This window comes from Callithrix jacchus, chromosome 1 (genome assembly GCF_049354715.1).
Source record: "Callithrix jacchus isolate 240 chromosome 1, calJac240_pri, whole genome shotgun sequence".
NCBI classification, from domain to species: domain Eukaryota; kingdom Metazoa; phylum Chordata; class Mammalia; order Primates; family Cebidae; genus Callithrix; species Callithrix jacchus.
The window spans coordinates 106947264-107425000 of record NC_133502.1 but is presented as its reverse complement, the minus strand read 5'-3'; the positions used below and the strand labels follow the sequence as shown (position 1 = coordinate 107425000).

General features: G+C 42.1%; 2 protein-coding genes, 2 long non-coding RNA genes, 1 other non-coding gene and 1 pseudogene across 58 annotated transcripts in view; 1 reads left to right on the top strand and 5 right to left on the bottom strand.

The window, feature by feature from the left end:
* The window catches only part of LOC108592147 (uncharacterized), a 20084-nt gene extending 2278 nt beyond the window's left edge, over positions 1-17806 (top strand). Inside the window, exons 1-2 of the long non-coding RNA XR_013533585.1 lie at positions 1-11452; positions 12356-17806. The exon at positions 1-11452 is cut by the window's left edge and continues 2278 nt beyond it. This is a non-coding gene — a long non-coding RNA (uncharacterized LOC108592147). The remainder of the gene's footprint in view (positions 11453-12355) is intronic.
* DMRT1 (doublesex and mab-3 related transcription factor 1) overlaps positions 1-120175 on the bottom strand; it is a 130168-nt gene extending 9993 nt beyond the window's left edge. Inside the window, exons 1-4 of one of the 2 annotated variants that reach the window (XM_008996345.5) lie at positions 119647-120175; positions 114158-114341; positions 70697-70980; positions 45699-45846 (exon numbers count right to left, since the gene is read on the bottom strand). In XM_008996345.5, coding sequence (XP_008994593.4) covers positions 45699-45846; positions 70697-70980; positions 114158-114341; positions 119647-120012 — 982 coding nt within the window. In that variant the 5' untranslated portion in view covers positions 120013-120175. The remainder of the gene's footprint in view (positions 1-45698; positions 45847-70696; positions 70981-114157; positions 114342-119646) is intronic. The other variant, XM_002742915.6, reaches the window with a different exon arrangement.
* An 88646-nt stretch (positions 120176-208821) lies between these two features.
* KANK1 (KN motif and ankyrin repeat domains 1) lies at positions 208822-439090 on the bottom strand. 50 transcript variants are annotated; one of them, XR_013533557.1, is made up of 17 exons: positions 438789-439090; positions 390770-390892; positions 365971-366096; positions 332415-332487; positions 275340-275459; positions 240285-242945; positions 224584-224781; positions 223502-223610; positions 222164-222406; positions 219852-219939; positions 216212-216431; positions 215049-215213; positions 214226-214327; positions 213360-213502; positions 212535-212735; positions 210363-210461; positions 208822-209773 (listed from the first exon to the last, which is right to left on the bottom strand). XR_013533557.1 is itself a non-coding variant. In XM_078368000.1 (16 exons), the coding sequence occupies exons 6-16, from the start codon at positions 275374-275376 to the stop codon at positions 209711-209713; spliced, it is 4062 nt and encodes a 1353-aa protein (XP_078224126.1). In that variant the 5' UTR covers positions 275377-275459; positions 332415-332487; positions 348189-348224; positions 365971-366096; positions 390770-390892; positions 438789-439090; the 3' UTR covers positions 208822-209710. The 50 variants fall into 50 exon arrangements, 42 of the variants coding, with proteins under 42 accessions (XP_078224126.1, XP_078224148.1, XP_054111580.2 ...); XR_013533553.1 differs by having other exon boundaries at positions 214226-215213; XR_013533558.1 differs by having other exon boundaries at positions 214226-215213; positions 224638-224781.
* Positions 290105-290687, bottom strand: LOC144581986 (eukaryotic translation initiation factor 1 pseudogene; annotated as a pseudogene).
* LOC118148285 (U6 spliceosomal RNA) lies at positions 388099-388205 on the bottom strand. Its single transcript, XR_004735038.1, has one exon. It is a non-coding gene; the product is annotated as a U6 spliceosomal RNA (small nuclear RNA).
* Positions 439091-443542: 4452 nt separating the features above from the next.
* On the bottom strand, positions 443543-473630 carry LOC144581988 (uncharacterized). Of its 4 annotated transcripts, none has more exons than XR_013533579.1 (5): positions 473470-473630; positions 472618-472733; positions 470333-470412; positions 446780-446846; positions 443543-443650 (listed from the first exon to the last, which is right to left on the bottom strand). It is a non-coding gene; the product is annotated as an uncharacterized LOC144581988 (long non-coding RNA). The 4 variants fall into 4 exon arrangements; XR_013533575.1 differs by lacking the exon at positions 473470-473630 and adding an exon at positions 473252-473384; XR_013533576.1 differs by lacking the exon at positions 473470-473630 and adding an exon at positions 473252-473384 and having other exon boundaries at positions 443565-443647.
* Between the last annotated feature and the right edge of the window lie 4107 nt (positions 473631-477737).

The window sequence follows — 477737 nt, the reverse complement described above, 5'->3', positions numbered from 1 at the left end:
AAAGTTCATAAAAGTATCTTACTAAATATCTATTGTTATCTGCATTTAAATTCCTGCAAATCCAAGTGATTTATTAATTGTATACATGCATCTGGCTGTCATATACATGTACAGAGAAATGGTTTGAGATCTTGTTACTATACAGATCTGGAGAGCAGACTAAGAGCTTCCTGGAGAGTCCGTCAGTTAATGTGCTCACCCCCAACCACAACCAGTGACAGAAGTTTCTCTGTATACAAGGTATAGGGAAGAACAGTAAGTAAACATTGCTGACTACTACCTGTATGCCACACACATACTTTAATGAGGTATTTCACCCTCAAACCATTCATGGAGAGAATTACTCTCTCTGTTTAACATAGGGATCCTGTGCAAGTGCTGTACTGGTTAGGCTGACTCTCTGGCATGCTCTGGTCCCTGCACCAACCTACTCCTGGGCACCACATTTCAGAAATGGCTGCTGAACCTTCCTAATCCCTGTGCAAGTTTAAGGAGGCAAAGCAACAGACTTGTAAAGAAATAGGTATGTGTTCTCCCAACATGTTCTGAGCCCTAAGTCTGTTTCCAGTTAGCAGCTGACTGGGAGATGCCCTCTCCTCATTCAGCCAACTTGGGAATAAAAAGGGGAGTAGGAATTTTGCAAAAGAAAGGAATCTGACAGTATCCCCCTTTTGCTCTAACTTGCCTTGTGAATATTTTCTTGGAAGGTATTCTTGCAACTTGGGGCCACAAAGCATGCAGAATGTTACCTGCATGGATTAGGGAGACTCCAAGCATACTTTTAATGCATGACTGCACTTTAGAGAAAATGTAAAACTCACCCTGTTTTGGAAAACACCTGTATTTTTTAAACTGTTTCTCCACTCAAAATTTAAACCCATGTTATTTTTACATTTGTTAAAGGCTTAGCACTGTTTCTGAATAATAATAGGCTGTTGAGTTAGGGACAATATCTGTCTATCTCATTTTTGTATAGCACCTCACAGAGTTCCAAGTACATGAAAAGATTTAGTGTGTTTTTCCTTAGTGACTAATGTCCAAAATCACTTTTACTAACATACTTAAAGATAGTCCTCAAAGGTACCTTCTCCATTTTAATGCAGCTCCCTTAAACTTTTAGAAAGAGAAGGATAATAATCACTGTAAATTATTTTATGCAAATTAAAAATTCAAAAATCAAAATGATGCTTTTGCTTCTTGATTGTAAGGGGCCCTACACAAGGCCAATTTCAACTCGGAAGTCTTGTCTTAGGTCGTTTTGTAAAAATGCTAACTCCTACTGTCAGTGACACTGTTGGGGAACAGATAGTAGCACTAGAAATTGGTTCAATCTTTCTGGACAGCAATCTAGTGACATGTAATAAGAACCATAAAACTGTTCAGCCCCTCTGACCTGGTAATTCCACTCTAGGGAATAACCCTGAAGAAAGAAAGAATAATTGACCCTGAGATGCTCAACACACCATCAGTGAAGATGTTAGTGCGCTGCTCCTGTGTGCTTGGGGAAAGGAGTTAGGGGCAGCTGCACTGGGGTTGGGGGCAGGAAGCATTCACAGGCAATAAACAATTAAGGATTATACTACCCTATAATCATTGATAGCCTCCCAGCATTTACAGAAATGAAAGAAAGTACTTCTGCACACAACAGCAGAGACTAAAAGGAAATGGAAAAAAACAAAAAAGGAAAACTTGCCAATCTGATATTTTTTTGTGTTACAATGAAAGTGGGTAAACCTCTGAGTCTGACCCTTGTTTGAACCACCAAATCTAGTATCTGTTTTCTTTCAAGAACCCTATTTGTCTACAGAAGCTAACTGGGATATTCTTTTATTATTATTTAAAAATAAACAGAAAACCTTACACATGATCGTTCTTACCAATGTGGTGAAAAAACACTTTAAAATGTTTTTGGTGATGCCATCTAACCATGAGTATTCTTTTTCAAAAACATTTATACTGTCAAAAAAGAAAACCTTCTTTAAAAAAAAAAAAAAAACACTCTAAGTGCTAAATCTTTTGACATTGCAAAGACCCCTGACTTTTAACTTGAATGATCTGTTGGAAGTCAATGGACTGGAACGAATAATTCTTTTCCAGTGATGTGAGAAAACAGGATATTCATGCTTTAAAAACATTTTTCTTCCTCTATATGTTAAATACTATTAAACTAAGAGACAATTTTAAAATTAAATGCAAGTGGCATTTTTCAGTTGTTAGCAACTCTTCATCTAGATCCTGACTGCCAAAGCAGATAAACAAAACTGCTGGCCTCTTCAGTTTCCTAGAGTTTGCAGGCCTAAGAAAGAATCTGATGAGAAGCTCATGAAAATTTCTTAAACAACAAATTCTTCCACTTCATGATAACCATAGTGTTTGGAAATAAAATCATGGGCAATCAATACCACTTAGCATATATTTAATGTTTCACAATAGAACTCTTTTCCAGAGTGGAACTGCTGCCCTTCTCACTAACATTTAAAATAATTAGGATTATCTTAGCTGTCCGAAGCTTGGCAGGTTCAGCTTGTACTTTCAAATAGCATTAATTCTTGGCACTCAGAACAAGGGATAAAAGGTAAAGATATGAATGGAGATCTTTATTCCACCTGATCTATCATGGATTAGCTCATTCTTTTCCAGTTCATGCCTGCACTCTAGTTAAGAAGAAGGCTGAGCTGTAACTGATGTAATTAGAAACCACAAGCTGAGAAAAAAATAGCCCGTTGGTAATCTCCTCCATTTACTATAAATTTACTAAAAAAAAGTAATGATCTTTGAAACAATTAAATGTGTTTTTCCCTGAGTGAAATTAAAGAGTAGTGATGAGAGAGTGGAGTATAGGATTGTGTTTTTCATAACACCATATCTTAGTTATCAGCTTTAAAATCTAGTATCGGTTTTGAAGAGGACTAGCTCTGCACTTTCATATCACAGAGAGAAGTGGCCATCACCGTAAATGAAAGGTCCTATAGATGGAATCAGGTAAATTATCAGGGCTTCCTCTTTAATACAACTATTACAACCTTTGCAAGCACTGGGAAATAGCATATTTTAAAAACTAGGTGAACTTAACAGAAAGTACGTATGTATGCAGCATTACCTCTTTCCCTCTAAATTTCGTGTAAAACATAATATACACACAATTCACAAAATAATAGAACAACTTTTCAACTCTCAAAGGGAACAGAAGCCAAGCAGGCATCCTTCTGCAGCATGTCAGAGGTTGGGGGAGCACTGGCCAGGGAGTCAGAGAACCTGAGCTCACAGTCTAGTCCTACCCATGGCTGCAGATTAGCTTCCCTGCTGCCTGTGAAACTAAGTGACAATGCACCCACCAAACTTATTCCCTTCCATTACTTACAGAGTTCAACTGATAAGCAAAGGGAAGAAGCATTTTTTTTTGTTTATATTAACAAGATATGCAAAAAGGGAAGAGAAAGAAGGGGTGCATTCAGTCTTATATCCCACTAGGAATGCAAGCAGAATCAGCTCAGGGTCAGGCAGTCCTTCTCCATTGCCACCCCCACCCCATCCCACCCCCAGGACTCCCTGGGCCACAGCATGGCAGCTGGTGGGTCCCCACATTCCCTGCTTGTTTCATGGAGGTCACCATAAGCAACTTGTATCTCAAAGCCATGAATAATAAACATGTCCTTGACACCAGCCCTACCCTGAAACGGGCTCAGCACCCTTTGAAGTACCTCCTCTCCCCTCACTCCTCACCTCCCAAAAAACCTTTCTTGTCTATATAGCAGCAATGGTGATGCTGCAGACTGCTCCCTTGCCCCCAAATTCAGTCAGTTGTGGGAACTTTCCTCCCACTGACATCTCTTCCTAAAGCCTCTCAGAAGTAAGCCAGTGTGCACATGAGGGGCTCACTTACGGATCCCATCCAGAGTGCCACATTTGCTGATATACACAATCCCAACAGTCAAAGTCACTCTAAAACTATGTTTTGACCAAAATATATTCAGTCTTAACACCTCATCATTGTGTGGCTTTTAATTCCCTTTAGTAACAACATCCTGCAGTAAACCCACACACTGGCTAACTCTTTGCTCTCCTCTCCAGTAAAAAAAACATGACCTAGACTTTTAAGAAAACCGCTCTTGTACCTGGGAAATTGTTTAAGCATCCTGTGCCCTAGTTTCTGCATCTGTAAAAACGGGGTAATAACAGAAGGTTGTGAAGATTACTGGAGTAATATTTATTCAATAAACATTAGTTTCCTTAATTCCTCTGTCAGCTGTCTAAATCTCCATGTCCTACCAAAATCATATCAGGGTTTAGTGCAAGGTCTGTTTACTCCAGGGCACACACACGTGTTGCCTTTTTGAGAGAACCAGGAATACACGTTCACCATATAATAGCCAGAGTGCCACGTCCAAGAGGCAAAACAACCTATTCCTCACTTGAACGGGTTCTTTGTTAACAACAGCTCTGCCTTTTTCAATCTTTTTGAGGAGGGAGGTGAGAAGATGGCTGGCATCAAATCAAACACTTCTCTAGGGAATGTCTGTGAACATGCTTTATAAACCAAACAGAAAATAGGGTTACTATCCCATGATCAAGCAAACCATCCCTTCAGACTAGAATTTGGAGGAAGAAAGAATCTGTGGTTTTTGAGCCTGAGTTTGTCCTAAAAGTTGGGAACTCTGGGAACTATAAGGCACAGGTGTCAGTCTCAAAAGTAGTAAGGGTCTCATCTGTTCCTAATCCACAATTACTGGGTTCCTGGAGCCCTGTCAGAATAAGGCTTGCTGGTGTCCCAGAAACTATCCCTTGGTCAGAATGCAACAGAGCAGCGGGGTCAGGTGTGGGTTCCAAAGGCAGGCTGTCTATCTCTTACTACCTGAAGACCCTGGACAGGTCCCTTAACCTCTTCATGTCTCTGCTTCCTCATATGTAAAATGGGGATAGAGTAGAGCACTTAGGATGATTCTACACAAGGCGTGGGGCCCCATTAATGCTATGTTCCCTCCTGTGGTCACCCACACGTGTGCCTCCGTGACAACTAGCACTTGGTGCTGTCTGAACTGAGCCCTGTTTCTAGCGTCACTTCTCAGCACTGCTCCCTGACTCCACTTCCCTTGTCTACACCTGCCCCATCCCATCCTACTTCATCTTTCTTGAGCTTGAAGAAGCAGCAGTCAGAAACGCAGGCTCCTTTCTGGGAGACTGTTTTCCTACCACACTCAGTGCACGATAAGCCAGAGCGCTGAGGGAGGCCTGCTTCCGGCTGGCCCCTCTCACTTAGGAGGACCTGTCAGGCCGGGCCGAGCCCAGCCCCTACTCCTCAGCCAGTAGCAGCCAGACCAGGAGCTCTGCCATCGACACTGGCACCTCAATAACCACCCGGTGCCTCAGTTTCCTCAATTGTAGAAGGAGGGTAATAAATAGAAAGTTGGTTTGAGGGTCAAGGAAACAAAATAGTTTGTAAACCCTAAACGAGTCTACACACTCATTACTTATTATTTCCTCTGTCCCCTCTCCTCTGGCAGAAGCCTATACTCTTCTCTAGGGAAGAATTGTGAGTTACTGTCTGTACTCCATTGTAAATTAATAGGATTTTTATTAAACATAGGTTGGGAAAGGAAAAAAAAGTGACAACACACCCAAACACCTCTAAATGTTCTTGGACAAGTTTCAGTTCTGATGTGAGGGAAAGTCAATGATTGCTTTCTTCATCCCTCTTTAGACACCGAAAGACTCAAAGTTAAGATGAATTCCAAACTAAAACCTGAGCCTATTATTTGTGCTTTTCACAGCGTCATGTATAGGCCTTCAGTGACACTTAACCATTCCTGAGGCTGGGCCAACAGGCAAGCCGACTCCACTGAATCGGGCTAGGGCAGAGAGCCAGGAGAACCACCTGGTGGCAGAGACACAAAGTCCACAATGTAAAAGACAAACCTCTGGTAAATGTAACTTGAGCTGAGAATGTCTACCATCCATTGTCCAGCCTAGTACAGAGCACCAGTGGGCATTTAATAATGGATGCATGAGCGAGAAAAACAATGGAATTTAGCCTTCACAAGACACACTGCAACCATGTAACAGGACTAACCCGTGCATGCACTGGCAAAGACAGTCTCAAGTCTAAAACCAGGTAAAGGTGGCTGGATGCAGTGGCTCATATCTGTAATCCTAGCACTTTGGGAGGTCAAGGCAGGCAGATCACCAGGTCAGCAGTTCAAGAGCAGCCTGGCCAACATGGCAAAACCCCATCTCTACTAGATATACAAAAATTAGCCAGGCATGGTGGCACATGCCTGTAATCCCAGCTACTCGGCGGGGGAGGTTGCAATGAGCCAATATCATGTCACTGCACTCCAGCCTGGGCAACAGAGCAAGACTCTGTCTCAAAAACAAAACCAAACAAAAAACAACAATAAAACCAGTTTAAGGAGTTTAAAGTACAAGTCTTTGATTCAATCCTGCCTGTAGTTGCTACATAGTGACTCTAGGCAAAGCCTGGATACAGAGGCAAAGGGAAGAGCAGCATCAAACACAACCTTTGACAAGTGGTGGCACCAGGACCTCAGCCCAGGCCAAAGGCCAAAGACCCCAGCTTTTAGTGAGCTCCTCAGGAACTCTGTATAATGCAAATGAGTGCTCAGATCCATACATAGGTGCCATGACTGGGTTGGCCACACACACCACACTGCCTTTGAAAACAGAGTTAAGGGCCGGTCGTGGTGGCTCAAGCCTGTAATCCCCGCACTTTGGGAGGCCGAGGTGGGTGGATCACAAGGTCAAGAGATCGAGACCATTTCTGGTCAACAAGGTGAAACCCTGTCTCTACTAAAAATACAGAAATTAGCTGGGCATGGTGGCGTGCGCCTGTAGTCCCAGCTACTCGGGAGGCTGAGGCAGGAGAATTGCTTGAACCCAGGAGGCAGAGGCTGCGGGAGTTAAGATTCCGCCATTGCACTTTAGCCTGGGTAACAAGAGGGAAACTCCATCTCAAAAAAGAAAACAGAGTTAAATACATACGTGATCATCTCAGTAATGAGTCAGGCTGGGCAAAGAAGATGCTCTACAAATTGTCTCTGAAATAGACTTGCATTTGATTCTGGGCAAGTTGTTTTCTCAGATACAAAAGGAATCAAAGCCATAAAGTAGTCTCTGACATTTGCCATTCTACAAACTATTTTGCAGTATGAGAACTTTTTAAAGTAGTCTTGCAGAAGAAAGAATCACAGATGCTCCAGCCTGAAAGGGTAAGATGTGATGGAAATCCCAACCCTGATGGGCATCTCATTAAGGCTAAGAAAAAGGATTAAAGTTTTGGAGTCAATACCACTGCCGGGGAGCTGGTCACAATAATGTCAACACTGCCTTCTCTTCTAGAGCTCCAAGGAGCTTGGCCTCCTGTCTAATTCAGAAACTGGCAGTTAGCCTTGGATTTATATAATCTCTGATAACACACAATGTTTAAGAAAATATTTATACTTAGGATGTGCATCTTTAGCTATATGATTTTTAGAAAGTCTTTCATTTAAAAATATTCCGGGCCAGCCACGGTGGCTCATGCCTGTAATCCCAGCACTTTAGGAGGCCAGGGCAGGCAGATCACAAGGTTAGGAGTTCAAGACCAGCCTGGTCAACATGGTGAAATCCCATCTCTACTAAAAGTACAAAAAAAAAATAGCCCAGCATGGTGGCGCACGCCTGTAATCCCAGCTATTCGGGAGGCTGAGGCAGGAGAACTGCTTGAAGAGGTGGAAGTTACAGTTAGCCAAGATCCTGCCACCACACTGCAGCCTGAGGGACAGCGTAAGACTCCATCTTGAAAAAAAAAAAAAGCTAATAAACGTATCTACCTGAATGAGCCTCCTGCCGAGCAAACTCACTGAAGTTTAAAACGGAACCTAAGGGCCAGGCATGGAGGCTCACAGCTTTTAATACCAGCACTTTGAGAGGCCAAGGTGGGAGGATCACTTGAGCCTGGGAAGTTGAGGCTGCAATGAGCTGTGATTGTGCCACTGTACTCCAAAGTAGGTGACAGAGCAGGATCCTGTTTTTTTTGTTTGTTTGTTTTTAACAAAAACAAAACCCAAGGCTGGGCACAGTGGCTCACACCTGTAATCCCAGAACTTTAGGAGGCAGAGGTGGGTAAGGTCAGGAGTTCGAGACCAGGCTTGCCAATTTGGTGAAACACCATATCTACTAAAGATTCAAAAATTGGCTGGGTGTGGTGGCACTCGCTTGTAGTCCCAGCTACTTGGGAGGCTGAGGCAGAAGAATCACTTGAACCCAGGAGGCGGAGGTTGCAGTGGACCAAACCCAAAACAACAAACAAAAAGAAACAAAAAACTGAACCTATCAACTTCCCCTCCAACAACAAACCTGACCTTCCCTCATCTCTTGGTCTTGAGCCTGGGAACCCTCTTCTCCAAACTTAAGACTACCTCACCTCCCTCCCACATCTAAGCAGCTGCTACATCCTGCTCTCTTTAACTCTGCCATATCCCTCCTTATACACATCTCTCCTTTCCAATGACCCTATCACACCACACCCCCATGTGAATTTCAGTCCTCATCACTTTGCACCTTTTCTGCTAGCATCTAGTGCCCTATCTAGTCCTTTCTCTCTCTGCTTCACTCTACCCAAGTGGCCATGTTATGCTTCCAAAAGCACGTCTCTGACATCTTTCCTAAATAAACAAACTTTAGTGGTTTCTGCAAAGGTCCAAGCTCCCTGACCTGACATTTGAAGGGCAACCTGATTCCCCACTTCTCCCCTGCACTTAAGCCACGTCCTAGCCTCACTCCTGCTCCACGTGCCTGCACAGACCTCCAGGTCCCCTGCCTTTGACACTGAGTTCATGCCAGTCCCACCAACTCTCCCCAGTCTCCACAACTGAACACTTAACTCAAATGCCAACCTCTCCTCTAATCCCTTTAAGAAGAAACAACCTCCCCCTTCTCTAATGCCCACATTACTGTACCTTTCTTGTGCCACTATCACTTTCACCATTCATTATGGATCTAATGACTCCCTTACACACCAGAGGAGGGACCATGTTATGGTTCTATCTTTAAAGCCCTTTGCCTGCCTCTAGTTAAAAGACTTACATGTGGCCAGCACTCAACAAATAGTAGTTGAAGAATAAATGAAAGATCACACTCATGAGACAAAGCCAGCCGATCTGTTTGCTAGACCAATCGTGATCAGCACACTAGGTAAGTATGCATGGAAAGAATGGTAGAGAGGCAGCTCTGGCAAGAGAGAAGAGATGACTGCTGACCCCACATCAAGGAAGGGGCGAGGAAAACTAAGAAGCAGCTGAGGCAGCAGTAGAGAGGGAGTGCAACACCAGAGGCGGCAATGAACCCAAAGCCTCAAGAATGGGTCAGCTTCCTGCAGGCGAGAGAGGAGAATCCACTTGATAAAACTTCCTGTCATCAAAGGTTAGGGGCAAGGGCCTTTGACAGCTGCAAGGGAAGCTTTTCGTCATTTAGAAAATTCATTTATGTGAAACAGATCATTTCTCAATGATGGCAAGTTAATGAGGCATCCTGAATCTACCCTTAAACTCAGTCCTTGGATGAGTATAACTAAACTCCAGACACCAAAAGAAATATCAGAATGACAAAAGCCAGAAGACCAAAAAGATATACAGACTTTTTTTTCTCCATAATGAAGGAGGCCTATTTAAGCTAGTACCTTAAAAAAATAGATAAGGGGTGGCCATCAGATAGGTTTTGGCTAAATCACTTTCATTATTAATTGAGTGAAAATATAAACAACATGATAAGTAAGTTTTACTCCACATATTTAACATTCTAAATCCAACAATGAGCAAATCCACATTCTTCACAGGTGCAAACAAAACATTTATGCAAAATAACCATACACCACTCCACAAAGAAAGTCTCTACAAATTTCAAAGATATGTATCTTTCAAAACCTTTGAAGTCTTAGAGATTTAAGTCTATAGGCTGTGAGAATATGTCCTAAGGGAAAAAACCCTTTCAGTTTTAAAATAATGATCAATAAGAATATAAATTTCACTGACTCTGCCTAACCAACAGGCCAACATTTGGTCACAGTATAATTAATTTCACCCTTAATGTTACTGTTGAAAGTATTTAAATGCCCAGGCACTGACTCCAACCCACACATTCCTCCCTGATCCCACATTCTGAGTAGATCAGGTATTTTCACACTTGGTTCATCTTCAGTGAAGACTGTAATGAAATCTTTAATTTGAAAAAAAAAAGAGTGGAAGTCCAGCACTCACTGCATTATTGGCTGCCCTGGAAGCTCAGGGCAAAGAGCAGTCAAACAACAAATGGCAACCTCAGCTCCTTCAAGCATAAGTAATCTGCTAATTTCAGAAACTACCAGCTCATCTAAAAAGTGACCAATTTACATGTAAAAATGCTTTCCGTGGTTAGGTGCAAGCTTCCTGGGAATCGGAAATGTTATTTTCATTGCACAAACTCTCAGGTTTATGGGCTGCCTGGCCTTTTGATTATACCATCATTTTAAAAGTATAAATTTTAGAACAAGTTTTATTTCATGTCCAAGATGTTGGAAGAGGCCTCTTTGGGAGCCAAGTACTCTCAGGAAGACAATGACTACTGTTAGTCCTTTTTATTTCTTAATCTGTCTCCACAACCAGCTAAAACTCAAGCATAAAAGAAGGCAGTGTGGTGCTAATTTGGTTAGTTAATTCACAGACTGTTTACTGAGCATCTGCTCTGTGCCCAGCACTGTTTTAGATACAAGGGATATGACTGTGAATAAAACAAGGCTCTGTTCTCAGAAGAAAAACACCTGTAATCAGACACACCTGGGATTACATTCTGGCTGGGTCACTTACTAGTTATGTCACCCTGGGCAATTATGTAACAGCTCTGAGCTTCAATTCCTCACCTACTAAAGGAAAACAACAATGTTAAAGGCTGTTGTGATTTAAAAAGGAAATACAGCATAGCAAGCTCCTTAGCTCAGAACAGGCATGGAATAAAGACTGGCACCCTCCCTTCCCGAAATAAGAGAGCAGATAATCATCAAGTGCTTCAAACTGGCACCAGGGACCACCTGAAACAGCATCAGAAGAAGGTGACATTTTTTCTCTATTATGTGTTTGCCTGGTCCTCTGCATCTTCCTCACATCTGTGCTTTTCTGTTCTTAGGTATCCTGTGCCCTCTGGTCCACTCCCAGGGTCTCCTCTCTGCCAAATTACAACTTATACCCTCCTTCAATCTGTTCCAGGACAGTTCTATTCTTGGAGTATACCGCTTGGAGCTCTTCAAAGAAAAGCATCCAATTAAACTAATTCACCCAAGAGGTACATGTAAGCTTCAAGCTGCCAACCCTCTTGATATTTTCATTTGAAAGACAAAGCTCTAGATACTGCAGAGTTGTCATATTTGGGGGCAGGGCAAATTGCTAAAGTGTCATCTCTACATTAAGTATACAGAATGCACTGCTAGGTAAGTGGATAAATCAAGTTTCATTTTTACCACCTCGAGTTTTCATAATTTACAGGAAAAACACATTCTTGCTGATCAAGGTTACTGTCCATGTCTGGTTTGTGTTTCCAGCTTACCAGAGGCTCAGCCTTTCAAAGTGATTTACCAGTGAGCTAATCTCAAAATCATCATCAGTTTCTCTTTAACTCTGCCTTTCAGCTTAACTGGAATGTAGTCCTTACAGCCAAACAGAAATGATTGGTGTTTAAAGAAGAATATATATCAAAATAAATTTATTTTTCTGCTAGCAGTTAACACTCATGTTGTCTAGTGCTTCAGTGAGACTCTAGGATGTAATTATTTGTCAGAAATTTTAATAAAATGAACTTTTAATTATTTCCATTAGGAAATATTACTAGTTGTAATACTGAATCAAATAAAATTGAGAGAAAAGGCAAAGACACAAATATTAGCATTAGTTAACTAATATGCCTGGTAGTAAGGGGGATATACTTTCTATAATCCTAAACCAAGGTCATCCATTTATTTAAAAAGCACTTACAACTTTCTATATTAAAACAACTATGAAACAATAAAGGATGAAACATTTTTGTAATAACAAAAAGTGATAGAGACAGAAAGCATGGATAAAAGGATATCCAAGAAAACAGAGTCATTGCTGGAAACACTGCTTTTCACTTGAACTGTAGGAGTGAGCTGCTTTCTTTAATGAGTGGGGGCTAGGAGATGCTGGGGAAATGAAACGGGAATTCTTAGGAAGGCTCATCTACCAGCCTAAGGCAGGAGCTGGTAAATGCTGACTTGGGGAAGCAGGCTTGTGAAATGCAGCTCAGCCCACATTATTTATTAGCATAATTATTAATAATAATTACTATCATTCATTGAGCCCCTATCATGTTCCAGGCATTGTACTTTATCATCTTCACAAAAACCCTTTGGGGAGGTGGATATAACGTCATTACTTGACAGATTTTAAAAACAGACTCAGAGAGGGTGATTAACATGCCCAAGCTCACACAACTGTGGGCCAGAATTTGAGTATCAGAGCCAGAATTCGTGCTCAGGACCTGAATCCAGGACTGTTCCCAAGAAGCCACAGTGCATCACAACATGCTTGCTGGTTGTAGTCATCACGCTGCCTCCTGCTGACCCAGAGAGCCCCCTGCAGTGAGCTTTCCTCCTCTTCACATCCACAAGTTTGTTGCCCAAGTATCTCTTCAGATAGTTATGATTTTGCTGCAAAAAGACAGCTTTCAAGTCTAAGGCATAAACTGAGTTGCAGGCTTGGCCTTCTAAAAATGAACTGAACAAGGAAATATCCAAGAGACCCAATCCCCACATCTTTCAATCTGCTTTCCAAGCAGAAGACACTTCTGCAATAAAACTACTATGTGATCCAAGAATGCTGCTTCTGAGTGTATATCCAAAGAACTGAGTGTATATCCAGAGATATCTGCACACCCATATTTACTGCAGCTTTAGTCACAGTACCCAAGGAAGGCATGGAAGCAACTTACGAGTCCACTGACAGACAGATGAATATGGACAATGCGCTATATGCATACAATGGAATATAGTTCAGCATTAAAAAGAAGGAAATCTTGCCATTTGCAACATGAATGAACCTGGAGGACACCGTGCTAAGTGAAATAAACCAGACTTGGAAGGACAAGTACTATATGGTTTCCACTTACATGAGAAATCTAAAATAGTTAAACTCATAGAAGCAGAGTAGAATGGTGGCTACCAGGGCTGAGGGAAACGGAAAACAGGGAAGTGCTTAAAGGGTACAGAGTCTCTGCCAGGTGCAGTGTCTCATGTCTGTAATCCCAGCACTTTGGGAGGCCAAGGCAGGCAGATCACGAAGTCAGGAGTTTGAGACCAGCCTGGCCAAGACAGTGAAACCCCGTCTCTACTGAAAATACAAAAAAAAAAAAAAACCTAGGTGGGCACTTATAGTCCCAACTACTCAGGGATCTAAGGCAGGAAAATCTATTGAATCCAGGAGGCAGGCATTGCAGTGGCCTGAGATTGCTCCACTGCACTCCAGCCTGGGCAACAGAGGAAGCTCTCTTCTCAAAAAGAAAAAAAAGGGGGGGGGTACAAAGTTTCAGTTACACAAGATAAATCCTAGAAATGTGTACAGTTTGGTGCCTGCAATTAACAATACTGTATTTACTCACAAAGTTGTATACATTAAATAAGAACAGCTTTCCGTATTGTCAATCATACTTAAGTGTTTTGTGGGGTTCCCCCCCATCCCCTGAGAGAGGGTCTTGCTCTCCCAGGCTTGCAGTTTCAAACTCCTGGACTCAAGCGAGATCCTCCTGCCTCAACCTCCCAAGTAGCTAGCACTACAGGCATATGTCACCATGCTGCCTAATTATTTTATTTTTTGTAGAGAAAGGCTTCGTTGTCCAGGCTGGTCTTAAACTCCTGGCCTCAAGGGATTACAGGTGTGAGCCACTGCACCTGGCAAGTGTTTTTTTTGTTTGACACAAAGTCTCACTCTGTTGCTCAGGCTGGAGTGCAGTGGTGTGATCTCCGCTCAGTGCAACCTCCACCTCCCAGGTTAAAGTGATTCTCCTGTCTCAGCCTCCCGAGTAGCTGGAACTACAAGCATCTACCACCATGCCCGGCTAATTTTTTTTGTATTTTTTAGTAGAGACAGGGTTTCACCATTTTGACCAGGCTGGTTTCAAACTCCTGACCTTAAGTGATTCGCCCACTTCGGCCTCCTAAAGTGCTAGGATTACAGACATGAGCCACCGTGCCTGGCCTATTTTGTTTTTAAAGGGAGAGACTTTAAGGGCCCATCGTGTGATTTGGTGAAGTAAAGTGTTGGATGGCCACTCATCTGTTTGCTGCCTTGAAGATTCTGAGTGTTTCAGTAAACACAGTTTAAGTTGCTTGGTAAAATTCCAGGTTTTCTTTTAAATCAACCTCTTGCTGTGGAGCCTTCTGGGTCCCAACACAGCAGAGCACAGAGGACAGATGGTCTGTCCTGGGCCAGTGGAGACACTTCCAACAGGCCGTGGAGAGGATGTTAGGGCATCTATTGGTAGTCTGAAATGGAACCATAGGGTCTGGGAATTTGAAGTACCAGACACCCAGATGTCAGAGTGTTCTCAAGAAATCTTATTTTTCCCAGTAGTTTCATGTCCCTGTGGAGAGGAGAGGAGAAACAAGAGGCCAAATAATCTTCCTAATATAAAAGCTTTGCTTTTCCCTTCATCTGAATTAAGATAATGAAGAGAAAAACTATTCATTAAAGCACACTTTCAACAGAGGGGAGGAGAGTGGGCCTGAGCAAGCAGGGGATGGTTTACAACCAAGGCAGGCTCTGCCCCACAGGCCTCAAGCTCCCCACTGTGTTCCCAAAGCACACAGCAGCAGCGCACCGAAGGCCCACATTCTGTGCAAATCCATACAGGTGTGTTTTCAGCGTAGATAAGTAATTACCCAATTCCACCTCATGTGACCTCCCATGAAGTTAGGGTGGAGAAAATGAAAAATGAACTGATTCACCCCAGCAAGCTCCAGCGCCTCCCGGTCAGCAGCAGCGAGGGCTCCTGGAACATCTAACAGAAACACTGCATGGCTGACCCCAGGCCCAGTGCTGGGAGAAAGCCATTCATCAAAGAAACTAACATAGAGTCCAGCTCCGGCTCAAATCTATAACTCCAGCGACAGGAAATGGTTAGTAGTACAATAATAAAACTTGACTTCAGACAGTATGTGTCTTGAAGGGCTATGCCATCCCCTTGTCGTCTCTGGGGCCTCAGTTTCCACATCTAAAGTAAAGGGGTTAGTTGGGAGGCGGAGGCTACAGTGAGCCCAGATCGCACCACTGCATACCAGCCTGGGTAGCAGAGCGAGACTACGTCTCGAAAAAATAAAATAAAAATAAAGTGAAGGGGTTGAGCTCCGTGACCTCTAACTTCTCTTCCAGAATTTAAATTCTATCATTTTGATATGATTTCTCCAATCTCCATTTCTTTTAATCTCTTAAGGTTTGAGGCCTGCTTAAAGTCAGAATAAATGGAGTACAAAACAAGAGTGGATAATTTAGCATTGAGTAATTACTTCTGAAGCAAGAAATTATAAGCTTTCCTTCCTTAATAGAGACATTAGGCCGGGCACGGAGGCTCAAGCCTGTAAGCACTTTGGGAGGCCGAGGCGGGTGGATTACAAGGTCGGCAGATCGAGACCATCCTGGTCAACATGGTGAAACCTCGTCTCTACTAAAAATTACAAAAAATTAGCTGGGCACGGTGGCGTGTGCCTGTAATCCCAGCTACTCAGGAGGCTGAGGCAGGAGAATTGCCTGAACCCAGGGGGCGGAGGTTGCAGTGGGCCGAGATTGCGCCATTGCACTGCAGCCTGGGTAACAAGAGCGAAACTCCGTCTCAAAAAAAAAAAAAAAATAGAGACATTAATGTTTTCTGTCGATAATGGACCAGGCCAGGGGTGTTCAACCTTTTGGCTTCCCTGGACCACAATGGAATAATAATAATTGTCTTGGGCGACACATAAAATGCACTAACACCAACAGCAGCGACGAGCTTTAAAAAAAAATCGCAAAATGATCTCATAATGTTTTAAGAAAGTTTACAAATTTGTGTTGGGCCACATTCAAAGCCATTCTGGCCACATGTGGCCGTGGTCCCATGGGCTGAACTAGCTTGGACTAGGCTCTTTCCATTTACTGGAATTCAGCCACTAAATGGGGTAGGGTTACATTCCTCCATCCTTCAGCTGCTATTGCTTCAAGTGACAAAATGACAGCCTCTGCCTCATAATAAACTGCCAATCATGTAACTGGTCAAAATCAAATCATTAGCTAATTCTGCATAATGAATTTCCTAACATTGTTGGTTTTTTGGTATCTTGATGGGCACAGTCTATGAATCCGGACCTTGCATTGTCAGGCACTGCTCTTTTGTGTGCATCTCTACTACTGCCAGTGTAACCTTTCATACCTGGACGTACACACCCAATGGCACAGAAAGGACATATTCCCCAACCTTTCCTACCAAGGAGATAGCACATTTTTTAGCCCAATTGGAAACACAGTTCTCCCCACACCGTGTCAACAAGAGAGAAGGGTGGAATTGCCTTTTGCTTTCTGGTTTTATTTTGGGGAGATTGCCTAGTAATGACAAAGCAGCTACAAGGAAGGAAAGTCGCAAGGCTCTTTACCAGCACCTCTGTTTGTAAAAGAGCCAGCGTTTTTATGTGGAGATTGATTGGGATTCAGTGTGAGGTGGCTGTTAGGCAGAGATGAACTATGCCGGGGCTTGTCTTATGACCTGTGACCCACTCTTGTTCTTTGCTTGCAGGGGGAGGAGAGAGCCATGGTAGATGAAATGGTCCAGTTACCTGGCACTTCAGGCCCTGCACAGATGTTAGATGGGCCACCTCCCTTACCACTCTGGTTCTGACAGAAATGGAAATAAAAACCACTACTAAACTCCATTTCCCATCCACCTGATAGTCAAAAATGTACATGTTGGATAATACCGAATTGCTAGGAACACACTGCTGCTAGGAATGTAACTAGGTGCAGCCAGTTGTGGGGTTAATTTGGCAGTATTCAATACACCTTTACTTGCAGGCTTTCATCTCCCCAGAAAAACACCAGCACAATTGTACAAAGAGAGGGCAGCATTTGTTTGTCACATCAAAACTAAGAAAAATAACATGACTGCCAATAAATAAGGAAATTAACTAATAAACCATGATCCATCCATCCAATCTGTGGAATAGTGCAGTAGTAATAATAAAGTACACCTACATGTACTAAACATGTAAGCTCTCTAAGACCAAGTGTCGATTGAAAAAAGAAAGCGCTGAGGAAAAATACATTGACTACGACACCTCTTATGTTAAAAAGCCAAGCAAACTGCATTTCTACAGAAACAACATATGTATGTAATTTCATAGCAAAAGGCCTGTAATGGCACACATCAAGAATTTTGCTTTTGAGGCAACTGTTAAAATAAATAAAATGAGGAAAAAGTAGGCCATAACACAGTACTATGCCAAGATTATAACTGGCAAAAAAAAAAAGTGTATTTTTTTAAAGTAACTTGTCAGAAACTACAGAGAATAAAAACAGCAGTGTTCTCTTCATTTAAGAAAAAAATAAAGCTGTCTTAACTATACATTGAGAAACACATTCCGAAAAACCAGTTTTCCAGTTATTTCTGACTGTTCTTTTAAATCTCTGATTTTAAAGGTATTTCTTAGATGAATAAAAGTACAAAAGATAGTAGTGTAGCAAGCTTCATCTTGATGAAAACATTAATGGCTGATTGCAAATTATTATGAAAGATGAAAACAGGCCAGGTGCAGTGGCCCACTTCTATAATGCCAGCACTTTGGGAGGCCAAGGCCAGTGGATTACCTTAGGTCATGAGTTCAAGACCAGCCTGGCCAACATTGTGAAATCCTGTCTCTACTAAAAATACAAAAAAATTAGTTGGGCATGATGGTGGCAACCTGTAATCCCAGCTACTCGGGAGGCTGATGCAGGAGAATCACTTGAACCTCAAAGGCAGAGGTTGCAATGAGCCAAGATTGAGCCACTGCACTTCAGCCTGGGCAAGAGAGAAGACTCTGTCTCAAAAAAAAAAAAAAAAGACTGACAGAAACATTACAGTCTATCTAGCTACACTGTTAAGATGAAGCACTTTATTTTCATTTTTGAAAATGCTATTTTGCAAAAGACCTAATTTGTTAGTAAAACTTGCAGTATATTTCATCATTATTGCCAATGTGTTTTTATACAGGCATTCTATCCAATGGCAGTCTGAACAATTCCCTAAATTAAGTCGGTTGTTTGGGAGATGTGCACTTTAGGCAACTAGATTTACTAAATTATCTTGTTAAATTCCTAAGTGGTCACCTACCTTCCCAAAGCAAATAACGAACAGAACTAAAATATACTATGTTTGAAACACCATAGAATAGTAGTATTTTATGACAACATAACATTTTATTATAAGCATGTAATATCATAATGTGTGCACAAATAGAGTATCTGGAATAAAACACAATTTAAAGCACTTCAAAGACCAAGAATCAGGCTTGGTTCCATTTACCCAAAAGAGGTTGTTACTTATAAATGAGGGCAACAGATTCTGTTCTCAAAATGTGCCTGCCACCCAAGGACCAAAATATCTGAAATTCTACCATTAAAGATCCATTTCTTTAGAATAAATGCCGATCTCCTTTTAAAATGCAGATAATCAGGAGGACTAAGGCACTGGTCCTAAGGACTAATAAAATCAATTTTATTTTACCATGTTATTTATCAAATCATATTCTCTCAAAGGAGGGAGGGGCAAGAAGGGAGTGGGCTGCTGAAAGTAAGAAAAAATTATGTATGTGTTTATGCACTTATTGTGTGAGGATGCTGGAGGGGAAATTACAACAGTCCAATCCTACGAAGCATACTGTTTCCTGGAATTACTCTTGACTGTCATCTTTCCACTGCAATCTTTCAAAAAAAACTATGGCAGGTTCAAAATTAGGAACACATAATAATTAAGGAGATCATGGAATTCCTGGACAACCAATGAAGGTAACTACAAATTAGTGAACACTACTCATGTACCAGATGCAGTCCCTTTACAAACACTATTTCACTTAATCCACACAAAAACTAAATGAAATGTATCCTATCACCTCTAACTAACAGTCAGGAAAACTAAGGTTCAGAGAGGGAAAGAAATTTGCCCAAGTCATGTTGCCGGAGGTCATATGGTTACTTAGTGACAACTCAGGTCTGAGACCACAGACACAGTACTCCTAACCATTATGCAATGCTGCCCCCTTCCAACAAATAAAAGGGAAAAGAATCTGGCCACACATGAGTGCTTAAGCCCAAAAGCCAACCACATACTCTGAAGGATACCTTTAAACTCATCTTTTCTTTAAATCACTGTATTTTGGTTAAGAAAGATAAAAATAACTTCTTTCCCATGGCGCTTTTTTGGCTTTTTGTACAAATAAATCCTCTTTAGAATGGGGTACTTCATCAGTAAATTGGAATCTGCTGGCAGATCTTTAACAAGTTATTTCCAGCAATCCTCCCTGACCCCTTGCTCCTAGCGGGACAACATATATATGGACCACATATATATCCTCACCATCCCCATGACCTTCAGACTTTAAGGAAATAAACATACTTATCAGCACCCCAAATCCAGGACATAAGTGTTAGACAACTGTGTATTACTTTCATAGAAAACATTTGGATAAATGTACTGTCATGTATGAATTCCAGTGACATGCCTGTTTATAGTGTCCCAGACGCCCCTGGTGCCAACTCTCATTCAACAGCCAACATCTCTGTGAAAGCATCACCTCACCTCCCTGTGACAGCAACCTGCATGGAGAGTAGACCATAGGCTACTTTCCACCCCAGGGCTCCTGTTACTGTCTTTCAAGTAGACAGGTGCAACTCAGAAGTGAGGGAGTTCAACACATCATTGAAAGATAAGAGCTGATGGGAAGGTAAATATTGTTTTATCCTCAGATTAATGATTCTGGGAGATTCTCTAGGAGCTCTGCCGAAAGCCCCAAATCTAACACCTGTTGCCTTCACAACTTTATGTTGGCTTTTCTTCCTCCCCCTGATCCTTCACTCTTACTCCTTGGAATAACAACCTGATATGCCATCAAAACACAAATCCTTGTTGTCTTCGGTTCTGCTTTTATGTGAAACCCAAAGTAAGACACAGATATCCTGTATATTTCACCAAGCAGCATCATATAGGGCTTGGGGGAGGCTTAAAGTCAGATCTGGGATTTAATTCCTGCTCTGCCATTTATTTGCAACATTCCTTAAGGGAGTAATTCTTTTGAGGCAGTTGGCTCAAATAACACCCAATGTTTTTTGTGAGGGTTGAAAAATAGAAATAAAGAATTTCAAAAGTCTCTTTAGAAACTTAAATTATATCAACCAAAATTTACACATGCACAAATAAACCCATGATATTGCTATGAAATGACCAATAAAACCAACAAATGTCTGGAAAATCTGACTATGAACACAAGAAAATAAACACACAGAAGAAAAGCAGTAAACGTGAGATGTACCTCCAGAACCACAGGTATAGCGTTTTTAAGAATTTAAGGGATCACCATTGCAATTTTATATTAAGTTTAAAATGAAAAATAGGCCAGGTACAGTGCCTCACATCTGTAATCCCAACACTATGGGAGGCCAAAGCAGGCGGATCACTTGAGCTCAGGACTTTGAGACCAGCTTGGGCAATGTGGCAAAACCCTGTTGCTACAAAAAATATAAAAAGTAGCTGGGTGTGGTGGCACGCACCTGTAATCTCAGCTACTCAGGAGGCTGAGGCAGGAGGATTAACTAAACCTAGAAAGTTGGAATGCAGTGAGCCATGATCACACCACTCCACTCCAGCCTGGGTGACACCCTGGGACTCTGTCTTAAATAAAAAGAAAAAAAAGGACAGGCACAGTGGCTCATGCCTGTAATCCCAGCACTTTGGGAGGCCCAGCTGGGCAGATCATGAGGTCAGGAGATCGAGACCATCCTGGCCAACATGGTGAAACCACCTCATGTCTACTAAAAATACAAAAATTAGCTAGGCATAGTGGCAACTGCCTATATCCCCAGCTACTCAGGAGGCTGAGGCAGGAGAATCGCTTGAACCCAGGAGACAGAGGTTGCAGTGAGCTGAGACTGTGCCACTGCACTTCAGCCTAGGTGACAGAGCAAGACTCCGTCAAAAAAAAATGGAAAAAGAAAACTGGTATTTCTCTTTAAAAAATGACAAATAGCCAAAACTGAGGAAGAAAGCTTGTTTTTAAAAGATTACCATAAAAGAAACAGAAAAGTTAGTTAAAAGATTTACTCCCCCATCTCCAAAAGGACCCAGGCCTAGATGGTCATGGGCAATTTTATTCAAATACCAAGATGTGATCGTTCCTGTTACTTAAAATGTCTCAGAGAATAAAGGAAGATGAATGGCTTCTGTTTCATGCTACACATTCATTATAACCATGATATAACAACATTATAAGGATAACACAAACTAGGATAGAAAGCCAAGCTCATTTCTGGAACTAAGTCCAAAAGTTCTAAATAAATACAAGCAACCTAAATTCAGCAACGTACTAAAAGGATAACGCCTCATAACCAGGCAAGATTTATTCCAGGAATATAAGAACCATTCCACATTGGGAAATTCATTAATGTGACTTACTACATCAATAAAGAGAAAAACAATGTGATCATTTTGATACATGCAAAAAAGATACTTGATATCAAAATATTTTTTTGCATTTTTAAACACGCAAAAAAAATATAATGTCCGTACTTTCTTCTTTTCTTGCTATTTTTTTGGTGGTAAAATACATGTAAACATAAAATTTACCATCCTAACCATTTTTTTAAGCGTATAGTTCAGTAGCAATTAAGTTCATTCAGGCTGTTGTGTAACCACCACCACCCTCCATCTCCAGAACTTTTTATGTTCTCAAGCTGTAAGTCTGTACCCATAAAACAGTAACTCTCCATTCTCTCCTCCCCTCAACACCCAGCAACCACTACTCCACTTTCTCTATGTTTTGACTACTCTAAGTACTTTACATATGTGGAATCACACAATATTTGTCTTCTTGTGAATGACATAGGTAACTTAGCATAATATCCTCAAGGTTCACTTGTGTTGTAACAAGTGTCAGATTTTCCTTCCTATAATACTGCATTGTGTGTGTGTGTGTGTGTGTGTGCGCACATGCGCCACATTTTCTTTGTCCACTATCTGTTGATGGTCACTTGGGTTAACTCCCATTTTATATTGTGAATAATGATGCTGTGAACATGAGTGTACGAATATCCCTCTGGACCCTGCTTTCAATTCTTTGGGGTATATATCAAGAAGTGGAATTGCTGGATCATATGGTAATTCAGGTTCATATTTTGAGGACCTACCATACGGTTTGCATAAAGGCTACACCACTTTGCATTCCCACCAACAGTGCCCAAGGGTTCCAGTTATTCCACATCATTGTCAACATTTGTCTTTTTTTTTTATAGTAGCCATCCTAATGTCTGTGAGGCAGTATCTCATTGACATTTCTTTTTGCATTCCCTAATGATTAGATATTGAGCATCCTTTCATATACTTATTAGCCATTAGTATATCTTTTTTGGAGAAATGTCTATTCAAGTCCTTTGGCAATTTTTGAAATAGGTTGTTTTGCGCTTGCTATGTTTTGGCAAATCTGTATATTTTGGATATTAATCCCTTATCAGACATACGATTTGCAAATATTTTCTCCCATTCTGAAAGCTGTGCCTCTTAACTATGTTGAATAGTGTCTTTTGATGTACAAATTTTAAAATTTTTCATCAAGTCCAATTTTTTTTCGTTTTGCTACCTGAGCCTTTAACGCCATATATAAGAAGTCATTGCCAAATCCACTGTCTTGAAGCTTTTACTCTGTTTTCTTCTAAGACTTCCATAATTTTAGGTCTTTCATTTATGTCTTTGATTCACTCTGAGTTGATTTTTGTGTATGGTATAAGGTAAGGGTCCAACTTCATTGTTTTGCATGTGGATCACCAGTTTTCCTAGCTCATTTGTTGAGGAGAATGTTCTCTATTTAATGTTCTTAGCACTTCCATCAAAAATCATTTGACCAAACATGTGAGAGTTATTTCTGGGTCTCTATCATAGTCCACTGGTCTCTATGTCTCTCTTTTTGCCAGTATAATGTCCACACTTGTAGGTATTAACGACTATTGTTATAATATATACAGAGGAGGGAGGGGGAAAATATGTAGTATCTATATGAAAGAAATTATAAAACTTCACTACACAATTTCTAGTTTTATTTTGTGTATTTCTACATTATTTGACTTTCCCCCCAATGAGCTCGTATCGCTTTTGGTAAAAATGATAAAAATAACCTTGCATGAAGCACTAAAATAGAAGGTAAGCAGAGAATAATGCAAAGCCCTCTTTATGTAGTTGTGGTCTGCATTAAGTGCCAATAAAGAAATAATAAATTCCAGAGAACAAACAAAGAGAAAGAATATACAACAGAGAACAGGACAAAGTATGTTCAGCATGTGTGGGGAAGTTTCATATTTCAAAACAAGACTGGCCATGGTAAATTAACTCTGTTTTTGTCATTCATTTTGGAAAATATCCTGACATAGGATTTTTAGAGACAGCTAATTAAAGAAGAGGACTTGGTGAATGAGGGAAGTTAGGAGTACTGGGTAGGGAGTTAAGATGGTTCCCAGCACATGGTGCAATTTGGGAGTTAAGTACAACAGGAATGAGCAGACAGTTAAAAGGAGGTCCTTAGTGGCCTGGTAAGTTGTCTCTAGAGCAGAGGGTGGGCACTGTCAAAGCATCTTGAAAGGAAGAAGCTGAACTATCTAGGACAGACAGAAGATGAGCAGGGCTAGATAAGGATCCACTAAATCATGTAAACGAAGAGGATTCTTAGGGGAAAAGATGCATATGGCATAAATGGATGTCACTGGTACCTTTGAGGTAGCCCTAGAAAGTTATGGAGTGGGGCAACCCAACCTAACCAGTGAAGGCAGGGGTGGGTTACAAGATTACCCATTAGTTGACAACTCCACCACCCACTTCTTCATAGATTAATAGTTACCTTAAAGAGTTCAGTAAACAAGGAAATAAGGCTATTAGTGTTAAACATGATCAAGGCCGTACGTGAAAAACCTCACATTCTATAGTGAAAGAATAATGCTTTCCTCCAAAATCAAGAACCAAACAAGGATGCTCACTTTTGCCCCCTCCATTCAATATAATACTGTAAATTAGAGTCCGAGCAAATAGGCTAGAAATAAAAAAGCATCCAAATTGGAAAGAAAGAAGTACAATTATCTTTGTTCACAGAGGATGTAAACTTACTATAGAAAATACTAGAGAATCCACACACAAAAAAACTGATAGAGCTAATAAATTCAGCAAAGTTGTAGGACATAAAATCAACACACAAAAATCAGCTGTATTTCTATATATTAGCAACAAAAAAATTAAGAAATTCTATTTACAATACCATCAAAAATAATACTCAGAAATAAATTTAACCAGGGAAGTGACAGGCACAGAAAACTATTAAAAATTGCTTAAAGAAACTTTTAGATACGTAAATAAATAGAAAGACATCCAATGTACATGGACTGGAAGACTTAACATTGTTAAGATGACAAAAGTACCCAAAACAATCTACAGATTTAACTCAATTTCTATTTAAATATCAGAATCTGTTTTTTGCAGAAATAGAAAAGTGCATTGTAAAATTAATATGGAATTCCAAGGCACATCAAATAACCACAATACCTTGAAAAGAAAGAACAAAGTTGGAAGGATCAGATTTCTACAAAAGCTGCAGTATAAACCCTCAAATATGCAGTCAACCAATTTTTGACAAGTGTGCTAAGACCACTCACTGGGAAAAGGAGTCTTCAATAAATAATGTTGGGAAAAAGGGATGTCCACATACCAAAGAATGGAGTTAGATCCTTGCCTTACATTATATACAAACAACAACTTAAAATTAAAGATCTTAAGAACTAAAACTGTAACTATAAAACTTAAAAAAAAAAGAAGTAAATATTTATAACCTTGGATTTGACAATGGTTTCTTAAATATGACACCAAAAGCACAGGCAACAAAAGAAAAAATAGATAACTTGGACTTTATAAAAATTAAAAAAAAAATTGTGCAAAACACACTAAAAAGAGTAAACAGACAACCCACAGAATGAGGAAAAATACTTGGAAATCACAGCCTTTAAAGGATTTATATCCAGAATATAATAAAGAACTCCTACAACAACAAAAAACAAAAACCCAAACAACCCAATTTTAAAATGGGCAAATGATTGGAATAGGCATTTCTCCAAAGATGACATATAAATGACCAAGAAGGACATGAAAAAAATGCTCAATACCATTAGTCATCAGTGAAATGCAAATCAAACCCACCATCAGATTCCACTTTACACCCATTAAAAAGGCTATTATCAAAAAAATGGAAAATAACAAGAGTTGGGAAGGATGTGGAAAAACTGGAGCCATCATGCACTTCTGACTGAAATGTAAAATCATGCTGACACTGTGGAAACCAGTTTGGCAGTTCTGCAAAAATTTAACCATAAAATTACTATATAACACAGGAATGCTACTCCAAGGTATATATCCAGAAGAATTGAAAGCAGGCACTCAAACAGTACTTATACACCAAAGTTCACAGCAGCATTATTTCACAATAACCAAAGGGTGGAAACCCAAGTCCCCATCAACAGAAGAACAGATAAATGAAATAAGGCATACATATAACAATGCAATATTACTCAGCCATAAAAAGGATGAGGTTCTGACACATGCCACAACATGGATGAACCCTGAAAACACTGTGCTTAGTGAAATAAGCTGGATGCAAAAGGACAAATATGGCATCATTCCATTTATATAAGGTATCTGAAATAGGTGAATTTGCCAAGATGGAAAGGAGAATAGAGATGACCAGGGGCAGGAGGAAATGGAAAATGGGAAGTTATTGCTCAAGAGGTAAAGAGTTTTTGTTCAGAATAATGAAAGAAAAAGTTCTGCAAATAGATAGTGGTGATGGCTATACAAGACTGTGAATCCATTTAACGCTACTGAATTGTATACTTTAAAAATGTTAAAGTGGCAAATCTTAACATTTTATGTTACGTATATTTAACACAGTAAGAAAAAATGTAATGAGAAAAGATTATTAGGGCTTCCTTGAAGAATACTTTTTTTTTTTTTTAGACGGCATCTTGCTCTGTTGCCCAGGCTGGAGTACAATGTGGCATGATCTCAGCTCACTGCAACCTCCACCTCCCAGATTCAAACGATTCTCCTGCCTCACCCTCCCAAGTAGCTGGGATTACAGGCACCTGCCACCATGCTCAGCTAATTTTTTGTATTTTTAGTAGAGACGGGATTTTGCCATGTTGGCCAGGTTGGTCTCGAACTCCCGACCTCAGGTGATCCACCTGCCTCAGCCTCCCATGTGTGAGCCACTATGCCCAGCCTGAAGAAAACATTATTAATATAGTCTAGCAACCTTACAGGAAACGTTAAGTGGAAGAAGACAATGGCCCATTGAAAAAGCTAAGAAGAAATCCAGGAGATAGTTCTTTCATCTAGTGTTAAATATGAAACAGCTATTTCATAACCACTGAGCTAGACTACAATCAAACTGCAGTATCTATGTCCTACCAAGAAGGGTGCAGACCTCTGATCAGTCTAATTTGCAAAAAGAATGCATACATTTAAGTGGTTCTCTTTTGATTCCCCAAGTAAATAAGTAAGTATCAAGCAACAAACATCCTTTATAAAGAAGTGGAGACAGGCACGTCAAAGAGCGAGAAATATATTTTCCAAAATTCACTTTATTTTCTTAGAAATGACTGAGACAAGAAACAATGCTTTGCCAAGCTCTGTGCATCGTTGCCACATATGAAGTAGTGGTTAGAGACAGGCTGCTACCCAGAGTTGTAGAATTACAATAAAGTGTCTCTAGCATTGAAAATGACTTTGGGATATTTCACTTACGGAAGAGTAGGGATAGGTGGCACTTTTTGACCTAACAATATACAGAATTTCCTCTCTGGTTTCACAGCAGGAAAGTGCTATTCACAGGATTAAAAAAATGAACAAATCATTTGCCTCCATTTCCTAGAGACAAACATTTGGTTTGGTAAGTAAACAAAACAGTCATTTATCCCCAAAATACCACTTGGGTGGATATAAACAGTTCTGATTTACTCCAACGGGTCTGGAGGGGGTGTAATTCATTACAGTCCACTTAGCACTGTAACAACTGCTTTTCAAAACCCGACATTGATTCATGAAAATGAACATACGGACTCTCTTTGCAGCATAAACTCTCACAGCCTCAGGCAAGTGCTGGTAGAAATGTAGTACAAGGCATTGCGAGACTGGTATGTGGAAGCAAGCAATTACACCAGTATTTAACCCAATCTATCGCTCATCAGAAAAGTGCTTAGCACTGGAGTCAGATGCAGACAAGCTGACAAGAAGCACAGCCACTTAACTGTCCCCTCCAGCAATTACAGTCTCTCAACCCAAGAGTGTGTCAAATTAAAACAACTACACATTGACTTTTCACTTCTGTAAACATTAAGAGGTGATTGACAATTTCAGGCTGCAACCAGCCAGGCATTATCCATCTGCCCCTCCTTTGCCAATCTGCTCTTAGCTCTGATAGTCTATTTAGGAATATTCCTATAGGATACCAGAAGTTATGGGGTTTTCCACTGGAGCTTACCATTTTTACATATAAGCAGCTACAGATGATCCCTAAAAACTAGGTATTTTTAAATTACCATTAGTCACTTTTAATTAGAAAAACTCTAGTCGCTTACAACTAGAAAAATAGACAATCATCCAGTCTTTAAATGCACTACTATTCTCACTGCTTCTATTATAAATCCTGATTTTGGAAGAATTCCCTTCCCTGGCTACCCTATGCACCTTTATTTCAGAACTGTAGGAATGATATAGTTGAGACAGCTGGGAGAGACAACCGAAAGTAAGATAACCAAGAAAATATTCACCAAAGAGATCCAGGCATATCAAGAATCTCAATTTTGTAGGCTTGTGCCTAGGATTCAACATTCAATGTCTAGTGTTCTCTGATGCTCACAGAAAAGGGCCATAGTCACTTGAAAATGTCATTTTCACTCTTTTGCCACTTTGTCCTCTTGGCGCCAAGACCATTTAATGGAGGATAACAGAGTGTTTAACAAATAGTGCTGGGAAAACTGGATATTCACATGCAAAAGAATGAAGCTGGACTCTTCCCTTGAGTTAATTTTGTATATTTGAGTAATATACAAAATTAACTCAAAATGGATTAAAGACCTGGATTAGACCTAAGAGCTAAAACTATAAAACGCTTAGAAGACAATATGACACTGGATTTGGCAATGAGTTCTCTTTTTTAAATTTTTACTTTTTCTTTCATTTTTGAGATAGGTTCCCACTCTATTGCCCAAGCTGGACAGCGGTGGCGCAATTACAGCCCAACTGCAGCCTCAAACTCCTGGGCTCCGGCGATCCTCCTGCCTCAGCTTCCTGAATAGGTAGGACTATAGGTGCATGCCACCACACCCGGCTCTGATTTCTTCAATGTGACACCAAAAGCATGGGCAACAGATGAAGAAACACAACAAACTGGACTTCATCAAAAATTAAAAACGTGTATGCATCAAAGGTCACTATGAAAAGAGTGAAGAGGCAACTCACCAAATGGGAGAAAATATGTGCACATCTTCCATCTGACGAATGCTGCATCCACGCTTTTGGTTTTAATGAAAGCATCCTTGCCAAGTCTCCAACGCATACAGGCTGCCCCAAGGCCATAAGACAAGTTTTCCACTCTGGGCAAGTACTATTCTTGGACTGAGATCAACCAAGTTCTAGTTGAGTTACTCACTTCCATCACCTATTTTTTTTTTTTAATGTGCATCCGAGGTTAGGTCCAAGGACCAACTAATTCTGTCAGCAGTCACTCAGTAAGTCTGTCAGTAAAAGCTCCTCAACCCCACAGGGTATTAGAATAAGGGCTGATGTTCCCACAAAAGCCAAGACCTTTAAATGGTGTTTGTGAGCATATGGGACTTGTTTTCTCAGGTTTAAACCCTGCACTGTCCTTTCCTGTCACTGTAAAAAATCCAAAAAGTTGCTGAATACAACTTCCTAACTTCCTATGATGATGGTAATGTTCTGTTTCTGCACTGTTTCTGCAATATCCAGTATGACAGAACTAGCCTTTTATAGCCACATAACAGCTTGAAATGAGCCTGGTGTGACAAAGGAATTGGATTTTCCATTGCAATTAATATTTAAATAACCCTATGTGCTGGTAGCTGCTGTACTGGATAATGCAGGTCTAAGATATCAGGCTAAGACAAGAGTTTCAGTGCTGGTTTGACAGCCTGAGTCTGAACGTGTCCAAGGAAAAAACCCAGTCAGGAGAGCTAAGGTCACCCTGCTCCACTCCTAGCTGTGTTACCCATTCTCTCTATTCAGCAATCAGCTTATGGATAAAATAGGATCCATGATTTTTGCTCTACCTACATGTGGTACCACAGAAACATACTTGGTCTTTGTCCTGGTTCCTGGTACAGAGTTCCTACAACGCTTCGAATTTTCTGAGTGGTAAGGGTGCTAGAAGCCTCTTTTGCTCTAATAAGGTGACTTGGCAGCAGGCAGTTAGGTAACTTCAGGATGGGGGCTTGTCGCCCGAATGACCAAGCCTTGATTAAAAGCTTGGAGCTCTCAGCCAGGCGCAGTGGCTCACGCCTGTAATCCCAGCACTTTGGGAGGCTGAGGAGGATGGATCACCTGAGGTCAGGAGTTAGAGACTGGCTTGGCCAACACGGTAAAACCCTGTCTCTACTAAAAATACAAAAATTTGTGAGGCATGGTGGTGTGAACCTGTAATCCCAGCTACTCGGGAGGCTGAGGCAGGAGAATCCCTTGAACCCAGGAGGTAGAGGTTGCAGTGAGCGGAGGTCGTACCACTGCACTCCAGCCTGGTCAACAAGAGCAAAACGGAAGGGAGGAAGGCAGGGAGGGACTCTCAAAGAGCATAAAGGCTCTGTGACCACCCTCACCCCCTAATACCTTGCCCTATGCACCTCTTCCATTTGGCTGCTCCTGAGTTGTATCCTTTATTTAAAAAACTACTAAGAGTAACTAAAGCACTGTCTGAGTTCTGTGAGTCATTATAGAGAATTACTGGACCTAAAGGGGGTTGTAGGAACCCCCAAATTTGTAATCAGCTGGGTAGAAATATGCATAGCCTGAGCACCCCATTTTCAGCTAGAGCTAAAATGGGGGCAGTTTTGTGGGACTGAGCCCTTAACTTGTGGCATCTGGGCCAACTTCCAAAAGTTAGTGTCAGAACTAAATTGAATTGTAGGACACCAAGTTTGTGTCAGAAGGGAAAAAAACCTCTTGTTACCTACTAAGATTGTTGTTAGGACTGAACAAAATGATCTATGTCTAAGTGCTTCCAAGAGTAAAAGATTATTTTTCCTATTCGGATGGTCTGTAACAGACAGTAGATCGTTCATGAATGTTAGCCATAATCAGTATACTCTGAAGTTATCTTTGCACTGGTTTATTATAACATCAAGAAATAATGCACTGCTCTCCCATTCACATCCCCACGTGTGGAGTCCCAAATTCTGCCGTATTTGCCAGGAAAACTGGCAAAGTCTCTCATTTTAGCAGTACATCAGAGTTAAATTGTTTAAGGTTATGCAGAATATTTCTTAAAAGACAAAGATGGCAAGGATTATAAATTCTTTTCTAAAATTCAGAGGTAGAAAAGAAACAAAATGAAACTCTAGGGAGTTAAATGAGCCGGTGAGTCGGGTGTGCGTGACCACTGCGTTCTCTGTCTCTGGAAACCACTACTGGCTCCAGGGATGCAATCTGTAGAAGAGGGCCTGACATGGGCTGGGCTCTCTGTCAGAGGTAGGACGGTAAGTGATCAGCAATTGAGGCAGCAAGACCAGAAAACATACTCCGTTCATTTTACACACATTGACCCACCAAATATCATCAAGAAGAGATATTTAGAGCCATAAAACCCTTCAATAGTGTTAGCGACTGAATTTAGAGTCTCTGCCAGAACTGCTGAAGCCCTACTTCCCGATGTGACTCTTTTTGGAGATAGGACCTTTAGGGAGATAACTAGGGTTAAATGAGGTCATAGTCTAGGACTAGTGTCCTTATAAGAAGAAGAGAGAACAGAACTCACATTCCATTCTCTCTCTCTCTCTCTGTACACACACACATACACACACACACACGAAAAACCATGTGAGGATGTAAGACAGCAGTCTACAACCCAAGAAAGAAGCTTTACCAGAAACCAATTCTGACAGCACCTTGATCTTGGACTTCCAGCCTCCAGACTGAGATAATAAATTTCTGTTGTTCAGGCCACCCAGTCTATGCCTTTTTGTTACAGGAGCCTGACCAGACTAACTGAAATAGTATTAGCATAACACAGGAAAATAACACAGTCTGGATTGCTCAATGTCCATATGCACCACTTTCCTCTCACTGCATAGAGAAGGTTCTACTCATTACATTCCTATGCTGAATTCAAAGAACTGGTAATGAAATGAGATAGAATAAATATTTCACTTTGATAATGTTGTGGTTTAATAGTTTTTCTTGGTCCTGTAATAGTTTTGAACTCAAAATAAACAAAGCCCCTCCATATAATGGAATGTTATTTGACTACAAAAAGAAATGAGGCTCCGATACATGCTACAACATGGAAAAACCCAGAAAATATTATGCTAAATGAAAGAACTCAGACACAAAAAAAACACATATTCTGTGATCCATTTTATACAAAAAGTCCAAAAAAGGTAAATCCATAGAGACAAAAAGTAGACTAGTATTTTGCCAGGGGCTGGAAGGGAGAAATGGGCATGATATGGGGATTGTTTGGGGATGATGGAAATGTTTTGGAATTCGTTAGCGGTGATATTTGCATAACTTTGTTAATATACTAAAATCCATGGAATTATACATTAAAAAGGACAAATGTTATGGTATGTGAATTATATTTTAATAAACAGCTATAAAAAAAACCAAACAGATAAACAGGCTGGGTACAATGGCTCATGCCTATAATCCCAGTGCTTTGTGAGGCCAAAACAGGAGGGCTACTTGAGGCCCAGAGTTTGAGACCAGTCTCAGCAGCATAGCAAGAACCCGTCTCTACAAAAAAAAAATTTTTTTAATTAAAAAAATCTCCAGGTATGGTGGTGCATGCATGCCTGTAGTCCTATCTACTTGAGAGGCTGAGGCAGGAGGATCACTTGAGCCAAGGAGTTCAAGGCTACAGTGAGCTATTATCACCCAATTGCACTCCAGTCTGGGCAACAGAACGAGGCTCTGTCTCCAAAAAACACCATACACAAATAAATAAAATTTAAATTTCAGAAACAATTTTTTAGTATAATAAAATATTCATCAGCCAGTTGCGGTGGCTCACATCTATAATCCCAGCACTTTGGGAGGCTGAGGCGGGGGGATCACGAGGTCAAGAGATAGAGACCATCCTGGTCAACAAGGTGAAACCCCATCTCTACTAAAAATACAAAAATTAGCTGGGCATGGTGGTGTGCACCTGTAGTCCCAGCTACTTGAGAGGCTGAGGTAGGAGAATTGCTTGAACCCAGGAGGCGGAGGTTGCGGTGAGCCGAGATCGTGCCATTGCACTCCAGTCTGGGTAATTAATTAATTAATTAAACATTCATAATATGCTTATACTAAACATTTGTTGTTGTTCATCTGAAATTTAAATATAACTGAGTGTCCTATATTTTATCTCAATGAAGTGATTGTACGTGTTGGGCTGACCACCTTGGCAAAAACCAACTACTGGGCTGATGTGGGTATAAACTCTCCTTCTCTAGGAGTTAAGGCCAGTGGAAAGCTTCTGGCTCCTCTACCGCCCCTAGAGGTCAAGTGCCATATGCCTGCGATTGTTTCTGTTGCTGCCTCAGGATGCTCAGACCTGGCACAGTTAATCATGTCGAGTAAGAAGACACTGCAACTAAGAGGCAGAGGGTATGGCTGGAAAGGCCAGGTTAACCTCTGCATTTAAATCCCTAACCCAGACCTGATGCAAGTATACATGGGGGAGAGGTCTTGGATTCAATGTAGACCCAGGTGTTTAAAGACCACAAAATGATTCTCCTAACAATCCCGCTACACTTAACATAGAATTTTAAAATATGTGCGTTAAGCAGATGATCATGGGACTGCGGAGCCTGCTGTTGTCTCTGAATATTATTTTTTTATGGAACTCATTTTTAATATCGGCACTTTTAGCGTGAATGTAAATAAACCTGATCATGCAATAAATTCAGTGTGCTCTTTTATTTTGCAGATTTACGCTAAAACACCATCAATCTCTTGGAAGCAGCATCTTTCAAGATAACAGTAGGCAGCACTACGATTTTGATACCCACTAAAACAAATAATAAGTAAGCCACCGACTTAGCATACCTCCCCAAGCAGATATGCTCAACCGGACAGGAAAGACGCTCCACAACGGGTGGCAACAGTTATATGGGTTTCTCCTCATTGCCCTCCCATCAAAGGGACATTCCAGTGTACCACAGTACTCCCAGGAGAAAGTGTTCCAAGTTTTCATAAGAAAGGATGGCAAATATGGTCACTTCACATGCAGCAAAATCAAAGCTGCTTCTAAATGGAAATAACTATCTACTCTACTTCCCCCAAAAGATTCCATTTATGCCAATTTCGATGAACAACAGTTTGGAAGGTACATAAAATCTGGTCACCATTCTTTACACCAGGAAGTGCATTTGGAACCTGACCTCAGCATCTATGGTATATACCCTGTGTATATGGGCAGGATGGGAAGTATATGCCTATACATAAATATAAATACATATAAAGCTAACTTTCAGTGTTCAGAAAACAAAAGCTATCCCCATATAACAGCCAAATTCTGACATAACTCAATTTGGACACCTCATCTGGTGTGCACTGCACTCATTCCTAGTGTAAACCCCACCGCGCCGGGCAATGATATACTGTAATGTCACATCGCAATCTGGATTTACTATAAAGGGCCGCTGACGAGCTTCAAAGCAGTAAACATTGCAGCGAGGTGTATTTCACACTGAGCTGGTTTTTATGAAGAACACTTCACCGCCCAGGCACGGCACCTGGATGATGAATGGTGAAAGATGCATGACAAGCTTCATCATTGTTTGTAAATCTTAACTGTTCCTGCTCACTAACTCTGGAGGCAATTTTCAAAGACAGCGGCCGACAGAAGGACAGCACAGCTTTCCTGAAGGTTATTCAAGTTGTACTTGGCCTGGGCCATGCTTCTGAAGAGCCTAGCAGGGAAAATAAACTCCATAAGTACTCCACGCCATCCCTGAAAAAAATTGCTAGGGTCCTGTGGATTCAAGTCAGATTCAAATGAGGAAATCTTATGAGTGATGATGCTGGATGCTCTAACCCAACTGGCTACTGTCACATCCAAGAAGGGCCCAGCAGACAGATGCCAGTTCTTCAGGATGTTTAAATACAAATGGTCTCTAAATGAGTAACAGAAACTGGCAAACTTGATGACTTGTGATGTGCCCAAAAGAGACTTGGGACCCTCTACCAAGCAGACAAGTAGGGAACTCACTGCCACACCTAAATCCCATGAAGATAATAACATCAGCATTGACAACATAGACAAGCAATGTTTTCTAGTAATTATGTTCAACCTATGTCAGAGCATTTAGGAATTCCTAAAATGTAGTTTCCAGAGCTTTTCTGCTTTCTTTCTTTCTCTCTCTCCCTCCCTCTCTCTCTCTCTCTCTCTCTCTCTCTCTCTCTCTCTCTCTCTCTCTCTCTCTCTCTCTCTCTCACCCCCCCCCCGCACCCCCCACAACTCCATGTCTGCTCTAGGCTGCAATCTTTAGCCAAAATGAAAATTTCTGTGTAGTTGCTCTGTGTACTGAATCTATAGCTTTTAAAGAATAAATTAAAGACGTAAAAGCAATCCCGTGATAAGCCACTGACAGACTATGTGGAGATTAAATAACATCTTCCTCAAAACTTATCTTCTGGCGGGGCACGGTGGCTCACGCCTGTAATCCCATAACTTTGGAATCATCTGAGGTCAGGAGTTTGACAGATCATCTGAGGTTAGGAGTTTGAGACCAGCCTGGCCAACATGGTGAATCCCTGTTTCTACTAAAAATACAAAATTTAGTCAGGTTTGGTGGTACACCCTGTAATTCCAGCTACTCAGGAGGCTGAGGCAGGAGAATCGCTTGAACCTGGAAGGTGGAGGATGCAGTAGGACAAGATTGTGCCATTGCACTCCAGTCTGGGTGTCAGAGCAAGACTCTAAAAAAAAAAAAAAAAAAAAAAATCTTCTGAGGAAAACTGGCCGGCCTCTTAGTCACAGTAATTTTAACAATAAAATAACAATTAGGATATGTAACCACTTAACAGCTGATGCCCACAGGGAAAAAAGAAAATAAATATTTTTGGAGTACTTGTGTTTCTATTTGCACTTACGATTCAAAGCTAATCACTATTTAATTTTGTGATTCCTGCCCTTAGCAAATGTTAACCCCTCCCACTTGACTCTCTCTTATTCAATAAAAGGAAAATTCAAAAATAACCACAAAATTAAAAGTTACTTTACTGTGCTAATAAAGGTATCTTAAAGTTTATACTGAGCTTTGGGAATAGCAATGTAAAGATAAATACCACATCTGATATGCTGAAGGGTTTAAGTTTGCTTTTGAGTTTTTTACTATGGCACTAATGGGCTACAGAAAGACACCCCCAGATGGGGGCATTTCTGCATAAGGCATGTGCTAACAGAGCAGGTTTTGGAATCTCATCACTTCAGCTGAAGAAACTGCATCCATGCCTTTAGTCCCTGCAGATAGAATATTCCCAAGTGCACTCTTGAACCCAATCACAGCCAGCATATCGTTGAAAATACTTAAGACATGGGTGCTAGACTGTAGCCCAGTGAGGCCTCAGATAAACTGCATCATCACTGAGCTGCAGTTCCTCCATCTGCCACACGGGAACAGGGCCCCTTCCCTCCCCTACCTAACAGGCATTGTCTCTATGTCTCAGTGTCCTCATCTGTAAAATGGGGATAATAGCATTATTAAGAAAATTAAATGAGTTATACATAGAGTGGAAGACATTGTCTTACAGGCACTGGAAGAACTACACATGTGTTTGTAAATAAAGAAAAAGAAAAGGAAGGAAATGAAAAGAAAAACACAGGATATACTAGAAGAAAGAGAACCCAGGAAAGTGATTCAGGGATCTGAGCTCGTAGGCTGGCTCCTCCTCTCAAATACTAGCAACAGGGCTTAGAGGAAGTTACGGAACTCTGCCTGCACACCCACCCTCTCTGTTAAGTGTGAATATTGAATAAGCACCTCTGACGCTCTGGCAGGGCTGCATTCTTAATCAAATAAAAGTTGCATATAAAAATTAAGTCCCTAAAATTCAAGTTTTCCAAAGGGAAGATTCTACGCCATAAATCCAAGATGTCTGTGGCCTGGGGACAGTTCCCCATGTTTGTTGGTGTCTGGTTTATTTCACTGGGTGCTTCACCAGAAAAACTAACTCCAGGTAGATGAGGAACAAACAGAAAATATTCCACCGTTTGTTTCTTAAATGAGTAAGAAACAACAAACCATCCCAGGAACCGTCTGAGAATACTGCACGATGCCAGGCACCCAGACGAGTACAAAGCTGACCCTCCGTGTGGGCACACAACCTGATAATTCTTGCTAACGTGCTGCAGTGAATAGACCTTATCCTTACATGAGTGAGTCTGACCTCCCTGAGGTAGGCCCCTGGGAAGTGCATGCTATTTCCAGACTATAGCCTGGTACAGCCTTTGTCAAATGGCAGCATTTTACACAGAGGACACGTTAGGAGCCCGACGGCTCTCAATCTTGCCCACAGTTTGCCTTGTGGGGTGCTCTTTGTATGGAGAAAGAGAAAGAGGTTTCTCCATACAAAGAAATCCACTTGTCCTCATGTCAGCTTGCTTCTGCACTATTCTTTAGGCATAAAGGGACCTGCTGGTCTTCTTCACATTCCCTGTAAAGCACCAGTGTGTTTTACTTGCCAAACATATCATAAGTGTAATGTATTAAAAATACATATTTAAAGCTGCCATTTCCAAATGTTTATTATCTGCTTAAAATTAGTATGCTCCATCTTCCTCACTTGGCAGATTATGATGTCTAGCTAATTTCAAGAATCGTGATACACACAGGCTTAGCCCTCCTTAATGATAGTAATCATTTTCATTTGTTCAGCCCACTGCCAGGCACTTGCTGAAATAGAAAGATACGTACACCATAGTAAAGGGTCTACATACAAGAACAGGAGAGTTGACAGATTCTGCCATACTTTTACATACTTCCTTATGTGATCCACATATAAAAATAGATACATCTGTTATTATTGTTTTCCCCTTTCCAGATGTAACTGAAGCTCTAAGAGATTGATCAGGCCAGCCGCAGGGGCTCATGTCTGTAATCCCAGCACTGTGGGCGGCCGAGGCAGGCAGATCACTTGAGGTCAGGAGTTCGAGATCAGCCTGGCCAACATGGAGAAATCCCGTCTCTACTAAAAATACAAAAGTTAGCTGGGTATGGTGGCATGCACCTGTAATCCCAGCTACTCAGGAGGCTGAGGTAGGAGAATCACTTGAACTCAGGAGATGGAGGTTGTGGTGAGCTGAGATCACGGCACGGCACTCCAGCCTGGGAGACAGAGACTCCGTATCAAAAAAAAAGAGAGACTGTTCATCTTACTACTGCCTCCAAACCTGGGGACCTGAGCAAGACCTCCTCTCCTGAGATGGCTCCAACACCCTTCCATTCACTGGCCTTGCTGCGACTGAAAGCTCTACTTACTTCTCTGTTCCAAGCTAAAGCTGAGAATGAAACGGTCACATAAGGAAAACAGATTTACCTTTTCTTTGAAATTTAGCGAATAATAAGTTATTTCTAAAGTGTCAAGTTTAAATTAAACTCAACGTTTTCTAAACGTTGCTTAAAACACATTCAGCTTTCCTTAAAGCAGAGAAAGATAAGGGTTGATGTTTTTCGCTCCTACTGACTGAGAAATATGGCTCAGGGCAGAATGCACACACAACAAATGCAGCCCTCTGATTCCCTGGCCCATTCTCCTTCATGCCAGAGACAAACTCGAAAACATTTCGAAAGCATCATTCACCCTTACAAGAAGAGCTATGTGAAATGGCCACACTGCCCTTGAAGGAAAACAATGGTGGAAAGCCATGATAACACCTGCCATCCTTTCCCTGCATTTTTGTGATTATTGAGCTTGTTTGTACATTAGACACCATTTCATCCTCACAACATTGGTGTGGCCTCCACAGAGCCAATATCCTCACCCTCTCTCAGCAGGTAGGGAAACTGAGGCTCTCAGGGAAGCATCTGGTACTGCCATATAACCTGCCAAGTCATGGGCCCCATTCAGATTCTACACACAGAATTTTCTACCACCCTACATGGCCACTTGTCGCAGAATGTCACCTCACCTCGCATAAAGGGCACCTTCGGCATTCTGTATCAAGAGCAAGTAGATCTGAGGGTGCTCCCAACAGAAAGGGTCTGCCTCAGTGTTCTCACCTGCATAACTGGAAGGTGCAGCCAGATGACCTTTTCCTAAAAGTCCAACTCTGACATGCAGCATGAAGCAAGTCTACGCCCTGAGGTGCAAGCTACCACTTTGCATGCAGTCCTGGTCATCATGAAGGAGAGGCCTATGGCATCACTGAAATCAGGCACTGCTAGACTTCCTGGCCCACAACATCACTAATGCCAAATGGATTGGAAAAGTCGTATTTGGGAGCGCAGAGGCCTCTGCAAGCTGCTCACACAAAACAGAGGAGCATGAGGCCTTCACCTCCACAGGGCCTGTCACTGACGGTGGCCATCTGACCTCTGAGTAAAATACAGATGCTCTGCAACTCACTTCATAGAGCTGCTGACAGCCTGTGTGTGTTAGGTAATATATGAACACTTCATGATCTGTAAGAAACACTTCAAATGTTTCTTTCTCTTGAAGAGTGCAGCTTGGATGTGAAGGAAGGCTGAGGTTGCATGGTAGGCTACCACTCTGAGTTGGAAGAAGCTAAAGAACCAAAAGAAATAAGTCACCATTTCTAACCTTTAAACTGAAATCACAAAATAAATAAACAAAAATATCTAAGTGTATTACCTTCACCATCTGAAACCTAACTAAACCTTTTGGCAAGTGTGAGCCAACCACGTACTCCAGGAACTTATACTCAAGAATTCAACATGCAGAGAACGATGCCTGTTCTCAGATGTTCAGTGCCACCCACGTCTAGACAGAAGTGCAACAGTTAAAACAGAGGGGCTGCTGTGGAATCTCTCTTCATCCGCAGTTGGGGAAGCATAGTTTCAAAGCTGTTCCCACTACCACTTCCTGAACAGCTTGCATCTGTTACTATAAAGTGGCCATACTCTTACATAAGCCAACCCTCCATCTGGGCATGAGATAAGTGATCTTCAAACTATCTGTGGAGCAGGAGGGGACTGCTTTAATTTTTTTTTTTCCATTTCCAACCCACTGTGATCTGATACTTTGGTAAAATACAATAAAAATGAATTACTAGAGCCCTCCAAATTTTTTCCTTGTCCAGGTGTGGTGACTCACATCTGTAAACCCAGCACTTTGGGAGGCCGAGGTGGGACGATTGCTTGAGCCCAAGAGTTCAAGACCAGCCTAGGCAACATGGCAAAACTCCATCTCTACGTAAAATACAAAAAATTAGCTGGGTGTTGTGGTGCTCACCTGTAGTCCTAGCTACCTGGGAGGCTGAGGTGGGAGGATCACCTGAGCCTGGGAAGTTGAGGCTGCAGTGAGCTTTAATCGCACCCCTGCCTGTGCTACAGAGCTGGAGTGCTGGGTGCAGTGTGGGTCTCAGGGTCTTGCTCTGTTGCCCAGGCTGCAGTGCAGTGCAGAAACTCCTGGGCTCCAGTGATCTTCCTGCCTCACTCTCCCAAGTAGTTAGAACTACAGGTACATGCTACCAAACCCGGCTAATTTTTTTTGAGACAGAGTCTTGCTCTGTTGCCCAGGCTGGAGTGCAGTGGGGGGATCTCGGCTCACTGCAACCTCCACCTCCCGAGTTCAAGCAATTCTCTGCCTCAGCCTCCTGAGTAGCTAGGATTATAGGGATGCACCACCATGCCCAGCTAATTTTTGCACTTTCAGTAAAGACAGGGTTTGATCATGTTGGCCAGGCTGGTCTTGAACTCCTGACCTCGTGATCCACCTGCCTCAGACTCCCTAAGTGGTGGGATTACAGGCATGAGCCACTGGGCCCAGCCCAAATCCAGCTAACTAAAAAAAAAAAAAAAATTTTTGTAGCAATGGGGTCGCACTATGTTGCTCAGGCTGGAAACTATTTTTTAAATGGAAACAGGTGTTGGCAAGGATGTGGAGAAACTGGAAGCCTCATATGTTATGATTAGAATGTAAAACAATGCAGCTGCTGTGGAAAACAGTAACATGTTCTTCAAAAATTAAATACAGACTTACCATAAGACCCAGCAATTCCACTTCTAGGCATACACCAAGAAGATATGAAAACAGATATTCAAACAAAGACTTGTACACAAATGTTTAAAGTGGCACTATTCACATTAGCCAAAAGGTGGAAACAACACAAATGTCCCTCAACTGATGAATGACTAAACAAAATAGGGTATATTCATCCATACTATGGAATGATATTGAGCCACAAAAAGGAATGAAATACTGATCTATATAACAGTGTAGATGAATCATGAAAACATTTAAGCTAAGTGAAACAAGACACAAAAGGCTGCATGTTATGAGATTCCATAGGCAAATCCATAGAGACAGAAAGCAGGTCAGTGATTACCTAGGGGCTGGGGAAGGGAGAATGAATGTACCAAATGCCAATGAATTGTACACTTTAATTATGGTTCATAGTTAATTTTATGTGAGGTGGATTTTCCCTCAATAAAAAAAATGGGCTACTAGAAAAATGAAAGACAAAAAACATAAACCCCAGTATTTCATTAAACACAAGAGACAAAACTGCTCTATCAAATTGCTATAAAGTTTGCTTCCTCTATATTTTTTATCTCCCCTCTTAGACATGTAACAAAGCACCCCTAGACCCACACCAGACCATGGCCTCCCTCTGCAAACCCTTGGATCCCAGCCCACCTGGCTTGCTCAGGGTCACCCCTACATTGTGCCCCCATGCACTCACTCCCTGTATCCACAAATGCTCCCTTTATTGGGATCACCCTCACCAGCATACAAGCCTATTATGAAATCTCCCTTAAAGAGAACCAAGGCCCTTCCTTGAACTCACTTCCCCACAGGTTAATGCCCCATCCCACTATTCCTCTTACAGTAAAACTCCTGAAGAGTTGCCTGTGCTCACTACCCCAATTCTCTCCCATGCGCTCCTGAATATGTGGGCAGGCTTTGGTTCCCACCTCCCACCAAAGTGGCACTCAGAAGGTCATCAATCATTTTCGCCTTGCAACAGCCAATGATCAATTCCTGTTCTCATCTCATTTCACCTACCAGCACTCTTTGGCTCTATTCATTAAAATCCTCTAACTTGGCTTCTAAGGCACCACTCACCCACAGCTTCCCTCCTGCCTCACAGCCTGCTCCTTCTCCCTCTTGTCTTTGCTAATCCTCATCATCTACAGGGCCATAACCACTGGAGATACCCAGGGTTCAGTCCTTGGTTCTTTATTCTCTACCTACATTCACCTCTCCAAATGATCTCATCACACTAACTTCAAATAACACCTATGCACTGAACCCCCAACTCTTCAACTCCAGCAGAGATATTTTCCCTCCACCTCAGACTCCACACATCCAACCCCTAATCAACAATCCACTTGGGTGGCTCATGGACATCTCAAACTTAGCATATACAAAGTTAAACCCTTAATGCCCACGAATGTATTTTTCCTATAGTCTTCTTTACCTCAATAATTGAAACTCCAATCTTCTATTTGGTCAGGTCAAAAATTAAGAAGTCTTCCTTCACTCTTCTCTTCCTGTCCCATCCAAAGCCCAACAGCAAATCTTGTTGGTTCTATCTTCAATATATATCCAGAATTCGACACCCATCATCACCACCATGCTCTGACTCTCACTCAGCAACCATTTTCTCTTGGCAGAATTACTGCCATCACTTTCTAACCGGTCTCCCAGTTTCCACTTTTGCATCCCTATAGTCTATAAGATCATTTCAAAGCACAAGACGGACAAATCACCCTGTGCTTGAACCCTCATCTAACTTGAAATAAAAGCCTAATTGCTTGCAATAGCTTAGAAAGACCTACATGATCTGACTCCATCATCCCTCTGAGCTACCTGGTAACGTCTTTCAAGATAAGGAAAGAAAGAATGGCTCCTACCCTTTACAAAGAAAAGCATTAAAAAGTAGTAACATGACAAAAGGGAGAACTTTCCCTATAAAATTCTCCCCTGCCCCCTGCAACATTCAATTTTCATGTTGCCAGCTTTAGCAAACGCAAAGGAAAACACTGAATTTGGACTCATTTTTTTATATGATAGGCTAAGCTTAAATTTTTATTTATTTTATTTTATTTTGACCCCGTCTCACTCTGTCACCCAGGCTGGAGTGCAGTTGTGGGATCTCGGCTCACTGCAACCTCCACTTCCGGGGTTCAAGCAATTCTCCTGCCTCAGCCTCATGAATAGCTGGGATTACAGGTGCATGCCACTACGCCTGGCTAATTTTTGTATTTTTAGAAGAGATCGTGTTTCACCATATTGGGCAGGTTGGTCTCAAACTCCTGACCTCGTGATCTGCCCACCTCGGCCTCCCAAAGTGTTGGGATTACAGGTGTGACCCACCACACCTGGCCAGCTTAAATTTATTTTTTTAAAAACTGAAGAAACATGGATTTAGTGTGCAGATTTGTACTTGAGTAACACTTTAAAGAAGACATTAAAACTACTAATAACACTGTTTTTCAAGTTATTCAGAAGTCCCTACTTAGAATAAATAATAACTTATCTATTAAAACAATGAACTAAAGGAACTTAAACTTGATGGATCTGCTAAATGGTTGGTTATCAGCCAGCCTTTGCCAATATCTCACAAATCAATATACTGATGTCCGCATCCCCTCCCATCATTTCCTGTCCCTAGCCTCAGCCCTGGTTCCCACAGGAGCTAACATGCCCTTGAAGAACTCCCTACTGTGTCAATGCCGGTAAAATTGAGGATTCAGTGTCCCATGAGATGACCCTTGAGGTGCCCTTACTCACCTCCAAACACCGTGTTTCCTTTACCTGCCCACTTGCTTTGTAAAAATTTCACGCACTATAAAAAACCCCAAGAGAGCATACATTTGGAAGGCATTAAGCCACATCTCTTTTAAAAATTAGCTGGGATTTTCATTTTCTATGTATTTAGACACTCCTTCTTGAAGACAATTCCAAAGTAGATAGTGCTGAGATTTTACTGTAAATCTTCCCAGCCCTCGTTTCTGAAGCTTAAGCCTCCTACTTAATTGTTAGTGAGTTAGAGGGGCACCAGGAATTTAAGCCTGGGGCCTCCTCACACACTATCTCTTTCAAATAAACACATGGCCAGAAAAGTTATAAGAAATTGTAGATGGTATTCACCTGTTTTTCTTTCCTGGACTGTAACCTCTTTCCTTCTGAGTCGCTTCCTTTTCTGCCGTAAATTCAAATGCCTACTGCTCCTCTCCAAATTCACTCCTCTCTGCTCTAATAAATTGCCTCTTATATTTTTGTCTTACTGCCTTGCTCTGAATTTACACCTTTGTCTCAAGAACACCAGTGCTTCTCAAAACATTCCATTATTCCTGGAGTAAGAAGCTCAGGCAATTTCTTCCTGAAAGTGGGTTTCATTCTAAATTTTCTGTATAAACAAATGTTCCTTTAACTGCTTCATCCCCAAATTGTGCAGAGGCTCCAACAGACAGGCCAACTAGGATTCTAACCTTTCATGCTTGTGCTCCCTTACAGGGCAAGCTCGGTTGAAAATAATACCAGATTCATTCATTCATTCATTCACTCAATCAACAAATAACAAATAAAAGGCATCATAGCAGGTAAGAAGGTATAGAAAATGTGGTTTGTCCTTAGGGAGCTTATATACCAAATAAATATATAGACTCAAAAGCAGTATGAGAGAAGGACCTATGGGCATACATTACATAGTATGAATACCTTTAAAGCAGGACCTATGGGCACACATTACACAGTATGAATACTCTTAAAGCAGGACCTATGTATGGGCACACATTACACAGTATGAATACTCTTAAAGCAGGACCTATGGGCACACATTACACAGTATGAATACTCTTAAAGCAGGACCTATGGGCACACATTACACAGTATGAATACTCTTAAAGCAGGACCTATGGGCACACATTACACAGTATGAATACTCTTAAAGCAGAGTTGTGCTTGTCCACTCCCAACAGAAAGTGATTTTTAATAAAAGTAAAACTGCAATCAACAATGTGCACTTGGGCCTCTCAGCAGCTCAAACTATAGAGGCTCCCATGACCTATATGTTTCATACTAATAGAAGTCCTTTATTGTATGTTAATATGGTAAATAAAGCATAACTTGCCCAGCTATTTTAGACTTTATGGCTCTAAATTTGGAAATGAAGCACAGTTCTGATTCTCACTTGTTTCGCAACGCAACAAGTTCTCTAGAGAGTCAAGCTATTCAGAAAATGAATATATCTTTTTATTTTGTAAAAGGTAAGTTCTTCTTGATTGGTTTCTCTTCCAAGACACTCACCACTGCCCTGATTTCCACTTACTACCTATCATGTATGTTTCTCACTTTCCTTCATCAAAAGATGATGCTTAACTATAAAGAACTCAAACACAGGATCTGGAAATGCAGCAGCTGTAAAGACCTGCCTCTCACCACAGTGAAAATGCTAGGGAGAGGTTAAGGAACTATATATTTCAAAGTGCTTTGATTCATTAAATAGTCATTTTTTATTTTAAAGCCATTATATCAGAGTTATTTGCATTGCTACTGCATAAACTCTGAGATCTATTGTATTCAAAAATGTTTTATTATGTTATTTTATTTTTCCCCAAAAAGATGAATATGCCTTCAATTTTAAAATGAAAGTCTTTGGGAAATGAGTTTTCAATATACAGAAACTCACTTCACAAAAAATACCAGGTCTTGAACCACATTTAAAGTGCCCCAGTATTTCACATTGACCCTCCATAAAATACATTTTAGCTTCCAAAGGGGAGTCTCTCATCTTACTGCTGTCACTCCAGGAATCCAGAAAGGAAAAAAACCATGATATTAAGAATCAAGCAAAGCAAAGTCATTGTATAACTAAATTCTTTAAAGAATACTTATTTAAGCTTCATGCAGCAATAAACTTTCCAACAACTACTAATAGCTAAGCCATTAGAGACAGCTAATGACCCAATACTGGAGAGCCAACCTCTCTCAACCCCAAACCCAGTCTGTGACCAGATACCTACCGCTCGGCCTGGCTTCTGGGTAAGAGGGACCATCCTCAAATGTGAAGAACTGAGGCATGCTCTGGCCCAGGTAAGAGGGAGGTGGGTAGTAAGAATGCATCCTGTACTGGGAGCTCATTGCATGGCGGTTCTCCATGTTCTTCATCTGCTTAAGAAAAAAGAAGAAATATATTGAAACCAACATTGCATGTCACAATTAGTACAAGAATTATCTAATTCTTTAAAATAAGGGAACAGGTTGGGCATGGTGACTCATGCCTATACTCCCATTTTGGAAGGCCAGGGCGGGAGGACTGCTTGAGCCCAGGAGTTCAAGGCCAGCCAGGGCAACACAGTGAAACCTCTTTTCTACATAAAAATAAAAAAAAATTGGCTAGGTGTGATAGTGCACGAGTGAGATCTCAGCTACTCAAGAGGCTGAGGTGGGAAGTTGAACCCAGGAGGTTGAGGCTGCAGTGAGCCATGATTACTTGCACTGCTGCACTCCAGCCTGGGCAACAGAGCAAGACCCTGTCTCCATAAATAAATAAATAAATAAATAAACAAACCAAACAAACAAGTGGATTAAGGGAATGGCCTATTTAAGTTGGAAGTGACCTCAACCATGAATATGCTCCTCCAATGCACTGGCCCTAAAATTATGATGCTGCCCTTTCTATCTTAGGGTCCCCTCTAAAGCACCCCTGAAATTTCTTCTGGTCATACGGTGCTCCGTTAACCAGTACGAATGAGAGCAGGGTGGTGGAGAGGGGAGAGTGCTGCGTAGGAGATAACACAATCTGCGGTAACACTGACAAACTTGTTTGACCAGGAGCAAGTTATCAGGCCTCTTCCCATGTTTCTTCATGGGTAAAGCTGGCGTTTTATCTTGGTTACCTTACAGTGTTCATCTAAGGAGAGTACTTGAAATGACTGTAAAACAACAGGCAAACCATGAGTAATGGGAAGCCCTGATATCAGCACAATGCCGTGCTGGATCCTGTTACTCAGTGTCTATTCTCAGCTCCTTCTGTGCTGTTTCCTGCAGCAACGAACAGGAGTCTGAGATCTGGATTCTGGAGGTGATTTGGATTCTGCTCACTGGACACATGAAGCAGAGTGAAACTGGGAAGGCAGTGAGGAGGCACGCGTGTCCTCCAGAGCAGTGGCAGCTGCACGTGAGCTCAGCAGTTATTCATTTTTTTCTGGCAACCAGACCCTACCTTTGGGTTTCCTAACTCTTATTCAAAACTAAGAAGATATGACTTATCAGTGGATAAGGACCCCCCCATTTCCACTTTCTTGGCCCTGCTGCTGACTGTGATTGTGTAAGACCCACATCCATGAACATGTAGACCCTGGTACAAACATTGAGCACTCAACTCGTGATCACATCTTCAGAATGGCAACAACAGAGCTGGGCTTCAGTTATTTATACAGTCTTTAAAAAATTGAATTTAGGGCCAGGTGCAGTGGCTCACGCCTGTAATCCCAACACTTTGGGAGGCCAAGGCGGGTGGATCACAAGGTCAGGAGATCAAGACCATCCTGGTCAACGTGGTGAAACCTCGTCTCCACTAAAAACAAAATTCAAAAAAATTAGCTGGGTGTGGTGGCGTACGCCTGTAATCCCAGCTACTTGGGAGGCTGAGGCCAAAGAATCACTTGAACCCAGGGGGCGAAGATGGCAGTGGGCCAAGATCGCACCACTGCACTCCAGCCTAGCAACAGAGCAAGTCTCTGTCTCAAAAAATCAATAAATAAATACATTTAGATAGTACTCACTTTTAAATAAAAGTCAATCTAAGGGAATGTTCAAGATAAACCATAATAATTCAAAATCACGTTTTTCAATCAAATAGTTTAAATGCTCCTTGAAAAAGAAAATCGTTCTAACTTGACAGAGCCTGGTAGTGTAAAATGAGGCACTGGGTTTCCTCAAGATTTTCTATGAACATCTACATTCTGGACAGTTCACCAACTAACACTGGCCTAAGTGTACTTTGGGTATGATGGTGCTGCTTGGTAGAAAGGGCTAAGTCCCTGATTTCTGCCAGATGCTTTGAGCAGCTCAAGGAATTTATTTTTGATCCTCCTACTGCTCCTCAGCTCAAATTTATGTTCTGATGAATGGATTACTTCTTCTGGAGAAGCAAAGAGGACCCATTCCATGTGATTGTACCTGGGCAAGTCCCCTCTATCCTTTCTAGTTTGTTTTTCTAAAGTATATTAAACAGTGTTTCTTCTAGGCCAATCACTCCGTTTTCACTTTCTACCATCACAATACATCTTTACTAAATGAAGGTTAAAGACACTATACTTGGAAAATAGCTAAAAAGAAAAAACTGGCTACCACCCTAATGAGTGAGACCATGTCAGCAGAGCCTATTAAGGAGCCATTAAACCATTTAAAAGAAAAGGAACAATCCTGGTAGCTGTTTACTACACACACCCTGTTACATCTGCAATGATTCCCAGCATCTCTCACTGTGGGTACGAATGGTCAGGGGGTCTTATTAAAATGCAGGTCCTGATGTAGTTAAGACTGGGGTGGAGATGCTGATACTGCTGATGCCCAGGGACTAGAATAAGTAATCTTTCCGCTCATACTTAGGGTCTCTGGGAGCCCATGACCAAAGGAAAAAATCTTCGAAAAAATTTTCTTTTTGAGACAGAGTCCTTGCTCTGTTGCCCAAGACTTACAGACACCTATTCTACAGACACATGCCACCACGCCTGGCTAATTTTCGTATTTTCGGTAGTGACAGGGTTTCACCATGTTGCCCAGGCTGGTCTCGAACTCCTGGCCTCAAGTGATCCACCCACCACGGCCTCCCAAAGTGCTGAGATTATAAGCGTGAGCCACTGCGCCCAGCTTAAAAAAAAAAAAAAGGTAATTTTTTTTTACCATTTACCAGTTGTTTACAACCAGTTTCCAGCTGAACTGAAGAGTGAAAATATGTAAACAGCAATTTTAAATTTTTATTCTTTTTTATTTTTATACACAAAATTCCCCAGAACTAAAAGATTTTTTTCTGGGGTCTGCTGCCATCTACATCTGCTGCAGCAGTAAAAACAAACTCAAACACACTTTGAATTAAAGAGCCATGTCTGTCTCCATAGGCTTCCTCAAGTCAATTACACAGTCCGAGTAATGAACACTGAATTAGAAGCAAGGTGCCAACGTAAGCCATAATCTAAACAATGGAGCCTCCTGCTCTGGATGCTGAGTGTGTCACATCTCCTTCAGGTTGACAATATCTGCAAGTCAGTCCTTCAAGGAAAATGCTTTTCAATTTTCCTGGGGTACAAGAAAACTGACAGGATTTAAGCCTAAACGCTCTTGCAAAATGTTGGGGTTTTTTTCCTATGAAAGTTCATACAACCCTTCCTTTCAAAATGTTTGAAAAATGTTAACTGTGATTCTACAGCAGGGGTCAGCAAACTTTTTACTGTAAATGGACAAACACGAAATATTTTTTAGGCTTTGCAAGCCATACAGTCTCTAGCAATTTGTAAAACGAATGGGCATGGCTGTGTTCCAATAAAACTTTATTTGTAAACAGTAGCACTGGTTCCTTCTCAAATCTCACTCTCACTGGAGTAGGGTGAGAAGGGAACCCAGCACTGATGCCTGAACTCTACTCAAGAAAATCTGATTTAACTACTCTGGGATGTGGCCTGTGCCCTGGGTATTTTCAAAGATCCCAGGTAATTCTAATATGATCCCAAGATTGAGAACCAGTGCTCTACAATTACCACATACCTTGGAAGTACAAGATCCCAACATCCCCTATATTAACTAAAACATGTGAAAGGCTAAGTGTGACAAGTAGCCTGGCTAACTGCTGCCCATCCCAATGTATACGTTATTTGACAAAAAGACTAAGATAAACAGTAAAGTTCTTTTTTTCTTAACTAACGCTTACTGGAAAATAAATAGAATTTCAAATCCGTGCATATGCTTATTTCTTCCCTTAATTCCTTTTCCCATGTTTTCAGGAAACATGAAATAACAAGAATTATTTGGAAATAGGAATTTAGTTATCTATACTCAAACTTTCATTATCCTTAATGAATCCCCAAGGTCACTGAGCTCTAAAGAATTCCAGCAAAAGATACAAAGGGTCAGACTCCATTTGAGGTTACTAGAATGTGAACTGACATGGTTTGGCTCTGTATCAAATCTCATCTCAAACTGTAATACCCACGTGTTGAGGAAGGAACCTGGTAGGAAGTGAATGGATCACCGGGTGGTTGGTTCCCCCATCTGTTCTCGCGATATCGAGGGAGTTCTCTTGAGATCTGATGCTTTAAAAGTGTTTGGCAGTTTCCCCTGTTCTCTTTCTCCTCTTGCCTGCCGCTGTGAAAAAGAGAAGGGACCTGGTTCCCCTTCGCCTTCTGCCATGATTGCAAGTTTCCTGAGGCCTCCTCAGCCATGCAGAACTGTGAGTTAATTAAGTCTTTTTTGTTTATAAATTACCCAGTCTCGGGTAGTAGCTTTATAGCAGTGGGAGAACGAACTAATACATGAACCTACTGAGGTCATCAGTCACTTCAGCTACATCCACCTCAAAGAATAATCCACAAACAAACCATCCACGTGACAACTTGCTCATAAGAATAAAGGGCAGTTCTATGCGTTTCTAAGTGTATGTGCAGCCATGTAAAAATGCAAACATGATGCTAAAACTGCAATTCATGGCCAGGTGTGGTGGCTCATGCCTGTAATACCAATACTCTGGGAAGCTGAGGCGGGTGGATCACCTGAGGTCGGGAATTCAAGGCCAGCCTGACCAACATGGTGAACCCCGTCTCTACTAAATACAAAAAATTAGCTGGGTGTGGTGGCAGGCACCTGTAATCCCAGCTACTTGGGAGGCTGAGGCCGGAGAATTGCTTGAACCCGGGAGGCAGAGGTTGCTGTGAGCCGAGATTGCACCATAGCACTCCCGCCTGGGTGACAGAGCAAGTCTGAGTCCTTTGAAGAAAAAAAAGCTGCAAGTCACCCAGGAAAAGGTACGGCAGAATGTAATTTCAAACTAAATCACTTCCGGCTCTCTTTTAACTTTACAAAGAAAATCACAACCCAGCTACTTTGGTTTATACAAAATGGGAAAATAACAAAGGCTTTGAAACTCGCTTTACTTTAAACCAGTAGTTCTTATCTAGGGGCAGTCTGGTCCTCCACAGGACATCTGGCAACATGTGGAGATGCTTCTGATTGTGACAAGGGGGTAGGGAGTTGATACTGGCATCCAGTGGTCAAGGTCAGGGATGCTGCTGACTGTCATACAGTGCATAGGGCAGTTCTCACAGGACACAGAATTACTCAACCCAAGGCCTGAACAGCACCAGGTGAGAAACTCACTTTAACCTGGCTCCACCCCTGTTCAGTCCCTCACCCCCCGCTAGAATAAAAGAGCAAAGTGCTGCTGAGACACAGAAGCAGCCATGAAATTAGAGGAGCCACTCAGTTTTCCGGAAGGGATATACATTTTTCTCCTTTATGTAATGCCTTCTTGTTTCCTCTCACAGTTTTATTTTTTTATTCCTTTAAGCTAAGCAAATAAATAAACCAAGTAAACCCCAAAAACCCAGGATTCCAGTGAATGATGACTACTATTATTATTAGCAGTGGTCACTGGCAAGCAAGAGGCATGTTTTATATGTTATTACCCACCCAAAGTCTCTGAACCAGAGTACGACTCATGGTTAAGAGCTGGCTGGTGGAGGATGCCCATGGTGTTAGTATTAACCCTGTGGCAAACCCAAGAGCTTGGAGTTCTGTTTTATTAAATTGTTGAGAATATGCATCACCGTAAATCCGAGCCATCATTTACTTTTATACATGTTAGCCTCCTATTTTATAGTAACAATAATATTAAAAAAAAAAACAGAAAAACGTTTGAGTTCATTTTTTTTTTAATCCCAAATACCAGTCATTGGTTGTCTAGTAACAGTTTAGATAGGATGAGTGTCTGGTCTTGCATCGAAGTGAAGCGTCTATCCAGGTGAATGGCATTTGTGAAGACCAAACTGTCATCTCGTTTTTACTAAACATGGCTCAGCTGTATTCTACTGGAATTAATGTAAGAAAGGGGAACAGTCTTAATGAGAAGAGTTATTCTATAGGATAACATTCCTAATTGCAAACTGGTGTTTAAAGAAATAGTGTATGGACTCAGCCAGGCCATTGGCTCACACCTGTAAATCAGCACTTGGAAGGGTGAGGCAGATGGATTGCTTGAGCCTAGGAGTTGGAGACCCGTGTAGGCAACATGGTAAGACTCCATCTCTACTAAAAATTTTAAAAATTAGGCAAGCTGGCTGGGCTTGGTAATCCCAAACCATAATCCCAGCACTTTGGGAGGCCAAGGCGGGCGGGACATGAGGTCAAGAGTTCAAGACCAGCTTGGCCAACATGGTGAAACCCTGTCTCTACTAAAAATACAAAACTTAGTTGGGCATGGTGGCACGCATGTATAATCCTAGCTACTCAGGAAGGAGGCTGAGTCAGGAGAATCGCTTGAACCTGGGAGGCAGAGGCTGCAGTGACCAAGATCGCGCCACTGCACTCCAGCCTAGGTGACAGAGCAAGACTCCGTCTCAAAAAAAAAAAAAAGGTAGGCATGGTGGCACACGCCTGTGGTCTCAGCTACTCAGGAGACTGAGGTGGGAGGATCACTTAAGCCCAGGAGGTTGAGGCTGCAGTGAGCTGTGTTTGCCCCACTGACTCCAACCTGGGTGACAGGGCAAGATCCTGTTTCAAAAAAAACAGAAGTGGACAGGGATGAAGGTGCTGTGTGGAGCATGGGCCTGGGGCTGGGCATTCAGGTTCACAATAGTCCTTTGACCAAATGAAAGCTCTTCCTCCAGATGCCCCCAGGAGAGGTGGGAGGGGAAAATGGGGGAGGAATGGGGAAGAGGGTGCTCACACAGCAGGGCAGAGAGAAGCAATCATTTAACATGTGATACATTTAAGACATTTTAAGTTGTAAACCCCAAATTTCCCACTACACATGCAAAAACAAAAGAAAATGTGTGGGTGGGGTTTTCAAAACAACCACAGGAAAGTTTGTATCACAGTAGATTTAAAAATAAAAATAAAATCAGCCATAAGATGAACTATGAAAAAATAAACAAGTCATATGGAAATACAGAACCAGAATTGACCATGAGGATATAAAGTAAGCCCTCCCCCAATTCCCAGAAGTTGTGAAGAGGGCATGGAAGAGAAATTCACATCAGTCTTTTAAAAAAAAAAACTTTTAGAGACAGAGTCTCTCTGTCGCCCAGGCTGGAGTACAGTGGTATGATCACAGCCCACTACAGCCTTAATCTCTTGTGCTTACATGATCCTCCCACACCTCAGGCTCCTGAATAGCTAGAACCACAGGCGCACAACAGCAAGCCCAGCTAATTTAAAAAAATTTTTTTTTTTTTTTGTAGAAACAGGGCCCGCTATTTTGCCCAGGCTGGTCTTGAACCTCTGGCCTCAAGTAATCCTCTGACCTTGGGCCTTGCAAAGAGCTGGGATTACAGGCATGAGCCATCACGCCCAGCCCACAACAATCTTAAATACATTTTAAGGATAGAAACCCCATATGGTATCAGGATTACATTTGTATTTATTAGTGGTCCATGTTGCTTATCTTTAGTCAAGAGTAGTTTGACATTTTACAAAGTCCAAATATGTTTTAACTTGTGTTGCTCAACTGTTTTCACCATCTGCCATCAGTGGTACTGACAGAACAAAGTGTACTTCCTGAGACCGTGTTTTCCAAAAGGCAGAAGTGCTGCTACCTTTTATAGGGCCCTCAAATAATTCAGTTTGTAGTCAGTGTGTGTTACATATATATATATATATATATATAACAGATATATACATATATATCTGTTTTAAAGAACTGTATGGAATTGAGCAGAATGGTATAGAACAGAATAGAGCAAAGAGAACAATATATGAGAATTCATTGCATATACAATTTGGGTAAGGGGTAAGAGCTGTTCTAGGAAACTTGCTGTTTGTGTATGTATGTGTAAATATATACTGGAATACAGTTTCTTACTGTGACTCTCAGTCTAAAATGTTTAAAAGATATCAATGTATAAATGAAGTAAAGGGATGTGAGTACCTTTAAAAAGAGGCAAATAGTAAGAAAAAGACAAATTTAAAAAAATGTTTCCTTTTCCTAAAACCTCAAAGGGTTTCTGTGCATTTCAGGGGGTCACAAGAGAGAGAGGGGTGGTCAGTTTGGACCAGTGTCTGGCTGGGGCTAGCTCAGTGCCTTCATCTATGCAGGATTTCCAGTTCCTGGGTTAGAAGCCTACATTTGCCTAGTTCACAAATCTAAAATAAAGACCCTGACTTCCCAACTGCACCCACATAAAGCCAGACATAAATGCAAGTATCATTTACATAAAAGCCACTAAGAAACAGTTTCAGTAAAATGGCTGGAGAGAAAGGACATTAAAAAGCTTGTATTTTTGACCGAGCGTGGTATCTCAGGCCTGTAATCCCAGCACTTTGGGAGGCCGAGGCAGGTGGATCACCTGAGGTCAGGAGTTTGAGACCAGCCTGGCCAACATGGCAAAACCCTGTCACTACTAAAAACAAAAAAATTAGCTGGGCATGGCAGTGCATTCCTATAACTCCAGCTACTCTGAAGGCTGAGACAGGAGAATTGCTTGAACTTGGGAGGCGGAGGTTGCAGTGAGCCGAGATCATGCCACTGCACTCCAGCCTGGCAGAGAGAGTAAACTACGCATCAAAAAAAAAGTTGTATTTTAAACATTTCGTTAATAATGATCAGCACGCTCCACTCTCTCACTTACCAGTCTTGAAGGCATTCTATAACACTTCTTAAGACTAAGGTGTGTGTATGTGTGGAGGGGGTTGCACTGGTGAGATTCTTAATGTTAATTTTCCTGAGAAAGTACTGGTTACTGATAAGATTAGCCAAATTTCAGAGGAAGAAAATGAGCATCTATTGAGAAATACTATAGATACTTGTCCTGTTATCTCATGAGTCTTCATAATTTAGTAATCATTAATATAGGAAGAAACTGTTCAGGGACATCAAATAACGTTTGTGCTCCCAAGGGATTCAGTAGAGAAGGCAAGATTCACAATAAGTCACCTCAGATACTTCTGATATTTCTCTCTAATAAACCAACGAAACTTTCTCATTTGAAATGAAGACATCTGCTTAGTATAAAGACCTACTTTGCTGCCTTTAGCTTTTAACAACTCTTCACATTTTCTCTACTTCTGGAGCAAATACACCTTTTTTTTTTTTGATTGTCTGGAAATGAGAAGAAAAGATGCCCGCAACCACACATTCAGGAACTTAGATTTCAGAACCAGAAACATCAAGGCATCCATATCTGATCCCACCTTGATGGACAAACTTAATTAACCTTTGCTACTCTGTTCCAACCTACTGTTTTAGACAAAACTAGTGACCCAGAAACAATATGTTACCATCACAATCTCCAGGGCTGCGACATCAAGAGATATAGCCCTATCAGCAGTATAGGGAAATAAGCCACTTGGATTAGCTGCTCTAAGAAATATGGATTATATTCCTGTCACACATGAGCTGTCAGAAACATTAGGATACTTTTAGCATAAATCAGCAGTGTGAAGGGTATCTTATGAGTACAGAACATGAGAGCCTGCCGGGAGGGCAAGGTGAGGCTGTCTAGGACCACTTTGTAACTGTGAGCACAAGCACACACACACGTCCTTTACCAAACTGGTATTCACATCTGAATGCAGGCTGGTGACCTCTGATGGGCACCAGCCCTGCCCACTCTAAGATCATGAAGGGAGTCCACCTCCAACTGAAATGACACAAGAATAACCAAAAGCATCACATTACCATGGTTCCCTAGTGTGTGTGTGTGTGTGTGTGTGTCTCTTAGACATAGAAGCATGCTTGAGAGGCAACATGCCTGGTGATTTTCCAGAATTTCAGATCATTACAAGGAAAACCAAGAAATGTGCACTGCCCTGCAAGGAAGGCAGAGACACCACAGGAACAAAGGTGCCCTCCGCAGTCAGACAAACTCCACTTCAAAATCCAGTTCCCCCGTTTCTAGCTGTGCTGTACTAGCTAGCTACTTCATCATCTCCCTGAGCCTCCGTTTCCTCATCCACAAACGGAGGCTCAAAGCCCTGAAAGGCTGTGTTTATGGACGAAATGTCATTGAAGACAGAAAGTGCGCAGCAGCATGACGCTGCTCCACGGCTGTTCTGCTCGCACCCTCCTCTTCCCCTCACAGGTCCACCTGTTTCTGTCATTGGGAGAATGGGGTTCAAAATGAAAGACTTCTCTTCAGGGTTTGCTACCAAATGACTCAAACAATCTTTCCATATACATGTGAAAGATTATTTGGCTGGGCATGGTAGCTCATGCCTGTAATCCCAGCATTTTGGGAAGCCAAGGTGGGGGGATCACGAGGTCAGGAGATAGAGACCACACTGGCTAACATGGTGAAACACTGTCTCTACTAAAATACAAAAAATTAGTTGAATGTGGAGGTGCATACCTGTAGTCCCATCTACTTGGGAGACTAAGGTGGGGGAACTGCTTGAAGCCAGGAGGTGGAGGTTGCAGTGAGCCGAGATTGCGCCACTGCACCCCAGCCTGGCGATGGAGCGAGCCTCCGTCTCAGAAAAAAAGAAAGACTATTTTAAGTACATAACCTTTAGTTTGAAATATCCTGCAGTCACACGCGCACATCCAGGCAATGGAGTGAGGAGAGAAATTTCCAAGCCTTCCTATTTTTTGGTTTTATACAAACACTGGAGACATAGAATTAATGTCTGCTTTCCTTCTCCTAGAACTGGGACTTGCCAGAAAGAATGCTGTGAGAAGGAATATGATAAATAAAATGTGGAATAATACCTTTTCCCTGTTCCTTAGTCTACCTATAAATGCGCTTCCAGGTGGGTGTACATCTCAATGGTGATGCCCACAGGGTCAATGCTTTACCGAGGAAGGGGTCTTGAGGGCAACCTATCCTGGGTGAAGGCAGTAAAGGGATACCTCTATGAAAGAATTTTTTAAAAATAAAACCCACTGTAAGTCAATCTGCTTTTAATAATCACCATGCACAGGAAATTCTACACAATAGTTGTGATCAAACACTAGTCCCGACTCTGCCTCTTGGCATGACAGAGTAAGGGACCCTCTTTCCACAAGCCACCACAGCCCTCTCAAGGCTCTGATGGAAACAGGAATAAGGGAATTACATGTGCCTTTTGAGTCTTCTTTCTCATCCACTCCACCGTGAGCCAGTATTTGAGAGTTTAGCACAGCACCACGCACAGAGCAGCCACTCAATAAAAACAATCAACGAATGCATAAAGAAGACCCTTATGCACACTCTGTAATACAGTGGATATTTCTGGCAACTCTGGTCTTTTTTTCTATCCTATTTCTATTATGGTATTAAAAAAGCAGGGCAAATCTGTTATGCATTCCTTTAATTTTCATCTTTATTCAGATAATGAGGCATACTTACGAGACCACAGAAACATGGACCCCTTAAGAAATCTGAGAATCACTTATACATGTACTTAAACATTCTAAAAAGCAACTAATTTTATATCATATTCATGTCTACTTAACAGGGGAAAAAAGTAAGCTAAAAAGGCAAATATAAACGGATAAGATTTTGGCCACCAGCCCAACCAAATCAAATCTGAAAGCTTTCAAAAACTGTGATCTAATTATCTAAATTTCAAGCTGACAACAGAATCCCCAAATGACTATATTATTTACTAACCTAATGATATTGTGTCAGAGATTAGGTAATGTAACAACCTTGCAAGACTAATAATAGACTTCTGCCTCCGATTCAATTGTATAGTGGTCCCTGGAGTACATCAACACTTCACAGGGGATTTCCTACTCAGCCCAGATCAAACTGAACTCATTTAACAGTGGAAATGAAACTATAGGACAACAGCCCAGGACTTAAACAAGTCTCCCAAAGTTTCCTGAAAAACCTAAGGTTACATTCTATATAGCTTTCCTGGGATGCTACTGGACCACTTCAACCAGATTGAGAAAACAAACCCTTAGGATGCCCAGGTCCCAGCTCCTTCTAGCTATTCTCTGAGTCAGAGCTGCCTGTTCTCCAGTGCCCCAGTTCTAGTTTCTTCTGGAATGTACACATTTTTAACCAAACACACTGCAAAAATGTCTCTCCTGTGCATTACACTGTAGTTAAGGGATATTCCTAAACCCCGTCTCTCACCATCTCACTGGGCGCAGCATCTAAACTCCCTACCATCACCCTCCCTGAGCTTTAGCTCCAGTCAAAGAACCACTGGGAAAACTCATCGCAGGCACCAATTCTTAGAAACAACTACCCTTGCTGCAACATCAAAAGCGTGTGAGTCTAATGAGCTTTCGTCCTCTGTGAAACAAAACAGCAATTCCTTCAAGGAAAGGTGTAATAAAAACCAGATGATGACCCTCACAATCATCACTTGTCATCACCTAAAAGGAGACAAAATATCAACTCCTTGGTGAAAGTGCAGGTAGGTGAGGTGATGGCTTAGAAACAGAAAGCTAGGACTGCATTCACCCAGGCTTAATGCTTCAGAGGAGGTGCAAGGCGCCTAAGGATTCTCACTGCTCCTTATAGGGCTGGCTGCAGAAAGAAAGCTTTTCTCCCTGCGGGAGTAAGGATGTGTTGTACACCCAAGAGAATCGGGTCCACTATTCCTCCTTAAAAGAGAGGAACATAATGAGGAATTATGTTTCAGAAGAAAATATCATAGGCATGGCTAAGACCTGACAGCCATTTAAGGCAAAGTTTATAGTAATGACAATGTGACCCCCAAACTCAGGGAACCTGACACCTTTAATTCCACCGCCTTTAAACTTTCTGGGATCTATCATGACTTTGAAGTTGCATTTCCTTAAACAAAAGTCTCCAAAACTTGCCTACTGACCTCGTAGGCCTAATCATTATGTCCTCACTGTGTACCTGACAGCAGAACCTACTTGGGGTTCCTGTGAATGAGTTCCTCAAAATGCTGGACTAGCAGGATGTTCCCATGGCTGTCATAAAAAGGAGAGGAAAGCTGGGCACAGTGGCTCACACCTGTAATCCCAGCACTTTGGGAGACTGAGGCGGAAGGATCACTGGAGACCAGGAGTTCGAGACCAGCCTGGCCAACATGGTGAAATCTTGTCTCTACTAAAACTACAAAAAATTAGCCAGGCATGGCAGCAGGTGCCTGTAATCCCAGATACTCAGTAAGCTGAGGCAGGAGAACTGCTTGAACCTGGGAGGCAGAAGTTGCAGTGAGTTGAGATCATGCCACTGCACTCTAGCCTGGGAGACAGAGCAAGACTCTGTCTCAAAAAAAAAAAGGAGGGGAAAGCTGGGCGCAGTGGCTCATGCCTGTAATCACAGCACTTTGGGAGGCTGAGCTGGGCAGATCAGTTGAGGTCAGGAGTTCGAGACCAGCCTGGCCAACATGGCGATGCCCTGTCTACTAAAAATACAAAAATTAGCTGGGTATGGTGGCAGCACACATCTGTAGTCCCAGCTACTCAGCTGAGGCAGGAGAACCGCTTGAATCTGGGAAGCAGAGGTGGCAGTGAGCCAAGACCGCATCACTGCACTCCAGCCTGAGCAAGATTCCATCTTAAAAATTAAATAGTGGTGAGGAGGGGAAGCACAAATTTAAGCCCACATAATTGCTACAGGGAGCATACTGAAGCCCCTAAAGAACTTCAGTGTTGTCACAGGGACACACTGAGTACTGCAGTGGGCTTTCTGGATTTCACAGACCAGTAAAATGTTTAAAAAAAAAAAGGCAGGGGAGGATGGGTAGCAGGAAGGGAGGCGAGAGACAGTGGCTATCAATTTTTTTATATTGCTGAATAAGAGCATTTAAAAAAATCCCACCATCTAATAGAATCACTTCATGTTTTAAAAAGTTGAAAAGCAGCTGGCACAGTCGCCAATGCCCATAATCCCAGTACTTTGGGAGGCTGCAGTGGGTGGATCACCTGAGGTCAGGAGTTTGAGACCAGCCTGGCCAACATGGCAAAACCCCATCTCTACTAAAAATATAAAAATCAGCCGGGCATGGTGGTGCATGCCTGTAATCCCACCTTCTCTGGAGGCTGAGGCAGGAGAATCACTTCCACCCGAAAGGCAGAGGTTGCAGTGAGCCAAGGTCCCGCCACTGCACTCCAGCCTTGGCAAAAGGAAAAATTAAAAAAAAAAAAAGTTGAAAGGCTACAGTCTCAATATAAACAATTTCTTGAACTGAATAATTTAGTCTTAAGAAAAACTCATTTTCCTTATTTTCCTCATTTCTCTGTAAGCCAGCACTAGTGATGTCCTGCACATAGAATACTGAACCACTAAAAACATTCCAGTAAAATAAGGAACAAGACAGTAACACCTGCCCCCACCATCGCTGTCCAAACAGTGCACTAAGAACATAAATTAGAACTGGAGGGATTTAGAGAGAAGAAAAAATGTCAGGATCCATGCTTCTATGGCACGAATGCCTACCTAGGATCCCCAACATCAGCAACTATAAAATTATTAGAATTACACTTCATAAAGGTGGCTAAATACAAAATAAAAACATCATAGCAACCCAACATGTATAAAAGAAATCTTTTCAGTCATCAATAAGAATTTATGTTTTTATAATCCCATTGAAAAAACAAATTATTGTTGTTAGCCTAATAGCCCACAGCAAATATCTATTTTCCATATTCTTTCCTGAGGAAAGAAATTACTTTAAATGTTTCCAGTTAAATGTGTCTTTATGAATTCCTTTTATGCCTGCTTGCAAATTTTGTCAGTTTTTCTTTCCAGAGGAAGTCAGTCAGTCAATTTGGGCCTACCAGTAGATAGTGGCCAATAACCAGTTTGCTGTAAAAAAGGGGCACCAGGGCAGGACGCCATGGCTCATGCCTGTAATCCCAGCATTTTGGGAGACCGAGCCAGGTGGATCACGAGGTCAAGAGTTTGAGACCAGCCTGACCAACATGGTGAAACTCCATCTCTACTAAAAATACAAAAATTAGCCAAGCATGGTGGCACGTACTTGCAATCCCAGCTACTCAGGGGGCTGAGGCAGAAGAATCGCTTGAACCTTGGAGGCAGAAGTTGCAGTGAGCTGAGATCGCACCACTGTACTCTAGCATGGGTGACAGAGCGAGACTCCCATCTCAAAAACAAAAAACAGAGCACCAGGGCTAGTTTCACCTGCTGATGGTGTGGGCCATGGAGGTGAGAGGGTAGCCTTGTTGTTAGGTCTTGGTGGATCACAAGACTGTTGAGGGCTCCTGGCCAAGGGTGATAGGGCCCAGGGCAGGTTCCTAAGGCAAGTCACTCCCACTTTCTCCACCCAGAACTTCCCAGAAGTTTCCAGTGACCAGATGTACATCATCCTGGGGAATCTCATGGTGGAGCTCAGTGGCAAAAAAAATTGATGTGAAGTCTCCTACTATGTCTTAAAAACTGGTCAGGCAGCTGGGCGCAGTGGCTCACACCTGTAATCCCAACACTTTGGGAGGCCAAGGCGGGTGGATCACCTGAGGTCAGCAGTTCGAGACCACACTGGCCAACATGGTGAAACCCCCGTCTCTACTAAAAATATAAAAATTAGCAGGGCGTGGTGGTGGCAGGTGCCTGTAATCCCAGCTACTTGGGAAGCTGAGGCAGTAGAATTGTTTGAACCCAGAAGGTAGAGGTTGTAGTGACTGGAGATCACACAATTGCACTGCAGCCTAGGCGACAGAGTGAGACTTTGTCTCAAAAAGCAGCAAAAAGAAAAAGAAAATTGGTCAGGCATGGTAGCTCATGCCTGCAACCCAGCACTGTGAGAGGGCAGGCAGATCACTTGAGCCCAGGAATTTGAGACCAGCCCGGGCAACATGGTGAAACCCCATCGCTACAAAAAATACAAAAATTAGCTGGGTGTGATGGTAAATGCCTGTAGTCTCAGCTACTCAGGAGGCTGAGGTAGGACGATCGATAGAGCCCAAGAGGTGGAGGCTACAGTGAGCTGAAATCATGCTACTGCACTCTGGCCTGGGTGACAGAGTGAGATCCTGTCTCAAAAAAAAAAAAAAAATGAAGAGGAGCTAGGCACAGAACCTCATGCTTGTAATCCCAGTTTTAGAGGCTACAGCAGGAGGATCACTTGAGCCAGAAGTTCAAGACCAGTCTCGGCAACATAGTGAGACCTCCATCTCTACAAAAAAAGTTTTTTAATTAGCCAGGTGTGGCATGGTGGGACACACCTGTAGTCCCAGCTCCTTGAGAGGCTGAGATGGGAGGATCACTCAAGCCCAGGAGTTGGAGGCTTCAGGGAGCTATGAATGCACTACTGCACTCCAGCCTGAGTAACAGAGCAAGACGATGTCTTAAAAAAAAATTTAGTAGATTTTGCATTCTACTGTCTTCTCCCTATTATGTCTTTTTTTTTTTCAATTTAAGAATATTTTTAAATCACATTTGTTCATTACAGCTGTCTCCTGAGAGCCAGGTTTCCGCCTTGACTTCCCATGGCCCCACCCTCACTGCAGCTCTTGCTACAGCACTAATGCAGCACAGCTGCAGAGAGGGCTCTGGCCGCCCCCACACAGCAGATGCTTGGAAAGTGACTTGTTTTGACCATTCTTTTAAGCTAACAAACAGGTTGTACTGATGCTGAGCCACGCTTCAAAAAAAAAAAAAGAGGCAGCATGAAAAAGACAGCTTGTCTGGCCGCTCCTTATGGCAGACAAGCAATGAAAAGGTACTGGCTTTTCTGAGTGCCCTGCCCAACCCTCTCACCCTCAGCAGGCAGAAGGTGCTGGAGCATCAGCCTGGGAACACTCACAAGGGGATACTTTTTTCTGTGCTCCAAGCCCCAGATGCCAGAATGCAGTTTCCTTCCTACCTGTATCTCAGTTTCAAATACAGAACTGTTTAGGTGATCCCCAACTACAGGGATCAATAAATAGCAGCCTTCTCCCAAGACCCACTTTTCTCAATTTTTGTGTTTTGTCCAGTGGTGGATCCCTAGCACATAGTTGGCTCTCCATGCATGTTAAGACACAAAATCTGCTTAACATGTTAACACAATACTGCAAGGTGCCGTATTGTCAATGAACAACGTATCACGAGACACTTCAGAGGAGGCCACATAACCACCAGAAAGAATGAGATCACTAGTGCTGCATCAGACCACACCCTAACTGTGGCTGGAATGTAAGTCTATACATCTGATGCCACAAGCTTCAGAAAAGAGGGAGCCTGCCATAGTGCCTGGAAGGAGATCCGAGGAACAGCTCAGAGTCCTCCCATATTTATTTCTGCTCACTTGATATGCACCTCTCCCTTGTCAACCTGGTACAACATGTTTATTTAAGAGATAATGTTGCCGTGGAGGAGTGCACAAGGCAATAAACAGCTTTTGCAGGCAATTAAATGCAGAAGTGAAATTGAGCTGCTGGTCAGCGGAACCAGCCATTCATCGTGAGTTTGTTCCAGTGTCACAAATGTTATTCCTGTTTCACACCAGGACAGGAATCTATGATTGGGCCACAAATCTCCTCCACAGGCTGAGGCAGACCAGAAGCAATTAAAAGCAGCTCTTGGCAGGCAGGGCATTTACACAAAAGAGCCTTAAGATTCTGGAATGCTGAGCTATGAGACTGCTCTATTTTTTAAGTAGGTTTTACACTTAGTAGGTGCTCAGTAAGTATGTGTGGCTTGCTTGTTTTTACAGGGAGGCTTGCAGAAAGTCTCAACTGTACAATAAAAAGTTGATACCCTTTTTACTCATCTCTAAGAATTCTTTCTAGCTTTAAAAGCTATGATGATCTCCACTAGAGTCAGTTTTGTTTATTTGTTTAGATGGAGTGTTGCTTTGTCACCCAGGCTAGTGCAGTGGCATGATCTCAGCTCACTACAACCTCCACCTCCCAGGTTCAAGCATATCTCCTGCCTCAGCCTCCTGAGGAGCTGAGATTACAGGTGTACACCACCATGCCTGGGTAATTTTTGTATTTTTAGTAGAGATGGGGTTTCACCATGTTGGTCAGGCCAGTCTTGAACTTCTGACCTTGTGATCCACCCAACCTCAGCCTCCCAAAGTGCTAGCATTACAGGCGTGAACTACTGCACCCAGCAAGTCAGGTTTTTTTTCTAGGAATCAAAAAGGAGTTCTTGATTCTAATACAAATTTCTTCCTTGTTTATTTTTTAAAATGTTGATTTTTTTGAACATTTGAATCTTTCTTCCTTAATTCTGATATAAATCGAAAGGAGTTATCCCACAGGATACAAAAATCAACATACAAAAATTAGTTAGCATTTCTATATATGACTAGTAAACTATCTGAAAAAGAAATCAAGAAAACAATCCCATTTACTAGAGTTAAAAATAATAAATGTAATCAAAGAGGTGAAAGATTCCTATACTGAAAACCAAAAAATGCTGATGAGAGAAACTGAAGACAGATAAATAAAAAGATACTCCATGTTCATAGACTATATGAATTAATATGGATAAAATGTCCACACAACCCAAATCTGTATCAGAATCTAAGAAAAGTATCCTACTAAGCAGAGTAGCTAATAAAAAGATGACTCCATCTGGTGAAGTTAGGAGGACAGCCCGGCCTTACCAACACAGTCAAGAAAGTACTCGAAGACCCAGCCTCAGATTCTGGCCCTCAAGACTGAGCCATTTTCACACCAACTCAATCAATCAGGAGAGAACAGCACAGGTGCTCTCCAGAAGTGCAGCTGTGGGGCACCTTTTACAAAGAGGGCAGCAACCAATGAAGAAATCCCAGTCTACCCAACCCTAGGAAGCTACCACCACCAGGAGGGGCAGGGCATTGTCCAAAATGCAGAGTGAGAGAGCCTTCCAGGAACAGCAGAAAAAGCAAGGTGAGGAAAAGACTGCCATCGGATCCCTGTTCCTGACACTTCTGCTGCCTCTCTGGGCCAGGCATGGTGACTCACACCTGTAATCCCAGCATTTGGGAGGCTAAATTGGGGGATCACTTGAGGCCAGGAGTTTAAGACCAGCCTAAACAACATGGTGAAACCCCGTGTCTACTAAAAATATAAAAATTAGCGAGGCTTGGTGGCACATGCCTATAATCCCAGCTACTTGAAAGGCTGAAGCACAGCAATCAGGAATCACTGGAACCTGGGAGGTGGAGGCTGCAGTGAGCCAAGATCGCACCATTGCACTCCAGCCTGAATGACAGAGTAAGACTCGGTCTCAAAAAAAAAAAGATGACTCTGGTCAAAAAGTGAGCCATCCAGTTTCTCTCCCTTCAACATTAGCTAAGGGTATTATTTGTAGGTTTTTACTTTTTAATTTTAATACTTCTTTGTGATATCTATATCTTAACACTTTTGCACCATTATAATTTTCACCCATCCTTTATGTTTTCTATTTCCTAAGGGGATCAAATTCTTCCCAAGTGATATAGAAATCTGTTCATACATATCCATACTTGGTTTATATCTACCTGTCAGTCTTTTAATAATACAATATGCATTTTTATGCCCTATCTTGCCACAGAGAGGAGCTGAGGTAGCTAACAAAAATACATATGAACAAACAGTGAAGAATTAAATAGATTTTTTTAGGCCAAGGTGGCCAAGGGAGGCCAAGGTGAGTGGATCACTTGAAATCAGGAGTTTGAGACCAGCATGACCAACATGGTGAAACCCCACCTCTACTAAAAAAAATACAAAAATCATCTAGGTATGGTGGTGTGCACCTGTAATCCCATCTACTCAGGAGGCTGAATTCAAGAGAATTGCTTGAATTCCGCCAAGAGGCGGATGTTGCAGTGAGCCGAGATCATGCCCCTGCACTCCAGCCTGGGCAACAGAGTGAGACTCTGTCTCAATTAAAAATAAATAAATTTCTTTTTTAAAAAGTAGGGCCAAGTAGAAATAATGACTGAAGTAAATTCATTACAGCTGGTATCAGCATAGCATTTCTTGGCTTACACAGAAATCCCCACATATCTTAATCATCTCACTTCAGTTGTCACACTGCATTATGTAGCCATGCAACAGCCCATGAAGATGGTACGGTACCCACTTTACAGATAAGAAAACTGAGATTTACAGGGTTAGGTATTCTGCTGAAGATTACATACTTAAATCTCAAATTAGAACTGAATATGGGGCTGAGCATGGTGGCTCACCCCTGTAATCCCAGCACTTTGGGAGGCCAAGGCTTGTGGATCACCTGAGTCAGAAGTTCAAGACCAGCCTGGCTCACATGGTGAAACCCTGTCTCCACTAAAAATACAAACAAAATTAGCTGGGCGTGGTGGCGCATGCCTGTAATCCCAGATACTCAGGAAGCTGAGGCAGGAGAATCACTTGAACCCAGGAGGCAGAGGTTGCAGTGAGCCTAGATCACACCATTGCACTCCAACATGGGTGACAGTGAGACTCCATCTTAAAAAAAAAACACAAAACAAACAAAAAACTGAATATGGATCTTCCAATGCCAGAACCCATGTTCCTTAAAGCACACCATAGTGTTCCCCTAAATTAATTGATCTGGTTACCAATTAGCTGTGGTGCTCGGCAAATCCCTTCAGCTCTTGACCAGTTCTCTCTGCAGCAGAATGAGGTAGTCCAAAACACTTTAAGATTCATTTCTGCTGTGATCATCGCTGGACTGAATTCATCTGCCATTTTCCAAATCAATGAATCGTATCTATGTTGTCTCTGCTACTTTTAACGTGAGTTTATTTCCAATAGGACCAATGGTGCACATGCCTTAAAAATTTTTAAGCCAAGCTTGTGTTCACATTTGTTTACAAGATTAATCCACAAATGCATAAAATATCAGAGTTAAAAGAGAGACAGAGGTCACATGGTGGAGCCCCCTCATCCAAATTGTTAGGATCATTTTTTATGTTACACATGCATTGCAGATGTGCTTAAATGTGCATTACTAATAATCGCATTCACTGAAAATTAGTATGCAGATTCCAGAAGTAACTTTGAAATAGCAAGGGAGTCAGCAAATTTTAAGTAATGATAGCTGAGACTACCTCTTTCAGGAAAGCAGCAGGGCTCTATCCTCAGCCATTTCTGACCTCCGCAGTGAAGGAAGAAAATCAGAAGAAAGTTATAAGAAGACCCCACCCCCAATGGAAAACAAAGGATTTAGGTAGAAATTCCAAGCCCTCAGGAATTAAAGAGTGCCTCAGTATTTGTCCTTAATTGATCCTACAGTTAAGGTTCACCTGCAGAGACATTCTGCACTTTTCCCCAGCAGTAGCAACTCACAGAGGGCTCCTGGGCAGGGATTCCCATAGCCCTGAGTTTTTTGCAGAACACTGATAACCGGATGGTGCAGAAACACATACTTTGGGGCCAGAAAGACACAGATTCAAACCCTGGCTCTCCCACTTGGGTGTGACTTTCAGCAAGTCAACCCTCTTGAGGGGTTGACTCATTCATTGTCCTCAATATCATTTGCCTCCTAAGGCAGTGGGGAGGTAACTGTTCAGTAAATAATAGCTCTCATCACTGATATTATTAACTAAGAAGAACGGGCACCAAGCACAATGGGAGAGAAGTTTGGGAAGACAAACTCACATATTAAATGATGTCTCAGTGTCTCTCCTAGGGCTCTAACCAGTGGTGCCTGTCTCCAGTCCAGTAAGTTTTAGAAAAGATGCTAAGCATCAAAACTGCACGTCCCCCACAGGACTAAGCAGGTGTAGCCAAGATTTTTCCTCCCACCTTGGCTAACAGGTAGACACTATCTGAGTCAAGCTTTCAGCAGACCTGGCCCTCAGGGGAATCTCTCCTTGGGCATAGCAACTGAGGCAGCTCTTCAAGAACAGGCAATGCTGCTGCTCAGTAGAGCCTGTCTCCCTGGGCTGGCCCTGGGATGGTAGGCTTTGATAAGGGATTTCCAAGGAAATCCAACACTTCTGTCGTAACCTGTCTCAGGTTTTCCAAGTAGGGTAAGAATAAACATTAATGTGTCAGACATCCGCCATCTGAAAGATTTTGACAAAATGGGAACATCAATTAACTTAGCAGATTTCTGACTTTGCTGGAAAGTTGATCTTGAGCTCGTTGTCTTTCTTTCAACAAAATATTTACTTTCTCAACCTAAGCTACCAGGAGCACACATCCTCCCACCTACTTCATCCTCAGAGTCTGGAAGCAGCCAAAAACCATCACACTCCAACAACAGCTCCTGCTTCCTGGCAGTCTACACAAAGAGTTGCTTTTTTAACACTCTAAGCTACTGTTTTCTCCCTTCAGGATGGAGAATCTCCAATAGAAGTCAACCAAAAGCCTGCCCCAAAGCATACAATCCAGCTGCACTTTGAAAGGCCTGAAGGGGTCCAGACTGAAGTTCCATAAATCACAGCATTTCCTTTATACGCCTATTACCTCTCAATTCCAATATCAATGTGCTTTAAGCTCCCTTCAAAAACAGTATGTTCAAAAAAAAAAAAGGTATAAAAAATGTAAGAAAATTTGTAGTTTATGGGATTAAAATCGACATTTTAATACACCCAAGAAGTCAGATCCCTGAGGGTAGCAAGAGAACCAAAAAGTGGAATGACTTCAATTTTACCAACCTAATGACTTAAATTGTAATGACCTTTTAATACCTATAAAAGGCAGAAGCAAAATGGAACAGAATGGCTCGGAGAAAAATATCACACATTTTCTTGAAATGGGCTTGAGGAAGTCTAAAGAGATGTTGGATTAGGCAGGAGTGGTGGGGTATGCCTGTAATTCCAGCTACTCGGGAGGCTGAGGCAGGAGAACTGATTGAACCCAGGAGGCAGAGGTTGCAGTGAGCCAAGATCACACCAGCCTAGGTAACAGAGCAAGACTCTGTCTCAAAAAAAAAAAAAGAAAGAAAAAGAATTTCAGCTTAGAATGTTCTTACTCCTTCAATAGAACCAAGATACTAATGGCTGACAAATACGTGCTGGTCAAGTCAAAGCATTTGTAAACAATGGGGGAAATAAAATTCATTGAGCTTGGGGGAAAAAAAAAGATGTTGGGTGAAGGGTAAAAAGTTTCAATTATAACATGAATAAGTCCTGGGAATCTAACGTACAGCCTGGTGACTCTAGTTAATAATATACTGTATACCTGAAAAATGCTCAGAGATTAGGTCTTAAGTGTTATCACCACACAGGTAAAAATGGTAACTAAGTGAGGTGATGAATGTGTTTGTAATGAGCTTAATTGTGGCAATCATTATGTAGGGTATATATATATATCAAATCATCACATTGTACATCTTAAATATATACAATTTTTATTTGCCCATGATACCTCAATAAAGCTGGGAAAACAAAAAAGACGGTCAAACACTTGCAATGAACTCCCAAATATGTGTGTGGCATTGCGCTGAATCCAATCCCCACTGAGAAAGCCTGAGCATGGCAAATGCTTCCAGAATGAGAACAGTTCTTGCAGAATCCTCATGTCTTTCACTTGGGAGGGGGTTCGGAGATATTGAGTCTAACCTTTCACCTACATATTCCCAAAAAATACGTCTATACTTGATGGTAATCTAGCCTCCAAATGCTTTTGGTGCCTTGAATCTGATGCTAACAAACCAGCATGATGAAAATGGTTGCAACTGCGGAAGCAGAACAGCCCTGGATAAATGCTCCTTTCTCTGTTAAAGCAAAATTTTTTGTTTTACTCCAAATAACAAACGCTCTTGATAGTGTGCTATTTTAAAAATACATACTTGGAGGCCGGACGCGGTGGCTCACGCCTATAATCCCAGCACTTTGGGAGGCCGGGGGCGGTGGCTCATGAGGTCAAGATATCGAGACCATCCTGGTCAACATGGTGAAACCCCGTCTCTACTAAAAATACAAAAATTAGCTGGGCATGGTGGCACGTGCCTGTAATCCCAGCTACTCGGGAGGCTGAGGCAGGAGAATTGCTTGAACCCAGGAGGCGGAGGTTGCGGTGAGCCGAGATCGCGCCATTGCCCTCCAGCCTGGGTAACAAGAGTGAAACTCCGTCTCAAAAAAAAAAAAAAATACATACTTGGGTCCAGGCACAGTTGCTCATGCCTGTAATCCCAGCACTTTGGGAGGCCAATGTGGGTGGATCACCCAAGGTCAGGAGTTCAACACCAGCCTGGCCAACATGGTGAAACCCCATCTCTACAAAAAATACAAAAATTAGCCGGGCGGTGTGGTGGGTGCCTGTAATCCCAGCTACTTGGGAGACTGAGGCTAGAGAACCACTTGAACCTGGAGGCAGAGGTTGCAGTGAGCCAAGATCGCGCCATTGCACTTAGGCCAGGGCGATAGAGCAAGACTCTGCTTAAAAACAACAACAAAACAAAAATACATACTTGGAGAATGAAAGACTAGCCTCTATTCCTAGCAAAAAAATGCACCTAGATTGGGTCCAGCTCAATTAGAAATCCACCTAATTCCTTTTCCTACCTTTCTTCCATGCAGATTATGACCTGTTTCCTTCCCAAGGTGCAAATTGATCATGCAGGTTACTGCCACCCAGAGGCTTTGCCCAACATTTTCTAAGCTGCCCAACAAAAGTGTTGGATAAAGCTGGAGGAGGTGGTACTTCATTCAGTACTTGTGAATTTGCCTCTGGCCAACTGGTTATTTATGCAACATGGCATTCAAAAAATAAGAAAAGTAAAATTTGAAAAAGAAAACAAGTCTGTACATTACTTTTTTACAATTCCTTGCAGCCAACCTTTGTAGCTAAACGGCATTATTGACAGAGATTCCTTACACATTTTGCATATTGTGTCTACACATGTGCAAAACAGCACACTTTTGCACACAGGTATGTGTGTCTACCTGTGTGTGTGTGTCTACCTGTGTGTGTGTCATCTGTGTGTGCCTCTGTGTGCACAAGTATGTGTGTGCCTGTATGTGCACATGTATGCACATGCATGTGGTTTTCACACATCCAGTTCACTCTGGGTAATTAATATCCTACCTGCCACTGGTTTCCTGTCTGACCAGGCACATAAGGTCCAGGGAGGCCCCGAAGGCTGTTCTTCACAGGGGATCCCCCGAGGGGATTTCCCACATCCCCAGAAGCCGAATCAGCAGCCAAGGCCATGGAGTATTGCGGGTAGTTGTACAGATTGTTGTAGTAAGGAAACAGAGACGGCTGGTAGAAGCTGCTGTAGTAGGTGGAGTCTGAAACCAGGTCAGGTGTATTCTCCACGTGCCCTCTGCTGGTGACAGCAGGAATATCCTGGATGACCATACGTCCCTCTAAAACGGAAGATAAAAAGAAAAAGACAACATGGTATTAATGTGGGAGTCCTCAAAACTTTACCTCTAAACCTTCCTACTCAAGATCTGTGGAGTAAAGTACCTGAATATGCAGATAACAAAACCGTCTGCTGCTTCTCCTGTAGCTAAAATAAAGGAGGGTTTCTCAGGTTGGCCTCACTCTGGTGACACAGCTGAAAGACTCAGCTGATTATTTTTACTGAGATTACCAAAACCATTTTAGAGGTGATTTTAATTACATAAAGCCCGACAGCACAACTTCTAACCAGAAATTCCTAGCATAATGTCAAGAAACTGAAGATCAAATCTAGTTGACCTGATTGTGCATTCTTAAAACAAAATTAGTTGTAGCCACATAGGTATGTCAGAAAGTCAAAACAAGTGGTCAAGAGTTTAGGTGAATTTAGTGAACAGTTTCCTTAACTTCCTGCCACAGCTGAAAATGTATGTTCAGAAATCTGGCTAATGGTAGGGACCAGGGGCAGACAAACTTCCAGTCTAAGAGGTTAGTAACTATTTCGGGTTTTGTCAACTATTTAGTCACTGCTGCAGCATGCTTGTGTTGCAATAAAACTTTATTTATAAAAACAGGCAGTGGGCTGATCTGACCCAAAGACTAGAGGTTTGCCAGCCTCTGGCATAGACATTAAAGTGTTTACTGGGGGGATGAAATGCAGCAGAACTAGAAGGCTGAGGGGCTGCCAGGGATTAAGATGCAGGGGAGGTGGAGGGCAGGAGCCTGGGTGTGTAGAGCAGACAGCAGGCTGTGGAGGGCTAGGTGGAGGGCTAGGTAAGGAGGAGGAACGTGAAATCTGTGCTTTTGGGAGAGGCTGAGACTGGAAACCAGATTCAAGAGTCACCACTGGAGGTGCCAGCTCCATCGGGGCAAGGAAGGGAGGAGCCATTATGGGATAAAGGAGATTGCCACGGCCTGGAGTGTGAAAAATGGAGAGTACAACATTACAGAGGTTAAAGCTGACGTGAATCACAGAGGGACCAGGCTGTGGTGTCAACTGCTGCTGGGACATCAAGCAAACAGTTCTACAAAAGACCAACAGACAACTAGGTCTTCAGGACTTGACAGTTTTAACCATGAAAAAAGGAGTAGATGCAGGCCTGCCAGAGATCAAAGAGCAACAAGCAAGGAGAAATCCAGAGATGATGACTCCAGGCCTCTCTCCTACCAGGATGTGATCCAGCAAGAAGGCACCCAGCTTCCTCCAGGCGCTCCAATATTCTCTGTGTTTAGCACACTGCCAGACACTGTGGGTCAATATTTGCTGAAGGGACTGATGTGTAATCATTTTTCAAGTAGTTTGGCATCAACAATAACGTGAGTTAAAAGTAAAAGCTACAGGCTTGGTGCAGGGCTCACACCTGTAATCCCAGCACTGTGGGAGGCTGAGGGAAGTGGATCATGAGGTCAGGAGATCGAGACCATCCTGGCTAACACGGTAAAACCCCATCTCTACTAAAAATACAAAAAAAAAAAAAAAACAATAGCCAGGCATGGTGGCATGTGCCTGTAGTCCCAGTTACCTGGGAAGCAGGAAAATCGCTTGAACCCAGGAGGCAGAGGTTGCAGTGAGCCAAGATCACACCATTGTATTCCAGCCTGGAAGACTATCAAAAAAAAGAAAAAAAAAAAAAGTAAAAGCTCCATATCTTGTCATTTCACTTTTATTTATTTCTTTCAGACAGGATCTCATTCTGTCACCCAGGCTGGAGTGCAGTGGCATGACCTCAGCTCACTGCAACCTGCACCTCCTGGGCTCAAACCATTCTCCTGCCTCAGCTGCCCAAGTAGCTGGGAGTACAGGCACAAGCCACCATGCCCAGATGATTTTTGTTTTTCTTTTGAAATAGAGACAGAGTTTAACTATGCTGGCCAGGCTGATTTCTAACTCCTGAGCTCAAGCAATCTGAATTTTAATAAGCTCTCAGGATATTCTTTATTTTTTAATTTTTAAAATAGAGATGGGGTCTCATTATGTTGCCCAGGCTGGTCTCAAACTCCTGAGCTCCAGTGATCCACCTACCTTGTCCTCCCAAAGTGCTACAATTGCAGGTATGAGCCAGTGCACCTGGCCTTGCTTCACTTTTTAAAGAGTAGACTGGCCTGTAATCCCAGCACTTTAGGTGGCTAAGGCAGGTAGATCACGAGGGAAGGAGATTGAGACCATCCTGGCCAACATGGTGAAACACTACTTTAAAATACAAAAAATTAGCTGGGGGTGGTGGCACACACCTGCAGTCCCAGCTACTCAGGAGGCTAAGGCAGGGAATCACTTGAACCCAGGTTACAGTGAGTTGAGATTGCCCTACTGCACTCCAGCCTGGTGACAGAGTGAGACTCTGTCTAAGAAAAAAAAAAAGAATTAGGCTGGGCACAGTGGCTCACGCCCAACACTGAGAGGCCAAGGCCGGCCGATCATTTGAGGTCAGGAGTTCAAGACCAGCCTGACGAACATGGTGAAACCCATCTCTACTAAAAAAAATTAAAAATAAAAAATTAGCCAGCCTTGGTGGTGCAAACCAGTAGTCCCAGCTACTTGGGAAACTGAGGCAGGAGAATCACTTGAACCTGAGGCGGAGGTTGCAGTGAGCAGAGATCACACCACTGCACTCCAGCCTGGGTGACAGAGTGAGACTCCGTCTCAAAATAAAAAAATAAATAAATAAAGTAGTGTAAGCATCCTTAGGCAGAGAAAAGTGGCTCATGAGAGAAATTTCGAGCACAATGCATGGCCCAAAGAAGGTGCTCGGGAACCATCCACTTGCTGAACTGTGGGAAAAGGAAAACCTGCAATGGAGAGAGGAGGCATGACTGAAGTGCAAGCGCTGGAAGGTTTGGCTGAGATCTACAACAGTTATTTTCGAAGTCTCATTTTAAAGTCAGCACTGGTGTCTCCTTTCTCTGAAAGGAGACCAAATCCTCCTATTCTAGGCTCCTGTAAATGCACTGCCAAGCTACTATTTTATTCTATTCCTTTCTTTTCTTCTCTCCTCTTCCCAGCTAATGAGATGAGACTTTCCAATGTCATTATTCCACACCCCAAGTCTGAAGAGGGCACATGTCCATTTGTTCCTCCTCAACTTCCCCACTTGGCCTTTCTCTTATGTTTGGTGGCATGAGTGGTGGTTTTCCACATCATTGTTTTCAATGTCATATCTCTATTGTTTATCTCATCACAAGAGCAGTATGAGCTTCTCAAATTTAATAAATTATATGAGCATCTAAGTCAGAAATAGAATGACCTATCCTACCACGCAGTCATAAACATTAATGGTTCATTCCTATACAATCTCATAGACAGTTAGGAAAGTATTTTGGATACTTAGGCCTGTCCCTGCAGTAGAAAACAGTGAATACCTCCCACTTAGGGCCTGCTTTTCAAAAGCAAGCTTCTTTAAAAACAACAACAACAACAAAATACAGTGGCAGATGAATAATTAAATAGAAACTCAAGGATTCCAGTATTCTAGGATCAGGGTGCAGCATAGGTTCTTGAATTTCTGCAGCACAACCTTAATCTGAACCTTTTATCAGGCCTCAGTTTATCAAGCAACAAAATGATGGCAGTCATAACTCTGAAGGTAAAGAGAGAATGGCTTCAATAAACCGCATAGTAAACCTCAAATGAAATGCTATGTCAGGTCAAAGCAATGATTTGTTTGGTTACAGCTGCTGTAATTAGTTAATAACACCATCATTTTTCCACTTACCCATATTTTATTTCCTCTTTCAAGTTATACCAAGCTTTAAGAATAAATATGAGCTATGTACTGGAAAAGTTGTTCCATACCAGTATTTAAGTAATAAAACCACTTGGACTTTTTAAGAGTAGATGTCTACTTTTACACTGTTAAAATGTTTAACCACTTTTAAAACAATAGATTTACAAAGTACAATGTTTATAAACCACCAAACTCTATTTGTTAAAATTCCAAATTAAAATGCTCAGTGTTAAAAATATCTTTATAACTCCTGGCATCTATAGGAACACTACTAGTAAATGGAATAGGTTGAAATGAATATTGGTCAAGCTACATGTGTCTAATCCAGTGGTTTGCAGTGTGGTCCCTGAATCAGTAGTGTCAGCATTACCTGGGAACTTAAAGAAATGCAAATTTTCAGGTCCCATCACAGACTGATAAAATCGTACATTCTGAGAATGGGGCCCAGCAATCTGAACTGTACTAAGCTCTCCAGAGATTCTTTTTTTTTTTTTTTTTTTTTTTTTGGTACAAATGGGGTCTCACCATGTTGCCCAGGCTGGTCTCAAACTCCTGGGCTCAAGATATCCTCCTGCCTCAGCCTCCCAAAGTGCTGGGATTACAGGTGTGAGCCAGTGCACCCAACCCATGAGATTCTGATGTGCTAAAATTGTTGAGACACACTGGTCCACTCTAAAAATTCAAAGCAGCTGCTCCATATGCTATTCCTAAAAATATGAGATACCTGCATGCCCCTTACTGCATCATTGTGACAATCCTGATTATTAAATAAAAGTATACAAATGAGGGCAGATGTGGTGGCTCATGGCTATAATAAGGCCAAGGCACGAGGCCCACTTGAGCCCAGGAATTTGAGACCAGCCCCAAAACCCCTTTACAAAACATACAAAAATTAGCTGGATATGGTGGTACATGCCTGTCGTCCCAGCTACTAGAGAGGCTGAGGAAGAAGAATCACTTTAGCCTGGGAGGCAGCACGTGCAGTGAGCCAAGATTGCACCCCTGCACTCCAGCCTGGGCGATGGGGCAAGACTGTCTCAAAAAAAAAAAAAAAATTCCATTGTATTGAAAAGGTGGCCTTCTACCTAAAAACTCAGAGCTTGGATCCCAAGCTGTATGTGCTGTGGGTGTATCGCTGCCAAATGGTTGTGATTTTCATGGCTTACATCCAGACTTTCTTCATTTATTCTAACCTCAATAACTTAATTCATCTATTCAAGTGCTTATTCTATTTGACAAATATTTACTAAGCACCTACTATTTGTCAGGCATTTGGTTAGGTACAAAACACTGCAAAGTCAAAATTTAATATTCTTCAGAAGACTTTTGGATAATCCAGAGGAGCAGGTGTTACAAACATCATTTATTCTTGACCTTAAGTTGTATTTTTATATTTAGATGTGATTCATTCATTAGTTATCATATAACAACTATGTCCAAAGCTTTCTTTAAATGTTGTCAATGGCACAAAGAAATATATTTAACATTTAATTTCTTCTTAAGAATTTGCCATCTATTTGGGGAAATTAGGTGCAAACTGGTAAATCTACAAAGCAATAATCCAAGTGCCACAATGACAGTATAGATAATGTCACCAAATGGTTCTATACAGAGAGGTGTCAAAAAAGGCCACAGTGAGTGATGAGCCAGAATGGACGTGATTTAGAGACAGTGGGTAAACAAAAGAGAATAACATCAGCAGTCATGAGGGAGGTCAACAGAGTCCCAAAAGAGGGAAGGACAAGACATGTTCCAGCCACAGTGACCAGATGAGCCTGGCTGGAATGCAGAGTTCACAAGACACAACTGCAAATGAGAAGGGAAGGTTATGCTGGAGTTAATTGCTGAACACCTTGAATGAGAATGCCAGGCCAAGAAGTTCTCCTTCAGGGAATCAGTAAAGGTTTTCAGAGCAAGGGAGGAGCATAAAAATGTTTAGGAAAATGATCAAAGCACAAAAGACAGACCTAAGAGAATAAGGAGGTGGGGGAATAGACTTCGCTCTTTAAATACTCCAGGCAAGAAGTCATCATAAGCTTGCAGAAGGAACCTATGTGAAAATCGCTGGCAGGTCTGGTATTCTATGAGTCCCCTCCAAAAAACTAAATTACTGTCATCCAGGTTAATACCTGTCATCCAGGGACCAGGAAAGCCATGCAGCTTCCCTTTTGCTGCCTGTTCAACTGCTGAGTGATCAGATGATATTCCAGCCTCAGAAGGAACATCCGACTCCTTGCCCAGACTGACAGAGGATAAGAATATGAGCAGAATACACCATCTGCCCAGCCTGTGCTACAGCAAACTCCCCAGAGGGGAGCCAACAACATTTGCTTCAACACTGGGATGTCAGTGAAGATGGTAAGTCAGCCTAAGTGTCCCTATTAATTGATGATAAACCTAAAAGTAAGATTTCCAACTGATATGCCACAAAATACATGAATTTATCACACAAATTTTGAAGTATCTATATACTTATATATACACAGAGTTCTCAAAAAGTGGTTTTCTACATACAAACTATTAATAAGCTCCCCCAACCACATCCATTCCCATTCTGAGACACAGGGGAAAAAAAAGGCACAGTAAGAAGTGACAGTTTGGCCACATGTGGTGGCTCATGACTTAATCCCAGCACTCGGGGAGGCTGAGGCAGGTGGATCACTTGAGGTTAGGAGTTCGAGACCAGCCTGGGTAACATGGTGAAATCCCATCTCCACCAGAAATACAAAAACTAACTTGGTGTATTCACTCTTGTTGCCCAGGCTAGAGTTCAATGGCACGATCTTGGCTCACTACAACCTCTGCCTTCCAGGTTTAAGTGATTCTCCTGCCTCAGCCTCCTGAGTAGCTAGGATTACAGATGCCCACCACACACCCAGCTAATTTTTTGCATTTCAAATAGAGATGGGGTTTCACTATATTGCCCAGGCTGGTCTCAAACTCCTGACCTCAGGTGATCCGCTGGCCTTAGCCTCACAAAGTGCTAGAATTACAGGCGTGAGCTACTGTGCCCAGCCGAGTCTGATGAAAATTCTTATGCTGAATCTCACTTTCTATTTTTCTAGAATGATAATTGGCCAAAATTGCTTAATGAATAATAACAGAAAGCTAGCAGCATTGTTTCCAAGATAATGTGAGGGCTTTCTTAACCAGTAGTCCCTTACAGAATTATCAACCTGTATACAAAAGTGGGCAGGGAAGTGCTGGGTAGAGGAGGGTGTGGTCCCTGGTGAAGGCTCCACCCCCGGGGCCTGTGCCCATGGACCTAGGTGATGACAGGCACTCCTGCCTTGGCATCTAAATGTTGCATTTACCAAGACTACCCTGGCCCGCCATGCTGCCATCCTGTGCCTATGAAAACGCCCAAGACCCTGGCAGGTAGACACACAAGTGGCTGAGCATTGAGAGTAGACTGATGGAAGGAGGCAAGCAGCTCAGTGTCGAGAGCAGACCAACAGGCACTGGCCGGCCACTGACCCGCCTAGGCCACTGAGCAGCAGAACAATTCGGAGTTTGGCTAGGCAGTCAGAGTGGCCCAACTCCACGGGAAAACCATCTCCTTTCTGGCTCCCCCATCTCCTGAGAGCTGCTTCCACTCAGTAAAACCTTGCACTCATTTCCCAAGCCCACGTGTGGTCTGATTCTTCTAGTACACCAAGGCAAGAACCCGGGGATACAGAAAGCCCTCTGTCCTTGCAATAAGGCAGAGGATCTAATTGAGCTGACTAATGCAAGCCACCTACAGACAGCGAAACTAAAAGGCCATCCTGTAACACACGCCCACTGGGGCTTCAGCTGTAAACATTCACCCCTAGACCCTGCAGTGGGGTCGGATCCCACAGTCCCTCTGTAATCTCCCTTAGAGGTTTGAGCAGCAGGGCACTGAAGAAGCAAGCCACACGCTCTGCAAAGGGGACAGGCAACCTTTCCCATTTCAGATCTGCTGCTATGGTGAAAATGGAAATATGAAGTTAGATGGATTTTTGTCATTGTTTGTTTTGTTCTGTTTTTGAGATGGAGTCACCACACTCTGTCACCCAGGCTGGAATGCAGTGGCACTATCTCAGCTCACTGCAACCTCTGTCTCCGGGGTTCAGGCAATTCTCCTGCCTCAGCCTCCTGAATAACTGGGACCACAGCCATGTGCCACCACACCCAGCTAATTTTTTGTATTTTTTAGTAGAGACAGGGTTTCACCCTGTTAGCCAGGATGGTGTCGATCTCCTGACCTCGTGATCCACCCATCCCAGCTTCCCAAAGTGCTGGGATTATAGGAGTGAGCCACAGCACCCGGCTTTTTTCTGTTTTTTTTGAGACCGAGTCTAAAAAAGGAGGTGGCTCACTGCAACCTCCACCTCCTGGGTTCAAGTGATTCTCCTACTGCAGCCTCTAGAGTAGCTGGGATTACAGGTGTACACCACCATGTCTGGCTAATTTTTTATTTTTAGTAGAGACAGAGTTTTACCATGTTGGCCAGGCTGGTCTCAAATTCCCAATCTCAAATGATCTGCCCATCTCAGCCTCCCAAAGTGCTGGGATTACAGGCATGAGCCACCAAGACCGGCCAGATGTTTTAAGTATTGTTACTATTGGTATATACTCCTAATTTGTGCAATAAGAAAAAAAGATGAGAAGGACTGGATCCAACCACTAGGAAAGTCAGCAGCAACTCAAGAAATATATATCTGGAAAAATGACCAACAGCATTTGTCCCACAGATCGTATCAGAGCTCACTGTCTCCCCTCACATGCATCTGCAGGGATGTTGCTTATGAGCTCAATCACTTATTATTCTAATACCCATGTTTGTGGCTCTACCTGTTTACCTTCTGCACATTCAGTTCTTTCATAGGGCTTCACAATCCCTCTGATACTTTTTTTTTTGCACTAACATATGCAGTGTAAAATACAATTCACTCCTTCATGAGAGATCAATACCTGCACATGATAAATACCCTTATTGATCATGGAGTGTTATATGCTTGTCTCTGGGCCCATGGCGTATTAATAGTACTTAACCAGTAATTCATTTTAAGGTAGGTGAAGGCTTGCCCCCCTCTTTGCTGGTGTCATGATTCCCAAAGTTGTTGCACTTTGAGTCCTTTGTGTTCAAATCTGGATCCACACACCCCCCTCCATGAAAAAAACCCAACATTACAGTTTCCAGCATGTAGTTTAAAAAAGTCACAAATAAAACCAAAATTTACCATTTACAAACCAATCAGTAAGACTGCTTGTGATTCACATGATCTCATGTAAATGACTAATTTATATACTCCAGATTTTCTCTTTATAGCCCTATACCTTGCATGGTGCTTTTCCTTCTTAACTTCTGGGTTTTAAGAGTTACATAACAGGTCCAGGCACGGTGACTCATGCCTGTAATCCCAGCACTTTGGGAGGCCAAGGCGGGCGGATCATGAAGTGAAGAGATCAAGACCACCCTGGCAAACATGGTGAAACCTCGTCTCTACTGAAAAATACAAAAATTAGCTGGGTGTGGTGGCACATGTCTGTAATCCCAGCTACTCAGGAGACTGAGGCAGGAGAATTGCTTGAACCCAGGAAGTGGAGGTTGCAGTGAGCCAAGATCAAGTCACTGCACTCCAGCCTGATGCCTGGTGACGGAGAGAGACTCTGTCTCAAAAAATAAATAAATACATAAAAATAAAGGAGTTACATACTAGTCAAGCAAAATTATTCACCAGTTAAGTCTGAAAACTATCCATCACCAACTAGTATGTTGTGTTAAGCACTACGAGAATATAGAAAAAGCCTACGATTTTTTCCCTATTTTAATAAAGAAACAGGTCTTGCTCGGCCTGTTTTTTTTTAAATAAAGAAACCGCCTAGCCTGGCCAGGCTAAAGTACAGAGCACAGTGGTGTGATCATGGCTCACGGCAGCCTCCAACTCCTAGGCTCAAGTGATCCTCCTACCTCTGCCTCCCGAGTAGCTGGGACTACAGGTGCATGCCACCATACCTGACTAATTTTTTTTTTAATTGGTAGAGACAGGGTCACACCCTGTCGCTCAGGCTGGTCTCAAACTCCTAGTCTCAAGTGATCCTCCCACCTCAGCCTCCCAAAGTGCTGGGATTACAAGTGTGAGCCATTGCACCCAGACTCCTTTTGGGGGTCAAGGGGTGTTAACGTATTTTTTAAAAAGACTGTCATTTGAAGATGACTGATTTCATGGAATCTGGGGGATGACACTGTGATACTCCTCACTGAGGGGAGAGAAGGATTCATCTCAACCTTCAAAGTACAGGTTCCACTGATGTTGGCTCACTAGTGTCGCTCCTGTAGCACAAGACATGGAATGTGGTAGAGCCTATTTCTCCTTTCTCCCAGGAAGAGATTTTTGTCTTGTCTTTTTAACGTAATTTGGTTCTGAAGGAATGTCAACTCCTTTTTTTTCCTGGTGTGAACTCTTTTCATACCAAAGTGAACCTGAAGTTGGCTTTTAAAGGTAGGAGCAGGCTTGGTTCACAGGAGTATGGAGCGTCCATGTGGGATGGGTGGCAGGTTATGCAAATGGGATCTGGCAAGAGTCAGAGAATGAAAAAGGCTAGGTGGGCAGGCATGGTGGCTCATGCCTGTAATTCCAGCACTTTGGGAGGCCGAGGCAGGCAGATCACTGGAGACCAGGAATTCGAGACCAGCCTGGCCAACATGGTGAAACCCCGTCTCTACTAAAAATAAAAAAAATAGCCAGGCGTGGTGGCAGGTGCTGGTAATCCCAGCTACTCTGGAGGCTGAGGCAGGAGAATCACTTGAACCCAGGAGGCAGAGGTTGCAGTGAGCCGAGATCACACCACTGTACTTCAGCCTGGACAACAGAGTATTTCAGAAGAAAAAAAAAAAAGATGGGGGGGTGGGTTGAGCACAACCAGATCAAAGGAATCGAGGAGGAAGATGGAGGGGGGGAAGAAGGGGAAAATACAAACAGGAGGCTGAGCAATCACAGGCCTTCAAGGTGAGCAGGTCTTGATTTAAAACAGGCTACCCTGGGGCTACTGGAAAGCCCAGGCAGCCAAAGCCTATCCATTGTGTGCAGCAATTCCCAAAGAGCTGGCTGAGAAGAATGCAAATCCCTGGCCTGGAGGAGCTCTGGTGATGAAGAGTGAGAAGGCAAAAGTAAAGGATCAGAAAGGTTTCCCAGAAGACACCTTTAAGCAAGAGAAGGTTCTGAGTGTAAAAAGAGTAAGAAAGGAATTCCAAGTCAAGGACAGAGAGGAGACGCACAGTGAGAGTTTCGAGGCACAAGTGAGGTTAAGAGAAGAGCCTGCAGTGCAGGTAGAGCACAGGGTCTCTAGAGTGCAGGAGGAGAATGGGGGTGCTGCTGGCAAGGTGGTATGGAATTTGGGATCCCCCCACACCCTCAGAGAAACCTCACAGGGCCTGAAAAGGCTGGCACATAAAGCACAGCAGCATGCTAACGTTAACAGCATCCCACGTCCACCTGCATGGGTTTCTGCCTCTCCCTGGCCTAATTCCTGCTCTCTCCAGCTTCTTCCTTCTTCCACACCTCTGCCTCTGCCTCAGAATTCCCCCAAGTCACAGAGGAAAACTGTTAATCCTACAGAGAGGGTCATATTTGGAGGAAATGCCATTTCTCTGACCCTCCAAGGCAAGGCTCACGGCCATGAAAGCCTGTCTCACAGCCAAGACAAAGATTTCTCTCTGTAGGCCAATGCAGAATGTCCAGCCATTGGCAAGATATCAGCGACAGTTTGGGACTCTGTCAACACCTCCCAGCAGATTAGAGGAGCAGGTTGTGCCACCAACAGGCCAATGAGAAAGATTGAGTTTGGGGGTGGAGGAGAAGAAAGGGATGATTCCCAAAACAGTTCTCTTCATCAAGGGCTACATTCTAAGAGGTCTTACAGAGACGCCCTTCTCGAACCTTCTATATATTTCTTACACCGAGGATGTTTTCAGTTAGGAACTTGTTTGACTGACAGTGTTCATTTATTTAGGTCTCCACAGAAAAGATCTGTTCTGACCTGTAATCAGACAAAACGGAGAAACTTAATTTATCAGGGTTTTTCTCTCTGGGGAATGAAGGGAGCTGAACAGAGAGGGAACAAAGATACATGTTTAAGTTTGCTCATGGTCAGCTGCATGTCGATTTACAGTTCAGATCCTGCTTTTATAACTTTCTTTTAGTAATAAGGTCATAGAGGTTTTGTCTGTCTTTGTCCTTGCAGGTCCCAGAAAGTGACGTGAAGGAGTAGACCTCTACATAAATGTAGACAGGTAAGAAACCGAATTATACCACACCGTATTTTCACATAGCTTCTGTGCAACTCAAGATTATACCTAGTTCAATTGATTATCACCATTTTCAATCAGGCATTTGTCTTGTAAAATGTTTCCAGTTGTCATAAGCAGTACCTTATCCAGTTGTACAGGACTGGAGAGCCCCTTCCCTACCAAGAACATTTCAGAACCTGCCTCTAAACCTTAAGTTTTCACACTTGTCTGCGCAAGAGGAGGAGGTAGGGGGTCTATAGAATTCCCCTTGACCAGGCCACACTCCAGAGCTCTTTACATGACAGCCTCCAGCAATGGGACCCAGGCCTCAGAATTGTTTAGCACTCCCAGAGTGACACCCCCAACCCCCACGCACACACAAACACAGCAAGTTGAGAACTGCTTTAAACCCATTCAAGCTTGGGACTGTGATATCAAGAAATCACACCCTTACATCTCATCCCAGCAATTGTCAAAATCTGGTTGGAGGTCCTGGTCTACAGCTTCCTTCTGAGGGCCCAAGAGGTCAAAAATACTTTTGCAATAACATAAAGATGTCATCTGCCTTCTTCACTGTGGTGACAGGCACTGATAATGCAGGAGCAAGGGTAGGGAAAACTGTAGGTCCTCAGCACGTGGCAAGCCACCTAAATATACTAAAGCTCCCTTATTCCTAATCGCTATGAAGGAAAACATTAACACTTTTAAATAATGTATGTCAATTTTGCTTAAGATGCCCTTGATGAAGCAGAAAGAAAGAGTAGCTTGATCAAATCTTTACCTCAGAGTCAACGTCTTTTTAAAAACTAAGTGATTCAATGGGAAGGACTCACACAGCCTTTCTGTACACCAAAGGAAAAAGGGCACTTGTGCCACTGTTGATGATCTACACTCACTGCTTGTTCTTAAAGGAACACCACATCCTTGGAAGAGTGACTGATGGCAAACTACACTTATTGAAACTCATATTTGGCAGACATCCTTTTGAAAATGAACTAAATGAGCCTCTCACTTCAAGGAAAACTGACAGTATTTATTGCTGAAATTTGAGTTTTCAAGTAAAAATTAGAATTTTAGAAAATGTATGGCCCCTGCTATTGTGGTTGACAGCTTCCAAACTTGCCAATTATTCTAACAAGATCAGTAGCAGTATTCATGAATGTGATTTTCTGGTATTTCATAATAAAATGTGTCAACAGTTGGAAGTTGTACATAACTCAGTGAACTAGTATTTCCCAAATGGCCAATGCATGATGTTATAAAGTCATACATGGATGAAAGAACCATCCAAAGTGCAAGACAGTCTACGGCCATACCACCTTGAATGCACCAGCAGATCTAGTCTGATCTTGGACACCAAGTCTGAGATAGATCAATAGGTTTTAATGAAACGGAGTACAAAATGTTCGTTAGCATGATTTTGGTTTCCACACTACAACTAATCTTTAAGCAATTACCTCTGTGAAATTTTGGTCTAGTACCAAAGAACAGTGACAATTATGGTAAAAGGCTATTCAAACACTTCTATCCCTTTTCTAACTATCTCTGTAAATCTGAATTTTCTTCATGTATTTCCATTAAAACAACAGCCTCACGAAAGCAGCAGCTATGCAAAAACCCACCTACATCCTATTAAGCCAAACATAAAAGAGATCTGCAAAAATGTAAAATGTAAACGTGCCACTTTCTTCAGTTTTTTTAATTTAGAAAAATGTAGTAACTTTTGCTGAAATGTTACTTATGCTACGAGGTAATGAGTTTATTATTTTAAAAGAAATTTTTTTTCATTTCTCAATTTTAGTTTCTAGTATGTTACTGATAGATATAACCACATAAACAAAAACTCTTGAGGTCCCCAAGAATTTTTAAGGTTGTAGAGAGGTTCTGCAAGTAAAAAGTTTGAGAACTTCCATCGTACAGGCTCCTGTCTTTTTAAGGGGAGTGATTTGAGCGCAAGTAGAGCCTGGCATCTCATTCTGAGCTGCCTCTCAGAGTTGTATTTATAGTAGACAGCAACAAAGCCCCAACCAGGCAGCTCTGGCTTTATTCTTAGGTCTGAAATATTTCTTTCTATGAACTATGCATTAAGAGAATGACACAATAGGCTGGGCGCTGTGGCTCACGCCTGTAATCCCAGCACTTTGGGAGGCTGAAGTGGTAGGATCAAAAGGTCAAGAGATTGAGACCATCCTGCCCAACATGGTGAAAACCCATCTCTACTAAAAATACAAAAAGTAGCTGCGTATGGTGGTACACGCCTGTGGTCTCAGCTACTCAGGAGGCTAAAGCAGAAGAATCGCTTGACTCCAGGAGGTGGAGGTTGCAGTGAGCTGAGATCACACCTGTGAGACTCCGTCTCAAAAAACAAAAAACAAAACATAATATGGCCAGGCAGTGAAACTTCAGGTTGAGAGCACTGGCTTCTAGAGCAAAACTAATCGATAGGATCTGAAATATACTGCTATGCAATTATGGGCCAAGTCACATAAGTTTGGCATGTCCCAGCCTTGGCTTGCAGCAGAGAAATACTGCCAGAACTTGAGAATCAAATGAGAGAATGCATGTACTTAGAAAGGCTCTGTCACGTGGTAAGTGCTCAATAAATGTTATTATTGTTATCACAATCACAACACAGTGATAACGTTTTCTGCTATCAAGCAAGACAGCCACCAAATAACTCCACACAAAAAGGTATCCTCGCTCCAAAAGCTCACCATTAAGGTACCGAAGGAGGGCTGGGCTGCACCTGGCTGGGCTTCCCAAACTCAGCTGAACTTGGAATCCTCCACTCCTGGCCTTCTCTGAGGTCAGACAGTAGCCTTGAGTGCATTTGGTGTGATATTACTCCCTAAAGTCATAATCAGGAAATGCAGGAACAATGTGTGTCTCCCACAAGGCAATCATGACAGGGCTATTTTCAACGTCAAACACAAACCTGGCGCATGGAAAGCAACAACTGCTAACTGCGCACCTCCTACAAGCCAGGAACCACCTCTACTTAGTGAGTGCGGCAAAGGCAACCCAGTGGGGCAGCATGCACCATTTCTTCCCTTTCCCAAAGTCTGTCTCCCCCAGCCCCATCTCCTCCTTTACTCAATTCTGCTTTTGAGAAGTGCAGCTACTCCCGGGATTCCCTTAAGACAGGCAGACATTTTTATTGGGGGAGGGGCCGGGCAGCTGCTGCAGTTCCAGGGCTGAACTTTCAGCTTGCTATAAAGTTAATGTGCTATTCAGTGTTCATTCCAGGCAAGGCTGTGGGGCTGTGTATTTTCTGCCACCCCCAGAAGGCCATTATCTGTAATTGCCCATTACCATACATAATTATTTCTCCTAGGATGGTCTGTGACCTCCAGGGTTGCTGGATGTTTTAGCAACCTGCTCCACCTAACCAAATTTGTGAATGAAGCTTTTCTGACCTCTGGAACTTTCATGGTATTTCCAAAGCCAACCTCGGGCCATTGCACAGGCACACTTATCCAGAATCAGGAATATTTCAGATCTCTTCCAGGTGTACTTTTCTCACCTCCATGGAGTTTTACTTCCCCTCAAATACAGGAAAAATAATCAACTCTCCGTTGTGTGGGAGCTGATAACCCAAACAGGGAATTATCTGGAGCCCTTTATACTCCCTTTGCTTTGATTCTGCTCTTTAATTGTATTGCGCTTTTCAAGGATTGCTACTGGGAAACCTGGAGATAGAAGAGTGAACAGACACACAGAGAAAGTTTACATCTTAAATTCAATATATACAATCCCATATTTAGCCTCTTTTTTTGGAATGGGAGGGGGAATTATGTTCAAGTTAGTGACTGAAATGAGATATGCAGATTCCCTACGGATTTAAAATATTAATGCTAAAACTGACATCTACTGCTACAACTCAAAGTGTGGCTTTGGCCAGGCGTTGTGGCTCTTGCCTGTAATCTCGGCACTTTGGGAGGCCGAGGCGGGTAGATCATGAGGTCAGGAGATCAATACCTTCCTGGCCAACATGGTGAAACCCTGTCTCTGCTAAAAAAAAAAAAAAAAAAAAAAAAAAACCAAAATTAGCTGGGCATGGTGACATGTGCCTGTCACCTCAGCTACTTGGGAGGCTAAGGCAGGGAGTCCCTCCTTACACCAGGGAGTCAGAGGTTGTGGTGTGCTGAGATCGCGCCACTGCACTCCAGCCTGGCGACAGAGAAAGACTCTGTCTCAGAAAAAAAGAAAGTGTAGCTTTACATTTAGCTTGCTTTTCAACATTAGCAGGGAAAGAAAGGGGGAGCAGGGTTCTGGCCATACACATGCCCACTGAATGCTTAGCCACTTCCTGGCATTTCATTGTCTCCTCCACCATTGCCTCTGTCAGAAACCCCACCGCACCCCGCAGGGGGCTGAGACATACCTCTAAGGTATTACATGGTTCAAAAACTGTCCAGCAGAATGGACAGATGTCCTGGGAATGAGACCACTCAATTTTTGTGTGGACCCCCACAAGTATCTTTTCTTTCCTTCTGGTCTTCCCCTCCGGAATAAAGCTTCTTTAACATTAAAAGAAGGTGATTCTACAAATAAAAATTCGCCCATTCTTTCAACCATCATTTTTACCTGAGTCAGGGAAGGTGAACCACAGAGAACTAAACCCAAACCACAGAGAAGGCCTTGGAAGTAATTTTATTATTTGTTTCTATACCCAGAGAAGTTCAAGTGGCAAGTCTAAGGACACACATGTAACTGGAAATGGGACCATGGCTGAGGCAGCCTCATCTGAGACCTCACACTTGTCTACCATGCTGTGTCAGAAAGGGAAAAGGGAGCCGGGAGACCGGCTGATAGACATTCTCAGACGCCTGTTAGCTGAGCACAGTGGTCATGCCTGTAATCTCAGTACTTTGAGAGGCCAAGACAGGAGGATTGTTTGAGGCCAGAAGTTCCAGACCAACCTGGGCAACACAGCAAGACCCCATCTCTATAAAAATGTTTAAAAAGCCAGGCATGGTGGCACGAGCCTGTAGGCCCAGATACTTAGGAGGCTGAGGAGGGAGGATCACTTGAGCCCAGGAGGTGGAGGCTGCAGTCAGCTATGATTTCACCACAGCACTCCAGTCTGAATGATAGAGCAAGACTGTCTCTATAAATAAAAAAAAAAAAAAGTCTGTTGACAAGAAGTCAACCTGGCAGTTTCCTGGAAAAGAATATAAATGACTACTACCTTTTAGCGCTCACATGGGAGTGTGTCAAGCATAGAGGTCAAGTTCTTAAGCTCCAAAGACAGGCTGTGATGGTCAGGGCCTTCTCCTTTTCAGCGGGGAATGTCAGGTATGGCAGTGGCTGAGAGTCAGGATTTGGCCCCGGGTCACTTCCCACTGGCCCAAAGCCCCTGACTGTGGCTCTTCTACCTTATCCTGGAAGCAGGTCCCTCTAAATTCTGGCTTCTTGTTTAGCTCTACACTTAGAAACTGCAGCCTCACTGCCAGCTGCTGCCAACCTAACTGTGTTGTGCTGCTCTCCAAGGATGTACAGGAGCTACTCTGAACCATGTAAGAAGATCTGTCACCCAACTCTCAATTGTGTCCCTAGGGCTAACTGCTCTGCTCCACCAAATCTACCACTAACCACAGGGATAAGAGCGGGCAGCAAAACTGTCAATTTTTCTAGCATCCCCAGTGTAGGGGCAGGAACTCGAGTTCCCAGCCAACATGTGGCTCTTCCTTTTGGCCAGAGTCAGAGGCTTCTAGCTTTTAAACAGTGGCAGAGGCAGCTATTTTCCAGCAGTTCAGAGGCCCTTAAGGCTCTGGTAACTTGGGATATGAGTGTATATATCTATGTGTGTGTACATACACGCACACACACATATACATATGTACACACACACACACACACACATATATACACATCTCAAAATCTTAACTGAAAAGAAAATCAAAGCTTGGCTGGGTGCAGTAGCTCACACCTGTATAGCCAGCACTTTGGGAGGCCAAGGCAAGGCTGGTGGATCACCTGAGGTCGGGAGTTCGATACCAGCCTGACCAGCATGGAGAAACCCCGTCTCTACTAAAAATACAAAAATTTAGCCAGGTGTGGTGGCACATGCTTGTAATCCTAGCTACTTGGGAGGCTGAGGCAGGAGAATTGCTTGAACCTGGGAGGTGGAGGTTGTGGTGAGCCAAGATCCCACCACTGCACTCCAACATGGGCAACAAGAGTGAAACTCCATCTCAAAAAAATAAAATAAAATAAAGAAAGAAAGAAAGAAAATCAAATCTTAACTGAGAGGAATGATTACCAAGAGCTATGCTGAGCTTGTTAACTAAAATGTCACTATGGCACCCAAGAAACAAGCAGCATGACAGAAGCTGTCTAACTGGCTCACAACCACAGTCACACCATCATCCATGTATTTTTATTTTCTTCATTTTGCCATCTTCATTGCACAGAATTTGTACATTTGGATCACCAGAAACCTAACATGCTTTCTGAAATTTTACCTCTCAAGTTCTTAATACCTCTCAATTATCAGGAGCTATGTGACAGTACGCAAAGTAGATGTAGAACCTAGGAAAATCTCTGGGTGGAGAGTCCAGCTGGTGACAGAGCAGGACAAAGACTCTAAAGCTCTCAGGCCCAGGCCTGGGAGCCCTATCTGTGAAAACTGAGTTTATAAAGTCTGTGGGCAGCACCTGGTATCATCTGTAACTGCGTCAACCACCAGCTTCATCTGCAATTCTCAAGGTTTATTCCACCACGGAAACAATACTGATTTTAAGAGTAAGAAAATAAAGATACGTTTCTTAAATTTACAATGAGGCAAAGGGTCACTATCGGAAAGACAAGCACATATGCGCCTACAAACATACAGGTTTTATGATTAAGTTGTTATTATTTTTAATAAAGGGTTCTGAGAAGTCCCAAGAAGAGAGGGAGGGAGGCCGAGACACTCAAGAAAGAAGTTCCTTTTGTGTCCACAGAGAGGACGCACACTGAAATTTCACTCAAGAAATTAACCCATCAAGGTTGGAAGAAAGGGATGCTGCCTTGTTCCAAATTCCTTTCAGGTATCGTGGCCCTTTCTGTAACTAGGAACGGGGAGTTTATGGCAGTTGCCATCATTAACAAGAATACCTAACTTAGTATGCACAGACATGTATTTAAGACTTGCGTGTGCCCCATACACATTTGCTGTATGTATTCAGACTGTGTATAATAAACTTATCTAAAAGTTCAGAAACAAATACAGGCCAAACAAAGCAAGAAGTAGATCTAGATATAAAAAGGGACCCAATCTAGATCTCAACTGTGTACATATTAGATGTAGGCGCTATGATTTTTCTGAGAACTGTTCAAGGGATTCTGATGTTCTGATCCACTCATCAAAACTTACATCATCTCAGAAAACAAAACAAAATCACTTAATAGACTCTCAAGACTGGGAAAAAACTTGAAGAGATACTCAGTTGACTCATTTATTACCTTCAAAGAGAATCATACACTCAAGGAGAAATGAGATTCTAGCCCCTATTCAAACGCTGAGAAAGCACCAAGCCAGTATTAAAATCTCACTTGCCAAAAGGATTACATTTTAAATTAGTTTCCTCATTTAATCAAGAGAAATACAAAATACACGGTCATCATACTCTGTAGGAATAGTTTATTTCCTTGAAAGCTTTTAGGTTCTTTATACCTCCAGGTTAAATATGCCCACTTGCTTTAATATTTCTTTCTCCCTAATAACTGAATTACTTTTGGGGGAGTACTAGAAGGTGAACATTTTCTCTTCTTTTTCTCACTTTCAAATCTACGCATTGTCCATTCTCTCCCTTCAGGTCATCTTTAGCAGTATTCTCTCTAAAAGGACAATACAATACTTAAAACGGGCAAAAGGCCATTTCCCCAGTTACTAAAACACCTTCCCACTGCCTTTCACCTCACCTTTGCCACTGCCAAGCTAATAGGTTTCCCTTCCTTTATTTCACTCACTCACAAGACCTAGCGATAACCTAAGAACATATAATGTTTATACAAGTGTGTTTTAAAACTCAAAAAATCAAACAAAAAAAAAACCTTTAAAAATGGGCAAAAGACTTGAATAGCCATTTTCTTGTACATAAGTACATGAGAGGATGCGCATCATCATTAGCCATCAGCTAACTGCAAATCAGAACCACAATATGATACCACTTCATGCTTACTAGGAGGTGTGATGGTTAATTTCAGGTGTCACCTTGACTGGATTGAGAGTTACCTAGCGAACTGCTAAACTATTATTTCTGGGTGTGTCTGAGTGTTTCCAGAAGACACTGGCATGTGAGTCCGTGAACAGAGTGGAGAATCTGCCTTTGATGCAGGCAGACACCGTCCAATCAGCTGGCCCAGAGGGAACAAATTTTTGTGTAATTGTATGTTACACTGGTGGAAATGTAAAACGATGCAGCCACTTTTGAAAAGCCTAGCAGTTCCTCAAAATGTTAAACACAGACCCCCCACATGAACCAACAAGTCCACTCTGAAGCATATACCCAGAAGAATACATACATTTACAAAAAAATTTGAACTTAAAATGTTCTCCATTAGCCGATGAGTCAACAAAATGCTGCATATTCATACAATAAAATATCGATAAGCAATAAAAAGAAGTCTGATGTCCTGAAATATGCTACAACATGAACTTCAAAAACATAGCAAGTGAAAGTCAGACACAAATAATCCCACAGAGTATTATTCATTTATATGAAATGTCCGGAATAGGCAAACCTATAGCGATAGAAAGTAGGTTAGTGGTTGCCAGAGGCTGGGGGAAGGAAGAAATCCGAGTAACCAGTAAAGAGTATGAATTTTTTGGAGACAGCATGAGAATCCTTTAGAATTTGATAGTGGTGATGTTTACCCAACTCTGTCAATACATTTTAAGATGGCTAGTTTTGGCCAGGCAGAGTGACTCACGCCTGTAATCCCAATACTTTGGAAGGCCGAGGCGGGTGGATCATGAGGTCAGGAGTTCCGGACCAGCCTGGCCAACGTGGTGAAACCTCGTCTCTACTAAAAATACAAAAACAAGCTGGACATGGTGGCAGGCACCTATAATTCCAGCTACTTGGAGGCTGAGGCAGGAGAATCGCTTGAACCTGGGAGGTGTAGGTTGCAGTGAGCTGAGATCGAGCCACTGCACTCCAGCCTGGAGACAGAGTAAGACTGTCTCAAAAAATAAAAAACATGGTTAACTTTTATGGCATGTAAGTTATACCTCAGTAAAGTTATTTTCAACAGTATCTCAAATAATATACATTCTACTTTTATTTATTCAAAAACAAAAAAAATGTAAATAGGTGTATAGAGAAATGAAGAAAATATGAGAAATGGTGGTTGTTGGAAAAGGGCCATTGTTTTAATCTTAAAGCAGTGGTTCTTAATACTTCTTAGGTCACAGACCCCTTGAAGAATCAGACAAAAATGCTGGGCCATCTTCCAAAAGAAATGCAGCTTTAAGAGTTCAAAGACCAGCCAGGCACAGTGGTTCATGCCTGTAATCCCAGCACTTTGGGAGGCCAAAGTGGAGAATTGCTTGGGCTCAAGAATTCGAGACCAGCCTGCGCAACATGGCAAAACCCCATCTCTACAAAAAATCAGCCAGGTGTGGTGGTGCACACCCCTGAAGTCCCAGCTACTCAGAAGGCTGAGGTGGGATGATGGCTTGAGCCCAGGAGGCAGAGGTTGCAATGAGCCTATGATGGCACCACTGCACTCCAACCTGGGCAACAGAGCCAGACCTTGAATTCAAAGACCCCCAGAAGCCCAAGAATCCAGTTTTAAAAGGCTTGAATGTATGAGCACAATGGCTCACAACTGTAATCCCAGCACTCTGGGAGCCAGGAGGATTGCTTGAGCCCGGGAGTTCAAAACTAGCCTGGGCGACATGGCAAAACTCTGTTTCTACAAACAAGTACGCGTGGCAATGCGTACTTGTAGTTCCAGCTACTCAGGAGGCTGAGACGGGACAATCACCTGAGCTCCCAGACACGAGGCTGTAGTGAGCCATGATGGCACCACTGCACTCCAGCTTGGGCAATGGGTAAGACCCTGTCTCAAAAAAAAAAAAGTCAAGAAAATGCAAAATATGGGATCCTAAGCTTAAAGAATGAAATAGGCAAAGCTTTTAGACTCACCAGCGGGTTCTTTCTTGGACCCAACAGAGACCAGAAAAATGATGAACTAGGAAAGTAGCAGAAAGCTTAACCTTCTGAGAAGAGAGGCTACAATGCTGCCCCTAAACAGATTTCAGAGCTGAGGAGCTAAGCTTGGTGAAAAAATTATGATGGATGCTGTCACAGGAAGGATTCACCAAAAAGTCAGCCGCAGGATAGCTACCAGAACTGTTCTTTCTTACATGTTGGGCAGTCACAGTAATTTGCCCCAGAAAGGTCAACTTCTGAGAGAAAGATCGAAAAAACTGAAGAAATGTATTCATTCAACACAAATTGGGTGCTCAACTGTTTATCTCCAGGGCCGTGTTTTTATGACATTACCATATACACGTGCAGGGGTCTTCAGGTTCAGCCAAGCTGGTAATAGGAAGCCCACCAACGCCACAGAACACACAGGACTTTATTACAAGCCAAAATGCAGACACAATGCAGACTTGCATTAATAGCTAAAATAAACCAAATGAGGAAAAGAAAAGACTATTAACTGTGCGACAGACAATGCGACACCTTAAGAAAAAGTAGAAAATAATGAGAAACAGATTATTAAATTATCGGGGACTAAAAAGGCAAAAATAGGGAGGAGAAACAAAGTCACCGCAGATTAAATATGGAGAGCTTTAAGCCAATTATACAAGATCAAAGAGAACAAGAGAGGGGAGGAGTAGCCTTACAAGTAACCGAGATAGGAGACCTTGGGAGAAATATGGCCAGAGTAAAATCATTACAGTTTACAGTAAAAGTAATCTAGGGATGACTTTAGAGAAGAATTCACTAGAGAAGACAACTAGAAGCAAGGACACAAAGACAGAAATTTTAAAACCTCTTAATTTTAAAAGGCACACAACTCCAAAGGGAAGGTAATTCCTATGGAGAACAGCTAGGAGGATTGGCAAACTGAAAGGTGTGGGAGAATACACCTTTGTATTCATAATGGAAATGTACATGAATATGCCAGTGCCTCGAGCCACATTTTGATTTCTATGCTATCCACCTTTAAGATCTGGCATGGGCTCCAATGCATGCCACCTTAGCCAAAGGGGAGGAAGAAGCAAAAGCTGTGGCCTTAGTAGAATATCCTCAAAATTCACTGGGTACTTTGTCTTCTGCCCCTAATAAAAATCTAACAAGGTCCTTTGAATGTCAACTTCCTCAGAAGCCTCAACCATCCCTAACTGTATCAGATTTTTACCAAGAGAAGCTCCACTAATAAAAGAGCTGCTAATACAAACGTCGCGAACTTTTATTTTTATTCATTTATTTTTTTCAGATAGTGTCTCACTCTGTCGCCCAGGCTGGAGTAAAGCGGCACAATCATGGCTCACTCCAGCCTCAACCTCCCCAGGCTCCGGTGATCCTCCTATCTCCACCTCCCGAGTAGCTGGGACCACAGGTGTGCGCCACCACACCCAGCTAATTTTTGTATTTTTTGTAGAAATGGGGTTTCACCATGTTGCCTAGGCTGGTCTCAAACTCCTGGGCTCAAGCCATCCACCTGCCTTGGCCTTCCAAAGTGCTGGGATTATAGGCACGAGCCAACGCGCCCAGCCGATGCTACCTTTTAAACTTAACGTTTTTCATTTAAGTAATTCTCGGCCATTCATAAACAACATTTTACATATATTCTTTTAAACACTACCTAGGATAACCCTGTAAGGTTGAGAAACCAGGAACTACAATGGCGCAAGACAGATGAGCCAGCTGTGCTTAGAAAGGTGCCCACCTCACAAGGAAACATAGCTGGAATTGGGACTGAAACCCAGACCTTTTGATTCCAGGTTCAGTAACTTCTTGCAATGACATGAAATCCCAAACACACAGCTCTTCACTTTTATTCTAAGTAGAGAAGAATTCTGTGTATTTTGTTTCTTTAAAGCAATCATCAATACCCCAGATACTATCAAATATCACAGACAAAAAGCTAAAGAAAATATAGAATATAGCTAAGAGATCCCCTGTAAGATCCAGGATGCCTGCTTTGTAAAATACTTTCTTTCAGATCAGGTGCAGTGGTCACACCTGTAATCCCAGCACTTTGGGAGACAGAAGAAGGCAGATCTCTTGAGTTTAGGAGTTTGAGACCAGCCTGGGCAACACGGTAAAACCCCATCTCTACAAAACAATACAAACATTAGCCAGCCCTGGTGGCTTGCACCTGTAGTACCAGCTAACTGGGAGGCTGAGGTGGGTGGATTGCTTGAGCACGGGAAGTCAAGGCTGCAGTGAGCTGTGATTGCACAACTGCACTCCAGCCGAGGCGACAGAGACCCTGTCTCAAAATAAAAAACAACAATCGTTTGTTTCCTAAGTGAGACTGTACATATCACTATATAACCACAAGGATGACTAAAAACCTACAGCATAACTTAATTTAGAGTGAGAAAAGACAACATGTTAATAACACAGCACGTACTGATACAGAGAAAATATATCCAAAGAAAGGAAAATAAGAGAAAAAGAAAGCAAAGGGAGACTTCATCAACTATTTCACTTACCCCTGTACTAGGATACAAACCACCTGGTCACCTACTGGGTCCCCACTACTACTCTCATGACCACAATGACAGAGTCATGGAGCTCCATATAGGACGTGAGTGTGGGCTGTGGGTCACAGATCTGGGTTTGAGTTCCAACTCCACCACTTAAAAAAGATGTGCCATCTTTGGAAGTTATTGAACCTCAATTTCCCTATAATTGGAAATAGTTCCTATTTCCTCATTAACGAGTTTGAGACATGTGAGAGACTGTCCCATGGCTTCCCACCCCAGGAGCTGCTATTTATATTCTCCAGCTTCACATATTTATGCTCTCCCAGCTTCACAGAGAGGAATTAGGAGAACGTGATTCACAGTCATGTGTGGATCTTTAGTTTGACAAATGTCACTTCTTCCTCCTACCATCCTGCATCCTGCAGCACAAACTAATATGAGAATCACATTTCCTCGCTTAATCACCCTTACTATGCTTTGTTTTTTTCAGTCCTTAGTTCCTATTTACAGAGTTGCCTCGAATGAGAATATAAATAATAAAGCAGCTAAGTCAACACCTGCCACAAGGCAGACACTCAGTAAATGAGAGCTACTCAGATTGTAATTATTACTACCACCTATGGAAATGTAATGCCAAAGAGTTGAGAATTAAACCAACTGCATGCTTAGGAGGCACAGAATAAAGCACTGCCCGCCCTCCCACTTCACAGAGAGCAGTTAGGAAAACGTGATTCACAGATCTTCAGTTTGACAAACTTCACTTTTTCCTCCTACCATCCTGCATCCTGCAACACAAACTAATGTGAGAATTACATTTCTTTGCTTAATCACGCTTATTATGCCTTTTTCCAGTCCTACCCAATTTCCCCCTGCTCCTAGATGCAAGCTTTGGTTCCCTGTCAAACTCCTCTCCACTGCTGTAAATAATCTCTCTCCCTCTTTTATATTACCTTTCAAATATTTATAGACTGTTATTCTCCTTCTCTCCAAGTCATACATCATTTTTGTTGCCCTTCCTCTGGATTCTCTCTAGTTTATCTACATCTTTTAGAAAAAAACAAACCCCAGGTGCTTTGTGATGAAAATAGCACACCCAAAGCTAACAACCCCAAACCAATAAGGCCCCTTATTCAAAGCCACACAAAAAGGCTTTGATGTGCCTCTTACTCCTTTTCTCCTGTAACTCATAATTCCATCTCTCAGATAAAAATTGAGGCAGAGGGTGATAAGGGAAATGAACAGCACCCTCATCAAGTGGATGACGGGACTCTACAAGGTAGCAGCTTCTGGGGTGGGAAGCTATGGGACAGTCTCACACACATCTCAAACTTGCTAATGAGGAATGAAACACCACGGACATAGGCTGCTTCCGCTTGTTACTTCCTTGCCCATATCAGTGTATGAGCCTCAAGTGTCCTTGAGACTCCCTAGTTGCTTTCTGTTTTGCCCTACTGCAAAATCTGACACTATTTTCAATTAAACACAAGTTTGAGTGTTTTCAAGAAGAAAAACTTCAGAAACTAAACACTTAAAAATACTATCCCCATCATGGAGTAAATAAGTCCCTTTTGCAATGGATCACAGTGTGACACACCTAGTTCAGCTTTCCCACATTCCTTCTTAAACGTGGTGATGGCAAAGTGTCTGAAATGTTATGACATTCCCTTGCCCCACCCACAGGTCAGTGCTGATACCCACTGCTTCTTAATCTGATATGCATGTCCTGATGGTGCTTTACTTATTCTGCTGAAGGTAGCGTCCCAATCTCAGAGTCCTAAGTATTTGTGTGGTTATAAAACATCTCCAACTCTTTTTTTTTTTGAGATGGAGTCTGCCTCTGTCACCCAGGCTAGAGTACAGTGGCGAGATCTCGGCTCATTGCAGCCTCCATCTCCGGGGTTCAAGTGATTCTCCTCCTTCAGCCTCCCGAGCAGCTGGGATTACAGGCACCCACCACCACATCCAGTGAATTTTTGTTTTTTTTTTTTTTTAGTAGAGACAGGGTTTCACCATGTTGGCCAGGCTGGTCTCTAACTCCTGACCTCAGGTGATCCACCCGCCTTGGCCTCCCAAAGTGCTGGGATTACAGGCATGAGCCACTGCGCCCGGCCCCCACTCTCTTTAGAAAGGAGAACAGACGGCTAATACTGAAGACATCTGTCAGGGAAGTCAACAAAACAGAAAAAGAAAAGCAAGGTCATGGAAACAAGGGGGAATACTTATATTCTGATGGGAGATCTGCAGTATGTTCAAACATGACAAATTCTACATTAAGATATGTCTCTGAGATTCCTGGCAAAGGGTATAGGAAAATGTGATGGGTTACGTAATCCACACCCAAAGATGTAATTCTTGTTGTATCTGTTCATATAGCTTAATTTTTGCAAAAACTAGTTTATGGCTATAGGATGAATCATATCCAGGCTCATTCATCTGCTCCTCCTGTTAGTTTCTGAAATGTGAGTTCTATGACATGTTCATAGAACTTCACCACAGTGTACAAAGATATTTTTCCATAAATATCTTATATTTCATATGCATGTCATATATAAGGTATTTATGAAAAAAATAAGCACCAGACATATCTTAAGAAAAAGATGAGCACTCTAACAATTCTATAAGATATGCCAGATATTTTATTGTTTTATTCATTTCACAAATGTAGAAACAGACAAAGTTAAATGAACTGCTCAAAATCAGCAGTGGTAAGAAACTGAGCCAGGTCTTTTGACTCCAGATCTTAGGTTCTTTCACTGAGAGTCCTTTCCAGGTATAAAGTTATCAAGATAACAACAAATCTCTTTTCCCAGTTGTCTTCAATCTTCGAGACCTTTGACAGAGCTTCCACTACCATATACCATTCTCTCAGGGAAAACCTGGAAATGTCATGCAGGAATGATGACAATGCTTATTCCACATCAACGCAAACAGTACAATGACTCTGAGACAGTCGCACGTAACATGCATTCTAATTCCATGCACACTGAACACACTGGTAAGAATAAGAATAGTCTCTAGTAACCAGAGTATGTGACTGAACAGTAAGTATATCTCCCCATTCCTGCATCATGGGTATACCACAGTTTATTATATAATGAATGGTAACTGTGAAACTTCCAAAAATGACTGTGAAATGGTTTAGTCACTGAAGCTTTTGGCTTAGAACTTGAGACATACTCATGGCTAAAACTGAACTGAGGAATAGAAGAATACTGGCTGGGCATGGTGGCTCACGCCCGTAATCCCAGCACTTTGGGAGACCAAAGCGGGTGGATGACCAGAGGTCAGGAGTTACAGACCAGCTGGCCAACACAGTGAAACCTTGTCTCTACCAAAACTTGGAAATTAGCCAGATTTAGTGGCAAGCACCTTTAATCCCTACTATTTGGGAGGTTGAGGTAGAGAATCACTTGAACCTGAGAGGCAGAGGTTGCAGTGAGCCAAGATCGTGCCACTGCACTCCAGCCTGGCAACAAAGCAAGACTCCGTCGCCAAAAAAAAAAAAAAAGAAGAAGAAGAAATTGTTAAAAGAATACAAATAACACATTGCTTTTTAGCCATTCTATGGCCATTTTCATCTGGACTGAAGAATGGCCTACCAACAGGAACTAGGAAAGCTGCAGGTTTCTGCTCCTCTGCTTGTCCTCCAAAGAGTGCAGTGACCAGAACTCAGACCTGGGACTCTTCTCACCCCACAGTCTATCCCCTGCCAGTCTCATATGGTTTCCTGGTTTAAAATAGCAAGTAGTTGGAGGGAAACTTGCAGCTCATATCAAAAAAGGCCAATCTCTACAATAAATAAGGAATTTCTTGATATTGGCAGAAATCAATAGAGAAATGAGCAAAGGAGATAGATCGTTCAGAGAAAAAAAATACAAATGCCCTTTAAACATATGAAAAGATGTTAACCCCCACTAACAAGTTACATCTGGATTATAAACTATACCAGTTGCATTAGTCATCTTTGACTGTGTTAACAAATTGCCAGAAATTTCGTGGCTTAAGTGATACAAATTGATTACCTTAGAGTTCTGTGGGTCCGAAGTCTGACTCGAGTCTCTATCAAACTGCCTATGGGATGCATTTCCTTCTGGAGCCTGTAGCAGAGACTGTTTGTCTGCTCGATCAAGTAGTTGGCAGAATTTAGCTCCCTGTGTTAGGACTGAGATCCCATTCCTTGCTGGCTGTCAGCTGAGGGCTGCTGCAAGCCTGTAGAGGCCTCCCATACTCTTTGGCTGAGGGATTCTCTTCCTTCACCTTCAAAGGCAGCAACTGTGTGTCAAGTCTCTCTTAAGTTTGGAAACTCTCCTGTGTCCTTTGTCATGGCATCTCTGGGAGCAGCCAGGAAAGGTTCTGTCCACCCTTCCCCAGTCCCCCCTCCCTTTTTTCTAAGATACATGGCCTCACTCTGTCACCCAGGCTGAAATGCAGTGGCATGATCACTGTTCACTGCAGCCTCGAACTCCTGGGATCAGCCAATCCTCCTGCCTCAGCCTCCCAAGCAGCCGGAACTAAAAGTACCCACCACCACACCTGGCTAATTTTTTTTTTTTTTTTTTTTTTTGGTAGAGACCTGATCTTGCTATGTTGCTCAGGCTGGTCCCAAACTCCTGAGCTTAAGCAATCCTTCAGCCTCAGCATCCCAGAGTGGTAGGATTGCAGGCATGACCCACCACACCCAGGGTGCTCTCCACTTTTAAGGATTCATGCCATTAGATTGTGCCCACCCAGAAAATCCAGATTCATCTCCCTCATCTCAAGACTCCTGACTCAACCACATTTGCAAAGTCCCTTCGGCCATGTGAGGTGCCATCTTCACAGGCTGCAGGGATTAGGGCACAGGCATCTTTGGGGAGGCCACTATTCAGCTGACCACACTGATGTACAGAACCTCACGTAACTAGGAAAACCCCAACAACCTAGTACTGGCAATGCTGTAGCAGCCACTCTTGGAAGGGAACGCCATTGACAATACCTACCAAAATTACACATAAATTTAGCCCCAATATAGACTTCCCATTCCAGCCTTTCTTTCCCTCTCTACTGCCACCACCCCAGTCTAAGCAGCTCTCTCCTTCACCTGGACAACAGCACAACCTTCCCATCAATCTCTCACCCAGGTCCCCTCAAAAAACACCACAGAACAGCAGAGAGATATTTTAAGAAGGTAAATTAGATGACACCATTCACTGCTTTAATAGTTAACAGCTTTCCGTAACATTCATGCTAAAATTACAACCCTTTCTGCGGTCTACACAGGTGGCTGTGAGCCCTACTGCTGTGAGCCCATGACACAACCCCACTGGTGTCACCCTGTGCTCACGGCTGCCTGCCTAAGCACAGTCTCACCTTGCTGCTCCTTCCTCCTCAAATGCTCTTTCCCCAGATCTTGATGAGAATGACTCACTGTCACTTGGGACTAGCTCCAATTTAACCTCCTTAGAGAGACCGTCCTTTGACCATCCTATTTAAAACAGCCATGGTTCCCTTGGCCACATCCATCATATCACTTTGTTTTTCTTTACAGCACCTACCACTTTCTGGAAATATCTTATTTATTGACCTACTTGTTTATCAACTGTTTTCCCCTGCAGCCCCCCAGAGATATAAGAACCATGAGAGCTATATATGCCCTGCTATATATCCTGCACATGGAATAGGATCTGGCCCAATGCAGCCACACAATAAACATTTGTTGAATGAAAAGAAGAAAAATGGAAAAAAAACACTCATAGAAGGAGGGAGGGTCTTGCTCAGACAGCAAATGCTCCAGCAGAGATAAATTCAATTCAATTCAGCAAACAGTGTCATTTGATAAATCCAATCTACTTCACTAAACTAATTTGTATTTTATTTATTTTATTTTATTTTTTATGTGTTTATTTTTGTTTGTTTATTTTTCGAGACGGAGTCTCGTTCTGTTGCCCAGGCTGGAGTGCAATGGCACCATCTCGGCTCACTGCAATCTTTTCCTCCTGGGTTCAAGCCATTCTCCTGCCCCATCCTCCCAAGTAGCTGGGACTACAGGCATGCCACCACACCCCGCTAATTTTTGTATTTTCAGTAGAGACGGGCTTTCACCATGTTGGCCAGGCTGCTCTTGCACTCCTGACCTCAAGTGATCCACCTGCCTCAGCCTCCCAAAATGCTGGGATTACAGGCAAGAGCCATCGAGCCCTGCTATACATTTTAGATAAACCCTAAAACCTCAGGACTAGCGTTAAAGGCACTTATGGGTTAGTTTTATAAGTGCTGAAATCAACATTGAAAGTCATCATGGGCCGGGCGCAGTGGCTCACGCCTGTAATCCCAGCACTTTGGGAGGCCGAGGCAGGTGGATCACGGGGTCAAGAGATCGAGACCATCCTGGTCAACATGGTGAAACCCCGTCTCTACTAAAAATACAAAAAATTAGCTGGGCATGGTGGCGCATGCCTGTAATCCCAGCTACTCGGGAGGCTGAGGCAGGAGAATTGCCTGAACCCAAAAGGCGGAGGTTGCGGTGACCCGAGATCGCGCCATTGCACTCCAGCCTGGGTAATAAGAGGGAAACTCAGTCTCAAAAAAAAAAAAAAAAAAAGAAAGTCATCTGTGGCCAGGCACTGTGACTCACACCTGTAATCCCAGCACTTTGGAAGGCCCGGGTGGGTGGATCACGAGGTCAGGAGTTCAAGACCAGCCTGGCCAAGAAAGATGATTAACCCCATCTCTATTAAAAATACAAAAATTAGCCAAGTGTGGTGGCACCTGTAATCCCAGCTACTCAGGAGGCTAAGGCAGGAGAATTGCTTGAACCTGGATGGCAGAGGTTGCAGTGAGCCTAGATTGCACCACAGTACTCCAGCCTGGGTGACAGAGTGAGACTCTGTCTCAAAAAAAAAAAAAAAAAAAAAAATATATATATATATATATATATATATATATATATATACAGTATACATTGAATGACAATGGATGGCTGAAGAATTATTTAAGAACCCTTACTGCCAGTAAACATCAGAAAATCTGCTATTACTATAATACTGAATTGATTATTTTCTTTTGACAACTAGCCAGCTATTTATAGTCTACTTTAAGAGTTTCTTACGCATTTTTTTCTGGAAAGCACATTCAGTGGTATTGTGCAATAAGACCAGATTAGCAACTATGAAGTCTGCCCAAAGACTAGCATAAACTTGGTTTGAAGTGTAATTTGGTTCAACAGCAGTAATCAATACTTATGTGAATTTTCAAAGGAGAGTCAAAAACATTGAATTGGATTTTTTTATCATTTGAAAAGTTAAGACACATTCAGGCTGAAACAGAAGTGCACATATACATTTGTGTAGCTGCTTGTGACAACGGGGAAAGGGACCCTGACTAGTCATGACCCAATGAGAGAGCAGCTAGAGTCCTAGGGCGCCCCAGGCACCCCTACTCCACTTCCTTCCTAGGCTCAGAGTCCAGATCATCAGACAGAATTTACAGTGTCCCGCGTAAGGTGTTATTTTACAGCCCCTGCATCCCTTCCCTATAAACTTCAGTCATTTGATAGACTTCAGAGGCCCCCATTGCCTCAGAGGCACAGATTAGACCAGGACATAAAGCAAAAACGTCAGCAATACAGGCAACATTTGGGAGTTAAGAGGAGAGAGGCAAGAAACGATGCTGGCAGAGATCAAAGGAATCATCGTAAGTCATGTGAATCTACCAGTGATTTCACAAGCCAGGAAGCTTTGAAGAGAGCTGGGCTTGCAGAAGAGACTGGCCTCAGTTATAAGTTAGCTCATGAGAGGAATAAAAGAAAATAATTGTTTAATGGATACAGAGTTTCCGTCTGGGAAGTTCTGGAGATGGATAGCAGTGACGGTTGCACATTATGGTGAATGTCCCTAATACCACTGACCTCTACACTAAACAATGGTTACACTGATAGATAATTTATTTTTTTTTGAGATGGAATCTCATTCTGTTAACCACACTGGAGTGCAATGGGGCAATCTTGGCTCACTGCAATGTCTGCTTTCCAGGTTTAAGTGATTCTCCTGCCTCAAAGGACTCAGGGGGATGCTGCTGTGTAGGCAAGTGACACTGACGACACATATAACCTTCGAGACCTTCCAAAAGTTCCCTACAGCAAGTGCAAGGCAGCACCATATGAGGACAATACCCAGTGTCACCACCTATAAAAGTTCCCCAATGCTATACCCAGGTCTGAAAGTCTTTATGAACTACCCTTTTCCCACTAGCCTCATGAAGGACAGCTGTCCATTTTCACCAACTCTCAGGTTTTCTGTTTCACTCCCTGGAAGAGTGACAGTGATTTTCCAATTTTGGAAACTCACACATTAAAATTATTCCTGCCAACTTCTAGGACAAAAGAATTCCTGCTCCCTTGTTTTTAGGAAATACATGCCACCCAAGGTCCAAAATATTTCTTTAGCCCTTCCGAGAGACACTAGTATTTCTCCAACCAGTAACACAGGCACAGCAAAGACAGCCTCTCCCCAGGCCCCTTTATGAATTGCTTCCACAATCATTGTTCCTTTCAAATAAACTGTATGTGACAATAAAGTAAGAAAAAAACATTTTCAAAGACTGAATACTAACATAGATATATGTTAGTATATATATAGTACATATTCTATATATATAAATGTTTCTTCACTTAAGGCCAGGAGTTCAAGACGAGCCTGGCAAACATGGCAAAACCCCATCTCTACTAAAAATACAAAAATTAGATGAGCATGGTGGCATGCGCCTGTGGTCCCAGCTACTCAGGAGCCTGAGGCACGAGAATCACTTGAACCTGGGAGGCAGAGGTAGCAGTGAGCCGAGATCATGCCACTGAACTCCAGCCTGAGCAAGAGTGAGACCTGAAAAAAAAAAAAAAATTAGCTGGGCATGTAGCATGTCTGTAGTCCCAGCTACTTGGGAGGCTGAGGCAGGAGGATTGCTTGAGTCCAGGAGTTTGAGGCTACAGTGAACTCTGGTTGTGCCACTGCATTCCAGTCTGGGCAACAGAACAAACCTCTGTCTCTTGAAAAATATTTTTTTTAAAAAAGGGCTTAGTGTGTAGGCTCATGCCTGTAATCCCAGCAATTTGGTAGCTGAAGTAGGAGGGCTGCTTGAAGCCAGGAGTTCAAGACCAGCCTGGACAACAAAGCGAGACCTTGTCTCCACAAAAAGAAAATTTTTAAAAATTAGGCAGGCATGATAGCGTCCACCTGTAGTCCTAACTGCTCAGGAGGCTGAAGTGGGAGAATTGCCTAAGCCTAGGAGTTGGAGGATGCATATATATATATATACACACACACATATATGCAGTATACATACACATATAGTATACATACTACATATATTAACATATATGTTAGTATTCAGTCTTTGAAAATGCTTCTTCATTGTCACATACAGTTTATATTGAAAGGAACAAAACTAGTATATAGAGTATATATTCTATATATAATACATATAGTATATAATATATGGTATATATCATATATAGCATGTATAGTATATATAGTATATCATATATATATACACACACACACACACACACACACACACACACACAAATATATATGTGTGGTTTTTTTTGAGAAGCTCTTGTTCTGTCACCCAGGCTGGAGTGCAGTGGGGCAATCTCGGTTCACTGCAACCTTCACCTCCTGGGCTCAGACAATTCTCCCACCTCAGACTTCCGAGTATTTGTGATTATAGGCATGAGCCACCATGCCTAGCTAATTTTTGTATTTTTAGTAGAGATGGGATTTCACCATGGTTGGTCTCGAACTCCTGACCTCAGGTGATCCACCCACCTCAGCCTCCCAAAGTGCTGGGATTATAGGCGTGAGCCAGTGCTCACAGCCTGAATATTAACATATATTTATTGATGATAAAATGCAAACCTAGAGAACACTTCATGATCTAAACTTGTCTGGAGAGACTCTCAAGGGGTTTTAACTATATGTAGCTTGCTGGGGCAAAGGCATCTTCCCTTGTAACTTAGAAAAACTTAGTTTATATTTTGTGGAACAGTGTATAATCCCACCTTATACACTGTTGGTGCAGCCTCTTTGGAAAAGTGTGGCAGTTCCTCAGAATGTTAAGGATACAGTTAACAGAAGACTCAGTAACTCTACTCCTCGGTATATACCCAAGAGAATGAAACATACATTCATCCAAAAACTCGTGCACACAAATTCATAGCAACATTACTCATAGTAGCCAAAAATAATAAGCAACCCAGATGTTCATTAGCTGATGAATAGTAAAATAGTGTGGTTGTCTGTAATCCCAGCACTTTGGGAGGCTGAAGCAGGCAGATAACCTGAGGCCGGGAGTTTGAGACCAGTCTGACTAACATGGAGAAATCCGTCTCTACTAAAAATACAAAAAAAAAAAAAAAGTTAGCCAGGCGTGGTGGCACATGCCAGTAATCCCAGCTACTCAGGAGGCTGAGGCAGGAAAATCACTTGAACCCGTGAGGCAGAGATGGTGGTGAGCCGACATCGCACCATTGCACTCCAGCCTGGGCAACAAGAGCAAAACTCCATCTCAAAAAAGAAAAGAAAAGAAAAAGAATGTGGTATATATCCATATCATGAAATATTACTTAGTAAAAAAAAAGGAACAATAATAATTAAAAATACATGCTACAACATGGATAAACTTACAAACATCAGGCTAAATAAGATAAGACACAAAAGGTTACACATCTTATCATTCCAGTTACATAAAATTTCCAGAATAGACAACTCTGTAGAGACAGAAAACATATTAACAGCTGCCTAGGGCTGGAGTGAAGAGTACATGGGGAGTGGCTAAAATATTCCAAAACCAGATTCTTGTGACTGTGGTACAACCCTGTGAATTTACTAAAAAACACTGAATTGTACACTTTAGACAAATGAATTCTGGTATATGAATTACATCTTAAGTTGTTACGAAATTACATTTGAATTTTTAATCACCTTAAAAATTCAGAGGTCAGGCATGCTGGCTCATGCCTATAATCCCAGCACTTTTGGAGGCCAAGGTGAAAAGATCACTTGAGCCCAGTGATTGAGAGAGCACCAGCCTAGGCAACACAGCGAGACACCCCCATCTCTACAAAAATCTTTAAAATGTCCCAGGAGTGGTGGCACATGCTTGTAGTCCAAGCTACTTGGGGGCTCAAGTGCAAGAATTGCTGAGCCCCTGAGGTCAAGGCTGCAGTGAGCCAAGATGGCACCACTGCATTCTAGCCTGGGCAACAAGAGCAAGACCCTGTCTCAAAAAAAAAAATAGATATATTTTTAAAATATCATAGAACAAAAATGTACACTGAGCATCAGTTATTTTATTCTCTGGTGTCTACAGGTGGGTTTAGATCACTTACCTAGTATTTTATAATATAAGTTCAAATTTATCCATCATTTATTCATTCAGCAATGGTTTATGCCCATTAACTGTAAAGCCAGGTACTGTAGTATATAGAGATGGAGGAAATGCAGTGTTTGTCCTTAAAGATCACATTTTCACAAGGGAGACACAGACATAAACCAGTCAAATGTTTTTGTTTTTTAATACGCTGTTACAAAATTTAATTGTAACGTTAACCCCTGTATTTAGGTATTTCCTGGCTCTGGATGTTTTCTCAATTTCCTTTCTAGTCAAAGGTAGACCAGTAGGTTACTTCCTATGTACTTCGTTTTCATAACTGCTTTATATACTATCCACAGAGAGTTTCTATCTGACCAACTAAACTGCTATACTTGACATATGAGCAAAGACTATCCCTGAGATAAACAAAATTGAGACACTATCTACAACAGGCTATCAAAACCATCAGTCCCATTAACCTTAAGTATTTTCTTTCATTTCTGCCTCTAACTATGCTTCAGTTTTAGGAGTTTTGTTTTGCTAGAAATTCTGAATATTTGTTTAATTTGAAAGTAAAATTTGAGAATGTTTTTATCTGAAAACCTTGTTGTTTTCCTATTCTAGCTGCAGCTGAAAGCTGTCTAAAATCAAATGGACCTAATCTCATTTAAGTGGCCAGATCTTTCAAAAATAAATTCCCAATCCAATTTGTATAAAACATTTTTATTGCTTATTAGAATAAAGTGCTTCCTTCTTTATGATATTAGAAAACACCAAAGATAAAAATTGAGGCCAGGTGTAGTAGCTAACACCTGTAATCCCAGGACTTTGGGAGGCTGTAGCAAGCGGATAACTTGAGGCTAGGAGTTCGAGACCAGCCTGGCAAACATGGCAAAACCCCATCTCTACTAAAAATACAAAAATTAGCCGGGCATGGTGGCATGTGACTGTAGTCCCAGCTATTCAGGAGGCTGAGGCACGAGAATCACTTGAACCTGGGAGGTGGAGGTTGCAGTGAGCCGAGATCATGCCACTGCGCTCCACCTTGGGCAAGAGTGAGATGTGCCCCCCAAAAAAAAAAAATTAGCTGGGCATGTAGCATGTCTGCAGTTCCAGCTACTTGGGAGGCTGAGGAAGGAGGATTGCTTGAGTCCAGGAGTTTGAGGCTACAGTGAACTATGATTGTGCCACTGCATTCCAGCCTGGGCAACAGAACGTACCTGTCTCCTGAAAAATAATTTTTTTTTTTTTTTTTAAAAAGGGCTGGCCGGGAGCGGTGACTCACACCTGTAATCCCAGCACTTTGGGAGGAAGAGGCAGTTGGATTGCCTGAGGTCAGGAGTTTGAGACTAGCCTGACCAACACAGTGAAACCCCGTCTCTACTAAAAATGTAAGAAATTTGCCAGGCGTGGTAGCAGGCGCCTGTAATCCCAGCTACTCGGGAAGCTGAGGCAGGAGAATCACCTGAACCTGGGAGGCGGAGGTTGTGATGAGCAGAGATTGCTCCATTGCACTCCAGCCTGGGCAATAAGAGCGAGACTCCATCTCTAAATAAATAAATAAATAAATAAAAGGGCTTATTGTGTAGGCTCATGCCTGTAATCCCAGCACTTTGGGAGCTGAAGTAGGAGGGCTGCTTGAAGCCAGGAATTCAAGACCAGCCTGGACAACAAAGTGGGACCCTGTCTCCATAAAAATAAAATTTTTAAAACTTAGTCATGCATGACAGTGTCCACCTGTAATCCTAACTGCTCAGGAGGCTGAGGCAGGAGAACTGCTTAAGCCTAGGAATTGGGGATGTAATGAGCCATGATGGGGCCACTACACTCCAGCCTGGGAGACAGAATGAGATCCTTTCTCTAAATAAATAATAATGGCCAGGCACACTGGTTTACGCCTGTAATCCCAGCACTTTGGAAGGTCAAGGCAGGCGGACCACCTGAGTCAGGAGTTTGAGACCAGCCTGGCCAACATGGTGAAATCTCGTCTCTACCAAAAATACAAAAATTAGCAGGCATGGAGAATTTCAAATACAAAATTTAGCCAGGCATGGTGGCACATGCATGCCTGTAATCCCAGATACTCAGGAAGCTGAGATAGGAGAATCGTTTGAACCTGGGAGGCAGAGGTTGCAGTGAACTGAGATTGCAGCACCGCACTCCAGCCTGAGCAATAAGAGCAAGACTCCATCTCAAAAATAAATAAATAAATAGAAATTTAAAATAAAATAAATGTTTTCAAAAAACCCTAAAATGTTCAAGATGTTATCTTAATTTAAATAACCCCACAGAGAATTTTTAGGACAGTGGCAATGCTCTGAATGATACTATAATGGTGGGCACATGCTATTATACATTTGTCCAAACCCATAAAAAGCACATCAACAAGAGCAAACCCCTATGCAAACTACAGACTCTGGATGACAATTATGCAATCAATGTAAGCTCATCCATGCTAGCAAATGCACCATTCTAATGGGGGATGCTGATAATGTGGGAGAGGCTCTGCATGTATGAGGGCAGAGAGTATTAAAAAAAAAATCTTCATACCTTCCTCTCAGTTTTGCTCTGAACCTAAAACTACTCTAAAAAATTGTTTTTAATTTAAACAACTCAGCATCTTCCATTGTTAATTCGCCAGCCATATCTCTCGTAAAACCTGCATGGGACACTATTCCATTTTCTTTTATTTATTTATTTTTTTTTGAGAGGGATTCTTGCTCTGTCGCCCAGGCTGGAGTGAGGTGGCATAATCTTGGCTCACTGCAACCTTCACCTCCTGGGTGCAAGCAATTCTCCTGCCTCAGCCTCCCGACCAGCTGGGACTACAGGTACATGCCACCACACTCAGCTAAGTTTTTGTATTTTTAGTAGAGATGGGGTTTCACCATATTGGCCAGGCTGGTCTGGAACTCCTGACCTCATGATCCACCCGCCTTGGCCTCCCAAAGTGCTGGGATTACAGGTGTGAGCCACCCCTCCCAGTCCACTATTCCCTTTTTTTTTTTTTTGAGACAGAGTTTCGCTCTTGTTGCCCAGGGTGGACTGCAATGGCACAATCTCGGCTCACTGCAACCTCCGCCTCCCAGGTTCAAGCAATTCTCCTGCCTCAACCTCCTGAGTAGCTGGGTTTACAGGCATGTGCCACCACGCCTGGCTAATTTTGTATTTTTAGTAGAGACGGGGTTTCTCCATGTTAGTCAGGTTGGTCTCGAACTCCTGACCTCAGGTGATCTATTCACCTCGGCCTCCCAAAGTGCTGGGATTACAGGCATGAGCCACAGCACCCAGCATCCATTTTCAAAAGAACACATTTCATATTTTATGAACTTTTCAGCACTTAAACAAACAACAAAATGTGTTCCCCTTGTGGCATGTGCTCTCTTGCTGTATGCTCTACAAATGGAGTAACTACTAAAGAAAAGTGAAGGAAGGGCCCCGTCAATATTAGACATAGACCTGAATGACCCTTCTAACAGGGGAAAGGTGCCTGAAACTGGGCCACGATCCACAGAAGAGGCTGGAGCTGCCCAGGGGGGCCCGAGGTGGTTTGATCTGGAGGAGGGTGAATGTGAGCAGAGATGGAATTCCCGCATGCTCCAGAAGGGAGGGCCTCAATAGAGATAACATTCAGGTCCTTACAAAGGACACACATGGAGAACCGAATTATCTACAATGCAACCCTTCATCTGACAGTTTCTGCACAGAAGAGGAGAGGCAGAGAACTAAGCAGACCTTAATGTAAATACTGCATCAAACAGCATTCTACAGGAGCACGGGAGGTTGAAGAAAAAGTAGAATATTAAATGAAACAAAACAAAGAGGAGCCTAAATTTACAAAAAGAAAGAAGGCCTGAGATTTAAGTCAGCTAATAGCTTTTGGAAAAAAAAGTACATTTTATGCTAAATTTCAAAAAATGAAACCACAGAAAAATGTGAATTTGCCATTCATTCTTTGTTAGTTATAGCAAAAAATATTGGGTTTTTTTCTGAATACTCCAAAAATGGCTGGGAATAAACTATTTGCTTATAAATAGTATACATGGGGCCAGGCACGGTAGATCAAACCTGTAGTCCCAGTACTTTGGGAGGCTGAGGCAGGCGTATCACTTGAGGTCAGGAGTTCGAGGTCAGCCTGGCGAATATGGTGAAACCCCATCTCTACTAAAAATACAAAAATTAGCTGGGTGGTGGCGTGTGCCTGTAGTCCCAGCTACTCAGGAGGCGGAGACACCAGAACCTCTTGAACCCAGGAGGCAGAGATTGCAGTGAGTTGGGATCATGCCACAGCACTCCAGCCTGGGCAACGGAGCAAGACTGTCTTAAAAAAAAAATGTGTACCTGCTAACAACTGAGCCTCTGGTACAAGCAACAGCAGTAAACAGAATTTCTTCAAAAGGCTATTTCTTTCCACAATAATACCCATAATCATATAAAAAATAAAAATAAAAAACAGGCCAGGCACAATGGCTCACGCCTGTAATCCCAGCACTTTGGGAGGCCAGGGCGGGCCAATCACTTGAGGTCAGAGTGAGACCAGCCTGGCCAACACAGTGAAATCCTGTCTCTACTAAAAACACAAAAATTAGCTGGGCATGGTGGCACATGCCTATAATCCCAGCTACTCAGGAATTGAGATGAGAGAATCATCTGAGCCAGGGAGGTAAAGGTTGCAGTGAGTCAGGATTACACCACTGCACTCCAGCCTGGGCAACAGAGCAAGATGCTGTCTCAGAAATTAATAAATAAATAAAAATCTACTAAATTTCACTAAAAAGAAGTTTAGCAACTTGACCTAATGTGTGCTAGATTGGTAGGTTTTACTATTCCATGACAACTCCTACAGCTTTCACCTCTCACTGCGTAATTTCAAATCCTGACCTTCCACATCTGTTTGTTGTTTTTTTGTGTTTTTTTTGAGACAGAGTCTTACTCTGTTGCTGCCCTCGGCCGCAGTGCAATGGTGTGATCTCGGCTCACCACAACCTCCACTTCCCAGGTTCAAATGATTTCCTTCTAATGATTCTCCTGCCTCAGCCTTCCAAATAGCTGTGATTACAGGCAGGTGCCACCATGCTGAGTAATTTTTGTATTTTCAGTAAGGAACGGGTTTCACCATGTTGGCCAGGCTAGTCTCAAATTCCTGACCTCAGGTGATCTGCCCGCCTGACCTTGTGATCCACCTGCCTCAGCCTCCCAAAGTGCTAGAATTACAGGCTTGAGCCACCTCGTCCCACCCACATGAAGTCATTTTAAGTAAATGCAACCTCTGAAAAAATGAATACAAGCTATGTGTTTGTTAGTAGGAAACTATATAAGAAGTTAAGCTCCCTTTGCTGCATACACACTTCAAAACTCTCTACAGTCAGTGTGTCTGTTTTTCTCTCTCTCCCCCACTCTCCCACACTTCATCTTTCTGTCTCTATATTTATGTGGTTTAATTCTGGCATTTCAGTTTCCCTCTTGCTCACATCCTAACACAGTCCAGAAGTTATCAATCCCCACTCCAGAGGTCTGGTATAAAGTCCCATGAATGACAGCAACCTGTGGCTCCTGCTCCACAGAGATGAGCTAATTAGCAGAGAGCCCATGGTCCTTGGAAGGTAAGGCTCCAGGAGCCCTACCTGTACCTGAGCAAATAAGCACAATGCACTATCGCACTATAGGCTTCCACATTCCCCTTCCCTGTGAGTAGAATGACTCCAAGGTCTGTCAACTCCAGAGATGAGGAAGGGACTTCTTGATCCTGAACCCTCTGTCTCGCCCCCTACTGCTTCCTTTTGTAGCTTTCCCTATCATCACTCCGAGACACCCTGTGAAAGTTGTTCTGAACTCTGCATAGCCTAAAGTCCTTCTCTAAAGCTCCACTATCTTAGGGTTTATAATCAAACCTTGAGGTCAAGCTACATCCAGCATTGACACTTATCCATCACGGGCCTTTCCCTGTATTTCTTCCTGTGAAGACCCATGGCTGCTGCCTTCTGTGCCAAGATAGAATGGCGAGGACTTTTTCCCCTAACATCCTTGCTGACTGTCCACCAGCCCTAAATCCCTCTGAGGATTAGACCACAGCCTCTAAACAACCGTTAAGTGGCCATTTTCCAAGGTAACATGGCAACTGGCTCCAGTCAAGTAGAATGGGAAATCCTCGAGTTTTGGAACAAAGTAGGCCTGGAATAAATCCCAACTCAACCAGCTCTTTTCTGTGGCAGACTCCTTACCATTTACTAAGCTTGGTTTTCCTATCTGTAAATGAGGATAATAATTCCTAACTCCTGAGACGATTGTGAAAATCAAATGAGTTACTCCCCTAAGGAAAACCCAGCACTGGGACTCCCCTTCTTTACTCACGTGACACATCCCCAGTTCTCATCTCAGCCCCACAGCCAAAACCACCAGATCAGCCGTCACCCTGTATCATTTAGTCACTAAACCTCGGATACATCTTAAAATCTCAAAGCATAAAGATCGTATTTCTAATATACTCCTTCCTTTCTATGAAAAGCAGTTTTGGACAGGCACAGCAACTCATACCTGTAATCCCAGCATGCTGGGAGGCTGAGGTGGGTGGATCACTTGAGGTCAGGAGTTCAAGGCAAGCCTAGCTAAAATGGTGAAATCTCATATCTACTAAAAAATATAAAAATTAGCTGGGTGTGGTGGTGGGCGCCTGTCCCACAGGACAATTGCTTGAAACCAGGAGATGGAGGTTGCAGTGAGCCAAGATAGCACTGCTGCACTCCAGCCTGAGTGACAGAGTGAGACTCCAACTCAAAAAAAAAATCTTTGGAAACTATTATAAGGACATACTATGAGCAGCCAATCCAAGCAAAGAAAAAAGAATATGTTGATCTCTGTTAATTAAATAGTCTATAACTTCAGTAAAATACACAGAGACAGACACAGACACACCTTCCTGCTTTCTTTGGTGCCTGCTTACCTTCCTTTTTCAATAATGGCCAAGATACATAAGATCTTTAAGACCCTCAGGAACGCTCTCCCTCACTTTCGCCAAGGTAAGAAAAAGGCCCGGAGAGCTTAAGTGACCTCTCCAAAGTGGCACAGCTAGTTAATGATCTACAGTTGTGTGACTTTAGTACACAGTGGTTAAGCCTCCATGTGAACCCCAGCCCCCCACCCCCCCAGGTTACCTGAAGCTGCAGTGGTGGGGACACTGGCTGGTGGTGGCTGAGAGGGCCCACTGCTCTCAGTCATGAGGCACGGATTGCTGCCATTGTTCTCTCTCTTCACAAGTAGATCAGTTGCATTGGGCAGTGGGATGGGGTGGCTGATGCCCAATTCCTCCTCCTGGGCCTGCTGCCTTCTCAGGGCCACCTGGAAGCACAGGACAACGAGTTATCCTCTAGCACTCCACAATCAGCTTTGCCAAAAGCACAGAAACCCCACCCATCCCAGACACCATGATTCACTAGCTCTGGAGGTGAGGTCTGAAAATCTCCCATTTCTTCTTAAAGCCACCCAGATAACTATGATGTGCACAGCTGAGAAACAATTTTGAGCCAGAGTATTTGGCCCACAGTAGGTGCTTAAAAAATGCTTGTTGTCAGACATGATGGCATATGCCTGGAATCCCAGCTACTCAGAAAACTGAGGCAGGAGAATCACTTAGGCCCAGGAGTTTGAGACTGTAGTGAGTTATGATCATGCCACTGCACTCCAGCCTGGGAGACAGAGCAGGACCCTGTCTCTTAACAAACCTGTTATGCAAATGATTTATTCTACACAAATGATTGTGTAGAATAAGATTGGCTAGAGAGGATCAGGAAAAAACTGTAGTCAGCCAAGCAGAGGACTACAAGCTGAAGAGTAGAGTAGGTCAGAAGCACTGACAGATTACGAAGAAAAATGGGATCATTCACTTCAATCCACAAATGTATAAAAGGCCACTGTACTAACCACAGGGACCAATAAGAGTAGATTGGATTCTACATTACTCACTGTTTAAAAAGTGAAAAAAGGCCAGGAGTGGTGGTTCACCTGTAATCCCAGCACTTTGGGAGGCGGAGGAGGGCCAATCACCTGAGGTCAGGAGTTCGAGACTGGCCTGGCCAACATGGTGAAACCCTGTCTCTATACAAAAAAAAAAAAAATATATATATATATATATATAAATTAGCGGCCGTGGTGGCACACCTGTAGTCCCAGCTACTCAAGAGGCTGAGGCAGGAGAATCACTTGAACCTAGAGGCAGAGGCTGCAATGAGCCAAGATCACACTCACACCACTGCACTCCAGCCTGGGCAACAAAGCAAGACTTGCCTAAAAACAATACAAAACAAAAAAACAGCGAAATGGCTGGGCACAGTGGCTCACACCTGTAATCCCAGCACTTTGGAAGGCTGAGGCGGTTGACCACGAGGTCAGGAGTTCAAGACCAGGATGGCCAACGTGGCAAAGCCCCATCTCCAAAAATACAAAAATTAGCCGGGCCTGGTGGCAGATGCCTGTAATCTCAGCTATTCATGAGTTCGAGTTCAAGGCAGGAGAATCGCTTGATCCCTGGAGGTGAAGGTTGCAGTGAGCCGAGATCAAGCCATCGCACTCCATCCTGGGCAACAAGAGCAAGACTCCGTCCCAAAAAAGAAAAAAGTGAAACAGGAGGCAAGCAAACATGCAACTACAACACAAGACAAATTGTGATAAACACCACAAGAGTGGTACACAGAAGACAGTCAGAGAGAGAAATGTCTTTAACATGTAAAAATCAGCCAGAGAAGTATTTAGACAGAGCCTTGAAGAATAGGATGAGGAGGACTTGGATAGGCAAGGATGAAGGGGCAGAACATTCTGGAACAATCTGGAACAGGGTGGGCAGGAAAGGCAGCGGCTGCTTAGGAAAGCCTGCAGAGCCCTGTTTCCTGGGGGGGGGGAGGGACCATGTGGGAGAAGCAGTGGGGAAAAAGGATGGAATCTAGTGTTGAAGTCCCTGAAGGAGGAAGAGGCTGAAGGCAGGGAAAAAGGGAGAAGACAGGTCTGTAATATTCTAGGCAGGCAAGGAGAGAGCCAGAAAGGGGGACTGGAAAGGACCTTACCTACCCAAGAAGCTCTTCGTGATCCCTCTTCAATTTATCTTATTTGAAAGAAGATAAATTGTTAAAGATTGAAAAAAGGGGCTGGTGCGGTGGCTTAGGCATATAATCCCAGCACTTTAGGAGGCCAAGGTGGGCAGATCACAGGTCAGGAGTTCCAGATCAGCCTGGCCAATATAGTGAAACCCCGTCTTAACTAAAAATACAAAAAAAAAAAAAGATTGAAAAAAGGCCAGGTTCAGTGGCTCATGCGTGTAACCCCAGCACTCTGGGAAGCCAAGGCAGGTGGATCAACTGAGGTCAGGAGTTCGAGACAGCCTGACCAATATAGTGAAAACTCACCTCTACTAAAAATACAAAAATTAGCCAGCCAGAGTGGCATGCACCTGTAATTCCAGCTACTCGGGAGGCTGAGGCAGGAGAATTGCTTGAACCCAAGAGGTTGAGGTTGCAATGAGCCAAAATCGCGCCACTGCATTCCAGACTAGGCACAGAGCAAGACTCTATCTCAAAAAAATTTTGAAAAAAAAAAAAGGTTTAAAGAAAACAAATTGCATTTTTGGTTAGTACATCTAACAAAGACTTTTTCTTGAAACTAAGGTAATGGTGCTCATGAAACAACAGTGAAGCACCTGCACCTCAGAGCTGCCCAAACACAAGCCAAAGGTGAAATCAAACATTTGATTAAAAAACAGAACTACACGCCGGGCGCAGTGGTTCACGCCTGTAGTCCCAGCACTTTGGGAGGCTGAGGCAGGCAGATCACAAGGTCAGGAGTTTGAAACCAGGCTGGCCAATGTGGTGAAACCCTACTAAAAATACAAAAATTAGCCCGGTGCGGTGGCATGCGCCTGTAATCCCAGCTACTAGTGAGGCTGAGGCAGGAGAATCGCTTGAACCCAGGAGGCAAAGGTTGTTGTGGACTGAAATCACACCACTGTACCCCAGCCTGGGCAACAGAGGAATACTCCATCTCAAAAACAAAACAAGAACAAACAAAACCCACAACTATTATATTTGCAGTAGGAAAACCACAGTCCAAACCCATAGCTAATTAATTGGGAAGTAACTTTTCCTCATAATCAAGAAAAGTCTTCAATTTAGAAAAACTGACAAATAATCAATTACTTAAGATTAAATAATTAAGCTCAAATCTTGGATTTTCTATTACTAACCAAGAGGCTTAGAAAGAGAACATCAATGAATCTGACCAGAAACAAGTTTTAAACCCCTGCAAACCTCTGAAGTATGTCAGGGTATACTCACACCCTTAACTTACACAAACCCCATATATACCCAAAATGCACAGGTTATCTACTCCATACACTAAGGACCTCTCTCAACGTTTAAAGGGGATAACAATCAATTAAAAATCCAACTATGCAATTATTTTAGAATCATACATAAGATCAATTGCAAGCTATATAAAAACGACTAAAAAGTAGTTGTTTTACGGATTTTTAAGGATTCATCTGAAAAGCTACACACCTTCTGCTGTGGAAAATACTTACGTTTCCCATTCTAAGTGACCTTGAATTGCTTTTGTTTTTAACGGTGAAAGCAGCCTCCTGTACTAGTAAAATTTATTCAAAATTAACTCTTCTACAAGAATATTTTTACTACATTTTGAGAAATCCCCCAACGATGTTCTCCACACTAAATATTTAAGCCAACGACTAAATGTTATTTTTCTACCCAGAGTATAATTTAAAAGTCCATTAAATTGTTTTCAGTATTCTCATTGTGATACATTTTCTGCTAGCACCAAGTACTACACCAAAAGTTTAATGGACTTTTCATCTACTATAGATGAAGCTTAAAAAAATATATGAAGAAACTAAGCCGATGTCTATTTTCAAGACTGCTCTCACCATCTGTGAAGCCAAAATGCTTTTAGTATAAAACACATTTTTAAAAATCTGTTGTCTTATATAGAAAGCATATAACCTTCGGGCATTTGTTTTCAATGGAGGATATTTACAGGTTCCTAATCAAAAGTAGCACATCGTTAGCAAGCATTTCTTTGTTATCTTTTCATTTTAAATAACCTGTCTTAAAAAGATGAAACAACTTTTAACTGGAAACAATGTGGATTACTGCCTTATAAAAATCCTTTTAGAATACTAACGACATCTACGTTCCGTTAAAATGCTTAAAGTACTGGCCGACTTATGAAGCTTTAAAAAAAAAAAAAAACACGACGGACAAAATCTTAAACCCTAGCACACTTTTTTCCACCTGCGAATATTTTTTAAAATTCTTAGGTATGCTTTAAAACATATTCAAATAAATTTGCACTTGAATAACTTCCGTCGAGAATGCAAATTTTAAAATGATAATAAAATTTCCAGAGTTCTCAAAATGGCTGAGGCGCTTAGCCCCCATCCACTCGGGGCGAAGACAAAAAGTGCGCCTGGCTCACGGGAAAACCACCCAACTCTGCGTCCATTGCAGCGACTTTTCCAGAAAGACAGACAAGGCTTCCCGACAGGTTACCCGGGTAAGCAGCAGCCCGGCCGGCCGGGTCTCCCTTTCCCGCTAACCGAGTGGCCAGCGCTGGCGCACTCCAAGATCCTTTCTAATTTAAGCACAACTCAGCAAGGGGGCAGAGTCAGGGATTCTGGGGATGCTCTAGGAAATCGAACCCCGAAACCTTCAGCTCTCAAGGCACGGCCGGGACCCCGGAGCGGAGAGAATCCCGCCAATTCTGGGAGAGCTAAGAGATCCCAGGGATCCCTTGGAAGCGAACCCCTTCCCCACCCTCACCTTGGAGGGCGGGGGCAAAGATCCTTAAGACTCTTCTAGCGCAGCGAACCCTGCCAACTCTGCTAGAGCGCGGGCTCTGGGATCGCGGGGAAGCCCATAGGGGCGAACCCTAAAATTCTCTGCCCTGAGAGCAGGATCGGGGATCCCAGGGACCTGCGAGCAGAGGAAACCCCTGCATCTCTCTTCAGCCGCGCGAGTTAGAGATACCATGGACTCCCGTAGAGGCGAACCCCGCAACTCAGCCGAAAGGCAGGGTCAGAGATCATGGAGAACCCGGAGCCCAGCGAACCCCGCAACTCCGCCCGGTAGGCGAGATCAGGAGCGCGTCTCAGGCCCTCCCCGACCAGCGCTGTGGCGTGGCCGGGAGCCCAGGACACCAAGCGCCGCGGCCGTCAGTGAGTACCGTCGCGTCTCTCCACAACCCAGGCACCGCGCGGCGACGGCCATGCCCGGGGGACTTCATCAAAAAAAAACAAAAAAAAACTCCGGCTCCCCCGAGCTCGGTGGCTCACGCCTGTAATCCCAGCACTTTGGGGGGCCGAGGTGGGTGGATCACCTGAGATCAGGAATTCGAGACAATCAACATGGTGAAACCGCTCTCTACTAAAAATACAAAAATTAGCCCGGTGTGGTGGCGAGCCCCTGTAGTCCCTGGTACTCGGGAGGCTAAGGCAGAAGAATTGCTTGAACCCGGGAGGCGGAGGTTGCAGTGAGCGGAGATCGCGCTACTGCACTCCAGCCTGGGAGTCCAAGCGAGACTCCGTCTCAAAAAACAAAAACAAAAAACTAAGGCTGAACCCCGGCTCCCAGACACCCGCATTCACCTGCGCTGCCATCACGCGCTGCCTCTCGGCGATCAGGTTGCACTTCTTGCACTGGCAGTCTCGCCACACACAGAAGCGCTTGTGGCCCTTGAGCGGCGACGCGTAGCCGTGGTTCCTGCAGCGTGCGCACTTGGGCAGCCGCGGGGACTTCTTGCTCGAGGCGCTCAGGCCCGACGCCCCGGAGCCGGAGCCAGAGCTAGAGCCGGAGCCAGAGCCGCTGCCCCCGGCGCCGGAGCCGCTGCCCGACCCCACTAGCGCCCCAGCTGCTTTGCCAAAGCCCCCGGCTTTGCCCTGTGGCGGTGCCCCGGGGGCGTGGGGGGTTTCCGATGGTGCAGAGGGCTTGCTGAATGCTCCGTCGTTGGGCATGGTGCCCCTAGAAGAAGCGCGAGCACTCTGGCCGCTTCTCTCGCCTGGAGACCGCCGTGAGGGATGAACCCGACCGACGGCTAGGCTCACGAGGAATAGGCGCAGGAGACTTGTACACTGCAGCCCGAAGTGCAGCTGGAGTGGCGAGGTCGGGACACGCCACGCCCGAGGTGATGGGGGGTTGTGCCTTTTCTTTCGGCGCGCGCGCGCGACTCAGAACTTTTGGATACTTTTCAGAATATTCCCGGAACTGCCAATGAGAGCGCGTGGCCACGCCCCCCGCCCCCCGACTCCAGCCACCTCTCTCCAGCCCCTTGCAAGCTTGTACCGGCTGCAAGCATCCAGGGCGTGGCTGCAGGGTCCTTGCAAGCGCGCGGAGAGATACACAGCTGCCTAGGAATCGCGTGGTATCCCTCCCCCAGCCCTCGGTGACGCCAAGACCCATTTGCCAACGCACGTGGCACCGAGGAAACTGGGGTCCCGAGGTCTACAGCAGAGTCGTGTTTGCATGCTTGGAGGAGGTGCAAACGGCCCTGCGGGGTCTTCTAGCTCCCTTTCCCCCAGAGACGCACCAAATTCTATAGAGCCAACCTTGGCAGCAGCCAAGTCAGAAAAAAAAATTTTTTTCTCTCGCTTAAGAGAATTAAATAGGAGATAGAAGGTCTGAGAAATTTATACAGCAAAAAAGATCCTCAGTGTGTGGGGCACAAGCACGCCAAAAATTCCAAAGGTTGGAACTTTGTGTTCTCCGTTTATCCCTTCCTACACCTGTGTTCATTTGCTCACAAGACTTCTACCTCCTTCGCTCCAGATAACTTTACGATCTACTGTTCAGCCCGTGTTCCCGTTCACTTCGGGTGCATATAGCTTCCTGCCTGTGAGGGCCACTTAAACTTAGACTCTGCGGGAACAGGAAACTCAAACTTAAACAGTAATAATATTTTTTAATGAGGTTTTGGGGGGTGGTTATACAGATGTAGAAATTTATCAAAACTCATTTTACACTTCATATCTGTGCATTCTACTATATGACCTTATACCTCTTTAAAAAAAAAAAAGAAAGAAAGAAAGAAAACTCGGATCTATCATCTTACAGCCTGTGCCAGGGTCCTCATCGTGAACTCCCGCCCCAGCCATGCCTGTCTCCTCTCTGCACCTGCACAACAAATCTATCCCTAAGACCTGCTGAGCAGTTCTTCCTACACACCCACGTGCCCCCTAAGGTCAGCCCTTCATCTCAAGTCTGAATCTCTGCAGTAGCTTCCAGCTGGTTATCTCCACGTCTTAGTCCTCCACTATATTCTACGCATACAGCAGGGGGGCCCCAGCAGGGCCTTGCTATTGTTTTCCACGTTAACAAGTTAAAGACCCCAGGGTGGGCCTTAATGCACTTTGAATGCTCCTTCTTTTCCACCAGCACTAGCACTCACCTTCAAGGATTCTGGGAACTCCAGACCTGGGGGATTAGTTCTCCAAAGAGGCGTGGTTCCCCTGTTCAACTTCTCATCAAAATGATTGTACTGTGGCCACCTCTTTCAGCAGTTTGGTGTTTTCAGCACTGAGTTCTGAAATCCTTTAATCTGCCTTTGGAGCTCTAATTCTGAGGCCCCTCTTACAGGTCATTTCCTGCAGTTTGGAATTTCTCCATTAGGGTTCTCTGTCTGAAAATTACTTCCGAAAGAAGCTTGAGCTTTACACGGCACCTCACACTCTACCTGTGAAACCAGTGAAGCTCTGCTCCTGACAGGGGCTAGGATGCAACCATCCATCCCATTCTGGAACCTTATAAATGATAACCACTATTTTGTTCAGAATATCTCATTCCTCTTAAATCTTTCATTAAAACATGAATGTCAAGTCCGGACGAGGTGGCTCACGCCTGTAATCCCAGCACTTTGGGAGGCCAAGGCTGGTGGATCATGAGGTAAGGAGTTCAAGACTAGCCTGGCCAGCATAGTGAAACCTCATCTCTACTCAAAATACAAAAATTAGCTGGGCGTGTTGGGAGGTGCCTGTAATCCCAGCTACCCAGGAGACTGAGGCAGGAGAATCACTTGAACTCAGAAGGCAGAGGTTGCAGTGAGCCAAGACCATGCCATTGCACTCTAGCCTGGGCACAGAGTGAGACTCAGTCTCAAAAAACAAAAACAAAAACAAAAAAAACACACATGTCAATTTCTATTATCCAATATTCATGTTCTTTTTCCGTATTTATATATTTTTATTTATTTAATTTTTAGAGATAGAGTCTTACTCTGTTGCCCAGGCTAGAGTGCAGTGTCACAGTCATAGCTCACTGCAGCCTCCAACTTCTGGGCTCAAGGGATCTCCTACCTCAGCCTTCCAAGTAGCTGGGACTAGAGGCACGTGCCACCACACCAAGATAATTTTTAAATTTTTTATGGAGACGGGAACTCACTATGTTACTCAGACTGGTCTCAAACTCTTGGCCTCAAGTAATTCTCCTGCCTCCACCTCCCAAAGCACTGAGATTTATAGGTGTGAGCCACCGTGCCTAACTCATATTTATATTTTAAAACATAAAATGGAGCTGAATCATTCCCAAGGTCCTATCTAGTTTAGAAACTGAAGTAGATGCAGGAAGAAGCAGTTGTCAAATCCCAAATTACAGGGAATATACATTCATTCTTCATAAGCATCCTATTACTGGAATCTGTGAAGGAGGAATTAAACCCACAGAAAATTCTGGGCTAGGAATCTGTGTGACCAAAATATTAAAACATAAAACGTTGTCATAAAGTAAATGTTGTGATGAAGCCTAATACAGTTTTTATTCACAAACCACAGAAGAGGTACCAGACAGAAGACCATCAAAAATAGAGACGGGCCCTGAGCAGTGGCTCACACCTGTAATCTTTGCACTTTGGGAGGCCGAGGTGGGCAGATCACCTGAGGTTAGGAGTTCAAGAGCAGACTGGCCAATATGGTGAAACCCCTACTCTACTAAAAATACAGAATTAGCTGGGTGTGGTGGCTCACACCTGTAATCCCAGCTACTCAAGAAGCAAAGTAGGACAATCACTCGAACCCAGGAGGCAGAGATTACAGTGAGCTGAGATCATGCCACTGCACTCCAGCCTGGGCAAAAAGAGCGAAACACCTGTAATCCCAGCGCTTTGTGAAGCCGAGGCAAGCTGAGGTCAAAAGTTTGAGGCCAGCCTGGCCAACATGGTGAAACCCCATCTCTACTAAAATACAAAAATTAGCCAGTTGGGATGGTGGGCGCCTGTAATCCCAGCTACTTGGGAGACTGAGACTAGAGAATCGCTTGAACCATGGAGGCAGAGGTTGCTGTGAGCCAAGATCGCACCACCACGCTCCAGCAACAGAGTGAGACTCCGTCTCAAAAAAAGAAAAAGCCTCAAGAAAACAGAAAAACAGGAAGGCCTCAAGAATGAACAGATTTGTACTGGATATTTCAAGTAGTCCAGCTTTGTTGTCTCCTTTCTCCCCTCTCCATTTACAGACATGGAAGCCATAAAGATGATGATGCGGATCTATATTTACTGACTTACAAATATATCCGAGTCTTATTTGTAAGTGAGGGGAGGGGCAGTTCTAAAACATGTCAGGGTTAGGCAAAGACCAAAAGCAAAAGTGGATTGGGCACAGTGGCTCATTCCTGTAATCCTAGCACTTTGGGAAGCCGAGATGGGTAGATGGCCTGAGTCCAGGAGTTCAAGACCAGCCTGGGCAGCACAGTGAAACCCCGTCTCAACAAAAATACAAAAAATTAGCTGGGTATGGCAGCCTGCAACTGTAATCCCAGCTACTGAGGAGGCTGAGGCAGGAAAATTGCTTGAACCCGGGAGGCAGAGGTTGCAGTGAGCCAAGATCACACCACTGCACTCCAGCCTGGGCCACAGAGGGAGATTTCATCTCCAAAAAAAAAAAAAAGAAAGAAAAGAAAAAAGCAAAAGGAAAAAAACTTACAAACTGGACTTCACCAAAATTAAAAACTTTTGTGTCTTCAAAAGATACCATTAAGAAAATGAAAATATGGCTGGATGCAGTGGCTCACACCTGTAATACCAGCACTTTGGGAGGCCGAGGCAGGCAGCTCACATGATGTCAGGACTTAGAGACTAGCCTGGGCTACTTGGCGAAACCCCATCTCTACTAACAATGTAAAAACTAGTGGGGCGCAGTGGTAGGTGCCTGTAATCCCAGCTACTCGAGAGGCTGAGGCAGGAGAATCGCTTGAACCTGGGAGGTAGAAGTTGCAGGGAGCCAAGATCTCGCCACTCCACACCAGCCTGGGCTACAGAGCAAGAGTCCATCTCAAAAAAATAAAAGGAAAAATAAAACGAAAATATAAGCCAAAACATTTTCTCACAAGAGTGTGAGAAAATATTTTTAAATCATATATATGATCATCATATATCTGATTTGCATCCAGAATATATAAACAGCTCTTATATTTAATAATGAAACGACACCCCAATTGAAAAAATGGGCAAAGGATTTTAATATGACCAGGCATGGTGGCTTACACCTGTAATCCCAGCACTTTGGAAGGCTGAGGCAGGAGGATCTCTTGAACCCAGGAGTTTCAATATAGGGAGACCCTATCTCTGCAAAAAAAAACTTAAATATAGGGAGACCCCAGCCTAGGCAATATAGGGAGACCCCATCTCTGCAAAAAAAAAAAATTAAAATTTAGCCAAGTGTAGTAGTGTGCATCTGCAGTCCCAGCTACTCAGGAGGCTGAAGTGTGAGGATCACTTGACCCTGGGAGGCTGCAGTGAGCTAAGATGCCACCATTGTGCTCCAGTCTGGGAGACAGAGTGAAACCCTGCTGAAAAAAAGATCTGAATAGACATTTTATCAAAGAAAATATTTAGATAGCCAGGCCAGGCATGGTGGCTCGAGCCTGTAATCCCAGCACTTTGGGAGGCCGAGGCGGGCAAATCATGGGGTCAGGAGTTCAAGACCAGCCTGGCCAACATGGTGAGACTCCATCTCTACTAAAAATACAAAAATTAGCTGGGCATGGTGGCAGGCACCTGTAATCCCTGCTACTGAGGAGGGATTTTATATTTTTTTTTAACAATTAGCAGGCATTACTTTTACTATTAGAATAAAACTACATTGTTTTATTGGTGAGGCAATATAGCGTATTGATTAAATGCATAGCTTTGGATCCCAGCTCTGTGACCTTAGGCTCCTTAACCGCTCTGTGACTCAGTCTCCTCACCTAAAAAAAAAGGGTTAATACTAATACCTACTTCAAAGGATTGCTGGGAAGACTAAAATAGTTAATGCTTGTGGAGTGCTGAGAAAAGTAAGTGACACACAGTAATATGTCTGTTATTATTGTCATTTCCTGATTGGAAAGAAGAAAGAGTAGAGAGAAAGGAGATACATACACATATACACCTTCCACATATTGGAAGAAACTGTGGGGAGGGAAAGCTACAGAAGACACTGATGAGGGCCGGGCACAGTGGCTCAAGCCTGTAATCCCAGCACTTTGGGAGGCCGAGGCGGGTGGATCACGAGGTCAAGAGATCGACACCATCCTGGTCAACATGGTGAAACCCCGTCTCTACTAAAAATACAAAAAAAAAAAATTAGCCGGGCATGGTGGCGCGTGCCTGTAGTCCCAGCTACTCAGGAGGCTGAGGCAGGAGAATTGTTTGAACTCAGGAAGTGGAGGTTGCAGTGAGCCGAGACTGCGCTATTGCACTCCAGCCTGAGTAACAAGAGTGAAACTCCGTCTCAAAAAAAAAAAAAAGACACTGATGATCAATTCCATCTACTTTTAATTTTGTCCACGGAAAGTTGTTTTTGTCAAAGGCTATCTCAATATTTTCTTTGATAAAATGTCTATTCAGATCTTTTTTCCAGCAGGGTTTTACTCTGTCTCCCAGAGTGGAGTGCAGGTACAACAGGTCAAGGGAAACTTCTCTGTGGTGCCTCTGACCATATATATGAAGTGAGATACCATATATGTAAGGAGTACAGCTGTGTGTGATCAATATCCCAGTTGATTCCATCTCATACACTAAATGCTACTGCTCCTACCAGTAGGGAGAAGGGGCAAGTGGGACTGCTAGGACTCAAAGCGTTTAATGGAGGAGGACTTTGTGTGAGATGGAAGACTGAATTGTGTAGTCACACAGGATTTGAGGGGGCTGAGAGGAGAAAACAAGACATTCTAGGTCGTGGGAACAACGGATGGAAGGCTGGGCACTGGGAGTGTGCCTGTAGGTTGGGGGAGAGGGCACAAACATGCCAGTCTGGAACAGAGGAGTCAAGCTGGAGCCCAGCGGAGATAAGGTTGGAAAGATAGCATGGCACCTTGTCTGCCAGTGAGGAATTTGGCTTCTATCCTATAGGCAAATTGAGAGTGATGGAGGCCTTTGTCCTTGAGGTGTTTGAGGAATAAAAGTGTAAGTGTGGGTTCTGCCAACCACTGCCTGATTGGAACAAACCAGTTGGCAGCATCTTTGAGATTTCTGTCCTTACATAGGGACACTATCAGGGATTAGAGATGTTTGTAAAATGCCCAGATGTTTGCTCTACGCCTGTCACATAGAAATCGCTGGATCACTGATGGTAGCTGACACTGACTCTAGTTTGGATTGGAGGAACAAGAGGAACCTGAGAGCAGATAGTGCTAGCATGGATCTAGTTGTTCAGAAAGACGGCTATGTTTGAGGTTGCTGCAGTGAAACCTAATTACCAACACTTTTCTCTATGCATCTGAGTTCCCACCAACATCCATGCAGACAGACAATGGCGGTTAAGGATTCCGTGTATCTTAGGTAGAAATCAGATTGCCTGTGTTGGAGTCCCAGTTCTGCCATGTACCAGCTATATGCCTGTGGGCAAGTCACTTGCCCTCTTTGTGCCCCCCTTTTCCTCTCTGAAAATTGGAAAGAACTATTGTGACGATGCAATAATTGATGTATGTAAGGAGCTTAAAACAGTGCCTGCGAGAGAATAAAGACTGTCCATGTGTGAGCTATTACTGTTTTATCATTGCGTAACAGGAATTTTGAAGCACAGACTGAGGGGCGTTAGGAGGTAGGTTTTAGGATCTGAGCAGTTTGCTAGTTCTTCCCAAAGAACGTGTTCTCAACAACCTTAGTAATTAGAAGCCCAGCTTGGAACCTGGAAGTAAATGACAAAGCCTCTAGGTGATAAACATTTTTCACAAGCACAGCATCCTGATGTTATCTGAGTGCCCAGAGCCAGTCTCAGGCTATTAGGACAATGAGGGCACATCATAAGGTACCCTCATCTTATGATAAGGTGGCACATCATTGGCAGCACATTGGCAGGCTAGCAAAAGGGAGGGCTGATGAGAGGGGACCGCATAGCCACCAAACAGGGAAGCCCGGTCTGTGTTACTCAGGGCTGGCGCCATCATTGCTTTATAAGACTGTACACTGATTGGTTTTCACAAGTAAGCTATCAAAAGAGTATGCTATGTTCATTTCATTACTCTTTTTTTAAGGGTGTGAATATTTTAGATTTTTTCCCCAGTGAAAATTGTTAAAATGTAAGTTGTGACATGTAAAAGAAAAAGTTTCTCATTTAGAAAAAGCACTGAAGTTAACCTAATTCAAAGAAAATGCATTCATAATCCAGGGTAATTAAGATATTTATTTTTAAGCTAATCGTAGATGACTTTCAGTATTAACTCTTGTTTTAAAACAATCAGGAGACTGACTCACATTAACCTAAAGAAAAAAATGGTTTACCATCTTTTTTTTTTTTTTTTTTAGAATCAATTGTTTAAAACTTCAAGAAGAGGGCTGGGGTCAGTGGCTCAGGCCTGTAATTCCAGCACTTTGGGTGGCTGAAGCGGATGGATCACTTGCAGTCAGGAGTTCCAGACCAGCCTGGCCAACATGGTGAAACCCATTCTCTACTAAAAATACAAAAAATTGCCAGGCACGGTGGCTCATGCCTGCAATCCCAGCACTCTGAGAGGCCAAGGTGGGTGGATCACTTGAGGTCAGGAGTTTAAGACCAGTTTGGCCAACAGGGTAAAACTCCATCTCTACTAAAAATAAAAACAATTAGCCGGGCATGGTGGTGTGAGCCTGTAATCCCACCTACTCAGAAGGCTGAGACAGGAGAATCACTTGAACTAGGGAGGTGGAGGTTGCAGTGAGCCGATATCAAGCCACTGCACTCCAGCCTGGGTGACAGAGCAAGACTCCATCTCAAAAACAACAAAACAAAAAATTAGCCGGGAATGGTAGCATACACATGTAATCCCAGCTCCTCGGGAAGCTGAGACAGGAGAGTCACTTAAACCTGGGAGGCAGAGGTTGCAGTGAGCCGAGATTATGTGTGGGCAACAGAGCAAGACTTCATGTCAAAACAAAAACAAAAACAAAAACCCTTCAAGAAGAACTCTGCTTTTAAAAACATCTATTTTATGGCTGGGCCACGTGGCTCAAGCCTGTAATTCCAACACCGTGGGAGGCTGGGGCAGGTGGATTGCTTGAGCTCAGGAGTTTGAGATGAACCTAGGAACATGAAGAAACCTGTCTCTACAAAAAAACAGAAAAATTAGCCAAGCATGGTGGTGCACACCTGTAGTCTAGCTACTCTGGTGACTGAGGTGGGAGGATCACCTGAGCCTGGGGAGGTTGAGGATGCAGTGTGCTGAGATTCTGCTACTGCACTCCAGCCTGGCAACAGAATGAGACCCTGTCTAAAAAAAAATCTATTTTGCAAAGTTGAATTTCATGGGGGATAAACTAGCAATATACATGTACTGCTTGAAATTCGTGAAGAGAAAACAAATGTCAAATTGCTATATTCAATTTTTTTGTTGTTGTTGAGATGGAGTCTCCCTCTGTTGCCCAGGCTGGAGTGCAGTGGCGCCATCTTGGCTCACTACCACCTCCACCTCCTGAATTCAAGCGATTCTCCTGCCTCAGCATCCAGAGTAGCTGGATTACAGCCATGCACCACCACACTCTGCTAATTTTTGAATTTTTTAGTAGACACGGGGTTTCACCATGTTGGTCAGGCTTATCTTGAACTCCTGACTTCAGGTGATCTGCTAACCTTGGCCTCCCAAAGCCCTGGGATTACAGGTGTGAGCCACCACTCCTGGCCTGCTTTATTAGATTTTAACTTATTTTAAACAACTATTTTTTATTTTTTTGAGATGGAATCTCGCTCTGTCACACAGACTGGAGTGCAGTGGCGTGATCTTGGCTCACTGCAACCTCTACCTCCTAGGTTCAAGCAATTCTCCTGCCTCAGCCTCTCAAGTAGCTAGGACTATAGGTTAGAGCCACCACTCCTGGAGAATTTTTGTATTTTTAGTAGAGTCGGGGTTTCACCGTATTGGCCAGGATGGTCTCCTTGTCTTGACCTCATGATCCACCTGCCTTGGCCTCAAAAAGTATTGGGATTACAGGCATAAGCCACTGAACCGGGCGCAAGTACTTTTTAAAAAGGAGATGATTGCTTTTTGAATTTAACAATCCACCCCAAATTATTGTCTATTTAAATACTTTCTTATACAATTAATGATCAGATAAACCAAGACTATCTCAGCTTTCCTTTGCCTTCTGCTAAAAAGACACTTAAAAGATAACAGAGGAAACAGTGAAAACAAATACTGAAATAAAATTTCCTTTAAGAGTTTCAAGATGAATTGGAAGTTAAAATGTATATCACCAAAAGTGCTCAGATACATCCCCTGTTGGGTTCAATAGCCACTATCTTTCTGATTTTTCAGCTTGCCAACAAAATTAAAAGTCAGACAGATTGGCATATGGATACTGCTAGGGATAAATAACAATGTAAGTGTACCTGCACTTTTATCATAGATCACTTACATAATGTAGAGAGTTGGGAATAGTAAAATAAATATTTTGTGACTGATTCAAAGTTTAACAATTGAAACCCTAAGTAGACACATATATGCAGGCTATTATGTATTTCCTCAAGCTTTTTTTTTTCCAAAGACATCCTTGTTAGGTTTCTGCTTTACCAACTATTAGAGAAAACTACACTGTTTTAGAGATACATTACAGAAACAAAAATTCACCCAATTTCAGAAGAAAAATGAGCCAAGAGACAAGAGTCCTGCTCTGACAACCAGGCTGGAGTGCAATGGCATGATCTTGGCTCACTGCTACCTCGACCTCCAGGGTTCAACTGATTGTCTTGCCTCAGCCTCCCAAGTGGCTGGGACTACAGGCATGCCACCACAGCTAATTTTTGTATTTTTTTTAGGGTTTTGCCATGTTGCCCAGGCTGCTTTTAAACACCTGATCTCAAGTGATCCATCTATCTCGGCCTCCCAATGTGGTGCTTGTGTGTTTCTGTATGACAACTGACATGCCAGAGTTGATTATATGATTATTGTCACAGTCATCTGCTGTGACTTAAAGGGTCAAAATTACCTTTAGCCCACCATGACTTCAGGTACACTGATAAAAAGCATGTTCCTGGCCCTTGGAAAATAAAGAAAACGAGTGAACTATTTCACCATAGAAAAAACTTAGCAACAGTTCAAGAAGTGTTGCTAGTCATTGCTAAACTATTAGTGCAAGATTCATTGCTAAAGGTTTCATTAAGGATGTTAACGAGTTTAGACGGGAAAAACACAGGATTGGAGCAGGACGGGAGGCATCCTGGAAGAATCGAGCTTCCAGGAGAGCAGTTTTTGGATTTATGTACCATATCAAGGAGTAGTAGACATACAAACTAGAATTAGGTCTTCCAAGGAAGGGCTGGGCCTCATGATGGGGACATTCACACAGTCCTGACTCTACCCTTACCATTTCACCCCGAGTGCCCTGTTCCCCGTCACCCAACGTTCCTTGCAGACTTACATCGTCCTACTTTCATAGGCTCAGGAGGAATACAAAGCCTTCCGTTTGTTTCCAGGATTCTAACAGAGACAAGACTGGGAGTTTTGTTTTGTTTTGTTTTTTAATTTATCACTATTTATAAATACTAATAAAAGCTGCAAACAATCACAGAGTGCCATGAATTGACACCCTAGGGCCTGCAAAGTGTAACCTCCTGTTCTTCTTCCTGAAAATCCCAAGAAGAAGCCTCCTTGCCTGGGACTTTACCAGCAGGCAGCTGCCCCCGGCCCTGTGGACTCGCCCCACGTGACTGGCGCCAACTTCTGCAGCTCCGGCGCTGGGGAGAGGTGGTCCTCATGCCTGCTCCCCGCTGATTGACAGGGAGTGTCTTTGTTCTCCCGCCCACACTGGCTCTCCACGTGCGAAAATACAGGGGTAACTGATAACTTTCATGGGGGAGGGAATGAAGGTGGGGAAACCGGGCTGGAGCCTCGGCATGAGAGGAGGAGGGGGAAGGGAGAAGAAGAGAGGAAGGAAGAAGACTGGGAGCAGGTGAGGGGTGGGCCATGGGCCAGTAGTGTGGGGTGTGGGGTTGGAGGGTAAGAACATCTTTGCACTTGGAGAATAGTGGAATGTTTGAATTAGGCGTGTCAGATGAAATACGAAAGTATTGCATGGGATATATATTTTAAAAAGTATCCCTTGTTGGCCGGGCGTGGTGGCTCATGCCTGTAATCCTAGCACTTTGGGAGGCCAAGGTGGGCGGATCACAAGGTCAGGAGATCGAGACCATTCTGGCTAACCCGTCTCTACTAAAAACACAAAAAATTAACCTGGCGTAGTGGCACACACCTTTGGTCCTAGCTACTCGAGAGGCTGAGGCAGCAGAATCGTTTGAACCTGGAAGGTGGAGGCTGCAGTGAGCCAAGATTGCGCGAATGTACTCCAGCCTGGGCCACAGAGTGAGAATCCGTCTCCCCCCTCCCCCCAAAAAAGAAAAAAACAAAAGAAGTATCCCTTGTTTACCTAAAATTCAAATTTAGGTGGCTGTTCTGCATTTTTATTGCTAAATCTGGCAATCCTACCATTTCCCCCAAGGATTTATACAAACAGAAAAAAGGCCAGGTGCCAGGATTACAGGCTCAAAGTCCTGTAATCCCAGCATTTTGGGAGGCCGAGGCGGGTGGATCATTTGAGGTCAGGAGTTCGAGACCAGCCTGGCCAACATGGTAAAATCCCATGTCTACTAAAAATACAAAAAGTATCCAGGCAGAGTGGTGCCCACCTGTAGTCCCAGCTACTTGGAGGCTGAGGCAGGAGAATCGCTTGAACCCGGAGGCAGAGGTTGCAGTGAGCTGAGATCTTGCCACTGCACTCCAGCTCTGGGCTACAGAGTGAGAGTCCATCTAAATAAATAAATAAATAGCCTAGGCAACTTAGCAAGCAAGACCCCCATCTCTACAGGAAAAAAAAAAAAAAAAGCTGGGCATGGGCGTGATCGGTTGAGCCCTGGAGGTCCAGGCTGCAGGTAATAGAGTGAGACCCTGTCTCTAAAACAAGCAATAACTGAAAAGCAGTAGAAAAAAAGATCCTTTATACCAGTAGTCTATAAGCCACAGCCACTTCCACCAAATCTGCTTACCTTCTGTGTTAGTATGGGCTGCAGCAAAGAAATGAGTTTTACTTTTTTTTTTTTGGAGGCACTGTCTGGCTCTATTGCCCGGGCTGGAGTGCAGTGCTGTGATCATGGCTCACAGCAGCCTCAGCCACCCAGGCTCAAACAATCCTCCCACCTCTGCCTCTAGAGTAACCGGTACTAGAGGGGCATCCCACCACACTTGGCTAATTTTGGTGGGGGATAGACATGATGTCTAAATATGTTGCCCAGGCTGGTATAAAACTCCTGAGCTCAAACGATCCTCCTGCATTGGCCTCCCAGTGCTGGCTGGGATCATAGGTGTGACCTATTGTGTGTGTCCTGCTGAGTTTGCCTTTTTTTTTTTTTTTTTTTTGAGACAGGGTCTCTGTCACTCAGGCTGGAATGCAGTGGCACAATCACTGCTCACTGCAGCCGCCACCTCCTCCTGGGTTCAAGCGATTCTTCCACCTCAGCCTACCCCAGTCACTGGGACTACAGGCTCACACCACCACACCCAGCTACTTTTTGTATTTTTTGGTAGAGAAGGGGCTTCACCATGTTGGCCAGGCTGGCTTCAAGTTTTACATTTTTGTTGTTGTTGAGACGGAGTCTCACTCTGTCACCAGGCTGGAGTGTGGTGGTGTGATCTCGGCTCACTGCAACCTCAGACTCCTGGATTCAAGCAATTCTCCTGCCTCAGCCTCCCAAGTAGCTGGGACTACAGGTGGGCACCACCACACCCAGCTAATTTTTTTTTTTTTGTATTTTTATTAGAGATGGGGGTTTCACCATGTTGGCCAGGATGGTCTCGATCTCCTGACCTTGTGATCCGCCTGCCCATTTCGGCCTCCCAAAGTGCTGGGATTACAGATGCCAGCCACCACGCCTGGCCAAGTTTTACATTTTTAATGGTTGAATGAAAGTCAAAAGTAAACTAGCTTGTGACACATGAAAATGTATGAAATTCAAATTTCATATATAAAATTTTATTGGAATGTAGCCATACTCATCCCATTTCTGTAAATACTTTTCAGTTACTTGGGAGATACAAGGGCAGTCGGGCATTCGGTGTTCAATAGTTGCAACAGGGACTAGATGACCCACAAATCCTAAAATTTAAAAAAAAAGTCTAGGTCCTTTATAAAACAGTACATGACCCCTGCTCTAAACTTCTCTTTTTTTTTTCTTGATTCTCCCAGAATGATTTTTTAAATAAAGATATGTCAAAAGGGTCTAACATTTGGAGGTATGTCCACAGTCTTATAAATGTCAGGCAGGGTCTAACATGGTCATCCTGTCTTTGCCCCTCAGACAGTCCCCCTCTCCCAGGCCCTTGCTGGCTTAACAGATGAACAAGACATGGATCCTGTCGTTGGAGATGTCATGATTGCCAGGAAAAGTGGCCATGTGAATAAAGCAGGACAATAGCACTTTGAGGAGGGAGCAGCTAATTTTGCCTGGAAAAGGAGGAAAAGTTATGTAGAGAGTCCAGCCTAACCAGGCAAACAGGGAAGACAAGAACATGTATTCAGCCAAGTGGGCAGGCGCATGATATATTCCAGAAATGGAGACATGTTATGTTTGGCTGAACCTGAGGGAGAGGGGTGGTAGGTGGGGAAGGAATGACTAAAGATAATAGCAATGATTAACAAAATCCACATATTGCTTTCTGCATGCCTAACACTTATATGTGCTTAGTGCATTTATTTTTAAATATTTTATTTTTTTGAGACAGAGCCTCACTCTGTTGCTCAGGCAGGGATGCAATGGTGCCATCACAACTCACTGCAGCCTCAACCTCCCAGGCTCAAGTGATCCTCCTACCTCAGCCTCCTGAGTAGCTGGGGCTATAGGTATGTGCCACCATGCCCAACAATTTTTTTTTCGAGATGGAGTCTCAATCTGTTGCTAGGCTGGAGTGCAGTGGTGCGATCTCAGCTCACTGCAATCTCCAACTCCTGGGTTTGAGTGATTCTCTCACCTCAGCCTCCTGAGTAACTGAGACTACAGGTGCGAGCCACCACACCCAGCTAATTTTTGTATTTTTAGTAGAGATGGGGTTTCACCGTGTTGGCCAGGATGGTCTCAATCTCCTGATCTTGTGATCTGCCTGCCTCAGTCTCCCAAAGTGCTGGGATTATGGGTGTAAGCCACTTTACCCGGCATTTTTTTTTTCTTTTGGAGAGACAGGGTCTCCCTATGCTGCCCAGGCTGGTCTTGAACTCTGGCTCAAGTGATCGTCCTGCTTTGGCCTCCCAAAGTACTGGGATTATGGGCATGAGCCACTGTACCAGATCTTCATATTTATTTCGGTATGTGGCCTGTATGTCAATTTATTTAGTTATTACAACAGCCATTGACAAAAGTCATGTCATTATCCCTACTTTAGACTTGCGGAATCTGAGGTGTACAGAGGTTGACTGATTTACCCAATCTAAAAAAAGGGGAAGAGCAGTTGGACCCAGATTCACCTTTCTTTCTTTCTTTCTTTCTTTCTTTCTTTCTTTCTTTCTTTCTTTCTTTCTTTCTTTCTTTCTTTCTCTTTCTTTCTCTCTCTCTCTCTTTCTTTCTTTCTTTCTTTCTTTCTTTCTTTCCTTCTTTCTTTCGAAACAGTATCTTGTTTTATTGCCCAAGTTTGAGTACAGTGGTGTGCATCCACCACTATACATGGCTAATTTTTTTTAAATGTTCTATTTTTTGTAGAGACACAGTCTTGCTGGTCTAGAACTCCTGGCCTCAAGCAATCCTCCCACCTCTGGCTTCCCAAATGTGAGCCTCGGACAGGTTCACATCTTTAACCACATCCTGGGAAGCTCCCATTGCTCATCTCTTGTCCTCAGATGGTGGCAATGGGACTAAGTGAGTAGTGGGAGGGGAGAGGTGGGATATTTCTTAGGTCCTGGGATGATCTTGGACAACTTTGTGAACAGTGACAGCAACTGAACGTGGGGGATCTACACTGAGCATTCTTGAAGCCACAGCAAACAAAACAAAGGGGCAGGCAAGTAATTGTTGAGTGTGGTGCAGACTTGTTCTAAATGCTGTAGAAAACTCAGGAGAGAAGTGGAAGATTTCTGTTCATAGAGGAGTTATGACTGGTGTCAAAGGAGCTGTCTTTTGAACACAGGAAACAAGGGTTACAATTAGCTGGGCGTGGTGATGCACACAGCCAGTCCCAGCTACAGGGAGGCCGAAAGAGGAAGATCACTTGATCCCAGGAGTTTGAGGTTACAGTGAGCTATGATTGTGCCACTGCACCCCAGCCTGGGTGACAGAGTGAGCCCCTCTCAAAACAAAAACAACAAGAAGTGTGATGTCTGCAAAAGTCTTTTCCATTTTTTCTGTTTGGCTTTGTTCCTATCTATATCCCCAGCACCCAGACCAGAACCTGTTAGGGTCAAGGGTCTCATTCTTTTTTTTTTTTTTTTTTTTTTGAGAGTGAGTCTTGCTCTGTTGCCCAGGCTGGAGTGCAGTGGTGTGATCTCAGCTCACTGCAACCTCTGCCTCCTGATTCAAGCGATTCTCCTACCTCAGCCTCCTAGGTAGCTGGGGTTACAGGTGCCTGCCACCACACCTGGATAATTTTTATATTTTTGGTAGAGATGGGGTTTCACCATGTTGGCCAGGCTGGTCTCGAACTCATGATCTCAGGTGATCTGCCCACGTTGTCCTCTCAAAGTGCTGGGATTACAAACATGAGCCACTACTCCCAGCCAAAGGGACTCATTAATGAGTTAAGTGCACGACTGGTTTTGAGTCAGAATTTCACTCTGTCACCCAGGCTGGAGTGTAGAGGTGCAATCAATCATAGCTCACTGCAGCCCTGAATTCCTGGGCTCAAGGGATTCTCCCACCTCAGCCTCCTCAAGAGCTGGGACTATAATAGCCACACACCACCACACCTAGCTAATTTTTGTTTTGTTTTGTAGAGATGGGGGTCACACTATATCGCCCAGGCTGCTCTTGATCTCCAGGTCTCAAGCAGTCCTACCTCGGCTTCTCAAAGTGTTGGGATTACAGGCATGAGCCACCATAACGAGCTGTTTAGTAGATTTAAAAGTATATATTGTAAGCATTTTTGAATAGGCAGTACAGTCACATGGTTCAAAAGTTAAAAGTTTCAGAAAGCTAAAGAGTGAAACTCCCCTTATCACTGTCCCCAGTCACCCAGTTTCCCTCCACAGAGGCAACTAGGTTTTACGTTTTCTTACTTTCTTTCTTTCTTCTTCTTTTTTTTTTTTTTTTGAGAAAGAGTCTCACTCTGTTGCCCAGACTGGAGTAAAGTAGCGTGATCTTGTCTCACTGCAACCTCCACCTCCCGGGTTCAAGGGATTCTCCTGCTTCAGCCTCCTGAGTAGCTGGGATTGCAGGCATGTACACCACCTTGCCAAGCTAATTTGTGTAATTTTAGTCAAGATGGGGTATCATCACCATGTTGGCCAGGCTGGTCTCAAACTCCTGACCTCACGTGATCCACCTGTCTTGATCTCCCAAAGTGTTGGGATTACAGGCATGAGCCACTGGGCTTGTTTTACATTTTCTGAGATTTCTTGTAGAGTTACTGTGTGCATACAAGCAAATACATATGTGTTTGTGTGTTTGTTACCTTCCACTCCTCCTCTACATTTTTTATACAAACAATGGCATAGTATACATACTGTTCTGCATGTGGCATTCGTTCACTGTGTATATCAAGATTATTCTGTATCAGTCCAGAAGGATCTTTTCCAACCTATTTTACCACGGAATCCACTGCATGGATGTGCCGCACTTTATCCAGTCCTTTACATTGGTCATGGGGGTCTTGTTCTTCCTTGGCTCTTGGAAACAGTATTGCAATGAGGAATGTAAGGATTATGAATGAGAAGATTCTGGGCTAAGGAAGTAAAATGATTTAAAAAGCACTGCTCTTTTAGACTAACCAGAAATCCCCACCACTCACGGATGTGAAACAACCCACCGTCCGAATCTGATAGCCTGAAAAGTGGCCCAGTCTAATGAAAGCAAGACAGTGGGCTTTGGGGCCAGACAAAGTTGAATCCCATTCTTGTTCTACTCCTGAGGACTTGCATTCCCCTGGAAAACCTACCAAATTCCTTTTCAGATTTTCACATCTAAGTAGGGGATGGTGATGCTCCTAGACTATAAAAATTAAATAAGACAATGAATATTAATAGATCGCTAAGGTGCATGGTACACAGAAGGGAATTTATTCGTGCCTTCATCACACTGTGCTGTTGTGCCATAGACCTCAGAATTCTCTTTCTCATTCTTCTCTTCTCATTGTTCTCTCTGCCCCTTTATTCCACTTACCTTGACAAGAGCAATTGAATAATCTGGAGGGCTATGATATGGATAAAACTTGAAGACTTTACACTAAGTGGAAAAACCAGTCACAAAGACCCATGTATTCTGTGAGTCCACTAATATGAAATGTGCAGAAAAGGCATATCTATAGATTGATGGTTTCCTAGGATTAGTTAGGAGTTGAGGGAAAATGGGGAGTCACCACTAATTAGTACAGAGTTTCTTTTTGAGGTGATGAGAGAGTTTTTGTTTGTTTGTTTTTAACAGTGCTGGGGTTTCACCATATTGCTCAGGCTGGTCTCAAACTCCTGACCTCAGGTGATTCGCCCATCTCGGCCTCCCAAAGTGCTGGGATTATAAGCGTGAGCCACTGTGCCCATTCAAGAGAATTTTAAAATTGATGTGGTTGCATGACACTCAGTATACTAAAATTCATTGAATTGCACAGTTTGAATGGGTACATTTTAAGACATGTGAATTAAACCTCAGTAAAGTTTTTATTAAAAAAAAAATGCCCCAGGCCAGGAGCAGTGGTTCACACCTCAGCACTTTGGGAGGCCGAGACAGGAGGATCTCTTGAACCCAGCAGTTCAAGACCAGTCTGTGCAACATAGGAAGACCCTATCTCTACAAAAATTTAAAAATTATCTGACATGGTGGCACACACCTGTAGTCCCAGGTACTTGGAGGCTGAGGTGGGAGGATCGCTTGAGCCATGGAGGTCAAGGCTGCAGTGAGCCATGATCACGCCACTGCACTCCAGCCTGGGCAGCATAGCAAGATCCTGTCACAAAAAAAAAAGCTCCAACAGGAAGGCAGAGGAGAAAGAAAGGACAGGATTCTGAAGCAACAGATAAGACTGCACACAAGGTAAGGTCTCAGCACTATACATCACAGGGCCTCAGCTTGAGTCCTGGCTCTGCCTCCAGCTGACTGTGTAACCTTGGAAAAGCTCTTTGACCTCTCTGTACTTCGTTTGCCTCATTTAAAAATAAAATGAAGTGAAAATAGGGAGCTGGAACTTGATGATCTAGGGTCTCTTTTCTGACTAAAAGTCTACAATTTGCCCCCTGCCTCAGGCTGGGGGAGGAGAGGCCAGGGGAAGCGGGAGATGGGAGGAGAGCAGAGATCTTTGCAGGGCCTGTCCCTCCTCTCTGCCCGGCCTGCACCCTGCCCTCCCCTTGAACTCTAGGCCTTTGTTCAGCTTCCCCCAACCCTGGAAGTCATGCATGCAGGGGAGAGTGTGAGGGTGGGTCGGGTGAGGGTCATGAGGAGGCTGGGACAGGAGTCACACTGTCCAAGACTATTCCGTTTTCTAGTAGAGATTATAGACCTTGGGAAGGAAGCAACTGGAAAAATGAGTGAAGAACCAAGGCAAATACTCCAGGCAGATAGGTGGTTTTTCCATCTACTTACAATGTGAACTTTTCCATAATTAGGGGCAAGTAGTATTCTTTATTTTTTTTCTTTTGAGACAGGTATGCTCTACCATGCTCAGCTAGTTTTTGTATTTTTAGAAGAGACAGGGTTTTGCCATGTTGCCCAGGCTGGTGTTGAACCCCTTAGCTCAAGCAATCTACCTGCCTCAGTCTCCCAAAGTGTTGAGATTACAGGTTTGAGCCACTACACCTGACCGGTAGCATCCTTTAATATATGGTAGTGAGCTGTACCCAATTAGGTATGTGCCTCTCAATTTTTTACTGTGGTAAAATGCACATAAAATGTTGGATTTTATCCTCTTTTAAAATGTATAGTTCAGTGGCATTAAATATATTCACATGGTTACATAACCACTACCACCATCTATCTGTTTTTAAATTTTTATAATGAAGTATAAGGCCAAGAGCGTTGGCTCACACCTGTAATCCCACTACTTTGGGAGGCCAAGGCAGGCAGATCACCTAAGGTCAAGTACAAAATTAGCTGGGTGAGGTGGCTCATGCCTGTAATCCCAACTATGCTTGAACCTGGGAGGTGGAGGCTGCAGTGAGTCGAGATTGCGCCACTGTACTTCCAGCCTGGGCAACAAAGCGGGACTCCATCCCCCCACCAAAAAAAGAAGAAAAAGAAAAAAAGAATGATATGTAAAGTGCAAGAATCTTAAGTGGGCCGGGTGTGGTGGCTCAAGCCTGTAATCCCAGCACTTTGGGAGGCCGAGGTGAGTGGATCACGAGGTCAAGAGATCGAGACCATCTGGTCAACGTGGTGAAACCCCGTCTCTACTAAAAAAAAAATACAAAAACTTAGCTGGGCATGGTAGCACGTGCCTGTAGTCCCAGCTACTCAGGAGGCTGAGGGAGGAGAATTGCCTGAACCCAGGAGGTGGAGGTTGTGGTGAGCCGAGATCGCGCCATTGCACTCCAGCCTGGGTAACAAGAGCGAAACTCTGTCTCAAAAAAAAAAAAAAAAAAAAAAAAGAGTCTTAAGTGTTCACCCCCGTCCATTATTACATTTGTCTGTATCCATATAACTGTCACTCAGATTATGATACTATTTACAGAACACCAGAAGTCTTCCTCTTCTCTTTCTCTCAATTATGTTTTTGGTTTTTGCTAAATTTAAGTCTTTGCTGGAACAAAAAACAAAACATGGTTCTTTTGCAGGCAACTTAAGTGGTTTTGCAAACTGCATAGTCAGTATCTCAATGTTTCATTCCTAAAGGTTCAAGTCCCAGCGTACTCTGGCAGGGAGGCACTGTGCTAGCACAGCGAACACGCTGCTCTGCAGAGAATCTGCTCTCCTACAGTCGGATCGAATCACCCTGTTGCACATCCTAGGGCTAGTTTCCAGATTAAAGAATTCTGAATGTGCTCTAAATTCTCATTGCAGATGAGACAATGGTAACAATCCTTTTGCTAAACAAAATGCAGAAGACACATTCTACCCCCTGCCAGGTAATTTACTGGGTAAGGCATCTCCACCTATGCCCCATCAGAGACTTCAAAATATTTGCTGGTTCTGTAGCTGGATTAGAAATGACGTTTTAGCCCACTTTATCATTCTGTAACAAAAGCTGAAAGCTACGGAAGGTTAGCATTAGCCTGTGATTTATTTTTCTTTTCAGTATTTGAATTTGGGCTGGTTGCGAGTGAAGGAGGAAGCATAGGCGTTAGAGTATAATTCATCAGGCTAAGAAAGAAACCAATAGGAAACAGCGGAAAATAGATAATAAAGGACACTTGAAGAAGGAAAAATTGGAAAAGGATTGTAAAAATTCCAGAGAAGGAGAGGTTACACGGCTCTATTCAGGAAATCCAGAAGAAAGCAAAACAAACACTACCCCACCACAGCCCCTGATCTTTTCTACCTTTTCTACCTGCAAATTGACTCTCAGCATTTCTTACCTTTTCCTGAAGCCCTGCGAAATCCCATGTCCTTTATTCACTGCAAGTGAAAAAAGAGCCTAAAACAAGTGCCTGGGACATGGCAAACAATTGAGAATCAGGAAGCCATAGATAGAGGAACCAGCTAGAAAGGCTCACATCCTAACTGGAGAAAAGGGCCAATGCAGGGAGCATAGGAGGCAAGGCAGAAGGGTCACTAGGGAGATGGTCACCTATTCAGAGTGAAAATAGTGCTGGCACTTCCAAGCGTAGGTACCTAGAAAAAGAGAAATACGCCATAGGGGATTCTTTTTTTTTTTTTTTTTTTAAAAGATGGAGTCTTGCTCTGTCACCCAGGCTGGAGTGCAGTGATGAGATCTTAGCTCCTTGCAGCCTCTGCCTCCTGGATTCAAGTGATTCTCCTGCCTCAGCCTCCCAAGCAGCTAAGACTATAGGTGCCCACTACCATACCTGGCTAATTTTTGTATTTTTAGTAGAGATGGAGTTTCACCATGTTGGCCAGGCTGGTCTCGAACTCCTGACCTCGTGATCCACCCACCTCACCCTCCCAAAGTGCAGGGTTTATAGGCGTGAACCACAGTGCCCAGCCGTTTTTTTTTTTTTTGAGTAAGAGAAATGAACACTTGGAATGGGACAGAATAATTAGCCAGGGATTATGAGGGAAAAGACTTTTCATTAGCTCTACAGGAGCAAGGCAAAATAGAATCTAAAAGAATTAAAGAAAAGGAAAGCAAGGAGTATATTGAGATTATTTATTTATTTGTTTAATAGTTTATTTATTAATGGCTTATTGAATTTATTATTTTTAAATTTAAATTTTATTTAAATAAAAGAAATATTAAATTTATTATTTATTAATTTTATTTATTTGATGGTTTATTTATTAAACTTATTAAGAGACGGAGACTCACTCTGTCGCCCAGACTGGAGTGCAGTGGTGCAGTCTCAGCTCACTGCAACCTCCACCTCCCAGGTTCAAGCTATTCTCCCACCTCAGCCTCCCAAGTATCTGGAACTACCCAGCTAATTTTTTTTGTATATTTAGTAGAGATGGGGTTTCACCATGTTGGTCAGACTGATCTCAAACTCCTGACCTCGTGATCTGCCCACCTTGGCTTCCCAAAGTGCTGGGATTACAGGTATGAGCCACTGCGCCCGGCCATGCCTAGCTAATTTTTAAATTTTTGGAGAGATGGGGTCTCACTATGCTGCCCAGGCTGGTCTCAAACTCCTGGCCTCAAGCAGTCCACCTACCTCAGCCCCCTATAGTGCTGAGATTATAGGTGTGAGCCACTGTACCCAGCCTAAAAATAACTTTCATAAAGTATAATTTATAAATCATAAAGTTCACCTGATTCAAGTGTAGAATTAGATGATTATTAGTAAATGTACAAGTTGTGCATTGTAGTCACAGTCTTAGAACATTTCATTACTCCAGTGAGATTCCCTTCATTCATTTACAGTCATTGGCTATCCTTCCTACCAGCCCAAGGTAGTCACTAATCTACTTTCTCTCTCTAACATTTATCTTTCTTGGATATTTCGTGAAAATGAAATGATACAATATGGAGACTTTGGAACCTGCCTTCTTTTACTTAACATAGTGGTTTTATGGTTCATCCATACTGATGTGGAATTCCACATTTTGCGTCTCTGTTAACCAGTTGATGGACATTTGGATTGTTTCTATGTTTTTGGTGTGATGAACGAAGCTGCTGTAAGTCTTTGTAAAGGCACGTGTTTCCATTTCTCTTGGATAGATACCTAGGAGTGGAATTGCTAGGTTATAGGATAATTTTATATTTAACGTTTTAAGAAACTGCCAGATTGTTTTCCAAAGTGACTATACTAGCTGGGTGCTGTAGGTCATGCCTGTAATCCTAGGACTTTGGGAGGCTGAGGCGGGCAGATCACCTGAGGTCAGGAGTTCGAGACCAGTCTGGCCAACGTGAAACGCTGTCTCTACTAAAAATACAAAAATTAGCCAGGCTTGGTGGTGGGCACCTATGATCCCAGCTACTTGGGAGGCTGAGGCAGGAGAATCGCTCGAATCTGGGAGGTGGAGGTTGCCATGAGCCGAGGTCCTGTCATTGCACACCAGCCTGGGTGATGAGCGAAACTCTGTCTCAGAACAGAAACAAAAACGAAGTGGCTACACCATTTTACGTTCCCAGCAAGCAATGTATGAGGGGTCTAGTTTCTCTGCCTCCTCCACAACACACTATTGTCTGTATTTGTTATTGTAGTGATCCCAGTTGGTGTAAAGTATATCTCATTGTGCTTTTAATTTTTGTTTCCCTAAGGCTAATGATGCTGAGTATCTTTTATGTGCTTATTAATTATTCCTATACCTTATTTGGTAATCTATTAAAATTATTTGCTATCTTAATATGATATTGTTTGTCTTCTTCTTACTGAGTTTTTAGAGTTCTTATTCTAGGCCAGACACAGTGGCTCATGCCTATAATCTCAGCACCTTGGGAGGCTGAGGCAGGAGGATTACTTGAGCCCAGGAGTTTCAAGAACAGCCTGGGCAACATAGTGAGATCCCATCTCTACTAAAAATAAGAAATTAGCCAGGTGTGGTTTTGCATTTGTGGGCATGCATTGGTGGGCCTAGCTACTCAGGAAGCTGAGGCAGGGGGATCGCTCGAGTCCAGGACGTCAAAGCTGCAGTGAGCCGTGGTCATGCCACTGCACTCCAGCCTAGACAACAGAGCAAGATCCTCTCTGGAAAGGAGAGAAGGGAAAGGAGGGAAAGGGGAGGGGAGGAGAAAGGAAAGGAAAGGAAAAGAAAAGAAAAGAAAACCATGCGCAGTGGCTCATGCCTATAATCCCAGCACTTTGGGAGGCCAAGGCAGGCGGATCACTTGAAGTCAGAAGTTCAAGACTATCCTAGCCAACATGGCAAAACCCCATCTCTACTAAAAATACAAAAAATTACCCAGGCATGGTGGCATGCACCTGTAATCCCAGCTACTAGGAAGGCTGATGCAGGAGGATCGCTTGAACCCAAGAGGCAGAGGTTGCAGTGAACTGAGATTGCGCCACTGTACTCCAGCCTGGGAAGAGAAAACTAGCTTTTTGAAGTAATATTTGAATGTATATCTCATGAAAAATAATTTAAATCTGATAATAAGCTTATAATGAGAATAAGAATAGCTAATATTTATTAAACTTGAACTTGGCTGAACTCTTTAGATGAACAAATCTCAATCAAAATACCCAACCTCTGGAGCAATCACTGTTACTATCATTGTGTTAAAGATGGGGGAACTGAGGCACTGAGAGGATAAGTAAAGGGATGAAGTAGGGGTTGTAACCCAGGTAGTCGGAAATGAGAGTGCACATATGCTCAGTCATGATATACGCACTCAATGGCGGGTAATACTAAAACTTCGGGCTCCAGAATTTTGTGAGCCTCATCTGAATGCACAACATGCTGAATATACAGTTGGAGAGGAAAGGATAAGTTAATTGCTTCTGGAGGTGATATTTATTTATTTATTTATTTATTTATTTATTTATTTCGAAGAGACAGGGTCATCCTCTGTTGCCCAGCCTGGAGTGCAGTGCTGTGATTACAGCTCACTGCAGCTTCAAACTTCTGATTCTCAGTTACTCGCTGGGAGCTAGCTGTGGATCAATAAGTCTTAAGTGATTTTTAGGTCTTACATGTATAAAAGTTTTTTTCTTTCCTTTTTTTTTTTCCCTTTTCTGAGGCCGAGTCTCACTCTGTTACCCAGGCTGGAGTGCATCGGTGCCATCTCGGCTCACTGCAACTTCCACCTCCAAAGTTCAAGCAAGTCTCCTGTCTCAGCCTCCCCAGTTGCTGGGATTACAGGTGCCTGCTACCATGCCTGGCTATTTTTTTATATTTTTAGTAGAGGCAAGGTTTTGCCATGTCTCAAACTCCTGACCTCAGTTTATTTGTCTGCCTCGGCCTCCCAAAGTGCTGGGATTACAGGCATGAGCCACTGTGCCTGGCCAAAAGTTTTTTTCATAGCTCTCTAGGGTACCTAAAATTTCTACCTTTGATAATTGTATGTTTTGGGATGAAGCATTAGCATTAGCACTGCAAAGTCCTTGGTGAAAAATTCATCTTAGCATAACATTTCTTTTCTTTTTCTTTTTCTTTTTTTTTTTTTGAGACAGAGTCTCACTCTGTTGCCCAGGCTGCAGTGCAGTGGTGCAGTCTCAGCTCACTGAAACCTTTGCCTTCTGAGTTCAAGCAATTCTTATGACTTAGCCTCAGCCTCTCCAGTAGCTGGGATTGCAGGTATGTGCCACCATGCCCAGCTAATTTTTGTATTTTTAGTAGACACAGAGTTTTACCATGTTGACCAGGCTGGTCTTGAACTCCTGACCTCAAGTGATCTGCCCACCTTGGCCTCCTACAGTGCTGGGATTACAGGTGTGAGAGCTACCACGCCCAGCCCATAGTATTTCATTGAATGTGAATCTAGGCCTTGTCTTTCTGAATGACTATAAACTTCAGGATGGTTGGAATCATGTTTTCTTTTACGTGCATTGGGTTTCTGGGCTCATGGTCTGTGAAGCGTTATCTGTGGGGAAGGCAATCTAGGTTAGGGTATGTTCCTCCAGAAAAGTTATGCATTTGCTTCTGCCAGCTATTCCCAATGGTATTAACAGCCCATAACCACTTCTTGACATTAATATCTTAGCCCTCACAGGTAGTTATTTATTTATTTATTTTGAGACGGAGTCTTGCTCTGTCACCTAGGCTGGAGCATGGTGGCTGGCGTGATCTTGGCTCACTGCAACCTCTGCCTCCTGGGTTCAAGCGATTCTCCTGCCTCAGCCTCCCAAGTAGCTGGGACTGCAAGTGCATGCCACCATGCCCAGCTAATTTTAGTATTTTTAATAGAGATGATGTTTCACCATGTTGGCCAGGGTGGTCTCGATCTTTTGACCTCCTCACAGGTGGTTTAACTTCTAGCCCTAAAACTCTGTGAAAATAGGTTTGTGGTTACAGAGTCTCATGGAAGATGTCATCCCCATATCCTGTCCCATGCATCCAAAGCCAAGACCCAGGCAGACAAGCTCCTTCATCATCTTTCTTGGCCGATGGGTGTGATTTTCTAGTCCACTCTTTCATTCAGGATGTATCCCTTTGAAAGCCCCAGCTTTGTGTTGGTTACCAATTCCAACTCCTTTTTAGGAAAAGCCAAAGGTCTTGTCTTCTGGCCCTGTGAGGCCCTTAAAACCCAAGTCCCTCGATCACTAAACAGGTGCCACCCACACTAGGTACCCAAAGTGTCTATTTTCTTACTTTCAGTTTTTTAGCTACTGCTTTGTGTTTAACCTCCGGGGATTTCCATCATTTTCTTGTGAGATCAACCATGTATTTGTGGGACATGTACAATATTTTACTCATAATGGATAGGTCTTTTGTTGTGGTGAGTTGTTCAAAGTATCTACCTTGCCATGTTGTTGGAAATGGAAGTCTGCCAAAAACCACATTTCTGTGTCTTTGCACTTTCTTCAATACCCAACACCATTGTATACAGATTGATTGCTTAATCATAAATAATGATTGAATGAATAGCAATGCTATTCCCAAGGGATAGCATATCATTACATGACAATACATCTGATTATCCTATTTTAGTTTTGCACTGACACCAGATTCATTCCCCTAACAGATATAACACATATAAGATCGGGGAGATTTAGTGGAAAATAGGGAAGAAGTGAAAGAAAAGGACAAGATTCAAAAGTCAGGCCCAGGCAGGTCCTTGGTAGGTTAGGGAAAGGGACAGGGCTGTCAAGGCAGCGGGTCACTGTTATTTCATTAGAGGGAGGGGCTTCTGGGAACCCAGTCCCAACTTTTGCAAATTATTATATAGAGGACAGTTTCTTGAGTATCACTTTTCCATGTATAAAGTCTCTAAAAGGTTGATAAGAAAATGTAGTAGTGTGTGAACAGAAGTTAAGCTTGCTTTCCTTAATTTTCTTTTTTTTTTTTTTTTTGAGACGGAGTTTCGCTCTTGTTACCCAGGCTGGAGTGCAATGGCGCTATCCCGGCTCACCGCAACCTCCGCCTCCTGGGTTCAGGCAATTCTCCTGCCTCAGCCTCCTGAGTAACTGGGATTACAGGCACGCGCCACCATGCCCAGCTGATTTTTTGTATTTTTAGTAGAGACGGGGTTTCACCATGTTGACCAGGATGGTCTCCATCTCTTGACCTCGTGATCCACCCGCCTCAGCCTCCCAAAGTGCTGGGATTACAGGCGTGAGCCACCGCGCCCAGCCCTAATTTTCTTTTCTTTTTTTTTTTTTTTTTTTTAAGAAAAAAAGGGTCCTTTTGGGAAAATTAGGAAGAGAAAATAAATTCCGTATTTTCTCTTCAAATGTGTGAGTGGTGAGATTTAGAAGGGCCAGACATGTTTACTAACTTTTTTTATTTTTCGAGATGGAGTCTCGCTCTGTTGCCCAGGCTGGAGTGCAGTGGCCTGATCTCAGCTCACTGCAACCTCCACCTCCCCATTTAAGTGATTCTTCTGCCTCAGCCTCCTGAGCAGCTGAGACTGCAGGTGTGCACCACCACGCCTAGCAAATTTTTGTATTTTTAGTAGAGATGGGATTTCACCATATTGGCCAGGCTGGTCTCAAGTTCCTGACCTTGTGATCCACCCACCTCGGCCTCCCAAATTGCTGGTATTACAGGTGTAAGCCACTGCACCTGGCCATTTACTTTTTTTTTTTTTTTTGAGATGGAGTCTCACACTGTTGCCCAGGCTGTAGTGCAGTGACAATCTTGGCTCACTGCAATTTCTGCCTCCTGTGTTCAAGCAATTCTCCTGCCTCAGCCTTCCAAGTAGCTGGGACTACAGGTGCATGCCACCATGCCCAGCTAATTTTTTGTATTTTTTTAGTAGAGATGGGGTTTCACCATGTTGGCCAGGATGGTCTTGATCTCCCGACCTTGTGATCCACCTGCCTCAGCCTCCCAAAGTGCCGGGATTACAGGTATGAGCCACCACACCCGCCCCATTTACTAACTTTTAATAATATTTGTTGAACACCCACTGAGTGCCAAGCCGTGTGCTGGGCATAGGGCTGTAGCTAAGAACATGGAATGAGGGCCTGGCTCTGCGGTACTTCTATTCCAGGAGCAGAGACAGACACTTTACAGATAGTCACAGAAAAAAATGTGTACATACAGATTATGAAGCGTGTTAGGAAGGCAAGTCCATTAAAGAATGTGGTGAAAGACTATAACCTGGGCTTGGTAGGGAAGGGGAATCAAGGCTTCTTTGCCAAGCGTGGTGGCTCATGCCTGTAATTCCAGCATTTTGGGAGGCTGAGGTGGGCAGGTCATGAGGTCAAGAGATCGAGACCATCCTGGCCAACATGGAGAAACCCTGTCTTTTTTAAAAATACAAAAATTAGCTGGGTGTGGTGGCACATGCCTGCCTGTAGTCCCAGCTACTCCAGAGGCTGAGGCAGGAGAATAGCTTGAACTCAGAAGGTGGAGGTTGCAGTGAGCTGAGATTTCACCACTGCACCCCAGCTCCATCTCAAAAGAAAAAAAAAAAAAAAGAAAAAGAAAAAGAAAGAGACAATAGGAAAAAAAGAAAGGCTTCTCAGAGGAAGCAGCTCTATGCAGAGACCAGAAGGATGGGCCCGTGTTAGGCCAACAGCGTGAAGAACAAACAGTGGGGTGAACAGGCTGTGTGCAGTTTCTCATTAGTAAAACATTTATATGCAGAAAATACTGAAGCTTTTGCTTCATTGCCTGCCATGTGGTGGCATGCGATGGCTTACTGATTGTTTTCCTTGAGCTGGGCAGGTCGGCATCATCATCCCCACTTTCAGGATGAAGGTAGCAGGGCTCTGAGTTGCCTGGCTACCTGCGAAGGTCACATATTTTAAAGAGTCATGGAGACCAGACACGGTCCGCTCATGCCTGTAATCCCAGCACTTTGGGAGGCCAAGGCAGGCAGATCACTTGAGGCCAGCAGTTGGAGATCAGCCTGGCCAACACAGTGAAACCCCATCTCTAATAAAAGACAAAAACTAGCCAGGTGTGGTGGTGCACACACCTGTAGTCCTAGCTACTTGGGAGGCTGAGGCAGGAGAATCGCTTGAATCTGGAAAGTGGAGGTTGCCCTGAGCTGAGATTGTGCCACTGCACTCCAGCCTCGGCCACAGAGCGAGAGACTCTGTCTAAGAAAAAGAACAAAACAAGAGTCATGGAGCTGGAGGTTGTGCTCTGGTTGTTTAAGTAGCTCATGTTTAAAGGGAAACTTTGAAAGGCCCCCAGAAACAAGTGGTTTTCTTTCAGACAGCAGCCTGGCGGCCTATTGGATGCCCAACCAGAAATGACTAGCAGTCTCTTGAAATAAATGGCATTTTGAGTGGGGTAGAGGCTCAGGAGGAGGAGGTCCTCGTGGTAGATTTAACTGCAAGTCATCATCGTAAATATAACTTGTTTCATCAGAGCTGTAATAAGGTTCTTGTGGGTGGAGTGTGCTGGTTTTGCTGTCAGAAATTGAGTAATGCAGTGTTAGTGCTACAGCTATTGACAGCAAAACAAATTTCTGTGGAAATTACTTTTAATATTGAGTTACTACAACTTAATGGCCACATTTTTTTTTAAAGATTGGCTAAATCAAAGAACACTAACTCCTTTCATCATTCATAAAATTAAAGATGAAACAGCAAATAGGGTTGAAAAACCTACCTAGTCAATGAAAAACACTGTGTCGTACCTTTCCCTTTATTTTTATGTATGTATTTATTTATTTTTGAGAGACGGGGTCTCTCTCTGTTGATCAGGCTGGAGTGCAGTGATGCGATTGTAGCTCACTGCAGCCTCCACCTCCTGGGCTCAAGTGAGTCTTCCATCTAAGCCTCCTGAATAGCTGCAGCTACAGGTGTACGCCACCATACCCAGCCAATTAAAAAATGTTTTTGTAGAGATGGGGCCTCGCTACATGCTTAGGCTGGTCTCAAACTCCTAGGCTCAAGCAGTCCTGCTGCCTCAACTTCCCAAAGCCCTGGGATTACAGCGTGAGACACCTTTCCTTTTATTGCTAGAGATAGTTCTAATATGTTCTACAAAGGGGCCCAAAGCAGTTTCTCACCTCTTTTGATATTGCTAATTTTTACTGTGTCTTAGCTCAGGCTGCTATAACAAAATACCATAGATTGAGCAGTTTAAACAATAAACATTTATTTTCTTACAATTTTGGAGACTGGAAATCCAAGACCAGGGTCCAGCATAGTGAGATTCAGGTGAGGGACCTCTTCTGGGTTACAGACAGATGACTTCTTTATCCTCACCTGGTAGGAAGACAGTGAGAGCTCTCTGGAGCACCAGTCCCACTCATGAGGATTCCACCCCCGTGACCTTATCACCTTCCGGAAGCCCCTCCTAATACCATTGCATTTGGGGTTACAATTTCAATATATGAATTTTAAGGGAATACAAGCATTCGGGCTATAAACACACTTTCTAAGGAGAACATTTATGGTATTTTAATAAATTTAAACGAATTAAGGTTAAATTAAGTTCTATAATAGGAAATTATAATATACATATAATTGAATTCAGTTTCTCCCTGATGAGAGAAATATTAAAGAATAAAATTTTGTCAGGGTAGCGTTTGACTTTGGAGGGCTCTACACCATTATAATATCTAGGATTTCTTGGCTCCCAAGAACCAGTTTTTACTTCTGAGAATTGGTGGGGTGGCCTAAAGGAGAAACAAAGAAAACATAGACACACACACACACACACACTGCAGAGCTGCATTATCTTATAATCTGTAAAAGATTGTACTCAATGGAACCTCAATGGTCATTGTGATGGTTAATTTTATGTGTTAATGTGACTAGGTTGTGGTGCCCAGTTGTTTAGTCAAACACCAGTCTAGATGTTTCTGTGAAGGTATTTTGTAAATGTAATTAATATTTACAATTTATGTCAAGTAGACTACCCCCAATAACATGGATGGGCCTCATCCAATTAGTTAAAGTCCCTAAGAGCAAAAGCAGAAGAAAGAATTCTGCCTAAGGGCTGTAACATAGAAACTCTGGCTGCATTTCCAGCCTGGCAGCCTGCCCTACACATTTAAGACTTGCCAGTCCCCCACAGTTACATCAGCAAATTCTTTAAAGTAAATTAGTTTATCTGTCTCTCCACCCCGTCTCTATCATCTGTCTGTCTGTCTGTCTGTCTGTCTGTGTGTCTGTCTGTCTGTCTCTCTCTGTCCAAAATCATCTTGGTTTAAAAGGAAGAAAATGAAGTTGAGTACCTCTTAGGTGATAGTCACTCTGCTATCCCATTTGACCCTCGCAATAACACTGCATAGACGAGGAAACTGTTTAGGTAAAGCTTGCCCAAGGTCATGTAACTGTGAATTGACAGAACTAAGATCTGAATCCAGGCCTCCTTGACTTCAGAGCCCCTCTTTCCAGGCCCCACAAGCATTCCTTCAGTGGCCCTCCGTGGCTCACTGATCCCAGAGTAAAGGGTTCTAGCGAATCCTCACAAAACACCGGGAATACACACACTTTCCCAAGCGAGAGAATTCGTCACTGTTAATGTTCACTGAACACTTACCTGACACCACATAAGCATTTTGCTTGCATTATTTTTCTTGATCCTAATAACAACCCTATGAAGCATATGCTACCGTTGTTTACGTTTTATAAATTAAGAGAGGCTCTGAGAGGTTAAGAGCTCTCAGCTTTTCAGTAGCAGAGCTATGAATTCTACTCATCTCTGTTCCCCACGCAGAACCCAGGCTGTAGCCTCTGCCGACAGTAGCATCCTTGGGAATTGTTCTTAGTATCTATGCAAAATTTTTTTTTATTATCGCATTTTAGGTTTTGGGATACATGTGAAGAACATGCAAGATTGTTGCATAGGTACACACGTGGCAGTGTGATTTGCTGCCTTCCTCCCCATCACCTATATCTGGCATTTCTCCCCATGCTGTCTCTCCCCAACTCCCCACCCCCTGCTGTCCCTCCCCTATTCCCCCCAACAGACCCCAGTGTGTAGTACTCCCCTCCCTGTGTCCATGTGTTCTCATTGTTCAACACCATCTATGCGAATTTTGTCCTTGGGCAATCTCACCTCTCCTTCCCCTTCTCTTCCACTCCTGGCCTGCTCCCTGGTTCCTATTCCCCAGTATAAAACTTAATCCTTCTGAAGCAGGGTTGTAAACCAATCTGATAAATAGTTGTTATTGGCTTGGGATTCCTGGCATTTGGCTTTCAGGAAAGGATACCTGTAACTCCCAAAAACTGAGTGGTGGGATTTCAGCAGGTAGGTAAAGTATTTGGAGGCTATATCAGTTAAGCTTCTGAGAGGAGGTAGGTGGTACCCTTAGGTGGGGAATGGAGGAGAATTTAATAAAGAGATACTTCAGCGAGGTTTGAGGAAGGTTAAGGGAAACCAATATGGGATAGCAACAGCCCTGCCGGGGATGGTGACACAGGGAGCCGCCACCACCCGACAGGTGAAGAGAGGGACAAGCAATAGTCCTAGGAACCCAAGAAAGGAACTGTAGCTTTGGAGAAGGCCACCTGGCAGAGGTGGCTTCAGCAGAGACCTGCAACCAACCTCTGGCCACCCAGCAGGGAGAAAACCAGGAAAGAAATACTCCTTCCCTGCCCTTTTTCTGCCCTCCTGCTTGTACAGGTCACTCTTATGACTACATGCAAATTGAAGCCTGTTGATGCAGTCCATCGAGGCCAGATGTTGGACACAGAGCATAGTGGAGAAGGTGGCACAGGGGACCTGGAGGGCAGCGCTACAGCCGAGCACGGTGGCCCTCTGTGACAGGTGAACACAGGGCCAGTGTCATAAATGAAGCGCAGAGGGTACCCTAGTTTTCATCAAGTGGCTGGGAGCATAGCAGCGAAGGACACAGGCCATGGGGCTGGACTGTCTGGTTTAAAAACTGCCCTGCCACTTTTTTTTTTTTTTTTTTTAAGGTAGGGAGGAAGGCAGGAAGGGAGGAAAGGAGGAAGGGAGGGAGGGAGGGAGAGAGGGAGGGAGGGAGGGAGGGAAGGAGGGAGGGAGGGAGGGAGGAAATCAAGCAATGAGAGAGACATTGCCAACCTGGATCTAGAGGTCTACAAGTTGATTTCTTTTTTTTTTCTTTTTTTGAGAGAAGGAAAGAAAAAAAAGGAGTGAAGGAGAGGAAGAAAGAGGAAGAAAAAGAGGGAGAGAGAACGGAAATGTTGCTTTATTCTAAAAAAAATGGGTATTAATAATGGCCAATCAATATTTCATTTAAACCTATGAGTAGGTGTGGTGTGGTATTGACAAGAATGTATATTTTGTGTATTTAAAGTGGAGAGCTCTATAAATATTTATTAAGTTTACTTGTTCCGGATCTGAATTCAAGTCCTGGATATCCTTATTAATTTTCTGTCTCATTGAGTCTAAGTCTCTATGTATCTGGGTGTTAGGATCGTTAGCTCTTGTTGTTGCATTGATCCTTTTACCACTATATCTTTGTTGCTTTAAAATCTATTTTATCAGATACAAGAATTGCAACTCCTGCTTTTTATTTATTTATTTATTTTTGCTCTCCATTTGGTTGGTAAATCTTTCTCCATCCCTTTGTTTTGAGTCTTTGTGTATCCTTGCATGTGAAATGGGTCTGGATGTAACATGCTGTTGGGTTTTGGCTGTATCTTTTGATTGGGGGATTTAGTCGATTTAAATTTAGGGTTACTGCCATTTGATCTTACCTGGCTGTTTTATCCATTCGTTGATGTAAATTCTTCTTTATGTTGATGCTCTTTACTTTTTGGTATATTTTTAGAAGGGCTAATACTGGTTGTTTCTTTCTATGTGTAATGCTTCTTTCAGAAGCTCTTGTAAAGCAGGCCTGGTGGTAATTAAATCTCTGAGTACTTGCTTGTTCATAAAAGATTTTATTTTTCCTTCAGTTGTGAAGCTTAGTTTGGCTGGATATGAAATTCTGGGCTGAAAGTTCTGTTCTTCAAGGATGTTGAATATTGGCCCCCACTCTCTTCTGGCTTGTAGAGTTTCTGCTGAGAGATCTGCTGTAAGTCTGATAGGCTTCCCTTTGTAATTAACCTGACCTTTCTCTCTGGCTGCCCTTAGTATTTTCTCCTTCGTTTCAACCCTGGTGAATCTAACAATTATGTGCCTTGGGGTTGCTCTTCTTGAGGAATATCTTTGTGGTGTTCTCTGTATTACCTGGGGTTGAATATTGACCTGCTTTGCTAGTTTAGGAAAATCTTCCTGAATAATATCCTGAAGAATATTTTCCAGCTTGGATTCATTCTCTCCGTCGCATTCAGGTACACTTATCAAACGTAAATTTGATATTTACTATTTTCACATAGTCCCACATTTCTTGGAGACTTTGCTCATTCCTTTTTATCCTTTTTTCTCTAATCTTGTCTTCTCGTTTTATTTCATTAAGTTGGACTTTGACCTCTGATATCCTTTCTTCTGCTTGAACAATTCGAGTGTTTAAACCTGTGCATACTTCTCAGAGTTCCAATATTGTATTCTTCAGTTCCATTAATTCACTTATATTCCTCTCTAAGTTGACTATTCTCATTAGGATTTCATCAAACCTTTTTTCAAAGTTCTTAGTTTCTTTACATTGGGCTACAACATGTTCTTTTAACTCACAGAAGTTTCTTATTATCCATTTCTGAAGCCTGATTCTGTTAATGGGATGTGCTCATTCTCCATCAAGTCTTATTCCCTTGTTGATGAGGAACTGTGATCCTCTTTAGAGGGAGAGGCGTTCTGATTTTGAGTATTCTCAGCCTTTTTATGCTGGTTTCTTCCCATCATTGTAAATTTATCCACCTGTCGTCTTTGTAATTACCAACTTTCAAATTAGGTCTCTGAGTGGACGTCCAAGTTGTTAATTCCCAGGGCCGAAATCTGAGCAACCCACTGTGCCAGCCAAAACAGCGGCGTTAAGACTGATGGTGCTTTTCTGCCCGGGAATCTCCAGTCTGGCTTCCTTCTTGAGTCCGTAATAGGCGACTCTGCCTTCCCAGAGCTCCAAACCTTGGTCAGAAGGGGAACCAGTCCCGTTTACTCTGACCCAAGAGCTGCTGCGCCGAGGTGCAGCACAACCGCTGCGCCGGCCAAAAGAGTCGTGCTGGCGACCCGTGTGGCTCCTCCAAACCTCAGTCAGAAGGGGAACCAGTCCCGTTTACTCTGCACCAAGAGCTGCCGCATCAAGGTGCCGGCAAAACCACTGTGCCGGCCACAAGAGTCGCGCTGGCGACCTGTGGAGCTCCTCCACTGGGAATCTTCTGCTCTGTAAGCGACCAAAATTTGTCTGAAAGTGTGGCGTCCTCTCATTCTCTGAGCTTTCACTGGGAGCTGCAATCCGAGATGTTAGTGATCAGCCATCTTGGATTGTTCCCCCTGCCACTTTTTTGTTTGTTTTGTTCTGAGATGGAGTCTCGCTCTTACTGCCCAGGCTGGAGTGCAGTGGTGTGATCTTGGCTCACTGCAACTTCTGCCTCCCAAGTTCAAGCTATTCTCCTGCCTCAGCCTCCTGAGTAGCTGGGATTACAGACACTGGCCACCACACCTGGCTAATTTTTGTACTTTTAGTAGGGATGAGGTTTTGCACTTTTAGTAGAGACCGTGTTGGCCAGGCTGGCCTTGAACTCCTGACCTCAAGTGATCTGCTAACCTTGGCCTCCCAAAGTGCTGGGATTACAGGCATGAGCCACCACGCCCAGCCCTGCCCTGCCACTTCTACATTGATGGCCTTGGTGCAGTTCATTAACCCTTCCATGCCTTGGTTTCCTTATGTGTGAAACAGGCATGATGAACTCTACTTATAGGGTTTTTGTGAGGATAGAATGAATTATAGCACTGGAACAGGTCAGACTGGATTAACACCATCCTTATGACACTCCAGGTACAAAGCAGGTGGGAAGAAGCAATGTGGCCCCAGATACATAAATGCTGACAGGGAGACAGACACACCAGCCCTCACAACACAAGGTTAGGTGAGCTGTCAACTGAGGAGAAAGAGTTGGCCGAAGGAGGGGCTGATCCTGCACCTCAGTGGGTCAGATAGGGTTTTGCAGAGGAGGAGCCTTGAGCAAGGACTTGCAGAATGGGTTGATTTTCAGAAGGTCCTTTTTACTCATAAAACCAGAAACTGTGCCCAGTGCATATCAGTTAACAGTTCTGGACCTTAGGCTGGATGCAGTGGCTCACGCCTGTAATCCCAGCACTTTGGGAGGCTGAGGTGAGTGGATCATGAGGTTAGGAGTCCGAGACCAGGCCAACCAACATGGTGAAACCCCATCACTACTGAAAATACAAAAATTAGCCAGCGATGGTGGCACTCACCTGTAATCCCAGCTACTCAGGAGGCGGAAGCAGGAGAATCGCTTGAACCTGAGAGGTGGAGGTTGCAGTGAGCCGAGATGCCACTGCACTCCAGCCTGGGTGACAGAGTGAGACTCCATCTCAAAAAATAAAATAAATAATAGTAATAATTTTAAAAAAAAATGAGTTCTGGACCTTTAAGGAAGGAAGGCAGTCCAGTTGGGTATTAAAAGGACTAGAGGATTTATGGATTGTCAGAGGACAAGAGTGAACCTTGGAAATTAGGCCATGACTAAGCAATGCAGCAAGCATCCAGTAGGTGGCATAAATACACTGTTCATTTGGAGGGACTTCCATTTGTTTTTGTTTTGTTTTGTTTTTTAATTTGGGGACTTTTTGGTTTTTTTCTTCCCTTCCTTAAGCTGCCCATTTTACCAGTGTTGTTGTTAGCAGGTGTATGTGATCTTTATTTAATGAGATTAGGTTTGTCTTTAGATCAAAGCAAACTATTTACAATTGATATAATAACTAACCACCTCTCCAGTAAAAAAGCTTGACTCGTTTGCAAGTATGAGCCCATGGCCTTAGTCCATCCATGTTGCTGTAATGAAATATCACAGGTTGCTTAGTTTTACAGCCATGAGCCACTACGCCTGAGGTGCTAAGGCCACCTTTTAATACATCATATTGGTGATTAAGTTTGAACACAGGCAGGACATCCAGACCGTAGTAGCATATTTACAGAAAGGTTGATTCACGTTGAGGTGAACCATCTAAACCCAGTTTTCATTATATTGTTTTCTAGAAACTAGATAAAAAATAGCATACTCCCAAGCTGGGCATGGTGGCTCACACCTGTAATCCCAGCTACTCAGGAGGCTGAGGCAGGAGAATTGCTTGAGCCCAGGAAGTGGAGGTTGTGGTGAGCCAAGATTCACACCACTGCACTCCAGCCTGGGTGACAGAGTGAGATGCTAAAACAGAGAGAGAGAGAGAGAGAGAGAGAGAGAGAGAGAGAGAGAGAGAGAGAGAGGAGAGAGAGAGAGAGAGAGAGAGAGGAAGAAGGAGGAGGAGGAGGAGGAGGAGGAGAAGGAAGGGAGGGAGGGAGGAAGGAAGGAAGGAAGGGGGAAAAAAGAAAAATAATATTATAGAAAGTATATAAAAATATTAAGAAGACTCTAGTCTGGGCAATAAGACCGAAACTCCATCTCAAAAAAATAAAATAAAAAAATATTAAGAAGAGAAAATAAATCACTCTACTCAGGTATCTTGTAGAAAATGCTAGCAATTTGAGGTATTGCCTTCCTATTTATTTTTTTAAGAGCGTTAAATCATTTATTGATTATATATGATGATGGATGATACACAAGCTTTATTCCCATCAATAATTTTATCTAGTAGCATTATTCAATTTAGGATTGCATAGGATGTGCCAACAATCATTTTTATAACCACATGATTTTGCTTGGGTGAACTTGAATGGTGAATTTCAGGTCACAAGAGTAACCATCAGATCAATTACACCATGGTTTCTGAAGACAGTGGCTTCTCCACCCAAGCAGGTTGTAGATAAATTCCAAATAGAACCTATCATCACCCTGAAGAAATTTTAACTTCTCACTGTTGGGGAAATTTACCAAGATGGCTCCAGAATAGATTAACTTTACACAGCACATTTTTTAAAACGACATTTATTCAGCATTATGATCAGACTATTACATTTAGCAATCAACAGCATGGGTGCAAAAAAAAACCTACATTAAAAACCTTTGTTGGAATGCTTTACACTTTCCACAGAGCAGAAACTAACTTGTTATACAATTAGTCGCAAATACAGTCCTTGAGATTTTTGCTCATACACGTGAGGATTTGTCTAGAACTTCTTCTTTATAGCTTTGTCTTTATTTTTCTTATGCATATTTTTTCTTTTCATTTCATTTTTTTTTTTTTTTTTGGAGACAGAGTCTCACTGTTGTCCAGGCTGGAGTGCAGTGGTGCGATCTTGGCTCACTACAACCTCCACCTGCCAGGTTCAAGCAATTCTCCTGCCTCAGCCTCCCCAGTAGCTGGGATTACAAGTGCCCGTCACCATGCCCAGCTAATTTTTTGTGTTTTAGTAGAGACAGGATTTAATCATGTTGGCCAGGCTGGTCTCCAGCTCCCGACCTCAAGTGACCTGCTTGCCTCCGCCTCCCAAAGTGCTGGGATTACAGGCATGAGCCACTGCGCCCAGCCACATATTTTCATTTCATAGAACAGATACTAACTGACCAACTTTTATTCTGGGATATGGAGATCTAAGAGTTAACAATTGGCAAAGCTCCTGTTATTATAAAGTAAACAAGAAAATGAATGAATAAGCTGAAATAAGAATAATTTCACATTCACTAGAAAAGACAATTGAACAAGGTGATAGGGAGGCTTGTGTTCTCTTCTTTAGATCGGGCTTTCAGGGAAAGCCTCATGAGGGCATGATGTTGAGCCACACTTGACCTGAATTGCTGGGAAGCGTATAGCATGCGAAGAGAGGGAGAAGGGCATTCCAGGCAGAGGGAAGAGCTGTGCAAAGGTCCTGGGGTGCAAACAAGCTGGGTGTGTATGAGGCACCAAAAGAGGTCCTGAGAGGCTGGAGCACAGCAAAAGAACAGGAGAGAGGGAGGAGATATGGTCAGAGTGCTGGACAGAGGGCTGAATCATGCAGGCCTGGACCAAAGTGTGGGACTTTATTTTTAACTGTTAATCATTGTATATGAATTCGTAAGAACACATTTATCATTCTGCTTTTTTCCCTTTGACACTAATAATACACTTTCCTCCTGTCATTACATTGAGCTCAAAGCTATCATTTGAAATCAATATATGCAGTTCCATCAAGTGGATAATAGTTTACTTCACTATTTTCCCTATGAAAGCATGTCCTCCTAACAAATATCCCTGAGTGGCAATATGTAGGCCAGGCACAGTGGCTCAAGCCTGTAATCACAGCCCTTTGGGAGGCTGAGGTGGGTGGATCATCTGAGTTCAGGAGTTCAAGACCAGCCTAGCCAACATGGTGAAACCCCATCTCTACTAAAAATACAAAAAATTAGCCAGGCGTGGTGACAGGTGCCTGTATTCCCAGTTACTCAGGAGGCTGAGGCATGAGAGTCTCTTGAACCCAGGAGGCAGAGGTTGCAGTGAGCTGAGATCACACCACTGTACTCCAGCCTGGGTGACAGAGTGAGACTCCATCTCAAAAACAAAAACAAAAGCAAACAACAACAACAACGACAAAGAAAAACAAGGAAATAATTTGGACACAGACATGCACACAGGCAGAACACCATGTGAAGGTGAAAGCAAAGATGAGGGTGAGGTTTCTACAAGCCAAGGAGTGGTAAAGATTGCCAGCAGACCATCAGAAGCTAGGGGAGTGGCCTGGAACAGATCCTTCCCTCACATCTCACAAGAACCAACCCCACTGACACCTTGATCTTGGACTTGTAGCCTCTGGAACTGTGAGGCAGCAAGTTTCTGTTGTGTAAGCCACCCAGTTTGTGCGAAACCTTAGCAAGCTAATATAAGATCTATGCCTGCTGGATATCTAATGAATTATTTAGAGTGTCCAAAAATATGTGACTGTGTCTTGGAAAATATAAAAGAAATAAAGTCCATAAATACATGATATTCATCTGAAGCCAATTTGTGGCTGTGGGCTGGAGTGTCACTAATTGCCAAAATACAAATTACAAAGGTCTCCTAAAATTCAAATTAAAGCCCATGTTTCTAGAGACTTTGAATTGTCTGGCTTTGCCTAACTATGGTGTGTTACAGACAAATTATGCTACCCCATATTATGCTGTCGGGAGAGAGAAGCTAGGAACTGAATGTAAGCATCTTGGTTAATTCTTTGTATTTTTAAAGGGTTTTCATGGTTTTCTTTGATTTCTAGGTGGTATAGTACATGGCAGTTATTTTATTTATTTATTTATTTAGTTAGTTAGTCTCATTCTGTCTCCCAGGCTGGAGTGCAGTGGCGCAATCTCGGCTCACTGCAACCTCTATCTCCCCAGTTCAAGCAATTGTCTTCCTCAGCCTCCGAAGTAGCTGGGATTACAGGCACCAGCCACCATGCCTGGCTAATTTTTATATTTTTAGTAGAAATGGGGTTTTACCACCTTGGCCAAGCTGGTCTTGAACTCCTGACCTTGTGATCCACCCACTTTGGCCTCCCAAAGTACTGGGATTATAGGCGTGAGCTACCACGGCCAACTGGGAGTTATCTTAAATTTTGTTCCTTTTCTTTCTTTCTTGAGTGCTATACCTTTGTATATGGGAAAAGTCATGTTCCTGTTTAATTTTAAATTCTCCTCTTCTAAGTTGTGATTTCCGTTAGCTGTCCCTAGCCCCATCGGGTCTAGTATTCCTGCATAACAGTGTGCAGTGATGTTATGGTGGAAGATGATGAGTGGACACAGTGGGAACAGTCCCAGCCTTCCGTCCACTCACACCAAGGGGAGGAAAGCATCCAGTGAGGGAGCAGTGGCCAAGCTGTCTGATGGGCAGATAGAGCCACCCTTCCCTTCCCAAAGCGTTACAAGTAGGTGGCCCTTTGGGGCAACTGACGATAGGTTTATATGACAAAATCTCTCTTCTGAGGATTCAGCAGTGAAAGTACAAAGTCTTAGCATAAAATCCAGTAGAGTATAACCTTTTAAAGCCTTTGTCCTATTAAAGGCTATTTACCTGAGTTGGCAGGTAAAATTATGGCCTGAGGATGAAAACATGTAGGGCAGCAAATGAAAGAATTAGTGCACTGTTAAAATGAGATTTGTCATTCAAGCAGAGAAACCTTTGCCTGTTGGGGCTGTTGAGGGCACCTTCAAAGGTCTTGGGCCAAGGACACTGACAGGGCTAGAGAGGAGCACATTTGTACCCACATTTCAGCAAGAGTCCTTTCCCACACCCACCTCCCAACTCTGCTCTGGCCAGAAGAGTGAGTGCAGGAAGGGGTGGACTCATTGAGGGCACTGCATTTAAAGTCCCCTCGCCAATCCCCTCACCCTTATGATTTATTTACTTTTCTTGCTTGGCTCTGATAATGATTCTGATTGGATGCCTTTGCTTTTTAAAATGCAAGAAAATGGGCAAGAATTAGAAAAAGGCATGGGAGAACCAAGGCATCTCAAAAACAACTTTATTGCTCTGCCCCCAACGGCTTTTAGAGGGGGAAACATAATTGAATCAGTGACTTTGAATACGGAGCCGCTTTGCATGACTCATTAAACTGCCATTTCCAACACTTTTGCCTCATGCTGTAAGACTGATAGAATCCTATAACAATCTATATGTTTAAATTCTTTTCTATCTGAAAGCGCCTCATGGTACAAGTGCCTTCAGATGTGAGCACAGACACCAATTGAAATACAAGACAGTCATAATAGAGCTAAATTTGATAAGCCACTCAAGCATGACCCAGCCAAGCCAGCCTGTTAAATCACGATGCACAATTAATTGCTACTCTTTTATTTATTATCTTTAATCCCTCATTGGATACAGTTGACTTGCTACTTCCTGGGATGAGGCCACAGCATAGGCGGGAATGAATAATTTTTAAATTATGAAGCAATTTCTTTGTTAGAAACCTGGGCTCAGATGTAAATTCTAATCATTTCCTTTTCCCAGGAAAGCGCCCTCTGAACTCAAAAGGGCGTTCATGTTTTTCTTCCTTCTACCCACAGTGGGCAGAAAGCCAGGCATGTCTAGTTCTTGGAGGTCATTGTTGTTTTTCTCGCCCTCAGTAAGGAATTGGCGTATTCCCCGACGACTCCTTTTTGACATCCTAAAGGCTCATTTAAACCCTATCTTAGATGACAAAGAATAAAACTCTCCTGGATGAACTGGCTCTTCCTCCAGCCCTCTTACACCCTGCCTCTGGGTTGGTTTCTTTATTCATGTTCGTTTTTTGTTGTTGTTTTTTGTTTTTTGAGATGGAGTGTCACTCCATCACCCAGGCAGGAATGCGGTGGCCAGATTTGAGCTCACTGTGTCCTCCACCTTCAGGGTTCAAGCAGTTCTCCTGCCTCAGCCTCCAAAGTAGCTGGGATTACAGGTGCACATCACTATGCCCAGCTAATTTTTGTATTTTTACTGGAGAAGGAGTTTCACCGTGTTGGTCAGGCTGGTCTGGAACTCCGAACTTAAGTGATCTGCCTTCCCCTGCCTCTTAACATTCATGTTTATTTAGCAAGTTTTGTACCTCTCAGGAAATAAGATTTTTCTCAGTTTGAGCTGTCAGTGGTTTTGAGCTGAGCCAGAATGAATAAATCAACCAAATGAATCAACAGGCTTTGATTTCAGGAGCATTAGGAAGCCATTTTCCTTCCTGCTTATTCCACAATTTCCTCCATTATCTTGGAATTGCCTAAAATGCCACTCTTAAGAATTTCATCCTTTGTCTTTGTTTCCTGGTAAAACATACATTCGTGTGGCAAGCATAATGCTTTATGCTTTTTTACAGTAGAGCTTAAGTTCACAGAACCCCATCCTGAGAAGAGACCACGTAAGGGGGATGAGAGGAGGGACGTGAAGAGTGGGACAGCTGTGATGGGGGAGGGGCCATGCTTCTGGAGAGGCCAGAGAGCAGGAAACAACTGCATCGGGGAAGCACTGACGAGGGAGAAAAGCATTACCGGGGGCATGCAGCACAATCAGCCTTCGGTCTCCACAGGGGATTAGGACCCCCCCAACACTTTTTTTTTTTTTTTGAGACGGAGTTTTTGCTCTTGTTACCCAGGCTGGAGTGCAATGGCTCACCGCAACCTCTGCCTCCCGGGGTCAGGCAATTCTTCTGCCTCAGCCTCCCGAGTAGCTGGGATTACAGGCACATGCCACCATGGCCAGCTAATGTTTTGTATTTTTAGTAGATACAGGGTTTCACCATGTTGACCAGGATGGTCTCGATCTCTTGACCTTGTGATCCACCCATCTCGGCCACCCAAAGTGCTGGGATTACAGGCTTGAGCCACCGCACCTGGCCCACTTTTTTTTTTTTTAGGTGGATTAGTGTATCGCTGTGTCACCCAGGCTGAAGTGTAGTGGTGCAATCTTGGCTCACTGCCACCTCCACCTGCCAGGTTCGAGTGATTCTCCTGCTTCAGCCTCCCCAGTAGCTGGGATTACATAAGTGTGCCACCATGCCTGGCAATTTTTTTTTTTTTTAGTAGAGGCGGGGTTTCACCATGTTGGTCAGGCTGGTCTCAAACTCCTGACCTCAAGTGATCCTCCGGTCTTGGCCTCCCAACGTGCTGGGATTATACGCGTGAGATACCTCGCCCAGCCTAGGACCCCTTTCAGGTACCAAAATCCATGGAAGCTCACGTACAAGTACCAAGGCATAGTGTTTGCATATAATTTACATAGCCCTTCCCATATACCTTAAATCATCTCTAGATTACTTGTAATACCTAAAACAGTGCAAATGCTATGTAAATAGTTCTTATTCTATATTGGGAATAATACCAGGGGAAAAAAAGTCTGTACATTTTGGATATAGAAGCAACCATCCATTTTTTTTTCCCCAAATATTTTCCATCTGTCATTGGTCGAATCCACTGATGAGGATACCCACAGATACGGAGCGCTGACTCTGACTGTACAATATATATGCCCTAAGATGCTTCTCTCTAAAAAAGTATTCCTGATGATAAAAGTAATTGATACTTATTGTAGAAGACTTTTATAATGTGTAAAATATTTTTTTAAATGCCCATAATCTTTACAGTTCAGAGATATAATTTTCCATGGTGATATTTCATGGCCACAGAATATCCCGTCATTGATTTCACCAATTCCCCATCAATTTTTGCTATTACAGATGATAATAGCTAACGTTTGCAAAGCCTCCTAGGCTCCTTTCTAAATGGCTGATGTCAGTTAATTGAATCTTCAGAGCAGCCCAATGAGGAGGTACAGGTATTATTCTCATTTTAGAGATGAGGAAACAGGCAGTAGAGGGTAACCTGTCCAAAACCACACACTAGATGAGTGCATTTAAGATTCATACCTTGGCAGTTTGTCTTTAGGGCCTGGGCTCTTAATGTTTCTGCACAAATCTGATTGTTTTCTGAGGCTATTTTCCCTAAGATAGTATCTCTGGGTCCAAAGTTTAAGAGAGTATTTCAAGGCTCTTGAAACATTGCTAAATTGCTCTCTGTAAAATTCACTCTTCTGACAATGCGTTTCCACTTCCTTTGCTCCCTTGATATTTATTTATTTATTTATTTTTAATTGTACTTTAGATTCTGGGGTATATATGCAGATCATGCAAGATTGTTGCATAGGTACATTCATGGCAAGGTGGTTTGTTGCCACCATCCCCCCATCACCTATACCTGACATTTCTTCCCATGTTATCTCTCCCCTACTCTCCCTCCCACTGTCCCTCCCATAGCCCCCCAACAGACCCCAGGGTGTGATGCTCCCCTCTTTGTGACCAAGTCAAATCAAAACACCTGTGTTTCTGTGGCTGAATAGCTCTATTTACATTTTGTCTCCCATCCCTGCGCTGGCAGCAGGAGAAGAGACCAGCGAAACAAAGATTTCTCTGCATAGGAGACCCGAAGTCCTTGAATCCTGGCAGCTTTGGAGCTTTCTAAAAGCACATTTAGGTCAGGCACATCCTGGGCTTGGCCTCCCTGTTCTTTGAGTTGCCTTGGATAGGAGTCGGATTATCAGTGTCACTCCTTTTGGGCTTTTTTTTTTTAAACCGCACGTCTGGGAGTCAGTGACGGAATTCCTCCCCAGCCCTTTGTCTTCAGAGCACAGTATGTGCACTAGGACACTGGCACGGGGGAGGTGCCCCTCGGAAGGGCAGCAGGGACCAGAGGGTGGCCTGAGCTAGGAAGCTCAGAGATTTACTTGGTTGGTTGGTTGGTTGTTCGTATGTTTGTTTGGTTTTTACAGAAAAGGCTTTTAAATGTTTTCATGAAAGATGAGTTAACTGAATTATGGAATATCCATTCAGTGGGATACTATGAATGAGGTAGATCAGTATGCACTGACATGGAAAGATGCCCAAGGCATTCTTTTAAGTAGAAAAAGAAAAAAACAAATTTCAGAACTGCACCCATCATATCATTTCATTTCAGAAAATGTATAGGAAAGATTTTCTCTAGAAACTGAGATGGATAGAGTTTAGGGCCTTCCATTTTCTTTTATTTTCCCTCCCTCCCTCCCTCCCTCCCTCCCTCCCTCCCTCCCTTCCTTCCTTCCTTTTCTTTTGATGGAGTCTTGCTCTGTCGCCAGGCTGGAGTGCAGTGGCGAAATCTTGGCTCGCTGCAACCTCTGCCTCCCGAGTTCAAGTGATTCTCCTGCCTCAGCCTCCTGAGTAGCTGGGACTACAGGCACGCACCACCACGCCCAGCTAATTTTCGTATTTTTATAGAGACAGGGTTGCACCATGTTGACCAGGATGGTCTCAATCTGTTGATCTCCTGATCTGCTCACCTCAACCTCCCAAGTGCTGGGATTACAAGCGTGAGCCACCGTGCCCAGCCTAGCCTTCCATTTTCTTTTTGAGACAGAGTTTGCTCTTGTCACCCAGGCAGGAGTGCATTGACACAATCTCGGCTCACTGTAACTTCTACCTCGTGGGTTCAAGCGATTCTCTTGCTTCAGCCTCCTGAGTAGCTGGAATTACAGGTGTGTGCCACCATGCCCAGCTAATTTTTGTATTTTTTTTGTAGAGATGGGGTTTTGCCATGTTGACCAGGCTGGTCTCAAACTCCTGACCTCAGTCCCCCTGCCTCAGCCTCCCAAGGTGCTGGGATTACAAGCATGAGCCACCGCACAGGGCCCCATTTTCTATTTCGTATAAATTTCCTTGAAATTTTCAGTGAACATATATTACTTTTAAAAATAATATAAAATCAATAGAGACTTTGTAATAAGATAGAATGGTTGGATTATAAAATTTTGAAATATGCATTACTTGAGCCCAGGAGTTTAAGACCACTCTGGGCAACACAGCAAGACCTCATCTCTACAAAAATAAAAATAAAAATAAATAAATCAAGTTTCTCTTAATTAGCTGGGCATGATGGCATACACCTGTAGTCCCAGCTGCTCAGGAGGCTGAGGTGGGAGGAGCCCTAGGAGGTTGAGGCTGTAGTGAGCCATGATCACCCCACTGCACCCCAGTGTGGGTGACAGAGTAAGACCTGTCTCTAAAAAATAATATTAAAATAAACATATTAAATCTTCAAACATATAAACTCATATTTATAAGTAAAGAAAAATTTATATGTAGAAGTGAAAAACAGGATCTCAGAGAATATAAAATAGTACTCACTGAACTGGTGTTTGGGGAATGGAAATATGTTTTTTTCCCTTTGTATTTTCTAAATGCTTGGTAATTTGATTGCATAGCTACTGTACGCTATTAATATACTTTAAATATAGATGCAATTAAAGAAGGAATGAAATTATATTACAGTTAAAAAGACAACTCTGAAAGGAAAGGAGAGAACATGGAGCAGCCGCAAGAGTGGAAACCAGGGATCCAGATATCTGACTTCTCACCCCGGGCTTACACTGTGTGATCTGGGGCAAGTTACTTGGCCTTTCTGGGCTTCACATTCTGCATCTAGGCTGGGGTTCTCACTGAATCACCATCGGGCCTTTAAAGCAATCAGTGTTCTAGCCCCTCTGAGGTGGGGCTTGGGAAGGCTCCACAGTTGATTCTGATGAGCAGACAGGGCTGGGAACAGTGAACCAGGCTGAGCTCTTGGGAGGGGCCGCACCCTCAACCCAGGCCCAGAGTGATTTTTTTTTTTGAGATGGAGTCTTGCTCTGTTGCCAGGCTGGTGGGCAGTGGCACAATCTCGGCTTACTGCAACCTCTGCCTCCCGGGTTCAAGCCATTCCCCTGCCTCAGCCTCCTGAGTAGCTGGGACTACAGGCACCCGCCACCATGCCCGGCTAGTTTTTTGTAGTTTAGTAGAGACGGGGTTTCACCATGTTGGCCAGGATGGTCTCCATCTCCTAACCTTTTGATCCACCTGCCTCCGCCTCCCAGAGTGCTGGGATTACAGGTGTGAGCCACCGCTCCCGGCCGAGTGATCATTTAAGTAAGTAAATAAGCAGATGTTTGTGCAGATCTTGAAGAAGAAGAGCTTTAAAGACACCATTTGGCCGGATCACCTATCGGTTTTGAAAAGTGGTTGCTCTTTGCTCCTAACAGCCACTTTCCACTGGGGTTTTCACTCGGCATTTGGATGTAAAGAGTATGCATTTTTAAAGCTGTCCAAATGCCTATTTATGCAGCAGACCATAACTCCTCTCTTGATAGGCTGCTATACTTTATCAAGTAAATGATACACATTTAAAAAACTGTCCAAAGGAGCATTTACCTGAGGGACTGTTATTGTGTTTGTTTTTTTTGTGGGTTTTTGTTTTTTTTTTTTTTTTGAGCTCTTATGGTTCATTGAGTAAATAATATCTTTTAACCAATTTTTAAATAGACATGTCTAGCAAGATGCCATTTTATCAATCTTACACACTCTCATACCCTTCAGAGAGGGCTCCTTTAGGTCATTTTAGTTTTAAATTTCACATTAAGGCTGAGTGCAGTGGCTCACGCCTATAATCCCAGCGCTTTGGGAGGCCAAGGCAGGCGGATCATTTGAGGTCGGGAGTTCAAGACCAGCCTGGTCAACATGGCAAAACCATGTCTCTAGTAAAAATACAAAATTAGGCAGGGTGGTATGCTCCTGTAGTCCCAGCTACTTGGGAGGCTGAGGTGGGAGGATCTCTTGAGCCCAGGAGGTCAAGGCTGCAGCGAGCCAAGATTGTGTGACTGCATTACAGCCTGGACGACAGAGTGAGACCCTATCTCAAAAAAAAAAAAAGGAATTTAGCTTTCCAGAATCTTTAGTTCAGAACTTAGCTAGAAAGCAATTGGAATGGACATTGAGAGAGCCAGCATCAAGCTGTTGACTTGATGTCCCGTTCCCCTTGTGGATGCCCATGACTAAATGTAAGGCAGCCTTTTATACTGGGGTGGGCACAGAAAATGAAAGCTATTGAGGCTGGTCACCCAGCCCTGGCTCCACATAGGAAAGACAGCACCCCATGGGAACCCCAGCTCTGTGAAGTCTACCCCAGCCACTGCGTGGAATCCAAAGATTTTTCCCAACTTTCAGGAAGCCTTAACTCAGACACAGTGTGGGCTCACTGTAACCACCGCAGAAGAATGGCAGAAGTGACCTGTGGTTTAAATAACATCCTTCTAGCTCCCTTTTTCGGTAGTAAATCGAGGTAGAAGTTGTTCCCAAGGGAACATCCCTCCCCTGCCTTGATGAAGTAGATTGTTTCCCAATACTGAGCAGTTAACAAGATTACATCCAACTGTGCGCACACATTTATTTTACAGTCAGAGTAAGATCTTTGTAAATACTTTTGTATTTAATTTACACTTGTCCTATTAAGTAGCATTGCTTCAGCAGTACTGACTATAAGGGATATCAAGGCTCATTATCAACAGCAGAAGTTCATTTGCTTGGTAGGCTCTGCCTACCCCAGGTGGAGGCAGGCCAGGAGGACTGAACAAATTCAGCGTTGTCTCTTGAGGCCCTGCTTCAGCCTAACAAAGCCGTACCTTCTTGTAATTCTGCTCAAACGTCATCTTCTTAAAGAGGCACTGCTTGAGCACACAACACAATGCACGTTGTCCACCCAGAGGTCGCCGTGGATCACAGCGCCCTGCATCAGCAGCTTCTCAGTTCTTGGCACTCTGAAATGAGCTCGTGTTTATGTTTACTTCCCCGGCGGAACAGAAGCTCCATGAAGGGAGGGACTTGTCCGTGTTGTTCACCATGGTGGGTCCCTGCCTTCCTTCCCCAGTGTCTAATAGGCCCACAATGCAGTGAATATTGTGGAATGAACAAGTGAGTTTGGGTGGCCCCAGGGCTGCAGTGCTGATGATACTAGAGTGTGGTAGGAAGCTATAACTCACCTCACAGGTGAGAGAGGTGATACTGGGGGGTGTGGCTCCTTTAAAATACCCACCTCTTCCTTTCCTCTAGTGATGGGTAGAGCAGGCTTGCAGGGTACAGTCTGGAGGGAGGCACCTGTGGAAGAGGCCTCTTGGGCTCTGTCTCGGGCAGGATTGTGTTTGTGCTAGAAGGATTGTTGTTTCCTCCACCCTACTCCTGAAACCAGCTGCTCTCGAAATCAAGGAGAAACTAGAGCCAGCACCTTACCTACGGTGGTGCTCACAGCTTCAGGGAAGAACCCCAATCGTGGCACGAAGGTACATAACCCCAGGTCTTTGGTTTAAATTTGCTGTGTGTGACTGATTTATAGAGAGTTGTACTGTTTCTCATAAGTAGGCTTTTGCTTTCTCATTACTACATAGTTGTTTGAATTATCTTGGTTAATTTCAAATATTTTTGTTTTATTTTAAAACTGTGAACGTTGGCTGGGTACAGTGGCTCACATCTATAATCCCAGCACTTAGGGAGGCCAAAGCAAGTAGAACATTTGAGGTCAGGAGTTCAAGGCCAGCCTGGACAACATGGAGGGACTCCCATCTCTACCCAAAATAGAAAAATTAGCTGGGCATGGTGGTGCACATCTGTAGTCCCAGCTATTCGGGAGGCTGAGGCAGGAAAATCACGTGAACCCGAACCCAGGAGGTGGAGGTTGCAGTGAATCAAGATCAGGCCACTGCACTCCAGCCTTGGTGACAGAGTGAGACTCGGTCTCAATGAAATAAAGATAACAATCAAAATGTGATGGAACCCCAGCACTTTGGGAGGCCGGGGTGGGCAGATTGCCTGATCTTAGGAGTTTACCACCAGCCTGGGTAACATGGTGAAACCCATCCCTACTAAAATAAAAAAAAAAATTAGCCAGGAGTGGAGGCATGCACCTGTAATCCCAGCTATTTGGGAGGCTAAGGCAGGAGAATCGCTTGAACGCAGGCGGTGGAGGTGCCACTACAGTCCAGCCTGGGCAACAAAGTGAGACTCCATCTCAAAAAAAAAAAAAAGAACATTGATTTGGTATTTCCCCCCACATGTTACAGTTTCATATTTCCTAAAAATACAAAAAGCAAAATAGGCAGAAAAGAAGCATACTTTGTTCAGACCTAAGCACTCCGATACCTAGTTTCCCCCATAAGCAGCAGAGCATGTGGGTTGAGAGCATGGGCACAGAGTTAGTTGGTTCACCTGTGGAGGCCTCTGTAGTTCATTTAACCTCTCGGAGCCTTTTGTGTCCTGTTTTAGATGAGGATGATGAGAGCCTCTTAATATTTTTGTGGCAACGTAATGAGCTACGCTTTATAAAATTACATAAAGTCTGGCCCAGAGTAAGTGCTCAACTATTATTATCATTACCTAGAGGCAGGCCAGGGACTAAGGTGAAGGCATCCTTGGGAGAGTCAGCTAATCAGCCACTTTCGAATATGCCCCCAGCTCCCACAAAGGAAGATGTAGTCACTGTCCTGGGTTGACAAGTGTCCCCACCCCCAAATTCGTGTTCACCTGGAACCTCAGAATGTGATCTCATCTGGAAATACGATCTTTGTAGATGTAATTAACCCATTTAAAGTGAGGTCAGGCTGGGCACAGTGGCTCATGCCTGTAATCCCAGCACTTTGGGAGGCCGAGGCAGGCAGATTACTTGGGCCCAGGAGTTCAAGACCAGCCTGGGCAACATGGCAAAACTCCATCCCTACCAAAAATACAAAAATTACCCTGATGTGGTGGTGTGTTCCTGTAGTCTCAGGTATTCAAGGGGCTGAGGTGGAAGAACCGCTTGAGCCCTGGAGATCAAGGCTGCAGTGAGCCATGATCCATGCACTCCAACCTGGGTGACAGAGACCCTGTCTCAAAAAACAAAACCAAATAAAAACTGGTATCACTGGATTACTGGATTAGAGAGGGCTAATTCAATTCCTGGTATCCTTACACAAAGAGGGAGAAAGAGGACACAGACACACAGGGAGGAGGACACCATGTGAAGACCCAGACAGAGAAGAGGACCGGATGAAGACAGAGGCAGAGTGTGCAGTGATGCGTCTACACAGCAAAGAATGCCAGGGGTTGCTGGCCCCGCTGGAAGTGGGGGGAGACAGGGGCTCTCCCCCAGAGTCTTCAAAGAAAGCTTGGTGCTGCCAGCACCTTGATTTTGGACTTCAGCCGCTATAACTAACTGTGAGACAGTTTATATTGTTTGAAGTCCCCCAGTTTGTGGTAATTTTGTTGTAGCAGTCCTAGCAAACTAATAGTCATTTAACGGAGACCACACTGCATCGAGCGGGTCTTCTTCCCTGCCTGGAGCTAAAGCCTTCTGCTTTCTTTAGCAGGAAATTTTAGCATGAATGAGATTAATAGAACAAGACTTTAGGGCTTGGAAAAATGGGCTGTAGTCGATACTTTTAGACTGTCAGGCATGCGAGCAGATTGAGGAGGATCTTAGAACATGCATTAATCACTGTTGAATTCAGAAATGTTGCAGGTGCAGCAGCAGCACTGACAAAACTTTCCCTGTGACCGACTTTTTCTTTTTTTTTTGCCAGGGTCTCGCTGTTGCCCAGGCTGAAGTACGGTGGCGCAGTCACAGCTCACTGCAGCCTTCCACTTCAGCCATCGGAGTAGCTGGGACTACAGGCATGTGCCACCATACCTGGCTAATTTTTAAATTTTTTGTAGAGATGAGGTCAAACTATGTTCTCCAGGCTGGTGTTAAACTCCTGATCGAGCAATCCTCCTGTCTTGGCTTCCCAGGGAGTTGGAATTACAGGTGTGAGCCACCACACCCAGTCTCTGTGACTTTTTTTTTTTTTTGAGATAGAGTCTCGCTTTGTCACCAGGCTGCAGTGCAATGGTGCCTTCTCAGCTCACTGCAACCTCTGCCTCCTGGTACAAGTGATTCTCCTGCCTCAGCTTCCTAAGTAGCTGGGACTACAGATATGCACCACCACACCCAGCTAATTTTTGTATTTTCAGAGAGATGGGGGTTTCACTATGTTGGCCAGGATGGTCTTGATCTCCTGGCCTAATGATCTGCCTTGGCCTCCCAAAGTGTTGGGATTACAAGCGTGAGCCACTGTGCCCGGCTCTCTGTGACTTTTAAGAGTCTATGTAGCACTGTTCAGTTAGGGTATTTTACAGTGCAAAATGCTCATCAACAGAGAACAAGTGAGAAACCAGCATTACTCAGTGTGGTGCAGAGGTGCCAGCCACACCAGCCCTCCCTCATTAGACCCTGTGCCTGGCCTTCAGGGTGCGTGTGGTGGCCCAAGAAGTAGCCGTACCCTACCACAGCATCCTAGCTTCCCCCTACAGTGTCTGTTCATTAATTTATTTGCTTATTACACATCTATATCTCTCTTAAACTAAAAACTGAAGCAACAAACACAAAAAGCTTTTTCTTGATCTTGCAGCCATAGGTACTGCCATTTAGCCAACGACCTTTCCCCATTCAAACGTCCCTTTCCTTATTCAGCATAGATAGATGGAGATCATCTATGTGCTGGATGCTGTACAAGCTGGGAATAACAGCAGATACTTAGCTGTCTGTTAGGCATTGAGCTGAAGAACAGCAGATGCTTAGCACACTGTTAGGCACCGTGCTGAAGGATTTGCTTATATTATCCCTTCCAGTCTTCACAACCCCACTAAATAGGTAATAGGAAATTTTCTATTGTACAGATGAGGAAGCCGGCACAGTGATGGCAAGTGACTGGTTCAAAGTCATAGACCTGGACCAGCTCAAGGCCTATGTTCTTCATCACGGAGGCCTGTGTGTCTCTTAGAGTAAGATACAATTCCACCCTCCAAGGAACCCCATCTGGAAACTTCCCAGCACTTTTACCTACAAGCTTTGATCCTGGCCAGAAGACCTTAGCTTTAGTTTCTTCGTCTATAAAATATGGAATCCAGTACTCTCAGCTTTCCAGAACTGTTGCTGAGTAAGCAAAGTGATGCCTGAGTGATAAGCTGGGCACTCCAAGGTGTCTGTTGAGTGGAAGTGACAACAAATTTGTATTAACTGATTCCAAATGCATATTCACGTATTGTCATGGAATCAGGTGTGTTCAGTCCAGGTTATGACACCCCTTTCTGTCCTCCTCTCTGCTACATACTGGGAAAAGGGGCCTCAAAAGGGCGGCCTCCCCTGCTGCAGAAGCTTGTGATAGGATAAGACCACGTAGATAAGAATAGAGCTAAGATTTTCCTGATCCTTTTCATCTTTCTTAGACCAAATGCAACCTGCAAATGAACCAACCACAGGCAGATATCTTCACAAGCTCGTGAAGACTCCAAACCCTACCTTTCAGAGGGTGGTTGTTACGGGCTGAGTTATGTTCTCCTCACCAAAATTCCTGTTGAAGTCCTAACCTTCCAGTCCCTTAGAATGTGACTATATTTGGAGATAGGGTCTTTAATGAAGTAATTCCATTAAAATGAGATGAATAGGGTGAGCCCTGATCCAGCATGACTGTTGGCCTTCTAAGAAGAGGAAATTTGGCCAGGTGCGATGGCTCATCCCTGTAATCCCAGACCTTTGGGAGGCTGAGGCGGGTGGATCACCTGAGGTCAGACGTTTGTGACTAGACTGGGCAATGTGGTGAAACCCCGTCCCTATTAAAAACACAGTAATTAGCCAGGTGTGGTGGTGGGTGCCTGTAATCCCAGCTACTCAGAGGCTGGGGCAGGAGAATTGCTTGAAGCCAGGAGGCAGAGGTTGCAGTGATCCCAAATCATGCCACTGCCACTCCAGGCTGGGTGACAACAGTGAGACTCCATCTCAAAAAGAAATTTGTATACAAACATACATGAAAAGGGAAAGATGGCCATGTCAGGCTAAAGAGAGGCTTGAACAGATCCTGGTTTTTGTGGTCTTGGAAGGAACTGAACCCTCCAGACCCCTTACTCTGAGGCCTATCCTGCAGAACTGTGAGGCCACCCAGTGTGCTGCTTTGTTCCTGCAGCCCTAGAAACCGAACACAGTGGCTTGCACATTCACGGGAAACTCTTTAGGCTCCAGAAGGTGGAGAGGGGGTAGATTTTGTGGTTTAATCAAAGTCTTTAGGGATATCCACACAGAAGGCCTGAACTACAGCATGACAATCAGTGAAGACTGAGATTTATAAATGTTTTAACTCCCAAAGGGTATTGTGGTATTACTTTAATTGAAAGTCTCTAAACACCGATCAGACTCTCCCTTGCTTTTTAGGGAGTAAATCACTGTAGAGTGAGTTTTGGAGTAGCTGTTACAAAGGAAGAGGCTTGATTTTTAGACCTTTCTGTGCTGATATTGGTCAGGGTGGGCTAGGTTATGCTGTAGAAACCTACAAACTAAAAATTTCAGTGGCTTAAAATGACAAAGATGTTTTTGAGACAGGCTTGCTCTGTTACTCAGGCTAGAGTGAGGTGGTATGATCCAAGCTCACTGCAGCCTCTGCTTCTGAGTTTCCAGGGATCCTCCCATCTCAGCCTCCCCAGTAGCTGGGACTCTAGGTGCACACCACCGCACCTGGCTAGTGTGTTTGTTGTTGTTATTTGGTAGAGATGGGTTTTACTGTGTTGCCCAAGCTGGTTTTGAACTTCTGAGCTCAATCCATCCTCCTCAGCCTCCCACAGTGCTGGGATTACAGGGTGAGCCACCGAGTCTGGCCTGTTGGGATTTTGCTCATCTTACCTCTCCGTCAGGGGTTGGCTGGAGGCTCCGCTTTACATCCTTCCTGCACATCCCAGGCTCATGGAGCAGCCACTCTCTAGAACATTCCCAGGCATCATAAAGGGTAAGGGAGCTCTGGAGGATCTCACACTGACAATTACATGTTCAGGCTCAGAAGTGACACACATCACTTCTCATGATTTATTGGTCAGAACTAGTCCTTCAGTCTCTACTAACTACAAGGGGGACAGGAAGTGCAACCTTACCCTGTCCCCAGAGTAGGAGAGAGCTAGAATACTTGGTGAACATTGCTAGTGGCTGTAGCAGTCTACCCATCTGGTGTCCAAATATTCAATTCACTCCTCCTTCAACACACACAGTATACCCATCCCCCTCCTGTTTCCCAGGGAGCCCAAGCATCCCATCCAGTTTCAGTATTAAGCTCAGTTTCTGATCTCATGATCGTCCCTACTTCAGTTAATGAGGCACAGTCTCATTGATCTGGAGTATGGCTGCTCTTGATTTTTTTTTTTTTTTTTTTTTTTTGAGACGGAGTTTCGCTCTTGTTACCCAGGCTGGAGTGCAATGGCGCGATCTCGGCTCACCGCAACCTCCGCCTCCTGGGTTCAGGCAATTCTCCTGGCTCAGCCTCCTGAGTAGCTGGGATTACAGGCACACGCCACTGTGCCCAGCTAATTTTTTTGTATTTTTTTTTTTTTTTCAGTAGAGACGGGGTTTCACCATGTTGACCAGGATGGTCTCGATCTCTTGACCTCGTGATCCACCCGCCTTGGCCTCCCAAAGTGCTGGGATTACAGGCTTGAGCCACTGCGCCCGGCCGGCTCCTCTTGATTTTGAAATCAGTGAACTAGAAAGATGAGCTAGTCTTGTTCTCCTCTCTCTAAAAATAGTTGTTGAATAAGGCTGGGATAACCACATTGAATGCTCCCAGTGGAAAAGGGAGAAGTGGGAGATACACAGCATTCACTGGTCCATAGCAATCCTGAGGTAGAATAAGGCTGGGCAGATATTCCAAGGCCCTCACTCCTGCAGAAAAGGTATGTTTCTTGAATCGGCCCTGATTCAGCTCCCATAAGTAGTTCCCTTTCTCTGGTTTCCATGGTTATTGGTTCTGCTTTCTTTCTTTTTTGGAGACAAAGTGTCATTCTGTTGCCCAGGCTGGAGTGCAATGGCACAATCTTGGCTCACTGCAACCTCTGCCTCCTGGGTTCAAGCAATTCTTCTGCCTCAGCCTCCTGAGTAGCTAGGATTACAGGTGCCCACCACCACGCCAGCTTATTTTTGTATTTTTAGTAGAGATGGGGTTTTGCCATGTTGGCCAGGCTGGTCTCAAACTCCTGACCTTGTGATCGGCCTGCCTCGGCCTCCCAAAGTGCTGGGATTACAGGCGTGAGCCACTGCACCAGCCTTTTTTTTTGTGACAGTTTTGCTCTGTCGCCAGGCTGGAGTGCAGTCGTGTGATCTTGGCTCACTGCAACCTCCAACTAGCAGGTTCAAGTGATTCTCCTGTCTCAGCCTCCTGAGTCGCTGGGACTACAGGCATGTGCCACCACGCCCACCTATTTTTTGTGTTTTTTTTAGTAGAGACAGGGTTTCACCGTGCTGGTCAGGATGATCTCGCTATCTTGACCTTGTGATCCGCCCACTTCGGACTCCCAAAGTGCTGGTATTATAGACATGAGCCACCAAGTCTAGATTATGTTTTTTCTTTCCTGGATGTCATCTGAAGAGGGCATTAGTGAGATGGTCTCTATTATACATTCTGATATATATGTCATATATTGAAAGAATACACACACACACACACATACACACACGCACGTACGTTTTCATCAATATTTCCTGGCTCATAACTCCCATAACCTTTGTTATCATGTTACACCACTTTAGGCCTCAGAAAACAGCATCTCTCTGACTTTCCCTGCTCTCCTTTCACTTGCTCGTTTACTTTCCGAGGCAGGAATCTCCCCCTACCTGTCTGTCTTGGAGCTGGCCTTAAAGAAATTCTCTCACCTATCTTGTCTGATTATAGGTCATAAGATGTAAAGAAAGGGTCCTTCCCCATACCATGGATGAAGGAATGCTGCACGGAGAGGCTGAGGGGAATCTGAACAGACAGGCCTTGCTGGGTTTCCCCGCCAAGGCTGTTCATGTTTACTAGATCATACCCTTTTTGTCCAGCCATTCCCACATGGCTGTCCATCTTTCAGTCATGCCTATCAAATGAAGTCTGCAAAAGGCCTAAGAGGACGGATTCCCCACACTTCTCTAGAGTATGGAGAGCTTCTGGATAGCTGAACGCATGGAGGTTCCTGGAGGGTGGTGTGCCTAGTGTGAGCATGGAAGGAAGCTCCACACGCCTTCTGTACATCTCCATGTATCTCTTTGACTGTATCCTTTGTAATATATATCAACATATATTTTATATGTATATATTTATATATAATTACATATCACATATATATTTTATATATATGTTTTGAGATGGTGTCTCGTTCTGTCACCCAGGCTAGAGACCAGCGGCATGATCTCCACTCACTGCAACCTCTGCTTCCCAAGCTTAAGAAACTCTCCTGCCTTAGCCGCCCGATTACAGGCAGGCTCACTATGCCTGACTAATTTTTTTTGTATTTTTAGTAGAGATGGGGTTTCACCATGTTGGCCAGGCTAGTCTCAAACTCTTGACCTCAGGTGATCCACCTGCCTTGGCTTGTAAAAGTGCTGGGATTATAGGCATGAGCCACTATAACTGGTCTGTAATATTCTTTTTAATAAACCAGTAAACGTAAATGTTTCGCTGAGTTCTATGAGCCATCCTAGCAAATTAAACTCAGAGGAGGTTGTACGATCCGCAGTTTACGGCTAGTTGGTCAGAGGGATGTAATACAACCTTAGTCTTCTGAGACTGAGCCCTGGGCATGTGGTGTCTGACACTGTCTCCAGGTAGAGAGTGTTGGAGTTGAACTGGATTGGAAGACACCCAGATGATGTCACTGCATATTGATTCTTAATTGGTATGTAGGGAAAGAGTGCTACACATCTCGCCACAGAAATCCTCAGTGTTGATTAATGTGGGATGAGAGTAAAGACAGTTTGTGGTTTGACCTCACGACCTCCTGAACAGCATGCTCGGACTGCTTGCTGCTCCAAAGTGATGGTGGGGGGTGGGGAGGACCAAGTTAAATAAGGACCTGGGGAGGGGAAGAAGGAAAGAGGAAAATGGGGAGAAGTTGGCCAACAGGCACCAAGCTTCCATTAGATAGAAGTAAGTTCTGGTGTTCTGTTACAGTCAGGTGATTATGGTTAACAGTGAGGTAATGTGTATTATAAAACAGCTAAAATAGAGGCTTCCGCATGTTCTTGCCAGAAAGAATTAAGTGCATGAGGTGACACATTAAATACCCCGATTCGATCATTATACATTACACAATATATAATATCAGAACATCAAATTGTGTCTCATAAATATCTATAATTACAAGATGTCATTAAGAAGGATCATTTAAAATCTCCAGCAGTCCGACGTTTTTATGCTGGACTAGTGATTCCTTTAAAAACATGGTTAACTTCTTGTCTATTTTAGTGTAGTCAGTGCGGAGGTTAAAGCAGCTCCATCTTTGATGCTAATCCGCCATGTTGACTTCTTCAGTGCTAGTCCCAGGAATGCCTGTAAGATTTCTACTTTATTGTACCTAAATCCTGCCCTTAGATTGTTTATGTAAACAACCATGTAATGTAAGTGCATACTTACCATAAATCCTGCCCTTAGGCCAATTCCCTCTAGTATCTAAGCCCTGGCTCTGGGGTGGGGTAACCCCATGGACAGAGGGGATCCACCATCTCTTCGAGCAGCCTGAGGCATGGCTTCGGTTTTTAAGGGCCTATTACACGTGTTTTGTTGTTGTTGTTGTTGTTGTTTTCTGAGAAACTGAATTTGTTACCACTTCCTTTGGCCTCTCAACTTCCTCAGACTTCGAGGGTAGGTTTTGCATAGACCTGCTTAGTACAGAACATTTTCAAATTTCAAAACTTATATTTTAAATGGGCATCTTGTAATTATTTATGGAATACAATTTGATGTTTCAATATTATATAATGTATAATGATCAAATCGGGGTATTTAATGTGTCACCTTATGCACTTATTTCTTTGTGGTGAGAACATGCAAAAGCCTCTACTTTAGCTGTTTTATAATACACAGAACCTCACTGTGAATCATAGTCACCAGACTGTAACAGAACACCAGAATTCCTATCTTTGTCTTTTTTTCTAGAACTTACTTCTATCTAATGGTAACTTGGTGTGTGTTGGCCAACTTCTCCCCATTTTCCCCTTTCCTTCTGTCCCCAGTCCTTACTCCACTTAATGTCCTACAGGTCCGTGCATATTGTCACAAATGATGGATTTGATCCTTTTTCATGGGGGAATAGTGTTACACTCTGTATGATGCTACATTTTGTCATTTGTCAGTTGTTGGTCACTTCAGTTTATTCCGTAGTTTGGCTGTTGTGACTAGTGTTGCAATAAACGTGGATGACAGCTCTCGCTCCAACAAACTGGATTTTATTTCCTTTAGCTTTCTGGTAATGAGATTGCTAGATCATGTAGTAGCTCTATTTTTAATGTTCTGTGGAACGTCTGGACTATTTTCCACTCTACTAAAATACAGTCCCATCAGCACTGTGTTAGTGTTCCCTTTTCTCCACATCCTTGACAATTGTTTTCTTTTGTCTTTTTTTATTATAAGTCATTGTAATTGGAGTGAGGTGGTATCTCACTTGTTTTGATTTGCATGTCCCTGATAATTAGTGATGTTGAAAATTTTTTCTTGTGCCTCTAGACGTTTGTGTGTTTTAAAAAATGTCTATTCAGATCTTTTGCCCATTTTAAAATCAGGTTATTGTTATTTTTGAGGCAGAGTCTCACTCTGTGACCCAGGCTGGAGTGCAGTGGTGTGATCACTGCAACCTCCGCCTCCTGGATACAAGTGATTCTCCTGCCTCAGCCTCCTGAGTAGCTGGGAGTACAGGCGCATACCACCACACCTGGCTAATTTTTTGTATTTTTAGTAGAGATGAGGGTTTTCACCTTGTTAGCCAGGATGGTCTCAATCTCCTGACCTTGTGATCTGCCTGCCTCAGCCCCCAAAGTGCTGGGATTACAGGCAGGTGTCTTTTTTTTTTTTTTTTTTTTTACAGAGGAGACCCCTGAATCCTTACCCAGATGGGAAGAGGATTGTCAAAGATTAAAAAATCCCAGCACTTTGGGAGGTTGAGGTAGGTGGATCACCTGAGGTCAGGAGTTCAAGACCAGCCTGGCCTTTCAACATGGTGAAACTCTGCCTCTACCCCTTAAAAAAAAAAAAAAAAATTAGTCATACATGATGGCGGCATCTGTAGTCCCAGCTACTAGGGAGGCTAAGACAGGAGAATTGCTCAAACCAGGGAGGTGGAGGTTGCAGTGAGCCAAGATCATGCCATTGTGCTCCAGCTAGGGAGATAGAGTGAGACTCCATCACAAAAAAAAAGAAAAGAAAAACATACTCATTGACAATGGGGGTCATGTCCAGAAGGCGATGCCTCTCATCCAGATGATTAGGCCTTCATGGGTTTGTCTCTAGAAATCCAAAAGTTTCCTCTGGAGGCTGTCATGGAAGGAGACCTCAACTAGAATGTGGAGGACCTGGGTTCACTTCTCTGGGCTTTAATTTTCTTTTATTTTTCTTTAATCTTTTTCTTCTTTTTTGAGACAGAGTCTCACTCTGTCGGCCAGGCTGGAGTGCAGTGATGCAATTTCAGCTCACTACCACCTCCGCCTCCTGGGTTCCAGCAATTCTCATGCCTCGGCCTCCCGAGAATCTCAAATTCCAGGTGCCTGCCACCACACCCAGCTAATTTTTTATATTTTTAGTGGAGACTGGGTTTTGCCATGTTGGCCAGGCTGTTTTGACCTCAAATGATCTGCCTGCCTCGGCCTCCCAAAGTACTGGGGTCACAGGTGTGAGCCACTGCTCCTGACCTACTTTTCTTATATTTAAGACAGGAATAAATATGATACTTGTACCAGTTGAGTCTTTAGAGGCCGATAGATGAGAAAAATCAATCCACACCATTTGGCTTTCTAGAAGTTCAATATCTAGAGTCTGTAGCTAGAGACATTCTTAATCCTCAGTTTTTCTTTTTAAATTTTATTTTATTTTAATTCTGGATACATATGCAGAACCTTCAGGTTTGTTACAAAGGTACACATGTGCCATGGTGGTTTGCTGCACTTACCATCCTGTCATCTAGGTTTTTAAGCCCCCATGCATTATGTATTTGTCCTAATGCTCTCCCTCCCCTTCCCCTCACCCACCAGCGGGCCCTGGTGTGTGATGTTCCCCTCCTTGTGTCCATGTGTTCTCATTGTTCAACTCCTACTTATGAGTAAGAACATGTGGTATTTGGTTTCCTGTTCCTGTGTTAGTTTGCTGAGAATGATGGTTTCCAGCTTCATCCATGTCCCTGCAAAAGACATGACCTTATTCATTTTTATGGCTGCATAGTATTCCATGGTATATATGTACATTTTCTTTATCCAGTCTATCATTGATGGGCATTCGGGTTGGTTTCAAGTCTTTGCTATTGTAAATAGTGCTGTATTAAACATACGTGTGCATGTGTCTTTATAATAGAATGATTTATAATCCTTTGGATATATGCTCAGTAATGGGATTGCTGGGTCAAATGGTATTTCTGGCTCTGGATCCTTGGGGAATCACCACACTGTCTTCCACATGGTGGAACTAATTTACACAACCATCAGCAGTGTAAAAGCATTCCTATTTCTTCACATCCTCAGCAACATCTGTTGTTTCCTGAGTTTTTAATGATCACCATTCTAACTGGCATGAGATGGTATCTCATTGTGGTCTTGATTTGTATTTCTCTGATCAGTGACGATGAGCTTGTTTTCATACATTTCTTGGCCATATAAATGTCTTTTTTTGAGAAGTGTTTGTTCATATCCTTTGCCTGCTTTTTGATGGGGTTATTTTTTTCTTATAAATTTAAGCTCCTTGTAGATTCTGGATATTAACCCTTTGTCAGATGGGTAGTTTGCAAAAATGTTCTCCCATTCTGAAGGTTGCCTGTTTACTCTGCAGATAGTTTCTTTTGCTGTGCTCTTTAGTTTAATTAGATCCCATTTATCAAAATGGGTTTGTTGCCATTGCTTTTGGTGTTTTAGTCATGAAGTCTTTGCCCATGCCTATGTCCTGAATGGTATTGCTTTGGTTTCTTCTAGGGTTTTTGTGGTTTTAGGTTTTATGTTTAAGTCTTTAATCCATCTTGAGTTAATTTTTGTATAAGGTATAGGGAAGGGGTCCAGTTTCTGTTTTCTGCATATGACTAGCCAGTTTTCCCAACACCATTTATTAAATGGGGAATCCTTTCCCCATTGCTGCTTCTTGTCAGGTTTGTCAAAGATCAGATGGTTGTAGATATGTGGTGGTGTTTTCTGAGGCCTCTGTTCTGTTCCATTGGTCTATTTATCTGTTTTGGTAACTGTACCATGCTGTTTTGGTTTCTATAGCCTTATAGTATAGTTTGAAGTCAGGTAGTGTGATGCCTCCAGCTTTGTTCTTTTTGCCTAGATTTGTCTTGGCTATACAGGTTTTTTGGTTTCATATGAAATTTAAAGTAGTTTTTTCTAATTCTGTGAAGAAAGTTGATGATAGCTTGATGGGAATAGCACTGAATCTATAAATTACTTTGGGCAGCATGGCCATTTTCATGGTACTGATTGTTCCTATTCATGAGCATGGAATTTTTTCCCATTGTTTGTGTCCTCTCTTATTTCCTTGAACAGTGGTCTCCTTGAAGAACTACTTCACATCCCTTGTAGGTTGTATTCGTAGGTACTTTATTCTCTTTGTAGCAATTGTGAATGGGAAGCTCACTCATGATTTGGTTCTCTGTTTGTCTTTTATTGGTGTATAGGAATGCTTGTGCTTTTTGCACATTAATTTGCTGAAGTGGTTTATCAGCTTAAGAAGTTTTTGGGCTGAGACAATGGGATTTTCTAAATAGACAATCTTGTCATCTGCAAACAGACAATTTGACTTCCTCTCTTTGTAATGGAATACACTTTATTCCTCTTGCCTGATTGCCTTGGCCAGAACTTCCAATACTATGTTGAATAGGAGTGGTGAAAGAGGGCATCCTTGTCTTGTACTGGTTTTCAAAGGGAATGCTTCTGGTTTTTGTCTATTCGGTATGATACTGGCTGTGGGTTTGTCATAAATAGCTCTTTTTTTTTTTTTGAGATGGAGTTGCACTCTTGTTACCCAGGCTGGAGTGCAATGGTGCGATCTCGGCTCACCGCAACCTCCGCCACCTGGGTTCAGGCAATTCTCCTGCCTCAGCCTCCTGAGTAGCTGGGATTACAGACACACACCACCATGCCCAGCTAATTTTTTGTATTTTTAGTAGAGACGGGGTTTCACCATGTTGACCAGGATGGTCTCGATCTCTTGACCTCGTGATCCACCCGCCTTGGCCTCCCAAAGTGCTGGGATTACAGGCGTGAGCCACCGTGCCCGGCTGTTGGATTTTCTTGAAGGCCTTTTCTTCCTCTATTGAGATAATGATGTGGTTTTTGTCATTATTTCTGTTTACGTGATGGATTATGTTTATTGATTTGCGTATGTTGAACTAGTCTTGCATCCCAGGAATGAAGCTGAACTTGACCGTGGTGGATAAGCTTTTTGATATGCTGCTGGATTTGGTTTGCCAGTATTTTATTGAGGACTTTTGCATCAGTGTTCATCAGGGATATTGGCCTGAAACTTTCTATTTTTGTTGTCTCTTCCTGGTTTTGGTATCAGGATGATGCTGGCCTCATAAAATGAGTTAGGGAGGATTCCCTTCTCTTTTTCTATTGTTTGGAATAGTTTCAGAGGGAAAGGTATCAGCTCCTCTTTGTAACTCTGGTAGAATTTAGCTGTGAATCCATCTGTTCTTGGGCTTTTTTTTTGGTTGGTAGGCTATTAATTACTGCCTCAATTTCAGAACTTGTTATTGGTCTATTAAGGGATTCAACTTCTTGGTTTTTGTATTGGGAGGGTGTATGTGTCCAGGAATTTATCAATTTCTTCTAGGTTTTCTAGTTTATTTGCTAGAGGTATTTATAGCATTCTCTGGTGATATTCCCCTTATCATTTTTTATTGTGATTATTTGATTCTTCTCTCTTTTCTTTATTAGCCTGGCTAGTGGTGTATTTGTTTTGTTAATTTTTGCAAAAAGCCAGCTCCTGAATTCATTGATTTTTTTTTTTTATTTGAAGAGCTTTTTGTCTCTATCTTTTTCAGTTCTGCTCTGATCTTAGTTATTTCTTCTTTTTTTTTTTTCCAAGACGGAGTTTCACTCTTATTACCCAGGCTGGAGTGCAATGGCACGATCTTGGCTCACCGCAACCTCCGCCCCCTGGGTTCAGGCAATTCTGCCTCAGCCTCCTGAGTAGCTGGGATTACAGGCACGCACCACCATGCCCAGCTAATTTTTTGTATTTTTAGTAGAGACGGGGTTTCACCATGTTGACCAGGATGGTCTCGATCTCTTGACCTCGTGATCCACCCGCCTCGGCCTCCCAAAGTGCTGGGATTACAGGCTTGAGCCACCGTGCCCGGCCGATCTTAGTTATTTCTTGTGGTCTGCTAGCTTTTGAGTTTGTTTGCTCTTGCTTCTCTGGTTCTTTTACTTGCGATGTTAGGGTGTTGATTTTAGATCTTTCCTGCTTTCTCCTGTGGGCATTTAATGCTGTAAATTTTCCTTTTAACACTGCTTTAGCTGTGTCCCAGAGATTCTGGTACATTGTCTCTTCATTTTCACTGGTTTCAAAGAACTTCTTTATTTCTCCCTTAATTTTGTTATTTACCCAGTAGTCATTCAGAAGCAGGTTGTTCAGTTTTCATGTAGTTGTGTGGTTTTGAGTGAGTTTCTTTTTTTTTTTTTTTTTTTTTTGACTACTGCCCTTTCAGTGGCTTCTAAATGAATGAGCTTCTTAATTCTGCATTCTACTTTGATTGCACTGTGGCCTTAGAGACTGTTTATGATTTACATTCTTTTGCATTTGGTGAGGACTGTTTTACTTCCAATTATGTGGTCTCTTAGAATAAGTGGGATATGGTGCTGAGGAGAATGTATATTCTGTTGATTTGGGGTGGAGAGTTCTGTTGGTGTCTATTAGGTCTGCTTGGTCTAAAGCTAATTTCACATCCTGAATATCCTTGTTAATTTTCTGCCTCATTGATCTAATATTGACAGTGAGGTGTTAAAGTCTCCCATTACTGGCTGGGTGTGTTGCCTCATGCCTGTAATCCCAGCACTCTGGGATGCCAAGGCAGGTGGATCACCTGAGGTCAGGAGTTCAAGACCAGCCTAGTCAACATGGACAAGAGCGAGACTTAGTCTGAGAAAAAAAAAAAAGGCTCCCACTGTTACTGTGTGGGAGTCTAAGTCTCTTTGTAAGTCTCTAAGAACTTGTTTTATGAATCTGGGTGCTCCTGTATTTGCATATATATTTAGGAGAGTTATCATGATATTAACTGGTTATTTTGCACATTAGCTGATGCAGTTTCTTTATAGTGTTGTTGGTCTTTATATTTTAATGTGTCTTTACAGTGGCTGGTACCGGTTTTTCCTTTCCATATTTAGTGCTTCCTTCAGGAGCTCTTTTAAGGCAGGCCTAGTGGTGACAAAATCCATCAGCATTTGTTTAACTGTAAAGGATTTTACTTTTCCTTTGCTTATGAAGCTTAGTTTGGCTGGATATGAAATTCTGGGTTGCAAATTATTTTCTTTAAGAATGTTGAATATTTGGCCCCCACTCTCTTGTGGCTCGTAGGGTTTCTGCAGAGAGATCTGCTGTTAGTCTGATGGGCTTCCCTTTGTAGGTAACCTAACTTTTCTCTCTGGCTGCCCTTAACATTTTTTCCTTTGTTGGAGAATCTGACAATTATGTGTCTTGAGGTTGCTGTTCTTGAGCAGTATCTTAGTGGAGTTCTCTGTCTTTTCTCAGTTTGAATGTTGGCCTGTCTTGCTAGGTTGGGGAAGTTCTCCTGGATAGTATCCTGAAGTGTATTTTCCAACTTGGTTCCATTCTCCCCATCACTTCAGGTACACCAATCAGTCATAGGTTTGGTCTTTGCACAGACTCCTATCTTTCTTGGAGGCTTTGTTCCTTTTCATTCCTTTTTCTGTAATCTTATCTTCACACTTTATTTCATTAAGTCGATCTTCAATCTCTGATATCCTTTCTTCCACTTGATTGATTTGGCTACTGTTACTTGTGTATGCTTTGTGAAGTTCTCGTGCTGTGTTTTTCAGCTCCATCAGATCATTTATGTTCTTGACTAAACTGGTTATTCTAGTTAGTGGTTCCTTGTAACCTTTTATCAAGGTCCTTAGCTTCCTTGCATTGGGTTACAACATGCTCCTTTAGCTCAGAGGAGTTTGTTATTACCTACCCACCTTCTGAAGCCTACTTCTGTCACTTCATCAAACTCATTCTCCATCCAGTTTTGTGCCCTTGCCGGAGAGGGGTTGCAATCATTTGGAAAGGAGGCTTTTTGGATTTTGGAAGTTTAAGCATTTTTGCCCTGGTTTTTCCTCTCCCTGGGAGAGGGAGGCCCCTAGCTCCTTGTACTTCCCAGGTAAGGTGATGCCCCACCTTGCTTCTGCTCGCCGTCTGTGTGGCTACACCCACTTCCTAACCAGTCCCAGTGAGATGAACAGGATACTCATTGCAAATGGAGCAATCACCCATCTTCTGCACTGGTCTTGCTGGGAGCTGCAGCCCAGAGCTGTTCCTGGTTGGCCATCTTGCCAGAGCAACCCCTAATCCTGAGTTTTTCTAGGAACTCAAATTTGGAAATGAAAAGCTATATCTTTTTTTTTTCTATTTGCATTCCTGCTATAACAATCTCAAACCTCCCTGAGGCATAAGAATTACCTTAGGCTAACTAGGGGAAAAGTCATTCCCAAAACATAAAAGAGAAAAATACATTTAAAATATATTATCCTTATTATATTCTTTCAGACTTTCCCTAATGTCCTTTACCTTATCACCTGTTACCCAAACTCCCTTCAAGCCCTGCCCAAATTACAAACTGGAGAAGTAATGACGATAATGATTGTTTACTGACTACTTGGTATCAGACAAATGTGCTTTTAAACTTGACCATAACCTCGTAGATGTTCATATCCCTGCTGAATAGATGAGAAGCTGGAGCTTAGAAAAGGAGACTTGTGCAAAGTAGCAGAGCTAATTTTGGGGAGAAAAATTGTTTAGAAACTCATTTGTATCTTGTTTGCTTTTTCTCACTTTGGCTCAGAAGTCATTCATTCATTCAAATGCTGCAACTTTAGAACTTTAAAATACAGCTAGAGAAACACCCATTAAATAATATGGATACTTAACACACTGCTCAATAAATGGCAATGAATATTGTTAATATTTCTACTGATGACCAGGAAGATAAATATCTTAATGTGTGGAGAATAGAGTCCATCATGGCCAAAATCTTGGTACAGTTTGGTATTTCAACAGCTGGGCAGGAAAGAAGGTAATGTGCTTTGAGAAGACAGGAGATCCCAGGTGAGATGGAAACAGGGGCTTGGGTTTCCCCTTTTCTTTTGGGTGGGAATCCAGAACACCTGGGATCTTGTTCAGGTTTGGCTAATACTGTGGAGAGGCCACTTAAGGACCTTGTGGTTTAGTTTCCTCACCCATAAAATGACAGGTCAGGATGTTGGCGGTGAATCTGTAGGAGTCTGCAGCAACTTCAGTTTTTGCCTCCTCAGATTTTGCCTCCTCAGAAGAAAGAATTTGACCGAGGGCCATAAGGCAGAGGGAGAGACTGAGGCAAGTTTTAGAGTGTGTCAATGTCAATGAAAAGAGTCAAACTTTGTAAAATATTTGAAGACATTTATTCTGAGCCAAATATGAGTGACGCAGCCCTCAGAAGCTCCTAAAAACGTGTGCCCAAGGTAGTCAAATGCATTTTAGGGAGGCGCGAGACATCAATCAGATACATTTGAGAAAGACATTGGTCCAGAAAGGTGGGGCAATTCCATTTGTGGGAGGTGGGGGGAGCACTTCCAGGCTATAGGTGAATTTAAACATTTTCTGGTTGACAGTTGGTTGAGTTTGTCTAAAGATCTGGGATTCATAGAAAGGGAATGTTTGGGTTAAGATAAAGATTGTGGAGACCAAAGTTCTTTTGAAGTCTCATAGTGGCTGCCCTTAGGGACAATAGATGATAAATGTTCCTAGTCAGACTAGGATTGGGAGGGTCTGGAAGAAAAAGATCTAGCTATGTTAATAGAGATTGTTTTTAGATGCAATTTTTCCCCTACAAAGGACAGCTTTGCAGGGCTATTTCAAAATACGGCAAACATGTTTTGGGGTAAAATATTTTGATTTTTCTCCCTTGTCTCATAATGTTATGCCAGAGTCAGATTGGAAAGTAAGTCACAATATATAGGGTTGAATAAAACCCATCTGATGAGAATTAATGATTTGTAGGGCATGACTCCCCAGACCCCTTAGATAGGAATTTGGGCAAGATAAAGAAAAAAAATAGAATTTAGTCCTCTCAGGGTTTCATCATGTTGCCCAGGCTGGTCTTGAACTCCTAACCTCAAGTGATCTGCTCGCCTTACCCTCCCAAAGTGCTGGGATTATACTCATGAGCTACAGTGCCCAGCCTGATCTATGCCTTGCAGGCACTTTGTCTGTGATATTTCACTTAACGTTTATAACATCACACCCATTTGGCTTTCAAGAAGTTCAGTGGTTACAGGCCTAGAGGCAGGCATTTTAACCATCCATATTCTACAGATGTAGAAACAAGGGCTTAAAAAGGTAAAATCCCTTGCTCAAAGTCTGGTAAACTAGAAGCTAGGAGTCTTAAGTTAGGTGTCTGGTTCCAGAGTTCCTGCTTTCTTGAACCCTGCAGCATGGTGGCGCCTGTTCTCCATTGCAGAGCACTGGGGCTGGTCCTAAGGTGATGGTGATGTCAGTGGCCACATGGTAGAAGGAACTCCTCCCTCTCAGACCAAGGGAGATGGAGGAGAATGCAGTATGCAGATTCAGACACTAGGTGGCAGAGTGCCACAGGGCAGGCAGCTCCCCACGCCTGGATCTGCCGGGTGTGGTTCTCTCCTGTGTCCTGCATTCTTTTAAATTAAGAAAAGAAAAATGTAGCTGGAGTTATATTCCTGTAAACTCTGTGGTCTTTTACACTAGGACCAAGATATGTGCAACTAGATATATGCCCAAACTACATGTTTCGTCCTTTATTGGGAGACATAAAGAAAGAAATTAAAGAATGAAAAATCAAAGTGGAAAGGAAAAGAGAGCAGTGGAGTCAATGCTGTAGAAGGCAAAGGTTCCCTCTAAATTGCTTTTTAAAGAGTTTTTTGATAAAGATTTTTAAAGTTTTTTTTTAAAGAATTTTAATAATTATGATGTTTTATTTGGAGACATTTAATACTTCTTATTTTTTTGAGACAGAGTCTCAATCTGTCACCAGGCTGGAGTGCAGTGGTGCAAATATTGGCTCACTGCAACCTCCGCCTCCTGGGTTCAAGTGTTTCTCCTGCCTCAGCCTCCCGAGTAGCTGGAACTACAGGCACATGCCACCATGCCCAGCTTTTTTTTGTATTTTTTTTTTTTTTTAAGTAGAGATGGGATTTCACCATGTTGGCCAGGATGGTCTTGATCTCTTGACCTCCTGGTCTGCCCACCTAGGCCTCCCAAAGTGCTAGGATTACAGGTGTGAGCCACTGTGCCCGGCCTATTGAATACATTTAATATTAAATTTCATTTAATTTCCACCTAGGTTTTTTGTTTGTTTTTGTTTCTTTGAGATGGAGGCTCACTCTGTCACCCAGGCTGGAGTGCAGTGGTATGACCTCCGCCTCCCAGGCTCAAGCAATTCTCTTGCCTCAGCCTCTGGAGTAGCTGGGATTACAAGCAATCACCACCATGCCAAACTAATTTTTCATATTTTTCATAGGGAGAGAGTTTCGCCATGTTGGCCAGGCTGGTCTCGAACTAAGTGTTGGGATTACAGGTGTGAGCTACGACGCCCAGCCAATTCTCTTTTCCTTTGTTTTACTGCAGGAAAAAAAATCATTCTTCCAATTGTGGAAGGGAAGCATATATCATTTTATAAGAAAGAAGTCCAGTTTGATGTTTTATTATAGCCTTTCAGTATTTTAGAAAGTTAGACTAAGACTCAAAATCATGTGTTTATACTATAGGCAAAAATAGGCTTTTTTCTTTTCTTTTTCTTTTTTTTGGGGGGATGGGGAGTGAGTCTCGCTCCATTGCCCAGGCTGGAGTGCAATGGCGTGATTTCAGCTCACTGCAACCTCTACCTTCCAGGTTCAAGTGATTCTCCCGGCTTAGCCTCTTGAGTAGCTGGGATTACAGATTTGTGCCACCATGTATGGCTGATTTTTATACTTTTAGTACAGACAGGGTTTCACTACATTGGCCAGGCTGATCTTGAGTTCCTGACCTCAAATGATCTGCCCTCCTCTGCCTCCCAATGCCCTGGGATTACAGGCGTGAGCCGCTGCGCCCAGTCCCAAAATAGGCTCATCTCTTGCTGTTATCCACAGTGAATAAACTTAAGACAAGAGGTGGGTCTAGTGTAGCTAGCCCAGGAAGCCTCTCTCTTGGTCCTCGTGTCCCTTTAGGACAAAGTAAGGTCTGTGCAGTGGCCTACGAGAGGAAGTAATTCCGCCTTTCCAAAGTCGTCTGGAGCATGGTTTCAAAAATGAAGACTCTCACTTTAACCATATAAAGTCTGGAGCACTCTATTTTACATGCCATGGTTATTTAAGCTTCATCAATGAAAAGAAACAATAGAGCAAGAGCAGCTTTAGTCTAATAAGAAATGAGAAATGGAAGCTGTCAACCACGGAACGGGTGCGAGAACGCGCTGAGCCGAGGACATGCCACCTTCCTACCATACAACTCAGAACCTCCCAAGGGAGGCTATTTTGCCTCTTTAGTCCTGTATTAAGTTGGTTTTAATCTCCATCTTGATTGCCTTTCTTTCAAATGGATATATACATTCGGACAGCTTGTCCTGATATGGATAGGGCCACCTGACGTACCCCTGTAACCATGGTCCTGTCAATCAGGCAGTCACATTTCATGGCAAAGGATACCTGCATTTGAAGCTCAAAAATGAGAGAGCCCAAGGAGCCTCAGCACTTCGTTGCAACACTGGGGACAAACTATGAGTAATAAAGTGGGTGACAGAGGCTTAAGGTAAGACCTCCTGAGGCATTTGATTTCACTCAGTTGGGGATGTGGGAGGAGTGTGATGGCGCTGAACCCGGATTACGGAGGAGGCTTCATTATGCCAGATCAAGTTGAAGCCACACTAAAGGCGACAAGGCTGACAGTGGGGAGACCGGTTCGGATTACCTTGCAGCACTCCAGGAGAAGTGGCGGTGCTCGGAACTATGGTAGCAGCAGTGGGAGAAGCGGGTGAACCCAAGAGCTGTAGGGAGGAAGGACCTGTAGACTTGGCGACCACCTAGCTGATGTATCCATCGGAATGAGTTTCGGAAGTTCTACAGCGTGCCTGGAGGGATGGTGGGATTAGCGAGGCCAAGACTGAGGGACACGGGCATGAATGCCCTGGCACAGCCTTACGGCAGATCCTAATTCCTGAGAGGACCCTTTTCCTCCCCACATTCGATAAAGACAGTCTACAGATTCCCTGGAAAAACCTCGTTGCCCACAGTGCACTTTTTCTTTGTTTCCCATCAGAGCAGCCTGCTGGAACTCCGCAGTGCCGTGGACAGTCTGATGGTCGGACCAGCTGCCGTCCATACTTGTGGGATAACTTGGAAGACTGTTGTTTTTGTGTGCGTGCCTGTGTGCCCTGGGGAGAGATGCCAGTGGGTAAAACTGGAATGAACAATGTGACCTCAAGAAAAAAAAAATGACGTTATTAGCAAAATAGCGAATGCTTCCCCAGTGCCTGTTGACAGGGTGTTTCACAAGCATGAGCTCATGTGATTTCCCCATCACTTGCTTTTCCAGCCATAACAGGTTTGGAGAAGGCAGCTGTGGATTTGCTTTGGCTTTTGTTTGAGAAGTTTCTCTCTTCCTGGTCAAGAAGCCACAGGACCTGAATGTAACTGGGGAGGTGCTGGGCGCTTGCCCGTGTGACTCCTCCGGGGTCTGCAGGTGCTGCTAGTTTCTGACTTGCCTGGGTTCTTTCTCGCCCCAGCTCTGGACAGGTTCCCAGGCTTCATTAGAATTCAAGATGCTTATCTGCAAAGACTTCTGGACAACAGGGTGTAATGGTTCTTTTATATGTTAATTTGACTGTGTTAAGGGATGCCCAGAAAGCTGGCAGACCTCTGTGCGGGTGTCTCTGAAAGGGATGAGCATTCACATTGGTGACTGAGTAAACAGGGCTTTCCTCACCAACATGGGTGGGTACCATCCAATCTATAGAGGGCTTGAATAGGACAAAAATGTGTCAGAAGGTAAAATTCCTTTTCTGTTTGAGCTGGGACCTCCATCTTCTCCTGCCTTCAGTCATTGGCTTCCCTGGTCATTTTAGCAGTATGAGGCGTTCCCAAATAAAAAGGAAATGGCAGAAGCAAGCAAGCTGGTCGCTGGGGAAGGGCACCTTGAGGGAGCCTTATCAGAGCTACAGCCTGAGGGACTGTAAGTGCTGTTAGTGTTGACTTGAAAACGCAACCTGGAGAACACAGGCAGCCCACTGCAAGGACAGGAGTCTGTTGGAGCTCAGGCTTTCTAATCATTATTTTCTCCCCAGTGCCTGGAAGTGAAGCGTCCTGGTTGGTTTTCTGGGAGACAGCAAGCCCCCACTCCTCTTTCCCGCATCTTCAGGTGGGAGCGACAGCCTCACCATTCGCATTTCCAAGTAAATCAGCCTTGGAGAAAGCAGCTGTGGATTCTCTTTTCGGCTTTCTTTCTAGAAGTTTCTGTCTCCCTAGTCAGTGAGTCACCTGACTTAAATGTAACAAGGGCAGGGTTCTTGGCTGCCTGTGTGACACTTCTGGGCTTTGTAAAGTACTGGCCAAACCCACCATGGTGGCCACGGTAGGCTGGGCATGGGGCTCAGAGGCACACAGGACATTGCACAGTTGTGATTTCAGGAGCAAGGGCATCTCCAGAATCAGACTTCTGTGTCCTTAAGCAGAGTCTGGAATGTGTCAGGGAAGCAATTCTGGGCCTAGAGAATTGTCGTTTGTCCTGTTGTTCCTAGATAAGAAGAGACTGTCTCACAAGCCCCACGCAGAATTTGGGACCAGAGATGTTTGTGTAAAGGCGGGTAAACTTGCAGTCTTTTCCTTGAAATACATTTGTCTTCCCAAGTTCATCTGTTACAGGATACCTTATTTGATTTCTTGTCTGGAATTTGAGTCTCACTAGAAATACAACGTTGCTTTGGTGAAGAATGCTTTTCTCTCTGCAAGAGCGGGCAGTGTGGCAAAGTGATTTAGTACAGGGACTTGGTGCAGCTCTGCCTGGCTTTCTAACTGACAGCTGTGTGATCTTGGACAAGTTACTTAACCTCCCAACATTTCTGTTGCTTCATCTATAAAAAGGGGATAGTAGGCCATGCACGGTGGTGAACACCTGTAATCCCAGCACTTTGGGAGGCCAAGGTGGGCGGATCACAAGGTCAAGAGATCAAGACCATCCTGACCAACATGGTGAAATGCCGTCTCTTCTAAATTTATACAAAAATCAGCCGGGCGTGGTGGTGCACATCTGTAGTCCCAGCTACTCAGGAGGCTAAGGCAGGGGAATCATGTGAACCCGGGAGGTGGAGGTGGCAGTCAGCTGAGATCGCGCCACTGCACTCCAGCCTGGCAACAGAGCAAGACTGTCTCAAAAAAAAAACGGGGGGTGGGGTGGAGGGGGGGAATAGTAATGGTGTTCAAGTACTTGATAGGTTTCTGGTAAGGAGAAAATGAGTTTACATGAACCAAGTGCTCAGAACAGTGCCTGCTGTGTAGTTAAGTGCTATCTAAATGTTTGTTATTTTTCACAACTTGAAATTGGAGCAGAATATTAAATGGTGTCAAGCCAAAGCAAGCTCTCAGTAGCTTGGTCTAGTGACAGAAGTCTTGGCTTAGGAGGCAGGAGGCCTGCTGTTTGTGATTAGGCTTCCCACTAAGTACTGGGCTCACCCTGAGCCAGTCAGAGCTTCACTTCCTTCATTTTAAAATGAGGTGGTGGCTGGGCGCAGTGGCTTTTGCCTATAATCCTAGCACTTCGGGAGGCTTAGGCAGGAGTATCATTTGATCCCAGGAATTTGAGACCAACCTGGGCAACATGGTGAAACCCCATCTCTACAAAACATTTGCCAGGCATGGCAGTGTGCACTTATAATCCCAGTTACCTGGGAGGTTTGAAGTGGGAGGATCACCTGAGCCTGGGAAGTCCAGCCTGCAGTGAGCCATGATTGTGCCACGGCACGCCAGCCTGGGTGACTGAGTCAGACCTTATCTAGAATAAAATGAGGTGGTGATAACAGATGAATGGATAAACAAAAGGTGGAATATTCTTACAGTGCACTATTATTCAGCCATGAAAAGGAATTTAGTTCTGACATGTACTACAACACGGATGAACCTTGAGGACATGATGCTAAGTGAAATAAGTCAGACACAAAAGGACAACTGTTGTGTGATTCCACTGTCTAGATGTGAACTATTTAGAACAGGCAACAGCATAGAGACAGGAAGTGGAACTGAGGCTTCCGGGGATGAGGGAGGGGACGTGGACAGTATTGCTTAATGGTTACGGAGTTTCTCTTACGGGTGATGAAAAGGTTTGGATGTGGATAGTGCTGCTAGTTACAAAATATTGTAAATGCACTTCATGCCACTGAATTATACACTTAAAATAGTACAAATGGCAAACTTCATGCTATGTCTATTTTACTACAATAAAAAAGTCAAACGTCATTAAAAAGAAGAGTGAAGTAGGCTGATATGGAAAGAAAAGTTACTCGCTATTAACTTTGAAACTTTTCTGGCTGGGCGTGGTGGCTCAGGCCTGTAATCCCAGCACCTTTAGGAGGCTGAGATAGGTGGATAATGAAGTCAAGAGATCAAAACCATCCTGGCCAACATGGTGAAACCCCATCTCTACTAAAAAACAAAATACAAAAATTAGCTGGGCATGGTGGTGCACACCTGTAGTCCCAGCTACTCGGGAGGCTGAGACAGGAGAATTGCTTGAACCTGGGAGGTGGAGGTTGCAGTGAGCCAAGATTGTGCCACTGCACTCCAGCCTGGGTGACAGAGTGAAACTCTGTCTCAAAAAACAAAAACAAGCTTTTCTAGACCATGAGGCTACCATAAAAAAAAGTGACCAGTTTGGACAACATAGTGAGATTCTGCCTCAACATTAGCTGGGTGTGATAGAGTGCATCTGTGATCCCCGCTACTTGGGAGGCCCAAGCGGGAGGATTGCTTGAGCCCAGGAGGTTGAGGCTGCAGTGAGCCATGATTGCACAACAGCACTCCAGCATGGGTGACAGAGTGAGACCCTGTCTTAAGGAGAAACCAAAAAACCCAACACATCCTATTTTGTGACTGAGATGACACATACATACACACACACACATAAAGTTTCATGAACTGATGTTGACCATTACTATACAATCAAGATTTCAGATTTATTCAACTTTTAAAAACGCTTGTAGTTACATTAATTTTATAACCCAAAATGTCCTGTTTAAAAACCATTGTTGGCCAGGCATGGTGGCTCATGCCTGTAATCCCAGCACTTTGGAATGCCAAGGCAGGTGGATCACCTGAGGTCAGGAGTTCCAGACCAGCCTGGCCAATATGGCAAAACCCCATCTCTACTAAAAATATAAAAATTAGTGTGGTAGTGGTGGCTCATGCCTATAATCCCAGCTACTAGGGAGACCGAGGCAAGAGAATTGCTTGAACCTGTGGCAATAAGCTGAGATCATGCCACCGGACTCTAGCCTGGGTGACCGAGGGAGACTCTATCTCAAATAAATAAACAAAAAAAAACGTTGTTATTAGGAGACTGGCTCATGATGGGATGTGTCTACCACTGGCCACTAGGGGGAGCCGATAGGTCAGGCTGAGGAATGAAGGGAGCTGGTGGGGTTGCAGGTCGTAGTCCTCTCTGTACTGGCTGGGACCTCCCCTAACCTCTTGGACCCCTTACTAAGGCCTTTCACAAGGGGGCGGGTGGTGCTCCTTGGAATTTAGTTGAACGAATGTCTTGTTTGTTTGAAGAAACCTTCCCTGCCTCATTGCTGCCTGGGGGAGCCCATTTAAATATGTGCTAGCTGTTGGATTTTTGGCTCAGCCTCTGGACTCTCTTCTTCCTAGTGAAGCACAGAAGGCGCCTCTTTTCCTGTTTGCACAATGGCCCCCTTTAGATGTGTTGCTGGCTGCCTTAAGACTTGCCATGAACGGCTGGGTGTGGTGGCTCAGGCCTATAATCCCAGTGCTTTGGGAGACCTTGGAGGGTGGATCACCTGAGGTCAGGAGTTTGAGACCAGCCTGGCCGACATGGCAAAACCCCCTCTCTACTAAAAATACAAAAATGAGGCCAGGCGTGATGCTGCATGCCTGTAATCCCAGCTACTCAGGAGGCTGAGGCAAGAGAATCACTTGAACCTGGGAGTTGGAGGTTGCAGTGAGTGGAGATGGCGCCACTGTACTCCAGTCTGGGTGACACAGTGGGACTCCATCTCAAAAAAAAATCAAAAAACAAACAGAAGTCCCCATCTTAGCTCCAGGATCTTTAGAGTTTTTGCAGGGAGAAGCCAGAGGTGGTCAGGCATTTGGCCTCCCTCCATTAAGTGCGAGGAGGATCAGGCCACTGGCTGATTAACCCCATCATCTTCAGTGCTTCTGAATATGTTGGACAAGATTCTTATTTTTGTTTTCTCCATTAGCTCCACCTGCTCTCCTATAAGGCTGTTAGTCATGCTTGACCAAAGCGATGACTGCAGCACGCTCCACCTTCAGAGCAGGCAGAAGAGCTGAAACGTCCTTGGGGAATGAGGATTCCCCTAACTTCATTAGCAAATGGTAATGCTCTCCTATTGGTCAGCATTTCCACTTCCCCCTCCTGGGGTCAGTATGGTACAACCAATGTTGTCTAACCTTTGTGACAGTTAGACTGGGATCAGCTATCAAAGGAAGGGAAGATGCCTTCAAGTCACTGCCCAGAGACAGAGCTAGACTTGCTTAATAAGACTGCCTCAGAGCAGTTCTTCCACAGGAGTTCCGAAATGACTGCAGCCGTTTCCTGTTGGCCACAGGAAATAGCCATGGCCTGTGGTGAAATTACGTTCACCAACTAAGGATTTAAGGGGACTCTACTATACCTCATGCCTGTCCCTGCTTTGATTCTTAGTTGGAAGCCGAAGGCTGTGGAGATCAGATTTCCCCAGTGCGTTATGGCACAGTGTCCTTAGTGGAAACAGGCTGGAGACGGAATCCTTCCCTCAGTGGTGTATCACCCTGGTACTTCTCAAGAATACCACTTGAAACTAGCTCCCAAGGCCATGTGTGGTGGTCATGCCTGTAATCCCAGCACTTTAGGAGGCTGAGGCGGGTAGATCACTTGAGGCCAGGAATTCAAGACCAGCCTGGCCAACATGGTGAAACCCCATCTCTACTAAAAATACAAAAATTAGCCAACTATGTTAGCACATGTCTGTAATCCCAGCTACTCAGGAGGCTGAGGCAGGAGAATCTCTTGAACTGAGGGGGCGGAGGTTGCACTGAGCCAAGATGGTGTTAACTACACTCCAGCCTGGCGTCAGAGTGAGACTGCTGATAACAGCAAACCCTTCAAAAACTAGCTCCCAAGACTTTTATCATAGCTCTCTTCTCACATCTGTTTTTGGGTTACCGCACCCATATTTACCAACAGGCTACTGCTTTCTACCTTCTGCTTGCAGTCACTGGATACTTAGCAGATGACTCTGGTTAGGGGCTTTTTTTTTTTTGAGACAGAGTTTGGTGCTTGTTACCCAGGCTGGAGTGCAATGATGAGATCTCGGCTCACTGCAACCTCTGCCTCCTGGGTTCAGGCAATTCTCCTGCCTCAGCCTCCCGAGTAGCTGGGAGTACAGGCACGCACCACCATGCCCAGCTAATTTTTTGTATTTTTAGTAGATACGGGGTTTCACCATGTTGACCAGGATGGTCTCGATCTCTTGACCTCGTGATCCACCTGCCTCGGCCTCCCAAAGTGCTGGGATTACAGGTGTGAGCCACCGTGCCCGGCTGGTTAGGGGCTTTTTGATGGCAGCGCTGAGGTAGTGATGATGATGTGGCTGAGAACTTACAAGAGGCCTCCACCCCAGAAAAGGCTCGGCAACATCAGTCTCAAGGGTGGACCAGAGTTCCTAGCTCCACACATCCCCGCAGGTATTTAGATAGATTATTAGAAGTATGTCTCTTGAGCAATTCCAAAATCCTGGCCAGAGCTATTGGGAGAGGATCCCACTATGATAGATGTATTACATTTTATGGCTCCAAATCCTTTCTTTTATTATTTTTATTTATGTATTTTTCAGATGTAGTCTTGCTCTGTCACCAGGCTGGAGTGCAGTGGTGTAATCTTGGCTCACTGCAACCTCGACCTCCTGGTGCAAGTGATTCTCCTGCGTCAGCCTCCCGAGTAACTGTGATCACAGGCGTGTGCCACCATGCCCAGCTAATTTTTTGTATTTTTAGTAGAGATGGGGTTTCACCATGTTGGCCAGGCTGGTCTTGAACTCCTGGCCTCAAGTGATTCACCTGCCCCAGCCTCCCAAAGTGCCGGGATGACAGGTGCGAGCCACCGTGCCTGGCCCTTTCTTTCTTTCTATAGCCAAACACTCTGGCATGTAGCTTTGCCCTTCCTTTCACTGCAGGATTGGTTTCCCAATCTCCTTGAATCTGGACTGGTCTTGTGACTTGTTTGGGCCAATAGAGTGCCGTGAAAATGATGGAGTTCGAATTCTAAGCCTGAGCCTCAAGGATCCTTGTCCACCTCTATTCTTGCATTTTTGTTATGGCCATGAGAACACACTTCAGTTCTCCAGCCGAGGCCAGCTGACAGCTGCAAGTGAGACTGGCCAAGGTCAGCTGAGCTGCTTCACTGGGCACCCAGAGGTGTGAGAAATACATGCTTACTGCTGTAGGCTCCTGAGGCTTCGAGGAGTGTCTGTTACATAACAATATCATGACCATACATATCTGACATATCCCATCTAGAAATCAGAATGATGTACTCCTTGAAGAGTTATCAGAAGCAGCTTTTACCTTCAAATAAAATAGGTCCCTATGGGTTGCTTCTTTACTAACAGTGGCCCAAACTGAGTATCTTTCACTGGTCTTTAACGCTATAGATGTATTTCATATCTTGGTAAAAAATGGACAGTGCGCACGAGTGAAATGTCATTCTTTATTAGGCATCACATGAACAGAGGGGGGAAGCAAAGGGAAGAGTGACCGCTACATTTCGATAGACTCTGGCTGACAGCCTGTCTGCCCGATGGGTGGGTTGCTAATAGCAGTTAGCGTTCATCATGATGGTTCCTGGGTGAAACTCCTCTCCATGCAGAGGTAAATGTAGGTACAGATCATTGAAAGGTAATCTTTAATTAATTAATTAGTTTTTGAGACAGAGTCTCTGTTGACCAGGCTGGAGGTGCAGTGGCACAATCTCAGCTCACTGCAAACTCCGCCTCCTGGGTTCAAGGGATTTTCTTGCCTCAGCCTCCCGAGTAGTTGGGATTACACACGCAAGCCACCATGCCTGGTTGGTTTTTGTATTTTTAGGAGAGAAGGGGTTTCACCATGTTGGCCAGGCTGGTTTCCAACTCCTGACCTCAGGTGATCCGTCTCCCTTGGGCTCCCAAAGTGCTGAGATTACTGTGAGCCACTGCGCCCAGACAAAAGGTGATCTTTAGAAATGTAGTGGTGGGTAATGACAGTGTTTGGGACCCCTAATTTTAAAAAGGATTAGAAGCATTGACAAGAATTTGGCAAAAAAATTTCTGAACCCAAGAATGTTGTGTATTAGCAAGTGTAGGATGTTTGTCCTCAGCTGGAATCCCTAAATTCTGACACGCAAAGGTGAGCAAAAGTACTTTACTCTTTTAAATATTATATGCCAGGTACGATGACTCACACCCGTCATCTTAGCACTTTGGGAAGCTGAGGCGGGCAGATCACCTGAGGTCATGAGTTCAAGATCAGCCTGGCCAACATAGTGAAACCCCGTCTCTCCTAAAAATACAAAAATTAGGCAGGCATGTTAGTGTGCGCCTATAATCCCAGCTACCCAGGAGACTGAGGCATGAGAATCACTTGAACCCAGGAGGCAGAGGTTGCAGTGAGCCAGGATTTCACCCCTGCACTTGAAGCCTGGGTGACAGAGTGAGATTTCACCTCTAAAAGATGTTCTGCAGACCAAAATCTATAGCAAGGTTTGTGAGACAGACACCAAGCTTCTGGCTATTTGGTTATGTATGTGGTCGTATATCCTGATGATGACTGAATGAAGCATACCGGGAACTTCATGAACGTTCCTTCAGTCATTCAAGGCCTTCCATCAATCAATCTCAGCAAGTGTACTTTCTGAGTGTCTTGTCTTTTGGAGATTGATTTATAGATACGAGAAGATATAAACAAGTTGCCTCCTTTCCCAGTGAAACACTGATGTCTTCTCCCCCTTTTTTTTTTGAGACAGAGTCTCGCTCTGTAGCCCAGGCTGGAGTGCAGTGGCGTGATCTTGGCTCACTGCAACCTCCACCTCCCAGGTCCTGGTTCAGTCAATTTTCCTGCCTCAGCCTCCCAAGTAGTTGGGATCACAGGCATGCGCCACCATGCCCAGCTAATTTTTGTCTTTTTACTAGAGACGAGGTTTCACCATGTTGGTCAGGCTGGTCTTGAACTCCTGACTTTATGACCTACCCACCTCGGCCTCCCAAAGTGCTGGGATTACATGCGTGAGCCACTGTGCCTCGCTGTCTTCTCCCTCTTCTAACTCATCTCAACTCAGTCTCTGACCTCAGAGCTGTGGACATAAGTATGTGTCCTTAGGCAAGAGGATCTTCAAATTGGTTCCTGGAGCCATTGGGCCCCTGTGTCTTTCCAACAGATTCATCTGTCTCTTGGATCTTAGTGTGAACATCTAGGACGACTGCTCTTCTGCTCTAGAAAGGAAAAACGCTGTGCTCTTCTGCCCAACAGCAGAATCAGAACCAGGATGGAATGTGGAGGCAGCAGCTGAGAGGGTGGCGGTGCAGCACTCTCTCCTCTATGCCATGATGGTTTTCAGAGGAGATCATGATTTTAAAATGTGCATTCATAGGGAGTGAGCCAACACAGATAGACTCATGGGGTTAGCATAAAGAAACATTACTAAGTGAAATATATGAGTCATTTAGTGATTTCTTTTTCTTACTGCTGCGAGTCAAGTTTAGTTCTACGGCCAAATTCTAAAACCAAATTCTGGATGAATACAGGCTTTATAAACACTTGATATATTGTTTACTATACGCTGTAGAATGGAAGACTTTCCACTGGGCAATGGCATCTTTGCAGAATTCGCTTTTTATACCGGGGAGCAGATGTTCCACAGGGAACAGGTGAACCCATAAGACTTAGTCACTGGAAACTGCAAAAGACAAAAGCCCTGTAAAGATGAAGGAACGAAGACCCTTAGGGTTCCTGCCCACCAGGGGGCTCTGGTCCCAGAGCCCTTCCTCTAGAGCACTGTTTCTCCATGTGGGGCTTTTGGACCAGAAGCATCAGCATCACCTGGGAACTTGTTAGAAATGCCAGTTCCTGAGCCTTGCCAATTCCTGAGCCTCTTTCCAGACCTATTGAATTGGAAACTCAGGGTTGAGGCCCAGCAGTGTGTTTTCATAAGCCCTCCTGGGGGTTCTGGTGCACACCAGAGTTTGAGGGCTACAAGTTCCTAAGAGACAATCTAGGGAGACTGTGCATATAGGTACATAGGAAATGGCTTTCCTTTCACAAAATTACTTAGTCCCTAGTGCCCTAAGACCGCCACTGTAGGCAACATAATAATAATTCTTTTGGGGATTATTAAGAAAACTGTCATTCAAATCGTTTTCATTGTTCTATGATTAAGTCCCCAGTGACAGTTTTGTTGCTGTCCAGAAATCAGCTACTAAGCCATTTGTTTACAGTAGCACCTCACTTCCAGGAACCAGATTCTGTATTAGGAAACCTAAGTTATGGCTGGGCGTGGTGGCTCATGCCTGTAATCCCAGCTCTTTTGGGAGGCCGAGGTGGGTATCACCTGAGGTCAGGAGTTTGAGACCAGCCTGACCAACATGGTGAAACGCTCTCTCTATTAAAAATACAAAATTAGCAGTGTGTGGTGGTGAATGCCTGTAATCCCAGCTACTTGGGAGGCTGAAGCGGGAGAATCACTTGAACCCAGGAGGCAGAGGCTGCGGTGAGCCAAGATCACACCATTGTCCTCCAGCCTGGTCAATAAGAGCAAAACACTGTCTCAAAAAAGCAAAACAAAGAAAACCCAAGTTAAGCTGTGCCAGCAAATCACTCCCCAAGTTCTCTGGCTTAACATGATAAAGGATTATTTCTTGTTCCTAATACACCTGCAACACAGCTTGGCAAGGGAACTCTATTCCTCATAGTCACTCAGGGACCAATGCTAATGGCATGTCTGTGTCAGCACTTGCTTCTGTGATCACTGTGACAGGGTGAACTGCACTGGGTTTTAAAGCTTCCATCTGGAATTGACATTACACTTTTTCTAGTGTTTAACTGGCTAAGTCTAACTTCAAAAGTGGGTGGGCAGTACATCCTATTCTGTTGTGCCCAGAAAAAGAACTGGAGTATCTGAGAACAGCCCTAGTGATGACTCTTCAAGGTTATGTGTGGGCCACAACAGTCATCATGCAAAGCTCTGTGTTCACATTCAAGAAATAGCAGGGCTAAGAGTTCTTCAGTTTTTACATCTTTCACTATCTCTTTGATCGTATTATATTGACTCTCAAATCTACAGCCTCCTTCCCAAGATTTTTTTGATCAAACTTTTTCATTTTCTTAAACTTGAAAAAAATTGAAGTTAATATATGTACAGGAAAGCACACAAATCGTGTGTATACCGCCTGATGAATGGTCACAAAGTGGGCATAACAGCGCAAGTACCCCCCAGGCAAGAAATCAACCATTACCAGGAGCTCACCAGCCCCATTTGGGCTCCTATTCAGTCACCTTCTTCCTGCTCCCTATGGCGACACTCCTGACTTCCAACATTGTACTTCAGTTATTTTTTTACACTCATTCAACGAGTATTTATCAGCCAGGCACCGGAACTTCTCAGTCTTGGCAGATGGTGTTACAAACCCAAGTACGAAATTTGATCCTAGTAAGTTTCCTGTTGGAAGACTGGATTTTCTGGGGGGTGACATATTTTAGGCAGGATTAGGGGTGGGTGAGCTCTCTGAACTCTAAGGGATTCTACCTAATACATATTTTCCTTTATTTAAGCACATCCAGTACTTCCTAAAAGAGCAGATGGGACCATAGCAAGAATCCCTTTGTTGCCTCACATGTGAGAAGTGGCTGCCCAGCTGGCACCTGCTCTCCTACAACCGGCCTCAACACAGCCTCGAGCTTCCTGCACCACTGACAGCAAAGCAGCACCTGCCTGCAGCTCAGGTATCTTCTCTCGTTCTCAGTCACACAGCCTCAGCCTTCCAAGCAGTTTCTAGGGCTGGGTAACTAGTTCCTTCTGGGTTGGGGAATGGGGAACAAGTGTAAAACTTATCTTGGCTCAAATGCAACACTGACATTTGGTTTTAGAAACAGGAGTATTTCCGGTGGCTCACGCCTATAATCCCAGCACTTTGGGAGGCTGAAGCAGGTGGATCACAAGGTCAAGAGATCAAGACCATCCTGGTCAACATGGTGAAACCCTGTCTCTACTAAAAATACAAAAATTAGCTAGGCATGGTGGCGCATGCCTGTAGTCCCACCTACTCGGGAGGCTGAGGCAGGAGAATTGGTTGAACCCAGGAAGCAGAGGTTGCGGTGAGCCAAGATTGTGCCATTGCACTCCAGCCTGGATAACAAGAGCAAAACTCTGTCTCAAAAAAGAAAAGAAACAGGAATATTTCTTATGCAGCTTCCATTTTATGAAAATTAGGGATATCTTTCCATTCTCTTGCCTATTTAATCAACAAAGGTCTTAATGCAGAGGCAGTGGGTAGCTGGATTCTTAAAATGCCAGCTCCTTCCTCGTATCCTCTAATCAGGCATTTCTGTCTAAGCATGTACCTATAAAAATGGTATTTTGGGCTGTAATCCCAGCACTACAGGAGGCCGAGGTGGGCTGATGAGGCAAGAAGTTCAAGACCAGACTGGCCAACATAGTGAAACCCATCTCTACTAAAAATATTAAAAATTAGTTGGGCGTGGTGGTGGGCATCTGTAAACCCAGCTGCTCGAGAGGCCGAGGCAGGAAAATCACTTGAACCCAGGAGGCAGAGGTGGCAGGGAGTGGTGACGGTGTGAGATTGTCTCAAAAAAAAAAAGAAAAAAGAAAAAGAGCTATTTTGTTTTCCAGCTTCATTGCAAGATTCCTGCCAGAATTCAGGATAGGTATTGCAAGGATATCACTTCAAGTTCCAAATAATTTCATCTTTCATGCTTGAAAAGCTGTGACTGTCCCATAGGGAATAGCTGGTGCCTTCAGTGGCAGTGGGAGCGGGGGGGTGGGCTCGAATGAGCAGTTCAGGAACATTGTGGCCTAGGGTTCAGCCACATCCTTTTGTGGTAATGAACTACAATAAAATGTACTTTAAATATATTTTTTATAATCAGCTGGCTTTTAAATTACAGCCATGCTGAATAAGAGTAGAGAAAACATATGATTAGTAATTTCCTTATGCAGAAAGTGGAACACTTTCTGGCTAAGGCCAGGGTTTTTTAAAAAAAATGTGCTTTTAGTTAAAAAAGAAAATAGAAAACCGTCTTAATTCCAAAGCCAAAGCAATGGTTCATGGCCTCCTTGTGGCAGCAACATTCCAGCTCCATGAGGAAGTGCAAATGGAAAAGATTAGCTTGGGAAAATATTCTAAGAGCTGTCTGCACCCAGCCACTGCCATCTGTGTACTGAGCCACCTTCTCTGGTCCTTATAAGCACAGAAAAATGGATTTGTGGCAGCCGTGGTTCTAGCTTTCTAGAAATGACTCTTCCAGGAGATACAGAAATGCTGCTGCACATGGGTGCACAGCACAGAAAGCTTGTGTGGATCCAGATCACCAGCAAAAGTCTGGCTCCTTCTAGAGCTAAGGTAATGCCAGTGTTTGCTTTGATGTAGCTCCCTCGCCCTGCCTAACATGTTTGGGGAAGAACAGATGTATCATGTCTCATACTTTGGGAGTAACAGTTTCTTAGTGTAGACCAAAGGCTATATTCAGAAACACCTGGAATGCTGGTTAAGGAAGGGGATTCTCAGACTCAAAGAATCCTCAGAGCAAGCTGGAAATTTGCTTTTTTTTTTTTTTTTTTTTTTGAGATGGAGTCTCATTCTGTCGCCCAGGCTGGAGTGCTGTGGCGTGATCTCAGTTCACTGCAACCTCTGCCTCCCAGGTTAGCAATTCTCATGCTTCAGCCTCCAAAGTAGCTGAGATTATAGGAGTGTACCACTATGCCTAATTTTTTGTAGTTTTAATAGAGATGAGGTTTTGCCACCTTGCCCAGGCTGTTCTCAAATTCTTGAGCTCAGGTGATCTGCCCACCTTGGTCTTCCAAAGTGCCAGGATTACAGGTGTGAGCCACCACGTCCAGCTGCAATTTGCATTTTCTACTTGCTCCCTCTGGAAATTCTTAAAGATGCTGTGAAGGGAAGGCTTATACAAAAGCACCATAAAAATGAAAGTAATTCTACTTGCAGCAAGCTCCCCCCAAAAAAATCTAGCAGGATTTGAAGAAAGGTTACATTTGGTCATTATTTCCTTTGAAGGAGAAATAGTTTTCTTTTGTGATTCCATCCGCAAAGATTGTCAGATATCGGCAGTATTAGTACTACCAAAACCAGGGATAAAATTGTTCTGTCAAGTATTGACAGCTTACAAGTAAAGGGCTCGGCGCTTCATTGATTTAAGAGACCAGCGCTAGACAGTGTTCCTAGGAAGTTTCTCCAGACGCACCCTTCCTCCCGCTTATTAAGATATTGAGTGGTCAGTTTAGTTGTCATAGTGTCAGGACAAGTTGTCAGTTTTTCTTTTTCCTTTTCTTTTCAAAAGAGATGGGGGTCTCACTACATTGCCCAGTCTGGTTTCAAATTCCTGGACTAGAGCAGTCCTCCTGCCTCAGCCTCTGTCCCAGTAGCTGGGATTACAGGTGTGAGTTACCACACCTGGCTTAGTTTTACCTTCCTAATGTTAAATTCTCAAAAGTCCCACCTTTCCATTCCTGTTGTCTTGGGGTGGATACCAGCCATCAGTGGCTCAACTTCCAAGCCATGGTTTTTGGGAAATTGGCTCTTCGTCACTTAAAGGTTTAAGCTTTTTTTTTTTTTTAATGAGACAAGGTCTCACTCTATCATCCAGGCTGGAGTGCAGTGGCACAATCATGGCTTATTGGAGCCTCGACTTCCTGGGGGAATGGTGATTCTCCTGTCTCAGCCCCCGCAAGTTGCTGGCGCTACAGTGCATGCACACCTGGCTAATTTTTGTCTTTTTTGTAGAGATGGAGTCTTGCTATATTGCCCAGGCTTGTTTCAAACTCCTGGTCTCGAGTCATCTGCCTGCCTCAGCCTCCCAAAGTGCTAAGATTACAGGTGTGAGCCACTGCACCTGCCCTAGACTTCTCTTAAGCCTGAAAATAAGATCAGGAGTTGCCAACCCCATGCTGGCCTTACTTGGGGACTTTGCCCAAGCCTTCTGTCAAAAATCCCTTTATGGAGTTTGTGCCTCAATAAGCTGCAGTTGTACCGATGGGATAATCAGGCTTGTTTATACAGTGTACCAGGATCCCAAGATAAAAGGCATTCTAAGTGCCTACTGTGATTAGAGCAAACAAGGTACCAGCTAGCATTCATTACCTAGAGGTTAGATACATATCATGTGGGACCTCACTCAACAATAAAACAAGCACTCATTTTCTTTTTCAAAATCCAGCATGAGAAATCAGAAGGGCAGCATGCAGACACAGGGGTTCATTTGTTCATTTATATTCATGACTTTCCTTTGTTAGATGGAATAAAGAAAATTCCCAGGCCCACAAACCACCGGAGATACCACCTTATTTGCTCAAAAGGCAGGTCCTACCATAGAGGCATACCATGCACAGCTCTACCTCTCTACACACAACACTCCCACTCTTCTGCTTTAACTTATTATGCCATTTTGGATGTGTAGGAACTTGGGCTTGAACAGCAGCATGATCCGGAATTTAGCATGAATCTCAGAGGTAGCAGGTACGTCCTAGGAGGGTCATGCCTCTGGGGTGGCTGTGACCTCACTTTGACAGTTTGTGCAGAGGAAGCTCCTTGTGGTCCTGGGAGGGCTGATCTGTTGCTGGCCAGTTTGCCAGCACAGCCCCCGAAGTTTTCCTCCAAAAGGTTCGGATCTTCGCTCTGTGAAATACTTAATGAAATACCTATGGGAAAAGGCTATTCTCTGGCCTCTTTCCTGAGCTCAATAATGTTTAATTTTTAAAAGGGGGAAGGGAGGGAAAGAAAAGTCTTTGTGGTATTTCTCCAGTACTCTTGGCTCTCACAGATGGCCTTGGTCAAAATTCCCCAGGAAATGTGCCAAAACACCTCGTTTGAATTCTGGCTGTTGGGCTACTGTTTTTAATGGGATGGTCCTATTTTCCTTTGCTGTTTAAAAAGAATTTGAGGCCAGGTGTGGTGGCTCATGCCTGTAATCCCAGCACTTTGGGATGCTGAGGTGGGAGGATCACCTGAGGTCAGGAGTTCAAGGCCAGCCTGGTGAAACCCCATCTCTACTAAAGATACAACAATTAGCTGGGCATGGTGGTACACACCTGTATTCCCAGTTACTTGGGAGGCAGGAGAATTCCTTGTGAACCCAGGAGGTGGAGGTTGCAGTGAGCCGAGACTGCACCACTGCACTCCAGCCTGGGCAACAAAGCAAAACTCCGTCTCAAAGGAAAAAAATAAAAAACAGGTGCTGCTGTGTGGCCAACAGTACCCTGAAATAAAAAGTCTGCCCGACTTCATCTCTCCATTCTTGTCACTACAGGTTTCACCCAGTCACCCAGCAGTTGTCCTCAGGGAAGAATGCTTTTGCACCTAAGAACCAACTAGGGCTCCCCTTGGAGATTACCTGTTGGAAGAGCAAGAGCACTTTGCCTAAGGAGTTCTCAAATTTCAGCTTCCCGATTTGCAATCCAAGTCAGGAGCCAAGCTGTGAAGTGGACAAGTGCCCTCAGAAGATGCTGTCTCCCTGTCGGAGCCTGTGACCAGTGGACTGGTGCACTTGCCCTCCCTGCTCAATCCATCAGCGTGTGCTGCCACTGCTGTAAGTCAATGGGCTCGAGCAGACAGCTGCCAGAGATCAATCAGGGACACAGAACAGAGCTTAATGAAATTTTATTTTGAAAAGATGGCAAGAGTCTAAGGCACTTCAAACATTTAAATACATAAAGGACCAAAGTAAATGTGACACGGTATAAAGGAATCCATAAATACAAGAGAACTACACTGTTTATCTAGAGGCAAATACAGAGCCAATTCCTCTAATACAATCCAACATTTATCAGAGTTGTGCAATTATTAATACAATATGATAATGTTACATGTAGTTCTTCATGTCTTTAGTATGGAATATAAAAGTTGAAAATACTGTGTCAATTTCATATAGATATCCTTTTTTATAAAAAGTCATATATTACATCTACCTAGATAAAACCAAATGAAAATACTGTGTTTTTTAAGTTTTATACTTTTTGAGAGTTTTGTCTAGCCTAGGCCCAAGTTACAGATGATCAAAGTCATCTCAACTTCCTTATTTTAAAATATAAAAGACAAAAGAAAAAACTATGCTGGAATGAGATTTTGGAAGAGCTTTCTAATGGTTCCACATTTAGTAAATATTAGTGGAAAAATTTTATAACGTAGCAATGAGAACCTGACAGTTCTTTGTGGGAGTGGCGAAAACAGAAGGGGCCCCTGCTGATCAGGTCAGAATTTCCTATGACTGTACATAACGGAGCAGATACTCAACAGCAACAGAGACTGGGTTAAAGTGTGCCCTACACAGAGAGAAGATGGCCCGAAAGGTGGCACATGTGCCCAGGCCGGCAGTCTCTGCACTGTGAAAGCTTCAGCCTTTAGCCCTGGGCTTTATGCTTCTGTTTGCTGGCGAGCTCAGGCACAGTACACATACATTCAGTACCTGTCACCCCAACAGGAACAATTAGCAGCTTAATGGTGCCATGTAAACGAAGAGCTATTTGCATACAATCAGTCAAATGAACCTCGGTGGGTGGGGCCAGGAGACGTCTTCCTTCCAAGTCTAGGGGTGCCCTAGAGACCAGGAAAGGAAAAAAACTAGGGGTTAATAAGTGACCTCAGGCAGATGTGTGCCCTGTGATATTGGATCTTGGCCCCCCTACAGCCAACAAGCAGCTGTGAGCCAGAGCCAGGAGAGCTCTGGCTGAGAACAGGGGACAGGTGTCCACAGCAGCAGGCACAGCTCCAAGGCTAGCTGGGCTCAGCAGTGCTATGTCCAGCTGTCCTGGGAAGTCACCTTCCCACTCAGTGAACTGTGGACTACAGGCTGCCTGCCATCTGCTTTAGGAACGATGCCAGAACCGTGGTGCAATATCCCCATGGGCTCAGGGGGTGCATCTGGATAATTCTGTACAGAATTAAAACCTCTATGGACAGCTGTGAGAGCATCTGTCTTGCAAGGACAAGCAGGACCCAGCCTCTACTTAAACATTAGTTCTCCTGCCCTTTGTGGTGGGGCAGAAAGAAAGGGCGAACTGTTAAGCTCCAGACTAGAGCTTCCATTTTCTGAATCAACATAAAATCTGTCAATTCCTGGAGGAAGGGGGTCCACCAGTCTGGTAGATTTCAGCCTGTTTACAAATGCCAAATGCACAACACTGACCGGAGACTGGGCTTTTGCAAAGTTGACGTGGGCATACAGAAGAACTGCAATGTCCTTGTGTCCTGCTTCCAGGGCGATCGAGAGCGCAGTGCTGCCGTCCTTAAGATAAGATGGAAAGAACAAGCCATGTTGGATTTTTCAAGCCTCCAGACAGCCGGAGAAGGTAAGAGAACAAAACCACCTCCAGTAATCGCTAAAGTTCCCCAAATATCCCTACTCCTTTGGTCCTCTGGGAAACTTTTTCAGGACCTCTAAGGCCTGAAAATGAAGGCCTGAGGATGTGAAGATGAATGAGGCAAGCCTCCACCCTCCAGCGGTCCCACTCGAGAGGATTATTTTATTCAACCATTCTGCTCACCAGGAGAGGGAAGCAGAAGATGAGGATAGAAACATTTTTTTTTCTTATAATTATGAATGACCAGGCAAGCACCAGTAGTGTGTTTGGAGACTATAATTTGCCAAAGATCTCTTAGCTTTCCTCTTAGAGAGAACACTATTATCTTAAAGCCCTAACCAGCTCCGTTTAAGGCTACAATTAACATCTGTAAGCATGCATACATTGCATAGATGTATCTTAGGGAAATAAGAGGAGAACCACTACATCTGAGAAAGAAATGTTTCATTTAACTGCTTGAATTTCAGGGATTCAGATGGATATAAAGGAGTATCAAGGTAAACAACAGCGTAATTTGTTTTCTGTCTAGTCTTTTTTTTTTTTGTGACAGGGTTTCTGTCCCCTAGGCTGCAGTGTAGTAGCAGGATTAGAGATCACTGTAGCCTTGACCTCCAGGGCGCAAGTGATCCTCCTACCTCAACCTCGAAGGTAGCTAGACTATAGGATTGCACCACCACACCTGGATAATTTTTTTTTTTTTTTTTTTAAGATGGGAGTCTCACTATGTTGCCCAGGCTGCTCTCAAACTCCTGGGCTCAAGTGATCCTCCTGCCTCAGCCTCCCAAAGGGCTGGGATTACAGGAGTGAGCCACCGTACCCAGCCTATCTAGTCTTGAAATAAGGATTTCCCTCTGGTCAGCAACAGCAGGACCCATTTTTCCTTTGGTTTAATCTTATGATCCTTCCCTCCCATGCTGTGAATTTTGAAAGAGAATAGAAGTAAAAGCAAACAAAACCCATCACACAGTTAATATAAACTCTTCCGGAAGAAAGAAGTCAGAAGCTCTCCCTCCCATAGAGGGGAAGAAGGGAATCTGGTACAGCTGCAGCTCCCGTGTGCTCCTGTGGAGGTGGCTGAGTGAGAAGCTAGTCAGTCCCTCAAGCCAGTGAAAACCTCTGCTGGTTTGGTCTCCCTGCTGGCTTGGGCCCGGAGGGATCTGACATACAAAGGATATTTTCCCTAACTTTTTGATGTTTTGAGCTGAAGGAAGCTCTGATCCAAACCTGTGATCCATAAACTTTCAAAACCAGAACCAAGGCCTTTAAACCATCTGACCAGTTCCCACACCATCCACCACTCCTCTGCTGTGGCCTGGAGACACCCAGAAGTACCCTCTTCACTGGTTTCCTGGTCAAGGAGTTATCTGGAAATGTGGACAGCCTGGGAACTGGGAGAGGAGAGCAGAGTGATGTTGATGGGACAGACGGAGCAGACACGGGAAAATGTGCTTAAAGAAGCCCAGATACTCCGCATGGCCTGGTTTAAGTGGTGCCACAAGCTACTCACTTTGATGGGCCAGAGTGGATCACCTGCCTTCACTTTGGGTGGGAAAGGCTGGCTGTAGTAGGAACTGGTTTTAGTCACCTTGTAACCCCAGCCTCTAATGACTAATAATCCAGATTTCCAAGTGGACTGGGGCCCTGGCTCGCTCTTAGTGGACCCGTCGGAAGTCACCTACACTGAATTTGATTCTGCAGTGCAAATCCATCGCTTCCCCTTTAACAGAGTGGCTCTTGGACATGCCCATTAAATCACTTTGTCATTTTATGAATTTGGGGGTGGGGCCTATTTATTTTGCTTTGGGCACTAGTTTGAGAGTTAGTTTGTACACAGTAAGTTTAGCCAAGCCTGGCTGTGAAGGGAGGGCACCTGGATGGTGACACAAATCCATGAGAATAGAGGAGAATTTGCTCACTGGTGGCCAAACAGCACTCCCAGACCTCCCGCCCAGAGTCCCCCAGACCCCTGGCTTGGAGGCCCAATGGAGACAGCTTACATTGTCCTCCAGGTGACCGTTGCAGCCGGGCTGGGCCAGCAGCAGCTTGACAATCTCCACGTGCCCGTGCTCGCTGGCACACATGAGGGCCGTGGAGCCCTCATCATCCTGGATGTTGACATCAGCCCCGCAGGCCAGTAGGCCTTTCACCATGTCTATCCGCCCGTGACTGACCGCCAGCATGAGGGCCGTCTGTCCCGCCTACGAGAAGAGATGACAGGGACTTCAGAAATACAAACTGAGTTGGCAGCGGTGGCCCCTCATGGGGCTGTGCTAGGGAAAGAACTGGCTTGGAACTTCTTGGGGTGGGTGGTGGTGAGCAGGGAGAAACCAGCTTCCCATGAGCTAAGGAAGGGCATAAAGGAAGGAGCCAATTTCACTTGAGCATCAAGGATCTGTCTCAGTATAGCGAGGGGCTGGAAGTTCAGAGGTGTTTAAAAGTGAAGCTGTGAACACACCTGGATCTGGGACACTGCCTGCTATAAAGACACTGCAACATGGAGAAAGGAAGCAACACTCACCAGGTATATGATGGGGACGCCCCATCATTTATGTTTAGGGAGACTAACAGCATTTCCATGCAAATGAAAGAAAAAAAGGCAAAGGAGGGAAAAGTTTCCAGTATGACATTTAAGCCCATATTTCATGGTGTGTTTGGTCAGCAAGTAGTACGTGGACTCAGGGCAGGCCTGCAAACAAATGCACCATGGCAGGAGCGTGGCATCTATGCCTGCTCTGCCATCCCTTCAGTGGCTCTAACTGCAGTCCTGTCTGCTGCCTGTGGGTCAGGGTGCCTTCCTGAGCACAGGAACCGAGTGTGCTAACCTGACTGGCTTTGGCATTCACATCCCCGCAGCCAAAGAGTTCCTCCACAACCCGCATGTCTTTTTCTGCTTCCACAGCGGCAAGGGCTGCCAGCATGATGGGGGTATAGCCTGCCTTGTTCTGGTGATCCACGTTACACACATCTGCAAAAAAGAAAAAAAGTCTCTTAGGAAGCAGTCCCTTCTAACAGCAGTGGTTTATAGAGCCACTGAAGGGACGGTGTTTACAGGAGTGCAGCGAAATAGCACCAGGTGGCTGGAGACCAAGAGTGACTTGGAAATGTGAGAGCGGTTTTCATACCAAACCAAAAACTTTTTTTTTCTATTCAGGAGACCTGAAGCAACGGTAACCTACAGCGTTTTTTTGAGACAGAGTTTTGTTCTGTTGCTCTGGCTGGAGTGCAGCATCACAATCTCAGCTCAATGCAACCTCCGCCTCCCGGGTTCAAGTGATTCTCCTGTCTCAGCCTCCTGAGTAGCTGGGACTATAGGCGCCTACCACTATGCCTGGCCTACAGCATGTCTTGTTGGCAACTGGTGGCTGAAATGCAATGGCTTAGAAGTCTGGGCGGTTGTTCTAATGGCTGCTCTTGAGAGTAAACAATCACGTGGGATCTAGGCACTCAGCTGTGTTTAGGAAACCACTGCTCTGAAGTGAAGCAGGCAGTGAGCTACTCATGAAAGAAGGGTTTGCAAAGGCTTATGTATGGAACACTGGACAGGGTGGCATCTACTTATCCAAACCCTACTCATTCTGAGACCCTGAATTTACTACTCTGGCCTGTCCAGGGTCCTGAGAAGCAGAATTCCAATCATACAACATCTAGCTCTAGAATTTATGGTCTGAGAGCAAATGCAGTTAAGTACCTTTAACAGATTTAATGAACCAGACTTTTTCTATTCCTGTAATTCTTAAGGAGTCTTCAGTGATTAGCCTTCAGGCATTTAAAAGTTCCTTCAGCCCTTTCTCTGAAATGACCGGAATGGTGAGTGTTAGAAAGCACCTTTTATGTGGGACCAAATATGAAGTTAAAATGTTTAGAATGTTTCTATCATTAAGGGGAAGATAAGGTACCATGAACATTTTCCTTCAGATCCCAAACAACTCCATACTAAGGACATAATGGTGTTTTTAAAAGTACATGTTTTTATGCAGAAAATAAAGGCCCTGTGGTGGAGAAGCGGATGAGTTCGCGTGTGCTTCAAAGCTCCTGAGCATATGGGACTTTGCTCTGCATAGATGTGGAAGCATCCTAGAACTATACCTTATAGAACCAGAATCTCAGCCTAGAAGGGTAAGCAGTAAAAATTAATAAAGAAAAGTGATTAAACAGCTGGGCACAGTGGCTCACTCCTATTATCACAGCCCTTTGGGAGACTGAGGTGGGCAGATCACCTGAGGTCAGGAGTTCGAAACCAGGCTGACCAACATGGAGAAACCTCAGTCTCTACTAAAAAAAAAAATATTAGCCAGGTGTGGTGGTACATGCCTGTAATCTCAGCTACTCAGGAAGCTGAGGCAGGAGAATTGCTTGAACCTGGAAGGTGGAGGTTGTGGTGGGCTGAGATTACGCCATTGCACTCCCGCCCAGGCAACAATAGCAAAACTCGGTCTCAAAAAAAAAGAAAAGTGATAACCAAAACCATCCAATAATGGAATTAAAATGATTTGTCAAGATATTTTATCTACTTCTAAGGGTATCCTAAGTTGTTCCTGTCAGCAGTGACACTGAAATCTTGTTTTGGCTTCCCTGGATGTTATCCACTTCTGTTTAAACAGTCACTCTGGCTGACAGTATCACCAGCTCTGTTTGTAGTCTGGAAGGCCTGAATAGGAGCAGCTTGAAATTTCTTCCTGTAAGATAGAAACATTGATACACAAACATGGCTCCAAAAATAGGGAACAAACAAACTTATAAGAGAAAAGAATGATAAATCTGCTTGGATTTTTTTCTCTGCATCAACCCCAAGTTCCCAAAACAGGGCAGAAGAGATTGGAGAATGGATGAAGAGATGATTTTGGAAAACTGGACAGTTTCATTGCATATTCTTAGTCATATTCATAGTCAGGTGTTTCCATTATATTCTCATTAATGAGACTGAGGTACTGCGAATTCTCTGTCACACCCTAGAAATAAAAGTAAAAGAACGATTTGGGGACCATGTGTGGCACTGGGCTGCTCCATATGAACAAGAATTTGAAAGCTCACAATTTCTCGAGGGGATCATCTGTGTCTGTGTCACCCCCTCACTTCATGTCTAAGATGTCCACTGGCTCTATTCTGGGATGGCAAGTTTTTACTCTCATAATTATGGTTGAGATATAAGAATCATATGTTCTTTGCTCTATGCTGCTTCCCCAATAACAGTGCTTCTTTTGGTGAGAATGGTGATCATTTGACCATAATATGTTACGGTGGCTTTGCTTAGCCCCCATCTTGACTAACCACACACTTCTACAAGGACAGCAGTCATGGAGTATGGACAAAGTGAGTAGGCCGCAAGCAGCACTCTGCCTCCTGAGCGCAAACCAGTCAAGCCTGCGTGATTAAGCTCAGGAGGCAACGTGAGTCATGCTTCTTACCAGGGATACACCTCTCACTTGAATGCAGCAAGGATATCCTCAAAACCTCCTATCAAAACAGATGTGGAGTCTGTGTCACCCAGTTTTGTTTAAATTTCAAGCCTCTTATGAGTGACTCAAGAATATTCTTGCTATATCATGTGGAAAAGCAATAAAAAGAATTTTAGCATGGTCAGAGAAATCAGGAGCGGCTCAACCAGGTTCTCTGACATAAGTTACAACCCAAGTGCTGCTAGAGAAGAGACGGGGTGGAGGGGCAGCCAACATACCGGCGTCCAACAGCAGCTTCACTATCTCAAAGTTGGAGTGGGACACGCTGTAATGGAGGGCTGTGTTGCCGTTGCCGTCTGCCAAGTTGATGACATAGCGGAGCACATCTGGGGAGATGGCCTCAAAAGCAGCGATGTAGTCCCCCACCATGGCTGGAATGGCTGACTTCTGACTGGACACGCGGAACCATTCATGCTGGAGGGTGTTCAGACAGAACCTCTGCCAAAACACCGAGTGGCCATTAGTTCTTCTATTTATAGACCGTTTGAGACCTAGTTAAAGAGTGCAAGTAACCTGTCCTTTTATAGTCAAAGTATATGCAGTTAGAATCTGCTCTCAAAAACAAGACCCACAGCCCTAAGAGAAGCTTTAAACACCAAACTGGGACATCCCTGATTTTAAACCAAGCATAGATGCTAATGTCTGTAAAGGAGGCCAGCTAGCACCATGTGGAAGCAGAGGCTCTGGAGCCAGATCACCGAGGTTCAAAAGCCGGCTCTGCTACCTAAAAGCTTTATGACCCTAGGGAAGTTATTCTGCCTCAGTTTCCTCATCTGAAAACTGGGGATAATACGGTTCTTTCAGTTTCTGGTGATGAGAATGAAACACTTAGGCTTGGCTCAATTTACTATCAAACTATTAGTATTATAAAATCATACCGGCCTTGCAAACAATGTTCATAAAAATCAGGAAGAAATTAACAGGCCTACACTGAATTATGCTACTTGCTTCCTACCCAGACCAACCTCAGCACAGCACTAGGTTGGGAGATGGTAAGTGTATAGCTAACCCAATTCCCACCTCAATCCCAAACTGTTCAACCATGGAAGGGAAACTAAAATGAAATTAGTTCCGGACGGGCTTCCTTTTTCTCATCAGGAAGTCAGCTCTACTCTGACTTCCTGAGGCTGTGGACACATGAACATGGCACTTGCTTTGTGGATGATCAAGTCAAACCTGGGTATGTGAGGCTCAGTGGAGACTGAGCATAGTCAGTGCTGGTGATGAGGATGACTACAATGCCTTTTCAATGGGCCATCTTTCCTCTTAATATTCATTTCTGCTTTGCTTACTCTTTAAACATTTAAAAGTAAAGAAAGCCAGCCTATTTGACATGTTCAAAAGCACCAGAAGCCAGTAAGTCCTCTTTCTGTAGAAAAGGTAGAGCTGGGATTATAGACCTCCCATCTCTTTATCCTACTACAGATTCTTTAGTTTTAACCATTTCAAATCACATTTTGGGACACTTGAAAAGGGTCCTTTTTTCCCCTGTATTTTATACATTCAGATTCCTCTTTCTTTGAAGTTGTCACACAGAAAGAAGGAAAATTATGTCTTCTGGTTGTCCTAACTCTATTACTGCTAAATAACTGGTACCCTGACATGATTATCTAGTCCTGGCACTGTGTTTACTCACTTGTCCATTACTTTAAACCACACAATACTTTAAATACGTTCACACAAAATAAACATTCAATTAACAAAAAAATAGGGCTGGGTGTGGTGGCTCCTGCCCGTAATCCCAGCACTTTGGGAGGCCGAGGAGGGTGGATCAAGAGGTCAAGAGTTCGAGACCTGCCTGACCAACACGGTGAAACCCCATCTCTACTAAAGATAAAAAAAATTAGCTGGGTGTGGTGGTACACGCCTGTAATATCAGCTACTTGGAGGGTTGAAGCAGGAGAATCACTTGAACCCGGGAGGCAGAGGTTGCAGTGAGCCAAGATTGCGCCACTACACTCCAGCCTGGGTGACAAAGCAAGACTGTCTCCAAACGGGGAAAAAAAAAATACCCATCAGAGTGTGTGCATGACACCATGATCAGCAATTTGGAGGATGCAGGAATACAAAATCCTTACGAAAGACTACGTAACCTAGAATCTGGAGACTGGGGAAAGAAAGAGTATGCCATGGCTATGAAATCTGAGGTTGTAAAGCACCAGTTTTAAGTTCAGGTTAAACCTGATGGGAAATATTGACCCTTTAGTGAAAGTTCATGGTTTTACCACTTGTGACCAAGATACAGCCTGACATTTTTATGAATACAAATCCATGAATTTCAACATGTAGTTCTATGTTTCCCCTTGACTAGGAATTTTTTGAGAGAGGGTATCCCACTGTCTCCCAGGCTGGAGTGCAGTGGCATGATCATGGCTCACTGCAGCCTCCCAAGTAGCTAAGACAACAGGTCCATGCCTGGCTAATTTTTGTATTTTCTGTAGAGACAGCGTTTTGCCATGTTGCCCAGGCTGGTCTCAAACTGAACCTCCTGGGTTCAAGTGATCCACCTGCCTTGGCTTCCCAAAGTGCTGGGATTACAGGTGTGAGCCACTGTGCCTGGCCTTGACCAGGAATTTTATTTAGTACAGCTGGCCCTCTGTAGCCACAGGTTGCAGAGCTATAGATTCAACCACCTGCAGAGTGAAAATATTTGAAAAATGAAAAATATAAAAAATAACAGTATAACTTATTTATATAGCATTTACATTGTATTTTTTTTTTTTTTAAGACAGTCTTGCTCTGTCACCCAGGCTGGAGTGCAATGGTGCAGTGTTGACTCACTGCAACCACTGCCTCCTGGGTTCAAGCAATTCTCCAGCCTCAGCCTCCCAAGTAGCTGGGATTACAGGTGTGCACCACTATGCCCGGCTAATTTTTTGTATTTTTAGTAGAGACAGGGATTCACCATGTTGGCTAGGCTAGTCTCGAACTTCTGACCTCAACTGATCTGCTTGCCCTAGCCTCCCAAAGCGTTGGGATTATGGGCATGAGCCACTGTACCCGCCCCCTGTATTAGGTATTAAAATATACAGCAGGATTTAAAGTATATGCATAGGATATATGCATATACTACACAATTTTACATAAGGGACTTGAGCCTCTGTGCACTCTGGTATCCTTAGGGGATCCTGTATTATCTCAGTGCACTAAAGACAGAGCTATTGACCAGTGGGTTAGTCTTGCCTATGAAAGAACGTGCACATAAAAACTTCAACACATAAGAATGTGTCATACGTGGCCATGGCGTCAGATTAGCCATTGGCATAGAAATACCTATGGGTCCTCTGTTGTACCATTCATGATCACTAAGGCAACTACAAACTCTTTGCTGTTTGCCCTGAATCTCTTAGATTGTGAGGAGATGACAAGTGCAGTTGTTTTTATGTTTAAAAATAGTGGCCACCTGCATTTCACATCAGAGCATAACATACAGTTTTGTAACTGAAAGGAATGCTGACCTTGGCCCAGATAGATAGGTTTCTTTTAAAAACTTAGCCTAATTTAAAAAAATTCTTGGATGCTGCTCCCTGGACCTTAACATTCTACAAATAGAAATGAAATATGTAGAAAGATGACGACTGACTGCAATTAGCCCTCTGCAAGTGTATGCCTCACAGATGCCTCTACCCCAAGAAAAGTACAGGGTGGGTGAGGGATGTCCAAAGTTGGGCCTCAAGGAAACACTGGCAGTGTGATCCAGGGAGCAAGACTGCATGATGTTTACCCAGCCTATTCATGCTGGAAACAGTTCAGGAGAAGAGCATGGAAGCTACAACTCAGGGGCAGCCTACAGCTGGCCATGACCCTGAGCCCAGTCATGCACTTTGTATGGGGATGGTGTCTGCAGGTCAGACTCACCATATCTTTGCTGGTCAGAGCTTTGGGGTCATTTATATTATTTTTCAGTAAGTTGCATGCAGACAACATCTTTTCACTTAATTCATATCTGAAAGGGAAAAAAAGAGAACTTATAATTGGTTACAAGAGGAAAGTCATTTTTATTTCAGCCTATATATACATATATTTTTTGAGACGGGGTCTTGCTCTGTTGCCCAGGCTGGAGTGCTGTGTCCTGATCTCGGCTCACTGCAACCTCTGCCTCCCAGATTTAAGCAATCGTACTGCCTCAGCCTCCCCAGTAGCTGGGACTACATGTGTGCACCACCTGATCCAACTAATTTTTATATTTTTAGTAGAGATGGGGTTTCACTATGTTGGCCAGGCTGGTCTTAAACTCCTGACCTCGGGTGATCCACCTGCCTCAACCTCCCAGAGTGCTGGGATTAGAGGTGTGGGCCATTGTGCCCAGCCTCAGTCCTATGTTTTTTCAAAAGGCAAGTGGCCCCAGGCCTAGGCAGGTGGTTATGGCACAAGGTACTCGGGTGGAGGCAACACAGGCATCCTCAGGTGTCAAAGAATCACGTATACTGTGCAGAGCTGACACATCCAGCCAGATACTGAGGCCCTGTTTGGGAGGGTGACTTTCAGCTTGACCAGTTTGGCCTTTATGACATTCTGGAATAACATTTGGAGATTCTGCTGGTTTTTTTTTTTTTTTTTTGAGACAGCATCTCACTCCGTGGCCCAGGCTGGAGTGAGTGCAGTGGTGCAATCATGGCTCACTGCAATTTTGCTGTCCCAGGCACAAGCAATCTCCCTACCTCAGCCTCCCAAGTAGGTGGGATTACGGGTCTGTGCCACCACACCTGGCTAATTTTGTTTTGTATTATTTGTAGAGACAGGGTTTCACCATGTTGCCCAGGCTGGTCTTAAACTCTTGGGCTCAAGTGATCTGCCTGCCTGCCTGAGCCTCCCAAAGTATTGGGATTATGGGTGTGAACCACTGTGCCCAGCCTGTTCTAAAAATATTTTTACTCTTCAGGGGGTTGAAGAAGGTCCAAATTATGTTTTTTTGAGGCAGGGTCTTGCTTCATCATCCAGGCTAGAGTGCACTGGCACGATCATGGCTCACTGCAGCCTCAACCTCATGGTTCAAGTGATCTTCCCAACATATGATCTTGAGTAGCTGGTGTGTGCCACCACGCCCAGGTAATTTTTTGATTTTTTGTAAGGATGAGGTCTCACTATGTTGGCCAGGCTAGTCTCAAACTCCTTTGCTCAAGCGATCCTCCTGCCTAGACTTTACACAAATTACCATATATCCATTATGCTGACCAGTAAACCACACATCTGAACCCATACTTGGTGAGTCAAGAAGTGTTTAACTCATATGAAAAATTAAGCATAAAAATCAGATGACTACTATCACACTAGTCTTTAAAGTAAAATTTTAAAAAAATGACATATGGCATATAAATTTCATCTCAAAGCTGTTAAAAAAAAAAACCCAGCTGTCTGCAACACTTGGAAATATAAGCTAAAAACACTTACCTTGTGTTAATGCAGTTAAACTTTCATTTGCAAAATTAAATAGAGGTAAGTTTTCTGAAATGTTCTAATTATATTTCACATAGTGAAAAACCATACTGAAGTTTCCATCCTTTCTGTTCTCTATTTTATGAGCATCAAATCCTTATCTGCTAATAATCTTGAAAACTTATATTTGCAGGCACATGTGTCAGCCAACCAGTATCTGATATTTCAGCTACTCTTTATGAAATACCCAAATCCATTCTTGTGTTCCTGATCACTCAATGTGTAATAAAATACAGACACATAAGTAATATACATCATCTTTATAGTAAATGTGATCTTTGGCTGACGCCAAACAACTGTTCCTCAATCACACAATGATTCTGTCGTAATGATACATCTGTATCAAGATAAATGGCTAAAGATAAAATCTGAAATCTTAAAGTATGCTGGCCACCAAAAAAATTAAAATATGTCTTTAAATGTAAGGTAAGGTGTTCAAACAATGGAAGTTTTAATGAATTGTGGTTCCATATGTTAAATTATATAGCAGAGTTAAGGTTTCAGAAAATAAGGGTGATTAGGTATCAAGCCATTCTCTTTCTCTACCATAAGAGATCTAAGAGTTGCCATACTCTGCACTTGTATACATTAGTATCTCAAGATGTGCATATCTCTGAGGAACAGATAAAAGAAACAAATACATGTAATTGCAAAAGCTCTGAACTGGCCAACTCTTGTTGTCAAAGTACATTAAATGTGGGAGGGGCAAGGGAGGAAAGGGGAATGTACCACACCTCTCTCTGATTTCCACCTTCTCAGGTTCACATTCTTGAACCTGCATTTCATCTTCCACCCTGGCAGACTTGAAACCTTCAATATTAACTGCATGGTGCCCTTGTGCCATTCCCCGAGTGTCTTCATCCTCCTCCTCTTCCTCCTCTTCTTCAAGAGGATACTCAATGACATCACACTCGTCATCTGACTCGGAAGAAGAGCTTTCATCTGAGCTGGAATCATCACTTGAAGTTGTTTCATACCTAGGTGGCAATTGGGATTTCAGGAGATGCAAGGTGTGCCCACAAAGACCCAGTGATAGAAATTTCTATGAAGGGATTTGCTAACTGGCTCCAGAAATTTCACTAGTGGTTTTAGATCCTGCACTTAGAAGTTCAAAGTAAGGTCTATTTAAATGTCTGGTGGTTTTGAATGAATTCTAACTTAAAAAGGGACAACCTGATTGCCAACTGGCATCATATGACACTTATTAAAGAAAAATAATGGCATCTCTGGCTTAGTATAAATCAAGAGAAAATGTACTTTATGTAAAAGAGAACTGTAATTGTTAATTTTTTATTCCCCCCATTTCTTCCTATTAATTTTCCCAGTATCAAGGTGAATAGATTACATAAGTAATCAATAGCTTTTCTGGTGCATGCTCTCCAAAATCTCCTGGCCATATCAGTGAATAAAATTTAAGATTTGGAAAACAGGCACTGTAATGTTAAACCTTGATGGTATGGTTTGCCATAAACATTATCTTAACTAACTTTGTACTATTTCCTTCTTGTGGGGGACCATGCATCAATCAATTCATTGCTTTGATTCAATTGTAGGAGCCAAAGAGGCCCAACTATTTACATGGGCCAATGGAAAGAAGGAACAAACAATAAACATTCTATTCAGAAAGCAAATTGGTGATGTGATTATCAATTGTGAAAAGCCCTACAATTTTGCTTGTAAACATGGAGAGCTAAGCAAAAGAACCCATTCTGAAGGAGTAGATGACTATCGTTGGCCCAGAGAGTGATGCGCTCAGTCTTTCTGCTCAATTTTGAGTTCTTATATAGTTGTCCAACACAGTGCAGGAACCCTGCTGCCTGCTGTGTTCCTTGAAGACTATTTCTTTCAGATCAGAGGTGAGGAGATGTAAACTGTTCAGCTTCATCAGGTATCTTTAAGAGAGTGACAAATTCTTAGAGACAGCAAGAGGAGGAGAGAAAAGCCCAGGAGGGAATCTTCCATCACCGTGCTGTGGTCGCTTCCCCGACTAGGCACCTTGAAATGTGACTTAGATAGGCAGGAGTCAAAGGAGACCGACAATGTTAGCCTCTAGAACAAGCATCTTTCCTTACCCTCCATTAATGCCAACAAACTGAAGATTCTTTTTTGTGCCATTTGAGTCTTTGTTACCATCTTTCTTCTTCATGATGGACTTCAATGTACTTTCATTGTTTGTACATGCTGTGGAAAGAAAAGTCAATCAAGGTGATCAGAATGAAAGCTCATACCCATACAGTTAAATGAATAAGTAATCATTTTTCCTGTGTAACTTTTTCCCTTATGCATGTAAATGTAGATCTTGGCATATATATGTAAGAAGTTTGCACAGAATTCAATGGGAAAGTGTGTGCATGCAAAGAAAGTAATTCCAAGTTCTATTAACAATATTCTTCACATGGGAAAAAAAAAATCAACTAGTACTTCTAGACATAACAAAGCCAGTGAAAAATGACATTTGTATCTGGCTTATTGCTTATAAAGTGATGTCATGTCTCTTTTGAGCCTCAAAGACCATTTAGGCACTAAATAGGGATTATTATTTTTCTTCAGCTAAGATAACGTGGAAAAATTTATGCCTGCCAGAATGTGAATAAAATGCGGCTTAAAATATTTCAAAATTTATAATATCAGGTAAGCCAGAATGTGAATAAAATGCTGTTTAAAATATTTAACAATCTGTAATATTAGGTAAGCTTTCTTTGGTAATTTTTTTGAGGCAGGGTCTCTTTCTGTTGCCCAGGCTGGAGTGCAGTGGAGTAATCTCAGCTCACTGCAACTTCCACCTCCCAGGTTCAAGTGATTCTTCCACTTCAGCCTCAAGAGTAGCTGGGACTATGGGTGCGCACCACCATGCATAGCTGATTTTTGTATTTTTAGTAGAGATGGGGTTTTACCATGTTGTCCAGGCTGGTCTTGAACTCCTGGCCTCAAGTGATCTGCCTGCCTTGGCCACCCAGAGTGCTGGGATTACAGGTGTGAGCCACCATGCCTTGCCTCTTTGGTAACCTTAATATAATATTCTGGGCCTACCTTCCAAACAACAGTATTACCTTTCTTCCAGGTCAATTTAAAAGGTACATTGACTTTAAACTGGAATGCTGGCAATGTTGGTCCTAGAATCCTGATGCCAATGACTGTGAGTGAGAAAAGTTACCGTAGAGGCCAGCGGCGATCTGGTCATCTGTCAGGTTCACTGGAGACAGCGTACCTTCCTGAGTGGGGAAGGCATCCAGGCTGCTGATTGGCTTTCCTTCTGAGGTCCCCACTTCTTGTTCAGGCTGGGATGTCTGGGAGCTTAAGGGACTTCCTAACTGAAGTCCTCCACACTTACACGTATATCCCAAATTATTGCCTATCAGGAAAAAGAAAGGTACAGAGTGTGTTAGGACTGAAAAAGCAGGCTTAAGGAAAAAAAAAAAACAACTCTTGCAATTCGTAATTTAAAGTGGGACTATTATCCTAGCCACCAAAATTCAAAAACCCCCTTTGACTCTTCACCTTTCCTGATTTCATTAGCGTGGGCAGGCTGCCGAGCCTCGCCATCCTAACTCCGTAGCACCTCTTTTCTGTTTTGGCTGCTACCACCGTAGCCTTGGTTTCTAGCCATGAAAGTAGCATCCTTACTGCCCCTTGGCCATCACTGTTTCCCCTCTGGCACAATGCTACAGAGTATTACTCCAGCCAGCTCCAATGGCATCGTTCTTCTAGCTAAAACAAAATGTGACAATGCCTAAAAAGTACCCACTGCTCAGGAAATGTAGTCCACACTGCATAGCCAGAGATTCTAAACCATCCATAATTTGGCACTGGCTGACCTCTCCAACTTCATTTCCCACTCCTCCTGTCATCCTTACCGGGACAGGGACTGCATCCCATTAAGTGCCAGCACTTGCTGGATAGAGATGCGGGTCTCTTATTTCCTGGCAGCATGCCTCAGCTTATGCCCTTCTACCTGGAATATGTTTCTTCCCCATCTTCATACAGCTGCACCCTCCCCTCACTGCCTCTTCAGAGTCTTCCCTGATCTCCTTCACTAGCAACAACGTTCCTGAACTCTCACAGCCCATCTTTTCCTGGGATCTGTGATACGAGGTACAAGATAATTTATATGATGGTTTTAGACCCCCTTCTAGACAGTAAATAGTTTGAGGGCATCAAACAGTTCTGATCAACTTTGTTTCTCTTACCAAATCTACTAGAGTGTTTTTGTATATATCAGCAAATATATGTATAGTTCACTGAAGCAGAAAATCTGGATTCAATATTTTGTAATTTTCATATACAGATATGTCAATGAAATATGTCATATACATATGTCATATACAGATATGTCAAACTCTGTAAAAAAGAGGTTTACTCTGAGCCAAGTATGAGTGACCAAGGCCAAAAGCACAATCATGGGAGGTCCTGAGAACATGTGCACAAAGTGGCCAGGTTACAGCTTAATTTTATATATTTTAGGGAACTAGAAGTTACAGGCAGACACCAATCAATACATGTAAGGTGTACAGTGGTTTAGTCTAGAAAGGTGGAAGAACTCAAAGTGAGAGTGGGGCTTCCAGGTCTTATGTGGATTCAAACATATTCTGATTGGCAGTTGGTTGAAAAAGTTAACTGTCTAAAGGCCTAGAATCAACAGAAAGGAGTATCTGGGTTAAGATAAGGGGTTGTGAAGACCAAGGCTCTTATACAGATGAAGCAGGAGTTGACATAGATTAAGTCTACATAGATGGCAAATGTCTCTTATCAGACCTAAATAGGTACCAGACTCTTAATCTCTCCTGGATCAGGAAAAGACCTGGACAGGTAAGGAGATTCTCTACAGAATGTGGATATTCCCCACAAGAGACCACCTTGCAGGGCCATTTCAAAATACATCAATGAGGCCGGGAGTGGTGGTTCACGCCTGTAATCCCAGCACTTTGGGAGGCCGAGGCAGGCAGATCACCTGAGGTCAGGAGTTCAAGACCAGCCTGGTCAACATGGTGAAACACTGTCTCTACTAAAAATACAAAAATTAGCCAGGTATGGTGGTGGGTGACTGTAAACTCAGCTACTCGGGAGGCTGAGGCAGGAGAATCGCTTGAACCTGGGAGGTAGAGGTGGAGGTTGCAGTGCCAAGATTGCACCAGCCTGGGCAAAAGAGTGACAGAGTAAGACTCTGTATCAAAAAAACAAAACAAACAAAGAATACATCGAAGAAATACATTTTAGGGTAAAATACTTCAATTTCTTTTAGGGCCTGCTATCTGTCACATGATGCTATACTAGAGTCAGTCTGGAATTTATCTTATTGCTATAGAGAGTCTCTTTTGTCACTCCTAAGATTTCTGTTTTAATGTTAATGCTGGTCAGTGGTACCTGAATTCCACAGGTAGGGTATAATGAGGCATGTTTGACACTTCCTTCCCATCATGGCCTGAACTAGTTTTTCAGGTTTACTGTGGAATCCCCGGGCCAAGAGGAGGGATCTACTCAGTCAGTTAGCAGGCTAAGAATTTTATTTTTGGTTTACAGATATATCATAGAATTTTCAATGTGGGTGATACAGAAAAATGTTTGTAATATATGGCTAACTGAAAAAAGCAGATAATTCTATGTATTATGTGATCCTATTAAAATACATTACTACACACATACACACACATGTATACAAAAAATTATCTGAAAGATTATGTGCTAATTGTAACAGCTATGACAGTTTTAATTTTTCCCTGGATTAGGTTGGGTGCAGTGGCTTATGCCTGTAATCCCAGCACTTTGGGAGCTGAGGTAGGTGGATTATTTCAGATCACGAGTTTGAGACTGGTCTCGCTAACATGGTGAAACTCCATCTCTATAAAAATACAAAAATTAGCTGGGTATGGTGATGTGTGCCTGTAATCCTAGCTGCTTGGGAGGCTGAGGAAGAAGAATCGCTTGAATCTGGGAGGCAGAGGCTGTAGTAAGCTCAGATCGTGTCACTGCACTCGACTGGGTAACAGAGCGAGACTCTGTCTCAAAAAATAAAAAAGAATCCCTAGATTTGCCATTTTTTCTATAGTGAATATGGGTTAACTGTGTTCAAAATCACTTTTAAAAATGAAAAATTATTTGCCTTAATAATTGCCTAAAAATTTTATCCTAAGGATGTACAAAAAGATACAGAAGGCTATTGTTTTCATTTTTAAAACAGTAAAAAGAGGGTCAGGTATGGTGGCTCACACCTGTAATCCCAGCACTTTGGGTGGCGGAGGCTGGTGGATCACCTCAGTCAGGAGTTCAAGACCAGCCTGGCTAACATGGTGAAACCTCATTTCTACTAAAAATACAAAAAATTAGCTGGACATGGTGGCACATGCCTGTAATCCCAATTACTTGGGAGGCTGAGGCAGGAGAATCGCCTGAACCTGGGAGGCAGAGGTTGCAGTGAGCCTAAATCGTGCCATTGCACTCCAGCCTGGGCAAGAGCAAAACTTGGTCTCAATAAAAAACCAAAAAACAAACAAAACAAAACAAAAACAGTAAAAGAGGAGGACAGTGCCTATAAAAAACTAGCATATAAGCCCTAGTATATATATACAAAGGAATTCTATACAGCCATTACAAATGTAGATGCAAGAGGATATTTATTAACATACAAAGATGTGCATTAAAAATAGGGCACACGAGCCAGGCGTGGTGGCTCATGCCTACAATCCCAGCACTTTGGGAGGCTGAGGCAGGTGCATCACCTGAGGTCAGATGTCGAGACCAGCCTGGCCAATGTGGTGAAACCCTGTCTCTACTAAAAATACAAAAATTAGCTGGGCTTGATGGTGGGCACTTCTAATCCCAGCTACTAGGGAGACTGAGGCAAGAGAATTGCTTGAACACAGGAGTTGGAGTTTGCAGGGAGCCGATATCGCACCATTGCACTCCAGCCTGGGCAACAAGAGCAAAACTCCATCTCTAAAAGAAAAAAAAGTTATACAATAGTGTGGAGAAAATAAACCTACTTTGGTAAATGATTTTCTTTCAATTTTTATTTACTGAGACAGAGTCTTGAGTTGTTGCCCAGGCTGGAGTGCAGTGGCGCAATCTCAGCTCACTGCAACCTCTGCCTTCTTGGTTCAAGAGATTCTTATGCCACCATATGCCTTGCTAATTTTTGTATTTTTAGAGACGGGGTTTCACCCTGTTGGCCAGGCTGGTCTTCAACTTGTGACCTGAGGTGATCCACCTGCCTTGACCTTCCAAAGTGTTGGGATTATAGGCATGAGCCACTGCACCTGGCCTTATTTTTAATTTTTGTCTCAGTTCAAGTTTTTTTGAGATGGAGTCTCACTCTGTTGCCAGGCTACAGTGCAGTGGCACGATCTTGGCTCACTGCCTTCCGGGTTCAAGCAATTCTCCTGCCTCAGCCTCCCAAGTAGCTGGGGCTACAAACACATGCCACCATACCTGGCTAATTTTTATATTTTTAGTAGAGACTTAAGTTTCATCATGTTGGCCAGGTTGGACTTGAACTCCTGACCTCAGGTGATCCACCTGCCTCGAACTCCCAAATTGCTGGGTTATAGGCATCAGACAGCATGTGCGGCCTCTCAGTTCAAGTTTAACAGAAACTAGAAAAGATCAGTGGGCTGATGCCCTTTAACGATGCCCTCAGCTTCCTGGGTAGCTGGAGCTACAGGTGCATGCAACAACGCTTGGCTAATTTTTGTATTTTTAGTAGAGACGGGGTTTTACCATGTTGGCCAACCTGGCATCAAACTCCTGACTTCAAGTGGGTATCATCTAAATTTTAAATCTCATTCTTCCAGCTAAGGATTCTGAAGGCCAGCTAGGTTCAGTGACTTACCCCAGGCCACAGAGCTGCCCATACAAATAATCAGCCTGTGCCACAACACAGCTCAGGCCATTCCCACGAAGGAACAATGGCTGGCCTCTCCACACCCTGTATAAAAGGCCTGCCTTATAACACACCAGAATTCATCTGAATCTGAAGTCTTATGTTTTACTCATGAGGAAAAAAAATACAAGAGGTTTTGTTCTCATTGCTGCCTTCTCGCACTGGAAAATAATTATACTTACATATATGTATTAGAAAAATCATGGAAGGATATGCAGGAAACCGATTCAACATTGCTTTGCTAGCTAGGCGCGGTAGCTCACGCCTGTAATCCCAACACTTTGGGAGGCTGAGTCGGGCGGATCAGGAGGTCAAGAGATCGAGACCATCCTGGCCAACATGGTGAAATCCCGTCTCTACTGAATAAATACAAAAATTAGCTGGGTGTGGTGGTGTGCGCCTATAGTCCCAGCTACTCAGGAGGTTGAAGGAGAAGAATTGCTTGAACCGGGGAGGTGGAGGCTGCAGTGAGCTGAGATCGTGCCACTGCACTCCAGCCTGGTGCCTGGTGACAGAGCGAGACTCTGTCTCAAAAAAGAAAGAAAAAAAATTAAAACAAAAACAAAACAAACAAAAAACACTGCTTTGCTAAGGCAAGAGAATTGCAGGCTACTATATATTTTTTTCTTTTTGTCTCTAATATTTCCTCAATTATACTTTAAACATAAATTACTAACAAAAATTAAACATTGAAATCTACTCAGAATGTCAGGTGATCACAACTTTATCCCTTTTAAAGTAAAGCTCTGAAATCTCTTAGATTCTTAGAAGAAAAGCAGTTTAACTGTTGACTGTATTTTGAGTCAATTTGAAGAAAAAGACCTAATAACAAGCCCTAAAACTGCTTTAAGTTCTATTCTTCGTAAGAATCACCTGCAATGTTGGCTAAAACGCAGATTCCCAGGCACATGCTGCCAGAAGTTCTTTCTGTAGTTCTGGGATGTGGGTCCAGTGATGGACATTCCCCACTTTAAACCACTTTGAAAACTGGTTTAAAACAATGACACTATAATACAAGAGAGTGGGCAAAAAATTTAAAGTGAGGCATTAGAGATCGTCTAAAAAACTTTTTCTTTTTTGAGATGGAGTCTTGCTCTGTCGTCCAGGCTGGAGTGAGTCCTATCAGCTCACTGCAACCTCTGCCTCCCGGGTTCAAGTGATTCTCCTGCCTCAGCCCCCCGAGTAGCTGGAGCTACAGGTGCATGCAACAACGCTTGGCTAATTTTTGTATTTTTAGTGGAGACGGGGTTTTACCGTGTTGTCCAGCCTGGCATCAAACTCCTGACTTCAAGTGAGTATCACCTAAATTTCAAATCTCATTCTTCCAGCTGAGGATTCTGAAGGCCTGCTAGGTTCAGTGACTTGCCTCAGGCCACAGAGCTGAACTAGAACTCACATTCCTAATTCTGTGAACAGTCCCTTGTCCACTAATCAACAGCACAATGCTTTCTCCTCTAGCTGTGGGGAATGGGAGCTACCTGGGTGATTCCTTTACAAATCCAACTTCCTCCTGAACATACACAATACTGAATTCTGAGGTCCAAACAATCTTTAACACCCTGTGACCTTATGTGTCTCCTAGACTGCACATATGAAATGCCTAATGTACCTCTGACTTACTTTAAGTAAAGTCAGTAAAGCAGAGCATTTATCTTCATTCTTCCTTCTCCAAATCCACTCATAATTACTTAGAAAATATCGCAGTCACCTTCAAAAAGCCTCACTGGTTAATCGCTGAGTGCCAGAACACTTCTTTTTTTTTTTTTTTTTTGAGGGAGTCTCACTCTGTTGCCCAGGCTGGAGTGCAGTGGTGTGATCTCAGCTCACTGCAACCTCTGCCTCCTGGGTTCAAGCAATTCTCCTGCCTCAGCCTCCTGAGTAGCTGGGATTACACATGCCCGCCACCATGCCTGGCTATTATTTGTATTTTTAGTAGAGAAGGGGTTTCACCATGTTGGCCAGGCTGGTCACAACTCCTAACCTCAAGTGATCCGTCTGCTTCGGCCTCCCAAAGTTCTGGGATTACAGGCACGAGCCACTGCACCCGGCTGCCAGAACACTCTTTTTAGAGAAACACTTGTACAAAACATTTTCCTCTTCAAGAACCAACAATGACTTTTTAAATACAAATACATAACAGTTTTTACTATTATTGAAACCACAAACATGTACAAAAATAGGTAACAGTTTAATAAACTTCTGTGTTCCCAAAACTAGCTTCAGCAATGATTAGAAGATAGCTGGTTTCCCTGATAATTACTGCTGGCCACTCACACTGGATTATTCTGAAGCAACAGCTAGAGATTCTCAGTTTTCCTCCAAAAGAATTTCAGTATATGTTCCTAAAAGAATGAACTCTAAAAAATACAAATCATCGAGGCTGAAACTATCGAACCTTAAAAACAGGTAATTCTTTATGATTGTCACATAATCCAGCCAGTATTCAAATTTCTCCAACAGTCTCTTCTTCTATGATATGGTGTCTGTCATCCAGGCTAGAGTGTAGTGGCGTGATCTCAGCTCACTGCAACTCTGCCTCCTGGGTTCAAGCGATCCTCCCACCTCAGCCCCACCAAGTAGCTGGGACCATAGATGTATACCACCACACCTGGCTTTTTTTTTTTTTTTTTTTTTTTGAGATGGCGTCTGGCTTTGTCACCCAGTCTGGAGTGTAGTGGTATGATCTTGGCTCACTGCAACCTCCGCCCTTGTGGGTTCAAGTGATTCTTCTGCCTCAGCCTCCCAAGTAACTGGGACTACAGGCATGTGCCACCACGCCCAGCTAATTTTTATATTTTTAGTTGAGATGGGGTTTCACCATATTGGCCAGGCTGGTTTCAAACTCCTGACCTTGTGATCCACCTGCCTCAGCCTCCCAAAGAGGTGGAATTATAGGCATGAGCCACTGCACCCGGCCGTCGCTTTTTTTCTCGTATTTTTAGTAGAGATAGGGTTTTACTATGTTGCCCAGGCTGGTCTTGAACTCCTGGGCTCCAGCTATCTGCTGAACTCAGCCCCCGCAAGTGCTGGAATTACAGGCATGAGCTACTGTGCCCAACCTCCTATAGTCTCTTAAAAATTTCTTTTATAGGGTGTTTGTATTAGAATCCCAGTCATATATTTCCATTGGTTGCTATGGTTTTAAAGTCTTTTAATCCATAGGTTTTCTGTTTAAATACAGCTTAAACTTTTTAAAAAATTCAATTTATAGATAATAAAATGCACAGAATTAATTGATTACAGACAAGGTCTCACACGGTTGTGCAGGCTAGAGTGCCATAGAATACAATCATAGGTAACTGTAGCCTTGAACTCCTGGGCTCAGCCAATCCTCCCACCTTGGGCTCTGGAGAACCTAGGACCATAGGACCCAGGTGTATGCCACCATGCCCCATGAAAATGCATAGATTTTAAGTGTTAAGTCAGACGGAATTTGGTAAATGTATATGCCTGTGTAACCACCTCTTTAATAGAGATAAAGAACATTTCTAATAACCTGATAAGCCTTGCCTCCCACCCTTTCCAGATAGTGTCACCCAGAGATACCCAGTGCTATAATTTTTCTCACCACAGCCGACATTTATAAACTAGGGCTTTTTAAAGCTTCTCAAATCAAGGTCCAATTCCTTGTGCAGGCATCCAAGGGTCGATGTGGAAGCCTTCATCTTGCCTGTGGGAATTTTACCTCTTAGCTACTCTTCCACTCTGTCCATTCTGTTCAGAGTGGTCTTGTGACTTGATTACTTCCAACTGTGGGAGCAAGGAGTAATTAGATCGTCCTACAGGTCTGGAAATACACCAGCCTATCCCAGCTGAATTCTACCTATATTCTTTTCAAGGCTTGGCCCAAATTTGATCTTCTCTATTTTCTATGATACCATTCCGACCATTCCACAGAGATCTTTTTCCCATCATTATCCTGTAGCACTTACTGTCTAGATTAAAATATGCCCTGTCTCCTCAATGAGATGGTCAGCTCCTTGAGTTCCTTCATGCTACATTCTTATCTGGTGTCCGGTCCAGTGCTTAGAACAGTGCTGGATCATTGAGAGCCTTTTGTAAGTGTCCATGTAATTCAAGTGAAGTTATGAGGATTCTACTGAGGCTAACTGGTAAGGCGGGAACCTCATTAAATTTCAAATTGGCTCTCACTTGTCAAGTCAGAGGGAACTGGTCACCTATATTGCCAGAAAATGTTCTTTCGATGGTGTTGAAACTCTGGCTGGTCTTGAGTGGCCTATAAACAATCTGAATTTGATAAGGACCCATTTGTAGTTGTAGGCACCACATGCACCAACCTAAGATTGACAAATGATTGCTGTGTTTGAGCAAGACAAAGAAAACGTGTGGCCAGGAAAGCCAAAGAATAGAGAACAACAAAATTCAATAGTTTCAACCTTAGTCACCCTTTAGAATCACCTGAATTGAGGGTGGGACTTAAAACAATATATAGATACAATGAACTATCTGGGTGGGTCCAGGTATCAGTGTGTGTATGTGTGTATATATATTTGCAGTTGAGAAAGAGTTTAATTGCCTTGAGGCCAGTTCACGGGTGATGGAGTTACTACTCCAATTGGTCTCCCCAAGGCTTGGAGGTTAAGGTTTTTATGGACAATTTGGTGGGTAAGGGGCTAGGAAATGGGTGCTGCTGTTTGGTTGGGGATGAAATCATAGGGGTGTGGAAAATGGTCCTCCTATGCTGAATCCACCTCTGGGTGGGGCTACAATGACCAGTCTTGGGTCTGAGTGGAGCCAGTGGGCTACCAGAATGCAAAAGTCTGAAAAACATCTCAAAAGACCCATCTTAGGTTCTACAATACTGACGTTATCTATAGGACCAATTAGGGAAGTAAAAAATCTTTTGACCTCTGGCCACATGACTCCTGAGCAGTAAGGGATTATAGAAACTATGCCTACATTTGATCAGAATTCAGGCCCCTTGGCTGGGTGCAGTGGGTCACCCCTGTAATCCCAGCACTTTGGGAGGGTGAAGCAGGTGCATCACTGAAGGTCAGGAGTTTGAGACCAGCCTGGCCAACATGGCAAAACCCCATCCCTACTACAAATACAAAAATTAGTTGGGCACGGTGGCATACGCCTGTAATTCCAACTACTCGGAAGGCTGAGGTAGCAAAATTGCTTGAACCTGGGAGATGGAAGTTGCAGTGAGATGTGCCATTGCACTCTAGCCTGGGCAACAATAGTGAAACTCTGTCTCAAAAAAATAAATTAATAAATAAAATAGAATTCAGGCCCCTTCCATAATTCTAACTTTGTGGGCTTTCATTAGTTTTACAAAGGCAATTTAGTCTTGGGGAGGGCTATTATCATCCTTGCTTTAAGGTTAAACTATAAACTAAATTCATCCCAGTTAGCTGTTGGAATGAACAACAACAGCTTCTAGGTCAGAAGTAAGATGGAGTCAACTACGTCAGGTTTCTTTTACTGTCATGATTTTGGAAAGGCAGTTTCAATGTCCCCACACCCTTGGGTTTCAGTACACCTCAATCTAGAGGTGTGAGCTATGGAGATGGGAAAGGCTGATGACAGCTCTAATTCCTTCTTGCTTATGGGACATTGTTAGGGAAGGGGTTGCCCCACGATAAGAGGAGTGAAACCGTCTTGAAGTTGACTGTATGCAGTCACTGGTGCCTGGTTGGGGTCATTCTTATCCACAGCTTTAGTATAGCACATGAGTGAATAGCAGACTGTAAGATTCATAGTAAGCCCTATCATAAAGAGTGAAAGTCCTAGCTTCAGGAGTCCCTGTAGAACCAACCTGAAGCCTTGAGGGACCCAGGTAAATGACCCTGAGAACCAATCAATTATTGGGTTATCGGCAGAGATTAAAAAAAAAAAAAAAAAGGACAAGGCTGGAATCTAATAAAAGGGGTATAGTTTTTCTGAAACATAATTTTTCTCACTCCAGTTTTTTATTTCTACCAAAGACCAATTACAGTAGGACCAATTTATTTGCAAAATAAGTTTTAGTCTTATTATGCTTGGGCTAATTATTTGCATAAAGTGCAGCAAGAATAATTATAGCCATATAGCCCCCGCCCCTTGTTTTACATTGGCTTTGATGGAATTTTTCATAAGAAATCTCAGAGTAGACCTTTTAAAAACCTCTGGAGCCCAGCCAAGGATTTATTTGTGCCTGCAGATACCAATATAAATTAGGTGACTTCCTCTTTTCCCAAGGTCCCAAAATAGCTTGGGGCTCCTAAGCCCGTCAGATAGTGACATTCTTTACTTACCACAGGTTAGGAACCTGTAAAGGACAAGGTATGAGGCCAGTTTTTCCAAGGGACTTTCATTAGCTCTATAGGTTAACTTCAGTTTCCCAAAGCAGTCTGTAAACATATCATTCCAGTCAGAGCCTTGGTATCTCCAATTGCAGGCATCAGGATTTTTAAACTTCTCCCTAGGTTATTCTATTGTACAGCCAGGATTAAGAACCACTGAATTAAATTAACCAATATAAAAGCTGACTACTGAAAATAAGAGTTTAGACTCCCCTCTGGTTTCAACCCATCAATGTGGATTCATGTGAATTCTTAGGAATCGCTGGTGGCTTAATTAACAGCTCTGGACCATTAATGGTAGATGTTCTGCTAAACAGAAAGTAAATGCTACCTGAACAATAGGGATAAAAACAGGAGTAATTACAGGCTGAGAGTGGCTCATACCTGTAATCCCAGCACTTTGAGGGACTGAGGCAGGATGGTTTGAGGCCAGGAGACTGAGATTGCACTCCAACCTGGGTGACAGAACGAAACCCCGTCTCTATGGAAAAAGCAAAACAAAACAAAACCAGGCTGGGTGTATTGGCTTACACCTGTAATCTCAGCATTTTGGGAGGCTAAAGCAGGTGAATTGCTTGATCCCAGGAGTTGCAGACCAGCCTGAGCAACATATTCCCTTACAAAAAAAAAAAAAAGAAAAAAAAAAAGCTGGGCATGATGGTACGTGCCTGTAGTCCTAGCTTACTGGGAGGTTCACATGTGAGAATAGCTTGAGTTTGGCAGTTAGGGGCTATGGTGAGCTATGATTGCACCACTCCACTCCAGCCTAGGAGACAGTGAGACCTTGTCTTAACAAAACGACAGCAACACTTGGAGTGTGTTACAAAACACTTTCAGAATTTTGTGGTGCTCTGGTCTAGATGCTCAAAATTCCTACCAGGTGGGAATGGTTTTCACAGGCGCAACTGGGAAGTTAATGGACAGGAGAGTGGGCAACTGCGACGTCTTCTGTCATTAACTCAAACTTATAATGGCCATAAACACCAATAAAGCAGGAACCTCATTTTACAACCTGGTCAGATTAGAGATGACTAAAAGATAACAAGTGACAGAAATCTCAGTGTTCTGGAAAATAAAAGGAACATCTTTGATGCATTAATTCTCATTCCCAAATATACTTAGCTTTTATAATTATCCATATATTAAATGCTAAGTCAAATGAAATGACTCTAATAAAAAACGAGCCACCTAAATGAAAACTTTATGTCCTTGACTTTAGGAACGTTAGAAGCAAACTATTTTACAAGAAAAATAATTCGATGAAACTAGAGCTGGGAGGTGGGAGAATCGCTTGAGCCCTGGGCCCAGAAGTTGGGGGGCTGCAGTGAGCCCAGATTATGCCACTGCTCTCTAATCTGAGTGACAAAGCAAGGCCCCATCTCTTAAAAAAGAAAAAAAAAAAAAACAAAACTCGGCTGAATGGGTTTTAAAGAGATGACTTCTCCAGTTTTCTGTTTAACATTTATCCGTCCAGAATGGGTATTAGTTATTGGTATATAGCAATGGATTTCCAAATGTGTTAGAAAATTGATTTAAATAATTACAATGGATTTTAAAAGTTGCTCTGTTCACTTATTCCAATTGTTCTGGTATGCTGATCTATATTTGTATTGATAGTGCTCAAGGGTCCCTTCTTTGACCACCTCGTATCAAACAGTCCTCACCCTGACAACTACCACTTGCTGTTCTCATAACCAGAGTTACTCTCTTCATAGTATTTACCACCTCCTGACGTATTATAGGTCTACTGTCTATATCCTGCATCCCACCTAGAATGTAAGCCCCGTGGGGACAGGAGCTCTCTTCTGCTTTGTTCACACTAAATTCACAGCTTATACCTATGCTTGAAACAGAGTAGGAATCCAAGTAATAATGATTTTTACTTCATTTTTTTTTAGATATGGAGGTCTTACTATGTTGCCCAGGCTGGCCTCAGATTCCTGGGCTCCAGCAATCCTCCTGCCTCAGAATCCAGACCAGCTGGGACTACAGATGTCTATCACTGCACCTGGCTCAAATTCAGTAATTATTTGCTAAATTAAAAAATGAATTAATGGAGTCTCTCCTCTCATAAATGTTTTTAGGTGAAAAAACACAGAGGCAGACTATGTATGATTCAAATTTTATTACAAAAATGTATGTTTCTAAAATACAGAACTGCAAACATGCACATGTGTAAACACTAAACATATATGGGCTACCACAGGAGTGTGCCAGGGAGGCTTTAACTCTTTTATTATATGCTCTTCTGAACTGTTAATTTCTTTTTCCTTGTTCTTTTCTTTTTTTGAGACAGGGTCTCACTCTGTCACTCAAGCTGGAGTTCAGTGGCACAATCACGGCTCATTGCAGCCTCTAGCTCCCTGGCTCAGGTGATCTTCCCACCTCAGCCTCCTGAGTAGCTGGGACTACAGGTGTCTGCCACCACACCTGACTAATTTTACTATGTCTAGTGAAGACAGGGTTTCACCATGTTGCCCACCCAGGCTGGTCTTGAACTCCTGGGCTCAAGCAATCTACCCACCTCAGCCTCCCGGAGTGCTAGAATTATAGGTGTGAGTCACTGAATACAATCTTTTTTTTTCCAGACAAGGTCTCGTTCTGTCACCCAGGCTGGAGTGCAGTGGTGTGATCATAGCTCACTGCAGCCTCAACCTCCTGGGCTCAAGAGATCATCCCACCTCAGCTTCCTGAGTAGCTGAGGCTACAGGCATGGGATAACATGACCACATAATTAAAAAAAATTTTTTTATAGAGACAAGGTCTCACTATATTGCCTAGGCTTGAGCTATTAATTTCTTATGATGCATGCTCCAGCTGTAATGTTAAGAAATTGAATATAGTGTTAAGCGTTATAATGCTGCTAAAAATAACGCTTCACTGCATACTGAAAAGTGACACCATCATCAAATCTTCAACTCTATGAGAAATGAACAGAATTCTATGGATTGTTAGTTTTCAGTATCTGAGTTATAGGACAGTTAGTATATTGTGGAAGAAAAAAATAATAGTTTCAAAGTGGAAACCTAGGAAGATACAAAAATAATATATTTCGGTCTAGTTTCATCATTGCCCCGTCGGACTATTAAGGAAAACAGAAAGACTGGAATCTCTGTGGATGACTTAAGTCTATATTACACATATTCATATAAAATTAATCTAATACACACTCTTTTTCAGGTCACACTGGCTCATGAGAACTGGAGAGGCAGAAACAGAAGCCAGGCAGTGTGGCCCTGGGCTGGGATGATGTTATACACTGTGAGAGGCAGGGCACATGGTTACAAGGGAAGGGTTGGTGAGGGTCACAGGTAATTACTATAAGTCATAAAATCATCCATGGTAGTTCCTGATTATTAGCTTCATTTTAAAGAAGGAAGGGTGAGCAGAAATCCCAATAAATATGAGAAAGAATAAGAAAGACAAAAATGTAAGCGCCTAACAGGCCAGGTGCGGTGGCTCATTCCTCTAATCCTGGCAACTTTGGGAGGCTGAGGCAGGCAGATCACCTGAGGTCAGGAGTTTGAGACCAGCCTGGCCAACATGGTGAAACCCCACCTCTACCAAAAATATAAAAATGTAGCCAAGAATAGTGGGTGTGCCTATAGTCCCAGCTACTTGGGAGGCTGAGGTACAAGAATCGCTTGAACCCGGGAGGCGGAGGTTGCAGTGTGCTGAGATCACACCACTACACTCCAGCCTGTGCGACAGAGCAAGACTCCATCGGGGGCACAGGAGATACAGAAGCAAGCAAATGAAGAGTGGGAAAAGACTCCCTTCTCTCCAAGTTCTTGCTCAAGGGTCCCTTCTTTGACCACCTCGTATCAAACAGTCCTCACCCTGACAACTACCACTTGCTGTTCTCATAACCAGAGTTACTCTCTTCATAGTATTTACCACCTCCTGACGTATTATAGGTCTACTGTCTATATCCTGCATCCCACCTAGAATGTAAGCCCCGTGGGGACAGGAGCTCTCTTCTGCTTTGTTCACACTAAATTCACAGCCTATACCTATGCTTGAAACAGAGTAGGAATCCAAGTAATAATGATTTTTACTTCATATTTTTTTTAAGAGATGGAGGTCTTACTATGCTGCCCAGGCTGGCCTCAGATTCCTGGGCTCCAGCAATCCTCCTGCCTCAGAATCCAGACCAGCTGGGACTACAGATGTCTATCACTGCACCTAGCTCAAATTCGGTAATTATTTGCTAAATTTAAAAAATGAATTAATGGAGTCTCTCCTCTCATAAATGTTTTAACTAAACACATTTTATGCCAGTATTTCTAATTGATAATATACTGGTAATAGCGGGTACAAACAGGGTAGGATTTTTAAAAGGCAGTCCTATAAATAATGAGCAAGTAAATAACTGAAAAAGAATAAAGCATCTTACCAAATGAGCAGCCACAGAAGACAACCTCTAGGGCAGCCAACACTAGTTTACCTTTTCTTTCAGCCTTAGTCCTCAGCCAGAGGCCAGTGAGGCTACCAGAATCAGCAGAGGTGCTTATATATTTTGATTCTTAGTTTTCATTCTACAGATTACCACTCTAAAACTTTCTCCATTTCTCCTCCAAAAATGGTTCTGGCAGTTAAAAAATAATCCTTGCCTCCTGGAAAGACATGTTTCCCCATCCTTCCTCATTTTCAGGTCCTTAGCCTCCCACCTACCTGTGATTTTACCCAGACTGGTATTCTGGAAGTCAGGGTTCCTCAGCTCTTCGGTGCTTGCAGACTTCATGACAGAGTTGATAGATGACAGGGTGCTGATGAGCTGAGAGTTGAGGGAGCCAATCTGTGAGTGAGGCTCCCCGAAAGCTTCTGCCAGTTCACTATAGTTCTCAGCCAGCAGCGTCTGCTGTTCTGCCAGCAGCTTCTGGACACGCTCAATGTAATGATCCAAGCCAGTCATCATTCCAGGAGGAATCTGGGGCTGGGGGTTCTCCAGGAACTCCCCTACAGGATCATCCCCAACACCCACGCTCCTTCTGCTGGCTGTCAGTCCCACTGTCAACTGTGGTGGCCCACAAGCTATGGTCCTCATTTTGAGACCAACCAGATAGTTGTCGTTAATATTTATCTGCCCCACGCCGGACTCTTTGGTCTTCACAGCTGATGGCCTGTCAAACCCAGAATGGCCAGAAAGCAACGTTCCAACACCAATGGACCGTGTCTTGGTGGAGGAGTTAACGTCCTTGACACGGCCTTCTCCTACAGCCACTGTCCGTGTCTCCACAGTCTGGGTGCTGGTCTGCTTGTCCAAAGTGCTTAGGCAAGTGTTGGTGCAGGACTCTATGAGGGTGGCTGTCTCGGTGTTGGTGAACTGGTGCACCTGTTCCAAATCCATGCTAGTGTCCTGATCTGTAGTACGAGGCACCGCCATGACAGCAGCTTCCACCTGGCCAAGAGCCTCAGTGTTCACACCCTGGGAGGTGTACTCCTTTGGAGAGCAGACAGTCACGTCAACAGAGCAATCTCCACAACCGATAGACCGCACTTCTTTGATATTCAAGTTTGTCTTGAGGAGTGTGAGGTCATTCACAGACTCCTCTGTGTTGCTGCCTGTTTCGCAGACACTGACTTCCACACTCACACTCTTGTCACACATTTCTACAGATTTCCCAGTGCACTGGTCATGCGTTTCCACCCTCTCCTTAACAATCCACCAATTCATGGGCAGCTCAGGCCCCATAACTTTATTCTTACATTCAGGCTGGCAGGAGATGCCTACACTGTTTGTTTGCACGGAGGTCCCAACACACGTGTCCACCAGGACTGTGTGACTGCCGACTATTTGATCTCGGGTCTGCACTACTGCCTCCACTACCTTGCTGAAAACAAGCGGCTGGGCCATCGTGGCTTTGTCAACCTTTTTCCTCGATCCAGCAGCCTGCAGCTCCTGTTTTAGTTTAGTCATCTCCCGGTCATGGGTGGTTTCTCTAAGCTGTACTTCTAGGCGGTAGATCTTTTCCTTCAAGGCTTCTATGGTCTGCTGCTGCAGCTCAATTTCTTTGTCAGCTTCAGTTGTCACACCAAGCATGGCCTCTGTCACATTGACCCCATAATTCCTCATCTCAATAACTGTTCCTACAGCTGCATCCTTAAAGGACCTGGAGCCTCTGTGGTACACGACGATGTCATTCATGTTCTCCTCGGCACCCACAGCCACAGACCGGCACTCTCCATTCTCCCTGAGCTCGGAGGAAGCCTCACAGCTGCTGTCCTGGATCTTCTGCTCCAGGGCTTGCATGTCTGCTGTAAGCTGCCGGAACTCCTTTATCCTCTGTGTGCTCTGTTCTACGGTCTCCATTTCTTCCTCCTCATAGTCGATGTATAATTCCCCACCACTTCTTCGGGCCCGGGAGAGCTGTTCCAGCTGGGAGGCATTCCCTGCACTGTAGGACCGCTTCCTCACACCACAGAGGTCGTTCTGGGATGCAGCCCTTTGGTTTTTCAACTGTGAGGCCAACTGTCTTTTCTCTTCTTGCAAGACAGAGATCTTTACCTGGAGCACAGGGATGGTTCGCACCTGCTCCTCCAGTTCCTTCAGGCGTTTGAGAGCAATGGCCATCTGCTCACGAATGTGCTGCAGGTGCATGGGGCTCACATTGGTCACTGGGGTGGAGATCCCTGAGCTCAGGGGGCTGTGGCGGATGGAGCTCCCCATGGAGGAAGTGGTGGCAGCAGCTGGGGCATAGCCACCATAATCCCCATTACCTTGGTATCCATTCTGAAGCTGATGCATGGCGGGATTGTGGTTTCCAGAACCCACAAAGGAGGGAAGGGAGCCTGTGGAGCCCATGCCTCCAAAACTGGCCAGCCTGGGCCTTCTGAACTCACCCGGTGTCATCTGCATGGTGGCTCTCTCCTGTTCCAGTCTTCTCCGGGTCTCCATCAGCGTCTTGGTGACATGAAGGTTATGCTTTGGGAGTTGTGGTGAGGGAGGTGGCAGCTGTCGATTTTCTGGGATAGTAAGAAAAGGGAGTGAGGTCTCTAGAGGGGCAGGGGGCTTTGATATTGGAGTTGATGTAACTTGGTTTCCAGCTAGGAGGAAGTTGGGGCACTGCTTGTTGTCGTCACTGTTGGAGGATGAGAGGGATTCAGTGGAAGTCCATACACCTTGCTGACCAGATGTGGTCCTCGTTTCCGGGCATTGCACAGATGGCTTCCGCCTCTTCTGGATGTTCAGTCTTTTGATGGTGTTTCCCTTCTGTATGTCATCCACATATTTGAGGAAATCTAAGTCTAGCTGATAACCATAGGGGGTCTCCACAAAGTAAGGGTCTTTCTGTTCCTTATCCTGGTCTCCATTCAGACTATCATCTGCTTTTCCTAGGAGAGAGAGAAAAGAATATTATAATGACATGTAGTATACATAATGGTTAAAAACTAATATTTGTGTTTGTTGCAGTACAGCAAGCTGGTATGATTTTAAGAGTTGACACACCTATGTTGTAAACCTGGATCTCCAATGTAACAACTGGGTAAACAAGTTTTGTTGTTGTTGTTGTTTTGAGACAGGGTCTTGCTCTGTTGTCCAGGCTGGAGTGCAATGTTGCAATCTGGCTCACGGCAACCTCCACCTCCCGGGTTCAAGCAATTCTCCCACCTCAGCCTCTTGAGTAGCTGGGATTACAGGGGCACGCCACCATACCTGGCTAATTTCTGTGTTTTTAGTAGAGACAGAATTTCACCATGTTGGCCATGCTTGCTGGTCTAGAACTTCTGACCTCAGGTGATCCACTGTGCCTGGCCTGGGTAGTTAATAAACCTCTCTGAACTTCAGTTTCTCTCTTAGTAAAAATGGAGATGCAAATATTTAACTTACAGGCTTAAAACAATTTAATGAGATAATGATTGTATTACTGTTTTTTAAAATTTTGTCTTAGATTCAGGGAATACATGTGCAGGCTTGTTACAGGGATATATTGTGTAATGATAAGGTTTGAGCTTCTAGTGTACACAACACCCAAATGGTAAACATTATACCCAATAGGTAATTTTTCAACCCTCACTCCCATCCTTCCCCACTTTGGTAGTCTAAAATGTCTATTATTTTCATCTTTTTCCATCTTTATGTCCATCCATATACAGAGATAATGATTTTAATGAGTCAAGCACATAGTAAGTCCTTACTAAATATTTTTAAAAGAATTCATTAAAAAAGAAATGAAAGGCTGGGCACGGTGGTGGAAGGTGGATCACCTGAGGTCAAGAGTTCAAGACCAGCTTGGCCAATGCACAGTAAAACCTCATCTCTACTAAAAATACAAAAATTAGCTGGGTATGGTGGTGGGTGCCTGTAATCCCAGTTACTTGGGAGGCTCATGCAGGAGAATCACCTGAATGCAGGAGGTGGAGGCTGCAGTGAGCTGAGATCACGCCTTTGCACTCCAGCTGGGCAACAGAGCAAAAACTCTGTCTCAAAAACAAAACAAAACAAACATAAAAGCATTGTCCAGTAGATAATTTCATTGGTCATCTACAGTCTCTTTGAATATAGACAGCAGACATTAAGATTCCTGTTTTACAAAGTGTTATCTGAGGCACAAAAACCCTAAAAGTCAGCAGTAGACAGACTAAGTCAGCAGCAGAACCAGGAGGCCTGGGATGAGATGTCCCTGCTGCTGTCATTGCAGACTGGGCTGCCTTTCTAAATAGAGGCCAAGGGCACTCAGTCCTGACCACCTCCACAGGATCACAATTTGCCTCCCCTACCTTCCTGGCTGAGAAAGCTGGGGCACAGAATGCTGAGTGATTAACTCCAGCAGCATGGGTACAAGCAGAGGAAAGACTTCAACTCTATTTTGTGTTTTCCACTTCTCAGTTTCTCTCCTAATTTAAAAACAAAACCAAACCCTCTCTTAATTATGGGAACAGTTTTCTCCCTGTTGACTTCGTTTGGACAGAACACTTTTGGTTTTGTAATGAGTCCAAACAAATGCAGAGAATGAAGATAGGGGCAAGACCTATACTCCAACTGCTGGATCACGTGGCACTCAGTAAATGCTACTTAAGGCTAAACCAGACATTTAAAAAAGGAAACAGAAGGATCTTTCACAGCACAGACATTGTTGCTGACCTGGGCTACACATTTCAAATTTAAAAGCAAGGTCATTTTTATTTGTTTAAATCGCAGGATCAAGTAATGTGTTTTCCCAGAGCCACACTAACAAGCTGTGCATTTTTAGAGCTATGCAAAGAACCTAAAAGCAACCAGTGAAAATGTAAGCCATCAGCCTCCCTGCCCTCTCCTGAGTATACAAACCCACCTGACTGCTGTCAAGGTTGAAGTAACTTCCAGCAAACCTGGTTGCCGTCTGCCCTCCCAACCCCGAGCAATGCCAAACATTTACACCTGGCAGTGTGAATGCTCTGAAGAACACTTCTACCCCCATTTGCCCACTTTCTTCTTCTGAAATGTTGGAAAGAAAAGCACGAAAATAAGTTTGCCAAGCAGAGGAAAAACAAGGGCACATATCCTTTACGTCCCAATTTAAAACAACATTAAATTGCTCTAGCTGTTCCATTCTAACACGTGTGAGAAGTGAATTCTATGTGAAAGACGTGCCCAACAGCAGTCATGCTCTAGCCTAAGAAAGGGAAGGCTGGCCAGGAGCGCTGTCCCTGGAAACTGCTGCTCAGATTAACAGAACTCGTGCGCAAGTTAATAGAATAGAACGTAGCTGTCCTTCTCTCTTTCCTTTTTAACTTTAATCTCCACGTGGAGAACGTGCTCACTTAAAATATGCAGCCAGACCTGTTTCCAGTACTGCCTGAAATTCCATAAACAAAGAGAAACTACAGCTTGGGTGTCAGACAGGTAGGCAGATCTGGCCCACCCGGGATGTGCGTGTGAGCCGGCGAGTCTTAGCTGGACCCCTGTAGACCTGCAGGGTCGCTATGGAGGAAAGTGGTCAAGCAGTGCACTGCCTTCCCGGCCGCCCTCGCCCAGGCCCCCAGGGAATTCGGCCAGCGGTGACGACCCCACACCACCCCCGCTCACCTACCAGGCGCCGGCCCGCGCTGCACTCACTGCACACCAAGCTCGCTCCCAGCCCACCTCGACCCAGCCTCTGACGTCCTGGATCCTCACCCCATAAGGAAAAGTTTCAACATTGGGGTAAACTTAACCGGCCACGCACGAATGCCATAGGCTGAGTTTTCACCAATAAAGTCTCCCGCAGGCTGAGTGACACCACCCCCAGCACACTCAGCTGTTCCGCATTCCCTGTTTTCTTAATGAAAACAGGAAACTGGGATCTTTTGAAAATGTGTGTTCTTCACTCCAGTTTTGCCAGTTTATTTTTAAATAAAGCTAGCACTTTAAGCATCTCTACAGAGAGGCTCTGTTTTTCCTATACCAGTCACTTCTTCATAAAAGAGTCTGTGTTCTCCTGCTCAGCCCTCGGTCACCTGAGGAGGTGCAGAGGCACAATCAGCCCCACTGTTCTCTGTGGGTTCTCAGGGTCCCGGCAGCGCTCACTGGTTCCAGAGCACTGCAGGACTCTTCTCAGCCCTGGGCCACGACATGTGGCAAGTAGTTATCCTTTATCATTCATTTCAGCTGATGAAAGCTGCTTCTTAAAAAATGAAACAAAAACAAACCTTTTTTTCCAGATAGAAAAGCAGTATATGCTGGGGGATGGGGGGGGGCGGGAGGAGACGGGTGGAAAGCAGCCATATACAGGTCATTTAAAGAAGGGGGAAGAAAATCACTCAGATCTGACCATCTAGTGGCAAGCATTAATATTTTGGTATAATTCCTAGTTTTTCTATGTATTTCTTGACATATCCACTTTTCCCACTTAAGCATTTTCAGTAGGAAAGATGAACTAACTCAACGTCAGTATTTAAAACACAGCAAAATATATCACAGTTTTTAGCAAAACCTAACTAGTCCATCTTTAGTTATTTTAGTCCACCTTGCAGAAATCACGGAAGGCACTGGATCAAGCTGAAACGTCCCCAATGAACTGTGGACTTCTGGGAATCAGGAGAGGTTAGAATTTAACCATGTTAGGCTTGCTTCTTTCCTAATACTGCTCAAACCAGGCTACACAAAGGACTTGTAATTCAAGTTTCATTCTCCAGCAAGTAAAAAAGTGAGATGTGTTTTCAAGGTGTCATTTTCACAAACAATTGTCCCTGCTAAAAATTATTCTGCAATAAAACTACCCAGTGTCATTATTTTTTAATCTCTAGCTTCCTAGTGTATGTTTACATACATTAAGCTAAATGAGGGGCTGGGCGTCGTGGCTCACGCCTGTAATCCCAGCACTTTGGGAGGCCGAGGTGGGTGGATCACAAGGTCAAGAGATCGAGACCATCCTGCTCAACATGGTGAAACCCCGTCTCTACTAAAAATACAAAAAATTAGCTGGGCCTGGTGGCGCGTGCCTGTAATCCCAGCTACTCAGGAGGCTGAGGCAGGAGAATTGCCTGAACCCAGGAGTGGAGGTTGCGGTGAGCCGAGATTGCACCACTGCACTCCAGCCTGGGTAACAAGAGCAAAACTCCGTCTCAGAAAGAAAAGATAAATGAGGCACTTAGGAGTCCCTGATTTATTTCCTAACTTTAACAAGACCAAAAAACTTTTTTGTCTTTTGTACCCAGACAGCAAAAAATTTAATTAAAAAACATGTTTTTTTCTGGCCAGGTGTGGTGGTGGATGCCTGTAATAATAGCTAGTGGGGAGGCTGAGGCAGAAGAATTGCTTGAACCCGGGAGGTGAAGGTTGCAGTGAACCAAGACTGCATCATTGCACCCCAGCCTGGGCAACAGGAGTAAAAAATTTTTTTTCCATTGCTTCCTCTCCCAACCACACACCAATTATCAACATGCTGGGAAGAAAGGAGAGGCTTAACAATGTTTACTGAAGGAATAAATAACTGAATATATAGTATAACATAATAAACGTGGAGTGCAGTGGTGCCATCTTGGCTCACTGGAACCTTTGCCTCCCGCATTCAAGCCTCTCAAGGAGCTGGGATTACAGGCACATGCCACCACGCCCAGCTAATTTTTGTATTTTTAGTAGAGACAGGGGTTCACTATGTTGGCCAGGGTGGTCTCAAACTCCTGACCTCAGGTAATCTGACTGCCTCGGCCCCCCAAAGTGCTGGGATTACAGGTATGAGCCACTGTGTGTGGCCAACAGTATAACATAATAAACTTTGAAAAACATCTTGATGCTATGAAGACAGAAGTTATTTGTTAAATATTAGTGTTAAGGACATTTCCTTTTTTTTGAGACGGAGTCGCAGTCTGTTGCCCAGGCTGGAACACAGTGGCAGGATCTTGGTTCACTGCAACCTCTGCCTCCCAGTTTCAAGTGATTCTCCTGCCTCAGCCTCCTGAGTAGCTAGGATTACAGGTGTGCTGTCACCACACCTGCCTAATTTTTGTATTTTTAGTAGAGACAGGGTTTCACCATATTGGTCTGGCTGGTTTCGAGCTCCTGACCTCATGATCTGCCCCTCCTTGCCCCCAAAGTGCTGGAATTACAGGCATGAGCCAGTGTTAAAGACATTTCTTACATGATACTGTTTCAATTGTTATCTTTACGTTGTATAATTATAGATTATTTTTATTTTGTTCTTTATATTTTCTAAGTTTTACAACACATGGGTATTTGTCCTTTTTTTTTTTTTGAGACAGCGTTCCACCCTGTTGCCCAGGCTAGAGTGTGGTGGTATGATCATGGCTCACTATAGCCTTTATCTCCTGGGCTCAAGTGATCCTCCCCCGCCTCAGCCTCCTGAATAGCTGGAACTACAGGTGTTTACCACAATGACTGGCTAATTTTAATTTTTTTTTAAAGTAGAGATAGGTCTTGCTATTTTGCTCAGGCTGGTCTTAAACTCCTGGCCTAAAGCAATCCTCCCACCTCAGCCTCTCAAAATGCTGAGATGACAATGGTATGAGCCACTACCTGGCCTGGGCATTTGTCTTTTAAAATACGTTACAAGAAGTCACTGTTTGGAAGGCAAAAGGAATGTATTACAATAGAATGAGAAAGTTCACTTGGAAGGTGAATGAATGGGGGTGGTCATGGCCAAGACAGCTTGATGTTCTTTAGTATGCATTATCCCCTCCCCTCCTTCCACACTAATAGGGGCAAATAAAAGTCTATAAGCAGAAGTTACATGTAGTATACCCCAGAAACTTCCATTAAAACACAGAAGTAATTCTTTCATCTATGTTCATCTTTGTACCTTCCTCCATCCTGCTGCCTGGAATGCAGATGTGAGGACTAGAACACTAGCTGTAACTTTGAACCATGAGTTCATATCTAGGGGTGGAGGAACAATGTACTAGAAGGAATTTGGGCCTCAAAGGACTTTGTGATCAAAGCTACTATAACATTCCTGAAAAGTCTACCTCTATATTTTTAAGTGAAAAAGATATAAAATTCTATTTTGTTTTAGGTATTGTTTGTTTTGGGTCTTGTTTACTTGGAGCTACACTGAATGCTAGCAAATACTGCAGTTCTTCCCCCATTCACCCTCAAAAATTAAGACTAGATCTTAAAAAGGAGAAAGATGCTAAGTGATTAACTGGAAAAATGTTATAATAAAACTTAAATTATTAATTAAAGATCAAGGAAGTATAAAAACAACAGTTTTGTCCAGGCATGGTGGCTCACACTTGTAATCCCAGCACTTTGGGAGGCTGAAGTGGGCGGACTGCCTAAGGAGGTCAGGAGTTCGAGACCAGTCTGGCCAACATGGTGAAACCTCATCTCTATTAAAAATGCAGAAAAATTAGCTGGGCATGTTGGCATCTCTAATCGCAGCTACTCGGGAGGTGGAGGCAGGGGAATTGCTTGAACTAGGGAGGTGGAGGTTGCAATGAGCAGAGATCGCTCCACTGCCCACAGCCTGGGAGACAGATCGGGACACCATCTCAAAAAAGAAAAGAAAAAAAAAACAAAACCAAAAACAGCAACAGTTTTTTTTTTTTTTTTTAAATCTCTATGTGGGTTATAAAGAGATTCTTAATTGCTTTAAAAGCGTTTTTGGACTAAGAGAATTATGCTTGCTTTCATACAGTCAAAATCCCACTGGCTATATCTGCAACTAAAATCCTGAGAGTAATAGCTTCCAACTAAATATTCTGGAATTGGAAGGCTGTCCCTGGTGTTTACAAGAATTTTTTGAATGTCTGGAAATCCAGTGGTGGAGACTGCTACTGGCACCATCTCTACCTTCATTATATAAACATTTATTGAAAGCTTAATTGGGTACAAAAATGGTCTTATTCAGTGGAAGGAGTGGGAGGAAAAATTTGTAAGAAATAAAATGAGATATAGTCTAGCTGAGAGATGACTGCCAAATACCCTTAACATAACACTAATTGAGATCAGTTACAAATGCATATATCAACAATGCAGCCTGGGAGCGATGGCTCACACCTGTAATCCCGACAATTTGGGAAGGCGAGGTGGGCAGTTCAATCAGAGTTCGAGACCAGCCTGGCCAACACAGTGAAACCCCACGTCTACTAAAAATGCAAAAACTAGCCGGGTGTGGGGGTACATGCCTGTAATCTCAGCTTCTGGGGAGGCTGAGGGAGGAGAATTGCTTGAACCTGGAAGGTGGAGGTTGCAGTGAGCTGAGATCACACCACTGCACTCCAGCCTGGGCAACAGAGAGGGACCCAGTCTAAACCCCCACCCCCCAAAACAACAAACCTCCCCCAAAAAACCAAATCACAATGCAGTATGAAAGTATGTAAACTAGTAATCAAAACAGAACCCAGTTAAGCTATATTAGTTTTGAAGACAAGGTATATGACAGAGTAAAAAGGTGAAGAGCCAGGGCAGAGCCTGTTGGTGCTGCTGAAGGAATGCCAAGGTTAAACAAGGGGAAGAGGATGAGTACAGGAGAGGCCACCAATTTCACACCCTGGAGCAGTGCAAGTTTTTCCAATGAAGCTAGGGGCTAAAAGGCATCAACAAAGATTGTCTTGACAATTGTATGTATATGAGACTGAGGTAGGGAAAGAGGCTAAATTCAATGAGACCAGTTAAAATGTTATAATACCCAGTGGGAAGTGTAGACCAAAAAAACATTTATTCACACATTCGACTTACATTTATAATTGATATTGATAATAAAGGCATACAAATTAATATCTACTTTCTGTCTCTGTCTCTCTCTCTAGTTCTCTATGGATCTTCACCTATTATTTACCATGCACTGTGCTAGGAGCTGGGAAAACTGAACAAAAGGGACAAAGTCTCTGCTCCCACATGGCTTACAGTCAAGTGGGGATGGGCTGTATAGAAAAATAAATAAGGCAGAAGTGAAACAAAGAGATATATCATAGCTGGCATCGCCAGAATTTATACCAGTGTCTCAAGGTAAGTGAATGGCCTGCTAACACTGGGCTCCATGGTGTCTTAGGTTGGCACTGTCTCTGAGTCAACTTACTCCTGGACACAAAGGGTCACAGAGTCCCATTCCTCCCTCTCTTTCCCAAATAAGTTTGCACAGTCTGTAATTTGGCGTAACCAAACACCAATGCGACAGCATCAATTAGAGACAACTCTCCAAGTTTAGACCATATTCCCATGTGTTCAGAGAAAAGGTGAAATCAACAAACTGATGGTAAATGTGCTCATTATTTATATATTTATCTCCTGTAAAACATAGTGCTCTGGTTGGGCATGCTGGCTCACACCTGTAATCTTAGCACTTTGGAACACTGAGGCAGGGCAATCACGAGGTCAGGAGATTGAGACCAACCTCTGGGCTTGATGGCACATGCCTGTAATCCCAGCTACTTGGGAGGCTGAAGTAGGAGAATCGCTTGAACCCAGGAGGCAGAGGTTGCAGTGAGCTGAGTGAGATTGTGCCATTGCACTCCAGCTGGGCAACAAAAATGAAACCTCATCTCAAAAAAACAAAAACTTAGTACTCTGTGAGAGGGGCCCAGGTTATGGCCTCAGGAACGGTGTGAAATTTACTTGTAATTCTTCTGCATTAACAAAGTAAAATGGAGTTATGGGAATTTCAAAAATCATTTCAACTAGATTCATAAAGTACTATATATTTTAACTTCTAATGAAACTAAACTTGTCCAAAATAATACTTGGTTTGGAAAGACATAAAAATTAATGTACTCACAAGGAAGAAGATTAGATCGCAGGAAACTCATCTGGGAGTACTAACCTGCTTGTAGTGATTCTCAACTGGAGGTGATTTTTTTTTTTAAATCAACCAAAAGAACAGTGGAGGTGATTTTGCTCCCCGAAGGGACATTTGGCAATGCCTAAAGATATTTATTGTTGTCACTGCTGAAAGTGGAGGGGTGCTACTGGCATCTACTGCATAGAGGCCAGAGTTGCTGCTATACATTTTGCAATGCACAAGACAGGCCCTCCCTCCCGCAACAAAGAGTTATCTATTCTAGAATGTAGTAGTGCTGAGGCTGAGAAAGCCTGTGCTGGAGACAGTGAGAAGAGTAAAAATTCACAGATAGCAAAGAGATTTTGGCCATATCATCTGTAGCCTTTGGCCGGGCATTGTGGCTCACAGCTGTAATCCCAGCACTTTGGGAGGCTGAAGTGGGCTGATCACTTGAGGTCGGGAGTTTGACACCAGCCTGACCAACATGGAAAAACTCCATCTCTACTAAAAACACAAAATTAGCCGGGTGTGGTGGCGCATGCCTGTAATCTCAGCTAGTTGGGAAGCTGAGGCAGAAGAATCGCTTGAACCCGGGAGGTGGAGGTTGTGGTGAGCCGAGAATGTGCCATTGCACCCCAGCCTCGGCAACAAGAGCAAAACTCTGTTTCAAAAAAAAAGAATCTGTAGTCTTCACATCTTTGATTTCCTACTGGTGCCAATAACACTATGCTCAAGTGACAGGGCGATAAAAATACCACTTCTGAGTAAAAAAGCAGTCAATAGTTTTCTATATACTCTACCACAATGAGCCATTCTTTAATTTGAGCAAAAAGCACTGGGGTTTCTGAAATAATGTGTCCTGTGGCCTTTAAGATGGAGGAGACTTTGATATTATTACTTTATCAATTAATTAGGACACACTGACTTCTTTGTTCTGGTTTCGCTGCTGCACACTCTAGGCCCAATTACTGACTGATGGTGCTGTGAAAAATAATTACACCCCGTGCCACAACTTTCACACACACTGTTTTTCTTTGCCAGACGCCACACCTGACTGGTGTGTGGAAACTGAAGGACTTTGCTAATCCCCATTAACGTTATTGTCCCCTCTCACATGAAGCATGAAGATTTTGCCTGAAGAGCTGAGTTAGTCCTAGAGAAGCACATAATTATCACAGATTTCCACATTTAAAAGCCCCAGAGTGCAAGCATCCTGCTGTTCAAAGCAGTCAAAGATTCCACGTCAGCAGGAAAGCAAACCAGTATGATGAACTGAGGAAGAGAGGCAAGTTCTCATGAAGCTAATTACTCAGAGTATGAAAGTAATTAGGTTAGCACATCAACTTTTCTAGGAGTGGAAAGTGTTCTAAGAAGACAGTGAAGTGCAACAGCGTCCTTCTGAATGGGTTTAGTAGGTGGCATCTCCTGATGACACTGTTAGCATTAAGCTCTTTGTGACCCAGCAGCTTCACTCCCTCTGTCAAATTTGTGGGAGGAACACCATTTGTTAGAGAACATGCAATAAAAAGGAGAGCAATGTGAGTGTTCCTCCTTCTGGTTTAAAAGAATGTACAGCAGATGAGATTTTCTTTTGCTCTTGCATTTACCAAAAAGTTGTTTTTAAACATGCTCTTTTCCTTCCAGGATAAAACCCATTATTCAGTTATTCAAATGACGGGCACCTACCAAGTGCTAGGCTTTTTCTAAGCCTGAAATCCCTCTCCTCATGGAGTTTATATTGCCTACTGCAATTCCACCAATACTTTCCCAGGTTATAGGTAGGTATTCATTCATTCATTTAGAGACAGGGTCTTGCTCTGTCACCCAGGCTGGAGTACAGTGGCACTATCACTGAACTCACTGCAGCCTCAAACTCCCCAGCTCAAGTGATCCTCCTGCCTCAGCCTCTCCAGTAGTTGGGACTACAGATGTGTGTCACCAAGCCTGGCTAATCTTTAAATTTTTTATAGAGATGGGGGTCCCACTATGTTGCCCAGGCTAGTACAGCAATTTTAAATAACTACCTAAACACCTCATGCAAATAAAATGGTAACATTAAAGAAACCAAAGTATATACCAGAAGTTCATAAGAAATACCAGGTCAATTGACACATACGTAGCATAACTGCAATTTTACAGGCCTGGTTTGTTTATATGATTAAGTTATAATGTGGTGTTGCTTCCTATACTACTAACTCTTCCTAACTCCTTTGGGCTTCCCAAATCTTTGGATTTCCTCTCACAGATAATCTCGACTTTTTAAAAAACTTGGCCTCATAGACATTAACCTACACGCTACTCCTACATCTTCCACTGTCTCTCATCACTAGCCCTCTCTATACCAGCTCCATCTTCCAAGTCTTCCTGTTCCCACACTCCATAAAGAGAATGCTGATCTAAGGAAGATGCAGTTGTTACACCGAAAGATGGATGTATTCTTTCATTCAGCATTTATTTATTAAGTGCCTGCAACAGGCCAAGCACTGCTAGGTGCTAAGCAAAACAGACACAGAGCCTGTCTGGGTAGAACTTATGAAGTATAGGAGGGACAGACAAATGATCACATAAATAAATAACTGTACTAAGTGTTGTGAACGTAAAATACAAGCATTATACTGCAACAGAGCAGGGACCCCACCTATGATACAGGTAGGGAGGGTTCTTCAAGGGAGCAGTAGCTAAGGATTCCTGGGCAGTGTGCTGGATGTGTGCGGGGATGGGAGAAATTCTAGGCAGAGGAAAGAGCATATGCAAAGCCTGCCACTTTTAGGAGCTGGGAAGGGGACTTTGCAAAGACTGCAGTGAGGCAGAAAGGGGACAGACAGAGCCTTAATCCCACAGAACCCTGGGAATCATGTTTTTGCATCATTGATGCATTAGTAGGCTACCGAAGGGTTTTAAACAAGGGAGTAAAATGATCAGATTTGCATTTTAATAAGATTGCTCTGGCTAGATGCTGGAGATTTAAATTCTCTTCAGCATCCTCCATTGGGTTTTCCATGGATTATTCGAGTCCCCACGAATTTTTGTCTAACAAATTCCTTTGTACCATGTGAATTTTATCTATCCAATTAAGTAAGTGGTAATAGTAAGGGAAGTTCTGGGGGTGGTATTCAACCACTAGACTGTAGCCTTAATTCCACCTGCCCTAATATGTAGGAGGAAACTGAGAAGGCCCAACTAATTCCAGCTGCTCTGGGCTGAGCTGGAGATCAGGATCCGGTCTCTGGGCTTTTCTTCTATGGCTCTGTTATCTCATTCTGCTACTAAAAAGAAAATATTTTTCTTTAAACAATGGATGACTCACTGCAGAGAAAAGTGATGGGATTCCTTTTCTGAAGGTAAAGGTATGATAAATCTAACCTGGGAGGGATGGATATGGCATGAGTGGTCAGGAAGAAAGAAGAGATGACATTTTAGGGAATCCAGGTTCTGATTCAGCATGTTGAGATGCAAAACACAGAGTTGATCTGTGTTTGAAACTCTAGGATGGGAAGAGCAAGGACTGAAAATACCTGTGAGGCTAAGACAGTGCTGACCCTGGCAGACAGCTAGCGTCTCTGTGGAAGCAGGAGAGAAAGGCCGGCAGCACGCTGTTTCCACCTTTGTGCATCTCTCCACCCACACCTGACCAGGGCCTGACTTGGGCAATAGGGAAAGCTAAATGCAGATGATAGGGTCTGGGGAACTTAAGCAATATACTCTGAAAATGCAAAACTTTCACCCACCAGATGGACTTCGACAAGGTGAATTTTAGGCTGGCTTGCCTCCAGGGTCTGAGTGCTACGGTCAGCCTGCCTGCCACAGACCTGGTTGCTGGTGGCACATACCATTTGAGATACATACACATCTAGAACTCAGCTAACACCCTCTGCCTACCAGTTATTATTCTCAATCATCAGCACATGTTAGATTGGCTATTTAATGCCAGTGTCAAGGGCCTCTTTGACTCACTCTTTTGAGCCCCTATGGCCACATATTGGACAATTTGAGCATTAAAATAATTAACGACAGTAACAAGTTACAATCCAGTGACTAAACTACATATCTACTTGTGAATCCATCATGCTATAATAAATATGTTAGAATGCAAACTAATATATTCAAGGAATGATGGAAACAGAAAATCACCATGGACTGATTATTAGAACAGTAGCTGATTTAGGTAGAAATCACTAGCCAAGGCTAGCAGGTGGAGATTTCCTACCAAAGACTAGGATACTGGTGTGGTTACAGAATATCTCACCAGAAAATAACATTAATCTTTTTTTAAAAAATGGTGATGGTATGGTGAGAAAGTTGACAACAAATATCACCTCGACCAAATGATCAAAGTTTACCTTATGTATTTGCAGGGGGAAGAGCAGAGCATCACTTTTGTACTGTCCTGCCAAGAATGCACGGCCTGACCCTGCTTGAAACATATCCTACAGAATTACAGGCCTCTGGCTTTAAAACCATGAAAAAAAAGAAAAAATGAGAACTTTTCAGATGGAAGGAGACTAAAAAGACATGACAACTGCATTTCTACACACACACACACACACACACACACCAAAGGGAAGGAACAAATATGGTAAAATGTTAACCACTGGGAAATCTGAATCTGGGTGAGGGAGCCATTAGAGGTCTTTTACAAATTTTCTGTATGATTAAAATTTAAAAATAAATTTTATTTATGTCTTTCTTTTCTTCGTCTGTGCATCAATGTCCTTAGGATGGACAGGTGCAGTCAGCCTGTCACCAGGGAGCACAGCCCAGATGCTGCTGTTGCTCATATTGCAAATAAGCAACCTGTTTTCAGGGGCAGATGGCTTTGCTTTCCTGCATTTCATATTATTTGAGAAATTTTACATTTGTTTCAGGTATTCCTGGAAACATCTACAACTTCACAATCACTATTCTTGCAGGTTGATGTGCCAGGAGGTCCATTATAAAGAAGAAAGCCTAAAAGCTCTTTTCTGTGGCATGAAATGTCAACAATTTAGCCCCAATCCAGCACCTCCCAGGTTCTTCCCCACCTGAACCTCAACATACTGAGAAACCTTCAAGCTGATCTCTCTCTGCTCATTCTATCCCCTCTACCCAGCACATCCTTCCCCACACTCTCATCTGTCAAAATCAGCTGCATTGTCCTAAAGGGCCCAGCCTAGATATCTCATTTTATAAAGCCCTACTTATCCTCAACTGCTCTGTCTTGGGAAGAACTGGTCCCCTTCCTCCCTCTTTTTTACTAAGTCACTTTGCCTATATATGCAGACCTGTGTTACTGTTAGCAGGCACATGCCTGTCTGTCTTCACTAGACTCTAAGTGTCTGGGGAGGCAGAAGCCAAGAAGTATTTATGTTTTTATTCCTCAGTATTTAGTGTGTGGTACATGGCCCTCTTAGTATCTGTTGAAGTGAAAAGCTCCACATCTAGGCATCTACTGATAAATAAGTATAGTGGAGGAAGAGATGCAGTGATTTAAAGCAGGCATTCTGGGGCCAGACTGCCTGGGTTTGAATCCTGGCTCTGTTGCTCCGCAGCTGTCAGCAAATTAGATTATATTCCAACTGTTTAATTGAGAAAGTAATACCTGCATCACTGTGTTGTCAATTAGAATGATGTGTGGGTTCTATTGTACTACTAGTGGTACGGGATTACCTTCTGTTGTCTGGAGAAGCATACAACCCTGGCCCTCCAGAGAGAATCCAGAACTCTTCCTCCTCTATACCCTGCCCCTGCCCCCATGAAGTCAGGGTTCAAGGTATTTGTGATACTTGTTCAAGATCAAGTAAGTCTGCTAAAATATTGAGTTCTACATTGGTTTCTTCTTAGAGTGGATGAGGGAGATGCCAGCAGAGCCCTGTTGGGTATGTGTGCACACTGCTTGGGCAGAGTGGCATGTACTTCCTAGTCTAGCACAGGAAGGAAATAAAATAAAAGCAAAACTAGACAACCCAGCCCCCAGCTTTTAGAGTATATTATGGCCTGGTTAAAATATTTCCATCTTACAATGAGGAGAAAGGTGAGTGCTGATTATTCTGCACCTCATTGTGCAGCTCTCCTGAAGTCTCAGGACACAGTACTCTAACACACTGAGCAGAGACGGTGCTTCAGAACCACCCAGAGCACCTCCATGGTAGTCATCCTGAACCGCCTGCCTAGGTTGGGGGAAGATATACTTTTCTTTTCATAAAACAAGAACAGGAGCTATAGTCATTTCCTAGTTCACGGATGAGCAATGTGCAGGAAGGGCCTGGAATCATACAATGCAGTGACCTGATTCATACCCTTAAAATGAGGGGGTCTGTGGGACTGTGATTCCCAAAGTTGCTTCCAGGCTATGAGTAACTGTTGACTACACTTGATACAACATTTCTTAACATGACATGCTATGTAACTAAGTGCAGAAAAATCAATCACAGCAGGTGTCAGAGCAGATGAGCTCAGGCAGACAGAGCCTGTGGTCTTACCCTCTGCACGTCCCACTCAGCAGCACCTTTCCAGCAGCATCCTAACCGGCATGACCTAACGACCCCAGTGCAGCGTCCCTTCTGTGAACTGACAGTTCTACGCTGGGCATGATTTTAAGAGGCCAGAAGCCAGGCTGTACGGAAGAGTGAGGGGAAGAGAGCGGAAAGGGTTACTGTTCTCAGTAGTGGAACAGCCTGTCTTAATAAAGGGCACATTGTACAAGGGAGGCATGTGATGGTAGCAGAGACCTTCAGTTTATAGTGGCCCTCTTCTCCAGTGCTCAGTGCCAACTACAAGATGCAGCAACTCTTCACCCCAAATCTGTCTCGAAACAGCCAAAATGCCATGGGTACCCTCAGTGTAACCCTGACTATGCTACTCTCTAATGGCCACTGTCTAATTTTAAGTTATTGCTGAAATACAGCCCAAATCAATCATGCATACACAGAAGAGAATGAGCTTGAACTGTTATTTCCCAAACATTCTTCAAAAGTAACATGCTGTTCTAAGCGTAAAAAGAAAATGTGCCAGTTCAAAGAGCAATTCTGTGAAAAGCAGAAAAGGAGCACTGGCTAGCTTGTGGATAAAACGGGCTTTTCTAACAAAACATTACAGTTTTTTGGTGGGGGCGGGGAGGTAGGGTGGCAGTAGAAAACTACTATTTGTATGAATCCCTGCCCTTATTTTGTTTTTTAGTGTTTATATAAGAAATAAGCCAGCTTTAATGAACGTTGAGCAACTCCCTATTAGAAAAACAGAGCTGAAAACGATATCCAAAGATGGATTTAGCAACAAAAAAGGAAACTGAATTGAACTAAACCATAAACTCAAATCTTAGCATATATGTACCACCTTTCACTCCTGCAACAATGGCATCTTTATATTAAAGCTACAGGTAAAGCTGAAATTTTCACTGGACCCAAAATTATGTACTGGGTTATTCTTTCTGACTTGAAGTAAAAGAATTTTACTAGTTTTTATTTCACCAACCCCCACCCAAACATCATGCTTTCCTCCTCTTTCTTTTGTGGGCATTCTTACTTACCCACCCAGAAACAAAATAACTGTGATTTTCAGCAAGCAGGAAGCCAGGTCTCAGGCAAACTTCCCTCAGCATTAAAGGGACTCCACACATTAGCAGGCAAAGAGCCCAGGAGCTGTTGCAGAGAATTTATTTATACCCATTTGGAATTTCCTGACGAACTAACAGCCTGCTGGCCACGGGGTTTAATTCCAGGACTCTCGGCGTCAGTGAGACAGCAAAAATTACCAACGAACAAAAGTGCTAGCAAGATCTCAAAAAAGAGGCAAAGACCTCTCTTATCTTGCTTCTGATTTTTCAAACTATCCTCATACTCTTCAGACATACAAAATGCTGACTTAGAAATACAGCTGTAAACCTGTTAATTCTAGGAAGAAATCAGAAAAGGCAGCAAATGTTTCCTCATTCTTTGTGCTGACTTACTCCCTCTTTCCCCAGCCCTCTGCTGCAGAGAAAGGCTCTCTGTTATAACTTGAGCTATAGCACAGGCAGCTGGCTTGTGAAGGAAATGATTCAGTTTTATGCTGAATGCAGGCTGGGCTGGAGGCAAGTGGCTCCTTTTTGGTTTGTTCTTATTTAATGCAACATAAAATTAGAAGGCTAAAACAATCACCATCTGTAAACCAGACCCAAACCTCCTTCCCTTGCTCTGTACCCTTATACCCTTAAAACATTTTGTTCATAACATCTTTGAGTAAGTAACCTGTGTTTTTGTTTCAAAAAGTTATTAAGAATGGTATGTTCCCCTAATGATTTAAATTCATCATCTCAAAAAAAAAAGTTCTTTTTTGAGACAGGGTATCACTCTGTCACTTAGGCTGGAGTGCAGGGTGCCAATCACAGCTCACTGCAGCCTCAACCTCTTGGGCTCATGTGACCTTCCCACCTCAGTCTCCAGAGAGGCGCATGCCACCGTGTCCAGCCAATTTTTGTATTTTGTGTAGCAATGGGAGTCTTACTGTGTTCGGATAGGCACTGAGATGAGCCAAACTAGGCAGGTCCAATGGATACTTATAAAATCGTGCCTCTCTCTACACAGCTGTCCCCTGTTTTGAATTTTACAAAGCAGGCTATTTAGAGTCATCCCTCATCTTTGTTGATCTCTGTTTTATTGTTTAGAACTGGCTTTACTTGCCTGCCCTGTGATAAAATTCAGTAAATCTGTTCCACTAGTGCCACATTTACCCAGTGTACTTAGACACAGGTGAAGAAGGCATTTAAAGTAACCTTCTTTTTGGGTGGGCATGGTGGTTCATTCGTGTAATCCCAATTCTTTGGGAAGCTGAGGAGGAAGGATTACTTGAGCCCAGGAGTTGGAGACCAGCCTGGATGACACAGTGAGACCCTGTCTCTACCAAAAATAAAAATAAAAAATTAGCCAGGTATGGTGGCTTGCTCCTGTAGTCTCAGCTTCTCAGGGAGCTGAGACTGGGAGGCTGAGGCTACAGCAAGCTATGATCATGCTACTGCACTTCAGCCTGGGTGACAGGGTGAGACTCTGCCTTAAAAAAAGAAAAAAATACACTGTTGTATTCCAAACTAAGAATTAATATCAGTTGGGTACGGTGGTTCATGCCCAAAATCCTAGTACTTGAGGAGGCCCAGGCAGGAGGGTCACTTGAGCTCAGGAGTTTGAGACCAGCCTGGGCAAAATAGTGAGACCTTGTCTCTATTAAATACACACACACACACACACACACACAATTTTAAAAAGTATATCAAAAGACTTCTTAAAATCTAAACAAGTACTGAATGAATGTAGTGTTTCTTGATCCTGCAAAAAGAATTCTGCTTCATTTTTATTCATATATACTGTGTTGTGGTAAGAGTATAGATTATGTAAAGCAGTCGAAGGCAATTATTTTGTTAAAGGAGCTTGTATCTGATCCTGTGGGTGTTTGCCTGTGTGCTTCTGTGAAGGTGAGGTCCAGCAGAAACAGTAATTGTATGCAAATAAATGCCTAGTCCTTTATCAGATGATGACAAGGGCTGGGAAGGGAAACAATTAAAAATATGAACTCCTTCTGCCTGGAAACCATCAGTCACAAAGGTTCCCACTGAAGGGAGAAAGACACACCTATCTGCTTTTACTCTCTCAATATACGTACAAAGAAAGAAGCCAAACAAGATGTGGGAAGAAGACATATTCAAGGTTTGGCCTCTGACTGGCAGAGTAGTCAGAAAAGGTGACGCCCAGTGAGAAAAGGAACCTGCTGGAGACAGAAGCCTTCTGTGACAGCAGGCTGGCTGAGTGTATACCAGTACAGTCTTTATCCCTGGGATGGTGGCTTCAGAATCTTGAAACTTGCATAAGCATGCTGCTATTTTACTGCTACTGCTTACTCTACTGCTGAATTCATACTGCTTTGTACTGAAAAGCCATAAACTAGAGACATTCTCTCTTGCAGTTTTTTTTTTTTTTTTTTGAGACAGTCTCGTTCCATTACCCAGGCTGGAGTGCGATGCCACGATCTCAGCTCACTGCAACCTATGCCTCCCAGGTTCAAGCAATTCTCCTACCTCAGCCTCCCAAGTAGCTGGGATTACAGGCAACCATCACCATGCCCAGCTGATGCTTTTTTTTTTTTGGTATTTTTAGTACAGACAGGGTTTCACTATGTTGGCTAGCCTGGTCTCAAACTCCTGACCTCAGGTGATCCATCAACCTCGGCCTCCCAAAGTGCTGGGATTACAGGCGTGAGCCACCTGCCCAGCCTCTTATAAATTTATCAAAAAGAAAAAAAAAAGACAACAATCAAAACAATCTCAGATCCCTCCCACCCTTTCTCTCTCATTTTTGTAGATTATTATTTAATCCGAGTTTCAGCCATGACTTGCTTTAACTAGGATAAGAAATCTGGTCCCTATATATATTTTTAGATCTCAAAATAGCAGTGTACTTATTTCAAAGTGGTGAGATAACTCACTGTATAGAACTACCAGCTGAGATGACTAATGCTATAAATGGGCTGCATTTCAAAAACTTGTGTTTTCAGGATTCATAATGAACTGCAGCCCAAAAGGAGAACCAGACTTAGCCTGTAAAACATGAGCACATTTTTCCTAAAGCATGCAAAAATGAGTAACTCAGTCAAGGCTCACTCCAATAATATCCAAGGTAAGCTTTCCTTGCAAAAACTCTACCTATGAGTATTTGCTTTAGAAAAAACAGACTTAAAAGGGGATGCTCTGCTATCTCTCTCTGAGGGCCTGGGTTATTTTTGTTATATTGGACTTCAACAAACCCCTAAAGAGTTCAAATACTGTATTATGCTACTTTAACCCACCCCTCCTTAAAGGCTTGGGATGGGTGTGAGATCCACACTCTCTGGGCTACAATGAGGGAGAAAGTGGTTATGGCCCTTTCCACAGCACCAAGGCTCTTCTCCACCCACCTCTTTCACAGTCTTAGGGCATGACAGGATTTAGAGGATTAAAAGAAAAGTCCAGTCCAGCAAAGGTGACTGCTTTTTCATTCCTCCTCCTGTGAGGTGTGCACCACACTGGGTCTTGGAAGAGACTCCTCCTTTACACGCCTAGATTAGCAGGATCTGCTCAGAAGACTTAAAGTAAGGGGAGATTTTCTAAGGAGAGGCTATCCTGCCTTCCACATGAGGAGGGTGTGCCCCAGCAGCGGCATCTGATTCTTGTCAGGAGAGGGACTTTAGGAAGAGGATGCTATCTGATGGTCCTATCTTAAAAGACAAGAAAAAGTCTTTTGTGTTCTTATCCTTTATTCAACAAATCCATTTCCCCAAACACACGGTTGAGGCTTAAAACTAGTGTAGCATGGACTTTCTACACCATAGGCTTTCCTTATGGTCTGGATTGCCCCATGGTTATTAACTTTATCACATCCAAAGAAGAGACTGTCTCATACTATATTTTCATCCAAGATTTGAAATCAGCATTAAGAAAAGCCAAATACCAACTGAACTGGGGAACACAGAACTAAGTAAGAGACTTAAGACCTTAACTTAGATTACTACAAAGACTCTGTAAAGGCTGTAAATATGGGGATAAGGATTATTTATCTTCTCACACTTAAAAGAGATGAGGTCTGTAGAGATCTTCCCAAGAAAACAGTGGGAAAGAAGGAAAGCAGGCCAGCCAGCCATACCCCCAGGGACTACCAGCTCAGGTTCTTACCTACAGCAGCAACCAGCCCACCAAACTGCACCAGAGAATAAGCCTGAGACAAAAGGAACCATCTAGAGCTCTACCTCCTACCTCTCTGGTGGTGGTGTATACTTGGTAACCTCTCTCTGGAACCCAAGGTATTTAACAGACAATACCATACCATCTTTCTTTCTCTCACTCTTTTTTTTTTTTTTGAGACATAGAGTCTCGATCCGTTGCCCAGTCTGGAGTGCAGATCTCAGCTCACTGCAACCTCCGCCCCTCGGGTTCAAAAGATTCTCCTGCCTCAGCCTCCCAAGAGCTGAGATTACAGGTGCCCACTACCATGCCCAGCTAATTTTTGTATTTTTAGTAGAGACAGGATTTCACCCTGTTGGCCAGGCTGATCTCGAACTCCTGACCTCAAGTGATCTGCCTATTTTGGCCTCCCAAAGTGCTGGGATTAAAGGCGTGAGCCACCACCCCCAGCGACAATACCATCTTAAGCCTGCCTTACAGCAAGTGATGGAGAGAAAGCAGATACTACCTTTCACGAGAGGATGCAGAATGCAAGAGTGAGTGTGTGACACAGTGAAAGCCATCTGTTTACTCAGGAAACATACCCAAGTGAAGTGTCACACATGAATTCACAGAGCGATCAATTGGGAACTTAGGGGAAAAGGCTGGAAGAAATCTGCAAAGAATATAGCACATCAGATTGGCAACTGGCAGGGCTCAGATCCACAAATTCTTAGGCAGGTGCTGTCTTACATGCCCAGCATCATGCCAGCACAAAGTAGGGACTCTGCAAATATTTTCTGGTTGAACATTGAGTCTATTGACTCTACAAGGACTACTGAGCAAGGTATGTTGGGCATACAAAGAAGATGATATGATTCTTGCCTCTTAAAACATTCAAGTTTATAAGATTAGTGAGGCACACAACCATAACTCTTAATTAAAAGCAACTGATGGCAACTATTTCAAATAAATAATAATAGAATAGTAACAGAATAATAGGAATAAAGAAGAGGAAGAGAGGAACTCCTGTTGGGAGTATCTGAGAACACCTGTTGGGAGAGTTAAGAGAGGTAACAGGACTTAAAGGATAAGAAGGGCTTATATTAATAGATATGGGAAAGATATCCAGGTCAAGAGATCAAAGCCACTAATTGGAGAACAGGGCTGGGTGGAACTGGGAAACGGTGCCGGAAGGGAGCAGATGACCCTATTTCTTACACAAGTCTTTGGTTACAGGTAGTATCCAGGTAGGTCCCATGACTACAGGTAGTCAGGGACCTCTGTGAAGGCCTACTGTGATTTTTACAGACACAAGAACTGAAGAAACAGAAATAGACCATGATTTCAGCCAAAATAAGGCCCAAAACAAAAGTTCAGAGTTAAGAGAAGGGAATAATAGTTAGAGATTAAAGTTTGTGAAAGTGAAAATGTTTGCGAAGACAGAAAAATAACTGAAGAATACAAAGCTCAATGATCCTTAATCTTGCCAGCCATCCTTATGTACACAAAACCACAAAGCAGGGAGAAAAAGGCAAAGAAGGACCAATGCTCATAGCCTCATGGCTGGTCCATTATTCAAAGAAGGAAAATGGCTGCCCTCTGCCAAATAAATCTCTATGGTCATTTAAAAGTAAGTGACTGAATGAATGAACTCACTGAATTGAAATGTTTCTACGGTGTTTCATATCATTCCTCCCGGTAGCTCCCCAACAACACCCCAATTTAAATTCAGCACTATTTGCAAAGTTACATAATCAAAGTATCCAGGGACAACATGTCAAAGAATAATAACCCAGAGGAAAAGCCCCCAGCCCTAAGCCCCCTTTACCTTTCTGGAAGATGTTCTGTCTCAGGTTTCTTCATTTACAATCAGTGTCCTGAGGTGTTGTGAATTCCAGCTGCTGTTTTCTAGCACCCAAATAATGTCCTAGCATGTTCCTCAGAGAATACTCAACTCCAGCACATGTGTGTGATGCTTGGGCCTGCTGGGATCCTTTACCGGATAGGCTAATAGGTAACAATTATTGCACTTAGGAGGCAATGCTGCTGCTTCCCCTCACATTGCCAAACAGCTGTCCCTGTGGCAGATTTGGAAGCTGTGTAAAGTGTGGTGCTAATGGAAAAAATCTAGTGGCAAAGGGCTTTGGTGTTTTGCAATTTTTTTTCCTGTAAGCTGCATTGTTGGAATGGTTTGACATGCAAACCCTCCCTCCCCCACCAGCCTACAGAATTCCAGGTCTCCACCCTAGTGTGTTCCAAAAATCAGTATATCATCAGGCTGATTCACCACTTGAAGAGGTGGGGCACCAGCTGGGGTACATGCTGCATAAGCTCAGCAGGTACTTCTGCCTCCTCTGCCAGGTCACAAGAAGACAAACCAGGCTTTGTCCTCATAGCTGAGGGGGAACAGCCAAAAGGGTTGCCCCAAAAAACATATCCATGGTGTATCCCTGATTTGAACAAAGCATCCCAGTCAATCCACCTATAATGCTGAGGGGAAAAAAATAAAACAGCTGCACTGTGTTGGGTATATAGACTTACATGAGGGGAATACTGAGAGCAGAGGAAGAGAGAACTTCTGGTTTTAGTCAGAAAAAAGTAAGAGCTGATGCACATAAGTAGGGTTTTTAAGATACTAAGCATTGGGCATATTAGTTACTGGAAATACCCATCTCTCTTTTTTATGTTTTTAGTTCGGAATATTCTTCCCCCTTTTTTCCTGGAGAATCTTAAATGTACCTGCTATACAGAAACACTTCAATCGCCTTGGCCTAATGGGCAGTTGATGCAAATGGAAAAGGCACTCAGTAAAGTGGGCAGGGATGGGAAAATCGAGCAGGACAAACTGAATCAATGTTTTCACAAAATTATTTGCAAAGCTGACGGATGGGATTTATCAACTAAACCAAATATTGTGAGACTAAATTCAGAAAGCCACATAGCTACCTTTTGATTGTACCTAACAGAGATCATGTCCAAAGTATAAAGTTACATCGGTATAAAGAGAGAAAACTTTTCCAATGGAATAAAATCATGAAAAAGGAACTAAAATAAATTCAGTACTAGTAACTTTTAGTAGCAAACCGTTTCCATAAATGGTTTCTCGAGTACTACCTCCTTTAAGTAAAGGTTTGTATGGTGAAATTCCAGTTCTACAACCTCTGAGTCAGCTGGGAGAGAAATCGGGAATCAGGCAAATCTGGCCATAAACAAGGTAAGAGTACACAGATTTAACTTTCAGGATAAGAACAAATCCCACAAATCCAACAATTTATCCTTGGCACAGCTCTCCCTCATGGCTGTAGTTCTGTTTTTCTGTAGTTCTGTTGATTAGAATAGCCTTCTCATTTTTATAGAATTTTATTTCATTGGAGTTTCAGCCATGGCTTGCTTTAACTAGGATAAGAAATCTGGTCCCTATATATATATATTTAAATCTCAAAATAGCAGTGTACTTATTTTTAAGTGGTGAGATAACTCATTGTATAGAACTACCAGCTGAGATGACTAATGTTATATGTACAAATGGGCTGCATTTCAAAAACTTGTGTTTTCAGGATTCATAATGAACTGCAGCCCAAAAGGAGAACCAGGTTTAGCGTGTAAAACATGAGCATACTTTTCCTAAAGCATGCACAAATGAGTAACTCAGTTAAGGCTCACTACAAAAATATCCAACAGAGGAGCCAAGGAAGGAAAAAGAAAATAGTCTGCTTTTGGTTTTTTGAACTTAGAATTTCTACAACTGTTTGAATGAATCTTATAAAATGTGATTTCCTGCATGGGTCTTCTTAAAGGCTTTTATTAGAAAAGTCTACCCAATGCAATTACAATTTTTTTTTTGGCCAGAAAAGAGCAAGAACTTATTGTTTCTGTGAATTTGAGAATTATGATAATATTTTTCATGCCAGATCAAATCAAACCACCTTTCATAGAAAAGGAGCCAAAAGCAGAAGCTGTGAGTTTTAGTCACTCATTTTCCTCCAAGCCCATACAAACCTTTCTCAGAAACTGCACAAAGGAGATGAACTGAAATTATCCCAGACACAGGAAGAAGGCAAACCCTGGAAAAGGAAGCAAATGAGCTATACTTTTGATGGGCTCAGCTAGCCCACACAAGTCATTCAAGAAAGAGGGGAAGTGTATAATCAGAAATAAATGCCAATACTCACAATGGGAAGTCTGCTGAGGAAGAGCAGAGCAGAGTTTTCAAATCCTTGTAGGAAGGGCTGTTTTAATCCTTTGACTGGCTACCCAGTCTCTTAGAAATAATAAGAACTTGAGTTCTTAACACAGCGAACCTCCCTGTTGGGTGTTTATTTTGTGTATGTGTTTTTTTCTTTCTTTTTGGCACCTATAAAGTTGGTACTGGGCAAACTCTCCAGCCAAAGGATTTCTTTGCCCAGTACCCAGGAGCACAGATTCTCTTCTTCCTACACTCAAATAGGCTGGTACTCACTGGAAGATAAATCATCCTTCCTTGGCTTAGCTCGATCGCCTGTCTGAAATCTGATGCTTAAGCCATTATGACTGTCTCAAGGTTTGGAGCAAGAAAGCTTATAAGGTGAAGCTGGCTACAGGTTAAAACAAAGCCTTGACAGTTTATAAAACAAGCAGGCTATGATGAGTGAGGGACTTTTCAAAACCTCTCCAGGGGCTGGATGAATTCTGGGGTTCTGATTGACAAGACAGGCAAGACTTTGAAACCCAGGGTGTCTCCTGTTTGTAGGTGGTCCCAGAGTTATGAAATTGAAATCTAAGTAAGAAGCAGTTCCATTATCTTCTCAAACACCACCACTAAAAGAAAATTTCATTTATAAACTTCAGTGTGAAATTAGCCTTCAAAAGACTAATAACTACAGTTTGACCGAATGTTGAAATGCATAATCTAATTAAATGCAATTATTAAACACACCTAATACTAGGATAAAGCTGTATGATGCAATAAATAAAATAATTAGAATATGTTTATTAATTTGGCTGAATGAAATAGTCCACACTAAGAAAAAAAAAACAACTTACCAACATAGTCCCTATCAGGGAGGACGTTTTTATTTTTAACCATTGTATTTTAGGGTTTTATGCAGTTTTCTGAAATACATACTTTTCCCCTGATCTGTTTAATCAGAATGTCACAGATATCACACTTCTGATTTTAAAATGTCAACATAATAAATAACCTTGAACAAAGGAAAAACATTCTACACGTCCAACTTCTGCCTTAGTCATTTGCTGTGTGAGCTCAGCAAGTTGTGTTTTGTCACTGAAATGAAAGGAAGGTTTGACAAGTGAAAAGATGCCCTTTTAGTTCTTACTTATGTGCTTATGGCAGGCTCCTACCTATGTGTTTATGTCAGGCAACCCTGTTTTACCCTCTAGGTTGTTCTGATAGTCTCGAACACACTACTTATGGGAGAATACAAAGCCCAAATAAGAACACACATTTTAATGCTTCTGCAAATTCAACCAGAGGATCCTGAAATGTCACAGAGGGTACTCATGAATTAAAGCAGCCCTAGTTTCTAATCAGCGAACCCTTTGCCTTCAGGATAATACTAACACAGATGACAGGTCTAAGACTCACCACCACGGACACAACGCCTCTGCTGTGCTGTGTCTTTCCTTACAGATCGTCTCAGAAAACACCAGGTTGGTTCTAGCCAGACCAGTCCGTGCAAACCAGTCTTATACTTGACAAATAGCACGTAATTCCTGCTTTCAGGTTCACCGCAGTGGGCTCAGAGTTCTGTTTGAGAAATGCTCCTGCCCAGAAAAATATTTACACAAGCGAGAGTGGGGTGCACTGCACTGCAGCATTCTGCCTGCTCTGCCATGAGTCTGGCTCTGTTTGACTGACCTGGTCTTATCAGTGGCCTTTGTACTCATTTGAGATCAGCATAGAGACAAAACCTGGAGCCAAATAGCTGACCAAGATAACAAGATTTGAGCCCCACAAGTTACTAAAGCCATGAAAACACTGTGCCCTTTAACCCAGTCATCCTGCTGCTTTGAAATTGTTGGGAAATAATAAAAAAAAGGAGGAGGAAAACGACCAGGCAAGATGTTCTCTGCAACATCATTGACAATGGGAAAAATCTGGAAGCAGTCCTAACAGCCGGGGGAAAAAAAAAGAATAATTCAACTACTAGAAACACTGTAAGGAACATTAGACAGTAATCAAAAATAATAATTTGGAAACCGTTTTCCATGAAGACCTGGAAAAAATGCAAACAATGTAAAAGTCAAGAGCTGATATTCAAATCTATAAAAACTTATTGAAATTGTGTTTAAGTTTGTTAGCCTGACAAGGATGAAAAAGAAATGCTAAAAATAAGACCTAGTGTGGAATATTGAGTAGTTCTTCTCTTCTGTTTTCCTATCAAATTTTATGTTATCACTAATTTAAATAACAACATTTTAATGCAATTCAATAAGCATCTTTAATAAATAAATATGTATCTGTCTGAAAAAATATATATCTAGGCAGTAAAAAAAGAATAGCAAGAAAGAAAAGCTGTAATAAACTGGCAAAGGCAACTACTAGCAAAAATAAAGACAATATGAGCAGGCATAAAAAGTCACCTCCCAGTGCTAATCCATTTATGTCATTTAAGTGGGTTTAACAAGGACATTTAATGAGGGCATTAATACAACTCTGGCCCCAATATCATGGTGTCCAGCAGGGCCTGACATGAGGGCACCTGGGGTATTTCCTGATCAGGAGCTTGCAACAGGGATGAGAGAACAAGGGGAATGGTGCTATCCCCTGATATCTGACCAGCACTTTATATTTTAAAAAGTGTTTTTACAGCTATAGTTTTTTCCCCCCCTCACAACCACCTTGTGAAAAAGGCAGGACAGCTATTATCCTCCTCTGACAAATAAGCTACTTGTTATATTGCTTCTAAAGCATATCTAAGCTCTAATTAAAGTTTCACAACATTAATTAGTGTTTAGAGAGGTATCAATCCAGTTTACAACATGATTCAGAAACTTGTGGAAAAAGTAGACTGGCTCATCCTACACCCCAAAGAAATACAGCTATTTTCCTAACCAACAATAACCATTTACTTTTTAGCTGGCTAGAGAATAGTCAAGAGCAATTTATGATGCTCTTATCTCATTAACAAAAGACATTACAGTATTGTTAGCAGTACCATAATAAAATGTTTTTTGTTTTCTGCTTTAGAGAAAGGGTCTTGTGCTGAGTGCGGTGGCTCACACCTGTAATCCCAGTACTTTGGGAGTCTGAGGTGGGCAGATCACAAGGTCAGGAGTTTGAGACCAGGATGGCCAATATAGTGAAACCCCGTCTCTACTAAAAACACAAAAATTAGCCAGGCGTGGTGGCAGGTGCCTGTTGTCCCAGCTACTCAGGAGGCTGAGGCAGGAGAACTGCTTGAACCCAGGAGGTAGAAGGCACTACAGCATTCCAGCCTGGGTGACAGAGCAAGACTCCATTTCAAAAAAAAAAAGAGAGAGAGAGATAGGCTCTTGCTCTGTCATCCAGGCTGGAGTGCGGTGGTACCATCATAAGTCACTGCAGCTTCCAATTCCTAGCCTCAAGCAATCCTCCCACCTCAGCCTCCTGAGTAGTTGGACTATAGGTACGTACCACTATGCCTGGCTAACTAAAAAAATTTTTTTGTAGCTATGGAGTCTTGCTAAGTTGCCCACACTGGTCTTGAACTATTGGCCTCAAAGCAATCCGCCCTTCTTGGCCTTCCAAAGTGTTGGGATTATAGGTATGAGCCACCCTATGTGGCCTAAAATGTTTTAAATTAATGAAAACAATACTGTACAGTCAAGAGAAGTAGGATGGAAGACCTGGTGAAAAAGAGTTAACACTATGAGGAATGATTGATATTGATGGTCTGGTGGTAAGGAGGGCGGGGGATGCAATCTGAAAGGGGCCCAAAGTTAGGGCTGCAAACGAAAGTAGAACACCATTAAACTGAATTTTAGATATACAGTGAACATTTTTTTTAGTATTTTTTTTTCTGGCAACTGTGTACACAGGACACTTCAATTTTCCCTAGAATGCACAATCCTCGAGGGCAGAAATTTTTGCCTCTTTTTTTCACTGCTATATCCCCAGTACCTAAAACAGCACATAGTAGGTACTCACGTATATCTGGCCTGTACTAATAAGGTGTGTTTATTAAGCTAGGTAGTGTGTACACAGGTGTTTTGTTATTTAACTTTCACATATTTTGTATGTCTGAAATGTGGCATAATACATTTTACAAATTACAGTTAATGAATTGCTCGTTTTAAAATGGGCACTTTTATCTGACCTCATCGAAGGTCTCCACGGGGAAGTCAGAATATAAAAGTTTTGTGAATCGCCCCTTTCCCCATCTAAACGCTACATGGGGATGTCAACTTGAGATGATTAGTCATCAGATGTATGCGCCGAGGGCATGGTCTGGCCTTTCCCAGAATCTCCTCTTTTGCTTGATTTATTCCTAAGACTATGGAAAGTGCTTCTTTTGCCACTGCCCCGACTCCAACATCACATGAGATTTCCCCTCCTGCTCTATGGAGCCCAAGCAGTAATTTTTGGAAATTGAAAAAAAACATAATTTACTTCACATCTAAAGCTCCTACTAAACCCAAATAGCTTATCCTTTTCTCATAGGAGACCAGGAATTGGCCCTCACTAGCTGCCAAGAGGCCCTCTTTATCTCATCTTCATTCAGGTTCTCTAAATGTTATTTACATGCTTAAAAGTATACTTATAACCAGCATCTTTCAAATTGAGTATTTTTTAAACAACAGAGAGGTGTTTCTTTTGTAATACAAAGTGGGAAACGGTAAAGGAATGATTTTTATAAACATATTCTCAACCATGTGAAATATATAATCTTTAAAGACTACAAAAAATAGGAAGACATTTATTTCTAGGTGGCATTATTACCAGTAATTCTTGCTTTTTTGTTTTTGTTTTCAGACAACATGACATGTTTATACTTTTAAATTTTCATTGGGTGTGGTGGCTCATGCCTGGAATCCCAGCACTTTGGAAGGCTGAGGTGGGCAGATAACCTGAGGTCAGGAGTTCAACACCAGTCTACTTAACGTGGTAAAGCCCTGTCTCTTCTATAAATACAAAAATTACTGGGCATGATGGCACGCACCTGTAATCCCAGCTACTTGGGAGGCTGAGGCATGAGAATCACTTAAACCCAAGAGGCAGAGGTTGCAGTGAACCAATATTGTGCCACTGCACTCCAGTCTGGGTAACAGAGCGAGACTACATCTCAAAAAAAAAAATTTGTTCTATGAGTGTCATGTATATGGTGCAAATACATTTGCTTTTGTATATACATATGTGTATATATACATATATACAGACACATACACATATATATGTTTGCATACATATTACTGTCTATGATAGCGCTCTAATTAGATTTGTTTATAGACATACAGGGGTCATGGTGACTAGAATAAGTAAAAAATCTTCCCCTGCACAGTCCAGATCTACCTGTCTGTGGTAACAATTAATACTCTGACACCCTGAAAGTCACAAATCAGAGAGCTTTCTTTTGCTTTCAACCTCAATGCCCAAACCTGTTAGGCAGGGTACCAGGTGGGAAAGGAAAGTTATAGCTTGCTTATTAGATCTCAGGAACAAAGAAAAATGTTAAATACAGAACAAACCAAGCGGGAAAGGAATTACTGGGGTAGGTACCTAAACCCATGAAGAGAGGATTTTGCCCAGGGCACTAGAAGGTTGAGGTCTTGAGGAACCAAGAACCTTAAGCACTCCTTCCCCTAAATGTGTGAATGGAAGTAAATGGAGGGTAGAGGAGGAAACCACATCATCAGAGGCAACTAAAACCTACCCACTACACTTGAAATTTCATGTTTCAATCTCCTTTCTCATCAAATACCTTACTAGAGAAAGACATCATAATTCTGATTTTTCTGAAATGGAGCCTAACTCTGTCACCCAGGCTGGAGTACAGTGGCGCGATATGAGCCCACTGCAACCTCTGCCTCCCAGGTTCCAGCCATTCCCCTGTCTCAGTCCTCCAAGTAGATGTGATTACAGGCGTGCACCACCATGCCCGGCTAATTTTTGTATTTTTGTAGAGATGGGTTTTCACCATGTTGGCCAGGCTGGTCTTAAACTACTGACCTTGGGTGATCTGCCCCTTTGGCCTCCCAACGTGCCGGGATTACAGGTGTGAGCCACCACCCATAATTGATTTTTCTTACTTCACTTAGGGTAAGTCCCTGAACTTCTCTGTGACATTACATAGGGATGATGATGAGAGTAAAATAATAGCTTAACCTCATGGGATTATTGCCAAGAACCTGCTCGGCTGGGAGACTCCCACCCAGGCGGGCTGAAGGCATTGAGAGGCAGACACCCAGACAGCATAACAGAGTGGATCTATCTGGGGACCAACAGCCTGAGAGCTTGCGGGGCTGACAACTCTCTAGGACTGAAGGCCCTATGGAGCAGAGATTCATCCACACATTTATGTGCTCTTTGACAGGTGATTCTCATTAATACACAAGTGTTCTACAAACACATATAACTTCAGAATATACCAAACAGGCAGCAGTTATCCACCTACCACTAATTACAAACTACAAGGTATCCTCCATAAAGGAGCCATGAGGGCAGGGCAAACTTAATATTTCTCAACGGACTGTTGTGAGGATTAAGTATGAAAATGCAGACAAAGTATTTTAGGAACCATGGTGCATGTTAAAGGTTCAATGAATGTTAGATATCATCATTCATGTCTTTATTATTGATAGCAGTCCCACAGCAGAATCTATAAAAGTCTCAAAAAGTTGGGCAGTGAAAGGTAAAAAATGGAATGGACAGGGAAAGATCAGTTGTCCCAGAACAAACAACTGAGTTTATCTGGGTTTGGGTTATAGTGTTCTGCCCATAGGAGATACTTGCAGCTGAGATTTGCCAGAATAAAGTCACATTCATGGGCTGGGAATGCCCACTTTAGATGTCTCCTCCTGCTTTTGTCTTCAAAAAGTGCTTGGCGGCTTACATAGCTCCTGTGAGTATGTTTCTGGTGCACTCACTGGTCCTAAACCAGCAGGTGGATATACTTACCGATTATTTACATGTGGAGAAATACTCCTGCCCAATATTTCATGCTTAGTGCTGGAACTAGGACTCAGATTCAGGTTTCCTTGCTCCAGTTCCACACTTACTCTAGTATATAATGTTGTCATTTGAGGGTGTTCAGAGCCAGAAGAGGTAGGACTCTGGACTCAGACGATCAGAAAAAAATTCCGTATAGACGATTACTGTTCTCACTCATTCAGCTATCTGGCAGATAACTGAAAAGAGAAATGAACACCCCGCATGCCATTTTGGGAGGATCTTCTCTGCATTTTTTGTACAGATTTATCCCAAGTCTCACAGAAGCAATATTGGAACAGATAGTGAAACTATGTAAGTCTCTAATACAATCAAAATAAGAATTCAAATACACATCTTTATGATTCACAATATGGCTTGTTGCATATTCTTCTCTAAGAGAATCACTTTACTGAATATATACTTCTCTTTTCCCCTTTCTCTTTGTTTAGCAACATCAAACAAAAGCTGCTTGGGAGTGGATGCTAGGAATTGATTTTAAGCATCCAAACTCATTTCCTCCCTCCTCATTCAATCCCTCAGAAAGAAGTGCAAGAGAAGTATTCATTACATTTGCATCAGCATTCAGGATTTACATTTGTCTTTCAACACTTCAAGAGAATTGACTTGAGTAATAATTTACCCAACTGATTTCAGTGCATAAAGACTCTAAGATAAAAGCAAATTTTCCAAGAGAGTAAAACAAAATTCCAATGGATCCCAGTTATCTAGGCAACTTGCTATTATCCATTCATAAGAGAAATAAAAAATCAGTCTGAGAAAAGACATACATTTAACACACACACTCCAGAACATAGGGTTACCTGAGGCACTGCCATTAACCTTTGTGGTGTGAGCCATGCTGGCTTGAGTCCAATGATAGATCCAGAAAGGAGACAGGAGTCACGCAAATTTTATGCATCAAGTTTCCAAAGGCATTCAACCTGAAACAATAATGAGAGCCCCATCAAAATGGATCGTTAAAAAATATGTACAACAATAAAACTTAGACTTCTGTTTATAAAGATGACTCCTGACAGAGAGCAAATCGGAATGCAGGGAGAAAGACTGGGGATCCAGGAGGTGACTACATTGGACTTGGCAGTATGGAGGTAACACCCACAGATGTACAAGTGGCTAGATACTGAAAGGAGGTTCTTACACATAATACTGTATGGGAAACAAAATTGGTTCTCTAGAAATATAATTATTTTAGGAAAGTGGTCATCAAATACAAATGACCTCCCAAGGTGTAGCACTCTACAACACTCTACAAAGTATTTTTGGTTTTTAGGCCTATCTTCCTTTCCAAATTCTAGTTCAAAACGCTCATTTATTCAACTGCAATTTCAAAGCAATTCCTGCACCAAATGTTTACATTTTTAAAAAGATTAACTTCATGGAAATTCTTTTGAGATATCTGAAGTCTTTTTACCAATGCCTCTTTCTTATATGCAACCACCTTTCTAAAGCACAGATCTGATCCAGTCAATCCTTCTGCTCTTGAAACAAAAAAAATGTCATTTTCTCCCACTGTGCTGCTGGATAAACTTCAAATTGTTAGAGGCATTCAAACCAGAGCAACCCCATCTTGAATAGGGACTAGATAAAATAAGGCTGAAACTTACTGGGCTACATTCCCTGGAAGTTGGGCATTCTTAGTCACAAGATGAGATAGGTTAGCACAAGATACAGGTCACAAAGACATTGCTGATAAAACAGTTTGTGGTAAGGAAGCCGGCCAAAACCTACGAAAACCAAGACAGTGATGAAAGTGATCTCTGATGGTTCTCACTGCTCATTATACACTAATTATAATGCATTAGGCATGCTAAAAAACACTCCCACCAGCACCAGGACAGTTTACAAATGCCATGGCAACGTCAGGAAGATATCCTATATGGTCTAACAAGGGGAGGAACCCTCAGTTCCAGGAATTGCCCACCCCTTTCCTACAAAACCTATGAAAAATCCAACTCTTATTTAGCGTATAATCAAGAAGTAACTGTAAGTGTAATCAGCTGAGCAGCCCATGCTGCTGCTCTTTCTATGGAGTAGCCATTCTCTACTCTTTTACTTTCTTAATAAACTTGCTTTCACTTTACTCTATGGATTCACCTCTAATTCCTTCTTGTGAGAGATCCAAGACCCCTCTCTTCAGGTATGGGTCAGGACCTTTTCCAATAACAAAATGATAGAACATGTCACACAGTTTGAAAACACTGGGGTCCATGTCGGACAATATATTCATTTTACATTGATTTTTCTATTTAAAAGTCACCCGAGATTGCTATAGTCAGACTTGGGTTTCAATCACAAAATTTAAAACCAAAAAGAAGAAAAAAAATGAAAAAGAACACTGTTTCCCCCTTGCTTTTTGTAAATGCCTTCCAAAAAATACTGGAAAACAGTAAACACAATAGTACATATAGAAATTCCATTTCCATTGTGCCCAAACTCTGACTCTAGACTCATGAAATCAGAAGAAATTGGGTGAAACAAATTCCAAGTTGAGAATTAAAGTGTCAATTCAGAAACCCACATGACCTCCTAAAAAAGAATGCTAAAATAGTATCTGTATACACTGATTTTAATGCAGCCATTGAAATCCTGTAAGTTTTTAATAACATGATAAAATATTCAAAGTATGTTGGTTAAAAGAAAAACAAAACTGTATACTATCCTAAACCTACTTTTATTAAAAATATGTATGTGTACACGTACCTATTTAACTTAAATGATGAGAAGTTAATGCATCAAAATGTTCACACTGTGGTTGCCCCTGGGTGATAAAATCACAAATTTTAGCTCTTTCCTCACTTTTTTAGTAATAATTATTAAAAATAAATACTTAGGCTGGGTGCAGTGGCTTACACCTGTAATCCCAGCACTTTGGGAGGCCAAGGTGGGTGGATCACCTGAGGTCAGGAGTTCAAGACCAGCCTGGCCAAGATGGAAAAACCTCATTTCTACTAAAAAAAAAAAAAAAACCCACAAAAATTAGCTGGGCGTAGTGCTATATGCCTGTAATTCCAGCTCCTCAGGAGGCTGAGGTACCAGAATCGCTTGAACCCAGGAGGCAGAGGATAGCGGTGAGTCGAGATTACGCCACTGCACTCCAGAGTGGGACAGAATGAGGCTGTCTAAAAAATGGAAAAATAAATATTTAGACCCTTTCTTTCGATGTTGTTTTATTTGCTTTAAAACCATCAGGAAAAGAAAGGAAAAGGTATTTTTAAAAATGCCATGCAAAAAAGGAAACTATCAGGCTACAATCATGAAGATTAGAAGGGATCAGAAATACAAGTAAATAAAAAGGAAGGAAAAGAAAATGGCTGCTTGCTCTAATCACATAGGCTGAAAATTTCTTGCCACTTAGCTAGTGAAATTTTCCTTATTGTTTAAATGAGTTTGCACCACAGTTCAAAGCTAACTACCATGAAAGCAACCTGTAAACTCAAAAGAACCCTTTCTTTCTTTCTTTTTTAAACAGACTGCTTCTGACAAGCCTGCCCTCTGCATGGCTTTTCCAGCTACACTGACTAGCACTGGGTTTACCTAATGAGACAAGATTCTAAACCGTCCACTCCCTGCTGATCCTCAGTTTCAGGCTGGTGGCACACCAGGAGGACAGGCCAGCTCCAATGTTCCTGATGAAAGGGCAATCACCTGACATTCTCTTGGAAACAGAAGGATTGGTTCAAGTCTACAACATTGAACTTGGAGAGCAATAACCTTTGTGTGCACAGTCAGTGCTGGCTGAATCAAAAGGAAGGCTTTAGGGATAGAGTAAACATTATCTTTTAAGAATAGGAGTAATGTCTATAAATATCTGACAAATGCAGTTTTATTTAAAAAAAAAAAAAAAAAGTGGTGACTGGGAAGACCAGAGAGGGAGGTTTGGGGAAATGAAGGGGCAAAGGAAAGAAGCCCAGCTTCTGGAATATTCAACTAATTATACTTTTAAAAGCTAATAACCACAAAACTCCTAAGCTAAACCCTGTTTACTGGCCCCTTGCTAGCCTTGTGTGTTTGCACTCTTGCTCCATAGTGGCTTGTAAATACCACCATGTAAAACCTTGAAGGCAAACAGAAGACAAGAAGAGACAAGCTACATGTGCTGGGTGGGGGTGAATGAAGTATGTGTCAAGGTATTTGGATGGAGATGTGCCCAGAATCTTCCTAGTCAAGCTTAATAAATGTTGGTCCAAGGTCCTCTCCTGTTATTGAAACTTTTTCATCTGGCAGAAGATCTTTTTATCAGATCCAAAGTGGTGCCTCCCACCCTTCCCCAAACTGAATAAAACCAAATAAATAAAACCAAAGTGGTGCCTCCCACCCTTCCCCAAACTGAATAAAACCAAAATAAGGAGGAAGCCTAAAATTAGGAACTATAAGCATATTACTGGTAAAATAACAAGACACTGTCACTGGGTGTGGACCCTGGCAGTGTTTGTGCAAAGAGAACCGTTGTATATTATGTATTGATTTTTCTCAGTTATTCATGCTGACAGGTGGCCTCAAATTGTGAGGCCTCATTCTTCTCAATGCTATGCAGATTCTTATGTCAGTGCATTGCATAAACCAGAAAAGGTCTGGCCACAGTCCATTCCTCTGTTACAGATCGATAAATTGCTTCTTTTCTCCCTCAGAGGAGAGTGCAAACCACTAAATCTTAAGTGGTACAATGGTGGCTTAGTTCTGCTAGCTAAGGGAAAAAAAGCATTCCTTTGAAAGGATTTAGGAAAATACATCACCAGAGAAAGAATTTGTCTTTGTCTCTATTTCAGGAGACTGAAGGATACTGAAAGAACACTTTAGCAGATCGCCAAATATGGTACAGTGAATGACGGAAACAGTCCATGAGCTGACACCATACATACATCAGCTAAAATGATACAAATACGAAAAACAGCACACTAGAACTTTGCTAAAAATATACCATGCAAACAAGTAGTTAGATAAAATTGAGATTTGATATCCACTCTAAATATACTCTCTAAATATAGTGGCATTTGATAATTTAACAGTAATATATAAAGTATATATATCTATATATATACACTCTCGAGAGTAATATACTTTATATATTACTGTTAAATTATCGAATGCCACTATCTCAGTTAGAACCAATATATACTTTATATATTATTGTTAAATTATCGAATGCCACTATCTCAGTTAGAACCAAGATAATGCTGATAATATTGATAGTACTATTGATGGCAATAATATTAATATTGATAGCTAATATTAATTAATTCATCTCTTACTACTATTAGTTATTGAAATATAAAATGTTACCTACTCTAAGGTGCATCATTATTTTAAGTACTACTAGTAAAAAAAAGATGTCACCAATTAAACAATAAAATGCTAATTAAGAATTTACATTCATTGTAAGACACATCCTCGTTTCAGAGGTGATATGTGAAAAACATAGCTTACAACTGATGAAACTATTACATTCAAGGGACTTTTAAAAGCACTTAACAGTTATTACCTTGTTTAAACTTCATGGCAACCCTAAAAAGTACTACCCCTTCTCTCCATTTTATACATAAGAAACAAGCACAGGGAAGTTTTAGAACTTGCTCATATCACACAGCTAGTATGACAGCACTGACATTTAAAGCTGGGCAATTCGTCCCTAGAGTCCTTGTGATTATGTGACTTAGAGTGAGGGCACTATTGTTTTAACAAATGAGAACTTAGGGCATAAATGAGTGATGCCCTTTTAAGACAGTCACCTTAGTTATGTATATGCTTACTGCAAGGAGGCTGTGCTGAAATCCTTTTTAGATAGAAAGCTGCATCTTGGAATTTTATGTTTATTTTTTTTGAGATGTAGTCTTGCTCTGTTGCCCAGGCTGGAGTGCAGTGGCACAATCTCAGCTGGCAACATCTGCCTCCCAGGTTCAGGCGATTCTCCTGCCTCAGCCTCCCAAGCAGCTGGGATTACAGGTGAGCTTTAGTTGAGATGGGGTTTCACCATGTTGGCCAGGTTGGTATATATTATGTTTTTAAAGCAATTGTATTTGCAACCTTATTCCTTGGAGTAACATACATAAGAGCCTGAAGTACTTGTATGATACACAGGAAATGTTTCTCAGTACTTCACCAGCATAGTCTTTTCTAGACTGCACACAGTATTAGTAGAGCAGGCTTGATTATCAATCTTATTCTTTATATGAATGTCAACTGTTTCGTAAAATCAAATATTTTCTAAACTGAAAACAAAAACAAAAACTCTACCAGGTGGTAGGTTCTAAATGCAATGGTAGAAGTTTCAAAAATGCATAAAACTAGGGCAGGATATTAGAACCAGAATCTTACCACTCAAAATAACAATTATATTTTTAAAATGCAGATGAAAAAAAAGTAAAAAAAAAAATACAAAGATAAAAAATAAAAAAAAATGTAGATGAAAGCTGGCTTCACTCCTTCCCACGGAATAATCAAAATAAATATACAGCATCGAGATTATCACCAGCAATCTCCCAGAACTCATGAAAGAGCATGGGTCAGTTTCTAGTGCCATAGAGAAGTTAAAAAAACAAAACAAAACAACAAAACTCCAGTAGACAGTAAGAGAATCAGATTTTCATATCTGTGACACCCTTTCCCCAATCTGCCTGGTATCAAGCACATGTGAAACTTCCCCCAACTCAGATTCTACATTGGAAAAAGTGAGACTAAGGTGGGCACATAACTTGCCCACCATCTTGGCTTCTTTGGATGCCTCAACCTATGAGAAGCATCAGGAATGCCTGAAGGGAGACACCACCCTGAGGACAGTCAGAGGGAAACTGGGGAGGTGGGATTACCATCTCCAGCCCTGGAAGCTCTGCTCTGTAACTCAACCAAAGGAGATGCCAAATCAGAGTGGCTGTTCAACGGCACTACACTGTAGGAGGTATATTCCACAGGTCTCTTGGGCATGAACCCCTAGCCAGCCTGTCCATACCACATGGATATCTCTCCTTTGGAACTTCCCCCATTCCAGCCAGGCAATCCTCTGATCCTTTGCTAGAACAGAGGCAAACCTGGGGTTTTAGGTACCATTTAGTGCTAAAAAAGAGGCAGGGACTTAGCGGGAAAAATGTGTTAGAAATTCAACAGATAAATTACAAAGAATCTCTAAGCAAACATAATCAGTAAAAACCAAAATAGACTAGAGAGAGAAGATTGGAATAAATAATAAATCCTTCAGTGCAACAACACAGACACATCCACAAGAACATGGAACCATGACCTCCCCAAATGTATAAAGCAAGGAACCAGTGACTGACCCTAATGAGATATTGATTCATGAGCTCACTAACCAAGAATTCAAAATAGTAGTTTTACGGAAACTCAGGGATCTCCAAGATAACACAGGAAAGCAATTCAGAAATTTACCAGAGAAATTTAACAAGGAGAGTGAAGTGATAAAAAATCAAATGAATCTTGAAACTGAAAAATATATTTGCTAACTGAAAAATTTATTGGAGGCTCTCAACAGCAGTATGGATCAAGCAGAGGAAAGAATCAGTGAACCCAAAGACGGGCTCTTTGAAATTACATATAGAAGAAAAATAAAATAAAATGAATGGAAAGGTATTACATAAAGATTGCCTATAAGATATAGAAAATTACTGCGAAAGACTAAATCTAAGAATTATTGCTGTTCAAGAGAAAGTTGAGCAAGAGCAAGAGATAGAAAAAAGATTACTCAATAAATAATAATAGAAAACTTGCCAAAATGAGAAAAATATAAATATCCAGATAGAGGAAGGTCAGAAAACACCAAACAGATTGGACCCAAATAACACTACCCCCAAGGCATGTAATAATCAAACTCTTAAAGGTCAAGGACAAAACGAGGATCCTAAAAGCAGCAAAAGGGGGAAATAACATACAAAGAAACTCCACTTCATTTGGCAACAGACTTCTCAATGACCATATAGGTCAGGAGGAAGTGGAATGTTATTTTCAAAGTGCTGAAATAAACAAAAACCCTGCTATCCTCAAATACTTTATCTAGCAGACAGCAGACCTATCCTTCAACTATGAAGGAGATATAGTCTTTTTCTGACAAACAAAAGCTAAAAGAATTCACCACCACTAGCTCTGTCTTACAAGAAAAAAAAATGTTTTTCAATCTGAAAGGAAAAAACACTAATGTGCAAAAAGAAAACATTTGAAGGTATAAAACCCACTGGCAATATTAAGTAGAGAAAACCCTAGAATATTCAAATATGATTACTGTCATGTGCAATCCACCCATAAGTTTACTATGAAGCCTAGAAGATAAATCTATCAAAAACTATTAAAGCTACAGCAACCTGTTAAGAGATAGACAATATAAAAATATGTAAATTGAGACCAGCAAAAGTAAAAATGTCAGGGGATGGAATTAACGATGGAGAGTTGTTTTTAAGTTTTTTATGTATTCTTTTTTTGTGATCTAAGACAGGGATTTCCAATCCCTGAGCCATGGACTGGTACCGGTCTGTGGCATGTTGAGAACCAGGTCACAGCAGATGGTGAGCACAGGCCAGTAAGCATCACGACATCACTGATCTGCCTGAGCTCCACCTCTTGTCAGATCAGCAGTGGCATTAGATTCTCACAAGAGTGCAAACCCTACTGTGAATTGCATGTGTGAGGGATCTAGGTTGAGTGTTCCTTATGAGCATCTAATGCCTGATGATCTGAGGTGGAACAATTTCATCCCAAAACCATCCCCCCTGTCCTGTCTATGGAAAAACTCTCTTCCATAAAACTGGTCCCTGATGCCAAAAAGGTTGGGGACTGCTAATCTAAGATAAGCTGTCATCTCTTAAAAATAATTTGTTATATCTATAAGATGTTTTCTATAAGCCTCATGGAAACCATAATGTAAAAACCTAAAATAAACACACTAAAAAATAAAAAAAAACTAAAACATAGAACCAGAGAAAGGCAGCAGAAGAGGAGTTAGAAAACAACCAGAATACAAGAAACAAAACAGCAATTCTCCACTCAGAAATTTATCAGATAATTTTAACAAAGAGATTAACACTATTTAAAAAATCAAACAGAAATCTTGGAACTGAGTAATACATTTGATGGACTGAAGATTCAGCTCTCAAGTACATAAAGCAAATATTAATAGATACACACACACACACACACACACACAGAGAGAGAGAGAGAGAGAGAGAGAGAGAGAGAGAGAGAGAGAGAGAGAGAGACTGTAATACAATAAAAGTGGAGGATGTCAAATACCCCACTTTCACCAATGAACAGATCATCTAGACAGAAAATCAACAAAGAAACAACTGAGTCAAACTACACATCAGACCAAATAGGTCTAACTGCTATTTATAAAACACTTCACTCAACTATTCAGTATACATATTCGTTTCATCAGTACATGGAATAATCACCAAAATAGACCACATTTTAGGCCACAAAACAAGTCTCAACAAATTTAAAAAAGTAGAAATCTGGCTAGGTGAGGTGGCTCACACCTGTAATCCCAGCACTTTGGGAGGCCGAGGTGGGCATATCACCTGAGGTCAGGAGTTCTGGACTAGCCTGGTCAACATGGCAAAAACCCTGTCTCACTAAAAATACAAAAATTAGCTGGGCATGCTGGTGCATACCCATAATCCCAGCTACTTGGGAGGCTGAGGCAGGAGAATCACTTGAACCCAGGAGGCAGAGGTTGCAGTAAGCCAGTAAGCCGAGATCTTGCCACTGCACTCCAGCCTGGATGACAGAGCAAGACTCCATCTCAAAAAAAAAAAAAAAAAAAAGAACACTTTGGAAATTATACAAACACATGGAAATTAAACAACATGCTCCTGAACAATGAGTTGATGAAGAAATTAATAAGAACATTTAAAAATTTCTCAAAACAAATAAAAATGGAAACACAACATACCAAAATCTATGGCATAGAGCAAACACAGTCCTGAGAGGGAAGTTTATAGTAATAAACATCTACATCAAAAAAGTTGAAAGACTTCAAAAAGACAACCTAACAATGCACCATCTCAAGGAACTAGAAAAGCAACACTAAACCAAACTCAAATTTACTAGAAGAAAGAAAATAATAAAATTGGAGCAGAAATAAATGAAACTGAGATGAAAACATTATAGAAGATCAACAAAACAAAACTTTAGTTTAAAAACAAAACAAAAAAAAAAAAAACAGACAAATCTTTAGCTAGACTAACAAAAAAAAAAAAAAAAAGAGAGGACCCAAATAAAATTAGAAATGAAAAAGATACATAACAGAGACCACAGAGGTACAAAGAATCATCAGAGATAACTGCCAACAAATTGAAAATCTAGAAGAAAAGAATATATTCCTGGACACATACAAACAAAACTGAACCATGAAGAAAAAGAAAACCTCAACAAACCAATAGTAAGTAGTAAGATCAAAGCTATAATTAAGTCTCCTATCAAAGAGAAGTCCAGAATCTGATGAATTCTACTAAACATTTCAAGAAGAGCTATAACAGTTCTACTAAAACTCTTCAAAAAAACTGAAGAGGTAGGAATCCTCAAACTTATCCTGCAAGACTGGAATTACTCTGATACCAAAACCAGATAAGGCTGCAATAAAAAAAAAAGACAACCATAGGTTAATTTCACTGATGAACACAGATGGAAAAATCCTCAACAAAATACTAGCAAACTAACTGAACAACATGTTAATAAGATCATTCAACATTTTCAAGTGGGATTCATCTCAGGGATGCAAAGACGGCATAGGCAAATCAATAAATGTGATATATCACATTAACAAAATCAAGAACAAAAAACATATGATCATTTCAGTAAGTGCTGAAAAGCATTCAGTAAAATTCAATATCCCTTTACAATAAAAACCCTCAACAAACCAGGTACAGAGGAAACACTTCAAAATAATAAAGACCATATATGAAAAACCCACAGCTATATATGAAATATTTTATGACAACATACCAAGCAGGGAAAAACTGGAAGCCTTTTCACTAAGATCTGGAAGAAGACAAGAATATGCACTTTCGCTACTTTTATTCAACATAAAGTAGAAGTCCTGGCCAGACAATTAGGCAAGAAAAATAAATAAAAGGGATTCATATTGGAAAGAAAGAAGTCAAACTGCCTTTCAACGTAGATGACAAGATCTTCTATTTTTAAAAACGAAAAAACTACTACACCTCACAAGTGAATTTAGTCAAGTTGCAGGATACAAAACCAACATACAAAAATCAGTAGCATTTATATATACCAACAGTAAACAATCTGAAAAAGAAAGCAAGAAAGCAATCTAATTTATTATAGCTACAAAGAATGTAAAATACCCAGTAATTGTTTTTGTTGTTGTTGTTGTGACAGGGTTTTGCTCTGTCACCCAGGTTGCAGTGCAGTGGCATGATCACAGCTCATTGCAGTCTTGACCTCTTGGTCTCACATGATCCTCTTACTTCAGTACCCCAAGTAGCTGTGACCATAGGTGCATACAACAATGTCTGGCTAACATTTTGATTTTTTGTAGAGATGAGGTCATACTATGCTCCCCAGACTGGTCTCAAACTCCTGGGCTCAAGCCATTCTTCTGGTTTGGCCTCTCAAAGTATTGAAACTGCAGGTGGCCGGGCGCGGTGGCTCACGCCTGTAATCCCAGCACTTTGGGAGGTCGAGGCGGGTGGATCATGAGGTCAAGAGATCGAGACCATCCTGGTCAACATGGTGAAAGCCTGTCTCTACTAAAAATACAAAAAATTAGCTGGGCATGGTGGCGTGTGCCTGTAATCCCAGCTACTTAGGAGGCGGAGGCAGGAGAATTGCCTGAACCGAGGAGGCGGAGGCTGCAGTGAGCCGAGATTGCGCCATTGCACTCCAGCCTGGGTAACAAGAGCGAAACTCCGTCTCAAAAAAAATAAAAAAAGAAAGGAAACCAATATGCTGAAGAGAGATCTGTACTCGCATGTTTATTGCAGCACTATTCACAATAGCCAAAATATGGAATTAACCCAAGTGTCTATCAATGGATGAATAAAGAAAATGTGGTATACTGGGAGGCCAACGCGGGTGGATTGCTTGAATTCAGGAGTTTGAGACCAGCCTGGGCAACATAGCAGGACCCATTTCTACAAAATAATAATACATATTTAAAAAGAAAATGTGATATAAATACACAATAGATTATTATCCAGCCATAAAACAAATAAAATCCTGTCATTTGGAGCAACATGGATAAAACTAGGGGTCATTATGTTCAGTGAAACAAGCAAAGCACAGAAAAACAAATTTCGCATGTTCTCATTCATAAGTGGGAGCTACAAAAGTCAGTCTCATGAAGATAGAAGACTGGTGGTTGCCAGAAGCTGGGAACAGTAGTGGGGAAAGGGGATCAAGAGTGGTTGATTAATGGGTATAAACACACTTAGAATAAGTAAGACTTGGTGCTTGACAGATCAGTAGAATAGCTACAGATAACATTAATCAAGTGTGTATTAATACACTCAAAATAGCTTGAAAAGAATAATTCGGCCGGGCGCCGTGGCTCAAGCCTGTAATCCCAGCACTTTGGGAGGCCGAGGCGGGTGGATCACGAGGTCGAGAGATCAAGACCATCCTGGTCAACATGGTGAAACCCCGTCTCTACTAAAAAAAATACAAAAAATTAGCTGGGCACGGTGGTGCGTGCCTGTAATCCCAGCTACTCGGGAGGCTGAGGCAGGAGAATTGCCTGAACCCAGGAGGTAGAGGTTGTGGTGAGCCGAGATAGCGCCATTGCACTCCAGCCTAGGTAACAAGAGCGAAACTCCGTCTCAACAACAAAAAAAAAAGAATAATTCAAAAGTTCCTAGCATAAACAACAGATAAATATTTAAAGTGACTGATACCCCAATTACCCTGATTTGATTACATAAATGTATCAAATTATCACATGGACCCCCAAAATATGTACATTTAATATTTATCAATTTTAAAAATGAAAAATATGAAAGGAGAAAGCACCATTTTGATGTGAAAGTTCTAGAATCTTTTTATAAGATATCACAGTATTTTTGTTCATGTAACAATAAAATTAAAGAGGCAATATAATTAACTTTACCTAAAATCTGGAAAAGACAGAATATACAAAATTTATTCAATCTTGCAACTCTATCAATTGTTATCACTGGAGGCTGTTTTCAATATTTTATATACTTTTATGAATATTTTAATTAATTACCATAATACATTTTAAAGATCTACAATATCCTAGAATTTGTACCAGGCACTCTTTAGTTTCTATGTTGGAGGCATAACATGGACTAAGGCATTGTACCTTCCCCAGCAGTTCACACACTAGTGCTGAAGGCAAATATTATAGACACAATTAGAAGAGTAGTGTTTACACAGTTCAATTCCTCCATAGAAAAGTGGTCTTATTTTGTTTGAAAAGCGTATAAGAGATCAAAAAAATTATTCATAATAAGAGATCACTTGGCCTAAGTCTTAAAGGATGAGTGAGTACTTTTCAGGACAAGAAAGGTGGAAGGGGATTACAGGCAGAGGGGATGGCACATGCAAGGGTGAAAGATGAGAGGACGCACATGGCAAGTAGCAGCTGGGGCTAGAGCATAGTTTGCTTATGAAGGCTTAGTTATAAAAGAAGCAAATTGCCTGAGACAAAGATGACCTAAGGAGACTGGGTAATAAAGAGGAACCTAAATTACCTAGATTCTAAAAGAACCAAACTGAAAAACACTCATAAACAAATACAAATATTTTACCCTAACAAAAAATGCAGAGCTCATTTGATTTCTTCAAGTCAGTCAGTCTTTCATACAGGCAACCGAAAACCTGTCTTACCATACATCAAGTCTGATTACTCACATATTCCTGTAGAATACAAAAAAAAAGTCAGTAATTACTTTAAAGTAACAATTAAAAGTATGCTGGAGTATAAACTCTGGCCACAATTTATTATCTGATTATCTTCTGGTGATTTCCAATACTGGCGCCTACCATAGGAAGAGTAAGGGTAATATTACCAGCTTTTAGATATTTTGCAACCAAACTACCCAATATGACCCAAAACATTTGGCTTCCTCAAATACAGCAGATAATTTTCTTGGTATGAGTAGGGTAGAGGTAAAAAGGAATCTCAGTTATGAATCAAGATCTAAATTACAATCTTTGTTAGTCAGTTTCTACTGCTACAAAGCAATACCTCAGACTGGGTACTTTTTAAAGCAATGAGATTTATTTTGGCTCATGGTTCTGCAGGATGTACAGAAAGTGCGGTACCAGTATCTGCTTCTGATGAGGGCCTTGAGAAACTTAGAGAAGGCAAGGGGGAGCCGGCATATTTCCTGGTGAGGTATGGAGCAACAGAGCAAGGGGGAAGGTGCCAGGCTCTTTTTTAACTAGCTCTCTCATGAAGTCAGGGGGAAAACCTCATCACCATAGGGAGGCACCAAGCCATTCATGAGGAATCTGCCCCCAGGATGCAGACATCTCCCACCAGGCTCCATTTCCAACAGTGGGTATCACATGTACTGTTAATGAAAAGTTCAAGTGTGCCTGGGACTGTCACTAAGTAAAAGGGGGACATGTAACACATCCTCATATTCTCTTTTGTTTTCTGTAAACAAGTTTTATTTAAATAAGGGTTTAGGCGGGGATCAGTGGCTCACATCTGTAATCCTAGCACTTTGGGAGGCTGAGGTGGGTGGATCACCTGAGCAGAAGTTCGAGACCAGCCTGGCCAACATACGAAACCCTGTCTCTACTAAAAATGCAAAAATTATCTGCATGTGGTGGCACATGCCTGTAATCCCAGCTACTCGGGAGGCTGAGGCAGGAGAATTGCTTGAACGCAGGAGGTGGAGACTGCAGTGAGCCGGGATCACGCCACTGCACTCCAGCCTGGGCAACAAAGTGAGACTGTCTCAAAAAAAAAAAAAAAGAAGAAGGTTTAAATACATAACATTAAAACTGGAGGGGGAAAAAACTCTTAAAACCAGTTTGTTACTTCACATGTCATTGGGCACCTGTTGCATTAAGTTGCAAGCTCTATAACTAAGTACATGACTGGTACATCAGTTTGAGATTTATTGCCTTGTCAAAAGTTTAACTTTGATGGAAGGTTGATCTCACATTCTGGTGTTTGGACATCCCTTAGTATGCCTGATCAAAAAGATCTTTGTGGCAAGCCAGATATCCTATCTCCTCACTATAGGGAAGGGGGCCTCTCTAAAGCTATGCCCACTGGTCAGGTTGGAGATGCCAGGGGATCTTTCGTTGACTATCAGAGGCTCCTTTCCCATGGTATAGCTGCTGTTGCTGCCTTACCCCCATCTCTCCTCTCAGATTCACTCAGATTGTTCAGGCGGTGACATTCTCTTAGGGCAGGGGACTCTACAGAGGGAGAATGGAGGAGCTTCTTACCAGACATAGTTGTCTATGATTTTAGGGCTCTGGGCATGGCTGAAACATGATGATATTGCTTTGTTTTAGGCTTGACACCGCCAGGTGCCTACTGCTTGATCTCTGTTTAAATGAAGAACTTCAAGACTGGACACATGGCTCTTTTCAGTTTACTGCATGAAGGAGTTACACTAGTCCAAGTTAAAAGCAGATCACAAATGGTTACATTATACAAGCTGTGAGGTTTTCAAACTTGTGACAAGGGACAGAAAGGAAATTCTATTAATTGCAAGGAAATCCTCACTCAAGCTTCAGTGAGCCATAGCACTTAAAACCCATGAACCTTTAGCTGATTGTCCTTAGTTATTTCAATCTCTACAAGGAAGTGGCATGTTCTTGCGCTGGTCACCCTGTAGCTGAATGACTTCTCCATATTCTGGATGCTCAATTACAGTACCGTTGCGGGCAAACTTCTTTTTAAATGCCTTCATTGGTTTCTTTTTATCATACTCATCAGCAATCTCTTGGACAGTAGTAAGGGTCTTCCTGCTGTTCCTCTGTTGGATGAATTCTTATATGGATATAATCCTCAGTGTCAGCAGGAAGCAGGTCATCACCCTTACTTGCATCAGCAAAGGGGTGGAAAGAGTGGAAGTTTTGGATTGTGGACATATGACACAATTCCTTTCCCTCAGCGGAAATGGCTGCAAAAGTGGGGAGTGGCAGGAGAAGGGGGAGCCAAGTTCTTGGCAATGGCGGCTCAGTGACTGGGGGCCCGTCAGATTCTTAACCTGAAAACACTGGTGCTTGATATGGGTTGGATTTGTGTCCCCACCCAAATCTTATGAGTTATAATCCTCAGTGTTGGAAGAGGGTCCTGGTGGGAGGTGATTAGATGGTGGGGGGACTTTCCTTGAGAACTGGTTGCTTAAAAGTGCATAGCATCACCTCCTTCCCTCTTTTTCTCCTGCTCCCACCACATAGGACATGCCACCTTTCCCTTCCCCTTCCACCATGATTGTAAGCTTCCTGAGGCCTTCCCAGCCATGCTTCCTTTACAGCCTGTGGAACTGTAAGCCAATTAAACCTCTTTAATTTATAAATTACCCAGTCTCAGGTAGTTCTTTACAGTAATACAAGAACAGACTAATACAGTTCTTAAAATGGGTTCCCAGAACAGCGCCATCGGCATTATCGTCTGGGAACTTGTTAGAAATCCAAATTTTTGGGCCCCATCCCAGACCTGCTGAAACAGGAACTCTGGGTTTGGGGCCCTGCAATGTGCATTTTGATAACCCTGTAGGTGACTCTGACATAGGCCAAAAGTTCTCAAAACCCTTATCTCAAAGATGGGTTGACTTAGAAAAGATTATGCCCTAAGGCACCAAGACCCAAGAATATCCTCCGATTTTAAGAAAATGATACCTTGGGATTTAGAAAACATCCCAGGAAGCCTAACTTTGTTTCACTCATTTATTCAAAAATATTGACTGAGAACTCAGCATGCAATAGGCACAGTGCTAGGCACTACAGTGGTAAACAAAATAAACTCAGTTCTTGCCTTTTTGAGTCTTATAGGCAGGAATTGTATAGGCACAAAAAAGTTATAAACATATTATGCTAAATGCTATGATGGAGAAAAAAACAGGTGTTGAGTGAGAATAACGGAGGTACCCTTTCTTAGGACTGAAGTTGAGCGTATATAGATGTACAGGAATAGGTGGTCCTTAAGAGTTTCTCCAGGGAAATAACTTTGAAGCTAAGACCTTAAGGATAGGGAGGAGTTAACTAGGGGGAAGGTAGAAGGTAAAAATGGTCCAGGGAACATCATAGAGCCCAGAAATAGACCCACTCAAATGTGCCCATATGATTTTTGACACAGGCATTTCAGAAAAGAGAGGAAAAGTCTTTCAGAAAAGGAAGGAAAGTATTTTCAACAAACAGTGCTATAGCAATCTGACATCTATAGTTAAAATAATGAATCTTCCTAATGTTCTGTCTTATGCAAATGTTAATTTCAAATGAATCTTAAATCTAAAATTGAAAAAAAAAAACAACAACAAAACCTTAAGAAAACCTAGAAGCTCTTTAAGAGCTAGGGCTTGGAGAGGTCTAGACACAACACCAAAGTAAGAACCAGAAAAATAAAAATGAACAATGTGGTCTTCATCAAAATTATACTCTTTTTTTTTTTTTCTTTAAAAGATCTGGAGGCTCAGGGGCAAGAAAGAGCTCAATATATTTGAGCAAATGAGTTTTTAAGAGAGGGAAAGAACAGGTTGGGCTGAAGTGAGAAAGAGATAAGCAGAGGCTAGGTTATGAAACTTGCTTAGTCCTGCTGGTCATAGTAGGAAGACTAGGTTTTCTTCTAAGTTAAAAGTAACTAATAGGTTTAAGCTGATGAGTAAAATAAAACAAATGATTTTTCATTTTTAAGTGTTTCGTTTATGCATCGGCTTCCTACTATCTTTAAAGAGAGTAGCTCTGGGCTTCCTTAGTTTATTATCATGGGGAAAGGACCCTGGATATTCCAGGAATGGTTCGTTCAGATTTCACAAGGAGGATTTCACCTTGAAGATATAACCAGCCCTTTGAATTAAAAAGTACATATATTTTTTCCACTGTTTAAAGCAGAAAGGAGTTGGGGATGGTGGTACATGCCTGTAGTCCCAGCTACTTCTGAGGCTGAGACAAGAGTTCGTGGCTACAGTGAGCTATGATTGCACCTGTGAATAGCCACTACATTCCAGTCTGGGCAACTTAGGGAGAGCCTGTAATACCCCTACACCACCAGCCCCAAGAAGACAGAAAGGCTCAGCCATGCCACATGGAAATCTCCCAGATTTTCTTGTGTTTTCTCAAGAACATACAAGTTCCTAACTTACTTAAGCTTTAAAGAGGTCAAATATCTGACCTAGAAGGCGCTTTCCAATTTGCTGCCTGATAAAAGCTCTCGCAACGTAAAATTCATGTTACCAACACAGGATATGCACCTCAACTGAAAATGGGTACGGGATAAACTGTAACCAGAGACTGAATTTGGAGTTTGAAAAGAGAGAACCAAATCAAAACCACAATATCACCTCATACTCATTAGGATGGCCACTACTAAAAAAACAAAAACAGAAACAAAATAAGCATTGGTAGCATGTGGAGAAACTGGAACCCTACATTGGTCAGGGTTGTTGGTGAAATGGTAAAATGGTACAACCGCTATACAAAACAGTATAGAAATTCCTCAAGAAAATAAGAAATAGAACTACCATATGATCCAACAATTCTACTTCTGGATATATGTCCAAAAGAACTGAAAAAAGGCACTCGAAGAGGTATCTGTACCTCCATGCTAACTGCAGAAATATTCACAATGACCAAGAGGCAGAAACAACCTAAATGTCCATTAACAGATGAATGCCTAAGGAAAATGTAGTATATACATACAATATGTGCATATATATTTTAGGCCAAAAAAAGGAAATTCTGACACGTGCTACTACATGAATAGAATAGAAACTTGAGGACATTATGCTAAGTGAAATAAGCCAATCACAAAAAGCCAAATTTCCACACCATATACATGCAATTAAATGCATAGAAACAGAAAGTAGAAAGGTTGGTGCCAGGGGCTGGCAGGTCGGGGAAACACAGAGTTGTTTGATGAGTATAGAATTTCAGTCATGTGCAATGGAAAAGTTCTAGAGATCTGTCATATGGCAATGTGCATACAGTTAACAATAATAAAATGTACACTTAAAAATTAAGAACGTAAATCTGTTATGTGTTTTTTACTGCAATTAAAAAAGAAAAGAGCAGAAGTAGCATTTATGGGGCTCCAGTCACACTCAAGGTCAAGCTGCCTTATGTTGTTTTCCTTTAGTGAAAATAAACCTCACTTAAGCTTCTCCCTTTTTAAAAGAGGAGTCTCAGAACATTCTCTGCTTTTTTATCATCACAGACTCCCCTGATGGAACAAGCACATCACTTTCACGATTCTTCAAGACTTCCGCTGATGTTCACCTACCCACGCTAGACAGGCAATTATTCAGGCGCAGGGGCACCTGCCATGAAGATACCCTTTAAAAGTAGGAAATGACTGAAAAAGCCTCTTCCCATTCTGCTGAGGAATGCCTTTGAGAACAGCAGTATAGTCATAGACTGACAAATGACAGGTTACACCTAGGTGACACAGCCTTGACCCTTGGCCAGCATGAGGTGGAGGCAGAAGGGAGGACCACTGGCTCAGCCCCACCCATTTCCTAAAGATGCTTCTGCAGCCTCTCACTAATTCAAATACCATCAACCACTTCTGCCATGTTCAGCTGGGAAAATGCAACAGGCCAGGGAAACATTCCACAGAAGGGACTTAAACCTTCCTCCTCATGCAAAGGTCTTGTCTTTCCCTCTCTCCTTCTGAACAGGCTCTGATGGCAAGGTCTCAACCTGACCACACTAGGAAAAGTGCCAGACTGTGGGACCTGCCAGAGAAAAGGCTTCACCCCTAACCCAGGCTGGAAAGGTTGGGCTCAAGCCAGAGACACAGGATGAAGCCATGTCACAACAAGACTGGCTTCCAGAGCCTGCAGTCTGACAGCATGAAAGTGCCAAAAGTGACTAGCCTGCAACGAGGCCCTGGGGCATTACTAAACTTTGGGCCTCCTGGGGCAATAACACCTGATGTGCAGGGTCTGAGGCAAGAAGGAAGCCAGAAGGCAAGAATCTCAAATCCAGACAGTGAACACTGGGGCCCAGTTATAAAGGGGAAAAGCCTGTTAATATGTGTGTCATACTAAAGCAAAATTAATTTACAAATATTTGTTTGAAACTCTGAGTAAGCAGGTAGGGAGAAGCAAAAACAAAATGTTTTAGCCATCAAGGGAAGGGAAATAGTCATTAATGGCAAAATATTTACTGTTCCTAATTTAAGGAATCTGAAATCTTAGTGACATTGCATTTATTTGTTCTATACTACTTACAAATATATAAAAACTATGTGTTGATAAGGACTTACATAGGTTTCTAAACACTTTCTAACCACCTCACTATTCAAAGTGTGGACCCCCGGCCAATAGCAGCAGCATCTGCCTCACTTGTTTGAAAATAGGGGCATCTTGGGCACTACCCTAGACCTACAGAATCCATCTGCAGTTCAGCAAGATCCCCAGGTGATTTGTAGGCGCACTGAAATGGGAGGAGAACTGGTTTAGCCTTTATTTTTCCCCATTACGTCCTAAGCTTCCTAACCTATTACCTTTTATCTGAAGTGACCTACAGAAATGGTTCACAACCTTGGATGATTTTTCTTTTTTTTTTTTTGAGATGGAGTTTCAATCTTGTTGCGCAGGCTGGATTGCTATGGTGTGATCTCGGCTCACTCACTGCAACCCCTGCCTCCCAGTTTCAAGTAATTCTCCTGCCTCAGCCTCCTGACTAGCAAGCATGCACCACCAGGCATGGCTAATATTTTCTATTTTTAGTAGAGACAGGTTTCGCCATGTTGGCCAGGCTGGTCTCAAACTCCTAAACTCAGGTGATCCACCCACCTCAGCCTCCCAGAGTGCTGGGGTTATAGGCATGAGCCACTGCGGCCAGCTGGATGATTATTAGAATTACTGTCTAGGCCCCACCAAAGACCAATTAAACTATTCTCTGGGTGTGGGACCTGAGCAGGAGTACTTTTAAAAGCTCCTCCAGGAGACTGCAACTGCTGCATTTCAGAGTTATTGGTCTATTCCAGTGGTTCTCAAAATGTGGTCCCAGACCAGCAGCATCACCATCACTAAGGAACTTGTCAGAAGTCCCTTGTCAGAACTTTTTCCTTCCCTCCTTTCTCTCTCTCTCACACACACACACACACACACACACACACACAAACAGGCACACACACTTCATGACTATGCTTTTTAAAAAGAAACTCAGTAAAACTTCAGGTAATTCTCAGAAAGCAGGTATTCTGGTATCTCTTTTGCATAATATATTTGGTCCCGGAAATAAAAGTATTTTTGTCTTAAAAGGGTTAGTTAAAATTCATTTAAAAATGTGGATGCTGCTAGGGGCTGATGGAGTCATAAGGGTGAAAGCAGACAACGGATGAGAAAACTATTAGAATGGTAAATATATTGTTCCTTCTGGTTTGAGTTAGTGTTTGAAAAAAAAATTCTATTGTCCTGTGAGTGGTCTGCAAACAAGTGATGCTCTATGGGGCCTACCTGATAGCAATAGTACAGTAGTTCCTCCAAACATGATAATATAGTATCCCAAGACTCTCACAGAGATTTTGATTCAGTGAGTCTGACACGGGGTCAAAACATACATTTTTAACAAATATTTTCAAGTGATTCTTGTCCTCAGCAAAATTTGGAAAACATACTGTCTTCCAAGACTCTTATTCTTGCGATGGCTCTAGCCTGTAATCCAGTACTTTGGGAGGCTGAGGCGGGCAGATCACAAAGTCAGGAGTTCAAGACCAGCCTGGCCAACATAGTGAAACTCTGTCTATACTAAAAATACAAAAATTAACCGGGTTTGGTGGCATGCGCCTATAGTCCCAGCTACTCGGGAGACTGAGGTGGGAGAAACTCTTAAACCCGGGAGGTGGAGGTAGCAGAGAGCCAAGATCACACCACTACACTCCAGCCTGGGTGACAGAGTCAGGCTCTGTCTCAAAAAAATAAAAATAAAAAAAGACTCTTATTCTGTAAGCCACTGTTTCTCAAAGTGTGGCCCTGGACCAGTGGTGTCAGCATCACCTAGGGACTGTAAAAATGCATGTTCTTGGGCCCCATGCTGAGATACTGAATCAGAAACTCTTCAGGAGATACTGAATCAGAAACTCTTCAGGTAAATCCAGTCATCAGTGTGTTAACCACTGCATGAGGCCACTTTCAAAACTTATATCTTTTAAGTAAAAACTATCTGCTCTTATTCAAACACCTAATTTTTGGTAAGAAGCCACTCAATTTGAGCCTCAGTTTGTATCTTTCATGTGGAAGCATGAAAGGGCATAATGAACAGTCTTTGGCTAGAGCCATGAAATATCCATGTTGACAGGAACAGAGTGGAGCACGCTGCAAAAAATGAAAGCAGCTGTACTAGTATGATGAGAGCATTAAAAAATATTACACAATTTTACTTTTATTGGAATGACAATCTAACAGCAACTATAAACACAAAGAAAACACTAAGTATCTAATGTGATGAGACTTGTTCCTCTTCCTAGTTGCTATCTTTTCCTTCTTTTTATTTGAAAGAAAACATATTTGCCACAAAGGTATGAAAACCAGATCACAGTTCCATTACCTCCAAATGCAAGAGAACTGCTTAAAAACAGGTGAGCACAAGACAAAGGGCATTTATAACACAGGACAGGCTTTGCAGGGCTCTTGAAACCACTGAAATGAAATGCAAAGTTTTGTGGTTTTCAGCAAACATGCACTGTTCAAGAGAGAGGTTTTGCAGCCTTTATTAGATACCCCAAAGAGGCCAGACCCAAGGAAGGTCAACAACCTCTGAATTTCCACACATTTCACTGAACACAGATCTAGACAAAAGTCCTATTAATTTAATCTTCTATGATATGAAAATAAAAACAAAATCAACAAGATTCTCTTACCCAGAAACCTTTTGCTCTGGCCTTAAAAACCGCTTGTGAGAACTGGAGACTAATCCATCATAGCAGAGCTTAGAGACAAGCAAAGTAGCAGCACTAGATAGACCAAGAGCCTGGGAACTGCATTTCCATTTTCATTTTCACTTGGCCTGGAACCACCTCTGGGACTCTGGGAACGTTACTTAAATGCTCTGGGCCTCAGATTCTTCATGTCCAGACTGGGAGAGCCCTAATGACACTTCCAGGCCTGACAGACATTCTATGATTATGCTCTTCTAAATCCTGGGCCCACAGGGAACACAAGCCTCCCTTTAGCTGGCACTGCTAAATAAAGTTAAGACCATATAGGATGCTGTGTATGAGTCAGCAGGACAGAGGTCTTGCCTCACAGGACCCAGCTGTGCACAGGAAGCTTCCCTGGCACAATGATGACTAGTCAGAGAATTCCCACCGCCAATGCCAGAAGAGATGCTAAAACACCTGGGCTCTGTTTTCTCCTCTAACTTAGCTCCCAGGGTGGCTACTTTTTTTCCATCCCTTCCAAATTAAGTTTTCTATTCCCTCTCTATGTACTAGAACTTAATATTCAACAATAAAGAAATGCATGAGAGAGAAAGTAAAAAATCAGCTGTAATTCCACTACTAGCAACGTTTTGGAGTAATTCTTCCTTGTGTTTACATAAGCTTGTATGTACCTATACATTTTCCCCAAATGTTCCTTTATAACTTTTGACTTCATATCATAGTCATCTTCCTATGATAACCACATCTCTCTTTAATGGCTGCATAGTACTCCCTTTCATATTTGTGCCATTTGATCTTTCTTTATTGTTGAATAGATTGTTTCTTCACACCACAAACACTTTATTTTATCTTTGAGACAGTTTTGCTCTTGTCGCCCAGGCTGGAGTGCAATGGTACAATCTCAGCTCACTGCAACCTCTGCCTCCCAGGTTCAAGTGATTCTCCTGCCTCAGCCTCCTGAGAAGCTGGGATTACAGGCACGTGCCATCATGCCTGGCTATTATTTGTATTTTTGGTAGAGATGGGGTTTCACCATGTTGGCCAGGCTGGTCTCAAACTCCTGACCTCAGGAAATCCACCTGCCTTAGCCTCCCAAAGTGCTGGGATTACAGGCATGAGCCACCATGTCTGGCTCACACTGCAAACACTTCGATGAGCATACTTTTACATATAGCTTTCGGTACCTGTCCAATAATTCCAAACAAATATTTGCAATAATTAATTATAAATGGGTAAATTACAAGAAGTGAATTTGTGAGATGAAGAAAACAGAGCCTACACATTATAGATAATGTCAGTCTGTCCTTCAGAAAGTAGGTAATTTATATTCTCACCAAAATGTTATAGGAGGGCCAGTGAAACTAGATTCCATTCCTAAATTTATTGCTTTGAACACAGTAAACACATCCTCAAAACAATGTATCAAAAATATCTGCATACTATTAATTTTAATATAGCAACTTTAGGTTTTTCACATGGGATTCTACATTCTTTTTTTTTTTTGAGACAAAGTCTCGCTCTTGTCCCCCAGGCTAGAGTGTAATGGGTGATCTTGGTTCACTACAACCTCAGCAATTCTCCTGCCTCAGCCTCTCGAGTAGCTGGGATTACAGGCACCTGCCATCACGCCTGGCTAATTTTTGTATTTTTAGTAGAGACAGGGTTTCACCATGTTGGCCAGGCTGGTCTCAAACTCCTGACCTCAGGTGATCCACCCATCTCGGCCTCCCAAAGTGCTGGGGATTACAGGTGTGAGCCACTGCACCCAGCCCTACATTTATTTTTCATTTCTGGCTCAGAGCAGTTTATATTTTATAAAACTCAACCTCTGTATACCATACAAACATTATGAAGGTAAATTTGCAGAAATAATTTTTGAAATTCTCTCATCCACACGTCTAAGGATTGAAAATCCCTAACTTACTTAAAGCATTTCATTATCCACTACATTATATGCAGCCTGATGTGTAAAACAATTAGTCAAAATAGAGATGTGAATAAACTCCAGACTTCTGTCCTAAGACTGAAGAGGTCATTGTATTGCGAGAACAGACTGAGTCGAGAACAGACTGAGTCGAGAACAGGGTTGGACCCAAGGTAACCTGTGGAACAAGCGCATTCCTTTACCCTCTAAACAGAGGATGGATCTAATGCATTGTACTTACACACACATCCAACACATGCAGATGCTTAGGGAAAATGCCAGTAAGTCACAGAAGAAAATTCTAGCTATTCCTGCCACTGTGAGGCCGGGTTTCCCAAATTAGTATGATGGAAGCAGAAATTAATACAGCCCACTATAGATTATATAAAAAGACAGAAAAATTTTCAGGGATTTTGAAGCCATGAAACAAAATAGATTGTTTCAAAAGGAAGAGAACAAAGAATATAAGGAAAAATATAAAATGTATACATATTAACACACACACACTTATTTTGGAGGTGCTCTTACAGAAACAAAACCCCATTCGTAAAGACATATGTATTATTTTTAGTGTTGTATGACCATAAAATTCTTAATTGCTATGCTTTAACAATTGAAGGGACTCCAAAAACTGTCTGAGTCCAAATCCTTCCTTTCACAAATGAGGACTTTTTGTGAAGTAACAGAGGTTAAATAGCCAGAAGAATACAGTCACACAAACCAGTTAGTGGTGGCCCTGTTGCCTTATGAAGAGGTAGAAAGAGAAGGCACATAACAGGCTTTTTCCTTTGATAGAAGTAGGAGGAAATGGAACTCTCTTTTCTGCATTTCTTCTCATTTCCTATTAGTCTTCTGCCCCTTCCCTCCACTGCTTTCCTCTGAGCCTTTAATAGATGTAAAATAAGCCAGTTACTGGAATTCCAAACCCAAGGACTGTAACATTTCTTTATTCATTTCATTAGCAGGAACATTGGGCCTCTGCTGGGTATACGTTAATAATGGTAAAGAGACTGTGGACAATACTTAGGGTTTAGAAGTCTGACTGGTCCCTCTCACCCTAACCACTAGCTAAAACAGCGCCTCCAGACAGCTGAGGGTCTGGTGTGTGCCACTTGAACCTGCGTATTTTAAAACAGTGATATGCAGAGCTGGAGTTCGCTGAAACTCACACTTCCTGACAACCTGCTACTCGAGTTGTACCCTGTGGTCCAGCACCACCAGCATGTTCTGTAGCTAATTAGAAATGCAGAATCTTAGGCCCCAATCCCAGACCCAGGAGTCAGAATCTACATAACAAGAGTCCCACATTAAAGTGTGAGAAGCACTGTTTTAACAGAGATATTTATGCCCCGTTTACCTTGCTGGAGAGTAAAACAGGGATCACACTAAAAATGTTCCATTCCACGGATTTTTATTTTTGATCTTTTACTTTCACTTTGCAAGAATTAAATCATATACATTTATTTGGCTCTAATAAGCAATGAGGCCAATCCCAAACTCCAACGCAGCTGTCAACAGAGAAAGGTAGATTTATGTATTTGATTTTAACTCAGTATAATTTGCATTGAACTTTTTGCAAGTTGCTCTGCAATGAAAATATTGGAATTGCATGTTAATAAAACAGTAAAGTATTCCCTCCACCTTTATAAAATTTCATATTAATGCTAGCAGTAGGGATGGTTTTATTCTATTATATTTGGGATTGCAAGGAGTCACACAAAGTGGCACCTTCCCCTCTGCTCGGAAAAACACAGGACTGCAGAATTTTCTCTCTTTAGGCTTTTGGACCTTTCACTCCTGTTTTCTCATTCTGAAAGGGTAGTGGGGGTAAGGCAGAGATGCTGCAATATAGGGCCATCCCTCCAAGTTGCATGCTAACCGTCACCCCCTGGGTCACACCAAAGGAGGTGCACAGGTAGGGAGCGGGAAACAGAAGCATTTTACACCTCCCTGGTTGGCTGCCGTGGTGAATGATGGTCAAAAACAAGATCGATACCAGCTTAACACATAGCTCACGGTGAACGAAAACCTTGATGGGCCTTTAAGAAGAAATGTCAGTCTTCAAGCTCCAACAAGCCATGCTATGGTGAAAACTACTGAAGTGTCAAAACTACTGTTCTGTGCTAGAGTGAACAAACACATGCTTTCGTTTTAACGGCTCATTAGGATATCTGCTGTAGTGTGTAACTATAATCGGGCACTACTTACTTAAATCTGTAAGTTGCATTCCAGGATATTACTGGACCAAATCCACACTCTGTAAATCAGTTCACCTCAGTGACTGAAGTCAGTTATCACAGATCTTTACAATTTCACCAATTTGCTGGCTCCTCATTTAATTTTCTTCTATGCTTTGAGCCAGGGTGACCACATAAGGTGAGGTCCAAATGAGATGCTTTTGCTGGTGTTAAAATGTTAAGTAAATGGGACATAGGGACAAGAGACATAAACCAGGGCAGTCAAACTGGGACATATAATCTCCCTATCTGTAAACAACTAAGGGGAAAAAAACGGAGCAGAAAGGGAATAGCAATAAATAGAAATGCTGGGAGACTGCTATGAAGACACTCTAGAAACCAACTCTACAATACGGATCTTATATATATATATATATCCCTATATGCCAGGACACTCAACATATTTATTATCTTATTTATGAGATATAGTAAAAACATACCATGGGTGCTAAGAAAGGCTGACAGTAATGTGAGATGTCAGATGAAGCTGTTCTCAGTATCACCACCACTTAGTATAAATGCCAACAAAATGACTTCTGGAAAGAGTCTCCTAATAATACAGTCTCAAATATTCTCCCTGAAACTGCATTTGACATGCAGGTACATTGTTTTCCTCAGTTTAACTAGAGTCTCATCTCTGGATTATCTACATGGTTTCAGAACAAAGAGTTTCCCAGCTTCTATTTTAAAGAAGACAACTGACATGTCCACAGCTTTATAATTTTACAGTGTTTTCACATGCATTATCTTAGATAAGCTTCAAAACAGTTTCATGAGATACATTCCTCCACAACAGATAAAGAAATTGAAGCTCAAAGACGTGAGCTCCCCTTGGCCTGTGACTCTGTAATAGCACTTCTTATACTCTGCCTTTGTTCCTATCATGTTGCTCTTCCCCACTGGGCTTTAAGCTTTACAAGTGCAATGATTATGTCATTTTAGTTTTCTGAGAGCCTAGGATATCCAATGTTCAAAATTATTTTTAATTAATTATAATACTTATTTTGAATGAATGGATACATTTCATAAAAAAGGAATTGGTACATTTCTATTTCTGTGTCTGTGTCACCATTTAATGACCCAGAGAAGGCAAATCTTATACATACACAGCACATTTTAAAAATATGTTAAGGTGATCCTATTAAAGAAGAAACGAGAAACTAACTACTATGCAGTTAAAAACAAGTTAAAGGAAAAGAACTGGCCAAGCATGGTGGCTCACACCTGTAATCCCAGGACTTTGGGAGGCCGAGGTGGGTAGATCACAAGGTCAAGAGATCAAGACCATCCTGGCCAACATGGTGAAACCCTGTCTCTACTAAAAATACAAAAAACAGCTGGGTGTGGTGGTGCATGCCTGCAGTCCCAGCTACTAGGGAGGCTGAGGCAGAAGAATTGCTTGAACCTGGGAGATGGATGTTGCAGTGAGCCGAGACTGCACCACTGTACTCCAGCCTGGTGACAGAGCAAGATGCAGTCTCAAAAAAAAAAAAAGAGAAAGAATCCCCAGAAACAGTAGTCTCTCATCTGTAGACTGGCTGTGTATGAGGTGTACCTGAGAGCAGACAGTTGCAATGTACTGGGTCAACCGGGTCCTTTAGTATTCTACCTGATTTCCATGGACTTCAACAATATCTCTATAAAAAAAACTTTCTCAAATCTACTCACTGAAGATCTGGGATTGGGGCTATTTCATATCTCTGCTATATATAAGTATGAGCCAGAAAAACTGAGGTTGTCTGGCACTTTCTTTAGTATTTATTGTTCTGAGTCAACAAGAAAAAAATAGCTCAGGACATCTAATGAGACTGTGGTGACAACTTTGGCTCCTAACATTCTTACAATGCTTCTCATTTGACCCTATGGATACTCACAATATACTAAGTTTTCTCAAGACCACTCCCCTTAAGGCAAAGTGAAACTTTAAAAAGACTGGGATTAAATATATTTTTTAAAAATGAAAGACTGTCTACAAAAACTAGTTTGAAACCTGACCAGTGATAAAGGCAGAGAAAGAGACCAAAGAAGTATGAAGTGAGACTTCTTAAAGTTTCTGCTTATTATTTATTTCTCATATTTCATAAATACAACACAGTACAGTTATTTATAAAGCCAAGAATTGTAAGACATCTTTATGTAATGACATACCTTACCCAGAAGTTAGTTGTCTAGTCTCAATAATTAGAAAATTAATGAAGACAGAAATAATCAAATAAGTAAATAAACCACCAAAAATACTATGGATGAATTTACCTTATACAGAAGGCTTAAATCCATGGCAAATTTATACTCAGTTCTAATTAACTTTGGATGTCTCCCTGCCCCTTCCCCACACTATAGCTTCGGCAAGATGACAAAGTCATGGGGATTGCTTCTGAAAGGCCTAGTAACTCAAAGCCAAATTCCTATACCAAGGGAAGTGATTTTTTAAATGATGTTTAACAGGTGGGCATGGTGGCTCACGCCTGTAATCCCAATACTTTGGGAGGCTGAGGTGGGCAGATCACTTGAAGTCAGAAGTTTGAGACCAGCCTTGCCAACATGGTGAAACCCTGTCTCCACTAGAAAAAAAAAAAAAATTAGCTGAGCATGGTGGTGCCCACCTATAGTCCCATCCCAGTTACTTGGGAAGCTGAGGCACAGGAATTGCTTGAATCCAGGAGGCGGAGGCTGCAGTAAGCTGAGATCATGCCACCACACTCCACCCTGTGTGACAGAGAAAGATTCTGTCTTTAAAAAAAAAAAAAAAAGATGTTTAAAAAACAAAAATGATCAGGCAAACTGCTCTGTAAACTGCAGAGTTGCTAAGAACATTGTTATTATAGCACAATGCAATAATATTATTGAAAATAATGAACCTAACTTACTAAGAGAAGATTAAATCATGTTCAATATATTTTAAAGTCTGAAAGCATAAAACTTTGGAAACTTTTCAAAAGGAAATTATTCAAGTGAGAGAGGAATACAGAAGATATAATTAGAGAGAGAACTCATGTACCATTGGGAAAGCTTAGCTTTCCAGAATAGCTTATTTTCTAACAGAAACATAACCTACTGTAATTCTTTTAATAAAATAAAATTTAAAAAAACTACATTGTTTCACAATTTATTTACTTATTTAAAATTTTATTTTATTAAAAGAAGTTTTAAAATTAGAGACAGGGTCTTGTTATGTTGTCCAGATTGGTTTTGAACTCCCGGCCTCAAGTGATCCTCCTGCCTTGGCCTCCCAAGTCACATGCTGAGATTACAGGCATGATGAGCCACCACACTTGGCTTACAATTTATTTTTAAATATTTTTCCATCTATTTCCTTGTGGTGCCTGGTGATATCCTATTTTCTAAAGGTCTGTATGGCTGTCAAAACAGGTATCCTAAATAAACTTAGAGAGACTTACAAAAGGAAACAAAGTCTTTATTAGGTATCTTCTCGACCCTGAAACTATTAGCTCCATGGGTTTACTACTATGCCTCAGACCTCTTGTCATTCCTACATATCATCCAGTCGAATGGGTAAGCATTCAATAAATATTTGTTAAAATCTTTTAATTTTGTGGCTAAATCATGAGATATTTTCTTAACACTTTGTTTTTGCTGTATACATCAATGTGTGTCTATGAAGACTCACATGTATATATACATTTTTTTATTTTATTTTTATTTTTTGAGATGATGTCTCACTCTGTTGCCCAGGCTGGAATGCGGTGGTACAATCTCAGCTCACTGCATCCTCCGCCTCCAGGGTTCAAACTATTCTCCTGCCTCTGCCTCTCGAGGAGCTGGGATTACAGGCGCATACCACCATACCCAGCTAATTATTGTATTTTTAGTAGAGACAGGGTTTTACCATGTTGGCCAGGCTGGTCTTGAACTCTTGCCTTGGCCTCCCAAAGTGCTGGGATTATAAGACACCACGCCCAGTCTCAAGTCATATTTTAAAAAATAATCCCTAATGTATAAAAATTGATAATTTTATACATTAAATAGTTTTTAAGCTTTAGGGATTTCATTTCTTAAAAATATTACTTCTTTTATTTCACTGATTATTATCTTAAGACATCTTTTCTTTTTTTTTTTTTTTTTTGAGATGGAGTCTCACTCTGCCTCCCAGGCTGGAGTGCACTATATAATCTTGGCTCACTGCAACCTTCACCTCCCAGGTTCAAGCAATTCTCCTGCCTCAGTCTCCTCAGATGCTGGGACTTGAGGTGCTCACCATCATGCATAGCTAATTATTTTTTTGAGACGGAGTTTCGCTCTTCTTATCCAGGCTGGAGTGCAATGGCACAACCTCGGCTCACCGCAACCTCCACCTCCTGGGTTCAGGCAATTCTCCTGCCTCAGCCTCCCGAGCAGCTGGGATTACAGGCACACGCCACCATGCCCAGCTAATTTTTTATATTTTTAGTAGAGACGGGGTTTCACCATGTTGACCAGGATGGTCTCGATCTCTTGACCTCGTGATCCACCCGCCTGGTATTTCTTTATAGCAGTAAGGGAATGAACTCATCAATGCTTCTCAAAAGGGTAGCACATACACCCAAATCATAGGTACTTACCATTTTGATTGAAACCTTAGTGATCACAGCAATTTATAAACCTGTGTTCTGGTTAAGCACTTTCCTTGAAGACACTATAGCTCAGTCTCTAGACCTACAAGGCCAGGATCTGCTCTACTTTTACTTCCTCTGTTATAAAGATTAAAAAGACTGGCGACTAGAATTACCACATCATGAGCATTCTACTGCATGTAGAAGAACCAATGTAATCATTGCATCGGTAAGAACAAATCATGCTCTTTATGACACACCACACTGCACTAGAACATACATTATCTTACATGTAAAAACAAATCAAGGCTGGGTGCTCACGCCTGTAATCCCAGCACTTTGGGAGGCCAAGGCAGGTGGATCACCTGAAGTCAGGAGTTCGAGACCAGCCTGGGCAACATGGTGAAACCCCATCTCTATCAAAAATATAAAAATTAGCCAGGTGCAATAGCAGGCACCTGTAATCCCAGCTACTTGGGAGACTGAGACAGGAGAATTGCCTGAATTCAGGTGGCACAGGATGCAGTGAGCTGAGATCATGCCACTGCACTCCAGCCCGGGCAACAGAGTGAGACTGTCTCCAGAACAAAACAAAACAAAAACCCCACAAATCAGTGCTGAGCACATTGGCTCACACCTGTGATCCCTACACTTTTGGAAGACCTATGCAGGAGGATCAGCCCAGGAGTTCGAGACCAGCTTGGGCAACACAGTGAGACCCTATCACTACAAAAAAAAAAAATTCATTTACGTCAAAAATCTTTTTTGCTTTTAAACCAAATTCTCATGGAAGAAGGCCCCTAGAGCTTGGACCAAAATTTCAGGTAGGTATTAAACAAACAAAAAAAATGTACTGCAAAAAGGATCTTACTCTGCAAAGAAACATTTAAGAGTTAATTAATATTTGAAAGATGTCTTTAAATGGCAAAAAGCAGATTTTAAAACAACAACTACAGTAAAAGTAATCAAAAAGATATTTAAAGGTAGTGGCTTTGATGCTTATGAAAGTTATGGATCTTTGCAAGAGAAAATATAGACAGACAGACAGACACACACACACACACACACACACACACACAGACACCAAAAAATCTGTATAAAATTTCAAAGGAAGATGGAGATGAATGAGGGTCACTTCCTACCTTCACAGATCCTGGGTTCAAAACTTTTTTTTTTTTTTTTTTAAGAATAAGATCTTTCCAAATTGCGATCTAACTAGAACCTTAAAAATGAACTATCCTGTGCTATTTTTATATGTTTCCAAATAGGCTTTTCTCTTTTTGTTTTGTTTATTAAAAGGACCCACCCTATTTAATATGGAGCTATAAAGTGAAAGAAAAGAAGATAAATAACTTAGTAATAAACATGCATTAAAAAAAATTTAGAATGCTAAGCATAGTTACCATCACCATTACTTTGACACTGACTTTATAAGGAGGAAAGACAGCCAAGGAGAGGCCCCAAAATAAAACTCTCAAAATATCAAAAGGAAGCACTAACTTTCTTCCTTCTATAGTAGAAGCTCACTAGATAGAGGAAGAAAAAAAAAGGTGACAGCCACCTATTTATTGTGAAAGACAGAGAAATAAATTAATTTGCCTCTAGAAATTCAAATACATTTCAAGTAAGGATTACCTGCCACAAAAGTTCTTGTCTGCCTTGAATTTTTCTTCCATTCAAAGGAGGAAAATTTTATCAGCTGGTAATTCATAGAAATGTAAACCATCACAGAGAACACCACAAAGATTTTCCGCAAGAAGAGCAACCCAAGGCACATAATCGTCAGATTCAACAGGGTTGAAATAAAGGAGAGAATACTAAGGGCAGCCAGAGAGAAAGGTCAGGTCACCCACAAAGGGAAGCCCATCAGACTCACAGCAGATCTCTCGGCAGAAACACTACAAGCCAGAAGAGAGTGGGGCCAATATTCAACATTCTTAAAGAAAAGAACTTTCAACCCAGAATTTCATATCCAGCCAAACTGAGCTTCAGAAGTGAAGGAAGAATAAAATCCTTTGCGAACAAGCAAGTACTCAGAGATTTTGTCACCACCAGGCCTGCTTTACAAGAGCTCCTAAAAGAGGCACTACACATAGAAAGGATCAACCAGTACCAGCCATTCCAAAATCACACTGAATGCTAAAGAGTTTCAACATAATGAAGAATCTACAACAACTAACAGGCAAAACAGCCACTTAGCATCAAAATGGCAGTATCAAATTCACACATAACAATATTAACCCTAAATGTAAATGGACTAAATGCACCAATCAAAAGACACAGACTGGCAAATTGGATAAAAATCCAAAACCCATCAGTGTGCTGTATACAGGAAACCCATCTCACATGCAAGGATACACAAAGGCTCAAAATAAAGGGATGGAGGAAGATTTACCAAGCTAATGGAAAGCAAAAAAAAGCAGGAGTTGCAATTCTCATCTCTGATAAAATAGACTTTAAAGTAACAAAGATCAAAAGAGACAAAGAAGGCCATTACATAATGGTAAAAGGATCGATACAACAAGAAGAGCTAACGATCCTAAACATATATGGACCCAACACAGGAGCACCCAGATACATAAGGCAAGTTCTTAATGACTTACAAAAGGACTTAGACTCCCACACAATAATAGTGGGAGACTTTAACACTCCACTGTCAATACTAGACAGATCAACCAGACAGAAAATCAACAAGGATACCCAGGGCTTGAACTCAGACCTGGAGCAAGCAAACCTGGTGGACATTTACAGAACTCTCCACCCCAAATCCACAGAATACACATTCTTCTCAGCACCACATCACACCTACTCTAAAATTGATCACATAATTGGAAGTAAAGCACTGCTCAACAAATGCAAAACAACTGAAATCATAACAAACAGCCTCTCAGACCATAGTGCAATCAAGTTAGAACTCAGAATTCAGAAACCGACCAAGAAACACACAGCTTCATGGAAACTGAACAACTGGCTCTTGAATGTTGACTGGGTAAACAACGAAATGAAAGCAGAAATAAAGAAGTTCTTCGAAACCAATGAGAACGAAGACACAACGTGCCAGAACCTCTGGGACACATTTAAAGCAGTCTCTAGAGGAAAGTATATAGCAATAAGTGCCCATATGAGGAGAATGGAGAGATCCAAAATTGACACCCTATCATCAAAATTGAAAGAGCTAGAGGAGCAAGATCAAAAAAACTCAAAACCCAGCAGAAGACAAGAAATAACTAAGATCAGAGCTGAGCTGAAGGAGATTGAGACACGAAAAACCCTTCAAAAAATCAATAAATCCAAGAGCTGGTTTTTTGAAAAGATCAACAAAATAGACAGACCACTAGCCAGATTGATTAAAAATAAAAGAGAGAACAACCAAATAGATGCAATAAAAAATGATAAAGGGGAAATCACCACAGATTCCACAGAAATTCAAACCATCATCAGAGAATATTACAAACAACTCTATGCACATAAACTAGTAAACCTGGAAGAAATGGATAAATTCCTGGACTCCTGTGTCCTCCCAAGCCTAAACCAGGAGGAAGCTGAAACTATGAATAGACCAATAACAAGGTCTGAAGTTGAGGCAGCAATTAAGAGCCTACCACACAAAAAAAGCCCAGGTCCAGACGGGTTCACAGCCGACTTCTACCAGACACACAAGGAGGAGCTGGTACCATTCCTTCTAAAACTATTTCAAACAATCCAAAAAGAGGGAATCCTTCCCAAATCATTTTATGAGACCAACATCATCCTGATACCAAAACCCGGCAGAGACCCAACGAGAAAAGAAAACTTCAGGCCAATATCCATGATGAACATAGATGCAAAAATCTTCAATAAAATATTGGCAAGCCGATTGCAACAGCAAATCAAAAAACTTATTCATCATGATCAAGTAGGATTCATCCCGGGGATGCAAGGCTGGTTCAACATACGCAAGTCTATCAACGTAATTCACCACATAAACAGAACCAAAAACAAAAACCACATGATTATCTCAATCGACGCAGAGAAGGCATTTGACAAAATTCAACAGCCCTTTATGCTAAAAACCCTCAATAAACTCGGTATCGATGGAACGTATCTCAAAGTAATAAAAGCTATTTATGACAAACCAACAGCCAATATCATACTGAATGGGCAAAAACTGGAAGCATTCCCTTTGAAATCTGGCACTAGACAAGGATGCCCTCTCTCACCACTCCTATTCAATATAGTACTGGAAGTTCTAGCAAGAGCAATCAGGCAAGAAAAAGAAATAAAGGGTATTCAAATAGGAAAGGTGGAAGCCAAATTGTCTCTATTTGCAGACGACATGATAGTATACCTAGAAGACCCCATTGCCTCAGCCCAAAAACTCCTGAAACTGATAAACAACTTCAGCAAAGTCTCAGGATATAAAATTAATGTGCAAAAATCACAAGCATTCGTCTACACCAATAACAGACTTAAAGAAAGCCAAATCAAGAGCGAACTGCCATTCGCAATTGCTACAAAAAGAATAAAATACCTTGGAATACAACTCACAAGGAACGTAAGGGACCTCTTCAAGGAGAACTACAAACCACTGCTCAACGAAATCAGAGAGGACACAAACAGATGGAGAAACATTCCATGTTCATGGTTAGGAAGAATTAATATCGTGAAAATGGCTATACTGCCCAAAGTAATTTACAGAATCAACACTATCCCCATCAAGCTACCATTGACTTTCTTCACAGAACTGGAAAAAACCACCATGAACTTCATATGGAACCAAAAGAGAGCCCGCATAGCCAAGTCAATTCTAAGCAAAAAGAACACAGCGGGGGGCATCACACTACCGGATTTCAAACTATACTACAAGGCTACAGTAATCAAAACAGCATGGTACTGGTACCAAAACAGAGATATAGACCAATGGAACAAAACAGAGGCACCGGAGGCAACACAACATACATACAACTATACAATCTTTGATAAACCTGACAAAAACAAGCAATGGGGCAAGGATTCCATGTTTAACAAATGGTGTTGGGAAAACTGGCTAGCCATGTGCAGAAAGCAGAAACTGGACCCCTTCCTGACACCTTACACTAAAATTAACTCCAGATGGATTAAAGACTTAAACATAAGACCTGGCACCATAAAAACCCTAGAAGGAAATCTAGGCAAAACTATCCAGGACATAGGAGTAGGCAAGGACTTCATGAACAAAACACCAAGAGCATTGGCAACAAAAGCCAAAATAGACAAATGGGACCTAATGAAACTCCACAGCTTCTGCACGGCAAAAGAAACAGTCACTAGAGTGGATCGGCAACCAACAGAATGGGAAAAAATTTTCGCAGTCTACCCATCTGACAAAGGGCTGATATCCAGAATTTACAAACAACTCAAGCAGATTTACAGGAAAAAAACAAGCCCATTCAAAAGTGGGCAAAGGATATGAACAGATATTTTACGAAAGAAGACATATATGAGGCCAACAATCATATGAAAAAATGCTCATCGTCACTGGTCATCAGAGAGATGCAAATCAAAACCACATTGAGATACCATCTCACGCCAGTTAGAATGGCGATCATTAAAAAATCTGGAGACAACAGATGCTGGAGAGGATGTGGAGAAAAAGGAACACTTTTACACTGTTGGTGGGAGTGTAAATTAGTTCAACCATTGTGGAAGACGGTGTGGCGATTCCTCAAGGCCTTAGAAATAGAAATTCCATTTGACCCAGCAATCCCATTACTGGGTATATATCCAAAAGACTATAAATCGTTCTACTATAAGGACACATGTACACGAATGTTCATTGCAGCACTGTTTACAATAGCAAAGACCTGGAATCAACCCAAATGCCCATTGATAATAGACTGGATTGGAAAAATGTGGCACATATACACCATGGAATATTATGCAGCAATCAGAAATGATGAGTTCGTGTCGTTTGTAGGGACATGGATGAATCTGGAAAACATCATCCTCAGCAAACTGACACAAGAGCAGAAAATGAAACACCGCATATTCTCACTCATAGGTGGGTGATGAAAAATGAGAACACATGGACACAGAAAGGGGAGTACTAAACACTGGGGTCTATTGGGGGGAAAAGGGGAGGGCCAGTGGGAAGGGGAGGTGGGGAGGGATAGCCTGGGGAGAAATGCCAAATGTGGGTGAAGGGGAGAAGAAAAGCAAAGCACACTGCCATGTGTGTACCTACGCAACTGTCTTGCATGCTCTGCTCATGTACCCCAAAACCTATAATCCAATAAAAAATTAAAAAAAAAGAAATGTAAACCATCTCTCTGCTGTGGTAGCTGAGTGTGTCCAAGAACCAAGAATTTTTCTACAGGAAATTTACAAAAATAACCTTATGCACTATCAAGATTAGCAAAATCAAATACTTGTTCAAAACCAGGCTGGCTAGCTAAGCTCTACTCTTCTTGGAGTTTTTCGTTTGTTCAAGTGTAAGTCAATTTAGAGAAGCTGCTGTAAAAATGTCAATTTTTTTGAGGTTAGGGAGGATGAAGAAATGGCTTTTTGTATGTGACCCTCAAAGATAAAGGTTATTTCCTTCCATTACCTTTGTAAAACACAAATGGGGTAACTTAACATGCAGTTTTCTGCAGACTCATTTATTCTAGGGCCTCTCATGCTTTTATGATACAGAGGTAACAAGTCAGGAAGCACAATGAGGAAAGATGTTAAAAAGTCCAGCATCCGCTGTGTCAGAAGTAAGCTAGCTTAATTTGCACAGAAATCCAAGCCAACAGTTCGTGTAAGCTCAACCTTTCTGACTATGGGCATCCTATCCCCAATTATTCTGACTATGGGCATCCTATCTCCAATTAAAACACAGTATTTAACATATCCATGGACACAGAAAGCAGAACAATGACTGCCTGGTGCTGGGGGTTATTTGGGGGTTGTCAGGGAAATGGGCTTTTGACTACCAGTGGGTATGGGTTTTCTTTTTGGGGTGATGAAAATGTACGATTATGTGAATTTACTAAAAACCACTGCATCATATACTTTAAAGGGAGGAATATATGGTTTGTGAATTAAACCTCAATAAAGTAGTTCCTAAAAAATCAAAATGTATGAATTTCCTTGATCATTAAGATCAGGGTAAGTTGGTCAGCGAAGATTAAGATAGGATGAAAAGGTATTAGAGAAATCGCAAGAGAGTAAGATATAAGATAGGTAGAGAAAAAAAATCACTGGGTTCTTTCTTATTGAATCATTCCCCCATCAGCCAAGGACATAAGCTAAGGATTTGAGGATGCCTCTGTTCCAGGTTTCTCCAGTACAGGGTAATATGCCTTAAAATTTTCTGGAATCCCATTGCTTATTAGAACACCCTGAACTTTGTGCAGCAGCTCCATTTGCATGCTGTTGATGGTGGTAGAGATAATCTTACTCATTTCATAAAGCAAACCCATCTCAGAGTACTAAGAAGCAAGGAGGATCACCAAGACGGAACTTCTATCTTCCCTCCAGCAACCAAAGCAGATATCCGATAAGGAGGATTCTTCTAACTCAGGAAACCACCACTAGGTAAAAAGACTTTGTTTATCTGATAAAGACAGAGTATACACATTCATGTCCAGACTACCCTTAAACATACTGTTCACATCTGATTGCATGAATTATCAGTTCTTACTGCATTTCTCACCATCACAGGCCTTTTTCCCACACTATACTACATTTTTCAGACTTGAAGTATGTAACTGGTGTAAATTGAAAATTGGTTTGGGCTATCAAATCAACACGGCTCTTGGCAACATCTATTTATAAGCTTACATCAAAATTTAGCTATCCCTTTAAAATTTCATTGTAACACAGACATTTAAAAATGATAGCCAGGTGCAGTGGGTCGGGCCTGTAATCCCAGCACTTTGGGAGGCTGAGGTGGGCAGATCACCTGAGGTCAGCAGTTCTAGACCAGCCTGGCCAACATAGAGAAATTCCATCTCTACTAAAAATACAAAATTTAGGCTGGGCACAGTGGCTCATGCCTATACTCCCAGCACTTTGGGAGGCTGAGGCAGGTGGATCACCTGAGGTCAGGAGTTTAAGACCAGCCTGGCCAACATGGTCAAACCCTGTCTCTACAAAAATACAAAAATTAACCAGGCATGATGGTGGGTACCTGTAATTCCAGCTACTCAGGAGGCTGGGGCAGAAGAATCCCTTGAACTCGGGAGGCAGAGGTTGCAGTGATCCAAGATAGTGCCATTGCACTCTAGCCTGGGAGACAGAATGAGACTCCATTTCAAAAACAAAATAGCTGGGCGTGATGGCATGCACCTGTAAACCCAGCTACTTGGAAGGCTCATGCACGATAACTGCTTGAATTTGGGAGGCAGAGGCTGCAGTGAGCCAAGATCACACCACTGTACTCCAGCCTAGGCAGCAGAGAGACTGTGTCTCAAAAAAATAAAATATGGTGATGTGTGTCCCCCACAAAAGGGAATTTCCATTCAGATGGACTAATCCTGCCTGAGCAGTGAGAATGAGAAGCCAAGAGTCTTAAATTTCATGAAGCATAGAGTTGAGAATACAAACTCTCAGTTTCTTAATTCAAATGTGGAGTTAATCTAAAATGAAGCTGAATACAATGAGGTCTGAGAGACTGCTATGGTCTCAGTGTTTGAGTCCACCAAGATTTATATTTTGAAATCCAACCTTCAAGGTGATGGCATTAAGAGTGGGTCCTCCGGAAGGTGATTAAATCACCAGGGTAGAGCCCTCATGAATGGTATTAGTGCCCTTACAAAAGGGTTTTGAGGAAGCTTATTAGCTCTTTTGCCCATCTGCCATGTAAAGACATAGAAGGTGCTATCCATGAGGAATATGTCCTCACCAGACACTGAATCTGCTGACACCTTGATCTTGAACTTCCTAGTCTTCAGAACTGTGAGCAATAAATTTATGGTGCTTATAAATTACATAGCCTGTGGCATTTTGTTACAGCAGCCTGAAAAGACGAAGACAAGAGACTTTACTTAGAGCCTGAGACACTCACAGAAGGTAGAAGGTGTGGTACTGTTTGGTAAATCATCTAAGATAGGCCAGGCACAGTGGCTTGTGCCTGTAATCCCAGCACTTTGGGAGGCCAAGATGGGCAAATCACTTGAGGTCAGAAGTTCAAGACTAGCTTGGCAAACAAGGAGAAACCTTGTCTCTACTAAAAATACAAAAATTAGGCAGGTGTGGTAGTGCCTGCCTATAATCTCAGCTACTCAGGAGGCTGAGGCACAAGAATCACTTCAGCCAGGGAGGCAGAGGTTGTAGTGAGCCAAGATCGTGCCACTGCACTCTAGCCTGGGCAATAGAGTGAGTCTCTGTCTCGAATAAATAAATAAAATAAAATCATCTAAGATCAAAGCTCCATGTGAAAAGAAAGCAAACTCTTGCCACATTGATTACTACCAATGATATGAGAGAAAATTAAAGGGAAGGTGTATATTTAAGTGAAATAGGGTGGAATGTAATCCCAGCAGAAGTAAAATGACAGCTTTGAAGAGACCTGTTGAAGCCTAGTGAGACAAAGTGTTTGGCAATCAGATCTGTGGAGGAAAAGTATGGCTTAAGAGTGTTTTTATGGGACTCCTGTAGGAAGGTAGGACTTACATCAAGGTGTAATTTTGTTATGCACTATTCATTTTATCAAGCTTCTAGATCACTAACTTTGCTCAGGTGAATGTATTAAAATACACATAAATAAGTATACTTAATTCTACTTGCTCAGTTGTAGGAAAAAGAAATGAAGTGCTCCTAAGTAGCGGACATTGCTGATGTCCTGTTATCTGTCACTTCTTGGCAATAACACAGTCAAACTGAATGGCAGAGAGAAGAATCACTCTGTGAAGAGAAAATTTCAGTACTCTGATGGAGTATTAGAGGAATCTACAGACATGAATTAGAAGGAACCAAGAGCTTCTTCAAGGTCAGAGAGCAAATTTGAAAGACAACAAAGTCAATCTATCTCAAACGAATGGAAACGTGAAGTCTGCCCAGAACCTACAGGCAAAGAATCAAAATATTCTTTGCCAAATACTTTGCCTTTCATTGAAAAAACACATTGAGGCACTTTACAGAGCTAGTGCTAATATAACTTGAGACCCAATGGCCAAGAGAGATTTACCTAAAACTCTGTTTATATGCTTATCCTGAACCAAACAATATCTTTGACATAGCAGAGGGTAACAATTTAGTTACCTTCTTGAAAGGCAAGATGATGAAAGGAGAGCAAAACCTCAGGAACGAAGCAAAAGTGGCGAATATGATTCAAGTGACACTCCAGCTCAGCAGGCTTTATTGGTACCACCAAGAAGGCTTTTACCGTATGTCCCCTTGACTTTGAACTTCTCAGCCTCCATAGCTGTAACAAATTTCTTTATATGCTACCCTGTTTTAAGAATTCTATCATAAGCCAGAGAAAATGGGCTAAGAAACTACTCAATGACTGCTTTGTTTGTATCTTAAGGATTATATTTGGTAAGAACTTCTGGATCCTCCATTTTGGTTTCTCTAATAGTTACTGATAACGCATAAGCCTGGATATTAAACAATGTACATCTGCATGTGACCTGGATATAATGCTTGGCACTTTTTTTTTTTTTGAGATGGAGTTTTGCTCTTGTTGCCCAGGCTGGAGTACAATGGCACCAATGGTGCAATCTCGGCTCACTGCAACCTCCGCCTCTCAGGTTCAAGTGATTCTCCTGCCTCAGCCTCCCAAGTGGCTGGGATTACAGGCATGTACCACCATGCCCAGCTAATTTTGTGTTTTTAGTAGAGACGGGTTTTCTCCATGTTGGTCAGGCTGGTCTCGAACTCCTGACTTCAGGTGATCTGCCCACCTCAGCCTCCCAAAGTGCTGGAATTACAGGCATGAGCCAACATGCCCGGCCAATGTTTGGCACTTCTACAGTCATTCTGTCACTATGCAGAGTCAGTCTGAAGACATACCAGCACATGGTACACTCACAGTGGAATGAGAGTAGGAACCAGAGTCTCTGATAGTTTCCTCGAGCCACTGAATCAATCAACCCCAAGAGCTGCTTTTGGGACTTACAAAAAAAAATGGCTTTTCTTATGCTGAAGGCAATTTCCCATCTGTTTCAGTTTAAGAGTTCTTTTTAAAATATATAACATATTGGAAGTCAAACATGAAATACTCTGAGGACCCACTATTAGGAAAAGTGTCTCAGAAACACCTACCTACAAAAATTCTAACTATCTTAACATTAAATATTTAAACAGAAAAAATATACACTAATTTCTGGCTTATTTCTTGGTCCCATAGGACAGCAGTTCTCAAAGTGTAGACCCCAGATAAAGCATTAGCATCATCAGGGAACTTAACAGAAATACAGATTCTCAGGTCTCACCCCAGACTTGGTGAGTTAGATATCCTTGAAGATAAGTCCCAGCAACATGTACTTGAGTAAGTACCCGAAGTGATTCTGATGCATGCTAAAATTTATGAAACTTTGCTGCAAGAAACACTACTTTGACATCAGCTATCAGTCATCATTAGTCACAATGAAGTGAATGCTGAACCATATGAAATGGACTATATAAATGTCACCCTACCCTCCATTTTCTAAACAAAGTACTGTCACAGATGATGAAAGGCCGGAGAAGAAATGAACAGTCAACAAATGCTGAAACAAAAGCCTTCACATCACTATTGTGCATAGATAATGAGACTATTTGGTGGTGTCTGAAGGAAACAGAAGACCTAGGAATAGCAAATTTGAGAAAGAATACGGTTGAGAGAAGGACAGCTCTTCCAATTACCCAGCAGAAGTTCTGCTGATGCAGCTGAAATTAAGGAGTTGTTGGAGGAGTGGAATAAAGTAGAAACTGTCAGAAAATGGGGAGAAAGGGCACATGATAGGATGAAATAAGTAAAGCACTAGATAAAATATTTCTGAAAGGTATAAACAACAGTTTGAGTAGGGGACTAGAGAAGGGCTGAAAAAGTCTAAAGTGGCTTGGTTTAAAAAAAGGCTCTGAGGGAGAGGTTGGCTCTTTGGGCCTAAAGGAAGGTTGTTTTTTGTTTATTTGAGATGGAGTCTTGCACTGTTGCGTGGGCTGGAGTGCAATGGCGCAATCTCTATTCCACTCCAGCTTGGGCGACAGAGCAAAACTCCATCTCAATTAAAAAAAAATGAATAAAAAGGAATATGAGTAAATGAAGGGACATTAATAAATTGCGAATGCCACATTAACTTTTTCTTATTCTACTAATAATAGAATTCTTACTATTCTGATAATAGAAAGGGAACATCACTATTCCATTTTAAATACTAGCTCCAGTCTCAACGGGCTGATTATGAATAGGACTTAAGAATACGAGGCGGGTGGATCACGAGGTCAAAAGATCAAGACCATCCTGGTCAACATGGTGAAACCCCGTCTCTACTAAAAATACAAAAAATTAGCTGGGCATGGTGGCACGTGCCTGTAATCCCAGCTACTCGGGAGGCTGAGGCAGGAGAATTGCCTGAACCCAGGAGGCGGAGGTTGCGGTGAGCCGAGATCGCGCCATTGCACTCCAGCCTGGGTAACAAGAGCGAAACTCCGTCTCAAAAAAAAAAAAAAAAAAAAGAATACTTCCATCTGTGGGTTATTAGTCTTAGCATTTTGGGGAAAAGGTTTGCACAAATAAAGTCAGGGTTTGTGGTTCTCTGCAAAGTACATGAGGGAATGGAGAGCAGCACAGGCATGCCCCAAAGGACCTCGGGTTCCAGCTAGAGAGATGTGACCTTCACACAGGTGCCAGAGAAGCAGAACAGGGAGTGGGCAAGGAAAGTTCCATGGAGCAAAGGGAACTTGGGTAAAGACCTAGGGAGCGGGGTACCTAGAATCTGAAGGGGCAGAGAGCAGGTTTGGTGGTAGGCAGGCACAAGGCTTTTTAGGGCCGCACTGAGAAAATCAAAGTGGTTGGGGTTGGGGTAGAGGAGGGATATATAAAGGGAGAAAAGGAAGCCCAGTAGTCCTGGTGGCTTTGTTCCCCCTATGCTGGTTACCATAGTAACCGCATTCCTTTTGCTGTGATTAGTTTATAAATGGCCATGTGACTCATTTTTGGTCAATGAGCTGTCTCTCAGGTGTGGCTGGGAAATGTTTCCTCACTTCTACAAGAGCCACAAGATGCCCTGTCTAGATGTGATACCTGGCATCTTTTTTTTTTTTTTTTTTTTCAGACAGTCTCACTCTGTCGTCCAAGTACAGTAGTGTGATCTGAGCTCACTGCAACCTTGCTTCCTGGGTTCAAGCTATTCTCTTGCCTCAACCTCCTGAGTAGCTGGGACTATAGGTGCACGCCACCACACCCAGCTAATTTTAGTATTTTTAGTAGAGATGGATTTCACCATATTGGTCAGGCTGGTCTTGAACTCCTGACCTCATGATCTACCCGCCTCAGCCTCCCAAAGTGCTGGGATTACAGGCATTAGCCACTGCGCCCAGCTGACGCCTGGTACTTCTGTAGCATTCTGCCGATAGGCAGAGTAAGTCTCAGGATGTACCAGTGCACAGTGGATGGCAGAGTAAAGTGACAGTAAGAAGCTGGGCCTCTAATGATATCAGTGGGCCACTAAATCTGAAAGCACTTCTGCAAAAATTATGACAGTGAGAGAAATCTAGCATGGCTCAACCCCATCTTGCTTCTGGCCTCACAGGCTGGTTCATTCCTGGGCATAGGCTAAGATAACCATGGGAGAAATTCAGTTTACAATTTAACTTTGAAAAAGGATGATAACAGTCCCTCCCTGAAACTGATTCCCCTCCTTGTTCAGGTGCTGAAACTGCCTTTGTAAGGCTAATAGGCCACAATATTAGAATTACGGGGAGGGCCTGAATTCTGCTAAAATGTAAGCATAGTTTCTATAATCCCTTACTGCTCAGGAGTCACGTGGCCAGAGGTTACAAGATTTGTGACTTCCCCAATTGCTCCTAGAGATTACATCACTATTGTAGAACCTAAGATTGGTCTTTTGAGATGCTTGTGAGATTTTTGCATTCAGGCAATTGAGTGACCCCATTGGGAGCCAGAACTCATAACTCAACCAATCCTGTGCCCCACCCAGTTAGTCCAGAGGTGGAGTCAGTGCAGGTGAGGTGGCACAACTATGATTTCATCCCCAACCAATCAGCAGCACCCATTCCCTAAGTCCTCTGCTAACCAAACTATCCTTGAAAAGCCCTAACCCTCTGAGTCTCTGGGGAGACTGATTTGAATTACAACTCCATCTTCCACGTCATTAGCCTAGCATTAATTAAACTCTTTCTTTACTGTAATACCACAGTCTCAGTGAATTGGCTTTGTCTGTGCAGTTAGGCAATTATAAATCAATTAACCCCAGAAGTTCATCTCTGAAGTTATGAAAAAGATAAACCTTTCTTACTGTGTAAGGCAATTTGTTTCAAGGTTTACTTGGATTTTGACTTGCATCTTTATGTCAGGGTGCAGTGGCTCATGCCTATAACCCTAGTACTTTGGGAGGCTGAGGCCAGAGGATCACTTCAAGCTAGGAGTTTGGGCCCAGCCTGGGCAACATAGGGAGACCCTGTCCCTACTAAAAATAAAAACTTAGGTGTGGTGGCATGTGCTTGTAATCTCAGCTACTTGGGAGTCTGAGGCAGGAAGATCCCTTGAGCCTAGGAGTTCAGGGCTGCAGTGAGCTATGAACATGCCACTGTACACTAGCCTGGGTGACAAAGGGAGACCCTGTCTCAAAAATTAACAAATAAAACATATTTAAACAGTAAGCTTGGAAAGATGAGTCAGAATGAATTCTTGAGAGCTCTTATGCCAGGTATTAGGAATCTGGATAGAATGCTATGGACAGAGACTACATTAATTAAGAGTCTTGGGAGAAGGGGTAGCACTATTGAAAGCAGCTTGAATGGTAAGAAAAAAAGGGCTGGGTTCTTATCAACAGTCCATACAAGGTTTCATTAAATAGTCTTCTTATGAGGGACTAAACTGAGTGTAGAAAAAGTCACGATTGGACAGAAAATGGTAGGAATCTCATAAGATGTGGAGGGAGGGGGCCATGTTGCCTCCGTATTTTGCTTTGCTAAGATACCCACTCTTAGGCTGGGTGCAGTGGCTCATGCCTGTAATCCCAGCACTTTGGGAGGCTGAGGCAGGTGGATCATCTGAGGTCAGGAGTTCTAGACCAGCCTGGCCAACATGGCCAAACTCCATCTCTAGTAAGACTACAAAAAAACTTAGCCAGGTGTGGTGATGCATGCCTGTAATCCCAGCTACTCAAGTGGCAGAGGCAAGAGAATCGACTGAACATGGGAGGTGGAGGTTGCAGTGAGCCGAGATCATGCCATTGCACTACAGCCTGGGCGACAGAGTGAGAATCTGTCTCAAAGAAAGAAAAAAAAAACCACCCACTCTCATTATCTAATGAGGATCAAAGCAGATAATGTAATAATCAATTACAAGATAAATCCTCAATGTGGCTTAGTGGAATGAAAAGAGTACTCCCCCACCCCTCACCTTGGGAGTCAACGTACAGCTATAAAATTAATTTTAAAAGACCCATCCAAAAGGAAGGCCTTGTCCTGTGCCTGAAGGTTGCTAAACTTGCATTTCAAAGAAGTTGTAAAAAATTACAAGCTGCTTTACTTTTCATAAAACCTCCATCTGGACCAGTTACAGTATATGTAGTAATTATCTTTTCCATGCTCTCAATAATTATCTTTTCAACCAGTTTTCAAAGTATTTTACATTCGACTTTCATTTTAAGATTAACAATACAATTACTAAACCATTGATTCCTTTAACCTCTTCTCTTAGAGTCCTAAGGTAAAGCTCAATTACTGACACAAATAATTACACGCTGTTGATGTATCATCTTAGAGATCAAAATCTAGGGGCATGAAATTTCAGTAATATTTTTGGCGAAGAAAATCTGGAAAAGCTGGCTGCCAATATCTGATGTTAAAGGAAAACATGAATTCTGACTTCAAAAGGAGTTCAATGCCACTTTCTAAAGTTTGACCATACCAAGTCAAACTCAAATTGAGAGTCAAATGTTATTTCCTTTTCATTCAAGCCTTTATTAAGTGACTATTAAGGGCCAGACACAATCCTGGGGAGACAGGTATTAATGATATAGTCTTTGTACTCACGGAATACAGAATGATGGAAGTTATTATGGCATACTGTAATTTACCAATGTGTTAAAATACTTATTATCCTATCGGTGTGAGCTGAGAGCTCCACAGATAACCCAAACTGGCATGAGAAGGTTTATCAGACGACACCATCCCTGAAATGAGGCTTCAAGATGACTAAATTGGCCCGAAAAGGGGAGGAAGTACAGTCTTTAAAGAGCACCCAGAGCAGATTCAAAGTCAAGAAGAGACCACAGGATGGGGTGGTATATGAGGAGTTAAATTGCAAGGGATAGTTGACTAAGGGTTTTGCATGCCAAGCTAAACAGTTGGACTTCATTTTGGAAGCAGCAGGAGTCATTGAAAGACACCTGAGCTCAGAAGCCATTGCATTGGGTTAGTTTTCAGTAATTACTGCTCCAGCTGAGATGAGGACATGATTTCCTTGCCTAGAGGAGGAGGAATGTTAAGAAGGAGACCCTTAGAGGTTGTTTCAGTGCAGAGGTATAGTGTGGGAATTAGGAGGGAGGTCTGGGCTGGAAGTACAGAGGAGAAGCCTCAGTACATGGGATGGCTGAGCCCAAGGGTTATGGTTGATGGTTCTCAAGGAGAGGAAAGAAGTCTTAAATCTTGAGATGGACTACCACTGACACTAGCAAATTTTCCTGGTTAAGGCTGCCCAAGGAGGAAGCCCCACAAATCCTGGGGTGCTAATGAGGCCAAACAGCATTTCTCTTTCTGTGTGGGCTGCATAACTTGCATAGATAATTGTTTGATGGGCATAGCTGTACTATATAATCTATTTTCAACTCAACTTATAAATTCATGCCCTTTGTCTCAAAGGCAAAGGAGTAATGAAATACTTGTGATGCAATGCAAAACATATTAACACTGAACAGAAACAACAACAGCAAAAGATACATATCACTCCTAGAACTGCTTATACCCAGAAATACATATTTCTACCAACCAGTTATACACTTACTTGGCCTTTTCCTTAAACAACCAACAACTAATTCTTGACTAAATTTCCTATTTTTAAAATTTTTTTGGAGACACACTCTTGCTGTGTCACCCAGACTGGAGTGCAGTGGCTCTATCTTGGCTCACTGCAACCTCTGCTTCCCAGGTTCAAGCGATTCTCGTGCCTCAGCCTCCCAATTATCTGGTATTACAGGCACCTGCCACCACCCCTAGCTATATTTTTGTATTTTTAGTAGAAATGGGGTTTCACCATGTTGGCCAGGCTGGTCTTAAACTCCTGACCTCAGGTGATCGGCCCGCTTTGGTCTCCCAAAGTGCTGGGATTACAGGCATGAACCACCACATCTGGCCCTAAGCTTTCTGCAGCCCCTCTCACCTTCCACCTGAAACAACGAGGCTATGCTTCAGATTATTACCTTTTATCTTTTTTTTTAAGATGAGACTTGCTCTGTTGCCCAGGTTGGAATGCAGTGGCATGACCTTAGTTCACTGTAGCCTCGACCTCCCAGGTTCAAGCAGTCCTCCCACCTAAGACTCCTGAGTACCTAGGACTATAGGCACATGCCCCCACGCCTACCAATTTTTGTATTTTTTAGTAGAGACAGAGATTCACCATGTTATTCTGGGTGGTCTTGAACTCCTGGCCTCAAGTGATCGGCCTGTCTTGGCCTCCCAACGTGCTGGGATTACAGGCATGAGCCACTGTTCCTGGCCTTCACTTTTATTTTCATCATTATTCCCTTTGTTCTTGAAAAACAAGCACTCATTCCACTTGTAGACAAGCAAAGTGCCAAGTACAGTGCCTGACACACAGAAAACACTGAGTAAATGAGTTGTTATTGCCTGCTGTTTAAAACATGGTTCTCTCCCTGAATCACTGATTGGGGTGCCCATTAGTCTAATTCTGCTCTCTACTTTGTTATGCCAGTTCTCTCTACATACGTGTACAAGGTATTATATCTCCAACACATTTGCACTATAGGTTATAACTGTGAGGCATTGTAACTGAGTTGAGATATCCACTGGGAGAAGGGAGAACCACGTATCATTTGTTATTTATATTTGCTTCTCTCAAGATGCACTTCTCCCAATGCACTTCTCTCAACATACGTTTGGTCATTTATAATTTACTTGTATGTGATGTGCACCGCACAGAAGGCTTGAGAATAGTTAAATTACTGAATCACAAAACGTCAGCGCCTTTCCTAATACTGTATCTGAGCAGATGGCAAACAACTAGTTTTATGGCTTGTTTCTCCATTACATGTAGAAATATTTATTAACATTGTATTTCTGTCACATGTGTGCAACCAGCAAGAAACCAAGTTAGGCAGCTGCCACTGTGGCTGAGGGAAGAGAGTGTGACTAGTGATCCACTCTGGTTTTTGTCTTAGCAGGTGACTAAGCAAAGCCTCAGCATAAGGGAGCAGGGAGCAACGAACACCGCTTACTCCCCCGGTGCTAAAAAGTGCTGAACAAGGCAAGCCCATCAGCAGTCAGGAGCAACTCTCGTGACAAAATAGTATTTTATCAGATCTGAGATACCACTGATCATAAACATACATTATTTTTTGTACTACTGAGAAAGCAAAAGCATGCAAGATGGGAGGTATTTTCGTTTTTGTTTTTTGAGACAGAGTAGTGCTCTGTTGCTGAGGCAGGAGTGTAGTGGCATGATCTCGGCTCACTGCAACCTCGCCTCCTGGGTTCAAGGGATTCTCTTGCCTCAGGGTCCCTAGTAGCTGGGATTATAGCATGCATCACCATGCCTAGATAATTTTTTATATTTTTAATAGAGAAGGGGTTTTACCATGCTGGCCAGGCTGGACTCCAACTCCTGGCCTCAAGTGATCTGCCCACTTCAACCTCCCAAAGTGCTGGTATTACAGGTTAAGTAACCGTGCCTGGCCTAAGATGGGAAATTGAACAGGGAAGCCCACTTGAATCCAGGGAACCAAAAGGCTGCAAAGAAACCTGCTATGCAGAAAGGGATGGCAAGGAGCCTTGCATGTTTCAGCCTGGGAACTGGGCAGAGAGGGAAATAATCTCCCCTGAAGATTCGAATCCTAAGTCAGTTGTCACCCACATTTGCATTCTGAACTCACCACCACTGGTTCAAATGCCCTCACACAGGGAATCTAAACTTTGGTCTTAGTTTAATAGCGACTCAGGTGACCAGCAGAGGCAGATACTGAAGAAATGAACTTCCATGGCAATTTTAAGATGCATCCCAATTTCAGATGTTAACTATAAAAATATGCACATCTGTGAATAGAAATACAGGAACCGCCACCTTCTGCAAGGCCCATTCTGGGAGTTATTCAGGGTTTGGAGCTAAGCATACCAAAGTTAACAAGAAGGTGAGACAAACTTCAAACAAGACGAAGTCTGGCAAGTTACCCATTGAGAGGAATGAAAGCACATCAGACAGGCAGTGTCACTAAAGACTCTGCAGCCAGGAGAAGGCGGAAGACAAGCAGGCTGGGGCTTAGGCGACAGTTTTGTCCACTTGTTTTCTGACTTCAGGAGTCAGGAGAGAAGCTAACCCAGCTTCAATTCCTCATCGATAAGATACAGGAAATACGCTCTAGGATTACAGAGGAAATGAAATATGCAACTGTATTTTAAGTGTTTTACATACTGTAAAATCATTGTGCCAGCAAAATTATACTTATTATTCTAGATATAAATATCCTGAATGCTCCTTTAGTCAGATGTTGTTGTTGTTGTTATTTTCACTTAGCAGAAGGCTGTATATAAATCAAGCTCTCAGTAAATCTTTATTTAGTGAATATATAAATACTGCCAACATCTGGCCCTAGCCCTATTTGGTCTCAAATTCCTGAGGGCTGGTTACCACTGTTGCTGAAAATAGAAAGGGAAAAACAAGAACAAAATCCACCAATCCAAGACAGGATGTATTTGTGCTTAATTAAGCAAGCACACAGTACTCTCACATCCACGCTTGGTCTCCCTAAAACTCATCCCTGCATAACCAAGATACAAGCTGGAACGACATGACGTTTTCACAATAGCAGACTGAAGTTAGACTCCAGAAGAAAACTTTACAATATATTAAACCTGATAGAAGACAGGCAGCTTCAAAACAAGAAGATTGTTCATTACTGGCAAAAAGACCCTCAACATCATCAAAGAGCACCTTGGGAGAAGAGATTTCTAGGTCCCCTGGAATATCCTGATAATCAAGCTTATCAGCAGAGATAAGAGAGAAAAAAGGTCCTCACCTAGGCAAATGCTTCCAGTGGGAGGGGGACAAGCTGTGTGGCTGGGAGTGAGAAATCCCAGGTGGAAAATGAGGACTTCCATTTCCAGCCCAGTAGCCCTGGTTACTCAATGAGGGCTCTGTGGCTTAGGGAGAAAGAGGAAAGAATAAAGATTTGGGTTCTTCCAGGCTCTGCCTTCATCCATTACATGTTTTTGGGTGGATTTGCCCATAAAATGAAGAGCAGTACAGGACAATCTAGGGCACAATCTGTATCTTACACTTCATGATTCTAGATTTTCCAGGATGGCAGTATTTAAAGAAAGGTATTCTGTGCTGTTTGTTATCTGTTGTCCACCCCCAACCTTTTTTTTTTTTTTTTGCCTTGGAATAAAGGGTACAAAAAAAAAAGAGCAAATCAAATAAATATGAATTAATAAAGACCAAAGCAGCTACACAGAACACTAAAAGAATGAGTGGGAATGTGAAGAGACTGAGAAGAACCAGTGTACACCAGTGCAAAACACCAACAGAAGCTGCCTGTCTTCTCTCTGCTTTAATACACAGTAAACTTGTCTTCTAGAGTCTAACTTCGGTCTGCTACTGTGAAACCAGCTTGTATCTTGGTTTTGCAGCTGTGAGTTTCAGGAATACGGAGGGTGGATGTGAGAGTACTATCAAAAATGTATTCTGTCCTGAATTGTTTTATGTTTTTCCCTTTCTATTTTCAGCCCTCAGAAATTTGAGGTCAAAAAGGGCTGGGGCCAGATGTTGGCAGTATTCACTAAATAGGGATTTACCAAGGGCTTGATTTATGTATAGCATCCTGCTAAGTGAAAATTACAACAAAAGAGAAAACACAGAATCCGACTAAAGGAGCATTCAGGATATTTATACCTAGAATAAGAAGTATCATTTTATTGGTACACACCTTTTTTTTCTTTTTTGAGATGGAGTCTCGCTCTGTCAACCAGCTCACTGCAATCTCCGTCTCCTAGATTCAAGTGATTCTCCCACCTCAGCCTCCCAAGTAACTGGGACTACAGGTGTGCACCACCATGCCTGGCTAATTTTTTAATTTTTACTAGAGATGGGGTTTCACCATGTTGGCCATTCACTCCTGACCTCAGACGATGGGCCTGCCTCAGCCTCCCAAAGTGCTGGGATTACAGGTGTGAGCCACTGCACCAGGCCAAACAATGCTTTTAGAGTACATAAAACATTTAAGATACAGTTGCTTATTTTATTTCTTCAGTAATCCTAGAGAATATTTTCTGTATCTTATCAATGAAGAACTGAAGCTGGGATAGCTTGTCTCCTGACTTTTGAAGTCAGAAAACAAGTAGACAGAGCTGTAGAATGCACAAATGCAAACCATTAAAAGGGAGGTCCAGAAAGTTGAACGGAGTACAGGGGAGTTTCTGAAGTAATTTAAGGTGGGAGTAAGAGGCTCAGGATGAAAATGATCATCTGACGACCGTGGAGAGTGGTTAAAATTGGGAAACGAACTGAGTGGTGAGAGATATGGGAAACCTGGAAAGAGGCTAAGCTGTCATAGTCTTTAAGTACATAGTGCAACATACTCAGGAGCTGAGCTTTTTAAAGCACAGGTCCATGTTTGGTCAAGGAGACTTGAAACTTCTTTCCATTCATTTTATTATGAACACTTGCATGAGTAACTCTTTCAGAATGTTTCTATGGGGGCTGTTTCAGTTAACAAAGCAGAGAAAAGCAGACAACTGTCCAAAACACTATTTTTTAAAGAGTGATCTCAATGTTGTTTTTTTTCCCCCAGATATTCCTCACACAAGGAGGTTTGTAGAAATACCGAACTTTTAACAACGGATAACTCTGAGAAGACCCAACCCACAAGTTTCCTGTAGATTAAGAGAGAAAAGAAAAACAAAAACATGGGCAATCTTGATTTGCCAAGTAATAAACAATTTTTCTGGGAAACTGGAAACAAGGTTTATTTCACTTCAGTCAGGTTGTTAGCTAGCGTTTTTGTTGGACTCAAGTTCTTAAAGACTCAAATATTTCCTACTCTCAACCTCTGGCTTACAGCTAAACACTCAACAGTTCTTATCTGGGGGCCAGCCCTACTTGATAAGGACTTAGAAAAATGTACCAAAAAAATATGTTTAAACAAATCTTTCCTGTGACAGTAGCAGTCTTTTCCTCCATGAAGAAATCTGGCTCTTAGAGCTAATCTGCAAAAATTCACTGCCAAAGAAGAGATCTGTGGGCTGTGGGTTTGCCCAGGATGCTAATAGAGCTAATTGCTGCACACCCTTAGGAGCACCTTTCAGACCCAAGGCCACTGTACAAACACAATGTCGTATTATATTCCATTCCACTGCCATTTCATAATTTAGAAATTAAGGAATGAAAAACTTAAATAGCTTAGTCAGGGCATAAAGTAAGTCCAAGTCAACCTTTAAACGTTTAAACTGAAGGCTGTCTGTTTTCTTCAGAGATGGGCTCTCATTAGTGGTTTGGTAAGGCAAACCTTTTTTTATTTGCATTTTTAAAGGTGTGTTGTTGTTGTTGTTTTTGTTTTTGAGATAGAGTCTTGCTCTGTCACCCAGGCTGGAGTGCAGTGGTGTGATCTCGGCTCACTGCACCATTCACCTCCCAGGTTGATTCTCCTGCCTCACACCCGAGTAGCTGGGACTACAGGAACGACTACGCTGAACTAATTTTTGTATTTTTTGTAGAAACGGGGTTTCACCATGTTGGCCAGGCTGGTCTCAAACTCCTGACCTCAAGTGATCACCCACCATCGTCTTTGAAAGTGCTGGGATTACAGGCAGGAGCCACCACAACTGGCCTGTTGTCATCATTGTTTTTAATGCAACTTTTAGGAGGCGTCTGTTTTTTTCCCCTAATTTTATTGAGATGTAATTAATAAAAATTGTACATATTCAAGGTGTACACTGTAATAATTTGATATACATATAGATTGTGTATTGATTACCACAATCAAATTAATCAACACATCTGTCATCACACATAGTTACCCACCGCATGGGAAGGGAAGAGAGTAAGGAGACTTACTAATCTCCAGAACATATTCATCTTATAAATGAAAGTTTATACCCTTTGACCAACACCTCACCATTTCTCCCATGCCCCAGACCCTGACAATCACCATTCTACTCTTGTCAGGGTAGAATTCAACTTTTTTAGATGCTACATACAACTGAGATCATACAGTATTTGTTTTTCTGTGTCTGGATTATTTCACTTAGCATAATGTCCTCCAGGTTAATCTATGTTATTGTAAATAGCAGGCTTTTCTTATTTTTATGGCTAATTATTATTGCATCCTGTATATATACCACACTTTCTTTAAGCATTCTTAGGATAAATGGCACTTAGGTTGTTTCTGCATCTTTGCTATTGTGAATAATGCTGAAATAAACGTGTAACTGAAGATACCTCTTTTGATTTGATGTCTTTAAAATATATATCCAGAAGTGGGATTGCTGGATCATACAGTTCTATTTTTATGAAACTTCCATACTCATTTCCATAATGTCTGTACCAATTTTCACCACGACTAACAAGGCACAAGGGTTCCCTTTCCTCCATATCCTTCCCAAAACTTGTTATACTTTGTCTTTTTGACAACAGCCATCCTAACAAATGAGAGATAATACCTTATTGTGGTTATCATTTGTATTTCTCTAATGATTAGTGATGTCAAGCACCTCTCTCTCTTCTCCCCACCCCCCCACTCTGTTTCTTTCTTTCGAGACAGAATCTCACTCTGTAGGCTAGAGTGTAGTGGCATGATCTTGGCTGACTGCAGTTTCAACTTCCTTAGGTTCAGGCGATCCTCCCACCTCAGCCTCCTCACCTCACCCTTGCCAATAACTGGAACTATAGGTGCATGCTGCCACACTTAGCTAATTTTTATACTTCTGGTGGAGACAGGGTTTCACCATGTTGCCCAGGTCGGTCTGGCACTCCTGAATTCAAGAAATCTGCCTGCCTCAGCTTCCCAAAATGTGGAGATTACAGGCGTGAGCCACTGCATCTTGCAAGCACCTTTTCATATATCTGTTGGAAAAGTGTCTATTAAGGTCCTTTCCACTGACCCTTCTTCTTTTTTTTTTTTTTTTCCAGTATTGAGTTTTATGAGTCCCTCATATTATGGACATTGACCTCTTCTCAGATATATGGTTTGTAGACAATTCTCTCCTAGTCTGTATGTTGTCTTTTCATTTTGTTGGTTGTTTCCTTTGCTGTATAGGCGCTTTCTGGCTTGATGTCGTCCCACTTGTGTTTTTGCTTTTGTTGCCTGTGCTTTCAGGTAATAGCAACAAAATCACTGCCAAAGCCAGTGTCAAGAAGCTTTTTTTCCCCGTGTTTTCTTCTAGAAATTATATGGTTTCAGGCCTTACAGTTAAGTCTTAATCCATTTCAAGTTGATTTTTGTATATGGTGTTAAGGGTCCAATTTTATTTTTTGGCATGTGGATATCCAGTTTTCCCAGCACTATTCACTGAAGAGACTGTCCTTTCCCCCATTGTGTATTTTTGGCGCCCTTGTCAGGATGCTTCTATGCAACCCTCCAGATACATATTAGATCCATCTGACATTTAGGTAATTAAGCATTTATCATTTACTGCCACTGGATTTTAAGCTTCTTTCCAGGGCAGTAACCATGCCTTATTTATCCTGTAGCCATTTTTTACCACACCTAGAGCAGTGCCCCATCACACAGAGCCTAAGAAGAGCTTGAAGTGATAACATACTAAGATTACAAGCTTCTTTGTGCTCCAAGGGAAGTCTTTTATGGAGACTAAAAGTACAAGTCATCAGTTCCAAATGAATTTAAATAGATCTCAGGTATTCTTCTACTGACCCATATTATCTTTATCCCCCTTTTCCCTCCATCCTTTGCAAATTCCCATGACACAACAAACCAACAAGAACTCTAAAAGTAGAAAAAGATCCTCAATCTATCAGTTTAAAGAAAAGCTGGAAAACTTTTTAATAAAAACCAAATGTAGTATAAACTTTTCTTCCTCTTCCCTTCCCAAGAGGCTTTAGCAACACCAGGGGTCCCCAGAACAAATCAAAGCCCTCTGGTGGAGCACTTGGATTTCCTCTCCCATCTAGACTGCACCCCTTCCACTGGTGAAGGCACAGTTCACAGGTGAAGTCCACAAAGTAAGATGCCACAGTGGGTAATGTGGGGATTCAGGAGCAAGCGAGAAAATAAGCAGGGCTGGAAACTGAGATCTGAGCTGCATTTGTGGTAGGCTCTGCTTTGCAGATGGGAGGGCAACCTATGCTCTTGCTGAGAGCAAAGGAGAGTGGAACTCACCACTGCCTGGAGGAATGCCCACTAGTCATAGGAAGGCAGAAATGGATTATCGAGTTTCAGACTTAAAAAAAAAAAAAAAGACTAATTGCCTGGAATCTCTGTTCCTTGCACTTTAAGATCGGAGTAAATATACCACTATAAAATCACTGGGGTGAAAGGCCTTTGTATGTGTGTGTTTTTTTCCCTAGCAATGGGCCACATGATCAGAAATTCCTGTGTGAACTCACTTTTTTGGTTAACAATGATTTGAGAATTTTCACACTTGCCAAGTCAGTATTACATGGAATTCAATCCTGACTCAGTGCATATGAGGAGTTTGCTCACACTTGTTTTTATCACAGGCAGCCACATTTACTACATAAAGCCAAATTTAATAATATAATTTTGGCGGAGCTAAAATAAATAGTTCAAAGTTATTCATTTATTTTTGGTTGCTCTTATTAACCAATACATATGCTATGTGATAGCTGTCAGTTTTCTACTTACCTTTATCAGGTGAGGCCCCAAAGCAAAATTTTTGCTAAATATATTAGGTTCCCCAAAGGGTCTGGAAAGGAGTCTGAAAACAGAGAAGAGACTGAATTTAATAGCTTAGATTTCTAGTATTGGGCATTTTAAAAGCATTTTGGCAAATTTATCCCCAAAATGAGAATTTAGATCAGACGGCAGATAATAAACTAGAGAATTTGATTCAAGAAGCTTAACTCTGATTAATCAAATGATAACTAATTTCCAATATGGAATTTGATCAATTAGTCAACTGGTACCCCAAAATTGGTTAAGAGTAAAACTGTTAAGAGGGCTGCAGTCATTTAGAAGAAAAAAAGAGGTGGTATTTCTTATTCCCAATCAAATCTTCTATTACTGAATTCTATTATACCCCAATACTGAATCTTTAAAAGTTATAATTATCATTGTTATTTTGCTTTTCTTGCAAAGAATTATGTGTTGCTGGTCAGGCATTGTGGCTCAAGCCTGTAATCCCAGCACTTTGGAAGGCCAAGGTGGGTGGATCACGAGGTCAGGAGTTTGAGACTAGTCTGGCTAACATAATGAAAATCCGTCTATACCAAAAATACAAAAAATCAGGTGGGTGTGGTGGCACATGCCTGTAATCATAGGGAGGCTGAGTCAGGAGAATGGCGTGAACCTGGGAGGCAGAGGTTGCCGTGAGCCAAAAAAAGAAATTACGTATTGATTACCTTTTGGCCCTTGAAAGCAGGTTTTATTTAGGTGCCAGGTCATTTAAGAATTAATGTCCTATTCCAAGACAGGGTGGGAAAGAAATGGATGTGATTAATGACACTGAGTAATAGAGGGTATGAGTATGAGCATTTTGGAAGAACTAGTGTAACTGACAAAGTTTTCTGGCCTGCCTAGACCTGAACTAGACAACTGAGAACACACAAAAAAAAAAAATTTTTTTTTTTTTTTTTCCAGACGAAGTCTTGCTCTTCGTCTTGCAGTGACTTGCAGCCAGTCACCCAGGCTGGAGTGCAATGGCGCGATCTTGGCTCACTGCAACCTCCGCTTCTGGGTTCAAGTGATTCTCCTGCCTCAGCCTCCTGAGTAGCTGAGACTACAGGCACATGCCGCCATGCCCAACTAACTTTTTGTATTTTTAGTACAGGTGGCATTTCATTGTTTTAGCCAGGATGGTCTCTATCTCTTGCCCACCTCGGTCTTCCAAAGTGCTGGGATTATAGGCATGAGCCACTGCACTTGGCCTCATCGTTTTTAAAAAATCATTTCATGGATGTTTACTGCGCATATGAAGCAGTGATTCCGATGCCTAGGAGTGAATGTATTTTTAAACGATGTAATCTTTGCTTTAAAAAAATTATGTTCTCTTAAATATTTTGACAAAGAGACAATATCTGTTTCTTCATTTCAAAAATGTGATGTGGGGCTGGGCATGGTGGCTCATGATTGTAATCCCAGCACTTTGGGAGGCTGAGGTGGGCAGACCACTTGAGGTCAGGAGTTTGAGACCAGCCTGTCATGGTGAAACTCTGTCTCTACTAAAAATACAAAAATTAGCCAGGTGTGGTGGCATGTGCCTGTAGTCCCAGTTACTCTGGTGGCTGAGGCAGGAGAACTGCTTGAACCAGGAGATAAAGGTTGCAGTAAGCCGAGATCACGCCACTGCACTTCAGCCTGGGTGACAGAGCAAGACTCTGTCTCAGGGGGGGAAAAAAAAGAAAGAATATGCTAGAGTGTCTTCAATGAATGCCGTAGTTTTAAATTACATGGGGTCTAATCTGTATATTTAATTTCTGGGACTACTTTGCTTTGTCCAAAGGAAGCAAAATTCCATGGGTAGTACTGAAATGATCTTCAGGATGATGCCTGGTATGCAGGATGAATTATAGTAGGAGGCAGGTGGGCCAAACTGATTTTTTTGTTAATTGCCCACAATAAGTGTGGCATCCGGAGAGTGATTCCATAAATGTTATTGACTAAGAAGGGTCAGGATTCATGTCATCCTTAACTCTGCCCACATCCTCTTTCAGTAAGATACTCCATTCTATAAATACATGTTTTCTTTTTGACAAAAGAGAGAAGTCTTCCATGGAGCCTACTCCCGTAAGAAACCTGAGCAGGAAAGAGGAAAGCAGATGAAGCAATTTGACACGAGCACATGCACGTGTCACCAACTGGCCTGGTGACTGGAGTTTCTGACAAGGAAGACAGGTGCAGAGTGCCAGCCCATGGGCCTAAGTTTACAGTGGGAAAATTTCAGCCTGGGAAGTAACTTTTCTTACCCACCCACACTAGTGTGCCTCTCCCAACAGCCGGATGAAAGAAGAGCAGCTGGGTCCTTATCGCCATCAAGTAGCTGTAAAGGTGACAGTGGGCTCTGCCTGCCAGGCTGCCTTCAGGATCCCAAAGAACAAAGCTGCAGGGTCCTAAACCTCTTTGGCCAGACAGCAAAAGTAACTACCTCTTAGACTAAACAGATAAATCCGTGTGAACATGGGCTAACATTTTTGATAAAATAAGAGAATAAAACGTAGGCTATTAGACATTTGCCGCAGCCCCCTCCTCCCCAATCCTTCTCCTGACCAATTCCATTTATCCTTTGAAGACATGTCTGGTTTTGAAAAGTAAGTGTTGAACAACAATGTTAACAAATGACAGTTGTCCAATACAGATTGTTAAAGAAATTAAACCACTGTCAATAGAACTCAACTCAGTAAAATAACATTAAGGACAGTTCAAATACATCATAAATTATTTATTATACTTTATTAGACATAATGATTGATTCCTTGCAAGAATGGGAAAAAAAAATCGACCTAACTGACCCACCATTCATTTATGGCACTATGTTTTTAAAAAAAATTATTATCTCTTAGACTACTGAGATCTTTTAGAGGAGGGACTGCATTTTAGATATGTGATAGATTCTATTACTATTCACCAAAATTTCCTGCTCCTTCCTAAGGAGGAATCACATATCCTATCCCTGCTGAACTCGGGCATGACCATGTGACTTGCTTTAACCAACAAAGTGATAGCAGAAATACCATGTCTCGCTTCCAGGAAGAAGCTGTAAGGGCTGGTGTGGAACTTTGCTTTGCTTTCTTTCCCTCCTCTGCTATGAAGAACATCAGTGACATAAACAGAGGCTGCTCCATCACAGATTGAGGTCAACACTGAGCAGAGCTACAGCTGACACACAATGGACATGCAGCATAAGTGGAAAAAAAAATCAGTGTGTGTCCTGGAAAGCCACTGAGATTTGAGGTCTTGTAGAATAATTACTATCTTGATTGAGACTGAGTGGTTTACACAGGGCACTTAGTAAAGCAAAGCCTGCATGGATAGATGAAATAAAGTATTCAGAAATTCCAGTGGTGAAATTTGGTAAGTATCAAGTGAATATAAATCAAATATTTCTTTACAGGGTGTCTAAAGACAGCAGCTTTTAGGTTAAATGACAGCTTGAAGAAGTGACAAAATTGAGGTTTTGCAAATTAAAGATCTGACCATGTAGTTTGATAGTAACTTAAGTGGTATTCAGAATGTCTATTCTAATAATCAGCACAAGATCTACTATCTTTAATCCAAGTTGCTTCAGACACAAGTTGACACAATATCATGTAAACCCTGAGGAGTCACTGAAGTCACTGCTGAAATGGCTTCACTTTAGTCCTCATGGATATGTCATGGAATAAGGTAGAATCAGATAAAAGTTAGAAAGAAGTCTAGTAATCTAAACAAGTTCCTAAGTTTACCTAAAGCTGAAAATTCCATCTTGTTGACTGAAACCCTTTAGCATTAAACATTTCTTCATTGAGCTTCAGCTGGGTGTGGTGCTTGGCTGATGCTGGTTGGGGAGGTAACATTGGTATGATGAAGAGTCCCTGTTGATCCTTAATATGAGAAACTTTCCTTAGGCTTTTGTGCCTGAAGAGGCTTGTCTGGGCAGGCAAATAGCATATATTCAGCACCTGCATTGATGCCGTCAGCTGGCACCACCTTTGGATCTTGGCATACCAAGGACCAGAAGTAGGCCAGCATTTTTCCACCAGGATTTAGCAGTTATTTTCTCTGTTCGCTCTTTCATTCCTCATGGGTCTTTAGCTAGGTCAGGTATCACTTGGAATCTCCTCTACCACTATCTTCTGTCTTTAAAGTCAAGAAAAATATGTAACATTTGTTCTTGATGTCTTGGACATACTTTACGGTGACCTAATATCCAGAAGCTGGTTCTAACTAGACAAATGCAAAGACCAACCAGGGAAAATAAACTGAGAACATACCAATTAAGTCTTTACCTAGAGGATATACTATCAGACTGACCCCATGCTAGGTACCACAAGAACAACTGGGAGTCAAATTCCAGCCCTTAAGCTAGAGTAGCCTTTTTAGTCTATTTGATAAGAAAAAGAGAAAGTAAACAAGATTATTCCCCCTCTTCTAAACTAGGACAATTTTAAAATGTGGGTACTCAAACCATCACAGGTAAGGCTTTCTCCTACCCAATGATACTTTTATAGGAAGAAAAAAGGGGAATTCTAGCAAAAAGGAAGAGTATATGATGCCAGATTAACTAAAAGAGCAAGGAAAATACAATTCATCAGCAAATCATTTGTCTATTAACAGTTCCAATTAAAATGCAATAAAATATATTGGTATGTTGGTATCAAGAAGATGACACTATGCCAGGCGCAGTAGCTCAAGGCTATAATCCTAGCATTTTGGAAGGCCAATGCAGGAGGACTTGCTTGAGGACAGGAGTTTGGGACCAGTCCACACAACATAGTGAGACCCCTATTTCTACAAAAAATTAAAAAGTAGCTGGGTATGGCAGCACAAACCTGTGGTCCCAGCTACTAAAAAGGCAGAGGTAAGAGAACTACTCGGGCCGAGGAAATGGAGGCTGCAGTGAGTCATGATGGCATCACTGCACTACAGCGTGGGCAACAGACCAAGACCCTGTCTCAAAAAAAAAAAATTAAAAAAGGGGGGAGGTACCATAAAATTACACAAGTATAATTTTGTACTATGTATAAACTCAATGTAGAAGTGATCACAATCAAAATACATACATAAATATGAATGAGTGGAAGTTTAAGTTGATGGACTATAGTTGTGATTTAAAAAAAAAATAAAGTAGATTAATATAAATTTCTTTCAAAGAGCATACCCACTAAATCCACAAGGCCCATGACCTATACCAAAACGTCTAGTCCAGCAGTTTTCAACACTGGACAGTACTGCCCCCACCATAGGAGGCACATGGAAATGCATGGGAGTGTTACTGGGCAGTCATGTCTGAGGGACACTTATAGCATTTAGTGGGCCAGGAGGACAATGAGGAAGTGTCCTCCTAACAACACCAGCACTACTGTTAATAGATTGCCGCTAGGAATAGGACCAAGATCAGTGTTATCCAAGATAGGCTATAAAAATCCTAAAATTTAATGCAATACCATTAATTTTATGCTAGTATGATTTAAAAATAAATCTGATTTCTTCATTTTAAAAAACTACAGACTTATATAATCACTCCTCAAAGATGGAAATGGGTAAAATATCTTATTACCTGAATAGAGAAAATAATCTCATTTCCTGAGAGAGATCATATTTCTTTCATGCTAGAAACAATTAAAACAAACACTGAGGGTCAAAAAATTATCCCCATCTGCTAAACACACTTTTGAAGCTTATCAGTACACCATTATCCCAGAGCTGGTTTGTGAACTCTTGCCAGTAACTCCTGCCCTAGACTTAAAGTTCAAAAAGAAAGAAGCTAGGACAAGTGGCTGGAAACCCTGCAGTCACTGGCATGACCAAGAACTGAGCACACTGCTGGCTGACCTCCTTGTGAAAAATAGCCCTCCAGTGCCTCCCAGAGATGCTTGGAGCTGCTATGCACAGCACCTTCTTCCTAGCCTCAAATAAGAAGGGAAGAGAAAATGGAAAATTACTCTTTCATGTAGGGTGTAGAAATGAGATACTTGGCCGGGTGTGGTGGATCATGCCTGTAATCCCAGCACTTTGGGAGGTTGAGGCAGGTAGATCATGAGGTCAAGAGATCGAGACCATCCTGGTCAACATGGTGAAACCCCGTCTCTACTAAAAATACAAAAAAATTAGCTGGGCATGGTGGCACATGCCTGTAATCCCAGCTACTCAGGAAGCTGAGGCAGGAGAATTGCCTGTACCCAGGAGGTAGAGGTTGCAGTGAGCCAAGATCGCGCCATTGCACTCCAGCCTGGGTGACGAGAGTGAAACTCCGTCTCAAAAAAAAAAAAAAAAAAAAAAAGAAATGAGATCCTTGATGTTCAATTAAATGGTTTTCCTACTCTTATGCATGTTTAGTACTTAAAAGACAGTCATGCTATTATTTAACGTCCCAAAAAGCTGCTGATACTGCCATCTAGTGAATACAGTCCTTATTACAACAGTAAGTCACTAAACTTAAAAGATCTCATAAGCCTTTTTTTTTTTTAATTTTTTATTTTTGAGACAGAGTGTTGCTCTGTTGCCCAGCCTGGAGTGCAATGATGCAATCTCGGCTCACTACGACCTCTGCCTCCCAGGTTCAAGCAATTCTCCTGCCTCAGCCTGAGTAGCTGGGATTACAGGTGTGTGCCACCATGCCAACTAATTTTTGTATTTTTAGTAGAAACGGGGATTCACCATGTTAGTTAGGCTGGTCTCGAACTCTTTACCTTGTGATCCACCTACCTCGGCCTCTCAAAGTGCTGGGATTACAGGCGTGAGCCACTGCGCCCAGCTGAGCCTACATTTCTAAGGTCAAGTTCAGGATGTGCAAGTAACCTGTTTTTAATCTCATTTGAAATACTTTTTTTTTTTTTTTGAGACACAGTTTCGCTCTTGTTACCCAGGCTGGAGTGTAATGGTGCGATCTCGGCTCACCACAACCTCCGCCTCCTGGGTTCAGGCCATTCTCCTGCCTCAGCCTCCTGAGTAGCTGGGATTACAGGCATGCACCACCATGCCTAGCTAATTTTTTGTATTTTTAGTAGAGACGGGGTTTTACCATGTTGACCAGGATGGTCTCAATCTCTTTACCTCGTGATCCACCCGTCTCAGCCTCCCAAAGTGCTGGGATTACAGGCGTAAGCCACCGTGCCTGGCCCTTGAAATACTACTTATTTTACATTGAGAAGAGGAAAAAGGTAGTAATAGAGTTTGCACTCTGTGGATTCCCTTTAGGAATTAGCAAAATTTCAAAAATGAGTATAACAGGAGAATGTAAGCAAATTCAATTTTCTCATAAAGCAGGGGAGTCTAATCTTTTGGCTTCCCGGGGCCACATTGGAAGAATTGTCTTGGGCCACAAATAAAATACACTAAACTAATGATAGCTGCTGAGCTTTTTTAAAAATCTCATGTTTTAAGAAAGTTTACAAATTTGCGTTGGGCTACATTCGAAGGCATCTGAGCTGCATGCAGCCCGTGGGCTGTGGATTGGACAACCTTGTCATAAAGGACTAAAGCTCTGCTCTAACTCTAGCAGTGACTGTTATAGTTATACTTACTATCTAGTGCACTGTTTCGACTGTGGACTACTTGTCCCTATATGGTGAGTACTTGTGCTTTTCTTGAGTTGCCAGCTTACTGAATTTGTTTATTTTTTTTTTGAGACATTGTCTTGCACTGTTGCTAGGGCTGGTGTGCAATGGCGTGATCTTGGCTCACTGCAACCTCTGCCTCATGGGTTCAAGCGATTCTCCTGCCTCAGCCTCCCGAGTAGCTCAGATTACAGGTACATACCACCACATCTGGCTTATTTTTTGTATTTTTAGTAGATGGGGTTTCACTATGTTGGCCAGACTGGTTTCAAATTCCTGACCTTGTGATCCACCAGCCTCAGCCTCTCAAAGTTCTGAGATTAGATGTGAGCCACTGTGCCCTCTACTCCCGTTTTTTTTTGTTTTTGTTTTTTTTTGAGATGGAGTTGTGCTCTTGTTGCCCAGGCTGGAGTACAACGGTGTGGTCTCAGCTTGCCGCAACCTCCATCCCCGGGTTCAAGCGATTCTCCTGTCTCTGTCTCCCGAGTAGCTGGGATTACAGGCATATGACACTATGCCAGGCTAATTTTTGTATTTTTAGTAGAGACGGTGTTTCACCATGTTGGCCAGGCTGGTCTCGAACTCCTGACCTCAGGCAATCTGCCTGCCTCGGCCTCCCGAATTACAGGCTTGAGCCACCGTCTCAAGCCAAGTGAATCTTAAAGACCCTGTGAACTATGAATCTGGTCACAATTTCTTCTTTGCTTTTGCTGCTAGGAAGCATGGAGCCAAATTACTGGCCTATTCCAGTCTACTTATAAGATCTACTATTCCAGTCTACTTACATGCTACCTCTATCTTCACTCCATATTTCCTCCTCTTGCTATTTTCCTTCTGTCCCAATATCTTCACTCACTTAAATTTATTTTGTATGCCCCTTTAATTTGGTACATACAAACAAAATACATTAGTGTTATTTTCTATGTGTATGATGCTCCTGTTGGCATTCTCTGCATGTAATGATAGGTATATAGATGGCAAATATCACAGGCAAAGGTGATTTGTGTCTTACATGACTCTTAGGGTCTCTTTCCACTTCCTAAGTCCCCATTAGCAGAGCTGCTGCTGATCTAAACTGGGGTTCAAAACAGTGTCATAGTCAAAAGTATTATTCATGTATAACTGCTACCTTTTTCACATTCCAGTATGGCTACCTTAGATGTCTGGCTTAAATTCCTGCAGCTTCTTCAACTGAAGGGACTGCTTTTGTATATCTCATCCCACAAATCCTCTCTTTGTTTCTGTACTTTGTCTCATTCCTAGATAGTTGACCTATGTATTCCAAATAATAACAATATTATTTTGAGATGGAGTCTTGCTCTGTCACCCAGGCTGGAGTGCAGTGGCACAATGTCAGCTCACTGCAACCTCTGCCTCCTGGGTTCAAGCGATTCTCCTGCTTCAGCCTCTCGAGTAGCTGGGATTACAGGTGTGCGCCACCATGCCCAGCTGATTTTTGTTTTTTTAGTAGACAAGGTTTCACCATGTTGGTCAGGCTGGTCTTGAACTCGTGACCTTGTAATCCACCCACCTTGGCCTCCCAGAGTGCTGGAATTACAGGCGTGAGCTACCGCGCCTGGCTGATAACTTTTTAATATAAAAGTTTTTTTTTTAACATAAAGGCTTACTAAAAGGCAGAACATAAACTGTTACAGCAAAAGACATAAAGATGACAATACTGAAACCCTGAAGGCTCTCCTTCAAAAAACACAGGATAATGTGGGATACCTTATCACCACTTTAGCAGACATCATGTTAGTCTAAGAAGTCAGGCCTAATACTGTTGAACTGCATTCATTCATGTTTAGACAATGACCCCAATGAGAGTTTATCACTGGGACATCTCAGACTTTGTACTGAAATTCTCTTTCTTATCTCTAATAACTGGCTATTAAAAAAATACAGATTGCAACAATCATATCCTCAGTCTTATAGCAAGAGCCACAACACCTGGCTTTGTGTATGTTCTCTACAGCTGCCAAAAGCACAAAACAGCAGATAGTTTCCTATTAACAAAGTACAGTGTAAGAGGTATGGGTGGGTTTGTGTGAGAGGTACTATGGGGAATATGTGTGTCATTATGTAAATGAAAGCCAATCCTATTTTTAAATGTACTTTTATATTTATAGGCAAGTGCACATAAGAGTTAGATGGTCAAGGTAATGAAGATTACTGAAATATTACTGGGAAGAAACTATCAAAAATGCCTGCAAAATGGAATGACAGTGTCATCTGATGGTCAGATAATCAGTGTCAAAGGTTCTGAATTTTAAACACACTCATATCTTATGGGATTGACACACCAATCTTATTAAAAAGTGAAGTGAAATGTAACTTTCTCAGTGGCTTGTTTGGAATTCAGCTTCTGTGCAAGGGGCAGGCACTAAGACACATCTGAAAAGCGTGACAGACAGAGGGCCTTGAGGTTTTTATTCCAAGTTCAATCATTACTTGAGTCCTCTACTTTTTTCCATCTATGTCCTAGAGATAAGGGTAGTCATCTAAGCTTGCACATTGGAAACCAAGGCATAGAGTCAGTGAAGAACTGGCCCAGTGAGCTGGGCTCTTGGTTCAGCGACAATTGTCTGTGACTTACTAAAAGATTCCTTAGCTTGCCTGTTGTTTTTAGTAGAAAGCTGTGGGATGGACCCAATACTAGCAAATGGAACTCAGGGGACTGACAGCAACATCTCTGAAGGCCAAAAAATCTCACATGTAAAGCCAACCATCCCTTCAGGTCTTGGGGATGAAGACAGGGCTGGCACGTGGAGTGATAAGGTAATGTAATTATAATCATGCCAGAGAGAACATAAAGTTCTGTGAGATTATTATGTAAAAAGTAAATGAGAATATAAAGGACACAGAAGATGGCTTCTGTCAGAGACAAAGAATTCAAAAACAAACCAATAAAACCACCAAAAAGGAGAATACTATTGCATTCTTCTTTTATAGGATTGTGGACGATATTAACCATTTATAAACAGCAGTCTTGTGTACTGGCCTCTTTCCCTTTGCCCAGTCTCAGTTCCCAGAAAAAAAAAACAAAAAACTGTAAACATGATTTCTGCCTCTGGGTCTAGAAGATAAAAGCAAATCTCAAAGATACTCAGGTCACAGATGTGGAAGTCTAATGCTGTCTGAATGAATCCTCTGAGCCTTCCAAGGCTAGCTATGTCTCCAGTTCCTGGAATGTACAATCCTTCTCTTATCTACAAGGATTCTTCAATGACACTTAAACCCAGGAAATGTGGGGCCGCAGGTTCCAGCCATCTCTTGATCAGAGTCAAGGGGGCATGGACATCATTTAACATTACCCAATGCAGGAGACTGTACTTTGTCAAACCAGTTGCTATATTAAACCAACAATGGACACCTCTATGGCTTGTCCACAGAGAGAACTGCCAGGATTCTACTTTTAAATGACGTATCTAAACCAGTACTTTATATTTTTTTTACCTACATAGTACACCATTATCACTTCCATATCACTCCACTCTTCAGGACCATCTTTTCTCATTCCACATAATGTTTACTTAAGGTCTCGTCATGGTTCACTTTGGAGAGCAAGACCGAAGTTCAGTGAGAATTTTTTTAATCTTATATACTTCTAATGTTCTAATTTATTAGGATAATTGTGTGTTACTTTTAAAGAATTTTTAATAAACATTAAGTGTTTAACCAAATTAAAATGTATTCATACTTTTTAGCCTATTCTTGTGAATTTATCACAAGGAAATAACTTATTATGGCCTGAAGACTTCACTGCAGTGATACTTCAAGTAGCAAAGAAGTAGACACAATCTAAATTTTTAGCATGAGAAAGTCAGTCTTATAAATTATCGTACATTAATGTGACAATATTTATCTTTATAATTGTAAAGGCTTCATAAATGAGTGGAAAGTCCTGATACCTCAAGTAAAAGAAGCATTCCAAACAAAAATTAAACCACATAAATAAAAGTATAAGTAAAAACATTTGTATGTGAGAGTGGTAAAATTCATAGGTAATCTGAAATTTTTAAAATTTTTCTTTAACGAATATAAATATAAAATACTTGCTAGCCAGTAGCCTGAGAAAAAAAAATTTTTGCCGTAGTTTCAAATTATGATATTAACCAAATTAAGATACTTCCCCTTTATTTAGAATTAACTTTAAAGAGAATGAAAGAAGTACCAATAGATTAAAAGGCAAAATATGTTAGCAGGATCAGTGACTATTAAGTCTATTCATTATTTTATTTAATTTTTGAGACAGAGTCTTGCTCTGTCGCCCAGGCTTGAGTGCAGTGGTGCGATCTCGGCTCACTGCAACCTTCGCCTCCTGAGTTCAAGTAATTCTCTTGCCTCAGCCTCCTGAGTAGCTGGGACAACAGGTGCATGCCACCACGCCTGGCTTTTAGTAGAGATAGGGCTTCACTGTGTTAGACAGGGTGGTCTCTATCTCCTGATCTGTTGATCTGTCTGCCTTGGAGCCACCATGCCTGGCCAATTGTTTTTCTGAGACAGAGTCTCACCCTGTTGCCAGGCTAAAGTGTAGTGGCGTGATTTCGGCTCACTGCTACCTCTACCTTCTGGGTTCAAGTGATTCTGTCTCAGCCCTGGGACTACAGGCGAACCCCACCACACCTGGCTAACTTTTTGTAGAGACGAGGTTTCACCATGTTGGCCAGGCTGGTTTTGAACTCCTGACCTGAGGTGATCCACCCTCCTTGGCCTCCCGAAGTGCTGGGATTACAGGCATGAGCCACCATATCTGGCCTACTGATTCTACTTAAAACGAACTTGTAGCTAGCAATCAAGTTTAAGGAATTCCCAAATAATTGATAAGCAAATCTATTTAATTTCTAAACAATAAACTTAAAAAATGTTTTCCAAATTAAAATAATATAGTGGCATTATAATAAGACCACTGCAGTTATCAGTTTACTAACATGGTAAATAATACTAGGTAAAGCCAATTGCTATTTGTGGACAATCTTTTTTTTCAACCAGCTTTCTGAAGGGTCAGGGGTCAAGTTTTCTTCCCTCTGAGTTCTGAGAAATGAAGATTTTCAATGATCTTGCAAGAGTTTAAGCTACAATGGGTATGTGAACAAGGAGGAAGAAAGGAGATCAGGAGTGACCTCGAAAGCTAACAACAAGCATGAGTACATGCCCATCTGTTATTTCCCATGCATCCATTAAAGAAAATGCTGTACTGAAGCAATGTGTATGAATACATCTATTATGCATACCCCCACGGCCTTATCCCACTCAGTCTCAACACTGGCTTAGTTCACTTCCCTTGGAGACAGTCTGGACCATCAACTCGGGTGGAGGCTGTTAAGTAACTCTGAGTTGTCTTCATCCAGGTAGCTCTTTGGGTGTGGTTCACCAGCTACACCCTAATAACTGACAACCTTTGTGAACAATTTTTCAATTCTGTTTATTTCCTTGGCTTGATGAAAGACAAACTGACCAAATCAGCCAGTGTGATGATGGCACTCCTCCCAAAATGACTAGAGAGAGGGCCCACTCCTGGAAACTGCAACTACCTTGACAGTTGCCACATGTAAATACCCTAAAGTCTATCATCTTCATCTCATATGCTCTAAAACAATGATCTTTTTCTGTATGTAACATTGGCCAACATTATATATAAATTTTAAAAAATTATTTCTTTTAGCTCTTTAAGAGAATACACAAATATTGATAAAGGAGAGTTGATTTATTGTCATGTAGAATGTGCCACACAACAAAGGAAGCCATTACTGTTATAATTCTGAAAGTTTTTAGTCTTTCCTTCAAAGATTTTCATGGTATTAGATAAATGACACACATAAAGAGATTTTCACAAGGACAAATGAACATGACAATACAACCAGGTAAAGGGACCAGGAACATGAAAGGAGGCTGCTAAGGTGCTTCCAAATGATTAGCCTAATTTTAATACCACATCCATTTCAGAGCTTTTTTCTTGGTCTAAAATCCTTACTACCTCATCATAGTATTTCTTTCCAGCATAGTAAGTTAGGAGAGCAAAGAAAAGGGAAGAAGCTACAGAGGTTCTTATAGCCCTGCCAACAAATTTTTCTAGCACTCTGCTGCTGGGCTGGGTGAAGAGAACAAGGCTGGCCGTCCTGGACTGGGTGAGGCACACGTGCAGGTATGTGCAGCTGATCCTAGACTAGGGCTAGAGCAGGAATCTGCACAAGAACCAACAAGTCCACAGGAGAGAGATACCCAACTGAACCAGTGTTGAATAGGCATAACCATCTGCTTTTTTTTTTTTTTTTTTTTAAAGATGGAGTCTCACTACAACGCCCAGGTTGGAGTGCAACGGCACGATCTTGGCTCACTGCAACCTCAGCTTCCCAGGTTCAAGCGATTCTCCTGCCTCAGCCTCCAGAGTAGCTGGATCTACCGGCAAGCACTGCCACACCTGACTAATTTTTGCATTTATAATAGAGATGAGGTTTTGCCATATTGGCCAAGCTGATCTTGAACTTCTGACCTTAAGTGATCCACCCCCCCTTGGCCTCCCAAAGTACTGGGATTATAGGCATGAGCAACCACACCTAGCTAACCGTCTGCTTTCACGTGGATTTTGATATGCCAGAGTTTACCTCAGTGCCATTCTGAATGACCCAAGCAGCATGCAAAGGCATTGAGAAAGGTGAGAGTGCCATTGTACTAATTACTAGTCTAAGACCTTGTTTAAAAGAATGACCCAGGAAAACATAAAGTTAGATTTCCAGTCCCAGTCCCACAGTTTTCCTTGGGCATAAAACACTTAAAAATAAAAATCTCAATGGGCAACTACACCTCACTAGTTTCTCCTTAGTTTTAAAACCAATGCAGTAGCCTGCCTTACTCATCTAAACCTTCTGAGAGCAGGGGCTTTGTTTTTCCTTTCTGCTATCTCCACAGTAGTAAGAACAGTACCTGGCATATGGTAGGTCCACATATATTTGATGAGAGGAAGAATACATTTCAAAAGCTTACTAGTTTCAGTCCTCTCCACAAACATTAAAAATTCTACTTCTTAAAAAGCTTCAGTCTCCCTTTGTAGCTGCAATTGTCATAAGAAAGCACTGACATATTGCATCTTTTAGTTTCTAAAGTACACACACACACACACACACACACACACACACACACAATTAGAATTCAAGTCCCAGTTCCACAGTTTTCCTTGGGCATAAAACACTTAAAAATAAAACACTTAAAAATAAAAATCTGAATGGGCAACTACATCTCACTAGTTTGTTAGTTTTTAAGCCAACTCAGTAGCCTGCCTTATGTCTTCATATATATACAAACACACACACACACACATATATATTGGGACGGAGTTTCACTCTTGTTGCCCAGGCTAGAGTGCAATGGCACCATCTTGGCTCACAGCAACCTCCACCTCCGGGTTCAAGCAATTCTCCTGTCTCAGCCTCCCAAAAAGCTGGGATTAGAGGCATGCACCACCATGTCCAGCTAATTTCGTATTTTTAGTAGAGATGGGGTTTCACCATGTTAGTCAGGCTAGTCTCAAACTCCTGACCTCAGGTAATCTACCTGCCTCGGCCTCCCAAAGTGCTAGGATTATATAGGCGTGAGTTACCGTGCCCAGCCCTTCTAAAAATTTATTTTTAAAAATTTTACATATTATATAAAAGTTCTATTACATGTATGTACATGAGTGAGAGAGAGAGAGAGTGTGTGTGTGTGTGTGTGTGTGTAGGAAATGTGTAGTTCAATGCTATATACTGGAGGAAAGCTCTATCTTTTTTTCCCCTATAATTTTTCAAAGGGAAAAACATGATAATCTTAATTTGATAAAACTGACTGAATAGTAAAACCCAGAACCAGAATTTAGGGCGTGGCAAAACCTGTTTAATCATCACCTATTCTAATGGGAAGGGGGTCAGAACACAGGGACCCCTGACAACAAACACCCAGCATTCCCCTCAAATGCCATCTGGTGTATGGGCCAATTAGTCCCATTACTATTTATCTCTCCCATCCTAATCACTGCTGCCCATAAAAAAAAAATCTAGGCAAAGCAGCTCTGTTTATTTCCCTGTATTCCAAAGCACTGAGGAAGAGTGGGCCACTGGGTGGTCTCCATCTCTATCACCCTTCTTTCCTCTGCCTCTGTCTTCAACATCCCCAGCCTGATGGGGATGCTTCTCTTTTGAAACCCAGAATTTTACTATAGCATGGCACTTACAGCCATTCATCATTTGGTCTCTCCTTACCACTCCACCTGTAAAGAAGAGATAACAGGAAACAATATTACCCAGTTGCCTCATGTTTAATGCTCTCTTACCCCTCTACACCTTTGCCCTGGCTGATCATTCTGTCTACAGCGGGAGGGCTTCATTGGTTTTTCCTCCCATGTACTCCTTAAGTACATAGGAAAATCTGCCCCCCTCAGCCTCCCAAAGTGCTTGGAATACAGGCGTGAGCCACTGCACCTAGCCAGGAAACTTATAATCATGGTGGAAGGTGAAGGGGAAGCAAGGACCTCTCCTTCACATGATGGCAGGAAAGACCAAGAGAAACACACATGTGGAGGGAAAACTGCCAAACACTTAAACCAACAGATGTCATGAGAAATCCCTCACTATCAGCAGTGTAGGCACTTCCTCCTCCAGGAAGCCCTCCCTGATGCTCTCTGCCTGTTTTAGATGCCCCTTCCCTGTGCCTTCATAGAAACCTGAGCATGAATTCACAGCTTAACATACTGTTGAGGTGTGTTCAGCTTCAATAAACGTCATGCTTTACTTTCTAAGAGTGATTATCTTTCCTCATGGGTAGTATTAGGTTTCTTTTTTTCTTTTTTTTTTGAGAAGGAGTCTCGCTCTGTCGCCCAGGCTGGAGTGCAGTGGTGTGATCTTGGTTTACTGCAACCTCTGCCTCCCTGATTCAAGTGGTTCTCCTGTCTCAGCCTCCTGAGTAGCTGAGATTACAGGTGTGCACCACCACACCCTGCTAATTTTTGTATTTTTAGTAGAGATGAGGTTTTGTCATGTTGGCCAGGCTGGTCTTGAACTCCTGACTTCAAGTGATCTGCCCCGCTCAGCTTCCCAAAGTGTTTGGAATACAGGCGTGAGCCACTGCGCCTGGCCAGGAAACTTATAATCATGGCGGAAGGCAAAGGAGAAGCAAGGACCTCTCCTTCACATGATGGCAGGTGAGACCAAGAGAGACGCACATGTGGAGGGGAAACTGCCAAACACTTTTAAACCATCAGATCTCATGAGAACTCCCTCACTATCAGGAGAACAGCATGGAGGAAACCAGCCTCATGATCCAATCACCTCCCACTAGGTCCCTTCCTCAATATGTGGGGATGACAATTTGAGATGAGATTTGGGTGGGGACACAGAGCCAAACCATATCACCAGTACAATGTCTGACACATAGTGCTCACTCAATAAATGGTCATTTTTAGAATCACCATCATTATTTACCATGTCTCCAGCAAACACATGGATTTAAGGACCAAAATAATCAGAACAATAACTTATTTGGTACTTTGAGTATCAGCTATAACATTAATCTAGACACTAATTTATTTATGAACTGGTACCCCAAAGTCAAGATCCCATAGGATGTAGAAACTTTTTGCTGAAATCACTGACCACTCCATTCTCCTCTCCAAACATAAGTTAATGAAAAAACAGACAAAGAAACCAAGCCCAGTAAGGCCAAAATAATTTTACTTTTTTTTTTTTTGAGACCGTGTCTTGTTCTGTCACCCAGGCTGGAATGCAGTGGTGTGATCCTGACTCACTACAACCTCTGCCTCCTGGGTTCAAGTGATTCTCATGCCTCAGCCTCCAGAGTAGCTGGGACTACAGGTGCATGCTGCCACAGCTGGCTAATTTTTGTATTTTTAGCAGACATGGGATTTCATCATGTTGTCCAGACTGGTCTCAAACTCCTCACCTCAGATGATCTGCCCGCCTTGACTTCCCAAAGTCCTGGGATTACAAAGAAGAGAAAAATTCAAACCAGTACATTTATTATTTTAATTAATAGTGGAATATAAGTAAAATATTTTGCTATTCTAGAACTAGGGAAAGGTAAAGAAAATGATTTTAGAGTTAAAGAACTGATAAGAGTAAGAATCACTGAATGTCTATGTGATGTCTCGTTACATAACTGGGTCCAAAGGCACCAAGCATATGACTTACATTACTAACCTTTCAATTAGTTGCAAGACACACAAACTGCTCTTAGTAAATTCTTCTGGCTGAGTTATCATACAATGATTAGTTATCAAAGCTACTTCAAATTCTCTTATTGCTGCAAAGATAATTTACACATTCAGGGTCAGAGTCAGCCAGCCATGTTTCTGAACTGCAAACGATTCAATACTAGGCTTTATTTGCTAGTTGAGATTTGTGCCACACTGACACATTTAACATCACCTCCAAATTAATGTGCACCAGGGATGAAATGAATAGGGAAATTTCTTACAAAATGCCATCATCCAGAGGAAAAACATCCTTGAAAGAGATTCATCTTTTAAATCCTAACATAAATCTACTCTTAGATCTATATTCTAAAAGAGAGAATAAGAGACTCTTTCCCTATATGTAAGAAACAGATGGTAAGGCCCACGAATGAGGTTCTGAAATAGAGCAAAATGCTTAGGAAGATAATTATCACTGTGGTTAAATATGCTTTGTAACTATGATAATCCCATCAACCACATGTGGAATGTGTCTTGACTGCATGTTTGGTTTTCACAGAAACAGCTGTTCAAGAGTTGAGAGGTAATAGCAGAAATATGAAAAATTAAAAAGGAGTCATGCTGGAATCTCATCTAAACAAGATCTATTTTGCAAGAACGAAAAGCAGCAGTCAAAAGAAGTTATATTGCATCATCAAAGAGAACAGGCTTTCAATCTTATAACTATTTTATCAGTGTCCTCTGTAAAGACTTCACAAAATTATAAGGACAAAAATAACTCATCAAAAGTTTATGCAAAAACAGTTACTTTATTATAGGATGATCAATCTGTAGTTAGACATTGTAAATGAGGTAGTATTTACCTCTAAAACTAACCAAAAGAAATTCTCATTAAAATATGGAATGGGCTAAAAATGAGAGTCAAAAATCTGTGAAAGATTATTAAAGGAATGTCAAAAATGTCTGGATGCTAATGCTAACCTATTAATATAACAGTATTTTTCCATAAAAAGTTAATCTATTCCACTGATAATCAAAATACCTATTTTTCTATAGGGTATGTACATTGATTTTAACAACTCAACATTAAATGATCAAAATGACTTTATAACAAAGTGACTCACTACCTAGAAGTGTTAGAAATGAGTTCCAGACCTCTTACAACCACATTCACAGAAAAGAGCTTACCATAAAACTCACGGAAGACAAAAGCAATGCCACTCCAGTTACAATGTGCACACCCAGTACTCAGACATTGGTTTCTAAACGCCGTTGTCCAATAAAAAGACCCAGGCTCCTTAGAGAAGTGACTGATTCCAAAAATAGGGCATAGAAAATACAAGATTAGACTGAAGCATCAGGTGATGCCATAAAGTGAGATGTGCCTCTGATGTCAAAAGGACATCAGAGCCAGCCTGAAGGAACGCCCAGTGGCCAAAGCTAGAATAATTTGAGCAACAAAATAATGATGATAATATTGGGTTATAATCCATAAAATGAAGAAACTATCCATCATGAGTCCACACTAATAGCACTAGCAATAAGGGAAACTGACATCAAGTAACCTCTGTTATGAGGCAATAAAAAAGATATATCATTGCTTTTGTGATATTGTTTCAAGAAAAAAAAAAGCATAAAGTGGGGACAGATAACATGGGGAGAAATGCCAGATATAGGTGACAGGGGGATGGAGGCAGCAAACCACATTACCATGTATGTACCTATGCAACTATCCTGCATGATCTGCACATGTACCCCAGAACCTAAAATACAATTATATATGTGTGTGTGTGTGTGTATATACTTATATATGTATATATAAGCATAAACTAAAAGTAAACAATAGAAAACATCAGAGAGCCCCAAATCTAGAGTCATTTCACAAAATAACTGACAAGGAATGACAAGGAACTGTCACAAACTGTGGGAGTTTAAGGAGTCAAACAATATAATGTGGATCTTGGATTGGACCATGGAACAGAAAAAGGATAGTAGTGGAAAACTGGATAGAATGCTAATAAGGTCTGTTGTTTAGCTAGAAGTATTGGACTAGTTTAAATTCCCAATTCTGATAATTATATTAACCATAGTTTAATATGGTCATGCAAGATGTTAACATTAGGAGAAACTGGGTAAAGAGTATGTAAGCTCTGTACTACCATTGCAACATTCCTTTAAATCTAGTATTATTTCAAACTAAGTTTATAAAGACTGATGGAAGAGGAAAGCAACTGTGGTTACTCTTACTCCTCACTTCCATCTGGCTTTCTTTTCTCTGGGCACTTTACAAAAGCATCTCCCTTTGCTTTAGTTAATTGTAAAAGCACAGAAAGGTATGAGACATCAGACTCAGAAAGACAGAACATCACCATGACCTTCCTGAAAAACAAAGATGGGCTGCCTTCTGGAGTGCAGCTAAGCTTTTCAGGTACCCCAGCACAAAAACAAAGTCTTTAACTTCAGAACACGTTAGCCAATTCCCCAACTGGTCTTTCTTGGATAGTGCAAAAGAAGAGAACACTGGGTGTTCACAGAATGTGTCAACAAGTAGAAGATCTTTTGGCATAAAGTCCAGGGGGTGGAGGGATAATGAAAGATATGTTGGAAGTGAGGTAAGATTATGTGGAGGGCAAGAGTGCAAGAAGTCCAAGAAGCACAAATGAGCTACCAGTTGTTTCCTCACCTAATAATGTGAAGTTGGATCCGCAATGAATTTAAAAATACCTGTTTATACAGTTCATACACATACCTAAAAGGACTTTATTGTTCATATTCTATTTAGATTATTGGCATTAATTACTCAGTATGATGCCCTCAGAAAACAGTGAATAGCATCTACAATGATATAAATAGGGACTTAAAAAAAAAAGGAAAAAATATTTCTTCCTGTTCAATAAAAAGCACAATGTGCTACAATGTAATATTATTCAGTCTCAGAAAGGAATGAAATTTGGACACATGTTACAACATAGATGAGCCTGAGGACATTATGCTGGGTAAAATAAGTCCGTCACAAAAAGACAGACATTGTATGATTCCACTTATGAGGTACCTAGAATAGTCAAAATTACAGAGACAGTAAATTGGCTGCCAGGGGAAGAGGGCTGTGGGGAATTGTTGTATGATGGATACAGCACTTTTGTTTTGGAAGATGAAAGAGTTTTAGAGACTGGTTGCACAATAATATGAATGTAAATAACAGTACTGAATAGTACAATTAGTAACTGAAGATGATAAATTATATGTTATATGTAACAAAACTTTAAACAATTTTAAGGTAATATGTGCATTTTTTTTGCCTCAGCAATTATTACCTTAAAGACTTACACGGGTATACGTTGTTGTGGGTACAAAATTATTAACTGTTGCATTATTTATACTATAAGACATCAAAAACATACTAAATGATCATTAAAATAAAATCTTAAACAAAGTATAGCCATCCCTCCATATCGAGGAGGACTGGTTCCATGACTGCCTGCAAATACCCAAATCCTCACATACTGAAGTTCTGTTGTCAGCCCTACAGAACCTGTGTTTATGAAAAGTCAGTTATCTCTTCATATAAGTTTTGCACCCCTCAAATGCTCTATTTTCAATCCATGTTGTGTTGAAAATATCTGCATATAAGTAGACTTGCATGTGGACCTGCATATAAATGACCCCATGTTGTTCAAGGGTCAACTATGCAGCACATCAGTATGATGGGCTATTCTGCAGCATTTAAGAGGAATAGGTAAATGTACTAACACAGAAAGACCCAATCTATAATTATGTGAAATAATAAGTTAAAATATAGACAAAGTATATGATTTTACTCACAGTAAGAAAGTATGTTTGTTTATAAATGCATAGAAAATATGTGGAAGGAAAGACATCAGAGTTAACAGGGACTACTCTAAGGAATATTTAGAAGAACAGCGGGGTTCTTACCTTGGATTTTAAAATAACCACTAGAGATTATTTAAAAAAAATAAAAAATATTTCTTGTATTTTTATATTTTTATATAACAGGAACAAATCATTTATAAAGGAAATTAAGAAAACAATTATATTTACAATTGCATATAAAGAATAAAATACCTAGGAATTGTCAGGCATGGTGGCTCACATCCGTAATCCCAGCACTTTGGGAGGCTGAGGCAGGCAGATTGCCTGAGCTCAGGAGTTAGAAACCAGCCTGAACAATGTCGCAAAACCCTATCTCTACTAAAAATACAAAAACTAGCTGGGCGTGGTGGTGTGCGCCTCTAATCTTAGCTACTCAGGAGGCTGAGGCATGAAAATCACTTGAACCCAGGGGGCAAAGGCTTCAGTGAGCCAAGATTACACTACCACACTTCACCCTGGGTGACAGAATGAGACTGACTCAAAAAAACAAACACACAAACAAACAAACAAAATAAACCCTTGGAACAAATTTAACACAAGAGGCAAAAGACTTACACACTAAAAATTATAAAACACTGCTGAAGAATAAGACCTATATAAATGGAAATACATCCTACATTCATGGATTGGAAGTCTTAATATTGTTAAGATGACAATATTACTCCAAATCATCTGCAGATTCAATGTACTCCTTAGCAAAACCCCAATAGTCCTTTTTGCAGAGATGTAAAAACAGATCCTTAAATTCATATGAAGCTGAAAGGGCCAAACAGTCAAAACAACACTAAAAAAGAAAAAAAAAGTTGGAGTACTCTCACTTCTCAATTTCAAGACTTACTACACTAATCAAAAACAGTGTGGTACTGGTATAGGGTTAGATATACAGACAATGGAATAAAGATTTCAGAAATAAAACCTCAGATATATGGCCAATAGATTTTTAGCAAGGGTACAAAGACTGTTCAAATGGGGAAATACAATCTCTTTAGCAAATGGTAGGGGCCCAACTTTATTCTTTTGTACATGGATATCCATACCATATGAAAAATTAATTCAAAATGAATTAACAACCTAAGTATAAGAAATAAAATCATAACCTCTTAGAAGAAAACAGGGAGGCCGGGCACTGTGGCTCACATCTGTAATCCCAGCACTTTGGGAGGCCAAGATGGGCAGATCACCTGAGGTCAGGAGTTTGAGACCAGCCTGGCCAAGATGGTGAAATCCCATCTTTGATACAAAAATTAGCCAGGCATGGTGGGCAGAGGTTGTGTTGAGTCGAGATCATGCCGCCACATTCCAGACTGGCAACAGAGCAAGACTCAGTCTCAAAAAAAAAAGAGAAAAAAGAAAGAAAAGAAAACATGAGGGTAAACCTTCATGATTTTGGATTGGGTAATGGATTCTTAGAGATGACATTAAAAGCAAAAGCAACAAAATACAGATCACTTGGACTTTTCAAAATCCAAAACACTGGTGATCAGAAGACATTACCAAGAAAGTGAAAGGCCAGGTATGGTGGCTTATGCCTGCAATCCCAGCACTTTAGGAGGCCCAAGCGGGTGAATCACTTGAGTCCAGGAGTTTGAGACCAGCCTGGCCAACATAGTGAAACCCTGTCTCTACTAAAAATACTAAAATTAGCTGGGCATAGTGGCGCACACCTGTAGTCCCAGGTACTCAAAAGGTTGATGCAGGAGAATCGCCTGAACCAGGAGGTGAAGGATGCAGTGAGCAGAGATCATGCCACTACATTCCAGCCTAGGTGACAGAGCAAGACCCTGTCTCAAAAAAAAAAAAAAGATAATGAAAAAGAAAACTTTAAAAATGAGAGAAAATAAGTGCAAATCATGTATCTGTTAAGGGACTAGTATCCAGAATATGTAAAGCACTCTTACAAGTCAACAACAAATAAAAACAATTTTTAAATGGGCAAAGAACTTGAACAAACATGTCTCCAAAGAAGATATACAAATGGCCAATATGCAAATGAAAAGGTAAATATTATTAATCATTAGGGAAATAAAAATCAACACCATAATAAAATACTACTTTATACCCACAAGGATGACTATAATTTTTTTAAAAAGGAAAATAAGTGTTTGTAAAGATGTGGAAAAACTGGAATCTTGTACATTGTTGGTGGGACTAGAAATGGTTTGGTCCTGTGGAAAATGGTTTTCCAAAAAGTTTATATAGAATTGCCATATGACCTAGCAATTTAATTCAGAGGTATGAAAACAGAGACTCAAGTACTTATATGCCCAAGTTCATAGCAGCCTTATTCATAACAATCAAAAGCTGGGGAAAATCAAATGTCCATCAACAGATGAATGAACAAACAAATTATGACACATCCATACCATATACTATTCAGCTATAAAATGGCTTACAACATGGATGAACGTGAAAGAAGCCAGAAACAAAAGGTCATATATTGTATGAAACCATTTATTTTACATGCGATAGCTAGAACTGTAAATTCAGAGAGACTGAAAGCAGATTAATGATTGTCAGGGATGAGAGGGAGGAGGGAATAGGGTCTTATCAGTTACTGGGTACAGAGTTTTCTTCTGTAGTGACAAAAATGTTTGGAACTAGAAAGAGGTGGCAGCTGTACAGAATTATGAATGTACTAAATAACACTGAATTGTCAATTAAATTGCCTATTTTTATATTATGTGAATTTTGTCTCATTAAAAATAAATAAAAGTTAAAAGAATAATGTATAGGTAAGACCAAAGCACCAATGCGGAACTGGTAAAGTAATGATGGTGGACATATTCAAAACCAGAGATGGTATATAATCACTGGCTCCATGACAGCAAAATGATCCACTGCCAGAAACAAAAGCCCAGTTAAGCTCAGCATAGGGGCTCAGAGGACAGCCAGCCATGGCTGCCTTTAGTCTTTTCTCTATCCAAACTTAACCTACAGTGATGTACATTAAGAGAAGTTCCACATCCTCCCTTACAGGTAAGGAAACTAAACCATGGCTGCTTCTAGACCCCACACAGACGATGTGGGTAGGAAAATATTTACTAATTTGGCATACAAGTTGAACATTCTTAATCCAAAAATCTGAAATAGAAATACTTCAAAATCCAACACTTTTTGAATGCTGACACAACACCAAAAGTGGAAATTTCACACCTGACCTCACATGACAGGTTACAGTCAAAACTTCATTTCATGCACAAAATTATTAAAAATATTGTATAAAGTTACCTTCAGGCTTTATATCTAAAGTGTGTATGACACACAAACCAACTTGGTATTTAGACTTGTGTCCCATCCCCAAGACATTTCATTATGTATATGTAAATATTCCCCAATCCAAAAAAGTCCAAAGTCCAAAGTAATTGTGGTTCCAAGCATTTGGGATAAGGGATGTTCAAACTGTAAAAGCTGTTTGTTATCCTTTGTCAAGCTGTGGAAATTAACAATTCTATCTATCTTCATAAATATTCTCATGAGGCTGGGTGCAGTGACTCATGCCTATAATCCTAGAACTTTGGGAGGCCCATGCAGGAGGATCACCTGAGGCCAGGAGTCTGAGACCCGCCTGGGCAACAAAGCAAGACCTCACCTCCACAAAAAAGTAAATTAGCCAGATGTGGTGGTGCACAGTGTAGTCCCAGCTACTCAGTAGACTGAGGTGGGAGGACTGCTTGAGCCCAGGAATCTGAGGCTTCAGTAAGCTATGATTATGCCACTTCTCTCTAGTCTGGGCAACAGAGTGAGACCCTGCCTTAAAAAAGAAAAAAAAAAATTCTTATGAATAACTGTCTAAAAGCACACCCTAAATCACAGCAGGCTCATTGTGCGGGCTTTTCCTCAGGTTCTTGTTCTATTTGCAATGCTGAAGACTGGAGCTCAGGTGCTCCTGCAACGGCATGAGGTCTCCCCTTCAGAGTGCTTTCACAGCAAGAGAAATACACACTAGAAAAAGCACTGTTGTTGTAGTCACTTACTTTCTGGGCCATGTGAATGACTCTCAGTTAACCCTTCTCTCAACAGGTATCAATCGCCACACTTTAGAAATAGAGACAGAGTCTCACACTATGTTACCTTGCCTGGTCTTGAACTCCTGGGCTAAAGCAATCTGCTGGCCTTAGCCTCCTGAATAGCTGGGACTACAGTCATGTGCCACCATGACAGGCCACCACTGCATTTTAATTTAAACTATTTGTTTTGGCCATTTCAATGTGATTATTAGAACAAAACAAGAACTTTAAATCAAAAGTCAGCTTTTCTAAAACTCCTTTGTTTTTGAATCTGCATTCTGCTGAATAAAAAATTTTAAAATCAAATTGTTTCTATAATAAGAAAAAGTGACAACGTATCTATATATCTTTAGTGTTTAATTCTTCTGATTGTAATAAACAAGTCACTATCAATACAGAGTGGCTGAATCAAAAGGATTTGTTTTATATGTTAGAGGAGGTTCGAAAAGGAGAGACAGGGCATCTGAGCTCTCCAGATTTTTATATTCGGTTTTAAAAACGTTTTCCTCATTTAAAGTGTCAAAAATTATTCTTTTTTTAAATTCCAGAAACAACTGAAATCACATTCGATATTTTTGAATATTCAAAAACATATCTAATTGTGGATCAGAGTTTAGGAAATGAAAAAAAGCACTCAGAGATTCTCAACTTCCATTCACTGTATCTTAAGAAATTTTTCAGAATATAAACAATCTCACACTAGCTATTGAAGATTTTAGAGTATTTCTGACTCACTTTAGTCTCTGGCAGGGCTGGTTCCCATTTTGAAATAAGAACTCTATATTAAGGTGGAGGATTTAGAGACTTACAAAGTCAAAAAGAAATCATAACTCCTGCATTTTTAATCATTCATCCTTCTGGTATATGATTTGTCCCATAATTCTCACCAGAAAATGAAGAAAGTTTTGAAGAACGAGTTATTCTCAATGTAAATCTCCAGCCAGCCTCTGTCAATCATGTTGGCCTTTCCCCCTAGTTAGCCTTTCTCCACCTCCTGCCTGAAAACTACACGACTATTTAATTGCTTTGTGACTTCACATTTTATTAAAGGCAGAAAAACATAAAAAGCTAAAACAAGAAGATAAGTCTATTGCCATAAATTGTCCCCTTAAGCAATGAAACTTGCCTCTCTAGTATAATAAGGTGGGTACTGTGAAAACCCCCAACAAGTGCAATTCTGCATAAGTCCACAGACCCCATCACTTACAGCACACCTTATAGTTCTCTGGAGTGCAGCGCCATAGATCAGACCCCAGGGCAGTCAGCTGTAGGCTTTCTAAAGCCAGTGTGAAGGGCACAGCCCAGGGAGTCACTTTGCTCTCCACCCTCACCCACTCCAAATTTATTTTGTATTCTCATGACCGGAGGAGGAAAGCAGAAATAAGAGACAAAGTTATAAAACATTTTATATTGGGAGGCTGAGGTGGGTGGATCACAAGGTCAAGAGATCAAGACCATCACCGCCAACCTGGTGAAACCCTGTCTCTACTAGAAACACAAAAATTAGCTAGGCATGGTGGAGCATGCCTATAGTCCCAGCTACTCGGGAGGTTGAGGCAGGAGAATCACCTGAACCCAGGAGGCAGATGTTGCAGTGAGCCGAGATTGTGCCACTGCACTCCAGCCTGGTGACAGAGCAAGACTCTGTCTCAAAAAACAAAAAAATTGTACACTGATAGCACCCCACCTCCTATCCCATTCACTAGAAATCCAGCTATGTGTTGTAACCCAGTGAACACATTTTAGACTAAGTGTTCATTTTCATGAATTTAGAAGAATTCACTCCTGTCCCTTTTAAGTCCTCATTTCTTCCTCTGTAGTGGGATGGAAATAATCATCATCAGATTGTATCATGTTCCTGAATGTGCCCAAGCACCTGCCCTCTGGAAGACTGCATCCAATAATTTACACAAACGAATTGGGTCTTTGTGTTTAAAGTCCTATGAAAACATCAACTGGTAACTTCTCTAAGATGCCACCAGCAAAAAAACAAAGGCTTCAGGTGTTTTTGAATTCCGCTAATGTGTATAAGAAAGTTCACATTAGTCAGAAAAACCATGCAAGTATATGGTGGGCGGGGCGGGGGGAGGGACATATGTAAAGATCTAATATATCCACTAACCATAAAAAAATGTCTGGAAGGATATACAATAAACTCAGCAGTAGTTATATTAAGGGATCGGATCAGAAAGTGGGATACAAAAGTCCTTTTTTATCTATATAAATGTTTTATTGTTTGAATATGGGCACATATGACTTTTGTCAATTATTTTAATTTTCAAAGAGTTAAAATATGGAAAGGAATAATGACCAGTATTTTCCAAACCAAAACTTGAAACACATGGTCTGCCAAAAGATTTTTATTCCACATCTAGAGATAAGAGACAGGAAAAGTAGTCATTATAAAGTTCAAATTCAATGGTTTAAAAAAAAATGGCAGCCAGAATTATCTAAAACAAGATTGTCTACTAGCATTAGACATTGAGCAAGAACAAATCCCTAAGTCGGTCACATTATGTATTCCTTCCTCTTAGAAGGCAGGCTATAGTGGCTGACCCCAGGATCATCTTTCTTGGTACTAAGTCAGCATGCTCATGAGGAATTTGGCTCAAGTCAATTAACAGTTTCTGCATTTATGTTTTGCACAAAGGACTACTCAAGGAGAGAAAAGCAAATGAAACAAAAAATAATACCATAGTGTTTAAGGACTATAATTTGAGTCAGGATTCTCTTATAAACAAGAACTACAAAAATTGCAGGTGGGTATTCATTTGGGAAAGAAATTAATCTTAATTCCTATCTTGAATCACATTTCAAACTAAGTTTCATACAGATAAAATATTTTAAAATGTGAAATGAAGCCATAAAACTACAATAAGGTAGATATAGGTAAATTTCTGTGCAATCTTGTGGTTAGAGATGTAATATTAATTCATTTCTTCTATAAATAGTATATGCTAAGCACTAGAGACCTTGCTGTGGACAACACAGACAGCTCCCTGCCTCTATGGAGTTATAGGCTAGAGGGAGAAACAGGTAAAGTGTAAGTTAATAAAAAATAGTAATTGTGGCTGGGCATGGTTGCTTACTCCTTAATTCCAGCACTTTGGGAAGCTGAGGTGAGTAGATCATCTGAGGTCAGCAGTTTGAGACCAGCCTATCCAACATGGTGAAACCCTGACTACTAAAAATATAAAAATTAGCTGGGTGTGGTAGTGGGCACCTGTAAGACCAGCTACTTGGTACACTGAGGCAGGAAAATTGTTTGAACCTGGAAGGTAGAGGTTGCAGTGAGCCGAGATAGCACGATGGCCTCCAGCCTGGGCAACAGGGCAAGACTGCATCTCATAAATAAATAAATAAAAATAATAATTGCCTATTGAGAAGTGCTCAAAGGGGAGTGTGTGCACATACACAGCCATGCATGCATGCACACATTTTCCAGGCAAAAAAAAACTATATCTGTAGGATCTCAGGGACAGGAAGGAGGCTGGCATATTCCCTGGACTGAGAAGAGGCCAGTGGGGCTGGAACACAGCATTGAAGGGTGAGCAACAAAAGGTGGGGCTTTAGAGCAGGCAAAGCCAGATCATGCCAGGCCCTGCAGGCCATGGTAACAAGAATGCCATGATGAGCTCAGGCAGGGTATGCCAAGATATGATCACATTTGAAAGAGATTACTCCACTATGTGAAGAACTGACAGTGGGCAACAAACACCATGGCATTCTTACTTCCTATTTTATAAGGAAACCACAAAGGAAAAGATTTTACTACCTAGAATTAAATACTTACATACATTTAAAAGCAGTATAAAATTCAAAGACAAATTACAAAATTTCATATATTTTTATAATAAAAGATACTTTTAAAATGTTAAATCTTTAAAATCTTGTTGCTGCAAGTCAGTAACAAAAATAGCAAATATCCCTCTGGAGAAATGGGCAAAGGCTATGAACAGAAAATTCACAAAGGAATATAAATGGCATATGAAAAGATCTTCATCTGTCTGCAAAACTGGTAAGGTTTTTTTTTTTTTTAAACTCTGCTATCCAACATTAAGAAGGGTGTGGGAAAAGAGACCTCTCGTATACTGGTGATGGAAGTGTAAGTTGGTTAAGTCTTCCAGCAATATGTATTATATCTCAAACCTCTTTCCTAATCTTACAGGGAAATAATTAAGAGCACCCTCACAAATACAGTTAGAAGGATGTACATTAACATACATGTCCAAAGTGAGATTTGTTAAAATACATTCCTGAAACAGAATCTTCATCAACCTTTAATAATTACACAGCAGTGACAACTGATGAGGAAAAAGGCTTATAATTTATCAACTGAGAAAAGCAGAGTGCATTTTTGAATTTAAGAATCTTATTTAGGCATATATACTTAAAAAAATCTCTGGAAGAATATGAACAGTGGTTATTTAATGGTGGTAAAATCACACATTTTTAACAGGACTTTTATTTATTGACACACCTTTCATTTTTCTACCGTCACTATTTACTGCTTTTAATAATGCATGAAGTTTCTAAGCAAAAAAAAAAAAAAAATCTAAAACACCATAAAATAAAACTTGAGACACCCTAAACTATCTGGTAGAGGAGGAATCAGTGTAGACTCGAGATGAATCAGAAATGGTAATGCTGGGAAGGGACTTTGGGGAAAGTATGTTTAGTCCAATTCTTCACTTCCAAGGGTAGGAAACCATCTGCCATCTCCTCACTTCACCTCCCTGACAATACTAACAAAGGCTATTAGGACACAAAACAAAACTATTGCTACTTGGTCTTCACTAATTAAAAACCATGTACCCCCCTGAGAAGCAGGCAAAATATCTTAACTGTGGCACTTCAGTCCTGAGTAAAAGGTACCCAGACAGCCTGACAGCTGCTTTGGTATCCAGAAACAAGAGGGTTATTGCAAAGTACTGTTTTTCCCTCACTCCTCAAGCAATTAAGGCATATTTCCTTGTTCATATTGATCCTGTGCCTGTCTATCGCTGAGCTCACAAAGAAACACCCTCAGACGGTTACATACATCTGGCAAGGATATTCTCAGCACAGCTAAGGAGTTCATAGAATCTGCTGAGTTGGAGCCCAGATATTTTTATCTGGGTCCTGCCTCCTGCACAGCAGAGGTCTTTGGCAGGCATTTCTAATTCCTTGGCCCATTTCCCACAACAGATATTCTAAATGGGTTCCCCTACTCAAATCTAAAACCCCAAATCTACCACTTTTACTCTCCAGAAACAAATACTTTCTTTATTCAGGCCATAATCCTTCAGTTCTCTTAATGTTCCTTTCTATTTCAAATCACCTGAGTCTACCTGCTCCATCTCCTCCCTCCTTCCTGGTTCAGGGGTAGCATCCCTCCCATCTCAAAGATGAAGCTGTCCACCCTGATCTAGTTAGCCAGCCCTGTGAGCACGGAAATCCTGGCCCCTCAGTTTTCCCCTTTCTTTATGACTCCTTCCCCTCACCTCTTCCCCACTGGGTACCTCCCTTCACTTTCAGTATATCTAAGTTCCCTTACCCCAACTCTGCTGCCTCCTCCCAGTGGCATTCTCTTTTGCTCCTTCTTTTCCAGCAAATCTCTAGACCTGGGTATCTCCATCTGCAGCTCCTTAGCTTACCATGTTATGAAGCATCAAGAGTAAGTATTTACAGTCAGAAGGCCCAGAGTACACATTCAGCTCTGCCACTGACCATTTCCACAACCTTCAGAGAGCAAGCCACTTAATCCTCCAAGTCAATTTCCTCCTCTGTAAGATGAGATTAATACTATCTGCTCCATCTCCTTCACAGCTGTGTTGTGAGGATCAAATGAGATAATGTGTGTGGAAGTACACTGGTAGCTTAATATAAAGCACTTTAACATTCTAGTTATTCCTGTTATTACTCTATCCCTGACCTCTCAGCTTCAACTGAGTCAGGGAAGGTAATTTGTGATCTTCAGGTTGGCCACAGTGTCAACACTAACAATGCTTCAATGTCAGCACTTTAGTTTCAACTGTGAATTACTGATTTGGTCATAATTATAATTCATTCAAAAACAAGTATAACCTTGGAGTTTTTAAATTACATGAGCAGGGACTTCTGGAAGACAACAGTAGTAAGCCAACAATTATTGAACACATACCAAAAGTCAGGCGCTCTTCTAAAGTACTTTACCAGAGAGGTTTTATTACTATTTTCATTTTACTTATGGGGAAATTGAGGCAGATCAGAGTCATGATTTGAACCCAGGTATCTAACTCTAAAGTCCATGCCCCATCTAATTCCATTACTGGCAAAGTGGGTGCTAGAAAGAAAGAAACCACTAAGGAGATAATGACTACTACAGCATTAGACTTAAGAGATAATATGGACTTAAACAGGAATATTTAGAATGTTTTTTAAAAACCAACACTTTTTTTTTCAAATTGCTAACTACCAATGTTGCTGAGAGCTGAAAGTTATCAGGTACTTCCATACACTGCTACTGAGATTATAAATGGTATGGCCTTTCAGGAAAACAGAGTGTATCAACAGAGTAAACTAACAGAATACATCAATACTGAGTGCTATATTCTATCAATGTTCAGCAATGCCACTTGTAGCAATTTATCCTAGGGGAATAATCATAGATGTGCATGACAGATATTCACTGCAATGCTATTTCTAAAAGTAAACAATAAGAAAAATGTCTAATAAAAGGAGATAGGATAGAGAAACCATTATATTTCCATATATCTGAACATTATGCAGTCATTTAAAATAATGCTGTAGAAAAAAGGAATAAACATTTTATTAAGGAAAAGAAGTATGTAAAAAATAAAACCCATTGACATGGGCTTTGGTATCTGACTGGTTCAAGTTCTGAGCCAGTGGGTTTACCAGCTGGGCAAGTAATTTAAATTTAAAAATTAAATCATTCTTAAATTAATTACTTAAATTACATGGGCAAGTCATTCAATTTCTTTCTCTTATTTTTGAGACACCGAGGCTAGCTCTGTCGCCCAGACTAGAGTGCAGAAGCGCAATCTCAGCACAATGCAGCCTCTATCTCCTAGATTAAGTGATTCTCCTGCCTCAGCCTCTCTAGTACCTGAGATAACAGGTGTGTGCCACCACCCCCAGCTAACTGTCGTATTTTTAGTAGAGATGCAGTTTTATCATGTTGGCCAGGCTGGTCTCAAACTCCTGACGTCAAATGATCTGCCTGCCTTGGCCTCCCAAAGTGCTGGGATTACAGGAGTGAGCCACCGTGCCCAGCTAATTTCTCCGAGCCTCAATTTTCCCATATGTAAATGAGGATAATAAATATACTAACCCCAAGGGTTATGAGAATTAATAATACAAAGTGCTTTCTATTTAGAGTGGCACAGCACAAGCATGCAATAAATGTTACTCAATTTGCAAAAACAGAGAAAGTTAACACATACAACACATGCACATATTCTAAAAACTTGGAAAATAATATAATACAATTTTAACACATCATCTCTAGAAATAAGAGTTAACAGATTTTTATGTAAACTATTTTCTAGATTTTATTTATTGAATAAAGCTAGCAATACATTAATATTTGAGTATCTCCATTTTTTTCAAGTAGACTTAATACTCCTTTTGATCTATTAAGTTTCCTTAGTATTATCCGGTCTATGCATATTGTTTATGGAAATGGGGTATATTGATTTAATCTAAAGAGTAATACAATTCACTTTTATTCTTCAGAGTAAAATAGCTTACTCATATTTCATCCTATAAAAGTCTTTTCTGCAATCATACATTTGCAGATCAAGAGCAATCTCAACAGATTATTGGAACATAAAAGAAGAGAATGGATTCGTATCTCTAAAAAGCAGAGTTAAAGGAGACAAACATGACAACTTCATGATAGTTATAAAGAAAAAGTGATATGTTACCTTAATTATGTAAGGCCAGAAATTACTGCAATAAATATTTCAACTCCATGGACAATTTTCTAGTGTGATCAAAAGATGAGAGTAATTCACTAGTTCAGAAGTCCATCCAGTACAGTGACCATGGTCCTGAAAGGAAATAGAAATCTCTGAGGGAAAAGTAATGGAACAATACTCTTTTTTAGGCTTGAGATCCTCAGGAGAGGGGAATCAATTATTGGAGACAGCTATGCATTTTGGAAATCAAAGTACAGTTAAGCCACTTTCATGCTGGGGGTACAGGGGCAGCCAGAATAAATGGGAGCCTAAGATACCATGCAAAGAGTCCCTTTTGCTTTAGGTAAAGCCTAGGTATTCACTCTGGTGACTCACCACCAGCAAAGAAAAGTGCTGGATCCCTCATAGCTTTCCACCTTCTGTTCTGTCCTCCTTTGTGTGTTTGGTAGTATATACATAAGTCAGCACATGCATACCATTCTATTTTAATGTATTATTTAATCTCTGTCATTCTTACTCAGATCACTCCATAACCAACACATGGCCTTTCTCCTACAACCGTTAATAGCAGTTCCCTGGGACTAAAACCTTGAAACTGTTTCCAAGTCATCCCTCTCATCATCACCTTCCACTATTAGGCCATCACTTTCCCCAAATGTCCTGCTGCCCTTTACCCCTTTTTCACTCCTACGCCATGGCTAAATCCAACTTCTTTAGCATACTCCATTTGTTTTAACAAGAGCCTCTAACTTGGCCCCTCTGCAGATCACAGCCTGTCCACTCTCTTACAGAGAAATTGCTTTCATCCTATTCCTGTAACCTTGAACAAGCTTGGGCCCAGCCTCTTGACTGTAAAATAGAGAACTAGTTTCAAAGTTTTCCATCCTCACTGTGCTTTGAAGTCAGATGTCCCTGGGCATGAATCTTGATCCAGCCATTCTGCAAAACTTAGACAAGTATGCCTGCTTAAAACTCAGTCTCACTATGTATAAAATGGGAACTAGCGCATCTACTCCAAAGGTTCCTGTAAAATAAAAATGAGATCTCATGCCTTACAGATTACACAGCAGGTACTGAACAATATTAGTTATTCCCATCCCACCTTATAGAATCCCACAAACTTTCAAGTACTCTGGTCTTATAACTTCCAAACCTAATGTTTTCTCACATCTACATCCTTAGTGATAATGATTTTCCCTTCGATCACATATAAACTCCTCTGTTGACCTTCAGTTCTTCCATTATCTATCACTACTTTATCTTCCTCTAATTTCCAATAAACACCTTCTATTCAATCAGATTAATCTAATCATTCTCCCAAGAACACATACTTACACTCTGCCTTTGGGCCCATCAGTCCCCCATAGACCCTCTGTAAAGACCCAACTGGAATCCAAAGCCCCAGCAAAGCCGACCTTGGAAACTATTTAACCCTCACACACTGCCTTAACATTATTGTGGACTCTTTCATGTTTACCAAGCTTAGCTGTCCAGCTGGAAAAAGCTATTCTGACTATTTCAAGTTAAACGTTTTACTTCAGTGTGAATTGTCTGAAGAGTTTTTACAAACCACATATTTTTTGGATCAGTTCTATCAGTGCTTTTTGACATTCATGGGGCTTTGTGCCTTAGGGTAAGAGTCTTTTATTAATTCCATCATTTTTATTTGAGGCTCACACAAGGAGCTTGTTCCATCATCAATGGGTAGACCATCAGTAGACAATCTGACAGCTGTCTCATGAAGCCAGATATAAGTTCTAAGTACGTCCAATGTCTGTCAGATTTTGCGACAAAGCGAACATATTCTAATTTCAAGCACCATTTTAAGACCAAACTCTCAATGCAGCAAGGATGATGCACAATGGGGAAAGATGACTGGTCACTACAGTTTTACCTGAAGATGATGGTTGAAGCTCTGGGGGTAAATGAAGGTTCTAAGGGGAGTGAGTAGAAGACACAGTGAAGGGTCAAGGTACATGGAAGAAGACACTGAGTAGTTGCAGAGGCAGAAGAACCACAAGTGTGGAGAGGCACACAAGCCCAAAGAGAGTTGACTAACACCACATCAAATGCTGCAGATGGGGACAAAATGTCACTGGGTTTAACAATTAGGAAGGAGATCATGAGGTCATTTTGAAAATCTGCAATTTTCAAAATGGTAGCTATAGAATGCTGACTACAGGACCCTGAAGAGAAACTGGGAGGAAGGGAAACAGAAACGAGCAGAGACTTCCTGCAAAGAACATTGGCTCTTAAGCCAAAAGGTTTGTGCTGGTCATCTTCTAACCCTAAACTTAACAGCTCAACGAAATACCCAAGCTTGCTCTTCTTCCCTTGCTCCTCACCTGTCTGTGTACAGAGAGCCTGACTGCTGAAGATAACTGATGACTGACTGCAAACTCTTCCCGCCTTGTCTTTCCCAACACCACCCTCACATGCCTGGTTTTGGTTCCCTAACAAATCTTGCAGAACTATTCAACAGCTATATGTTATCAGGTCTCAACAGCTAAGTTATATTCTGCTGCTGCTGTAGGTAAATGATAGTTATTTAACATAAAAGGAAAGACACCAAAATATGTTAAATAAACAGAACAGAAGTCCAGGTTCAGATCAAATACCATATTACTATCTTTGGGTGACCTACGTAATTTATGCTGAATTATTTTAAAAATACTTTTTTTTCCTTCGAAGTAGTACTTTGTTCTTTACTGTAAGTTTTTAAAAAAATCAAAGAAAACATAAAAATCATGAGGACAATCAGCAGTTTGTTGAACCTCCTTCTACTTTGATACATATGCATGACACCCATAAACATAATACACAAATGTGTAAGGGCACAGAAGTATCACTAAAACTGAATGGTATTACTTGTAACTTTTTTTCCCATTTATTCTGATGGAAGTTCTGTATCATTTAATAGTCTTGCATGCTTTCATTTTTAATGGCTGCCAAACAATCCGTTTTAATAAATCCCCTTGAAGCACTTAAGTCACCTCCAATTTTTGATTATGTATTTAATGCTGAGAAAGATATCCTTCACTATACCATTAAGTATTTGCCTAGGATGTCAAGGTCAAATGTTTGGAAAATGTGAGAATCTGATGTTGATAACTTGCCCTACACAATGTTTGAGCCAGTGGCACATGACAATACCCACTCCTCTGCACACCCTCTAACATTAGGTAATGTTATTTTTTAAAACTGTATTCTACAGATTTAAGTTTTAAATTTTGATTAGCATATCTTTGAGGTTGAACACTTTGTACCTTTTTTTTCTACTAGAAACTCATTTATGTTCTCTATTTTTCTACTAGAGTGTTCATCTTATTGATCTGGAATACCTTTTCATATATCCAGGATATTAATTTCACATGTTCAGGATTTCAATTAAGGATATATGAATTAATATATTCGTATATATTATGGGTTAATGCACATATGGATTGATATGTGTTAATATTAATCCATATGTCCTGCATAATGGAGAGAAAATAGTATATTCATTGGGAAACAAAATCAACTCAAGCCTATTAGAGCTGGAAAGGATCTTTATCATAAGGATACTGAGGGATCCTTCATATATAAGGATACTAACATATGAGCTTTGTCACGTGTATTACAATTCATTTCCCTAGTTTATTTCTAAAATGGAAACATCACTCTACTTCACTTATCTATTTTGAAGCGTAAAAAACATGCAGTTAAATGAGTGGAAGTAATCATCATAAAAACAAAACCAAAAGGGAAAACTGCTGCTACTTACTGAGAACTTCATAAGGACCCTTATTCTTTCAGTCCTTATGATGAACCTACTGGGAAGGCATTTCCATTCCTCTTTTACAGATAAAATGTAACAGATATTCAGAGACAGTAAAGTGATAAATAAATTTTAAATTTTTACAAATAAGCTCTATATTGATTCTAAAAAAGACTTGGTAACAGAATTATTCCCAGCTCTATCTGTAGTAAAATTTCCTCCTTAGAAGTAATCGCAGGGACTACTCCCATTTCTCTGCCAGCAACAAACCAAGTTACTATGCACCAACCATTCTTTTAAGTTTCTCTAGCAAACTCTTCTTCCCCTTCCTCTATGACATACCGTTACTACTGTCATTCTGAGAGCAAGAAAAATATTTTTGGCTAGGAGCCAAGGCTACATTTATCAGTCACTAAAAGTTTAACGTGATGACAGATACTTTGCTCTCTAACGTTATAAATACCTTAAGGGTTCTTCAGTGGCTTATACGTTAGTGATGTCTACAGCAACAGCATACATCTGAACCCATGCTTTTGTCAGGGGTGAAGCACACTGTGCTGTATAAATATTTTATGTACAGCTCGTGCTGAAATTCTAGATGAAGAGGCATTCACAGAGACTCTGTAATATGCTGGTTGCTCAAGACAGCATATTTTTATTAAAGTTGTGTGCAAGCTTTGCCATATTCCATAGAGATCTCCTTTATTTGATCATGGCTCCCCCACCCCCAAATGTTTTTATTTTTTAAATGCATTGGTTGTGCTATGGGCAAGGCAGCATCTGCAATAATGGCAAAGGGAAGGTAGCTGATTGTCAAAACTGGTTGTACTCAATTAGTCTAGCCACTAAGGATTCCAAAGGCAAATGTGCACAGTGTGAGTGAGCCTGGTAGATGAGTTTGTTTGCAGGAATATTAACAGAACTAGACTACCCATTGCCAGAAAATGGAAAAGGAAATACTTTTATTAGTTTACTGAAGATGTATACAAAATGCTTAGGAATTTGAAGGCCACTCTAAGGGAGTAACAGGTTTTCAAATGGGTTTTGGAAACAGCCAAACAGCAACAACAACAAAATGCCTTATATCCTCCTGCCAATTTGAGGCAGGTACAGCCAAATGTCCCCTCAACCTTTCCCCACTCCCCCCACAAACTCCCAGCAAGTAGCTAAGAGGAAGGGCAATTGTCACCTCTACATGGGGAAGTGGCCACAAGGAGACTGTTGCTAAGTGACCACAGAGGAAGCAGCGCCTTTTGCACCACCTGGCGGCAGCCAGCACTTGAACAGTTACTGACTCTGGGGCAGCGGGAGTCCTTAATGTTTTTCTCTCTGAAATTTCCTGATTCACAAGGTTCGAGGGCTCTGGTTTACCTGCTTCAGGGAGGTTGTAGTAGGGTTCCTTAAAGAGAAAAGCAGTTGAGAAGAGAGCACGATCCTCCAGACTAAGGGGAGTTCTTGGAGGTGAATGAGTGTGAAACTCAGAGTGGCAGATGGCCATACCTGCACTCTGGCTGCACCCTCAGGTGTGCAGCAACCCCAGGGGGATGGATGGATGCTGACAAAGCATCCTCCCTAGCCTCAAATGCAGCCCAAAAGCAGTAGGGACTGGTGTAAACAGATAACTTAGTATGCCTTCCTAACATTATGACATTAGTAAGGCCTGGAACCTTGGCACAATCCCGGGAGGGCTATATGGGAAAGAAATCCAAGAATAATTGAGGCAAACCTTTCTACTACCTGAAAGCAATAGAAGCTTAGAGTCAAGATTAATTAAGTCTACTTAGCAAAGTGCAATATTCTCTGCACCTCTAGTTTGTGTACTAAGCTTCATTCCCAATTTAACCCCTTGGTAAGCAAATGTACTAATGAAGGAAGGGTTCATAGCTAGTAACCTATCTATTTTTCTCAGTTCAACATCATTGACTCCCATCAGTGAATCAGAGATCAAAATGGTATTCAGAATAAAGGCCACTTTTAGAGAAGATTCACGAGAAGGCTTTTGTGTCATGCAAACATTTCATGAAGAACTTCCAGTCTCACTTGCCACCATTGCCATGAAAAGGGTCTGTTTAACATAGGAATCACTGGAGACATGCTGACAGCCATGAAGCCTCATAGGGTGGAGTCACTTTAGAAAATTCACCACAATCCAGGACTGATTCACTGTCTGGTCTGAGTTTTTCAGGTCCAACCTCCAGATTTTCTTGGAGCCAAAGATTATTACTTTCCAAGTGTGGGGTTAATGAATAAACCCACAGCAACAAGTGAATGGAATAACATAGCGAGAGTACTTTTGTTCCATCTATGCAATCTACTCCCCTCTTTGGGCTCTTCTGACTGGGCCACAGAGTCAGAGGTGGCCCTACCATACTGACTCCCTGCACCCACTTACCTCTCCCACCATGGCTCACTGGACCACATAAAGACATGAGATCTATGCTGAGCAAGATGCTCCTCCCCTAGGGCTTGGGCTTTAAAATCAGGGCTGAGAAACTGCCAGGCAGGCTCCAGATGGAGCTGCATCTGTGTGTTGCATAGCTATGAATGACAAAACAGAGCTGGAGTCCAGAAAGGTGAGGTTAGAGTTGAGAGAAGCAAACACACAGAGACAGAGTCCTTCAACTTCCTCGTGCTTTTCTATTTCTGATTCCAGGTTTTTGCTGAATATCCTGGATTTTGGGGAGGACTTCAATATCCTGATAACATCCTCCCTCAGTTTGTTTTGTTCCTGGAAGCCAAAGATTGCCAGTTGAATACTATCCTTTCCCATTACCAAGCTAATACCCAGCTGGGCTAGGGGAGCCCACACTGGGGGCAGAGGGATGCAGATCCAGGGTGGGTGGGTCAGGGAAGGCTATCTGGAGGGCACCAGTGCTCAACTGAAGACCTCCCCAGGGACTAGACCTCCCATCCCTGCAGATTCAGTATGCCTTCCTTGCCAAATTGTGCCTCACTGAACCCTGTTTTTCTAGGTTTGCATGTGGAATACTATGCTTCAGCTGGTATTATGTCTGTGTGTTCAAACCTGCATATAGTCAATTTTTCCCATTTTCAGCTGCAGACATTTCATTAAATCAAGATATAATAGTCAAATTCCTAGAGTCATGAGGGTGCTCTGCCCTCTCTCCCCTCCCCATGAATGAGCTTGTCATCTTTGAGATGAAATTTTTAGCATAGCTTGAGCCTACATTTCAAATAAAAGTTAAATATTATACAGAGGTAGAAGAAAATGATTATCTAGAATAGTATCAGTTTTCTCACAGATCTGGAATAATTTCTCCCATAATATCCAAGTACAATTTCTTGAGGGTAAAGAAGAGTCCAACTTAATAATGGGTATTTTATTTTCAATTGTCATGCTTGATTTTTTCCCTAAATACTTGCACTGATGCTATAACAATGCATAAATCTAGCTGTTTACACATATTTTTAAAAGTCAACACTGAGATATACTCCTAAACTATGAAAACACACACACACATACACACACACACACACACACACAGCTGAAAGATAAGATAAAAAGTAAAAGACTCAAGAATCCAAATCATACTTCCTTACTTGCTATCTAGATACATAAAGCAAGAAGAATGTTTCCCACCTTGTTTGAAGCAAAGAAAACAAAAGGTCAATGCTTTTACTGATATATTTCTGAATGATCCAATGAGAAAGCAATTTTCTGAGGGGTCCTCATTTGGCTCAGTTCTGCCCTTTAAACTACAAGCCCCAGTATGGCCAGTTCCATATCCTCTGGTGTTTCTCCTCTCAATTCTTGTGAAGAAAGTGACCACATTTAGGGGTGACCTGGGTATACGGTGGGAAGGAGGCCTCCTGGCTGAGCTCTGAGTGAGGAAATGATGTGTGCACAGGTAATGAGGTAATGATCAGCAACTAGCACTCTTTGGGGCTTTGCAGGATGCCATCGTGAACTTCAGGGTACTCTTATCCCCAAAGTTTATAAGTGAAACACCTTTACTTTCCCAGAAAATTATAATAAAAAGTACAGTTTTAAAATCTTACTTCTTGTACATAAAGCCAGTGGTTCTCAAATGTTGGCATATATCAAAATCATCTGCAGGGATTGTTAAAACACAGATTCCGGCTGGGTGCAGCGGCTCATGCCTGTAATCACAGCACTTTGGAAAGTCGAGGCAGGCAGAACACAAGGTCAGGAGTTCAAGACCAGCCTGGCTAACACGGTGAAACCCTGTCTCTACTAAAAATACAGAAATTAGCTAGGTGTGGTGGCACATGCCTGTAGTCCCAGCTACACACTGCACTCCAGCCTGGGCAACAGAGTGAGATTCCATCTCAAGAAAACAAAAACAAAAAACAAAACAAAAAAACTCCACAGATTCCTAGGTCCCACTCTCAGAATTTCTGTTCCAAGACGTCTGGAATGGAACCTGAGAATGTGTACTTCTACCAAGCTTCCAGGTGATGCTGTTTCTGGTCAAGAGACATTTTGGGGCCGGGCACGGTGGCTCAAGCCTGTAATCCCAGCACTTTGGGAGGCCGAGGCAGGTGGATCATGAGGTGGGTGGATCACGAGGTCAAAAGATCGAGACCATCCCGGTCAACATGGTGAAACCCCGTCTCTACTAAAAATACAAAAAATTAGCTGGGCACAGTGGCGTGTGCCTGTAATCCCAGCACTCAGGAGGCTGAGGCAGGAGAATTGCCTGATCCCAGGAGGCGGAGGTTGCGGTGAGCCGAGATCGCGCCATTGCACTCCAGCCTGGGTGACAAGAGCGAAACTCCGTCTCGAAAAAAAAAGAGACATTTTGAGAATCACTGCCTTAAACAAAGAAGTAAGTTTGAAGGGTGGGTGCAAGGTATCTGGGAGATGATACAAGCTTTCTGTTATCATATGGAAGTCTATTTAAAGCTATTTACCATGCACCAGTTACATGGTACGTACAGGAATGTCATGGTTTGCAAAAAAGACAAGGTCCCTCCTCCTCCTCTCCCAAGAACCTGAAATAAAATTACTGTTCCGGAAGAAGCACCAAGTTCAGGATGAAGCTTTCTGCATCTCCAACACAAACTGTATGCGCCATGAGGAAATGTAGAGTTCCTCAAATGAAACAATGTCAAGTGTCTGTGACTGCCAGCGGAACAAGCAAAGCAAATGTCTGAGCCTGCTCTCAAGACTGAGATTACAACTAGAAAATGATGAAGTACCCAAAATATACAAGGAGCACACTATGGCAAGCAAGTGATTATTATGAGGGCTAAATGCAGGGCACCTATAGGAAAAACAGACACAGTGCCTGGCAGAACACAGGCAGCTCAAATATTGGTTCATCTTCTGCTTTCTTACCTATCTGTACATTAAAAGGGAGGCCCAGTAAGGTTGTCTATGCTGTGCTTTCAAGGAGGCTGCTGGCTGCTTCTTACCTTGTATACACTCAGGCCCCAATGGAGTATGTTATCTCAGCAGCCCTAAGCATTTAAACTGATAAAATTATAAAAAAATGGTATGAAGCTAGTGGTACTCAAACTTTATCATGCATCAGAAGTATGTAGAGGGCTTTTCAAAAACACAGATTCCTAGACTCACACTTCCAGAGTGAGTAGTAGGTCTGGTAGGGCCAAATAATTTAACATTTCTATTAAGTTCCCAGAGGATGTGAATGATGCTGGTCCATGGACCATACTTTGGGAATCACTCATTAACCCTATTGTTTTTATTTTGAGATGTAGTCGCACTCTGTTACCCAGAATGAAGTGCAGAGGTGCAATCCTGGCTCACTGCAACCTCCACCTACCAGGTTAAAGTGATCTTCCTGCCTTAGCCTGTCAAGTAGCTGGGATTAAAGGTGCCACCACAACTAATTTTCATATTTTTAATAGAGACAGGGTTTCACCCTGTTGGCCAGGCTGGTCTTGAACTCCTGACCTCAAGTGACTGGCCCACCTTGGCCTCTCAAAGTGCCAGGATAACAGGCATGAGCCACTGTGTCCAACCAAGCTTATTGTTTAAGCCATTCTGTCCTAAACACTACCTCTGTAATTAATTTTTTTTTTTTTTTGAGACAGGATCTTGCTCTGTTGCCCAGGCTGGAGTACAGTGACATGATCATGGCTCACTGCAGCCTCAAACTCCCAGGCTCAAGCGATCCTCCCACCTCCATCTCCTGAGTAGCTGGAACCACAGGTGTGCATCACCATTCCTGTTTTTTGAGATAGAAGGTCTTGCTATGTTGCCCACGCTGGTCTCAAACTCCTGGGCTCAAGTGATCCTCCCACCTCAGCCTCCCAAAAGGCTGGGATTATAGGAATGAGCCACTGTGCCTGGCCTCTGTAATCTAGTATATAAAACAGAAGTCTCATATAAAATACTAAGAATGGTGGCATTTGTCACCAACTGTGTGACTGACTTCAGGCAAATACTGTACTATCTTTCTCGGTGCTTTAACTTTACAGATTTAAATGGAGCTTACTTCCATATTACTATAAATCTCACTGAAGGTTATTACTATACAGTTTTAAGGACAATACCAAGTATCAGCTGCTGCCTTGTCTTTTAGAATGTTGTTCACTGCTTTAATTGAAATAAGTCAGGACATCAAGACAAGTACCCTAGACCCATCATTTTCTAAGAAAGATGAGAGAAGCCCAGAAGCTTTTTCTGTTTTTGTTTTTTAAACATAAAGCCTAGCCAATTTTAGCCTTCTCAAAATTCAGAATACTCTGAGAAAATGCTTTTGATATAAAAAATGCTTTTGATATAAAGCTTAATGAGTGATTCCCAAAGTATGGTCCATGGACCAGCATGTTCATGTTCAAGTTCCACTGCGGGCATAAAAACAGGGCAAATACAGGTTTCAACTTAAAATATACATACAGTTAAAAAGAGGAAAAAGTACTTTTTTTTTTTTTTGAGTTGGAGTCTTATTCTCTTGCGTATACTAGAGTGCAGTGGTATGATCTCAGCTCACTACAACCTAAGCCTCTCAGGTTCAAGTGATTCTCCTGTCTCAACCTCCCAAGTAGCTGGGACCACAGGCATGTGCCACCACGCCTGGCTAATTTTTGTATTCTTAGTGGAGATGGGGTTTCATCCTGTTGGCCAGGCTGGTCTCAAACTCCTGACCTCAGGTGATCCGCCCACCTCAGCCTCCCGAAGTGCTGGGATTGCAGGCGTGAGCCACCAAGCCTGGCTGAGAAAGAATATTTTCAATCATTACACACATAAAAGCGTCCTCCCTGTTGAGAACAGAGTGGTATACCTGCTCATTTCAATATTAACAATCATATAAATGACATATTTCAACCTAAAGAGGAAGAGGAGGAAGTGAGGCTCGTTTTCCCAGAGCACCTCAGTCCACTGGGTCATACAGTAAAATATGCCAAGGAAATGTTCTCTCCAGCCTCATTCATTAACAGAGTGCAGGCTCCGGTATTTCAATAAAGACCACTGGTGCCCTGCCCACTCACCATCCTCATGCTCCTTAGCCTTTATGGAATGCTACAGGTGCAGAGCTTCAGCCCCCTTTCCTACACAAGGACTGGGTGTGAGCTGAGCCTTTCAAACATGTCCAGCCAGAGAACAAAGGCCACATGATGCTAGTGATACATCAGTGATTTCTACTTCTACAGGACAAGGCTCCATCCACTACAAAGACAAATCCAGGTTACCCTGGCAAAAGTCCTGGAAGCAGAGAGCTGCAGTGGATGGACACAGCCCATTAATCTCCTGCTTGGCTTCTCCAAGCAACTCTCAGCTTTCTACTCTGAACCTCTAATTAAAGCTAAATGCAATTACAAAACAAAAAGTGCACTGTTCATCTATAGTCAATCCAATCTAACAGAAAACCTTTTCAAAGTGTGTATGAATCTTGTAAATGTAAGAAAATTGACCTTCTGGCATCAGTCACCCTCACCATGATCAAATAATTCTTGTCTTTTCACTCAGGATTTTTAAAGCAAACAATCATCAATCAATGGATGAGGGTGGGAATGGGAGTGTTGAGCTAGAAAACTCTGTCAACCATTTAAAAATTTTCTTTAAAATAAATATAAAATGCCAGCCATGTATTTAATCCCTGCTATCCTTACCACTTTTCTCACTGATAATGGCTTAAATTACTTCTGGCTTAAAAAAAAAAATCGTCATTTATTAGTTAAGTTTGGTGACTGGGAAGGTAACAACTTTATTCCTCTAGGTCCTCCACATTTATAAGTTATACTTTATTGTCTTTTTATAAAAACTGTCCTTTGGTAATGACATTAACTCGTGTAGCACTTGACTGATTACATCAACCATATATGAGCATCATCAATACTCAAAGTCAGACTCTCTTCCACATCTGCCACTAATCACAATTTACAGCAGATCAAATATTACTCTCACAATGCACGCCAGAAGAAAAGAGAACTTTTGGTTAAACCTCAACTTTATTGTATTAGAACATACATTGTGATAATACTTGATGAGATTGCAAAATATGAAAAGGCAAGTCCTAAAGAGATCTATCACTTGATCCAATCTTACCTTTTTCTAGCCAAAAAAGAAATTTTATTTCAGAAGTTTTTAATATAAAGACGGAAATGCGGAAGGACTGTTCTGCCAGAAACGGCAAGTTTACTCATGAGTTATCGCACAAGTTAAAACATGCTCTGATGCAAAGAATGCATTGACATTAGAAATATCTGCTTAACACACACGTCCTTCAAAAAAGCGTTAAGTTGGGCTGGACATGGTGGCTCATGGTTGTAATTCCAGTGCTTTGGGAGCCCACGCAGGAGGACTGCTTGAGGCCAGGAATTCAAGATCAGCCTGGGCAACATTTTGAGACCCTGTCTCTACTAAAAAAATTTTTTAAATAGCCAGGTGTGGTAGCACAAGCAAGCAGTCCTAGCTACTCAGGAGGCCAAGGCACGAGGATGCCTTGAGCCCAGGAGTTTAAGGCTGTAGTTAGCTACAATTTCCCCACTGCATTCAAGCTTGGGAAAAGAGTAAGACTCCATCTCTTTTAAAAAAAAAAAGAGGCCTATTTCTCATTACTGTTTATTACAACCATAAGCTAGAGATTTATTAGTGGAGGGAAAACACTGACTTTCCATTTTTAATTTGTTTTAAACCGAAATGCCCTAAAAAAGGAAAATAAGCATTTCCTCCCGGCAACCTCCAGTGTTGGACGGCAGAAAATGATGCCCGACTACAACGTTTCAAGTTGTTTTGCACCTAGACCCACAAGTAACCTGGAAAGAATATCACTTGGTGAACTTGGGACTTGATTTAGGAGACATGAAACTAAAGTACAAACTTGGAGTACTTACCAAGTATGTAAGTATTTTCCTATAAACCTATATTTTTCTCTCTCCGAATTATCTATGTGCTGCCTTTTAAACAAAATGAATTGCCTTTCACTTTTCTGATAAAGGAAATACCTTGGTCCACAGGAATTTCTCAGATGAGACTCTATACTCCAACTGTATTTCTGGCATTCATTCAAAGAAGCCAAATTGTTATGTCTCTAAATGCAAATTTTTATGAGATTAAAAAGTGCCTAGGAAGAAGACAGTTACCTTAGTCATGTTTTTCTTTTTTAAAAATGTGCTTTTTTTAAAAAAGATTTTTTTTATTTAGAAGCGAAGCACAGGTATTTCCTTGCCTAAAAGAAAAAAGTAATCTACCTTATTAAATAACATGTGACCTCCTTGGCTAAATCTTAATGAGCAATACATTCCTGACTAAGGCGTTTTATTTTATTATTTTTCTAGTGTAGGTGTTCAGAATTTTCATTAAAAAGGGCTCTAACATTGGAACAAATCCATTAACACGTGTTGCCAAAGGAAAACTCTGTAACTTCTACATTATCATAACCTCTAGCAATTGTCAACAATCTCTCTGGAAAAGGCTTCCTCTGGTTTATACATAACTGTATCAAGTATCTCTGCTTGCCTTGGTAACAATGCCTTTTCTTGTAGAGAAGACACATGACACCACCTTGTCACACAAAACACCCCACAGTGGAGCTGGTTTTGGATGGAGTGCTGGAACTATCAAGGGGCTAGTTTCCCGGGGAGATAGGCACTCTCTCATACCTCAACAGAGGTGCAAATTGATCCCATTTTTACAAGAAATCAATTTGACAAAACATATCAAGGGTCTTTAGGGTGGTTAGTTTTTTAAAAAACATATGTTTGTAACTCCTGACCCAAACATTTCACCTCTAATAACATACAGTAAGAAAATAATGTTCAAAAAATCCTACACAATTTTCAGCACAAATATATTCATTGCCCATTGTAACAGCAAAAAGTCAAAAACTTACATTATTATTTAAAATAGTATGCAGAGATTAAGCATGTTTAGAAAGTCTTATGAAAAACTAAGCCAAGGGATCTTAAATGAGTTTACTAAATTCACATGAAAAACAACATAATTTAGTCACTATCTAATTAGCATGCATATTTCCTGAAAACTTACAAAAAGTACACATTTTCAAAGGCTTGGTATATACAATTAGTGTAAGTTACTGGAGGCAAGTGGTGTTAAAAAGGAAAACAAAGTCTCCAATGCTCAGTTTCCATAATAAATAGAATGCAGCATGTGTCCATATTTTATCAACAGCATTTAGAAAATTATTTCTGCCTTTTATGTTGATGAAGGGTCCTCTCACAGATTAACCTTCTGGTAAGAGCACCTCAGAGACAGGGTCTAGGTCACAGATTAGGCTTGTAGGGACCTGTGTCTAGATTTCTATTTAAACGGCAAGCTGTATACCCAGCTGGGCCCACTGGACAACAGTGCAGCCATCAGTGCAACTGACAGCAAGTCTCTCTTATCTCAACACTGTTAACTATGCTAAAAAAGCAAGTCAAGATTTTATATTCAGGGCATGCTAAGAACATCAAATTTTCATTGTAATGAAAATACAGCTAGGGATTTAAAATTTTAAGTCTACATCATCTCCACAAAAACATTTTTCGCCAAATGTACACACATGATCATACTAGGCCTAAGAATAATACATCCTGCAAGGTAGCAATGACAGACCACACTCAAAGCACAGATTAAAACAAAGCCATCACAGAAATAACAGACATTTAAACAAACAACCCAATACATGGAGGAAAAAAAAACATTCTATTCTCCTAAATAATTGTTTAAAAAAACATAAATCCTAATGTGAGACTATTTTGATAATAATGAAAAAGCCCGGGGTGGGGAAGGTATAGAATAAATGAAAACAGAAACCCTACAACACATCAAATGTTAGGAAATCTGGTGAAGTGAGAACAAAGAAAAAGGTAAGCCCTAAATAAGTGAACTACACATCAAAATGAGGAAAAAAACACCCAATTTGTTTGAAAAATGACTACAAAATATTTCACTAATAATGAATGCTTTAAGCAATAGAAAAAATAGAAGTGATAAATTCAAAAGCTTTCTTGAAGAGCCAACCAGAGAAGTAAGCGTCTTACAAGTCTACATGAAAGAAAAATGAACACAATTAGAATAAACGTATTGTCTCAGTCAATTTTCTGTTACTTATAACAGAATACCTGAAACTGGGTAATTTATACAGAAAAGGCATTTATTTCTTACAGGTACGAAGGCTGAGAAGTCCAAAGTCTAGGGCTGCATCTGGTGAGGGCCCTCTTGTTGGTGGGAACCTGGCAGAGTCCCGAGGCAACACAGAGAATCACATGGTGAGGGGGCCGAGCATACTAGCTCAGGTCCCTCCTCTTCTTAAAAGCCATCAGTTCCACTCCCGTGATAACCCATTAATCCATTAATCCATGAATGGATTAATCCATTCATGAGGGCAGAGTCACCTCTTAAAGGCCCCACCTCTCAATACTGCCACACTGGGGATTAAGTTTCAACATGAGATTCAGATGGGACATTCAAACCTTAGCAAGCACTATAACATACTGAGAGAACATAAATAAGAGACTGATAAACATACAGAGATAGGGAGCTATATTTTCTGAAACAAAGATGATAAAATAGAGGGGAGGCAGGACGAGCAGAAGGGAGGAGAACAGGACTGGGTCAGGCAGCTGGATACAGTAATGTGTCAGACAGATACTGAGAAGATATAGCCTCCCAATACCCCACAGTGGGGCTGGTCCCTAGATGAACCTCTACAGCTGGGTAAAAGAGCACCAGAGCCATCCATCCCTCTCAGGAGCTCTGCCTACTGTGAGCTAGGCACTCACACATATCCTGATGAGTGTGGAGATTGATTCCATTTTTAAAAGAAATTAATTTGGCAAAATGTATTAAAGTTTCTTCAAGTGGTCACAATCTTTTAAAATGTGACATCTGACCCTGTAATTTTGCTTCGAATAACACATATACTAAGGAAATAGTGTTTTTTAAAAAATCAGTGTTGGTCAGGCATGGTGGCTCACACCTGTAATCCCAGCATTTTGGGAGGTTAAAGTGGGAGGCTAGGAGTTTGAGATCAGCCTGGGCAATATATTGAGATCTTGACTCCACAAAAAAAACCTTTTTAAAATTAGGCAGGCATGGTGATGCACTCCTGTAGTCCTACCTATTTAGCAGGCTGAGGCGGGATGACAGCTTGAGCCAAGGAGTCTGAGGTTAAAGCATGCCATGATTGCACCACTGCACTCCAGCCTGGGCAACAGAGCTATGATTGTGCCACTATGCTCCAGCCTGGGCCACAGAGAAAATCTCTCTCTCTAGGGGAGAGAAAAAACAAAACCCACAGACTTAGACATAAATACATTTACTGCCTCATTATTATAAAACAAAAAAATTTAGAAACTTAGTAATTATTAAATTATACACATCTTAAACATGTTTATGAAGATTTTACTGAGATAAGAAAATGCTTACTTTGTTAAGTTAGGTTGAAAACTGGATATGAATTTGATTTTAAACAAAAATAAAAAATAAATGGAAAGAAATATATCAACATTTGAACACTTTCGGCCTTGGTGTAAAAAATTTTGAGAGGTTGATTTTTAACATGCATTATAGATACAGACTCTCAGGAATATGAATTGAGAAGCATAGAGAATATGCAGTTAGCAGTAAGGGCATCTTCTGAAAAGAGTGTTAGGAGGTGGGAGAGGGGCTGCAAAGAGCCAGAGCTGGGAGCATGCTCAGATTATGAGAACACAGAAAGTAGGCAGAGGCAGAAGTAATTATAGCTTTTAATATTAATATGAAGCCATCATGGTGATCAATACATGCTAAAGCATTACTTTTCATCTCTTAACATTGCAACTATGTATGTTTCATATTAGCATAAAACAATCTGAACATGTATCTTCAATAGAGATATATACACATATATAATTTGTAACTAAGTGTCTTTATTAAAAGTACACATTCGGATTTTTTGGTATGTATGAGGGCGTCTGACAAAAAAAAAAGTTTTAAAACTTCTACTTTGCTAGAGAAAGTGCACACTCTATGATACTGGCAGTCAGAAGTTACGCAGCTGCCAAGGACTGAGTAAGACAAAGATCCTGTATTCTAGAGGTTCACGGGCCATATGCATTACAGAGAAGAAAGAAAAAGCACCTGTAATTTTTATTGGGTTTCCAATATTTGTTTAGCACTTATGTGTGCCCTGTGCTAGTCTAGGTATTTTATATCACTTTCTAGTGACACAGTTAACAGAGATCAAATAAGCTACCAGGGCTGAAATGAATTTGCTGGGTCACTGGACTTTAAACATTTCTGAACCACAGAGCAATTTGAGATTCTGATTTAAAAAAGAAAAGAAAAGAAACCTCTCCCTAGGATAGCACACATAAGTACAATTCTGGACTCAATTTCAGTGACATTTCTGACCTAACACCACAAGGGTAAGAAACGCATGGGTCTACCACCTATTTGAAAATACAGATACACACATACCTATCTATAAAATCATGTGATCCTAAACTGAAGGATTACTTGTTTCAATAATGTGAAGTACTTATGAGGTTTATTAATAGCCTTATATTTTCAGTAACAACACACTATTAGTGGCAATGAGAGAAGTTCCACCAGAAATAAAACAGAATGTTTATTCTCAAGTACAATACATAGAACTGACACAGAGTATCACTAGAGCTACACAATGGCTGTTCAGAGTTCTCAGTTAATAGAATATTCACAGTTTAAGACCAAACACAATGCACAAAGAACAGAAAAATAGACAAAGTTGCCATATTAGGGATAGCAACATTAGCTGCATGGCAACAGCTAATGTGGGGATGGCTACACATAAAATTATTTTCTATTAAGTGTCAGCAAAAATAAAGTCTGACAAAATATTTCATTCATTTGCTTTAAGTGATTTTACACAATAGAGCTACAGAACACAGGCTTGGTTCCATCTTTCCTCTTAAATAACCAAGAGATGTTATTTGATATAATCTCTTTCATGTAATTAGAAATCACCTGAAAAATGCAGGATCTGGCTGTGAGAGTGATTTGAGAATCGACAGATCTGTTTCCCCACTTGTAAGATATGAATAGCAGTACTTACTCCACAAAGACGAGAAGCACACGTTTTCAAGGGTGCCTCTCTAATGTGTTAATGAAACAATGAAATACTGATTTCATTGTTTTATGCCAGTTCTGCCTATATTCTATATTTTTTCCATTCAACAAATATTTACTAAATTATAACTATGAGCCAAATAGTATGACAAAATCAGACCCAACTTCTACCTCGATTAAGTTTACTAGCTCTTCATCCATTAGAAAGCTTTAAGTTGGAAAGGTCCACTAGCTGATGTTGACAACTAATTTTTGTAAAGTATTTTATAGATTATAAAGTACTATCTGATGTACTGTCTCATGAAATTCTCACTGTAACTCTGAGTTGTACTGGTAACTCACCTCATACACAGGTTAAGAAACTACAGCTCAGAGAGGCCCAGTGGCTTACTCAAGCAGTGAAGCTGGAATCTCCTTTGCTGATAATCTCAGTGCTTTACACCATCTCACTGCAGCTGAGTTTTAGGTCATGAGGATAAAACGTTCAAAAATCACTCTGAACTCTTTATTGGGAACATGATCTAGAGTAGCTTTTTGTCTGTTCCCATCCTCCCCAGAAGCAGTTGTTACCTAGCTCTGGCAGTGTGTAGAAAATTCAATTTACTTAGTTGGAAAACCCCAATTTACCTAAGTTATAAAATGGTTAATCTGCTGAAAGGTGCCCTGACTATTTCTGTCACACATGCAACCTAACAGTATTGCACTGCAGCCTGCCAGGTGCCTCTCTTCCTTGGTCAGTTTCTATAGTGCTTTCTGAATACAGAAAACTTTCCAAGTATTTTCCCGATTACAAACTCTTAACAATTAGTTTTCTATAACAGTGTGGCTTAAATGGTAAGAATGAAATGTGAAAGCTCTAGATGAAACAGTCACATGGTCATACATTAAAACTTTCATGACTTTTTTTAAGGAACCTTAGATCACTGTGTGACATTCAGCCCACTGCCAAAATCCCTATTACAACATCTGTAATTTGGGGTAATCTGACTTAACACATGCAGTTCATATTACTGGTAACAGGCAGTTTGGCAATCAGCATTTGAAGTCATAGATAGATAGATAGATAGATAGATAGATAGATAGATAGATAGATAGATAGAACTAATGTTGACTCAGCTATTCCACTGCTGGAATAGCTGTCCTAAGGAAACAACTCAGCAAATGCATAGTGATGAGGGTATTTCAGATATCTTCACTGCAGTGTTGTTGTTTCTATTAAGAAATTGGAAATGACCAAAGTAACTATCAGGGATGGTTTTAATAAATAAGAGTGCATTCTTACAGAGAAATGCTATGTAGCCATTAAAAATGATCATAAATATATAAATATTATAAATATTAACATAAACATATACATGTTCTATCAAGTGAAGAAAATGACTACTAAATCATATATATATCGATTTTATGTGTGTTTACAAAGCAAAAATCTTAATTTATTGAAATAGAGAAACATGTTCTTCTTACATCTACCCAAAAGTTCCAATCCTGTCTGCTGAAGTTGAGAATTAACTTTGCTCTCCTTTCCATCCGATAGCCTTTCAACTATTCCTGGTAGGGCATAGTTTCTAGTCCATTTACTTCCCTGGCTTGCCCTATTAAAATGTAGAACTTGTTTGAAAACAAGCCCTTAGAGGCAGCCTAATGAAGTCAGAAAACAACGGGATGATTATCTCCTTAATTCTGAATACTGTGCCATTAATGCTGCCAGAGAGGGCCACCCATATCAAATGGTTGGCTGCAACCTTAAATCTTTTTAACAAGAGCTGCTACTGATCCAGGTCTCCCATTCTGCAAACATGCAACTTTTCCCCCTGACTCTAGGAAGCTGCATTCAGTAGAGTTTAATTGTATATTTGTTCATGTTGATTGCCTTCAACTTTTTGCAGCCTTTTCTATCCTGGTTTCCGACATCCAGTTGGTTAGCTTCCCTCCCAACAATGGGACAGACACAAATTCGATCTGCGTTTGTTGATCAAAGACCACACTTCTCAAACTAGGATATCATGACATTTGGATAGGGCTACTCAAACATTTTATTTGGTGATAATTTAAAATACTTTTATCTAAAACAAACATGGGTATGTTAAAAATACAAACTGAATGTACCTTTATGCAAAAACAAGACTTCAAAGACATTTTGCTCCTGGCTGGGCTTCTATAGTCTCCCTAAACTCTGCCCACAATCCAACCTTTAATTCCTGTACCCTCAACACTCTACACCCTTCAAGATAAAGTATAAACTTTCCTCTTCCTTAATAGTTCCTTGATGGAAAAGTCAGCATAGCGCTGGCAAGGCAGTGAATTGCACAATGTCAACAGTTAATCAACCTGCAATACATTCACCTATCTTATTATAATCAAGCCCATGCTTTTCCACTTACCGGTAAAAAATCCTAAGAAACTTAATGAAACATGTAGTTTTTAAATTCTGATATCCCCTAACAACAACATTACCCAAACTCTCTCTTCAATAAGCAATTGATTTAAAAATGAAATGAGGTAAATTTAGGAAAGGCTTGTTCTTGAGAAACCCACGCTGACTTAACCACGCTTCTTTCCCAGGTAACCACAAACTACCCCTTCTTCTCTACATTTATTCCATTAGAGGATTATTCCATACCTGCTGTTTAAAAGGCACTGAACTAGGGTCTACAAGATAAAACATGGAGTAAGACAGAATCTTCTCTTCTAGGAAGAAGAAAGATGACACATAACTACAATACAAATAACTACAACACTAGGTAAAAATGCCTAAGGAACTTCCAGAAACAGGGAAACACTGGCCCGCAGAAGGAAGAGTATATGTAGAACAGAGTCAAAGGGGGTAACAAAGATAAGCCAGGAGGCTGAGGCAGGAGAATCGCTGGAACCCAGGAGGCAGAGGCTGCAGTGAGCTGAGATCGTGCCACAGCACTCCGGCCGCCTGGGAGACAGAGCAAGAATCCGTCTCAAAAAAGAACAAAACAAACAAACAAACCAAAACAAAGATAAGACTGGGGTACATGGTAGAGAGCCACAACCATATTTAACCAGAGAAAACTCAAATTTTGCTATGAAATCACCTGAAAGCTTTCTGGGTTACATTTAGAAAAATCTATCATTCTCTATTTCAGAAAATTTACATGTATTTAATTTCTGGAAAATATCTGTCTTTTCAGTCTTTTTTGCCTCTCTCCTGTCTTTTAAGATTATCAACAGAAGTATACAAATCAGAAATTATTATGTACTTATAACAGACAGTTTACAGAGGTTTAAGGTTTATACAGCATTTTCAAGCAGATTGCCTCTGCAAGACTTAAGTGTCCCAAGATATAATGAAATTGGGACTGGACACTCAAACTCAATTTCAAATACCACATATTCAGTCACCGCCTAGGTATCCATCACTTTTACCTCTTTTTTTTTTTTTTAACCTTTCCATTAAAAGAAGTTATCATCCTTCAAGTTTTCTACGCTTGGAAAAAATGAAAATCACAAGTGAATGACAGTGTTGACTTTACAATTAAAAACTTCAGGGCACAAAAATATTAAATGGATGATCTGTGCAAAAACCTTTGCAAGAAATTATAAACAGCAACTACCATTAACTTTTAGTTAAGAATAAATCTGTAAAACCGAAAGAACAGACTAGACAATACACAAGAAAGGGACAAATCTCTGGAAAAAACACTCAATGCATATCAATAAGCTCCCCAAAAAGGCTCATTAAAAATAAAGATCACAGTTGTCAATTAAGAAATAAAGATGAAAAAATACAGTACATCCTTATTATTCATGGATTCCACATAAGCAAATTCATCTACTCACTAAAACTTATTTATAGCCCTAAGACCAATACTCATGGTCATTTGTGCACAAGTGCAGAGGACTGAACTATTTTTTTTTTCTTTATATGGAACGCTTCATGAATTCATGAGTCATCCTTGCACAGGGGCCATATTAATATTCTCTGTATCACTCCAATTTTAGTATATGAGCCACTGAAGTGAGCACACACCAAAATATTTGAGTCACTCCACATACACCTACCCACTGAAGCCAAACCACCAGCCTACATTCTTTGTTCTAGCCCTTATGCTATAAACAAATGTCCTTTTTGTGGCCAATTTTTAGGGCTATTTTTTTTTCATTTTTGTGGGTTTGCTGGTGATTTTGTTGTTTAAAATGAGCCCCAAACATAATGCCTTAGTGCTGTCTAACATTCTTAATCACAACAAGGCCATGATGTGCCTTAGGGAGAAGAGATGCATTGGATAAACTTCATTCAGGCATGAGATATAGTGCTCTTGGCCATGAGGTCAATGTTAATGAATCAACAATGTATATTAAACAAGGTGTCTTTAAACAGAAACACATGTAAAACAAAGCTATGTATTGATTGGTTGACATTGTTACAACCAGAGGCTCACAGGAACCTGACTCTGTATTGTTCCCCTAGTAGCAATGACTCAGTATTCACTAATTATGTCCTAGTGACTTTTTAGAACATAACTGCCACAAATAATAAGAGAGGGGTATCCTCAGTTATCCTCTATTTCCCCTATTTCCTACAGTGAGCAGTTTGCTACCTCTGGATATCCTACTTACCTAACAGAATAGTTCCAGGTCACAGGTCTAGCCTTCCTTGCTACGCTACTCCTTAATGCCCTTCTATGATTTTCCTCTAGACTTTTCAAAGGTGCCTGCTCATTCTACACTGGCTTTCTCCACCACCTCTCACAGCATCTGACTAATCCTCTTTCTCCACCTACTCTCACAGCATCTGACTAATCCTCTCTTTACTCCTGGGTTCCTTGACATTCCTATCATTGTTTGTATAGGTTTTTTTTGAGAGACAGAGAGAGTGTCTCACTGTCACCCAGGTTGGAGTGTGGTGGCACAATCATAGCTCACTGTAGCTTCAACAACCCAGGCTCAAACAATCCTCCCACCTCAGCCTCCAAGTAACTGGGACCACAGGTGTGTGCCACCATGCCCAGCTAATTTTTTTGTACAGATGGTTTTACCATGTTGCCCATGCTGGTCTCAAGCTTCTGGGCTCACGCAGTCCTCTCACCTTGTGAAAGGTGCTGGGATTACGAAGGCGGGAGCTGCCACACCTGGCTGTACAAGTCCTTTTACAAAACAGATTTCCTTATTTCTTGTGGGGGACTCAGTGACTTCTTGGGCTCCCTTCTCCTGTTCTTCCTCAGCCAAGGATTATTACTTTTGTGATCTGTCTACTACATTACTATCTGTGGCCATGAGATCATATGTACACTTTTGACTAACAGTTTGGCTGTTTTTCAATAGCCACCTACCAAAAATTCCCTGCCTTAAACTCCAGGATGATATGGACACTTTTCCCCATTGTCACTTAAAGTACCTTTAGAAACATCTGGTAGGATCCTGAAACTCCACATTGATTTTTGTTCTAATTTTTTAAACCTTTTATTATGAAAAACTTCAAATATATACAAAAGAAAATGCTATAATGAATACAATACACCCATCACTAAGCTTCCACAATGATCAATATTTTGCCAGTCTTTTTAATATATTCCCTCTTTTTCTGTTTTTATTTTTGCTGGAAATCTTAAAGCAAAACCAAAACAATGTATCTTTTCACTTATAAAAACATCAATGTGCATTTATAACTAAGGAATAAATTTTTTTTCTTTTGTTTTTTTACTTTTCAGACAGGGTCTTGCTCAGTTGCACAGGCTGGAGTGCAGTGGCACAATCTCACCTCACTGCAGGCCCAACCTCTTAGGCTCATGTGATCCTCCCGCCTTGGCTTCCCAAAGTGCTAGGACTGCAGGCATGAGCCACCACACTTGGCCAGAAATTTATTTTTAAACTTACTACCACGCCATTAACAAACCTAACAAAATTAACAATATCTTATCATCGAGAACTCAATCCATATTCAAATTTTTATCATCTCAAAGGTGTCTTGTTACAGTTAGTTTGTCCAAACAAAGTCCCCATACTGCATGTCATTACTGACACCATAGTTGGTCTAAGGCAAAGGAATGAGCCCTAAGTGAGTCTGTAACAAGGGAGGAAGAAGCTCATTCAACTAAAAGAATTAAATTGGAGGCCTGGTCCACGAAAGTGGAAAAATAAACAAACAAAACTTAAACTATTCAGGAACATCATGAAGCAGGGCAAGAGCCAGAGAGAAAGTACCAAAGGGGGTAGGGCTTTAATTTGAGTAAGGAGAGTAATTAGATAAATGACAGAATTATCTTAATGGAACAAGGACTTCAGCTTGTAAAATTTCACTTTGGATAAATGAAGTAATGAAAAATAGCTATTAAAAAGCAAACTCTTATAGTTATTGCATGTAATTTAATTCCCCAAATTTTAGTTTCAGAAGCACCTTTGTATATCATAGCACTCTAATAATTATAAGTTTGTCCAGGTGCAGTGGCTCATGCCTGTAATCCTAGCACTTTGGGAGGCCAAGGCAGGTGGATCACCTGAGGTCAGAAGTTCAAAACAAGCCAGGCCAGCATAGTGAAACCTCGTCTCTACTGAAAATACAAAAATTAGCTGGGCATGGTGGTACGTGCCTGTAGTCCCAGCTACCTGGAAGGCTGAGGCAGGAGAATCATTGGAACTCAGGAGGCAGAGTCTGCAGTGAGCGGAGATGGTGCCACTGGACTCCAGCGTGGGCAACAGAGTGAGACGCTTATCTAAAAAAAAAAAAGAAGAAAAGAAATTTCTAAGTTTAAAACGATCATGGCTAACTCCATGAGACTCAGAACTGGATCTGGTTGAATCCACAGACTAAGAATCACCACATACTGAGAGGAGAGCACAACTCAGAAACCAAGGTTCCCAAAGTCTTCCCTGGGAATCACTAAACTCACACTGAACTCCTATCTGTCTCAGATATAGACACACACAGAGAAGTGCTTTATATAAGCAGTGCATACTCATTAATTGAAAAAAAAAGAAAATTAACCAAGATAAATTCTAATACTTCTCAGTTTTTGAGGTTTATTATCAGAAGTAGCTCAAAAACATCTCCTCTTTAAAATAAGATTTTTGAAAATGCTTCTGTATTCAGTTACAATTCTTTGGGGATTTTCTCCCCAAAGTAAAGCCAACACAGACTCTAGAGAAAGAAGAAATAAGAACTATAACCTAGTACCCCACCAACAACTTGTAGTAATATTTTACAGCAGTATGATTAAAAAGTCATCTTAAGTATAACGCTGAAAATGTTTAATGATTACTTTAAATGTGAGCACTGATGTTTGTCTGCACAAGTTAACAATGTTATTATAACATCATTAAGGTTAAAAGTTGTTTGTTTTATTTAAATAGAAGGGGTTGTCAGCATCTTTATCACTACTAAAGGTAGTTTTAGCATTTCAAAGAGATTTTTTCCTAATTGTATTTTGAGAAACACATTTTTAAAAACACTTATGTACTGGGAACTCACAGATCTTGTCAAACTGAGACTTTCATATTTCAGTACAAGTCTGGACACATCAAATCTGAAGGAATTTCTTAAAGCTTAGTAAACCAGCCTTTAGTTTCTAGCCAAATAGGAATCTTAGCTTTTACAGTTATTTCAGTGAACTTTCAGTCACTCCAAGAAGAGTAAGAAACTCAGCTAAGATTTGACACTGAAACAGTCCAGGAAAAGGGTACTCCCCATCATATACAAACTGCAGTTATTTTACCTAATTGGTATCTGAATCCTTATTTATGTTTCACTAATTTGATTCATTTAATTTCGCAGTATGGTGACTATGCCATATACATAAGCAGACTAAGTAGAAGAGTTTATCAACATAAAGCTGACATTGTACACTTTGCACATCTAAGTCACATGCCATCATGTACACAGTGTGGAAGGTAGGGGAGGCAGGTGCTCCCACTGTCTTCCCAATAGTGATGATGGCTCCATAGAGTCATCGTACCACCTTTGACTATGGAAGACATCAGACTGCCATCCTGCTTTGACTATGGAAGACATCAGACTGTCATCCTGCTTTGGATTAAAGATGTGGCATGAGACTAAGAAATGGCTTTCTCAGGGATTAGCTACTTGCCAGCTCATTTCACTAGCACTTATTACTATCTAGGGGTTCTACTGTCTTACTAGTTGTTCTCAAAATGTGGTCCCCAGACCAGTAGCAGAACCATTACCTGGTATAATGGTTAATTTAACATGCCAACTTGCCTGGACCAAGGCATGCCTAGGTAGCTGGTAAAACATTACTTCTGGTGTATCCAGAAGAAATCAGCATTTGAATTAGTAGACTTCACTAACCCTCTTCCTGTTTGCCCTGAGAATACTTGCCCATGTGCTTGCAGCTGCAGTGTTTACCCCAAGATAACCTTGCCACAAAATTTTTTTTTAAAAATCATTTTCACATTTTTCTAGTGTATTGACTTTGGAGACAAAAGATATCATCCTATTTATAGAATTCTGTTTTTAGTAGTGGCATTTCATTTACAAAATATAGTCATTCTTGACTGCTAAAAATGCCAAATGCTAGAAAACACAGCATTCCTCTAAGTGATGTTAACACTGTTCTCTAACAGTTGTTGATGGAAGATTCATTTGATAAAATCAGATTTTTCTGAAATAGAGGATTCTGATAATTCAGATGATTCTGATGTTTGTTCTATTCAGAAATAATATTTTCTGGCCAGGCATGGTGGCTCACACCTGTAATACCAGGACTTTGGGAGGCTGAGGCAGGCAGATCACATAGTCAAGAGATCAAGACCATCATTGCCAACATGGTGAAACCCCATCTCTACTAAAAATACAAAAATTAGCTGGGCATGGTGGCTCGTGCCTATAGTCCCGACTACTCTGGAGGCTGAGACAGGAGAATAACCTGAACCCAGGAGGTGGAGGTTGCAGTGAGCCGAGATCATGCCACTGCACTCCAGCCTGGCAACAGAGCGAGACTCCGTCTCAAAAAAAAAAAAAAAAAAGAATATTTTCTATTTTATGTTCACATTGAAAATCAGATATGCTTTAGCCTCCAAGAATATGTTTATGCAAAATTAAATGAGTGCTAGCCATAAGCTGCACTTTTTTTTCTAAGTGGAAAAAGGGTTAACAAGACCACCAATGTGGATGCCCATCAGTGTGGATGGGTATTATCTAATCACTGAGGGCCAGAATAGAACAAAAAGGGAGAGGAAAGGCAAATACATGCTCTCTGCTTGAGCTAGAATTTCTATCTTTTCCTGCCCTCAGACATCAGTGCACTTGGTTCTTAGATCTTCAGGTTCAGACAGACAGAAACTTATACTAGGTGCTCCCAGGTTCACAGCCCCGCAGACTCAGACTGAATTACACCCAAGGCTGTCTTGCAGACGGGAGATCTTGAGACTTCCTTGGGGCACATCTGGGACTTCCTGGCCTTCATAATCATATGAGCCAATTCCTATAATGAATATATCTATTCTGTGTCTCTGGAGAACCCTAATACAGCTGGCAACCTGTCAAAAATATAAATCTGTAGGACAGTCCCAGACCTCCTGAATCAGAAAGTCTGGGGTTGGGGCTCAGCTATCTGTGTTTTAACATAATCCTCCAGGGGACCTAAATGCACACTAAAGTTTGAGAACTACTGCTATAAATTATATTTTTTAAATGATCATTCAGATGGCCATTATATTAGGGTTTAATTTCCAATAAACCTATTAAGTACAGTTTATTTTATAATATTTCTAAGTATAGATTTTACAACATTCCTATAAATGTAAATTCATATAGCGGAAGCTCAGAATTTACCAAAAGTTCAGAAGAGGATGACTAATAAGAAATTTAACAATTGGCTTCTATTTTTCTCATACTTGGTTTCTGGAATGAAATCTTTACAATAGTTTTTAATGAAACATTTCATTACATTGCTCACATTTACTCCATCCTGTGTTACGCAGGTTCTCAGCATTTAAGGTGACTTCCGGTAACTTCCTAAAATGAACCAGAACTACAGGGTGTTGAAGATCAAGGACTCTGAGAAGACATGAAGCTGGAGACTCAGTTTCATCACTTTCTACCTGGGTGCTCTTAGAAAATTCAGCCACTTCGGGCCTCAATTTCCCCAAATGTACAATTAAAAATTAATTATATCCTTCATCATAGGGAGAAAAAATCAAAAGTGTTTAAAGTCGATTGCATGGCACAAAATAGCAATGCTCCACAGTAATTTTATCATTATAGCTAAAAGAATTATTTCATTTTAAATACTCCTGAACATACTTAAGTCCTTAGAAGGTAGAGGTTGTAAACATCTGAATTGCTTTTCTTAGCAACCACATAATAAATAATTTTTTAAAATAAAGGTGACAAAACTACAACTGCATTCAGGACAGGTCTTGCTCTGTCACCCAGGCTGGAATGCAGTGACACCATCTTGGCTCACTGTAGCCTCAACCTCCTAGCCTCAAGCAATCCTGCCACCTCAGTTTCCCAAGTAGCTGAGACTACAGGCATGTGCCAACAGGCATGTACCAACAGGCCTGGATAATTTTCTAATTTTTTTGTAGAGATGGGGTCTTGCTATGTTGCCTAGGCTAATCTCAAACTCCTGGGCTCAAGCTATCCTCTTGCCTTGGCTTCCCAAAGTGCTGGGATTACACGTGTGAGCCACTGTACCCAGCCACAATCACATTCATTTCTAACAAAGGATCTCATGGTAGAAAAATAGCTCAGTCTGCAAATAAAAGCAGTGTATGCAGTATCTAACCACAAACACCCGGATCAAGAGAAAATATTTCAAAATATTTTCTTTAAAGATCCCTAAACTGTTATAGGGAAAAAGGCCAAGGCATAGTACAGACTTGAGCAGATTAGTCAAGAATGTGATTTGATGAATTAAAGAAATTACATTTTGGCAGGGCTGAAGCAGAAGGCAGGCAAAATTCCAAGTTTATTCTGGTTCATTCAAATGAGCAGTTCCCTTCCTTTTTGCAGCTAATAATGTAATATTAAAACATATTATATTTAAAAGGTCAAAAAGCCAATGTGAAAAAAAAAAGTCACGTAAGAATCTTTTAGATATGTGCCAGGTTGACATGAACACCATTATCAAATACTGGAGATGAGGGTGTGGGGTCTTCATAAAAATCCGGAGTTTGAGTCTCAGCTTCGCCAATCACCAGCTAACCCACCTTAGTTAGTCAAGTCCCGGAGCTTCCTCATTGGTCTTCTTGCTTCTACTTTTGTCATCTTCCTGTTCATTCTCCCACAGTAATCACACAAGCAGGCCTGACCCCCCTTTCTACCTCAGCGTCTTTGCATATGCTGTTTCCACTTTTCCCTCTTAGTGCACCCACCGCCAATCTTCACAGAGACAATTTGTTCAGTCCTGCAGGTCTTACGTCACTTCTCAAGAATACCGTTCTTGCCTAGGCTACATTAGATCCTCCTGTTAAATGCTCCCTTTATTTTTGTTTATTGAGACAGGGTTTCACACACCCAGGCTGGATGCAATAGCACAATCACAGCTTGTTGCAACTTTCACCTTCCGAGCCCAAGTGATCCTCCCACCTCAGCCTCTTATGTAGCTGGGACCACAGATGCACACCACCACACCCAGTTAATTTTTTTTAAGAAACAAGGTCTTGCTAGGTCGCCCAGGGTAGTCTCCAACTCCTGGGATCAAACCATCCTCCTGCCTTGGCCTCTCAAAGTGCTGAGATTACAGGCATGAGACACTGTACCTTGCCCTTTATTTTTGTAACTCTTATCACCATTATAACAACATTGATCGTGTCTTTTACTGTCATCAGCCTGCCCCACTAAACTGCAAGCTGTGTGGAAGCAAGAACCATGTCTGTTCACTGCTGTATTTCTAGCACCAAGTGGAGTGTCTGGAGCACAGGTGAGAGTAACCATTATAAAGGGTCCTTGGCATTGTCTCAGCCATCCAGAGTTATCAGCTAACTTCATAGAGTTAAGAGGTAAACACTTTCAGATCAGTTGGGTTCACAGATCTGCAATACTGGCAGATGAAAAGTAAATTCAACATCTTTCTGGTTTCCAAAAGCAGAATCAAGAAAAAATCTGAAAAACTGTGGACCCTCTGAATTTAAATGGACAGCTAACTTCAGATTCAAAATTGGGAATCATGCCTATAAAACCAAACTGGCAGACCGAATCTGGTATGACATACCATGATGGGTAACAGCTGTACCTCCCATCTACTCAATCTGGATAAAAAGAGGGAAACAGGCAAATGTGTCTGTTTTCTGCTTGCCCTCATTCTTATCTTTCCACCTTTATTATAACTGGGAAAAGCCCCAGGCAACAGAGGGGGAGAGCTGCCTGAGCTTATGGCAACCTGGTTACGAGTGACATATGTTGTACTAACCATGAATTGCCACGCCAACCCACATCAGGTTCCTCATTCATTCCCATCAATTTTCCATCCTGGCTTTCCTCCCTGACTAATCTCTTTTTCAGCTTCCCTTTCCTTTCTACTGCTCAATTTCTCTCAAAATGTGAGGCACAAAGATACAGCACAAAGAAGGTTGGATTTAAAGACTCCTGGAGCCTTTTCTTGGAGAAACTGCTAAAACATATCACAGGAAATTATTCTGGAGTCTGGGAAAAGAAGAGTTTAATAAAGTAAAAAGACAGTTCAGAGAATGGATGGAAAAAGAAACAGGATAACATAAAATTGTTAAGGAAAAAAGACTCCTGGACCTTATACTCATAATCACTTTTGTAACTCCCACATTGCCAAACATACACAGTGAAGAGCTCGTGTGTCTTCTTAAGCTGCTGGCCACTGCCTTGTACATGAGGGAATTTAATTGAAATTGAACAAAGGAGACCAAGTCACTTTCTGACAATGGTGTAATGTTTTTGTTTTATTAGAGACAGGGTGTTCCCTCTGTTGCTGAGGCTGGACTGCACTGGCGTGATGATAGCTCACTATGGCCTCAAACTCCTGACCTCAGGCAATCCTCCCACCTCAGCCTCCCAAACTGCTGGGATTACAGGTGTGAACCATGCCACCTGGCCGTGATAGTGGTGTTTTGATAAGATACCTTACCTGTCCTTGCTGCTTATCCCAAAGAAATATATTGTTCAAGATCTACAATCAGGCTTCTCGTATGGATGTGGTGAGAAAGGAGTGGCTAGGCATCATGATATTAACTAGTAAGAGGGTTTTTTGGTAATAAACACCCTAACCAGCTTTCATAAAATCCAGTTAAGATTGAAGCATCTTTTTAGAATTACCAATATCCAAAACAATACTTAAAATTACAACCTCAACCTCACCAGGGAACCTACCACAGATTGTCTGCTTATTTATCCCACCAGCAATTTGGTGATTGCTTGCAAACAGGTACCTATGATTCTGAATAATTATCCTGCATCCAACCCAGTGGTGTTGAGACTGCTGACATTCCACATCAGAAAGCAAGTCCTTGCTTTGAAAGATGTCAGTTATGTGGAGAGAAAGGACCAAAACCCACCCCAGTGTTAATTCTCCTTTGTATATTTCCCTAGAGAACTTTCTGACTACCACCGCCTCAACCCAGGACTGTGTGTGTGTGCCAACCCCCAACCTTCATTAAGGTTAATTTTACCCTCTGGAAGCTAAGAGGAGATGAAAGCAGCCCCAGGAAGAACCAGGCTTGTTTCCCCCACACAGACAATAGCTGCCACCTGCATGAAGATTTACTCCCCCGCTTTCTAGTGCCCCAGAGAACCACTAGGAGAAAGAACAAAGGCACCAGGTGTCTCAGGCGGACGGAGGAAAAGGTGGCTTCTTTCTCACATCCCCACAATACAGCTATGGTCAGTGGAAGCCAGGTTGCTCCCCATCTCCGGCTGTGTTGAGACAGCTGTTGGAACCAGAATAGAAAAAGGAAGGAAAAAACAGTACTCCCTAAGGAAGGCTAGTTTTTTATTATGAAGGAAGGAATACTGCTAAACATGAACGGGAGCCTGTCTTGAAGCACTGTGAAGCTTTCATTTACCAGTTTAGTTCTATCCTGCCATGAACGACTCCTTGGCAATTATCACTAGCAAGCTGAAGAGCCTCAATATGAACAAAGCCAGCCATAGGAGGAGGCCATTGTTTACTCTTTTCCCACAGGGCAAAGTCGGTGACAGGGGTCTTCAGATGGCACCTGACATGCAGTCACATCCACTACAGGAAGTCAACAGGGAGACCTTAAGCAGGAAAGTTCTGGGAGGGGGTCTTCTCTATTCTCTCCAGAAGCTTTGAGAACAAGAGGCCTGGGAGTACTGTCAAAGTAAGAGTGAGGAAGAAATGAAATCAGAGAAGAAAAGGTGAAAAGCTGAAAATTCACACAGATTTCCTTGCCCTCTGTTTTTTTGCAGAAGTAGAAAAAAAAAAGAAAAGAAACTTTAGATGTAATTATTGGTGGAATTATAATGAAAAAGGTAATTTTATGTAACCATATCTATAATTTCATGCAGTGACAGTTCTTTGATTAGATCATAAAATTTCTGTCATTTATATATTTGCATTTGCTGTTCCCCTCTGTTTTATTTTATTTTTTAAAAATAGAGATAGGATTTCACTCTGTTGCCCAGGCTGGTCTTGAACTCCTGGGCTCAAGCAATCCCCCATCTCAGCCTCCCAAAGTGCTGGGATTACAGGTGTGAGCCACCATGCCTAGTCTCTATTTTATTTTTATTACATAAACATAACATAGTCATTATAAAACTTTAAAAATCTTGATTAAAAAATGTGGTAAATTGGTAAGGGGTATTTGTTTATAAAAATTTCCTATATTACACTTATTGGAATTTTTTCACAGAAGTCACAAATATCTGTTTGTGCAAATAAATGTTTATCTGTTTGCATTCTTTTCTTTAACATTCTTGAGAATTATCCCTGCTATTTAGTGTTAAAGTCATCCCGGAAAGCATATGGGGGCATCTGTACATGCTGCTGAGGGTTTGAAGTACCAAGTTTACCTACAGCAATAAAAAGCTCAGAAGCTTTCCAATTATCTCACTGACAAACCTTTAGAAAGCCCTCCTGAATTCAAACCTTTAGAAAGCCCTCCTGAATTAATAATTAAAGTAACACCAAGAAAAAGCTGGGGCCCTTCCCTGAAGGATCTTTTGCTGGATGCCTGAAGTGAGAAAAACCTTTTATAACGACTTTTAGTGAAGGTGTGCAATGTGGTTTAGAATGACTGCTCATACGAAGGTGTAAGAATTATCTCAATTACTTTCCCTTATTTATCCATAATAAATATTCTTTTCTCAAGATAGTTTCATAAGGAATTTTTTAGTACTCATGTAATAAAAGGATTTGGCCAAACCATAAAATACATGTTATTTTTATTTTATATTTTATTAAAACATAGTTAAGAAACAGTTTTCTTAACTATAGAAAACCATATGCTATCATAGTTATGACGAAGATTATGGATTTCATGGTATAGAGAACTTAAACAGATGTTTATCAATACTTCCTGCAGTCCTAAGAAAAAAACAAAAAAGAAGTTAAATGATCTCAGGCTTTCTAAATTACATGATGAAAGACTGCCATAATTGGAAATAAAGTTTAACACCAATATCTTTCAGCCTAAAACTTACCATTTTTTTTGTCTACCACCTTCCTCTTCCACAGCACTGGCCAGTCCACTACAGAAATGTAAAAGCTACAAGGTGTTTTACTATTTTGTGGAGTCACGGATCAAGCAGTCATATAGACACAAGAAAAGCATGCTTATATCATACAGGAAGAGAATTCTTATCACTAGCCCTATCTTTGAAACTATATGAAAGACAATTTAATAGAAAGGGTAATTAATTCAGAAGGGAATATGCCCACAACTGAGGCCTATCCCAGATGCAACACGGCCAGCAGTTTATTTTAATCTGTCTCCCTGTCACCATCTTTAAGACACTTCCTGTTTTTAACCCATACAGTCTCACTGCTTGCACACACTCTGTGCCAAATCTTAATACTCAAGCTTGTTTTCATTCCTGCATAGGCTTTAGATTTACACATTGTTTCAGGGTAAAATATTTCTGAAAACAGAAAAGGCAATTTGGCTCTTCACCCTTACCCAGGGCTTTCCAAGACAGTTCTGTGAATTCAAGTACTTCTTCATTGACAAAATGTTACCATAAATTTTCTTGTTAATTGAACCCAAGACACTGTCAGCCTGACATTAGAGGGGCTCACAAAACTTAGCCAGCAAGCTTTTGTATCTGAGAAAAACACAGATTATCAAATGAGCAGCCAGCATGTCTAAGGGACTCTTGTGGTGCAATTTGAGAAGGCTGAAAAAGAACACCAAGAGAGGGAGCTGCTAATTAATTCTTCTCCTCTGCATCAGCCCCAAATGTTTCAGACAACAACTGATCTGGGAACACAGTTTTGACATTGTTGAGATAATGACCTGATTTGTTCCCAAAACGCTGGGAGAGCTGCTGCAACTCTATCTGGTGAGAACCATTTGTACTCTTTTCTTCCCAAAGCCAGAGTAGGCTCGTTTCCAAAGACAAGGAATACTTCCTGTCTTTTTTCCAAGCCTGACAGTCAAGGGGCATTAAAGCCTTATCAACAGAGCTCTGAAGTACGGGCTACTTTAGATTGGCCCATACTTGGTTGCCAATATAGAATTTCCTGACAGATACTATTTAAATATAGCTGTTTCACGGTATGCCCACAAACAGAAATAAGGACACAAGACTACCTTGCATTACATAATTTACTTGTCATGGGGAGTGAGGGCAGGAGAGAGAATAGTGAAAATGGCTACATGAGAATAAACAGTTGAAAACCAACAACCTGATGAATCAGAGGTCTATGGTAGAGAGGTGGGAGAGGTAAGGTGAAAACTGCCACAAGCAAATGAGACTGCAACAACATATGTAAGGAGACTGTTTCAGGTCCACCCACCTCCAGTTATCACCCTCTCACACCACCTTTTCCCATGAGCTTCAAAGGTTCATAGACACCAGGGTTTCTGAGCACAAATGGTATTTGAGGCTGGATAATTCTCTGTTGTTAGGGGTTGTCTTGGACACTGCAGAGTGTTTAGCAGCATCTCTGGCCTTTACTCACTAGATGCCAGTAGCACCTACCCTCTCTGGTTCAGTTGTAACATTCAGAAATTTCTTCGGATATTGCCAAATGTCCCCTGGGAACAGTGCCCTAGATTGGGAAGTGCAGATATATGCTTGGCCACCATGCATGGAAGATGTATTCTGTACACTAAACAAGTGCATCCAGCTAAGGTGGCATGTAAGAGCTAAAGGCCTATGCACGGTCCACTCACCAAGTCAGGGACTGTGTCCATCCAGAAGGACACATAGTTTTTAATGTCCTCAAGGCTCTGTACTGGCCAGGCACTGTGGCTCATGCCTATTATCCCAGCACTTTGGGAGGCCGAGGTGGGCAGATCACTTGAGGTTAGGAGTTCAAGACCAGCCTGGCCAACAGGGCAAACCCATCTCTACTAAAAATACAAAAAAATTAGCCAGGCATGGTGGCACACTCCTGTAATCCCAGCGACTTGGGAGGCTGAGGCAGAAGAATCGCCTGAACTTTGGAGGCGGAGGTTGCAGTGAGCCGAGTTTGCACCATTGCACTCCAGTCTGGAAGTAAGAGTAAGGCAGAGTAAGACTCCACCTCAGGATGGTTGAGGGGGGAACAAAGCGGTCTCTGTACTGGCCAACAGAAGCACTACATCTGCATATGTTGTCACTCTGCCATGAAGCCCTTGAAACTTCTTGTTGCTAAGCCCAGCAGAAATGACTCAATTCTCACAGCTCTGCAGGAGCTAATGCTGGTAACCACTGCCTTCCTGGAATGCACCTTTGAAGGTTTCCTCCATCCTTTCTGTCCATTCCTCCTCAGTCTCCTTTGCAGGCTGCTCTTCAGAGTTCTGCACTAAGCCCTCTTCTTCTCCCCCACCTCTAACTAGGTGATCTTACTACCTCATCTGCTGCAGTTACCATCCACATGGGAAAGACTCCGAGAACTTGAGCTCTTTCTCTTTTCTGAACTTCCAAATGCAGGATTCAAGCTCACATTTCCCTTTCAATGACCTGCAGGCCCTTGAACTCAAGCTGTCCATAAATGAGCTCATCATCCTCTCTCAGGAACCTCCCAGGCTTCCTTTCACTGAGTAGCAACCAGACAGTCCCAGAAGTCTGGGCACTGGGCTTGATGCTTCCCTCACCCCATTTAATGAACTCACAGAGATTTTACTCCTAAACCACCAATGTCCATGTTTTTCTAGCCCCAAGGACTGTCAGCCCATAATTCCTCTCACTGGAGATTACTACAGGTGCCTCCATTCTCAGGCCATCCTCACATACCAAAGCTGGAGGGACTCTTCCGGCCAGCTTCACTCACCAACTTAAAACTTGTCGGCGATTTCCCACCACCCTTGAGATAAAGTTTAGTTTCCTAAGTTTACCAGGCTCTTTATGACCTATCCTCCCACCCACCCAACTACCACACACTAAACTCTCTTCAGTTCTAAACACAGAATGCTCCCCTTCTCTTCGCTTCCCCAAATCTACCACTTCACCTGGCTAACTCCACCTCACCCAACAGGTTTCAGCTCCAACTCTCTGACCGCCACCTCCCACTAACGTTCCCAGGATTACGTGCCCCAGCAGCCCATACTTCCCCTATCAGAGCGCTTACTCTGCTTATTTGTCTGCTTATTTGCCCCAATGAAGTATGTTACATCCCGGCTTTGCATCATCCACCAGCTTCGGCCTCACTTATTCCTCTACATAGTGTTTGTTGGCCAGTCCATCCATTAATTGCTAATCTCAAATTTGTCATGGCTCATAAGCAATAGGGAATATAAGAAATATCAAGACTATAGAATGACCCTCTCCACACCAGATGCTGTAGCGATTTTAAAATACATACATGACACAGAACTAGCCCTCAAATATATTAAGGTGTGGAAATGATGTAAGAAGTTAACAAGAGCCAGGTGCAGTGGCTCATGCCTGTTATCCCAGCACTTTGGGAGGCTTGCTTGATTCCAGGAGTTTGAGACCAGTCTGGGCAACACGGCAAAACCCTGGCTCTACAAATAAAATAATAAATTAATTAAAAATTAGCTGGGCATGGTGGTGCACACCTGTGGTCCCAGCTACTCAGGAGGCTGAGGTGGGAGGATCACCTGAGCCTAGAAGGTAGAAGGTCCAGTGAGCCCTGATCATGCCGCAGCACTCCAGCCTAGGAAACAAAAGCTTGTCCCAAAAAAAAAAAAAAAATAGTAACAGAACATGAAATGTTATATTTATTACTCAAATTAATATGGGTAGCCTAAGAAAATAGGTAGGTAGGAAACGAAAACTTAAGAAATTATCAGGATTAAAGAAATAAGATATGGAGTCTCCTAACAGAGAAACCCTGGATTTGGACTCGGATTTTGAAGATGGTAAGGGGCAAAACAATAGGTACAGAAATTAACTAGAGAAATGTCAAGTCTTGCAATAATCAAGTACCTTTTAAAATCAGAGTTATGTTTTTTCAAGTGAAAACCTTGTAAATTGCTGCTAGTTTTCCATTTCCACAGACAGCAAGATGTAGCGCGGTCATTCTTTGGTGAAATGAGAACAAGTCATTGAGATCAGTGCTGACTTCCACAGAAGGACAAACAAGGAACGGTGTATCTAAAGCTTGGGGGTTTTCAAACATCAATGGTCTCAAAATACACAGAAATATTAATAAATAGGTTGGGTGACAACTTATTACCTTTAAGGGCTTATTACCTTTTTCATTTTTCCTCCCACTTTCATTAAGGTTATAATTAAAAAATAAAAATTGTATATATTTACATTGTACATGTTTTCATGTACATAGACTTTGTGAAATTAAATCAAGCTAATTAATATATCCATCACATTACACTTATTTGTAGTGAGAACATTTAGGAACTAATCTCTTAGTAATTTCCAAATATACACTATTAACTATAGTCACTACACTGTACAACAGATCTCCAAGACATATTTATCCTAACTCCAGCCTGGAGTGCAATGGGGTGATCTCGGCTCCCTGCAACCTCCACCTCCTGGGTTCAGGCAATTCTCCTGCCTCAGCCTCCCGAGTAGTTGGGATTACAGCTGTACCATCACACCCGGCAGTTTTAGTAGAGATGGGGTTTCACCACTTTGGTCAGGCTGGTCTCAAACTCCTGGCCTCAGGTGATCCACCTGCCCAGGCCTCCCAAAGTGCTGAGATTACAAGCGTGAGCCACACGCCTGGCCTAACTGAGACTTTTGACCTTTAACCAACATCTTCCTAAGTACCCCTAATCTCTCAGACCCTGATAACCACCATTCCACTCTCTGCTTCTGTGAGAGAGTTTGACTTCCTTGGGTGCCACATTTAAGTGAGATAATGCAGTATTTGTCTTTCTGTGCCTGGCTACTTCATCTATAAATAGGTTCATCTAGGTTCTTGCAAATGACAGGATTTCTTCTTTTGTAAGGCTTAATAGTATTCCACTGTACACATATACCACATTTTCTTTACCCATTCATCTATTGAAGAACACTTCCATTGTCTCCATATCTTGACTATTGTAAATCATGCTGCGAGGGACATAGGAATTCAGGTATCTCTTTGATTTCAATTCCTTTGGATATATACCCAGAAGTAGGATTGGTGGATCATATGGAAGTTCTGTTTTTATTTTCTGTGGAATTTCCATACTCATACTATTTTCCATATTGGTTGTACTAACATATTATCATCAATAGTGTAAGACGGTCCCTTTGCCTCACATTTTTCCAACACGCTTGTTACTTTTCATCTTTGATAATACCAATTCTAGTAGATATGAGGTGATATCTTGCTGTGGTTTTGTATTTTTTAGTAGAGAGGAGGTTTTGCCATGTGGCTAGGCTGGTCTCGAATTCCTGATCTCAAGTCATCTGCCTTCCTCAGCCTTCCAAAGTGCTGGGATTACAGGTGTGAGCCACTGCATCCAGACGCTGACAGTGGTTTAACTTGCATTTCCCTGATTAGTGATATTGAACACCTTTTGATATACCTGTTGGTCATGTCTGCATGTCTTCTATTGAGAAATGTCTATTAAGGTCCTCTGTTCATTTTCTAATCAGATTGTTTTCCTGCTACTGAGTTGTATGGGCTCCTTGTATATCTTAGATTAACCCCTTATCAGATGCATGGCCTGAAAACATTTTATCCCATTCTGTAGGCTGCCTCTTCATTTTATTGATTCTTTCCTTTTCTATGCACAATTTTTTTTTAGTTTAACACAATCCCATTTGTCTATGTTTGCTTCTGTTGTACTTTTGAAGTCATATCCAAAACATCACTGAGCAGAACCATGTCAGAAAGCTTTTTCTCTGTGTGTTCTTCAAGTAGTTTTATACTATTGGATCTTACTGTTTAAGTCTTTAGTCCATTTTGCAGTCAAATCCTTTACCCCTGAGCTATGCCCCCAATCTTTAGTCCATTTTGAATTGATTTTTGTATATGGTATGAGAAAGGGGTTTAATTTAATTTTTCTGTATGTGGATGTCCAGTTTTTCCAATACCATTTATTGAAGAGACTCTCTTTGCCCCATTATGTGTTCTGGACAACTTTGTCAAAGAGCCACTGACTGTAAATATGAATTATTTCTCGGCTCTCTAATCTGTTCCATTGGTCTATATGTCTGTTTCTACGCCATTACCATGCTATTTTCATATAGCTTTTTAGTACATTTTGAAATCAAGTTGTATGATACTTCCAGTTTTGTTTTTTGGGGTTTTTTGGGGGAGAGGTTCAACAAACCAAAACTTAATAGATGCAGCAAAAGCAGTATTAAAAGGAACTTTACAGCAATAAACTCCTACATTAAGGAAGAAGATCTCAGATAATTTTACACCTTAATTAGAAAAAGAATAATAAACAGCCCAAAGTCAGCAGCAGAAGGAAAAAATGGACATCACAGCAGAAATAACTGGAGACTAGAAAAACAATAGAAAAGGTAAAACTGACAAACCTTTAGCTGAACTAAAAAAAAAAAAAAGACAAAATCATAAATGAAAGATGAGACATTACAACTGATACCACAGAAATACAAAAGATGAGAGACTGCTATAAGCAAATATATGCCAACAAATTAGAAAATCTAGAAGAAATGGATAAATTCCTAGAAACATACAACCTATGACAAAGCTGAATACAGAAACAGAAAATCTGAAGAGACCAATAACAAGGAGATTGAATCAGAAATCAAAACCTCTCAACAAAGAATATTCCAGGACTTCCTGGCTTCGCTGGTGAATTTTACCAAACATTTAAAGAGAAGAATTAACACCAACCCTTCTCAAACTCTTACTAACAACTGATGAGGAGGGAATCAACCCTTCCAAACTCATTTTACAAGGCCAGCAAGGACACTACAAGAAAATAAAATTACAGGTCAATATCCTTGATGACTATAGATGCAAAAATCCTAGCAAATCAAATTCAACAATGCATTAAAAGGATCATATACCATGATCAAGTGAGATTTATCCCTGGGATGCAAAGATGGCTCCACATATGCGAATTAATTAAAAATAATACCACATTAACAAAACGAAGGATAAAAATCCTATGACCATATCAATAGATGGATAAAAATCACTAAAAAAGTCAACATCCTTTCATGACAAAAACTCTCAACAAATTCAGTACAAAGAATGGACTTCAACATAGTAAAGGCCACATATGACATGTCCATAGCCAATATCATGCTCAGTGGTAAAAAGCTGAAAGCCCTTCATCTAAGATCAGGAGCAAAACAAGGATACCCCTCTTACTACTTCTGTTCAATATAGTACTAGAAGTTTCAACCAGAGCTATTAGGCAAGAAAAATAAAACGCATCAAAACCAGAAAGGAAGAAGTTAATTTGTCTCCGTTTGCAGATTATATAATCTTACATACAGAAAACCTTCAGAACATCACCAAAAAACTGTCAGAACTCCTAAATGCAGTAAAGTTGTAGGATATTAAAATCAACATATAAATCAGTAGCATTTCTATTATATATACTAATAATGAACTATCTAAAAAAGAAATCAAGGAAATGATTCCATTTACAATAGCATCAAGAAAGAATAAGGCCGGGTGCAATGGCTCACACCTGTAACCCTAGCACTTTGGGAAGCTGAGGCAGAAGTACTGCTTGAGTCCAGGAGTTCAAGACCAGCCTGGGCAACACAGTGAGACCTCACGTCTACAAAAAAAAAAATTAAAAATGAGCCAGGCATGGGGGTGCACACCTGTAGTCACAGTTACTTGGGAGGCTGAGGCAAGAGGAACACTTGAGCCCAAGAATTCAAGGCAGCAGTGAAATGTGATCACACCACTGTACTCTAGCCCAGGTGACAGAGTGAGATCCTGTCTCAAAAAAAAGAAATACTTAGTAATAAATTTAACCAAGGAGGTGAAAGATCTGTATGCTGAAAACTATAAAATACTGCTGAAAGAAACTAAAGACATAAATAAATGGAAGGATATCCTGTATTCATGGATATCCATGGATTAGAAGAATTAACACTGAAAAAATGTCCATAGTCCCCAAAGTGACCTACAGATTTAATACTATCCCTATCAAAATTCCAATGTAATTTTTTACAGAGAAAATAAATTCTGAAATTTGCATGGAACTCCAAAACACCTCAAATAGCCAAAGCAGTTTTGAGCAAAAATGTCCATGACATTTAAAAACTGGAACATTTTCAGCCAGGCATGGGAGCTCATGCTTATAATACCAGCACTTAGGGAGGCTAAGGTGGGTGGATCACTTTAGGCCAGAGTTCAAGACCAGTCTGGCCAACATGGTGAAACTGTGTTGCTACCAAAAATACAAAAATTAGCCAGGTATGGTGGCTCCTGCCTGTAATCCCAGCTACTTGGGAGGCTGAGGCAGGTGAATTACTTGAACCCAAAAGGTAGAGGTTGTAGTGAGCTGAGATTGTGCCACTGTACTCCAGCCTGGGCAACAGAGTGAGACTCCCTCAGTCTCAAAAAAAACGAAATAAAAACAAATAAAAGCTGGAAAATTTTCAACCAAAAAATTTTACTGGTGTCATTTATGAAGTACTTACTATGTGAAATGTCTAACAAATATGGTGTCAATTTACCCTTACAATCATCCTCTGAGGGTCTATCATTATTTCCATTTTACAAATAGGAAAATTGAGTCTCTGATCCAGAGACAGAGTTCAACCCCAAATCTGACTCCTTCCTTATGTTCTAAGCTGACTCTCAAACAAATAACTAAGCAAACAATAGCTCTTACTAGATAGCACCATACTGTTGAAACCCACCGGTTTGAAGGAACTTCTGCAGGTATCTATAATTAAGTTAGGACTGTTCCAACTTGAACCAGTTGCTGTCAATTTAGTTTTAAAAATAGGTCTGGCCTGAGGCTGAATGTGCCTCTTAGGAACCTCAAAAATTGTTTTGTCAATCAGAGTAATCTTTACTGAAATGCTATAAATTCTTATCTTTTCCTCTTCTTCCTAGAGAACTGAGAACAATTCTGGAATGTGTAAGATGTCTGCCCCTCCTTTACTCAACATTTTACAAAAAAATAGGGTGCCAGGATAGAGGACCTTGCATAGTCTCCTGTTCAGCTGCCTGAGAAGAAAAGGCATTACTGAGCACTTACTACATCCCCAATTTTCGCAACACAATCCTTCTCAAATACAATCATCCTAAGTTGGGCACTATTATTAGCTCTATTTTACAGACAAGAAAGCAGGGCTGAGAGACGTTCAGAGCTTGTGTTCTTTCCACTCTCTCAACCATGCTGATTCTGCCACAACTCTACCAGCTGCTTATCAGTGCTCTGCTCCAAGACAAAAAAGGATGAATAATAGCTCAACAAGAGAGGGGGGAATAAACAGAAGATAGATGTTTGAGCCTGCTCAGGGCAAATGGTTGAGTGAGAAAATAAAGGATGGACCCTACCCTCAAAGAAATTAAATCCAGGAATAGTGTTAAGACACATGAAAATAAGTAAAATAGAAAACACCCCTTTCTAAATCAGGAGTTCTCAACCTCAGCACTACTGACAGTCTGTAACACTTTGTTGTGGGCTGTTCTGTGCATCTCTGGCGTCTACCCCCTAGATGCCAGTAGCATCCCTTCCCAGAATGATGACTATCAAAAATGTCTCCAAACACTGCCAAATGCCCCCGGGGGTCAAAAAAAAAAAATCACTAACCATCCCCACCTGTTGAGAATCATTGCTCTGAATGAGACAGGTGTTGAAATACACCTATCATTATTATTTCAGGTTATTCCACAGCTTCATGTTAGGTGCAAGCTTTCAGAGTTCTTTTTCAATATACAAATCAATCAAGATTTATATTCTCAAGAGAAAAAAACAGCCCCCCCCAAATTACTTTTTTATCAAAGACATTAGCAACACTTGAGAGACAATTATCTCAGACCTGTGGCTTGTTGAAAAATTAATTTCCCTATACATGCTTTGATCTTCTAGCAAATTATTTCCTGAGACTAGATTTAACTTGTGAGGGCCTGACAGGCTAACCAGCTGTCAGACAGGAACTGGCAACAAATTCCAAATGTGGAGTGGAGAGGGGGCTTCTCACCCTCCCCAAAGGAACCCTGCTTAGTAACATACCAAATGTCACAGAGGGGTCCAAGTTTTCCACAAAAGAGCAGAGGTGCAAGCATTGACAAAGCTTAGCTTTGTTTAATTTTATATTTCAGTATTTGTTATCAAAGGGGTTTTTGTTGTTGTTTTAGTTCTTAATTTCACAATAAGCAAGAGTCACACTCAAGAGGTCTCCTTGCTTCTCTCTCTCCCTTTCCCTAAAAGAGAGAAGTAGCTTCCAGTCTTCCAACAGCTCTTGCTCAGCTCACACCTGACCTGCAAGGTGTGTGCTGCCAGCCAGGTGGAACAGATGCACCCTGAATAAAATGCTTGATTAGAAACCACACGCTTTACCTAAAGGGGTGCCAACTGCTAACTAAGACCAGAGAGTTAACTGTATTGTGTTTATACCTTATCACGTGTGGCAGGCAGAAAAAAGGTGTCTAACTTCTAATTCCGAAACCTGTGAATATGTTACATATGGGGCAAAAGTCACTGTGAAGACAGCAGTAAGGTTAAGGACTTTGAGATGGAGAGATTTTCCTGGATTATATAGATGGGCCCAATCTAATCATGAGTCTTTAAAAAAAATTTTTTCTTTCTGTGGTTAGAGAAAGATGGGATCACAGAAGAGAAGCTAGAAGAAACGTGAGGAGTAAAAGTGACTCAACTTGCTATTGGTGGCTTTGAAGATGGAGGAAGGGGTCACATGCCAAGGAATACAGGTGATCTCGATTCACCCCTAAAACCTTCAGAAGGAACTAGTCCTGCTGACTCCTTGATTTTATTCCAGTAAGACCTGTGTCCAACTTCTGATCTACACAACTGTAATATAATAAATATATGTGTGTGTGTTTGTGTGTGTGTGATGGTGTGTTTTGAGACAGTCTTGCTCTGTTGCCCAGGCTGGAGTGCAGTGGCACAATCTGAGCTGACTCACTGCAACCTCAACCTCCCGGGTTCAAGTGATTATTTTGCCTCAGCCTCCCAAGTAGCTGGGATTACAGGCACCACCTGCCATCACATCTGGCTAATTTTTTTGTATTTTTGGTAGAGGCAGTTTTACCATGTTAGCCAGGCTGGTCTTGAACTCCTGACCTCAAGTGATCTGCCCACCTCAGCCTCCCAAAGTGCTGGGATTACAGGTGTGAGCTACCGTGCCCCACATGTGTGCTGTTTTAAGCATGAAATTTGTGAGTTTTATTATAGCAGAAAAACTAATAGACTTTGGGACCTGAAAGTGGAGTGCTGCTGTAACAAACACCAAAACATGTGGAAGTGGCTTTGGAATTGGGCAGTGAATGGAGCCTGGAAGAATTTTGAGGAACATGGTGGGAAAAGTCTACGTTGCCTTAAATACATTGGACCTATTAACAGAAATATAAATAATAAAGACGGTTCGTGAGGACTCAGAAGAAAGTGAGGACATGGTAGAGAGAACATAAACTGCCTTAGAGAATACCTCAACTGTCAGCCGGGCGCGGTGGCTCAAGCCTGTAATCCCAGCACTTTGGGAGGCCGAGGTGGGTGGATCATGAGGTTAAGAGATCGAGACCATCCTGGTCAACATGGTGAAACCCCGTATCTACTAAAAATACAAAAAATTAACTGGGCGTGGTAGCGCATGCCTGTAATCCCAGCTACTCAGGAGGCTGAGGCAAGAGAATTGCCTGATCCCAGGAGGTAAAGGTTGCAGTGAGCCGAGATCGCGCCATTGCACTCCAGCCTGGGTAACGAGCGAAACTCCGTCTCAAAAAAAAAAAAAAAAAGAGAACACCTCAACTGTCAAGAACACAGGAAATCACAAACACCATGATTCTTACAGTTCATTCACTGCCTACTGTGCACCAAGCAAGTAGAGTCCCAAAGTGGGGAAAGGCCCTAACAACTCAGAGACAACTCTGTCACCCAGCAGGTGTACTGTATTGTCTGTCTCACTTCAGTCTGAGAGTAAAGCCGTTTTTCTTGCATCTTACTCATTTCCTAGCCCTGTGACCTGCGGTGGACCACCTCTCTGAAGGTCACTTGGAGATGATCATAGTACCTGTGAGGTCACACGTGAAAACTCTCAGTACAGTGCCCAGTACCAAGAAGGCACCGAAAATGTGAGCTATTTCTCTACCTGGAGAGAAAGAAGGGTGGACAAGAACAGATCCTTCTTTTCTGCCGCTGGAAAGCCCCGGAGGACTCTCCCCACGGAATACTAAGGGCCTCAGCATCAGGGAAGGAAACAAAGGCAAATGTAGGGGATCCTCAGGAAGTCATATAAATCAAAGGCAAGGTTTGGGGACCTAACGGAGCTATTCCGAAAGCAAAGGACACAGGTACTAAGGTATGGGGAAACTGCCCGAGGCAAGAGAGAAAGAAAAAAAGGAGGCTGCCTTGTTTCTTTGGGTGACTCTATGCTGGAAACTTGCCCACTGCAGTCTTAGAACACTGGGCAGAGTTACTGTGCCACTGTCAGTGCCAACTTGGACAGGAAGTGATGTGGCCAATCCCACGGTTGTGAGGCCAGCAGGAGGGGCAAAGGGGGCATCCTCAAAGAAAGACATTTTAAATTCTCTGGCCTGGCTTCTTACCTCAGCTTCCCCTCGCCCCAGCCTCCACCCATCTCCATCCATGGAATTATAATACACAACTCAAATTAAAAGACTAATTGTTGTTACATGGGCAAAATTTTACAGAAACTCATAGAATTTCCTACTTAATAATAAACAGCTTTCTCACTGTAAACATGTTTTAGTGTTGGTGCTTTCATAAAGTTTCCGGAGGAAGCCATCAGAGGAAGAAAAAAGGCACTAGAAACATTATCCTTTCTGTCTCTTTACATCTGTACCCTTGACTTTAAATTACAGGAGTTCATTCCCCAGGATGAACAGTCAGTAGTTAAATGTCAGCCAGCAGGCTGCTGCATAACTAAGAGGAAGAAAATTAACCCTAGGAGTGATCAAGATAAAACTAAGGGGCAAATAAGTAAGTAATTCTCTGCTGGTATGTATTAAAGACATATGTCTGCCAACATAGTCCACATTTTTTGCTTAAAAGCGGCATTTTCCTCTTTTCTTTCAAGAAAACCTCCCTAGTGCCTGCTGAGAAGATATCACATCTTACATGACTTTCTGTTGATAGTGAAATCCATAGCCTCCCCAGCAATGTGATTAAGGCACAAATTTTGTAGACCAAAGCACATGTGCCCAACTGAGCACAATAATGCTTTCAAAAAAGAACAGTATCAAAAGTTCTTCTAACAATTCCATCCTTCAGGATTCACAAGCTGGAAGAATGTACATTTCTGCATTACATTTTCTGAATTTTCACAAGCTGGGTCAGTCTAAAGGCTCATTCTTCATACTCCCACCAACTATTTCTTACTCTATGCCCTTTCCAAGTAAATCAAGATAGGCAGTTATCAAAGCAGATGTATTATTTGCATCCACCAGACAACAGAATTGATTCTGCCCACCCCTTTCTCCTGAGCTGCAAGCCTCTGTTCATCCCTGTGGATAAAAACACAGAATGACAAAAAGGCTGGGTGACTTATACTATTCTCCTTATCTCAACACAAATATGAAATCGGGGAGTGTCAGCTAGTCAATCTCCAGATCCTCCTAAAGATAATGTGCCTGGTGATGTTGTTTTGCTTTTCACAAACACGGAAAAGGGGAGGTATGGCTTAGAGGCAACCACATAATGAACTTAGCTGCCGAAAACCAATTCCAGCCTACTTTCAGAAGATTAAAAGCAACACATAACGCATAGAGACTGTTCAAAGCCCCCATGATCTTTGCATGTGTCTCACTCTATCAGGAACTAGAAATGCCACCTCAGTTTTGATGGACTGAGCCTCCAAAAAACAGCTTCTCTCATCCTTGGCTTCTCACCCAGCAGTACCATCTTCAAACTAGGACAATCCAGATACCAGAATATGATCCAGTAAAAACTATTCAGGATTCAGTTAAATCAAATAAAGATCAGATAGTCTTCGGAGTGTTTTGGAGGAGGGGAAAATATATACATAATTTTCCATGTGCTATGCCTGTCCAGGAGCAGTAAGTAGTATTTAGACTGTGCCTGGCACTTTAAATGTATATTATGCCTTATCTCATCTGTCCCCTAGAAGGAACCCAGTGATAAATTTTCTCTATGTCCATTCTTCAAATGGGGAAGCAGGCTTAGAGAGGTTAAACATGCCTAAAGTCATGAATTGGCAAATCTAAACTCTGCACCCACACTAATGCTCTTAACCTATGATCCACAATGATTAGCAACAGATTCTAAAAACAGCTACAACTCCTCCAAATCACCCCTGGGGTTCAATGAATTTTACTGAAAAAAATTAATGATTATCTCCTTTTTTTTTTTTAACAACCTTTGTTCAAAACCTCATACACTCAGCTTTGCCTCTGACTGGCAATAAGTCACAGTATCTCCATGGCACTAGCTTCAAAGCAATGCAAATATTCAAAAGTGCTTTCCTCTTCAAAGACATCACTGCAGGACAAAATCCAATTCCAAAACTGTTCAGACCAGCAACATGGTGCCAGAGATGCCCCATTATCTTCGGCAAGGCACCCAGCCTGCAAGCACAACCACCTCCCTGCTCCCTCCTGCAGCTGTGTACACAAGGTTTATTATACCCCAATGTCCAGCTTTGCTTTCTTGCCAAGAGATAAGAAAAGCAAGGTTGAGACCCTACTGCTGGTATGAAAATCTTCAATCCACACTCCAGAAATCAGAAGCGCACTTCTACATAATAAACTCAAGCAGTTTTACCCACTTCCATAATGTTCCAAAAACAGTGATAAAGGCTGTATTTTATTCCCAGGGTAAGGCTTAAGCAGCAAATAAGATGCTTAAGCCAAGAAGCTTGGTGAAGACTTTCATATAAGGAATGTTAAGCTTCTGAGTATCAACTATATATCTAAATTTAAAAATAAAACAATTAGAAAGTAGAATGTTTGTTACCAGGGGCTGGAGGGAGGAGGAGGAAACAGGGAGTTAAGGGTTGAATGGGTGCAGAGTTTCTATTTAAGATGAAAGAGTTCTGGAGATGGATGGTGATGATGGCTGCACACCAATGTAAACATACTTAACATTGCTGAACTATACAATCAAAATGACTGAAATGGTAAAAAAAAAAAAAGTGCTAAAAAAAAGATGAATGCTCTCAAGCTCCTTTTTAATCTGTGCACACAGTTAAGTCTAAGTGGGGCCTAAGTTCTCTTTAGAGTCATCCAAGGAAAGGACTAACCACAGGGGCTCAGAGTGGCCCCCACAGATGATTTTACAGTCTAGTCTATAATATCTCTGTTTGTGCTCATGTCCAGTGAATGTTTTACACTAATTATCTGATAGGAAAAAAAAAAGTAGCTGAAATTCCTCACTCATGTGCATGCTGCGTGGAGGCCAGGTGGATGTCTCAGGTGGGCACCTAGACAAAAGTTCTCTTCTGTCTTGGTATCACAGTATAACACAACAACAGTGTAGAGCTCCCCACTTCCCACCCCCACCCCCCACACACAAAATGAAGTAGCTACATTTTTTCCCAATGTATGGGCTATTTCAGAGTAACACTGAGCACAGATGCCAGAAGGTGTTTTATTTTGCCACAGCTCAGAATAAAACGGCCTGTGGTTCACTATGGTCTCTTTCTTCATCTTAGGCAAAAAAAGATGTCACAAAAAGAAAAGCACTAATGTTGCTGTACTCCAGTTAACTACTGATGCTGTATTTTCATCACTTGAGACTGGACCAAGAGTCACATCTCAAATGACAGAGTCCCACAATTGAATCTTTTCATCCAACTCTCAAACTGAGAGTTTTGCTTTGCAACTGTTGACCTATTTAATTGCTTTTTTCTCTCCCTCAAGCCTGAATGTTCTAATTTGTAAGCCAATGTTGATCCCAAATTAAGTACTACTTTTATTTTTTCTTTGAGACAGGGTCTCATTCCGTCACCCAGGATGTAGGATAGTGGTACGATTACAGCTCACCGTGCCCTCAACCTCCTGGGTTCATGCAACCCTGGCACCTCAGTCTCTTGAATAGCTGGGACTATAGGCACGTACTACCACAACTGGCTAATTTATTTTTCATAGAGGCAAGGCCTTGCTTTGTTTCCCAGGCTGGTCTGGAACTCCTAGCAGAAGTGATCCTCCTGCATGGGTTTCCTGAAGTGCTGGGATTATAGGCCTGAACCACCACACTTAGCCAATTAAGTACTTCTTACCATGGTTTTAGCATAGTTTCCCCCTCACTGCAGGATTTAAAAAAAAAAAAAAAAAGGAAGCAAACCTTGAGTTAGAAAACTCTGACCTTTACCTTTACCAGCCTTAGTCCCTAAACTTGTTTTGAGTTACATAAAATATGATCAGTTTCCTTTAAAGTTTGCATAACTCATTTTAAAAAATTAATTTATTTTACTGAGATGTTGTCTCACTCTGTCACCCAGGCTGGAATGCAGTGGCACAATCACGGCTCATTGTAGCCTCTACTTCCCGAGGCTGAGGTGGGAGGATCACCTCATCTCCTTAAGAGGTGATCCTCCCACCTCAGCCTCCCAAGTAGCTGGAACTACAGGCATGCCCCACCATGCCTGGCTAACTTTTCTATTTTTCATAGAGACAGAGTTTCATCATGTTGTCCAGGCTGGTCTTGAAATCCTGGGCTAAAGCACTGCACCCTCCTGGGCCTCCCAAAGTGCTAGGATTACAGGCATGAGCCACTACTCCAGCCACTCAATTAATTTTTTTTTTTTTTTTTTTGAGACGGAGTTTCGCTCTTGTTCCCCGGGCTGGAGTGCAATGGCGTGATCTCGGCTCACCACAACCTCCACCTCCTGGGTTCAGGCAATTCTCCTGCCTCAGCCTCCTGAGAAGCTGGAATTACAGGCATGCGCCACCATGCCCAGCTAATTTTTTGTATTTTTAGTAGAGACAGAGTTTCACCATGTTGACCAGGATGGTCTCAATCTCCTGACCTCGTGATCCACCCGCCTTGGCCTCCCAAAGTGCTGGGATTACAGGCGTGAGCCACCGTGCCCGGCCTGCTCAATTAATTTTTAAATGGCACTACAAAACTGATAATTAACATCAACAATAAAATACTTAAAATAAGCCCAATCCTCCCTAATACAAACATATTCTTAGCAATTAGAAGAGTATCACAACTAAAACATGAATAGCTAGGCAGATCAACACAACAGAACTAGGCAGAGCAACACAAGAGGTCAAGAAACAGACACACAGGCATGTGGGATTTAGTCAGAGGGAAAATGGACTATTAATCAATGACTGGGAAAACCAGTAGCTATCTCAGAAGAAAAGGAAATTGGGATCCACACATATACAAAAACAGATACAATATGGAAAGATAATTTAATACAAAAATACTGAAACTACAGAAGTATCAAAAGAAACCCTGGACATTTTTTTTTTTTTTGAGCTAGTCTTAGTCTGTCGCCCAAACTACAGTGCAGTAGTGTGATCTTGGCTCACTGCAACCTCCACTTCCCAGCTTCAAGTGATTCTCCTGCCTCAGCCTCCTGAGTAGCTGGGACTACAGGCATGTGCCACTATGCCCAGCTAATTTTTGTATTTTTAGTAGAGATGGGGTTTCACCATGTTAGCCAGGATGGTCTTGATCTCCTGACCTTGTGATCCGCCTGCCTCAGCCTCCTAAAGTGCTGGGATTACAGGTGTGAGCCACCATGCCTAGCTGACATTTTTAAAAAAATAATTTTAAGATGGGGACTGGCTTTTTCTCTTTATGACATTAAATCCAAGACTTTAAAATAAGCTGCTGATAAATTCATCTACATGGAAAAAATGTGATATAATCCAAGTCAAAAGATGAACAAACTGCAAACAACTCGAACTCTTGTCACATGAGAGGCTCCCTTAGGTATAATGTAATACAACTTGGTAGCAGCCCAATGGCAAAGGATATGAACAGTTCACAGAAAGATAAATACAAATAGTTTTTATAAATTCATGAAAATATGCTCATTCTCCTAAGGGAAATGCAAATTAAAACCAGATGAGATACCATTTTTCACTTAACAGATAGGCAAAGGTTAAGAAATTCCATAACATACTGTGTTGGCAACGATGTAAAGAAAAAGGTACTTTGATACCTTGCCTGTGAGAGCATATATTAGCACAGCTTCCATGAGAGGCACTTGGAGTACTATGTGTGACAAGTGAAAAGGCACATATCCTTTTACTTGGTAATTCCATGTTCAAACATGGCACTATCACATGTGAGCCTAACAATATATGTACAAAGTTAGCTAGCCCTTGCAGCATTGTTGGATGTAGCAAAATAAATTGGAAACTGATTAAACAAAATAAAGAGTTTAAAATAATACTATGCTGCTGTTTAAAATGATTAAAAAACAAACAAACCAATACCTCTATATGGAGCAGTCTGAAGACATAGTTCCATGCAAAAAAGGTACATAACGATATACAAAGTCTGTTATCAATCTGTGATTTAACAGGGTGAGAGAATATGATCACAGATACATAAACACACACTTTTAAAAAGATAGAAGAACAGAGTTATCTCTGTTTTTTTGTATACACAGGGTCTTGATAGGTTGCCCAAACTGGTCTTGAACTCCTGGCCTCAAGCAATCCTCCAACCTCGGCTGGAATTACAGGCATGAGCCACCACACCCAGCCTTAAAATCTGTCATAAAGCCAATATTCAAGGGTTTTTCCCACATGAGAACCAATGATACAGTCTTATGTGTACTGCTCCCACAATAAAAGCCGTATTTCAAATTACATCTAAGATAGTCTAAGACTTCTAGGTCTACCGCTGCTGGTGTTGCCTGCCAGCTCCTACCTGTGGGCTGGGGAACAGTCATTACTCTCTCACTTGCTGAGAGAAATGCCTGAGAGACAGCACCAGGAGGCTCATACTCCTTAAAGACTTCAGGATTTTTCAGGTTGCTCATTAGCTCCATAATTTAAGTAACTAAGATCACAAAATAAAATCAGAATTCCTACTTTTGTGTTCTCCAAGAAAGGTCTCATTCTCCTCAGAGGTAGAGAGGGATACATGTGGGTTTGCAAGCAGAACTTAATTAAAAGCAACCTGAATAGGAAACAACTCATTTGTCAATAGCTTCAGGTAACCAAATTTTAGAAACAAACTGATCCTTTATTTTAGAAATTCTAGAAAAATAGTGATCCTTTGGGTGACAAATGCAATTTTTTGTAAAACTGTGCAGTTTCCAAGGGGTCCTTGCAAAATACCCAATTCCAGTTCTAATGGAGAAACGGCAGCCAGGAGAGCAGAGAAACCAGTCCAGTCTTTGCTGTTTATTCTCCTAAATCACAGCGCTAACGTCACCATGTGCCTGCTTAAAAAAAAAAAAAAATGCCACACTTATAGCCATTGACAATTCTGGCCAGCTCAAAAATACAACCTTCTACAGCTTTTTGTAGGCCTCACTGTGGGAAGCCGAGACAGGCGGATCACTTGAGGCTAGGAGTTTGAGACCAGCCTAGCCAACATGGTGAAACCCTGTCTCTAATTTAAAAAAATACAAAAATTAGCTAAGCATGGTGGCACATGCCTCAAATCCCAGCTACTCAGGAGGCTAAGGCACGAGAACCAGGCAGGAGGAGGTTGTAGTGAGCCAAGATAATGCTAGTGCACTTCAGCCTGGGCCACAGAGCAAGACTCTGTCTAAAACATATGTATATATATATATATATACAGATATATACATATTCTGTCAAAAAAATCAGGGTCCTTGAGTTTAAGAAGCAAGAGTTGGCTGGAAGCAGTGGCTCACGCCTGTAATCCCAGCACTTTGGGAGGCCAAGGCAGGCAGATCACCTGAGGTTAGCTGTTCGAGATCAGCCTGGCCAACATGGCAAAATCCCGTCTCTACTAAAAAGACAAAAATTAGCAGGCCGTGGTGGCACGTGCGTGTAGTACCAGCTACTCAGGAGGCCGAGGCAGGAGAATCGCTTGAACCTAGGAGGCAGAGGTTGCAGTGAGCCGAGATTATGTCACTGCACTCCAGCCTGGGAGACAGAGTAAGACTCTGTCTCAAAAAATAGTAATTTAAAAAAAGAAAAAGAAAAGCAAGAGTTTGGGATTGACTAACCAAAGCAATAGACAATAGTAATTTACAAGCATGTTAATACCTGCACCAGTGAGATTCAATCAAACAGAAGCCTGCGGAGAGACAGAATACCAAAATTACTGTTTCAGAAACACTGATCAAAACCAATCAGTAGCCGGGCAGGGTGGCTCCCAGCAATTTGGGAGGCCAAGGTAAGCAGATCACCTGAGGTCAAGAGTTCGAGACGAGCCTGACCAACATGGTGAAACCCCAACTCTACTAAAAATACAAAAATTAGCCAGGTGTGGTAGTGGACACTTGTAATCCGAGCTACTCAGGAAGTAGAGGTTGCAGTGAGCCAAGATCGCAACACTGCACTTCAGTCTGAGTGACAGAGCAAGACCCTGTCTCAAAAAAAAAAAAAAAAAAAAAAAGTAAGTGACATACTACCTGAAACAATAGTGCCAACCTAGTCTAAGCTAAAATAAATCCAGCCGTAATTTAAGACAAGCAAGTCTCTGTAACAAATGAATTCTCTTCCTGTGAAGTTTGATTTGAATTCTTACATACCAAACACTCCCAAAAGTTACTTGAAAAGTCAAACAACAAAAGGCAGAGTTATTGTCAAGAAAACAATGACAAGAACTACAGAACAACTTAATCAAGTAAAGGGTGGGGAAAGGGCAATAGAGGGGAAGAGCTGTATTATTTCATCAACATGTTGAAGCCAATCACTTTCACAGCTAAGCACGACACTAGTTCCTGCTATCCTGGTAGCCAAAGCAGAAAAGGGAATCAGGTAAATTGGGAGTCCCAACTGTTCATCAAGGAAGTGTTTTCCTAACAGTGAACTGAAATATATACTTCTTCATATAATGTATTCTGAACAGTATACTTAATTTTGATTAGCGTTCATTTAACGACAGATAACTATTTAAGTGTCTTCTATGTTTCCATGTTCTGTTCTAGGAGCTTGATGTACCATTAACCAGCAAACTAGCTAAAGGTTCCTGCCCTGGAGAAGCCCATATTCTATTGGGACACGCTGAAAATAAACTAAAAATATAACAGGTAAATTCCATAATAATACTGCTTGATTTGTGATATGAAAAAAAAAAAAAAGAAGAGGCCACGCTGATTAAGAGGGACCAGGGGTGCCAGGGGAAGACAGATTATAACTTTGAATAGTCAACAGTACTGAGATGGTGACATCTGAGCAAGGACCTCATTGAGATGAGGACAGAGCACTTCAGACACAGGAAGGAGCCAGTGCAAAGGCTGTAAGGGGAAGCAATAGGGATATCTATGGAAGAGCAGAGAGGGGGCACGCATAGGAAAGGCTACGGAATAAAAAGGGACCAGGCAAGGACAGCCATGGAGTTCCCTGTAAAAACTTTTCCTCCCATGGAAATAGAGAGGCAACAGAAAGTCTACGCAGTGCCACAATCTGACCTTTGTTTTTATAAAAGGTGGCTGTTGAGAATGGATTGTAAGGAAAGCAGAGTTCAGTTATGAGGCTAGTGCAGTAATCCAGGTAACAGAGGATGGTGGGAGTGGAAAGAGGCAGAAGGACGAATATTCTGCGTATATTTGAAGGTGGAGCTAACAGGATTTGCTACTGAATTAAAGGGAGGATGTTATGAGACAGGGGAGTAAAGATGATTACAAAATTTAGGGGTTTTACCACCAGGAACCTGTGGGGAGGAGTTGTTTGGAGGAAATAGGAAGTTCTGTTATGGCTACACTGAATTTGAGGTGGCCACCTGGCACCCAGGTATAAATACTGGGAAAAAGCTGAACCTACAGAGTGGAACTGGAGAAAAAAGTCAGAGCTGGAGACCTAAATATGAGAATGATTGGAATATCAACTACTTTTTTTTTTTTTTTTTTTTTTTGAGACAGAGTCTTACTCTCGCCAGGCTGAAGAGCAGTGGCGTGATCTCAGCTCACTATAACCTCCGACTCCCTGGTTCAAGCGATCTTCCTGCCTCAGCCTCCCAAGTAGCTGGGATTACAGGAATGCGCAAGCATGCCCAACTAATTTTTGTATTTTTAGTAGAGATGGGATTTCACCATCTTGGCCAGATGGTCTCGATCTCCTGACCTCGTGATCCACCTGCCTTGGCCTCCCAAAGTGCTGGGATTACAGGCATGAGCCACCACGCCTGGCCCATGAACCACTTCTTAAAGCCATGAGAGAAGATGAGGTCACCATGAGAATGAGTATCTACAGAAAAGAGATCAAGAACTGAGACCTTATAGAAGACTCTTAATATGATCATGTTTTGCATTATCCATCAATAAAAGCAAAAGGCTAACATTAAGTCAGGGAAGGTATTTTCATGGGAAACCACAGCTCAGCAGTGCAGGCATTTAGCTTTTGGGCCAATTTTGGCTTGATTCCCATGAGCTGTCAACACAGAGGGAGGAGTAATGAAGTGAAAACCAGGGCAGGTCAGAGGCTGGTGGTCAGGAGAGCACAGGCAGACACACATGGCTAAGCCTAAGGAGTGCATTAGCGTTTACAGAGTGAGCTACATTCGATACCAAAGTCACTCATCAGAAAATAGCAAATTCAAATCCAAAAGTTAGTGTGCAGTCCCTTCCAGATCTGTCCCTGCAGAATAACCATTATGGCATTTGCCTTCTGCCAGTTCAGTCCCACTCTGGGTCCCAGGCCTGGTGAACAGACCCTAGGGCACTCCCTTCCTCATGAGCAAAAGGGCTCAAAAACAATGTCTTTCTCTGAGTCTCAGCACGGAGACAGAGTACTGAGTACCCCAGTACAACACAGAACATATGCTCTGCTTGTGAGAACCATGAAAAAGACTGAGTAAGCAGAGAAAGGAGCGTTAGGAGTGTTACCTAGCTGTGTGTATGTGCACTCCCATACACAGAGCCCTCTTAAAACTTTTAACTGCCCAAAATAACCATGATATACATATTTGTACCAAACCTTGGTCCAAAAACACTTAAGGCATCTTTCTTTTTTTTAAAGACAGAGTCTTGTACTGTCACCCGGACTGCAGTGTAGTGGCACAATCTCAGCTCACCGCAATCTCTGCCTCCTGGGTTCAAGCAATTCTCCTGCCTCAGCCTCCGAGTAGCTGGGACTATAGGAGTGCGCCACCATGCCCAGCTAATTTTTTTGTATTTTTAGTAGAAACAGGGTTTCACCATGTTGGCCAGGATGGTCTCCATCTCCTGACCTTGTGATCCAAAGTGCTGGGATTATGAGCGTGAGCCACCACACCCAGCTGAGACATCTTTCAAAACTAGATGTCACTTGTGTTTACCCTTAATTTTAAAAACAGAAAAAAAAAAAGCCCTCAGTACAAGGGAAACAGAATAGTAAAATGAGACCTAAATTAGTTACCATCATGCAGCTCTACTTTTTTTCAATATTGGGATATAGATTTTTTTAAAGCAATGAGGAAATTACAATCTCTTATAAGATTTACATTATTCAATAAATCAAACATTTTCCCAAGAAACGTGCCAGCATTTTTCAGTATCAAGGCCTACCAGCAACTTTTCTAACAGTTCTCCAAAGAAGGGCCACTGAGAGAGGTAAAAGGGATCATCATGTGTAAGTTTCCTGTGGCTATTTCTTAAACTCTTCTCATTTCTAAATAATGTAAGCTGAAGACATGGTAGGTGCTCATTCAATAAAAGAATCTGGGCCATGCACCATGGCTCACGCGTGTAATCCCAGCACTTTGGGAGGCCGAGGCGGGCGGATCACAAGGTCAGGAGTTCGAGACCAGCCTGACCAACATGGCAAAACCCCATCTCTACTAAAAATATAAAAATTAGCTGGGAGTGGTGGTACATGCCTGTAATCCCAGCTACTCAGGAGGCTGACAGAAGAATCGCTTGAACCTGGGAGGCGGAGGTTGCAGTGAGCCAAGACAGTGCCACTGTATTCCAGCCCAGGCAACAGAGTGAGACTCTGTCTCAAAAAAAAAAAAAAGAGATGCAGGTTAACAGCTCAGAAAGAACCCAAAGTGCAGGAGTCGTATACCAACTGAGGCTTCATCCACTTACTTTAAAAAACAATCAAGCAGACAAGACTTCAGCATTCTCATAAACTTACAGAATCTACCTAAGACTCTTGCCTAAACAGATGGTGTGGGGACACCTCATTAAAGGAGTATGAGGGTGAACATGCAGAAATAGCCAAGATTCCCCACAAAAGAGTTTTGAATCTCAACACGTAGATGGTAAATAACAATTGAGGTACTAACGTTCTGTTTCTCACAGCAATGATGATTATGTTTTACCATCTTGCTTCAGAGAATTCTGATTTCATATCTTTTATATGGTAAGACAGAACTCTCCTAGTAAGAATATCAGCAACAGTTCAGCAGTTTCACTTTTGAAAGAAAAATACCAAGGCAGATTGATGAGGCCTTAATAAGATTTATGTCTGTCAAAAGACCCCATCTCTCCCCTTCTCTTGACAGTAGCATCCACTTTTAATTGGCTACCAAAACCATATTAGTTCAGGCAATTAAACAAAAATCAACTGACCAATAAGATAGCAAGAACACATGGAAAATCAAGATATAAAAATCAAGAAAAAAAAGAAGTATAATTTCTTGATTAAAATACAGATCTAGAGCCTTGGGAAACAACTAATGGAAAGTTACCAAGTTGTTGGTACAGCTCTCCAACTCATAAAAGATTAATCAGTCCGGTCCAAAAACTAGACACTGTTTTCCATACCTAGGCAGATTTCTGAGGCATAAGCTTTTCAAAATAAAATCCAAAATACTGACATAACCAATTATAAAAACTATTTCTGAATCAGAATACAGGCCATTAAATCTTTTCGTTTTCCATTATGGTGGATTATAATGTTGTTACCAATTATTTGCTAACCCCCTGAAAGAGGATCAGATCTCCCATTGTTATGTGACTTATAGCATGTCTGTGGAAGAATTAATCACACTTCTCTACCCCATTGCTGACAGGCCTGGCCATGACTTTCTTGAGCCAACTGAAGGCAAGCAGAAGTTGACACACAAGCAGAAGTGTTAATAACTATGAATGAACTAGTCATTCCCTTTTTAATTTTTATTTTTTTGAGACAAGGTCTCACTCTGTCAAGCAGGCTGGAGTACAGTGGTGTGATCACGGTTCACTGCACCCTCAATCTCCCCAAGCTCAGGTGATCCTCCCACCTCTGCTTCCCAGGTAGCCAGGCCTACACATGTGTGCCACCACACCCAGCTAATTTTCATATTTTTTGTAGAGATAGGGTTTCACCAGGTTGCCCAGGCTGGTCTTGAACTCCTGGGCTCAAGTGATCTATCCACCTGAGCCTCCCAAAGTGCTAGGATTACAGGCCTGAGCCATCACGCCCGGCCATGGTCATTTCCTTTCTTAACTTCTACCATAAGTATGTCCCAGAGTGGTGTGGTCCATTAATTAAATTGTTTTAAGTAACTGAGCATAACTAAACTAACATGAGTGATGAAACTACATATTTTTCAAAACTGTTTTAATGATCAATGGAATGATTAATACCTAGAGCAGTCAAAAAGAAGGTAGACAAAACTGCAGCTCTTAACTGCCAGCTAGTTTTCATGCTAACCATCTGCATAACAAATAAACTAAATATAACTTCTGTCTTTTTCTAACTAAAATTTTTGCCTTAAAAACACGTGCTTTAGGGGGAGGAGGAAAACCTAAATGACTTGTTTGTCTGACCTTTAGAAGACCTTATTGAGAACAATAGTATGTTGAAAGATGACAAGGTTCTACAGCTCACCGTTCCAAAGGCATGTAATTAATCTCTAACTGATGGGGGATAAAACACGGATCGAGGTTATAAACTTAACCGGCATACCAGTCTCCTGGCAAAATAAGGAAATGTAATTGTCTAGGATTTTACGGGAGGTTGAAATCATTCCAAAAAGTCCAGATTCTTCTTTAGCTTTTTAGTATTAGTCTTTGCATGGAAATCTTACCAAGATCTGAGAATGTAAATAGTTTCACAAATGACTGCTTAAAACAGAACTTAATAAAAATTACTAGACCTCTCAAACTTTTTTCTCGAAGCCAAAGAAAAACAATACCTAGATACTCTCATGAAAATATACATAAATTAAAATTTTAATTTCTGAAGGAAAAATATTCAACACCACCTCTTGCAAAATTTGTGGCAGATCCTGACAAGTTGCAAGTCCAGAGAAACTAAGAACACTTACTTACTAGGATAAGGCTGATAGATCTTGATATCCAGAGGCTATGGTGAGAGCTGGCTTTGGGGGAAAAGGCACAATTATAAGGTGCCTAGTAAAAGTTGAAAGACAATGCTAAGAAACTCCACATAGGCTTCATGGAGTTGTGGTTTCCTGTAAGACTTGGGTCCCTGAGACTGCCTCTACCCTTTACTTCCTGCCAGAGTTTTACTTCTCTTGTTCACTGTATATGTCATCTAAGGTCACTGCCCTTTCTCTGCTCCTCTGGCCTAAAGTAAACAAGGTGACTCTTTAGGAATTTTTCCTAGGGAGTTTTATAGTCAGGAAATACTATATCCTAGGTCTTCCTTCCTTTTATCTTCCCTCCCAGCTCCTCCTCCTTACACACTTAACCACCGTGGTGTAACAATATTAATGTTTCTTTCCAAACACAAAAAAGCAAAGGAAACACACACCTAGCAGGAGATAGTAGAGTTTTGATTCTAGAATCCATGCTCTGGCCCCTCCCCTGGATTGAATCAGATCCCCTCGAAGTGTTCAGCCCAAAACTAAAGGTAAAAAGCAAAAAGAAATGGAAAAGTAAAAACTGCCCTGAATCACTGCGGGTCAAGGAGGGAAAAGGGGAAGCTCAGGATGAAACATGGTTTCCATGGATTTGGTGCCCCTCGAACCCAGCCTGGGACCTGAGCTTAAATACAGACTTCAAGATGTGACCAACTGCTTTAAGCCAGGACTCAAATCATATGGGACTCTAAAAACAGGTAAGCATGGTTATTTGGTCAAACTGGATGTGAGGTCAGAGGTTTACAACATCTTTTGTTTGAAAAATTCCCAAGAAAATGATTCATAAATATATAAACTTCAAGTCCATTAAGCAGTGTTTCCTCCTTTTGCTATCAAAGTTGACAGAGCAGGGAAGAGTGACAGTTTTCTCCACAGTACTAAGGGTACTTTATCAGATCATTTTGGGCTAAGAATCCTCAAGGTTGGCCAGGCACAGTGGCTCATGCCTGTAATCCCAGCACTTGGGGAGGCCGAGGCAGGTGGATCACTTGAGGTCAGGAGTTCAAACTAGCTTGGCCAATATGGTGAAACCCTGTCTCTACTAAAAATACAAAAATTACCCGGGTGTGATGGGGCACATCTGTAATTGCAGCTGCTTAGGAGGCTGAGGCAGGAGAATTGCTTGAACCAGGGAGGCACAGGTTGCAGTTAGCCAAGATCAGGCCACTGCACTCCAGCATGGGCAACAGAGAAAGACTCTGTCTCTACACGCACACACAGAAAATCCTCAAGGTCTTATTACTCATTCATTCAAAGGTGAGCCTCTGGCACCCCCTTCCCTACAACAGGCAGAATTAAGCCCAGACATGATATCCCCTCTTTCTCAGATGTTTACCTTCTCTACAAAGTGTAGAAATGCTTACCTCCTCTACAAAGTGTAAAAGGGCTCTATAAGCACACAGGATTTCACTTAAAAAAAAAAAAAAAGGCTTACAATTAGGTTTTCCTATTTTCCCATGAATATCCAAACAGTAGGCTTTTGTTTCCTGAAGTTGGCTAAAAGAAACCTAAAAAACAAACAATGTTCTTTATTAGCCTAAAAACTGTTCAAAACTGTCCTGACAAAACACAACCTGCAGCCAAGCATGGCGGCTTACACCTGTAATCCCAGCACTTTGGGAGGCCAAGGCAGGCAGATCACAAGATCAAGAGATCGAGACCATTGTGGCCAACATGGTGAAACCCCATCTCTACTAAAAATACAAAAATTAGCTGGGTATATGGCATGTGCCTGTAATCCCAGATACTAGGGAGGTTAAGGCAGGAGAAGCACTTGAACCAGGGAGTCGGAGGTTGCAGTGAGCCAAGATCATGCCACTGCACTCCAGCCTGGGTGACAGAGCAAGACAGTCTCAAAAACAAAAACAAAAAACAAAAAAACAAAATACAGCTTGCTGAATTTTTGGAAGGATAACTAACAGTTCCCTCATGGCTCTGCACTCACCAGAAAAAAACAAGAGGGGTGTATGTGTGTGCATGTGTGTAGGGAGTGGTGAAGAACAGAAACCACACTCAGATGCACACCTGGCAGGGCAGCTGAGGGTCAAACTTCATTAGGGCAAATCTCTTCATAATCCAAGTGTTCAAACTTACGCTGATGGAGGCGTGAAATTCCTAATCATCAGAAGGACAGGTACCACCCAGTCGGCTGCTAAACCACTATAATAACTAGTGAATCAACAGCTTCATGCAGATCTGACAGCCTTAGTATGCTGATAAAATGATCCATGTTCATTCAACAAATATTTCTGAATGCCTCTGAAGCATAACCGAGTAACTCCCTTCCCACCTGGGCACATCATAAAAGGCCTTGCTATTCCTCAAGCCAGTGTCTCTGCACTCCACCTCCCACCCACATTTCTGTCATTCCCAGCATTATGAACAATTTTCAGATCCCAATCTACAGCCAAAACCGCTCCTCCTCCCTCCTCGCTGACTCCAATGAAGACACACCAGAAAGAATATCACTAAGTTCACATGATCTCATTAGGGAGCTAGCCTTGAATTCCCTCAACTTTAAAAAAGTAAAAACAATGTATGACAACTTTTATCAGCGGTTATTTGAATTGCTTCTCCCAACTGTTACTGAAAACATGCCAGAGCTGAGAAACTGTGATGACTTTAGAAATCTTCAATCATGTCTCTCTCAACCACCTTTCCTTGAAAGGAATTCAGCACACTTTCCTCCTACTCCTGAATTAGAACTCTGAAAGGAGTTAAAAGTGTGGTGTCTCTGGAGGCAGGGAAATCTTACTCTGCCTCCAAGGTCAGAAGGCTGAATTCTCCAAAGACCCTTTAGATTATTTGACCAAGGATACAGTCTTGTCACCAAGAGGCTAAACAATACCTATAAGTACCTTACAGATATTTAAGACCACCTTGTATCTATTCTGTGATCAGAAATACCCCAATAATATTTAAGGGAAGATGGAACATATGCACAGAATAAGTACAAAGCTAGATGACAGTTGCATGTTGCATTCCTAAAGAGGCACACAGCTCTTAAAAAGAAACAACTGAGAGGATAAAATAGGTGCCCAGAATAAAAGCTGAAGGAAGAAATTTAAAAATGTCAACAGGAAGCAAATCAAAACAAAATCAAACACATCAAACCATATGCGAGGCTTCCTTGAAACTACTCCTTTCATTTGCTAAAAAATGACAAAAACTTAACAGCACTGCCACCGAAGCCTCACAATAGCTAACTTATCCCTGTATTGACAACTCCCCTTTTACCCTTTAAAAAATTGTCCATCAGGATCCCAGGTTTTCTTTTATATTTATGTGGACATTAATTCTGGGAAACTATAGAACATGATTCAGTCAAATTCTCCTATTAAAAATGTCAAAGTGAAAGCCAAAATAATTAACAAATTAGAAAAATTGAAATAATAATATAGTAGTAGCAAAGTTTCACCCTTTAAATGCCTTCTCAGAACTAGTACAATTATTCATAAACTTCTGTTCTTTAAATTTTTATTAGAAGTAAATTCCTTGAAATACATCTCTCATAAAACTAAAAGAAAAAACCCACAAGAAGTGAATATATAGAGAAACAGAAAACCTAGACTGGTTAAAGAACTGATACAATGTCTCTAGATAAATTATTTAAATGGCTTGGTTTTTTACTTTGCTATGCAATAAAATAAAAAGTCTGAACCCTTTTTAGGGTGTTCATCTTCATTAGTCATCTAGGGAATCAATAACACACACTTACCAGTTTAGTTAAAATAAGACAACAGACAATAACAAGCACCATGGAGTAACTGAAACTCATACACCACTGTTGGGAATACCATTTGGTAAAACCACTCTGACAGTATCTACTCCAGCTGAACTGTATGGTCCAAAAATTGCACTCCTAGAAATATATCCAACCTAAGTGTGTAGATATATTCACCAGAAAATACATAACAAAAATCATTCGTGACAGTACTGTTCATACTGATCCAAAACTGGAAACTCAATGTACATCTACATAGGATGAATAGCAGTATATTCACATGACGGAACACGATACAGCAATGAGCATGAACAACCCATAACCACATACAACATGGATCAATCTCACAAATATAATGCGGAGAGAAGCTACACACAAAAGAGTACACATTCTGTGATCCCAGGTATATAAAGTTCAAAAACTGACTAAATTAATCTATATTAAGGGTAAGTATACCCTTGGGGCAAGAATTGTGACTAGAAGGGGCTATGACACCAAGATGGTCAGATTGGTCTGTGGCGCCATTTGGGTAAAGAAGATGAGGGAGTATTTGGCAGAAAAGTGAGCTGAAGCATCTCCTAACAGGGATAATCCCATCCCCCAAAAAGGGCTACCCGGAAGCTATTGTTTTCATAGGAAAAAGCAGCTCTATTGAGATGAAGAAGAAAGGAGAAAGAAAGGAAAGGAGGGAGAAGTGAGGGAGAGAAGGAGAGGAGGAGGAAGAAAGAGAAAGAAAAGGTGAATACAGAATTCAGGCTTCATTTCTACTTTAGTTCTTTCTTTTTTCTTTTTTTTTTTTTTGATACAGTCTTGCTCTGTAGCCCAGGCCGGAGTGCAGTGGCATGATTTCAGCTCATTGCAAACTCCACCTCCCAGGTTCAAGCAATTCTCCTGCCACAGCCTCCCAAGTAGCTGGGACTACAGGTGTGTGGCACCACGCCTGGCTAATTTTTGTATTTTTAGTAGAGATGGGGTTTCGCCATGTTGGCCATGACTAGTCTTGAACTCCTGACCTCAGGTGACCTGCCCGGCCTCCCATAGTGTCTACTTTTGTTCTAACTACTGTTTCCGTTTTTCCCCAAGGTTAAAGGGTGAACCTGTCAGAATTAACAGATATCTGAACAAAGTTAGCCAAAAATATTATGCAGATATCAAACACAAATTTACATTCCTGCCTCTAACCAAGCCAAATTTAATTAATAAAACAACTATCAAAAGAGGTTATATCTGCAACATACAATGAATGCAAGTCAACAAGACTAGAGGTTCTTACGTGTTTCTTGGGTGATCAGATAATTATAAACAGGGATTATGTGTTCTTAGAGTTAAACTAAGCCCCATTGCTCAATTCTATCAACTAAATGAATTAAAAAAAAAAAAAAGACCCCAAACACCTGCAACAGTTACAGGGCTCCTGACACTCTGTTTCCAATTAACTAATTGGTTTGGTAATGAAAAAAGCAAGAGGGCACTTATTTCTGACAGTTTTTTCTGCATACACATCCATATACAAACACTCAACACAACCATGTGTCTGTAATAAGACTCTTCACTGGTGAAAATATCATTTGCTTCCAGCATTCATAATTTAAATGCAAAGTGCAAGAAAGGAAAAGGAAAACAGGTATCTCAGTTTAAAAGCCACAGAGAGAAAATGAAAACTGTAAAATTATGCCACCTGCTAGACTTATGAAGAGAACATGCTTATAGACAGTTCCATCTCTAGTGGCTGGAGTGTTTTAACAAGAGCCTCATTGTCAAGCGTCCTCCATTCAAGATAATTTTGCCATTTTCCTGCCATGTTAGTCCATAACTAACAAATCTGAGTTTGCCCTCAACAAACCTGAGTTTTCCATATCTCTACAGCCTGGTAAAGAATGGACTGCTTTATTTTAAATCATAAAGTTAACCAAAAGAAGGCAACTAAAAATAAGGCAAAAATAGTAAGATATCTAACAAAAGCCATGAGGCAGAGAGAAGAGGAAAGAGGAGAGGGTCTGAGGGAAAATAAATCCCTTTCTTCCTAAGCAGGAAATTAACAGATACTGTCAAATTTATGAATTCAAGGATAGACTGTGGCAGTATAAAAAGAAGGCTGCAAATTCTTTCACATGTCCCCTCTACTTGAGCCTGAGCAAATTTTGTGGTCCAGCCAATAGTTTGGCAAAAGGGAAGTTACATAGCTTCTGACACTGTCATAAAAGGCCATGAAGCTTCCTACTGGTTTGCCCAAGGCGCTTGTAGCCGGGTATGATGGTTAATTTTATGTGTTGACTTGGAGGATGTGTTTGGATGAGATTTACATTTAAATCAAATAACTATGGGTAAAGCAGACTGCCCTCCACAATGTGGGTGGGCCTCACCCAAACAGTTGAAGGTCTGAACTCTACAAAGAGACTGCCCTCCCTAAGCTAGAGAGAATTCTCCAGCAGACTGCCTTCAGTCTTCATCTAGACTGTTAGCTGTCCTGGTCTCCAACTGTTGGCCCACACTACAGTTTTGGACTAACCAGCCTCTAAACTGAATAAGCCAATTCCTTATTTATATATATGTATCTTTATACACACACACACACACACACACACACACACACACACACTCTCTCTCTCTCACTCTCTCGCTCTCTCTCTCTCTCTCTATTATGTTTCTCTGGAGAACCCTTACTAATACATGGGGGAAGCCTACTGCCACACAAGTTCAACTACCTGGAGCTACCATGCTGAAGTCACCATGAAGAGGTGTAGTTGTCATGAAGACAAATGAAATCACCATGTGTAGGTGCTCTGCCCACCAGTCATTGCTGAGTGAGCCCAGCATTCCAGCTACTTCCACCAAGGCAACAAGTCATGGGAGCAAAGCCTTTTTGGACCCTGTGGACCAGCACATCCACTGGCTGGGTACCAGGGGATGACCTCAGGCAACACCAAAAGCAGCAGAATCACCCAGCCCAGCCCTGCCTGAATCCCTGATCCACCAAATCCATAATACCATAAAACAAATTTTTGAGCCACTAAATTTCAGGGTGTAGTTTGCTAAAATAACCACTAGAAGAACTAAAAACAGAAACAGCAGTTATCACACCTAAACCAAGACTGTAGTTGAGTTGGGACCAGACAAAGAGTGATGAGGTTTTTAAAATTTTAAACCCCTTCTTTGTTGTTTACATTATTTACACTATGTGTATTAGAAATTTTAAAATTAAGGGAATAACAGCAAACATGTTAAAACTTACTGTATACTAGCCACCCTTCTAAGTGTTCTTGAGTCTGGGCAGGTTTGTGATTGCCTCTTTCACAAACTCCTAACCATCCAGACAAGAAAGACTTCTCCCTCAGAACTTCAACAAGCACTGTACTGGTAGAATGCACACTCCTTGGTTGTGTAAAAGAATTTTGCCTAACTGGTATTTACAATTCTTATATATAATTTCTGGACAATAAACTACTTAATGGCATGATTCTTCTTATATCCTTTAAAGCTCTTGGTTTAATATCTTTGCAAACAGTATCATATAAAGAAAATTAATATGTGATTGGTAAATGAAATTGCCACAAAAGTTCTATTTATGCTATTTTTAAAGATGGTATCAGGGGCAACCTCACCATTATTTTCAAATTGCAGTTTAACCCAATGAGACACCTTTTGCAGGTAATATATTAGCAATTTAAAGGTTTCTTAGACTGGGTGTAGTGGCTCACACCTGTAATTCCAGGACTTTTAGGACGACAAGAAGGGAAGACTGTTTGAGGCAAGAAGTTCGAGACCAGCCTGGGCAACATAGCAAGACCCTGTCTCTAAAATTTAAAAAAGAAAAAAGTAGCTGAGCACAGTGGCATGTGCCTGTAGTCCCTGCTACTCGGGAGGCTGAAGTGAGAGGACTGCTTGAGCCTAGGAGTTCACGGTTACAGTGAGATCTGATCCTGCCACTGCACTCCAGCCTGGTTGACACAACGATACCGTCTCAAAAAAATAAAATAGATTTTTCTAATCAATTCCATATTAGATTCAAGGACAACTCTGCAGGGAACACTTTAACAATAAAGATCCCAAACCATATAAACAAAAATCTTAAATTTATGAAATACCCAAGAGGGAGCTAAAAAACTATATGCACAAAGATGATTTCCACAACAGTGTGTACTAGTAAAACACCAGAAAGTAACACACATTTCTAATGATGAGAGGATTGTTAAATGAAAGCATATCTTTAGACATATGCAGGAACTAAAGTCATAAACTGAAGCAATATTAAGATATTGTGTTAAGAAAATACAAGCAAGGCGCGGTGGCTTATATTTTGTTTCTTAACACAGTATCTTAATACTGCTGTAATCCCAGCACTTTGGGAGGCTAAGGTGGGTAGATCATGAGGTCAGGGGTTCGAGACCAGGCTGACCTCATGACTAACATGGTAAAACTCTGTCTCTACTTAAAAAAAACACAAAAATTAGCCAGGTGTGGTGAAGCACACCTGTAATCCCAGCTACCTGGGAGGATGAAGCAGGAAATTTGCTTGAACCTGGGAGGTGGAGGTTGCGGTGAGTTGAGAGCATGCCATTGCACTCCGGCCTCGGTGACAGAGTGAGGCTCTCGTCTCAAATAAATAAAAATAAAAAAGAAACAAAATACAAAATTGAATATTAGAATTGTGACTTCATAAAAACATGAACAGACATGGAAAAGCACTTCAAGCAAAGACAGCAGAAACAATTAGTCTGCTAGGATGGGGTGAATACACGTCATATTGGGCTGGGCACAGTAGCTCGCGCCTGTAATTCCAGCCCTTTGAGAGGCTGAGGTGGGCAGATCATGAGGTCAGGAGATGGAGACCATCTTGGCCAACATGGTAAAAAACCCTGTCTCTACTAAAGGTACAAAAATCAGCTGGGCATGGTAGCAAGCACCTGTAGTCCCAGCTACTGCGGAGGCTGAGGCAGGAGAATCGTTTGAACCCAGGAGGAGATTGCCATGACCCAAGATTGTGCCACTGCACTCCAACTCGCAACAGAGTGAGACTTTGTCTCAAAAAAATATATACATATATATATACACATATAGATGTGTGTCATATTTTGTCAATTTGGCAAACTCTGCAGATCTACTGTTCTTCCCATGTAAAAAGGACAGAACAGAACTCTCTCACACTGAGGGTAGTAGAAGTACAAACACTTCAGAAACCTGCTTGACAATATCCTCTAAATTGAATCCTAGTTTAGAACTCAGAAATTCTACTCCTGAATAGAATTTGTACAAATATACATACTTGTACCCAATACAAGTGTGTACATGTACATCAAGACATGCACTAGAATGTTCATAATCACACTATTTGCATGGAAGAAACTGGAAACTATGTAAATGCCTCTCAACCTTAAGAATGGATAAATTGTATAGTCATACAATTGAATATTACACAGCAGTGAAAATAACTGAACTACAGCCACAATCAACAACAAAGCTCAATCTCGCAAACGTAATGTTGAGAGAAGGAAATCAGATACTAAAAGCTATATACTGTATGATTCTGTGTAAAGCAAGAAAACAGACAAAACGAATCCACAGTTGGCGTAATAGTTGCTCTTCAGGAGGGGTAGTGATCAAACAAGAGTACAGGGGCACTTCTGCAATGCTGGCAATATTTTGGTTCTTTACATGGGTTCTTATGTTTATGCTCACTTTATGACAATCTATGAAGATGTACAAGTAAGATGTATACCTATGGGCTGGGCGCAGTGGCTCACACCTGTAATTCTAGCACTTGGGAAGGCTGAGACCTCAAGAGTTCAACACCAGCCTGACCAACATAAAGAAACCCCGTCTCTATTAAAAATGTGTGGTGGCACATGTCTGTAAGTAATCCCAGCTACTCGGGAAGCTGAGGCAGGAGAATTGCTTGAACCCTGGTGGTGGAGGTTGCGGTGAGCCGAGATTGTGCCACTGCACTCCAGCCTGGGCAACAAGAGCAAAACTCCATCTCAAAAAAAAAAAAAAATGTATACCTACAGTACAGCTCATCTTGCTGTTTTGAGAAAGTATATTGCTCAGTCCTCTAGGCTGGAGTGTATGGCATGATCACAGGTCACTGCAGCCTCAAACTCCTGGGCTCAAGCGATCCTCCTGCCTCAGCTTCCCAAGTAGCTGGGACTACAGGTGCATGTGCCACCACCTCCCAGTTACTTTTTATCTTTTTGTGTAGAGACAGCGTCTTGCTATATCAAATTTTTAAAATAAAAAAAAAAAAAAACCAGCATAAGCCAAGTCGCCCATGCAACAGGCACAAAATTTCCTGAAACACTTGAAAACAAGCTGACTTCTTTTATTGAAGGGTGAGCGAGAAGTGTAGTGGATGTGCATAATTTGGATAGCTTCAACTCTGCTTACTAAAAATGATTTTTAAAACATACACAAATTATCCAACAAAAAGCCAGACTGAAGTGTCCAATTTTTCATAGACCCAAACTGCCGCTCCTGAATCTGCTCACCCTACAGTTACTCTATCTTAACAGTCCTCAGCTCCCACAAGCACTGCCCCTTTCAGCCGTTCTCCCATCCCTCTCCTCAATTCCTTGCGCTGCCCCCAACTAGATCCTTTTCCATCCTCCTCCTCCCACGTGGGCTAAAAAGTTAGTGTATGAACACATTAACTCAGAACTATTCGTGAGCACACACTGATACTCATGAAATGAACTTAGTCTTGGACGTATCAATTCCAGTGGCCATTTGCCTATGGTTTTTTGGTGTCTTTCTTTGGGGCCAGTTTGAAGGATATTTTTTAAAAATACTTTTAAGTGCCAGGCATGATGGCTCATGCCTGTAATCCCAGCACTTTGGTAGGCCGAGGCGGATGGATCAAGAGGTCAAGAGATGACCATCCTGGCCAACATGGTGAAACCGCATCTTATCTACAAGTACAAAAATTAGCTGGGCGTGGTACCTCACCCCTGAAGTCCCAGCTTCTTGAGAGGCTGAGACAGGAGAATCGCTGGAACCCGGGAGGCGGAGCTTGCAGTGAGCCGAGATTGCACCACTGCACTCCAGCTTGGCGACTGAGCAAGACTTGGTTTCAAAAAAAAAAAAAATTATTTTTAAGCCTACAGTCTTTTTTCCTTCTAACATTCCCTGAGGAGCGTACACACACACACCCAGAATTCACTTTTGCTGAGGAAGAACCTCGGCTTGAGTGATTTATAGACTAGGCAAATCTAGAGCCGAGAAAGCCAAAAGCATCCCGGGGTAAAATGTATTCCCAATTTGTGTATCTCTAAAGGAGGCAATTATTCCTCTACTGGCAGCTTCTCCTCCATCCTTATTCATTTTAACCTCCCCATAGGACAGCCAATACTTAATATTTCTTCCATTGCTTCAGCAGCACCTTTCCCCAAACCTATTAACAGAAAAAGGACCAAAGCTAATAACCTCTCTGTTTTCTCAATCGCTATCTTGGAAAAAATTCCTAAGCAGCTACCTTAAAATGAGGGAGTAGGGCTGGGGGCTGGAAGAATGACTGCTAATCAGTACAGGGTTTCTTTTTGGGGGCAATAAAATCGAATTAGTGGTGATTTCGTAACTTCATGGATATACTAAAAAACACTGAATTTTACACTTTAGAAGAGTAAATTTATGTTTATTACACTTCAACTTTTTTAAAATAAAACGTGGCACTGCTTAACATTTTAGTAGAGAAAGTTGGATGAAAGGAGAAACTGGAAGATGAACAGCTACTTAGCTGTTAACACCACCTAAAAATGAGCCTGAATAAACTCAGAAATTCAAAATAAGCAGACCCTGATTTCCATCCGGCTCCAGAGGTGGGCGCAGTGAAGGTGAGGAAAGGAACTGCACGATTACAGAAGTGGATGATTAAGTTTATTAGTCTTGGGTATCAAGGTCTAATAGAATCCATTATTTAATAAGATAGGCGGACCCTCCGTAGAGGCCGTGTGCAGAAAGCGGGCGCTGGAGGACGCCATAAATTGCTGTTAATGCTAACACGGCCATGGCCTTCACTAGGTCACACTCGTGCAGCACGGCTCGTGCTGACCTGCAAGAGCCACCAAGAACAGTTGCCTCTGAAAGTTCCATGGGGACCCAGATGAAGGAGATGAATCGTCAAGGGGCAGTGGCTGCTGCGAGTGCCACTGCGTTTTGCCAAAGCGGCATGGAAAGGAGAATATTCAGGGACAAGCCTGCCTAAGGGCTCTTGCACCTTCCCTCAACCTGGAACCGCCGGTCTACCGAAACCCATGCTGTTCGCGCGGGACTGAGTTGCCCCCAGAGGCCCTGAGCGCGACAGCGCCCACGCCCCTCCCCCACCTCCCGGCCTTCCAACCCCGGCCGGAGCCATCTCGGAGTTGGCGGAGGGCGACCCAAAGCCACCTGCCCCTCTGGGGCCGAGAAAAAATGGGTCCGGACCGCCACTCCCTCCTGCAGAGCACAGCATCGAACTTCACGGAGAGTCGCTTCAGAGAGGGTCCCCATTTTACCCAGGGCTAAGGAAGGGCCCACAGGCATCCAAGAGCCAGAGCGCCCGGCAGGCGGTGGGCAGGCGCCCGCACCTTTCCGCCGGGCGGCCCAGCCCGAACTTTCTAGCTGCCCTGTGCCCGGCGCGCCTCTCCCTCTTCCAGACCGGCCGAGCTCCGCCGCTGCAGAGCGCGCCAAACTCCGGCGGTCGCAGGGCCGACGCCACCTCTCGGACCCCTCCCTAGGACCGCCCCGAGGCCTCTGGACTCCACTGGGCGAACGGGAGCCTGCGGGGGCTGCCCTCCGCCACCGCCACGGCCGCCGTGCTCCCCCGGCGCGGGCCAAGTTGGCTGGAGTCGGGAGCCAGCCCGAGGCAAGGGTGGGAACCCGGCGCTCCCGGGCAAACCCACCGCGGAAAGCTGCGCAGAGCAGCCCCGCGCCTCACTCACCTTCGGCCGCTCCTCCCAACCTGCCCGCAGTTCGCTCGCTCCGCAGCAGACCCGGAGCTCGGGGAGAGGCGGGGCGCAGGGGGCGGAGTCCCCCCGCTGGCGAGCGCCAGAATTAAACTCTGAATCGCTCTGGAGTCGCCGGGCTCTGCGGCCGCTACATGGGCGAGGAAGCCGCGGCAGACGCGCAAGCCTAACGCCCAGGGTTGGAGACAGCTGTGGCCGCGGCTGCGGCTGCGCTCCGGAGTAGGACGGGAGGACGGCGCGGGCCGGCAAAGCCTGGTTGCTCCCTCAGCCCCGAGGACGCCCGGCTCCCTGCGGCGCGCTCTTTGTACCGCGGAGCCGGCCGCGGGCGGGCCCCAGTGCGCCTGCGCGCCGCTGCAACTCCACTAGGCCCACGAGGCACCTTAGTGCACCTTCGCCGCCTCGCCTGGCCCGCGGGCCTTGCCCCGGCGAGAACTAAGCCGAAGACCTTGCTCCACCCCGACACGCCCCTTCTACCAACCCGTCTTTATCACCCCCATCCTCGCACACTCCCCCAAGCGGAAAAGAAATCCATCCCCGGTGAGACGGTGCGGTTCTCTCATCTCCGGAAGGGGGGTCCTGGCCGCGAGGCTGGCCCGCTCAACGTCCACGCCCAGCGCTTTTGTACAGCTCTTCCCTCCACGCAGCTAAGAAGTTTTCTGACCCGGCGTGAAAGGGGACTGGAGCATGCAGACCTCTATTTACCGCAGGTGCCTCAGCCGCACGATCGCAGGGGCGGTCAGAAACCTCCCGCCTCCAAGGGCACCTCCCCTTTGACCTCAGTGCGTTCGCTCCGGGTCGGCTGCAGGACCGAATCCTCAGAGGAAAGGGGAGGATACGTGTTCAAAAGGGTGCAGGTGTCTGGGAACTCTATGGGAAGACCCAATGCCTGCCTCGGGGGTTCAGGATTGAACTGGCTTCCTAGTTCAGTCCTAAATACTCGATTTGGAGCAATCGAATGGGTCCAAGAGAAATTAGGAGGGATTGAGAAGCTCTGACTTTAGTGTTTCAAATAGAAGGTGGCTTCAATAAACAGAAGAACTTGGGAACAGAAGGAACGACTATAAAAACCAGGTATTGAAAAACAATGTCAGCTCTCCAGTCAACTGATTTTTTTTAAGGGAAAGAGTCCTCCCCTCACCCCCAAGCTCTCTAGTACCGCACACATCCAGCAGGCCGTTACACACACGCAATCTTTTTCTAAGTGTGCAAGTGAAGAGCCATCAAACTTCACAAGGCGACATGCTTGCCTCTGGGGAGAAGACGCTGCTGCCCCGCAGTTCACAGCGAAGCACACCTGCAAATTCCTGAACTTGATGGCTCCTGACTGTTAAGGGAATAGGCAAAGGGCAGCCAGAAGATATGTAGAGGCAGGAAACCTCATTTTGAATCTCAGCCCCTTGGCCAGCTCACTGGATGGCAGTACGCAAACCCTTTCCTCCTCCTGGGCCTTGTTTTTTATCTGTAGAATAGGGCATTTGGATGCAGTAGACATTTTCTAAAATCTCCCCCCCCACCCCACCCCATCCCACCCCAAATGTCTACGATTCTATGAAACGAATTCCTTCCATGGAAATAAGGGATGAGAGATCAGAAGCAGGGGGACTGCTGCATTTAAAAAGTGCTCTTGGGCCGGGCGCGGTGGATCAGGCCTATAATCGTTGCACTTTGGGAGGTTGAGGCAGGTGGATCCCTTGAGCCAAGGAGTTCTGGGCAATAGGGTGAAATCCTGTTTCTATCAATTAATCAATAAATTAGCTGGGCGTGGTCACGCGTGCCTGTAGTCCCAGCTACTCCAGAGGCTAAGGTGAAAGGATCACCCGAGCCCTGGAGGTCCAGGCTGCAGTGAGCCAAGATCAAGCCCCTGCACTCCAGCCTTGGCTAAAGAGTGTGATCCTGTCCCGAAAATAAAAAGTGCTCTCAGCGGGGCATGGTAGCTCATGCTTGTAATCCCAGCACTTTGGGAGGCCTAGGTGGGCGAATCACTTGAGGCCAGGAGTTCAACACCAGCCTGGCCAATATGGTGAAAACCCATCTCTATTAAAAATACAAATAATTAGCTGGGTGTGGTGGCACGCACCTGTAATCCCAGCTACTTGGGAGGCTGAGGCAGGAGAATCGCTTGAATCTAGGAAGCAGAAGTTACAGAAGCAGATTGAAGCCAAGTGTGCCAAGATCATGCCACTGCACTCCAGCCTGGGTGACAGAGCATGATTCTGTCTTTAAAAAGGGGGGGGGGGGAAATGTGCTCTCCATCCCCAGAATTTCCAGCTTTCAACTCTCCTTTATATCTCTTTCTTTGCATTTAGTCAGTAAACATTGATAGGCCCAACCTGGCACGGTGGCCTATGACTGTAATCCCAGCACTTTGGGAGTATGAGGCAGGTGGATCACAAGGTCAGAAGTTCAAGACCAGCCTGGCCAACATGGTGAAATCCATCTCTACTAAAAGTATAAAAATTAGCCGGGCATGGTGGCATGTGCCTGTAATCCCAGCTACCGGGGGAGGCTGAGGCAAGAGAACTACTTGAACCCAGGAGGCAGAGGTTCCAGTCAACCAAGATCACACCATTGCACTCCAGCCTGGGCAACAGAGCAAGACTCCATCTCAAAGCAAAAACAAAAACAAAACATTGATAGGCCCTCAAGAGTAAGCAAAACTCAATGAAAAGTATGGCAGATTCTGAATTTTTAGTGGATTTATACTTGAAATTTTGTTTTTATCTTAGTCATTTTATTGACATACAATTCTCATGTCACACAATTTACTCTTAAAATATATAATTCATTGGTTTCGAATATATTCCCAGAGTCATGCAACCATCACCACTAATTCTAGAACATTGTCATCCCAGTAAGAAACCCCATACCATTAGTAGTTGCTCCCATTCCTCCCTACTCCTAGTCACTGGCAACCACCAATTTACTTTCTGTCTTTATGGATTTGCCAATTCTGGACATTGCATGTAACTAGGAAAATAACAACATGCTACTAATAGTTGCAAGACTCATCCATGCTACAATAAGTTTCAGTACCGTCTTCCTCCCCCCACCACCCATTATAGCATTTATTGATGACAGAATTATACTGAAAAACAATCACAAAAGAACAATCTTTGAATAGAACAGTTTACTAAGTGAAACATTTCTTCGAAATGTAACATGCAAAAGATTGTCAAACATGTCAGCATAGAAGCCCTTCCATTTATATAAAGACTCTGGCAGGGCTCTCATCCTTGTAATCCCAGCATCTGGGGAGGCCAAAGCAGGAGGACAGCTTGAGCCCAAGAGTTTGATTGAAAACAGCTTGGGCAATAAAGTGAGACCTCATCTCTATTAAAAAAAATTAACAATTAAGAAAATTAAAATACTCCCAGCAGTAATTTTCATAATTCCAGTCTATATCATATCAAGCAATTGGGGTGTGTGTGTGTGTGTGTGTGTGTGTGTGTTTTAATACCTGTATCTGGGAACAATGAACTATATTTTAGCTGGGTTTCTTGGAATACATTTGTTCACACTCAGATATGTGAATGAAAAGAATTAATTTTAGTCAATGGATAAGCACTTAAATATTAATGAAGGCAACAAATAGCTTCTAAATATAGAATGGTCCATTCAACACTGTATTTTTTTGGTAAAGTTTGCGATTGATGCCTTGATTTATTTCTTTTCATTTTCAAGAAAAGACGGAGACTGGTATTGAAGACCTTGGGGGCAGAACCTTATTGAGGTCACTTTAACCAGTCAGTGCATTGTCTGGTCCTAGTTGAAAGTTCTTGGCGTGGATTTAAAACGGAAGTTTTAGGAGTTTTAAAGTCCTAAGTTGCAATCAACTGTTTTGTGGTGGATGCAGTTTTTAGAGATGGTGGTCTAGAATTTCATTTATATTTGCCAGCATTGCTAAATCCATTCTGAAGCATTTTGTCCAAGCTTGCAAGAACCAGAATTGTTTTTCTTTTCTTTTTCCTTACCTTTTATCTACACAAGATGTCTGAAGACTCAATGAATCGGAAAGTTTTGGCATACTGAATGCTACACTTTCAGTATAGCATTGGAGGAAGAGAGTCGTTCCGTAGCTGCTGGAGTACAGAAAGTAGTTTGTAGCTTTGACTTCTCTTTTTGTATAGTCATATATTGTAATCTTTCAATTTCCAAATAATCGAGCTTTCTGAAGTTTCCACTGTTGCTTTCCAATTTTCAGATGTTGAGAGGGCTTGTTTGTGCAAGTCCAGAGTATTGAAGGGAAGAGGGAGAAAATCAGGGTATGGAAAAACTTCACTTTGCTCCTCTGTGAAAGATTCTTCCACATTTTCTGTTGTTCCTGGCTTTAAGTTTAGGTCCATCTTTAATATACTTAACTATCCTTTGCCTTTTCATTATCCAATAAACCACTTTCATCTGTTTAATTTCACACTGCTGTTTCCATATTTCAGTTTCCAATTTGGAGCAAACAAAGTTTCACTTGTTTTCTGTAGTTGAACATGAATTAATATGGGGCTCATTTTCATCCTTAAAAAAAGTCTAGGGCCAGCAGAGACCTAATGGCATCTGCAGTTCAGGGTAAAACCCAATTTGTTCATCAACTGAAGCACTCGTTAATGAGTGGTTCAGAATTAAGAGCCTTATGGAGTTATTATCAGTTACATTAAAGTTGGTTTCCATTACAGATTTTTTGAAATTCCTGTTATCTATGGAACTTCTTCCAGTAAGAGGATAACTCCATAACTGACATGTCACTTGTTTATTATTCTTGTTAATTTTGCCTCATGAGAGATGTTTGACACACGTAGGTTGCTGCCGCAGTTGTCACTATTTTTCTCCCCATTTTGTTGTAGCTGCTTGAAGGAGTTAAAAATATGCCACTCTAGCATATTGACTATTTTAAGCTAAACGCGCTTAAAAAACAAGAAGTGCAAGAAGGTGCAAAATGATCACTCTGCCCTTCTATTTCTTAAAAGCAGCAGATAAAATTCCCATGCAGCCCAGGCGCGGTCCCTCATGCCTGTAATCCCAGCACTTTGGGAGGCCGAGGCGGGTGGATCACGAGGTCAAGAGATAGAGACCATCCTGGTCAACATGGTGAAACCCCGTCTCTACTAAAAATACAAAAAATTAGCTGGGCACGGTGGCGTGTGCCTGTAATCCCAGCTACTCAGGAGGCTGAGGCAGGAGAATTGCCTGAACCCAGGAGGCGGAGGTTGCGGTTAGCCGAGATCGCGCCATTGCACTCCAGCCTGGGTAACAAGAGTGAAACTCCGTCTCAAAAAAAAAAAAAAAAATTCCCATGCGAAAGATGTTCTCCCTCTACCAGAAGGAAATATTCTCATCATCAAGGAGGGGGAAAGCTATGGAAATACTACAAACAAACTTGTTAAACTAATCCTTATCCTCCTAGCCACTTCTTCACCAATTAACTACCCTAGCCCAAGCCTCTTTTCCTTGTCACATTTTCATAATGTACTTCTCTTTGTCTAAATCAGTATCTACATGTTAAGCTCTAATTGCATCTCTGGGTCTTCATTTCCTTGTAAAGTCTCCTGTGCAACATAAAACTTGTATTCAACAAATTTGTATGCATTTCTCCTATTGATCTATCTATGTTAATTTAATTCTCAGTCTTAGCCAAAAATCCCTAAAAGGGTACAGGTAAAGAAATGCCTTATCCCAGCACTTTGGGAGGCCTAGGTGGGTGGATCACAAGGTCAGGACCAGCCTGGTCAGCATGGTGAAACCCCATCTCTACTAAAAATACAAAAATTAGCCAGGTGTGGTGGCACACACCTGTAGTCCCAGCTACTCGGGAGGCTGAGACAGGAGAATCACTTGAACCTGGGAGGCAGAGGTTGCAGTGAGCCGAGATTGTGCCACTGTACTCCAGCCTGGGTGACAGAATGAGACTTTGTCTCCTACATGCTCCCTATATTCTTCTACCCTATGTGTTCCTCGGGTCTTTTTCTGATTTTAAGGTATCTCAGGCCCAAGTGTCCTTTCCAGAGTCCTCTTCCCTGGCCCCTGCTGAAAGTACAAAGCAAATGATTTAGCATATGATAAATCAAATGCAGGAGCACCCTCTGCAAGGATGGCAATTGGTGACAGCCCTGTCAGTGGTGGAGGATCTTCAAGGTCTGAGGACTGGCAATGGTGGAACCGTGGCAGCAGGAATTGGGCCCAGGGATGCCAGCTTCAGCTGGGGCTGTGGCTCCTGGGGCTTCAGTAGATCTTTCCTTTTTATTGCTGGACAGTATTCTATTGTATGGATGTACCATATTTTGTTCATCCATTCATCCTTAGATGAACATTGGGGTTGTTCCACTTTGGGCTATAATGAGTTATGCTATGAATAATCAAGCGTATGTTTTTGGATAAATGTTTTTCCTCTCTCTTGGGTATATATCTAAAAATGGAATTTCTTGGTCATATGATAAGTCTATATTTAAGTTTTTGAGGAACTACCAAACTGTTTTCCAAAGTGGCTGTATGCTTTTACACATTACCGTTAACAGTGTATAAGGGTCCTAATTTCTCCAAATCTTTGCCAATGGTTGTTGTTATCCTCTTTCTGATTATAGATATCCTAGTGGTTATGAATTAGTATCGCACTGTGGCTTTAATTTGCTTTTCTCTAAGACTAATTATGTTAAGAATTCATATTGGCCATTTGTATATTTTCTTTGGAGAAATGTCCATTCACATCTTTTGTCTATTTTTAAATTGGGTTATGTGTCTTTTTATTGTTGAATTACAAGAAGTCTTTATTCATATCTGGTAAGTGATACTAGTCCTTTATCTGATATATGATTTTAAATACTTTCCCCCATTCTGTGAGTTGTGTTTTCACTTTTTTTATTAATGTCCCTTGAAACACAAATGTTTTTGTTTGTTTGTTTGTTTAGACAGAGTCTCACTCTGTTGCCAGACTAGAATGCAATGGCGTGATATCTGCTCACTGCAACCTCTGACTCCCTGATTCAAGTGATTCTCCTGTCTCAGCCTCTCCAGTAGCTGGGATTACAGGCACGTGATGTCACGCCCAGATAATTTTTGTGTTTTTAGTAGAGATGGGGTTTCACCATGTTGGCCAAAATGGTCTCAATCTCCTGATCTCGTGATCCACCTGCCTCAGCCTCCCAAAGTGCTGGGATTACAAGCATAAGCCATGTCGCTCAGCCCAAAACACAATTGTTTTTAACATTATAGTCATGTATTTTTATAATATAATGTAAGCTAACACGTTTCTCAGACAATAAAACTACTACTTGCCATTACAAGAAAAAAGCTTTGAAAATAATATTTTTAAAAGAATAAAGGAAAAACAACAATCACTTATGGCTCCATCACCTAGATATAGCCACTGTTAAGATTCACAGCAAGTTTCCTACAACAAATTTTTAAGCACACATTATTTATTTGCTATCACGCCCAAGGACAACATGTGGCCTTGTACTCTACACCTGGGCCATAAGGAGGACTATCCTACTGACAGCATACCCATGTTCAGAACCTTTTCCTCTCGCTCTTTCTCATCAAAACTCATTTGCCCAAGGTCATACTGCCCTTAAGGAATCTTTCTCCTCCTCCTCCTTCTTCTTCTATTTATTTATTTATTTTGTTCTGAGACAGAGTCTCACTCTGATGCCCAGGCTGGACTGCAGTGGTGTGATCTCAGCACTCAGCAACCTCCACCTCCTGGGTTCAGGTGATTCTCCTGCCTCAGTCTCCTGAGGAGCTGGGATTGCTGGTGTGCACCACCATGCCTAGCTAATTTTTGTATTTTTAGTAGAGATAGGGTTTCACCATGTTGGTCAGGCTGGTCTTGAACTCCTGATCTTGTGATCCACCCACCTTGGTCTCCCAAAATGCTGAGATTAAGGCAAGAGCCAACATGCCCGGCCAGGAGTCTTCTTTCTAAAGAACATTTATTAATACCACAAAACTCTAGTCTATGAATCACAATGTGGAAGGCTTACCTGCTGCTAGTGGCTCTGTGGTTTCCTCTTCCAAAAGAGTGCTTCAGCCTCCCTTGTCTGAAGAAAGCTAAAATAGAGAAAGCAGAAGAGAATGGCCCATGTGGCCTGCTCCCTTCTATGTCCCAAAGCTCATCACTCAGATTTCATTAGTTGGTTTGCCACTTATGATAAGCATAATGAAGCTTAGGAATTTAATGTAAAATAATCCAGTTCCTGTGATGATAATTATTATCTAAATGTTGAAAGAAAAGATCTAATTTATCATAACCTGCATATGACAGCCCCACACTTCTGCTTCCTAGAAACAACTGTTTGAAAGGTAAAGGACCCATTGATTCATTTGCTTTATTTATTTTAAAAATCAAGTTACGGTTCAGTTTGCATTGAGCTGGAACCCTGTATGAATACATTTTCTTTGTGGCTGTTACACATAATCCTAGTTCAGGAAATTGAGGTAAGAGTAATCTTCATTCATAATTATAATTATTATATCATTGTTACTATTATAAAATATTTATAGAGCTTTCAAAATGTGTATAGCATCTTACTAGGATCCTAAGTAGAGGGATTATGTGTACAGACCTGTCCCTGCAGATCCACTTTATTTAGAGCATTTATTTATTTATTTGCCAAAGACTTATTGAAGGTCTGCTGTGCTGAATGTGCTGGGTTAGGCTTCATGAAGTACAAAAATATGAATAATTCCAAGAAACTACCTGTCCTTAAAAGGGAGATAATACATATTTTTAAAATAACTGTAATGCTATTGGACTTTGGCTTGAGCGATGTATAAAATATTGTTATAATTAAAACAAGAATATCATTTTATTTCATTTATTTATTTATTTATTTTGAGATGGAGTTTTGTTCTGTTGCCCAGGCTAGAGTGCAGTGGCACAATTTCAGCTCACTGCAAACTCCACCTCCCAGGTTCAAGCGTTCTTCCATCTCAGCCTCCTGAGTAGCTGGGATTACAGGTATGTGCCACCATGCCCAGTTGATTTTTGTATTTTTAGTAGAGATGGGGTTTCATCCTGTTGGCCAGGCTGGTCTACAACTCCTGGCCTCAAGTGATCCACCCATCTTGGCCTCGTGGAGTGCTGGGATTACAGGTGTGAGCCACTGGACCAAGCCAAGAATGTAATTTTAATAATTGACAATTCTTATTGAGAGCTTACTTCCATGCTTGGCACTGTACTAAGTGTGTTCCCTGAACCAACATACTTCTCCTGTAAGGTAGTCATGATTATTATCTACAGTTTGCCGAAAAGAAGAAACGGGCTCAGTGAGGTTCAAATGGCTGCAAGAAGCCACAGTGCCAAGTGGCGAAGGCAGGATTTGAACCAAGGTTGCTGGAGGCCAGAGCCAGAAGTCCACCCTGATCCCTTCCAGCTGGGACAGTGTATGCATTGTGGGATGTGTGTGTGTGTGTGTGTGTGTGTGTGTGTAATTATGCTAGTGATGATAACTTTACACTGAATCACTGTCACTGAAGCTTTTCTTCCTCAGAAAGGAAATCCTGACCTGGTGACCTTTTGATCTTAAGCTTATGGCACCATTCTCTAACCCAGTAGGTTTCAAACAACTGAGCTGTCATTCAAGCCTCAGAGACTTTTCATCAAACAAACTTTAATGGGAGATAAAAATGAAGGTTTTCTGAACGAAGCTGAATGGGGCTGGGGTGAGATGAAGGGAGTCTTCCAAGGGAGGCAGAGCATTGGGGGCAGGAAAGGAGACTACTCCACATTCAGTGAGGATTATCACAGCAGAAGACAAATACACAGATGTCAATAAAACCTCATGGCCTGATGAAGTTTTAGAGTTAGTCATATTCAGTGCTCCTTGATGTATGCAGTGCAGTTCCCTTCAATCATGATTGTTTTTTTAATGTTAAAGATGTCATGCTTCCCTGGTGGTCATCAAAACTTTGTCTAGAAGGTGGGTAAAGTCAAAAGTTGAGCACCAAAACCAGCCAATCTGAAGAAGTTGAATTGGAGGCCTGATGGCTTTCTACTCATAGGATCTGGTTATGTGAAAGCCTTTTAAAGAAGCCTGTATTTGAATGAAACCTGGTATCTCTAACATAGTCCTAAATTTTAACAAAGAATGGCTAAGTCAACTTTTTTCTTCTAGCCACGGTTGTAGAGTCTGACAAAGCACAGCCAGAGGAGGGGAGGAGAATGCTTGAAAGAGGCAGAAACTCATAGTCTGGGGACAATGACTTTAGTGCAGGAGGACCCTCTCTGAAATTCTGCTTTGATACTTGGAGCCAAGGCAATTATTTATAGGGTTTTTCCAAAGTTGTATTGTCTGCTGTCATTCCTATATTTCTCTAGGAAACACACAGAATTCTAGAAAGTTATTATCTAAACAAGTAAGTTCACCTAGTTCCTTTGCACTCACTGTCTTAGGTCAGCCTTATATTTGCTCATTTATCTAACCAATGCTTGTGTTCAATATTTGTTCATGGTCTATATACTTTAGGAGGACTTGCCCCTTCTGTGTTAGAGCTGTCTTTTATGTATCTAAGGGAGCTAGTCTATTTAACTTTCAGTATACTGCCCAGCTAATTTGCACTATTTTTATTGTGCTGGTTATTATTTTGGAAAACTGGAAGTAATTTAAATTCCAAGGAAAGGGACTGTTTGAGGTGGTGTGACATAGTAACGGAGCAGAATGCCATACAGCCAGTATAGCATTCTAAGGAGCCTTCTTGGCTCTTCTAAGGAGACTCAACAACTTACATGGTTGTTGGCAAAAGGCTTGTCATGTGAATTGCCCCGTGGCACTGCCCATGATGTAGTAGCTGGTTTCTCCCAGAGCAAGTGGGAGAGAGAGAAAGTTAGAATGCCCAAGATGGTAGCTGCAATGTCTTTTATAATCTAATCTCAGAAGTGACATACCATTACTTCTGTTATATTCTATCATCACAGAACCAACCCAGGTGCAAAAGGGACTATTTGAGGTAGCATGACATAGTAACAGGGCAGAATGCTATACAGCTAGTATAAATGCTAAGAATCTTGTACTTTGGTGGTACACATGAAATAATTCGTTTTTTCCCCCTGAGATGGAGTCTTGCTCCGTCACCCAGGCTGGAGTGCAGTGGCACGATCTCGGCTCACTGCAACCTCCACCTTCCAGGTTTAAGCAATGCTCCTGCTTCAGCCTCCCGAGTAGCTGGGATTACAGGTGCCTACCACCACACACAGCTACTTTTTGTGTTTTTAGTAGAGACAGGGTTTCAGCATGTTGGCCAGGCTGGTCTCGAACTCCTGACCTCATGATTCACACACTTTGGACTCCCAAAGTGCTGAGATTACAGGTGTGAGCCACTGCACCCAGCCCCATGAAATAATTCTAAGAGGAAAAATCAGATATGAATTAGAATGTACACACTGATAACAATTATATAAAAAATGAATGCTTGTAAACTACAAAAATGATAGAATTGGGCTTGGGCCAAATAAATTCTTTATATTTGAAAGTTTATTAAAACTTAAAAAATATATAAACTATATTAGTATTTATTGCTACATAAACAAATTACTGGCCAGGTATGGTGGCTCATGCCTGTAATCCCAGTATTCTGGGAGGCCGAGGCGGGCAGATCACCTGAGGTCAGGAGTTTGAGACCAGCCTGGCCAACACAGTGAAACCTTGTCTCTACCAAAATATAAAAATTAGCTTGGCGTGGTGTTGTGTGCCTGTGAATGTAGCTACGCAGAAGGCTGAGGCGGGAGAATTGCTTGAGCCTGGGAGGTGGAGGCTGCAGTAAGCCAAGATTGCTCCACTGCACTCCAGCCTAGGTGACAGAGCTAGACTCCGTCTCAAAAACAAACAAACAAAAATCACCCCAAAACTAGCAGCACGAGACAACAAATGTTCAGGCAGTTTCTGAGGGTCAGGAAACTGGAGCTGTCTCACTGGATGGTTCTGGGTCACAGTCTTTGGTAAGTTTGCAATCAGAATGTCACTGGGGGCTAGTGTCATCTGAAACCTTGACCAGGGCTGGTGGATCCACTTCTAAGAAGGTTTTTGGCTCTTCTAAGGAGGCTCAGCAACTCACATGGTTGTTGGCAAAAGGTGTGTTACATGAACTGTCCCATGACATGGCTCGTTTTCTCCAGAGCAAGTGGGGACAGACAGAAAGAGAGAGAAAGAATGACCAAGATGGTAGCTGTAATGTCTTTTATAACTGAATCTCAGAAGTGATATACCATCACTTCTGCCATATTCTATGGTTGCACAAACCAACCCTGGTATAATGTGGGAAGGGACTGTACAAGGATATGAATATTCAGCTACAGAGAGGCCACCTCAACTTTTTTTTCTTTTTTGAGACAGTGTTTCACTCTTCTTGCCCAGGCTGGAGTGCAATGGCATGATCTCGGCTCACCACAATCTCCTCCTCCCAGGTTCAAGTGATGCTTCTGCCTCAGCCTTCTGAGTCGCTGGATGATAGGCATGCTCTACCATGCCCAGCTAATTTTGTGTTTTTAATAGAGATGGGGTTTCTCCATGTTGGTCAGGCTGGTGTCGAACTCCCAAACTCAGGTGCCTGCCTCGGCCTCCCAAAGTGCTGGGATTATAGGTGTGAGCCATGGCGCCTGGCTCCACAAGTATTAATAACAATAATAGATATTTTCATGGGGAGAAGGTGGCAACAAACCACCTTACCATGAATGTACTTGTGCAACAATCTTGCATGAGCTGCACCTGTACCTTAGAATCTAAAGTACAATTTAAAAAAATTTTTTTAAAGATATTTTCACTAAAAAGCAGTTTTGGTTATTAAATATACATTTCAAATATACATTTAAGTGTATATTTCAAAATATCTAATCCTAATTATACTTTTATAATAATAAATTATAATAATAAATAATGATATTTACTTAGTACTTTCTATATGCTAATCACTACGTTAAGCATGTGATGTGAGACTGTCTCTCACAGACAGCCTTACAGTTGTCCAGGCAACCCTCAACAGCTCTAAAGGATGATTTTATTAGTTGCCTCATTTTACAGAAAGGAAACTTGAAGCACAGAAACGTTTAAGTAACTTGCCCAAGGACACACATCTAGTAAGTAAATCAGCACCCAGAGCTATCCATGGAAGTACTAACAGCATGGCTAAGCTACACTGATTCTCTCTAGTCAGTTTTGTGAAATAAATCTCTAACTATCCATTTTTTTTTTTTTTTTTTGAGACGCAGTTTCGCTCTTGTTACCCAGGCTGGAGTGCAATGGCGCGATCTCGGCTCACCGCAACCTCCACCTCCTGGGTTCAGGCAATTTTCCTGCCTCAGCCTCCTGAGTAGCTGGGATTACAGGCACACGCCACCATGCCCAGCTAATTTTTTGTATTTTTAGTAGAGACGGGGTTTCACCATGTTGACCAAGATGGTCTCTATCTTTTGACCTCATGATCCACCCACCTCGGCCTCCTAAAGTGCTGGGATTATAGGTGTGAGCCACCGAGCCCGGCCCATGTTTTATAAGTACTACCATTCTATTTAAGTAGTTTAGGATGTCCCTACAGTCACAGAGTAAATAAACTAGATTCAGAACTGGAAGTTAGGTTTTTGGAGTTCTTTATCACAATTATGATCATAATAATGACTCTTTTTTTTTCTCCTACTACTCTTTTCTTCCCTCTCTCCTCTCCAGCTACATTGCCTCCTGGCTGTTCCTGGAACACTCCAGGCATGCTCCTTGTATTAGTCTGTTTTCACGCTCTTGATAAAGATATACCGGAGACTGGGCAATTTACAAAAGAAAGAGGTTTAATGGACTTACAGTTCCATGTAGCTGGGGAGGCCTCACAATCATGGTGGAAGGCAAAGAGGAGCAAGTCACGTCTTATATAAATGACACCAGGCAAAGAGAGAGCTTGTGCAGGGAAACTCCCGTTTTTAAAACCATCAGATCTTGTGAGACTTATTCACTATCATGAGAACAGCATGGGAAAGATCCACCCCCATGACTGAATTACCTCCCACTGGATTCCTTCCATTAAATGTAGGAATTATGGGAGTAACAATTCAAGATGAGATTTGGGTGGGGACACAGCCAAACCATATGACTCCTGCTTTAGGTAACTTGTGCTCGATGTTCCCCTTCTCTTGCCTCAGATCAGCATGGCTCCTTCCTTCTCTCCTATCTGCAAACATCACCTCCCCAAAGAGGTCCACTATCATCATGCTGTTTAAAACTCCAGGAATGGGCATGGTGGCTTACATGTATAATTCCTACACTTTGGGAGGCCTAGGCAGGAGGATTACTTGAGCCCACGAGCTCAAGACCAGCCTGGACAACATGGCAAGATCCCATCTCTACAGAAAGTTTAAAAATTATCTGGCTATGGTGCACATGCCTGTGGTCCTAGCTGGTTGGGAGACCGAGGCAGGAGGATCCCTTGAACCCAGGAGTTTGAGGCTATGGTTGTACCACTGCACTCCAGCCTAGGCAACAGAACGAGACCCTGTCTCATAAAAAAAAAAAAAAAAAAAAAGCCACTTTAGCCCTTCACAGAGTCCCAACTTTCTCCTTTTCTTTTCCCATAGCACTTATCACATGTATATCCTAATTAATTCATTTATTTAGTATGTTTATATTTGTTTTTCTATGTCAGAATATAAGCTCCTTAAGAGCAGAAATGTTGTTCTGTTTTGTTTACTGATAGTCCCTGGCACTTACCACACTGTCTGGTATACAATATGTGCTCAACAATAAATATGTGTTGAATAAGCAATGAAGTAACCATAGGAGGCTTAAAGTATTTTTGCCAGTATCAGAGTAGCTCAGCTGAAACTTTATCAAATTATTTTCCAGCCATATCTTTTTAAATTTGATAATGAAATTATCTAAAGATTTTGTCCAAATAGATATTTCAGGAGATAATTTTTTAAATGAGCATTTTATGTTTACTGCTATGTCTATTATAATTATTATTAGTTTGAGATAAGGTCTTGCTCTGCTGCCCAGGCTGGAGTGCAGTAGCACAATCATGGTTCACTGCAGCTTCAACCTCCTGAGCTTAAGCGATTCTTCCACTTTAGCCCCCAACTAGCTGGGATGACAGGCATGTGCCACCATGCCTGACTTGTTTTTTTTTATTTATTTTTAGTATGGATGAGGTCTCACTATGTTGCCCAGGATGGTCTTGAACTTATGAGCTCAAGCAGTCCTCCCACTTTGTCCTCTGAAAGTGCTGAGATTATAGGTGTGAACTGCCATGCCTGGCTGTCTATTTGTTTAACTAGCGGAGATGTATTAAAAATGTCTCGAAACAACTAAACTCTAGAAGAAAAAGATGCCTTTAACCTAGAAGTCAGAAAAACCTAGTCAGGATTGAAGTATTTCCGCTGCCCAAGTAATAGCCTATTTCTCCATACAGTGACCCTATAAAACCTGAACAAATATTTATCTTTAACATCAAAAAAGTCAGTTAAGCAAATGACATTTCACAATGAACGAAATGAAAGAACTTCCTTCCTTTATTTATTCTGGATGATCTGTTCTTAGTACGGTTTTGTTCCCCCAGACATAGAGGTATTGTTTAATGTAAGGTCAGCATCCAATTTAACTTTGTCAAGCTCAACCTAGAACTGTTAACTATAATCTTGGTTATTGCAGAGTGCCAATTTACTAGGAGACAGTATTGCTAATAACAGTCTCATTGATACTATTGTTTTTCTACAACCCCCACAGAGCAGAAAAAAAAATAGTAACAATAGCAGGCTTTATTAAATGCCTGCTAAGTGCTGGCCATCATACCTCTATTATCTCTAATACTCTCACTAGCTCTACAGGGTAGCTGGTATAGTTGTGGAGCCCAGTGAAGTTAAGCAATCTGCTAAAATCAGGGCAGAGATTCAAACAAAGATTATCTCTCTCTGATTTTCAAATCTGGGCCAGTTTCAAGGTGCCACTCTCTGGACCATCAGTCTAAGCAGGAGCCTTATCTGGTTATGTTTATTTAAGTTGCAGCAACCAAATACTCCATGACAAACACTTAATACTAAAAAATTGTTCACTGTTTATCTGAACTTCAAGTTTGGCTGGATGCTCTATATTTTTGTTTGCTAAATGGGGCAACTGTATGCGAAGGAACCTTAGAGATTATTGAGTTTAGTGGTTCTTGGTGGGTATTAGCCAGGGCACTTGGCGAAATGATCAGGAGGGCCTTTCCAAATATACATGTAGGCTCTACCCCAAACTGCATGAGGACTTCAGGGTGGAACCAGGCCTATGAATTTTGAAAAAGTTTATTCATTCATAAAATATATGTGTGTTTACTGAGTGCCTTCTCCATATCAAGTACTTTTCCAGGTCTTGGAAACACAGCAAGAAACAAAACAAACATTCTACCTTTGGGGACTTTCCAGATGATTCCAAAACTCATCCCAGTTAAGATACAATGGATCAAGCATCCTCGTTTTACAGATCAAGGAAACCAAGGCCTCGCATGGTGCCACGATGGCTCCAGATCACTGAGGTACTAGGTGAAGTCTCCTAACTTCTAGCCCAGTACTTTTAAAAAAAACTATATTTCCACTGACCGTAAGTCTTAAAGTTTTTACTTTATGCCCCTAATATTCCATTATCCCTAAAATTACAATATTTGGTTTGTAAAATACAGACCCAAAAGCAATGCCATTCTTAGAATCATAAATTCTCAATCACTGCTTGAGATTATACATGTTAACAGGCAGCAGTAAGAGTGAATCCTGACCCCAAATGAAAGTGGCTGTCATTATTTACACTTCACTCTTATAAGACAGTCATAGTTTACACTCTCTGTAAGCAGCATTTTTGATCTACATTGACTGATTCATTCTCCCAGTAACCCTGTCTATGCATGAGACAGGAAGGATGTTATCGTAACTGCTCCTTTCAGTTAAGGTAACTGAGATTAGTTGATGTGTTCAAATTCAAACAACTCATAAATGGCAGAATCCAGATTTTCTGTCTCCAAGTTAGAATAAAACAATCTGAGGGTGAATGAAAATTTTGGCGTGTTTCTTGTCATCTTTTCTAGCATGAATGAGCAACAAAGTGTTGAACACAAAGGTGGAATAAACTTGTTACTTGTGAGACTCTAATATCCCTGCTGCTCCACAGCTTTTCCTTCCCCAGCAGCTCCATCCTCCTCTCCTCTCAAGCTACACATTCCTGGCACACTGGATATTGTGAGGCTAGAGCATTCATTGCAGCAAAAACCTCAGCCTCAGTCAAAATGCATACACATTATTCAGGAACCATGCCCCAACATGCCCCCATATTTTCAGGGATTCATGGAGTAGATTAACCTGTTAAAACTGAGTTCGTGTGGAGTTAGTAGCCATGCTGACCATCTCCTCGTAGAATGAATATGGACCAAAGAACGAGAAACCTAAAAATGAGAGCTTAAGAAGGTGGAGGCCTATGTTTAACAGGGAAGGTATTTACTTCTAGTCAAATGTTCACATATCCCCAAGGCAGACATATGCTTCCTTAGGGAGTAAAACAAACATTCCCCAAGAACTTTAAAGAGAAAACTGGAAAGGGCTGCTGATGGCTGTGTGGGTACAAGGCTGCTTTCTGCAGTAGGAGATCACTGACAGAGGATTTGGGAAGCCCAACTCCCACCTCCACCATCTGAGGTCTGAGCAGACATGCCTAGAATAATTTGCTCAGGTGCCACCATTAGGTACTCCAATCCACCCCACTTCATGCTGCTGTTTTCTAGTTATCTGCCACTCCTCATAGGGTAGCTGCTCAGTTATCTCTAGTGTCCTATTGATGACCCATTGGTTTTAACAATGGCATTAGAACTTAGAACAAAGTTCTGTTGCCCCAGGAGTCAAGTCAATCCCAAGTAACTTGTACAGACTCCTTACACTAAACAAATATATTTGAGGTACTGATGCCCAGCTTACCATGAGGTTATGACATCCCAATGAACCCACTGTAAATGGAAAACATTATAAGTTGAAAATGCACTTACATCTAACCTACCAAACATCATAGCTTAGTCTAGCCTACCTTAAATATGCTCAGAACCTTAGCCTACAGTTGGGAAGAATCATCATCAAAAAGCCTATTTTATGATAAAGTATTGAATTTCTAACGTAATTTATTGAATGCTGTACTGAAAGTGAAAAAACAGAATAGTTATAGGTGTACTTGCCGTATGGTTTCTCATGAACACATATGGCTTTCACACCATCATAAATTCGAAAAACCATAAGCCAAACCATTGTAAGTTGGGGACTGTCTATTTGCAGGAGCAGCCTTTTAAGCTATTCTCCATGCCTACATTTCCCGTCCTCAACCATCTTGTATATATCCATTGGCTGAATTTCCTAAAGGCCCACTTTCATCATGTCTTTCTTCTACATAAAAATAAAAGCCATCCATGACACGGCCTTAAAAACAACAATGTTAGCCGGGCATGGTGGCTGACACCTGTAATCCCAGAACTTTGGGAGGCTGAGCCGGTGGATCATGAGGTCAGGAGATCGAGACCATCCTGGCTAACACAGTGAAACCCTGTCTTTACCAAAAATGCAAAAAATTAGCCAGGCGTGGTGGCACATGCCTGTAGGCCCAGCTACTTGGGAGGCTGAGGTGGGAGAATTGCTTGAGTCAGGAGGTGGAGGTTGCAGTGAGCTGAGATTGCGCCACTACACTCCAGCCGGAAGACAGAGTGAGACTCAGTCTCAAAACAAAACAAAACACAAAACAAAGAAACAATGTTTATTCATCTGATAATCCCCATTCAAATATATCTCTTAGGTAAGGATCAAGTGAGAAAAATGTGTGTGAGGTTGGGCGTGGTGGCTCATGCTTATAATCCTAGCACTTTGGGAGGCCAAAGTGGGTGGATTGCCTGAGGTCAGGAGGTCGAGACCAGCCTGGCCAACATAGTAGAAACCCCATCTATACTAAAAATATAAAAATTACCTGGCGTGATGGCGGGCTCCTCCAATCCCACCTACTCAGGAGGCCAAGACAGGAGAATCACTTGAACCCGGGAGGCGGAGGTTCCAGTGAGCCAAGATTGCACCATTGCACTTCAGCCTGGGTGATGAGAAACTCTGTCTCAAAAAATAAAATATAAAAATATGTGTGAAATAACTTGGAGAGTATAGCATGTTGCATTCACATAGCATTTCAGAGCTTTGGAAGCGTGTATTAGTCTGTTCTCATGATGCTATGAAGAAATACCCGAGACGGGGTAACTTATAAAAGAAAGAGTTTTAATTGACTCACAGTTCTGCAGGGCTGGGGAGGCCTCAGGAAATGTACAATCATGATGGAAGCATACACATTCTTCTTCACATGACAGCAGAAAGGATAATTAGCTCCAAGCAAAGGTGGGAAACTCCTTAAAAAACCATCAAATCAGGCCGGGTGAGATGGGCTTACACCTGTAATCTCAGCACTTTGGGAGGCCAAAGCAGGCAGATCACCTGAGGTCAGGAGTTCAAGACCAGCCTGACCAACATGCAGAAACCCTGTCTCTATTAAAAATACAAAATTAGCCGGGTGTAGTGGTGCATGCCTGTAATCCCAGCTACTCAGGAGACTGAGGCAGAAGAACTGCTTGAACCTGAGAGGTGGAGGTTGTGGTGAGCTGAGGTTGCGCCATTGCATTCCAGCCTGGGAAACGAGCAAAATTCCGTCTAAAACACACACACACACACACACCCATCAGATCTGAGAACTCTCTGTCATGTGAACAGCATGAGGAAAACCGCCCCATGATTCAATTATCTCCACTTGGTCCCACCCTTAACACATGGGGATTGTTATAATTCAAGATGAGATTTGAATGGGGACAAAGAGCTAAATCATATCAAAGCATTTTGCATGTCTTATTTGATTTCAAGAACTCAGAGAAGACAGATTTATGTTACTTTTTGTATATGTACATTTTGTTTCAATAAAGCGGGCTATTAACTCCCAGGTCTTACTTTTTTGTCAGTTGGCTGATATAAAATGTAAAATTTCATATTAAATTACATTAAATATCATTACCATATCATATTAAATATCAATAAAGCAGAGCAGTCATCTAGTTTTTACTGCAAGAAGACATAAAAATTAGACTTTTGCCATGATTAAACTTTATTTTTACTATGTGTTTAGAAGAGCAGAACAAAGTTGTAAGAAGCACAAAAGTTAATGACTACCTGAAATCAGATAAAAATTGTTTATATAATTGAAGAGCCTTAGAATATGGAAAATATTTGAGGTTTTTGCTAGCTTTTAATTTTTTTGTAATGATTGAAATGTAAGTTCAGAAAAAGGTAGTATCTCTAGTTGAAAGACCACTGGAACACTGACTAAAAGCTTATGTTAGATTATTTTTTATTCATAAAAGGCAGTACAGTACATGGATTAAGAGGGTAGCCCCTCAGAGAATTGCTTGAACCCGGGAGGTGGAGGTTGCAATGAGCCAAGATTGTGCCACTGCACGTCAGCCTAAGCAACAGATCGAGACTCCATCTCAAAAAAAAAAAAAAAGAGTGTGGCGTCTGTAGCCAGTGTGCCTGCATCCAAATCCTGCCTCTGCTATCACAGGCTATATGACCTTGGAGAAGTTATGTGACCTCGTAGACTTCAGTTTCCTCATCTGTAAAATGAAAATAATAATAATACCTACCCCATAAGGTAGTTATGAAGGTTAAATGAGTTAATATTTGCACAATACATACTCAGCATAGGTCTGGCACATAGTAAAGATTTTATAAGAGGTAATGGCGATGATGATGATGGTGATTACTTGAAGAGGAAAGATAGGATCCAATTCAGGGTTACAAATTCAAATTCAGGTTACAAAATCAAATTCAGAGTTACAAGGACTTATCCAGGTTCTCCTATGTATCCTGGTTAAGCAATTTACCTTTGCAGGGCTATATCTCATTTGTAAAATGGCCTCTATGATCAGATGTAAAATAATTCTGTGACTAAAATATATCTGGAGATGCACCTTCTTGTCTGATACTCGATTAATAAAGGTTCCAATTCTAATCCTTAGGGTCTGGTCAATCATTTTTGGAGTCAGGTGAGATTCATCTCATTGCAAGAGATGGAAAGCACAAGTCAAACTGGCTGAAGATAAAGGGAAACTTCTCAGCTCATGTAACTGAAAAAGTCTAGGGGAAGCTCTGACTCAGGTTCAGCTTGATAAGAGCCTCAACCAGGGACCTCCAGACTCAGCTTCTTTACATCTCTCTTTTTTTTTTTTTCTTTTGAGACAGAGTCTTGCTGTGTTGCCCAGGCTGGAGTGTGGCGGTGCGATTTTGATTCACTACAACCTCTGCCTCCCAGGTTCAAGCGATTCTTCTGCCTCAGCCTGTCAAGTAGCTGCAGTTACAGGTACATGCCACCACATACAGCTAACTTTTGTATTTTTAGTAAAGACAAGGTTTCACCATGTTGGCTGGGCTGGTCTCCAACTCCTGACCTCAAGTGATCTGCCCGTCTCAGCCTCTCAAAGTGTTGGGATTATAGGCATGAACCACATTGCCCAGCCTATCTCTTGACTCAGCAGATTTTGCTTTATTCTCACATTCTGTGTAGTTCCAGGCTCCTGTAAGCATTATTGCAAACAGACCCAGACAAAAGAAACATGTCAATTTCCCTCAATAACTCTGCTAAAGTTTCTGTGTACCTACAAATGGGCACAAGAGATCTTTTTGTGATTATAGAAATATTCGAAAACCAGATTTTTGTGATGGTTACTTTGAAAATGTACTAAAAATAATTGAATTGTATACTTTAAATGGGCGGATTTTTTGGTATGCAAATTATACCTCAACAAAGCCCTTAAAAACAGTTTCCTTGCATTACTCTGGCTCTGAGGAGCTCACATGCACATTTCTGAATGGGTCACTATCTATCATTTACTGGGTCAGAGGAGTGTGATGCTGTGATTGGCCAGGCCTGAATATCACACTCACTCCCTGAAGACAGGGATAAAGTCAGTTTCATCCAAAGCACAGTGACTGACAGTGAGGATAGAGGGTGGTTCCTCAGTTGAAAATCAGGTGAATGAATGCTGTTTCTTAAAGCCCAAAATCTAGGACTAGTCCAGGCTTCCAGGGCCTCTCTGAACTCAAATCTGGATGTTCCATAGGCCAAATAATTGATATATTTATGTCATATGAGGCCTAACTTTTGTTTTTCCTGCATCCATGGCAGATGTCAAAGCAAAGCAAAATACAGTGAAGGTGGGATGAATCCCATGCTGGATTCTTATTCTTGGAAACACTGAGAGTAACCATCCCGAGATACATCCTGGAAGTCCTTCTCTTCGCCTGGGTGCTGCCCAGTGCTCGCTGGGGCCATCACAGGCCACAGATGTGGGAGGTGTGCTGTTACCTTTCCACGCCCCATTCAGCAAGCCATCAGACCTGTGCTCCTTGAGAACGGACAAGGAACAAATTCTCTACCTTTGTTTTGTTTTTGTTTTTGTTTTTGTCACTTTATATCTTTTATCTCACCTTTCCCTCTCTCTCTCTCTCTCAAACTTGTTTGTCAGTGCTTTTGACTGTGGCTTCAAAGGAGGGATGAGGTAATGAATTAGAAGGAACTGTGTAATTTAACTGATTTTCCAGGGTGCAGGGTAAAACAGTGCCTGAGTCTCTCTTTTTACTTTGTTGAAGAATGGCAAAATCACAACCAAAGCAGACACATCTGGATTGCATCCCAGGGCAGAGGCACTGTGCTGAGCACTCTAAATCTCTTGTTCTTTTAGTCTTCACGACATCCCTGAGGAGTAGATACTCTTTTCCAATTTTACATGTGAGCAATGGTTCTGACAAGTTAGTTAAGGCCACACAGCTAGTCTGAAACAGAGATGGGCCCTCCGTAGGGTGGGAACTTTTAAACAAATAACTGCTTGTCTGCCTTTAACAAATCCGGCTATCATCTGCAAACCTTCACAGTCACAGACACATCCTTGAAACCCCCTAGCTTTCATTGGAAAGGGAAGTAGCTGCTCTCAGCTCACAAGTGCAGTAGCAGGGAGAAGCTACTGACCTGAACCTGTAAAGCTGAGGGTGTGACTGCTGGTGGTGCAAACTGACACCTACCTGCTGCATGTGGGGGCAGACAGATCTGTTTGGCCAGCACCTTGTTGGTGGTAATTATTACTGTTTTTAATGAACTTTAATGCCTTTTATGGGGTATCTTCTCTTCAAATCACACCTGCGCTCTCTCTTTTTTTAAATAGCCCTGATAGCTTTATCCCAGTTACTTCACATCTGTATGTCAGCTGTCTGGCTCTGAAAGGCTTTTGCCTTTACATCTCTGAAAGAGCTAGCAGGTTGCCAAGAGTGTCTGTCCAGACTTCTCTTCCACCCTGAGGTGTTAGGAACTCTGAGTAGAAAGCAGGGAGAATACATTTTCTTATGTAACCAATGTGTGTTTGCCTAAGAGACTATAAACTTCAATTTCATTATGGATCAATGAGGCTTTTGGGGTCGCACCAGGAACCTTAACCATTTCTGCATTCAATTGTTTCCATTTAACTTAACCCTTGCATTAGTGCTATAAAGTACTCAGTTCTGTAGTTCCCACTTTATAGGTGAGAAAACTAAGACTCATAGTCATGTCATAGCTGTCCTACGGTAACAGAAATCAGACCCAAGCCCTCACTCTTAACCACAATTCACTGCCTATGTTCCCTCACATAAGGATCACCTGGGAAGGTCCTCTAGCATTCCAAACCAAAATCAATTAAATCAAAATCTCTGGGGGTTGAAGCTAAGGCATCAGTGCTTTTTCATTAGTGCTTCCAGATGATTCAAAGGTGGTGAGAATGTTACACTATTGTACTTCCCTCAGCTGACATGTTCTAAGACCCCGGTGGATGCCCAAAACCATGGATTGTACTGAGCCCTCTATATACTACGTTTTTTTCCCTATATGTACATACCTATGATAAAGTTTCATTTATAAATTTGTTATAATAAAGAATAACAACTAATAATATAATAAAACAATATGCTGACCTCATTACTCTTGCACTTTGGGCCATTGTTAAGTAAAACGAGGGTTACTTGGATGCAAGCACTGTGATGCTAGGACAGTAGATCTTATAACCAACAGATCTACTAAGTGATTAACAGGTGGGGAGCTTCTACAGTGTGAATATGCTGGACAAGAAAATGAGTCACAGCCCAGGCAGGCAGAGCAGGATGACTAAGATTTCATCATGCTACTCAGAATGCACACAACTTGAAACTTATGAATTGTTTATTTCTGGAATTTTCTATTTAATATATTTGGACCTTGGATAAGGAGGGACTACTGTACCTGAAGAGTCAGCAATACACATTCCCACATCAAATGGGTGTGTTGTTTGGGAGAAGGTTGCTGCTTATATCCAATGAGAGGCCAGCAGATGCCTCTGAGTATGCGTTTATGCACCCACATGAATGGTACAATCAAGTAAAGTGGTAACCATCAATCACATCTGATCGTAGTCAGTTTTTGGAGATAGAAGATTTGGCTTTGAATCCATGCGCCTATGGTAGTTGTAGACTTTGCATGTGTTATTTAACCCCTCTGAGCCTCAGTTTGCCTGTCTCTGGAGAGGGGAAAATAATGCGCCCCATTTTGGAGGTTGAGCTGGCGAGGGACAGTGTGCATGTACTAGGCTCAGCACAGATTTCGGCACGTTGTAAGCCATCAGTTGCTGCTAGCTATTTATTGATGGCACTTAGTAACCCACCAAAGGCATACACGACATAACTTGAAAGACAAATTTGAATTTGTATTTGAATTTTGAATTCTGAAAAGTGTTTGTGTCTCCTCACTTATGATCATTAAGTGTTTAGGATTGCCATCTTCACTTGAAAATTCAGTTAATCTTCATGGGTTGTTTAGCATCAAGGGTGATTGTCGGAGAGGCAGCCAGATGACTGTGTTGACAAGTCTGCAAACAGGCAGTGGGGTCGGGGTATGGAGCGGGCTAATACAAGGGGAGCGCTAAGGGCTCTGACTGCGGGTGGTAGGGCCCAGCTATGGGAAGTGCGACTCTAAAATCTTTTAGTTCATAAGGGAGGGGTCCAGAGGCTGAGGAGGGGCTCAGAACAGAATATGTGACAGAAAGCCAATTTTAGGATCTGAGTAAGAAGTTGGGAGGGTCAGAAGGATTTAAGAACAACCCTCCTCCTAGCCCCTGGGCTTCTCGTTTGTGCGGTTACTACCTAACAAATCTATCCTCCTCTACACTCTCCATTTAGCAGAATTGTTTGTCTTTTTTTTTTTTTTTTCCAGAGACAAGGTCTCGCTTTGTTACCCAGGCTGGAATGCAGTGTGTGATCACAGCTCACTGCAGCTTCAAACTCCTGGGCTCAAATGATGTTCTCGAGTAGGGATTCGCTTGTGAGCCAGTATGTCAGACCTATTCATTCTTTTAAGTCTCACTCAAGCCATGCCTATTTTGCGGCTCTTTCTGGACCTATCTAGATAAAAGTTAGAAATCCTTCCTGTGAACAGCCATAGGCTTTTTGCCTGCCATTGTTGGCTGCCTTTGTATGGACATATCTTATTTTCAAGTATTTTTGAGTTTTCTGGGAATGGGGACCACATTCGTTACTTCGATTCAACTCCACCTTCTCCTACCACAGAGGTTAATGTAAGTGTTTGGCTCTTATTAGATAAAAGTGCATTATTTTTATACACCACGTCACAGAACTCAGCAGGCAAAGAAGGCTTAAGAGTATGCTAGTCCAGGAGTGGCAAATGTCCTCTTGATCCACAGGCCAAATCCTTCCAAAGTGGTTTATTTGGCCAGACCAGTCTATTTTTTTTTTTTAAATACAGATGGTCTCCAACTTATGATGGTTTGACTTATAATTACTCAACTTTAAGATGGCACAAAAGCCATACATGTTAGCAGAAACTGTACTTCAAGTACTGTATAATCATTCTGTTTTTCCACTTCCAGACCAGTATTCAATAAACCATGTGAGATATTCTTTACTTTATTATAAAATAGACATTGTGTTAGATGATGTAGCCCAATTATAGGCTAACGTAAGTGTTCTGAGCCTGTGTAAGGTAGGCTAGGCTAGGCTGTCATGTTTGGTAGGTTAGGCGTATTAAATGCATTTTTGGCTTAGTTGGGTTTACTGGGACACAGTAACCCATGGCAAGTCAAGAAGCATCTGTACTGAATTTGAAAGCCTTTAGGTAGCTGTGCCTGTCCAGTCTTCTGCAGTTCGGTCCGCTTTCTAATGCCTTACCATTTTACGCAATGTATCTGCCCAACTCCTTAAAGAATTTGAGTGTAATCCCTAATTTGAGCCCAGCTTTCCACATTCATAGATCTTCCCACAACATCTCTAATACATGGCTCCCCCACCTATGCTTTCAGACGTAGGGAGCTTATGAGGAAGTATGTTCCATTGGTGGAAAGCTCTGACTAAAATAACCCTTCCTGAATGAAATCGTAACTTACAGTTACCTACTGAAAGTAACCTGCTGCATACTACCTACATTAAATCCTTTTGGTACCTTACTTTTTACTGCTAAACGCTTTTCCCATTCTTAAGTATTCCATCACAGGATGATATAAGCCTGTTTAGATATACTTCCTAACCTGTTATTTAGGCAGAGGATGTGTAACTTAGAACCACATTTGACTTTTCAACTATGGTCATCTGAAAATGACCTTCTTGGTAAACATTCCCCTTCATTCATATAGAATAAGGACTGCATGTGTCCACCCAGCCTTTTGTACTCACGTGTGAGATTTTCAGGTATCTTGGAATAATTTTGCACATCTGTCTAGCTCATCAGATTATGTGTGGTTTGAGAGTTTGGCATGAACCAGCATCCCAGAAGGCTGCAGTCTGAGTATATGATAGATCTAAGTAGATCTTATCTCATGTTGCCCCATTAAGCCTAGACATTTTCACAGCTTTATGCTGTACGGCAGTTAGCCTGTGCCTGAATGCACAGGAATGCAACCCCAGCAATTATTTACCAGATGGAACGTGTTTTTTTGTGTTTCTGTTTCAAGGGAACTCTGTTAAAGTTTCTGATTCTGGTTTTGATGGAGTGGATTGTAAACCTGTTATAACCTGCTGAGGTGGGGGGAAGCCCATATTTTTCTGTTTTCAGGAAAAATCATTTCCATATGAAAGGCCGTCTGGAGAACTGGGTGTATAATAAATCACTGTTCACACCAATTATACTTACTGGGAGGCCCAGTTATTTTCTTGCAAGTAGAGACAGGAGAATATTGGCTTCTGAAAACAATATTGTCATGAACTTCCTTGTGGGCAAGCCAAGGGTCAGGAGGACCTCGGGTGGGCAGTCTGAGATGACAGAAGCTAGTGAGGGGAATGGAACACCATTTGCATGTTTCTCTTCTCCTTCAGCTCTAGTCCTCACAAAAATCAAAGATATTCTTACCCTATGTGACTATTCTTACATACTTTTAAAAAGTTTTGTCCCTTGCAATTTGTACAAATCCACCGATCTGAATCAAGATGCTGGTTTTCAACTAAATGCCATTTAGTAGCTGAATCACCTGCAGTGAGTCATCTAACTCCCTTAGTCCCTCCTTCCCCATTTGGAAAATGTGGCTAATGAAAATGACCTAACATGGCTAAACACCCGGTATGTTTATGTAGAGAAGTCTGTAGGAAGAATGAGCTGGGAAGAACTCTGGTGACATCAAGCCCCTGGTCCCCAGCATTTAGATCTCCAGGGCTACCTGGTTCTTGCAGATCAATGAGCAACTCCAGTGTTCTTCCATTAAATCTTCATTTCCCTTAGTTGAGTTGGAATTGGCTTTATGTTACTTGCAACTACAAGTTTTGACTAAGAGCGCATGCATCTATTAACCAAGAAGAACACACGGCAGCATGGAAAAGCAATTTTGATGAAATTTACAAAGAGTATGAAATAAACTTGTGAATACGTATTATAGTTATTTGAAATAATCTTGCATTTGCAAGACAAGTGGAAAAGAAATATTTTAAAAATGTATGAGTGCCTGTAATTCCAGCTACTCAGCAGGCTGAGGCATGAGAATTGCTTGAACCTGGGACAGAGGTTGCAGTGAGCCAAGATTGCACCAGTACAGCCCAGCCTTGACAACAAAGTGAAACTCTGTCTCAAAAAAAAAAAAAAAAAAAAAAAAAATGTAATGGATGTTTACCATGGTAGAGTTATGGATGATTTGTTTTCTTCATATAATGGGTGGGGTCAAAAACTTATCAAACTACATTTGGTTGTGTCTTCAGTTGTTTTCTACAACTGATTAAATCTTACTCATTGGCTCCACATCCACATTCATCACTACCTGTATCTTAGTCTCTTTGGATACGAAAGAAGTTCTGGTGTAAAGAGTTTTGTTTTGTTTTTAAAGGTTAGCAGCTGGGCCGGGTGCAGTGGCTCACGCCTGTAATCCCAGCACTTTGGGAGGCCGAGGCGGGTGGATCATGAGGTCAAGAGATTGAGACCATCCTGGTCAACATGGTGAAACCCCGTCTCTACTAAAAATACAAAAAATTAGTTGGGTATGGTGGCGCCTGCCTGTAATCCCAGCTACTCAGGAGGCTGAGGCAGGAGAATTGCCTGAACCCAGGAGGCGGAGGTTGTGGTGAGCCGAGATCGCGCCATTGCACTCCAGCCTGGGTAACAACAGCAAAACTCCGTCTCAAAAAAAAAGGTTAGCAGCTAATCTCCTATTGTTGTCTACCCTCATTGCTACATGGTACCTGATTGACTTGTACTACTGACATCTTTGCATGGGGAAACTGGCTCTTTTTTTTTTTTGAGAAGGAGTCTCACTCTTCAGCCCAGGATGGAATGCAGTGGTGTGATCTCGGCTCACCGCAACCTCCACCTCCTTGCGATCAAGTGATTCCCCTGCCTCAGCCTCCCAAGTAGCCGGGATTACAGGCACATACCACCATGCCCAGCTAATTTTTGTATTTTTAGTAGAGATGGCGTTTCACCACGTTGGGAAATTGGCTTTTTCAAGGAGGCACAAGAGCATTCATGCAGATCCTATGTCTGATATCCATGCTGTTTTTTTTTTAGTTGTCAAATGATTCTCTATTGAAATGTTTTCCTTCATAGTTCACAGCTAGCTGGGTATTTACTGCACCACTGTTGATGTCATCTATGATATCATGAAGGTGGCCCCATCAACATTGCAACTCATAGACTGGGCAGTCTCCAGGATCTCTTTATGGGTTCCAGAGAGTTCTAGGACTAAGGATTGGTACTGCATCTGTGGTGCAGTGTTGACAGTCTTACCAAAAATGGCATTTCCACTGTGCTTGATTTTTTTTGCTTCTTTCTGTCTCTGGTTCCTTGCAGGCTTTGATGCTCAGGGCAGAGGCAGAAAGTATCATCTCAGTCTGAGCCTGTCTGTTCTGAATGGTCAGTTTCATTGTAACCCTTTGGCTCTTCCAGTGACCTGTTGCCTTGGGAATGTCACCACCAACTTATTTTGGAGACACATCCAGAGGGCTGATTTTAAGGGCCAGGGCAGACATGGTACCCAGTTTTCCACCAGGGCACTTGGCAAGTATACAACTCTGATCTCCTTGGGGTTGAACTTGGGCAGCATGGCAGAGGTGGCTGATGAACCCAAATGCAGTATGGCTGAAGAAAGGTGCACTTTGACTTCCTCAAGCCAAAAGACCCATGCTGTTGGTTTTCTCTTTCAGTGTTACATATTGGCATGGGCCACAGGGTCCCTTTGCTGAGTTTTAAGTGAGAAACAGGACACAGTCTTTTTCTTCTTTTGGGAGCCCTTTCTTTCAATTTATCTACTACTTGTGATATTGGCCCTGAATGGAGAAGCCAACACAGATAAAACTAACTTTTCCTCTTCAATCTCTATCTTTTTTCCCCCTGGCATTCCCTTGGTTTAGAAAGGAAAAAAACACCTCATCTTTTCTGTGCAGTAAGGGTACATTTTACATCAGAGGTCAGTTCTCTCTACCAATAGCTTTAGAATTCAGGTTCATTGTTCTGACCCTTGATATTTTAATGGAAGCAATAGGAATCTAGAAAATCCTTTTCTTTATTCCCAACCTCTGAATTTTAAAGACAGTTATTCTAGGAACTCAAATTTGGAAATGAAAAGCTATATCTTTTTTTTTTTCTATTTGCATTCCTGCTATAACAATCTCAAACCTCCCTGAGGCATAAGAATTACCTTAGGCTAATTAGGGGAAAAGTCATTCCCAAAACATAAAAGAGAAAAATACATTTAAAATATATTATCCTTATTATATTCTTTCAGACTTTCCCTAATGTCCTTTACCTTATCACCTGTTACCCAAACTCCCTTCAAACCCTGCCCAAATTACCAACCGGAGAAGTAATGACGATAATGATTGTCTACTGACTACTTGGTATTAGACAAATGTGCTTTTAAACTTGACCATAACCTTGTAGATGTTCATATCCCTGCTGAATAGATGAGAAGCTGGAGCTTAGAAAAGGAGACTTGTGCAAAGTAGCAGAGCTAATTTTGGGGAGAAAAATTGTTTAGAAACTCATTTGTATCTTGTTTGCTTTTTCTCACTTTGGCTAAGAAGTCATTCATTCATTCAAATGCTGCAACTTTAGAACTTTAAAATACAGCTAGAGAAACACCCATTAAATAATATGGATGCTTAACACACTGCTCAATAAATGGCAATGAATATTATTTGTTAATATTTCTACCTATGACCAGGAAGATAAATATCTTAGAGTCCATCATGGCCAAAATCTTGGTACAGTTTGATATTTCAACAGCTAGGCAGGAAATAAAGTCAAGTCCTTATTTTTCAGGAAGACAGGAGATCCCAGGCGAGACGGAAACAGGGGCTTAGGAGAAGCTTATTATGTGCTGTCATCCCTCTCTGACAGTCAAGCTGTGTGGTTTGTCCCTTTCGCAGAGGTCCTGTTTTTACAAGAACAGCTCAGCAGAGCCAAAGTTACAAGTTATATCTCAGCAGAGCCAAAGTTACAAGCTACATTTTAACTTTTCACACTATTCTTTGTGTCCCCAAATATGATTAGTACAGAACATAGCAAGTACGGTAAAGTAAATATCTCATCTCAAGCAAACTCAGTTTAAGACAGCACAATAAATGAAATGTCAACCCGTTTCTTCTCATAATCTCAAATGTCTTGGATTTCTCCAATCCTTCCAGAGGCCTGGGGCTGCTTGGTTACTACCCAGGCGTCTGGCATGGTCCCAGCAGTCATACCATAGCCAACCATAGCAAATTTTCTCAGTATTATACCTATCAAAAAACCCAAGTAAGCTTCCTTGTAGGGTACCTCTAGGTCATCCTCCGGGGATTATGGTTGATGATCACAGAGGTGTGATGTGATGATGTCCCTTTAGGGGTCTTTCCCCTGGTTATTTCCCTGCCTGATATTTCAACTGTAGAATTTGTGAGGAAATTTGGGAAAGACTGCATCAGAACCCTATCCAATAGTCTCCAAGCTGTGTGCACTTTCCCTGGATCTGGTTCAATGCAGGGATATTATATGGGTTTTGGAATCAGTCAGACTCACGTTCAGTTTCTGCCTCTGCCGTTTATTGAGCGGGGAGCAGTGGTACCAATCCTTTGCCCTCGGAACTGCTGTATTCTCTCCTGTAGAAAGGAATTATGGAAGGTGTTATAAGGATCAGGGGGGCTAGCACACGCAACGCACCAGCACAGAGCCTGGAATATGGTAGGCGACTGCTCACTGTAAACTCTTATTCTTCATGCTTCAGTTACCTGTTGCTATATAAAATACCAACCCAGGCCTTAGCAGCCCCTAGGACTACACCCATTTGTCATGAAGAGCCTTAGTGAGCATTACTTGAGTAACAACCATTTATTTGCTCATGGTTTTGTAATCTGGGTTGGGTTCTTCTACTGGTCTCACCTGGGGTAGATCATCCTCTCATGTTGTCCATGAGGAAGCTTAATTTGAGCCAGAAATCCAAGATAGCATGATATATGTGTCAGGAAGCCTGACTGGGATGCCTGGACCCACTCGGATCAAGCCTCTGTTGTCACCACTTTAAAATTCTTAATTTTTTTTTTTTTTTTTTTTTTTTTTGAGACGGAGTTTCGCTCTTGTTTCCCAGGCTGGAGTGCAATGGTGCAATCTCGGCTCACTGCAACCTCCGCCTCCTGGGTTCAGGCAATTCTCCTGCCTCAGCCTCCTGAGTAGCTGGAATTACAGGCACGCGCCACCATGCCCAGCTAATTTTTTTGTATTTTTAGTAGAGATGGAGTTTTACCATGTTGACCAGGATGGTCTCGATCTCTTGACCTCGTGATCCACCCTCCTCAGCCTCCCAAAGTACTGGGATTACAGGCTTGAGCCACCGTGCCCGGCCAAAATTCTTAATTTTAAAACAAGGAACCCTGCATTCATTTTACACTAATCCCTGCAAATTATATAACCAGTCCTTGCAGCTGGATCTCTTTCTATACCAGCTTAGGGATCCAAGGGGGTGAAAGCAAAAGTTGGCAAGATTCTTAAGACCAAGACTGGAACTGGTACGGTATCACTTTACCTACATTCTATGGGACCGAGCAATTCACAAGGCCATCCCTGATTCAAGGGGAGGAGCAGGAAAATCTTTATGGCCATCACTTGACCTCCATTTTCTACTTCAGCATTTTCAGCAACTGGGTCCTTCGAGAGCTCTTCTGGTGCTAAGAAGCAGATACCACCCCAAGCGACCTCCCCAAGAGGGAGATATGGTAGAGGGTTGGAAGTCTCGGCATAACCCCACCTTAGCAAAGTGGAGAGAGGGTTAGAAACTCAGAGTCTAAGGCTATGCCTTGCTTCTCAGTGGTCACATTGAGTTCCTTGGTCAGCCAGTCATGGCTTGAGGGGAGGTCAGAGAAACTGGTCACTCAGAAGAGACACAACTTCCCCTTACAGAGACTGTGGGCAGGGCAGCTCTCTATGAGAGGCTGTGAATAAGGTTGGATATAGCCCCTGATAGAAATGTTTTTTCTTTATATATCAGCCATTTATGAAGCACCAATAATTACATATAAGACAGTGTCTTGGCCTATGGGGATGTGACTCTAGGAGAGCAGGGCTCCTTTTTTTCAGTCACATAAGGGTACATCTCTTTAACTCCAATTGAAGTGTGGGTTGGGGACAGGGGAATAATCAGAGATTTATTCTTACTGTCCTGGTGCTCGGGAGTCAGCCCCAGTCCTTGGTGACTAGCTCACATATCCTCATGTGGCTAGTGACACCCAACTACCTTGGTGGTACAGAACACTTAACTACTGTAATCTTGAATGCCAGGGTTCAAGTGATTCTCCTGCCTCAGCTTCCCGAGTAGCTAGGACTACAAGTGTGCACCATCATGCCTGGCTAATTTCTTTTCTAGAGATGGAAGTCTTGCTATGTTGCCTAGGCTGGTTTCAAACTCCTGGCCTCAATCAGTCTTCCCATTTTGGCTTCCAGAATGCTGAGATTATGGAGGTGAGCCACCATACCTGGCAGGGAATACATTCTTTTACAAAAATGCCAGTTCACCTCAAGAAAAGCTGAGTGAAGAAGGATGAGAAACTGTGACTTTATCTTACTTGCTTTGGTCCTGCTCCAAGGAAGATGACAGATTGAGGCCCGCAGAAGGAGGGAGTCCCAAATGGATTTCTGATATTTCAACTGGAAATATCAACCGCTCTCCTCTGCATGCCCCAAGGAGATGGAATGTCATCACTATCTCCTTGGGACATGCAGAGGAGAGCGGTCACCATCTCTTGACCTCCCCACTTCCCTACTCTACTTCCTCATGGTTTCCTTTCTTCGTGCCCTCAGTCTTGTGTCCTTACCCCTGTCATGGGAGACCCCATCTCTTTCCCACAGTACACAGTGCTCCTCCTCCGTCCCTTCTTGCACACTCCACTTAGCTGGTGCTATCACTTTCCTTGGTCCAACTTTGCCAGCTCTGAAAAACAAGGAGTGAGGTCCATCAGATGGAGGAGATGATATAATAGATGATCAGATCCAGGGTAGGCTCGCAGCAGTAATAGCTGTGGCAAATTTCTACATAACACTAGCCGAGAAGCCAATAAAATGAGCTTATTTCCCAGTGAAACGCAATCTAGTGCTCTATGACCAGCTCCCTGCAGAACAATAACCCTGGCATTATGATTAGACTCACATTAATTGTGCACAGCCCTGTCTTGACTACCCAGGTGGTCAGCATCTACTTGGATAAGAACGTCCTGAATTTCCTATCTCTTCCCTGATAAAAAGAGGGCTGCTGCTCTCAAGGAACTTCAGTCAAGGGGGGCGGGGGAGACAGTCCCATACACAGACAAAAAACTAGGGGTTGAAAGGCCAATGAGTGATCAGAAGGAAAGGGAAAGAAGCTTCTGGAAGCAAGTGCTGATTGGGAGATTAGCCTTGGCTGGGGGCCGCGGTGGAGCAAAGGTGTAATGGAGGGTGGGGCCTCTTTCAAACCTCATTCATGGCTGTGTACACGCGTGTCCGTTCCCACTGGAGTGGAGGTGCTTTCTTGAGGCAGGGGATGGGTTGCTTCCCTCTGGAGTCTTCGCTAGAACTGCCTCCTCCTCCTGCTTCCTTTCATCCATTCATTCCAAACATACATTGAGCTGCACGTTCTGGGTTCCCAACTGGAGGGGGCTCACGAAGGAGATTTTAGGACTAGATCCACTTACCACGATTTTACTTTACGTGGTTCCCACGTCTACTCCTTCCCCTGAGCTTCACACCTCTTGAGAGAAAAAGCCCCCAGCCTCCCCTAGTCCCTCAGTTAAGCCGCACAGCCTCTCAATGCTAATTTCCAATCACTCGCTGCTGAATAGCCTGGAACACTTGTACCTCAGATGCGCCTGACACCCTCGGACGCATGCGCAGTAGCTCCCCGACCCCCCTCCCCGGCGGGGCTTGCTGTGTCTAAGCCCCATTTAAAGCGCTGCGTTTGCTGGGGAGCACTTCGTTCAATTCTCGGTGGATTAGGGCCATTGAGATTCTTAATCAATTGCTGGGTTCCACGCGATCCTCTTTAGAAACTTTTTGCTTAATATGCATCTAGAGACATTCACGGCCCGCCTGCAGAGTTGGAGCCGTTGGAGTGGAGGCTGGGAGGCTGCAGGCAACCCCTAGGCTTTTAAACAGCAACGTCAGTTTAATTACTGCAGATCTGCCATGGCTGCCAAGTCCTCTCTTTCTTCCTTATTATTAACGGGGAAACTTGCCGCGCAGTGGCTTTGTTTCAAGTGGAAGTCCGCGTGCTTTGATGCCCTCAGGGGCACTTACAGGCTAGGTGGACACAAGTGGGCTGCGGGATTCCGGAGTATTTACCTTCCAGAAGAATGCACTGCAAACATGCTGCACACAGGAGACAGGGAAGCCTGGGAGATTGGGTTTCCAGGCGCCACAGTATACCCTCTCAGTTCCACTGATACCCTTTCTTCCTTCTACCCCGAGGCCCTGGTCGTTGGCCCTCGCCAGGCAATGTAAACTGGCACTGCAGGTGGAATAGACCAGACATTTATTTTCTGGTAAGTCAGGCGTCTGTCCTGCCTGCACCTTTGGCCTGATTTTGATTAATGTTACCAGAAGAGGATGCAATGTGTGGGGGTGCTGGCTAAACTTTGTGGAAGTGTCAATTGTAAATAGTGTTACCTTATATTTGGGACAGCACTTTTGATTTTCCAAAACACGTTCCCATGCATTATTTCATGGGGTTTCCTCAATAGATTGGAATAATGTGGAGAAACTCTCACCCTCTTTCACAATGAAAAAATCCTGTAGCTCAGAGCAGTGTAGAAACTTGGCCAGAGTTGCAAGACTAGAAAGTGGAAGAATAAGAAACCAGGTCTTCTGATCCTTAGTTTGGAGACTTTTGACAGTCACACAGACTTTTTTTAATTATCTCACTAATAACCCTGATAATCTTGTTGGATAACACAACAATTTGTTCATCCGTGTCGTGTTCTCTCACTGCATAAAGAAAGCTGGTTTCTCAACTGTTTTTTAGAGTTAAAATGCCTTGAAAATCACTCCTTTATCCTTGCTACCAGTGTGATTTGTCATCTTCTGATATGTGGTAAAAACAGTAAAGGTAAAATCTAGCTGCCAAGCTAATGCCACGAAAATCAAGTAGGAACTGGGTTGGATTCAGTAACATCAGTCCAGAGAGCACACTGTTCCTCAAGATGGATGCAGCCTCAAGGACTTAGGGATCAGGAATGTGCATGGCTCTCCAAATGGTTTTCAACCATGCTATGCTGCATTTCCTCCAGTAATTTCATAACTAAAAACTTAGTGATGATCAGAAATTTAGTTGCTTATTTTTTTTTTTTTTTGAGACAGGGTCTCACTCTGTTGCCCAGGCTGGAATACAGTGACACAATCATAGTTCACTGCAGCCTTGAATTCCTGGGTTCATGCCTCAGTCCCCCAAGTAGTGGAGACTACAGGCCGACACCACCATGCCTGGCTAATTTTTGTATTTTTTTGTAGAGACGGGGTTTTGACATGTTGGCCAGGCTGGTCTCAAACTCCTGGGCTCAAGTGAACTGCCCACATTGGCCTCCCAAAGGGCTGGGATTACAGGCATGAGCCGCTGTGCCTGGCCAGAAATTTAGTTTTTACATCAGGCAATGTGAGATTGGGTTTAAGAATAATGAAGCTATCATCTAGGTTTGAGGGAAAGCAGTAGAAAGGGAAAAAAATTCTCTTAAATTTTGCCCATGCACTCAAGACTGGATGGAAAGTCATTCCTCTGGACCAAGTGATCCTTGTTGTCCAATTTCCTTTAGGAGCTGCTTTTACCTCAGAGCTACAGAAAAGGAGCAGTCTGGCAGACATCACCACCACTCATGGCTACCTTCATTCATCACTTTGGTTACTTATAAACGTTCATTTAACACCCACTATGGGCCAGATACTAGGGATACAATGATGGGCAAAAGACACAATTTTGATGCTTAGCTTTTTCTGTTGAAACATAATTGTATTCTATTTTTCTGTTGCCTGCATTTTTCTCCCACTCCCGCCCCCCAACTCCATCCAGCTCTCTAGTTCTGATTCCTGGTCACTTGCACCATTTTTGGCAAGACAGTCCAAAAAATAAATTACAAGTACAGCAAGACATTCCCTTCTCCCCTCCTCCGCCCCCACCCATCTATTCCAATCCCCGCTCTTCTTCAGGATATAAACGCTAAGTCTTCCTTCTTCATATATTGCAAATCCTTTCCTGGGGATGGTCCTACAAAGCCAGTGATAGTGAATATTGTATGAATTAGATCCTTGCCGCTACACAAATTTCTTCTGACTACATCTGCTTTAAAGCAAAACGTCCTGTAGTGAGCCTTGTGGTTTAACTGTCTTTCTCCTTTCTTCTTGATTCCCCAGAGAACTCCCATTTTCCCTATTAACAGCCATATGGTTTCAGTATTGACCCAACTTGTAGCTTGAGGGAAGAACCCAGTTAGCATGAGTCATTCCAATCAGAGTGAACCCAAGGAATTCCACTGGGAACCTTGGGACACAGAAGATCTCTTCTTTGTGGGGAGTGGTTGTATAAGACTGTGAAGCTCAGAAGAGCCCCCGATTTTCAGGGAGCACCGCTGAAAGCCTGAGCGTGGGTGCCAACCAAGAAGAAGCAGAGTTGGAAAATGGACTTGGGACATGCTCTTGAATCAGTCTGGGTCTGAATCAATGCCACCTCTGAATTATTCTGCTAAGTGAACTGCTAAACTCTACCACCTCTTTTAAAAATGCCAATTTGAGTTTGGTTTTCTATCACTTATTTTAAAAAGATTGCCAATTTAACCCTATCTATCTAAAGCAATGGGAAATATCGCTTTAAGCACAAAAAAGAATATACAGGTTGTTCACACCCTGGACATACCCTGAATTTTAAGAATATATTTATAACCTTTAGGTTTTTTTTTTTTTTTGCAAAATGATATATAATCAGTAGTAGTTTTACAACATTTGAGATAGCAAGCATTTAAAAATACATTCAAAGCAAAACAAAGGTTCCTGGTCTTTGATAGCATACTTGCAACCACAATTACCAATGACAACTCTAAATTGTGTTTTCTTTTGAAAACAAATCTATTGTCATGGAAAGTACTCTTTATAGAAGAGAATTATGGAATTTAAAACAATGTGTGGCATGACAAACCCAATGAAATCCATGCAGTATATTCATGTTGAATTTTCATGAGATCCTATGTGATAATGACAACTGCACCCTTGACCTTGCTGAAGGAGGAGAGGCATGAAGCTAATCAGATTTTCTCTAATATGCTTTGAAAGCAGAGTTTTCCAAATAAAATGAAGAGGGCTAACATGGCATATCAAATTTCTCTAATTTTCAGGAAACAAAGGTATTAATTTGCTTTACTCTTAGAGATTCTTAAAATGCTTCTTTTCTAACTGCATATTTAGAATATATAATCAGAAGACCAATATCCAATTTCTTTTTTTGTGCCTTCACTTTAAAAAGTGCAGCCATGCTCCTCACTTAACTATCTGGCGTTGAGAAACAATCTGGAAGTTAGCCCAGAAAGAGTGTGAACAGCCAGAGCCAATATTGACAAATCCTTATTCTCCAACCCCACAAGTTTCTCTCCTAGGTAAGCTCATGAGGCTCTCAATCATACTCTGTCATTCTTTCTTTAGACACTATTCCCACTTCTTTGGTTATCTATATTCTGAGCCCACAAATCAGAGGCATCAAGTTAGAAAACCTGGAATCTTCAAGAATGGCACTATCCAACATGGTAGCCAGTAGTCCCACGTGGCTACTGAGCACATAAAATGCGGCCAGGCCTAACTGAGATGTACTGTAAGTATAAACTACACATCAGATTTTGAAGACTTAACATGGAAAAAAAGACTATGAAATAATTTTTTATGTTAGTGGCATGTTGAAATAATCTTATATATATATTGGTTTAAATATAGT

What these genes read in the sequence shown, in the direction of transcription:
- KANK1 (XM_078368000.1), bottom strand. Translation starts at nt 275,376, where the DNA reads ATGGCTCACACCACAAAGGTTAATGGCAGTGCCTCAG. An exon ending in GATCGCCGCTGGCCTCTACG is followed by an intron (nt 223,611 to 224,583) that starts GTAACTTTTCTC and finishes TTCTTTCCACAG; the next exon opens with CATGTACAAACAATGAAAGT. An exon ending in TTGCAAAAGCCCAGTCTCCG is followed by an intron (nt 209,774 to 210,362) that starts GTCAGTGTTGTG and finishes CCTGGTCTCTAG; the next exon opens with GGCACCCCTAGACTTGGAAG.